The sequence below is a fragment of the Saccopteryx bilineata genome, chromosome 4 (assembly GCF_036850765.1).
Source record: "Saccopteryx bilineata isolate mSacBil1 chromosome 4, mSacBil1_pri_phased_curated, whole genome shotgun sequence".
Lineage (NCBI taxonomy): Eukaryota > Metazoa > Chordata > Mammalia > Chiroptera > Emballonuridae > Saccopteryx > Saccopteryx bilineata.
This window is the reverse complement of record NC_089493.1, coordinates 262,832,335-263,401,066: the sequence shown is the minus strand read 5'-3', so window position 1 is coordinate 263,401,066 and position 568,732 is coordinate 262,832,335. Positions and strand designations below refer to the sequence as shown.

Below are 568,732 nucleotides of genomic sequence, written 5' to 3'. Positions count from 1 at the left end.
CCTACTGGCAGGAGGAGTCCCAAACAGACAGTTGGAATCCTTATTGGGTTCCCTGCTGAAAACACCTCACCCTTGGGGGATGGAAAGCAAACATTTCTAGAGAGAAAAGTAATACGTAATGAGAATTGCCACCCTCCACCCTCCATCCAACTCTTGGTTTTTAGACCTTTATATTGGCTGAGGGAGAATGGGAACTGCATTTTAGTCACTGAGATGATGTATCACTTACTGCAAGAAAACATCTTAGCCTTATGAGTGCAGTCTCTTGGATACCGCTAGATCTGTTTTCAGGACGTTTCATTGTTCTATAAGGCCAGCTGCTTCTGGTGGATGGGAAATATGATAATGATCCATGAAGTGCCAACTGTTTTATTTCTTTTACTGGGAATTGAGTTTCTTGGTTGAAGATAATGCTGTCTGGACAACCTTGTGTTATGCAAAGTCAGTAATTACATAGATGGTGAAATAGTCAGAGGCATGGTCTGTTGGGAAAGAAAACTCAAATACAGAAGAAACATTTTTTCCAGAGCATATATATCACCACACCTTCTATGAGAGAAGGAACCTGATAGAGTTGAAACTGCCACTAGATTCCTGATAGGTTCCCAAGAACCTGGGTGTTCTATTACAGTCTCAGGACTGTACCAGTCTCCTATTGAATTCATTTACTATTTATAATACCTTTTTTCAGCTGATTTTCTTCATTTTTCCAGGTAGAGATCATGTTATCTTCAAATAATGACAGTTTTAACTTTTTTTGATATTTTTCTATCTCTAATTACTTGCTCTTGAATAATTAAGTTGTTAAATATCTAGAAGTAGTTAATTAATAGCAGATATATTTTGCTTTATTTATTTATTTATTTATTTATTTATTTATTTATTTATTTATTGCAAGAGAGAAAAAGGACAGACAGGGACAGACAGACAGGGAGAGAGAGAGATGAGAAGCATTAATTCTTCATTGCAGCAACTTAGTTGTTCATTGATTGCTTTCTCATGTGTGCCTTGACTGAGGGGCTCCAGCTGAGCTGGTGACCCCTTGCTCAAACCACCGACCTTGGGCTCAACCTTGAGCTTCAAGCCAGCAACCATGGGGTCATGTCTATGGTCCCACGCTCAAGCTGGTGAGCCTGTGCTCAAGCTGGATGAGTCCACGCTCAAGCCAGTGACCTTGGTGTATTGAACCTGGGTCCTCAGCATCCCAGGCAGATGCTCTATCCACTGCACCACCACCTGGTCAGTCGATATCTTTTCTTATTCTATAAGGAGAGAAATATTAAAGAAATTCTACAAGAAAGTTGTAGTTTCCCTGCCTGTGATTGTCTGCCTGGGTTCTGGTGGTACTTCTCATTTACTACTTAGAGTTCTAATTAGCATAGACTAGAGCAAGGCATGTAAAAGCTTTAAGGGGTCTTAACAAAGTATTACCTGAGTTCTTTGATGTACTGTGGGAAGAGCCGGGAGCTGGCAGGTTGTTTGCAGGTAGAATGTGTGAGGTGGGGCATACTTATTACAGGCTACAGAGTGAGGAGGAAGCACACACAGTCAGCAGGCAATGGAGAGGCATGGCTCCACAGTGACACATACACCTGTTAATATCTTAAATTAAAAATCTTAATATCTCTTACTTTAGTGGATGTATATCTTTAGTTCCCCATAAATCTTGATGTTGACTATTGGACTAACAAATATATTTTGTCATATTTTAGAAGCATCTACTTATTCCAGTTTTATTTATCAGTTCTACTTTTTGTTTGTTTTCCAACTTAATTTCCGATTGTACCTATTTATTTCTTCTGCTTCTTTTAGGTTTATTTTGTTATTCTTTTTCTAATTTTTTTGAGTTTGATGCTTACTTATTTTAATTTTTTTATTAAGTAAGGCCAAAAACATTTTATATGAGCATTGCTTTAGCCACAGCTAATAGATTCTGACGTGTTATGTGTTTATTATTATTTTCTAAATAATCTGCATTTTTATTTCTATTTTTTATTGCCCCAAAATTTCCTCTTAAAAGAGAACAATAGCCTGGCCAGTAGTGCAGTGGATAGAATGCCACCCAGGAGCAGCAAGGTGGCAGGCTCAATTGTGGTATTGCCAATCCTAGTCCCAAGGGTGTTGGCTCCAACCCAGAGGTTCAGGTTGGAGCCCCACTCAAGGTACATATGAGAAGCAATCAATGGCACAGCCAAGTGGAACAACAAACTGATGCTTCTCTGTCTGTCTGTCTGTCTGTCTCTCTCAGAGTGGCCCTTATTGAGTGAGCAACCCACTGTAGCAGTAAATTAAGACAGCAAATAATACCATGGCCTATGGCCTTTCAAGTTGTCTGATGTGAAGAGACAAGCAAAGAGACTTTAACTCTGCCCCGAAGGACTAACAAGGACTGCATTCACCCTCCCACATTAAGTGAAGAAAGTATATGAAACAATTGTTTCCAGATATTGAACAACAGGCCACAAGGATAGTGATCCCTGAGAAAAGGGAAAAGAATGAGGTCAGCCTTACCATTGCTTTAGCTTATTGCCTGGAGAGAGCTCCCAGTCTCCAGTACAAAGAAGGGAAACACACATATAGAGCCCACTGGGTTCCCTGAGTTAAAGAGACAGAGCTGAAAATTCAGGAAGGCCAATAGAGTTCAAGTTTACAGAGAAAAATATTAGAGGGAGAGTAGTACAGAGACAGGGAAAGAGCTCTTGAAATCTTCAGAGGGTTCCTCTCAAGTCTTCAACTGAGTACTCATCATCCGTGTGCATGAAGAAACCACTCAAGTCTAGATAATGAACAACTACAAAGGAACAGGTGAGTCAATTTCTGGAGATTCATGAGTCTGGAAATAGTTCACATTCGTAACAGCCAGAGTGGAGAAACCTCATAATATACAATGCATAGAGAATACTCTGAAAGGTGTTGCTTAAATAGTACATCCAGATAAGCCCTAGACTAGAGGCTGCTTTGGTCCCCAGTGATAAAACTTAAAAGTAAGCCTTGGAAAAAAATTACCAAACCATTTCTAAATAGTTTAGCTGCATCCCAACAATGTCAAAAATATTTAAAACAATGCAAAGAAGCCCAGCACCCAAATGTAAAATTCACAATATCTGGCATCCAATAAAAATATCAGAGATGCAAAGAAACACAATAACATGACCCATGGTGAGACAAGAAAATAAAATAGAAACAAATCCAGAGATGACACAGGTAATAAAAATAGTACACAAAGACATAAAATCAGCTATTAAAAATGTATTTCATATGTTAAAGATAATAGAAGAAAGCATGAGCATGATAAGGGGAGATTAAAAGGATATTAAAAGGTCCAAATCTAAGTTCTAGAAATGAGAAATGAGACAGAGGAAGATGGAAGCAGGGATGGAAGGGATGCAGCCCCCATCCCAGTGATGCCTGGAGCCCCCAGAAGCTGAAAGAGGCAGAAGCAAGAGACCTGGTCTTGCTTGATTTATGGTTAACTCAACCTTTGGGACATTGCCAACTCCAGGACCCTTATTGGAACTGACAAGAATAAGCAAGAAGAATAATCGTTTGCTCACCTCCTGTTTTAGAATAGGTCCCCCTTCCCTTTGATCTGTTTGCTCTGCCTTCCATTCCTTCTCTCTTCTGCCTGCACTGAGATGTAAGATGGGTTTTTGAGGACAGGAGTTCCCCCATCTTCTCAAGTCACTAGCACTTGAATAAACTTCTCACACACAAAAAAGAGAGAAATGAAAAAAATAAAATGTATGATGTGAAAAGTACATTGGATGGGATTCACAACAGATTAGACATTATAGAAGAAAAGATAATGAACTTGAAAATATACCAGTAGAAATTTCTGAAAATGAAATAAAGAGAGAGAAAGAAACCCTGAAAAACAGCACAATAATCCAAAACAAACAGAACACCAGTAAGCTGTGGAATAACTTTAAGTAACCTCTTACGAACTGGTGGCAGCAGATACCTCCAGAAGTGGGGTTAAATGTGGAGACTAAAAGCCAGCAGATTAATTGAAAATCAGTTTTAAAAGGCATTAGGCTCAACAACAGAATGACAAATCTCCCAATTAAAAGATGGGCAAAGGACTTGAAAACACATTTTTCCAAAGAAAATATACAAATGGCCAATAAACACATAGGATATACTCCACATCACTAGTCATTATGAAATGCAAATCAAAACCACTTCACAACCACTAGACTGGCTATAATTTTTCAAAAAAAGGAAAAACAGAACTGATAATTGTCAGTGAGGATATGGAGAAATCGAAACCTTTGTGCATTACTGATGGCAGTGTATGATGGTGTGGCTTCTGTGAAAAACAATTTGGCAGTTCCCACAGAAATAAATGTGCACATACTCTGGCTTCTCTGTAGATTGTATAAAAAGATAAATATAGAATTACCAAATGACTCAGTAGTTCTAGGTATATACCTCCCCCAAATTAAAAACAGATACTCAAAGAAATACTTGTACACAAATGTTTATAGAAGATATTTTCATTAATTCAAAGTTCAGATGCAAGTAACAGAAAACGCTTACAATTTTCTTTTTCTCTCATACAAAAATCCAGGTTACGCCTGACTAGGTGGTGGTACAGTGGATAGAACATTGGACTGGGACGCAGAAACCCTGAGGTCACCGGCTTGAGCGCAGGCTCATCGGTTTGAGCAAGGTTCACCAGCTTGAGCACAAAGTCCCCGGCTTCAGCAAGGGGTCACTCAGTTTGCTGTAGGCCCCCCCTCCTCCATCAAGGCTTATATGAGAAAGCAATCAATGAACAACTAAGGTGTCTGCAACAAAGAGTTGATGTTTCTTATCTCTCTCCCTTCCTATCTGTCTGTCCCTATCTGTCCCTCTGTCTGTCTGTCTGTCTCTCTCTCAGTCACACACACACACACACACACACACACACACACACACACACAAATCCAGGATACTAGAGTGGCTCTGTTCCATGAAACTGTCAGTAACCCAGGTTGGTGGCCATCATCCTCATGGTCCAAGATGGTAGCACCTGACTATCAGACATTAGGTGGAGGAAACAAGGGGCATTTGCCACTGAGTATTTTTTCCTTCCCTTCCTTCCTTCCTTCCTTCCTTCCTTCCTTCCTTCCTTCCTTCCTTCCTTCCTTCCTTCCTTCCTTCCTTCCTTCTTTCCTTTCTCTCTCTCTCTCTCTCTTTCTTTTTTTTCAAGAGAGACAGGAAGTGAAAGAGATGAGAAGCATCAACTCATACTTGTGGCACTTTAATTGTTCATTGATGCCAGCAATTTCTTTAGGAGGTTTCTCAGAAGCTGTCAAGTAACACTTCTGCTTACATCTTATTGATCAGAATTTGGTCATATGGCCATGCCTAGTTGCAAAGGAGGCTGGTAAATATAGAAATATAGACTTTACTTTGGATGTATACCCAGCTAAAAACCTTATTACTATGAAAAAACAAAAGACAGAAATGGGTGGAATAAAGTCTTGAACTTTTCTGAGTACTCTTTTTCAGAAGCTACTCTACTACCAAAGTAAAGGGATACAGCAAGGAAGAGGTAGACATGAGATCCATGAATAAGGATATCAAACACCACAAAGATAAAAGGAGTCTCTAGGGCATTGGTGAAAGGAGATTCCAAGATGACAGCTGGGTTGCAGGCCTAGCTGACAACCAGTTCAGACTGGAGAAAGTTCTAGGAGGTATATATATATATTTATTTAGTGAGAGAAGGGTGGGTTGGGGACACAGACAAGAACAGGCAGACAGAAAGGGAGAGAGATGAGAGCATCAACTCATTTGTGGCACCTTAGTTGTTCATTGATTGCTTTCTCATATGTTCCTTGACTGGGGGGCTCCAGCTGAACCAGTGACCTCTTGCTCAAGCCAGCGACCTTGGCTTCAAGCCAGCGACCTTTGAGCTCAAGCCAGCAACCATGGGGTCATGTCTATAATCCCATGCTCAAGCCAATGACCCTGCACTCAAGCTGATGAGCCCACGCTCAAGCCGGAGACTTGGGGTTTCAAATCTGGGTCCTCAGTGTCCCAGGCTTACACTCTATCCTCTGCACCACTTCCTGGTCAGGCTAGGAGTTATTTTTTTAAGAAGATGAAACAGAAGACCTAATAATTTACTTTCACTTTACAGGCACAGCAACAAACCTTTACTTCTGCAACCTTCTACTCCATATGTATGAGTATAATGAGAAGACATTTATACATCAGAGATTTTAATTAGGAATAAATACTAGAAGACTAAACAAACAAAAAGACAAGAAAATTATTAACTCCAGGGAAACCAAATGGAAAAAAACTACCATTATAACATATGGCTAAATTGTGAATAGCATTTATATAATTATAAAAATACAACCCTGAATATCTTCCTAACTAAAATGATAAACATATATTCAGAGGATGGTGACATGGGAAGTGTGTGTGTGTGTGTGTGTGTGTGAGAGTGAGAGAGAGAGAGAGAGAGAGAGAGAAATATCATTGTCTACAGTGATAGGTCAATAAACAATGGCTAAAACTGAAAAAAATATATATAACCATAACATTTGGAAATATAAAGATAAATACCAAAATAATCACTGTAAGAACTGAAAGTGCTTGCTTCTCAGGAGCTAGTTGGAAATGGAGAAGTACTGAAAGGGGTCTTCTATTATTTTTTCTAACAAGCCATCAGAAGTGTTTGACTCTTTAAATTATGTATATGTCAAATTTTCTTATTTATTTATTTATTAAAAAAAATTTTTTTTTTACAGAGACAGAGAGAGAGATAGACAGGAACAGACAGACAGGAACGGAGAGATGAGAAGCATCAATCATTAGTTTTCTGTTGCGACACCTTAATTGTTCATTGATTGTTTTCTCATATGTGCCTTGACCGTGGGACTACAGCAGACCAAGCGACCCCTTGCTCGAGCCAGCGACCTTGGGTCCAAGCTGGTGAGCTTTTGCTCAAACCAGATGAGCCAGCACTTAAGCTGGCGACCTCGGGGTCTCGAACCTGGGTCCTCGACATCCCAGTTCGACGCTCTATCCACTGCGCCACTGCGTGGTCAGGCCAGATTTTCTTTAAAATAAAATATAAACTTAAAAAATGTAGTCAGATTCTCTTTCTTGGGTTTTTGGATGAGAAATGTGAAATCAGATGGAAGAAGACATCCATGAGAGTGGTAGATAGTGGGTAAGCCACATTAACAATCTGGAATGGAAGAAAAATCACACATTTTATTTTATTTATTTTACTTTATTTTATTTTTAGTGAGAAGAGGGGAGGCAGAGGCAGATTCCCGCATGCACCCCAACCAGGATCCACCAAACAAGTGATGCTCTGCTTATCTGGGGCACTTGCTCAGTTGCAACCAGAGCCATTTTTTTAGCACCTGAGGCAGAGGTCATGGAATTGTCCTTAGCACCAGGGGCTAACTCGCTCTAATTGAGCCATGGCTGCAGGAGGGGAGAAGAGAGAGAGAGAGAGAAAGAAACAAGAGAAGGAGGGGTGGAGAAGCAGATTGACACTATTTCTGTGTTTTCTGACTGGAAATCGAACCCAGGACTTCCACATGCTGGGCCGACACTCTACTACTGAGCCAACAGGTCAGGGCCTCTTTTATTTCATTTTATTTTATTTTTAAAATTTTTTATAGGTGAAAGCAGGGGAGATTGTAAGGCAAACTCTCGCATGTGCCCCAACCAGGATCCACCTGGCAACCCCCTCTGGGGCTGGGGCTGGAGTACTGAGCTATTTTTAGCACCTGAGGCTGACATGCTGTACTCACCAAGCTATTCTCAGCACCTGGGGCCATGCTTAAACTGAGCCACTGGCTGCAGGAGGAGAAGAGGGAGAGAAGGAGGAGAGGGAGGGTGAGAGAAGCGAATGGTCGCTCCTTATGTGTGCCCTGACTGGGAATTGAACCCAGGACGTCCATATACCAGGTCGACACTCTATCCACTGAGCCACCATTCAGGGCCAATTCACACATTTTAATTCCTGGAGTTTTCTTCTTGGACCCAGAATTTCCTTGGGGTTCACTCTACACAAAGCTTGACCCCACTATAGCCTCAGATCTAGGGTATTTGGTCTCTCATTCTCTTATCTGTTTTACTTATTTGAGCTTGTTTGAGTGAGCTTTCTTTTTGCAGTGGAAAACAAAAATCCTGCTAAAATAGAGGTATGTACTGCTTCCACAACTTGTTAATTGAAAGTGTATAAAAGTGCAACAACTTTTCCTTTGTTCCACTCTTTCCCTTCATTTTGAAGGATATATTCTATTATATTTTTTTCCAATTACCTTCTAAGAACTTCACAGATTTGGCAGGTTTTATCTCACACCCACATTATATTCCTGTCTCAACTATATATCAAAGATAACTTGCTATGTCCTAATGTCCAAGGCAAATCAGCATGTTAGCTTCAATGTAGGTTAGGGTGACATCTATGGAGAAATAAATTAATGTGATCAACCATCTCTATTTGCCAGGAATCAGGGGTTTCCTGGGATAGTTGATCACCATAGATAAAGTGAATATGTACTGCTACACCTACCAGCTGTAGACAAATAGTTTCTGGTCCTGTGACTAAAGAGAAACACACACAAAAATAGTTTAATATATATCATGTACTCAGCTAATTCAGTTTGAGGTAACCCTTTATTATTTTCCAAGTCCTGCCAATCTTTGATACTGTCCAGGCTGGAGAACTGAATGATGTTGTAGCAACCTTTCTCTGAGGTTCCTATCCTCTTCTTCAAAGAGATCTGGGTCTATGACTCAAAGATGGTTATGGCAAGAGGGCCGGTGACTATGTAATATGCTGGTTTGAGTTACACATTTGTCTGTTAAACTAAGGAATTATTTTGCTGTACAAGCAAGTGGAACTCAGGTTTGCTCATCTGTCTGTTCCTGCCAACACTTCAAATAGAAGCTGAAACCTCAATTCAGTGAGTTAGGCCTTTTTATTAACGCCAAAATTATCACGCCTATTTGGCTTTTGCTTTTTTGTGGACACAGCTAGGGGTGATATTCAAAATATTTATCAGTTGGTTCCCAATGGTCACTAGTCAATTAGAATAAACACTGACTTTAGCACTAGTAAGATTCCAACAGCTGTGCTGGGTGTTAACCATTTAGTTGCCAGATGAGAAAAAAGTCTGGTGGCCTGGAGGCAGGTAGATGGGGTAAGGAGCATCAGAAATTTACCAACTGATAAGAAAGTATTTATGTATTTCAACAACCAGTATGGCCACACAGGCAGACTGTCATTCTGGCCACAGCAAAGAACAGAGATTAGACGGCCCATCTGCTTCCTCTTGGTTCTAACTCTTTAGTCTCCTCCTTTTCCAATGTTATCAGTAATTTCATTTTGATTAACCTCACTCTTTCCATGTTTCTGGCTGGGGTAACTCTTCTGATGACTCCTCCCCAACACACAACAAGGAGGTTTGGCTAATTAACCTTTCATCAGTAGTAAATTTTTCTGAAGAAGAGGTATGAATGGGGAGAGTCAGATGTCAGCAGGTCATTGGTAACATAGAGTCATTCCCTTCTTCAACTCTGGTATTTATTCACCTACAATGTGCCGAGAGCCACCAGGCTCTTCAGTGTCAGCTCAACAAAGAAGTACAATCAGCCAAGCTGTTCAGGAAGAGAGCAGGAGGAGCAGAAACAGAACAGAGAGAAGTCAAGGGAGGGAGGAGGGAGGATGGAAAGAAAGTAGTAGTCTACCCTACTTTCTTTATTTCATCCTCCTTGATTTTGAACCCATGGGAGTCAAATCCACATAGTCACTCATGCAACTACTGCCTAGAAAATTCCTATAATTCATTTTGCCTGTAATTCCTCTTTTCCCTGCTCAGATTGTGCATACTATCCTTGGATTCATGGTATTTTCAAACTGCTGTGACCAGATGTTCCTTGTTATGAGCTGGCTTATCACATTTGCTTGGCAATCAGGAATGCAGTAGAAAGGAGGGGCCCAGAGGACTGGGAAGCTCCATCCCCTCAAGATACTGCTATTCATTCCAATCGCCGGAATTTCCGTCTTTGATAATCAAGACCTTATTTTCTTTTAAAGATTTTATTTATTGATTTTAGAGAGAGGAGGGAGAGAAAAGTGGGGTGGGGGAGGGGAAACATCAACTCGTAGTTGCTTGCTTGCTTCTGGTACATGCCTTGATTGGGCAAACCCGGGATTTCAAACCAGTGACGTCAGCATTCTATTATAGGTCAACGCTTTATCCACTGTGCCACCACAGGTCAGGCTCAAGACTTTAATTTTAACCATAGAAGCCCAGCAGAGTTGTTGCAATGTCCTTTTTTATTATAAAATATTTTATAACATGTCTGAAAATATACAAATAATATATATTACATATATTAGCTATGATGCATAAAAATAAACACCAGTAAGTTAAGAAGTTAAGCCACTCAAGTTAAAAAGTAGAATACGATCAATATTCACTTTGGGGATCTTTTTTTCAGGGGTTTCCAACCACTGGCTGACAATGAAAGGTGTTTCTTGTTGCAGAGCCACAGAGTGACCTTGAATATTGTTATCTGATTCTGTCCAAATACCCTGGGACTACAGTTTGTTCCTTCTTGATGCAAATCACCCAATGCTGTGAAAAATGTCCTTTTAGCCATACAATCTTTATATTACTTATTCCCTTAGAATGTCTCTCAAGCAGAGATTCCCAAACTTTAATATAATTTTTTTTGGTGTCCCGTGTGAGGAACGAATTTTAATATAATTTAAGACTGTAGAAATTTAAAAGATTCTAAAGCTCCAGCCCTGCCCAAGAATGATTAAATCAGAACCTCTAGGGGTACAAACCAGGCATCTATTTTTTTTTTTATTCCAGCCTGACCAGGCAGTGGTGCAGTGGATACAGCATCAGTCTGGGATGTTGAGGACCCAGGTTTGAACTCCACCCACCCCCACAAAGTCGCTGGCTTGAGCATGGGCTCAACAGCTTGAGTGTGGGGTCACCAGCTTGGATGTGGGATCATAGACATGACTCATGGTCGCTGGCTTGAGCCCAAGGTTGCTGGCTTGATGTCAAGGTCGCTTGTTTGAGTAGGGAATCACTGGCTCGGCTAGAGCCTCCTGGTCAAGGCACATGTGAGAAAGCAATCAATGAACAACTAAAGTGCTGCAACTATGAGTTAATGCTTCTCATCTCTCTCCCTTCCTGTCTGTCTGTCCCTTTCTGTCCTCTCTCTCTCTCTCTCTCTCTTTCTCTCTTTCTCTCTCTCTCACTTAAAAAAAAAAGATTTCTATTTTAGCCCTGCAGGATAGCTCAGTTGGTTAGAGCATCATCCCAAAGTTGGATCCCCAGTCGGAGCACATACAGGAACAGATTGATGTTCCTGTCTTTCTCTCTCTCTCTCTCCCTTCCCAAGTAAAAGGATGAAAGACCTACAAAACCAAAATTTTGAAATCAAAATGTATTTATTTGAAAAGATCAACACAATTGACAAACCTTTAGCTAGACTGAGCAAGAAAATAAAAAGACTCAAATTGCTGAAATCAGAAATGAAAGATGGATATTACTATTGATCTTATTGAAATAAAAAAGTATTCTAAGGGAATATTATGAACAGTTATATGCCAATAAATTAAATAATATATGAAATAGGCAAATTCCTAGAAACACACAAACTGTGAAAAAAATTTTTTTAAGTGAGATGAGGGAAGATAGTGAGACAGACTCCCATATAATTCTGACTAGGATCCACCTGGCAACCCCTCTCTGGGGCTGATGCTCAAATCAACCGAGCTATCCTCAGCGCCCAGGGCTGACACTCAAACCAATTAACCCACTGGCTGTGAGAGGGGAAAAGAGAGAGATGGGGAGAGAAGCAGATGGTTGCTTCTCTTGTGTGCCCTAACTAATCAAACCATCTCAATAGATTCAAGAAAAAAAAAAGCATTTGATAAAATCCAACACCCCTTCATGATAAAAACACTAAACAGGCCTGACCTGTGGTGGAGCCGTGGATCAAGCACTGACCTGAAATGCAAAGGTTGGCGGTTCAAAACCCTGGGCTTGCCCGGTCAAGGCACATATGGGAGTTGATGCTTCCTGCTCCTCCCCCCTTCTCTCTCTCTCTCTCTCCTCTAAAATGAATAAATAAATAAAAATAATTTAAAAAAAAACAAAACACTAAACAAACTAGGATTCAAGGCAACATCTCCAGTCTTATAACAGAAATCTACTAAAAACATACAGCTAAGATCACACTTAATAATGAAACACGGAGTGCTTTCCCTCTAAGAAAAGGCACAAGACAAGGATGTCCTCTTTCACCACTTTCATTAAACACTGTGCTGGAGGTCTAGCCAGGGAAATTAGAAAATAAAATAGAATAAAAGGCATCTAGGTTGAAAAGGAAGAAGTAAAATTATCTCTATTAACAGATGACATGCTTTTGTATACAGACAATCTTTAGAAACCCACTTAAAATCTATTAGAACTAATAAATGAATTCATTCAGGTCGCAAGATGCAAGATCAATAGAAAAAAATCAATTATATTTCTATACACTAACAGTAAACAGTCTGAAAGTGAAATTAAGAAAACAACTTTCTTGACCAGGCAGTGACGCAGTGGGTAGAATGTTTGGGAAGCAGAGGACCCAGTTTGAAAACCCTGAGGTCACCGGCTTGAGCATGGGCTCATCTGGCTTGAGCGTGGGCTCACCAGCTTGAGTGCAAGGTCACTGGCTTGAGTGTGGGATTATAGACATGACCCCATGGTTGCTGGCTTAAGCAAGGGGTCACTGGCTTGCTGGAGCCCCTTGGTCAAGGCACACTTGAGAAAGCAATCAATGAACAACTAAGAAGACAAAGGAGACACAATGAAGAATTGATGCTTCTCATTTTTTTCCCTTCCTATATATCTGTCCCTATCTGTTCCTCTCTCTGTCTTTCTGTCTCTGTCACAAAAAAGAAAAAGAAAAAACTCACCTCAATTTACAATAACATCAAAAAAGAATAAAATAGGAATAAACTTAACAAAATAAATACAAAATGTATACTCTGAAAACTAAAAGCATTGTTTTTTGTTTTTTTACAGAGACAGAGAGAGTCAGAGAGAAGGATAGATAGGGACAGACAGACAGGTACGGAGAGATGAGAAGCATCAATTATTAGTTTTTCGTTGCGCATTGTGACACCTTGGTTGTTCATTGATTGCTTTCTCATATGTGCCTTGACCACGGGCCTTCAGCAGACTGAGTATCCCCTTGTTCGAGCCAGTGACCTTGGGTCCAATTGGTGAGCTTTTTTGCTCAAACCAGATGAGCCCGCGCTCAAGCTGGCGACCTCGGGGTCTCGAACCTGGGTCCTCGGCATCGCAGTCCAACGCCCTATCCACTGCACCACTGCCTGGTCAGGCTAAAAACATCGTTGAAAGAAATTAAAGAAGAATGAAATAAAAGGAAAGACATCCATCTATTCATGGATTGGAAGATTTAATATTGTTAAGATGGCAACACTTCTCAAGTTGATCTACAGATTCAGTGCAATCCCTACCAAAATCCCAAGTGGCTTCTTTGCAGATGTTGACAAACTGATCCTAAAATTCATATAGAAATTCAAGGGACTCAGAGCTAAAACAATCTTGGCAAAGAACAAAGTTGGAGGCCTCACACTTTCTAATTTTATAATTTATGACAAAGCTACAGTCAGTAATACAGTGTGGTACTCATGTAAGGATAGATATAGATCGGTGGAATAGAACTGAAAGTCCAGATTAAACCCTTATATTTATAGTAATTTGATTTTTATAACTTTTTTTTTTTAGATTTTATTTATTCATTTTAGAGAGAAGAGTGAGTGAGAGTGAGAAAGAGAGAAGGGGGAGGTGCAGGAAGCATCAACTCCTATATGTGCCTTGACCAGGCAAGCCCAGGGTTTTGAACCCATGACCTCAGCCTTCCAGGTCGACGCTTTATCCACTGCACCACCACAGGTCAGGCCAAAATTGTCAAAAAAAAAAAAATACATGGGGAAAAATAGTATTTTAAACAAACATTAATGGGACAACTGTATATCTACATGAAAAAGGGTTAAGTTAAACTCCTAAGTCATACCATATACAAAATTAATTTAAAATGGATGAAAGACCTGAATGTAAATCCTAAAACTATAAAACACTTAGAAGAATATATAGGCATAAATCTTTGTGACCTTGCATTTGGAAAAGTTTTCTTAGATATGATACCAAAAGCATTAAGCAACCAAAAAAAAAAAAAAGAAAAGAAAAGAAAAAAGAAATTAGATTTCATTAAAATAAAAAAAAACTTTTGTGTTTCTGATGCCATCATCATCTGAGGGCATCAAAAAACAAAAAGACGACACAGAATGGGAGAATATTTTTGCAACTCATATATCTGATAAAATACTCATATTTAGAATATATAAAGAACTATTACAACTCCATATTAGTAGTTAAAAATGAGCAAAAGTCCTGACTGGTGGTGGTGGTACAGTGGATAGAGTGTCAACCTGGGACACTGAGGTTCCAGGTTCGAAATCCTGAGGTCGCAGGCTTGAGTGCGGGCTCATAGGGCTTGAGCATGGGATCATAGACATGATCCTTTCATTGCTGGCTTGAGCAAGGGTTCACTGGATTGGCTGGAGCCCCCTTCCCCATGTCAAGGCACATATGAAAAGCAATCAAGGAACAACTAAAAGGACACAACTATGAGTTGATGCTTCCCATCTCTCTCTCTCTCTTCTTGTCTGACTCTCTCACTTAAAAAAAAAAAAGGTGCAGCCTGACCAGGCAGTGGTACAGTGGATAGAGCATCAGACTGGGATGCAGAGGACCCAAGTTCAAGACCCCGAGATCGCCAGCTTGAGCACGGGTTCACCTGGTTTGAGCAAAAGCTCACTAGCTTGGGCCCAAGGTCGCTGGCTCGAGCAAGGGGTTACTCGGTCTGCTGAAGGCCCGCGGTCAAGGCACATATGAGAAAGCAATCAATGAACAACTAAGGTGTCGAAATGAAAACCTGATGATTGATGCTTCTCATCTCTCTCCGTTCCTGTCTGTTTGTCCCTGTCTATCCCTCTCTCTGACTCTCTCTCTGTCCCTGTAAAAAATTAAAAAAAAATAAATAAATAAAATAAAAAGGGCAGACTTAGCAAAAAAAAAAAAAAGTTGCAAAGGATCTGAATAGACATTTCTCTAAAGAAGATGTAGAAATGGCCAAAAAGCATATGAAAAGATGTTCAACGTCATTAGTAATTAGGGAAATACAAATAAATGAGATACCTCTTCATATCCAGTATGATGTCCATAAAAAAAAGACAAATAATTAGAAAAACTGGTGAGGATGGAGAGAAATTGAAATCCTCACACACTGCTTGTGGGAATGTAAAATGGTGTGACTGCTTTGGAAAATAGTCTGGCAGTTACTCAAACAAGTTAGGACTCAGCAATTCTACTTCCAGGCACGTACCAACGAGAATTGAAACCATATGTATGCACAAAAACGTACATGAATGTTCACAGCAGCATTATGTATAACAGTCAAAAAGTGGAAACAGCCTGACCTGCAGTGGCGCAGTGGATAAAGTGTCAACCTGGGAATGCTGAGGTCACCAGTTTGAAACCCTAGAGCTTACCTGGTCAAGGCACAAATGAGAGTTGATGTTTCCTGTTCTTCCCCCCTTCTCTGTCTCTCTCTCTCTCTCTCTCTGTCTCTCTCTCTCTCTTCTCTCTAAAAGTGAATGAATAAAATCTAAGAAAAAAAAGTGGAAACAATCCAAATGTCTATCAACTGATGAATGGATAAACCAAATGTGATATATTCATACACTAGAATATTATTTGACGATAAAAAATAATGGGAGTACTGTTACATGCTCCACATCAATGATCCTTGAAAACATTCTGCTAGTGAAAGAAGCCAGAAACAAGAAAGATCACATCGTGTATGATTTTATTTATATGAGATGTCAGACTAGACAAATCTATAGAGACAGAGAGTAAATCAGTGGACATCTAGGACTGGAAGGGGATGGGAGCATTAAAGAATGACAGCTAAAGGGTGTGGGGTTTCTTTTGGGGATTTAAAAAATGTCCTAAAACTGTAATGATGGTTGCACAATTCTATGGATACACTGAAAACCACTGAAATGTATATTTTAAGTGGGTGAATTGCATAGTATGTTAATTATCTCAATAAAGCTGTTACAAGGAAGAAGAAGAAGAAGAGGAAGAGGAAGAGGAAGAGGCAGAAGGAGGAGAAGGAGGAGGAGGAGGAGAAGTAGGAGGGACCAAGGCTGGGTGTTTTTTTTTTTTTGTTTGTTTGTTTAGAAGTTGGGAACCGTGTAACTGGATGGCATCATGAAGATATACAACCTGTTCTAGACAGGAAGCCAAGGTGGGGAAGGCTAAGCTAAGGCAGGGGCAGTAGAGGTGCTAAACTTACTAGCAGGTGCTGACTTGATGCACATGAGGACTGAGGAAAAGGAAAGGCCCAATTAGAATCTCCCTCATTCTACATGTTCAGTTAGTTACCAAGTCCTGACTCCTAACATCTCCCTGCTGCCTACCTCTCCCCCCTAGTATAGACTGAATTTTGTGACCTCCTCCCAAAATTTATAAATTTAAATTCTAACCCTTATATGATGGAACTTGGAGATGAGGCCTTCGGAAAGTGGGCCCTTTTGGTAGAATCCTAATGAATGTAATAACGTCCTTATGAAAGAAACCCCAGAGAGCTCATTTGTATTTTCTGCCACAGGAGGACACAATGAGAAGATCCAGAAAGTGGGCTCTAACTAGACACATATCTTCCAGTACCTTGAACTTGTACTTTTCAGCCTCCAGAACTGAGAAAAATAAATTTCTGTTGCTCATATGTTCCTCTGCCTATGATAATCTGTTTTAGCTGTGCGAACAGATTAAAATTACCCTTCATTCAATCCATCTTCTAAACCACCACCATAGTTTCCATCCTAAAACTCCAATCTAATTATATCACTTTAGTTCTCAAAATCTTTCAAAGAATCTGAACCCAGTTTATCTCCCACAGTTCTCCCATTACCCCCCTTCCTCACTGTGCACAAATGCACACACATGACCTTCATTGCAGCCACAGAGAACCACATGTCTTCTTTGATCTTGCCACATGCCTTCTTTGCTCACCCTGTTCCTTCAAGTTAGAATGTCCTTCTGCCTCCACATCTACAACAAGGTTTAAAATTATTTCCATTCCTCAAGGCCTGATTATAATTCCACCACCTGCATGAAACCTCTTCTTTTCCTTTCGCTTTCCATTTTACTTCCCATTCTTAGAGCATACAGCCTGGCAGTCTGTGAGAGGAGATAAATGAGACAATTGAGTTCTATATTTCAAGGCGTGCACAATGTCCTAAGAGGACAAGGGAGGAGGGTAGAAATTGTTCAGTCAGTTGAAAGATTGAAAATTCCCCATTCAGCTTAACTTCCCAGTCCAAGGGTTTAGAACTTGATGAGGAGGCATTGACTTAATTCTGATGGGTACATTTCCACTACTAATTGGCTATTTTCTTAAGAGGGGGCATGCTTTTCATTTCTGTACCCACAGTACCTACTAGGGTTCCTGGCCAAAACTAGTAACAGTAAATCTTTACAGAAGACTAAATTAATGTTAAGGGTGTTTAACACACCTGGGAGGAGGGCAGGAAGTACTTCCTACAACAGGTAAACAAATGAATTGAGTCCCTGGAACGTGGGTAGAGATAAGCCAGGTAAGTTAGGGGAGCAAGGAGCTTCAAATAGAGGAATGTGAGCAATGGGTGGAGGTGTAAGAAACCTGGCTCCCACAGGAAGTTAGAAAGGGGTCAGCAGTCCTGAACCAGAGGATTTGGAAGAGAAGGCAGAGAGAGAAAGCTGAAAAGGGCCAGAACACAAGGGCTATAGATGCCATGTTGATGAATTTGAAATTGATGCAAAAAGAAGTGGGAAGCTGTTTGAGAAGATTGGATGGGTGTGAGTGATGTTAAAGAGACAGACTCTAAATCCATAGATTTCAACCGATTTGGAGGATTTTCTCCTTTTAAAATTTCAATTTAATTGATTTTGAAAAATGGGCAATATAATCACATCATTCAAAATCCAAAAGGTGCTGGCCCTGGCCGGTTGGCTCGGCGGTGGAGCGTTGGCCTGGCGTGCAGGAGTCCCGGGTTTGATTCCCGGCCAGGGCACACGGGAGGGGCGCCCATCTGCTTCTCTACCCCTCCCCCTCTCCTTCCTCTCTGTCTCTCTCTTCCCCTCCCGCAGCTGGGGCTCCATTGGAGCAGGGATGGCCCGGGCGCTGAGGATGGCTCTGTGGCCTCTGCCTCAGGCGCTGGGATGGCTCTGGATGCGGCGGGGCGGTGCCCCGGAGGGGCAGAGCGTCGCCCCCTGGTGGGCGTGCCGGGTGGATCCCGGTTGGGCGCATGCGGGAGTCTGTCTGACTGCCTCCCAATCCAAAAGGTCCTAAGAATACATGGTAAAAAATCCTTCTTCCTACCCTTAATTTCCAGACTGTGTGGTCCCCAGCTCCTCTGGAGGATACCAAGTGTACCAGTCTTCAGTACTCGTATAGTCACGTATACAACATGTAGCCTGCTGCTTTTGTAATTCAATTTTTTTTTCAGAGACAGAGAGAGAGAGTCAGAGAGAGGGATAGACAGGGACAGACAGACAGGAATGGAGAGATGAGAAGCATCAATCATTAGTTTTTCGTTGCACATTGCAACACCTTAATTTTTCATTGATTGCCTTCTCATACGTGCCTTGACCATGGGCCTTCAGCAGACCGAGTAACCCCTTGCTCAAGCCAGCGACCTTGAGTCCAAGCTGGTGAGCTTTTTTGCTCAAACCAGATGAGCCCGCACTCAAGCTGGCGACCTCGGGGTCTTGAACCTGGGTCCTCTGCATCCCAGTCCGACACTCTATCTGCTGCACCACTGCCCGGTCAGGCTGTAATTCAATTTTTGCAGTTAACAACATATCTTAGAGACCATTCCATAGCAATCCTAAAGAGTATTTTTATTTCTATTTTTTTTAATTAAGTGAAAGGTGAGTAGGCAGAGACAGACTTCTGCATGTGCCCTGACCGGGATCCACTTGACAAGCCCTATATCAGGTGATGCTCTGCCCATCTGGGCCACTGCTCCATTGCTTGGCAGTCGAGCTATTTTAGCGCCTGAGATGAGTCCATGGAGCCATCCTTAGCACCCAGGGCTAACTTTGCTTGAACCATTCCAGCCATGGCTGCAGGAGAAAAAGAGAGAGAGAGATGGGGGGGGGGGGGTGGAGAAGCAGATGGTCACTTCTCTTGTGTGCCCTGACTGGGAATCGAACCTGGGACTTCCACATGCCAGGCCAATGCTCTACCACTGAGCCAACCAGCCAGGACTACATGGCTGTCTAATGGTCCATTGTTTAGATATTCTATTCTTTGTTTACATTTTGCACTTATACAAATATATCTGTGGCACTAATTTTAGGGATCTCTTTTTAACACCAAAAAGTTTCACAGATCTCACCCTGGCCATATAGTTCAGTTGGGTGGAGCATCATCCCAAAATGCTGAGATTGCTGGTTTGATCTCTGGTCAGGGCACATACAGAAACAGAATGATGTTCCTGTCTCTCTCCCTTTCTCTTTTTATAAAATCAATAAATAAGCCTGACCAGACGGTGGTGCAGTGGATAGAGCATCAGACTGGGAAGCGGAGGACCCAGGTTCAAAACCCTGAGGTTGCCGGCTTGAGCATGGGCTCATCTGGTTTGAGCAAGGCTCACCAGCTTGAGCCCAAGGTCGCTGGCTTGAGCAAGGGGTCACTCGCTTTACTGTAGCCCCTCAGTCAAGGCACATATGAGAAAGCAATCAATGAACAACTAGGGTGCCACAACAAAGAATTGATGTTTCTCATCTCTCTCCCTTCCTGTCTGTCTGTCCCTATCTGTCCCTCTCTCTGTCTCTCTCTGTCTCTGACACACACAAAAAAGTCAGTAAATAAAATCTTTTTAAAAAAGTTTCACTGATTCCCATGAAAATAGTTGTACTGCCTATTGATGGAAAAAATAATGCATTCTAAAAGACTGCTCTGAATTGACTTTTAGATGGATTTGTACTTTCACATGTTATTTATATAAATTTGAAACTACTTATATGTATATTAGACATATCATGTATCCAGTCCATAGACAATACTCAGTGTACCAAAGACCATCATGCACTAGCTAGGTGTTTCTCTCTGGATATTTACCCCCTGCCTACATTGCAGGGTTTAATGTCTGAGTGGTTTTTGGGGGGAAAGCAGAAGTAATAATACAGAATGGTATCTAGAGAAGCAAGTTTGGGGAAGGGACAGGCATATAATTTGGTCATGTTGAGCTTACTGTGTCTTTAGAATATCTATGTTAGAGTTTAAGTTCTGCAGATTGTACTAACATCCCACTCTAAACCTTGAAATGTTCTAACCAAGCCTGAGGAATTTTCTAGGAGAATGTTGAGGGTATTTGGAGGAGAGGTCACACAGCTTGGACCCTACATGCAAGTATCTTGAGTTCATTCTCAGAAGCCAGAGAAGGTCTAATTGCTCTGTGAGCAGGGTGATTAAATTCTCTGGAATCCAAGTAATGGTTAATATTTTTTTTTGTATTTTTCTGAAGCTGGAAACGGGGAGATACAGTCAGACAGACTCCCGCATGCGCCCGACCGGGATCCACCCGGCACGCCCACCAGGGGCAACGCTCTGCCCACCAGGGGGCGATGCTCTGCCCCTCCGGGGGGTCGCTCTGCCGCGACCAGAGCCACTCTAGCGCCTGGGGCAGAGGCCAAGGAGCCATCCCCAGCGCCCGGGCCATCTTTGCTCCAATGGAGCCTTGGCTGCAGGAGGGGAAGAGAGAGACAGAGAGGAAGGAAGGGGGGAGGATGGAGAAGCAAATGGGAGCTTCTCCTATGTGCCCTGGCCGGGAATCGAACCGGGGTCCCCCGCACGCCAGGCCGACGCTCTACCTCTGAGCCAACCGGCCAGGGCTGGTTAAATATTTTTTGAGTGATCTCTTAATGCCAAGCCCTGTGTCAGAGCCCTGGTATTGGGGTGCCCACAAACTAGTAAGAGATATACAAGGAAACATGTAATTAAATATTACACAATGCATAATGGTTTTGGTGGTCCTAAGTTATGTCCGTAAATTTAGAGATGCTTCTCTCTCCACAAAGTAGAATCTAATTTTCCTCCCTTTAAATGTGTGCTAGACTTAGGGACTCACTTCCAACAGATAGAATGTGATAGAAATTAGTGTGTGACTTCTGAGGCTAGGTCATAAAATATATACATTGTGCCCATTTTTAGGTGTCCTTTAAGATTCGTTCAAGTTTCCTTTTCTTCAGAAAGCCTTCTAGACCTCTCATATTGAGCTAATTATCCATTCTTTATGTTCCCTTAGTGCTCTGTGTTCACCTGCCACCATTGTATTTGCTAGCTACTACTGCACAGCAAATTACCTCAAAACAAAATGGCTTAAAACAATGTTATTATTTATTACCTCACAGTGTCTATGGTCAGAAACTCAGGATATGGTGGGATTGGCTTGTCTTTGTTCTACATGTTTGGGGCCTCAGCTGGAAGACTAGAAGGCTGGAAGGCTGAAGTCACCTGCAGGCTTGACTGAGGCCAGAGAATCCATTTCCCAGATGGCTCACATTTATTGCCGATGAGTTGATGCTGCCTATCTGCGCAGGTCTCCATTTCTTCTTGTGTGAGCCTCTCCAGAGGCTACTTGGATAAACCCATGCTATGCTAGCTAGCTTTCCCCAGAATGAGTGATCTAAGAGAGAGGAAGGTAGAAGCACAATGTCCAGAAAGACTGGAAGGGTGTTCTAAGCATAGGAACATCCACAAGTAAAAGCAGGGAGGTTTAAAACAGCATGGAGTATGGGAGCGAACTGCATAGATAACTTACGTCTTTTGAGTAGGGTTTGAAATGAATAGGTTTGATACCTAGTTCTGCTTTAGAATAACTATATTTATTATAAGTTTCTTATGGGCAACTACTCTTAACAAGTAATGAGGTATCTGAACTTTTAACTCTGTTGACCTTTCACAAAAATAATTTTATGAAAAGGAGTTCAAGAGTCTGAGACCACGCAAAATTTGACATACTACATTTTTCTTCTTTCTTTCTTTCTTTCTTTCTTTCTTTCTTTCTTTCTTTCTTTCTTTCTTTCTTTTTTTACCTTGGAACACTCCATTTTCTTTTTCTTTTTCTTTCTTTTTTTTTTTTTTTAAAGATTTTATTTATTCATTTTAGAGAGAAGAGAGAGAGAGAGAGAGAAGGGGGAGAGGAGCAGGAAGCATCAACTCCCATATGTGCCTTGACCAGGCAAGCCCAGGGTTTTGAACCGGCGACCTCAGTGTTCCAGGTCAATGCTTTATCCACTGCACCACCACAGGTCAGGCCCACCATTTTCTAAAAAGAGATGTCCAAACCTAGATGAACATCAGAATCATTCGGGAACTAAAAAACAAATCAAGATTTCTGTAGCCCAACCCAGAGCTACTAAATCTTACCCAGGCAGGGCTCAAGTTTTACTCCAGCCCTCTCACTTTACAGATGAGAACAAGAGACACCCGGGACAGAGCTGAGACCAGATTCCGGGCTTTCTCATCTCTCTTAGTGGTCTTGCCGCCTTATTCCTCTGCTGTCTACCAGAGCATCTTTCTTTCTCAGCATTATGGCCAATCATAGCCATGTGTGGTTAAATATTGTGTGAGCTACAGAGGCTTGGCCTGTAATGTAGATCTTGATCTTCACATTCCACTTCTCTACAATCCATGACAAAAAGAGAATTTAAGGTACCACTGAAGTTTTATGTCTCATACTTTAAATTTTTTATCTTATCTTTAACTCCTATTCCTAACCACAACATTTTAAAAATTGAGATATAATACAAATTCCACAAAATCCACCACCTTAAAGTGTACAGTTCAATGGTTTCTAGTATATTTACAAGGTTATGCAACCATCATCACCAGAACACTTTCTTCACCAAAAAAAAAACTAAGTACCCCTTAGCAGTCATTTCTCATTTCTCCATCATCCCCATCCCCTAGGGCAGTGGTCGGCAAACTCATTAGTCAACAGAGCCAAATATCCACAGTACAACAATTGAAATTTCTTTTTCTTTTTAAAGGTTTTTTTGGGGTTTAAAAATTTTTTTTTTTAATTTTTTTAGAGAGAGGAGACAGAGAGAGAGAGAAGAAGGGAGGAGTAGAAAGCATCAACTCCCATATGTGCCTTGACCAGGCAAGCCCCGGGGATCTGAACTGTTGACCTCAGCGTCCCAGGTTGACGCTTTTACCCACTGCGCCACCACAGGTCAGGCCTGAAATTTCTTTTAAGAGCCAAATTTTTTAAACTTAAACTATATAGGTAGGTACATTGTTATTATAACCTGCACGCCCACACGTAGTATTTGGTGGAAGAGTCACACTAAAGGGGCCAAAGAGCCGCATGTGGCTCACGAGCCGCGGTTTGCCGACCACTGCCCTAGTCACCACTAATCTATTTGTCTACATTCTATCTCTATAGATTTGCAAATTCTGTATATTTCACATAAGTGGAATCATACAATATGTGATCTTATTGTCTTCTTTTATTTAGCATAATGTTTTCAAGTTTCATCCATGTTGTATGTATTAGTACTTTATTTTTATGTTTGAATAATATTTTATTGTATAAATATACTACATTTTGTTTATCCATTCATCTGCCAATGAATATTTCTTTTTGAGAGAGAAAAAGATGAGAAGTATAAACTTGTAGTTGTGGCACTTTAGTTGTCCATTGATTGCTTCTTATATGTGCATTGACCCAGGGGGCTCAAGCCTAGCCAGTAACCCAGTGCTCCAGCCAGCGACCTTCAGCTCAAGCCAGCAACCTTGGGCTTCAAGCCAGTGACCTTTAAGCTCAAGCCAGTGACCAAGGGGTAATGCAATGATTCCATACCCAAGCCAGCAACCCTGCAGTGAAGCTGATGAGCCCACAATCAGGCCGGTGACCTCAGGGTTTTGAACATGGGTCTTCAGTGTCCCAGGTTGATGCTCTGCCCACTGTGCCACCACTGATCAGGCTGCTAATAAATACTTCTATTGCTTCTTTTTGACCCTGGTCGGTTAGCTCAGTTTGTTAGAGCATTGTCCTGAAATGCCAAGATTGCAGGTTTGATCCCTGGTCAGGGCACATATGGGAAGCAACTAAAAACTGCACAGTAAGTTGAACAACTAATGAATGCTTCTGTCTCTTTAAAATCAATAAAAAAACGCTTCTTTTTTGGGGGACTATGATGAATAGTGCTGCACGTATATGTTTTTTTCACAAATGTATATTTACAATTCTCTCAGGCATATATATGCCTGGGAGTTGAATTGCTGGGTGATATGGTAACTCTGTTTAACTTTCTGAGGACCTGCCAAACTGTTTTTTCATAATCACATATATTTCTACACTGAAGAAATATAATTTTCAAAAATTGAAAGCCACTTATTCACAAGGGGGGAAAATCAGAAATCATATCATAGAAGTAATACAATTTAGATACTTTAAGTATAGAGGTGCACTAGCATTTACATCTTCTCCCTTCTGAAAGCACACCAAAATGATAGTAAAATATGTATTTTTTAAGATATAAACCCTTGTGGTTTGACCTGTGGTGGCGCAGCGGATAGAGCGCCAAGCTGGAATGCTGAGGTCGCCAGCTTGAAACCCTGGAATTTCCTGGTCAAGGCACATATGACAAACAACCAATAAACAGCTAGAGTGAAGCAACTACTTCTTGTCCCCCCTCTTCCTCTCTCTGTAAAATCAATAAATTAAGTATTTATTTATTTTATTTTTTTCATTTTTCTGAAGCTGGAAACAGGGAGAGACAGTCAGACAGACTCCCGCATGCGCCCGACCGGGATCCACCCAGCACGCCCACCAGGGGCGACGCTCTGCCCACCAGGGGGGATGCTCTGCCCATCCTGGGCGTCGCCATGTTGCGACCAGAGCCACTCTAGCGCCTGAGGCAGAGGCCACAGAGCCATCCCCAGCGCCCGGGCCATCTTTGCTCCAATGGAGCCTTGGCTGCGGGAGGGGAAGAGAGAGACAGAGAGGAAAGCTCGGCGGAGGGGTGGAGAAGCAAATGGGCGCTTCTCCTGTGTGCCCTGGCCGGGAATCGAACCCGGGTCCTCCGCAAGCTAGGCCGACGCTCTACCGCTGAGCCAACCGGCCAGGGCCCTAAATTAAGTATTTAAATACACACACACACACACACACACACACACACACTCTCTCTTTCTCTCTCATGGATACAGAAATCAGAAAATAATAACAAAATCTTTTGAAGTTGAAAAACAAATGAATAATGGTAACCGACTCACAACAGACCAAAAAAGCTAAGATCTAAGCAGGTAACAGGGGAGCCCAGTAGAAAGCTGATTGACATTACATAATCTCAGAAAGATTTAACATGGTCTGACCAGGAGGTGGCACAGTGGATAGAGCGTCGGACTGGGATGCAGAGGACCCAGGTTCGAGACCCTGAGGTCGCCAGCTTGAGCGCGGGCTCATCTGGTTTGAGCAAAAAGCCCACTAGCTTGAACCCAAGGTCGCTGGCTCGAGCAAGGGGTTACTTGGTCTGCTGAAGGCCCGTGGTCAAGGCACATATGAGAAAGCAATCAATGAACAACTAAGTTGTTGCAACGCGCAATGAAAAACTAATGATTGATGCTTCTCATCTCTCTCCGTTCCTGTCTGTCTGTCCCTGTCTATCCCTCTCTCTGTCTCTGTAAAAGAAAAAAAAAAGAAAGACTTAGATGTTAGAAATACCAGGTATCCCTGACAGTGGGAGTGCAGATAGAGGTGAACAAAGAGATCAGATAAAAGTTTATAAAAATTATACACCCATGTTCATAACAGCATTACTAAAAATAGCAAAAAGAAGCAGCTTAAATATTCATCAATGAATAATGGATAAACAAAATATGGTGCATAAATACAATTGAAATATTATTTAGCCTTATTTTGTGTGTGTGTGTGTGTGTGTGTGAGAGAGAGAGAGAGAGAGAGAGAGAGACAGACAGACAGAGAGAGGGAGACAGAGACAGAGAGAGAGACAGAGAGAGGGACAGATAGGGACATCCAGGAAGAGAAAGAGATGAGAAGCATCAATTCTTCATTGTGGCTCCTTTGTCTAAAGCCAGTGACCTTTGGGCTTAAGCCAGTGACCAAGGGGTCATGTCTATGATCCCACGCTCAAGCCAGCAGCCCCGTGCTCAAGCTGGTCAGCTCCATGCTCAAGCCAGCGACCTCAGGGTTCTGAACCTGAGCCCTCCACGTCCCAGTGAGACATCTATCCACTGCACCACCGCCTGACCAGGCTTATTTAGCCTTAAAAAGGATGGAAATTCTGAAAACTGTTACAACATAGACAGACCTTGAGGACATTATGTTAAGTGAAATAAGCCAGTCACAAAAAGACAAATACTGGCCATGGCCGGTTGGCTCAGCGGTAGAGCGTCGGCCTGGCATGCAGGAGTCCCGGGTTCGATTCCCGGCCAGGGCACACAGGAGAAGCGCCCATCTGCTTCTCCACCCTTCCCCCTCTCCTTCCTCTCTGTCTCTCTCTTCCCCTCCTGTAGCCAAGGCTCCATTGGAGCAAAGTTGGCCCGGGAGCTGAGGATGGCTCTATAGCCTCTGCCTCAGGTGCTAGAATGGCTCTGGTTGCAGCAGAGCGACGCCCCAGATGGGCAGAACATCACCCACTGGTGGGCATGCGGGTGGACCCCGGCCAGGCGCATGCGGAGTCTGTCTGACTGCCTCCCCCGTTTCCAACTTCAGAAAAATACAAAAAAAAAAGAAAAAGACAAATATTGTATGATTCTACTCATATGACGTACCTAGAATAGTCAAATAGAGATGAAAAGTAGAATGGTGGTTGCCAGGGGCTGGACATGGTAGGGGAATGGGGAATTGTTTATTTGGGATGGAGTTTCAGTTTTGCCACTTCTGGAGATTGGTTGCACAACAGTGTGAATGTGCTTGACAGGACTGAACTGTAAGCTTAAAGATAGTTACAATGATACATTTTATGTTAAGTGTATTTTACCACAAGCCAAATAAAGTTGATAAAGGAACAGATTCTCAGCTCTCCTTCTCCACTCTGGGCTGAAGATGTGATACTGACTTTCTGGGGAGGTTAAACAAGAGGAACTCTGGCCCAGAGCCTGTAGCACAGCTGCGAGAGCAAGGGCTTAACAGGCAAATGAGACCTCCAGGCAGCCTCTCTCCCTTCGCTCACTTTTAAGAGCTGGAAACTGGGATTATAATCTCTCTCCCCATCCCCCATTGATGATTGGTGGAGTCCTCTTTGGAGAAACTGGTTCAAGAGAAAGATCTGCTGATATTAATATATAATTAGAGAACTGAAGGTCACACCAGCCTTTGACATGAAGGACAGAAACCAAAACAACAAAGAAAAAAAAAAACACACACACACACCAAAAAACCTGACCTTGGAAGAAGTAGGAGCAAGAATAGAAGAAAATCTTAAAGAACAAATTAATATTATTAGCTGTTGAATAGATAAGATTAGCTATTTCATCCTTGAAGCAAGTACAAAAGACCATAAAAATGGAACATTCAGAGAACAACAACAAAAAAAGGTTCTTAAGAATTAAAAATATGGCATTGAAACAAAAAATTCAGTAGAGGGGTGGGAAAGTAACTGTGAAAAAAACCTTGATAGTAGAACAAATGACAAAGATGCAAAAAATAAGAGAAAAAAATAAGAAAACTCAAGGATCTATTTAGAGATTGATTCAACATCAAAGACCCCAAAACACAGTAGTTTCATAAAGAGAAAACTAGACATAAAGAAATATTTTTAAAAACCTCTAGAAAAAATTGAAGAAACTAAATTTTTAGGTAGAGAAACTCTATATATATTCAATACAATGGATTAAAATAAACCCATAAGAAAAATAATCTTGAAATTTCAAAAGCCAAAGCAAAGATGCTGACAGTTTATAGAGAGAAATAACAAAATCAGAATGACTTCAGACTTCTTAACAACAACATTGAGAACTAGAAGACAATAAAGCAATGCTTTCTAAATTCTGAGGAAAGATGATTGCAAACCTAGAATTCGGTGCCTAGTCAAACTATCAATCCATTTAGGGTAACAGACATTTTCAGGTGTGTGAAGTTTCAAAAAAATTATATCTGAGGCACATTTTCACAGGAAGCAATTGGAGGACAGGCTTCAATTAAATGAGGGAATAATCCAAGAAAAAGGAAGCACAGAACTCAGGAAAAGAAGGACAGATGTCTCCAAGAAAAGAATTAGGACAATTGACCAGAGATTGAATTACTGATAGGTACCTGGAAAACTAGACAAAATTTTGAGATAATTAACTCTGGAGGAAAAAAACTCCAAGAAAGAAAATATAGTCATAGCCCATCACATGGCTCAGCTATAAGTAATATTTATGTAATAATATTATAAATGCTGAATTCTGCTGTGTCCAAAAATTAAGATATAATTATGTTGAAAAGATGGGGAAGGGGAAAAGTTGTGTATGGGGGTGGAGGTGTAAGAATTAAATCCTGGCCCTGGCTGGTTGGCTCAGTGGTAGAGCTTGGCCTGGCATGTGGCAGTCCCAGGTTTGATTCCCAGTCAGGGCAAACAGGAGAAGCGACCACCTGCTTCTCTACCCCTCCCCCTTCTCTTTCTCTGTTTCTCTCTCTCTCCTCCTCCCACAGCCATGGCTGGAATGGTTCAAGCAAAAGTTGGCCCCGGATGCTGAAGATGGCTCCATGGCCTGGCCTCAGGAGTTAAAATAGCTCGGTTATCAAGCAACGAAGCAGTGGCTCCAGATGTGCAGAGCATCACTGCAGTAGAGGGCTTGCTGGGTGGGTCCCAGGAAAGGCGCATGCGGGAGTCTGTCTCTCTGCCTCCCGCCTCTCAATTAATAATAATAATAATAAAGAATTAAATCCTTACTTTTTTTTAATAAACCATATCTAAAACTGGAGAAATCAAGAATTAGCTGTACAAGTATATTATTTAGAAACTGGGAGGTATACACTAGAAGACTTGGAAACATTAAATTTAAGCAGCAGGTCAAGAGTGTAATGAGCTGGATGGAGGTGCTTTTCTTCATAATTAGCATTTTAGTGCCTGACTTTTAAAATAATGTACATATTTAACTTGATAAAAATTAAAACAAATTAATTAAATAAAAGGCTGGGGGGGATAAATAAAATTGAAAAAATATTTAGGTGGGGTGATGGAATATTCTGTTCCTTTGCATTTTAAATTAGGGACAGGGCATGGTGAACTATTTAATATGTACAATGAATAACGAAAGCTGTATTTAGTATTTATATGGGACCAGTTAGCAGAGATGGGAGAGACAGATGATGAGTATGTGATAAAGAAATAGAGGAAGGAAGGGGAGGGAGAGAGAGAAACAAACGCCAAGACAGAGAAAGACAGATGGAGACACAGAAAGACATACCCAGACCCACATACACGAAGTGAGAAATAAAGATTGACTTAACAGGAAGAAATCCACAGGTGCACTATGGGAATATATACACACCTCTGTGTACACACAACCAGAGAAAAACAGAGACCCAAGTACTCATAAATAACATTTCAAAGTTTTGTTAAAAAGCACAGAATGAGATTATTACCACTAAACATCCCTCCCACCACCACCATAAAACTAAACCTTCTCTGCTATCAAGACTCAGCTGAATTCTCCTCTCTTCTGGGGAGATTTTTGGGCCCAGTCAGTTTGGGACCATTGCTCCATCTCCTCAACTTTTAGGAAAAGAAGATCTTGTCTTTTCACTTATTTAAGAAAAAAAATTATAGATGGCATTGTGACATGCTTACATAGATATATTGAGCTGTTGTTTCTCTCTTGAACTTTTATCTAGTTTTTCAATATTCACGAATGACTTTCAACTAGGTTATGAGTGAATTGGGGACAGAGAAACCAAACTTTACTCATTGAAGAATATTCTACGGGACCAGCTTCCAGGGAGGTTCTGGATTTGAATGCCTTCTCTGCTGTTCACTTGCTGTGTGACTTTGGGCGAATTACTTGACTTCTCTGTGCATCAGTCTTTATCTGTAAAGATAGTATTGGGTTGAATTACAAATAAAATTGTCACTATTCTACCCTATTCGACCAACAAACTGGCAATTTTATATGGCTCAACCTAATAAAGCCACTGCCTCTTAGGTGGTATTAGGATTAAATACAGTGCCTTTTGCATTATAAGCAAGTATCATTCTGCTGCATGAAAAGTGGACCTAGTATTAAGCCATTCAGACCTTGTGGAACAAAAGCAACACACTTGGAACGCAGAACAACCAAACAGAAAGGGCCTGGCTCCAGATATCCTGGAGCCTCCAGATCTGCTATGGACTGCTTATGTCTAGATATTTATATGAGCAAGAAATAATCTTCCAGTTAGGTTAAACCACTGCTGTTTGGATCTGTATTGAAGCTGTAAAATGCTATTCTAATGAATAAAGAGTGTGTGTGAATGAGTGAGAAACCAGGTATTTCTATGAAGAGATTTCTGCCTCAGGAGACTGGATGTGATGCCATTGACTGAGATAGGTAGTCTAAGACCTGGTGGGAGGTTGGAAGGAAGATCATGAGTGATTGCAGCAGTGGACATGTCTTGAGGTGAGCCTGGGGTAAACTGCCCTGTGCTGCTGGAGCCCAGAGAGAGACTGATGCTAGAAATACTGGTTTGGAAATCATTTGTGTATAAATGATTATTGTAACCATGGAGAAGGTGTGATCACCCTGGGAGGACATGGGGATACAGAAAAAATTAACCAAGTGAAAACACTAATAATCATGATTATCATTATTACCAATGATGAAGCACTTCATCATATGTCAGGCAGGTTTGTGCTAAATAATGGTGTGTCATAGTTTTATCAGCAGTTTTTATCATAGTTTTTATGACCCCTTTGGCAGATATTATTAATCCAATTTGCTGAGAAAACTGAGACTTGGTAGATGGCAGAGCTGGAATTTGAACCCAGGTCTAGTTGACGTCAAAGTCCATGTTTATAACCATAACTCCAAAAAGCTGAAGATAGTTTTAAAAAACTTATGTATACAGGTATGCAGAAGAGTCAAAACTCACTCACTATAGACTTAAAATAAGTACATTTTACTGTGTGTAAATTGTACCTCAATAAAGCTAATTTGAAAAAACAGCAATGTGATTTTGGGGTTTCCATTGGGCATGCATCAGGGGTCCATAAGCAGTTGTTAACAGAAATAATATAAACTCAACATGTTAGCAAGTAATGAAGGTTGGAACTTAAGGAAGATCTTGTGTAATTTTTACTCCTACCTAGTCTGACTTAGAAATCTTAATTGGCACACTGAAAACAAACACAGAGAAAGTTGTGGATTGAATAAAGTTATTAGCTTTTACTATAGGAATTTAAAGTTACCACATTCTGAATGTTAAGATACTCTAACTTAGGGTTTCTCAGCCTCAAGATTCAAGGTTTCTCCACTTCAATACTACGGACACTTTGTTCCTGACCAGGCGGTGGCGCAGTGGATAGAGCATCAGACTGGGACGCAAAGGACCCAGGTTTGAAGCCCTGAGGTTGCCGGCTTGAGCGCGCGCTCATCTGGTTTGAGCAAAGCTCACCAGCTTGAACCCGGGGTCGCTGGCTTGAGCAAGAGGTTACTCGTTCTGCTGTAGCCCCCCACCCCCCACCCCCCGTCAAGAAGAGTTGATGCTTCTTATCTCTCTCCCTTCCTGTCTGTCCTCTCTCTGTCTCTGTCACACACACACACACATTAATAATAATAATACTATGGACACTTCAGAACAGGCGCTTCTTTGTTCTGGGGGGCCGTCCTATGTATTGTAGGATGTTTAGGAGTACGTCTGCCTCTACTTGCTAGCTGCCAAGAGCAACTGCATCCTCAGTTGTGACAACCAATAATACCACCAGATGTCCCCTGGGGGACAGAATCACCTGGTTGAGAACCACGCTCTACCAATTAGCACATCATCTGGGTGGTAGAGTCTCCTCTTAAACTTCAATACCACCATGTGGTCAGGGATTCATGTCTACTGACCAGGGTGCCGAGGATATCTAGGTCACTGTCTGGCCACCTGCACCTGGGTTCATCCCACTTACTCTTCTGGAAGGGACAGCTTCTGCTGGCCTCCTTGGCAGGGTGCCCCCCCCCCCACCACACCTCTTTCAGCCTGGTCCCTCATCTGCACTTCCAGGAGCAATGGCAGTCCTTCTTGCTGTCTTCTCGTATCCTCCCCACACCATGCACTGCAAAACTTGAGTGTTCTTCTTCTTCAAGGTGTAATGAGAGGTAGGTTGTTGGTGGACAGGCACAATGCCCCTTCTCCTGCCAAGACCCCCTCTCTCCCCTTCAGAATGGCAAAGGAAGGGAAATTCTCATCTACCACAAGGAATAGGGGGCTGGGAGCAGGTCTTTTTCAGAGTAATGATTAGGATGCCAAGGTTGGGTGAGAATCTTTCTACCTCTCTTCTTGGAAAGGAGGTAGATTACTCCTATCCCCACCCCAGGAGGAAATTCTATAAGTGAATTTTCCCTTCTCAGATCTGTTTTGTTGTCAGAAGCCCTTCCCACCCTTGGTAAGAGGGTTTGCCCCTGTAAGACGTTATTAGGAGCTGTCTTCTTTCCCTTACCTTAGAACAGGGGTTGGGAACCTATGGCTCACAAGCCAGATGTGGCTTTTTTGATGGATGCATCTGGCTCACAGACAAATCTTTAATAAAAAAAATAACATTAAAAATATAAAACATTCTCATGTATTACAATCTATTCATTTCCTACTGCTCATGTTCATGGTTGCGGGTGGCTGGAGCCAATCACAGCTGTCCTCCAGACAACACTAAATTTTTATTGGATAATGCATAACGTACACAGGTCATTGTATGGCTCTCATGGAATTACATTTTAAAATATGTGGCGTTCATGGCTCTCTCAGCCAAAAAGTTTCCTGACCCCTGCCTTAGAACCTCCTAGTTTGGCTCTGGCCGGTTGGCTCAGCGGTAGACCCGGCATGCGGGGGACCCGGGTTCGATTCCCGGCCAGGGCACAGAGGAGAAGCGCCCATTTGCTTCTCCACCCCCGCCCCCTCCTTCCTCTCTGTCTCTCTCTTCCCCTCCCACAGCCAAGGCTCCATTTGAGCAAGGATGGCCCGGGCACTGGGGATGGCTCCTTGGCCTCTGCCCCAGGCGCTAGAGTGGCTCTGGTCGCAGCAGAGCGACGCCCTGGAGGGGCAGAGCGTTGCCCCCTGGTGGGCAGAGCGTCGCCCCTGGTGGGCGTGCCGGGTGGATCCCGGTCGGGCGCATGCGGGAGTCTGTCTGACTGTCTCTCCCCGTTTCCAGCTTCAGAAAAATACAAAAAAAAAAAAAAAAAAAGAACCTCCTAGGTGGGAAAAGAACAAGGAGAGGAGGGAAACTTTTCCTCATAGATTTTTTTCACTCACCCAGCTCCAAATTCAAAATATGAGGTGGGATGGGAGAAGTATTCTTCATTTTTTTAGATTTCCATATCTCTAAGTAGACCAACCATGACAGTTTAATGATCCAAATGCAAAGATATATTTTGTTTCTAAACAAGCAAAGTGACTTCAGATCTGAATGGGCAGGAAAATAAATAATACATATATTTAAAAATTTCCTTCTAGTTTCTAATTTTTCCAAAAGGTTTCTATCATTACTCTGAAATTTCTGGAATGTGTACATCTCACGTCCCACCCATCCCTGGGTTTTAAGGCAGGAATGTCAAATACAATCAGCATAAGGTCACCACTTGGTCAGTGGAAAATTTTATTAAATAGTGGTAATACCACCTCTGGTACTTCCAGCCTGTGGTTTCTGGCTCTCAGCTATTTTCGGTGGCAAAAATTGCCCTGGGGTGGTGGCAAAAATTGCACTGGGGTGGTAGCAGAAGCCAATGGGTTACCTGACTGAGGTGACAGAGGAGCATTGGAAGCTGGACCCTCAGAATGGGTTGCCACTCTGAAGGTGCATGCATTAGAGCACCTGGGTCTGAATAGCAAGGGACAAGGCTCTGCTCCCGGTACTTGTCAACTGTAGAGGTACCTTGAGTAAGTAACCAAGGACATGTAGGGAGTGCAACATTCTAGGGCAGTGGTCCCCAACCCCTGGGCTGCGGACCGGTACCAGTCCGCAGAGAAAGAATAAATAACTTACATTATTTTTATTTTATTTATATTTAAGTCTGAACGATGTTTTATTTTTTTTAAATGACCAGATTCCCTTTGTTACATCCATCTAAGACTCACTCTTGATGCTTGTCTCGGTCACGTGATACATTTATCTGTCCCACCCTAAAGGCTGGTCCGTGAAAATATTTTCTGACATTAAACCGGTTTGTGGCCCAAAAAAGGTTGGGGACCACTGTTCTAGAGGACAATTGGCCTAATCCGTTTCACTAGTCAGAGTTATGGGAACAAGAGAAGCAAAGATAATGTATCAAATTAGAAGAGATGAAGAACCATAGCAACCAAATGCATTGTGTGGTTCTGGATAAACTCGGTCTGAAATTCATATAAACCAATTTCAAAAAGACCCTAACCTCCAATATGATGGCATTCATTTGGAAATGAGACTTTTGGGAGGTGATTAGGTTTAGATGAGGTCGTGAGGGTGGAGGTCCCTTGATGGAATTAGTGTTCTCTTAAGAAGAGGAAGAAAGACTAGTGATGCTCTTTCTCCCTCTTTATGTGAAGAGACAGTGAGAAGGTGGCCATCCACAAGCCAGGAACTGCATCAGCCAATCCTTGATCTGGGGCTTCCTAGACTCCAGAGCTGTGAGAAATAAATGTCTGTTGTTTAAGCCACCTAGTCTATGGTATTTTGTTATGTCAGCCTGAACTGAGACACCAGGACACTTTGGGGCACAATTAAGGAACTGTATACACTGCCTACATGTTAGATAAGATGAAAAGCTATTGGCATGGGGAAGTGGAGACCATTAACAGAGAAAAACAGCTTTCAAAATCGGATGTGCAGGATGATCTCATGTTGTTAGAAAACATATATTTGGGGAAACAGTCCTGTAATGTTATATAGTAAGCTGTTAAATGATAACCTCTGGTAGTAGAAATATGGTGTTTTATTTTATTTTTTCTTTTCAGTATTTGATAAGTTTCTACAATGTCTATATATATATATATATATATATATATATATATATATATATATATTTTTTTTTTTTTTTTTTTTTTTTTCATTTTTCTGAAGCTGGAAACAGGGAGAGACAGTCAGACAGACTCCCGCATGCGCCCGACCGGGATCCACCCGGCACGCCCACCATGGGCGACGCTCTGCCCACCAGGGGACGATGCTCTGCCCATCCTGGGCGTCCCCATGTTGCGACCAGAGCCACTCTAGCGCCTGAGGCAGAGGCCACAGAGCCATCCCCAGCGCCCAGGCCATCTTTGCTCCAATGGAGCCTTGGGTGCGGGAGGAGAAGAGAGAGACAGAGCGGAAAGCGCGGCAGAGAGGTGGAAAAGCAAATGGGCGCTTCTCCTGTGTGCCCTGGTCGGGAATCGAACCCGGGTCTTCCGCACGCTAGGCCGACGCTCTACTGCTGAGCCAACCGGCCAGGGCTTTTTTTTTTTTTTTTAAGCTGGAAACGGGTAGAGACAGTCAGACAGACTCCCGCGTGCGCCCGACCGGGATCCACCCGGCACGCCCACCAGGGGCAACGCTCTGCCCACCAGGGGGCGATGCTCTGCCCCTCTGGGGCGTCGCTCTGCCACGACCAGAGCCACTTTAGCGCCTGGGGCAGAGGCCAAGGAGCCATCCCCAGCGCCCGGGCCATCTTTGCTCTAATGGAGCCTTGGCTGTGGGAGGGGAAGAGAGAGACAGAGAGGAAGGAGGGGGCGGGGGTGGAGAAGCAAATGGGCGCTTCTCCTATGTGCCCTGGCCGGGAATCAAACCCGGGTCCCCCGCACACCAGGCCGATGCTCTACTGCTGAGCCAACCAGCCAGGGCCTTTAAAATTGTTTTTAATGTTTATTTTATTGATTAGAGAGAGGAAGGGAGAGAGTGAGAGAGAGACAGAAACAGGAACAGGACTACTGAGCTACTCCTCCTGTATATGCCCTGACCGGAAATCGAACTAGCAACCTCTACACTGTACGATGATATCCTAACCAACTTTTATTTTATAGACCCAAGTGCAAACCATTCATCAGCTTCAACAATGATCAACTCATTCATAGTTTCCCCCTTGCACTTTTTCCCTTTCTATTTTATTTTGAAGTGAATCCCAGACCTCATATAATTTATCCCATTAATATTTCAGTATTATCTCTTCAAATATTCTAAAAAACACATAACCAGAATACATTATTACACCTAAATATTTAACAATAATTTCTTAATTTCATCAAATAACCAGTCAGGGGTCATATTCCCTAGTGTCTCATAAAGTGAGTAAGAAGTGAGCTTTTAAAAAAGTGTTCACCTGACTAGGCAGTAGCACAGTAAATAGAGAATCGGCCTGAGACGCAGAGGACCCAGGTTTGCAACCCCAAGGTCATTGGCTTGATTGAGCAAGGGCTTGCCAGCTTGAACGTGGGGTCATTGGCTTGAGCATAGGATCATAGATATAACCCCATGGTGGCTGGCTTGAGCCCAAAGGTTGCTGGCTTGAAACCCAAGGTCCCTGGCTTGAGTGAGGGTCATTGGCTTAGCTGGAGCCCCCAGTCAAGGCACATAGGAGAAAGCAATCAATGAACAACTAAGGTGCCGCAACTAGGAGTTGATGCTTCTCATCTCTCCCCCTTCCTGTCAGTCCCTCTCTCACTACAAAGAGGAAAAAAAAGTTTGTTTGATTGAATTAGGATCCAAATAATTAGGAGGTCCAGGATTGCAATAGACAAAATGTTTTTTAGTCTAATATACAGGTCCATCTCTTTATTTTCCCTGGTTGAAGAATCCAAGTTGTTTGCCCTGAAGTGTTACCCACAGTGTCAATTTTGCTAATTGCATCTCCTGGTGTTCACTGCATTTTCTTCTTTTTATTTCCTGTAACTGGTAATGGCATCTATAGGCTTGATCATATTTCTAGGTTCAGTTTTTTGGGGACTAGAACACTTCATAGATGGTGGTGCATTCTTCTATCACGAGGCACATCATGTCTGGTTGTCTCTTTTTTTTTTTTTTTTTTTCATTTTTCTGAAGCTGGAAACAGGGAGAGACAGTCAGACAGACTCCCGCATGCGCCCGACCGGGATCCACCCGGCACGCCCACCATGGGGCGAGGCTCTGCCCACCAGGGGGCGATGCTCCGCCCATCCTGGGCGTCGCCATGTTGCGACTAGAGCCACTCTAGCGCCTGAGGCAGAGGCCACAGAGCCATCCCCAGCGCCCGCGCCATCTTTGCTCCAATGGAGCCTTGGCTGCGGGAGGGGAAGAGAGAGACAGAGAGGAAAGTGCGGCGGAGGGGTGGAGAAGCAAATGGGCGCTTCTCCTGTGTGCCCTGGCCGGGAATCGAACCCGGGTCCTCCGCACGCTAGGCCGACGCTCTACCGCTGAGCCAACCGGCCAGGGCTGGTTGTCTCTTTTAATGTGATAGATGATGACAGCTACTACTGAAACTCAATACCTAGAACCATTACTTCATGATTATATTTCAATTCTAAAATTCTGTCTTTATTTACTAGTCAAAATATTTATATAAAGAGAAATTTTCCTTCATCGGTGATTTGATAAAAGGTAAACAGATGCTTGATTCTTTCCCTTCACTTACCAGTTTTCAAAATAATGAATTGATTCTCTAGCATCCTCCAAAGGTGAGAAATATTTTTTGTCATTGTGAACTAATGAATTTACCTATTTGACTTTCAATCTACTGCAATTCTTACCCTTATTCTTCTTCTTTCTTTCTTTTTCCTTAGTGAGAGACAGAGACAGGCAGGAAGGGAGAGAGATGAGAAACATCAACTTGGTATTTGTACACTTTAGTTGTTCATCGATTGCTTTCTCATACATGCCTTGATGGGGGAGGGGTGGCTCTAGCTGAGCCAGTGACCCCTTCCTTGCTCAAGCTAGCAACCTTTGAGATCAAGCCAGCAACCATGGGGTCATGTCTATGATCCCACGCTCAAGCCAGATGAGCCTGTATTCAATCAGGGAACCTCGGGATTTGGAACCTGGGTCCTCAGCGCCCCGGGTGGATGCTCTATCTACTGCGCCAGCACCTGGTCAGGCTGTTCTTACCCTTCTTGATGCTCGAATTATCTCATCCTTTGGCCATTGAGCACTCTTCAGATTTGCTCCCAAGTTTTTTAACATGACCCTATATATAATCTTTGATAGAAATCTCTCTTCAGAGCTTAAATATGATCTCAATAGACACATTGTCCATGAAAAATAAGACAGGATATTATTTCTGAGGTACTTTCCTCTCCCCTCTAATTTGAATGTGTTACCTCCCCAATGAAGGTCTCTCCTATCCAGCTCCTGTGGCCCTTTTGACTTGAATGTACAGGGACCCTCTCACCTCTGGCTGTGCTGCTCCAAACTTTCCTGCTTTGCTGGTGTTTCTAAAAATGAAAAGTCAGAGTTGGAAGTGGCTTAGTGGCCCCAGGAGGGCATCCAGATGTTTTACCACATGTCAGGCAAGCAGAGCTGGGCCCAGGCTGGCTTCTTAGGGGTGCTCATCACTTCATCCCTCATGTGAGATTTACAGTTTCAGCACAGCCTACTTTTTTTTTTTAAGTGAGAGGAGAGGAGATAGACAGACTCCCGCATGCGTCCCGACCAGGATCCACCTGGCAACCCCCATCTGGGGCCTATGATCTGGGACCCATGCTTTGCCCAACTGAGCTATTTTTAATTCCTGAGGCAGAGGCTCCACCAGCCATCCTCAGCGCCAGGGGCCAACATGCTCGAATCAATTGATCCATGGCTGCAGGAGGGGAAGAGAGAGAGAGAGAGAGAGAGAGAGAGAGAGAGAGAGAAAGGGAGAAGGTAGAGGGGAGAAGAAGCAGATGGTCACTTCTGTGTGTCCTGACCGGGAATCGAACCTGGGACTTCTATGTGTGGAGTCGACACCTACCACTGGGCAAACAGGCCAGGGCTACAGCCTACGTTTTTAAATTCCAGCCTCGCACTCCAACTCTGCTGAGTTCCAGTCTTTCTCATCTCACCTCATCTCCATCTCTATCCCTACTCCTCTCTTTTCAGCCTCTAGGTGCCCATCTGGGATTTGAACCCACACAGCCACACATGCCGGTCCCACAGTATTTGACACTTGGTGCCTACCTCTGCTTCTTGTCACTGAGCATAACCCCTGTCCCCTGTCTTCATCCTCATTGAACACTTAACTACTTATTTATTTCTCTTTTTAAAAAATAATAAATATATAGTTTTCTGATTTCAGAATGAGACATACACATAAAAATTCAAGCAATCTAAATTTATTTTTTCAGCAAATTAAGACCCCTTCTCTCCTTGGATCTCAAAATAATCATCATTATTTGGCTTTATTTCCTTTCAGACCTACATAAAAATTTAAAAGTAATTTTTCTGAAAATGTGCTTTTTCTACATGTATGTACTTTTCTGTATATTGCTTTGTTTACTTATTATGAACTGCTTCTTGTGTTCAGAATGGCTATACCATCTGTATTCTATTTAACAGTTTCAGTTTTCCATTGCTATCATAAATTATTTAGTCAGTTGCCATACTGATGAACTTTGGGGGTTGTTTCCAATTTTTCATTGTCTAAAATAATGCTGTAATTAGCACCCTTGTACAGTTAGCTTAGCATACTTTTGTAACTATTTCCATAGGATAAATTTTGGGAAATGAAAATTTTGAGTCAAAACTATGCACATTTTAAGTTTCAGTAAATACTTTTAAACTGGCCTTCAGAACAGCTGTTTTAATTTACATTTACAGTTAGTGCCTCTTTACTGCACATACTTGCCAGAGGGATGTTATAAATTCTTTTTTCAGTTTTGTCTGATAGGTAAAGTATTTTTTTATTGCTTATTTGCATTGCTTACTTTTAAGGTTGGACACATTCATTGGTAATTTGTTTCTTTAGTGACTTCTCTGTTCATGTTCTCTATTCACATTTGTTTGGGTTTTCTTTTTCTTATCAACTTAGAAATCTCGCTTGTATATTGTATCAATCATTTTCACATGTGTTAGACATATTTTCCCAGTTTAATGCTTGTAAGGTGACTTGGCTATATAGGAGTTTGAAAGGTCAAACTTAAGTCTTTTGATTTGCTTCTGATTTTCATGTCATTTTAGAAAGGCCTCCTCCATCCCAAGTTATGAGAACGCTTACCAACCCCCCCTTTTTTTTCTCTTTTTTTTTCTTTTCTTTTTAATTTCCTGAAGCTGGAAACGGGGAGAGACAGACAGACTCCCGCATGCGCCCGACTGGGATCCACCCGGCACGCCCACCAGGGGCGACGCTCTGCCCCTCCGGGGCGTCGCTCTGCCGCCACCAGAGCCACTCTAGTGCCTGGGGCAGAGGCCAAGGAGCCATTCCCAGCGCCCAGGCCATCTTTGCTCCAATGGAGCCTTGGCTGCGGGAGGGGAAGAGAGAGACAGAGAGGAAGGAGGGGGGTGGGGGTGGAGAAGCAAATGGGCGCTTCTCCTATGTGCCCTGGCCGGGAATCGAACCCGGGACTCCTGCACGCCAGGCCGACGCTCTACCGCTGAGCCAACCGGCCAGGGCCCCACCTTCCCCTTTTAATATTTTGTTTTTACACTTAAATCTTTTGGCATAATAAATGAAATAGAAACCCAGCTTTCCACACTCTCCTTTAATTGGCTAATTGTTTAAGAAACAATTTGAGTTAACTTTTCCCTCACCATTAGAACACCACTTTTATCATTTATGTACTAAATTTTCATGTGCATTTGGGGAGATTTCTGTACTCTATTCTGATAGATTGTGTCAGTCCTGTGCCAGTTCCAGCACACTGTGCTTTTATTTAAACTTTTAATATTTGGTAGGCCAGTTCCCTCCCCCCCATTATTTACCTGGTTCAGTGTTCTGTTTCATCTCGTTATCATTCTGGACAAACTTTTGAATTATTTTGTCAACCTTCTCAAATTATTCCTTTGAAATTTGGATACTGCACTGAATTTATAGATTTAGGGAAAATTGTCACCTATTACTCTGCTTATTCAAGTCTTCCTGGTCTAACTCAAAGAACGTTAGTTTTACTGTTTGATCGAATACAATCCTATACATTTCTTGTTAAAGTTACTCCTAGAGCCTGACCAGGTGATAGCACAGTGGATAGAGCATTGACCTGGGAAGCTGAGGAACCAAGCTGAAAACCCTGAGGTTGCAGGCTTGAATGCAGGCTTACCAGCTTGAGCACAGGGTTGCCGGCTTGAGTGTGGGATCATAGACATGACCCCCATGGTCGCCAGCTTGAGCCCAAAGGTAGTTGACTTGAAGCCCAAGGTCAGTGGCTTGAGCATGGGGTCACTGGCTCAGCTAGAGGCATGTATGAGAAGCAATCAATGAACTAAAGTGATGCAACTACGAATTGATGCTTCTCATCATCCAGTCTGTTTGTCCCCCACTCCGCCTCCTCACTCTTGCTTAAAAAAAGTTACTCATAGATATTTTTACTTTTGTTGCTCTTATACACTGGATGTTGCCTTCCATCAACTTTCTAATTATTTAAATTAGAAAATTATTCTAATTATTTTCTAATTAGCTTAAACAGCTATTGAAAACCCTGTCATTTTCCACAACAGGAATGGACCTTCATGGCATAATGCTAAGCGAAATAAGTCAGAGAAAGACAAATACCATATTATCTCATTTATATGTGAAATCTAAAATAAAAACAAAAAACTGACCTCATAGATACAGAGAACAGATTGGTGTTGGGGGGGTTGCAAAATGGGCAAAGGTAGTCAAAAGGCATAAACTTCCACTTATAAGATAAGTCTTATACAGCATGGTGACTATAGTTAACATTGCTATATTGCATGTTTAATAGTTGCTAAGAAAGTAGATCTTAAAAGTTCTCATCATGCCTGACCTGTGGTGGTGCAGTGCTTAAAGCATCAACCTGGAATGCTGAGGTCACCGGTTCAAGACCCCAGGCTTGCTGCAGTCAAGGCACATGTGAGGAGCAACTATGAGTTGCTTCCTACTCCTCTTCCCAGACTTCCTATCTCCCCTCTCTAAAAATCAATAAATTAAATCTTTAAAAAGTCATCACAAGAAAAAAAATTTGTAACTATGTGTGGTGATGGCTATTAATTAAACTTACCGTGGTGATCATTTCACAATATATACATATATCAACCATTATGTTGTATACCTAAAATGAATACAGTGTTATGTGTCACATCTCAAAAAATAATAAAAATTTAAAAAGCTATTCCTTAATTATATTTTGTTCCTTTTTTTTTTTTTTTTTTGTATTTTTCTGAAGCTGGAAACAGGGAGAGACAGTCAGACAGACTCCCGCATGCGCCCGACCGGGATCCACCCGGCACGCCCACCAGGGGCGATGCTCTGCCCACCAGGGGGTGATGCTCTGCCCCTCCGGGGGGTCGCTCTGCCGCGACCAGAGCTACTCTAGCACCTGGGGCAGAGGCCAAGGAGCCATCCCCAGCGCCCGGGCCATCTTTGCTCCAATGGAGCCTTGGCTGTGGGAGGGGAAGAGAGAGACAGAGAGGAAGGAGGGAGGGGGGGTGGAGAAGCAAATGGGCGCTTCTATGTGCCCTGGCCGGGAATCGAACCCGGGTCCCCTGCACGCCAGGCTGACGCTCTACCGCTGAGTCAACCGGCCAGGGCCAATTATATTTTGTTCTTAACTCTTATTTCTATCCACACCCTCTCTTATAGACCTCAGTCTTGGCTTTGAGTATTGTTTCTGGTTGATGACTCCGAATTCACAGTCTTGTCATCTCTCCCAAACTATCATCATTTAATTTTTAACTTGGTGTTTCCTATATTTCAAATTCTCATACGACTGCCATATTTTTTCATATTCTATAGGCCAATTGTACCATTATTTATTTGCTTAATTTTTAAATTCATTGTGTCATTGCCTGGGCAGGCTAAAAACATTTCTTGTATCACTGACAATTTTTATAACTCCCTGTTCCTGCTGTTTACAAACCTTCCAGCCTGAATATTCACCATTGCTTCAAATTCACTGTTCTTCCCTCAAAATCCTCTTAATGCCACTTTCCTTGCTCTGTCAAGACAATCATTTCCCTAATCACATGCGCTCCAAACATGGGCTTTGAAGACCCCTCCCCACCACTATTCATTGTGTCTTGCCCTCCATTCTCCCAACATTTTTTTTTTAGAATTTAAAATTTTATTTATTCATTTTTTTAGAGAGGAGAGAGAGACAGAGAAGTGGGGAGGAGCTGGAAGCATCAACTCCCATATGTGCCTTGGTCAGGCAAGCCCAGGGTTTCGAACCGGCGACCTCAGAATTTCCAGGTCGACGCTTTATCCACTGCGCCATCACAGGTCAGGCTCTCCCAACATTTCTTTTATCCTCCTCCCTAATGATACATCACCTCCCAGGACTCTCTGGGTTCCTTCCCAGGATCATCATGTTGCTTTGAGGCCCGTATCTCTGAACCAGCTCCATCATAGCTGACTCAGTATTGCCCTCTGTATTATTTATACATCCTTCCTGCCCTCAACATCCATCTTCTACTGTTCTACAATCACACTGTGACTTTGGGACTGTCCCTGCTCCCCCTGCTCATCCAAACCTTACCTGTCCTTAGAGGCTCACTTTCCAGGACGCTTTCTCAGCCCTCTCCCTCTATTACTCCTGGAGCACTGTCTAGTGTCAGCTCAGGAAGTTCATCTCCTTGGGTAGATTATAGCTGCTTGCAGGCAGGCTTTAGTTTGAACATTCCTTCTGCACTGGCACATTGCCAATCACGCATCAGATGCTCCATAAATGTGTTGAGTCACTGCATGGTGGTATTACGAATACTTACCTCAGATTCCACCTGTCTGTTACTTGCCTTGGCCACTCAACCCTGCCTGCACAACCTTCAACTCCCACAAACCAAGGGCCAGAGGGAAGAGGAAACAGTAAGAAAGGCAGAGCACACTTAAATTTAAGAAGCCAGTTCTAGGATCATTAGTCTTTTAATATATTATTCTGAAAGAAACGAATTAAAAAAAATTTTCCTGACATCTCTTCTGATTTTTTTAAAATTCAAATAAATACCCTGCCCTCCCCTCACCCACTAAAATTTCCCTCCTTCCCCATCATCCCACCCATCCCTGGTGCCAGATCCTCACTCCAGAGCTAAATAGATGCCTGTTTCAGAGCAGGCCACGCTCACCACCAAATTCTGGAGACTTGTAAATTCTATAAATTAGTCTGCTGCCCTCCAAGCCAACCCCTAGCTTTGGGACAGGAATGGACTGTGGGGACTTTAGGCATTGGGGAGAGTGCAAACTTGGTTCCCTTTAATTGCTCACGACTCCCCACTCCCTGCTCAGGAGTAGGTCCGAAGGCCCAGAATTGCCCTCTAGACAAAAATAAATAACAAAATAAATATGCCCTCCCCAATTCCCAACTCTATAAGAGCTCCTTCAACACTCACTAGTCCCTCTCCTTCAATTGACCCATCCCCTTTCCTCCCTAACCCTTCCCTCCTCCCCCATGCTGACCTCTGGCTTGGCCTTTGCCCTCTCAGGAGGAGTCTACCAAGATCAAGGGTGAGAGCAGCGAGGGCCTTACTGCCAATCTCAAGCAAACCCTCCTCCCTCAAATTTCCAGGGTTGCTGCTGGTGCCCCAAGCCCGACTGGCCTGGAAGACTCCGTCTCAGGGGGTTAGGATGGAGGGCAGGGGTTTCCCCTGGCTCTCTCTCACCTGGTCCTTCAAGTGTCCCTTTTTCAAGGCAAGTCTCTCGGAAGCCCCGCCCTGCTCGCTTCCCAGTCCCGGTGCCCGGGTCTCCCAGCCCCTCTCAGATGGCAGTGTCCCAGAGGACCGTGTGCTGCCGGCGGCAGGGCGGAGTGCCGGACTTGCGGGGCTCTGGCCCCCGCCTCCAGCTGGGGAGGATGGGCATGCTCTCCTGCTTGCAGAGGCCCCGGTCCGGACGGTGGCGCGCCTTGATCTCCTTGCATACACAGCGCTTGCGCTCGATCACCTCCAGCAGCTTGCCGTCACGTTCTCGGGATGGCTGCGGCGGCAGGGGCAGAGGCAGCGGCAGTGCAGGGTGGGTCTGTACCCTTCCTCCCGTCGCCGGCCCCGACGGGGGAGGAAGGAAGAAAGGGGGTCAAGGACCTCAGAGTGACTGGGCTCTGTTCCCATTGTGGACACCAGTGTGTTTTTTCCCAGAAACAAGTGTCCTCTCTTGATACTGCCCTTTCCCCCTGCCTGGGGGGCATCAATGGGGACAGAAATCCAGCCCTTGCACTCTTTGCCCAGCTGTGTGTACCCTGGAGCCAGGGCACCTTTTAAAACTGTCTTCCTAGTAGGATTCGGCTTTCCCGTGGTCCTCCCAGAGGGCATACCTTTCACTAAATGCACAAAGGTGCACTGCCCACCAGTAGTGGCTCTGCCTGGATGCCCATCATAGGCAGCACCTCTCCAGGATCCTCCTGAAATCCCCATCCTCCCAGACCCTCTACAGGTGCCCTATTAGTCTGTGCCAGGCCCCAACCTGACCTCATGCCTTTCTTTCCATATTCTGGCCTTCTCTATCTCTAACAAAGAAAACCCAAAGCTGTCTTCTTCCTCACCTGGCTCGGGACATCCCGGGGCTGGCTGCAGGGCCGGGGTGTGTGGAGTGTGGCCTGCCGGACTCCAGAGGTGGAGGCAGAGCGCCCCAGGCGGTATCCTCCTGTGAAGTCTGAGGAGGAAGTGAGGGAAGTGACCTTCAAGTCTACCCACTCCCAAGTTCCCTGAGAACAGTCCCTTCCAGACTGTCCCCTGCCTCATCAGAGGAAGGGGATGGAGATATGGTATTAGCTGTAGGCCCCATGACACAGGCCCTGGGAGATTCCCCTCAGCCCACCCTATCTGTGTATAGGTGTGTGAGGGCCAAGTGTCACCTCCATTTCGGTGGCAGGCTGGAAAGGTCTGGCAGGGTGTGGGCAGCGCTGTGCGGCTCCCTCCTCGGTCCCCTCCATGGTGGATCCTGGCCAGCAGGCCCTCTGCCCCCTGGCTCCTCACTGGGATCCCTGATGCCATAGGACCCCTGTCCTCACGCTCCACCTTGGCTGGACCCTCGGCACTGCCATTCCAGGTCCGCGCATTGTCCTCGACCTCTGCTGGGATGAGAAGGAAAGCTCAGTGCCTGCATGTGAAAGGGGCTCTTGCTGTTCCGCTAGCTCCACACACTGCAGCATGGGTGGACCTTTGCAGGTCCCAGCTGGGCAGGGAGGAGCCCTAGTTCACATTCCCCCAGCACATTCACACACAGGAGGAACCCCAGTATTGCTACCTTCCATTGTACTCCCTGGAACTATCCCTGGGCTGAGATCATAGATATTTACTTCTTTCAAACCCCATTCCCTGAGAGAGGGGTCTCTCCTACCCCACCTTTAGCTTCTGAGCCCCTCCTGCCTCAGATAGGGCTAAAATGACCATCACCCTTGGAAGCAGACCAGGGGTCCTATCTCCAGGAGGGGAAGAATCTCAATTCTTGAGCCAGGAAGTGTGTGTGTGTGGGGGGGGGGGGGGACAAGCTGACTGTGAACTAAGCTCATCTCTGAGAGTAGGTCTGGCAGAGCATTGCGTTGCTAGGCAACATTAGGGGCCTCCTTCTCCTCTCCCTCCTGTCTGGATGAGTTGCCATGGTAACAGCTGGGAGGCAGCACTGTTTAGCTCCTAGTGTGCGCATACTCATACACACCCCTGCAGCCCAGCAAAGGGAGGGGCAGGGAGTAGCGCAGGATGGGGCAGGAGGAGGAGGCTGCTCTGGGGGTCAGATTCTACCCACCCCAGCACAGATCTTTCTGCCCCTTCAGCACACACACAGAGACCCCATCCCTTCAGTTCACTGCATACCCCATTCCTCTGGTCTCCCAGAACTCTTCCCAGTTCAGGACAATGGGCCATGGCTTCCAAATAACTCCTCTAAGGCCTCCCCTGAATCACCATGGACATGCCCACTCCTCCCCATATTCCCATCACTCACTGTCCAGTTCTTTCGCCTTCCTCCCTCCATACAGGACCTTCCGCTGCAGAGCCCAGCCTGCCCCAAATGTCGCGGCACCCATCTCTTCTTCCTCTTCTGGTGTCCCTGCGCTGGCGATGACATGGGCACAGGAGATACTGGCAAAGGCACCCCCATCGGGCCCTTGCTCTTGCAGCTGAATCTTGACCATGGGGGATGGGGCCCCCATTCCACAGCCCTTATTCAGCACCCCCCCAGCCTTGAGGCTTTCATAGGCAGGGGGTCTCTTAAGCCCAGCTGCGGAAGCTGGGTAGGTCCACAGGGGGGCCAAGGGGCCTGCTGTTGGGTCCGGAAGGCTGTGTGGGGAGGCCAGGCAGCCTCGGTGGTGGAGAACCCCAGCTGCTGCGCCCATGGCTCCACCGTGGGGGCTGGACTTCCCAGGTACAGGGGGTCTCGAGCTGGTGCACAGCATCCCGTGGAGGACTGAGATCTCCTTCTCTGTCTTTGGCTCCCCAGCACCCAATGGAGGCCCAGCTGGCAGGACGGAGTGGGTGGTCACCTTGACTGCTGAGTATACCATGGTGTAAGACATGGCCTTGTCCTTGGGGGGGCCAGGAAGCAAGGTGGTTGGGGCAGAAGGGGCTGCCGGCGCCCCTGCCGCCCTGGGGCAGATCATGCTATGGGAGTTGGGGAGCTCCCGCTCTCCCCGGGGCTGGCCAGAGCCCTGGGGTGGCAGCGGTGTCGAGTGGCTCCGGGCCCTGCCCGAGGGTCCCAGCAGCAGCAAGTTGGCAGCAGGAGGTGGAGGCGGTAGGGGAGGCGTCTCCCGCTCTCGGGCAGGCACTTGGGGAGCTGGGGTGGAGCCCGCCGGCTCCTTGGAGTGGCAGAGGACTGGCAGCCTCGAAACCCCATCGCCAGGGGTTCGGGAAGCAGACTTGGCTTGGGGGAAGGCCAGAAGTGGAGGACGATGCTGGAGGAGGTTGGGGAAGGGTGGGGGGATCTCACAAGGAGTGGTCTTGGTTGGTGTCCCATCCCTCCGGCTTGGGAGGGCTGAGGCTGGACGGCGGTGGGTGTGGGGCTGGAGGACATGAGGCTGGTGTGGCGAGGAAGTGGTGGTCAGTAGAGGGGCCCCGTTGGCCCGGCCTTCCCCTGCCTCCTCAAGCAGTGGATATTTCATCTCCTCATATATGGCCTCGCTCTCCTCTGAGTCTGAGTCTGCCCCAGGGGGTAGGGTCGGGCCCCCACCCCCAAGAGGGGGCCCAGTCAGGCCCCCTCCACTTCTACCTCCTCCCCTGAAGACATCCCCCACCATCTCAATGTATACAGGCTCTTCATCCTGGGAACCCACATCAGGGTCCCCAGTGATGCAGGACCCCCTACTGAGGCGCTGAAGGGGCAGATTCCCTCTAGGAGAGGGGGCCGGGGGACAGGACTCATCGAAGGAGACAGAGAGCTGGGTGTTGGGGCTTCGCCTGGGCTTCTGTGGAGGAACCTTCCGGCTAGACTCTCGGGCCTCTGGGGCTGGCTTCTGTGAGCCTGGGAAGAACGGAAAAGAGAAAAATAAACTGGGCTCTTGGTTGGGGAAGGGAATGGGGAGATTCCTTCTGACCTCTTGACCCATCTGCAAGAACCTCTGCCTCTTCATTTTGCCCACATCCCTCAACTTACGGCTCCAGTGGGTTCCTGTGCTACCAGTCAGCTCTCAGTCCTAATGAACTCCTTAGAATCTGCAGCTCCCACCTGAAATTCTCTCCCACCCTCATGTGCCTCCAAGGACATGACACCCCTTTCTCAAGATTAGACTTTTCAGGAGGCTTCCGCTGGCCTTGAATAATTCATCTTAAGCCCTTCCAGAGAGAAACTCTTCCTCATCCCCTCTGAGAATGAAATCTTCCACTTCTTTAGTTTTTTTCCTGAATGAACCCTCCCAGCAGGCCTCCTTGGCCTGGAATGGATCCGTTCAGCTCCCAGCTCCCCCTGGGGAGGGTTGGGGGTATCTCACCTGCCTTCTTGCTAGGGGGCATCTCTGCCATTGACCCTGCCATGCTGAGCTTGGTGCTGGGGTGTCTCCGAGGCTTGGCTGGGGGTCTTCGTGTGCTGCTGTCCTCGGTGAGACCCCCATTACCTCCTCCAGGCCCACCCCCCACACTGTCCATGCTTCCCACCGAGTGGCAGGAAAGGGAGCGTGGGGCCATGGCGCTGCGGCAGGGGTGGGGGGTGTGTTCCTGGGAGGCAGGCATTGTCATGAAGCCCATCCTGAGGGAGCGGCGGAGAGAGGCGATGTCCCGCACACGAACCCCGGGCCCTGGGCCAGCCCCGGGCCCTACTGGGCCTGAAGGAGCCACCTCCTTACTGGAGCTGGGGAGAGAAGACCAAGATGGAGTAGAGGCTTCAAGCTTGGGCCTCCCCCTTCTTCAACTCAAGAGGGGTTTGCAACCCTGTGGCCTCCCAGGAAGAAGGGCACTAAGATGGGGATGGGATGGGGGAGAAGCCTGAAGGTCCAGGGCTCAGAAGTAGAAGCTTTGGGCAGAATCCCTAGGCTTTAAAACTGGGATGAGAGAAAAGTGAGTATCTGTGCAGAGGAGCATCCTAGAGCTGGCCGATCCCAGCCTAGGTATATCAGCACACAGCACATGCGTGACCGACTTCATACACAGGCAGAGATGCCAACCCAGGCAGCAGAGCCCAGCCTGGCTCACACACCTGCCACCACAGCTCCACTCCTTTTCACTCATGCTGGCTCACACCTGGACTCTGGCTGCCCCCAGGTCAGCCTCAGTGGCCTACATTCCACACCACACCATACCCCCTCTCCCAGACCCGGGGCTGTACCATCACATCACCAGAGCAGCCACCCCAGGCTTATCCTTTTCTCTCTCTCTCTCTCTCTCTCTCTCCTCAGAGCTGTTCTCTGTCACTCTCCCAGGCTCACCCCCATTCCCTTTCACTGTCTCGGAGCTTCTGGGTGAGTGAAGGGTGGGGGGGCAGCTGGCAGGGAACAGGGGAGAACTGTGGGGTGGGCTTTCATTAAAGCCCTTTCTACTAACCCTGCATTAGGGAGAGATCACTGCGGTGATAGCTCTGATTAATCTAATTAACAACAAGAATTAAACTCCAGTTGAGAGGAGGGAGAAGGGAGCAGGGAGATGGCTCTGACTCAGACTGTGCAGTCAATGGGAGTAAAGAGGAGAAGGAAACGAGCTAGGAGAGGGCAGGCCCCAGCTCCTTAGAAGAGCAAGGAGAGAGGGTAAGCCCTCTTCTGCAGAGCCCAGCCCGCACGTCCCTCACCACATGCACACAACCCTATCACTTGGCCATTCACCTCCCCCAACAGAGGCTGGGAGGGGGCCCCTCAAATGACCCTGTCCCTCTATTGTGAAGACAGCTGGGCCTGGCCCTTCCAAGGTCAGCTGACAGGGAGTCAGGAACCAGCCCCCAATGAACAGAGGAGAAGACCACAGGCCTTACATGAGTTAGGAAGAACTGGCTTGGGCCTCTGGGAATAGCGAAGAGCCAACAGGGTGCTCCTAAGCTAGAAGCCCCACAAAAGGGCAGAATAGTGGCTGAAGCCAGGAGCAGGGTAGGGACAGGGTGTGTGTCGTTCCAGCAATTCTGTACAGACTCTGAGATCAGACTGATGACCAGGCTGTTGGTCCCAGGAAAAGCAGAAGGGATGTGACCCAGACAGGAGAAGGCAGAGGTGGGCAGGTGAGGGGGCATTCTGGGACACAGCCTTACCTCCTCTTGGCCTCCTCCTCCTTGTGCTGCCTCCACTCCAGCTTGGTTTTTCGGTAGAGGAGGTTCATGTCGTGAGGCAGGAGGTGGGGGCTGGGGGGACCTGCTCAGTGCCACCAGGCCCGGGGGGCGGCCCTCCCTGGGTCCCGGATCCACTTGGTGGAAGGATGGGAAGAAAAAGAGAATGGTGTGGGGTAGGTGAGGACCAGGAATGAGAGAGAGAGGGAGAGGGAGAGAGAGAAAAGAACAGAGACATGACTCGGGTTCTCAGAGAGAGAAAACAGATGGAGGCACAGAAAACCCAACATAGACAGACAGACATCGATGGACATTTGTACACAGAGTCACACATCCTGACAAAGGTTTTCAGAGCCACATATACATACTCTGGAGAGGTCAGATCAACAGAGATTCCCATCCTGTAAATACATCCTGCTCTACCACACAGGCTCTATAAACACACATTCAGACACACAAACCATGGGACCATAGACCCATATCTACAGAGGACCAGACACATACATCAGCATAGGTAAACACAACCTAGGAACAGGCAGACCCACACAGACATAAACATCCGACACACCCACAGCACACATAGACCTCCAGACAAACACAAATAGACTGTACAGAACTGGACATACCTATAGACAACGAGTTATGCCCAGGCCTACTTGTATACATTGCACCCCACTGAGGAAGGGGGTGAGAGTCAGACTCCCTACAGCATTTCGGACCCTGAGGCTTGGGGGTGTCATGAGGGCAGGACTGGAATGCTGGAAAACGGGCAGGGGCACTCTGAGTTGGGCACCTACAATACCAACCCCCAAATATCTCCAACCCCTGCCGTTCACCATTTCCAGCTCTTTGCTTGGGCCCGGTCCTCTGTCCACCCCTCTCTTGCGCCCTGGCTCCACAGCGATGGTCTCCGCTTCCCCCGCTGGATGGCCCAAATCGCTTTCTTCCTCCTCCAGGATCTGGGAGGCTCCAGGCTACCTCTTTCAGTCCCCACCCCTCAATCCCACCCAGTCTCTCCAATCTGGCCCCATAGCTACCTTTTGAGCTGCGGCCTCCATACCTGCCTGGTTTCCCTTCCCCCAAACACACTCTCCTGCGCGTCAGACTCACCTCTCCTTCCAGGCGCCCCTCCTTACTGCCGTCCTCTCCCTTGCCTGTAGGTTCCAAACCTGGCTGGCTTCATTCCCCCTCTCCATCCAAGGGCCCCAGGTTCCCGGGAACCCTTCCTCTTCCCCTTGTCCTGCTATCCTGGGTTTCTCCTTCTCTCGCCCCGCCAATCCAGCCTGCCCCTGATCAACCCCATCCCACCTCCTCGTACCAAGCCTCCCCAGTTTCTACATCACCGTACCTGGCCTGCCGGGCGCCGGCCCCCCCATGCCGGGCTCCGCCCGGAGCAGGAGGGAGGAGGAAAGACAGAGAGAGACCGGGGGGGAGCCGAGCTGGATCCTGCCGCAGAGACAGCCCCGCCTCCGGGTCCGCCCCCAGACCCGCCCCCGGCCCCAAACCCACCCTTCCACACCCTCCAAGGACGGAGCGGGAGCGGCCGGGCTGTGCTGCGCCGCGCCGCGTGGCTGGGGTTGCGGGGGAGGAGGTGCGGGGGCCGCGAAGTCTACAGGGGAACTCAGAGAAAGGTCGTGGCGTGCGGGAGACCCAGCGCTAGCCAGCCCCCGCTTTGGGGTGTCCGCTTCTCGCCGCCTCTCGCCCGGTGCCCTGCTGGGCTGTGCTGGGTTCGGTGTCCAAGGCCCCGGTGGAGCGAAGTGGGGCGCAGCGCGCCGCGGTGCCCCCCAGCGGCAGCCCCAGGCTTGCACCCGTGCGCGTGCCTTGTGCGCCATGCGCTCCCGGGCTGCGCACCCGGTGTCGGACCCAGTCAAGTCTGCGGCTGCGGGGCCCGGAGTGCAGTGAGGCGGCGAAGCCGGCAGGGGGTGCAGCTTTCTGGAGACCAGGGGCTCTGAGTTCCAAGCCGGGCCATCCTTTTCTCTGCCCAGCAGGGGGCGTGCGCCCTTGGCTGCACGCCATCTTCCCGCCGCCCCCCAGATGCGGAGAGGGCACGGTGCTGGCTCACTTGGGGCTGGTCGTCTATCCCTCCAGCCTCCCAGGCGCCTGGGCCTTGTTTCACCTTCTGGGCTCAAAGTCTTCCGCCTGTCCGCCGCGCGGCCTAAGTCATTCTCCCTCCCGGTAACCTTTGACTGCGCGGGCGGTGCCCGCTAGAACCTGGGCGCTCTGGGTAGGTCTCTGACTGCGGCCACCTTGGCCAAGGCCCAGGTTCTGTCTTCATGGCCGCTGAGGGGCCACCTTGTCCCCTTCCCCCATCACCTTTCTCATCAGCTTCATGAGAAATTCCTCTCTTGGAATTCCCTTTGTCGCAGGTTAGCTGCAAGAAAACCTGTTTTACCCTTAAATGGCTGAAAAATGGACCCCCAAAAGATATCCATGCCCCAGTCCCTGGAACCTGTGAATGTTATTTTTTATGACAGCTTTGCAGATATGCTGTGTGACTTTGGGCAAATAGTGCAACGTCTCTGGGAGATGCCTCATTTCATACCTACCTCAATAATGTTAGGGGGGTCAGTAAAGTAATGAATATTAATGTAAAGGGCTATTGCAAATGCCCCCAGGAGAGGTAATACATTAAAACAACTTTTTTCATTTTTACACCTTAGGGTGAATGGATTTTCATTGATTCAATGAACATTTCTGCAGAAACTATAAACTAGGTGTCTGAGATGATGCTGAAGGTCTGAGGCAGTGGGAAGAGGGGTGTTTAAAGATGGGTTTCCAATAGTCTGTAACTAATCAGCATTGAAGGAAGAAGGGTCTGGGGGTGGAGCAGCAGGAAAGTGTTCTAAAGATCAGCAGAGGGAGAGAAATGGGTGGGGGCTGCTTCCTGGACCTCAAGATTTGGGAGGCCTTATGGTAGCCATTGTTACCATTAAGGGAGAGAGGAGTGCAAATGCATTTTAACAAAGAGATAAATATATAAATATAGGTGCAAGGGGCTTTGATTCATTCCATTTTTGCCTAATCCTAAAATTTCCATGAGCTAAAGCTGAGGATGGAGGGATATCAGACAGCACAGAGTCAGTCTCATTGCCACCATACTAACTCTGAGGCTTTGGGCAAATAAATGAATGCCCCCGAGCCTCAGTTTTCTAGCAGAAATACTGGAGCTCAAAACCCACACCATCTCTGCCCAAGGCTGTTTGAGAATGTACCAGGTAATTATGTGAACAAATATGAGAAATATTTAATATACTCCAGAATAGTTCCATTTGATCAAAATTAATTAAATTCATTTCTTTCTGAACCTAAAAGTGAAGGCAGAGGCGGCTTTTGCTAAAATAATTCCTCTCAGAATGTTGGTTGAGTGCTAAAAAAGAGACCATGGCAGTTGGACGTTTTTTCACATTGTGTGTGAATTCTCCACAGTGAGCAAGGGATGGGAGGGGAGAGGTGGGAGAGGGGCCCCTGCTTGGGGTCAGCAGTTCATTCAGGTGCATCTGTGTAGGTGATTGTACCTGTATGATGTCATTTTTTTTATATGGGGGCCAGACAAGGACATGCTTGAGTGTATGGAATGTCTACTCTACCACTGATACCCTTTTTGAACCTCCTGAGTCTCCATTTCCACATCTAAGCAGAAGATAATATGATGCCTGGGATTTGATTCAAATAATCCACAATAGAACATGGGGTATAGATGAAACAAGATTGGCTGTGAGTGGGTAATTGTTGAAACTGCATGATGGGTACCTGGTAGTCCATTATACCATCCTCTCTACTTGGGGCATTTCTGAAAATTGTTATAGTAATCCACTTTTTAACATAGGGTCAGGGGAGAATAACAATACCTTCTTAATAAAGTGTCTGTGAAAATATGACGATCACAGCTCCAGCAGCACCATAACATTTACCGGTTGTTTATTGGGATGGCAGGTACCAGTAGAGGTCCTGGTCAATTCCTCCCACTCTTCTGTGTGTCCGCAGGCCAATGGCAGCAAGTCCCTACAAGTAAGGGAATCCCTGGCTGCCCTGCAGTCTCCTCCCCTTTTTCTCCTCCCTCCACAGCCCCTCCCTCCGAGGAAGAGCTGGGCTAGGGCCCAGCAGGTGTGGGGTTAAGGGAGCTTGGTCAGGGCCCCAGGAGCAGAAGCGGCAGCGGCAACTGCTGCTGCACCAGCAGTGGCGGTGGCAGGCCTGGCCTGGCGCCAGCTGGCTGGGAGCCCCAGGAGGGAGAGAGGGCGGAGGAAGGGGAGGAAGAGGGGAAGGAGGAGGAGAGGAGCAGTCAGCAGGCCCGAGGAGGCAGGACTTCCTGGTGTGGGGGTTGTCAACAGCCCAGAAAGAGAGAGACAGTAAGACAGAACCAAAAGGAGCAGAGCAGCGGAGAGACCCATTGGTGCCACGCGGGAGGAGACTTGGGAGACACACTAGCCCGGATCTCCGAAGTGGCTCCACCTGGAGGATCAGGGGGCTGAGCCGCCCCCTACCGCATCAGTTCCGAGACACTTGGAGCTTCAGAGGCCGCGCCTGGGCTCCACCAAGGAGGCGGGGGTTCCTTCTTTTGCGCAGCGCAAACTTTCCACGGAGATGCCTTGCGCGGTGAGGTGCGGCCCCCGAAGAGGACTATACAGACTCTGATCTCCACCTGTGCCCCCCGCGTTACTGGGGCCAAAAGGCCCCAGGAAAAGGAGAGCCCGACATCTTAGGTGGCCGGGACCCCTGGCCCAGCTAGTTGGCGGAGGCCAAGAGGTAAGGCGCTGGGCTGGGCGGGGCGCTGGGGCGGCGGGCAGCGCCTGTCCCAGAGATGGGGGAGCTGGGCTGCGGGAGACCTTGAGGACCAGTAGAGGCCTCCCGGCAGCCGGGCCAGGCCGAGGAGCTGTTTCACCCTGTTCACCCAGGCCCTGGAGCCCTTTGCTCTTGGGACGAGTTGGAATCCTATGAGTTTGAATTGAATCCCAGGCGAGAAATGCCCAACTTTGGATCTGGGCTGCCTCTTCCTGCTCTGTGCGCCCTCTTCTCTGGTCTCTGTCACTTTGTCTCTGCTGGTTTCCCCTTCCTCCCTCATTCCACTCCCCAGAGAGGAAGCCCCAGAGGTGGCCTGCCCACTGCTTTCTCACACACACTCTCTCTCACTCTCTTTTTCCAGTTTGCAAACTCAGCTCTGGAGTTCAGCAGCGACAGCAGCAGGAAAAACCTGCCCCTGCTCTCCCCTCTTGCCACCTCCCCTACCGATCTCCTTTCACCACCCAGGCACCCCCAGTTTCTGCAAGGCCCTCCCGCCATGTCGGACCCAGACGTCCCCAGGGGCCCAGATGTCCCCGCCATGTGGCTCCCCTGTTCCAGGGGTGCCTGAGCCCCTTTGAAGAGCAACTACCGCCCCGTCCCCTGCTTACTTTGGCCCCGTCCTGAGCTCCAGGGACCATGAGTGGGGGCAAGAAGAAGAGTAGTTTCCAAATCACCAGCGTCACCACGGACTACGAGGGCCCCGGGAGCCCTGGAGGTCCCGATTCCCCTGCCCTGGCGACTCCCACGGGGCCCCCACCCCGCCTGCCCAACGGGCAGCCCAACCAAGAGCCAGGGGGCAAGAGCACCCCCCGGAACGGCTCCCCACCGCCTGGGGCCCCTGCCTCCCGTTTCCGGGTGGTGAAGCTGCCACAGGGCCTGGGAGAGCCTTATCGCCGTGGCCGTTGGACGTGTGTGGATGTTTACGAGAGAGACCTGGAGCCCCCTAGCTTTGGCCGGCTCCTGGAGGGGATTCGAGGGCCTTCAGGGGGAACCGGGGGCAGATCTTTGGATTCCAGGCTGGAGCTCTCCAGCTTGGGCCTTGGCGTGCCTACCCCACAGCCAGGCCTGTCTCAGGGTCCCACCTCTTGGCTTCTCCCACCTCCCACCTCCCCTGGACCTCAGGCCCGCTCCTTCACTGGGGGGCTAGGCCAGCTGGCAGTGCCTGGCAAGGCCAAGGTGGAAACACCCCCTCTGTCAGCTTCCCTACCGCAGCAGCGCCCTCCAGAGCCTGGGGCCGGGGATAGCACGGGCACATCCCGGGCCGCCACGCCCCTGTCCTCCCTGAGGGTGGAAATGGAGGCAGGGGGCTCAGCAGCTGGGACTCCTCCACTGTCCCGAACTAAAGATGGAGCCCTGCGGCTGAGGATGGAGTTCGTTGCTCCAGAGGAGATGGCGCAGGTAAGAGCTGGGTTCTAGGGTGGGAGGACACATGAGGGGTGGTGCATGCCCATCTTGGCCTTGGCCTCTGCCTCTCTCCATAATGAGCTTTCCCAACTCCATCATCGCCTGTCAGGTCAGAGAGCCCCTCTTTTTTCTTCTTGCCATCTCACCTGGAGTTCCTTTCCTACTTCTCACACAGCCTTTGTTTTCTCTCTCAGGCTCCTCTTCCTCAAATTCTATACCTTTCTTTCTCTTTGGCCTTTCATTTGTTGCCTTTGGCCCAAGTCTCCATCTCCATATAGCCAGTCGCATCTCTATCATAGACATGTGCTCTCCTCACTGTGGCCCCTTCATCTTCTGTCTTGGTCTCACTCTTTGGGCTTTGAGGGTGGAGGCCCCAAGCAGGGCTCCGTGTTTGGGCTTCTGGGAGAGGAGATGCCAGGTTTGGGGGGAGGGGCAAAAAGTAGATATTCTGCTGTCTCTCTTGCAGCCCCATTCCCAAGATGGGGGTCTTCTTTCTTTTCACTAGCCAGCCACCCATCCAAGCCCCTCTCTAGCTTTGTTCCAAGTCAGATTTCTCTGAGAAATTGAGGAATTGGATGGTGGTTGGTATCCATTACAAGGCTGGGGGGCCTGCTGGCTTGTCTGTTTCAGTTCCCTATATCTGGGCTTTTCAGGATCAGTAACTGGGGTTGGCTACCATGGAGTGGGAGAGAGGTGGGAAGCAGCAAAGAGTTAAATCCTTTGCTCTTTTTGCTTCCTGTCTCCAAAAGAGGAACAAGTCTGGGCTGGGGGACAGGATGCCTGGGTCTTTAGGATGGGGGGTGTGCAGCCAGGGATGCAGGGGCTTAGAAGGTCTCTGTCCTGGAGGAGAAAATAACACCTTGGGCTGCAGGAGAAAAGGCAGGGAGTGTGAGGATGGGTACTTTTCCCCTTCCTGGCCTTGGGCACAAACCACAGTATAAAAATAACCTGAGACTGGATGTCTGGGCCCTGTCAGGACCGGTCAGGACCGGCTCCCCCCTACTCCCTCCTGGCCTCAAGCTCACATCTCTCGCCACCCCTCCCTACTTCTCTTGAGCTCTTTCATTCAGTTCCTACCCCAGGGGAGAAGATGTGTTTCCTTTACTGGCCCCTTCCCCTCCTCCAACACACTCTTCCAAAGCAAGCCCCTCTGCCCCTAGCCTCTGCTCTCTATATCCTTGGGCCTGCAGACCATGCCCCTCCGTTCTCAGTGCCCCAGTCCCCTTTCCTTCTATCAGGTATTGATCCCTTCCTGTGTGCATGCATTTGCACTGCTGCTTCCCTGCCCCAAAGTTAGTTTCCTTCTACACTCCCCTATGTCTCTTCTCTCTGTGTTACCTCTAACAGGAGCCAGGAGAAGGGCTGGAGCATCACCTGGGCCCCATTCCTCCCTTCTGTCCCTCTAACCACCCTGGACTCTCTGTTCTTGGCTTTTCCGAGAAGCTGGGGCCTCCTGGGGCCTCACAGAGGCGGCTTGTTCCTGTGGCCCCCGCCCTTTTGCAGCCTCCCCCAGTGCTGGTTGGGCTGTACACACCCAGGCTCCACCTCCCCCATCTCTGCAACCCGCTCCCTCCACCCCCAACCCCAGGGCTAGAGGGCAGGAGCAGAACTTCACTTGAGTCCCCAGAAGTTTAAGAGGAAAGGCTTGAATGGGTGTAGTGGTGGTGGGGGAATGGGTGAGAGGGTGGAGGATAAGTTTCTGAGGATTCATTCATTCTACAAATAACTATTGAACAAACTAAGCTGTGCCCTCTGGAACTTACCTTCTAACAGTGGAAAGGCAAAAACACTTGAGTTTCAGATAATGTTAGGTGTTACAAAAATAAAAAAGAACTGTTCAGTGGAATTTACTCCTTGAATGATGGGGAAATGCCTCTCTGAGGAAGTGAAATTTAAATCATTTTAAGAAGCCTCTTAAGGTGACAGAAGGCAGATACTCTGACTAGCCTGTGATTGGGGGTCCCAGATCAGCTGGTGGCAGGGTGCTGGCATGCAGATCACAGGCCCTGTGTGATACTACCTTGTTAGATAATTTTGGGAAGCAACTCACTCAGTCTTCAGGATGAGCGCTGTTTCCTTGCCTCAAGCACCTGCCCAATGCTTTCTCTCGACCAAGGAAGAAAGGTGTTGCAAGGGCAGGACTCCTGGGTCCTTAGAAGAGACCAGGGTGGGAGGTGGGGGGGGTGGGGAAAGGTGGAGAGAAAGGAAACCAACTAGGCAAGTTTTTTTTTTATTCATTTGAGAGAGGAGAGAGAGAGAGAGAGAGAGAGAGGAGAGAGACAGAGGGGAGGAGCTGGAAGCATCAACTTCCATATGTGCCTTGACCAGGCAAGCCCAGGGTTTCAAACCGGCAACCTCAGCATTTCCAGGTCGATGCTTTATCCACTGTGCCACCACAGGTCAGGCACCAACTAGGCAAGTTGTAAAGTAATTGGTTCCTTTTACTTGACGTGATAGTTCCTACCTCTCTGCTTCCAGGTGCCCCCACTTGACTCTCGCCCCAGCTCTCCGGCCCTCTACTTCTTTCCTGATGCCAGTCTGGTTCACAAGTCTCCAGACCCCTTTGGAGCAGCGGCAGCCCAGAGTCTCAGCCTGGCCCGGTCCATGCTGGCCATCAGTGGCCACCTGGACAGCGATGATGATAGGTAGGTGGGCTCTGCCTCTAAATCCAGCCCTTGGGATAGCCATATGAAACTGCCTGATAGGTATCCTTCATCCAAGTTGAACTTGGAGAGGACCTCTTAAACAGAGAAAGCTAGCTTGGGCATAACACACTGGACAAAGTTGATTTGGGACCCATTCCCCCTCTGGAGTTCATTGTCAAATTCCAGAGCACTTGTAGATTTAGATTTAGCAATCATTTGGACAAACCTAAGAACTTACTGGCAAATGTGAGATGAGAATAGGGAGTCAATCTCATCCCATTTCCCATATCCCTCTTCCTACAGAGGGGAACTGAAGTCCTGTCTTTAGCAGTAACATCCTTCTAGTTCATACGGGCTACTACTCCTAGGACCTCTACTCCCAAGAAAGTATGATCCCTAAGGTTCTGTTCTCTATGCTAGGAGTACCGCAGGGCTGAGTCCTCCCCTTGGCCAAGCCAAAGCCATAGAGAGGATGGCTGTCTGTACTCAGGGAAGGCACAGGGGCACAGATCTGCTGGGGTTTGCCCTTAGGGAGAGAATGCCCCATTCGATTTGGTGGCACAGTGGGCAGAACTTACTGTTTTGAGGCCCAGGTTTCAACATAGGAATGTCAGCAAACTGAAAAGGGAGGAACAAAATTGTGAGTCAGATAGCCAGGCTGCTCCCTTCTGGCCGTGGACTGATAGGAACCCAGGAGAAGGGCAGGGAGTTGTAACTTTTATTTTGGAGGGAGGAGTGGGACTTCCGGTTTAAGGCTTTTGGGGGAGGGACTTCCTGTTTTGGAGGGGAAAATAAGGGGCGGAGCTTAGTGATGAGTGAGTGGGTGCTGGGTGGGTGGGGGTCATTCTTACTCCTTCCCCTTGATGTAGGTCCAACCCCCCAGGATCAGGGACTGTGTATCACCAAAGAAAAGGCCCTGAGGCCTTGGGGAGAGCCAGAAACCAAAAAAAGAGGGGGAGCTGGGAGCTAATGGATGGGATGGAGAGTGAGGACCTGGTAGAGGTTGTGGAGAATGAGGAACAGAGCCCGTGTGGGCAGGGCCCCGTCTGGGCTCCCATCCGAGCTCTGGGCTCCCATCTGAGCTCTGGCTCTAAGGAATGTGTGAGGTGTAAGGTCGGCCAGGGCCTGGAGAGTCACCTGCCTCCATCGCTGCTATTCTCAGCTCTTCCCACCCTCTCCTCCTCCTACTTGGGAAGTAAGCTGGCATTGGGGCCCCCTGCCCCTCCTCCACCGGTTGATTTCAGAGCCCAGCCTCCTGCTTTCCCTTAGAGAGTTCTGCCTCCAGGAGCCTCCTCAGCTTTATTCTTTCTGACCCAGTCCAGCCCCTTGTGCCTCACCCTGCTGGGCTAGCGGGTTTGGGTTGAGCCACTGCTTTGGCCCCTTAAAATGGGCCATATAGCCCCTACCACAATTCTCTGGTGTGCCTGAAGCTGGCAGGAGACAGAATCCAAGTGGCATAGGAACTCCTCTTTGAGAGGGAAAATGGTTCGGGGTGTTAAATGCCTGGATCTCAGATAGGGAGTTGAGGATGCTGATGCCTGGTGAATTCAGACTGCTCATGTGCCCCTGGGTTACAAAAACCTTCAAGCCCTCAACAGGGCCTGGAAGTTGGGAGGTACTTAAATAGATGGATGGGTTGGATGGGTGAATGGATGGGTAAATGGGTGGGTGGATGACCAGCATTGGGGATCCAAGCATTATAAGGACTGAATTCTAGGAACTAAGGCAGAAAAAAGGTACATTTATATCCAGTGTCTTCTTTTGGTTAGTTGCTACATTTTATGTCACATAATCCTAAAAGCAACTGTATGAAACCCACATGAAGAAACTGACTCAGGAAGAGAGTTTTACCAATTTTCCCAAGGTCACCCAGCTAGTAAATAGCAGGACTGCAATCAGAGCCTGTATCTGACACCAAAGCCACATTCTTTCCATTTTCCTAATAGAGGCCTATGTACCAAGAGAAGAGAGGGAGGCAGCTATCTCTAGGATACCCTCTCTCCGGGACAGAGGCAGGGATAGCTTTCCCAAGCTGGGCAAGGAGCCGCCTCCTTCCCTTGTTTTCGGGCCTGGCCCCACCCCAAAGACACCACAAATCCGGGAGGGAGTGTAGGCAGGACAGCCGGATGCCACTTTGTTGGCCCCAGGCCCAGCCCCTGGGGGCTCCTAAGAACACAGTGAAGGAGCAGGGTTGGCCCTTGTCCCCAGTATCAGAACCTCCAACTCTCCCAGATGTCCTGCTTCTTCATCTGATCCTCATTTTGAGGCTGTTTTATGTGATCTTCAGAAAGGCAGATCAACTCTAGGGCTATCCTGTCCCCAGCACCCAGAAGTCCTGCAGACCCAGGAGTCCCCAGTTGTGCATGTTGTGCCCTACACAACTCCAGGGGGCACCACACACATTTGAAGTCACTATCGATACTGGGAGTCATGACAGTTTTCCAGAAGATGGCAGGCAGTAAGTGTCTTGAAGAAGGGGTTATTTTGTTCTAATTCACACAAAGTCACCTTTTGGACCTGTGGTGAGAGCTGATCTCACCCAGCCAACCCCAAACTTCCGGCTGCTGACCCTTCCCAGGAATTCCAGCACAGGGCCTCCCTCCCTTCACTCGGGGATCTCAAAGGGAGGGCTTGGGTTGCTAGCCAAAGTCTTGGTCCCTTGAAGTGTTAATGTTAGGATATAACAGTGGAAAATGCTGTCAAAAACTCTCCAGCGCTAGACAAACAGGAGATAGTCATCTATCAGCCAACAAATGTTTATTATTGTAGTATTCCTTTATTTCTGGCAAGAGCAAACAACTTACTTGGCATCTTTACCCAAGTGTCCGCCAAGCAAGGCCAGGGCTCCTATTCCCGTGAATCTACCCCTCTTTGGTCTCTATGTGTCTGTGTTTACGGGTGGGGGGGAGCTTCTGTGGTGGCCCAGTCTCCACCCAGGTGCTTCAGATTGAAATAGCTTGAAAGCTGCTTTGACTCTCCAGCTGGCCAGCCTGTTCTCTCCTCTTAAATTTATCCTCTCCCCTCCAATTCCATGAGTTCCAGGTGTCCTTTCCCCACCCCACCCCGTGCTGCTCTCTCAGGCCTGGTCACCCCTTTGGTTACCCACCTGTTAGCACCTTCTGCACCCAAAGTTTGGATTGGAAATGGAAAATTCCCAGCTCTCTCATGCTCCCTTCCCGGCTACAGGGCCTCATTCAAGGGTCACCTTGAATTGAGTGCTAATCCCCCCCTTCTCCAGGAAAGCAAGTAGGAACTGACAACTAGGAGAGAGGGCTTGACAACTGAGCACAGGGCGCAGGATGCAGCATGTTGGGGCTGCCTACTCTGAGAGGAGGGAAGCTGGGCAGAAGAACAGGGCTGGTGATCCTGAAGCACAGGGTCACGGCTGGAGGGCCGGACCTGAGGCTGAGGCAGAAACTGGACAGGAGTGGGTCATGAGCCATGGGATGACGCGGGAACCTGGGGCCTGAGTGGTGAGGAGAGGAAGCCTTGGAGAAAAGAGCAGGGTGCAAAGGCTAGTGTAGGCCCTTGGCCTCTAAGACACTGACTTGAGGGTGAGTTGATTCTGGGACCCAGAGCCTAGCTCTGGGGACCTTTGTGCTAGGCCTGGGTTGACCTCTGGTGGTCACTTAGCAAACTGCAGCCAGACTTGCTCTCCCCTCTCTCTGCTTCCAGAGGTCTTCAAAAAGCCTCTGCTCCTATTCTCAGTGTCCCACCTCCAGCTTCGTCTTCCTACCTCTCCTAAAGCCCTCGCTCCTTCAGGACCTTGGACCCAGGACCATAGGCTGTACTTGTCTTTCAGGGCTCTGGGCTCTGTTCTGTTCCCTTCCCATTCCTCCTGGCCCTCACTATGGAAAATGGGGGACCCTCTGGCTAGGCACCAGGGATGACCCATGACGTGAGCTTTGTATTGGAGGGGGGTTTGCTTATAGTCCAAGGAAGACCACAAGCACATCAGAAATCCCCCATTCCTCCATCCCAGCTGAGAGGAGCTAAGGCTTGAGGAAGGCCAGTGTTAACCAAAGTGGGCAGGACGGAGCCACCAGAGTGGGGAGAAGCGTCCCAGGGCCAGGCTCTCCCTCAACCTTCACAGTCCTCCTGGCCCCAGGCTCTGGCCCCACAGGCCCTTCCCTGACCAGGCCCACCAGCTGACTTCCCTCAGCCAGGCCCCCTCCCCTCCGCTCTGGGATTGGTGCCAGGGTGAGAAGGGGACACTGGCACTGATTGAGCCTGGGAATTCCCGCCCACCATGAAGCCAGTGGGAGGGGGTCCCCGTGTCCCTGAGGAGCCAATAGCAGCCAGGCTCTGTCCTGGGGGGGTGGTATATATCTTTCAGACCAGCACCCCCTAGGCACTGTCTTCTCTCTGCCTGCCTGGCAACAGCCAGACCCCGCTCTGCCCCGGGGGGCTCTGAGCCCCCCAGGCAGTCCTGATACAGCCCTCTCCCTCTGTGGGGGGCCTGGGGATACTTGCCCCTCGGGGATGGCTCAGCCAGGAGTCTCTGTCAAATCCTTGGTGTCATCATTTGAGACCCGAGTGGTAGGGATGGCTCCGGGGCCTCCCCGGAAAAGGGGCTGTGTCTCTTCTCCTTGCTCCCCTCGGGGATCATCCCCCATCCGAGGGGCATCTGGACCTCCACCCCATCGGGGCTTAGGGGGGGCTGGGCAGAGACCCTCACCCCGCCGGGGGATGGACAAAACCCTTCTCTCCCTGATCCTCTACTGTCACAGGTACAGGCTGGGGTGTGGGTGGGGAGGCTGCAGCAATGGGACTTGTGGAGACCAGAGCCTGCTCTGAGAAACACCTGGAAGGCATCTGGCTGTGGTGTCCAGAAACCTGGCTTGGCACCTGCTCCTTCTCCTCATCTCTCATCTTACTATGTCTCTCCAGTGGTTCCGGAAGCCTGGTTGGCATTGACAACAAGATTGAACAAGCCATGGTAAGAGAAGCCATCTCGGCCCTAGGAGGTCCCTGCTCATGTGCTGATGCCCGGGTCCTGCTTCCATTAGCTGGCCTGCTGCTCCACCCCAGCTGTCCTTGTTATTAGGGAACATTTAACTCCCAGCTCCTCTACCCGCTCTCAGTTGGGTTCCCTTGGGCCCTCTACACCCTCCAGTCTCCACTTAAATCCTTGACTTCCTTTGGTCTCTGGTCGTGCTCCTGGCCCACATCTCTGTCTTTGAGCCCTGACCTTGCCTCTGTCTGGCCTCTTCCCCCACCCTTTCTCCATTCCTCCCCTGCTTTGCTTCTTCCCCAGTGGTCCTCCATTATCTGGAAGCAGAGTGATCTCTCACACCCAGCTCTTCAAGGTACTGGGCTGGAGATGAGGTTGGGGTGGCTTGTTACCTCTGTTGCTTTGCCTGTCTCCCAGGACCTGGTGAAGTCCCACCTCATGTTTGCGGTCCGGGAGGAGGTGGAGGTGCTGAAGGAGCAGATCCGAGACCTGGCTGAGCGGAATGCCGCGCTGGAGCAGGAGAACGGACTGCTGCGTGCCCTGGCCAGCCCTGAGCAGCTGGCCCAGCTGCCCTCCTCGGGGGTCCCGCGGCTTGGGCCCTCCGCGCCCAACGGGCCCTCCGTCTGAGCCTCCCTTCCCTCACAATGTGCCTTTGGGGGCTACCACAGCTGCCAGGCCTTGTGCCAGCTGCCTGCCCCCTCTTCCTATGCAGCTTTAATTCCCCCTGATCCCTGGGGATGGGAGTTGAAGGCTCAGAATTGGCCTGTCCACCCACCCTTCCTTCATCTCCCCATAGGAGATGACTGGGTTGGGGCATCCCTAGTTCTTGTTAGAAGAGGGAAGGTGTCAGGATGGGGTGTTAGATGGAGCTCCCTCCTCCCTCCCTAGGTGTCAGTGTTTTGGGATTCCCCTCTCCAGTAGTAGATGGCTTGGGGGAGTTGGAGGCTTCCTGGCAGACACCCCATCCTCACCTTGTTCCCTGGAAGTGCCCCTTCTTCTCTGCCCAGGGAAGGGAGTATGGACAGTATCTGGAAGTTCTGGGATTCAGGTTGTTATTAAAATAATAATTATAATTAAAAATCTGAAGAAACTTGAATCTGGAAGTTGGCATCTTGTTGCTTGTGTCCAGACTGGGGGCCTGTACCAGCAATTTCTGTGGGAGAAGGGCTGAGGCTGTGGTCTCCCCTGGAGATCTCACCCAAACTGAAGAAGTTTAATGTGGCTCAGAGTGGTCAAAAGAGATACGGGAAAGAGAGCCAGTGGCCTGCCAGGTCCTGAGAAGGGGCAGGCAAGGCAAGGCAAGGGAGGGTGGAGGGGACCAATAGCCCACGTGCTGGTGGGGGGGGACGGACAGGGAAACAATGAGGCCTTTGGTGATTGTGCAGGATCCACCCCCAGCTTCCCAGTGTGTCCCCTCTGCGGGCTGGATCCGGGTGGCTGCTTGGGGGTGGGGCAGGGGGCCCTGAATGGGCCCCTTGTCTCAGTCCTGGGTGTGGGCCAGGCTTCCTGGGCACACGGTGCCCTCGCCAGGCCTGACCGGCCTCCGTGGCTTCCACCCCCTGCTGGCTGAGGACAGGGCCCTGTGGATGAGCAGGCCCCTCCCAGACAGCCTGAACTGGGCTCCCATCCCAGGCAGAAGAGGCAGATAGGGAGAAGGACCCCATCTAGTGGGGAAGCGGGGAAAGCAGCAGCCTTAGCCTCAGGAGGACCCTGTCCCAAGACTAGTGAGGACCTGTGAATACTGGAGGCTGACCTGGGTGGGCCTCCCTGCCCTATAGCTCCCTAGATTTATGACCTTGGGTAGGTTCTTTGGTTTTTCTGAATTCCAGGTTCCTTATGGGTAAAACGGCACTGACAATGATACCTACCTGAGGGCTGCTGTGAGATTATAGGACATCATATACCGGAAATGCCCAATGAGTACTGTGCTCTCTGTAAACATTAGTTTCCCTTCCCTGTTTCTGGGACAGGTCTGAGGGCACAGGGATTGGCTCAGGGGTTCTGGAAGGGCCTCGGGGGTTGGGGTCAAGGCCGGACAGGCTCTCACAATGGGTTAGAACTCTCCCTCACTCTGGGTTCTCACCCACTTTGACTCCTCTCCCTGTCTCAGGGAGGGGAGGAAAGGCCTCGGATGAGTTGTCAGGAGGGACTTCCCCCTGGATTCTCTATTTCTTTCTTCACTGCTGTGTTTGAAGTGTCCAAGAGACCCCTTTAGCTGGCAACCGCTAGCCTGCAGCTTGTACCCACCCCCTTCTACAAAGTGCCGGTTTTGTCTCCTACTTGGGACTCGTGGATTGAGAGAAATGGCTGCAGTCATGAGGTTCTTCCCATGGGTTTGGCAAAAGATTACTTGCTGGGTGAGTTTCAGAAGCTGCCCCTTCCTCATACCATGCTTGGGTGGGAAGTGGTGTTTAATAACTTCTAGGTCACAGAAACACCCCCTCTGCCTGGCCTCTCTCCCCTCCTGGCTTCCTATGGTCAAACAAGACAGGGAAGGAAGAAGTGAGGGGTAGAACAGGCAAGGGGGAGGCCGGACATACACTGTCCCATCCCATCTGTGCTTTCCCTTCTTCTGACTGTTGTATCTATCTGGCCCTCTCCCCTATCTTTCCTCTCCCTTCTTGGTTCTTAGGTTTTATTCTGGAAACACAAAGCTAAGTCAACCATCTTGGAACACCCTGACTCCAAAAAAAATGAATTGAAGGGGAAGAAGGCTATCAAAGCAGATGAGACTTTGAAGTTGGTTGAGTCCCTCAAAAAGGCTAAGGTCTGTGAGATGCAAGTGTCCCCCAAGGTGGCTGATCCTTGCATATTGGCCAAGACAACAGATGGAGCTGAGGTAGAGCTGGACCGAGGGGGCCGGTCCCTGCTGCAGCTGCCCGGAACAGCTGCCAGGTCTGTCTCCATGCTCATGGTCTCAGCTCTCAAGTCTGGCTGGCGAAAGTGCAGCTGGAAGGTCAGTACCATATCCCCCTTGTCCCCAGCAGCCCTCCCACTCTCCCCACCCCTTCATGACTCATCCCTCCCTCCATTCACTTGTTCAACATTTATTTCCTGTGCCTCCATTAAGTGCGAGGCACTGAGGTAGGCACTGAGGATACGTGGTCAACAAGATTTACCCAGACTAAAAGGACTTACAGACAAGATCACAGGCATTGTTAGTTCAGTATCGTAGGGTGTGACATGGGAGGCACAGCGATCTGTAGGAGCACAGGGGAGGGGCATCTCATCCAGGCATGGGAAGTCAAGGAAGGCCTTCCTAACAGAAGAGAGGTTGAAGCTAAGACATGAAAGATTTAGCTTGGCTTGAGGCAGGGTGGAGATGGTTAGGGAAAGATGGAGGGAGTGGAAGGAGCACTCATAAAGAAAGAATAACATGTTTGGAAGGCTGGCCCAAGGTATATGGGTCAGAGTAAAGCGATCTGGGACCTGAGGGCCAGCTAGTACCAGACAGGGGGTGGTCAGTTATGGTGTTTGAATTTGACCCTAAAAGCAATAGGACCCCTTGCAGACATTTGAGTGGAGTGACACAATCAGATTTTGATTAAGAAAGCTCACCTGCACTCCTACATTGCAGGTGGATGTATCAAATAGTACATCCATTCTGGAAAACAGTTTGGTAGTTTCTTATAAAACTAAACATGTAATTATCATATGACCCAGCAGTTGTACTCTTGGGCATTTATCCTAAAGAATAAATGAAATTTTATGTTCACACAAAAATCTGAAGGTGAACGTTCACAGGGGCTTTATTCATAATAGCCAAAACCAACCCAAATGTCCTTCAATGGATGAATGGTTAAGCTGTGATATATCTATACCATGGAATACTTTTCTGCCATAAAAAAGAACAAACCACTGATACATACAATTTAGATGAATCTCAAGGGAATTATGCTGATGAAAACAACCAATCCCAAAAGGTTATATACTCTATGATTCCAGTTATATAATGTACCATTCTTGAAATACCAAAATTATAGAAATGAAGAATTAATAAGTGGTTTAGTGGTTGCCAGGGGCTGCAGGGTGGGAGTGGGGGAAGTGAGTTTGTTTTAAAAGACAACATGAGGAATCCTGTGTGATGAGAATCTTCTGTATCATCTTGATTATGGTAGTTGAATACATGATATTGCACATATGATAAAATTCAATACACACACACAAGTATAAAGTAGAACTAAGGAAATTTAAATAAGATCAGTGAATTGTATTGATGTCAGTTTCCTGACTATGATATTGTGATAGAGTTTTGCAAGATTTTACTATTGGGGGGGACTACTGGGTAAAAGGTATACAGGAAGTCTATTATTTCTCACAACTTCATGTGAGTTACAATTATCTCAAATGCAGAAACTTAATTTAAAAAAGAAAAATGTCTAGATCACTACCAAATCAACTTATTTTGGCCTTGAATGAAGTCTTGTGGCATTAATTTAAAGGGCATGTGGCTGACCTCTGGAGGGAAGTGGGGTCAGAAAGGGACAAAAAGAGAGGCAGGAAGACCCATTGGAGATGTTGTAGTCCAGGCTAAGAGAGGATATTCTGGACTGAGGGAGAGGTATCAGGTAGAACAAGTTAAAGAATTGGAGTAATATTTAAGGAGTAGAATTGTTGCATCAAGTGGTTAATTGGAAGATGGTGAGAGGGGATAGGGAGAGATAGAGGCCAAAGCAGGCTAGAACCATGCCCTGAGGGCGAAGGAAGGAGCAAGGGCATACTAGGGGAGGAGGTGCTGAGTTTGGGCATTAAGACAAGATGAGATGTGGATGAGATATCTGCAGGGAGATATCTAGGAGGCAGGGATATACAGACCTGGAAGTCAGAGGGAGCTCCGGGCTGGAGACAGGTCCTTCTTCATTTTAGCACACTTTCCATGAAACATTAATAGGGATTCAAAGGTCTGTTAGAGTTGGTCCCAGTCTTCCAGAAGCTTGCATTCTAGTGTTGAAAATGGACAAGTCTGCAGAACAAATAGTGCTGAAATGTGGTATGATGGGACAAACACAAGGGTAGAGACGAGCACCTAATGCAGCTTGAGAAGACTTCCTGGAGGAGGCAGTGCCTGGGCTGAGGCCTGATGAAGGTGAAACTAAAAGCCTTTGCTATTTATCTGCAGGTCGTTCCACCACTGGTTTCTCCCTAGAACAACTGTTTACATGTGCGCATCTCTCTCTTTCAGTCGTCTGTGAGTTCTACCTCAGTTCCCTCTCAACTGAGGATCGGGTCCCCTTTGCAGTCACCGGAAGCCGAGATGCTGCGGGAAGTGTATCTGGTGGTGTGGGCCATTCGGAAACAACTGCGGCAGCTGGCCCGCAGGCAGGAGAGGCGCAGGAGGCGCCACATCTGGGCCCACACGTGCCCCCAGCCTGGCCCCGTTCAGAGCCTGAGTCAGGATGCCCGGAGTCCCCTCTAGGGGGGAACCCCACATGCTCACAAAGCCCCCACCTCACCGTTAGGTAAGGTGATAGGAGAGGTTAGGACAGCAGGCCAGGAGGTGTGGGTGAGGAAACATTTTCAACCTGTCACCTCACGTCAGGAGCCCTCAGTCAGGCGCCCTTGGCCAGGCTTTGAGTCCCACTTTCCCTTTTATTCTTTTTATTCAATTTGTAAAAAAAAAAAAAAAAAAATTATCAAAATGTTGGAAAATAAATATCAGATATTTCTGAGTAGGTAGAAAGTGTGTTTGTGGATGGCCAGAGGCAATAGGGTAACTCAGGTGGGACAGAGAGGGGCATCTGAGTTGCTGGACCAAGTATGTTCTGCAGGAACCTCTGGGCCTGCTGGGGAGGTGGTGTGGGATGGTGGACAACAGGTCCTGGCCATGGGCCCACACTCACTTAGGGGCTGAACTGTCTTTGGCAACTCCGCCTGGCCAGTAAAGATAGCAATCACACCTGTTTCTTGAGGACACTCTGCGTGCTAGGTCCTGAGCCCATGCTCCCTTGAAATCCTGCGAGACAGACGGTTGCTGAGGTTACGGTACTTGTCAAAGGCCCCACGGAGACCTCGTTGGAAACTGGCCGCCTGAAACAGTCAGCGACTGTCCTGCCTCTCTGGGGCTCTAGGGCTCAGCCACAGCCAGAGTCAGCGGGGCAGAAGACGCACATGGCAATAGCCGGATGCGAGTCTGTTGGGAAGGCACTCAGACCCAGCGAGCCACGCTGCCGAAGACTAGACTTTCCACGCGGTGACACAGTTTGGGGCGGGGCTGTGGCCGAGAGTTGTGGCTGGTGGGCCTTGTCCACTGCGGCCAGGAAGGAGAGAGTTGGCTTGGCACCACAGGCAAAGCAGCTCGGCGGGAGGTCTTGGCGATTTGGAGGAAGGTTGGCGCCATGGGGGGTGGGGGTGGGGGTGGGAGTGGCACGAGGGGAAACCGTGAAGCCTCAAGTCCTCTCCAGCTTAGCCTGCCCTCTTGCGGGGCCATGCAGAGGCGCAGGGGTGGCTCGCCAAGGAAAAGCAGAGATGTTTGACAAAACAGCAACATTCTGGGATTTCAGCCTTCACAGGGATTGGGGTGGCGTGGGGACGGAGGAAGCGATGGCAGCAGCGTCGAAGCCTAGGCAACAGCAGAGACCGAGGTGGGGTGAAGGGGAGAGAGTGCGGACTGCTGTGCGGCTGCGCTTGAGCAAAGCCTGGGGGTAGTGAGGAGTGACAGGGATGGTTTGCTGGAAGTGCCAATTAACTAGAAAAGTCAGTAAACATCTCCCCAGCTCCCTCCTACCCCCTCGTCCCTCTTACCCCTGCAGCTCTGGGAGAGTTGGGGTCCACTTGCTGTGAATCTGGGTGGCCTTTCCCCAGAGTCCGGAGCAGCACCGGGCCTCTCCGCTCTCCAGCTCTGCTACCCAGAGCCTATTAGCTGGCCACTGCATCTCAACACTTAGAGCCACAATTAATACTAATCACCACTTATTAAGCACCTACTATGACTATTTTTATGTTCTATTCTAAGTAATTCTCACAACAGCTTTATGATGAAGTATTATTGCTTCCATTTTTTAGAGGAATAGACTGAAGTAAAAGTCATGTTTTCATTCATCTGACTAATGAACCTAGCTCACATAGGATGTTACATACATGTTACATGAATACACACATACATGTAATATAGCAGATATTTAATGCATGAATAAAGTGGCTTTGTTGGGAATTGGTCCTGAGTTCAGCCTGAAGTGAAAGCCTGTTTTCAGGTGGGTCCTCAAAACATATAATGCAAATGGCTCCTTTTGGGGGCTTTCCATCACCAGTTGCTCATCACAACTCCATCAGGTGCCAAAAATTGTACTGGGGCTGAACAGGCCATGAAGGGTTGTGTGTCAGGAAACCCAGAGGTTTAATGGGTCCCATGGCTTTGGAGTATGGAGTAGTGCCTCACTATCTGGGATACACTGTCTAAGCCCCTCCAAGTCCTTAGAGACAGGCTCATCTTCCTATCGTCTTATCGGGGACATAAGATTTTGACAGATTAGGGAAGGGTCTGGCAAAGGATGGGCCCTCAAGAGTCACTGGTAAATATAAGCCCAGGAACCAGTCTGGGCTTGAGGCTGTGGGCTTATGGGAAGGAACACTTCTCTCATTTTCCTTTGGTTTCTTCAGCCTCTTGGGAGTGGGAGGGAGGAAGGAAGAAGGTGAGTTCGCCATCAGCCAGGGGAGCTGCTGGCACCTCCTACCCCTCACTCTCCCTAGATATGATGGAATCCTGTCTGGGCTTGGCCAGTGGGGGCAGGAGATTTGTGGGAGAGTAAGCAGCAGGATGGAAGGGGAAGATCCATAATCCAGCCTTGGAGAAGGCCTGTGATGGAACCTGGAAGGAAAGCATGTGGGTGGGATCTCCTGGGGTGGAGATTTGGGGGAATAATTCTTATCAACCCTAACCCTTTCCTGGTAGACAACAATGGGGGACAGGGTGACCCTTGGGAAAATCTCCCTCCTGATGACAGTCTTGAATAAAAATCCCACCTTAGACACTCTCCCTTCCTATCCCCGTGCAACCCCAGGCTCTTCCCCTCCATTGAAGCTGTTTGACTGCTCGAGGCAAAAGTGGTAGGGCTATGGGTGGGCTCCCTTGGAATCAGAGGTCCTTCTTTATTTTCAAAACTTATCCATCCTATTAAAGAGGGTGTTCCTGGGAATGTGGGAGCAGAATGAGAATGCTGGTACCAAATGCCCTGGCTCTCTTCCCAGTCCTGACCCTACTCCCTCTTCCTCCATCCCCATAGAATTTCCTGAAAATGTCAAATCTTTTCTTCTGCTTTTCCCCTGGGATCCCCCTAACATTTATCTGTCACAGCAAAAACGTGTCACTCCCTTATTTAAACCTTCCAATGGCTTTCCATTGTCTTTCAAAAAAAACTCCAGCGGTTCCCTTTGCCCTCTCTCAGTTTTTGTCTGTCTGAATTCTGTACAGATGCCGTTCGACCTAAACAACAGAAGAGACCCACTGTCACAGTCATCCTTTATCTCTCGCCATGCTTTATTTTTTTGTAGTACTTAACAGTATCTGAAATTATCATATTTATTTTCTTACCCATATTCTTGGGAAGTAGCAGTGAAATGCAGTACTTAAGAGGATAGGAAGTGGTTTAAGCTAACACTTCCTGGATGTGTAACCTTGGGTATATAGGTTAACCTCTCTGAGCCTTGGTTCCTCATCTATACAATGAGGACAGTAGCATCACTTTATCATATGCTTGTCATGAGGCTCAGGGATATGATTCCTGGCACAACACGGGCTCAATAAATTTTATTTGCTATTATGATAATGGTTAAGATTTACGGTTTATGGCTACTATCCCATGGCCTAAAACAGTGCTGAATGAACCAGAAAGCAAACCTTCCCCTAGTGTGTGGGAAACAAACTCCAACCAGCTGCCTTGTGGAGGGAACGCCATTTAGGAAGTGACAAAGAATGTTTGTGCAGTGGGTAGCAGGAAGAACACTTGACAGATAGTTCTGGTAGCAGTTTTAGTACCACTTTGCTGTGGCACTTAGGGAAGTCACTTCCCTTCACTGGGCCTCAGGCTCTTAAAATAAAATCATGGGTTGAACCGCTGGTTGCTCTGCTCCCTGCCAGCTTCCAGGGGTTCCCTTTTGGGTCCTGTGCTCCCTTGATCCACTACATACTCTTCAGGGTTAGGAACACATGGTGCTTCCAAGCTTCCTTCAGCCCTGCTTCCTAACAGTTCAAAGCTGCCACGGAGAAAGCTGACCTGGATAAAACATTCTTGGTTTAAGCCTTTGAACCCAGAGACAAAGTCTCAGCCCTGACACCAGATCTTCTTTCCACCCATGTTCCTCCCTCCCCTTGCGTCTCATCCACTTTAGGATTTGATCCTAGGGGGGGAGAGCCAGCCCTGCCTGAGCCCCACCGTGGGCTGGGCACAGACATGAAGGCCTTGGCTCAAAGCTATTCTCAGACATGCACTCAGGCTGTGTGTTCAGCTGGATGAACACAGATGCATGTGCCTGTATGTACTTGAGGGTTTCTGTAGCTATATTTTAACTTGTTCCTGTTTTCCTCTCAGAAATGAGATTACCCAGAAGAAAAAACTGTAGGATTACAAGGCAGGCATTTTTTACTCTACCTGAGGAAAGAAGTCACCAGTCAAATGAAATGTTAGTCTCCAGGACTGTTGCAAGCTGAACATCCTTTGTCTGCATGCCCCCCTCCAGATATATCCACAGTCCCCCAAGACTTAGAGGTATAGGGATTTGGAGGGAAACACCTGTGAGACTCAGAGGGCTGGAGCTTTTCCAAGGGGCCAAGAGGGCTGCAGGTCTGGGAGGAGGTGTTTCTGCTGGTGGGTCATGCTGAGTCCTTTGTCCCCTGCTTCATTGCTGCTGGATTTTCCAGCACTGTCACCCCTTACTGAAGCTACCTGTCTACTTCTTGGGTCAGTCTGGGGGACTGAGCAGACAGCTGGTAAGATCTCCAAGAGGGAAATGGATCAAGGGAAGTATTTCTCCTTCCTTTCTCAGTCCTTTTTGTCCCAAAGCTGAGCTCACCTGCTCCACACCTTCTGTCTAGCTCACCCAGGATGGTTGGCTCTGTCTTTCTGCTAATGCCAAGGACCGGCCTTCTCTCTGTTTGCCTTTTCCTCAGTGCCTCCTGGGGTGAGTGGCTGCAGAGGGACAGGTTTTGGAAGGTAGGTTTAGTCTTTTGTGTTGAAGGAGTCTGTGCACTATTCAGTGAGGTATATGGTGTTGACTGTGAGCTTGCCCAAGCTGGGGCAGATGAGGCTGTAAGAAGGGTGATCTCCAGGGTCCAAGAGGTCAGTATCAGCCTTCTCTTGTATTTTCTCTCCTTCTCTAAGTTTAAGACCCAGTTGTTTTCCTTTATTGTTTATATGCTCTCATGATTTCTATACTGTGTTGTGGGTCTTTACTAGAGACTCATAGCGTTTAAGAGTTTAATATAGCCTGACCTATAGTGGCGCAGTGGAAAAAGTGTCAACCTGGAATGCTGAGTTTGTGGGTTCGAAACCCTGGGCTTGCCTGGTCAAGGCATATATGAGAAGCAACTATACTGCTCACAAAAATTAGGGGATATTTAAAAAATGAATATGAAGTGATAAAATATCCCCTAATTTTTGTGAGCATTGTACAAGTTGATGCTTATCACTTTCCCCCACCCCCACGTTTCTCTGTCTCTCTCTCTCAAAACAATAAATAAAATCTTAAAAAAAGAAAAGAGTATAATATAGAGTTTAAGAAATTGCACTGTGGGACCAGACTGCTGGGTTTTGAATTGTGGCTCTACCACTTAACTAGCTATATGGCCTTAGCCAAATTGCTTAACCTCTCTGTGCCGCAGTGGCCTCACATATAAAATGGAAATGATTTAGGATTGTTGTGAAGATTTAATGAATTATGCCTGGAAAAAACTTAAAATAGTGCCTGCCACATATGAGCTCGCTGCATGTTTGTTTTTGTTATTTTTTCTTATCAATGTCTAAAAGCTATTATTTATTTTTTAATTTATGTATTGATTTGAGAGAGAGAGACATTGATCTGTTCCTGTATGTGCCTGCCACATATTACGAGCTGACAAGGCATCTAACCCCAAAACTCGGCATTTTGGGACAATGCTCTAACCAACTGAGCTATCTGGTCAGGGAAGATCCTATTTATATATCAGTGTCATTAGTTCTTTATTCTTTATCTATGATATAAACATTGATTATGTTTCTGTATGTGCCCTGACCAAGGATTGAACCAGCAACCTCTGTGCATCAGGATGATGCTCTAACCAACCGAGCTATCTGGCCAGGTTTTTTATCTATGATATAAATTGAAAATATTTTAACATGGTCCTCTATTTTCCTTTTTATTAAATTTTTATTTCGAGGTAACATGAATTCACATGCAGTCACCAGAAATAAGACAGAGCTCCTATATACCCTTTATCCAGTTTCCCTCAATGGTAACATCTTTCATATGTATAGTACAACATCACCACCAGGAAACTGACACTGATGCAGTCCACTGACGTTTTTCAGATTTCACTCATTTTACATTTACTTATTCATGTATGTATATGTGTACTTAATTCCATACAATTTTTTGAGGTGTTGATTCATGTGACCACCACTATAATCAAGATACAAAAAAGTTACATCATAGGTACATCTCATGCTACCTTTTTACAGCCTTAGCACCTCTTTCCCTCTTCCTCTGTAACCTCTAGCAAATACTAACTTGTTCTCCCTTTCTATAATTTTTATTTTTGTATTTTTTTGAAGTGAGAAGCGGGGAGGCAGAGAGACACACTCCCACATGCACCCAACCAGGATCCACCCGGCATGCCCACCAGGGGGCGATGCTCTGCCCATCTGTGCCGTTGCTCCATTGCAACCGGAGCCATTCTAGTGCCTGAGGTGGAGGCCACAGAGCCATCCTCAGCGCCCGGGCCAACTTTGCTCCAGTGGAGCCTTGGCTGCAGGAGGGGAAGAGAGAGACAGAGAGAAAGGAGAGGGGGAAGGGTGGAGAAGCAGATGGGTGCTTCTCCTGTGTGCCCTGGCCAGGAATTGAACCCAGGATATCCACACACTGGGCCAATGCTCTACTGCTGAGCCAACCAGCCAGGGCCTCCTTTTCTATAATTTTATCATTTCAAAAAGGTTATATAAATGGAATCATATAGTATACAGTTTTGGGGATTTTTAAAAAATGCAACATGAAATTCTTTTGAGATTTATACAAGTTGTTGCAAGTATCAATAATGTGTTCATTTTTACTGATGAATAGTACTCATGGTACGCATGTACCATCATAGTCTGTTTAACTAGTCACCCATTAAAGGACATTGGGTTTTCCCAGTTTGGGGCTCTTTGAAATAAAACTTCTATGAACATTAGTGTACAGTTTTTTGTATGAATGTAAATTTTCATTTCATGTACAAGACTGTAATTGCTGAGTCATATGGTAAGTGCATGTTTAGTTCGGTAAGGATCTGCCATGCTCTTCTGGAGCAGCTGTACTGTTTTCCATTCCCACCAGCAATGCATGCGTTATGCAGTTATTCCACATCCTCAGCAGCATTCACCATTATCACTACCTTTTTCTTCTAGCTATTCTGATAGGTGTGTAGTGATATCTCATTCTGGTTTTAATTTGCATTTCCGTAATGGCTAATGCAGTTGAACATCTTTTCACATATGTTTAAATAATTGCCATCTGTGTATCCTTTTTAGTGAGATGCCTGTTCATGTGTTTTGCCCATTTTTAATTGGATTGTTTATTCTTGTTTTTTAATTTTTTTAAAATTTTTTATTTATTCATTTTAGAGAGGGAGGGGAGAGAGAGAGAGAGAGAGAGAGGAGAGACAGAGAGAAGGGGGGAGGAGCTGGAAGCATCAACTCCCATATGTGCTTTGACCAGGCAAGCCCAGGGTTTCGAAATGGCGACCTCAGCATTTCCAGGTCGACACTTTATCCACTGCGCCACCACAGGTCAGGCCTTGTTTTTTAATTTTTAGCTTTGAGAGTTTTAAAAAATATATTCTAGATATATAAGTATGTTGTTGGGTATGTCTTTTGCAGATATATTTTTACAATCTGTAGCTGTCATTTCATCCTCTTAGCCGTGCTTTTCACAGAATCAACATTTTTATATTGATGAGGTCTGTGATCCATTTTGAGTTAATTTTTGTATAAGGTGTGAGGGTTAGGGCAAGGTTTTTTTTTGCTTATGGATGTCCAATTGCTCCGGTACTGTTTGTTGAAAAGACCATCCTTTCTCTATTGAGTTGTTTTCACACCTTTATTAAAAATCATTTGGGCATATTTGTGTGGGTCTATGGGCCTAATTCTGGGTTCTCTTTTCTGTTTTACTAATCTGTGTCTGTCCTTTGACAATGCCACACTGTCTTTTTTTTTTTTTTTTAAATTTTTTTTTCTTTTTATTTATTCATTTTAGAGAGGAGAGAGAGAGACAGGGGGGAGGAGCTGGAAGCATCAACTCCCATATGTGCCTTGACCAGGCAAGCCCAGGGTTTTGAACCGGCGACCTCAGCATTTCCAGGTCGATGCTTTATCCACTGCGCCACCACAGGTCAGGCCACACTGTCTTGATTATTATGGTAACCTAACATTGGGTAGAATTTTTCCTCCCACTTTATTCTTTATTTCAAAAATTGTTTTAACTGTTATTTTATGTTTTTCTTTAAAATATATAATACAGTATTATTACCTTTAGTCCATGCTGTATGTTACATCCCAGGACTTATTTGTTTTTCTCTTTCTGATCTATTTTACTTAGCATAATGCCCTTAAGATCTATCCAGGTTCTGACAAATGGAAAGTTTCCCTTCATTTTATGGCTGAGAAGTATTCCATTGTGTGTGTGTGTGTGTGTGTGTGTGTGTGTGTGTGTGTATGCCATATTTTCTTTTTTTTTATTATTAAGTGAGAGGCAGGGAGGCAGAGAGACGGACTCCTGCATGTGCCCCAATCAAGATCTACCCAGAAAGCCCCCTACGGGGCAATGCTCTGCCCATCTGGGGCTGCTGCTCTGTTACTCTGCAACCAAGCCATTTCAGCGCCTGAGACAAGGCCATGGAGCCATTCTCAGTGCCCGGGGCCAAATTGCTCGAATCATTCAAGCCATGACTGTGGGAGGAGAAAGAGAGAGAGCTAGAGAGAAAGAGAGAGAGAAAGAAGCAGGGAGGGGTAGAGAAGCAGATGGTCACTTCTTCTGTCTGCTCTTACCAGGAATCAAACCTGGGACTTCCGTACACTGGGCTGAAACTCTACCACTGAGCCAACTGGCCAGGGCCCACTACATTTTCTTTATCCACTTATCCATCAGTAGACACTTATGTTTTCTCCAGACTTTGGCTATTGTAAAAGTGCTGCAATGAACATAAGGGTACAGATAAGTTTTCAAGTTAGTGTTTTCCTTTTCATCAGATAAATATCCAGAAGTGGAATTGCTGGATCATATGCTAGTTCTATTTTTAATTTGTTGAGGAACATCCATACTGTTTTTCATAGTAGCTGCACTGGTTTACACTCCCACCAACAGTTTACTTGTGTTATTTTTCTCCATATCCTTGTCAACAGTTGGTATTTCTTGTCTTTTTGATGATAGCCATTCTAACATGTGTGAGATGATTATTATTATTTTGTCATGCAAATATCGTTTTGAATTTTTAAAATGGGGTTAGAGAGATATTTTTAGTATAACTTAGAGCATGTTGTCCTTTCTTTTAAGATCTTTTCAGGGTATCTGTAGCGGTCATGATGAAATCCACACTCCTTACCTCAGCTCCAGGCTGTGGTCTCTCTCTACCTGGCCTCATCTCCCTAGGTTTCCCTTTAGATCACTTCCACTGTGCTTGGCTAATTTCATTTATTTCCTCTTCCCCCTGGGCCTTTACAAATGCTGATTCTTCTGTTTTGAAAGTTGTTCCCCCACATTCTTCACCTGGCTTGTTCTCATTCCTCCTTCGGAGCTACCCTCTACCTCTGGGCGGTCTTCCCTGAATCCCCACCCCCTTGTTCCCTGGGCTTTGTTCGCCACTGTGTCCTGGGCTTTACTGAAGCACAGAGTGTGGCAGGCATAAGTGCTCACTGGGTGGAGTAGGAAAGGATGATTCAGTGGGTATGTACTACTTGGTCCTGGGCTCCCCACTCGATGAGTTCAGCAATGGCTTCAGGATTCAGATTCACTTCCTTAGGGTTCCGTCTCTGACTCCCCAATTGTGCTCCCCTCCCAGGCTGTGCTCCCCAAGAGAACCTTTAAGTCCCAGGAGCCAGTGAGGAAAGGCACAAAGCTGAGGGCTTCAAGGAAGAGGCAGAGGAGAATAAGTACTGTCCAGAGGGGCTACTGCCCCTGTTTCAGGCCCATAGCCCAGACACGGGGGTTGGGATGGTGACGAGGGAGACGCACAGGTCTGAAGTATGCAGGGGTGGGAAGTCACAGGCAGTGACCCTACTCATGTCTCCCAACCCACCTAGATTTATTTTCCTCAACACACTGTCCTTCACCTAAGAGCTCCATTGAGATTTGCTGCTCAAACTCTACCCTGTCTGTAGCTGCGGCCTGACCTGTATGTTCCTGCCCCTAACAGGTCCCACTCAGGACCTGTCCGGTCAATACTTCCAGGCAGCACTGATGAGGTGCTTCGGCATCTGGGTGGCACCACCTCTCTTTTTCTCATCACAACCCAGCAGTCCTGTCTCCATCTCGCTCCTCCTGCAACACTTGAGTGTCCTTTCTTTCTCCTAGTCTCTGGTCATCTGTTTAGCAAACTCCTCCTGGAACCAATCAGAGAGAAGTCAGGAGAACTTCCATTCACAGTGAGAGTGGAAGTGGAGGAACTAGGAGTCAGCACCTTGGGTTTGTTTCCCTGTTCCTTCTTCATGAGCTTTCTGGGCAGAGAATGTGGTACCCAGCAAAGTCGGTCCCCCTGACCCCAGGGCAGTGTGAGAGAGGATCTTCAAGGCCTTATCCTGTGCCTTCTCAGGCTTTAGGGAATGTCTAGTGACTTGTAGAGACAAGACAAGCCCTGGGAGGGGATAACCAGCAGTGCACAAGAGGCAGAGCCAGTCCAGACTTTGGGTTCTGAAAGACTTGAGTTTAAATTCTGCCCTTCCTGGTTGTGTGTTGTAAGCACATATGTTAACCTGTACAAATCTCACTTTCCTTATCTGGAAACTGTGGTAAATATTTATTTTACACAGTTGTATGAATGGGAAATACGTTTCACAGGGCCTGGTACCCAGTGAATTGGCAACAGGTGAATAGTTAATGTAGTTTTGTTTGTTTGTTTTCTTGATAGAGAGTCGGAGAGTCAGACAGGAAGGGAGAGAGATGAGAAGCATCAATTCTTTGTTGTAGCGCTTAGTTGTTCATTGATTGCTTTCTCATATGTGCCTTGACCTGGAGGGAGCTACAGCAGAGCTAGTGACCCCTTGCTCAAGCCAGCGACCTTGGGCTCAAATTAGTGACCATGGGGTCATGTCTATGATCCCACGCTCAAGCCAGCAAACCCTGTGCTCAAGCCTGCAAGCTAGGGTTTCAAACCTGGGTCCTCTGTGTCTCAGTCCGACGCTCTATCCACTGTGCCACCACCTGGTCAGGTGCTAATGTAGTATTAAATAAGTGGTTAAAGTTTGGTCCCAGACCAGCAGCATCAGCATCCTGGAGACTGGTAGCAATGCAAACTCTCAGACGCTGCCCCAGACCCACTGAATCAGACATTCTTGGGGTGATGCCCAGCCTTCTGTTTTACCAGGCCCACTGCAGTTTGAGAACCGCTGAAATTTTGAATGGAAATCACCTGGGAACTTGTTAAAAATGCAGATTCCTGGCCTCAAAACTCGACATTGAGATGGGACCTGGGAATCTATATTTTAACCTGAGGTGAGTGTGATGGTGTGTGTGTGTGTGTGTGTGTGTGTGTGTGTGTGTGTGTGTGTATGGGGTGGGGGGATTAACCCTGCTCTAGAAACTGCCCTGGGGGAAGATCGAGGAAGGCACTTATAGTTGTTGTTTTGGGGTCTGGGGCTGAGGGTAAGGAGGAGGGATATAAAGCTAGAGAGGAAGAACTTTTTTTTTTTTTTGTATTTTTCTGAAGCTGGAAACGGGGAGAGACAGTCAGACAGACTCCCGCATGCGCCCGACCGGGATCCACCCGGCACGCCCACTAGGGGCGACGCTCTGCCCACCAGGGGGCGATGCTCTGCCCCTCCGGGGCGTCGCTCTGCCGCCACCAGAGCCACTCTAGTGCCTGGGACAGAGGCCAAGGAGCCATCCCCAGCGCCCGGGCCATCCTTGCTCCAATGGAGCCTTGGCTGCGGGAGGGGAAGAGATAGACAGAGAGGAAGGAGGGTTTGGGGGTGGAGAAGCAAATGGGCGCTTCTCCTATGTGCCCTGGCTAGGAATCGAACCCGGGTCCGCCGCACGCCAGGCCGACACTCTACCGCTGAGCCAACCGGCCAGGGCGAGAGGAAGAACTTTACCCTAAGGCCACTGAGTAAGGGGAACAAAGGGTACACGATGAATGTAGTGCGGGACATGTACACCTACCCAACCCCATGAAGTCATCTACAAGCTGGGGCACAGTCCCTACAGTCAGAAGGGGCGGGGCCTCACGGAGGCGGAGTCGCTCCCGTCCTTTCGCCTTGGGGTCTAGTCTGACCTCCCCTCTTGGCGGGTGCAGGTGGACAGAGGCCAGAGGTCAAACCTGTGGGGGGCTAGTAGGAACGGCAGAAGGTTCATCAGAGAGGCCACAGAGCTAAGGGACCTGGACAACCTGTCATTTTGCGGCCCCGAGCTCCAGGTGGCGCTGAGGTGCAGCACGGTTGCCTTCTCTTTGCTCTTCTCTGGGCCGGGATTGGGAGCTTGCAGCGGCTTTAGGGAGCCGTGGAGGTGGAAGTGTGGTCCAAAGGAGGGAGGCATCCCAGTGTGCGCCTGCGACTGTGAGGTCTGTCCCCGCAGACCCAAAGGCATTAGCTAATGAAGGAGGCTCTGTTCATTACCCTTAAACACTCAGGGTTGGCTGACCGTGGTAACATGGGCCGTTGGTGACATTGGTTCCACAGGACCGTTAAATTTTAGTTAAAACAACTTTTCAACAACCTAGTGAAACCGGGTAGCTGGCTGGGAACAGCTGGCCTTTCTCTCTGCCTCTTCCCCTCTATAGCAGCTACTTTTCTTGTTGCCATGTCCACCATCATTGGGGCACTCACTTCATGACCATCTCTGCCTCCATCTCTCATAGTCTGAAGGACAGGCCATCCTGTAGGCCCTAAGACCATCACCCCCATTTTTCAAGTCAGTAAATTGTGGCTTAGAGGGGTTTCCTAACTCCCCCAAATTCTCACAGTGATATGAGAGTGGACACAGGTCTGCCAGACCCAGAGTCCTTGTCACTGACCACTGTTCCCCCCCCCCCCATTGAACCTGGGGTCCTTCTTCCCTCTCTCTCGGAGCCCATTCTCCATTCCTGAGAGCCACCCCATTATTCAGGCTATGCACTGCAGACTCCGCACTCAACATTTTCCATCAGATGGCCGTAAAGGGGTTGGGAGAAGGGGCACATTTTCCCGGTTTGCACGAAGTGGCCTTTTGGACTGTCTTGCTGTCCTTGCAGTTATCTCCCCACATTTCCTCCTCATTTCCCTGGCAGGTATGTCTGGCATCCGGATTGCCTTCCTAAAGGACCAACAAGGTCTTCGCAGAGCCTGGCCCAGGAGATCTAATCTCCTCTAGTGGAGTGATAATGCCTGTGACACTGCTTCTCAGTGGGCCCTGTACCTATTAACAAGCATGTATTTACATGCGTGTGTATGTGTGTGTGCGTGTGTGTGCACGTGTGTGTGTGTGTGTGTATGAAGGGTCACCTTGTCTGCCAGGTCATAACTACCCCTTCCCCACCCACCTGCAGGTGAGTGTCCTGTGAGCAAGATGAGACTTTTCCATGGGATTCCTGGGGTGCACAGGCCAGGTGGATGAACCTTATGAGCCAGACATATTGGTCCTTCCAGCTGATACTACAAGGCTGAGGAAAAGCAGCCTCAGTGTCCTGGAACCACACTGGGCACCCTGCATGCAGACTTGGAGATGGGGAGAGGGGCTATCTGGGAGAGGATACTTTCTCTCAAAAGCATCAGGCTCACTGCCTGGATGGTTTCCGCACCAAGTGGGGCAGACAGGAATCAGTGAGGAGGGTGGTGGAAGCTGGCCTGGGGTCTGGAGATAAGGAGGAGTTGGAGGACGTGACTCCTGAAAGGGGAGTAGGAGAGGGCCACCTAAGCTGCAGTGGGGAAGGGGAACAAGGTTGGCTGGGCTCCCTGACCTGAGGGTAGAGAAGGGAGAGGAGAGGTTGATCCCATTGGAGAACCCTGGTCTTATTAGTCCGAAGTCCTGCCACGGTGGAGCTCTCCTGGAATGGTGAGCTCTTCCTTGTTCCTCCATTTGAGCCTGTACCCTGTCTTACCTCAGTTCCTCACTCACTAGTTGACTCCCAAAGCATAGAATGCTCTCCTGGCAGGGGAATCTGACCTGCTCCACCCCTCCGGTTCTCACTGCACCCACGTTATGCTCCTAGAATTTTCAATTTTCTCTACTGCCAAGGAGCAGCTGATCTCCAGTATTTTTTTTTTTTTGGCAGAGACAGAGAGTCAGAGAGAGGGACAAATAGGGACAGACAGACAGGAAGGGAGAGAGATGAGAAGCATCAGTTCTTTGTTGTGGCTCCTTAGTTGTTCACTGATTGATTTCTCATATGTGCCTTGACTGGGGGGCTACAGCAGACCGAGTGACCCCTTGCTCAAGCCAGTGACCTTGGGCTCAAGCTGGTGAGCCTTGCTCAAGCCAGATGAGCCCACGCTCAAGCTGGCGACCTCGGGGTCTCAAATCTGGGTCCTCCACATCCCAGTATGATGCTCTATCCGTTGAGCCACCACCTGGTCAGGCTCCAGCATTCTTGATCCCAGACCCATCCCTCTTAAATTATATCAGGAAATCTGCTGCTTACTGCAGTACCTGCTGAACATGACTATTTTTTTTTGTGCATTTTTACAAAGCTGGAAACGGGGAGGCAGTCAGACAGACTCCTGCATGCGCCCGACCGGGATCCACCCAGCACGCCCACCGGGGGGGCGATGCTCTGCCCCTCTGGGGCGTCGCTCTGTTGCATCCAGAGTCATCCCAGCGCCTGAGGCAGAGGCCACAGAGCCATCCTCAGTGCCCGGGTCATCCCTGCTCCAATGGAGCCTGGGCTGCGGGAGGGGAAGAGAGAGACAGAGAGGAAGGAGAGGGGGAGGGGTGGAGAAGCAGATGGGCGCTTCTCCTGTGTGCCCTGGCCGGGAATCGAACCCGGGACTCCCGCACGCTAGGCCAACGCTCTACCACTGAGCCAACCGGCCAGGGCCTGAACATGACTATTGTGAGCATGCTCTCCTTACCCAGTCATCGTGAGTTGTTACTGCTGCTGGTTGGAAGTGAGGCTGATGAGACTTGGATGGGGAGGCCACCTTGTCCAGTTGGGAAGGGGACTATTGGAATGTTGGAGAGAAGTGGAAATCCAGGGCAGGAGGGAGGAAGGGACTGGCTTCAGGAGGTGCCAAGGGAAGGAGACTAGTGCTTTGGTGGTGGCAAAGGACGTGTGTGTGTGTGTGTGTGTGTGTGTGTGTGTGTGTGTGCTGTTAGAGGAGGAGATGCTAGGTTTCTATGCTGTTTGGAACAGAGATCTAGTGTAACTTCCCTGCCCCTACTTCCTGTACCCCCTCTCCATTTTACAGATGAGGAGACTGAGGCCCACAGGGAAGGATGATATTTTGGGGGAGAAGTCACTGACTTCTGGCCCCAGGCCTACTCTGTGTGGGATGTGAGTCCCTCATCCTCCTCTCTCCCCAGGACCAGACTTGGGATGTTAACTGTAGGTGTGTTCTCTCTGAACATAGACACTTCTGAGGTCACAACATTGGTGCAGAAAGAACTCCTTCTCCACCAAGTTCACTTCCTGCTGGGCTACCCAGGCCCCTTCTGCTGCCCCCTCTATTCCTCCACCCCAGATCCAACTCAGCCTCAACCCTTTGCTCAGCCCTTGTTGCCGGAATAACAAGCCGTTCCTAGGCCTGCAATGCCATTGGGAAATATACTTGACATTTGGGGTTTTCTCAGATTGAGGGACTGACATTGGTGGGAGGAGTAACTTGTAGGGAGGGGCTGGGCCTTGACTCCTAGGAATCTGTTAGCAGCTTAGGTTTCTGTCTTCTAAAACTCTGCATCTAAGGCATAAGTTTCTCCAGCATGCCTGCTAGTTACCATGGTAACCCAGTACTTGCTGAACATAACTGATGAACAGCTGTGTCACCATCCCCTGGATCTTAAGATGTTGGATACCATTGGATGGGCATGGCTGGACATTAAAGCCTCCACACAACAGGACCTCCTCCTAACCACCCCCCACCTTCCAGCACTGACACAGCTATCCTTCCCTTCCCCCACAGAGGGACTCCTACCCAACTCTCCCTCTATAATCCTGATACCAGGCCTCAATCCCTGGACTCTCCAACACTCCACCTGTCTCTCAGCTCCCACTTTTCTCTTCCTGCCTTTCCCCGTTTCCCTTGGCAACTCTCCAGAGCCTGCAGAAACACACTCAAGACTAGATGGTCCTTATGACCAAATCTTTCCCACCTTGGGGCCTCCAATCCCAGCTCCACCTTCTACTGTCCTTAGTCAAGGCATGGTTTAGTAGGGCATGTAACTGAAGTCCACCTTTGCAAAACAGAGTATAGTAGAACATGCTGCCTGAGACTAAAATTAAGAATAGAGAAGTCTTCCTCACTTATCAGTACCTTTCTAAAGGAGGGGTTTTTTGTTATTTTTTTTAAAGAGTAAAAGCAATTCTAGGCCTCTCAGTTGGGTACAACCCCCCCCAAAAAAAAAAACTAGGAAGAGTGGGGCAGCACTGAGACCCTTTATTCCTTAAAATTCATATAGTTTCTTTAAATTCATTGAATTAACTTTCCATTTCCTAGAGGCCCACAACATAGACTGTCAAACCAAATGGCTTGGTTTTTTGTTGTTGTTGTTGTTTTTTAATTTTTAAATTTTTATATTTTTTTGAAGCTGGAAATGGGGAGGCAGTCAGACAGACTCCCGCATGCACCCAACTGGGATCCACCCGGCATGCCCACCAGGGGGCGATGCTCTGCCCATCTTGGGCGTCACTCTGCCTCAATCAGAGCCATTCTAGTGCCTGGGGCAGAGGCCACAGAGCCATCCTCAGCGCCCGGGCAAACTTTGCTCCAGTGGAGCCTTGGCTGCAAGAGGGGAAGAGAGAGAGAGAGAGAGAGACAGAGAGAGAGAGAGAGAGAGAGGAAGGAGAGGGGGAGGGGTGGAGAAGCAGATGGGTGCTTCTCCTGTGTGCCCTGGCCGGGAATCGAACCTGGGACTCCTGCACACCAGGCCGACGCTCTACCACTGAGCCAACCAGCCAGGGCCGCCAAATGGCTTGTTTTTATCTCTATGTCTGGGCATAGGAAGAGGTGGTAGGAAGATTTTAAGGTGAAGAATTATGCTTATAAAATTTGTGGCTAAGGTTTTTGTAGGGCCTTTATAGCCATAAGCACAGTCAAGGCCTGGGAAGGGGCGGTTTTAAGTTTCAGCTCTTAACACTTCCTGTGTGCCAAAGCTACCTCAGCCTTCTTTAAAAACAAGCAGGCAAACAGAAAACAAAAACTTTTATTGTAGAAATGTTCATATATATAAAAGTAAAGAGCCTGACTGGGCGGTGGCGCAGTGGATAGAGTGTCGGACTGGGATGCGGAGGACCCAGGTTCGAGACCCCAAGGTCACCAGCTTGAGCGTGGGCTCACCTGGTGTGAGCAAGGCTCACCAGCATGAGCCCAAGGTCGCTGGCTTGAGCAAGGGGTCACCCAGTCTGCTGTAGCCCCCCACCCCCCGCCAAGGCACATATGAGCAAGAAATCAACGAACAACTAAGGTGCTGCAACAAAGAATTGATGCTTCTCATCTCTCTCCCTTCCTGTCTGTCCCTCTCTGACTCTCTCGGTTTCTGTCACAAAAAAAAAAAAAAAAAAAAAAAAAAAAAAAAAAAAAAAAAAAAAAAAAATCTATTTAGCCTCTTCCCTTTAATTACTTAAATAAAAGTAAAGAAAATATGATAAACCCTGTGTACTTATCACCTAACCTCTTATTTATTTAATTTAGAAAATTATATTTAACAGGGAGACACTGATCAACAAGAGTACATAGATTTCAAGTAAATGTCTCCACATCGTTTGAACAGACGATTATGTTGTATAGTCATCACCCAAAGTCAAGTCAAATCATCATCCCATCATCTTATATTTGTCCCTCTTTATACCCTTCCTCCAATTCCCCCGCTTCATTACCTAATTTTAACAATAATTCACATTTGGCTAATCTGGTTTTTTCTATACATCCAAATATTGCCCTTCTTTCCAACCCCAACATTATTTTAATTAAAATATTTATTCAGCCCTGGCCGATTGGCTCAGTGGTAGAGCGTCGGCCTGGTGTGCAGGAGTTCCGGGTTCGATTCCCAACCAGGGCACACAGGAGAAGCGCCCATCTGCTTCTCCACCCCTCCCCCTCTCTTCCTCTCTGTCTCTCTCTTCCCCTCCCGCCGCCAAGGCTCCATTGGAGCAAAGTTGGCCCGGGCGCTGGGGATGGCTCCATGGCCTCTGCCTCAGGTGCTAGAATGGCCCTGGTGGCAACAGAGCAATGCCCCAGATGGGCAGAGCATTGCCCCCCGGTAGGCATGCCGGGTGGATCCCAATCGGGCGCATGTGAGAGTCTGTCTGACTGCCTCCCCGTTTCCAACTTCAGAAAAATACAAAAACAAAACAAAATAAAACAAAAAAATATTTATTCAGATCATTGTAGATTCATACGGACTTACAAAACACAATGTATAAAGATCACTTACACACTTTCCTTAGTTTTTCTCAGTGGTAATTGCTAGACTGACTGTGTCCTCCCAAAATCCATATGTTGAAACCTAATCCTCAATGTGTTGGCATTTGGAGGTAAGGGCTTTTGGGAGGTGATTAGGTGATGAATGCTATTATAAAAAAGACTCCAGAGATCTCCCTTGCTTCCTTCCACCATGTGAGGACACAGTGAGAACACAGTCGTCCATGAACCAGGAAGTAGGTTCTCCCCACACTGAATCTGTTGATACCTTGATCTTGGATTTACCAGCCTCCAGAACTGTGAGGAATAAATTTCTGTTGTTTATAGCCACCCAGTCTATGGTATTCTGTTATAGCAGCATGAACAGACTAAAACAGTAACATTTTGAAAAACTATATTATACTGTCACAACCAGGATATTGACCGTCATACAATCCACTAAACGCATTCATATTTCCGAGTTTTGTACTCATTTTTGCATGTATATGTATTAAGTTCTGTACAATGTCATAACTTGTGTAGGGGCCTGTATCCATGACAATAAAGGAAGTGAGTAGTTCCAACACCGAAGGATCTTTGCTGTTGCCCTTTTATAACTACATCCATGATCCTCCTACCACTTCTTCCACTTAGTCCTTAACATTTGGCAACCACTAAATCTGTCTTCCATTCCTAAACTTTTGTCCCCTCTAAAATGTTATATAAATGAAACCACACAGCATGTAATTTTTTGGGACTGGCTCCCCCCCACCCTTTGTATAATAACCTGACAATTCATCCATGTTTTGTGTGTATCAGCAGTTTGTTCCTTTTTTTTTTTTAATTATTAAGAGGCAGAAAGGCAGAGAGACAGACTCCCACATGCGCCTCAACCAGGATCCACCTGGCAAGTTCCCTACCAGGTTATGCTCTGCCCATCTGGGGTCACTGAGGCGAGGCCATTGTGCCATCTTCAGAGCCCGGGGCCAACTTGCTCAAACCATTTGAGCCATGGCTGCAGGAAGAGAAGAGAGAGAGAGAGAAAGAGAGAGAGAGAGAAAGAGAGAGAGAGAGAGAGAGAGAGAGAGAGAGAAGAGGGAGGGGGAGGGGTGGAAATGCAGATGGTTGCTTCTCCTGTGTGCCCTGTCTGGGAATTGAACCCAGGACTTCACATGCCTGGCCAATGCTCTACCACTGAGCCAACCTGTCAGGGCCAATAGTTTGTTCCTTTTGATTGTTGAGTAGTATTCTATGATATAGAAGTACCATAGTTTACCTTCAATAGGTAAAAAGTTATTTCCAGTTTTTTGGCTATTTTGAATCAAGCTGCTATGAACATTTATGCTATGAAATACCTATCACAAGCCAGGGGTTGGGGGTGCTTATTGAGTCCATCATTGTTTGTAAGGGCTTTGCAGTAGATAGAATTAGGATATGCTTTTTCAAAAAAATTGATTTGACAGGTAGAGGAAGGAGAGTGGGAAGCATCAACTCATAGTTGAGTCACTTTAGTTGTTCATTGATTGCTTCCTTTTCTTTTTTTTTTTAAGTGAGAGAAGGGGAGATAGTAAGGCAGACTCCTGCATGCACCCTGATGGGGATCCACTCAGCAACCCCATCTGGGACTGATGCTTGAGTACCAAGCTATTTTTAGCACCTGAGGCTGTCATGCTTAGACCAACCAAGCTACCTTCAGTGCACGGGGCCATGCTTGAACCAATTGAGCCACTGGCTGTGGAAGGAGGAGAGGGAGAGAAGGGGAGGTGAGAAGCAGATGGTTGCTTCTCATGTGTGACCTGACCAAGATCAAACCCAGGACATCCATATGCCAGGGTAATGCTCTATCCACTGAGCTACTGGCCAGGGCCCATTGATTGCTTTTTGTACATGGCTTGATGTTGGGGCTCAAGCCAAGCAGTGACTCCTTGCTTAAGCCAGCAACCCAGGAATTATGTTGATCCCTCACTCAAGTCAGCAACCTGTGCTCAAGATGGCATCTTTGGAGTTTTGAACCAGAGACCTCAGAGTTCCCAGGTGAGCTCTATCCACTGCACCACCACCAGTCAGGCAGGTTATGCTTCCTTTTTTTTTATTAGAGAGAGAGAGAGAGAGAGAGAGAGAGAGAGAGACAGGAAGGGAGAGAGATGAGAAGCATCAACCCATAGTTGTATCACTTTAGTTGTTCTCATTGATTGCTTCTCATATGTGCCTTGGCCTGGGCTAAACCAATGATCTTGGGCTTCAAGCCAGCGACCTTTGGGCTCGAGCCAGTGACCATGGGATCATTTAGAACCTCAGCGTCCCAGATTGATGCTCTATCTACTGTGCCTCTTCCTGGTCAGGCAGGCAGGCTATGCTTTTTAATTTAAGCTAAAATATGCCATGAGTTCATACAGATAGTTCCTAATTAAATCAAGACTATGGGGAATTTGCATAAATCATTAATTTTAGGTCTGCATGTATTTTCTCTTGTTCTGACACAATGAAATAATTATTTTTCCACAATTTTTTTTTGTATTTTTCTGAAGCTAGAAATGGGGAGGGACAATCAGACAGACTCCCGCATGCGCCCAACCGGGATCCACCCGGCACGCCCACCAGGGGGCGACGCTCTGCCCACCAGGGGGCGATGCTTTGCCCCTCCGGGGCGTTGCTCTGTTGCGACCAGAGCCACTCTAGCGCCTGGGGCAGAGGCCAAGGAGCCATCCCCAGTGCCTGGGCCATCTTTGCTCCAATGGAGCCTTGGCTGCGGGAGGGGAAGAGAGAGACAGAGAGGAAGGAGAGGGGGAGGGGTGGAGAAGCAGATGGGCGCTTCTCCTGTGTGCCCTGGCTGGGAATCGAACCCGGGACTTCTGCATGCCAGGCCGACGCTCTACCACTGAGCCAACCGGCCAGAGCCTTTCCACAATTTTTTATTGTGATAAAATAAGCATAACATAAATTTTACCCCATTTAAAAATGTTTTTTATTTAGTGAGAGGAAGGGAGGCAGAGACAGACTCCTGCATCCGCCCCGACCAGGATCCACCCCATAAGCTCACTAGGGGGCGATGCTCTGCCCATCTGGGGCCCTTGCTCCATTGCAACTAGAGCCATTTTTTTAGTGTCTGAGGTGGAGGCCATGAAGCCATCCTCAGTGCCTGGGACCAACTTGTTCCAATTGAGCCATGGCTGCAGGAGGAGAGGAGAAGAGAGAGAGAGAGAGAGAGAGAGAGAGAGAGAGAGAGAGAAGTAAGGGGTGTGGAGAAGCAGATGGGTGCTTCCCCTGTGTGCCCTGACCAGGAATCAAACCAGGAACATCCACACGCCAGGCAGATGCTCTACCACTGAGCCAACTGGCCAGGGCATCTTAACCATTTTGTGTGTGGTGTGTGTGCGTGTGTGTGTGCCTGTGTCAGAGACAGAGAAAGTCAGAGAGAGGGACAGATAGGGACAGACAGGCAGAAAGGGAGAGATGAGAAACATCAATTCTTGTTGCAGTTCCTTAGTTGTTCATTGATTGATTTCTCATATGTGCTTTGACTGGGGGGCTATAGCAGACTGAGTGACCCCTTGCTTGAGCCAGTGACCTTGGGCTCAAGCTGGCGAGCCAGGCTCAAAGCAGATGAGCCCGCGCTCAAGCTGGCGACCTCAAGGTCTCGAACCTGGGTCCTCCGTGTCCCAGTTCAACGCTCTATCCACTGCGATTTTTTAAGTGTACATTTGTGTTATTACATATGTCCATAATGTTGTGCAACTATCACCACCATCCATCTCCATAGCTCTTTTCATCTTGTAAAATTAAAACTCTATACCAGCGATTTTCAACTGATGTGCTGCAAGGATTTTTAAAACATGAAATAACTGACTATTTCATCAGGTATTTCATCTGCTTTTCCCTTAGACTATCAAATAAAGAAAAATGACAGCCATCTGGTATTAATGACTCAAAAGTATACCTATTTATGTCAGATCAGCAAAAAATGTAATGTAATAAATATTTTGGCATGCTGCAGAAATTTTGTAATTAGTTTAAGTGTGTCATGAGATGAAAAGGGTTGAATATTGCTCTTCTATACCCATTAAATAGCTTCTTATTTCTCCCTCCTCCTCCCCAGCCCTAGGTAACTATTGTTCTACTGTCTGTCTGTATGATTTTAAGCAATCTAAATATCTTATATAACTGAGATCATCTAGTATTTGTCTTTTTTTGGCATTCAATATTATCTTATATTAGTTTCTTATATTAGTTTCAGGTGTACAGCGTGTTGGTCAGGCAATTATATAATTTACGAAGTGATTCCCAACATAGTTGTTTTACCTTACACATTTTCACCTATTCCTGACAAAATATAACTACTAAATACAATTTAAAATTTTATGACACATTTTTTTAAATGGCAGGTAATTTTATACTTAGGATAGATCTTTGGATGTACAGTTAAATCAGTGTGTTTTCCAGTCCTTCAGAAGAGTTCCTTTCTGTGCAGTTAGGCCACCAACTAGATATACATTTAGGTTCATTTGTTTCATGTTCATCTTTTAGGGAATGATTTTAAAACTTTTTTTATCATACAATCATGTAAAACATAGGTTTCTGAAGTCATATGCACAAAATAAAATCAAAGTCTTGTCTCTTTTCCCTTCATTCTAGTCTCTCTTTTAAAGGTAAGTAACTATTAAAAATTTTTAATGTTAGCCTGACTGGTGGTGGTGCAGTGGATTGAGTGTAGGCCTGGGAGACTGAAGGCCCCTGTTCTAGACCCCAAGGTTGCCTGACCAGACAATGGTGCAGTGGATAGAGTGTTGGACTGGGATGCGGAGTACCTGGGTTCGAAACCCTGAGGTCACCAGCTTGAACATGGGCTCACCAGCTTGAGCGTAGGGTTGCTGGCTTGAGCAAGGGGTCAGTCGTTCTGCTGTAACCCCCCCCAGTCAAATCAAATATGAGAAAGCCATCAATAAACAACTAAGGAGCCCCAACAAAGACTTGATGCTTCTTTTAAAAAAAATTTTATTTATGCCTGACCTGTGGTGGCACAGTGGATAAAGCGTCGACCTGGAAATGCTGAGGTCGCCGGTTCGAAACCCTGGGCTTGCCTGGTCAAGGCACATATGGGAGTTGATGCTTCCAGCTCCTCCCCACCTTCTCTCTCTGTCTCTGTCTCCTCTCTCTCTCCCTCTCTGTCTCTCTCTCTCCCTTTCTCTCTTCTCTCTAAAAATGAATAAATAAAATTAAAAAAAAAAAACAGAACAAACCAAAAAAAATATTTATTTATTTTTTACAGAGACAGAGAGTGAGTCAGAGAGAGGGATAGACAGGGACAGACAGACAGTAACAGAGAGAGATGAGAAGCATCAATCATTAGTTTTTCATTGCGCGGTGCAACACCTTAGTTGTTCATTGATTGCTTTCTCACATGTGCCTTGACCGCGGGCCTTCAGCAGGCTGAGCAACCCCTTGCTGGAGCCAGCGACCTTGGGTCCAAGCTGGTGAGCCTCGCTCAAACCAGATGAGCCCGCACTCAAGCTGGCGACCTCGGGGTCTCGAACCTGGGTCCTTCCGCATCCCAGTCCGACGCTCTATCCACTACGCCACCACCAGGTCAGGCAAGACTTGATGCTTCTTATCTCTCTTCCTTCCTGTCTGTCTGTCCCTGTCTGTCTCTGTCACACGCACACACAAAACCCTCAAGGTTGCCTGCTTGAGTGCTGGCTTGCCAAGCTTGAGTGTGGGGTTGCTGGCTTGAGCACAGGATCATCAACCTGATCTTAAAATTGCTGGCTTGAAGCTCAAGGGGTCACTGGCTCAGTTTGAGCACCCCAGTCAAGGTATGAGAAGCAACAACTAATGTGAAGCAACAACTAAAGTGAAGCAACTAACAAGTTGATGTTTCTCATATCTCTCCACCACCTAAAAAAAATTAAATAAAATGTTATACTTCCACTTTTTTAAAGAAAGAGGCAGGGAGAGAGACAGACAGGAACACTGAGCCCTTCCTGTATGTGTCCTGACTAGGGACTGGCGACCTCTGCTCTTTGGTACAATGCTCCAACAGAGCTATCAGGCCAGGGCTTGATTTTTTTAATTTATCAACTTATTTATCAATTTTTAGAGAGACAGAGAAAGGAAGGGAGAGAGAGGGGAGGGAGAAGAGAAGCATTCATTTGTTGTTCCACTTAGCTGTGCATTCATTGGTTGCTTCCTATGTGTGCCCTGGCAGGGGACTGAACCCACAACCTTGTCATTTCGGGAAGATGCTCTGACTGAGTTAACTGGCCAGGGCTTACCTTTCCACTTTTAAAAAGTGTAAGTATTTATTTATTTACAATTGTACCTCCTTACTCCCTTTTATAAATTAAGAGTAGAGGAAATGGACACATTTTCTTATTCCCGACTTGAAGAGGTAAGCTTCTAGTGTTTCATCAGAGATCCTAATTTTTTTTTTTTTTTGTAAAATGAGGGCAATGCTATCCATTCTGATCTTCCACAGCATTTTTTTTGGAAGGTTAAGGATGTGAAAACTCTCAAACTCAAAAGTGATACACAGCCTGACCAAGCAGTGGTGCAGTGGAGAGTGTCGGACTGGGACGTGGAGGAGCCAGGTTCAAAACACTGAGGTCGCTGGCTTGAGTGCGGGCTCATCTTGTTTGAGCAAGGCTCACCAGCTTGAGTCCAAGGCTGCTAGCTTGAGCGAGGGGTCACTTGGTCTGCTGTAGCCCCCCCCCCCCCTTCAAGGCACAAATGAGAAAGCAATCAATGAACAACTAAGGTGCTGCAACAAAGAATTGATGCTTCTCGTCTCTTCCCCTTCCTGTCTGTCCCTATCCTTCTTCTGTCTCTTTGTCACACACACAGTGATACACGAACATGCTTATTGATTTATTAATCCATTTTAGGAGAGCCTCAAGAGTCCTGAACCCAAGTTAGTACATTTTACACAAGAACAAAACAGGCTCACAGAATTGAAAGGACCTGCCCAAGGGATATAATATAGGGAATGAGAAAGAGTTCCAGTCTTCTCTGTCTTGCATGAGGGAGAGTTCCAGTCTTCTCTGTCTTGCAGTTGGCTAAATCCAAGCCTTTCTTCTTTTTTTTGTGTGTGTGTGACAGAGATAGAGGGACAGAGTGAGAGAGGGAGAGAGATGATAAGCAATTCTAACTGTGGCTCCTTAATCTCCTTAGTTGTTCATTGATTCTTTCTTATATGTGCCCTGATTGGGGGGGGGGGAGGAGGGCTGGGGGAGGGATACAGCAGAGCAAGTGACCCATTGCTCAAGCCAGCGACCTTGGGCTCAAGCCGGCGACTATGGGGTCATGTCTAAGATCCCACGCTCAAGCCAGTAACCCTGCGGTCAAGCTGGTGAGCCCCCGCTCAAGATGGATGAGCCAGCACTCAGGCCGGCGACCTGTGACCTCAGGGCTTCGAACCTGGGTCGTCCGAGTCCCAGTCCGATGCTCTTTCCACTGCGCGACCGCCTGGTCAGGCCAAGCCCTTCTTTTTTTTTTTTAAAAAAAAAAAACTGTACTCAACATACAAATATCTTTTTTTTTTTTTTTTTGTATTTTTCTGAAGCTGGAAACGGGGAGAGACAGTCAGACAGACTACCGCATGCGCCCGACTGGGATCCACCCGGCAAGCCCACCGAGGGCCACGCTCTGCCCTTCCGGGGCGTTGCTCTGCCGAGACCAGAGCCACTCTAGCGCCTGGGGCAGAGGCCAAGGAGCCATCCCCAGCGCCCGGGCCATCTTTGCTCCAATGGAGCCTTGGCTGCTGGAGGGGAAGAGAGAGACAGAGAGGAAGGAGGGGGGAGGGAGGGAGAAGCAAATGGGCGCTTCTCCTATGTGCCCCGGCCGGGAATCGAACCCGGGTCCCCCGCACGCCAGGCCGAGGCTCTACCGCTGAGCCAACCGGCCAGGGCCCAAATATCTATTTTTATAGAGATGGGTATTTTAGGAGACTCTCCAAAAGGAAAAAGTTATAAAAAAAACCAACCCTCAACACTGAGTGAGGCAGTTATCACTCAGGCAACCACAGTCGCCCTGGGTCCCAGGAGGGAGAAGGAGGCTGGGGTCAGCAAGCCCTGTCTCATTCAAACGGGGAAGCATGGTCCGAGCTCGAAGGCAACAGAAAACCTGGAGATGCTGTGAAGGCACGGAGTAGAAAAGTCCCAATGCGGGGAAGCTGGACTGTTAAGGCTGTCCTATTAGGCACTCGTACTGGGGGGACTGACACACTCCGGACTCCAGCAGTAGCTATGTGAAGATTTAGCCAGGGGAGGAAACTGTGTTGTACTTTTCGAAGGGAAACAGTACTGATGAGAATCAGCGGAAATTTTACCGGCTTCAGGGCTACCCTGCCTTAGGGGCGGAACCGAGAAACGGGGAGGGGCAACGGAAATGACGATTAGAACGTCAGTAGGCGGGGCGGGGCTTGTTTCACCGCCCCATTGAGTAGGGCCTAACCGTTTCCGGTAGTGGTGTCTATCTAGGGGGGGTCGGGTTCTTGAGTGAGGAGCTTAGTCCCTCTGATCCTTGGCCCTCAGCGACCCTCGCACCCTGCAGCCACTCCAAAATGATGGGCTGTGGGGACTCAGAGCTGAAGTCGGTGGAAGGAGAAGAGGCCGTAGCGGCCGCGGGACCACCCCCCATACCCCGCGCCCTGGAGCCCGGAGCCCCACTGCCCGAGCCCGGCCTGGACCTGAGCCTTAGCCTGAGCCTGAGCCCGCGGTCCGAGAGCCCAGACAGGCTGAACTGCAGCCCGGGGCGGGGGAAGGGGCGGGCAAACCGGCGAGGCGGGACCCGCAAGGGGCGGCAGGTGAGCTGGCTTAAGACCTGGCCGGCAGCCCGGCAACAACCCCGCGCCCACTATTTCACTGCCCTGCTCTCTGCTCCCAGGTCCGCTTCCGCCTAGCGCCGCTCTCCCCAGTCCAGTCCGAACCGCTGCTGGTCACCGCTGCACCGAGCGAGAAGCCCGCGGCGCCGCAGGAGCTGGGTGTTCCCGCACAGCACAGCAGCCTGGCTCTGAGCCTCGAGCTGCAAGCCGCGCGGGCCGCAGCCGCCGGCCAGTTCGATGCTGCAAAGGCCGTGGAGGAACAGCTGAGAAAGTCGTTCCAGACCCGTTGTGTCCTGGAGGAGAGCGTGGCCGAGGGTGAGGGTGGTGGGGTGGAGACCTGCGCCCGGGAGCAGAAGTGGGGGTGAGCGGCACGTCTCACCCCCGTTCCCCCTACGCCCTTAGGACTGAACGTTCCGCGCTCCAAGCGGCTTTTCCGTGGCCTGGTGAGCCTGCAGGTCCCGGAGGAACAGGTTCTGAACGCTGCGCTGAGGGAGAAGTTGGCGCTCCTACCACCGCAGGCTCGAGCCCCGCCCCCAAAGGTGAGGGACTTGGGCTTTAGTCCCCTCCAGGTGCTCTCTTCCCTCCCTGACTCTAACCTTGCTTTGGACTCCCAACAGGAGCCACCTGGGCCAGGGCCAGACATGACTATGCTCTGTGACCCAGAAACATTATTCTATGAATCTCCACACCTGACCCTGGACAGTCTGCCCTCTCTCCGCCTTCAACTCCGGCCGCGCCCTTCAGAGGACACTTTTCTCATGCATCGGACACTGAGGCGATGGGAAGTGTAGAGCTGCAGGCTCCCAGAATTGCTAGTTCATATTTTTGTGTTACATAAATCAGAATAAAGGAATTTTGCTCTGGCCGGCTGGCTCAGTGGATAGAGTGTTGGCCCAGCTGGGAAGTCCAGGGTTGGATCTCTGGTCAGGGCACACTTGAGAAAACACCAATCTGTTTCTGTCCCCCTCCCACTCTTCCCCTCTGGCAGCCAGTGGCTGGATTGGTTCCAGCATCTCCCCAGGTGCACATTTCAGCCAAGTGTGTGTGTGTCGCATATAGTAGTCTATCTCCCCTTCTCTCAATAATAAAGTGGTTTTGCTAACAAATGGGACTTTTCTGGGGATGTTTAAGATGAGGTCAAGTTTCTGCACCCCCCCCCCCCCCTTTTGTATTTTTCTGAAGCTGGAAACCGGAAGGCAGTCAGACTCCCGCATGCATCCCAGCGGGATCCACCTGGCATGCCCACCAGGGGGCAATGCTCTGTTGCAACCAGGGCCATTCTAGCGCCTGAGGCAGAGGTTATGGAGCCATCCTCAGCGCCCAGGGCCAACTTTGCTCCTATGGAGCCTCGGCTGCAGGAGGGGAAGAGAGAGACAGAGAGGAAGGAGAGGGGGAGGGGTGGAGAAGCAGATGGGCACTTCTCCTGTGTGCCCTGGCCGGGAATCGAAGCCGGGACTCCTCACGCCAGGCTGACGCTCTACCACTGAGCCAACCAGCCAGGGCCTCTGGTCCCTTTTTAAAAGAACTCAGTAATGACAAGTAGAAAACACTGGTTCAAGCCAGGACTTTAAATACCCTCCCCACATCTTCCTGACTTCATACCTACCTTTGTTTTCAATGGCTCCATGCTTGTTCCTTCACACCACTTATTTCTGATTAACTATGTGTCTTCACTCATGTTACCTGACTCCAGGAACCTGCAAAGCAGCTACTAGCATCTAAATTATCTTCTTACTTTTACCTCCAAGGGTCTTGCCTTGTCTTTACGCCTGGCCTAAGAGCACTCAATATTTGTTGGCTATCCAAAGCTCCAGGAATACTCAAGCTACATGTTAAACAGCCTATTAATCTCATTCCACCACACCAAAAAAAGGATAGATGGTGGTAAGTCCTGCAGTAGAAAGGTAGTCTGGCCCACAGTCCCTTTTTTTAGCTCTACTTCAACTCCACTGTTAATTTCGTTAGCCTGCCATAGCTTCTGCAAAAAACGGTCGATGGGTTTTCATTTTTAGGGTGAGAGGGGTGGGGAATAGATGGGCTTTTCAAGTTTCACATCAACATTTGCAATATAACCTTTTTCCTGAGTAGGGTTCTATATAGCAATCCACAATCTTCCCAACCACTGAACCTTGAGACTAGTTAGAGCAGAGAGAAAGCACAGGTACTGAGAGGAACTATCCCTTCCCACTAGCTAAAAAGTGCCAGACATAGGTATGGGGCCACTGCCCTAAACATCAAGTTTATTGTGCTGTTCTTGCATTCCAAACTCAACCCCCTCTCCCAATGGGGGACAGCAGAGGGAAGGATTTTCACAGTACCTGTGTGCCTCCTACCAAGCTCCCCCCCTCTTAAGCCTCAGTCCACCTGTCTGTGGTCCACTGAAACGTAGCTAAGGACAAGGGCTGAGGAAAAAGGGAATCTCTCCTTGGAAGAACAGGAGGAAGAGGCTAGAGAACTTGATACCCGCCCCCCCCCCACACACACACAACCTCCTGTGCTCTAGGAGAACAGAGGTCAGCAAACAGTCCATGCCATCCAGCCCAGTGGGCTGGGGGAAGAGGAAGATTTGGTGGTAACTCCAACACAGCTGGGCTTGCTGCTTAGATACCAGAGGTGTAGGGAGGATGCTGGGGCAGCAACATAAGATAAGCTCTCGGTGTAGATCCAAGAAAGGAAACGTTTCGGAGCCAGAAAGGCAAGACCGTGGGATATTTTCTTCTGCCCTACCCCCAGGTCCTTAGGAGCAGCGGGCAGCTTCTTGGACAACTTCTTCACACTTTCTGTTCAGGGGGCCACTTAGTGGCTGGGGGAACGGGCCTTGTGGAACAGATATACAGGACGCTGGAAGCCTGAGAAGAGAGCGTGCAATCAGGAGGGGTTGTCAGGACTTCAAGACTCCACAGGGTCTGCACCTTCTCCATAAGGACTGGTCTCCCTTCCTCCCCCAAGAAATAAGCCAAATTTACCTTTGGAGGTGTTGTGGGGTGTGGCCACAAGCTCATAGCTGGAGAAGCCCACCTCTGAGGATGTCAGGTAGGAACTGAACTGCTCTGGCTTTAACTGGATTCGATAGTAGTTCTTATAGATTGTTTCCTAGGAAAAAAGAGCAGGGAACACTTTCAGTTTGCTGCCTTATCCCTTCATGGAAAATGATGCCCACCCAGGCCATCTTTTCACCTCGTTCAGAAAGTCCTCCTCAGATTGAGGGGGAAGGGGCTGAGGGGGTGGATGAAAAAGGTGAAGGGATTAAGAAGTACAAATTGGTTGTTACAGAACAGTCACGGAGATGTGAAGTACAGCATAAGAAAAATAGTCAATTTTCTAATAACTACGTATGGTGTCAGATGGGTATGAGATTTATCAGGATGAACATTTAGTAAGCTATACAGTACAGGTCTCATCACTGGGCTGCATACCTGAAAACTAATGTAATACTGTATGTCAACTGTAATTGAAAAAGAAAAAATTATATAAATAAAAAAAAGTAAGCCAAAAAAAAAAAGTCCTCTTCTGCTTCCTTGAGGCCTATCTTGCCACCAAGCTGCGTCTGGTATTGCAGACGCGCGCAGCTCCTCAGACAGGTAGTGTTGGATGTTTTGGCGGACTGAGTGGATGAGCCGGGGATTGATAGCCAGGCCCACTATGCCTCAATTAAAGGAAGGATATCCCCAATTTCTACTGAAATCCCAACTCACTGTGAGAGTCTTTCTCTTGCCGTAAGTTGACCAAGGTTGGGGTTCCAGGACCAGGATGCCCCCAGGGCGTAGGTGCCGGTAGATCCTGCGAAACATGCGCTTCAGTCCCTCGTCTCCCCAGTTCAGATGCACCCACTTGGTGAGGCTGAGGCAAAGTACCACATCATACTCAGGTTTTTGGGCCTCCACCAGCTCATCTCGATCCAGCACATAGTTACCCTGAGAGCAAGAATTGGGGGCAGGTCAATAGAGGGATTAAAAGAACCACTACCCCCACATAACTCATTCATCCTGCAGCCGCACTTTAGCCCTTGGCCATAATCATCTGTGATACCTTCGGTCACATTTTCTAGCAAGCTATTTATTGGTGGTAAACCAAACAAAAAAGAGCCCAGGGAATGTTAAATTGAGCAAAGTATCCATGAGATCTCCAAAGTTTGGGTGAAACTGCAGAGAAAATGCTGGGTGGAGTTCCTCTAAGACCCTGTCCATTAAGCTCAGCAACCTAACGTTATCCAAAGGCACCTAACCTAGATTTGGAAGGGAGACCGGTGGTTCCTTCTCAGTAGATGGGGCTGGCAGTTTACAGGCTTATTCTTCCCTTTCCTCTAGAGAAATGAAGATAAGCTCACTACCACCCTCTGGAAAGTCCACTTTCCCAACACTACTGCAAATGGCTGAATTAGAGTATTTTATGAGGAGCTATGTGCAGCCAGGGGACATTTGTTGAAGACATGTTACCCTCCCTTCCTGCAGAGGACTCTGACTCTTCTCTCCATCCTACTAGCTAGGGTCAATGTGGAGACTGACCACTGACACTTTGACTTTGTATCTAATGAAAACCTAGTCCCTACCAAAGCACAGAAACTGTAAATATTGGTCACTACCCTAATCTCTTCCTACTCCAAGACATCTCATGTCTGATATCCATCACTTCATGCACCTTCAGTAGGCTGGAAAACAAGTTTCCATCTGAACCAAATTCCCTAGGGAGCATCAGCAGTAACCAGTCCCTAAGGGAAGGCAGACTGGTCTGGATTACAGTCCAGGCAGGGAGCAGAGCAAAAGGTCAGATCCCATTTGAGGGCCAGTAGTCATGAGAAAGGAGCCCAGGTAGAGCCCCTACCTTTTCAGGCTGTAGGAGGAACGAGACAACCAGCGGAATACAGTCGCAGATTCAGACTCTTCTCTTGAGGATTTGGTTCTCCCAGTGAGAACTACATACACAGAAATTCCTCTGGCTCATAACCTTCCCTGCCACATTCTAATTTAATCTCATCCTCATACCTGGCCCCTATCCCAAGACCCTCTTACCGTGACGAAGACAACATTGTTGGGGAAGACTGATGTGTCCGCTCCATCCAAGGGCACTTGGGGTGCAGCAATGGGACCCCGGCTGGCTGTCAGCGAGGCTGGGAAGCAGCTCCTCTTTCGGATGGTCGTGGTCCCTTCCTCACTCTCTGTCCCTGGGTTCTCCTCAGAAGTCTGGTGTTGCAGACGCAGCTCCTCAGACAGGTAGTGTCGAATGTTTTGGCGGGCCGAGTGGATGAGGTGGGGATCGATATCCAGGCCCACCACGCGGGATGGGCCCCACTTACAGGCAATACTCAGGGTCAGATGGCCCACATTGCAGCCCAGATCCAGGACGTCCCGACCCCGAAACCATTCAGGTTTCAACACCCGAAGGCGCCCATCCTCACAGGAAGGATTGCGGTACCCATAGTACTTGCAGTAATTCCCATACTGGAACTTGCAATGTTGCTTTTTGAAACCTACTGCAGGTAGTGGATGGAGGTGGTGGCGGCCTACCCCACTCCCTCGACTTCTTTCCTTGGGACCCTGGCCTCCACCCCTAGCCCCTGCCTCTGACTTGCTGAAAGTCCTGCGACGTTTTCGATGTCGTGAGGAGGAAGACGAGGGTGCAGAGGTAACTGAGGCAGCTGGAGGGGCTGAAAGGGAGCCTGAGGGACCCTGTAGGGCAGATGGAAGGGGAGACACGACCTCATCCCTGCAGTTGATAGCAGTGTTGAGTTCATAGGGTTGGGGGCCATCTCGGTTCTGGCCCTTATGCCGCTGCTGCTGTGTGGTGCCCTCCCCATGGAGTGAGGGAGTGAGGGGGGCTGTGGGCAGCACAGAGTGGCTATCATTCCCTCCAGTTGCCTGCTGCTGCTGGTGATGCTGTCCCCGGTGTCTATGCCGCTTCCGACCAGTCTTGAGTGGTGAAGCAAGAACTACTTGAGCCTCATCTGTGCAAGTATTGAGACTGAGCGGGTCAGTAATATCTTTGGGGATGAGAATCTCCACTGGATCTCGCCCCTTGGCCGGAAGTGGGGATGACTTAGGGGTCTCTGCATTGAGTGCGCGGCTCACTTCCTCATCCAGGAGACTATTCAGGTTCAGTGGATCAAAGATATTGCCCCCCAGGAGGAAGTTGGAGGGTAACACAGAGTCACAGTCCGAATTAACCCGCCTGCGCCTCTTGAAGGCCGGATGTTTGAAGCCTCCACCACCTCCCCCTACATTGCAGCTATTTCTCCTCTTACCCCCACCTCCCCCAGGGGGCCGGTGGGGCTGATAGCCATTACGAGGTCGAGGCGGGGCCGGGGGCCCCAGTTCTGTTCCACCCCCTACCCGTCGCTCCTCCCCCACGTCCGGGGGGGCGGCTCGCCCGTGGGGATCCGACAAGCGGGCCTCTCCGTGCGCTTGGGGGCCGCCCCCTCGCTGCTGCGACTGGCCGCCCCGAGGGGTGGATGTAGCCCCGGGGCTCTCCTTGCCCGCCCCAGAAGCCAGGACCCCAGCTGAGTGTGCGCGCGGGGCCGGCCCACGCTGTGTCCCGCCGCGGAGCTCCCCGGAGGCGGCCTCTCGGTGTGGTTGCACCGAGGGGCTGCCCCCTCCGCCGGACTCCTCTTTGAGCGGCGGCGGCGGGGCAGGCACCAGAAACGGCTCCTTCTCCGCCGCCATCTCTATCATTTCCTCCCCTTATTCCGTCCAGCCGAGGGCTACGAGGAGAGACTAGGGGGCTTGATCCCCCTCCTTAGACCCCGGTCCCTACCCCCCTTTCCCGAGTGCGCGCGCAGCTCTGCTCCTCTAGCCTAGTCTCGATCCCAAGCACCTCCCCCGAAGCGCGCCCAACTCGCCCGCGAGACCCGAACAACTCGGAGTCAACTGCGCGTGCGCCGACCCCTTTCTCCTCCACCACTACCGCTTTGCGCGAGCGCGCACTCCTGAAGCGCGTTCCTCTGGCCCTAGAATCACGCATGCGCAGTCCGCCACCACCCTGGTCGCGCGCGCATCCCAGAACGAACCAACTTAACGGCTCCGGGAGTTTAAATATAGCCCCCCTCAATCCTCCCCAAAAGCCCACCACCCCAAACTGACACCCTACTTCCCTTCGCAGTTATGTTCGTCCCTACTGATATCCTTTTGTCTCTGCCGCGCGAACCCACCCACCGTAGGCGGGGGACGGGGAGCTGGTGTGAAAAGGTCTCCTCGACACCCGACCCTTGTTCCTGAGGAATGAGTCTCAGCGGTCTCCGCCCGGCTCTAAACCCAACAACCTCCCTACCCCGCCTCCTTCCTCCCCCTAGCAGGCAGCGCCTGCGCACACCCTTTTGGGCTTGCGCGGGTAGATGCAGCACGTGCTGGAGGTGACGCCCCGCCCTCCGCCCTAGGGGCGGGGACTGTTACGTAGCTTCCCCAGGTTTGGTGTACGTAACGTGCGTCAGCACGACTTGGAGGGGCGTGACTAAAGGCCGAGGTAACGCTTATGAATTATTCATGAATGGTTGTTTACCGCCCTCCCCCAACACTTTGCCCGCCTACTTACAAGGGCCTCGGAGGGGCTGAGGAGGGGAAACAGAAGTAGAAGGGAAGGGAAGAGGTGGGATGTAGGGGCCGTCTTCTTACGAACTGTTCTCAGAATACGATAGGTCATTTTAACTTAACCCTCCTGGAAAATATTCTCTGCTGAATTAAGAAAAAAAAAACCAGCACTAAGACAGCCGTTGTTATCCAACCTCCTCTTCCCCGGAAAGGTTTGAGTCGTTTTTCTCACTCAGCCTTCCCTTAAACACGATCACCTGAGAACACTACGCCTTTCCCTCTGCCTCCACACCGAAAGCCCTGACACCAATGCTTCTACACATCACCTGACGCTTGCGCTTGAGCCCCTAGTCCGCAGACTATGACCCTATGCCCACCACAGCTACCAATAGTACAGTATTACATTCCCCACTACTACCACCAGAACCTCGCACGTTGCGGCTTCTCGCCGCCTTACAGAGAAATGAGTGTGTGTGTGTGTGTGTGTGTGTGTGTGTGTAGGGTGGTAAGAGGTTTAGGCCTCCTTGGTCTCCGCCTCCGCCAACGGGAAGGAAGCTGTTCGATACCCTTTCTACTGGGTGCTTGGTGGCCCGCAAGAGTGGTTGGGGTGCGGGTCCTGTGGCTGAGAAGAGGACGGGAGAGGCGAGAACGGGGTTAAGAAGAGTCTCAAAATACAGTGTGTCCGTAAAGTCATGGTGCACCTTTGACCGGTCACAGGAAAGCAACAAAAGACCATAGAAATGTGAAATCTGCACCAAATAAAAGGAAAACCCTCCCAGTTTCTGTGGGATGATGTGGCAGCATGTGCGCATGCGCAGACGATGACGTAACTGTATACCCCCGAGCAGCCCACAACCATGCCAGTGGACGGGAGGGAGGAAAGTTCAGTGTGTTCTGTGGCTCGCAAAATTCGAATCCGTGACCGAAGTGCAACGTGCATATCAGCGCATTTATAATGAAGCACCACCACATAGGAATGACATTACTCGGTGGGATAAGCAGTTGAAGGAAACCGGCAGTTTGGTGGAGAAAGCCCTTCTGGTAGGCCATCAGTCAGTGACGAGTGTGTAGAGGCTATACGGGATAGCTACCTAAGGAGCCCTAAAAAATCTGTGCGCACGTGTGCTCGACAATTACACCTAAGCAAGACTACAGTTCATAAGGTGTTAAAGAAACGTCTCTTTTACGGGGTACAAATTGAGGCTGTTGCACGCTATCAAATCGGCGGATAGACCACAAGATGCACGTTTGCTACAGATGGGCAACAAATGGAGCCCACATCAAACTGCACTGAATAGGTATGAAACTGGGAGAGTTCCTTTTATTTGTTGCAGATTTCACATTTCTATTCTTTTGTTGCTATCCTGTGTCTGGTCAAAAGTGCACCATGACTTTACGGACACACAGTATTAAAATAAGGGTGCGAAGGAGACTAAAAGGAATCAGGGAACGAAAAGGAAAAAAGTTTGGGCCAAGAAAAAGTTAGTAAAAGAAAGATGTGGTTCATTAAGGATCAGGCACTGCTGCCGCCACCTAAAAAAAAAAAATAGTGAGGACAATCAGGATTATGGGATTTGTAGTTTTACAGGGCGTTGGGTTAGAAGATGGCGGCATCACCCAGTTGCGCAAGCGCAAATGTGTCGTCCAGCTGCGCACGCGCCTCAGCTCAGAGTTCTGTGTGGGAGGGTACTGTGGAGCTTGTGCGTAGCCTCGCGCCTTCTCCCCGTGGCGGGAAAAGGAGGTCGAGCTCGGAGGGGCTTGCACAATTGCTGCAGTAGCTCACAATGTTCCTCGCTTTTAGGTCTTCCTCTTTCCAGAAGCAGCTATATCTCGGTTTCAGATAAAGGTGCCAGGAGCAGTCAATCCCGGAACCTTTCGTCTGAGTTTTCTCTTCAGGGCAACAACCAGCTCTTAACCCCTGCTTCTTTGAACCTCTAACCGCAGATTCACCCCCAACCAACAAACAAAAGTAACCCCATACTTTCATACGGGCGGGTTATGACGGTCTGAACGAGAATGAGGATCCTGGTGCCTCAGCGGGAGGGCAAGCTGAGGGGAAATTCTCTCATGGTGGGGTTCTTGGTGGGAAAGGGAAGGTAGAAAGACAATTTTACCCGTTGAGGGATGTTAAGGACTTTTAGCTTTGTAATACCTCCGATCTTAATTGTCCTTGAGAGAGATTTGGTGAGGGAAAAAAGAGGAAAAATAGCGGTCACCAAAAATCCTTCCCTCAAGTTTTAAAGGTGAAGTGAAGGCCTTGGACGGTTCCAAACCTTGGCACCCTGAGACGGAAAAGGGCGCCGCGAAGTTGATGGAGACGTGCGCCTTTAAATGATAACAAAAAAAGCGAGTTGGAGGTTGGTAACGGGCACATATGGAAGCATCTTGGGCAGTAGCTAGCAAGAACAAGATGAAAGTCCTGAAGGAGCATTTTGGTGATGAGTGGCTGTTTCTCTGTGCTTCCTTGCATTCTCTGAACCTAGAAGCTTTAGTTCACCATTAACTTCCGTATAAGATTCTGTAAAAGGTTTAGCTCCAGCATAGTAGTTATGCCGGGCGCGGTGGCGCGCGGCTGTAGTCCCAGCTACAGCGGAGGCTGAGGCAAGAGGACTGCTTGAGCCCAGGAGTTCTGGGCCGTAGTGCGTGCGCTGTGCCGATGGGACGTCCGCACTAAGTTAGGCATCAGTATGGTGACCTCCCGGGAGGGGGGGACCACCAGGTTGCCTCAGGAGGGGTGAACCGGCCCAGGTCGGGAACGGAGCAGGTCAAGTAGAGTAGTTATGACAGTAATGTCAGGTAGTCTAGTACATAGAGGCAGTAAGGTAGCTGGAATCTTTTCCCTTCTTTCTTGTTAAATGTTTTAAATCATGCTCGCTGAGTGCAGGAAGGAAAAAAAAAAAAAAAGAAAACAGCTCTTAACAATCAAGGCATGAAAATAAGCGGAGGTCTATATGCCATTAGATATTAAAACCAAAAGGAAATCTAACTCCAGCTTAAAGGAGATTTTAAAAGGTCTTTAAATGCAGGTTATAGAGGCTCACAGAGTCTGTGTTAGAGGGCAATGTTAAAGGGTTTACTTTTATTCTCTTAAACTAAGGATTCCAGGAACAATATAAAGAGGAAACAATTGGATATTTAGGAGGGGGAAATTTGTGAACACATTCTAAATGGGGTGGGGGAGGAGGAGAGTTAATGCTTTTTGAAAAATATTGACAAGACTGAATTAAGTTATTTAGTTAGACCAGTTCTCAAATATGTTATACTTTAAAAAATTATGGACTCCAAAAGTTGGTTTATATCTATTTATATATTTATTGGTATGAATATATTAGAAATTATCGAGTGCTAGTTTAATTTCTGACCGAAGACAAATTAAACAGAAAAATATAAACATTTATCAACATTAAAAATAACAAACCCATTACATGTTAACATAACATTTTTTATGAAAAATATATTTTCCTAAATGAATGAAATGTTAGTGTGAAAAATGGTGGTGTTTTACATTTTTCCAATATCTTTTATGTCTATTAATAGACGACAGCTGGATTTTCATCTGTTTCTGAATTCAATCTGTTATGATACAGGCAGACCTCGTTTTATTGCTCTTCCCTTTATTGAGCTTTACAGATGTTGCCTTTTTTTACCCCCCCACAAATTGAAGTCAAGACCCTCCGCCAGCAAAAAGAGTATGTCTTGCTTTATTAGGGTACGTACTTTATTTTGGTGGTTTGGAACCAAACCCACAATATCTCCAAGGTATGCTTGTATCTTATTTTGGTTGAAGTATATGAGAAAATCCAACCTAATACAGATAGGTAGTTGGAAAAAGGAGGGACCTCCCGGAGTCTTTGGGTCACACTTTAAGAACTGCTGAGCTAGCTAGGCGATTTTATCTAAAAGCCAATGTGATAATTTTTAGTGTTTAAGTGAAATAAAACTTTCTATTTCTTGAAGCACCTCATTCACCTTCCCTTGGTTTCCTTTATTCTTTTCCCCTCCTTATTCATCCTTCTTTTTTTATGTTGAATGAATAGCATTTGGCTTATAGAACTTTCTTTTACTTTCATCCTTGAAGCTTTATTGGATTCCCCCCCACCTTTTTCATTTAAGATAAATTAAAACCTCAATTGTTATTCCTGGGTCTGGAGTCCCCAATCATTTTGTAGCTGGTTAGATGAAAGTGGTATTTGGTATACATATTAGTTATTTAAAAAAATTTCTCTCTCTGAACCAGATTTTACTATTTGTTATTGTGGAAGAAAAGAATTAGTCTGGAACAGAGGAGAAGAAACTTGAGTGGTCAGTGACTTACTGGCTTTCCTTTATCTATTGATCAGGTTAGATATTTTCCTTGAAAGTAATGTTCTTCCTCACATCCCCACTCTAGAGTAAGGGGAACTGTTATACATTGCTACTAATAGATTTACTACAGTTTATTAACTCAATAATGAGTCACAATTTTATCCAGTTGGTTGGAGCTCCAGTAACACACTTTTGCCTAGAGAGGGCAGTATAGGCTTAGATAATGATTTGAACTTGGAAATTTTTGCATTTTTAGGTTAATCATAATACTCTATTTTATTTAAAGAATTAAAAATAATCACTTTTGTTGAAGTGATAATATGTATATGTTATAAAATACTAGAGATGCACATGGGGGTACAGTAAAAAGCTCCCTTCTACAGTTTCATTCTCCAGAGGCACTTTTGTCAGTTTTTTGTGTATTTTTCCAGAGACAGTTTGTGTATATGCAAGCATATTATAAAGACGTATATTTTTAAAAATCCAATGTTGTCATCTCAAATATACTAATTTTCATTTTTTATTTAGTATAGCCTTTCTTGTAATTTAGATTACCTTCATAGGGACTTTCTCATGATTATTTTTGGAATCCTGGAATCTGAGAGAAGATATGTTTGTCATTTGTGGTCAAATTAATATTTCTTATGCAGCCAATTGTATTCTATTTTTAGCTTCTATTTAGGATTAATATAAAGAAGGAGACCAATTTGCTATAGTGTTTCTCCCCCAATTTCCCATTTGCCTTTTTTCTTAGAGCAAATAAAATTTGGGGTTGGTGGTGATGAGTTAAGATAGAAAAAGTGAGAAAGTGCGCCCCTTACCATGAAGGAAAAGTAGTTATTGGAGAACAGCACATCAGAATTATTCACATTTATAGAATTAAGAAAAGAAACAGAAAAATACCAAAAGATAGTTTAAAAAGACTTTACACTTAACTGTGCTGTGGCCACACTAAGTCAAGCCCCAACAGCTTTTGAGTTTATATTAGGAACCTGGGAGAGGAACCCTACACCCTGAACAGCTGAGTATTTACTATAGCTTGGCCATTTGAAGATCTTAAAATTTCAGATCCTTTGAAGGGTCTGAACCAAAAGTTCCTTTTTATGCTGCTTTTGGGTCTCTTTATAAGTGGGAGATGGCAGATTTGGAAGATTGAGTTTCAAGTCTAGGGCCTTCAGAGTACTGAAAACCAACAACCAGAAACAAGTTCATTGAGAAGAATTGATGTGGTATTAGTAGAATTTGAAAGCCAGAGGGTTGGGTTCAACTTGGCTCTATTATATATGAACACTGAGGCTTTGGGCAAACCACTTAACCTCTCTGTGTATTTTTTCACCTGTAAAAAGGGAAAGTGGCATTTTATGACCTCTAAAGACCCTACCAGAGTTACAGTGTTTATTATAACTGTTATAAAAATAAGAGTAAATTAATTATATTCTTTAAACAGAAAGAAAACTGGGTAGAGGGTTATAAGTTTAGGCTGACAAAACAAAAAGCAATTCTAACAACTGGGTAGAAATAATATCAATAGTGGAAAATGTAAATTGGATAAGTATATAAATTATTGAAACATCACAAGTTGAGTCTCAGTACTCTGCTGGGCCACATATGGCTTATAGCTGTGTGGGTATACTAATGTCTTCAGCATTGAAAACACTAAGGATTATTGATAATTTTTATAATAGTAACTCTTATCATCCCCTGTCATGTATTTGGCACTACTGAGGAGGCAGAGGGTAATCAAGAAGGCAGAAAATACAGTTCAGGGGTTCTAGGAAAATAAATCCTGAACCCAAGAAGATAAAAAGAAGAAAGTTTAAAATCATGTTCAACCAGAATCATAACAGTTATTTATTTTATTTTTTTCTAACAGAGGCACAAAGAAAGTGTAACTTTTGAGCTCAATGATGACAACATTGCAGAGTAAAGAAGGTAAGTCAAGAATGAGGGAGGTTCGGCCCTGGCTGGATAGCTTGGTTGGTTAGGATTATCCTGAAATGCAGAGGTTGCTGGTTTGATCCGCGGTCAGGGTACATACAGGAACAGATCGATGTTCCTGTCTCTCTCATGGCCATGGCTGGGTAGCTCAGTTGGTTGGAGCATCATCCCAATGTGCCAGGGTTGTGGATTCAATCCCAGGTTGGGGCATATATGGGAATCAACCAATGAATGCATCACTAAGTGGGACAACGAATTGGTATTTCTCTCTCTCTTAAATCAACAAGTAAAAAAAAAAAGTGAGGGAGGTTATCATTATACATTTCTCCCATTTTTTTGTTCTGTCTCAGCTCTTGGTCATCTAGACCAAGGGGTTCAGGTTCCCACCAAAGAGAAGCTTAGTTCACATATATTTTGTGTCCACTCTGTTAAAGTTACTACGTTTCTAGACACTTGAGTGAAATACATGTCTTAGAAACAGTACTGCTTAAGGAATGTATGAACTTATAGGGAGAGAAAAGACATTTACATATCTGTAACATAAATTTGAATTGGGTGACTGCCACCAGGCAGATAGAAAATAGTATGGAAGCTCAGAAGAAAGAGATATTACTCATACTGGGAGGATGACTGTAATTTTCATTGTATCATTTGTAGATTATGACTAGTTTTTTTCATTTTTTCTTAATTTTCCATACAATTTTGTCCAAAGTTAAAATAAGCAAATTAAAAAAATTTTCACATTTGAATAATTCAGTTATCCATATGCTTATATTTATCATATTTATTACTTTGAATTACTCAGTGGTTTTAAAAAAAATTGATTATAAAGAGAGATACAGGAAAGGAGAGAGAGGGAGGAGAGAGATGAGAAGCATCAACTCCTATTTGCTTTTCTTCAGTTGTTAACTGATTGCTTTCTCATATGTGCCTTGACTGGGGGACTCAAGATGAGCCATTGACCCCTTACTCAAGCCAGTGACCTTCGACTTTAAGCCAGAAATCTTTGGACTCAAGCCAGTGACCTTGGGAACATGTTGATGACCTCGTTCGCAGGCTGGCAAGCCTGTGCTCTTCCTGAGGAGCCTGCATTCAAGCTGTGATCTTGGGGTTTCAAACTAGAGACCTCAGCATTCCAGGTTGATACTTTTTATCAACTATGCCACCACTGGTCAGGCACTCAGTGGTTCTTAAGCCTGCAATTTTATCAGAATCATCTAGATAGTCTTATAAAATAACAAATTCTTGGGCCTCACTTCAAAATATTTCATCAGAATCTCAGGGCAGAGGAGGTGAGGGTAGTTGAGGAGAGGCCTAGAAATCTGAATTTGTTAAAATATTTCTCCAGACAATTCTGGAATAGTTAGTCAATGAGCAGTGTTTAGCAGTCTCTGTGTTAGATTCTATGGTTTATAAATTCCATTTGATGACCAAATTTCTTTCAGAATATGGGAAAGGACCAAAAAAACCTTTTGCCCCACCTGCACAAAAATTGCATAGCCTGATGCCCTTAAGCCCTACCTCACCCAAAGAGGAGACCCTGGGGATCAGTTCCCAGGGGGCAGAGGCCAGGCCAGACCTGATAAAGACCGAGTTACAGAAGAAGGAGGAGAAAGCAACCACAGAGAATGGTCCAAGCAGTGGCCAGGAGAGAAAAATAAAGGCTCAAGCTAAGAAGCAAGCAGAAAAGAAAGAAAAGGTATCAGTCACATTGATGTGCTCTAGTGGGACAGTTTCTTTTAGTTACCCATCCTGGACAAACAGAATCTTTTCATGTTGGGGAAATTCTTGTAGTTTCAGTTTTTTATTCCTTTTTTGAGACTTCCATTTTTTTTTAATGGGAGGTAAAAAATGTTTTGACGAAAGCATTTAGCAGAAAATAATGGGCAGGTAGGTAGGGCCTGAGGTGGGATGGAATTGAGATTAGAGGTAGACAGAAATTAAATCAACTTTATTCAATTTTTGACTCCTTTATTCCCAGTAGATCTGGGATAGAGTTTATGGAGTTCTTATGTACGATCATTGACTTCATGTTCTTGACCTTGTTAATTTACTGCTTTATCTAAAGGAGGCTTTTCTGACTGGCCAAAGAGGAGAACTAGGAAAAGATGAGCAGTTTTCCTTCCCTATCCTTGTCTCTGCAGAAAAAATTAAGTCTTACTAATGAAGAATTTGAGGACACTGTCCAGACTGTGCTACAGAAGTCCCTTCAGCAGTGCTTGGGTATGGCTTATAGTGAGAGAAAAAGAATTTGAGTTAGGCAGAGAAACTGTTACCAGAGGTATAGAGTAAGCTGACAGCTTCACTCCTTCCCTCCATCTTCCTAATAAAGAATTAGATGAGACTTTGAGATATTTTAAAATATTTCATCCTTCTATTAATAGTATTATAACTATACCACCTTAAGGGGTACAGATTTTTATAAAAGTAGATTACATGGACTTCAGAATATAAATATAGTCTCATCTAGATTTTTAAAACGTAGTTTAAATTCATTTTTATATGTTCAGAATCTACTTAGAAGAGATACGTTATTTTTCCTAGGTTGAAAGAATTTAGTTTCCATCTACCCTTGTATATTCTGGGTTTCCCATGCTGTTTCAGCATATGCTCAGGGATTTGATTTTTAGGACAAAGAACTCCATAGCATAGGCTCTGAGACCTTCTCTCTAAGGTCATGAGGCTGAGGAGAATGGGCTGACATTTTCAGCTATTCTTAGGTATATTTCTATTCCTAGAGGAAAGTTTGAAGAACAAATGATATAAAACACAGTACATAAAATAAAATTAACACTACTTGACCATTCTGGAATGAGGTGGATCAATCTGGAAAGGTTTTCAGAAGGACATAGATTTGTACCTTTTCCTGAAAATTTAAAGACTTAAAATTTTATGATATGACAAAAGTCCAAAAGTAGGCTCTTCTAGGCAACAGGTGGAAGACATTTTAATGAAAGGTTAGTTTGGAAATAATGGAGTGGTTATTTTCTTTAATTCCTTCTCTGCTTATAGTGTTTTCTTTTGAGAGGATAGAATCTAGCCTTGATTTTGCAGAGACTTCCTGTGCCCAGCCCATAAGATGTACCCAGTTAGACAAGGAACCAAGAATTTCTTCTTCTACTACTGATAATAATAATGGTGATAGGTAAGTTTATCCCTGTAAAGTGAGTTGATCACAGGGTATACTTAATATTTATAAATGATCATTTATCTATCTATCTATCTCTCTATCTATCTATCTATCTATATCTATCTATCTGTTTAGTTATCTGTCTGGTCATTTTTTTTTTATATCTCTGTAGAGTTCTCTCAGCTCAAGAAAGACACCTGTCTGAATTGGGGAAAATAGGCTTGTAGATAGATAAAATGACCTTGGAGGCCTTAGAGAGCCTAGGATTTTCCTATTCTCTTAACTTTTATCTTCAGATTTATTTTACCTTTTCATTAAAAGAAAATCTTATTTTCAGAGAGAAGGTAATGGCACCTCATATTTTAGAGATTTCAGCTTCTCAGGAGGATGGAATATTCCCTGAGATAAAGTCATCTAAGCCAGGCAAGCGAGATCCTGCACCCCCTGAGAAGAAATTCAGTAAACTCTCCTTAAGCAAAAGAAATAAAGAAGCTCGTAAGTATAGTCACATATACTTTGATCTCTGACTCAAGTACTTAATCCATGAAATTAGGGAATGGGACAGTGGGCAGGCTATGATTCTCTTCTTCTTCTTATTCCTGCTCTACTATCTACAAAGAATCTCTTTCTCATCTTCCTACCCTACAATGTTTTATCTTGCCAGAAGATGAGAAAATGAAGAAAGCCCAAAGTGGACATGAGCATATACAAAAAGACCAACTGAATAAAATGGTTCAGGATCATTCTCAGATCAGGGACCAACAGAAAGGAGAGGAAAGTGGTTTTGGTAAGTTCAGCCGTTGTTTGGAAAAACTACTTGGGAATGAAAACTGGAGGTGGAGCAGAGAGGCAAGGGTTAGAATGTTGGAAGGAATTCTGCAAATATTATAATTAATTTCTTACAGCTGCTTGGTAGAGGATATGCTGCTGAGGAAGAGAGAAAGGTTTAATTCATTCAATTAATCCTTCATATAATCCATAGTTTTTGGGTACCTACTATACACCAGGCATTTTAGGAGGTGTGGGTAAGTGCAGAGGAAATGAATATAAGCCTGCCACAAAGGAAACAGACTTCTTTTTTTTTTATTCAATGAGAGGAGGAGAGGCAGAGAGGCAGAGAGACAGACCCCCACATGTGCCCCGACTGGGATCCACCTGGCAAGCCCACTAGGGGGAAATACTCTGCCAATCTGGGGTGTTACTCTGTTGCTCAGCAACCAAGCTCTTCTTAATGCATGAGGCAGAGACCATGAAGCCATCCTCAGTGCCCGGGGCCAGCTTGCTCCAATCGAGCCATGACTGCTGGAGGGGAAGAGAGAGAGGGAGGGAAAAAGAGAGAGAGAAATGAGAAGGGTAAGGGTGCAGAAACAGATGGGTGCTTCTCCTGTGTGCCCTAACCAGAAATCGAACCTGGGACATCCACACACTGCTGACACTTCTACCACTGATTAAACTGGCCAGGGTTTGAAACAGACTTCTAAGGAAGTCAGACAAAGCTACAAGTTGAGAGTAGACTTGGAAAATTTCTAAGAAAGGTATTGCTTAAGACAGATCTTGAAGTATAATTTAGTCAGATGAACCAAGGTGAAAATGGGGTGGATCAAAGTGATAATTATTGTGGGATAGGAGGTTGCAGGGGAATAAGTCTAGAGGCATGCAAGGACCCGATCATAAAGGGCCTTATCGTGTGAAGCAAAGGAATTTGGATTTTATTTTACGGGTAAAGAGAAACCATTGGCATTAAGTATGGAAAACTTGATAAAATTTGCATTTTAGAAAGTTCACTTTGGGACCCTGGTCAGTGGTTCAGTGGATAGAGTATCGCCCTGGCTTATGGACATCCCGGGTTGGATTTCCGGTCAGGGCACACAAGAGAAGCAACCATCTGCTTCTCCCCTCCTCCCTTTTCCCCTTTTTTCCCTCTTCCCCTCCCACAGCCAGTGGCTCAATTGATTTGAGTGCATTGGCCAGGTGCTGAGGATGGCTCTGTGGAGCCATCACCTCAGACACTAAAAATAGCTCTGTTGTGAGCATGAGCCCCAGATGGTTCGAGCATCAGCCCCAGACAGGTGTTTGCCAGGTGGATTCCAGTTGGAGCACATGCAGAAGTCTGTCTCTCTATTTCCCCTCCTTTCACTTGGAAAAAGAAGAAAAAAAATAGCTCAGTGCTACTTGATCATCATCCCAAGATGGGGTTGATGGATGGATCCTAGACGGGGTGCAGGCGGGAGTGTGCTTCACTATCTCCCCTCCTCTCACCTAAAATAAAAAACAGAAAGCCCATTTTGGCACTAGCATGGAAGATGAATTCCCAGGAACCAGACTAGACTCAGAAATAATGACACAGCAAGGAACATAGACAATAGCAGTGAAGAGAAAGAGATAAATTTGAGATCTTTAGAAGGCAGGATCAATATGATCTGGTTGCCAGTTGGATATGAGAGCTAAAGAGGAGTGAGCCTCAGCCTTGAGGATGATCCGGTTTCCTGGCATGTGCTACTGAGTGACTAAAAGAATTATGATCTAAAATGTAGAATATAGAAGAAAGAGCAAGTTTAAGATAATGAATTCAGCTTTGGACAAGTGAAGAGGTCTTTGATGAGGCTCGAGAGAGGTCTGAGTTAGAGATAGAAATTTGGGAGTCATCTACATCAGTAGGAATGGAGAAAGTTTTTTTCCAAGAAGAAGGTGGGGAGTGAAAAGAGAAGAACACTGAATAAAAAACCCTGGGAGGACATAATGTTTAGTATTGAGCAGAAGAAGAACTGCCCCGGGTAAAAACTAAGAACTAAGGGAAAAATAGAAAGATAGAAGAAAAACTAGGAGAGTTGTTATCACAAATGCTAGGGGAGAAGAGCATTTCAAGAAAGGGAGTATTTAGCCTTGTCAAATGCTACTACATAGACATCAAAGAGAATAAAGATTTGAAAATGCTTAACAGATATCACAATTAGGAAGTAATTAGGGTCTTGATTAGAGCAATCATATAGGTTCATAAGGTTGAATGGCAGGTTATAGTTGGTTGAAGAATACTTTTTCAATTAGCTTAGATGTGAAACTGGGAGGGATAAAATGCTTAAATAAAGGGAAGAGTGGGTATAGAGTTGAGGGAAAGTTTTTCTTTTTTTAACTTTCTTTTAAAAGAAATAGACTTGACCTGTGTATTCTCAGTATATTTACATATTTAGGGAAAATTGTTTAAATATAGAGAGAGATTGAAGGGAATGAGGAGAGAACCAGAGCATTTATTCTTTGTTGGAAAGGACAGCTAGCTTTTGAAATTACGATGGAAGGAAGATGAGGATGGATATAGACTTATTTATTCTATTTATTTATTTATTTATTTATTTATTTATTTATTTATTTATTTTAGTAAGAGAGAGAGGAGAGACAGAAAGAGACAGGCAGGCAGGCAAAGAGAAACGAGAAGCACCAACTTTGAAGCTTCATCACTTTAGGTATTCATTGATTGCTTCTCATATGTGCCCTGTCCACCTGACAACCCTTGTCTGGGGCTGATGCTGAAATCAACCAAGCCATCCTTAATGCCTGAGGCCGATGCTCAGACCAACCAAGCTATCCTCAGTACCTGGGGCCAACGCTCGAACCAATCAAACTACTAGCTGAAAGATGGAAAGAGAGAGAAAAGGGGGAGAGGGAGGGAAGAGAAGCAGGTAGTCCCTTGTTGTGTGTGCCCTGACCAGGAATGGAACCAGGGACATCCACATACTGGGCTGACGCTCTATCCACTGAACCAACTGGCCAGGGCAGCAACTGTCTTTTTAGAATAATAATACATCATTCCCAACCAGTACTTTGTTCTTTACAATTAAGTAACTGAGAAAGTGATCATAATATGCTTTTCTGAAGGATGATTTCTGTGGAATGGAAAGCATTTCTTATGTTCAGGCACTTAAGACAAAATTTGACAGTGGGAGAGTGAATTTACTAGGGAAATATATTGTGAATATATAGTGCACTTATGTGCTGGGTTATGTGATTTTTCTCTAGGAACACTCAATTTAATGAATATAGGCACAGAAAAGGTAGATTGGGTTTATTCAGGGTTGTATTTGATCAACTGGGTAGGCAGAAGGACAGGAAAAGGGAGTTGAAGATGTCTGTAAGAAAATCTAAGGAATCAAACCTGAGTAAGTGCAGAGTAAAGAAAAGAGGTTGCTACTGGATTGAGGAGAAGTTAGGGGCCAGTGGATCAGTGATCTAAATAAAGGGAATATTGCTGTAGGGGTCTTTGAGCAAGTGAAGTGGAAGGATGGGGAATTTTTATCAGAGAGAGATGTTTGGGTAAGTGGTTCAAGGGAGTATGTGGCCCCTGCAGATGACTGTGTGGGGCATGCAAGGGTAGGATGGGTTACTGAAGTGAAATGGGTTACTGAGGTGTCATAGAGGAAAAGGTCAAGGAACTCAGAGAATGGGGTGCTTTGTGAGTTACCCCTGTGGAAATAGTGGTCATCTGTAATGAGGGCAGGAGGTAGAGAGGAGAAGGCCGAACCAGATGTCAGCATCTTTTCAAGGGAGATGAGAGGGAGATGTAGTTTCATGGCATGAACCTCAAGGGAGGAAGGGTTTTTATAAGAAGGAAGATAGTAATGGTCTGGAAATGGCAATGGGGACTAAGGACTATGCTGACCCCATTTTCTGGCCTGAGAGACATGAGATGTATGAAAAGGAACTAACTCTATATAGAGGGTTGTGGGTGGGATGGGGTGGATAGAGGCACTGCTTCACCAGGTTTCAAAAAAGAGATAGAGGGTCCTGGCTGGGTAGCTCAATTGGTTAGAGCATTGTCCTGATATGCCAAGGTTGCAGGTTTGATCCCCAGTCAGGGCACATAACAAGAGTCAACCAATGAATGCATAAATAAGTGGGAAAACAAATTGATGTTTCTCTCTAAAAAAATCAATAAAACAACCAACCAACCAACCAACCAACCAAACGAACAAACAAACAAAAAGGATAGAGGCTCAGGGAAGAGGTTGAGACTATATGGACTTTTGTTGCTCTTGTCTGGAATTCCAGAGAACACAGTAGAAGGATTTGAGAGAGAAAGAGGAGATGTTTGGAGCATGGGATCAACTTAGAAAATGTAGATATAAAGAAAGATGAGGGATGAGGGTTTGGAAGATAATGGTTAAAAGGAATGCTTTGCCTTTTAGCAGGGCCTGAAGTAGTTAATTGAGAAACCTGTGCCTTTTGGAGGGGGGTGAACTCAGGGCTGTTGGTCTCAAAGGCTGCAACTTGGTGATTTGATGCCAGGTAAATCAATTGAGATTTAAGTAGGAACTTTGGATATTGTATATAAAAGATGTTGGGTAACCCTTCAAAAGAACTTTTCAGTACTGAAAAGTTCTCTGCCAGCAGAGAACAAGGCACTAGCCAGGAGGATGGAAACCAACGTTTTTAAGAACTGTCAATACAGGGAACACTCCTTTCTGCCCTGGGTGGAAGAGAGATGATAGCGTGATATAGTAAAAGATTGAAATGTGAGACCTGGGCTGTAAATTCAGCTCTGCCACAAATTTAGACAGATCTTCAGCTAGTCAGTTATCTTCTCTGAGCCTTTGTTTTTCCATTTATAAGTCAGGGATTGGACTAGGTGATCACTAAGGCTGATTCTGGTGGGGAGTATATTGATTTTACTTGGATTGAAGAAGGAACAGCATATATATATTTTCCCTCTTAAGTGAGAAGCAGGGAGGGAGACAGACTCCTGCAGACGCCTGACCAGGTTCCACCCGGAATGCCCACTAGGGGGCGATGTTGTGCCCAACTGGGCCATTGCTTGGTTGCAATCAGAGTCATAGTGCTTGAGGCAGAGGCCATGGAGCCATCCTCAGCGCCCAGGCCAACTTTGCTCCAATGGAGCCTTGGCTGTGAGAGGGGAAGAGAGAGACACAGAAAAAGGAGAGGGGGAAGGGTGGAGAAGCAGATGGGCGCTTCTCCTGTGTGCCCTGGCCGGGAATCGAACCTGGGTCTTCCATATGCCAGGCTGGTGTTCTACCGTTGAGCCAACCGGCCAGGGCCAAGAGCATATTTTTGAGTCTTTTCATTTTTTTTTCCTTTATCACAGGTCAGTGTCTAGTCTGGGTCCAGTGTTCCTCTCCAAACTGTGAGAAATGGAGGCGGCTACGTGGGAACATTGACCCCTCAGTCCTTCCAGATAATTGGTCCTGTGACCAGAATACAGGTAGAATGGAGTGGAACTGTTTTGTTTTATTTTTTTAAATTTTTATTGTTCTTCCCTTTCTCTCCCTACATATATTCTTTAGATTAATTATGTTGTAGGTGTAGTTTCAATTCTAGGGGTCCTTATAGTGTTTGAGAGAGAGAAAAGGATCTTCCTGTCATATCAAGATGAATGTGGCATAATGAGAAGACAGCCAGAACAGTTATGTTGTGGGGAGGGCATGGAATCTAAATATATATTTTGAGCAAATTCCATCTTTTTCATCATTGGTATGATTCTGTCAATCCTGATTAAATTATTGGGGCTGGACTGGTGGGTAGGAAGGGAAATGGGATATATGGGAAATAGCAGGTGAAAGCGATCCAGCGACTTAGAATTCTAGAATGTTTGAAACTATAATACTTAAAAGAAATTATGATGCTTTAGTTCAACCCAATTATTATATAGATGAGAAAACAGAATTTCAGGGAAATTACCGCCGTGGTGTTACATAGATGAAAGCAGGATCAGACAGTGTAGGTATTGGAGAAGTATGGAATCTCTTTCAAAGAGGCAGCACTCCTACTTCTCCTGGCTCTAGACTGCATTTCCTCCATGGGTCTTTAAAGGTTCTTCCTCCATGCTCATATTCCAGGTGCCCTTTTGATCCCACCTGCTGCCGATACCAGTTTCTTCTTGTCCTACCTCCTGCCCTCATCCATGCTCTTGTCTTCCCTTCATTTCTTCTCTTTCTTTGGCAGACTTGGAGTACAATCGCTGTGATATCCCTGAGGAGACCTGGGTAGGGCGTGAGAGTGATGTGGCCTATGCCTCTTACATCCCAGGATCCATCATCTGGGCCAAGCAATATGGTTACCCCTGGTAGGGCACCATGGCATACTCAGAACATCCTTTATGAACTTGGGAGTGGTAGATTCAAGTAGAGAGGGAAGGAAATGGAAAGCATTTACAATGGAAATGGTACCTGCCTTAGAAAGAGCATGGGGTGAGGGAAAAGATAGAGTACCAAGCTTGGAGGCTTTGAAAGAGTTTGTTTTCTAGAGTTTCACAGTGGAAGTAGTATCTGCCTGGAAAAAAGGGTCTGACAATTCTACCCTGAGTGGGTAGAAAGAGGAGGGTGGCTTTACGGCATTTTTAAAACATTGAGAGATATTATGGACAAAGAAAGAACAGGGATGGTAGCATGGGTAATTTCTTCTTTGGAGATGTCCCTAGTCAGAAGAATTTGTTCTCAGAGTTACCAGAAGGCCTAAGGATAAGATACTTTTACAAGGAAGATCCTGAGCTTCTTTGTACATTTATGGAAGTCAGTTCAGTTATTTGGCAGTGGCCACTAGGAGGAATTGACAGAAAGGTCTATCTTTGGGATGCTTTGTTTACAAAACATATTGTCCCTTTCTGCAGGTATATAGATGAGTTTGTGTTCTGTTCATCCAGCTCCTTCTCTTCTATCCCTTACACCCATCTATCTTCTCCAGGTGGCCAGGCATGGTAGAATCTGATCCTGACCTGGGGGAATATTTTCTTTTTGCTTCTCATCTTGATTCCATGCCAGTGAGTATCCTGATTTGGGTAGGTGGTCAGGCCAAAGTAATGATTACATTCATCCTAACAGATGTGCAGAGTTAGAAACATAGAGCCAGCAGACATGAACAGAAACAGACACTTAGCTAGAGTGACAAACAGAAATAAATGCATATAAAAAACAGACATGTGTCTGATTAAATATTTCTTACTAGGACATTTATGGTTTTAAAATTCTTTTTTTTTTTTGTATTTTTCTGAAGCTAGAAACTGGGAGAGACAGTCAGACTCCTGCATGCGCCGGACCGGGATCCACCCGGCACGCCCACCAGGGGGCAACACTCTGCCCACCAGGGGGCGATGCTCTGCCTCTCTGGGGCATCGCTCTGTTGCGACCAGAGCCACTCCAGCGCCTGGGGCAGAGGCCAAGGAGCCATCCCCAGCGTCCGGGCCATCTTTGCTCCAATGGAGCCTCAGCTGCGGGAGGGGAAGAGAGAGACAGAGAGGAAGGAGAGGGGGAGGGGTGGAGAAGCAGATGAGCGCCTCTCCTGTGTGCCCTGGCTGGGAATCGAACCCGGGACTTCTGCATGCCAGGCCGACGCTCTACCACTGAGCCAACCGGCCAGGGCCTATGGTTTTGGTAAATATGCTTTGGTTAGGATTCCTGAGGTCAGGATGAAAGAACAATGGAATTAGGTGAGTCAGGTTTAAGGGAGCAGACAGGCCCACACTTCTTTCTTTCTTTCTTTCCTTTTTTTTTTTTGTATTTTTCCGAAGCTGGAAATGGGGAGGCAGTCAGACAGACTCCCGCATGCGCCCGAGCGGGATTCACCCAGCATGCCCACCAGGGGGCGACACTCTGCCCATCTGGGGCGTTGCTGTGCTGCAACCAGAGCCATTCTAGCACCTGAGGCAGAGGCCATGGAGCCATCCTCAGCGCCAGGGCCAACTTTGCTCCAATGGAGCCTCAGCTGCGGGAGGGGAAGAAAGAGACAGAGAGGAAGGAGAGGGGGAGGGGTGGAGAAACAGATGGGCACTTCTCCTGTGTGCCCTGGCCGGGAATCAAACCCGGGACTCCTGCACGCCAGGCTGATGCTCTACCACTGAGCCAACCGGCCAGGGCCCCACACTTCTTTCTTGTGATTCTCAGTTCTTTCCCTGCCTTTTCTGGCTAGAGGGCCAAAGCAAAGAGAAAGAGAAGAGGCTATAACATAACCATCTTTTATTTCAGTCTAAGTACCATGTGACATTTTTTGGAGATACAGTCTCTCGTGCTTGGATCCCAGTCAACATGCTAAAGAACTTCCAGGAGCTGTCTCTGGAGTTAGCTGGAGTGGTGAGCAACCCTTGGGGGTCAGTCGTGATACAGGAAACTGGAAAACTAAATCTTCCCTGAGTCAAACATGATTTTCTCCCAGTGGAAGCTGTGTCAGGAGAAAGTCCCATATCTGACCAAGTGTGTGAGGGTGAGGTACTTCATGAGGGACTCTTCTTTCTACCAGGATTGTAACAGGATAATGATTTTTCTTAGTTTCCTTCCATGCCTTCCAATGAGAGGCCTTCCTGAAGACTCTGGTTTTCTATAGTTTAGCCAAAGCAGATGTGGCAGAAATGTGGGCACAGATTAACTCAGGATTTTTCAGTCTGGATATTATTGACACTTTAAGCCAGATAATTAATTGTTGTGGAGTGCTATTCTGTGTGTTGTAGGATTTTTTTTTTTTTTTGGCAAAAGAGTGAGACAGAGCCTGACCGGGTGGTGGTGCAGTAGATAGAGCATTGGACTGGGATGATGAGGATCCAGGTTCGAGACCCTTAGGTCACCAGCTTGAGCGCGGGCTCATCTGGTTTGAGCAAAAGCTCACCAGCTTGGACCCAAGGTCGCTGGCTCGAGCAAGGGGTTACTTGGTCTGCTGGAGGCCCGCAGTCAAGGCACATATGAGAAAGCAATCAATGAACAACTAAGGTGTCGCAATGCACAACGAAAAACTAATGATTGATGCTTCTCATTTCTCCGTTCCTGTCTGTCTGTTTGTCCCTGTCTATCCCTCTCTCTGACTCTCTCTCTGTCTCTGAAAAAAAAAAAAAGAGTGAGACAGAGACAGAGATGGAGAGAAAGGAAGAGAGATGAAAAATAACAATTTGTAGTTGCATCACTTTAGTTGTTCATTGATTGCTTCTCATATGTGCTTTTTTTAAAATAAATAAATTTTTATTAAATTTAATGGGGTGACATCAATAAATCAGGGTACATATATTCAAAGAAAACATGTCCAGGTTATCTTGTCATTCAATTCTGTTGCATACCCATCACCCAAAGTCAGATTGTCCTCCGTCACCTTCTATCTAGTTTTCTTTCATATGTGCTTTGACCCAGGGGACTCAAGTTGAGTCAGTGATGCCTTGCTCAAGCCAGTGACTTTGGGCTTTAAAGCTGGCGACCTTTTGGGCTCAAGCCAATGACCATGGGATCCTTTTGATGATCCCATGCTTTTTGATGACCCTGCAGTCAAGCTGGCAAACCTGTGCTCAAGCAGGATGAGCCCGCATGCAAGCTGGCAACCTTGAGGTTTTAAGTTGGGGACCTCAGTGTCTATCCACTGTGCCACCACTTGTCAGGCATTGTAGGATAATTAATAGTATCCCTGGGCCCTACTGGCATCTAGCAAGTAGCAACTCTTAACGCTTGGTTGTGACAACCAAAAAGTTGTCTCTAGACGTTGCTAAATGTTTTCTGGGGGGGTAAAACCTCCCCTGATTGAGAATCACTGAGTTAGATAAATATTTTCCTCCTATAATTGCTTTGGGTTTGACCAGCCTTACAAATGAGCAGAGGTACAGCAGCTCAGAGGCCTTAGAAAATCAGGTAGTGAGTATTAAATCAAGCAGCTGGATCTAAAGGAACTTGTGAGAAGCTTAAAATGTAATCACCTGAACTCCTATATCTTGTCTTCAAATTTCCATGGGATTTACTTTGGAGAGGACACCAAAATATTGGTTGAAAATATTGCTAGGAATTAGTGAGGTTTTTTTTGTTGGGGGCTAAGAGGCAATTGTGTTTCTGAGCTCAAAAGATTAATAAAAGTATTATGTCAATACCAAGAACCAAAAATAAGCATAAAGATAATGTCTGGTGAATAGCTGTATGTTGGGGTCACTTCTCTAATATATATCATGACTCTAATCTTCCTCCATTTTAGAAAAAGTGCAGGAACAAGGACTGCAGCCAGAAACTGGGGGCAGCCATGATAATGGCTCAAGAGGCAGAACAGATCAGTATTCAGGTGGGATAGTGTTCAGACTACATACCAGCTCCTCTTTGGGACTTGAGACCTAAAGTAAACCATCCATTCTCTATTGCAGAGAACCGGTTTGTCCTTCTCCATTACACAGTCTTAGTCTTAGAACTATATAGTCCTTTCTTCCCAGGCCAAATAACCTTGATTTCTTAACTCATCCATTCTTTTCTGTACCCTTGGACAAATGAGATCTTCTTTAAGCTCAAACAGAGACAGTTTATGGTAGGGGACCTCCACCCTCCCTATTTTAACTTCAAGTCTTAGATGTATGTACCCTACCTTCTCTTCTTTTTATTTATTTATCTTTAGATCTTATTTATTCATTTTAGAGAGAAGGGCGGGGTAAGGAGCAGGAAGCATCAACGGCCATATGTGCCTTGACCGGGCAAGCCTGGGGTTTTGAACCTGCAACTTCAGTGTTTCAGGTCAATACTTCACCCACTGTGCCACTTCAGATCAGGCTATCTTCTCTTCTATGAGGAGTCAGTTTTTATCCTCAAATTCTACGTTTGGGGATGGAATGGAGAATGACAAACTGAATTTTTATTTTCCAGTTGTTTACTGAATTATAAACTAAAAAAGAGATGATAATATTATATAATAGTATATGATTATATATTATTTTACTATAATACTATGATATATTATAATAGTTAATCTCCATAAAAATCTAAATAAATTTAATGTGAAATTTCAAGTGAAAGTGATATGGAATATGAATACAAATTTTATAACTAAAATCTTGAGGACTGAAGGCTGAAATAGCCCCTGGGAGAGTGGTAGATGATGCTTCTGTTTCTTGTTTTCCTCAGGAGCGAGTTAACTTGTTTGGTTTCTGGAGCCGATACAATGGATCTGACAATAGTAGGGAAGGAAAAGGTAAGATTTGGAGGAGGAGGAGGAGGAGTAAAGAGGGAGAGGAGGAAAAAAAAAGAGTAGAGTAGGGAATTTCTTCATGAGGGCAGCAATTGAAGCTTTATTTTATATCTGATGTCATCAACCTAGTTCTGGATTTTATATTAGAAGGCTTTCCATGAATACCATTGGCCCAGTGTCAGAGATGGATAGAAGGAAAGATAAATGGAGAGAGGAATCGAGAGAAAAGTTGGGGATGGATAGATAGATAGATGAGTGAAGAGAGGAATGGAGGGAAAAAGAGGGCAGGAAGGGAGGGTACACATTGAATAGTGATGGGACTTTGAAAAGAGTTGCCCCATGATCTAGGATCATGTTTTATAGAGAAAATACTGCTCAGACATGAAGGGTAGAGTTAGAAGAATGATTCTCTGGGATCAGCTCTATTAACTCATCACCTATTTTATTGAATAAATGGTTTAGCTTTTCCTTCCTATTCCTGTTCTAGACTTAATGATTTCTGGGGCTAAGAGCCCAGATTCCTTCTCGGGGAAAGAAGAGGAAAAGTCAGACTTGGAGGAGGTGGAGGAAGATAAAAAAGTAAGATTGTTCTTTGGGGCTCCTTTTAGGAGATTACTCTACGACATCTGGTTGGCATGGGTTTACATTTATTAAAGAACTGTCTTGTCTCTGCCTCAGGGTATCCCTGACTGGTCTTACCTGACTGGTCTCCTCTTTCCTAGGTAATTCTCTCTATATCACATCTTCAGGAACTTATTTCTTGATTTTCATTTCAATTTCTACTGTAGTTCTTTAGTTCTTACTGGAACAATTTCAGAGAATGCCAGGTTGCTTCTCTTTATTCTCCCTTTCTACTATGCAGACACTTAGGATATTCATTCACTTGTTTCCTTAGTCTCTTTTCAGGCACATGAAATATAGATTTGTTTTTCATATTGAAAGAGATTTTTAGAGTAGTGTTATGTTCATAGAAAAAGTGAGAAGCAGGTGCAGAGAATTCCCATACACCCCCTTCCCCAAACATTCATAGCCACCCCATTATTCCCCACCAGAGTGGTACAATTGTTATAATAAATGAACCTATGTTGACACATCATAATCACCTGAAGTCTGAAATTTATATTAAGGTTCGCTCTTGGTGTTTTACATTCTGTGGGTTTGGACAAATGTATCAATGACATATATCCATCATTACAGTATCATTCAGAGTATTTTCACTGCCCTAAAAATCCTGTGTGCTCCACCTATTCACCTCTCTCGCCCTGGTACCCCTCAACCTTTGACAACCACTGGCATTTTTATTGTCTCCATAGTTTTTCCTTCTCCAGAATGTCATATAGTTGGAATTATGCAGTATGTAGACTTTTCAGACTAGCTTCTTTAATTTAGAATTATACATTTAAGGTTCCTCCATGTCTTCATGGCTTGATTGTTTATTTCTCTTTCTTTTCTTTGTTTTCCTGTTCCATACTGTTCCATTTTATGGATGTACCACAGTTTATTTACCCATTGACCTACTGAAGGACATCTTGGTTACTTTCAAGTTTGGGCAATTATCAATAAAGTTGCTATAAACATCTATGTTTAGGTTTTTGTGGGAAATTAAGTTTTCAACTCCTTTGAGTAAATACCAAGGAGCTTGATTGCTGGATCATATGTAAGGGTATGTTTAGTTTTGTAAGAAACCACAAAACTCTTCCCGAGTGGCTATATCATTCTGCTTTCTCACCAGTAATGTATGAGAGTTCCTGTTGCCTCACATCTTTGCCAGCATTAGATGTTGTTAGTGTTTTTGATTTTGGGCATTCTAATAGATGTACTGTGTCATTGTTATTTTAATTTGCATTTCCCTGATGACATTTGATGTTTAACATCTTTTCATATGCTTATTTGCTATCTGTATATCTTCTTTGGTGAGTTTCCATTAATGTGTTTGGTCCATTTTTAATTGGGTTGTTTATTTTCTTATAGTTGAATTTTATGGGTTCTTTATATCAGTCCTTTATCAGATGTGCCTTTCGCAAATATTTTTTCTCAGTCTGTGGCCTGTCTTTTCATCATTTATATAGCATCCCACTCTATTAAAAACACAGTTATGTGACTTCATTTATCTTTTCACTTTTCTCTCTTCTCCTTAGGACCCAACTTTGTACAAGCCAACCAAAATTCAGACCAAAAAACCCAAGGCAAGAGGTGAGCAAGCCAGCTGAAAATGGGACATGCTACAGTTAAGGCAAGACAGAAGCAGAGAGGGTAAGGGGCTTGCAGGTAGCTGGAACTTCCTATCTCAGCTCCAGAACCTGAGGAAACAGGCAGGACTCATGCTAGTGTCATTAGAGGAGCTGTAGCCTCCTCACTTCTGTATATTGAGCTATAAAATCTTAATAATGAATGTTTTAAATTCTTAGACAAGAACGGTGACTTCCTGGAGAAGGCAAGTGGAGAACCCTAAAGAGAAAATGATGGCAGGGGTAGTGGGGTTGACTCTTTGGGGGAAAAAAGAAACATAGAGAAATTACTAGACTAAGATTATCAGAAGATGCAGGGAAGAGACTTAAATATAGGGAATCCATGGACCCTCGACAAGCTGTTATTTAGAAGGAAGTAAACTAATGTTCTTCATGTTTGGGGGGCTGGGATGGTGCAGGTTTAGCAGACGGACAAGATGGGACTCAGCAAAGGAAGTCGATGAAGAGATCTCTGGGAAATGAACCTGCAGCTACTCCTATACCCATAATAGGAAGGAAAGAAGTACATGAGAATTCAGATCCTGACCAGCCAGGTAAGGCTGTAGACTTGGGAGAAGTTGGGGAAATAGGGCTCATGTCTGCATTTCCCCTCCCTGGATCATTTTAAAAACAATTCTACAGCTTTTCATTATTTTAAAAAGAACAAAAATTAGGCCAAAAGGGCATTTCTCAGATTGTAGAATGCGGTATGCACTACAGAAACATAATGGTTTTTAAATTCATCCAGACACCTGAGAATGGTAAGAAGGCAGGAACTAACATTTGTTGAGTATTGCCGTATACTGACTGGTTGGATAGATACACTCGTGCTTTTTCTCTTTATTTTTTTCAGTATCTCTATGACGGGGTATTTACCATTTGAACACTAAGGAGACTGTGGCTCAAGGAGTTTAAAATTTGCTCAAGACTCATGTCTTGCAAATGGTCAAACTATGGCTTGAATCTAGATCTTTCTGAGTCCAAAGCCCTTTTCTTTTTCTTTTCTTTTCTCTCTCTCTCTCTTTTAAAGATTTTATTTATTGATTTTATGGGGGGTAAGGGTTGAGGGGTGGGGATGGGGACAAGAAGTAGTTGCTTCACTCTAGCTGTTCATTGGTTGCTTGTCGTATGTGCCTTGAACAGGCAAGCCCAAAGTTTCCAGCTGGTGACCTCAGTGTTCCAGGTTGGCACTCTATTCACTGCACCACCACAGGCCAGGCTCCAAAGCCCTTTTCTTTCTATTGAGAAAGGCAATCTTTTCCAAAGATATTTTGGAAATAGAAATTAGGAATTTGATTTATAAACGGTAAGGACAGATGACTAATTAAGGCTCTCAGGTTTTTTTTTCTTTTTTTTTTTGCATTTTTCCGAAGCTGGAAACGGGGAGGCAGTCAGACAGATTGCCTCATGTGCCTGACTGGGATCCACCCAGCATGCCCACCAGGGGGCAATGCTCTGCCCCTCTGGGGCGTTGCTCTGTTGCATCCAGAGCCATTCTAACACCTGAGGCAGAGGCCACAGAGCCATCCTCAGCGCCCGGGCCATCTTTGCTACAATGGAGCCTCAGCTGCGGGAGGGGAAGAGAGAGACAGAAAGGAAGGAGAGGGGGAGGGGTGGAGAAGCAGATGGGTGCTTCTCCTGTATGTCCTGGCTGGGACTTGAACCTGGGACTCCTGCACGCCAGGCCGACGCTCTACCACTGAGCCAACCGGCCATGGCAAGACTCTCAGTTTTGAAAGAAAACAAAAAGGCCCTGGCTGGTGGCTCAGTGGATAGAGTGTCAGCCTGGCATATGAACATCCCAGGTTCAATTTCTGGTGAGGGCACATAGGAGAAGTGGCCATCTGCTTTTCCTCCCTCCTTATCACCCTTCTCTCTCTTCCCCTCCTACAGCCAGTAGCTTGATTGGTTTGAGTGTGGCCTTGGGCACTGAGAATAGTGCTGGAGTATGGCAGCCTCAGGTGCTAAATATAGCTCAGTACTCAAGCATCAGCTCCAGATGGGGGTGGATCCCAGGCAGGGTGTGCTTGGGAGTCTGTCTCACTATCTCTCCACCTCTCACCTAAAAAAAACAACTCACAGTTTCGTCATTTTTACATTTAGGCCCTAAGAAAAAATTTAAAGCTCCCCAAAGCAAGGTGTCAGTAACCAGCTTGTCTGAAGAAAAAGAGGTTAAAATGGTGCCAAAGGGCTTGATCCTACTAGCTGATCATGGGACCTGTCCTGCCATGGGGAAAGAAGAGCCTGGACCTCAGGAGCTACAGGAAGTTGGTGGTGTACCCCCTGACGATAAAACCTCCAGTGACCTGGACCTTGAACAACTCATGGAAGATGTTGAAAAAAAGCCAGAGCAGAGGGTGGAGCCGTGGCATAGAGACGACACAGAGGAGTTCACCTTCTTTGAGGAGTAGTTCTGTGCTCTTTTGTTCCCTCCCCTCTTTCCTGGCAGCAGGATGGAGAACCTCTTAGAGGATCCCAGAGAATCATTGGGATTTCTCACTGACTATAAGATTAATTGGCTAAAGTCAGAGTTGTATGGTTTATGTGTTAATAAAATAGGTTACTGGCTCAATTGGTTTGGTTTGTCTCTAACCATATGCTTCCTTTTGGCTTCTCTTCCTCCTCCTTCATGTCACTGTGGCACATCATTATTTCTGGTGGGGGGCCTGCACAGTATAGGAATCTGGGGAGGCAATGACACCTGAACCCTGGGAGAAGGACATCAAGAAGGGCAAGTCTGGACTCAAATCCCGGCTCACCATTTACTAGCTGTGTGGCTTTGGGAAAAGCACTGTAATCATTCTGGTTCTTCGTTTCATGACTCAAACGAGTACATCCTATGCCATAGAGGGTTGTTGATAAGAGTGTTGCATAATACAATACACCTAGTTATTATCACAAGGAAAACAGAATGGTTAGATTGGGGGAGGGGAAGACTTGAGTGCGGGCTACCTACCAGTGTTTGGGGACTTGCTGTTTCCAGGCCTGAGGCAGTTACTAAGTAGAGGAGGAATCTTGGGAGTGAGCTATTGTTCATTTTTGGTGAGAAGGACAGAAGTTGAAGGTAACATCAGTTTTCTCCTTAGATACATTCAGGCAAATCCAATAGGTACTTTTATTTTTGTTGATAAGGGAGGGAGTTAAAGCAGGAACTGGAGAAGATGGCTATTTCAGATTCTTGGTGACCTTTAACCTCTGCTGGTTTCTGAAGCGCCTGTGTCTGGCCAGGGTTATTATGGGAATTGGTGATCCCTCTGTGCAGTTTACTCTAAGGAGGTCATCTTTCAGTCCCACTCCTTAGGACTTTAGGGGTAGAGTATAGGGTCTCTTCCTGGGGAGTCTTGTGGACAGGATGGCAAAGAGGTGCTGATGGTGAGGTGGAGCTGGGGAGGGCAAGTGAGGCATAGACGATGCCATCCACCTGGGTGAGAACGGGAGAAGGGGGTTAGAAGTGGAGGGGGAGCTGACCCCACCTGAGAGCAGTGATCCCACACCTGAGCGTCCCGCCGATACCACTGTCCCTCTATTCCTTCCAAGCTTCCCTTTAATTCTTTCAGGCTCTAGTCTGAGCTGCTTACCTTTGGGTCCAGCTTGGGGTCTCTACGTTGTCCTAGGAAAAAAATCAAGATGTGCCAGGGTCAGATGGCATGGCAGCCAGGGTAGAGAAATAGGCAGAGGGCTCAGTAGTGAGGTCATCTGCTAGGTGAGGACCCGGGTCACATGGGAGGGATGGGTGAGGCATGGGAAAGGGGAAAATGCCAAGGGGCACACTGGGAGGAAGTGTGTGGGAAAAGGAGAGGCCAAGGTGAAGAGTGGGGAGTGATGATAATGGTCGGACTGACCTTTATTCCCAATGTTCTTGGACTCTTCAGTGCCATGGAAGGATCCCCTGCACCGAAAGGAAAGGGTGGGAATGTGTTAGAGGCTGGGCAGAAAAGAGTTAAAGCCTGCATTGGGCTGGCTCTGTTGTGGGGGCGCTGTGACCTGCTTGGACATACTCAGAAGAGGGAGGCCGTGGTCTGAGGCTCTCAGAGGAGGCTGCCTGCAAGAGCATTGAGAGGCAATCTGTGCTATGCCCAGGAGAGGTCCCTGAGTGCCAACAGAAGGAGCATTGTTCTAGAGAAGCCACTTTGGTAGGAAGGGGGCACGGGAGGAGAAGTCGGACGGGTGAGTTGCTGTCCTCTCTGCTGGCACTGCCTCGGTTAGAACTGGAGAACGAAAATAAGTGAAGCTCATCTCACAGCCTCTGGCTCGGTGCTCAGGCCTGGTCCCCAGAAGGAGACACCATCCTGGAAGGGGACCCAAGGAAGGCAGCTGGCAAAAGTCAGGAGCAGAGAGAAAGGAGGGACGGGGACTTAGGGAAGGGTAAGTGTGGAAATGAGAAGAAGGATGGAGGAAAGAAAACTGATAGGAGTGTCCAGGAAAGGGAGGGGATCCCCAGCATAGAGGAGAGGAAGCTAGGCTGGGAGCTGAGGGAGGAAGGTGCTCTGGGGAAAAAGCACATGGCGGAGGAGATGGAGGTAACGATTCTTGTGTCCCCTTCAGACCCATCACCAGGGGAAAAGGCAGATTGAGCAATGTGCAAGAAAGAAAAAAGTGGAACAGGGAAATGTGTTTGGGAAGGATGATGTTCAAGGTGGAAAGAACACAACGAGCAGAAGGAAGAACAGAAATGGCTCTGAAAGGAACACCAGGGAAAGAGAAAAGGGAGACGCTCTGGGATAGAATTAGCGAAACTGCTGAGACCTCTAGCTCCACTCTTCTTGATTTTTTGTTTTGTTTTGGTTTTAGGAGTCAGACTCAGGAAGTTAAGAGTCTAGCCTGTTAGGGACGTAGGAGGACAGGGATGAGAAAGTCGAGGATGAGAGCAGCTGTGAAAGGCTCCCTCACACTGTTCCCATAAGGACATTTCCTGTTTCCCAGATCAGAGCCCCTCCCCCCCTTCCCACCTTGGAGGACAAGCGCTTACCTGGCTGGGGCTCTGGCTTTAGTCTGCAGACCTGTGGAGGGACCAACAGTGTGTCAGTGTGTCACCCATGAACAGCACCTGTCCTCCTGCCTTCTCTGCTCCATTCTACTCTGAGACCATCCTTAGACAAACCAGGGAGCAAAGCAGCTCTGCTGAAACCCATGTGGGAAGGGCCTAGGACTCAGAGCTGGCACCCAGCTGGCACCCTGAAGTCGCCCACGCCTGTCCTGCTATTGTCCTCGAAGCCAAATCTGGAGAGGAGCTCTTCTCTGCACCCTGTGCCTCCCTCACCCTGCCCTCTCTCCCTAACTTTCCCTCTGCTCCCTTCCCCTCTCCTTGAACTCCCTGCACCCCCCAAACCTGCTCCTTCCACTGCTGAGCCCTGGCCCACCCACACTCCCCCCTCCTTCCTCTTGTCACAGGAACCATTGCTCCCTCCTGCCCTGAAAACCAGCTTCTTGTGCTTTCCTTCTGAGTGGCGGCTCTTTCTCTCTCCCAGCGCATGAACCTCGTGGCTGGAATCCGTGTTTGCACTGCAGTCTGTTCCTCTCCTCCACTGAGGACTCTGCTCTCCCCTCTGCACCAGCCTCCCTCCACATCCTCAAGTCTCTCTCAGCATTTCCTCAGCATTTGGCCCCTGGTTCACAGACATTCTCGCCACCACCCCCACCCTCCTGGGAGGTCTCATCATCCACAGGGACAACCCTCTGAACACCCTGGACTCACCCGTCCCCCCAGCTCCAGCAACCTCCGTTCCACTCAGCAATACCTTGGACTTTATTTTTTAATCCCTGGGAATGATGACTCTGAAATACTAAATGCTAGTATAATTTTTGTGCTACAACTTTCTTTCCTTCCAGCTCTCTTTGGTCATTACCCCCCGGCACCTGTGCTTTGACCTCCCTGAACTCTTGTTCACTTTCTTTCAGGTTATCTAGGCATCGGCGAGTCCTCCATTCCATTGTGCCCTTTCACCAGCTCCTTGACCTCCTGAGCTGCCTGTCCTGCCACACCGAGCTGCCGAATCTCCAGTCCTGCATGTGTCTATGGCATGGAATGCTTGTTGTTTATTCAGTGTCCATTCACCTGTTCTTACTCAGTTACAGACCTCAATTTTGTTTGGAGTGGCAGTGTGCTCCCCTACAGATAGATGTGGAACATAGGACTAAATTCTAGCCAATAAGGTAAGGGGAAGTGTGGGTAGGACTTTCAGAAAGGCTCTTTAAAAGGAAGACAGACAATTGAGGCGTGGGTTTTTGTCCGTTCCTCCTTCTGTTTCCTACTTGGATTCAGAAATAATGGCCTCAGTTTTAGCAGGCACCTTGGATCAGGAGGCAACCTTTAGTATATAAGCCAGTCTTCAGGACAGTTAGCAGAAAGGTAGGAACCTGAGTGCCTAAGGACAGTGGCCTCTGCTGTCTGCCTCTAGGTCCTTTTATATGAGGGGAAAACAAAAAACTCTGTGTCATTTAAGTTATGGTTGCTTCTGTTCTCTGATGTTAGCCACTAAATTGAACTATTGACAGGTCCTAAAGATTACTAAATGGCATGGTTGAATACTGCTGGAAAAAATACCATTCATTATGTGCAATGATGCTTCCGCCGATTTATGGCTTATTATGGCTTATTGTGAATCCATGAATACAATCTTCCATTTCCTTGGAGGCTATATCATATTCTCTCTTCATCTCTGACCCTCATTCTCACTCTCAGGAGAAACCACTGTGAAACTTCTTTGTAAAATTTTAACCTCAATTTTTATGTAGTTGAATTTCTCTCTCTCTCTCTCTCTCTCTCTCTCTCTATATATATATATATATATATGTATATATATACATATATATATGTCTATATATATATTTTTTCTTTTTTGTGGCAGAGACAGAGAGAGTCAGAGAGAGGGACAGACAGACAGGAAGGGAGAGAGATGAGAAACATCAATCCTTCATTGCGGCTCCTTAGTTCATTGATTGCTTTCTCATATGTGCCTTGACCAGGGGGCTACAGCAGACTGAGTGACTCCTTGCTTGAGCCAGCGACCTTGGGCTCAAGCTGGTGAACCTAGCTCAAACCAGATGAACCTGCGCTCAAGCTGGCAACCTTGGGGTCTTAAACCTGGGTCCTCCACATCCCAGTCAGATGCTCTATCTACTGCGCCACCGCCTGGTTAGGCGAATTTATCAATATTTTTATTCACCCCTTTTGAGTTTTATGTCGTACTTAGGGAAGTCATCTCCACTCCATGGTTCTAGCACTATGTATTAAATTACTCATCTTTTTCCATTGATTAGAAATGTTACTTTTTAATCAACTAAATTCCAGCATTTATTTAGGCCTATTTTCATCCTGCCTATATCTGAGTTTTTTATTTTCTTCCATTACTTTATAATCTGTTTATGTATCATATACTAGGATTGCATCACTTTAGTAATTGTAGCTTAATAATTATAAGTGCTGCCCTGGCTGGTTGGTTCAGTGGTAGAGTGTCAGCCCAGCATGTGGAAGTCCTGGGTTTGACTCCTGGTCAGGGCACACACCAGAAGCGCCTATCTGCTTCTTCACCCTCACCCTCTCCTTCCTCTCTGTCTCTCTCTTCCCTTCCCACAGCCAAGGTTCCATTGGAGCAAAGTTGGCCTGGGTGCTGAGGATGGCTCTGTGGCCTCTGCCTCAGGCGCTAGAATGGCTCCAGTTGCAGCGGAGTAACAACCAGATGGGCAGAGCATCGGCCCCTGGTGGGCATGCTGGGTGGATGCTGGTTGGGTGCATGTGGGAGTCTGTCTGTCTGCCGCCCCCCACTTCTCACTTAGGAAAAATACAAAAAAAAATTATAAGTGCTAATGCTCATCTAGTGCTTACTCTGTGCCAGGATCTATTCTAAATGCATTGTGTTTAATTTTCATGACAACCTGTGGGCTAATTACTAATATTATCCCCACTTTATGATGAGTAAGTTGAAGTGCAGAGTAAGAGTACCATGGTGCCAGAGTTGACCCAGCCAGCACTGACTGGATTGCCTGCAGGCAGTCATAGTTTATGCTCTTCACCTCTGTACTTTAATATCAATTAGGACAAATCTTTCTGCAATTTTTTTCTTTTCTTTTTTTGACAGAGACAGAGAGTAAGAGAGAAGGACAGATAGGGACAGACAGATAGGGAGGGAGAGATGAGAAGCATCAATTCTTCATTGTGGCACCTTAGTTGTTCATTGATTGCTTTCTCATAGGTGCCTTGACTGGGGGGCTACAACAGAGTGAGTGACCCCTTGCTTAATTTAAGCCAGTGACCTTTGGGATCAAGCCAGTGACCCTGTGCTTAAGCTGGTGAGCCCACGCTCAAGCCGGATGAGCCCATGCTCAAGCTGGCGACCTCGGGGTTTTGAACCTGGGTCTTCCACATCCCAGTCCAATGCTCTATCCACTGCACCACTGCTTGGTCAGGTGCAAAGTTTCCTAAAAGTAACTTCAAATCAATTTTTGATGCTACTGGGGCATAAATAATTAATGCCTCTAGCCTTGTTCTCTCTTTGAGCTGTAAGTGCATGCATCCAAGTTTCTGATGGACATCTGGCTCAGATGCCACACAGGTGTCTCAAACATAACATATCTCAAACTGGAGGAATCATTTTCTCCCTCCAAACATGGCCTTTGACCTCCTATGTCCCCTAATTCATTTGGTGGTTTCATCACACCCTCGTTCACCCAAATTGTAAACATGGGACTTCTTCCTGCTCCCTCACCACTACATCAGTCCAATCACCAGGTCTTATTGTTCCCTCTTAACCGTTTACAGAATCTGGCTCTCTCTGCAGACCTATGTATCTGCAAGGTGAAGTGAGGTTGCCCCTTGGCTGCTTCATGTTGTCTCTGGAATCATAGGCTTATGGGTGTGATTTACAAAGCCCTCTTCTCCCAGCTCCTGCCTCCTCAGTATCATTGAGCTACTTACAGTTCCCAGAATGGTTTTCTTTGCTTGGAATAACAGTGATCTCTACACATCCTCACCGCTTCCTTGGCTAATTCTTTTTTATTCTTTGAGACGTTTTGGCAGGTGCTGCCTCCTCAGAAAAGTCCTCCCTGATTACTGTCCTTCCTCCCAACCTACCATAGCTCTTTCCAAATGACGGAATTAGCCCTTAAGGCACTTTCTGCCCACGCTGAGTTCCTTAAAAGCAGGGCTTTTGCTTTATTTACTTGTCTCTTCAATTTCAAGCCAGGCCCTAGAAAAGGGGCATCCCACTAATGTTTGCTGAGCTGAGCCAACTTCCTATTCCTTCCGCTCTCTCCTTTCTTTTTTCAGGGCAGATCCTCCCCATGTACCAAAAGGTAAGGACTACTGAAAAATTATTAAGTCAAGAAACAAGACCTGGAAAATGATCAGATTTGTAGAAAGGGGTTGGCCTGAAGCAATGGTTCTCAAACTTGATCACTCCCAGACACCACTTGAGGAGACTGTTAACAGTGCAGATTCCCAAGTCCAGACCTCAGTCCATCAAATTTTTTTTTTTTTTCCTTTTAAGTGAGAAGCGGAGAAGTAGAGAGGCAGACTCCTCCATGTGACCTGACCAGAATCCACCTGGCAAGCCTCCTATGGGTTGATGCTCTGCCCATGTGGGGCCGCTGCTCTGTTGCTCGGTAAATGAGCTATTTTAGTGCCTGAGGCCAGGCCATGGAGCCATCCTCAATGCCTAGGGCCAACTCACTCCAACAGAGCCATGGCTGTGGGAAGAGAAGAGAGAGCTAGAGAGAGAGAAGGGCAAGGGAGAAGGGTGGAGAAGCAGATGGTCGCCTCTCTTTGTGCCCTGACCAGGAATCTAACTGGGAACATCCACATGCTGGGCCGATGCTCTACCACTTAGCCAAAGGGCCCAGGACTGGATTTGCATTTTTAATGGGTATTTATGATCATTCTGCTGCAAGTGGGTTCAGAGAAATACCTGCATGGAAAGCTTCAGGAGACAGTGGAGTCTTTGACAACTTACCTTTACTTCCCTTCCACCTGAGGTAGACCATCAGTCCCAAAATTGCAATTATGAGCACAGCAACAGCCAGTGCCACACCAATTGTAGCTTCTAGAGTCAGTTGCTTTACGTTCTTTGTGACACTGACGCCATCTGTGGTGGTGGCGGTGGTGATGGTGCTGGTGGGGCGTGTGGTGGTTTTCTCGGTGGCTGAGAAGACAGGAGAGATAAGCAAATTCTCCCTTGGAAGACTGGAGCTACCTGGGTGAAACTGTCTATCCTGCTTCCTAGTTTGGGGAGTAATGGGGCTGGAAAGCAGCCCTCTGAAGCTCTCACACCGGGAGGGGAGTAACAAGGTGAGATGCTGAGGGCTGAGAATCCACACCACTCAGTTTAAATCCTGACTCCACTACTGGTCAGTGGTGTGACCTCAGAACCTCATTTCATCCCCTACAAATAGGGATAACTGGATCACAGGGTTAGAAAAATGTTGTTATTCTGGCAAAAGACACATAACATAAAATTTACAAGTTTCACCATATTTAAGTGTACAGCTCAGTGGCACTAGCACATTCACATTGTTGGGCATCTCTCACCACCATTCACCTCCAGAATTTTTTCATCTTCCCAAACTGAAAATCTGTCCCCATTACATAACTCCCCATCACCCTCACCCCAGCCCAAGAACCCACCATTCTACTTTCTGTCTCTATGAATTTGACTACTCTAGAGACTTTATACAAGTGGAATCAAACAGTATTTGTCCTTTTATAAGATTGTTTTAATAAGTGAGAAAACATCCGTAAAGCACCTAGTGTATATTGGAAATATGTTGCAATATGACGTGGGGTTTTTTCTGCCTCTCAGTTTTCTTTATTCTCCTTACTATCTATAGACAATTTTATATTAAGCACATATCTGAAGCAAAAATGTTAATATTTTGTATGGTGGGTATTGTATCCTTACTATCTATAGACAATTTATCATTCTCTATGTCTGGTTTTGTGGGGCAAAATAAAAGATGCTTTTTTTTCTTAAATTTCTTTTTATTTATGTATCATAGAAATGTACACTTGAAACCCATGTGATCCTGTCAACCAATGTCAGCCAAACAAATTTCTTTTTATTTTTGTTGTAATGTTGTTTTTAAATAAGACATTTTTATTTTTGAAATGTTTTAAAAATACAGAAAACTAAAAAATAGTAAACATACAATACCCACCATACAAAATATTAACATTTTTGCTTCAGATATGTGCTTAATATAAAAGAAATATGTGTATTATAGTTATTATGCTGAATTCTAAAAGAGCTGTGTATAACTTTATACTGTACTTGAACATTGCTGATCAAGTTAAAGTCCCTTTTATTCTCCCCAATATTATCCTCTCTCTTTCCTCCTCATATTCCCTCCCAGAGGCAATTGTTATGATAAATTTGATGTGTATCCTTACATTTTACCTCTTAATAAACTATATATTTAAACAGTACAGGGCATTTCTTTGGATTACTTAAAGAGTGTGGACTTTGGAGCCATACTCCCTTCTTTTGAATCTTTATTCTGCTGCTTAATAGTTTTGTGACCTTAGGAAAGTTTTAAAATCTTTCCATGCCTCTGTTCTCATCTATCAAACAGGGATAATGGAAGTGTGTACCTCATAAAGTTGTTGTAAAAAATAAATGAGTATTTACAAAAGGTGTTTAAAACCACCTGGAACTTTAAAAAAATGTGCTGGTAACTTTCAGCAGCTGTTACTATGATGGCGTCATGTTATACATATTTTGAAACTTGCTTTTTATTGAATTTATTGGGGTGGCATTGGTCCACACAGGTTTCAAATGTACAACTCAATAAAACATCTACACATTGCATCGTGCACCCATCACTCCATTCAAAGTCTGTTTCTGTCCCCATTTTCCCTTCCTTTGCCCACCTCCACCTCCCCCCACTCCCTTTCCCTCTGGCTATCAGCACTGTTGTCTGTGCCTACGTGTTGGTCTTTTGTGGTTCCACATAAATTTTTGGAATATTTGTTCTAGATCTGTGAGATATGCCATTGGTATTTTAATAAGAATTGCACTGAATGTGTAGACTGCTTTGGGTAGTATAGACATTTTCTTTTTCTTTTTGTGACAGAGACAGAGAGAGAGAGACAGGGAGAAGGATAGATAGGGACAGAAAGGACAGGAGAGATGAGAAGCATCAAGTCTTTGTTGTGGCTCTTTCTTGCGGCACCTTAGTTGTTCACTGATTGCTTTCTCACATGTGCTTTGACTGGGGGGTTATAGCAGAATGAGAAACTGTGACACAGTGGATAGAGTATCAGACTCGGACTCAGGGGACCCAGGTTCAAAACCCTGAGGTCGTCAGCTTGAGTGCAGGTAGCATAGATGTTTTAAGGATGTTTATTTTTCCTATTCATGAATGTGGTATATTCTTCCACTTATTTGCATCTTCCTCAATTTCTTTCTTCAGTATCTTATAATTTTCCAAGTACAGGTCTTTTACCTCCTTGGTTAAATTTACTCCTAGATACCTTATTTTTTGTTGTTGTTGCAATAGTAAATGGAATTGTTCTCTTAACTTCTCTTTCTGATAGTTCATTATTGGTGCATAAAAATGCCACCAATATCTGAATATTAATTTTGTATCCTGTTACTTTGCTAAATTCATTTACTAGACCCAGTAGTGTTTTTGTAGAGTCTTTAGGGTTTTCTGTGTACAATATTATGACATCTGCGAATAATGACAGTTTATTTCCTCCTTTCAGATTTGGATGCCTTTTATTTCGTCTTCTTGTCTGACTGCTGTGGGTAGGACTTTCAGTACTATGTTGAATAAGAGTGATGAAAGTGGACATCCCTGTTTTGTTCCTCATCTTAAGGGAAATGTTTTTAGTTTTTGCCCATTGAGTATGATGTTGGCTGTGGGTTTGTCATATATGGCCTTTATTATTATTATTATTATTATTATTTTTTTTTTTTCTGTATTTTTCTGAAGCCGGAAACGAGGAGAGACAGTCAGACAGACTCCCACATGTGCCCGACCGGGATCCACCCGGCATGCCCACCAGGGGGCGATGCTCTGCCCCTCTGGGGCGTCGCTCTGTTGTGACCAGAGCCACTCTAGCGCCTAGGGCAGAGGCCAAGGAGCCATCCCCAGCGCCTGGGCCATCTTTGCTCCAATGGAGCCTTGGCTGCGGGAGGGGAAGAGAGAGACAGAGAAGAAGGAGAGGGGGAGGGGTGGAGAAGCAGATGGGCGCTTCTCCTGTGTGCCCTGGCCGGGAATCGAGCCTGGGACTTCTGCACGCCAGGCCGACGCTCTGCCACTGAGCCAACCGGCCAGGGCGGCCTTTATTATTTTGAGGTATGATTCTTCTATACCCATTTTGCTGAGAGCTTTTTCACAATAAATGGGTGTTGGATTTTATCAAGTGCTTTTCTGTATCTATTGATATAATCATGTGATTTTTATCCTTCATTTTGTTTATGTGATGAATCATGCTTGTTGTTTTGTGAATACTGTACCAACTTTGTATCCCTGAAATAAATCCTACATGTTTGTGGTGTATGATCTTTTTAGTGTATTGCTGAATCTGGTTTGATAATATTTAGTTGAGTACTATGTTGAATAAGAGTGGAGAATGTGGGACACCTTGTCTTGTTCCTGATTTTAGAGGAAAAGCTTTCAATTTTCCACCATTAATACAGTGATGGCGAACCTTTTTATAAAAACCACCTACTTTTGCAGTGCTGGTCAACCTAGTCCCTCCCGCCCACTAGTGGGTGTTCTAGCTTTCATGGTGGGCGGGTAGTGGAGCAATCAAATGGTGCCATGATTGGCTCACCATGAAAGCTGGAACACCCACTAGTGGGCAGGAGGGACCAGGTTGACCAGCACTGCAAAAGTGGGCGGTTTTTATAAATAGATTTGCCATCACGGATTTAGTATGATATTTGTGGATAGTTTGTCATATATGACCTTTATTATGTTGAGGTACTTTCCTTCTATACCCATTTTATTGAGTGTTTTAAACATAAATGGATGTTGTATCTTATTGAATGCTTTTTCTGCATCTATTGAGAGAATGGTATTATTTTTTACTCTTTGTTTTGTTGTGGTATATTACATTGATCATTTTGCAAATGTTGAACCACCCCTGTGCTCCTGGAATGAATCCTACTTGATCATGATATATATATATTTTAATGTGTTATATTCAATTTGCTAGAATTTTGTTTAGGATTTTTGCATCTGTATTCATTAGAGATATTGGTTTTTAGTTTTTTTTTTTCTTTTTGTATTGTCCTTGCCAGGTTTTGGTATGAGGGTTTTGTTGGCCTCATAAATGTAGTAGGGAGTATTCTTTCTTTTATATTTTGGAAGACTTTGAGAAGGATAGGTACCAAATCTTCGTTGAATGTTTGGTAGAATTCACTAGTGTAGCCATCTGGTCCTGGACTTTTATTTTAGGGAAGGTTTTTGATATTTTTTTAAATTTCCTCCTTCCTAATTGGTCTATTTAGGTTTTCCACTTCTTTGTGACTCAGTCTAGGAAGATTGTATAGTTCTAGAAATTTATCCATTTCTTCTAGATTGTTGAATTTGGTGGCATATAATCTTTCATAGTATTCTACTATGATCTTTTGTATATCTAAGATATCTGTGGTAATTTCTCAACTTTCATTTCAGATTTTGTTTATGAGTCCTTCCTTTTTTCTCCTTAGTGAGTTTAGCCAGGGATTTGTTAATTTTATTGTTCTTTTCAAAGAACCAACTCCTTGTTGTATTAATTTTTCTGTATTTCTTTGTTCTCTATTTCATTTAGTTTTGCTCTAATTTTTATTATCAATATTTCTTTTCTTCTGCTGACTTTGGGTTGCCTTTGTTCTTTTTCTAGTTCTTTCAGATGTGATGTTAAATTGTTTACTTGAGAGCTCTCTTGTTTCTTGATATAAGCCTATAAGGATATAAACTTCCCTCTTATTATTGCTTTTGCTATATCCCAAAAGTTTTGATATGTTGTGTTGTCATTCTTGTCTGTCTGTATATATCTTTTGATCTCTGCTTTTATTTCTTCTTTGGTCCAGCCAATTTTAGAAGTATATTGTTTAATTTATACATTTTTTTTGGTGGATTTCCTACTTCTTTTTTGGAGTTGAATTCTAACTTCAAAGCCTTATGGTCAGAGAATATGCCTGGTATAATTTTAATATTCTTAAATTTGTTGATGTTAGTTTTGTGATCCCCACATATGAACTATCCTTGAGAGTGTTCCGTGCACACTGGAAAAGAATATATAATCTGATGTTCTGGGATGAAATGTTCTGTAAATGTCTATTATGTCCCTTTTGTTTAATATGTCATTTAAGGACAGTATTTTCTTATTGATTTTCTGTTTGAATAATCTATCTAAAGCAGTAAATGTTGTGTTGAGTCTCCAACTATGATTTCCTTTTTATCTGTTTTTATTTTTAGCTCTGTTAGTAGATGCCCTATATATTTTGGTGCTCCCTGATTTGGTGCATATATACTAAGTGTTATATCTTCTTGATATAGTGTTCCTTTTATCATTATGAAACATCCATCTTTGTCTCTTGTTGCCTTTGTTGTCTTGAAGTCAGTATTGTCAGATACAAGTATGGCTACATCTGCTTTTCTATATGTATTATTTGCTTGGAGAATCATTACCCAACTTTTCATTTTGAGTCTACTTTTGTCCCTGCAGCTTAGATGTGTCTCCTGAAGGAAACATATGTTTGAGTTTTGCCTTGTGATCCAATCTGCTATTCTGTGTTTCTTTGTTGGTGAGTTCAGACTATTTACATTTAGGCAAATTATTGACATATGAGGATTCCTATAGCCACTGTTAGTTTTGTTTTCTGGTAGTTCTGTGTCTCCCTTCATTCTTTTTCTTTTGTGTTTCTGTCAGTTGTTTTTGTTTGGTGGTATCCCATGTTTCTTCTATTTCTTCTTTTTTTATGCTATATATTTCAGTTTTGTTTTTTTCATGGGTGGTTACCATTAGGTTGTTGAGAAATACTGTTTCATATATATGGAGTCCTTTGTCTTATGAGTGATTATACCCTCTATCCTCCTTTGCTACTTTATCCTCTCCCTTTTTATGTTTTTTTTTTTTTTTTTTTTTTTTTTTTTTTGTCACAGATTATCCTTGTTTATATTGTAACCTTTTTGGTGCTTTTACTTGTAGTTTCATGTTGTTTTGTTCTTTTTTTTTTTTTTTTTTTTTTTTTTTTTTATTTTTCTGAAGCTGGAAACGGGGAGAGACAGTCAGACAGACTCCTGCATGCGCCCGACTGGGATCCACCCGGCACGCCCACCAAGGGCGACGCTCTGTTCACCAGGGGGTGATGCTCTGCCCCTCCGGGGCATTGCTCTGTGCGACCAGAGCCACTCTAGCGCCTGGGGCAGAGGCCAAGGAGCCATCCCCAGCGCCTGGGCCATCTTTGCTCCAATGGAGCCTTGGCTGCGGGAGGGGAAGAGAGAGACAGAGAGGAGGGAGGGGGTGGGGAGTGGAGAAGCAAATGGGTGCTTCTCCTATGTGCCCTGGTCGGGAATCGAACTCAGGTCCCCACACGCCAGGCCGACGCTCTATCGCTGAGCCAACCGGCCAGGGCTTGTTTTGTTCTTTGTATCCAGTAGAATAGGCCCCTTGAGTATTTTTTGTAGTGGGGGTTTTCTGGTGATAAATTCCCTCAGCTTTTGTATGTCTAGAAAAGTTTTAAGTTTTATTCCTCCTTCATATTTGAAGAATTTTGATGGATATATTATTCTTGGTTGGTAATTCCTCTCTTTCAGTACTTTGAATGTTTGGGTCCACTCTTTTCTGGCTTATAGAATGTCTACTGAGAAGTCTGATGATAACCTGATGGGCTTTCTTTTATATGTTAAGTTCTTCTTTTCTCTAGCTGCCTTGAGGATTCTTTCTTTGTCATAGATTTTTGACATTTTTATTACAATGTGCCTTGGAAAAGGTCTGTTTGGGTTGAGGTAACTAGGCATTCTGTTTGCTTCTTGGATTTAAGGATCTAACTCTCACCATAGGCTTGGAAACTTTTCATCAATTGTTTGTTTGAATAGGCTCTTTATTCCCTTCTCCTTTTTTTCTTTTTCTGAAATTCCCATTATTTTTATATTGCTCTTTCTGATGGAGTCTAGACAATTTTCATAGAGCTCTCTCATTTTTAAAAATTCTTGAGTCTCTTCTTCCCTCTGTATCATCTCTAGTTGCCTGTCTTTGATATCACTGATTCTCTCCTTGAGAACTCAATGAGGGGAAAATGGCCCCTACTCCAGAGCCAAAACACTCAGTCTCTGCCAGACTTTCCAACCCTAGCTTCCCCAGGAGTAGTGCACTGCAGGTTCAATTTGGGTGCAATCAGCTATCCCCTCTGCAGGAGCAAGCTCAGGAGGGAAGAGCTGCTGCAGCTCAGGAGGACAGATTAAAAGAGTCTCTTGTTGGGGGTGCTGCCAGCAAGACTGCAGGAAAAATCTAAGCACTTTTCCTGGTCCCAAACAATAACTTCTGAGGGAGACACACTCCAAATGTCCCAGCTTGAGCAGCCCTCCCTTTCCCTTGTGGAACTGAGCTCAGCAGGGCAGGGCTACTGGGACTTGGAGGGTGCAGATCCAAGCAGTTTCCTACTGGAGGTGGTGCCAGCTAGCTAAAAGAGGCAGGCACTTCTTCCCCTTCCTGGAATAGCATGAGCTGAGCTCACAGGGGATATAGAATTGGGTCTCTTGTGATGTAGCCACACAACCCAGCACCTGCCCGTCTCATCCCTGGACAAAACAGAAATGTTTTTAAGGTTAAATTAATATATATTGAATTTTAGTTTCTACAAACAGATTGTGCCTTTATAGATGTTTAATGCATCATTAAAAACTGACATAATATGTGCTCGCTTCGGCAGCACATATACTAAAATTGGAACGATACAGAGAAGATTAGCATGGCCCCTGCGCAAGGATGACACGCAAATTCGTGAAGCGTTCCATATTTAAAAAAAACCCAAAAAACCTGACATAATACAAGCTATAGGAAAAAAATCTAACACTACAATCTAACACTACAAATTTGGTCCAGGTTAGCATGGACCAAATTCTCTGTCACTCTTGTTAGAAGTTAATAATAAAAGTGTAAATACCATCTTTCAACTGAGACAACAATTTTAAATTCTGAGTCAAAGAAAGAAATATATATATATATGTATATATATATATATATATTATGTTATTTAGAAGATAAAAACCAAAGCAATACATATTAAAAAAAAACTCCTTAAATACAACTAATGCTTCACTCTAAACTAAATTTGTAGTGTTAAATGCTTTCATTATTTTAAATGGGGAGAAAATTTTTAAATGAATGAAATAGTCAATTTTCAAAGAAAAAAATAACCCCAAACAGAACACAGAGGCCAGCCCTAAGGAAAATTATAGTTTGAAAGTAATGAAAACCTATGTAGGAATAAATTAGTTAGGAAACAGAACAGCAGAAAGTATAATAAATATAGGAAATTGAGTATATGCTCAATTATAGGTTGAGAACTTTTTACAAAAAACTGTGAAATGGATGATTCTAAAACAAGAAGTTTAAAAAACTGGGTTTATTAAGTAGTTTAACTGATGGGTAAACAAAGAAGAACACTATTAAAGAACACCTTTCATAAAGATTCTAAGCTCAGGTGGTTTTGTGGGTAAATTTTTATAAAAATTTAAGGAACAGATAATTCCTAACCCAAAGGTCTAGAACATAGGGAAACATGGGAAACTATGCAATTCTAATTTATTACATAAATCATAACCCTGATGCTAATATACATTCATAATTTTTAAAAATGAAGATGAAAACAAAGAGCTGTTTTTTTGTTTTGTTTTGTTTTGTTTTTTAACTGGCCTGAGTAGGGAGAAATACCCACTATAGACACAATGGTAGTATAAGTTGACACAACCTTTGGGAATGTGTTTGAGAATATCAAGGTGCAAAATACCCATGCATACTCTTTGTCCTCGTTATTTAATTAATTAATTAATTAATTAATTTACTGTGACAGAGACAGAGAGAGAGACAGATAGAAACAGACAGACAGGAAGGGAGAGAGATAAGAAACATCAATTCTCCGTTGCAGCACTCTAGTTGTTCATCAATTGCTTTCTCTCATGTGCCTTGACTGGGGGGCTACAGCAGAGCAAGTAACCCCTTGCTCAAGCCAGCAACCATGGGGTAATGTCTATAATCCTGTGCTCAAACCAGCAACCCTGCACTCAAGCTGTTGAACCCACACTCAAGCCGGATGAGCTTATGCTCAAGCTGGCGACCTTGGGGCTTTGAACCTGGGTCCTCTGCGTCCCAGTCTGACACTCTATCCACTGCACCACCGCCTGGTCAGGCTGGCCTAGTTATTTTAGTGCTAGTAATTTTTCCTATGGGAATGCTGGTGCAGATATTAAAAGGCCTGTGTTTAAGGGTGTTCTTTGCAGCATTGTTGTGATGTGGCAACAACCCAAATGTCTTTAAATAGGAGACTAAGTAGATTATAATACATTGCTACAATAGGATAGATATATACAGCTATTTACATTCAATATTATTTTGTATTAGTCTCAGGTATACAAAATAGTGATTAGATAATCATATACTTTACAAAGTAGTACCCCAATATTTCAAGTACCCACTGGTCACCATACATAGTTATTACAATATTTTTGGCTATATTCCCTATGCCTTACTTTATATCCCCATGATTATTTTGTGACTACCAATTTGTACTTCTTAATCCCTTCCTGTTTTTCACCCAGCCCCCTATCCCCAAACCCTTTCCATCTGTCAAATATCAATCTAATCTCTATATTTATAAGTCTGTTTCTATTTTGTTTATTTATTTTGCTTTTTAGATTCCACACATAAATGAAAGCATTTGGTATATGGCTTTCTCTGTTTGACTTATTTTACTTAGCATGATATCGTCTAGGTCCATTCATGCTATTACAAATGGTCAGATTATATTCTTTTTCATGGCTGACTAATATTCTATTATATCTATATACCACCACTTTTTTATTCACTTGCCTATTGATGAGCACTTGGGTTGCATTCATATCTTAGCTATTGTAAATAATGTAGCAGTGAACATAGGGGTGCATTTATTTTTTTAAATCAGTGTTTTGGGTTTTTTGGGGTATATACCCAGAAGTGGATATATATCAGTTCCATTTTTAAATTTTTGAGAAACCTCCAAGATTTCTATAGTGGTTGCACCAATCTTCATTCCTACCAATAGTGCATTAGGGTTCCAGTTTTTCCACATTTTTGTCAACACTTGTTTGTTGATTTATGGACACTAGCCATTCTGACAGGTGTGAGGTAGTAGCTTATTGTGGTTTTAGTTTACATTTCTCTGGTGGTTAGTACCATTGAGCATCTTTTCATATGTCTATTGGCTATCTGTATGTCCTTTTGGAGAAGTGTCTATTTATAAAGGTCTCCTGTCCATTTATTAATTGGATTTTTCATTTTTTGGTGCTGAGTTGTGTGAGGTCTTTATAAATTATAAATATTAACCCCTTATCAAATGTGTTATTAGCAAATATTTTCTTCCCATCAGTAAGTTGTCTTTTTGTTTTGTCAGTGGTTTCCTTTGTTGTGCAAAATCTTTTTGGTTTGATGTAGTTCCATTTGTTTATTTTTTTTCTTTTGTTTCTCTTGCATGAAGAGTATATCAGAAAAAATATTTGTGAGAGAAATGTCGGAGATTTTACTGCCTATGTTTTCTTCTAAGAGTTTTACTGTTTTAAGTCTGGCATTTAAATCTTCAATCCATTTTGAGTTTATCTTGCATGTATCTGTCTAATTTTCCCAACACCATTCACTGAAAAACTGTCTTTACCCCATTGTATATTCTTGTCTACTTTGTCATATATTAATTGCTCATACAGGTGTGAGTTTATTTCTGGTGTCTCTGTTCTGTTCCATTGATTTATATGCCTTTTATGCCAGTACCATGCTTTTTAAATTTTTTCTTTTTTAATGTGTGTGTGTGAGAGAAAGACACATACAGAAAGACAGAAATAGAAAATGGAAGGGAGAGAGATGAGAAGCATCAACTTGTAGTTGTGACACTTTTTTAGTTGTTAATTGATTGCTTCTCACAAGTGCTTTGACCAGGGGGCTTCAGCTTAGCCAGTGACCCTTTGCTCAAACCAACAACCTTGGGCTCAAACCAGCAACCTTGGGCTTTAAGCCAGTGACTTTTGGGCTCAAGCCAGCAACCATGGAATCATGTTGATGATACCACACTCAAGCCAACCACCCTGCTCTCAAGCTGGTGAGCTTGCACTCAAGCTGATGACCTTGGGGATTTGAACCTGGGACCTTAGTATCCCAGGTCAATGCTCTATCCACTGTGCCACCACTGTTCAGGCAGTACCATATTATTTTGATTATTATAGTCTTGTAGTATAGTTTGATATTATGTAGCATGATACCACCAACTTTGTTCTTCTTTTTCAAGACTGCTGTGGCTGTTTGGGGGGTCTTTTGAGGTTCCATATAAATTTTTGGATTATTTGTTCTAGTTCTGTGAAATGCACTATTGATATTTTGATAGGAATTGTGTTGAATATATAGATTGCACTGGGTAGTATGGACATCTTAATGATGTTAATTCTTCCAATTCATGAGCATGGTATATGCTTCCATTTATTTGTATTTTCTTCAATTTCTTTCTTTAGTGTCTTATAATTTCTGAGTACAGGTCTTTTACCTCGTTGGTTAAATTTATCCCTAGGTATTTTATTTTATTTTTGATACCATAGCTATTAAAACAAAAGGCATGAATGTATATGTGCTGAAATGGAAAGATACTTGAGGTGCATACAGTACAAATAGGAGGTTGTAGAGCAAAATAGTATGCAGTTTAATTATATTTTTCTATATCTATACCTATATCTGTATGTATATCTACAGATATATCTGTAAGAGAGAACATTTCCACAGAAAGAGGAAAACCAACAACCTTTATTTGCTGGGCAGATAAAGTGGAGAGGGAGAAACATACTTTTAATTTGATTCTCTTTTGTGCTGTTTGATAATTTTAAAAATTATGTGCAAGTATTAATAGTACCCTTATTATTTAAAATTTTAATATTTATTTTTATCAGAGTTGTATAGGCACATAATTTAAGAGTGCAAAAATTGTATACAGCTTATAAAAACAGCAATTTCATAAGTAAATCAGAAAAAACTAAGAACTATATGATTCCATACATAGGTGGGACATAAAAATAAGACTCAGAGACATGGACAACAGTGTTGGGGTTACAGGGTGGGGGGGAGGAGAGGGAGGGGGTTGGGGGAGGGGAGGGGCACAAAGAAAACCAGTTAGAAGGTGACGGAAGACAATTTTATCAATGTCACCCCACTAAAATTAATAATAATAAAAAAAGAAATGATGACATCGGATCATGTACAACAACATGAATGGACCTTGAGAATATTATACTAAGTGAAATAAGTAAATAAGAAAAAGCTAAGAACTGTATGATTTCACACATAGGTGGGATACAAAGCTGAGACTCATGGACATAGATAAGAGTGCAGTGGTTACCAAGGGGAGGGAGATGTAGAGAAAGGGAAAGGGGACTTGGGGGAAGTGTGTAAAGAGGGACAAATACTAGGTAATGGAAAATGATTTGGCTTTAGGTTATAGATATACAACACAATTCACTATTTAAATGATGAAGTGATGTTTGCCTGAAATCTCTGTATACTTATTGATCAATGTCACCCAGTTAAAATTAATTTTCTAAATTACAAAAATAGAGAATTTAGAAAAAAAAAAAACAAAAACAAAAATGAAAAATCCCAGCAATTTCTTGCATAAGCCTCCTCACTCCCTTCCCACTCCCCAGAGGCAACTATTTTTAGCACCTATAGCTGAGCCTCATATTTCTAAATCACATGTGCATACTGCTGTTGTTTGAGGTTTCTTGTTTTAGGTAGTATATATTTACTTCCTACTTTTGAAATTGAAGAATTAGATCTCTTACACCCTCATTTTCTCCATTTTACTCAGCTTTCAGCATTTGACATTTCCCTTTCATGAAATGGGTTCTTCACTTGCCTTCTGGGACACCATTCTCTATTGCTTCTTCTCCTGACTCCTGAGTGGCTTCTTCTCAGTCTTCTTTGTTGATTCCTCTTTGTCTTCCCAACAGTCCTAGCACCTCCTCTCTATCTACACTCACTTTCCAGATAATCTCACCCAGCCTCACAGCATTATTACTAGCGATAATTACTCCCAAATGCACACACCCAGCCGACACTCCCCTGCACTTCAGACTCATCTATCTCACTGCCCATCATACTCCATTCGTTTTTCTGTTAAGATTTCAAATTTAAGATGTCCAAAACAGAGCTCTTGATTTCCTCCCAAACTGTTTCTCTCCCATTCCCCTTTTCAGCCACTCTATCCTTTATGATGCTCAGGCCAAAAGCCTTAGAGTCATCCTTGGTTCTTCTCTCTTTCTCACCCCCACATCCAATCATCTGCAAATTCTGTCCACTTTGTCTTCACAGTATAACCAGCATCTGGCCACTTCTCACCCGCCATTGCTGACACCCTAATCAAGCCACATTACTTTTCACTGGTCTTCCAACAGCTAGACAGACACTTTTCAGTATAAATCAGGTCACTGCACTCCTCTGCAGGACACCCTCTCTAGCCACCATCACACTGAGTGACAGTTCTTACCTTGGCTTTCAAAGCCTCACAGGTCCTGCCCCACTGTCTGTTCTAACCTCACCTCCTGCCTTCCTCAGCCTCTTCATCTGCTTCGGCCACTCTTATCTTACCTCATGGTGTGGGAGACTGCAAGCTGACAAAAGTCCTTGCAGTTTAACGCTTAAGCCAAAGGGCTAAGCTCTTCCTCACAATCTCTGATTGTTTGATTAAGTTGGTAAAGGCAATTTACATGCCCTTCCCCACACCTCCATGTTAGCTGTAATGCTGATGTTTTCTACTCCTCTCATTCCCCCTGTCCCTCAAAGAGACTGGAGGCAGTTGCTGTTTTCTTTTTATCTTTTGTTTTGTGAAGTTAAGATGTTAGGCATGGTGGGGGGGTCTTCTGCACTTGGGATACTTTTTGGTTTGCCTCAGAAATGTGAATTTGTATCTGAGCTCTCTTTGTTTTGCAAATGGCTTTGCTCTGCACTATAAATAAAGTGTTTTGAGGGTAGGGGCTCATTCTTGCAGACCATCAGTCTTGGCAATGAGTCCTCCTGGTTCCATCCTTTATCTCTCTGTGTTTATTTTCTAATCCTCCACATTCCCACTTGAGACCTGCATAATTATGAGTCATGCTGGCTTGCAACATTATGGCCTTTACCTTGCTGTTCCCTCTTGACTGGAACATTCTTCTCTAGACCTCTCCCTCACTTCCTGTGCCCAGGTTGGATTTTTCAGCTGCTTCACCACCTGCTTTGTGCCTTTGAAGAAAATGGTCTTGGTGGATTCCATCCATGGGCTCTCACTCCTTGGTTTTCATTCAGTGGCCAATGGGAGTCGTTAGCAGAGACAGAAGGAGAGAAGATTTATGTCAGGGTAAAGCCCTTTGCTCTCTCTCTGATGGGCACTGCATGAGTCTGTGTTCTCCAGAGAAACAGAATCAATAGGATATATAGGAATACAGGAAGAGTTTTGTTATGAGTTTTTGGCTCACACTATAAAAGAGTCTGAGAAGTCCCATGATCTGCTGTCTGCAAGAAGAAGGCCCAGGAAAGCCAGTTGCATACTTCTAGTCAATCTGAGGGTCCAAGAACCAGGAGCTCTGATGTCTGAGGTCAGAAGAAGATGAATGTGCCAGCTCAAGCAGAGAAGAGAGCAAATTTACCCTTCCTTATTGTCCAATTTGGGCACATACTGAATGGATAATGCTCACTGCTAATTTTTTCAAAAAACCTCTCACCTCCAGAAACAATGTCTTACCAGCTATCTGGGTAGCCCTTAGCCCAGTCAAGCTGACACATAAAACTAACACTCATGGGCATGCTGACTCTCCCCAGAGGCCACAGCTCCTCTCCGGGGCCCAGTACCCACTCCCTCCCCTGTTCCTTAGGCCTGTGGCTGGTTCCAGGTGTCTCACCATCCCTGATAGGTTTTCCTACCCTGTGCCCCACTCAGAATTCTCCTCATTACCCTGTTTGAGTGGCTGCTTCCTGCTGGGACTCTGACTAGGATCCCAGAGGTCCTCCTTGTTCCATCTGGGTACAGAAGCCCCCTAGCAACCTCTATCCCATCGATTCTGCTTCATTTTCCTCCTTTTCTCTTCACCACCACCTGATATAGAACTAATTTGTTTCCTTTTTGAGAGATTTTTTTTCCCTAACTCAAATATAAGTTCCATTGTTGAGAATATTTTTAAAAATTGCTGATTTCCCAGTGCCATAGTAGACAATCAATATGTGTTAAATGAATGAATGAAATAATTCAAGGCTGAGTATCTTGGAATTTCAAGGTACTCAGCCATTGTCGTCTAGCTTCTTGTGTTGCTCTTGAGATATCCAAAGCCAACTGATTCCTGGATCTCTGGATTGGTCCTGTTTCTTTCCTCCTTGGAAATTTGTTGTATCTTCTTTTTATCTCTGACATTAAAATTTTTCATGTTGCAGTGTCTTGCAGTAGGTTTTTTGTTTTGTTTTTTGTTGGTTTGTTTGTTTTTCTTACCCATTTTGCCAGGCTCTTTTGTTCTAGAAAATTTCTAGAATAATTGCTTTAATATTTTCTTCCCCATTCTGTTCTCTATTTCTGGAACTAGTATTATTCAGAGGTTGGACCTCTTAGATGAAGCTTCATTTTTTTCTTATCTTTTTTTATTGTTTCTATATTATATTAACTGAATCATATCTGTTATCACTTCCGAAAATAGTCACAGGGTCTGGGGATTAGGACATGGACATACCTTTTCATAGACCACCTATATTCAACCCGCTACAATTTCCAAATCTTTGACCTTTTGTTCTACCTTCTGAAAGATTTCCATAAACTTCATCTTTCAATCTTTTTTTTTTTATCAAATTTTCCATCTTTGCTATTTTATCTCTAATTTCCAAGGGCTCCTTTATTGTTTGGAAGGCTCCCTTGTAAAGCACCTTTTTTTGTCACATACATGCATGACTTTCTGAAAATGATTGTAACTTGGCAATGTTACTTTCCTTCCACTGTCTTGGCTTTTTTGAGGTTCTTTTTTATCCTCTCTCTATCTCCACCCTTATTGTTATGTTCTCTGAACTTCATGGGAGAAACTTTCCTTAAATATTTGGTTTAGTCATGTTTCAAAATGGCGCCTCTAGTCTGGGGCATCCCTGGCACAGCTGAGGCGAGGGTACAGTTCTCGGTGCTGGGGAACTTAGTGTGAGACGGAGACCCCACTCTCCTTGCCCTTTTGGCCCCCAGTGGGCAGAAAACCACGCTGATTGGAGCTGTGTGTGTCATGGAGGAAAGTGCTTGTCAGTTAGTGGCTGTAGAATGATCTGTTAGGTTTCTAGATCTTTTTTTTTGGCCCCATCAGAGAGATTTCCCAGAGAAGAATCTCCTGGTCTTCTGTCCCTGGTGGGATGGGGGGACATCAGCCTGGCTGCCTGAGTCCTAGGAGGCATCTAAGGGAGTCAGCTTTTTAGGGTCTCATCAATTCACCAAATCTCCAGTTTTTTTGTGTGTGTGTGTGTGTATTTTTCTGAAGCTGGAAACGGGGAGAGACAGTCAGACAGACTCCCGCATGCGCCCGACCGGGATCCACCCGGCACGCCCACCAGGGGCGATGCTCTGCCCACCAGGGGGCGATGCTGAGGAAGGAGGGGGTGGGGGTGGAGAAGCAAATGGGCGCTTCTCCTATGTGCCCTGGCCGGGAATCGAACCCGGGTCCCCCACATGCCAGGCCGATGCTCTACCGCTGAGCCAACCGGCCAGGGCCCAAATCTCCAGTTTTAAGAACTGAACCCTTGCCCCCAGTTATGCCCAGGGTACTTCACTCAGACTCCTGGTTCATTTTTTTTTTTAGTAAATGAATCTCATCTTCTGCTGGTGTGGGGGATGGGGTTATGGAGATTTTCCTGGTCTTAAATAGATTTCAACAAATCCTCTAGTTATCAGACCCCCTTTCACCCCCACTTTCAGGTACTTGGGGTTGCTGTTCCTGAACCTTTATGGGGTTTTGCAGTGCAAATTGTCTTGCTCTGGGTTGCCCCATTGCTGGCTTAGGGTTCAGCTTATCTGGTCTCCTAAGTCAGTTACATTAGTTTATTTGTTTCCAGTTTCCCAGATTTTGTTTTGGTCCACCGAGCTCACATAGTATTTTTCTTGTGGATTTTTTTCTTTAAAAAATTGCCTATGCTGTCTATGTTAGGAGTCAGAGGAGGTAAACAGGTACTTAAAGCCCTCCATCTTGGTCAGAATTTATGCATTATTTCACAGTGAAAATTATAAGAAATAAATATCAAAAATAATGTTGCACATTAATAATAAAAATAAAGAATATAGGGGGAAAAGCCTTGTGAGACATTTATATGAGCTTCAGAAGAACACTACTGAGGTTTACTGAGGGATAAAAAATAAGACCTGTTCCTGGGTGGGAATATTGTATATTACACTGATTTTAGTTTCTGCCAATTACTTTATAGGCTTAATACAATTCTGATTTTAAAAATCTTTGTGGGCCCTGGCTGGTTGGCTCAGAGGTAGAGCATCAGCCCACCATGTAGATGTCCAGGGTTTGATTCCCAGCCAAGGCACACAGAAGAAGCAAATATCTGCTTCTCTCTATCTCCCCCACCCGCAGCCATGGCTCAACTGGAGAGAGTTGGCCCTGGACACTGAGGATGGCTCCATGGCCTCCACTTGAAGCACTAAGAACAGTTCGATTGTTGAGCAACAGAGCAACACTGCAGATGGGCATAGCATTGCCCACCCTGTAGGGAGCTTGTCAGGTGGGTTCCCGTTGCACCACTAGTGGAAGTCTGTCTAGTCTCCTATTCTCTCATGTAAAAAGAAAAAAAAATCTTTTACAGAGACAGAGAGAGAGAGTCAGAGAGAGGGATAGACAGGGACAGACAGGCAGGAACAGAGAGATGAGAAGCATCAATCATTAGTTTTTCATTGCGTGTTGCAACACCTTAGTTGTTCATTGATTGCTTTCTCATATGTGCCTTGACCGTGGGCCTTCAGCAGACTGAATAACCCCTTGCTTGAGCCAGCGACCTTGGGCTCAAGCTGATGAGCTTTTTGCTCAAACCAGATGAGCCCGTGCTCAAGCTGGAGACCTCGGGGTCTCGAACCTGGGTCTTCCGCATCCCAGTCCGATGCTTTACCCACTGCGCCACCACCTGGTCAGGCGAAAAAAAATCTTTGTGAATATTTTTTCCAGAATTTGGCAAACTTACTCTAACATTTACATGAAAGAATATGCAGACAACAATAATAAAGTTATTGAAGAAGAAGTAATGTTGTTGAGATGAAAATAGTCTTATCAGTCATTGAAATATAAGGTTGCAATATATAAAATCTGTGGTATTAATATAAGAAAAGACAAGTGATAAATATCTGATAGTGGTTAATATCTAAATATCCAAATAACTCATACACTTCAATAGCAAAACACAAAAAATCAATTTAAAAATAAGCAAAGGTCCTGAATAGACATTTCTCCAGAGAAGATATACAAAAGGGCAAAAGGTAATAGAAAGATTCTTAGATCACTAGTCATTAGGAAAATGCAAATCAAAACCACGAGATAGGTTTCATTAATCATGATAGCATCTCCTCTCAACAAACAGAAATGCTTATTAATATGATAATAGTAAGAAATATTTGAATAAATGTTTACATATGCATATATATACATACATACATGTATATATCCTTATACCTAAATTGAAAATTAAAGACTAATTTAAGCCTGACCAGATGGTGGCACAGTGTATAGTGCATCGAACTGGGATGCAGAGGACTCAGACTCTAAACCCTGAGGTTGCTGGCTTGAGCACGGGCTCACCCAGTTTGAGCCTGGACTCTCTGGCTTAAGCATAGGATCATAGACATGACCCCATGGTCGCTGGCTTGAGCCCAAGGTCACTGGCTTGAGCAAGGGGTCACTCAGTTTGCTGTAGCCCCCCGGTCAAGGCACATATGAGAAATCAATCAATGAACAACTAAGGAGCTGCAATGAGGGATTGATGCTTCTCCTCTCTTTCCCTTCCTGTCTGTCTGTCCCTATCTGCCCCTCTCTGTGACTCTCTTTATCTCTCTCTTTCTCTCACACACACATACTGATTTAAAAGTTTAAAAATCAAACAAATCCACAATGAACTATCACCTCACACCTGTTAGAATGGCTATCATCAAAAAGATAAGAATTAACAAATGCTGGAGGGGATGTGGATAAAAGGGAACCTTGTACAATGTTGGTGGAGTAGAAATTGGTGCAGCCACTATGAAAAATAGAAGATCCTCAAATAATTAAAAATAGACCTACCATATAATTTAGCCATTGTACTTCTGGGAATATATTCAATGGAAATAAAACTAGTAGTTCAACAAGATAACTGCACCCCCACACTTATAGCAGCATCATTTACAATTGTCAAGACATGAAAACAAGCTTAGTATGCACTGGTGGAAGAATGGATAAAGAAGTTGTGATGGGTGATATATATATATTAGAATATTATTCAGCTATAAAAAGGAGGAAACCCTACCATTATTTGCCACATATGAATAGACTTGGAAGGCATTATGCTAAATAAAATAAGTTAGACAGAAGAAGACCAATACTGTATGATCTCACTTTTATGTAATATCTAAGTAACTCAAAAGCCCAAACTCGTAGAAAAAGAGATAACACTTCTGATTAACAGAGGCTGAAGGCGGGGGAAGGGGGAATTGGAGGTAGATGATCAAAAGGTACAAACTTCCAGTTACAAAATCAGTACCTAAGTACCAGGGCTACAATGACTATAGCTAACCGCTTTATGGCATACAGGAGAGTTGTTAAGAGAGTAAATCCTAAGAGTTCTAATCACAAGAAGAATCTTTTTAACCTTTTTTCTTATTTTTTATTGTATTTATATGAGAACATGGGTGTTAGCTGATCCTACTGAGGTAATTGTTTCATAGTATGTGTAAATGAAACTATCATGCTGTACATCTTAAAGTTACATACTGATGTATGTTAATTACTTCTCAGTAAAACTTGAAAAAAATAGGTTAGCATTCTAAGAGGGACTTGTAAAGAACATAAAAAATATTTGACCCTTTAAACAAACAAATGAACAAAAGGTGAAAGAGAATGGAGAGATGCATCCTCTACCACAAAAGAACTTAGAAGCCAGGCCTATGAATCAATGGAGAAGAGAAAAAATATTCAAGGACTCAGTGAATGAGATTGGGACAATTGATTAGTTTCTTTGTATAAAGATTAATTTACTTATTTGTCTCACATCACATACCAAAATAAATTCTCACAACATTAAAGAATTTTATTGTGAAAAGAAATCATACAAAAGTTAGAAGAAATTGAAATATTCTCAACCCCTGTGGGATATGAGATTTTAGGCTTAGAAATTAAAGAAAAATAATTAAGAAGATTAATACTATTAGATTTGGCTATAAAAGAAAACATTTGTACATAAAAAAATTAATAAGCCAATCACAAACTTATCAATTAAATTTTCTGCAAATATTCCTTTAGTGTAACGTCTTTGCATTGAAGTACTTGGATGAAAAGTACTCCTCTCAGTTATGTACTTTCTTGTACTTTTGTTTTTTTTAAAAAAAATCAGCAAGCCTGATCTGTGGTGGCGCAGTGGGATAAAGCATTGACCTGGAAATGCTGAGGTCGCCGGTTCGAAACCCTGGGCTTGCCTGGTCAAGGCACATATGGGAGTTGATGCTTCCAGCTCCTCCCCCCTTCTCTCTCTTTCTGTCTCTCCTTTCTCTCTCTCTCTCCTCTCTAAAAATGAATAAATAAATAAAAAGCATGGTATTTATAAAAAAAAAAATCTTCAGGCACTGACTGGGCAGTTCAGTGGCTTAAAAAAATCAGCATGAATATCCTATTAATTGCATTAATTGAAAAAATTAATTTATTGATGAAAAAACCTATACTAAATGTGACTCAAACAGACAAATGAGAAAAGGAAGAATTAGGAAAGAATAAAGAGTGATCTAAAAAGAGACAAAATTGCTTAAAAATGGCCATTTGACGGAAATGGCGCCGTGAGCAGCGCGTCCGACAGCTCTCCCCTAAATCACAACAAATTTATCAACTAGAAACAGAAAAATTTATCCTCGGAGCATTCCGGAGTTCCACACAAACTGATAGCGAAAGGATTGTTATCACTTGAATCTGAGAGACGAGGGTGTGGAGGAATCTACCACAGGGACGTTCTTTCAAACCGCAAGGAAGTGCGCCTGTGTGCTATCAATAAGACCACCCTCAGATGCCGATAAGAAAGAGGAAATCGAATATTATGGATACAAAAGAAAGAGAGGTAACACAAATAGATGTGGAAAAATCTATGGAGAAAAGACTTAACATATTGGAAGCCTTGGAGCTAAATGACAGAGAATTTAAAATAGAAATCTTAAAAATACTCAGAGAGATACAAGAAAACACAGAAAGGCAATATAGGGAGATCAGAAAACAACTCAATGAACACAAAGAATATATTACCAAGGAAATTGAAACTATAAAAACAAATCAAACAGAAATGAAAAACTCAATTCACGAGCTGAAAAACGAGGTAACAAGCTTAGCTAACAGAACAGCCCAGATTGAAGATAGGATTAGTGAAATAGAAGACAAACAACTTGAGGCACAACAGAGAGAAGAAGAAAGAGACTCAAAAATAATAAAAAATAAGAAAGCACTACAGGAATTGTCTGACTCCATCAGAAAGAATAACATAAGAATAATAGGTATATCAGAGGGAGAAGAGAAAGAAAATGGAATGGAGAATATACTCAAACAAATAATAGACGAGAACTTCCCAAGCCTGTGGAAAGAACTAAAGCCTCAAATTCAAGAAGCAAACAGAACACCAAGTTTTCTTAACCCCAACAAACCCACTCCAAGGCACATCATAATAAAGATGACACAAACCAATGACAAAGAAAAAATTCTCAAGGCAGCCAGGGAAAAGAAGAGTACAACATATAAAGGAAGGCCTATTAGATTATCATCAGATTTCTCAGCAGAAACTCTACAAGCTAGAAGAGAGTGGACCCCAATATTTAAAGCCCTGAAAGAGAGGAACTTTCAGCCAAGAATACTATACCCATCAAAGCTATCCTTCAAGTATGAAGGAGATATAAAAACATTCACAAATACAGAAAAGATGAGAGAATTTATCAACAGAAAGCCCCCACTCCAGGAAATACTAAAGGGGGTTTTCCAACCAGATTCAAAGAACAAAAGAAAACAACACCACAAGTAACAGCTCCACCAAGAACACAATAAAACCAAACTTAAACTGTGACAACAAAGGAAAAAAAGGGGGGAGAGGATGGAGATTAACAGTAGCAAAGGATGATGAAGTGCAGAAATACTTATAAGATAGGGTACTACAATGAATATGGTAGGTACCCTTTTCATTACTTAATGGTAACCACCCTTAAAAAAACCACCACAAAAACACTTGACTTAAAAAAGGTAGCAACAGAGGAAAGAAGTATGGAACACAAACAAACAAAAACAAATGATAGAAAAACAAAAGAGAAGAATCAAACTAGATACAAAACTAACAGAAAGCAATTTATAAAATGGCAGTAGGGAACCCACAAGTGTCAATAATTACACTAAATGTAAATGGATTAAACTTACCAATAAAAAGACACAGAGTAGCAGAATGGATTAAAAAAGAAAATCCAACTATATGCTGCCTACAAGAAACACATCTAAGCAACAAGGATAAAAACAAATTCAAAGTGAAAGGCTGGAAAACAATACTCCAAGCAAACAACACCCAAAAAAAAGCAGGCGTAGCAATACTCATATCTAATAATGCTGACTACAAGACAGAAAAAGTACTCAGAGACAAAAATGGTCATTTCATAATGATTAAGGGGAAGCTGAATCAAGAAGACATAACAATCCTTAATATATATGCACCAAACCAAGGAGCACCAAAATATATAAGACAGCTACTTATTGACCTTAAAACAAAAACTAACAAAAATACAATCATACTTGGAGACCTCAATACACCGCTGACGGCTCTAGATCGGTCATCCAAACAGAGAATCAATAAAGATATAGTGGCCTTAAACGAAATACTAGAACACCTGGATATGATAGACATCTACAGGACACTTCATCCCAAGGCGACAGAGTATACATTTTTCTCTAGTGTACATGGAACATTCTCAAGAATTGACCATATGTTGGGCCACAAAGACAATATCAGCAAATTTAGAAAAATTGAAATTGTACCAAGCATATTTTCTGATCATAAAGCCTTGAAACTAGAATTCAACTGCAAAAAAGAGGGGGAAAAACCCACAAAAATGTGGAAACTAAACAACATACTTCTAAAAAATGAATGGGTCAAAGAAGAAATAAGCGCAGAAATCAAAAGATATATACAGACAAATGAAAATGAAAATACGACATATCAGAATCTCTGGGATGCAGCAAAAGCAGTAATAAGAGGAAAGTTCATATCACTTCAGGCCTATATGAACAAACAAGAGAGAGCCGAAGTAAACCACTTAACTTCACACCTTAAGGAACTAGAAAAAGAAGAACAAAGACAACCCAAAACCAGCCGAAGAAAGGAGATAATAAAAATCAGAGCAGAAATAAATGAATTAGAGAACAGAAAAACTATAGAAAAAATCAATAAAACAAGGAGCTGGTTCTTTGAAAAGATCAACAAAATTGACAAACCCTTGGCAAGACTCACCAAGGAAAAAAGACACAGGACTCAAATAAATAAAATCCAAAATGAAAGAGGAGAGATCACCACAGACATCATAGAAATACAAAGAATTATTGTAGAATACTATGAAAAATTATATGCCACCAAATACAACAATCTAGAAGAAATGGATAAATTCCTAGAACAATACAACCTTCCTAGACTGAGTCATGAAGAAGCAGAAAGCCTAAACAGACCAATCAGCAGGGAGGAAATAGAAAAAACTATTAAAAATCTCCCCAAAAATAAAAGTCCAGGCCCAGACGGTTATACTAGCGAATTCTATCAAACATTCAAAGAAGACTTGGTTCCTATTCTACTCAAAGTCTTCCAAAAAATTGAAGAAGAAGCAATACTTCCAAACACATTTTATGAGGCCAACATAACCCTCATACCAAAACCTGGCAAGGATGGCACAAAGAAAGAAAACTACAGACCAATATCTCTAATGAATACAGATGCTAAAATACTAAACAAAATACTGGCAAACCGAATACAACAACATATTAAAAAAATAATACATCATGATCAAGTGGGATTCATCCCAGAATCTCAAGGATGGTTCAACATACGCAAAACGGTTAACGTAATACACCATATCAACAAAACAAAGAACAAAAACCACATGATCTTATCAATAGATGCAGAAAAGGCTTTTGATAAAATACAACACAATTTTATGTTTAAGACTCTCAACAAAATGGGTATAGAAGGAAAATATCTCAATATGATAAAGGCCATATATGATAAACCATCAGCCAACATCCTATTAAACGGCATAAAACTGAGGACTTTCTACCTTAAATCAGGAACAAGACAGGGTTGTCCACTCTCTCCACTCTTATTCAACGTGGTGCTAGAAGTTCTGGCCAGAGCAATCAGACAAGACAAAGAAATAAAAGGCATCCATATCGGAAAAGAAGAAGTAAAGCTATCACTTTTTGCTGATGATATGATCCTATACATCGAAAACCCTAAGGACTCCACAAAAAGATTATTAGAAACAATAAACCAATACAGTAAGGTCGCAGGATACAAAATTAACATACAAAAGTCCATAGCCTTTCTATATGCCAACAATGAAATATTAGAAAATGAACTCAAAAACATAATCCCCTTCACGATTGCAACAAAAAAAATAAAATACCTAGGAATAAACATAACAAAGAACGTAAAGGACCTATATAATGAAAATTACAAAGCATTGTTAAGGGAAATCGAAAAAGATACAATGAGATGGAAAAATATTCCTTGTTCTTGGATAGGAAGAATAAATATAATCAAAATGGCCATATTACCCAAAGCAATATACAAATTTAATGCAATTCCCATCAAAATCCCTATGAGATTTTTTAAAGAAATGGAACAAAAAATCATCAGATTTATATGGAACTATAAAAAACCCCGAATAGCCAAAACAATCCTAAGGAAAAAGAATGAAGCTGGGGGCATTACAATACCTGACTTTAAACTATATTATAGGGCCACGATAATCAAAACAGCATGGTATTGGCAGAAAAATAGACACTCAGACCAATGGAACAGAATAGAAAGCCCAGAAATAAAACCACATATATATGGTCAAATAATCTTTGATAAAGGGGCCAACAACACACAATGGAGAAAAGAAAGCCTCTTCAACAAATGGTGTTGGGAAAACTGGAAAGCCACATGCAAAAGAATGAAACTCGACTACAGCCTGTCCCCGTGTACTAAAATTAATTCAAAATGGATCAAAGACCTAAATATAAGACCTGAAACAATAAAGTACATAGAAGAAGACATAGGTACTAAAATCATGGACCTGGGTTTTAAAGAACATTTTATGAACTTGACTCCAATGGCAAGAGAAGTGAAGGCAAAGATAAATGAATGGGACTACATCAGAATTAAAAGTTTTTGCTCAGCAAGAGAAACTGATATCAAAATAAACAGACAGCCAACTATATGGGAACTGATATTTTCAAACGACAGCTCAGATAAGGGCCTAATATCCAAAATTTACAAAGAACTCATAAAACTCAACAACAAACAAACAAACAATCCAATAAAAAAATGGGAAGAGGACATGAACAGACACTTCTCCCAGGAAGAGATACAAATGGCCAACAGATATATGAAAAGATGCTCAGCTTCATTAGTTATTAGAGAAATGCAAATCAAAACTACAATGAGATACCACCTCACTCCTGTTAGATTAGCTATTATCAACAAGACGGGTAATAGCAAATGTTGGAGAGGCTGTGGAGAAAAAGGAACCCTCATTCACTGTTGGTGGGACTGTAAAGTAGTACAACCATTATGGAGGAAAGTATGGTGGTTCCTCAAAAAACTGCAAATAGAACTACCTTATGACCCAGCAATCCCTCTACTGGGTATATACCCCAAAACCTCAGAAACATCGATACGTGAAGACACATGTAGCCCCATGTTCATTGCAGCACTGTTCACAGTGGCCAAGACATGGAAACAACCAAAAAGCCCTTCAATAGAAGACTGGATAAAGAAGATGTGGCACATATACACTATGGAATACTACTCAGCCATAAGAAATGGTGACATCAGATCATTTACAGCAAAATGGTGGGATCTTGATAACATTATAAGGAGTGAAATAAGTAAATCAGAAAAAAACAAGAACTACATGATTCCATACATTGGTGGAACATAAAAATGAGACTAAGAGACATGGACAAGAGTGTGGTGGTTACCAAGGGTGGGGGGGGGGAGGGAGGACATGGGAGGGAGGGAGGGAGAGAGTTAGAGGGAGGGGGAGGGGCACAGAGAACTAGATAGAGGGTGACGGAGGACAATCTGACTTTGGGCGAGGGGTTTGCAACATAATTTGATGACAAAATAACCTAGACATGTTTTCTTTGAATATATGTACCCTGATTTATTAATGTCATCCCATTACCATTAATAAAAATTTATTTAAAAAAAAATGGCCATTTAAGGAGATATGGAGGAGGTGTAGGAAGTATAAATCCAAGGTTGTCTTGCTTAATTCGGTTGTAAGCCACTTTATAATTGATCTAAAGCCAGCTCTGTGGTCAAGACGGGGCAGCGGTTTAACCAGGCTGGGAGGAGTGATTCATCTCTGACATAGTTTAGAGTTGCCAGCGCAAGTAATTATAAAAAGTAATTCAACTTACAACACACTCCTTTATGCCTGGGCCTGGGAGAGAGCCCCTTCCCCACTGCCCTGGAGACAGATAAGCCTAAATTCAAGTTCCCATACCCAGTGAGTAATATAGGTAGGTCTATTAATACAACACACCCTGTAGTATGTTAAAATAGGTCAAGACAACAAGATGATCTAGTCAGTAGGTGAGACTGAAGGGCTAATGGTTAAGAGAGGAGTTTCTGGGGTTAAACTAGGTTCAAATTCCATCTGCACCATGATGGTGACTTCGTGCAGGTGAAAGCCTCCTTTTCCCAGTCTGGAACCGGAAGATGATAGTGGTTCCTACTGTTATTGTGGGTTCCTGGTGCAGGTTAACTAGGGCCATGCACACCAATGTGTTCAGCTGGGACGTGGTGTACAGTAAGCAGGAGCTAGCTGCCCTGTTGCTGCTGCGGAGGGGCCTCTAACGACCAGGACAGAGGGAGCAGGGGACAACAGCGGGGTTGGGTGGGGGAGGTGGGGGGGGTCGCTGTGAGAGGCAAATGGGTACAGAGGGTGGAGGTGGGGAAGGAGAGGGAGAGATGGGGCTGGAGAGGGAGCACTGAGGGCCATGTTCTGGGGAGCAGAGTGGGGAAGGGAAGCAGGAAGACTGGGAACACAGGTGACAGGTGTTACCAGGGGCTGGGCGATGGGGATTCCTCAGGCAGCTGTTGGTGCCTCCTGTGTCTGCAGGCTGAGCTCATGGCTGTGGGGAGACTCAGACATGGACTAGCTGGGGCCCCACACAGACACATGACAAAGGGAAGGCAGGCCACATCCTGAAAAAGTCAAGTCCACCTGGAGGACATGGGGCAGGGGCAGGGCTCAGGGCTGGAGCCCCAGCGTGGGGAAAGAAGGGAGGGTAACCAGGGAGTCTGGAAGGTGCTGAAGCCTCGGGATTGGGTTGGGGCTGGGGCTGGGGCTGGGGGGGGGGTGTCAGTGAGGGGGGTGGGCAAGGAAAGCAGCCCAAGTTTGGGGAAGATTACAATGAAAAAGGTAAAGTCAGAGGCCTGAGAGGAGTTTGAGAGAAAGGTCAGGAAGAGAGGCGCCTGGACCAGTCCTGAGGGACGAGGGCACCCGTGGCCGGGGCAGTGGGACTCACCTCTGGTGATGGTGAGACTGGTCCCCAGGATGGACTGCCACATCTGCTGGCCTTCTTTCTGTGTGGTCAACTGGACTCGGCAGAAGTACGTACTGTTGTCCTCCTTCCGCAGGTTAGAGATCAGGAGGGAGCCGTTCCTCGCACCCTTTGTCCAGTTCAGGACGAGGCGGTTCTTAAAATCCTTATGGGTGAAAGGTGGGGTTGTGTTGTGGATGAACTTCCCGTGAAAATTTTCCCATCTCCAGAATATACTCTCTTGGGGATCCTTGGCTGGCTTCCAGGAGTAGCAGAAGGAGAAGGGGATGAGGATGGAGCCACCCTCAGGGGCTGAGAGGTGCTCTGGTTGGATGACTTCATAAATATTGTTTGATTTGCATTTTGCTGAGCCACCTGGAGGAGGGAGGGAGAGGGAGAGACTTTGAAGTCACCTGGACAGACAAAGAGGATAACCCCAGGCCATCTGGCACCCTCAGTCAAGGGCAGAAGTGTGAGAGATGGTAGGACTTGCCCTCTGGCTGGAGTCTGCCTCCCCAGGCTTGGGGTGGGGAGGGATTTGCGGGTGTGGAGAGCCAGCACTGTAGGAGCAGTCCAGCCCATTGCTTGTTGCAGGCGGGAAGCCTGGCTGGCTACCCCAGCAGACCCCTTTTCCAGACGCCTGGCCACAGCCCCTCCCCGGGGCCCCCCTGTGGCCCTGGGCAGAGCCAGGTGGTCCAGCCACTCACCATCCTGCAGAGATGCTGGCAGCAGCAGCAGCAGGGGCAGCAGCAGGGGCAGACCCATCGCCTTGCTCTCCTGCCTCTAGGCCAGAGGGGCTCTGTGGAAGGGCAGCCTCCTGGTATTCTGATCACCAGGAGAGGCAGGATCAGGTTCCTTCAGGGGACTGAGGGAGGGCGGGGGCCTTCCCCAAACACGCCTGCCCCAGAGTGACCAGCACTTCCTTTTTCAATCTGGCTTCTTCTTTTCCTCTATTGCAAAAGGGCCTCCCCTGTGGTCAGTGCAGAGAAAGCCATGATAATACGTCCCCGTCCCATCCTCATGCTGATAAGTGTGGTCCTGACCTTGGCTGCCCGGGGCCCCTCTTCTCCCACCTCAACTCCTTGTCTCTGCGAGGGACTGCCTCATCTCCTTAGGAGTCTGTCCCCACCTCTGTCTCTCTCTCTCCTTTTCTCTGCTTCTCTGTTTCTCTCTCTCATCCCAGGCGAAGGGGCAGTAGGATCAGCTCAGGCTCTTTTAGGAGAGGAAAGGCAGTCATGAGTCTCTGCCCAGCTACAGCCCCTTAGAGAGAAGGAGGAGGGAGACCCTGCTGGAGATGACCCCAGCCCCAGCAACAGGTGCATCCATCTGGCTCTTGACCCCTCGCCTTCCCGTGTAGTACACAGGCCCCATTCTGTTCCCTCTGTGCACCTCACACCCTCCCTGAGGTTAGGAGATAAAGCTGGTGTGCCACTCCCACCTCCTGAGAGAGTGGGCCTTCTGGAGGCCCCGGCTCTATGCACAGAATTCAAGTCCGGATCTGCAAGGCCCTCTGTCTACACCACTTCTCATGTGAGCGACTAAGACTCAGAGAGGGTGTGCCCCAGGTCCATGACTCTCAAGTGATGGGTCCAGACTCGAACTGCAGTCTTGCTGAGTCCACAGAGCCTTCTGTTCTTTCTGGATGCTTCTACCTGGTTGCACCACAGAACCTCTAGACCTCAGCATTAGAGTGCAGAGCTCTGGGGGGTGAGCCCCCCGACACTGTTTTTATGATGCTCCTTAGGCGATTCCATCCACAGCTGTGAGAGCCCTGGCCAAGTAAGCCAGAGCCTTCCCTGGACAGAGGGGATTAGAGATCAGAGCAGTAATGAGTCACCCCTGAAAGAGCCCCTGGGACCATCTCGAATGGAGAGCACTGCCAGCTTGTGACTGGTGCTGGACAGAGTGAGGGATTGGGGACTGGGGTCTTTGATGACTCACAGGAGGTTCTGCCCATCCCCTCCCCAGAATGAGGTTGGCATCAACTCACTGAGTAGACCATGGGAGTGGGTGGGCATGATTTCATCAGAGGAAGTGGCCTTGGTCTTCTGGCGATGGAAGCAGCAGACCAACTTCCCTTTTCTTTTTATCAGTTTCTTCCCCAGTCCTAACAGTTTTCTTCCACGCTTCTCTCAGGGCCGTAACTCTGTGCCTGCTTTTCTTACCCCTCCTCCGGGCCTGAGAAGGGAGGTTTCAAGTTTTTATGGAATCCTCTTATCTGAGTCAGGTGCTAAACATCCATTGCCTCCTTTACAGCTTTACAACATTCTGTGGTGGGTGCATTACTATCTCTATTTGTAACAGCTGGAAATGTGGGCAGAAGGAGACAACAAGGGACCCACTGGCTTGTCAGCAGGACCTCCAGAGGGTAGCCTGCCTTGTCTATGAGGTGATGATACCCATTCTTGCTTTGGCCCACTAGCTATGGGATCTGGCTGGAAAATTTTCTTGCCAGGCTACCTGAGAAGGGATCTGGACCCCACCAGAGGGCTTCATTGCCCATTTCATTGGGCAGCACAGACCATTTATAAAGCAGGCTCTGGGTAATTTTCACAGAGTACCTGCTGTGCAGATGCCCTCAGGGCTTGCTGGTTCCATGTAAGGTCTCCCTAGAGGCAAGTTGCACATTTCATGTTATGTTCAGTCCCCTGGACCCAGAAGGAATTGTGAGACATGATTTCTACTTAGAGATGGCGTGTGGTCTCCTGATTTTGTTCATCCTTTCTTCCCAGGAATGAGAGGGCCTGTGAATCAGCCTCAAGCTGTGGCTCCGCTCACAGAGTTCATAGAGGGGGATTCCAGGAGGAGAAGGGCCTGATGTTTTGTGATGCAAGGGTGAGCAGAACCTATATGCAGAAGGTGGCTATGGGGAGAGGTGAGCAGTGTGGTAAGGAGCAGGGCAGAGTGAGCCACGTACCACATTTCAAGAACCACTACCATAAACATGGGGCTGCATGTGTCTTTATGTACCAGTGTTTTTGAGTTTCGGGGGTATATATCCAGTAGAGGAATTACTGGGTCATATGGTAGTTCTATTTTTAATTTTTTGAGAAACCACCATACCTTCTTCCATAATGGTTGTACTACTTTACATTCCCACCAACAGTGGATGAGGGTTCCTTTTTCTCCACAGCCTCTTCAACATTTGTTATTACCTGTCTTGTTGATAATAGCTAATCTAACAGGAGTGAGGTGGTATCTCATTGTAGTTTTGATTTGCATTTCTCTAATAGCTATTGAAGATGAGCATCTTTTCATATATCTGTTGATCATTTGTATTTCTTCCTGGGAGAAGTGTCTATTCATGTCCTCTTCCCATTTTTTTATTGGATTGTTTGCTTGTTTGTTGTTGAGTTTTATGAGCAGCCAAGATATGGAAACAACCAAAAAGCCCTTCAATAGATGATTAGATAAAGAAGATGTGGTACATATATACTATGGAATACTACTCAGCCATAAGAAATGATGACATTGGATCATTTACAACAACATGGATGAACCTTGATAACATTATACTGAGTGAAATAAGTAAATCAGAAAAAACTAAGAACTATGTGATTCCTTACATAGGTGGGACATAAAAATGAGACTCAGGGACATGGACAAGAGTGTGGTGGTTACAAGGGGGAGCAGGAAAGGGGAGAAAGTGAGGGGGTGGGGGAGGGGATGGGCACAAAGAAAACCAGATAGAAGGTGAGGAAGACAATTTGACTTTGGTCAATGAGAATGTAGCATAAACAAATGTCAAAATAACCTAGAGATGTTTTCTCTGAACCTATGTACCCTGATTGAGCAATGTCACCCCGTTAATATTAATAAAATATTAGAAAAAAAAGAACCACTACCTTAGACCTTCCCCAAGTTTTCCTGAGCTTCCGCTTCCCATTCTCATTGGGCAGGTCCATCACTGCCCCACCCTTAGCCCCTCCATGGCACCTCATTTTCCTGCTTTTTTTCTTCCCAAGATCAGTAATAAGGCAAAGACATCTGCTTTCATTACCTCTATTCATCGTGCTGGAGGTTCTAGCCCTTGCAATAGGAAAGAAAAGGAAGTATCGATAAAAATGTTCTAACTGTATTTTCTTAGATCCTGTATTTATCAGTTTGGTATCCATTCATTGCAGGGCCAATTGCACTAACTATATTTTCTTATTTTCTGTATGCTTGATGCTCTGTCATTTGCAGCCTCCCTGGCTGGGGGAGACTGCCCTCCAGGACTAACCATTTCTTAGTGATAGCTAGGGTTCTCCTGGAAACATGCTTTTCATAACCAAACTAGCCAATCTTGGGTTCATACTGTAAACCACCTTCCTTATCTAACTCTCACATACCAAGCCTCTATTTCATTTGCCTTAAATAAACTCTGAGCCAGGTACCAGGCAACTAGAAATAGCACCAACAGCCAAGAGTTCACTGGAATTAGTGAAACCAGCCAATCCTAAACTGTTTTTTCTATCTTGCCTACTTTTCCTGCAGAAAACAGCAAAGACTGGCCTATGCTTTCCCCTTGTTCTTGTGTCTGTCCGCTGACTGACACTGGAGCCCATGTATGGTATGGCTTGTCTCCTCACCTTGGGAAGTCTAAGTAATAAAAACTTTATTTCAATGGCATTAGCCTTTCTGAGATGTCATCCAGTCATCCTTATAAATTAAAATCCTGTGAGTGAGAGCAGCCCAAGATGGCCAACATGCAGGATCAGGTGTCGGATGAGGAGAAGATGATTCTGGATCGCCTGTAGCTCCAAGAAGGTTGCTGAGGGCCAGTCAAAAGCAGTTTCTCCTACTGGTCTTCACCAGTTTCTGGCCTGTGAGTTCTAGGGCCGGTACATCTAGCGGCCAGATACAGAGCATCAGCTCAAGACCTAACAACCATAGTTAGAGTGGTATCTTAAGGAAAGGCTCCTCACACCTGACCCAGCTAAGGCATAGAAAACATTGTCACAAACAGCAAAAAGAGCAGTAGCAGCAGACAAGTAGCCCACAGCAGATTACAAACAGCTGAAGCCATCCCAGGAAGATTTAGAAATTACACAACTGAAAGCTGGAGTCAGACAACACCAACCTTATACTCAACTACACAAACAACATATCTGAAGGAGCAGTCTATATCGAGACAAAATGGGAAGACAGGGAAGTGCAATTCAAATGAATCAACTAGAGGAATCCCCAGAAAAAGAATGGAATGAAATGGAAATAACTAAGATGCCGGATGCAGAGTTTAGAATAATGATTGTGAGGATGCTCAAGGATCTTAGAGTAACAATAGATGGACAACATGAGCACTTAAACAATGAGATATCTGACATCAAAAAGGATCAGACAGAAATGATAAACACAATATCAGAAATGAAGACTACACTACAAGGAATGAAAAGGAGGCAGGATGAAAAAGAGGATCGAATCAGCAATTTAGAGGACAAGATAAGCCAAAGCACGGAAGCAGAACAGCAAAAGAAAAAGAGGATTAAAATATCTGAGAAAACTCTAAGAGAGCTCTGTTACAATAGGAAGAGAAACAACATCTGCATCATAGGGGTTCCTGAAGGAGAAGAGAAAGAACAAGGGATAGAGAACCTGATTGAAGAAATCATAGCTGAAAATGTCCCAAAATTGATGCAGGAAAAAGTCACACAAGTTCAAGAAGCACAGAGAATCCCATTAAAAAGGAACCCAAATAAACTTAAATGAAGACACATCATAATTAAAAAACAAAGCTAAGAAATAAAGAAAGAATACTAAAAGCTGCAAGAGAAAAGCAATCAATCACCTACAAAGGAGACCCCAAAAGGATGACATCCAACTTCTCAACAAAAACACTTGAGGTGAGAAGGGAATGGCAAGAAATATTCAAATTAATGCAGAACAAGATCTTACAACCAAGACTTCTATATCCAGCAGGGCTATTGTTTAAAATAGAAGGAGAAATAAAAAGCTTCCCATACAAAAAAAAAAAAAAAAACCTCAAGGAATTTATTACAACCAAACCAATGGTGTAAGAAATGTTAAGGGTCCTGTTGTAAACAGAACAAGGGGGGGGGCGGGGAATCTAGTAAAGAAGAATATAGATTTAAGATTTTAGAACTGCATCCAAATGGAAAAAGAAGAAGTAAAACTATCACTATTTGCTGATGATAGGATACTGTACATAGAAAACCCTAAAGTCTCAGTAAAAAAACTACTGGACCTAATAAATGAATTTAGCAAGGTGGCAGGATATAAAATTAATATTCAAAAACCAGTGTCATTTTTATACACCAACAATGAACTGTCTGAAAGAGAAATTAAGAAAACAATCCCCTTCACTACTGCAACAACAACAAAGAAAGTACCTAGCTGTAAATTTAACCAAGGAGGTTAAAGACTTGTACTCAGAAAATTATAAAACATTGATAAGAGAAATCAAGGAACATAATTGAATCAAAAATAGGCAAAAGAAATGAATAGACACTTCAAAGAGGACATCAGATGGCCAATAGGCAAAAGAAAAAATGTTCAACATCACTAATCATTAGAGAAATACAAATTAAAACCACAATGAGATATCACCTCACACCAGCCAGAATGACACATTAACAAAACAAAACATAATAAGTGCTGGTGAGAATGTGGAGTAAAGGGAATCCTCCTGCACTGCTGGTGGGAATGCAGACTGGTGCAACCACTGTGGAAAATGGTATGGAGATTCCTCAAAAAATTAAAAATGGAACTGCCTTTTGACCCAGCCATCCCACTTTTAGGAATATATACTAAGAACACCAAATCACTGATTCAAAAGAAGAAATGCACCCCCATGTTTATGGCAGCATTGTTTACAATAATGAAGATCTGGATACAGCCCAAGTGTCCTTCAGTGGACGAGTGGATTAAAAAACTGTACTACATATACACATGGAATACTATGGGCCCATGAAAAAGAAGGAAATACTACATTTTGCAACAACATGGATGGACCTGGAAACTATTATGTTAAGTGACATAAGCCAGGCAAGAAATAAAAATATCATATGACTTCACTCATATGAGGAATCCAATGAACATTGTGAAATGAGGAACAGAATAGAAGCAGAGGAGGGATCAAATGAACCAGTGGGAAAGCGGACAGAGGGAAAGGGGATGAGAGGATGAGATCAGAGAAGGAAAAGAGCTTGGTGAAATTATATATACATAACAGCATTATAGAGAGCAGAAGAGCAAATCCTGGAGGAAAGCGGAGAGGGTGTTGGGGGAAGAGGCAAGAAGGATGTTGAGAGGAATTCGGGGGTGTGGGAGGATGTATTCGGTGGGACACTTGAATCTATGTAAACACAATAAATTTAAATCGATAAAAAAATAAGAAATAAAAAAAAATCCTGTGAGTATAATTAAGACAAAAGTCATTCAGATTGAAAAGGAAGAAGTAAAAACTATCTTCATTCACTGATAACCTGATTGCTTATGTAGAAGATCCAATGGAATTTATAAAAAAGCCACTACAACTATAAGTAAGTTAAGCAAGATCAATATACAAAAATCAACTGTATTTCTATATACTAATTGTAAGGCATTTTCCTGGCCGAGGAAGAAGGAAGGGTGTAGCCCCAAAGTGTGGAATAGCAAAGGCTTTATTTAGTACAGCGCTTCCTGGATGATGTTTTCTGGTCCGTAAGACAGGGGCCAGAGAAGTCTGGGGAGGGGGGTGGTCTGGGTAATTTATAGGGTCGTTAGGGCGGTGGAGTTGATATGACATGGCGAAATTTCATTGGCTGACAAACGGTCACTCTTTTCCAAAGGACTTCTGGGAAGTTTCTTTTGGCATGCATGGGTGTGGGTGGTTCCAGCCAAAGTTCCTGGGTTTGGTTCCTCACGTGACCTTCCCCCATTGCAAACTGACCTCACATTTCAACCTTTTATGTTAGATAGGGGCGCTGCTATTCATCTGGCTACTTCCTGCTGGTTAGGGATGCCGTGTGAAAGGGAGATCGAAAGGTGGTTGTTCTGAGGGGAGTCGCGTATATGGGTGTAGGAACATCTGTGACTCGAGAAACTTCGCGGAAGCGGTCCTGTAAGAATTTTAAAAAGAGGAGTAAATATGAATAATATGCTGATAATTAGAAGAGGACCTAGGGTAGGGGCAGCCCAGGTGAGGATGGGTGGCTGCCACCAGGAGTTAAGCGGGTTGTAGAAGGAGAGGTCCTTGTGCAGTTTCTCTTGCAAATGGTGGAGGACCCTGATGCTTTCTTCCATTGGGCCAGTTTCATTGAACAGCATTGCTCCCTGCTTTATCTCACTCTGGTGGCAGGTTCCTGGTGGGAGGGACAGGAGCAACAGGGGATCTGCAGGGCCCAACCTTTTAGTGAGCTGGAAACGGGTAGGGCCCAGTGGTTCCGACTGCTAGCAGTCCTGTATGGGGACAAGCTTGAGGCGAGAGACATGGTTAGAAATGTGGGTAGTATTGATTATGGGGGAGCCCTTAGTAGTGAGAAAGATGTTGTCAGCTAGAGAGTGACTCTGAGACTTTGTAGAACGTCCCAATCCAGGAGGGGTACAGGGCATGATGGCATAACTAAGAAGGAGTGCGAAAAGGGGATTCCGTCCAAACTGCATGTCAGGAGTGGTGTGCAAAGAGGAAAAGAAGGGGTCCCATCCAGTTCCATAACTGAGACCTGTGAGGGAACTAGAGGTCCAGAGTGTGATGGCAAAACAGAGAAGGTCGCCCCTGTGTCCACAGAAATGAGATGGACTTACCTGCTCCTGTAGCATTACTTGGGGCTCAGTGAGGGTTATGGGGGTCTCCGAGTCTGGGCCGTGTCAGTCATCCATGAGGTCTAGGAGTTCGAGCGGTTGGCCCACTTGGCTGGCTTGAGTGGCTTGTCCTCCATGTGGAGACACCGAGGGAGAGCCTGTTGCTAAAAGGAGCAATCGCTCCACTAGTGACCGGGCTGCTTACAGTTAGGGCAGGGCTTAGTGGGCGGCCTCGGGCAGGGCACTGCCGGGACCAGTGATGGGGTTCCTCTTTGTGACTCGCACTTGGGTCGGGCACCTCCTATGCCTTGCCCCAATTGCTCTGCCAGCCTCAGGGCTGCCACAAGAGCTTGGGTTTGGAGTGTTACTTTCTGCTGAATGCGGGCCTGGCGAACAGCCTCAGCCTTTTCCTACTTGCTGTGACCATTAAAAACTTTAAATGCTATGTTAATAGATCTCAGATAGGGGTTTGAGGGTTGAGAATAAGAGGAGGGGGGCTCCTGAGGAGCCCAGCACTCAGATCCAGCCAAAAATGCTGGAGCCAAAGGCAGGACAGGGCCAGGCCTTCCTGCAAGAAGATGGGGGGTGTTGGGCTGTGCAGTCAGGAGCCCTGCAAACCGGCGTGAGGGCCAATGGCTGGTGGAGGAGGGCCTGATGGGGGAGGGGCTTAAGGACACAGTGGAGGAGGGAGAGGCTTCTGGCTGGCAGGGGAGGAGAAAGAGGGACTGGTATTTGCAGATGCATGAGAAACAGGATCCAGCGAAGGGATGGGAGGAGCCCGATAGGACAGAGGGAGCCGTGCAAGAGGGGAAGAGAGTTGGGGGTCGGCTAAGGAGGAAAGATCAGGAGTGGAGGGTTTAATTGAGGTTTCTCTGGCCAAAATGGGCCTGCACTATGGAGCAGGCGGCACAGAGATTAGGATGAGAGCGCAACTACTAGAGGCCCTGAATGTAAGGGATCTCCAACCAGTTCCCAGTTCTTTGGCAATAGTTAAATTGGTGAGGATGTTAAAATTGAAAGTCCCTTCAGGAGGCCACCTGGTCTGGTTATCCAGTGGGTTCTGTGGCCTGGCCACAGCAGAGAAGAAGAACAGTTTCTTCTTCATTAGGGAGGGAGAGATTTCACATAAGGTAACTCCAGGTGTGTTTTTGAGTCAGGTTTAGATTCCTGTGCCTCCCATGGCTACCCTGAGTCTTGGAGTGATCAGAGATGAGAATTTGCGTCCTGCAACTCAAGCTCTGGTCACTGGATGGTTAGGTAGAGTGGGAGTGTCCGGGACATCTCCACGGGCACACATGCACTTGGAACGGATAAGAGGTCCCTGACGCAGCTGTGATTACGGACAGGGAGTCTCAGCAGAAAGAACTGAGGGGAGGCTGGAGGCAGGGGACTTACTGTACCATGTGCTGAAGTGGGTGAAAAGTTGGAGGTCCTGGTTCTTCCTCGGAAGGGAAGGGGAGAGGAGCAGCCCCAGCGGGCTTCAAACTCCTCCCAGGTTTCAGCACCAAATGTAAGATACTTTCCCCCTGAGGAAGAAGGAAGGGTGTAGCCACGGAGCGTGGAATACCAAAAACTTTATTTAGTACAGCGCTTCCTGGACGATGTTCTCTGGTCCGCGATATGGGGGCCAGAGAAGTCACATGGGGGGATCTGCGTGGGGGTAATTTATAGGGTCATTAAGGTGCTCAAGTTGGTATGACGTGGTAAAATTTCATTGGTTGACAGACAGTCGCTCTTTTCCAAAGGACTTCTGGGAAGTTTCCTTTGGCGCTCATGGGTGTGGGCGGTTCCAGCTAAAGTTTCTGGATCTGGTGCCTCACGTGACCTTCCCCCATTGCCTACTGACCTCACACTAACAACAAAGAATTGAAATTGAATTAAAACAATACCATTTATAATAGCATAAAAATATAAAATACTTAGGGATAAATATGACAGAAGATGTGCATGATCTGAACACTGAAAACATTGCTGAGGGAAATGAAAAAGATTAATAAACGGAAAATTCATTCATGAGAGGAGTCAATATTGTTAAGATTTCAATTCTTCTTAAATTCTTATGTAGATTTAACAGAATCTCAATAAAATTCCAGTAGGATTGTAAAAGAAATTGACAAGCCAATTTTAAAATTCATAAAGAAATTCAAGCCTGACCAGGTGGTGGTGCAGTGGATAGAGTGTTGGCCGGGAACGCTGAGGAGCAGGTTTGAATCCCTGAGGTTGCGGGCTTGAGCGCGGGCTAACCAGGTTGAGTGCAGGGTCGCCAGCTTGAGCGTGGGATCATAGATATGATCCCATGGGTGCTGGCTTGAGCCCACAGTTGCTGGTTTGGCTGGAGCCCCCTGGTCAAAGCACATATGAGTAAGCAATCAATGAACAATGAAGATGCCACGACTATGAGTTGATGCTTCTCATCTCTCTCCCTTCCTGTCTGTCTGTCCCTCACCTCTTTTTCTCACTCACTAAAAGAAAAAAAAAGTTCAAAGTACCTAGATCAGCCAAAAACACTCTGAAGAACAAAGTTGGAGGATTTACTCTACTAAACATTAAGAATAATTTTAAAGCTACTATGATGAAGATGTATTGGTGTCAAGATAGACAAATAGATCAGTGGAAAAGAATAGAGAGTGCAGAAATAGACCGACACATATGTGGTCATCTAATTTCTAGTAGAGATGAGAAGGCGATCCAGTGGAGAAAGGATAGTATAAATATTTTACACAAATGTACTGGAACATTCGGACATTAATATATTCAAAAAATGAACTTCAATCCATACTTTATGCTGTATACTCAAATAAACTCAAAATAAATCCAGTCTAAATGTAAGTCCTAAAATTATATAACTCAAGAAAAAAACAGAAGAAAATCTTTGTGATCTTGGGTTAGGCAAAGATATCTTAGGTTCAATACCAAAAGCATAACCCGTAAGAGAAAAAAAAAATTTTTTTTTGTATTTTTCTGAAGCTGGAAACGGGGAGAGACAGTCAGAAAGACTCCTGCATGCGCCCGACCAGGATCCACCTGGCAGGCCCACCAGGGGGCGACGCTCTGCCCACCAGGGGTGATGCTCTGCCCCTCCGGGGTGTCACTCTGTTGCGACCAGAGCCACTCTAGCGCCTGGGGCAGAGGCCAAGGAGCCATCCCCAGCGCCCGGGCCATCTTTGCTCCAATGGAGCCTCGGCTGCGGGAGGGGAAGAGAGAGACAGAGAGGAAGGAGAGGGCGAGGGGTGGAGAAGCAGATGGGCGCTTCTCCTGTGTGCTCTGGCCGGGAAACGAACCCGGGACTTCTGCACGCCAGGCTCTACCACTGAGCCAACCGGCCAGGGCCCGTAAGAGAAAATATTTAAAAAATTTTTTCACTTACAGCTTACATTCTATTACTTATATTCTATTACATTACTATTTTGTATTAATTTCAGGTATACAGCACATAAGAGAAAATATTAATAAATTAGAGTTCATCAAAATTAACAACTTCTATTCTTTAGGACCTGGCTGAGTGGTTCAGTGAATAGAGTGTTGTTGCTGTGTGCTGAGTTCGCTGATTCAATCCTTGGTCAGGACACATATGAGAAGCGACCAATGAGTGTACAACTAAATGGAACAACTAAGTGGAACAACAAATTGATGCTTCTCTGTCTCTCTCTCTCTCTCTCTCTCTCTCCTTTCTTCCTCTCATTCTTTCTCTCTCTCTCTCTCAAATCAATGGAAAATTTAAAAAAATTAACAACTTCTATTCTTCAGAAGATACTGTCAAGAAAATGAAAAGACAAATTATTGACTGCCAGGCAATATTTGCAAATCATATAACTGAAAAAAGAACTTGTATCTAGAGCACACGAAGAACTCTGAAAATCTGATAAAATAAAGTCCCAATTTAATAAATGAGCTAAAGATTTGAATATATACTTTGTCAAAGCAGATATATAGGTAACTAATAAGCACATGAGAAGAGGTGTAATATTATGCATTAGTCATTAGGGAAATGCAAGACAACCCTAATGAGATGTCATTACACATCTATTAAATGGCTAAAATGAAAAGACGGACCACACTGCCTGTCAGCAAGGATGTGGAGTGACTGGAACTCTCATTCACCACCGGGGGGGATGTGAAATGGCACAATCCCCTTGGCCATTCTGCAAAAGGTTAAACATACACTTAACATGCGACCTAGTGACACCACTTACAGGTATCACAGCGTTGACCAGCAGCCTCAGCACCACGGGAACTTGTGAGATATGCTCATGCTCAGGTCCCACCCCAACTGCTGAAGTTGAGAACCACTGCTCTAGGGCAAGAAAACTGACTTTGATTGAGGCCCTGCCTCGTGTGTTACCTTTACTGTTCACAGCAATCCTGTGAGATAAAGGAATTTTATTCTCACCTGACAGAAAAGAAACAGGCTCAGAGAGGTCACCTCACTTACTCCAATTTCCTCCACTGACCAGGTCTGGAGTTTGGACCACCAGCAGGTCTGTGTGCCTTGTGAGCTAGGTGCTTACCCAAATGATTGCTCCCTGAACCCCCACAATTTAAATTCCCTCCTGTCTTCTCTCCTCCCACAGCCCTTCTTAGAGAGGGTTGTTTACTGGTGTCAAGGTCTGGGGACAGAAAGGGAAGAGGGATGTGGTCGTGAGGTGAGGCAGGTCATGAGAGACGTGGGAAGGTGACAAGTCTTCGCTGAAGGACAGGAAGGAGGAGAAGCTAGGGGTAAGGTCTGGGTCCCCGTCCTTCCTCATAGACTATGTGCCTCTGAGGACATTATCACCCCCTTTACTTCCTCCTGTTTGGGTGCAGGCCTGCAGCAGGCCCTCCAGGAATTAGAGTCCAGCTGGGAAGGGAAGACTCACCACGTGAAATTAGAGGGGGGCCTGGAACAGGTAAGGATGACACCTCCCACTAACTGCATGCTGGGACCTTTGCAATTGTATTAAAAATGTTTTCTTATTTGCTGTGTTCTTGACACTTCTGACATCCAGGGACTCGCCGCTGACCAGGGAGAGATTGCCACCCCCACCCCAAGCTACCCAATTCTTAGAAATAACAATTGACTTGCCCAGGAGCACACTTTTCATGTGCAAACCAACTAGTCCAGAGCCCACCCCAGCACCCACATCTTTTATCTGGTTCTTGTGCTCCCGGGGGGGGGGGCAATATCCCTCTGCTTTAGTCACCCGTGGCCAGCCAGGCATCAGACAATTTGAGACAGCCCTAATCCCAAGAGCCACAGAAGTTATTCAAGCTAGCTGCTCCCAACCTGCCCCCTGCCTTGTCTTCCCTTTCCCACAGAAACTGCCCGCATTCCCCCGGCTCCCTCTGCCTCCTGCCTGCCCCTGCTGCTTCCCCTCCGTGGCCCTGCAGGGATTGCTGTACCTCTAGGGATTTGTGAATATAAACTTTTTCCTTCATGACTGTGTTTGCATGTCTTTTCATACTTGATTAAAACTAATCCAAGGTAGAGAAAGAAAAATATCATATGACCTCACTCATTTGAGGAATCCAAGGAACAATGTGAACCGAGGAACAGAATAGAGACAGAAAAGAGATCAAAGGGACCAAGGAAAAGAGGACAGAGGGAAAGGGGATGATAGGATGGGATGAACCTGAAGGGAAGGGGGGAGGGCGCTGTAGGGAGGGGGCAAGAGGAATACGGGGGAGGGGGATGCATTCGGGGTGACCCTAAAATCTATGTAAACACAATTAATTAAATAAAGAAAACTAATTCAGGGTATATTTTAAAATAGCACTTAACTCTCCCAGCAACCTTGGGAGGTAGGCACCATCTGTTATGGTTCTCATTTTACATAAGAGGAAACAGATCTTCAGTGAGATTTTGAGGCTCAGCTGAAGTCACATTGCCAGCAACTGTCACACAGTAGTAAATGCTGTGGTGTGGGGGCTGAGCCCAGGGTAGTGTTCCCCACCACTTCCCTATCAGTGACAAGAGTCACCAGTCCTCTAGGTCACAAAACAACCAAGTTCCTTTTTCTGTGTTGTCTTCCTGCTACACAAGGAGATGCTTGAGGACTGACTGGGGCACTGGCTCATGGAGCTCTGGGTGCCTGTCAGCTGGCACAGTGTGTGGGCACCAGTGCTGACCAGTGTGTATGGAGGAATGGACGGGACCTTAAAGGGTGGGTGTCAGGTGATGATGATCCACGTAGCTTTCCGGGCAGGGGGCAGTGTTTTCTGTTCCCTCATTCTGTCCTCACTCAGACCTTCTAAGGGAGGTACTGTTATTATCTCCACTTTATAGCTGAGAAAACAGGCTCAGGGTGGGGAAGTCATTTGCCCCAGCAGTCTGACTCCAGAGCTGCCATCTGTAGTTTCTGCCTCTGTCATATTCACAAGTTTCATTTGTCACGTGACTGAGACTTTCTCACGCGTTGGCCTCCTTCTCACGCCACCAGGCTGCATTTCAGCTCTTGTTCAATCTGACAAATGCAGATTTTGAGCTTCTAGGAGAGCAGAGGGCTGAGAACCAGGAAGCAAAAGTTGACTCCTGACCTTGCTGAGCTCCCAGATTGGAAGAAGAAGAGGATACTCACAGAAAAGGGAAAAGCAGATCATTGTCTCCCTGCCCCTCAGAGCAGTGCTGTGCTGGTCAATATTCACAGCTTTCCATTTGAGAAGCACTTACTTGTAGCATTTGCCAATTTCCGTGGTGTAAAAACTCCCACAATACTGATTTAACTACTGTATGGACTGAGTGTTTGGGTCTCCCCTCCCTCAAATTTACATGTTGAAGCCTTAACTTTCCATTGTGGTTATATTTGGAGATGGAGCCCCTAAAGAATAATTAAGGTTAAATGAATTATATGAGAGAGCCTGACCCAAATAGGGTATGTCCTTATATGAAGTGACACCAGAATGCTCCTGATCCAATAGGATTAGTGTCCTCATAAGAAGCTGTTTTTACTTTTTCTCCATTTGAGGAGAAACCACGTGAGCACATTGCATGCCATAGGAAGATGCCTCAGAATGAAGCCTGCCATGCTGACACTTTGATCTAGGTCTTCTCATTCTCTAGAACTGTGAGAAATCAATCTCTGTTGTTTAAGCCGCCCCATCCTCATCTATAGTATTTTGTCGTGGCAGCCTGAACAGATAAATATAACTACTGCTGTAAAGTCATTGAATATGGAATTGGGAAGAAATGTACGGTAGTCCTTATACAGTATTCTCACCATACAGATACAATAGCATGAATAACCTCAAATGCATAGATAATACAAAACTATGGTAAAATAAGTAGGAAGTGATGAGCTTCCTTCATATTTGATATAATTTATTGATTTATAATTTAATTTAATTTTTTTCTTGATTAAAATTCTTTATTGTGGTAAAAAATATATAACATAAAATCGATCATTTGAACTGTCATTAAGTACTTTCATATTGCTGTGTGCATATTATTTAATTTTTAATAATGACTGTGTTTAAAAACAGGTTCATGACATTCTCCCAAATTTAATAATCAGTTCCACACACCCCATCTGTGGAGTCCCCCAAGTGGTCCTCAGATAGCCTAGCAAATTTAGAAGAAAAAGCAATGAAATGATATGTGCATACTGCAGAATTCAAATTTAGGATAAATTATGATTGACACATAAATCTTCCTTTTTTTCTTTCTTTCCTTCTTTCTTATTTTTTTTAAACATGTTTTTAATAACTTTCATTCTGAAAGGCTGAGCATGTCTAACAAGGCCTGAATTGGCAAATATCTAGCCAAGGTTCTGAACAGAGTTTGCAGTTAACCTCAGCCCACAGGACTTCGTGTCACTGCATGTCACTGGCCCATGGTATTTATTTGCTTTTGGTTGAAAACAACAGAAAAATATTTTCTCAGAGTTCTGGAGGCCAGAAGTCTAAAATCAAGGTGTCAGCAGGCTCGTCCTCCCATTGTAGGCTCTAGGAAAGGATCTTTCTCGCCTCTTCCAGCTTCTGGGGGCCCCAGCATCCTCAGGCTCTGGCTGGTAGATGCATCACCCCATCTTCACTTCGCATGTCTGTCACCATTGGCTGTCACCATGTTCCCAGCTCACAAAAATGGATCAATGGCTCGGGAGCAGTTCACTGAGGGTAGAAAATTGTGATGGAAACAGTTAACACTGAACCACAGACACCACAAGCCGGTAACAGTGAGTGAGAGCCCGGAGAGAATGGAGAGAGAGTTTACATTTGCTGAGACAGTTTATATTTGTGATGACTCCATACCAGGGACCAAAGAGAAAAAAGCTTTTTGGAAGTCAAGGCTGGGATCTGAAAACTGAGAGTCAGCATACCTGACTCAGTATGCAATTTGTCCCTGGCTTTTATTAAACTGTGTGTGGCTGTCTGCAAATAATTAATTATTTAGTACAAGCAAAAAGCAGTGCTCTTCAGTGCAAATCGGTGAATTTTGTTTCTAAGGGCAGAAGAGATGATGTCAAAATCTCCAAGGCATCAACAGAGTTGTGCTCCCTGCAGAGAAACAGCATGTTCTCCTGTTAGGCCTCGAATGACATTGCCAAGACATGCATTGCCATGACATTTTCTGCACACACACCCCCCCCCCGTTGGACCCTGTGTGCCTGTCCCCCTGCTCTTACCCAAAGGCTGAGAGACTGAGGTCCAGTTGTGCTCAGACAGTGGGAGCAGCAGAGGGATTCTGAATAGAGGAAGGCCCTGAGGGAGTGTCTTCTGGCCCCCTGCCTGGGCAGGGTTCTGGTCGGTTCACTGTGGCCTGGTCACCTTCCTTGTGTATGGTGGGCTGTCCTTTCCAGCTGTGGGACCTGGGCCAGAGCACAGCAAGAGGCCCACACACCTTATGTTAAAATATGTAAACATTATCAGTCAAGCTCAGTATATACTGAAAAAGAGACACTCTGTCTCTCCACCCTGAAGGTTATATCTCATAATACACAATTGAGAAATATGTGTTTTTATACCAACGAGAGTTAGCAACACAGACGCCTGTGTTTAATTATTATTGCATGAGCCTGGATGTTCTTTCTGTTAAGGAGCTGGTGATATTTGTAAGACTCTTAAATAGGTATGGAATTCTTAAATTATTACATATTATGTAAAATTTATCTTTTTACCTTCTCTCAGTAAAATACTAAATATGCTGCTATAATCAAAAATTTCATATAATTTGTTTTCTGTTGACAATAATGCCAAATTAGATAACTTTCCCCCAATCACTGTAGTTCTGAGGCATTTTTTTTTTTGTTAAATTTTACCGGAAGAAATTTCTCCCTGTTAAAGCAGAAACTGGAATTGGGAATACAATTCCTAAAGCAATAGTTAGATTGGGAAATGCCATGTATCTTTCACAACACATTCACATGCTGTGGTGGGGTCACATATCAGAAGTTTCATTATTGCAGAAAATATATATTACAAAAATGTTCTTTCATAATCTAAATTGTTTTCACTTAAAAACAATTCCATTTTGAAAGCAACACTGGTAGCATGCTCCATGCACGATGTCACACCCATATGTAATACACATGCATGTATAATGTATATATACCCCCATGTATATATGTAGATACGTAATAAGAATTATTTAAAGTTCTGCAGTGCCATGTGCACTGTTATGCGAGCATGCTGGTCTGTATCTGGAGCCTTGAACTGGAACAGGAAGAGAAGAAAGTGGCTGCTGACACAACCAAGGGACAATTGTTTTAAAAACTTCACGGCATTCCAGTTATCTGAGGGAAAGATTTAACAAATTAATTAATTTGTCTTTCTGTAACTTTTGTACCTTCCCCTCATTTCCTCACACAGGCCCTTGCAAAGACAGTTTTCTATGTCAACAAGGGCACATTCCTTAGAGCGAATGGCATTTGGGTCCAGTCCCCTTCGGGCAGCACATGGGGGGGAGGGTTGCGGGGAGAAGTGGTTCTTTGGGGTCGGAAGGGTATTAGTCCTGAGGTCCCTCTTTGCACATTATGAATTCCACTGGGCCAGCACTGCGTGCTGGGTTCAGCTGACCTGGAAGTTCATGTGTGTTTTATAAATTCACTTGTGTGCTTATGTTCAAGACTTTTTATCAAAGGACACTTTGGTTGTTTCCATGTTTTGGCCACTGTGAACATAGGGGCACATATATCTTTGCAAATAAATGCTCTCACATTTTTCAGGTAGATACCCAGAAGAGAGATTGTTAGGTCATATGGTAATTCTATTCTTAAATTTTTTGAAAAGCCTCCATACTGATTTTCCACAGTGGCTGTACCAGTTTACATTCCCACCAACAGTGAATAAAGGTTCCTTTTTCTCCACACCTTCCACAACACTTGTTATTACCTGTCTTGTTGATAATGGCCATTCTAACAAGTGTGAGGTGCTATCTCAATGTGGTTTTCATTTGCATCTCCCTAATAACAGGTGAAGTTTTGCATCTTTTCATATATCTGTTGGGCATTTGTGAATCTTCTTGGGAGAAGTGTCCTCTGCTCATTTCCTTTTTTTTTTTTTTTTGTGGCAGAGACAGGGAGAGTCAGAGAGAGGGACAGACAGACAGGAAGGGAGAGAGATGAGAAACATCACTTCTTCATTGCAGTTCCTTAGTGGTTCATTAATTGATTTCTCATATGTGCCTTGACCGGGGGGCTACAGGAGACCGAGTGACCCCTTGCTCAAGCCAGTGGCCTTGGGCTCAAGCTGGTGAGCCTTGCTCAAACCAGATGAGCCCACGCTCAAGCTGGCGACCTTGGGGTTTCAAACCTGGGTCCTCCACATCCCAGTCCGACGCTCTATCCACTGCGCCACCGCCTGGTCAGGCTCCTCTGCCCATTTTTTAATGGTATTGTTTGTTCTGAGGTTGAATTGCCTGGGTTCTGTGTGTGTGTGTGTGTGTGTGTGTGTGTGTATGATATTAACCCTTTGTTAGAACTGTTGTTTGCAGGTATCTTCTTCCACTAGGTTGGTTGCCTTTTGTTTTCTTGGTGGTTTCTTTGGCTGTACAGAAGCTTTCTAGTTTGATACAGTCCCATTCATTTATTTTTGCCTTTACTTCCCTTGCTTTTAGTATCCTTTCGTAGATGATTGTATAAAGAAGATGCGTTACATATATACAAGGGGACACTACTCAGCCATAAGAAAATATGAAATACTACCATTTGGCGACAACACGAATGGATCCTAAGAATATCATGTAAGCAAAATAAGTCAGACAGAAAAAGTCAAGAACCAAATGATTTCATTCATGTGGGATATAAAACTGAAACATGCAAGAGAAACATAAACTCATGGACACAGACAACAGTATGGTGATGACCAGAGGGAAGGGGGGTAGGGTAGTAAAGAGTAAAGAGGGTCAAAGACACAGTGATGGAAGATTTTACTTTCGGTGAAGGATTGCACAGAGGGGTTACATCACTTCCTCCAGAGGTAATACACCTCACTTTCTCCCACATTGCATTGGCCAGAAGTCAGTTGTCTGACCCCACCCATCTGTAAGACAGGCTAGGAAATGTATTTACATGCAGACCCAGAATCAATACGGCTCACAAAAATTAGGGGATATTTCAAAATGAATATGAAACGATAAAAAAAAAAGAATTTCTTTTTTTAATTTCTTTTTAATTTTTTTAAATTTAAATTTTTTATTTTATTTTACTTATTCATTTTTAGAGAGGAGAGAGAGAGGGAGAGAGAGACAGAGAGGGAGACAAAGAGGAGAGAGAGACAGAGAGAGAAAGGGGAGGAGCTGGAAGCATCAACTCCCATATGTGCCTTGACCAGGCAAGCCCAGGGTTTCGAACCGGCGACCTCAGCATTTCCAGGTCGACGCTTTATCCACTGTGCCACCACAGGTCAGGCCGCATTTCTTTTTAATTAAACAAGAACATCAGAAAAGCAAATGACAAGTCAAAGAAAGTTGTTCAGTTATGCAAATAAGATGCAAAACCAACTTTTATTTCATTGGTGAAAATGCACTATACAAAAGGCTGAAAGTACTGGAGTATCTGCACATTCCCTGATCTCCTAATTTTTTTGAGCAGTGAAAACGAGGTAAGTAAAGCACTCACCTCACTCAGGCTGAAGGCATAAGGAGAAGGAAAAAAACTCAGTAGATTTTTATTTTATTATTTTTTTTTATTTTTATTTTATTTTTTGCATTTTTCTGAAGCTGGAAACAGGGAGAGACAGTCAGACAGACTCCCGCATGCGCCCGACCGGGATCCACCCGGCACGCCCACCAGGGGGCGACGCTCTGCCCACCAGGGGGCGATGCTCTGCCCATCCTGGGCGTTGCCATGTTGCGACCAGAGCCACTCTAGCACCTGGGGCAGTGGCCAAGGAGCCATCCCCAGCGCCCGGGCCATCTTTGCTCCAATGGAGCCTTGGCTGCGGGAGGGGAAGAGAGAGACAGAGAGGAAAGCGCGGCGGAGGGGTGGAGAAGCAAATGGGCGCTTCTCCTGTGTGCCCTGGCCAGGAATCAAACCCGGGTCCTCCGCACGCTAGGCCGACACTCTACCGCTGAGCCAACCGGCCAGGGCTTGAGTTAATTTTTGTACAGGGGGAGAGACTGTAGTCCAGTTTCATTCTTTTGCATGTGGCTTTCCAGTTTTCCCAGCACCATTTATTGAAGAGGCTTTCTTTTCTCCATTGTGTGTTGTTGGCCCCTTTATCAAAAATTATTTGACTATATATATGTGGTTTTATTTCTGGACTTTCTATTCTGTTCCATTGGTCTGAGTGTCTATTTTTCTGCCAATACCATGCTGTTTTGATTGTCGTGGCCCTATAATATAGTTTGAAGTCAGGTATTGTAATGCCCCCAGCTTCATTCTTTTTCTTTAGGATTGCTTTGGCTATTCGGGGTTTTTTATAGTTCCATATAAATCTGATAATTTTTTGCTCTATTTCTTTAAAAAACGTCATTGGAAGTTTGATGGGAATTGCATTAAATTTGTATATTGCTTTGGGTAATATAGCCATCTTGATTATATTTATTCTTCCTAGCCAAGAACAAGGTATATTCTTCCATCTCATTATATCTTTTTCAATTTCCCTTAAAAATGGTTTATAGTTTTCAATATATAAGTCCTTTACATTCTTTGTTATGTTTATTCCTAAGTATTTTATTTTTTTTGTTGCAATCGTGAAGGGGATTATTCTTTTGAGTTCGTTCTCAATTGTTTCATTGTTGGCATATAGAAAGGCTATTGACTTCTGTATGTTAATTTTGTATCCTGCGACCTTACTGTATTGGCTTATTGTTTCTAGTAGTCTTTTTGTGGATTCTTTGGGGTTTTCGATGTATAGGATCATATCATCTGCAAAAAGTGATACCTTTACTTCTTCTTTTCCGATATGGATGCCTTTTATTTCTTTGTCTTGTCTGATTGCTGTGGCGAGAACCTCTAGTACCACATTAAATAAGAGTGGAGAGAGTGGACAACCCTGTCTTGTTCCTGATTTAAGGGGGAAAGCCTTCAGTTTAGTGCCATTTAATATGATGTTAGCTGATGGTTTATCATATATGGCCTTTATCATGTTGAGATATTTTCCTTCTATACCCATTTTGTTGAGAGTCTTAAACATAAAATTGTGTTGTATTTTATCGAAAGCCTTTTCTGCGTCTATTGATAAGATCACGTGGTTTTTGTTCTTTGTTTTGTTGATATGGTGTATTACATTAACCGTTTTACGTATGTTGAACCATCCTTGAGATTCTGGGATGAATCCCACTTGATCATGATGTATTATTTTTTTAATATGTTGTTGTATTCGATTTGCCAGTATTTTGTTTAGTATTTTAGCATCTGTATTCATTAGAGATATTGGTCTGTAGTTTTCTTTTTTTGTGCCATCCTTGCCTGGTTTTGGTATGAGGGTTATGTTGGCCTCATAAAATGTGTTTGGAAGTATTGCTTCTTCTTCAATTTTTTGGAAGACTTTGAGTAGAATAGGAACCAAGTCTTCTTTGAATGTTTGATAAAATTCGCTGGTATAGCCGTCAGGGCCTGGACTTTTATTTTTGGGGAGGTTTTTAATGGTTTTTTCTATTTCTTCTCTACTGATAGGTCTGTTTAGGCTTTCTGCTTCTTCTTGACTCAGTCTAGGAAGGTTGTATTGTTCTAGGAATTTATCCATTTCTTCTAGGTTGTTGAATTTAGTGGCATAAAGTTTTTCATAGTATTCTACAATAATTCTTTGTATATCTACGGTGTCCGTGGTGATTTCTCCTCTTTCATTTTGGATTTTGTTTATATGAGTTCTTTCTCTTTTTTCCTTGGTAAGTCTTGCCAAGGGTTTGTCAATTTTGTTGATCTTTTCAAAGAACCAGCTCCTTGTTCTATTGATTTTTTCTATAGTTTTTCTGTTCTCTAATTCATTTATTTCTGCTCTGATTTTTATTATCTCCTTTCTTCGGCTGGTTTTGGGTTTTCTTTGTTCTTCTTTTTCTAGTTCCTTAAGGTGGGAAGTTAAGTGGTTCACTTGGGCTCTCGTTTGTTCATATATGCCTGAAGTGATATGAACTTCCCTCTTATCACTGCTTTTGCTGCATCCCATAGATTCTGATATGTCGTATTGTCATTTTCATTAGTCTGTATATATCTTTTGATCTCTGCACTTATTTCTTCTTTGACCCATTCATTTTTTAAAAGTATGTTGTTTAGTTTCCACATTTTTGTGGGATTTTTTTCCCTCTTTTTTGCAGTTGAATTCTAGTTTCAAGGCTTTATGATCAGAAAATATGCTTGGTACAACTTCAATTTTTCTGAATTTGCTGATGTTGTTTTTGTGACCCAACATATGGTCAATTCTTGAGAATGATCCATATACACTGGAGAAAAATGTATACTCAGTCACTTTGGGATGAAATGTCCTGTAGATGTCTATCATATCCAGGTACTCTAGTGTTTTGTTTAAGGCCACTATGTCTTTGTTGATTCTCTGTTTGGATGACCGATCTAGAGCCATCAGCGGTGTATTGAGGTCTCCAAGTATGATTGTATTTTTGTCAGTTTTTGTTTTAAGATCAATAAGTAGCTGTCTTATATATTTTGGTGCTCCTTGGTTTGGTGCATATATATTAAGAATTGTTATGTCTTCTTGATTCAGTGTCCCCTTAGCCATTATGAAATGGCCATTTTTATCTTTGAGTACTTTTCCTGTCTTGTAGTCAGCATTATCCGATATGAGTATTGCTACACCTGCTTTTTTTTGGATGTTATTTGCTTGGAGTATTGTTTTCCAGCCTTTCACTTTGAATTTGTTTTTATCCTTGTTACTTAGATGAGTTTCCTGTAGGCAGCATACAGTTGGATTTTCTTTTTTAATCCATTCTGCTACTCTGTGCCTTTTTATTGGTGAGTTTAATCCATTTACATTTAGTGTAATTATTGATACTTGTGAGTTCCCTGTTGCCATTTTATATCTTGCTTTCTGTTAGTTTTGTGTCTTGTTTGATCCTTCTCTTTCGTTTTTCTATCTTTTGTTTTTATTTGGTTGTATTCCATACATCTTTCCACTGTTGCTATCTTTTTTATCTCATGTGCTTCTGTGGTGGTTTTTTCAATGGTGGTTACCTTTGAGTAATGAAAAGGGTCCCTACCCTGTTCATTGTAGCAAACTATTTTGTGAGTACTTTTGCACTCCATCGTCCTTTGCTACTGTTAATCTCCATCTTCTCCCCCTCTTTCTTTTTGTTGTTGTCACAGTTTAAATTTGGTTTTATTGTGTTCTTCTTGGAGCTTTTACTTGTGGCTCTGTTTTTTTTTTGTTCTTTGTATCTGATTGGAGAACCCCCTTTAGTAATTCCTGGAGTGGGGGTTTTCTGATGATAAATTCCCTCATCTTTTCTGTATCTGTGAATGTTTTTATTTCTCCTTCATATTTGAAGGATAGCTTTGATGGGTATAGTATTCGTGGCTGAAAGTTCCTCTCTTTCAGGACTTTAAATATTGGGGTCCACTCTCTTCTAGCTTGTAGAGTTTCTGCTGAGAAATCTGATGATAATTTAATGGGCCTTCCTTTATATGTTGTATTCTTCTTTTCCCTGGCTGCCTTGAGAATTTTTTCTTTGCTGTTGGTTTGTGTCAATTTCATTATGATATGCCTTGGAGTAGGTTTGTTGGAGTTAAGAAAACTCGGTATTCTGTTTGCTTCTTGAATTTGAGGCTTTAGTTCTTTCCACAGGCTTGGGAAGTTCTCATCTATTATTTGTTTGAGTATGTTCTCCATTCCATTTTCTCTCTCTTCTCCCTCTGATATACCTATTATTCTTATGTTATTCTTTTTGATGGAGTCAGATAATTCTTGTAGGGCTATTTCATTTTTTTTAATTTTTGAGTTTCTTTCTTCTTCTCTCTGTTGTGCCTCAAGTTGCTTGTCTTCTATTTCACTAATTCTCTCTTCTATCTGACCTGTTCTTTTAGCTAAGCTTGTTACTTCGTTTTTCAGCTCGTGAATTGAGTTTTTCATCTCTGTTTGATTTGTTTTTATAGTTTCAATTTCTTTGGACATATATTCTTTGTGTTCATTGAGTTGTTTTCTGAGCTCCCTAAATTGCCTTTCTGTGTTTTCTTGTATATCTCGGAGGATTTTTAGGATTTCTATCTTGAATTCTCTGTCATTTAGCTCCAAGGTTTCCAATATATTAAATTTTTTCTCCATAGATTTTTCCTCATCTAGCTGTGTTACCTCTCTTTCTTTTGTATCCATGATATTCGATTTTCTCTTCCTTAATGGCATCTGAGGGTGGTTTTGTTGATAGTATTAATGAGATTTAATAAAGAATAAAAAGTTAAAAAAAATAAAAAAATCGAAAAGAGTTGTTTTTTTTAAAAAAAAATTAATAATGAAATAAAGAAAAATAAAATAAAATAAAAATTTTTCAGAAAAGGAAATTATTCCCCCCCTCCTTTTTTCCTCTCCTCTCCCCTTTTTCTTGAGAAAAATCTTGTGGTGAACTGTGAATTATAACAAACAATGCCTGTGATGGAGGGCCTGAATTGGGGAAAAGTAATAAAGGGGCAAAAAAAAAAAAAAGAAAAAAAAAGAGAAAAGAAAAAAAAGGGGGGGTATGGACCCACAAAAAGCAAATAAGGAAAAAATTTGGGTCAAGAATAAAATGATTTGCTGTTAGGTGTTGGTTGTCTAAGAGTTATGATGAGAGGAATAAGAGGAAAACAGAAAAATGGGGGGACAAATTAAAAAAATACTATTGTATTTAGTGGGACAAGAACTAGATAAAATGGAGAGCCAGGGATGGGAGCACTGCTAGTGAGTTAAAAAGGTGAAGTAAAAACCCCCCAAAATGCCACAAACATAAGTTTGAGTCCCAGATAAGAGAATTTGTTTGTTATTGAGGTTTGAATGAGAGGAGATGTAAAGGAGAAAGGAAGAAACTAATATAGAGGGAGAAAAGAAAGAGAGAGAGAGAAAAAAAGAGGGAACCACTAAAAGAAGAAAAAAGAAAGGAGAGAGAGAGAGTTAAGGGTTTTGGAGTGCAACCCTCATAGAGAGAAAGGAAGAGGAGAAAAAAGATAATGGGAGATGTAACACTTATGGGTAGTGTAGTTCAAGGAGAGGAGAGAGTAAGACCGGCAGAGAGTTAATCGGCCAAATTGGAGGAGGAAAAAAAGTATCAAGAATGAAGATAAGAGAAACAAACGAACAAATATAATAAAATGGGATAGGTTATAAAGTCTGCAGATTATTCTTGATTTTGAGAGGTTATCTTCTTGCTTTTTCGTTTCTCTCCCTCTTCCTGGTCGGTGACTCTGTACCCCAGGTTCTGCCCCTTTGGCACGCTCAGGTAGAGGTTTGCAGTTGATAAGTCTCTATGGCAATGTCATGTATTGTGCTTTAGTCTCGTTGGCAGTCGAGGCTCATTAGTATTTATAGGCTCCGACAGAGAGAGAGTCCGTGTTCCTGGAGCCTTTCTCCTAGTCTTTCCTTCCTCAATTAGTAGCCTGATATTCCAGCTATGGGGTTGCTGCTGCCTCTGCCTGGATAGTAAGAGGCTCAAAGAGCTGGCAACTCCCCACTCTATTCCCACTCAGCACAGGGCTCTGGGTAAGGCTCAGTCAGTCAGAGCTGCTAGCATAATCAAGCGGGCTTTCCGCCCACTCAAAGACCTCTGGCTCTGCCACTCTGTCCGGTAACACAGGCGGGCACCCACTTCCGGGGCGCTTGGAGGAAACTCTCATTCACTATCTGCGTGCGCAGACCAGGATATCCGGCCAGCAGTCTCACGCTCTGAGTGAAACCCCCAACCGCATGGAAAAGTTGCAGCGTTGGAATTCGCTCTTTTTCCGTCCCCGTGCGCGGCTTTTGCAAGGCGCTGGGGCAGCCCGAGATTCCGCTTTTGCCCACACAAAGGCCCCTGACTCTGCCCCTCGGCGCACTGCCGAGGCACTCGGAGGAATAGCTCACTTCCTATCTGCGCGCGCACACCAGGATATGAGGCCGGCCGCGTTTCCCTCTGAGTGAAACCCTCACCAGCACGGAAAATTTCCACCGTTGGAATTAGTTCTTGCTCTCTCCCGTGAGCGGCTTTCCCAGGGCGCTGGGGCTGCCCAGAGATTCTGATTTCGGCCCACAGAAAGGCCTCTGATCCTGCCTCTCTGTGGGGTAACACGGACACCCACTTCCGGGGCTTAGGAAGAAATCTCTCGCCCACTAACTGCGCACCAACCAGGAGAACGGGTAAAATGGCTGCCCCGCTTGTCTTTCTTTGTTTGGGTTTGGCGCGAGTGTTAGCTTGTATTGCCCGGCTTGCCACAGGATCAGTTTTTCCTCGGCTAGGATCTCCATGCCACAGCCTGGTTCGGCCGTTTGTGCCGCGGCCTGGATCTATTCACCCCCTTTGCCCGCCTCAGTTTCTATATTCACAGTTACCAGAGAAAGCCGCCCTGTTTAGGTTAGTGAGGAAGGCGGAGCATTTCTTACTCCCTATTTCCTTCAGGGTTTGGTTATATATTTAGCCAATTTTTCACTCGACCATACCTTCGGGTGTATTGCGAAGCATCTGGAGGCTCCAAGTATAGGTTTTTCTGTTTCTGTTTGAAGATCTTGTTGAGTTTTGGGGGAGATTTATCGGTATCGCTTCCTACTCCGCCATTACTCTGACGTCATCCCTTAAAGTATTATTGACGAGTTTGCCTTTTTTAAAGCCAGGAGGGTAAAATTATAATAAATTCTGTATTTGGTACAGATAAAATATTTAAACTAAAAATAATGTTGTGAGTTTTAATAAACCTCTTTTTCAATTTTTAACATTTTTTTTCAGCTCTTCAATGTTCTGTTAAAAATTAATCATTAATACATGAAAACTTGTACATAGGACTCACACTTTTGTGTGTCTGGTAGAAAAAGGATCTAGGTTTTGAGAAGCATATAACAGCTTCTGCTAAATCCCCACACTTTATAGTTCTTTATTGATACTTTATTTATTTCATTTTTCCATCTTTTTTCTTTAATAATAAATGTCTTTAAGACAGGTCATTTTTCTCTGTATATAGCTTCACTGTGTCCTGAGTTTTTGCTATGATGTATTTACCTTCTTGTTAAGTGGTTTATTATTTTCCTTTTAATTTCTTTTTAATTCAAGTGTTACTCAAAAGTGTGCCTCTGCATTTCCAAGTGCATGTAGTTTAGATTTTGTTTTGGGTTGCGTTGTTCAGATATAATTCACATGCCATACAATCCACTCATTTGAAGTGTACAATACCATGTTTTTTTACATATTATTAATTTTTAAAACTTGTGGTAAAATATACATAGAAAAATATTCTATTTTAACTACTTTTTAGTGTACAATTCAGTGTTGTTACTTTCTTTCACAATGTTATACAATCAGCACCACAATCTGTTTACAAAACTTTTTCATCACCCCAACCAAAATCATTTTTCTTTTGCCTGTAGATATATATTCAGCTGTCCCAGCACCATTTACTGAGGCGAGCTTGCGTAGTTTTTTAGTGGTTGCTGTACAGATTGTGATATATCTACTTAATTTTTCACAGTCTAGTTAGAATATTTTACCACTTCAAATGACTGATGAATATTTACAACCATATAGATTCCCCTAGCCTCTCCCTTTTATGTTGCAATTGTCATGTGTATTATTAAATCTACAATCACAGAAAATCCCACAAGATAATGCTATAATTTGTTCTTTCAACAGTCATATATATATTAAAGAATTTAAGAAGAAAAATGAAGAGATAAAGAATCTCTTAATTTAATCTGTATTATTACCATGCTACATTCTCCAAATTCCAAGTTCCCCTGTGGTGTCATTCTCTTCCCAGTGGAGAACTTTCTTTAGCATTTTTTTTTTTAGAGTAGGTATGCTGGCTATGAATCCATTTAGTTTTCCTTCATTTGAGAATATCCTTTTTAAAAAAATATGAGATGATGGTTGTTAACTAAAGTAATTGTGGTAACCACTTCATGATATATATAAGTCAAATCATCACACAACACATCTTAAACTTATGTAGTGCTGTATGTCAATTATAAAATTGAAAAATTATTTAAAAGTTAAATTATGATTGAAAGAGGACAAACTACAACTGATACCATAGAAGTATAAAAGTAATGAGATTACTTCTGGTCAAGATGGTGGGAAGGTGAATGCAGTACATGCCTACCCTACAACCACATCAGAATTACAACTAAACTACAGGACAGCCAGCATTCAGAACTGCCTGAAATCTGGCTAAATCAGGGGTAGTCAACCTTTTTATACCTACTGCCCACTTTTGTATCTCTGTTAGTAGTAAATTTTTCTTTTTTTTTTTTTTTATTTATTCATTTTAGAGAGGAGAGGGAGAGACAGAGAGAGAGAAGGTGGGGAGGAGCTAGAAGCATCAACTCCCATATGTGCCTTGACCAGGCAAGCCCAGGGTTTTGAACCGGCGACCTCAGCATTTCCAGGTCGACGCTTTATCCACTGCGCCACCACCGGTCAGGCCAGTAGTAAATTTTTCTAACCGCCCACCAGTTCCACAGTAATGGTAATTTATAAAATAGAGAAGTAACTTTACTTTATAAAATTTATAAAGCAGAGTTATAGCAAGTTAAAGCATGTAATAATAATTACGTACCAAGTACTTTATGTCGGATTTTCGCTAAGTTTGGCAGAATAAATCTTTATAAAACAATTTACTATAGTTAAATCTTTTTATTTATACTTTGGTTGCTCCACTACTGCCCACCATGAAAGCTGGAATGCCCACTAGTGGGCGGTGGGGACCAGGTTGACTACCACTGGGTTAAATGGTAGTCTTACAACTAGGGAATTAAAGAAGAGGCCACGTTGAGTCTGGTAGGACAGGCACATATGCAGAATGAGCTAATCCCACACCCATGTGAGTCAGATAAAAATCAGGTGGTAACCAGAGGGAGAGGGGGGTGGGGAAATAGGAAAGGGTAAAAGGAGTCAAATGTATGGCAATGGAAGAAGATTGACTTTGGCTGGTAAACACATACTGCACTATACAGATGTTGTATTATAGAATTGTACACTTGAAACATACAATTTTATTAATCAATGTCACTCCAATAAACTTAATAAAACAAATTTTATTTTATTTTTATTGATCTTTAATGTAAGCAGGTTATATAAATATGTATAATATCATTTACATTCAATATTTATGAAAATGCAAGTTGAGAACAAAAATATTTAATAATAAATCAAAATTTTCTTTTTTATAATTTATTTCTTCCTTAATACAAATCTGGAAACCTGACACCTTTTCTTCTGAACCTAATGTTAATTCTAACGTTCCACTTTGTATTCTGAACATGATTAGAATATTTACAGTTAGAATTCTGGTACTTCAATATTGTCACATTTAGTTTTAGTACTATTTTGCCCTATTATTTAATGATATCAATATATAGTGTTTCCTTTATTCCTTAAGATTAAGCAAACTCAACAGTGTTACTTCATTTTCATTTATTTATTTTAAATTTTATTTTGAAAATTAAATTTAATGGGGTGATATTGATCAATAAGATAGCATAGGTTTTAGGTAAACATCTCTATATCATTCGAACAGTTGACTGTGTTGTGTACCCATCACCCAAAGTCAAATCATTTTCCATCACCATATATTTGTCCTTCTTTGCTCCCTCCCTCCCCTCTCCCCCAGTAACCACTTCTCTTTTATCTATGTCCATGGGCCTCATTTTTATATCTCACTTATGTGTGAAATCATATAGTTTAAGCTTTTTCTGATTTATGTACTTCACTTAGTATAATGTTCTCAAGGTCCATCCATGTTGTTGTAAATGGCTATATGTCATCATTTCTTATGGCTAAAAAGTATGTCATTGTACATATGTACCACATCCTCTTTATCTAATCCTCTATTGAGGGACACTTGGTTGTTTCCATGTCTTGGCCACTGTGAATACATCTACATTTAAGTTTAAAGTACACTTTTTGGAATTCAGTTTTCAAATCTACAATTTTGAGAATGAAGTTCAGGCTATCTCTTTCATTTCTGGAAAACTCATTTCAGTGTAGTTAAGTGAGCCAGATTATAGCCCACAAAATGAGTATCTTAGGGCAATTTTTTTAGAAATGAGTGAATTGGCTTTTACATTTTTAAACTGCAGTGTATAGATACCTAACTCATGGGCACTATTAAAAAGAAAGACCCCATGTCTATTTTTTGTGAGTTGTCATGGAGATTTTTCCTTGGCATATAAAAACAAGTCATTTTCTTTCAACCATTCAAAAAGCCCTTCCGAACTCAAAAGCATCTAAACTGACTCATCCAAAGTCCAAGAAATGCCGCAGAGTGTGCTACTTGTACTTCAAGAGGGTCACTATCAGCATTTCAAGCCACAGAAGCATATTCTGTGCTAGTGTTATTTACTACATCCTTGACACTTTCCAAACCCATCCTTTTACTACTAACTAATTGCTGGTGAATAATGAAACAAACGAGCATAAATTTTATAAATGTTGCTTCACTAAGTTTCCTAGTATGTTTTTTTTTTTAATTTTTATTTTTTTTACTTATTCATTTTATTTTATTTTTTATTTTTTGTAATTTTTTTTTTTTTGTATCTTTCTGAAGCTGGAAATGGGGAGAGACAGTCAGACAGACTCCCGCATGCCCCCGACCGGGATCCACCCGGCACGCCCACCAGGGGCAACGCTCTGCCCACCAGGGGACGATGCTCCGCCCCCTCCCGGGCGTCACTCTGCCACGACCAGAGCCACTCCAGCGCCTGGGGCAGAGGCCAAGGAGCCATCCCCAGCGCCCGAGGCCATCTTTGCTCCAGTGGAGCCTTGGCTGCAGGAGGGGAAGAGAGAGACAGAGAGGAAGGAGGGGCGGGGGTGGAGAAGCAAATGGGTGCCTCTCCTATGTGCCCTGGCCGGGAATCGAACCCGGGTCCCCTGCACGCCAGGCCAATGCTCTACCGCTGAGCCAACCGACCAGGGCCTTACTTATTCATTTTAGAGAGGAGAGAGAGAGGGAGAGAGAGAGAGAGAGAGAGGAGAGGAGAGGAGAGGAGAGGAGAGGAGAGGAGAGGAGAGGAGAGGAGAGGAGAGGAGAGGAGAGAAGAGAGAGACAGGGGAGAGGAGCTGGAAGTATCAACTCCCATATGTGCCTTGACAAGGCAAGCCTAGGGTTTCGAACTGACGACCTCAGCATTTCCAGGTCGATGCTTTATCCACTGCGCCACCACAGGTCAGGCCCTAGTACGTTTGACATTAATACCAACTAGATCACAGATCATGGCCTGTAATCATTCTAAAGAATTTTAATTTTATTTATTTATTTTGTGACAGAGAGAGTCAGAGACAGGGACAGACAGGAAGGGGGAGAGATGAGAAGCATCAGTTCTTCGTTGTGGCACCTTAGTTGTTCGTTGATTGCTTTCTCATGTGTGCCTTGACGGGGTGGGGTGGGGTGGGGGGGCTACAGCAGACTGAGTGACTCTTTGCTCGAGCCAGTGACCTTGGGCTCAAGCTGGTGAGCCTTGCTCAAACCAGATGAGCCTGCCCTCAAGCTGGAGCCCTCGGGGTCTCGAACCTAGGTCCTCCCCATCCCAGTCCAATGCTCTATCCACTGCGCCACTGCTCGGTCAGGCGCCTGTAATCATTCTAATATTGATCAGTTAATGTTCAAACCATCAAGATTCTCTGACATCCTAAAATAAGTCATTTCCTGATATCATGTCAACAGATGATATGGTATTTTATCCAAATGGTCTTCTAGTTCATCAATCCTAATAAATTCCATAAAAATATATGCTACCTAGTAGTTACATATTTAATATATGTACTAACTCATCAGATACAAGAAAACACTAGAAATTATTTAACTTTCTTAAATAACTTGCATATTTTCAGTCATATTTGTAAAACACTAAATAAGAGGCTTTCTGGTTGTTTCTGTTTGATGTATATCATGTCTGTTGCATTCAGTAGATACTCTTTTATAAACTCACCATCTACAAGTAGTTTTGATGCCCAGGCAAAAATATCCCTTAACATATAATAAATTTAATTAAATATATATTTTTTTAAAAATGGGGAAAACATGTATTTCTGCTATCTTCCAGGCTCCAGTTTCTGATGAAAAGCCTGCAGTCATGTAAGGTATTGTTCCCCTGCCTTGTTATTCTCTGGCTGCTTTTAACGTTCATTATTTTTATCTTTAGTTTGATTATGATTGTCTAGACATGGTTTTCTTTGAGTTTATCCTGCCTTCAGGTTAAATGAGCTTTTAAAATCTTTAAATGTATATCTTCCACAGCATTTAAGAAGTTTTCAGCTATTGTTTGTTCAAATACTATTTATTTTTTGCATAAATCTCTGTATCTCCATGCCATTGACACATATGTTAGACCTTTTTATTTCTTCTTTTTCCAAGTGAGAGGAGGGGAGATGGAGAGATAGAAAGACAGACTCCCACATGCGCCCTGACTGGGATCCACCCAGCAACCCAATCTGGGGCTGATGCTTGCAAATGAGTTATTTTTAATGCCTGAGGAGGAGGCTTCATGGAGTCATCCTCAGCACCTGGGGCTGATAACCTCGAACCAATTGAGCCATGGCTGTGGGAGAAGGTGAGAGAGAAAGAAAAAAAGGGAACAGGAGAAGTGAAGAAGCAGATGGTCATTTCTTCTGTGTGCCCTGACTGGGAATTGAACCCAGGACATCCACACACCAGGGCCAATGCTCTACCACTGAGCCAAACAGCCAGGGCCATATGTTAGACCTTTATATGTTGTACCCTAGGTTTCTAAGGTTGTTCATTTTTAAAATCTAATTTTTCTGGCTGTTTAGGTTGAATAATTTCTTTTGATCTATTTTTAAGATTATTGGTTCTTTTTCTCTCATCTCCATTCTGCTAGTGACCTGTTCCAATTAACCTTTTTGTTTCAGTTTTCATATTTTTCAGCTTTAAAATTTTCCATTTGGCTCTGTTTTATGGTTTTTACTTTCTGCTGAGAATGTCTGTCTTTCCATTCATTTCAAAACTGCTCACCTTTATTTCACGGAGCATGGTGCTAATAACTGAGCTAAAGTCTTTGTCTAATAATTTAAACATTTGTGTCATCTTGGGGTTAGCATCTTTTTCCTGTGGGTTGTTGAGATTTTCCTGTTTCTTGTACGTCAAATAATTTTGGATTATATCCAGGATATTTTGCATATCATTCTGACATGCTTGGTCCTATTAAAATCCTTTAAAGAATGTTGATGTCTCTGTTTTGGTAAAACTGAGCTAAGTTCAAAACAAGATTCCCATCCAACATGACTTCTGTGAGCTGTGGTCCCAATGTCATTTCTATTTTCAAAAACTTGGTTGTGTGACCTGTGGTGGCGCAGTGGATAAAGCGTCGACCCGGAAATGCTGAGGTCGCCAGTTCGAAACCCTGGGCTTGCCTAGTCAAGGCACATATGGGAGGTGATGCTTCCAGTTCCTCCCCCCTGTCTCTCTCTCCTCTCTCCTCTCTAAAATGAATAAATAAAAAATAAAAATTAAAAAACAAACAAACAAACAAACAAACAAAAAACTTGGTTGTATGTTTGGATCTGTTCTGTGTATATATCCCACCCCCTTCCTCTCTTTCTCCTCTCACCTCTTGTCCCTAGGCCATTCTGAGACAGGGGTGAGGAGTCTACACCACAGTTTAGCTCTTCATGCCTTTAGTAGGTTTTATTGGATACACATGCAGTTCTATGTATGTATATCTTGGAGGTGGGCCTGGGACTTCATAGGCAGTTTATGGAATCCCTTTCTCAAGCTTCCTCCTCTTTTTTTAAAAAAATTATTTTATTTTAATTAATTTACTTTTTGGATTTTATTTATTAATTTTTAGAGACAGAGGAGAGAGAGAGAAAGAGAAGGGGGGAGGAGCAAGAAGCAACAACTCCCATATGTGCCTTGACCAGGCAAGCCCAGGGTTTTGAACCAGCAACCTTAGCATTCCAGGTCGATGCTTTATCCACTGCACCACCACAAGTCAGACCTTTTTTAAAAAAAATATTTTATTTTTATTTATTTTAATGAGGGGAGAGAGAGAGAGAGAGAGAGAGAGAGAGAAATAGGGGAGGAGCAGGAAGCATCAATTCTCCTAGGTGCCTTGACCAGGCAAGCCCAGGGTTTTGAACCAGCAACCTTAGCATTCCAGGTTGCCACTTAATCCACTGTGCCACCACAGATCAGGCAAGCTTCCTCTTCTTAAAGATAGAAAGCCAGGGTTTTAGTTATATTCAGTACTTCTGTCATACACTTCCTGTGACTGCATCTTCCTCTTGGGGAGAAACAGTGGCAGGAAAGGAAGAGCAAAATATAAGGGGATTTCCCCCACTCTTTTTAACTAGAAAGGTTCCCTCTGTCAGTTTTTATGGTCTACGGAAAGGGCTTTTTCTCTCTCTCCTAGTTTCTTTGTTACTGTGGTCATGTCTACTGATGCTGCTATGTTGCCAATACTGTGACAGTGGGTATCTTTGGGACAGGGATGTGCTTTTGGGCAGAGTGGATGGGATTAAAAATGAAACCAATGTTTTCCCCCTACTCTCTCTGCCCTAGTCCTCTGACCCTCAGGGTTTCTCTTGGAGCTTTTTCTTTCGGAGCCTGCTGTGCAGTTTTGGGGATTCAGGATGCTCTGAGTCTAAGCTGGGAGGTAGGAGAGGATAAAAACAAAACCAAACCATACGCTCACTGCCACATCTTTCCATGAGCTTTGATATCTCTTTCCAATTGGTTCGCTATCATTTACTTTTCAGAGTCCTCCAATAGTTTCCTTATGTATTCTGTCCAGGGCTTTTCTTGAAATCAGTGGGAGAGACAGGTGGAGTGTGTTTACTCCTTCCCAACCAGAACTGGAGTCCCTACACATTGACATTTTAAATTGCACAAATTAGGCACTGTTGTCATGGTTTTGTAGGCTCAATATTTGTTTTGATTGACATACGTGCTTACTTTCTTTTTTTCCCACCATTCCCCTTTGCACCTCGGAGCTTACCTCTTTCTGTTACTTTTATTTTGTCCCAAAACATCTTTTTTTGTGAGTGTTCTTGAAAATAATTTATCTGGGTGTATAATTTTAGGTTGACATTGTTATTCCTCCACAACTCAAAGATAACATTGCACTGTCTTTTGGGTTTCACTGAGAAGTTAGTTGTCTAGCCTGACCAGGTGGTGGTGCAGTGGATGGAGTGTCAGACTGGGACACAGAGGAACCAAGTTGGAAACCCCGAGGTCGCAGGCTTGAGCGTGGGCTCATAGACATGACCCCATGGTTGCTGGCTTGAAGCCCAAGGTCGCTGGCTTGAGCAAGGGGTCACTCTGCTCTGCTGTAGCCCCCCAGTGAAGGCACATATGAGAAAGCAATCAAAGAGCAATAAAGAAGCTGCAACGAAGAATTGATGCTTCTCATCTCTTCCTTTCTGCCTGTCTGTCCCTCTGTCTTTGTTGCAAAAAAAGAAGAAGAAGTTAGCTGTCTACTTGCGGTTATTCTGTAGAACTGGTTTTTCATTTTGCTTGCTATAACATCTTCTCAGTCTTTGACATTTTACAGTTCTACTAAAGGGTTTCTGGTGGTAGACTTCTTTTCATTTATTATGCTTGGAATTTATTGGGTTTCCTGAGTCAATACTGGAAAATTCTGAGCCATTGTCTTTTCAAATAGTGCTTTTTTCCCAGTTTCTTAGTCTGTCTTTCTGAAGTCGTATTAGTAGATGGCAGACCTTCTTACTCTGTCTTTTATGTTTGACATTTTTCCTTCTTATTCTCCACTTCTGTGTTTCCATGCTGCATTCTGACAATATCTTTGGACCAATCATTAGCCCAGCCACTAATTTTCATTTCAGCTGTATCTAATTTGCTGTTTAATTTATCCATTTTTTCATTTCAATTTTATATTTTACATTACTAGAGTTCCCATTTGCATTGCCCCCACCACCCCCGCCTGGTCATTTGTACATGCTTTTGTTTCATACTTCCAATATCTGCTTTTATTTCTTTAAAGACATTATTTTGTGATATGTGTTAGATAATTCTAATATCAGCAGTCATTGAGAGTCTAATTCTACAATTAATTGTTTCTGCTGTTCTCTTGCCCATGATTACTTGTTTTATTGTGCTTGATGATTTTTTATTGTTCTTTTAACTTTCTTGGAACTTAATCTGTCGGAATTCTTTGAGGCTCAGGTCTAAGTGTCTTTCTCCAGAGGAAATCTGTGTTTACATCTGCCAGGTGCAGGTGTCACATTAAATGACATTGTTGGCTTTGTATTTTTCAAGCTTGACAGGCATTGTGAATTCTGGCCTAAACCCTCGAGAGTGTGGATGAATGGTTAGGGTTGCTCTTGGGAGATATTTTTCATTCTTTCAATCTTACCACCAACCTCTTCCTTTTCTTCTAGCTCACTATGAGGATCTAGTGTTCCAGGGGTCCTGACTTTGTGCACAGGTCTTGTCCGATCTCCATCTTGCTCTGGCCCAGGTTTGTCTCTTGTCACTGGGAATTTTGAGGTCCATTAAAGCCCAGTGTTTATGTATGGGTCCCTGGGTATTGGGTGATGGGTGCAAGATAACTTCCAGGATACATTCATTTGTAACTTGCTTTTTACTCTTGTGATAGTGCAACCAGGGTCAACCTGGTCCCTCCCGCCCACTAGTGGGCATTGACCAGCACTGCAAAAGTGGGCAGTTTTTATAAAAAGGTTGACCATCAAGGGTAGTGTAATTGATAAGAAATATAGATTCTGGCTCTGGCTGGTTTGTTCAGTGGATAGAATATCAACCCGGTGTGCAGAGGTCCTGGGTTCAATTCCTGGTCAGGGCACTCATGAGAAGCAACCATCTGCTTCTCTTCCCCTCCCTCTTCCCCTTCTCTCTCTCTTCTCTTATGGCAGTGGCAGCCTTGCCTGGTTTGAGCATCAGCCCCAGGTGCTGAGTATAGCTCAGTTGGTCCCAGTGTTGGCTCCAGACGGGGGTTGTGGGTGGATCCTGGTCAAGGCGCATGCAGGAGTCTATCTCTTATCCTCACTTAAAAAAAAGAGAAACAAAGAAGGACCCAGCAATTCAACTTCTGGGTATTAATCCAAAGAAACCCAAAACACTAATTCAAAAAAACTTAAACATCCCTATGTTCGTTTCAACATTGTTTACAATGACCAAGATATGGGAACAATCTAAGTATCTATCAATAATGAATAAAGAAGAGGTGGAACATATACAGAATGTTCCATAAAAAAGACTGAAATATTGCCATCTGCAACAACATGGATAGACCTACAGGGTATTACGCTAAGTGAAAGGGGTCAGAGAGAGAGCAGGACAATGCCATGTGATTTCACTTATCTGTGGAATCTAAAAGCCAAACTAAGCGAACAAAAAACCCCAGAAACATTCCATTCATAAATTCAGAGAACATTTTGATGATTGCCAAGAGGGGGTTAGAAGGATGGCTGAAAAAGTGGAAGTGATTAAGATTTGAAAATTTCCAGTTATAAAAATAGTTACCAGGATGTAAGGTACAGCATGGGGAATTTAATCAATATTACTGCAATGACTATGTATAGTGTCAGATGGGTACAAGACTTTCTGGGGTGATCACTTTGTAAGTTATATAAATGTCTAATCAATATGTTGTAATTGAAAAATAAAAAAAATATTTTAAAAAAGAACATTAAAAAAATATATGTATATATTTGGTCATTCAGAAGGCCAAAATGAATTTGTTATATATACTTGGACTTCATCCACAGTTCTTGGCTCACATCTCCCCAAACCCCTGGAATTCTTTACCTTTATATAAATTTTGAGTTCAATATTATGAGTCCTCCAACTTTGTTCTTTTTCAAAATAGTTTTTTTTCTAGGTACTTCTGTTGTTCCCTGTAAGTTTTACAATGTGCTGGTCAATTTCTACAAGAAGCTTGCTAGAATTTTGATTAAAAAGGCTTTGATTCTATATATACATTTGGGGAGAGTTGACCTCTTAAACAATGAGCCTTCCAATCTGTAAACATGATATATCTATCTCTCTATTTATAACTTTTGATTCTCTCATCAATGTTCTGTATATCCTAAGACAGGCCCTGAGCTCTCAGGAGGCATCATATGCCCCCACCTCATCTGTGTCTCAGGCATCTCAACTTAAGCTGTCTCTTATTGGCTCCTTGATTGTCACTCATTTTCTGGAACAGCTGCTATCAATCTTCTGTCTCAGTGAATGGCATTTCTTCTACCTAGTCACTCAAAGTGAAAAACTGGGCATCACCCTTGAGACCATCTGATCCCCCACCCAGCAGCCAGGAACAACTCTGCCTTCAAAATGTATTTGGAATCCATCCACTTCTTTGCCGCTACATTCCACCATTTTGACTTGGGTATCCCTATCACCTACCTGGATGATTGCAGTGGCTTCCCAATTATTCCTACTTCTACTTTTCTGCCTAGCCTCCCACACAGGTGTTTTCTACCTAGATTGGTATTTTAAAAAATAATAATCTGATAATTTTACTGCTCTGCTTGAAATTCACCCAGGGTTTTATAATAATGCCCTTACAATAAAATCCTGGCCCCGTGCCTGACCAGGCGGTGGCGCAGTGGATAGAGCATTGGACTAGGATGCGGAGGACCCAGGTTCAAGACCCTGAGCTCGCCAGCTTGAGCGCAGGCTCATCTGGTTAGAGCAAAAGCTCACCAGCTTGGACCCAAGGTCAGTGGCTCAAGCAAGGGGTTACTCGGTCTGCTGAAGGCCCGCAGTCAAGGCACATATGAGAAAGCAATCAATGAACAACGCGCAACGAAAAACTAATGATTGATGCTTCTCATCTCTCCGTTCCTGTCTGTCTGTCCCTGTCTATCCCTCTCTCTGACTCTGTAAAAAAAAAAAAAAAAAAAAAAAAAAAAATCCTGATCCTTTCTATGGGCTTTGCCTGCTGTTCTCATTCACCTTAGTTTAAACCAGGGGTTGGGAACCTTTTTGGCTGAGAGAGCCATGAATGCCACATATTTTAAAATGTAATTCCAGGCCCGGGCCGGTTGGCTCAGTGGTAGAGCATTGGCCTGGCGTGTGGGGTACCCGAGTTCGATTCCCGGCCAGGGCAGACAGGAGAAGCGCCCATTTGCTTCTCCACCCCCCCCTTCCTCTCTGTCTCTCTCTTCCCCTCCCCCAGCCAAGGCTCCATTGGAGCAAAGATGGCCCGGGCGCTGGGGATGGCTCCTTGGCCTCTGCCCCAGGCACTAGAGTGGCTCTGGTCACCGCAGAGCGACGCCCCGGAGGGGCAGAGCACCGCCCCCTGGTGGGCGTGCCGGGTGGATCCCGGTCGGGTGCATGCGAGAGTCTGTCTGACTGTCTCTCCCCGTTTCCAGCTTCAGAAAAATACAAAAAAAAAAAAAAAAAAAAAAAACCCCAAAAAGAAAAAAAATGTAATTTCATGAGAGCCATACAATATGTTTAACACTAAATACAAGTAAATGTGTGCATTTTATGTAAGACCAACACTTTTAAAGTACAGTAAGTCTCTGAATTCTTTTTAATAACGTTGTTATGCTGTTGCTAACCAGTGATGAATAAAGTACTTCTTACCATTAATGTGACTTCTGGTGCTGCATGGTTTTGATGATGGCTTTGTGGTCTGGTTGATACATGGTGAGGTTAAGCTTCATGCAAACGTTGAGACTTCCATCCATTAAACATGACCATAGGTTGGTCTTAACGTTCTTTAGATGTGAGAAAGACTGCTCACATGCATACGTAGAGCCAAACATTGTCGGTATAGCAATACTCACATGCTGCAGTGTGTGGTATGTAATGGGAAGCACGTTCCAAGTTTTGACAATCAGCTGGTTCGTGGGTTGAAGTTTTTTCATTTCTCCCCACTTGTGTTTGCTCGCCAACTCTGCTTGCTGTCATGCAAGTCTTTCCAAATCTTCATTCAGTGACTTGAACTTATTCACTCACGTGTCTGAGGCCTTCAGTTCAGCAGCTTGTAGCTCAAAATCTCTGACCGGGACACTGGGGATGTAACTCAGGTCGGCGCTGTCTACTGCACACTCATGTGGATGGGTGATGAACTTAAAAAGACGAGTGCGCTCACGAAATTTTCCAAAGTGCCCTTTGAATGACTGCAGGAGATTAGATGTGAAGCCCACTAGCTGCTGGAGATCAAGATATTGAGCAGGGTCACTTGCTGTGCATGCATCTTTAAACTCTCCCAGTTTTTCAAAGTGTAGTAAATGACCTGTTTCAATGTCAGCGATGAAGAGTTCCAGCTTGTTTTCTAATGCAAACACTGCTTGTTGAGAGATAAGATTGTATTTCCAACGCCTTGCATTTTTACATTGAGCTGGTTCAGATGTTCAGTCATGTCCACGAGATAGTAGAACTTCAGGAACCACTCAGTATTAGTTAAGTCAGGATGCTCGACGTTTTTCATTTCAAGAAAAGTCCGGATTTTGCTCAGACAAGCCGCAAAACGGCTGAGCACCTTCCCTCTTGACAACCAATGCACATTGCTGTGCAGAAGCAGACCAGGATAATTATTCCCAACTTCATCCAGCAGTGTTTTAAACTGGCGATCATTTAAAGCTCGGGCAACAATAAAGTTGACTACCTGAATGACCAGCGACATCACCTCACCAAGCTGCTCGTCACACATCTGAGTACAAAGCGCCTCCTGATGTAGGATGCAGTGAAAACTTAGGATGGGTCTCTTTTCATGTTCATGAAGAAGCGCTAAGAATCCTGTTTTTCCGCACCATCAGTACACACCAAAATAAGTTTATCCATTGGTAGATTTTTTTCTTTGGCAAACTCAGTGAAAGACTTGAATAAATCCCCCCCTCTTGTTGTCTCTTTCATAGGCAAAATAGCAAGACTTTTCTCATGGTAGTGTGTCACTGAGAACATACCTTGCAATCATGCTGAACTGGGATAAATGGCTTACGTCTGTTGACTCATCCAAAGCAAGAGAAAAGAATGGTGCTGCATTTATGTCCTTCACTTGTGTTGCCTCAGTTTGATTTGCCATCGTGATGGTATGATCGTGAACAGTTTTTGCCAACAGAGGCATGTCTTTTATTCGTTTGATTATCTTGTCTTTATCCAAAAAGTCGTCAAAAAGTTCATTGGCAACATCAAGCATGAATGTTTTGGCATACTCCCCATCTGTGAATGGCTTTCCATTTCTCACAACTGCTAAAGCACAAATAAAGCTAGCCAAATTCCAATCATCTTGTTGGGTCCAAACACGGAGTTGCTGCTGACTAGCTTGCACTCTGCATAGTAGCTCTTGACATGCTTTCTTCCTGCTGTCTCCTGCTGGATATTTCAATGCAAATGTAGTATGGCATGTGTCGAAGTGCTGCTTTATATTTGACCATTTCATTGATGCAATTTTATCATTGCATATTAAACACACTGCAGAACCTTCTCTCTCCACAAAGGCGAATTCCTCTGTCCATTCCTGCTGAAAAGTACGATACTCCTCATCTTTTTTTCTTTTGGCCATCTTCTTTGTCAAAAGGGTTTTTGCAATTAGCTAGCTACTTGATTAAAAGGAGGGAAGTTTACTTCCTGACCTCACAACGACTTGTGTACGTTAGGCACTATCCAATAAAAATTTGGTGTTGTCCCGGAGGACAGCTATGATTGGCTCCAGCCACCCACAACCATGACCATGAGTGGTAGGAAATGAATGGATTGTAATACATGAGAATGTTTTATATTTTTAACGTTATTATTTTTTAATTAAAGATTTGTCTGTGAGCCAAATGCAGCCATCAAAAGAGCCACATCTGGCTCGTGAGCCATAGGTTCCCGACCCCTGTTTTAAACACACTGAGCCCTGGCAATGCTGAACTCTTTTCAACCTCAGGGCCTTTATTCATCTTTCCCTGCCTGGAATTGTCTCCCATAATCTTTGCCTACACAGCACGCACTTATTTCTGATTTAATTTTAAATATCTCCCTGGAGAGGTCCCGTTATTCCTTCACAGAGCAACCTGATCATTTATTTTATTTCCTTTTTTTAAAATATAACTCTGTCTTTCCCATCCTCTTTTTCTGAAATCAGTAAATTAAAAATATATAACTATTTCAAAATAAAAATTTAAAAAACCCAGACATTATTACTTCTATCCCGGATTGTCTATGAGAATTTCCCTGATGAAGTCAGATTAAATAAAGACATACATGAATAAATAAGAATTTGGAAAAGAAATAACAAAACTGCCATTACTTGATGATGGCTACAGAAAAAGAACATAAATAAGGGTTGAAGAACATTAGTGAATAGAAGATAAATTTATAAATTTCTATTTTAAATACATGTTAAAGACATAACACTTTTTAAATTAAATTTATTGAAGTGACATTGGTTAATAGGATCACACAGATTTCAAGTGTACATTTCTGTGATACATGATCTGTATATTGCATTGTGTACCCATCACCCAAAGTCAGACCATCTTTGTTCACCATATATTTGACCCCCTTTACCCCCCATCTCCCCTACCTCCTTCCCTCTGGCAACCACTATATTATGTCAATGAGTTTCATTTTTTCTTTTTCTTTTTTTTTTTTTTGTATTTTTCTGAAGTTGGAAATAGGGAGGCAGTCAGACAGACTCCTGCATGCGCCCGACCAGGATCCACCCGCATGCCCACCAGGGGGCAATGCTTTGCCCATTTGGGGCGTTGTTCTGTCACAACCAGAGCCATTCTAGCGCCTGAGGCAGAGGCCAAGGAGCCATCCTCAGCGCCCGGGCCAACTTTGCTCCAATGGAGCCTTGGCTGCAGGAGGGGAAGAGAGAGACAGAGAGGAAGGAGAGGGGGAGGGGTGGAGAAGCAGATGGGCGCTTCTCCTGTGTGCCCTGGCTGGGAATCGAACCCGGGACTCCTGCACGCCAGGCCGACGCTCTACCACTGAGCCAACTGGCCAGGGCTTCTTTTGCTTTTAACATTGGTAATGTTTGTTTTTAATTTTTTATTTTGGTGAGAGAGACAGGGACAGATAGACGGATGAGAGAGATGAGAAGTATCAACTCATAGTTGCAGGGCCTTAGTTGTTCACTGATTGCTTTCTCATATGTGCCTTGATCCGGGGGTTCCAGTGGAGCCAGTGACCCCTTGCTCAAGCCAGTGACTTGGGCTTCAAACCAGCCACCTTTGGGCTCAAGCCAGAAACCATAGGGTCATACCTATGATCCCACCCTGTAAAGCCAGGAGGCACGGCCAGGGCCAGCATCAGAGCAGCCCAGCCCATGCAGGTTCGCATTGGATTCGGACAGTCGGTAAAGAAACCATGGAGCCAAAAACTGGTGGGCCATAGTCTTTAATCTAGCTTGCACCTGGCAGGCAAGTAAAAACACACACTGGGCTCCAAAACCCAGTCACACTCAGTGCTCACAAAGCCACTGACTTATCCGAGTTTCCTAGAATCAAAGGTTTCTAGATCACCAGACTTATTCTCCTCAGTTCCCCATTTCCTTCCTTATCCCAGATACAAAGTCTACATAAACTGGCATCTCACTCAGCACTCCGCTATCTTGGCTGCTTCTCCTGGCCTCCTCCACGTGGCCTTTCTCTGTTCTCCTCTGCTCTCTCTTGCTAATCTCAGGAACCAAGAGACAAGTTCCCGTTCTACCCCTATTTTATAATGTAGCTTTACAACCTCTAATCCAATATACAAAATAGGGAAGTCTCTAATACAAAGTCACTTCTCTGAGGCATGATTGGATTGTACCACCCCTCATCAAAAAGGGTGGGAAAGGCTTAATCCCAAAACCAAGCCTCATGCTACAATTCTCAACACACATTAATATCACCTGGGCAACGGCCTCTTTAACAAAGTGAGCATAATACATTTATCTGCCCAACACACCCTCAAGCAGGTGAGCCAGCTCAAGCCCCATGAGCCTGTGCTCAAGCCAGCAACCTCGGAGTTTTGAACTTGGGTCCTCAGCGTCCCAGGCTGGTGTCCCAGGCCAACGCTCTACCCACTGAACCACTGCCTGGTCAGGCTGTTTGTCTTTTATTTATTTTTCTCCAAACAGCCTAACTTTCCAGGTGAGCTGACCCTTTCACAGATGCTGAAATTAAATGTTTGAGGGCCCAGCTATGGGAATTTCAGGTATCCCTGGCCACATCAGCACGTTTGACGCAGGAGAGCCTCCCCTGCCCATGGCTGGGCCAACAGATCTAGTATTCTGTGCATTTGTGTTGGGCAGATAAAATGTATTATGCTCACTTTGTTAAAGATAACACGAGGAGGCCATCGCCCAGGTGATATTAATGTGTGTTGGGGTGGGCTAAAGGCAGGCGGAATCCTTGTAGCCTGGGGCTTGGTTTTGGGATTGAGCCTTTCCTACCCTTTTTGCTGTAGGGCGGTACAATCCAATCATGCCTCAGAGAAGTGACTTTGTATTAGAGACTACCCTATTTTATATATTGGATTAAAGGTTGTGAAGCTACACTATAAAATGGGGGCAGAACGGGACTTGGCTCTCTTGGTTCCTGGGATGATTAGAGGAGAGAGTAGAGCCAGCAGCAGAAGGAGGCCACGTGTAGGCCAGGAGAAGCAGCCAAGATGGCGGAGTGCTGAGTGAGATGCCAGTTTGTGTAGAGTTTGTATCTGGGATAAGGAAAGGAGATGGGGAACAGAGGTGAATAATAAGTCTGGTGAGCTAGAAACCTTTGATTCTAGGAAACTCGGATAAGTCAGTAGCTTTGTGAGCACTGAATGTGACTGGGTTTTGGAGCCCAGTGTGTATTTTTACTTGCCCGCTGGGTGCAAAGCTAGAATTAAAGACTATGGCCCACCAGTTTTTGGCTCCGCTGTTTCTTTGCCAGACTGTCCGAATCCAATGCGAACCTGCATAGGCCAGAAGGCTGCTGTGATAGTGACCCTGGCCATGCCTCCTGGCTTTACAATTTGTTTTCCCCCTGTTGGATCCGCAGGCACAGCCTCTGCTTTCTCTCTGGGTTGTTACTACTCCATGGGGCCTGGGAGAGGTCCAGAGCGCAGGAGGCTCTCTTAGCGCAACTCTTCCTTTCAGCCCCCACCTCACCCTGGCCAGGGTCTTCTCCTTGTGTCATGCTGCCTGAACCTTCAGACATCCCTCCGTCTGATTTCTTCTCTCTAGGTCCCAGCCCCTTTCATTCACTGTTGCTGTCTCCAGGCCATCTCAGCTAGAGTTGGGTGGGCGCCCCGACGGGGCCCAGCGTTCTGCAGCTCATCTGGCAGGCATAAGAGGGATCCAGGACAAACAGGCAGCCCAATGTCACACACCTGGCAGGGGGTCGTGGCGCCCAGGTCCCAGTACTCCGTCTGAGCAGGGGGCTCTTCCCGGCAGGTCCCCAAAGGGGCCTGCGTGCTGGGAAAGGCGGCTGCCGGGCCGCCTCGACCGGCCACCTGGGGGTCCAGACATGGCAGTAGCAACTAAGAGTTCACAGCCAAGACCAGCGGAGAAGGCAGGGACCACACGGAGGGCGGGGAACAGGGCTTGGGGAGATCATTAAAGGGAGCTGAGACGAAGGGGACGGGAGTGAGCTCCCAGGGACAGGTGGCGGGACCTGGGCGGGAAGGAGGGCGGCGCAGGGCTGGGGGGAGGGGACAGGGGACAAGCCCGAAAGTGGCAGGCGCTGGACCGCGGAAGGAGTGCTGCGTAATTGCTGAGGGGGAGACGGTCGGCGGGGGTGTGGGGTGTGGGGGGCTCTGGGACCCGCTGCTGGATGGGGATGGGATTGTGTGTAGGGGGAGTGGCTGACAGCAGGTGGCGGCGGTCACAGGTCCGCCCAGCGTGCTCCTGGGCGAGGGCGGGGCTGCGAGACCCGTTGTGGAGCGGGTCGGGGTCGTGGATGGATCACAACTCAGTCCAACCTCCTCAACGCCTTCAAGGATCCTATTCTCTTGGCCCCGGCTGGCGTCTTCTGCAGAGGACCTCCCAGGACTCCTCGGAGCAGCCGCGACATTGGACTCCTTCGCAGCGGGTGGCAGAGGAGGACCGCCTTGTGGGTCCCGCACGCCCAGCGGCCGAGTCCCCACCAGCCCATTCAGCCTCTCTCCACCGCCCCAGCGAGCTGAGCCAGGCAGCCAACGTGTCCAGGTCCATGTGGGTGGCCCCACACCCCTTCTCCGCGTTAAGAGCAACTCTTCCTTCCAGCTCTGTGACCCTGGGCTCAGGCTCCACATCTGTTAAATGGATTTATTGAAAATACCTACCCCACAGGGTTGTAAATCCTGAATAAGCTACTCTGGGCAAAGCTGCTTGGTACTTGGCCTTGGTTTACAATCTTCACTCCCTTCAGGCCTTATCACCTTATTCTGCTCCAGATAAGCAAAGTGAGCCTCAGAGAGGTTAAGTTAGCCCTCTGGGTCCTACAGCCAGGGAGTATCCCCTGGGATTCAAACCCAAGTCCATTTAAAGGCCAAGCCTTATCTTGGATTATGACTGAGGGCACATCCGGGATGCCTGTCTGTGGAGGTGCTGGGGCTGATTCAGTTGTCCCCTTGAGCAAGTCCTCTCTCTCTCACGGGCCTCAATTTCCACACTTGCTGAACAAATGTGAGCATGATCTCCCAGCCTGGACCCCAGAAGGGGGTCAGGACCGCTGACTCCCAGGCTGTGTCTGACGACATCCCCACAATGCAGTGCCCCTCTCAGCTGGTCCCTTCAGCACTGCTGGGTCTGATACTGGGGATGGACAGTGCAGAGCAGGCCAGCTGTGATTTCCTGGGTTCCCAGGTTTTTGGTTCTGTGTACCACTGAACCAGGCTGGGCTATGGCCTTCTGAACTTGTTTGTGGAGGGCAAGCTCAAGCCAGGGGACCTCTCCCCCAACACCATTACAGGCAAGTGGCCTTGCTGGGAGCTGGGCCGAGGGCTGGGGGTCCCTCAGAGCTCTCCTTGTGCCATGAACATTCCCCTCCTAGAGAAGTAAGCTCCCTAAATTAGCCTCCCCTGAGACCCTGCAAGCTCCACTGTCCCCCAAACGCCTTTCCGTGGCCCTGACGTGACCCCAAGTCTACTGGGCCCTGAGCTACTCCCTCCCTCACTGACATCTCCTCCACCCTCCTCAGGGACTCCCACAGAATCCTCTCCTCTCACTAAACCCCCAGCTTTGCAGGGACTGCTGAGCTGGCTAGGCCAGTGCAAGGGCTTCTCAGAGGAGGATGCTGATCACTAGCTGATCACAGGCCCAGTAACGCCTTCACCATCCTCTCACCCTGTCTGGTCTATGCTCTCCCCGGCACAGTGTGGAGTTGGTGTCCGATTGGGCCTGAGATCTGGGAAAGCCACTTCCAAGCATGCCTGGAATAGTAAGCTGAGTTGTTAGACGATCCTGTTGTTGGACTCTAGGCAGGTCCTCCCTGAGCCAGGCGGAGGCAGAAAGGGGGTAGTTCCTAGCTTGGCAGCTGGTACTGCCTGATCCCACAGGCTGGACCAAAGAAGGAACCAAGTGGCAGCTACCCCCTTGAACTAGTATTCACCCTGGTTGGGGGTATAAGCCGAGCCCGGCTCCAGGACCTCCTCTGCTCACCCCTGAATATGCCACATTCCTGTGGAGCCTCTGAACTTACAGAGCTCTCACCATGTTGTCCATGTGGCAAACGTGTGATGAGGCCCAGGCTGCTGGACCTTTTTACAGAAAAGCTGCTCCCAAAATAGGAAGGCTAGTTGGCAAGGAAGTGTGTGTTCAGTCCCTGCGTCAAGTGGTCTGTCTGCCATGGCCAGTGGGGAGCAGTCCTGGTGCCCTAGTAACAGGAGAGGAGCAAGAGGACGCCACTGTGGGCAGATATAAGGTGGGTGCCCGCCTCTGAGTGTCAACTCTGGTGGGAGCATCAGGGCTCCACCCCCAGGCCATGTCAGGGAACCCTGTTGTAGAGACTCCAGGCCAGACCACAGTGTCTTTTCTCAAGTTGAAGCCCTAGAAACCCTTGTATTGTCCTAGGACATGGTGGGATTTGAATATGGAGTATCTTGACTGGGCCATCAGACTCCCAATCCTGTCATCTCACCTGGTATCCTTCAGCAAGGGCTGCAGGGCTAGGAGTCCCCTGCCTGACATGGCCATCCCAGCCCTAGGAACCTCGCCTGGGTGGCGGGACGGGGGAGAGATCTTGCGCTCTGAGGCTTTGCCACCTCTGATTCTAACCTGGCTCCTGCCTCCCAGAGGTTGAAACGGCCTCTAACCTCTTATGCTCCCAAAGAAAAAAAGGCCCAGCCAAGGCCCCAAAGAAATCATTTTTGTTGACTTAGTTATTAACATCACATGGGAGGGCTGGGGACTTGAAAACAGGAAACAACCTGGGGTGGGTTTTGTCACCTCTCATACACACACGTGCCCACACATAGTGACATAAGCACCCATGCTGACCACATCCGCAGCAAGCGGTCCCTGGCTAGGTATGTGTGGAGACACTTAGGAGAAGCCTAATAAGATGAGCAAATATCCACAGGGGGCTGGGAGGAGAGGAACACCAAGTGGACTTGAGGCCCCTCTCATTGAACTCCTAAATGCCCCTTCATGGATCTGGGCCCCAGAGGGTTAGGGGAAGGGATAATGTTGGAATAGATATCGGGAGGCCTCTCTCCTGCTTGAACATAAAGTACATTCTCAACGGAGATAAAACTGCTGTGAGCAGAGGGTGGCGGAGATGCCCAGGGGACCGGCTGGCGTGCTGTGTGGGTGGGGATCGGCGTCCACTTGGACAGTGGCTGGGGTGGGAGGACCATGTCCAGAGCTGCAGGGCAGAAGTAGTTGGTGGTGGTAGTTGCATAGGGGATGTGGAGAGAGGACAGGGAGGCTTGGCTGGCTGCCTACAGGGGTAATGGGAAAAAAGGCCCAAGTGAGGTTCTACATCACAGCCCCTAACCCCAGCCCACTGTTTCTCTGCTCCAAAGTGATCCCTGACCCTTACCCTTGCTTGTGTCTGTGTCAGAGGGCTTCTGAGGGGTGGCTGAGGCTTCGTGACAGACCTGGGAGAGAGTGAGGAGGGTCAGAAACAAAGCTGTGGTTAGCCCAGCGATGAGAGGATTTAGACTGGGCCCGGCCAGGGCTGGGTCTCACCAGTGCCTCTGCCGACGCAGCAGGTGGAGAAGGTAGATGCAGGCAAAGAAGAGGACCCCTGAGATCCCCAAGATCCCTGCCAGGTCAGCCCGCAGAATCGGGGCTGGAGTAGGGGCAGGGAGCCCTGTGCACAAAGAGAGACATACCAGATTGGCGGCCAGTGCCCCGAGGTCCTCCCTGCCTTCCCTGGGCCCTGCTCCTCATCAGCCCCACCTTGGTCTGTGCCGAGGTGGTGGTGCCTGCAGGTCTCCTGGGAGCCCTCAGGGAAGGAAGTAAACTTGCAGCAGAAGGTGGTGTTGAGACTGGGGCATCTCCCCTCAGACCCTTCCAGGGTGAGGGAGATGCTGGTCCTGGTTTCCCAGTGGACCTGGTGAACAGGGGGCCACTGCTGGGTGCCCAATACTGGGTGCAAAACAGCCAGTTTGGTCCCGCCAGCACCATCAGGCCCTCCACAGCTCACAGTCACCAGGCTGATAGAGCTAGATCCCAGGAATCCACAGCGAACAGTGAAGGACGGGGACTTGGTGGCCTCCATCTGAACTTGCACCCACACCTCAGGTGTCCCTGTGGCATACAGACATAGGAAGGGCTCACGGCTGGGTCTCCACCCCATCCCTATGGCCTCTGTTTCTCTCCGGCCCCCCACTCACCAGCAGTGATGCAGAGTGTCAGCAATGCCAAGAGTAGGACCAGAGCCCGGGGCCTGTCCATGGCTCCCCTCTGGCCCAGGCCCTGGGGGCTGTCATGGTGGGGGCAGGACCTGTGTTTCCGCTCTCATTGCAGGAAGTCTTCGTGTGTGAGCAGGCCCAGGAGCAGCTGGGCTCTGCTCTCGGCAAGCCAACTCCATTTCCTTCTCTCAGTCTACCTCAGCTGGTGAACACAGGGCAACAGACCCCCTCCGTTGGGACGCTTAAAGTGACAGTGACAAGGTTTTTCCTGTTCTAATGCTGTGCTTTAGTGTGAGCAGGGCAGGCGGCTCAGGCTCCTTCCCAGCCCTGCCTGTGGGTAACAACCTGAGCAGGCTAGGCCTATGAAAGCGCAAGGGGTTGGGAAGGGAAGAACACTGCAAGGGAATCTGAAAAGAACCTCCTTCCCTCAGGAGAGGGCCCCCTGGTCTCTCCTTAGGGAGAACGCTCTGACCTGGACCCTCCGTTCCTACGTTTCTACGGGATAGGGAAAGTGGAGGAATGTGGGGAGAGGAACACCTGTAAGCAGGAGAGCCAGCAGGGGGCTACCTAAGAGCCAAGCCCAGCCTGAGCCATCTTTTATCCACTGTGGACACCGGTAGTGGGTTTCCACACTGTCTATATGCTCACCTATCCCATGTTTAAATCTTCAGCCCAGACCACCCACCCTCCCAACATCACAAACATGCCCCAAACTGAACTCGGCCCCATTGCAGCCTTCCAAGCCCACAGTTGAAGGCCACTGGCTTCCAAATTGCTCAGGCCAAAAGCATGGTCGTCTGTGACTGCTCCTTCATCTCCAGCCCATCAGGAAATCCTGAGGGCTTCCCATCCACCACTGGCTTCTTATCACTCCTACTGCCACCTCCCTGATGCAGGCCATCTTTTCCCACAAAGTATTGCTCCAAATAACTTCTGTCTTTATGTTCACTTACGGAATGCTGCTGTATAAGCAATGAGAAGTGATCAGAATGCTCTGCATCCTGTCTTATCTGGTGCTAAGCACACTCTGGGTAAGAGTAGCTTGGTGAGCTCAGGGTTAGATGGAAGGGCTTGTTGAGGACTCTCTTGTCCAGTGTGTGGTAAAGAATGAGAAGTGGTCCTGCCTCAGGGCTGTGGTCACCTGAGGCCTGGTTTGCACCCCTGCCTGATTCAACATCTGTTTAATCCTGTGATGTAGGCCATGCACCAAATAAGTCTCTTGGGTAAACTGTGTCACCCATCCACACCTCAGAACCCAGCAAAGCAGGGCCCTCAGACACATCGCTTCTCTGCTCCCAACCCAGTTGGCATTCTCTCAAACCTCTGACCTCCTCTCAGGGCGGTGTCCCGATCTCCAAATCTGACTCTGACCTGCCTGCTCTCACTGCTTTGTCCACTACTGTTCCCTTGGCAGAGTGGAGACCTGTGCAGAGTTGACTCACTTTAAGGTGGCCCAGCTGTGTGGGTGCAGAGCACTGGGGCACCTGGTGTTGCCAGCCTCAGCCTCTCTTGCCTGGAAGACCCCTGTCTTCCACTGAGATCTTCCCCATCTTGCAAGGCCCAACTCAAATTCTCCCACCTCCAGGAAGCTGTCTCCGAGAGAACGTTTCCTTCTTGGACAACCATCTCACAGATGGCAGGCTCTGGTTGTGGCTCTTCTCTTCAACCTCCACACAGTCCAAGTACATACAGGAGCTCAATACATTTTTTTTCCATCTGTAAGTCACGTTGTCCTCTCATTAACTTCTCATTGCGTAAGATTCAAACAGTATAGACTAAAACACCAAAATTCTCCTTAACCAGCCAGTTCATTTCCATTCCCCTCAACGTTTTAATTTTCACTAAGTTAAAACTCAGTATTTTATAATTCTTGAATTTTGTGTACTGCTTAAGAAACTCAAATTCTAAAAATAATGTTATAGTTTTGTTTTTATTTTTGACACTGAGGCTTTAGCCCACAAAGAATTTTAACCTGGGGGTGGTGGTATTAAATAGTATAATATTTTAGGTGGAAAGCCAGATGTCCCCAATTTATTGAATAGTCTCTTTCCCTGTTTTGAAATGCCATCTTAATCATAAATTCTTACAAATGGATCTACTTCTGGATTCTCTTTACTAATAATTGATTTTTTGTTCTTATTCCTGTTTCATTACTACATGGCCCTAAGTAGAATGCTTTTATGTTTTGTTAGATATTAGGGCCCTTGTTCTCTCAGAACTTTCTTGGTGATCCCTGAACAGTATCCAGAGACACAAAAGGTCATTAAACCTAGCAACATAAATCCTGAATCATCAGGCCTGGGCTGTTGGCCTCGTCCCTCTTAAGTCTGGAGATGCAGCTTAGATGACAAAGGTCTGGTAATAGCCATTTCCTGCTCCTCTAACACTTCTTGGTGAAATCCCTGCAGCCACAGTCCAAATCCAGCTGCAGTGGAAACAGCCCTTGTGGTCAGCCTCTAGAATGAGGCTCAGGAGAGTCTGAACTGGCACCACAATTTCCTAGCTCTGCAAGCTTACACAAAGTTACTTAACCTCCCACAGAAGCAATATCCCCACAGAAATCAAACTCTGCTTCAGTGTAATTGAGAGGAGTATGTAATTATATAGGTGCCGCACATGCTTGGCTTGAGCACTGAATAAATATTGGTGATCACTTTTTTTCCCTTTAATTTAGAGGTGGGGAGGGAAAGAGAGAGAAACATTGATCTGTTCCTATATGTGCTCTGACCAGGGACTGAATCTGCAACCTTTGCATATTGGAAGAACACTAACCAACTGAGCTATCTTGGCAAGGTAAATTTCTTTTCCCTTCCCTCTCTTCCTTCCTTCATTTTAGGTGAAAGGAAGGAAGATAGAAAAACTCCTCCTGCATGTGCCCTGACCAGGATCCACCCAGCAACCCTATCTGGGGCCAATGCTTGAGTATCAAGCTATTTTTAGAACCTGAGGGTGATGCACTCCAATGGAGCTATCCTCAGCTCCTGGTGCCATGCTCGAACCAATACAGCCACTGGCTGCAGGAGGGAAGAGGAAGAGAAGGAGGAGAGGGAGGGGAAGAGAAGCAGATGGTCTCTTCCTATGTGCCCTGATGGGGGATTGAACCCAGGATGTCCACAGGCCAGCTACATGCCAGGTGACTGTCTATCCACTGAGCCAACCAGCCAGCGCCCTAAACCCCAGCTCTTACCTGCCCCTCCATCTGAGGAAATGTCACCCACTTCCTGTACAGAGTTCCTAGATTGGGCCACCTCCCCATCCTCTAATGTGAGAAGCTACTGCAACCATACAGAATGCTTTATTTTTTGGCCTTCTACTATATCATTCAGTTCTGTCACTGGTTCTAATCTGCTTTATCAAATTAAATATATTTCCTTCAAATTTCCCCAGGATTTTAGGCTCCTCTGCCCACTAATGGTCTTCTTTAGTTTACTGGGATTTATCTTTGGTGGGTTTGCCACTCTTCTATTTCTCTGCTCCTTCCTGACCATACTTTTTAGTGCCTATTTCTCTGGTTATTCCAACTCAACACACAGGGTTTCCAGTGAATCTGCGCTTAAGACTTGCGTTATGCATCCTTTCCAGGATCATTGTTCTGCCCTATCCCCAGGGAAGCAACTACAGAGCTAAAGGAAGACTTCAAAATGTCTATGTGTGAAAATAAACTTCCCTCCATCCCACCACCTTATCCTCTCATGTCATCCAAACCCAAATTCTTTCATCCTCTAACTCCCAGAGTTCAAAGGATGATGAGTTATGTATTAGCTAAAGAGTTTTCTTAGCAATCTGGAAAAAAAAATCCCTTCAGTTTATATTTGGAGAGAATACCAACAACTCACCTCTGGCAGAGCTCATGGCCGTAAGATTTGAAAAAGCCTTATTTAAGAGCAATTATTTAATAGTAAGCTAAAAGGCAATGCACAGCAGTGATACTCTCCAGAAAAGCATTGCTTGGTATCACTTATCAACCTGGGTAGGCTTCAGTCTGTACAGAGGCCTCCTGCCTGAGCTGGCTTCAACTCCAGTTCCAGCCTGGTCTGGGCCTAACCAATTGGAGCTACTGCTTATGAAGACTCACAGCTCTGCCTCTGTTGGCAAGGAGCTTACTGGCATGAAATTCTTCAAGCTGTGGTTGTCAAGGTGGGGTATGTGTGCCTCAGGTGGTATACAAAATATGTACCGATGTCATGCAGAAAAAAATTACCATTTCTAAATTTTTAAGATAAAGATACAGCCTGACCAGGTGGTGGCACAGTGGATGGAGCATCAACCTGGGATGCTGAAGACCCGGGTTCAAAACGCCAAGGTTGCTGGCTTGAGTGTGGGCTCACCTGGCTTGAGTGAGGGGTTGCCCGCATGAGTGTGGGATCACAGACATGACCCCAAGGTTGCTGGCTTGAGCCCAGAGGTCACTGGCTCAGCTTAAGCACCATCCCCCAGTCAAAGCACATATGAGAAGCAATCAATGAACTAAAGTGCTGCAAGTATGAGTTGATACTTCTCATCTCCCCCTTTCTATTTAAAAAAAAAGATAAAGATACAATGAAGCCTGACCACGTGGTGGCACAGTGGCTAGAGCATTGGACTGGGACACAGAGGACCCAGGTTCGAAACCCCGAGGTCGCTTGAGCTCAGGCTCAACTGGCTTGAGTGTGGGCTCACCAGCTTGAGTGTGGGATCATAGACATGGTCACTGGCTTGAGCCCCAAGGTTGCTGGCTTGAGCAAGGGGTCACTCTGCTCTGCTGTAGCCCCCCTCCCTGGTCAAGGCTTATATGAGAAAGCAATCAATGAACAACTATGGTGCCACAATGAAGAATTGCTGCTTTTCATCTCTTTCCCTTTCTGCTTGTCTGTCTCTCTCTCTGTCTCTGTCTCAAAAAATAAAAAGAAAATACAATAAAGTTGCCCTGGCTTGTTGGTTCAGTTGGTTAGAACATTGTAATGAAGCAGAGGTTGCTAGTTCAATCCCCAGTCAGGGCAAATACAGGAATAGGTCCATGTTCCTCTTTTTCACTCCTTTCCTCTCTCACTAAAATACCCTTACTGGGATCCAAATGTCGTGGTTCACATCTAATAAGATCAGCATCCTAAGGTAAGAAAGGGGAACCCACACTTATGACGAACTGCAATTTACATGCTACAGGATGTAGTGGTTCTGTAGCCCCAAACAATGCTCATTCCAAGAATGCTGTTTTTCGCTCTTCTTGAAATTATTTTCTGATCAAGTCTTCCAAATGAGGAATTTCAGTGGATTTTGGCTCATCTACTAAAATAGTAAATCCAGCCAAAGATGCACCTATTCCATTTGGATTTACATGTTTCTGAGAGGGACTCTTTTCGTTATGAAGATCATCTTAACTATCAAAATAAACCAGCTAGAATTCAGAAATAAGATAGCTATGACTTAATGTTTCTCAGTTTGCTCTCACTACAATATTTTTAGCACAAAAAGGTATTTTGTACTGTTAACCAATTAGAAACATTTACATCATCCATTTATATATTTAATGTGTACAGTATAAGTAAAACAAGTAGTGTTTATATAATATATAAAATATTTTAACTGATAAATATGCCCAAACATTTGGAGTCTTAAGTCTCTAAGGTTCTATTTCAGTAGTGCTACATAACAAACCATCCGAACCTAGTGGTGTAACCACCACCCTTTTATCATGCTCATGGGTTCTGCAGGTCAGGAATTTGGAAAAGGTACAAAAAGGTAGCTTGTCCCTGCTCCCTGGTGCCTCAGCTGGAAGGTAAAAGCTGGGTCCTGGAATCATATGACTCACATCTGAATCATGTCAGTCGTTGATGCTGAAAGTAGTCTGGAATCTCAGCTAGAGCTGTTTGTTGGCTTAGCACTTACACATAGCCTTTCTATGTGGCTGTTTGGGGCTTTCTCACAGAATAGTGACTAGATTCCAAGAACGGTTCTCTCAAGAAATTAGGACATAGAAGCTGCCAGTTTCTTTAAGGTCTGGGCTTGGAAACTAGCATAGCACCACTCCATCATATTCTATTAAGCAATCACAAAACCTATATTTAAGAGGAGAGAACATAGAACCCAACCTCTCAGTAAAGAATGGTAAAGAATTTGGGGAGCAGCTCAATCCATTACATTGGGCTGTCTGGCTGTGCACATATCTCCACATTTACAGGGATTCCAAGTTTCTTTTGATCTTGTGAAGTACCCTCAGCTTGGCAGGTCCTTAATAACTTCGGAATCTTTCTCCTTCTATCCTTAGTGATCTCCATATCTTTACCTCAGTGTTCCTATTCTGTTCGGAGATTCCATAGAAAAGGCTCCTTTCCCTGGAGCTATTCCACCTAAACACAGGTTAAATATCTCTGAAGGAGTCAGCTGCTGTCAGGGTATTACTAGTAGGCTGTCTTTCCAAAATAAGACTCATACACCCAACTTCTAGCTTTTATCTGGGAGGGAGAGTGAGGGAAAGAAATGGGGAAGGAGGAAGAAATGGGTTTGGCTGAGTGAACTGATTACAGAAAATCATGGTTCCTTCCATAGAGATCACTAACTGGACTGTTGTCTTCAACCTGGGAGACCACAGAGAGAACTTGAAATTAAAGCATTTGTCCAGGACAGGGAAGAACTGAAATATTATCTAAAAGGAGAGACTGAAGGGTTCCTTAAATCACATAAGAAAACAGAGTAGAAAGTGACGGCAGTGTCTTCATATATTTGATTGCTTGTCAGAAGGAAAAGAGACAACAGAGGGGCTGTGCTGCTCCAAAAAGCAGAACAACAAACAAGTCAGAGTTTCAAGGAGGCCAATTTCCCAAGGTTATTTTGTGGCAGTCTAGGTGAGAGATGGTTGCAGCAAAGAGAAGAAACAGATTAGAGAGATACTCTGGAGAGTGAACTGACAGGACTTGGTGAGAACTAGCTGGGGAAGACAAGGATGAAGGTGATATCAAAGACTTGGATTTTAGAGTTGGACATTTAGAATAACTTCTAAGTTATCTCCTAATTCTCAGTTATTCAGAGTCTATACAATTTCAAATTATTAGTTATTTTTGGGACGAGGGCATTGAACCCTTAGGTGAAGGCTGCCAAGATATACAGGCTGGCCTGGCCTCAGTATAGATGGGAAAGGCAGGTCCACCCTCCAGCTGATCAAAATTCTATCTTTCCTCTTCAGCCTAAACTCTTCTTATCAGATAAACTACGCAAAGGCAGTCAGTTTCTCCCTAACTTGTCTTCTCCACCCAGTCTCTCAGTTTATTAAGCAATAGATCCTTGAGAGACAGTCTACTAAGCACCTGGGGTGTGTGCAGTGCCACCCACACTTGCACACTGGGCCACGGGACTGGGCAGGGCCATTTAAGATACTAGCAAAGATCTGATCCCCAGCAGTTTAACAATCTCAAACCACACCTGGGAACCAGCTGATTCAAACATGTTTATTGAGCTGATCACTACAGCACAAGAGAGACTGGGAAAGATGTTCCAAAAATACAAGAAAACGGTTAGGATCTATCCATTCAACACAGTAAAGGCAGTGCCTCTCTCAAAAACTGAGGTGAAGCCCCCTCCCCACACCTGCTTTCCAACAGAGGGTCAGAGCCACGGTGCATTAGGAGGAATGGCATTTAAAGCTTCTCCATGACAACATCATCAGAGAAAGGTTAGGTTAGAAGGGCAAAGCCCGCCTCTCCTTCCCCTCAGAGACCAGGGGTGAGACCTGGAAGTAATGGTTCCTTTTGCTTCCTTTTCCTGTTGTCTTTTCCAAGTGGTTATATTGTTGAAGTGGGGGTGGAGATGTGGAGGGGTGCAGATTCACATCAGAAATCCTGTAATGAGAAAGATGAAAGGGAAACACAGAGACATAACAACAGATTGCAGGGTATAGAGATGACTGCAAGGTCCTAGAGATGACAATTCTAATTCCCCTCCTGTCCTCCTCCAAGCTCTACTCCTAAAGCTCTTGACACAGCTGAGGGCATACCATGGGCTGTGGCTTTTCTTTCCACTTACACTGACAGATACACGAGTTACCTGCCAGCATCTCTCAGAGACACCCAATTCCTCTTACCCTGCCTTCCATAGTCTGTTTTGGGGCCACTCACCTCAAAGTTCAGCTCTATAGTATCTAAGAGGTCCAGCCCAGGCTTACTGAGAGAAGAATGCTAGAGAGAATGGGGTCAAAAGTTAGCAAGGTCTTTCCCTGTTCTCACCACATTGCAAACAATAACAAAGTTCACTTTCCAATAACACGTAAGGGCTGCAGTAGGTCCCTGAAGCAGTCAGGAAGATTAGCAAAGGCAGGGCACACAGGAAGTTCAGCCTAGACTTTCTAAAGTCCTCAAAGTAGTGTCTTCTTTTAGACCTGCCAACTTAGCCCCTTAGATTTGTTCTATTTTGGAACCTGAGAATGGGATTTTTCCTGAGGGGACTTTAGGAAAGACAACAGAATTTTAATAGAGGCCTTGCTGTATAGTCTCTGGTTTGAAGATGTCACTGTCTGGTTTTTCCTTCTGAGCCTAAGACCTCCATTCCCCTGCTTTATTCCATCCTTTCTCTGTGCTTAAAGAACAGAAGAGGGAGCAGAAGAATAACAGCAATGGACACAATCCTTTTCAGTTTATAATCTATTTTGTATTTTGTGTATTTTAAAGATGAGGAGGGTGAGAGGGGTTATAGAGCTAACTTGATAAAGTTGTAAACGTGAGGGCTCTCAAGTCACCTTAAAATTCCTATTTTTCCTGTAAGACTGGCAACATTTCCTTCTGGGGAAGAAGTCAGGCTGGGGTAGAAAAGGGAGTGGGTGGAGGACCAGAAACTGGGGCAGCCCTCTAAGAAGAGGGAAGGCAGGGTGCCCATGTGCCCAAGTGTATGTATAAAGAGACTTACTGAGTCTCTTACTGAGGCTGGGCCAGATGACCTTCCATCTCTAGCTCAAGAACACCTTTCAATTCTTAGATTCAGAAGCAAAGTTCTTATTTGGAGATTGAGAGGGGGAGTGCTATTCCAATCCTTTTGAGTATTTTTAAATTTATTATCCCTATTTATTTAATAAAAGTAAAGTCCTAGCAAAGTGCAAAGCAACTTACAAACCTCCCTCCTTTACTCTGTGATTCTTTCAGAAAGGCCTAAGTACCTTTCAGGGACAAAGGCATCAAGACTGATACAGCAAAATCACTCTAGTTTATCTTTCTCATATCTGCCTGTAGTTCTAGAGGGGAGAAGAGAATGCTGGGTCAGCTCACCTTGTCTGAATCTTGCCATTCTTCACCTGACTCATTCTGAATTTCTAATTCTTCTTCATCCTCTTCCATAAGGCTGAGTCTGATGGCAATAGCAGAGAGCAGAGGTTTACAAACTGTTCTTTAAAACCCCCAAGAGTTTCTCAGAAGCACCCCAGGGAGCAGGGAGGAGCAGTAAGTAGAGTAGGGCTCTAGATTCCCACTCCAGCTTTCATCAGGAGCTCTACTCTTATCAGTTTTATATGCCTGAGTTCCACATTATATTGGAATGAACTGTTCTGTGGTTAAAACAATTCCAAAAAGTATCAGCACAGAAGCATTGGCTAATGGGAGAATCCCTTCACTGTGGGCAACAGATCGAATGTGAAGATAGATGATGAGAAAAGCTCACCGGGTCATCCGGTTGCCTAGACCAGGACCTGAAGGGTTGAATGGAGTCTGGAAATGCTGTTGATTCAAGAACCTTGACCTCTGGTTACCTGAGAGGAGGTGGCTGTAGGGAATGATGTAGGATTAAAATAAAAATAATGGTAAATAAAAATAAATGGTAAAAAGAAGAGTTAAGGTAGCAAACATTAAAGGGGAGCAAAGCTCAGAGTGTTGGGAAAAAGAGAAAATGTAAAGCTAAAAATATAGAAAAAAAATATAGAGAAGGACCCCAAAATGAGGGAGTGTTGCAGGGGAGAACAACAGAACAAAAACAGCAAGATGAAGATGGCAAGACACCAAACTGGGAAATCAGAGACCCAGATTCTCCCCCTCAGCCCTCACCCTTGAATAAGCTCTGATTCTGAGCCGCCTTCTTCTTCCATTTCTTCCAACCCCCCCAGTGGCTGCCTATTCTTCACAGTTGTGGAGGTGAGGGTGGGTGTGGGTAGGATGCTGTTCAGCTGTAGGCTTTCTTCTGGGGATGAAGAGGACATGTCCTCTCTGTTTTGCCTGGAGGAGCCTGCAAAGAAGTAGATGCACAGGCATTAACTGTAGACCAGGTACTGCCATGGACATCTTTACTTTTCAAGACCTGCCCAGCTCTTATTGATCAAAGTCACCCCATTAAATTAAAAGAAAAGACCTGCCCAGGATTTGGCTAGAAAAAGTTAAGAAGAGACTGGAAACGGTGTATGGCCTATGTTATGACTAAAAAATGATTTACTATATACTAAAAGAATAAAAGTCACAGAAGTATTTCTAGCTCTTTCCATTTCTATCACAACAAGAGGAGTTGCCATGTCTTCCCACCTGCAATGGATGGTCACGAGGAATTGCTCCAGCTTCCTGATCAAGAGGAACAAACAGATGTACAGCACTGAACCCAATAATCTGAAGGCTCACAACTCATTCTGCTGACTAACTGCAAAACGGTGGGTGTGGAATCAACGGCCAACGGTGAAAGTATGATGGTTGTCATAAAGCAGAGATATCACCAGTGAAAGCTTGTCACCTCCTATTAGCTGGCCACCATCAACAAGACTGCCTAGGGCACCCTAAGCAGCATCCGGGACATGATTAGCAAGAACAACTATTGCCTGGATCTGTGCATGACCACCATCCACAGGGCCAGCACCAGCCTGGGTGCCAGAAGCCCTGACAGTGAAGAGGAAGGAAGCTTGCTCCTCCAAGAGCTCCTGAACAACCCCTTGTCCCCCACCAAAGCAATAAAGGTATCAGCGGACTTTCCTCAAAAAAAAAAAAAAAAAGTATATCTAGGACTTGTCCAAGAAAAACCTACTACATAGCTTATAAAACAAGATGGTAAGAGATATAAATATATTTTTCACAAATAAACAGTAACATCTGAACATAAGGGTGAGAGTGGGTTGTACTCAAAATTCTTAAGTTAAAAGGTCTCAGTTAATCAATGAAGACATCTGAGGTCCTATTCATTCAAGACTTCTGTGGTGAGAAAAAGCTTAAAATGGCAATAGTTCTGGGACCTGAAGCTAGGATAGAAGTATGAGGGGTAGGAAGGGAAAGAAAAATGAAATACTACTGGATTTTCAATAAGCCAGAAAAAAGTGAGATGACTGTAATGTCAGCCCTAGTGCTGATATGAAGGGTAAGTGGAAAATCTAGGTAAGAATCTCTGTCTTGCACAGATCTGAGAAGGTACAGGAGGAAAGAGAATTCAAAATGTCTCAGAAAACCCATGTAATATTATTTGAAAACATGAGTCCAATTGATATTAATATTTGTCAACTGCAAATATTCACATCCCCATTACCCTTACTCCTCATGGCCATACTTATAAAACTGAACTCAATAACCTGGAAAATGGACTGCTATTGATTTAAGTGGAGGGCTACAAACAACAGGAAAGAGCCACATCCATGAGATTGTAACCCCAGAGAGGAAACCTTGGGCTCCCAGGTGGATCCTCCTAATCTCCCCAGCCTATTTATGGTGTAATGGTGCCCAAGCACTTAGCCCTTGGGCCTCTCCTCTGCTCCTTCACTGGTTTCCTTAGCCACTCATGTTCACACCTTTAAATACCAACTCCTAAATTTATCTCAGCTTTTTCCTCTCCCCTGAACTCCAGATTATATCCCCACCTGTCTATCCAACATCTCCACCTGCAATAACAAGGCTAATACCAAAGCCCTGATCTCATCACAGCCTTCTTTCCCCATCTCAGCTGCTATCAATGCCATCCTTCCAATTGGTAGGCCAAAATTCTTAGCCTTATCCTCAACTCCTCCATCACATAACTGGTTTCTCAGTAAGTTCTATTAGTGATATCTTAAAAATATGTTCAGAATCTGGCTATTTCTCATCACTTCTGCCACTCCCCTCAATCTATTCTGTCTCCTCTCTTGTCCGGACTCCTTCAACAGTCTCCTTTCTGGCTCCTTTGTTTCTATCCTTGCCCCTCTAGTCAATTCTCAACGTAACAACTAGAAGTATGCTTTAAAACATAAGACAGATCCTGTCATTCACTGGTTCAAATCCTACAATTTTTATCATTTCACTCCAAGTAAAGTCCAGTCTTTACTCCACCTCATATGTTTTGGGCTCCTATGATGTCTATGTTCTCATATCCTATGAACTCTCCATTCGGCTACACTGGTCTTCTCTGCTGTTTCTTGAATGTGCCAGGCACAATCCTCCATTGTGGCTTTTGGACTAGTTGCCCCTCTGATATACTATTCTGATATACACCAGGCACTCTCCCTCACTCCTTTAGGTTTTTGTCCAAGCTTTACTCTCTCTGTGAGGCTTCCCCCAAGTCAGTCTATATGACCACAATTCCCACTTCATCAGTATTTCTTCATCCTCCTACCCCCCCCTTTTTTTGTCATAGCACATACCACTACCTGACACTCTAAATAGATATTTCTCTTTCTTCACTGCTGTATTCCCAGAACATGATGCTTAATAAGTATCTGTTGAATGAACAATGGAACCAACCTTTGTAGTGTAATCCTACCTTTAAAACCCTCTGTTTTAGGTAAACCAATCAATACATCCACGTACTTTGCCTAAAGCATACCTTCCTACATTTTGCTTATGCTATTCTACACTTGATCTTAGCCAAAAGGCCGAGAAGCGATGCTTATGCTATTCTTTCTTTGTTCAGCTTATATAAAAATCTTACATATTTTTCAAGTGCCATCTTAAATTCTATATTCTTGGTAAAGCCTTCAGAGATTAATTAACTTTTTTTAAAAGAGAGGCCCTGTCTTATTGGCTCAGTGGACAGAGTGCTGGCCCAGCATGTGGACATCCAGGTTCATGCCCAGTCAGGGTACATATGAGAAGTGATCATCTGCTTTTTTCCCCCTCCCTCTCCTTCTCTCTCTCTTCCCTTCTTGTAGCCAGTGGCTTGACTGGTTTGAGCATAGGACCCAGGCACTGAGGATAGCTTGGTTGATTTGCACATTGGCCCCAGATAGGGGTTGCTGGGTGGATCTGAGAGAAGGAGCATGCAGGAATCTATCTCCCCTCTTCTCATTTAAAAGAGAGGGAGAGAGAGAGAGAAAGAAAGAAAGAAAGAAAGAAAGAGGAAGGGGGAGAGAAAGAGGGAGGAGACAGATAAGAAGCATCAACCTGTAGTTGCTTCACTCTAGTTGTTTATTGCTCCTCATATGTGCCTTGACCGGGGGTCAAGCACATGTGACCACTTGCTCAAGCCAATGACCATTTGCACAAGCCAGTGACCTTGGGATGATCTCAATGATGACATGCTCAAGTTGGTGACCCTGCACTCAAGTCATTAAGCCTGCACTTGAGCTGACAAGCCCTCTCTAGCTGGTGACCTCAGGGTTTCAAACTAGGTCCCTCAGCATCCCAGGTTGATCCTGAATCCACTGTGCCACCACCAGTCAGATGGAAATCAACTAAACTTAAAGTGATAACTTCATTCCGTGAATGCTTCAGCATTTATATGCCAATTCTCCAATGCTCAGGAAATCATCATTTACTGGTGATTGTTCATAATTTAGATTTTCTATAAATGTACTTTCTCTCTTTCCTATTAGATGGTAAGCTGCTTGAAATCCTTCATGGTCTCTAAAACTCCTAATACATTATCTTATACATGGTAGTAGGTCATCAACAAGTATTTATTAGCTAGCAGATTAGGGCCAAGTTTCCTAGTGGTAGAGGAATAATTTTAGGTGGAATATAGAAGACATTTAAAAGTCACACTCTAGCCCAGGGGTCTCAAACTCGTGGCCCGCGGGCCGCATGCGGCCCGCCAAACAATTTTGTGTGGCCCACAGACTAATCCACGAAGTTCAAAATATTTTGGATAAAATTAAGTAAGCCTAGGGGCCTACTTGTATTTTTCATTTCTCTAGCATCCTAGCTAGATATTAGCTTAGTTAACAGCAGTTGTGATGTGAACTACAGTTTCTGGTCGTTTTGTGACACTGAGTTAACTGCATGTACGATTGTGCTTGTTGTACTGATTTTTTTTTTGTTTTCAACTGCAGTGAGAAAAGTGTTGCGTAACAGTTGCCTTTTGTAGACCTAGTGCGGCCCGCCGAATGGCTGTGATCTTGCTCTGCGGCCCACATGCTGAGTTGAGTTTGAGACCCCTGCTCTAGCCTGACCTGTGGTGGTGCAGTGGATAAAGCATCGACCTGGAACGCTGAGGTCGCTGGTTCAAAACCCTGGGCTTGCCTGGTCAAGGCACATATGGGAGTTGATGCTTCCTGCTCCTCCCTTCTCTCTCTCTCTCTTTCTCTTTCCTCTCTAAAATGAATAAATAGAGTCTTTAAAAAAATAAAAAGTCACACTCTACCTCACACCATATACAAAAATTAACTCAAAATGGATCAGAGACCTAAATGTAAGAGCTAAAACTAGAGAACTCTTAGAAGAAAACAAAGGTATAAATCTTTGTGACCTTGGATTAAGCAATGATTTCTTAAGATCTGACACCAAAAGCATAAACAACAAAAGAAAAATGAGATAGGCCTTGACCAGTTGGCTTAGTGGTAGAGTGTCAGCCTGGGACATGGAAGTCCCAGGTTTGATTCCCAGTCAGGGCACAAAGGAGAAGCGACCATTTGCTTTTCCACCCCTTCCTTTCCTCTTTCTCTCTCTCTCTTGCCTCTCTGCAGCCATGGCTCGAAAGGTTTGAGCAAAGTTGACCCTGGGCACTGTAGATGGCTCCATGGCCTCACCTCAGGTGCTAAAATAGCTTGGTTGCTGAGCAACAGGGACAGTGGCCCCAGATGGGCCTGGACCCTGGTCGGGGTTTATGCAGGAGTTTGTCTCTGCCTCCCTGCCTCTCACTTAATGATAAAAAAGAAGAAAAATGAGATGAGTGGGATTTCATCAAAATTAAGAACTTCTGTATTTCGGCCCTGGCCGGTTGGCTCAGCGGTAGAGCGTCAGCCTGGCGTGCGGGGGACCCGGGTTCGATTCCCGGCCAGGGCACATAGGAGAAGCGCCCATTTGCTTCTCCATCCCCCCCCCTCCTTCCTCTCTGTCTCTCTCTTCCCCTCCTGCAGCCAAGGCTCCGTTGGAGCAAAGATGGCCCGGGCGCTGGGGATGGCTCCTTGGCCTCTGCCCCAGGCGCTAGAGTGGCTCTGGTCGCGGCAGAGCGACGCCCTGGAGGGGTAGAGCATCGCCCCCTGGTGGGCAGAGAGTTGCCCCTGGTGGGCGTGCTGGGTAGATCCCGGTTGGGCTCATGCGGGAGTCTGTCTCTCCCCGTTTCCAGCTTCAGAAAAATACAAAAAAAAAAAAAAAAAAAAAGAACTTCTGTATTTCAAAGAACACCATAAAGAAAATGAAAAGACAATCTACAGAATGGTAGAAAATTTTTGGCTTTCATATCTGATAAGGGGCTTGAATCTAAAATATGAAAGCTCTCTTACAACTCAACAAAATGACAAACCAATTTTAAAGGAGCAAAAGATTCAAATAAAGATTTCTCTAAAGAAGATATGCAAACCAACACACAATAAGCATATGAAAGATGCTCAACAACATTAGTTACTAGGAAAATGAAAATTTAAACCACAGTGAAATGCCAATTCATAGCCACTAGCAGATGAATACAATAAAAGACAATAACAAGCATTGGCAAGAACATGGAGAAACTAGGGTCCTCATACATTGCTGCTGGGATTATAAAATAATGTAGGCACTTTGGAAAACTGTTTGGTAGCCCCTCAAAAAGTTATACATAGAGTAACCATATGATTGTACAATTTCATATAGCCCAAGCAAACTGAAAACATATGTCCACGCAAAAACTTGTACATGAATGTCCACAGCAACAATATGAGTAATGGCAAAAAAGTAGAAACCACCTAAATGTCAATCAACTGATGAATGGATAAATACAATGTAGCCTATCCATACAATAGAATATTATTTGGCCATATAAAGATGTAAAGTACTGATATATACTAAAACATGGATAAACCCTGAAAACATACTAAGTGGGTCCTGGCCAGTTGGCTCAGTGGTAGAGCGTCACCCAGAGTGTGGATGTCCCGGGTTCAATTCCCAGTCAGGGCACATAGGAGAAGTGACCACCTACTTCTCCACCCTTCCCCCTCTCTCTTCTCTCTCTCTTTTCTCCTCCTGCAGCCATGGCTCAGTTGGAGCAAGTGCTGAGGATGGCTCCATGGCCTTGCCTCAGGCACTAAGATAGCTCAGTTGTTGAGTAAGCATCACCCTACCCTGTAGGGGGCTTGCTAGGTGGATCCTGGTCTGGGTGCATGAGGGAGTCTGTCTCTCTGCTTCCCCACTTCTAATTTAAGGGAAAAAAAACTAAGTGAAAGAAGTCAGATGTACAAGGCCACATATTATATGATTCCATTTGTATGAAATGTCTAAAATAGGCAAATCCAGAGATACAAAGTAGATCAGTGGTCATGTCTAGGAGTTGGGGGAATGGGGAGAATGAGGAATGACTAATAATATTTTTAAATGTTTATGAAAAAACATACTAACACATCAGACTTGTAATTTCTAGGACATTATCACTTAAGATGAGACTATGTAAAAGAAACAGTTAAAAAAAACCACCTTAGGTAAGTTATAAGACAGGTAGTGATCTGGAAGTAAAAATTCATGAAGATTGTGTAAAAATATTTAAAATGTGTAAAATAAAAGAATCTAAGATGTTAGGAAGGGGCACTCCAAATGTACAGATTTCTTTATTCAATCTCCAGTTTTATCATTACTTCTAATTGATTTTTAATAGAGATTTGTTCTTTTAGTTGGCTAAATAAACCTTGAATAAAACGAGTATATTTAATGATAGTTACTCAATGAAGTACTTTTTATTTAACCAAAGGCAAAAGTTTAAAGGTGGCAAAAGACCATATATGGCTTTATCTAGGCAGTGGCAATAAAAGTAGTGCTGGGGACCCTGATCTCCAAATGTACAGCATACATACACAGCACTTTACCTTCAATGCGCCTCTTCTTGGAGTGAGGGTAGCCCTGAGGGCTGGCCTCTGCTGGGTTCTCTACAGGGCTGAGGGAGTGGCAGTATGTGGTGACTGCACTCCAGGAATGACCAGGTTCCTGGGAGACATGCTGCAGACACTTTTCCAGGTAGGAGAGTCTAAGGAAGGGGTGGGATGAAGGGGCTGAAGTGATCACTGGGCCCTCACCATCCCTTTCTTCCTTATACATATATTTATCCACCCACTCATAACTTACAGTAGCTGCTTGTCCCGATGGAAAAGTCGGGGAGAAAACTCTGAAAGGAGCTCTAGGAATGCTAGATTTGTGGGCTGATCAGAGGAGCCAGCTGGAGGAAGCTCAGATAAGGAGAACTTGATGCCTTCCCTTGATTAAGCAGAATTATTTTAGTAAGACAGTCCCTTTGTACTTCCAACTCAGGGCTGTCCAAGTATACCCTCATCCTGTTCCCAGCTTGTCTTCCATAGCTACCCAACTCTCAAACTGATTTCTTCTTCACAACAGGCTTATCCTCCCTCCAGAATCTCATTCCCAGCTCTCCCTGTACACGGCCTTTGGCTTAGCCTTCTTAGGCTAAGCTCAAGAACACTGACTTCCAACCAATACTGCCTTACTTGTGTAGCATGACCATAAGGTCACGGTTCTGTAGCTGCTGGGGTCCAAAGCTCAAGGCAAATCTCCGGGCTAGGTCCCTCATCTCAATGAAGGCTGGAAGTTCATTCAGGCCCTGGGGCCCATGTTCCTGCAGCAGTTCTGTGTACAGCTATGCCCAGGAGACATGATACATTTGAGTGATGGAGGAACAAGGTGTAAATAGAGAAGTAGAACATTCTCTTCTCTGCCTAGAAATTCTAAAGGGCTTGGGATGCCATCCGCTACTCTTACTTTTTCTTTCTTCCCAGGACACTATCCCTACCCCTGACCCATGTAGTCAAGAAAGCCTTCACCTCTGCTCTGTAGCAGTAAAAAATAAAAATAAAAATAAATTTTAAAAAGTCTGTAGTAACCAAAGGAAGCTGAGAGAGAACAGATTTTTTTAAAAACTAGAAATTTCCAATCACTTAACTGTTGGTGCTCCTAGGTCCCAACTAATAGTTGAATTTCTATTGAGTTAGAGTGGAAACTGCCAGTTAAAAAATACTTTTTATGAATCTAATAGTTATGAAGGACACTGTTATGTAAAGTAACAGTGAAAATAAATCAGAAAGTTGCTTCTCTTAAGGATCTCACATCCTAAATGGCTAGGGGTGCACAAAGAGTATGTAAACCATAGAGAGGGCATGCCCTAGTTTTGAGGCACTTGAGGCAAAGGGAGTACCTGTTTGAGGCTCAGCAGTAGGATTTGGGAACAATGACTTCGGTCAATCTGCCTTGCTCTAGTTAATGTTTCCTTGATAATGTCACCATAGTCGTTGTAAAACTGATGAAGAAATAGAGAAGATAGTGTTTGAGTACAGAAAAACTTACAGTTTTGTTTCTTCCTTTACATTCCTAATTATGCCTCTTTCCAAAAGTGACTTAGGTAGGAAACATAAATCTAAGTATAAAACAACTCAGATTAGACCTTATCTCTAGGTGCAAAACCCAAAATAAATCAGATTTTAGGAATAAATAAGGGAAGAAATTCTGCCCTTAGCCCATTTCTTGCAGAACAGTAGTAAGCCTGCCAGTGCATACTCTCACCCAGCATTGAGGCCTTCACTATTTGTCTCACTCCACCAGGAGAAGCCCCATGAAGCAGGAATTTTTGTCTATTTTGTTCACTGCTTTGCCCTTACTGTTTGGAATGGTACTTGGCACAGAGTAGATGTTCACTAAACAGAAATCAATACAATGGTGGCTTGAGGAAACCAAGGTACACATCTAGGTATCCTGTGAAAACTGATTCCTCTTCCATTCTTTTTCTTCTCTTCTTAAATTACCTTACTCCACAGACTGGGTTCACAGAAAGAGATATTTCCCCTCCAATAAATTTCTTCCTCTTAACAACTTTTTCTCTGTAATTATTTACTACTAAGTCTCTTTTCTTTGTTCCTTCATTCTAAATTCCTATTGCCCTTTCCCTCCTACTTCTCCTTTAACCCTGATACCACAATCTCCCCCACCATGTCTGCAGTCATGCCTGTGGTCACTGTACCTTGTTATAGTGTTTGAAAACATCTGAGGCTGCGTCCATCTCCAGCACCCCATAAAGCAACAGCTTGCAGAACCCAGCCAGGAGGCGCCGCCGCTGGTGTAACTGCTCTATCTGTAAATGGTCCTCCTGGGAATGACCTGGCTCATATCAAATGTAGAATGGAATGGTCAGAATCACAAATTTAGACCTCTTTGTCCTATTTGCCTGAGGCAGGCCCAAGCCCCAGACCCTTCCTGAGCCCCAGGTATAGAGTCCCTGTACTCTTGCCTAGTTCTCCAGGCTGGATGAAGACATGGTCCATGAGGAAGCTGGCTAACTCAGACTGGAGAGTGGCTTCAGGAAAAAATACAAGGGGACTAAGGAAATCGCGTCCTCCTGTAACCATCTGAGGGCTGAAGATGAGAAGTAGATCACTTAATAAGACAAAAGCCTGTTGGGGGGGGGGGGAAGAAAGCTTAAATAGGTCAGAACACTGACCAAGATCAAAATTATACAATTAATTTCTTCTTAGAAAGGGATTCCTCAAACCATGGGAAGACCTGGTCTCCCTGGTCCCACTTGATAAAATGCTTACCTGTTCCTGGACCTTAGGATCCACATCTGAGAGGCAGCTCTGGCAGAGTTCGCAGAAGGCCACCATTCTGTCCTTCAAACTCAATAGCTGCTTCTATAGAGATAGTGATTTTAGGGGACGGAATGAAGACACAGTCTCCTTCATTCCCATTCCCCCTATTCAGACCCATATTCACCTGGGAGGCACCTGTTCCAGAAAGGTGGGTTAGTGTCCAGAGAATGGAAAAATAGGCAAGAGTCAAGGCTGGCAGGATCACCTGTGAAGACCAAATGTTAAAAATGAGGGATGGGTCAAGAAAATAAAGGAAAGATAGGGAGCAAAAAGAGAGAGGAAGGACAGAGAGAAAGAGAGAGAGAGAGAGAGAGAGAGAGAGCAGGCACACACAAAGCAGTAAAAAGAGACAAAGGCAGTGAAGAAGAGAGAGAAAATGAGATTAAAGGAGACCAATTCCTTTTCTGGTAGAAAAGAAATCATTGCAGACAATCTTCTGGGGATCTTATCCTGGGTAAGATGTAACCTCTCCCAAATTTATCAGAAGTCTCCTAGAATCCTTTAATATCATTCTTGCCTCCCAGAAAACCCAAGAGAATGGCTGTTTTCAAGCACTGAAAAGAATGGAAATGAACAGCACACATGTGATCTTTCTCCCTTGTGTCTACCCATATCCCCGGGACTGGAATTGCCTGGAAGAGTTGGCTACCTAGGATATAGGGCCCTTAAGAACTGCCCTCTGCCTCCACATCTTCAACTTGTCTACTTGCCTGATGAGGAACCTCTCCTGTGTCCACAGCCTTCCGGAGGAGTCGGTAGCATGGCTCATAGAGCTCCCATTGAGTTAGGTCATGAGCACTTGCAGGAGGAAGGAGAGGAAATGTTACCAGAATAGAATGAGAAGAATCAACTCTACAGACACCAGTAGAAATTGAAGAGGAAGCAGGAGGTGAGGTGCTCACTTGTAGAAGGCAGAGAGGCGCTTCAGAGTGGCTGCCAGATTATACACCTCATCTTCATCTAGAAAGGATGACTAGAAGAAAGAAGGTCCACAATGGGATTTTCCCAAGAACTCACAGATCCCTCTGTTCCATCTGTGGCCCTCTCCTACCCAAATTTGGTATGTCCTGTCATTCAGCCCTAGTTCCTACCTGCATCAGCTCTTCAAGTTCCTGTTGGAAGCGGTCAGTCAGCAGATCCACTAGCTGGCTGCGGGCAAAATCCACCCGGCTGAAGAATGTGAATTCAGGATTACAGAGCAGATAGAGGGCGTGAGCTCCAGCCTCAAGCACCGATGGCTCTGCATGCTTTACCACCACCTCCTGGAGTTGCTGTAAGAACAGCTCCAGGTGCTGAGAGAAAAAGGGCAGAAGCTAGTGCTATTAGGGAGATGGGGAGGACAACTCTTCTGAAGGGGAGTATAGCTGAGGGAGATAAAAAGTGTTTGAAAGCATTCCATTTCAAGGATAAAATACCTACGGAAGGGAAGACTAATGTTTCTGAAACCCAGGTTCTTGAGAATACTCAGATCCTGGCAGTAGAACCACTGACCCTAGCAAGGAAGCAACAGGTGGAAGAAATGTATCTTCCTCCTCACCTTTTCTAAGCGCCTGGTGCAATAGATGTTGAGATCAAAGTAGTTAAGAAGCTGGAGCAGGGGAGCAACCTTCTCTGCGTCAGCTGAGAACTGTGATTGAGAGGAAGACTACTTATTAGCTAATATATTGCTAATTCTTGCTCCTATCCCTCATCAGAGGCCATTTTCTTTTCAACCTAATTCCCAGATGATGAACAGTGGGGGCAGCTCTACCTTGGCCAGGAGTTGGGGTAGCAGGGGAATGAGGTGCTCAGTCAGCTTCACCTTGTCATCCACTTGGATCTTACGTTCTTTAGACGTTAAGCCCTGGAATTAGTCATTTGGGGTGTGGGAAAGGTGTGGAGAAACACTGGGTCCATGGGGCATGTACACGTATCCCTCCTCCCCACAATCCTATTTTCCCATGAAAGAAAAGAAAATTCAGCAGCTCCCTTCAGATTTTTTTTTCTGGAAATGGAATTCTTTGAGGGGCAGAGAAAGGGGAACCCTAAGCTAAGACTTGAGGATAAAGTGGATAATACCTATCCAGATATAATATTACCAATCAATCCAACCCATCCTTCAAGCCATACCTTCCTCCCAGTGACCCGTCCCACAGGTGGGTGACCCTCTGAAGCTTGTCGAACACTGGACACAAGGATTTCTATCAGTGTGTTCTCCTGCACATCGCCCAGGTCTGGGTGGCAGGAGGATAAAAACACAGAATCATAGTTTAGCCACCCTCCACCTCCAAGTCTTTCCCCACCCCAGTGTTCCCATTGCCCCTTATATCTCTGCCTTTTACATACAATACAGAAAAGAAATCTCTCCTGGTTTCCTACCAGGAGTTGAAAGGTCCCCCTGAAAAGAAATCTCTCCTGGTTTCCTACTAGGAGTTGCAAGGTACTCCTCCACTGCCCCTGGCTACCATATGACACGCACTCTGGTCCTTCTCCAGCAGCAAGCTCGTCAGACTCTCCCAGTCCTTCAGCCGAGACCCTGCACAGTCCCACAGGCTGTCTACTAAGTAGGCAGCATGGTCGTGAAGCTGTGGAAATATGTACACATTAAGTTACTGAAGCCACATTAAAAAACTCTAGGAAGTGGCTACTGATAAACCATGTCTCTCCTCCCTGTATTGCCAACTCCCATTCTCTACCTGCAAGTCTTATGCACAACAGTCTAACAGCTTCTTCTTATACATCACCTCACTCTCCACAAAGAAGGACAGCAGAAGGTGGAAGAAAGTCCTTTGGGAAGATGAACTTCGGCGTTGCTCTCTCCCACCAACTGCTCTTGTCTCACACTCAGGGTAAAAAAGCCTGGTAGAATGGACACAAGGAAAGGGCACAGCACAGGAGGAAATAAACACCATGGAGGGAAGAAACAATTCAAGGAGAGGTTTAAGGAAAAAAGAGGTGCAAAGCTAAGGAAAGCCCCAAGAAATTGAGAGGGAAAAGAAGACCCCGAGAGAGACTTTAATAGGTATGGGGCGTTCTTAGCAATAGCAGTAGCAGTTGAGGGAGTGAAAATGACAGAGGATAGTGTTAAAGGAAAAATGAGAGGAGCCCACTCACTTCCAGTACAGAAACTCCCCTGCGGCAGAGGCTAGGGCTCGGTTCGAGGCATACACAACAGGGTAGATGCTCTCACAGTCTGCATCTGTCAGCACCCCTTCCATGTTTCTGTCAAGAGAAAAGGAAAAAAGCAGGTGGATATGGATATAGTCTTACAGCATAACTAAGGCTAGAAACAAAAAGAGGCAAAAACAATGAGAATTAACTCACAGAAAACTTTCAAATGAAGAGTGGAAGACAGAGGAGTATGGAGTTAGAGAAAATAGGAAACACTCCCCCTGGAGATCTTGTAACTCAGAAATGACCCTTGTCTTTCAACCTGCACATAAGGAACAGTCCACCTATGCTAGGTGGAGGAACAGGACTCTGGAAGTGCCTGTCTTATATGCTGAAAAGGTAAAAGATTCACATGCTTGCTTCCCCACTTCCCAGGACTCACTTAAGGATAAGTGTTAGCAATCTGACGGCCTCCACTGCCACATCGTACTCTCGGTCCATGACCATGGAAACCATCCGGTCCTACAAGGAGAACACTGATCAAAACCTCACTGTATTCATCCCCCAAATCATGTTCTCTTAGAATTTGAGAGGTTCCTAAAGAGAGAGTATAGAAGCAGACTCTGGGATAGCTATAGATATACCAGAGCAATAGAAATGAAAAGATGAGGTGGGGAAATGGGAACCACAGGGAAGAGCGAAGCATAGTACTGTCCCAATTTTACCTTGAAGCGGCTGGTAAAGAGCTCTAGGCGTGCAGTCAAGTCCTGGTTGCTGTACAGCTCTTTGAGAGCCTTCAGACACTTTAAACGGACCTCTCGATGCTATTGAGGAAAAATGCAAGTATGGCTGACTACTCCTCTACTCATCCTCAATGGGCTTCCATACTACCCCCACTCGTAGATTATTTATTCTGGGCCTAGGTGTCCTCTATACTGAGGATTCTGAGATACCTCAAAGACAGTGAATAGCTATCTTCCAATGTAAAAATAAAAGGATCACACAGAATTTAGCAACCATGATGACAAGAATCTTCTGGTTATCACCCTAGCACCTGTATTACTAACCAACCCATCAATAATATTCTTGCATTTTCACATGGAAAGTCTTTCTCCATGCCACTGTGGTTTTGAGGTGTTTCATTTCCTGGATAGGTCTTTTTTCTCTTATATTTTGTCCTACTCTCCCAAATACTGGGAAAGTTTCAAGGTTTACCTTGATGGGTGGATCACTAATCACTAGAGAAACATGTAAGTGGCAGGACCAGAAAAAGCTAAAGTGTGCTAGGGCAGGGAAGAGGAGGGGAACAGGAGAAAGGAAACTGACTCAACTCTCACCTTATCATGCAGGGTCCAGCCAATATATTTTAAATAGCTATCAGTGAGGAAAGAAGTACTGTAGCTTTGCATCCAAGACCCGATCTCCTCAATGCAGATAGCACGAATCTCAGGAAGGACATCCCTAGACACAAAAAGATAAATTGTCTCTTATCATCTTCTCCCCAAACTCACTTTCCACCCTACCAGATAATCTCCCTGTCATGGAAAAATTAATGTTCTTGACTAAATACGATATACCATGCCTTTCATAACCTCTTCCCAATGTAGATACAACAGATAAAAAGTAAACATTTTCTAGCCCATAAAATAGTTGAACTTATCCTCCCTGTCCCCTTTAAAACCTGATTTTGGAAGTTAATTTAACTGCTGGCCAAACAGTGTCTGTGTGTTTTAATTCTACTTCAAGAAAAGATCAAATCAGCTAAAGGGTTCTGAGAAGGCAGAGGCTAAAATTTAGGTGAGAATGAAAAACAAATACAAATGCTCTTTTCAACTTCATTCTACATGTCTGTAAACGGTTTAAAACTGTTGTAGCATAGTGAAACAGCAGGCTGGACGTGGAAAACACTTGCCAAGCTGTACACCCTCAGAAAAGCTCTGCGTTTTCCCTCTCTGCTCTCACTTCTCAGGTCTCTAGCCCCAGGAAAATGGGAAAGGGAACACACTAGACAAAGTTGGAGCAGAATACTCAACAATGCCCTATCTTCTTATTTTCTCTCCCAGAAAAGCTTACAAAATCCTTTGTAGGTGGGGATAAGCTAAACTTTATTAATTTAAAACATTTGTTAGTTTTTGCTCTAGCTGCATTAGTTTTAAGACTAACCAAATTAACTCAGAGTTAAGGAGGGGGTCTTGTTTTACAGCCTCTATAACAATGGACCAGCTGCTTCAACAAGAAGAGCCCCTTAACTCACCTGTACCGATGTACAAAGACACCCCTGAAGAGGGCATTCATCATTCCTTCAATCTCCTCTTGATGCTCTTGGAGCTAGAGGACAAGAAGGAACAAGTCAATCTCTTGTACCCCAACAATGTAAGACCATAAAAGTATAAAAATGTATGGCTTCCACCTACTTCCTATTTATCACTGAACACAGTCTGAACCCTTGGTATCCTATGTTCCCTTTAAACCTTCTAATTCTGGAAGAAGTTGTATACTTTACTAATACCTCAAAGGCCTCTTTGTGTTTGGAAAAAATAATCCCCTCTGTATCTAGTCATTTTTTTACTATCTTCGGCTATTCAGAGGCCCTAGCTGGTATTTACATATGTTTTTAACGAACAATTGAAAAAAATAAAATTTTAGTAAATGATTTTGACGGAAGATGTGGAACTAATAGAAAAAGAGAAGAAAGAGATTAATCGGTGATTCTCAACTGGGCTCCCCTTTTCCCCCCAGGCGACATTTGGCAATGTCTGAAGACATTTTTGGTTGTCACAATGGGGGGTTCCTACTGCCATCTAGTGCTAGAGATCAGGGAAGCTGCTAAACATCCTGCAATACCAAGACAGCCCCCTAATGTCAATAGTCCCACTACTGTGAAACCCTAGATTGAATGAATAACAGAAACAACATTATAAGGAGAATTACATGAATTATAAGAAACCAAAATTGTAATGGAACATTCTGTTCCCTCCCCATTGATTTGAGAGACAGAGAGCAGGGAAGAGAGGGGGACAGAGAGAAGCATCAACTCATTCCACTTAGTTGTTCCATTTAGTTGTACACTCTCATTGGTAGCTTCTCATGTGTGCCCTGACCGGAGATCGAACCCATGACCTCAGAGCACAGAGATGATGCTCTATCCACTGAGTATCCTGCCAGGGCTGGGAACATTAAGACAATCTTACCTCTTCAATAAATCAATATGTATATTGGGGAAAAATAGGGGAAGGCAAAATCTTACGTGTAAGATTAAAAGAGACTTAAGAAACACAACCAAATGGCATGCATAGTCCTCAGTTAAATACTGATTGCCTGTAATCAGATATAGAAAACATTTGAGGAACAAATGGGGAAATTTTAATATAAATTGAAATTAGATGCCCTGGCCAGTTGGCTCAGTGGTAGAGCATCAGCCCAGCGTATGGATATCCTGGGTTTGATCCCTGGTCAAGGCACACAGGAGAACACAGGAGAAGCCACCATCTACTTCTCCACCCCACCCCACCCCACCCCGCTTCCACAGCCATGTCTTGACTGGTTCAACTGCTCCCTTGCTCAGCAACTGAGCTCTTCTTAGTGCCTGAAGAAGAGGCCATGGAGCCATCCCCAGTGCCCAGGGCCAACTCACTCCAATTGAGCCAGGGCTGCAGGAGGGGAAGAGAAAGAGAGAGAAGTGAGAGGAGGAGGGAAGGGGAAGCAGATAGGTGCTTCTCTTGTGTGTCCTGACCGGGTACTGAACCCAGGACATCCACATGCCGGGCTGATGCTCTACCACTGAGCCAAACAGCCAGGGCCTAAACATTTCCGATAATGAATGTAAACAAAAGAAACTGAGTAAAAGTGGAATTATAGAGAACTCTAAAATTTAAACAAAAAATAATCATTGAGCCCACATCCCAAAAACAAGATAGCACACAATGACCTCTGACAGCATCTACTGCCAGCCTCCATTATTCATGGTCTTGAAAGGTTGCATGGGGATGTGTGCTTTACCAGAGAGAAGTGCTTGGGAACTGATAAGGTGGGCTTCAGCAACAGTGAACGGAAGCTGGAAGAGAGGGAGGGAAGAGGCAAGGAACAAGTCTTACCTCTTTGCGTTTCTCCAACAGGTTTTCCAGCCGCTCAGGTGCTCTCTGCTCTGGCCCCTTGTTTCGTTCAGCCTCATACTGACGCTGATTGTTGTCTTTGTGCAAACTCAGTTGTAGGGCTACTCTAACCAGAGAGGTCATTAGCTTCATCGCTTTGATTGAGGAAAAACAAGATAAAGAAGTTATTACTTAAGTCCGAGGATAAAGGGTAGGTTCAAAAAGAAGGGAATAAATGGCAGTGAAAAATGAAATGAAAAATTAGAGCAGGGTGACCCTCAAATCCCAAGACTCACTGTTCTGGAGTGGGACGGTTTTTCTACCTAACCCTTTTGGGCTTTTAATTCTTTATTATATGTGGCTTAAGTGTCTGTTTGTTGCTGATAGCTTATTGGTTGCTTGTGTAACTGTACTAGCCAATGGGGTGAAGTTGCCACGGCATTCAAATAATCCCGCCTTCTGGCATGCCACCTCACAAATTGAGGTTAAAGATTGGAGCAATTATTATGCTGTTAAGAAATCTTAACACCAGAAGGGGTCTTTGCAATGGTACAAGACTAGAGGTTCTCCAATTGAAAAATGTCATAATAGCTAAGTCTTTGGCTCCTCTAAAGGTAAAATACATGTTATTCCAAGAATTGATTTGGCTCCATCTCAAACAGGGTTGCCGTTTCAATTGAGACGTAGACAATTTCCTGTAAAACTCGCCTTTGCTATGACCATCAATAAGTCTCAGGGCCAAATGCTTAAGCGTGTTGGCATTTTTTTTTACCTGAGCCTGCATTTGGACACGTTCAACTTTATGTTGCCTGTTCAAGAGTTCGTGAAAGAATGGATGTAAAATTAAAAATAATTGATGGTCCTCTGCAAGGCGAGCTTAAAAATGATGGAAAGATCTACACAAGAAATGTTGTGTACAAAGAGATCTTTGACATGTGAATTAACATTTTATTATTTAAATCACTTTTATTTATTGAGCTAGCGGTGGCTCTTAAGAAATGTACCGCCAGTGGTTTCCTTCATTGCACTCTACTTTAAGCAATTAAGCAAGTAGAAGGGGGAAACCCTGTGGGGCACTAAGCAAAGGGGCGTCCTTGCCGCCTACCCTGGGTAATTCAGTTTGAACTAGCAGACACCTTTGCACAAATCATTTTAATTACAATTTATAATATCTAGAACAGTGGTCATTTCATATGACTGCCGGGCTTTCTAGTTTCAGCATATTCCCTGTGGTGAGCTATGAGAAACATGGTAAAGCTGGAAATTGTTCCTGTGTTCCACCCCTTTTTACAATTCCACTAGTGAGAAACTAAATTGGGTTTGGTATAAAAGAAGGATGGTTTTGAAATAAAGAGCTAAGATACAAGTAGGAAAGAAGACCTAAGACTGGAGAACAGAGAAAAGTTCAAGTAGTCACCAGAAGTACATTTATGGAGTAAAAACGAGTGCTCACCAGCGAGGGTGCTAGTGTGACGAAATGCACGGACTTGGGAGTCTGACAGGCCAGTGAGCAGGGAAATGAGGTTGTCCATAGGAAAGCCATCATAAAGGAGGCTGTACTGGCACTGAGAGACCAGTGTCCTTATAAATTCACAGAAACTGCCCTGGAACTTCTTCCAGGATGGACCTGGAGCTGTCAGGGGATAGTCTCCTGAGTCCTACAGAAGGTTTATAAAAGAGAATGGGCAAGTTATCACCAGTCTTTGGAGCCATAGGGGCACTGGATGTCAAAATCCAATAATATAGTAAATATGTTATCTCTGTTATACCTCATTTTCTGCTATTCTCAACTCTAAAGGCATACTCAGATAGTATCTATGGGTCCTTTTTGCCCCCAAGAGACTGAAATTCTTCTAAAAGCTATCCTATTTCCCAGAATCAGAAAAAAAAAAAAGGGAATAAATCTTGTGTTTTGAAATAAGTGGCATAATAATCTTGGTCATCTCCTTCCACCTCATTAAACTGTTCTGTTAGGTGCTGGATGATCTCTGAGTTGGACATCTTCTTGAACATCTCGGGGGTCACAGTGCCTAAGGAATGGAGAAGACAGTATTTACAAGGAAAATAAAAAGATACCATGACTATATAGTCATCTGAAAATGAGCTAGGGAATATATTGGTAAGGGCCTAGATGGGGAAATCAGAAGAACCAAATCTGCTATCATCTGAACATACAGCTGCTATAAGGCAATGACTCTAGAAAACCCAAAGGAGGTCCTGGCCAGTCAGCTCAGTGGTAAAGCATTGGCCCACCGTGTGAATGTCCCAGGTTCGATTCCCAATCAGGGCACACAGGAGAAGCTACCATCCGCTTCTCCACCCTGCCCCCCATCCCTTCTCTCTCTCTCTCCTCTTCCTACAGTCAAGGCTCAGTTGGAGCAAGTGGGCCCCAGGCACTGAGGATGGCTCCACGGCTTGGCCTCAGGTGCAAAAAAACAGCTCGGTTGCCCAGCAACAGAGCAGCAGCCCTAGATGTGCAGAGCTTCACCCCATAGAAGGCTTGCCAGGTGGTTTCTGATTGAGATGCATGTGAGAGTTTGTCTCTTTGCCTCCCTGCTTTTCACTTAAGGGGGGAAAAAAAAAGAAAACCCAAAGGAATCAAGCAGTGTAAAATCGCAGTTACAAAAAAAAACCAGATAAAAAACAGAGAGAGCAATAAAACTATACTAGATTGATTCTTATAATACAACCTGCCTAAGACTACCTGCTCCAATAAATTAGGTCATGGCCTCTGGGGGCCCATAGCTTCAGTGAAGAAATATGCCATGAAGTGGCTGAGGACTAAGAAATAAGAAAATATTATTTCATCTAGAGAAAGCAAGACTAAAAGGTATCTGATGGTCAATTTTTAATATGTGAATATTATTAGTAGGATTACAATTGCCCCTTGCCATAGCACGGTTCACTTTTTGTAGTCTCACTGTACTGTGGATTTTAAAATTGTATATATTTAATTTTGTATTGCGGATTTTTTGCTATACAGTATTGTGGGATTTTGCAGTATATAGGTATTTTTATATATTTATTTTATTTTAATTATTTTTGTGATAAAATAAGCATTTTCTAGCCTAAAAAATGGAAAACAATTGAAAAATATAAAAAATATTAATTAAAACATATTAAAAGAATATAAACCAAAATATGCAGTGTACAGCAGATGAGTAGACAAAGACTCGCATGTATGGATACTGCACCACCCGATGAAGCGCCTGAAGTGGCGCCTTCAAGAGCTGTAATGCTCTTCTTGGCTGTGCAGTACATTCATCTCATAATCATCACCTTCATCGTCATCAGTACTACACAGCTAATTCATCATCATCTTCATCATTCAAGTTGTAGTATATTCACTGGTGAGTACGCATATAGAATTTTATATGTTGTTAAAATTACGTAGACTTAAGAGTGTAGAAAGTGTTTAAGAGCATAGGAAGTGTTTATAAGAGTGTGGGAAAGGTTAATAACAGTGTGGGAAATGTTTATAAGAGTGTGGGAAGGGTTTATAAAGCCTTAAAATATATAAATAATAAAACAAATATAAGGTCGCTACTTTATGGATTTTTGCCTATCACGGGGGGTTCTGGAACTGAACCCCTGCAATAGTCACAAGATCACTGTAATTGTTTTCCCACAAAGGGAAACCAATCTAGTTCCCTACTAGATCCCTATTTGCCAATTAACAATGTAGTTAAATAAGTAAAATTTCTCTATGTTTTACCTTGTTCCTTCACTTAGGAAATGACTAATCCTACTCATCTGAATGGAAGAAAGTTTCATAATATAGGAGTAGAAAGCTAGCTGGAAACCAGAAAGGGGTAGGAGTTTCCTCACCTTTACATCCACAAGATCGAATGAAAAAGTTAATGAGCTCCAGGAATGCTGCATCCTGGTTTTGCTTGTAGCTCTCCAGCCACTCATCCACCAAAGACTAGGAAAACAATGTGGATGATTTATATTTCTGGCAATATGACAGACTAGAAATTCTGTATGATCTTCCCAATTGAAACATCTAAACTTGTGATTAAATTTTTAGGAACATCTAGCCCTGGCCAGTTGGCTCAGTGGTAGAGCACTGGCCTGGTGTGTGGATGTCCCAGGTTTGATTCCTGGTCAGGGCACATAGCAGAAGTGCCCATCTGTTTCTCCATCCTTCCCCCTCTCCCCTTTCTTTTCCCTTCCTGTAGCCATGACTTGATTGGAGCAAGGTGGCCCCAGGTGCTGAGGATGGCTCCATGGCCTCCACCTCAGGTGCTAGAATGGCTCTAGTTGCAATGGGGCAACACCCCAGAGGGGCAGAGCATTGCCCCCTAGTGGGCATGCTGGTTGGATCCTAATTGGGCGCATGCAGGAGTCTGTCTCTCTGCCTCCCTGTTTCTCACGTCAGAAAAATACAAAAAAAAAAGTGATTCTGTAGTGTCCCCAGTAGACTACCAGAAGCAAATGCAGATTCCTCTCTTAAAAACCCAACTTCAACCGAGGCCCCAAAGAATTCCAACATAATAGAGCTCCACAGAAAATGAGTGGATCATAGTAAAACCTAGTAAAAAACAAGGCACTAAGAGTAAGGTTCAGCAGGAAAAACAGATGGCAGAATTACTGTAATAAACTTTGGACACTGACATTATCACAGATTATAAAATTATGCTTACTATGATTAAAGAAATGAAAGAGAAGCTTGAAAGTACAATCAAAGAACAATTTTGAAAAGGGTCAAACAGAATTTGTTGCAGTGAAAAAAAAAATTTAAAACTTTAATGAATCAATTAAAAGCAGACTGGATACAGCAGAACAGAAAATGAGTAAACTGAAAGATTAAGAGAAAGAAATTATCCAAAATGCGGCCCAGAGACTAACAGAAATAATGAAAGATAGTTACAGATATGGAGAATATAGTGAGAAGTACTAATGACTTATAATTGAATTCTAGAAGAAAATGAGGAAGAGGCAATATTTGAAAAGAATCTTCTGTAGTTGTTGAAAGACACCAATCTTCAGAGCCTGTACATTAATGGATCTTAGGTATGGCAAAATATCCTACATCATAACATAAAAGCAAAAGAAGTCCTGAAAACAATCACAAAGAGATCACTTACAAAGGATTTGTATTTAACTATTAAAAAAAAATTTATAAATTAGATCTGCACAAATACATTATCCCTTAGCCATACCTGGCTATTAAATCAAATAAAAATTAAAAATCCAATTACACCAGCCACATATCAAGTGCTCAATAGCCATACGTGGCTAATGGATGCTGTACTAGACAGTGCTGATACAGAACATTTCCATCCTTACAAATTGTTGTCTTAGAGACAGTGCTAACTTAGACTGATAGCTGACTTTTAGCAGCAATAAGGGACGTTAAAAGGCAGTGGAAGAGTATTTTTAATGTGCTGAGAGAAAAACTCATCTTAGAAAATTCTAAACACAACAAACAATCTTTCAAGAACAAGGGTAAAAAGCCTGACCAGGTGGCCCTGGCCGGTTGGCTCAGACACAGGAGAAGCACCCATCTGCTTCTCCACCCCTCCCCCTCTCCTTCCTCTCTGTCTCTCTCTTCCCCTCCCACAGCCGAGGCTCCATTGGAGCAAAGATGGCTCGGGCGCTGGGGATGGCTCTGTGGCCTCTGCCCCAGGCGCTAGAGTGGCTCTGGTCGCAACAGTGACGCCCCAGAGAGGCAGAACATTGCCCCCTGGTGGGCATGCCGGGTGGATCCCGGTCGGGTGCATGCAGGAGTCTGTCTGACTGCCTCCCCATTTCCAGCTTCGGAAAAATGAAAAAAAAAAAAAAAAAAAAAAAGCCTGACCAGGTGGTAGTGCAGTGAATAGAGTGTCGGACCGGGACACCGCGGACCCAGGTTTGAGACCCTGAGGTTGCCAGCTTGAGTGAGGGATCATCTGGTTTGAGCAAAGCTCACCAGCTTGAACTCTAGGTTGCTGGCTTGAGCAAGGTGTCACTTGGTCTGCTCTAGTCCCCCGGTCAAGGCATATATAAGAAAGCAATCAATGAACAACTAAGGTGCCACAACAAAGAACTCACGCTTCTTACTATCCCTTCCAGTTTGTCTGTATTTGTCCCTCTGTCTTTCTGTCACACAAAAAAGGGTAAAGACATTATATACAAGCAAAAAATGAGCTTGTCAATAAACTCTATCTAAAGGAAATTTTAGAGGACAAACACTGGACAGCAAGAGAATGCTTCTGTATGAAAGATTTGAGATTTGAGAAGAAATGATAAAAGAAAATGATAAAAATGTAGTTAAATATAAACAAACATTGTATAAAAGTAATGTTTAATTTTCTTGGAGAGGAGGAATAGATACAACTAAAACACTGTACACCAGCATGTAAACTGGAAAGGGCAATTGGAATTAAAATGTGCTTAGGTCCTCGTAGTAGAAATCCAAAAGCAAGCAAGGAAAGGGGAAAAACAGACAGGAAAGTCAAGATAAAGTGGAAGTACATAAAATGATAGAAATAAATTCAAGTGTATCGGTAGGGGCAGTAAATAAATTGAATTAAACTGTCTTTTTTTTTTTATAGGTGAGACTGGCAGAATGGATTGAATAACATAACTCCTATATACAGGAGACAGATCCCAAACATACATAGAAAGTAAAGGGATAGAAAAATATACTAGACAAATACTAATCAAAGAACAGATACGTTAATACAAACAAAATAATTTTTGCCCTAATGTATAAAGATTAAAAAAGTGTCAGTATATAACAATAAAAGCTTTGATTTATTAGAGAACAAAGCCTCAAAATATTTAAGGCAAAGATGGTATGAATACAAAAAGATTAATTGAAAAAGTCACTTATTTTGCCTGACTGGTGGTGGCACAGTGGATAGAGCATTGACCTGGGACGTGGAGGTACCACATTTGAAACCTAGAAGTCGCAGACTTGAGTGCAGGCTAATCTGGCTTGAGAACAGGCTCACCAGCTTGAGTGCAGGTTGCTGGCTTGAACGTGGGATCATCAACATGATCCCATGGTCACTGGATTGAGCCCAAGGTTGCTGGCTTGAGCAACGGGTCACTGGCTTGGCTGGAGCTCCCCAATCAAGGCATGTATGGGAAGCAACCAATGAACAACTAAAAGTGCCACAACTACAAGTTGATGCTTCTCATCTCTCTCCCTTCCTGTCTCTTTCTCTCTTGCAAAAAAAAAGAAAAAAAAAAGTCATTTTTTTAACACACCTCTCTCTATAACTGATATAGCAAAAGACTCCCCCCTCCCAATAAAAAAACCAACCCAAACTCCCTAAACCAGCAGAAATGTCAAAGCAGTATCACATTTAACACTTTGATCTCACCTAAGAGAACACTGGACCCAACAACTGGAGAACACATATCCTTCAATCACATGAAAAATTGTTTTGGAAAAGGACTAAATACTAAATCATAAAGCTAGTTTCCAAGTTTCAGAGACCACATTTTCTGACTACAATATAATAAATAGTGTTAGAAATTAATAACAAAAATATAAATGGAAAAATGTTTGAAAAATTTAAACTTCTAAAAACTGCAAAAATCTGTGTTAACATTAATATGGGTGAATCTCAAATAACTGAAATAATTAAGTCACAGAAAGCTATAAAGAATGGTTCATTTATTTAAATTAAGGAACACATTCATTGGTGATAAAACTATAATGAAAAGGAAATGATTAACAGAAAATTCACTCTACTGGTTATCTCTGGGTGCTGGAGGGATTGTAGGAGCAGGGTAGAAAAAAGATATATAAGGGCCTCTATAAGCATTATTAGCATTTCATTTCTTGAGCTGACTCTGGAGATCTGGTGATCACTTAAAATTTCTGTAAACTATATAAAAGCCTTACATACTTTTAGATGGTAACAGAATTACAATAAGCTTATATACATATCTAAAAAAAAAAAAGAAACGTGGGGAGGAAAGGAATTAGGTATAATCGTCAGATGGAACTAAAAAGTGACAAGGGTGAAGAAGCTTTCTCTCTAGATCAGTGGTCCCCAACCTTTTTTGGGCCATGGGCTGGTTTAATGTCAGAAAATATTTTCACGGACCAGCCTTTAGGGTGGGACAGATAAATGTATCATGTGACCGAGACAAGCGTCAAGAGTGAGTCTTAGACGGATGTAACAGAGGGAATCTGGTCGTTTTTAATCGTTCAGACTTAAATATAAATAAAATGGAAATAATGTAAGTTATTTATTCTTTCTCTGTAGACCGGTACCAAATGGCCCATGGACCGGTACCGGTCCGCGGCCCAGGGGTTGAGGACCACTGCTCTAATTATCCAATGCCTTTCCTTGCCTCCTTGCTCTGTGATACTGTTAGGAAAGGAACAAACTCATCCAAGGTTTCCCTTATATCATTGCAAGATTCACCCCATGGTCTTATCTGTTTTACCTGATATAGGTTATGTTCATTAAAATGTCCACATTAAGTCAAGTTAGACACTTGTCTTTATCTTTCTACCCTACAAAGGGTGAGATGGTATCAAGAAACAGAGGTGAGACACCATTTTACCTGCATATCACTTTTGGCAGCTTTCACAGCATCAAAGAGATCACTGGCTGGTGCCTCTGACCTTTTCTGGCTATGACCACGTACCATTTGAGACCCCTTCTTAGGATGTTTTGCCACCTAGTAAGTATAAAGAGATCAGGAATATTTGGAAAAAGTGAAAGTGATGTTAACACTTGGTTCACCACATAGGCAGACTTTGCTCCCAATTATACACAGCAGGGTTTGAGTTACTGATTTAGACCTGAAATAACTGATTTTTATATTGTGAATTTTATTTTCCTCATTTTGAAAAGTCCTTAGCTCCATTCCTGTTCCTTTAAGTCCTAATACCCTCCTCTTTCATTCTTTTCTCCTAAAAATTTGCCTTCTTCCTACTTTGTCTCAACACTCCTGGCCTTTCATTAAACTTATCTCCTGAGCCTCTTCTAGGTTTTCTTTTGCCACTTCCCAAAGTTTGAAAACAAAACAAAACTTGACTCACTGGGGTTGTTTTGAGTGGCCGTTTTGCTGCTCTCTTCTTCATATTGTGACTCAAGTTGTCTTCAAAGTCACTGCCTTCGCCAGCTGACAAAGAATCACTACCCCTACGAGGGAGTGTGGTTCTGCTTAGATACAACCACCCAGTTCCTTCATAGAAAAGGGCAAATAAATTATAATTTCTTTAAATTTCTAACTGTACCCCCTTCTCCATGAGAAAAATATATCCAGATTTTCTTTTAAAAGAGATGAACTTACTATTACCAGGAAGCAGGAACAAAGTCTTAAAGGAAAACTCACTTGAATAAAGAAATGGAGATAAAGAATGAGGAACTAAGGTAGGTGAAGGACAACCCTTTACTAATAGTCTCTCTGAATAAGAAAATCAAATTATATTTACTTAAAAAGGCAGAAGAATCACTGCTGTGTGGAGGAAAAATCAGTAGGGCTTGGGTAGTCATATACTACACATACATAAACACGAGATTAATATGGGCCTGGAGTTAAAGTCTCTTGACTTTAACTTTAAAGTCCTTTGAAACAAATTTACATGTCTAATTAACTAGAGTTGTTTATAACATAAGATATAATCTGGTCTTCAATAGTAGCAGACACACAGAAATGATTCAGAGGAGGACAACTGAAATAACCAGAGGATAAGCCAGATCTTGTATAAGGTTTTTTTCCTGGAAAGATTAAAAACAAGATATATTATAACCTTTACAGTAAAAGCTAAAGAATGATAAATTAAGGATAGATGAACCTGTATATAAAATCCCCAAATAAAGGTACTACAGAACTACAAAGTGTATACTATATGTCAGGCAACAAATAAGGAATTCTTCACCTCCCCTGCTCCTGTCTCCCTGACCCCTCATCAGAGATTGTACATGCTGACCATGCAAATGTGTGCAAGGAAAGTTTTGATAAGTTGGATGATGATTTAGAACATAATGTATTATTCTTGATACCTACAAGTAGGGCAGATAAAAACAGCCCTTAGAACTGGAGGGGTGGGAAGGTCACTGTTGTGCCCCTCCATACACACTGTACGTCTCCATACAGTCACACCCATTTTCCTATCAAGGCTGTAAACCAGGGGTCGGGAACCTTTTTGGCTGAGAGAGCCATAAACGCCACATATTTTAAAATGTAATTCCGTGAGAGCCATACAATGACCGGGTACGTTATGCATTATCCAATAAAAACTTGGTGTTGTCCCGGAGGACAGCTGTGATTGGTTCCAGCCACCCGCAACCATGAACATGAGCGGTAGGAAATGAATGGATTGTAATATGTGAGAATGTTTAAAATTTTTAACGTTATTTTCTTTTTATTAAAGATTTGTCTGCGAGTCAGATGCAGCCATCAAAAGAGCTACATCTGGCTTGCGAGCCATAGGTTTCCGACCCCTGCGGTAAACTGACACGGGGGAAAGCTGCCGACCATGCAGGAGAAAGCCCAACAAGGTATCGAGTTCTCTCAAACTGCACTCACCCCTCCTCTGAAGTCTGGTCCAAGTCCCTGTCGTCACAGGGCACACTGACATACAAACTGGAAGCCGTAGACAAGCTCTTCTGCCCACCTCCCATCGCCCCTTGCAGCGGGGAAGACCCACTGCTTGGGGAGGAGGAGCTACGGGGCTGGGAGGAGGGGGCGGCGGCAGATCGCAGGGTTGGCATGACCGTGCAGCTGCGGGAGGAAAGAGAGAAAGGGACTCTTACCCCACCGCTTCTTCTTCCCCAGCTCAGACCATCCCCTGTCTTTCCAAGGGAACTGGTCTGAAACTTGGACGGAAGGGCCCAAACAAACAAGACAAAGAGCCTCTACCCAAGGACACGCAGCCGCAGACAGCTGCCGACCATGGGTCTGGAGGTGCTCTCCACGGGCAGAGCAAGGAGCACAGCGGAGCGGCTTAAAGCAGATTCGGAAGCGGAAATCGTCTGGTGCAAGGGAACCGGCTACCGTTACTAACAAAAACCATTGAAAATCAAAAAGCACCCAGACTTTCATTTCTAGAAAGCTTATACAATCTGATTCCACATAGAATGGACTGGGACGTTTTTAATGATTTGGGTGTAGAGGCGCCATTAGAATAGGGCCGGAAATGCCAAAAGAGTAACGGAAAGCTCGCATTCTCTACTTTCCCAGGTGGTGGCACCTCTGACCCCTCCCGGGGGTCAGGTTCTTTTAGCTGAGGAGCCTTCCAAACACGAGTAACTACCAGTCGCTCAGGTACTGGTAATGGAGGAGGCCACTGAGGCATGTTAGAGCAAGGTCCCTCTCTCAGGACCGGGAGGGCAGGGTAGGGCGCGTTCTCGGGTCAAAAAGGAGCCTCACTTTCTGAGCCCGGAACAGCGGCTTCTGACTGGGCACGGTCGAGGAAAAATCACTACCTAGGGTCGGTCTGGTCTGGAAAGTCTCCCCACCTCTTTGCGACATAGACGCCCACCGCTTCCCTGGCGGTGGTGGAATAATCCAGAAAAACGCGGGAAGGCGCAAGGTGGGTTATGCGCAGGCACGAGCCCAACGGCTCTTTCCAGGGCTGGTAATTGTCGCGAGACTTGGACGTCTGCGAGCTCGTGCTCACCACGTTCTGGTCACGTCGCTGTAGCAGCCTCGTGCGGCCACCAGCTCTCCCGCGTGCCTCCCAGTCACGTGGGCTCAGGCGTGCAGGCCGCCAACTTCAGATGTATGCTCCACCCTCGCCTCGCCCCGCCCCTTTGCTTCCTATTCTCCCCTTCCCCCCACCCGTTGGCCGGGCTTTGCACTAGACCAGTAGTAGCCTCTTCAATCTGGTTTATGAACTGTCATAGGCTGGGTTCTACCCTGGCCCCGCCTTTGGGACCGGGCCGCCACGCCCCTGAGGAAAGCCACGCCCCTCCCCACCACCCTGGTAGTTCGACAGAATCCCGCCCCTCTGCCAAGCTTCCCCACTACATTGGCTTAATATCTCCCTTAACCCCACCCCTGAGGCCCGCTCCTTACTATCATTGGCAAGGCCCACCTTGTACCCCTCCCACTGTCCGACTCCCCGCTTCCATTGTCTCGGCAGATACTGCCTGGTCCAGCTCTGATGCTGGGTGTTCAGTTTTCCGAGGTTGCGTTCTTCTTTTGGCCGGCGGGACGGTCCTGCAGCAGAGAACCGGTTTCCCTAGTTCGGGCAGCTCTTATCTCCTTAGGATCCACTTTGCTATTCCAGGGTCGCAGCAGCTATGTCCGCGCTGCGAACTCTTCTGCTTCTGCTGCTACCTCTGTGTCCCGGTCCTGGTCCCGGACCCGGGAGCGAAGCAAAGGTCATCCGGAGTTGCACTGAGACCCGGCACATTCTGGGGGCCCGGGGATATAGCTTAAGCCTACTCCCTCCCGCCCTGATCTCAGGTGAGAGGAAAGAGGAAGACTTAGAGAATTGGGGGCAAGGGAAGAGGGCCGGGGCGGGTCCTTCCCATCACAATAACTTCTCTTTCAGAGTGACCATTATAATTTTTTCATCCCATACTAATGTCTGCCTTCTTGAACTTCCTTACTAGGAACACAAAAACCTCCTTTTTCACGTAACTCTTACTCCACCCCCACCCCAGGAATCCCTTTCCAGTAATTAGCACCTACCTCTCTGATTTTTTTTCCCTTTACAGTCCAATTTGTTTCCCTCGCTATTTCTAAGAGCACTTTTGTAGTAATACTTTCTTGTTTACCAAGTAACTGCATCCCTCCAAACCCCATTCTTCCCATAGAAACCGCCCTGTAAGTCCTTAGAGGCCTGGGGTGTGCGGTGTTGGGGGAGGTACCCTGAGGACCCTCTGATCACTAATTTGTCCCATCACTATTTGATCCCATGGCCAATGGCAATGGACTTTGGATGGGTGAGAGAACAATAAGATGGGGGTAGGGTCAGGTGGGAATGTGGGTACAGACAATAGAAAAGAAACCAGACAAGTGAAAGAGAAAGGATGGCCCCAGAGATAGGCAGGAAAAGGAAGGAATTTTACCACATCACTTCCCACCATTCCTTGTCACTTCCCACCATTCTTTGTGTCTTCTCTGTTTAGGTGAGCATCTCCGGATCTGTCCCCAAGAATACACCTGCTGTTCCAGTGAAATAGAGGAGAGGCTGACCTGGGACACTGAGGCTACCTTCCGAGGCCTGGTGGAGGAGAGTGGCTCCTTCCTGGTTCACACGCTGGCTGCCAGGCACAGAATATTTGATGGTGAGGACTTAGGGTTCCCAAATCTGGCCACTCATAACCTCTTTGTATTCATGACCCCGGCAAGCATTCTGTCCTCACTTCCTACCCCATTCCTAAGGAACCCCAGCCCTACCCCACCCAAGGCTCTCTCCAGGGTCCTTCCCCACCCCATTCCACTGTGACCAAGTCTGAGAGTTGCTCAGTTTCTAACTCGTCTTTCCTCTTCTCTCCGCATTCCTGTCTCTTCCTGCCTCTGCCCTTTCACTTTTCCATCCTTCTTTGACCTCACCCCACCTCACACTCCTTTCTTTGCATTTGCCACAGAGGTTTTTCAGGAGATGCTCTCGTCAGCTGAGCACTCCCTGGCCCTGCTCTTCCACCGCTCCTATGGCCGCCTGTATTCCCAGCACACCCCCTTATTCAGTGGCCTGTTCTCTCGGCTGCGCGACTACTATAAGAAGTCCGGTGAGGGGTTAGATGACGCCTTGGTGGATTTCTGGGCACAGGTCCTGGAGAAAATGTTCCCCCTGCTACACCCACAGTACATCTTCTCCCCTGAATACCTGTTCTGCCTCACACGCCTTGCCTCCTCTGCTGATGACTCTTTGAAGCCTTTTGGGGACTCACCCCGTCGCCTCCGCCTGCAGGTGAGGGGTCCCAAGGCCTGAATTTCAGCTACCTTTGACCTAACCTAGTGACCTCTGAACTGTTCTCACCTCCAACCAAATGACCCTCCCTTCATGCCCCAGTCACCCCTGACCTGGTGATCCCCATATCCTGCATGTCAACCATTTCTGACCTGATGACCCCTATGTTGAGCCTCACTTGCCCCTGCCTGACCCCATGCTCCTTGGTCTCTTTTAATTGGATGTCATCTACTTTCATTCCTTGCTGTTGTTTCACACACACTCCTGACCCACTCATCTACTCTTGGCCCCTGGCCACCTTTCTGCCCACTCTTCCCTCATCTTAATAACTTGACTTCCTTTGGTTCAAGTAAATGTGAATTAGGCACTTAACATTTGAGAAGGGTTTTTATTTTATAGTATCTCATTTAATTGCAATCATAATTCTGGGAGGTAGATGAGAGTATTCCTGTTTTATAGGTAAGAAAACTGAGGCTCCCAGAAGTGAAGGTCTCACAGGTAGTAAATGGTAGTGCTGTGTATCACACCCGAGTCTTCAGGCTGTAAGTTCAGTGTGTGTTCTGATGCACAGTCCCTCTATCTCTAAGCCCCGTAAAACACAATCCCTCCATGTCTTCCCAAACAGAGTTCCCCTTGATCCTTCTAGATTTAATTCCCTTGAGCCTCCTGTACCTGCCAGCCTCGACTATCTGACATCTCCTAACCACCCCAAGATAACTCTACAAATCTACCCACCACTGCTCATCCCTTGGTACTGTCTCTTGTCCTTAGTCTTGACTGTTACGACAGTCCTATGATTTTTCTCACTTTCTTTCTTCTCCCCCAGATAACCCGGGCTATGGTGGCTGCTCGGGCCTTCATTCAGGGCCTGGAGACTGGAAGAGATGTGGTCAGTGAAGCACTTAAGGTTAGAGGGAGCCTGAGTGTGGGCATGTTCAGGGAGGGAGAGGGAGAGTCATAGAGGCCCCATGAGGAAGAATCAGATGCTAGTTGTCAGGAGAGACCTGGAGTCTTTCCATGTCAGCCTTGAGGCCCTGGCATACCAGGTGAATCAGGAAGGAGGGAGCCAGAGTGAAGTCTCCCTTGTGTCATGATTCATGACCCCTTCTAACCTCTGACCCTATCCTGCCTGCTGATGATTCATACCTGCCAGCTTCTGGGGGTATGCTCATTTCTACAGCATTCTGAGGTGGGAGTACTGCTCCCCCTGGTTTCCTTCAGACTGCTCCATGACTCATCCCTTCCCGCTATTGAAGACCAGATTTCTGACCTGGCCTTTAAGGCCCTCTTTCTACTGCCCATTCTCTCTGATTTCCCAGCCTCACCTGCATCCTCAGTTTTTGTCTTTCCCTAACCATGACAGGCTCACTCAGGTCCTTAAACCTTTTCTCAGACCCCACTGTTCCATTTCTCCCAAGTAGTAGTATCTGTAACCTGGCCCCTAAGGACTTCCCTCCATAGTCTTTTGGAGTCTCACCTGCCTCTACATGGAGTCACCAACCCTAGCCATTTGCATCAGCTCTCCACACAGGGCATGGGAAGGTAGAGTGGGGTGTTTGATTTCTCTTTGTGCCCAGAACCAAGCTTAGCTGAAGGAAGCCTCAGTGTTTGTGGATGACACAACCCAGCTCTCTGCCCTCAGGTGCCCATGTCCGAAGGCTGCAGACGGGCTGTGATGCGTCTGACTGGCTGCCCCTTTTGTCGGGGGGTCCCCTTGCTGCCGCCTTGTCGGGGCTTCTGCCTCAATGTGGCCCATGGCTGTCTTAGCAGCCAGGGACTGGACCCTGACTGGGGGACCTATCTGGGTGAGAGCTGAGGAAAGCCTGAGAAGGCTGTCTGTGGAGGGATGAGTGGGATGGACTGGGAAGGAGTTTTAAGCCGTGTTGAGGGGGAGCACGGGGAGGGAGTTCTTCTCATTTGAGTCTCCCCCCTTCTAACACCTTACGGTCCAGGTCAGGATTTGTGGGAGCTTCCCTGTTTAGTGCATACCTCCATGGCTGTCCCCTCATTTCACCATTTGCCTTTCTTTCCCTCCTTCAAGATGGTCTCCTTTTCCTGGCTGATAAGATCCAGGGCCCCTTTTCCTTCGAGCTGGCAGCCCAGGCTATTGGAGTGAAGATCTCAGAAGGCTTGATGTACCTGCAGGAAAACAGTGTAGCAGTGTCTACCCAGGTACAGGAGCCTTCAGGAGCTTGGGAGTGTCAGCCTGGGTGCTGAGGGAGACAGTCTGGGGATGTCAGCTCTAGTGCAGGAGAGAGAGGGTGGAAGCAAGGGCCTGCGGCTGGGGGACAGTGTGGGTTGTCAGGGAGACACTCTAGGCTATCTGGGTAGATGGATGTCAGGGGAGATTGAGGTGTTGGAGTGGGGATACAATGTGAGTTTCACCATGTATGAGGTGTCCTCATGCTACAGGTGTTTCAGGAATGTGGGGTCCCCCCAAAAGCAACAGCCCGTGCCCGCCGAGCCCCGGCACCAGTAGAAGAGGTAGGCCGACTCTGGACCGCGGTAGCAGGGGCAGAGGAGGAGCGGCCCACAACAGCAGCAAGCAACAGCCTGCCCCGTATGGTGAGTGGGGAGCAGGCCCGATGGGGGTGCTGGGCGGGTGGGTTGGGGCACACTGTAGCTCTACTTGCTGTCTCTGCATGCCCAGGTGTGGGAACTCCGCGAGCGGCTGGGCCGTGTTCGGGGCTTCTGGGCTGGGCTGCCCCTGACTGTGTGTGGAGACCCCCGTATGGCAATGGACATCACGCAGGAGGCGGCACCCTGCTGGACTGGAACTGGACGGGGCCGGTGAGAGCTGGGCAGATGGGCAGCTTGGTGGGCAGGGCCGACCTACAGGGCTAGGCAGGAGCCTTCGGGGCTGCTCTGCTTGCAGGTACTTGCTGCCCGTGGTCAGGGACTCCCTGACCAAGCCACTCGACAATCCAGAGTTGGATGTGGAAGCCTCAAACCCTGACCTCCAGACCCGGACGCGGCGGCTGCAGCTCCGGTCAGCCACAATCAGGATGAGGGCAGCTGCCCTGGGACGTGACCTGGAACTGGAGGACTGGGGTGAGACCCAGGGTTATCCTTCGGGCCTCGCTCCTGTGGTTGCTTAGGATTGGACCCTGGCCCGGCCCACTGCTTTCTGAGTTCCTCCACTGCATCTCAATTATCATTCATTCATTCATTCACTCATTCATTTTACAATCATGCTTACCTCAAAAGTTAGGGATAGAAGACCAATATGAGAGAAGGTCTCTATCTGTGAGTTCATGTTCCAGGTTGGGAGACTCCAAAACATTCTTACAGAACAGTGCCCAAGGGACTGTGGGAGATTGGGGAAGTGGGCAACCCCAGGGAGGTGGAGGTTCCATTGGGCTGGCTTCCCAAAGGAGAGTTTGCCAGAGAAACGAGGAAAGGACATTAATTTTCTTTCACTTTCCTATTGTCTGTCTCTACATCTTTTGGTCTCTCCCCCTGCCTCCTTCTCTATGCTCCTGTATACTTGGTTTCTCGTCTTTTCCTATTTATCCTATCTCCCCATCTGTCTCTCTCTTTTCCATCTCATTGTCTCTTTTTCTGTCTCCCATTGCATTCACTTATTCCTATGTCTACCTGATTTCTCTCTCCTTGCCCGTCACTGTCTTTCTCCCTCCTCCCATCTATCTATCAACACCTCTCTCTCCTGCCACTCTTACTCTGTTTTTATCTTGAGTTTTCTCTCTCCCTCTTTGTGTCTCCCTCTCTCCCTCTGTTTTCCACTGCCCCTTTTACCCAGCTCTTTCTCTGGTGCTCTCTGTCCCTGCAGATGAGGATGCCAGTGGCTCTGGAGAAGGACAGCAGTATGCAGATGACTGGATGGCTGGGGCAGCAGCTGTGGGCCCCCCGGCCCGGCCTCCTCGCCCTCCTGGCCGCAAGGGAGGTTTCATCGTCCGCCAAAACCAAGGCAGGAGCAGGACCGGGGGGACAGCTGTTGGTTTTCATACTCAACCCATTCTCATTCTCTTCCTCTTAGCCCTAGCCCTGCTTGGACCTCGATAACTGAGGAGGGGTGCCCTGGCATCAGAAGGGTTCATGGCCCTTCCCCTCCGCCCCCCTCAAGTGGGTCGGGGGAGGAGTTGAAGGGGGCTGCAGAGAGAGTAGAGAAAGGACTTTTTGGGTGAATGGCTAGGGCCCCAAATCCAGGAGACTTCCACTGGGGTTAGGTGGGTGGGTATTCACAATATTTATTTTTTCATTTGATATGGGGCGGCTGGGGGTATTTATTTAGGAAGGATTTGCGGTCTCTCAAACCGAGCCTCTAATGTTGGGCTCTGATGGTTAGCCCTAAAGAAAAAGGGAAGATTTTTAGAGTGACAGTTGGGGGGTAGGGTTTGAAGGAAGTTGGAAATGGGGAATGGTGGGAGCACCTGGTCTCAGAAATTGTCAAGCTGGGTGCTGACAGGGTGCAGGGCAGGGAACTTGGGTGTGTGAATAGGAATGTTAGGATCTGTGGGCCTCAGTTCTATGAGTTTTTTCAGTATCAATTTCTTAAACTAAAATGCAAAAAAAAGGGGGGGGACTCAACTCATAACCTCTGCCATCTACATCCTTCACAAGCTTTGCATTTTACAAATAAACAACTAATTTATTGGACCCTGAGTGTGACTTTTTGTAACTTTAGCAGCCCTCCCTGAGCCCGGGCTCCTTGCAGAGGCCCCAGAGTTTCTGTGACAGCTCATTTTCTGCTTGCTTCTCCCCTCTTTTGGATCCTGTCCCCTGGTGCTGAGTTTGGGCAGTATCTCTGGATCAAACCTTCATCTGTAAAATGGGAAGAAATGTGAGGACCAAATTGGAACTGTGTGATGGAGCACCTGGTCACTGGCAAAGTTCTTTAAAGCATGAGGCATTAATATTATATAAATAATATATATATTATAATCTATATATATCATCTATTTCTACACCACTACCCCCTGCTTTCAGGCAGGGCTCCTTTACGTGTCAGCCTCTGGCTACGTTATCACAAGTTCTTAACAATATTTTCTTTCAACTCTTGTTTGTTACTTCCTCCTTCCTTTCTTTTTATTTTCAGTCTCCTGAATGAGTCTTTTGTTCTACAGAAAGCAGAGAAAGAAAAGGTATAAATGGTTCCTAAGTGTGAAAAGAGGGTAGAAATGGTGTCTTCCAAAGGCGGGCTGGGTGCCCTGACAGGGGAAAGATGCAGGGAGAGAGATCCAGAGACTCGATCAAAGCTGAAGCAGCTGCAGGGACTGGCCAGACAAAGGGAGGGAGAGGGGAGGAGCCTGGGCGCTGAGAAAGTTTATGGGGAAAGTTGAGCAGAGCGAGGAGCCAGGCGGTGGCTAGGGAAAGCCAGACCCCAATTTCCCTGCTGCTCCCCAGGTGGCTTGGTGAGTGGGCAAGTAACATTGAGGCTGCAGTCAGTGGAGGGACTCTAGAAATAGGAGGAGTCGGGGGGGGGGGGGCGTATCACCAAAGGTAGAGGGGACTGAGGGTTGGAATCTAGGGTAATGGGAGGAGACAGAGATGGATGGAAGGAATAGCAGCAGTCTGGACACAGGAGTCTGGTGGAGGGCTGGATCCTGGGGGCTGTGTTAGGGGAGGGATGCAGAGGCGCAGGTAGCAAACACGGGTTCTTTCTGTCGGGTTACTCCTGGCTCATCCTGGGAGGTGGCTGTCTGGGCTTGTTGGAGGGGCTGTGGCCCATGGTTGTGGGTTGTAATCTGAAGGGGTGGTTTGGACTCCCAGTTAAGAAACTGGGGCCTCGGAAAGAATTCCAAGCTCAGTGTTTGTGTCTATCACTATCTTTGTCTCGCCGAGTTTCTCTCTCTAGCCCCACCCTCTCAGTCTCCTCTGGGCGCACTGATGAGTTTGGAAAGTGGGAACCGGGGTGTGTGGGGGTGTGTCCGTGGAATCTGAGTTTTATAAGTAACCCCACATCTTCCCCAGCCCCTCCCACATGGGTCTGGGGTCGGCTTTGCGCTGACAGGGAAAAGAGATGCCTGAATTTAGACCAGATGACTGACTGATTCATTACAAAGCCACTCTTGTGGTCTCGCTTCTTTGGGTTCATCGGTATGCCCATGTTCCCTCCTTTTAGCTTTCCCTCTCAGCCTCCAAACGGGGCTCTTCTTCCCGATCTGTCACAGGCTCCTCAGGGAGGAGCCAGGAGCCTGGCGATGTCCACCTCACTGTCATTTGAGCAGATTGGTCTGACCTTTCTTGCAGGGTCTCTTTCTCCCTTCCCTTCCAAATCTCTGAGGCTCAGGGAGAAACTGTAGGTGGGGGTTGGGGGAGCTGGAGGCTGACAGCGGAGGAGTAGTTAGTTGCAGGGCCACTTAGATCTGGGTGTAGAAAGCCCAAACCCCCTCACCACTGCCACCACCCTCCGTGAATTAGTCTCAGCTGCAGCACCTGGAGAGAGGCTCTGCCCTCTCCTTAGACTCCCCTCCTTCCCCTCATTTCCCTTCTAGACGCTGACAGAGGCAAAAATCTGCTAACTCAGGGGGCAGACTCAACCAGGGCTGCAAACAGGCCTGGGGAATGCCCCCCGAACCCGAACCTGAGCCTTCTGCGGCTGCACGGCTGTCTCAAGCTGTCTCTGCCTCTGTGCCGGGCCCTTGTCCTGTCACCCTTCCCTGTGCCACATGTCTCCTACCAGGACCATGCGCCTCTGGGGGCCTTGGAGCCTGGGGGTGGCTTTGGGAGTCTTCATGACCATCGGATTTGCCCTCCAGCTCTGGGGGGGGCCTTTCCAGAGAAGGTGAGTTTCATCTTGTTCCAACACCCGATAGATGCCCCCACTTGCTCCTCCCAACCCCACCTAGGGCTGTGACTCCCGGGAATTCAGAGAAGGCTCCACACCCTCTGTCCTTGCTCCACAAGGCACCCGTCCACCTGCTGGTGAGGACAGGACACATTCCCTCTTGTCTTTCTCCAGGCTACCTGGGCTGAAACTCCGACAGCCCTGGGCCCCATCCCCAGGACCAGCTCTCTCATCCTGTCCTCCCCAGCAGCGACTGGTGTTCCTGAAGACGCATAAATCCGGGAGTAGCTCTGTGCTGAGCCTGCTTCATCGCTACGGGGACCGACATGGGCTGCGCTTCGCCCTCCCTGCCCGCTACCAGTTTGGCTACCCAAGGCTTTTTCAGGCCTCTCGGGTCAAAGGTTACCACCCTCAGGGTAGAGGCACCCAGCCCCCCTTCCACATCCTCTGTCATCACATGAGGTTCAACCTGAAAGAGGTGAGGGGTCTAGAATGGAGAGGGTGGGAGTGGAGAGAGATGGGATCGGGCCTGTGGCCAAGACCATCAGTGTAGGAGGCCCCAGGCATGGGGGCTTGCCAGGCATCATCTCACCCAAAAGTTGAGCATGGGGGCCACAAAGGTGAAATTTCCTGCTGTCCCTTCCTTAAGAGCTCCTTTTCCAATAGCTTCTGAGAGCTGAAGTCCTGCCCCCTCCCATCTGGTGCATACTCTAGTCTTCTTCCTTGACCAGTGTTACCAGCTGGTGTCAGTGTCCTGCCCACTCTGAATCCCCCACCCAGGTGCCCCTTGCTCTTCTTGGCCCCTTCCATTGACACTTACCAGGGCGCTACCCTCTGACCTGTCTTCCTCTCACTCCTCTCACCATTCCTGCCAGATTTTGAGGATCATGTATATATATGCCAAGGCCAAGCCCAGCCCCGCCACCCTCCAAGCCTTATTTCTAAAGGGGGAGATGGGTATACATGGACTCACATGCTCATCTGAACAGCCACAGAAACCTGAGAGCTCTTGGAGGAAGAAAGGCAATGTGTAAATGAAACCAAAGAGGGAAGGGAGTAACTTTAATTGAATACTTCCCTAGTTCTAGGTATTGATTTTACCATCATCTTACCAGGAAGGCATTATAAGTGCCTCCATTATACAGAAGAGGAGATAAGGACTCTGAGAGGTTAAGTAACTGGTCTCTGTTAACCTGACTTGGACATAGGCACATCTGCTCCAAAGTCAAAGTGCCTTCTGTGGCATGTGCATGTATGTGTGTTCATATTTGGCACGGTGGGAAGAATATTCATCAAAAAGAGGTGGGGTTTTCTGGAAAGGTAGGTTTTAAAGGAAAGGGTGGACATGACTTTGTAGTAAGAATATCAGGCATTCTTTTTTTTTAAGTGAGAGTAGGGGTGATACAGAGACAGACTCCTGCATGTCCCTTGACTGGGATCCACCCGGCAACTGAACTATTTTTAGTGCCTGAGGTGGAGGCTCAGAGGAGCCATACTCAGCGCCTGGGGCTGACATGCTTGGATCAATCAAGTCATGGCTGCAGGAGAGGGAGAGAGAGAGAGAGGGAAAGAGAGAAGGGGGAGGGGGGAGAAGGAGGTGGTTATCTCTCCTGTGTGCCCTGACCAGGAATTGAACCCAGGACTTCCACGTGCTGGGTCAACGCTCTACTTCTGAGCCAACTGGTCAGGGCCTAAACCAGACATTCTTGGAGCAAAATATCAGCAAAGAAGTGGTGGTGTGGATGTGTGTGTAACATGTATGTGTGTATGTAGGTGGTAAAACTTCAGTGTGGGCTGCAGACACACTCCTGTTGAAACTAGCGATGGAGAAAGCAGCTGAGGAACATGAGTGTGATCTAATGGGCAGTGAGGGCCCACTGCTGTGAGTGACGTAATAACGATCTTTGAGGCCGGTTTCTCCAGAGGTTAGGATTATGACCTTCATTGTCACTACCATTTATTGAATACCTGTCATGTTCATGTACTTCCACATTCTTCAAGGTAATTGTTAACTCAGATTTATAGATGGAGGAATGAAGGCTCTGAGAAGTTCAATAATCAGCCCAAAGTCACATAATTGGTAAATGGCTGAATTGGGATTTTATTCCAGGTCCACCTCATGCCACAGACTATTCTCTGCACTTTTCTCCTCTTTCTTCAAAGAGACACACAGTTCACAGGCTCTGCCCTACAGACAGGCCCGTATTACCAGGGCATATTGGAGGACATCAGGGAGTTAGGTTCAATGATAGAGTCACATTCAGAGGCAGAAACCCTTCAGGGAGCCCAGGAGCTGGCTTCTGATATGCATCTTCCTGGCTTGGTCTGATCCCATCTTCTTGCTGAGAAGTGGGATCAAATATCCCAGGGCTCGGGGAAGCTCTCTACCAGGTGACCGTGGCTCCCCAGTGTCCAGTCCGGAGATATCTTTTGCTCTTCCAGCTGCCAGGAGCCCCAGAAGTGCCCTGTCCTTCAGCCCCTCTGGGCTTATCTGTCCACCTGTACCTGAGACAGCATTATAGTTGCCCCCTCTCCCCTCTTTGCTGCCAGTGACCCCCACCCCACTGAGGAGGCCTGAGGCCAGTTCCTTTCTTGAGGCTGTGACCAAGAGTCCAGGGTAGGCACTTAACAGTTTTTTCTTTGGAAAAATGAACACAAAGTTTGATTCTTAGAGGTTTTACTGACCAAAGCCGGCAGAAAGGCCAAAGAAAATAAATGTTCTCCAGGAGCTTCCCACATTCCAGGTTCTTTCAGATCCTTCCCCATGTTACCGCCATAATCAGCTGGGGAGGAACAGACAAGTATCCCCATTTTGTAGGTAAGCAAACTGAATCTCAGAGACATTAGTAACTTGCCCAAGATCTGTCAGCTAGGGAAGAAAGCTGGGGGCTTCTTGCAGAGCTGTCAGGTGGAGGTCTGAGGAGTCTAGGGGATCTGTGGGTATTGGTCTTGCACTTAATTTCTTCCTGGCCCAGTTCTTTCTCCCTATGTCTGTTTTCTCTCCTCTGCAGGTACTTCAGGTCATGCCTTCTGACAGCTTCTTCTTTTCCATTGTCCGAGACCCAGCCGCTCTGGCCCGCTCTGCCTTCTCCTACTATAAATCCACCTCATCGGCCTTCCGCAAGGCACCTTCCTTGGCTGCCTTCCTAGCTAACCCTCGAGCCTTCTACCGACCTGGGGCCCGTGGGGACCACTATGCACGCAACTTGCTATGGTTTGACTTTGGCCTCCCCTTCCCCCCAGAGATGAGGACCAAGAGAGGATATCCTCATCCTCCCAGAGACCCCAATCTCCCAGAGCTGCATGTCCTGCCTCCTGGCACTGGCCCTCGAGCCCACACTCTGGATCCCAATACTCTCTTCCACCCTGATCCCACTGCTGCTGATGGTCATAGCCAGATGTCCAGCCCTGCCCCTTTAGATTTGGGGTCTTCGTCCTTCATCCAGTGGAGTCTGGCCTGGCTGGACTCTGTCTTTGACTTGGTCTTGGTGGCTGAATACTTTGACGAGTCATTGGTTCTGCTGGCAGATGCCCTGTGCTGGGGTCTAGATGATGTGGTGGGCTTCATGCACAATGCCCAGGCTGGAAGTGAGCAGAGCAGAAGTGCTGTCCGTGGTGGTGGACTGACTGCTGAGGACAGGCAGCTAACTGCACGGGCCCGAGTCTGGAACAATCTAGACTGGGCTCTTTATGTTCACTTCAACAGAAGTCTGTGGGCACGAATAAAGCAGTATGGCCAGAGTCGGTTGGAGAGCGCAGTGGCGGAGCTCCGGGCTCGCCGAGAGGCCCTGGCTAAACATTGTCTGGTGGGGGGTGAAGCTTTAGACCCCAAATACATCACTGACCGGCGGTTCCGCCCTTTCCAGTTTGGGTCAGGCAAAGTTTTGGGTTATGCACTTCGGAGTGGACTGAGCCTCCAAGACAAGGAGGAGTGTGAGCGTCTGGCTACCCCAGAGCTACAATACAAGGACAAGCTAGATGCCAAGCAGTTCCCTCCAACAGTCTCTGTGCCCCTTAAGACTTCAAGGCTTTTCTCCCCCTAGGCATTAGAACACTAAGTCTTAGGTTAAAGAGCAGCTAAGCTACAAGACACTTATGTGACAAGTGTGGAGCAGCCAGGTGACATTTCTGCTTCCCTCACAAAGTAAGTCTGCCCCCTAGAGGATGATGGAACTTTGCACGGATGAGGGCCCCAAAGTCCTCCAGGCTGTGCCAAGAATCCAATCCTTCAGCTCCTAGAAGGACAGCACCCCCTCCCCCATTTTCCCTTTCCAGCCCCTGGCAGGTCCATGTAGCATTCTCAAAGGCTCCCTGGAGGAGCAAACCATGGTGTAAGCCAGAGAAAGTTTGGGACACGGTGGATTGGAATAATGGACCCATTTCTTTATGAAATATTTGTTACTGAGCTATGTTCATTTCACTATGAAATGTTTGTTGAATGAATAAATAGTTTGAAACTCGAACCTGCTTTATGTAGGGCAGAAAGGGAAGGGGATGGAGCATCTTCCTGGGATAAGCGAAAAGAAAGGGTTCTTTTAATATTACTTCTCTAAAAAGTCTGTCTACAATCTCGCCTAAATCCTCCTTGCAGCAGCCTAACCGCAGTCCAACCCCGCCCCCTCTGCTCCAAGGTCCGGTCACCCTCGAATTCCGGGGCCTCAGAGGCCACGCCCCTTCCCTTCCGCTTCCGGCTTCTCTCCAGTCATTCGGCCCCGCACCGGTTCCGGCCCCGCGGGGTCCCGGTTCCGGGTTCGTTGCCCCGGTTCCCGGCCCTGGCGGGTCTCCTGGGCCGGTCCAGCCGCGCGCAGTCCGCGCCGGGTGTCGGGACTCCCCGCACCTACGCCAGCGGCTCGCCCCCGGCCCGCGCAGTTCTCGCAGCCCCATGGAGTCCCAGTGCGACTACTCGATGTACTTCCCGGCAGTGCCGCTGCCGCCGCGCGCAGAGCTGGCGGGGGACCCGGGCCGGTACCGGGCACTGCCCCGGCGCAACCACCTCTACCTAGGGGAGACTGTCCGCTTTCTGCTGGTTCTGCGCTGCCGGGGCGGCGCGGGGTCCGGCGCTGGGGGTGGCCCGGGCTTGGGCTCCCGAGGGGCCTGGGCAGAACTGGCAACCGCCCTGGCAGCTCTGGCCTCGGTCAGCGCCGGAGGCGGGGCGACCGGGGGTGGTGGCTCCAGCGACCAGGATCCCGAACCCCCAGGGGGCGGTGATCCTGGCGGTGGGGGGTTGTTTCGAGGATGCAGTCCCCTTCTCACCCACGGCCCGGGCCCTACCTCGGGAGGAGCGACCACGGTGAGGAGCTGGGGTGACATGGCACAGGACCATGGGGCGATTTGCTAGGATCCAAAGACCGAAGAGGAGAGGGACACTGGAGGGGAGGTGGAGGCAGATGACGATGAGAAGAGGGGAGGGCAAGAACCAGGCACCTCTTAAAGTGAACCTCTCAGGCAGCCTCTCTCCTGACCTCTTCACTCCCTTCACGCCCCCAGCTGCCTGTGGAGGAACCAATTGTGTCCACAGATGAGGTCATCTTCCCACTTACTGTTTCACTGGATAGACTGCCCCCAGGGACACCTAAGGCCAAGGTAAGATTGGCAAGGGGTGGTGCTGTTGTCCTAATTCAGATGCCCTCTCTAAGGCTGGCTGGCTCTCTCCTCTTACCTGAGGTCTTTATGCACTGTGCTCAGATTGTAGTGACTGTGTGGAAGCGGGAGGTTGAGGCACCAGAGGTCAGAGATCAAGGCTACCTGCGCTTGTTGCAGACCCGATTTCCTGGGGAGACCTTCCGGGGCGAGCAGAGTGCTTTCAAGGCCCAAGGTGGGGAGAATGCAAGGAAAAAATGCTGGAGTCTGGAATTTGGGGGACAGAAAGGAGGACTGATACTGGCAAGTGCCGTATCTGAGAAGAGAAATATTAGAACGATGGGTTGGAGGGGAGGCCTGTGCCCCCCCATCAGTTCCTGCCTCTGCCCTCTCCCACAGTGAGCACCCTGCTGACTCTGCTACCCCCTCCAGTTCTGAAATGCCGCCAGTTCACTGTGGCTGGAAAACACTTGACTGTTCTCAAGGGTGAGTAGACTGACAGCACAAGTCTTGGGTAGTAGCAGGGTCGTTGATTGACTGGGTGGCAGTTACCCTGTGCAGGTTGGGGGGGGGGGTAGGTCCATTTCCTGGGGATTAAGGTGGAGGGTCTGAGGGGTCCAGATACCCTGAGCTGAGCCTTTTACCTTCGACAGTGCTGAACAGCTCTTCCCAGGAGGAAATTTCCATCTGGGATATCCGCATTCTCCCAAACTTCAATGCCAGTTATCTACCTGTCATGCCTGATGGCTCTGTTCTGCTGGTGGACAATGTCTGGTGAGATCCTGGGAAGGGGTAGGGCTGTGAAGTGGTAGGGATGGGATCAGGGCTGAGAGCTCTGGCATGAAAAGATCCAGTGTGTCCTCTTTTTTTTCCGAACTAGTCACCAATCTGGGGAGGTTTCCATGGGCTCCTTCTGTCGGCTCCCTGGTACCTCTGGCTGCTTCCCCTGCCTGCTCAGTGCGCTGGAGGAACACAACTTCCTATTTCAACTAAGAGGTGGTGAACAGCCACTTTCAGGGGCCAAGGAGGTGAGTATAAGGGCCTGGTGATTTCAAGGGAAAAACATTAAAAAAAGCAGTGGGAAAGGCCAGGGCATGCCTAAAGATTAGAAGGGACCTCTGGTACACATGATGGTTCCCCTTGTCCCTCCCACAGGGCCTAGAAGTCCCCCTGGTTGCTGTGGTTCAGTGGTCTACCCCAAAGCTGCCCTTTACCCAGAGCATCTACACCCACTACCGGTGAGTGTGTGGGAACCCCTGGTGGGCACCACCGCATTCACCTTTGTTTCAAAACATATGCATCCTGCTCTCCTCTCTCACTGCTTGTAGCCTGCCCAGCATCCGCTTGGACCGTCCATGTTTTGTGATGACTGCTTCTTGTGAGTCCCCAGTTCGGACCTATGAACGTTTCACTGTCACCTACACGCTGCTCAACAATCTCCAAGACTTCCTTGCTGTGAGGCTTGTGTGGACTCCAGAACACGCGCAGGCTGGTAGGTGCTGTCAGGATGGGCCCTTGTGCCGAAAGAGGGGAGGGAAAAGGAAGAAGTCATGGAGGTGGGTGACTTGTGACAAGCTGCTTTGGCTCTGTACCTGGGTGGTCTCCGGGGTCACAGATGAAGTGTTTAGGGAGGTAGTGGGGCAAAATGACTTAAGGGCATTGACACTGGTGTTGGGCTCCATGGTGTTATTTCTACCTGTCATTTATAAGCGGTAGCTTACTTAACCTCTGAGCCTCAGATTGAAGAATCTAAATGGAGCAAGTATTGTTCATCCTCCCTCCCCCCCAAAGATGTTATGGAGATTTAAAGATTTAATGTATGTGGTTAGAACAGAACTCAGCACACAGTAACTATAAACTGTTATTTATAAAATTTGTCAAAAGGTAAACTCAGTCTACTCCGCAGGGTAACTTGGAGGATCAAGTGAGACTGTGCTCATGGAAGCCCCTTGATTAAGAACACGACAGACGTGTTTACTGGTTACTGTTTCTGCTCCCCAGGCAAGCAGCTGTGTGAGGAGGAGCGCCGAGCCATGCAGGCCGCCCTAGACTCCATTGTCTGCCACACGCCTCTCAATAACCTTGGCTTTTCCCGGAAGGGCAGTGCGCTCACCTTCAGTGTGGCCTTCCAGGCTCTAAGGACAGGGCTCTTTGAGGTGGGTTGGGGAGGTGCTGGAAAGGGGCTGGATGGTGTGGTGGGTGATACAGAATGTTGAGATGGGAGGCATCGGGGCTGCTAGCTTCTGTGGATAAAATACAATGTGTAGCACTAAAAGGCCAGGCCAAGGGAAGGTGGAATTTCAATCTAGTATTGGCCTGTCAAGGGGGAAGACAATTTGAAAGGAGGTCTGGGGCATGGAAGCCGAGTGGGAATGCTGATCTGTCTCTCCACCCCAGCTGAGCCAGCACATGAAACTGAAGCTCCAGTTCACTGCCAGTGTGTCCCACCCTCCTCCTGAGGCCCGGCCCCTCTCTCGAAAGAGCAGTCCTAGCAGCCCAGCTGTCCGGGACTTGGTGGAGAGGCACCAGGCTAGCCTGGGCCGCTCTCAGTCCTTCTCCCACCAGCAACCCTCCCGCAGCCACCTCATGAGGTACGGAGCCCTGGGAGGGGTGCCCCTGGACTCAGTCGAGGCCGGACTTGGAGAGGAAGCAGGAAGAGGTCCTGCGGTCTAACCAGGGCCTACATCCTCTGCCTTCCTCCAGGTCGGGCAGTGTGATGGAGCGCAGAGCCATCACACCCCCTGTGGCCTCCCCTGTTGGCCGTCCCCTCTACCTTCCCCCGGAAAAGGCTGTGCTCTCTCTGGACAAGATTGCCAAGCGCGAGTGCAAAGTCCTGGTGGTGGAACCTGTCAAGTAGTGCTGTACCAGCCTCTTATACTCCCATAAACCGAACGCCTCTGGAGGGGGTCCTTGTTCCAGGCTGTGCCTCCCTAGGGATTCCTCCTGTTGTGGGTGAGGAGGCCCAACAGGGTCGCCTGTCTGTGTCTGCTGATGAGGGAAGAAGCTGTGAAATGGGCGGGTATGGCTGCAGCACTAAGCCAACAGTATTTCCCTGACTTCCTGGGGGGGGGCTGGCCCCACCCCTTGGTCTGGGCAAGGGTTCCAAGAGCTCCCTTGTTCCCCGCCTTGTACCTTCTAAGTTTACAAAGTGTTTTCTCATTCCTATTGTCTTTCCTGCCTCTGACATTCCCTCCCACCCACCCACCCACCCTCCCAGGGCTGAGATTAGAGGGTGGTGATGGTAAGGGACCCGGACAATGACCCTCCTGTCTCTGAGGTGAGGGGAGATAGCTAGGTGGCCTGCCCCTCATGTTTACGTCTGCAGCCTGAAGCACTTTAAGTTGTGTGGGGTTTATTTTGTCTGTCCCTGTAACTTATTCTAGAACTACTGCTTCCAACTGAAATAAGACTATTAAATGCCTATTCAGGAGGGAGAAAAAGGACTGTTGTGTGTTGGTGGCCAGATCAGAGACCCAGGGGCTCAAAATGATTCCCTTTAGTATGCATATGAAACAGCTCTCATCAGTTTCCCTCCCCCGTTTTTTTTCTTATTCCCAGTTTGGTATGCCCAGAGGTGGCCTAGCTTCACCCTCTAGGCTGAGGTACAGGACTTTCTTCATGGACGGCGGGAGACATGGCTGTGGTACCCACACACCCCACCCCATACACACATCCCTGGGGCCTGGGAACATCACTCATGTTTATTAGGAGAGAGAGGGAGGCCCCCTTGTCCTCACTCTCCTTAACACAGCACAGTCACCAGGCCTCAGCCTTTCCAGGTAATGGGGAAGGCAGGAGAGGGGGAACAGAAGCCTTAGTTCTAACAGCAGGCCAAGAAAGAGGTGGAGGAGGTGTGTATCATCCTCATCTCAGAGGCTCATGGACCCAGTTCCACCACTTGGCAGGCTCAGACATCAATGGGCTCCCGGCCTCGGTTCTGCCTCTTCACCACAAACACCCTCTGTCCTGACACGGTCACCAGCAGTGTGTGTTCTCCAAAGACCACTGGAGGGGAGACACACCTTCCCAAGCCCCGGGAGAGGGAAGGGAGCACAGAGTTAGTAGGGTGCAAAGATTTCCATGGGGTCACACACAAACTGGCTGGGATCAGTAGCCAAAGAAATTCAATGGTTAGACGCTCAGAGATCTGAAGCTGGGAGATCCCTATTCAATCTCCTTCTCTTGCTTTCTCATACTCTGATGCAGGGGTGAATCTCAAAGGGGAGAAAGTGACCAGAACCAGGACCCCCAGGGGGAGATGGTGGGAGGTTGGTAGAAGACAAGTGTTGTTTTCCTAAGGAAAGCACCCTACCTCTGGGAGCACCCCACTTCCTATCACCACCACCAGGGGCTGGGGCTCACCCGACAGGCGCTTGAAGGGTATGTTCATGCCATGGTGTAGCCGGAAACCGCAGGCCGTGCTGACCAGCTCAGAGATGGCACTGGCTGCCTGCTCATCATTCTCTAGATCCCCCGATGACTGCATGCAGACAGAGGGAGGATGGCAGAAATTAGGGAACAGAATTGGGAAAGAATTCCAGGAAGTCACTTTGGCTCTAGCACCGGTACTCTCTGCCTCTACTCCCTAGCACTCACCAGAGGTCACCCCAGTTTTGGAAAAACAAACTTAAAACTTTCCTATGCTGTTGCACCTCTTGAGGCCACACTGTTTCTTATCCGATAAGATCAGGCTTTCCCTGATGAATGGTGGTTCCCTTCTGTTTCTTTATTGACCATTTTCTAATACCTTGAAACTCTATTTCTCTCCCTATTCCCACTTATTTGATAAAAACACATTCTTAATCATTAGTGCCCACCCACCACTGATTTGTTCAAGGTTTCATCTTTTCCTCAATCTTCCCACTTGTCCTGTCTGCAAAATCTGAAACAAACATCGATTTTGTCCTTGAACCCCCTCCTATTACCTAGCCCTTGGGTAATGATGCCACAGTGGCCTGGGCTTCCTCTTTTTTTGGTGACTGTCACAACTTCTCCCTACTTCCTAATATGGGCTTCCCACTAGGTTAATTAAGTTCAGTGCTCTTTGCTTTCTTGGACATTCTGTACCTCAGTTTCCTCATCTGTAAATTGGAGACAACAGTACTAATGAGCTCATGAGGGTTATGTGAGATAATATTGGTGAGATGCTTAGAATAGCTCCTAGCAATATATATTAACTGTTGTTAGTCTATGTCAAACTTGATGTCTAAAGTCAAGCCATCAAAATTCTCCTTACTTCTCCCATTCCGCAATCAACTTCCATTAGTAATTTCTTGTTAAAGGCACCATGATTTTAGGCTTGAGTTCAAAGTCTACTGAATGAAGAAGTGTCTCCTCTATTACCTGTCTCTAGTCATTGCAAAGATATATTGATTTTTCCTTTAAATTCTCTTCTCTCTTGGTTCCCTCTCATTGCCACTAGTCTAGACTCATACATAAGATTTCCTTCTACAGCAGCCTGCCTATTTTGGATCCCTCCCCTTCCAGCCTGTCTTCACACGTAATAGGACAGACTTGCTGCAACTGGGTTTTCTGTTCAAAAACCCCTCAAAGCTCCTATTACCTTCAAGATTAACCCAAATGTGCTAACCCAGTCTTGAAAGTCTTCCACAATCAGATCTTTCCTTACCACATCCTTTTTTCCCCAATCCTTTTCATTATTTTTCAACGTAAACCCACCACCAAGTCAGATAGCCTGTTGTCACATTCCCACAAATAAGTCCACATCTCAGCCCTTTTTTGTGTGTGTGACGGAGACAGAGGGGGACAGACAGGCAGGAAGGGAGAGAGATGAGAAGCATCAATTCTTCGTTGCCGCACCTTAGTTGTTCACTAATTGCTTTCTCATATGTGCCTTGACGGGGGGGGGGGGGGGGGGGGGGGCTACAGCAGAGTGAGTGACCCCTTGCTCAAGCCAGCGATCTTGGGCTCAAGCTGGTGAGCCTTGCTCAAACCAGATGAACCCGCGCTCAAACTGGTGACCTTGGAGTTTCGAACCTGGGTCCTCCGCATCCTAGTCCGAAGCTCCATCCACTGCACAACCGCCTGGTCAGGCTCAGCCCTTTCCTTTTTTGCGTATTCACAGCGGCCCATCCTTTAAGCCTATTTGAATTTTTATGTCCTCCAAGGATTCCTTGTTATAACCTTCAGGGTTGAATCCTTCATTTTCTGGACACCTTCAGTAGTCTTTATCACTGGCACTGCTTTTAACTTTTAACCTTAAGCTTGTCTCTAGCTAGATTGAAAACTTCTAGAGAGCTAACACTATATTGTACTATAGAACAAAATTCAAAGCCTCCTCAATAAATATCAAATAAAGACATTTGAGAATAACTTGGGTAATATCAGTTATCAACAAACCTGTAACTAGTTGTCTGACTTTGGTAAAAACCCTTTTACCTCAGGACAGTAACCGCACTAAGATTCCAGAGATGTATTTAATTATATTATATACCAGACATGATACCAATTAAGGCTGAGAATAGCGGGAAATTAGGCTAAACTGGGCAGTGTTAGAAGGGATCACTGGGCAATGGGTACTGGGGGCGGGAGAGGGGGAACCGGACACCCTCCCTTGCCCAGAACGCACCGCCAGCACTGCGCCTTCACTCAGCACCAGGTAGCCAAGCTGATCAGGAATTCGCTCCAGCCCCTGGGTCAGTGCGGAAGTCTAGCGGGTAAAGATGCAATCAGTCAGATGCACTGCTAGGAGGATGGCCCTCGATGCTCTTTCCTTGCAACCCAATCTCATGACCTGTCCCAGACTTCTTTCCCAAACCAGGGCCCTTCCGGACCTTCTTCCCTCTGCTTGGCCTCCAATGCTGATCTGGAGCCTCAATTTGTCTTCATCCTCTGTTCTCGGATTCCCCTGGCCTTCCGCATACCACCATTGCTACCCCTCGGAGGTCTTCTTAGCCCCACTGGCCCCTCTATCCCGCCCCCTCGCCAATTCTCTACGTCGTCGGCTCCTCCTCGGCAGACTACTCTCCAGCCCCCGTACATCTTCCCACACATCCCTCCTCAGCCCTCTTCGTTGCCATCCTACCCATCTCCAATCCCTCTCCGTCCAAGGACTAACAGGAGGTGAGGGCGGATTGCCGCCTGAAAAAGGGGAAACCAAAGAGTTTGGGGAACAGGGTCACGGAACCCCCAGCACTACTCCCGCGCATGCGTCCTCACTCACCATCGCAGCCTTAGGTACTGGGGAGGTGCACGCTACTAGATAGGTAGCTTCCGGCTTCAGACCCAGGTCACGTGCTTCCACTAGGCAGTCGTCTCCTCCTACCTTGCTCCTGCCGGACTTCAGCCCCGCCCCTAGAGTGCGGATTGGAGCTTCACTACGTCATCAGACTTAATCTGCCAGTGGAGAGAGCCGCTTCTCGGAGCCACACGTGGATTGGTCGCAGGTCTTTAACACCCATCCGAGTGCGAGAAGGAGGGAGGAGCGCTGGCGAAGGGGTGGACCTGGAGGGGCGGGGCTGGAGGGAGGAGTAAGGGAGATCGCCTGACAGGGGAAGGTAGGGAGCGGGACAGGGCTCTGCTGGAGCTACACTGCCTACAAATGTGACCACAGCAAAAGAATAAAGTGAAATGATATGCATGTGAAAAGCTATTAAAATGCTACTCTTGCGCTTAAACAACTCTGTTGAAGACAAAGGTTTGTTCCAAAAATGGTTATTCTTCCTGGGATTCTGTGAGAAGCGATGTGATGGTGAATTGAGTCCCCAGCTGGCAAGACGCTTCATGCTCAATACTCTGCCAGGAAAATTCACCGTATTTCCCCATGTATAAGACGCTCCCAGGTATAAGATGCACCTTAATTTTGAGGCCTGAATTTTGAAAAAAAAATGTATTGCATAAAGTTATTGAACTCAAGTTTTATTCATCATAAAATTCATACGCTCCTCATCACTGTCAAAACTCCCATCCATTAGTTTGTTCTCATTCGTGTCTGATGACGAATCACTGTCTTCATATATTGCCTCGTTCTTAGTTCCATGGCATTTGAAACGCCACACTTCTTAAATGCAAGCAACCCCCCCCAAAAAAAACCCCTACAACTACTGTATAAGACTCACTCAGTTTTTAGACCCCAAATTTTTCAAAAAGTGTGTGTCTTATACATGGGGAAATACGGTAGAAACAGTTGCCTTGGAATTATTTTTTTAAAAATGTATGGGTATCACAAAGGAATTTTGTTTTTTATTTTATTTTTATTTTTATTTATTTATTTATTTTGTTGTTGTTGTTGTATTTTTCTGAAGCTGGAAACCGGGAGAGACAGTCAGACTCCCGCATGCGCCCGACCGGGATCCACCCGGCATGCCCACCAGGGGCGACGCTCTGCCCACCAGGGGGCGATGCTCTGCCCCTCCGGGGTGTCGCTCTGCCACGACCAGAGCCACTCCAGCGCCTGGGGCAGAGGCTAAGGAGCCATCCCCAGCGCCCGGGCCATCTTTGTTCCAATGGAGCCTTGGCTGCGGGAGGGGAAGAGAGAGACAGAGAGGAAGGGGGGGGGGTGGAGAAACAAATGGGCACTTCTCCTATGTGCCCTGGCCGAGAATCGAACCCGGGTTCCCCGCACGCCAAGCCGATGCTCTACCGCTGAGCCAACCTGCCAGGGCCACAAAGGAATTTTGTTTTAATTTAAACAGTTTCTAGACCTGCTGCAAAACTAATGTGAATGAGGCAGTGTTGGTAGGTAAAATGAAGTCTGATTCTAGAAATAAAACTGTAAGTGCAATTGGAAGAGAATGTAGAGAAATTGGAATCCTCATACAGTGCTGGTGGGGATATTAAACAGTGCTGCTGCTCTGCTGTTGAAAACATTAGCAGTTCCTGGAAAAGTAAAATATAGAGTTACTGTATGACTTAGCAATTCCACTCCTAGATATATACTTTCGAGAATTGAAAACATATGTTCACACAAAAACTTATACTCAAATGTTTATAACAGCATTATTTCTAACACCCACCCCAATGAAAAGAACTCAAATATCTCTAAACTGAAGAATAAATAAAGATAATATATCCATACAATGAAATATTTTCTCTGTGTGTGTGTGTGTGTGTGTGATAGAGACAAATAGAGGGACACAGACAGACCTGAAGAGAGAGAGATGAGAAGCATCAATCCTCTGTTGCAGCTCCTTAGTTGTTCATTGATTGCTTTCTCATATGTGCCTTGATGGGGGCCAGGGGGACTACAGCAGAGCGAGTGGCCCCTTGCTCAAACCAGTGACCTTGGGCTCAAGCCAGCAACCATGGGGTCATGTCTATGATCCCATGCTCAAGCCAGCGACCCCGCACTCAAGCTGGTGATTCTGCGCTCAAGCCAACAACCTCACGGTTTTGAACCTGGGTCCTTTGTGTCCCAACCCAGTCCAACGCTCTGTCCACTGCATCACCGCCTAGTCAGGCTGGAATAGTTTCATTGTAACAAAAGGAATGAAGTACTGATACATGCTACAATACAGATAAACACTGAAAACATTACCTAAGTGAAAGAAATCAGACATTCATACAAGGCCACACATTGTGTGATTCTCTTTATGTGAAATGTCTAAACTAGACAGAAAGCAAATTAGTGGTTGGCAGGGACTGGGGAGAAGGGATAATAGGGAGTGACTGCTAATGGGCATGGTATTTCTCTTGGGGTGATGAAAATGCTCTGGAATTATATAGGGATGATTGCACGAACTTGTGAGTGTAATCATAACTGAATTGTACACTTTAAATGGTGAATTATATCTCAATAAAATAAAACTAAGTACTGTTACTTAATGAGAAACCTAATTAGAGAAGATGCCTTTAAAAAAATGAAGTATGTTTATAATATAAGATTTAAACTGGAAGAGGCTGTAGAGAGAGTTTAATATAAGATTTAAACTGGAAGAGGCTGTAGAGAGAGTTTTGTGAAGATGTTTAATTTGCAAAGCCTTCCCTGGCCTCAGTATTGAAGACAGTTTATGGTATCATTTTCTTTGCACTTACTGTTCAGAGCATTTTCATCCATGCACTCATCTAACCTTCACATTAACCACCAGATGAGGAAGTGGAAACTCAAGAAAGAAAGGTTGAGCCTTGCTCACAGGGAAACAGTTGGCAAGTGGCAGAGCCAGATTCCAGTCTAAGTCTGCTGACGCCAAGGCTGATGCTTTTTCCATTGCTCTATAGGCCAACTGTGTTTCTTATTATTTTTAAGCTACATTTAAACTATTGAACTTCCTGCACTCATTTCTCTTGACACAGAGGAACCCATAGCAGGACAATGCTCATTAACCATCATTAGAATTGTTTCATTTTCACAAACAGCTTGAATCCTACTCATCATATAGAGAACAAAGTTTCTTACTTTTTCATTCAACAAATGTTAATTGAGCACCTTCTATGTACCAGACACTCTTTTGGGTATTAGAGATACAATAGTGAATAAAAACAAGACATTTTGTTTTTGTTTTCAGGACCTGTGAGGGAGAGGGTGACCCAGACAATAAATAAATAGATAATAAAATAAATGTTAATTGGTAAGAAGTTCTATGAAGAAAAATAAAGCAGAGTTCCACTTGCATCAAGTTCAAAAATGTAAAAAAAACCCACAATGTATTATTTTGGGAGATACATATATATTTATATATCTAAACAATAAAGATATATATATGTCTCAAAATAATAAGTCCAAAGGAATAATAAAATTTGAAATAATGGTTACTGCTGGGATAGAGAGAGAAATGCTATTGAGAGAAGTACAAAAAGTTTAAAAGTAGTAATAATTGCTATAGACTGAATGTTTGTGTTCCCCTTCAAATTCATATGTTGAAACCCACTAATCCTGCCTGATCTATGGAGGCTCAGTGGATACTACATCGACCTGGAATGCTGAGGTCACGGGTTCAAAACCCTAGGCTTACCCAGTCAAGGCACATATGAGGGGAGGGAAAATCAATAGAAACCAAATCCCTAATGTGATGCTATTTGGAGATGGGGATTTGGGAAGTGCTTAAGTCATGAAGATGGAGCCCTTGTGAATAGGATTAATGTTTTTGTTAAAGAGACCCCAGAGTGTCTTTGCCCCTTCCATCATGTAAGGACACAGCAAAAAAAATGGCAGGCTCGGCCCTGGCTGGTTGACTCAGCGGTAGAGCGTCAGCCTGGCGTGCAGGAGTCCCGGGTTTGATTTCTGGCCGGGACACACAGGAGAGGCGCCCATTTGCTTCTCCACCCCTCCCCCCTCCTTCCTCTCTGTCTCTCTCTTCCCCTCCCGCAGCGAGGCTCCAATGGAGCAGGGATGGCCCAGGCGCTGGGGATGGTTCTGTGGCCTCTGCCTCAGGAGCTGTAATGGCTCTGGACGCAACAGAGCGAAGCCCCAGAGGGGCAGAGCATCGCCTCCTGGTGGGCATGCCGGGTGGATCCCGGTCCGGCGCATGCGGGAGTCTGTCTGACTGCCTCCCCGTTTCCAGCTTCAGAAAAATGAAAAAAAAAAAAAAAATGGCAGGCTATAAACCAGCAAGTGGGCTCTCACTAGACACCGAATCTATTGGTGCCCTGATCTTGGACTTCCCCTGCCTCCAGAAATGTGAGAAGAAATGTTTGTGGTTTATAAGCCTCCTTGTCTCTTAATATTCTGTTATAGCAGCTTGAATGGACTATGGCAATAATATTCTATGTCTTAAGTTCTAAGTCTATGAATATGTGTGTGTGTATATTGATTATTATCAATTATATTGATATATGTGTGATATATATTTATATGTGTGTGTATATATACATATATTTATATATCTAAACAATAATCATTATATATAGATATATATATACACACTGCTTTAAATACATGGAAGACTTAATAATTTTTAAAAATCTTTTGAAAAAAAGTAACTCTGTTACCCAGCAATTTCACTCAACAGATCTGTGTACATATGTTCATCCAAAAACATGTACTGGAATTTTCATAGAAGCTGTATCCTTGATAACTTAAAATGGTAAACTATTCAAATGCCCATCAGTGATTGAATGTATAAAATTGTGTCACATTCACATCATGGGTCATTATAAAGCAACAAGAATGAATGAACTAAAATGACACACAACCACATGAATGAATTGTACTAACTTGATGTTAAATGAAGGAAGTCAATCCCCAAAGAGTACATTCTGTGTGATTCCGTTTATGTAAAGTACAAAAATGGGCAAACCTAATTGATGCTGTTAGAAATCAGGGTGGTGGTTATCCATGGGGGTAGAGTTGAGACCGAACAAGAGGGATATTTCTGGGTGTTGCTAATGCTGTTCCTTGCTGGAATTTTTAAAAATTGATTTGAGAGAGAGAGAGAGAGAGAAGGGCAAGAGAGAGAAAGAAACATCAGTCTGTTCCTGTCTGTGCTCTGACTGGGATCGAACTGGCAACCTCTTTATATGGGGATGACGCTCTAACCAACCAAACTATCTGGCCAGGGCCTTGCTGGAGTTTGTGTGCATTCAGTTTGTGAAAATTTACTGAGTTGTGCACTAATAATATGAACTTTTCTGTAAGTATATTATAGTTGAATAAAAGGGTTAAAGAAAAGGTCTAGTGGGAAGATATGGAGGATTGGGAGGGGTGAATGTGCTATTTTATATTAAGTGGGCAAGAGCGGCCTCTCTGATGAGGTGACGACTAAGCAGGGTGCTGCAGGAGTGCACCGTGCCGTTATTTACCTACCTGGGGGAGAATATTCTGGTGTGTGCTCATGAGACCTGTCCTTGAAGATAGGACCTGCTATACCTTTGAAATTCCAGTATTTACTTCAATATCTAGCATGTTACTAAACTAAAAGTTGAATATATATTTTTTTCTGTATTGTCTCGGTTGCTCCCAGGACTTCCTTCTAGTTTCAGAGACTTTTTCTTTGACGACCTTGTGGTCAAACTCAGCTGTTTGCCCTTCCATGTTACTTTAATTTTAAAAAAGAGGGGACAAATTCTGAGGTGTGAAATAATGTTATATCTATCCTAGTGGCAGAGCTGGCCTCCTTCTTCCTGTCCAAGCCATTTCCAACTCTCTCTCAGGCTACTAGAGCATGCTGACTGGAAACCACACATGCCTTTGTTCACCCCCAACTCGACTCCTCCCAACACATGCACCTTGTCTCACCAGGATCTAAGAAGACCTACATATCTCTAGTGTAGCATTTACTACACTTTACTGCAATTCTTTGTTTGCCTGCTTAACTTACTTATACCTTGAGAGGCATGGAGGTTAGGGCTGTGATGTTTTCAACACTTTATCCCAAAACTCATGACTACTCCCCTGTAGTCTTTGAAAAGTAATGATTGAATGGATGTCTCAGGATTAAGAGAACCAAGAAAAGCACAGTTGGGATTGAGAAGTCTGTTGATGGCTGTTTGCTAAGGTAGTAACTGGTACCAGGGAAATAAGAGGAAAGGAGATTGTGTATGAGAGGCAAAGGGATCTAACTTCAAAGCAAAATAAATAAACAAACAAATTAATTAATTTAAAACCTAAAGTGACAGTAGCAACCACTGGAATGGCAAAACCAGCAAAAATCAAAGAGTCCTAGCCCAATGGGAGGAGAAAACCAGTTAGAAGCCATCTGAAGCCAAAGGGACAAAGCTTTCTGATAGAGTCCACCATAGAGAAGGTCGATGTGCATCTTTGTTCGTGCTTGCTGTTGATCTCCTACGATTTTATTGAGAAGTTTAAAGGGATCCATGTAATGAAGAAATCAGAGATTCTCTACATGTCTAATAACCTACTGAAAGACTGGGTTGAATTTGTGAGGCTCGCAGGACTGCCACGCCTGGAAGACCTGGTGTTTGTAGGCAACCCCTTGGAAGAGAAACGGTCTGCTGAGGAGAACTGGATTGAAGAGGCCACCAAGAGAGTGTCCAAACTGAAAAAGCTGGATGTTACCCTAGTAATTACAGAGGAAGAGGGAGAAGGAAACTAACACCACATTTTCCACTTTATGTTACGTTATTTAACCCTTTGAGTAGTGTAGCATCCACCGGGGTAAAAAACAGATGTCAGAGACTTTCAGGAATTTAGATGGAAAATTTATTGGTCAAGCTTTTAACCTGCGCAGGGGCAGACTCTCGGGTGTCTCAGGGACACTATACTCTTAAAAAGTCACAGATGAGAGCCGCGCCCAAACGCTTACAAAACTAGGTCTTATATAGGCTGAGCAAGCAAGCAGTTTCCAAAAGCAGACTTGGCTATTAGCTATTGGCGGGGGGGGGGGGGGGGGGGGGGGGGGGGGGGGGGGGGGGGAGTCACATGGCATAGTAACATAGGGCAGGTAGTGGAAAAGTTTTAAAACTGTTAAAACTGTTACAAATCTAGATAGACAGGATATGGAGGCTGGGTCAGCTCTAAGTTCTTTGTTCCTTATGCAACCTCTCATGCAACCTTCAGGGTAAGGCGGGTCCCTACAGTAGTACGAACGTTCATGTATGTCCTCGTGCCTCCTGACCATCCAGAGTACCATTATAACAAAAATTTAAATTTTAAAAATGTGTAAGGCAACATTTACAAAAAGCAAATGTATGTTCTTCTTGTTTCTATAAATTGGTTATCAAACAAACATAATTTTAAGTTAATAAAACTGTAAATGGAACTAATTTCAGTTTTTGAAAAAAAAACCCAGCCCTGGTGGATTGGATCAGCAGTAGAGAGTCAGTCCAGCGTGTGGAATTCCTGGGTTCGATTCCTGGCCAAGGCACACAGGAGAAGTGCCCATCTGCTTCTCCACCCTTCCCCCTCTCTTTTCTCTTTATCTCTCTCTTTCCCTCCCACAGCCAAGGCTCCATTAGAGCAAAGTTGGCCCCAGCACTGAGGATGGCTCCATGACCTCCACCTCAGACGCTAGAATGGCTACGGCCGCAATGGAGCAATGCCCCCTGGTGGGCATGCAGGTGGTTCCCGATTGGGTGCATGCAGGAGTCTGCCTTCCCCCACTTCTCACTTTGTAAAAATACCAAAAAACAAAACAAAACAAAAAACTCACCTCACTCCTGGGAGTCAGCAAGCATGAAAAAACCCTCTCCTCAAAGAGTTAAATGTCATAAGAGCAATAGATAAGTTTTGTATTATTGTCTATTTTAAAGATTCTATGTGGGGCAAAAGCTTTTAAAGATAATTCCTCCTTTTTCTTCTTAACCTATTCAGTGTTTCTCTCCCCAAAATGGAAACATTAACTTATATACTTCAGTTTTTTATTTTTTTTTTAGAACCTTATAAAATTTTAACTTACAGCAAATAAGAGGGCTTGAAGCACGGGTCTATTAGCAACATATCCCATGTTTCTGAGTTGCCTAGCAAGAATTTACTTCTCTCTCTCTCTCTCTTTTAGATTTTATTTATTTATTTTAGAGAGGAGAGAAAAGAGGCAGAAAAAGGAGGTAGGAGCAGGAAGCACCAACTTCTGTAAGTGCCTTGACAAGGCAAGCCTAGGATAAAGCCAGGTCATGGCTTTATCCACTGTGCCAACACAGGTTAGGCCACCCTTTCTCAACTACCTGCAAACCACCCATTCTCACTTCTGAAATCTAGAACCCTGTTCTCCTCCCCCGCACTGTCTCCTTTGTCCAAAATGTCTTATACATCCAATGTTACCTCACTGTCTTTGGAATTTTCATGCCTCTGTGGATTCCCAGTGTGTATGTTTAAAAACTGTGATTTTCTCCTGGGGTGGGGGGAAACTGGATTGAAAAGAAGAGTGCTAAAGGAAGCAGCAAAGACACAGAACCCACAAAAATTAGCCATAAGTTAACCCCTGTGTTTGTCAGGGTTCTATAGAGGATGAGGAAGAAATAGAAAGAGCTATTTTAAGGAATTAGCTCACACAACTGTGGGGGCTGGCAAGTCTGAAGTTTGTAGGGTAGGCCAGCAGGCTGGAAACTCAGGGAAAAGTTGACGTTGCTGTCTTGAGTCTGAATTCTGCAGGGTAGCAGGCTGGAACTCAAGCAGGGTTTTTTTTTTCTTTCTTTTTTAAAATTTATTTTAAATTTATTGTGTTGACATGGTTTCTATGTTAAGGAGAATTCCTTCTTCACTGGGAAACCTCTGTCTTTTCTCTTAAGGCCTTTAACCAACTAGATGGGCCTTGCCTGCATTATGGAAGCTAATTGGCTTTATTTAAAATTAAGTATTCATGTTATTTAAAAAAAGAAATTCACAGTTTACTAGAGGCAAAATTTTACCTCTGCTTTCTTAGGATTTTTAGCTGGGTCTGAGAATTAAAATGATATAGTCAGATTAACAGGAGACAAGGATACTGAAAAAAAAAATTTTTTAGGTGATGGGAGGGGAGATAGTGAAGCAAACCCCTGCATGCACCCTGATCAGGAAAGATGTGCTCCAAAGAAGCTATCCTCAGTGGCTGGGGACACACCTGAACCAATCGAGCCACTGGCTGCAGGAGGGGAAGAGGTAGAGAAGGAGGAGAGTGAGGGGGAGAGAAGCAGATGGCTGCTTCTCCTGTGTGCCCTGACTGGGAACTGAACCCAGGATGTCCATACATCTGCCTGAGGCTTTATCAGCCAGGGCTAGGATACAAATTTAATATAAATTTTATGTGACACAGGAGCTTTCATAAGGAAATGAAGACCCAAAGATGTGGCAAATACCAAATGCTTTTATACTAGGTTGAACAAAGAGAAGCTCTTGTGTAAATGTGACTAAAGTATGTGGGGAGGAAAAAAGAAGGTAAGAACCATTTTAATAAGGCTTGTTTTACAGAATTCTCTAGATTTCAACTTTCCATCCTTGATGTTAAGAATACTTCCCTTCTGATATGTGAGAGTTCTATTGCCTGCTTTCAGGAGGAAAAAGGGGAGAGCCAGAGTGCCCTTTGTGCACCTACTATTTTTTTTAAATACATATAGCTCAAAATAAGTTTTTTGTTTTTTTTTTGTCAAAGAGGCATATTTTGTGGTGACATTCTGATTTCACTGGGGAACAATTTTTTTTTTCATTTTCTGTTGCATGAGGTTTTAGAACTTCTATATATTTCTGCACCGCTGGTTCCAAATCTGAAATCCGTTTTTTGGTGCATGCTCTAGTTTTTGTGCAATTTTAATTTTGTTTTGTTACAGTTAATGGCATGCATTGGTTTATAAATTGGAGTTAAAGGGCAACAACTCTTGGATTGAACATAACCACAAGGCAATTAATGTTTTACAAACATCACTTTTACATAATTGTAGTTGTTTTTAAATGTAAAAAATTATTATCTGATAGAAACACCCTCTTATTTTGTTTTAAGATTGAATCATGGCTTCTTCGAGTAGGCATAAATGTAAGAATAGTCCTGACAACTTCTGTTATATATGTGGCTGTCATACACTTCAACGTCAAAGGCGCAATATTTCATCATTTGTGACATGTGCATATACTGCCTATTTTCAAGTTCCCCTTGGCTATCAAGACAAAAATTGGGCTCTTCATATTGTCTGTCATAATTGTGAGGAAATGCTTTGTGACTGGACAAAAGGAAAACGCAAAAGAATGCCTTTTGGTATCCCCATGGTTTGGCGTGAACCTAAGGACCACAGCAGTGACTGTTATTTCTGTCTGATCCAGACAAAGGGCATCGGCAAGAAAAAATGGCATATGATCTCATATCCTAATATTCCTTCAGCAATATGACCTATCCCACACTCTGAGACACTCCCGGTTCCAGTTTTTAATGGTTTTATTTCTTCTAAGAATGAAGAAAGTAAACATGGTGATCACGTGTATTTCGATAAGATGCATGAGGAAATGGTTGTAGAATCTGAAGGGTCTTCTTCTGACGCCAAGCAGTCATTAACCCCTCAGCAGTTTAGCCAACCCGAATTGAATGACTTAGGAAGAGATTTGGGCCTATCAAAGAAATCAGCTGAGTTATTAGCCTCCAGGTTTCAAGAAAAAAGTATATTTTACTGGTCAGCTAAAGTATCCCATTTTAGGAAGTGTGAACAAATTTTTTTTATTAAACTTTACTTCTGCTTTCTTTGAAGCTGGAAACGGGGAGAGACAGTCAGACAGACTCCTGCATGCGCCCGACCGGGATCCACCCAGCACGCCCACCAGGGGCGATGCTCTGCCCACCAGGGGGTGATGCTCTGCCCCTCCGGGGCATCGCTTTTGCCGCGACCAGAGCCACTCTAGCACCTGGGGCAGAGGCCAAGGAGCCATCCCCAGCGCCCGGGCCATCCTTGCTCCAATGGAGCCTCGGCTGCAGGAGGGGAAGAGAGAGACAGAGAGGACGGAGAAGGGGGTGGAGAAGCAAATGGGCGCCTCTCCTATGTGCCCTGGCCAGGAATCGAACCCGGGTCCCCCGCACGCCAGGCCGACACTCTACCGCTGAGCCAACTGGCCAGGGCCAGGAAGTGTGAACAAATTTTTATGGACTTTTTTTCTGAAGACAAACACTGTTTACTGTCATGATATCAGTAGTCTTTGCAGCTAGCTAGGTGTCACCACTTACAGTCCAACAGAATGGCGGCTATTTCTTGACAGCTCTAAACAGAGTTTGAAATGTGTTCTCCTATACAATGGTAATATTTATGCAGCGGTTCCAATTGGTTATTCAACTCATCTGCGAGAAGATTATAATGACATAAAAATTGTCCTCGACTTACTAAAGTATGAGGAGCATAACTGGACAATTTGTGTGGATCTTAAAATGGTAAATTTCCTGCTAGGACAACAGAGAGGTTTCGTGAAGTGTCTATCCTTGCTTTCTGTGTTTGTGGGACAGCTGAGCTCGGGAGAAACACTGGACACAGAAGGAGTGGCCAAAACGTGAAGCTCTGGAAGTAGGGATGCAAAATATTGTGAATGAACCTGTAGTTAATCGAGACAGGATCATTTTCCCCCACTTCACATCAAACTTGGCTTAATGAAGTAGTTTGTTCAGGCTTTGAATAGAGAAAGTGAATGCTTTCAACGTATTATTTCAGCTTTTCCTGCCTTGTCTTTTGAGAAGATAAAATCAGGTGTATTGAATGGACCTCAAATTCAAACCCTCATATGTGATGAAGAATTTGCCAGGAAGATGAATAAGGTGGAGAAAGCAACATGGCAGTCTTTTGTGGCAGTTACAAAGAACTTCCTTGGCAACAAAAAAGCAGAAAACTATGAACTTCTGGTTCAAAAGATGCTATTGGCTTTCTGTGACATTGGATGTAACATGAGCATTAAGATTCACTTCCTGCCTGACCAGGCGGTGGCGCAGTGGATAGAGCGTCGGACTGGGATGCAGAGGACCCGGGTTCGAGACCATGAGGTTGCCAGCTTGAGTGTGGGCTCAGCTGGTTTGAGGAAACACCAGCTTGAACCCAAGGTCGCTGCCTCCAGCAAGGGGTTACTCGGTCTGCTGAAGGCCCGCGGTCAAGGCACATATGAGAAAGCAATCAATGAACAACTAAGGTGTTGCAACGCACAATGAAAAACTAATGATTGATGCTTCTCATCTCTCTCCGTTCCTGTCTGTCTGTCCCTGTCTATCCCTCTCTCTGACTCACTCTCTGTCTCTGTAAAAAAAAAAAAAAAAGATTCACTTCCTGAACAGTCACCTTGATAAGTTTCCCAAAAATCTTGGAACTGTTAGTGATGGCAGACTACTGCTGGAGCATCAAACAAGATTGTCCTTAACAAGTACACGAACGCAAGAGCTACAAAAGTAAATTTTTGCCTGAACAGAATTTAAATAAGTTTTACGCAAATTTTATGATTAAAATAAGTGTTTTAATATGTTTTATTTTGAAATTATAGACAAATTCTGATGAAATCATATCTTTTAGTGTATTAGTGTATTTATTGCATTATATAAATTATTATATTTTCACAAAGATGATGCCCAAGAAGACATTCTACTTCATTATGTTAAACTAAATGTTGAAAATTTTACAATAAGATGAAAACCTAAAATCTTGAATTGCAAAAAAACTGTAGCTTACAGAGGAAAACTAACATCAGATTTGAGATCAGCACACTCAAATTAGGTAAAAACAAGTGTTTTTGTGGATGCAACAAAAATTTTGTTTCCCAGTGTTATTAAGAAGACTGTCTTTATTCCATTGTACACTCCTGCCTCCTTTGTCAAATATCAATTGACTGTAAAGGTGTAGGTTTATTTCTTGATTCTCTGTTCTGCTCCATTGATCTGTATAGCTGTTTTTATGCCAATACCAAGCCGTTTTGATTACATGACCTTGTAGTATAACTTGATATCAGGAAGTGTGATATCTCCCACTTTGTTCATTTTCAAGGTTGCTGAGGTTATTTGGGTTCTTTTTTGGTTCCATACATATAAATTTTGGGAGCATTTGTTCTAGATCGGTGAAGTATGCCACTGGTATTTTAATAGAAATTGCATTGAATCTATAGATTGCTTTGGGTAGTATGGACATTTTACTGATGTTAATTCTTTTTGTCCATGAACACACTATATGATTCCTCTTGTTTTCATTTTCCTTGATTTTTTTTTCAATGTCCTATAATTATCTGAGTACAAGTCTTTTACCTTCTTGGTTAAACTCATTTCTACGTACTTTATTTTTTATTGTTGTTGCAATAGTGAAGGGGATTGTTTCTTTAATTTCTCTTTCTGACAGTTTATTGCTGGTGTATAAAAATTCCACTGATTCCTGAATATTAATTTTATATCCTGTCACCTTGCCAAATTTATTTACTGGTCTAGTAGTTTTTTGACTGAGGCTTTAGGGTTTTCTATGTACAATATCATGTCATCAGCAAATAATGACAGTTTTACTTCTTCTTTTCCAATTTGGATGCCTTTTAATTCTTCTTCTTGTCTGATTGCTGTGACTAGGACTTCCAGAACTATGTTGAGGAAGAGTGGTGAAGGGGGGCACCCCTGCCTTGTTCCTGATCTTAAGGGGATTGCTTTTAACTTTTGCCCATTGAGTATGATATTGGCTGTGGGTTTGTCATATATGGCCTTTATTATGTTGAGGTATGTTCCCTGTGTTTCCACTTTCCTGAGAGTTTTTATCATAAATGGGTGCTGAATTTTATCAAATGCTTTTTCTGCATTTATTGATATGGTCATGTGATTTTTATCCTTCATTTTGTGTATATGATGAATAACATTTATTGATTTGCAAGTATTGTACCAGTCTTGCCTTTCTGGAATAAATATCACTTGATCATGATGTATGATCTTTTTAATGTATTGCAGTATCCAGTTTGCTAATATTTTGTTGAGAATTTTAGCATTTATGTTCATCAGGGATGCTGGCCTATAGTTTTATTTCTTTGTAGTGTCTTTTCCTGGTTTTGAAATGAGGAAAATGCTTGCCTCATAAAGTGAACTTGGAAGTCTTTCTTCCTCTTGAATTTTTTGGAATAGCTTGAGAAGGATAGGTGTTAGTTAAGCGAAATAAGTAAATCAGAAAAAAACAGGAACTGCATTATTCCATACGTAGGTGGGACATAATAGTGAAACTAAGAGACATTGATAAGAGTGTGGTGGTTACGGGGGGGAGGGGGGAATGGGAGAGGGATAGGGGGTGGGGAGGGGCACAAAGAAAACAAGATAGAAGGTGACAGAGGACAATCTGACTTTGGGTGGTGGGTATGCAATATAATTGAACGACAAGATAACCTGGACTTGTTATCTTTGAATATATGTATCCTGATTTATTGATGTCACCCCATTAAAAAAATAAAATTATAAAAAAAAATGTTTGGTAAAATTTGCCTATGAAGCCATTTGGCCCAGGACTTTTGTTTTCTGGGAGGTGTGTGTGTGTGTGTGTGTGTGTGTATAATTATTTCAATTTCATTTGTTGTAATTGGGCTGCTTAGGTTTTATGATTTTTCCACATTCAGTTTTGGAAGATTTTGTGTGTCTAGGAATTTATCCATTTCACCTAGGTTGTCCAATTTTTTGGCATATAGATCTTCATAATATTTTCTTACAACTCTTTGTATTTCTGTGTTGTCAGTTGTTACTTCTCCACTTTCAATTTTATTTATTTGGGCTCTCTCTCTTTTTCTTGATGAGCCTGTTTAAAGATTTGTCAATCTTGTTTACCTTTTCAAAGAACCAGCTCTTGGTTTTATTGATCTTTTCTATTGTAATTTATTTTTAGCCTCTATGTCTTTTATTTCTTCTCTGATCTTTATTATTTCCTTCCTTCTACTTCCTCTGGGCTTTATTTGTTCTTTTTTTAGTTCTTTTAGGTGCAGAGTTTGGTTTATTTAAGCGTTTTCTTGCTTCTTAAGGTATTCCTGTAATACTATGAACTTCCCTCTCAAGACTGCTTTTGCTGTGTCCCATAGATTTTGGGTTGTTGTATGTTCATTTTCATTTGTTTCAAGGAAATTTTTTATTTCTTCCTTGATCTCATTGTTAACCCATTCATTATTTAATAGCATGCTATTTAGCCTCCAAGTGTTTGAATGTTTTTCAGTTTTCTATTGTAGTTGATTTATAGTTTCATGTCATCATGGTCAGAGAAGATGCTTGATATGATTTCAATCTTCTTAAATTTACTGAGACTTTTTGTGTATCCTAACATGTGGTCTATCCTAGAAAATATACCATGAGCACTTTAAAAGAATGTATATTCTGCTTCTTTGGGGTGAAATGTTCTGAAGATATCAATTAGATCCAGTTGATCTAGTGTTTCATTTAAGGCCACTGTTTCTTTGTTAACTTTCTGTCTGGAGGATTTATCCATTGATGTTAGTGGAGTATTAAAACCCCCTACTATTATAGTATTGCTATTGATCTCACCCTTTATGTCCACCAAAATCTGCTTCATATATTTAGGTGATCCTATATTGGGCATCACTATTTACAATAGTTATATCTTCTTGTTAGATTGCTCCCTTAATCATTATGTAGTGACCTTCATCCCTTACTATAGCATTTGTTTTAAAGGCTATTTTGTCAGATATAAGTTTTGCTACTCTAGCTTTCCTTTTTCATTTCTATTTGCCTAAATTTTTTTTCCATCTCTTCACTTTCATTCTATATATATCTTTTGTTCTGAGGTTGGCCTCTTGTAGACAACATGTATATGGGTCTTGTTTTCTTATCCATGCAGCCATACTATGTTTTTTGATTGGAGCATTTAATTCATTTACATTTAAGGTTATTATTGAAATGTACTTATTTATTGTCATTTTATCCATTAAGCCTACAATCTTCTTTCAATTTTTTAGCCTTTGCTCTATTTTTTTTTAATGTTAGAGGTGGGGAGGCAGAGACAGACTTCTGCAAGCACCCTGACTAGGATCCACCCAGCAAGCCCACTAGGGGGTGATGCTCTGCCCATCTGGGGCTGCTGCTCCATTGCTCACAACTGAGCCATTTTAGTGCCTTAGGCAGAGGCCATGGAGCCATCCTCAGCACCTGAGGCCAAGTGTCCTAAACTTCTTGAGCCATAGCTGTGGGAGGGGAAGAGAGAGGAGGAGAAAGAGAGGGAGAGAGAGAGAGAGAAAGAGAGAGAGAGAAAGGAAAAAGGTGGAAAAGCAGATAGCAGATAGTTGCTTCTCTTGTGTGCTCTGACTGGGAATTGAACTGAGGACTTCCACACACCAGGCCAATGCTCTACTGCTGAGCCAACTGGCCTGGGTCTTCCTTTGCTCTTTTTATAGCAAGCCCTTTAACATTTTTTGCAGTACTGGTTTAGTTGTAATGCATTCCTTGAGTCATTTTTTTTTGTCTGGGAAGCTTTTTATTTCTCCTTCAACTTTAAGCCATAGCTTTGCTGGATACAGTAGTCTTGGTTGTAGTTCTTGTTTTGCATCACATTGAATATTTCTTGCCAATCCCTTCTGGCCTAAAGTGTTTGTGTTGAGAAGTCAGATGTCATTCTTATAGGGGCTCCTCTGTATATAATTAATTGCTTTTTTCTTGCAGCTTTTAGTATTCTTTCTTTGACTTTTAACTTTGGCATTTTAATTAAGATGTGTCTTGGTGTAGGCCTTCTTGGGTTCATCTTTAATGGAATCCTCTGTGCTTCTTGAACTTGTGTGACTTCTTCCTTCATCAATTTAGGGAAATTTTTGGTTATAAATTCTTCAAACAAGTTCTCTAACCCCTTTCGTTCTCTTCTTCTTCAGGAACCCCTATGATGCAATGTTGTTTCTCTTCATGTTGTCGCAGAGCTCTCTTAGTTTCCTCAGTCTTTTTGAGCCCCTTTTCCTTTCACTGCTCTGCTTCTGTACTTATGTTTATCTTGTCATCTAAATCCTGATTTAGTCCTCCACTTCATCCAGCCTGCTGTTGATTCCTTCTAGTGTATTCTTCATTTCTGATATTGTATTTGTCATTTCTGACTGGTTCTTTTTTATGATTTCCATGTTATTGTTGATGCTTTCTATCTCTTTGTTTAAGTTCTCATTGTTATTATCCATTGTTGCTCTAAGATCCTTGAGCATCCTAATAACCATCATTTTAAACTCTACACCTGGTAGTTTGGTTACTTCCATTTCATTTAGTTCTTTTTCTGGGAATTTCTCTTGTTGATTCATTTGGGTCATATTTATTTGCCCATTTTTTCTGTGTATTAGGTAGTGCTCTATGAATTTGAAATTTGTTGTATCTTTATGAGGAAGATGGGCTCAGTGGTACTGACTCCAGGCCACCTGAGTTCCTTGCTCTAGGAATGTTTCTTGAGGGTAATATTTACCCTCCTGTTGTATGTGAGCATTGAATGCAGTTGGCCCTTTCATGGGTAGTGTTATCCTTTCAGGCTGGGTGGCTCTAAGGGTCAATCTTGATTATGTGTATTAGACACTGTGCAGTGTCTGTCCTGTTGAGTGTATTTATTCTGTGCAGTGTCTGTCCTGTTGGGTGTATTTATTCTCCACAGTGTCTGGTGCCTGCTGGACTCCTCCTCTGAGCATGCTACTTGGGTAGCTAGCTGAGTCTAGCATTGGTGTGGTCTGCTACCCACTACTAGTTGTGTTGGCTCTAGCGCCTCTTGGGTTGACATCAGCAATTGTTTGTAACCTGCTGTGGGCTACCTGTCTGGAGCTACTGATTTGTTTGCTGTTTGTGCCTGCATTTCCTGTGCCTGGGTAGTGTGGGAGGGGCCAACCTGTGTATAAGGATAAGCTTCCTTCTGCTTAGAGATAACAGCAGCTCCATAAACGCCCCAATTTCCATAATATTTTCCTCCACTTTTCAGCTGATCCACGTCCTCTTGCAGTTTCCTGGTCTTCCCACAGAGTCTTCTGTAGAAAGACTGTAGTGTGCGCTCAGACGGGCCTCACCCTATCAACCTTTCTTTTTTTTTTATTTATTTTTTTATTCATTCATTTTTTTTTTAGAGAGGAGAGAGAGAGACAGAGAGAGAGAGAGAGAGAGAGGAGAGAGAGACAGGGGGGAGGAGCTGGAAGCATCAACTCCCATATGTGCCTTGACCAGGCAAGCCCAGGGTTTCGAACCGGCGACCTCAGCATTTCCAGGTCGACGCTTTATCCACTGTGCCACCACAGGTCAGGCCCTATCAACCTTTCTACAGGTTACAGGTGTGGTGGGTTAAGGCAGCTGTGGTTGGGAATACAACATTAGTGTGACCCCCTACATCAAGGTTCTCTTGGTCAGGAGATCAGTACAAGGAAAGTGGCCCCTGCTCCAGAGTCTAATCCCTCAGACATTGCTGGATACTCCAATTCTATTTCTCTCCAGCAAGGTGAGCAGCCAGTTCAGATTGGTTGGGGTGGAGAGTCCCCTTTGCAGAAGTTCTTCCAGCTGGGGAGCCCCTGTTTGGGGGAAGGAAGACAGAGAAGGTCCTCCCCTGGGGCTGACTGTGGTCTCCCAGAAAGTGGCTAAGCCCCTTGTAAGGCTAGTGGCCATGGCCATGCAAGTCCCCATGGATTCAGGCAGATGGTAAAGGAACTGTGGAGCCAGAGAATGGTGGGCCATTTTATTTATTAGAGTCTTGCAATGACGGATGAGCATGCAGGCAGGGAAAACTGCTTCTCTCTCTCTCAGGATTCACAAGACAAACAGGCTGGGGGGAAAATCCCGTCTCCTGCAAACTTCCACCCCCTACCACGATCTATTCAGCACAAACTACTCCTGTCAGTTCTCTCCAGATTCTCATGCAGCCCTCCTTTCTACCATCAGCCCATGAGGCTGGTAGTCACAGGCCCCCACCTCCAGGCCCTCCTGGAACAAGCTCTTCTCTCTTAACCCCCTCCATGTATGGTTCCCCAGTAGCTGTGGCAAAACAACAAGAAATTGCACAACCACCTATAAGCAATGCTCGAAGTGATCTTCTTTCTGCTATTTGAATAGGAATTCAGCTGGAAAGGGTACAAGAGCTATGTGAACATGAGGCCAAGCATGAGCCAGTGGGGAATGACATGGCCATGATGATCCTGTCTAGACACATTGCCCTGGAGTACAGCGATTCTGATGATAACTGAGTTTCATGGAAATGACTAGTCTGACTGAGGTAGTGTGCAGAGGACAGCATGTTGACAGGCTAGTGACCAACCAGGAGACTGTACTGGAAATGTATTGAAAATTTTAAGTGTTCTCAATGCCCAAATAGTGGTATTATAATCCTAGAACTTAACAGCTTTTACATTAATAATGTGATATTGCTTTTGTATATTCAAAAATTCTGGTTTTATCCCCCAGTATCTACTGTGTAATACTTAAGCAAATTATGCTGCACATGAAGAAATATGCTATAACTATTACATAATACTGAGACCAGCACTTTTCTTCCTTTCATTTGGTCACCAGAATGTTCAGTGCAGTTTGGGATTACTGGTATCTCATAATTCTGCAGACTTGCTGTGTGTTTGTGAAGCTCTTCTTAGGCCTTGGCAAGATTAATGACTGTGTATCCAAGTGATGCCTTCCAATCAGTAAGTAATATTGTTTCAACTTTTCTTTATGTGTTTTAGGAGAAGTTGGTTCTAAAAAGATTTAACAAGGAAAATCTAATTCTTCCACTTTCATTTTCATGGTAACCATCATGAATTTGAACGTTTTGTTGAATAATTTCTTTGCCTTTGTATGCTATTGTAAGAATAAAAACAGGACTGTATCTAATGGAATTGTGTTAAGAGTTTGCCTAAGGAAATCAGCCTTCCAAATCATGTCTGTGTGACCCTGAGTGGCCCCTTGGCTTGCCCTTGTAGGTGATCATTGTATAAAGACTGTACTCTTGGTTTTATTTTATTTTTTTTAGCAAGGGGAAGGGAGAGTGAGAGATGAGAAGCATCAACTTGTAGTTGCAGCACTTTAGTTGTTTCATTTCGCATACATGCCTTGGGGGGGGGCTCTAGCCAAGCCTGTGACCTCTTGCTCAAGCCAGCGACCTTGAGGTCATGTCTATGATCTCATGCTCAAGCCAGATAAGCCCACACTCAAACCAGCGACCCCAGGTTTTGAACCTGGGTCCTCAGCATCCCAGAATGACACTCTATCCACTGCACAATCAACTGGTCAGGTCTGTACACCGGGTTATAATCACATAGATTTTGAAACTCTGCAAAGCCTCTTGTCTGTATCCCCTTTCCAAAGCCATGCTTATATCAGGTTATTGAAGTTATTTTAGCTGTATTGGTTGTTTGGGCACATGCTTCTTGAGTTTCTGTTGCTTAAAGCTAGTTACCATTTGGCTATCGCTGTAATTTTATTTAATATAAATAATTATTATTAATGAGCCTTTAAATTTCTTTTTTTTTTCAATGTAGAGGCTTACTCTGTTGGCATTATCCTTCAAACTTTATTCATTTTCAGACTTATTTTTTTCTTTATAACAACATTTTGTCTTTATTGTTACTTTTAGATTAAGAATTACCTGCATAATTCTAGAACTCATATCTAGTGATACTTCTCTGTTTTTTATGTTTCTTCTGTTCTCAGGATGGAAAGAACACATAAAGCTACTGTCTGTGTCAGGATTTCTTCCATTTATATTTTATTACCATAAAATCAGTGGCAGTTTTTTCATAAATATTTATAAGCCTATTAGTTATGTCACTGGACAGGTTGCTATATTGTACATTAATTTTTAAAATTAATTAATTAATTTACTTATTTTTTTTTTTTGAGAGAGAGGACGTGATAGAGAGAGAGAGAGAGAGAGAGAGAGAGAGAGAGAGAAACATTGATTTGTTGTTCCACTTATTTATGGATTTATTGGTTGATTCTTGCATGTGCCCTGACCAGGGATGGAACCTACAACCTTGGTGTAGCAGTAAGACTCTCTAACCAACTAAGCTACCCAGCCAGGGAAGTCCATTGCATTTCTTAAGTTGGCTTCAGAATAGGCAAAATCTCCCCATAGAGCTGTTAAGTTGACGGCTGCCCTTATGCCAGCTACAATGAGACCTATGGCTCTCTTATTTTGAGGGTAAGTAGTATTATGAGCAGTGGCAGAAATCCCTTGGGGGCTAAGAAAACCTAAGGTGTGCTGGCCCTGAAATTGTGTGTTGTCAACATATGGATAGGCTATAGCAGGTAATGGTTGGTAAAATTTGGTATAAGGTCTGCCATCATAAGGTAGTATATTTTTGGGGTGTCCACAAAAAAAAGAGGTATCCAGGCAGGGTACATTCACCAGGAATACGTTGTTGAAAATTAGGTCTATAGGGTTGGACCTCAGTAGGTGTCTTCCCTGCAGTCAAAGGAAAAGGGTCCTCCTTTTCGAAGAGAGTTCTTTGATCCTGTAGGGCTTTATGTGCTGTGGGGACTTGGTAAATGAGTTTCTAGTTAATACATATTAATTTCTCTTTTCAATAACTGCAGGTGTTCTGGAGTCATTTTGAGAATTAGTTTCCCAGACACCTGATTGGGCCCCGTAGCCTAGTGGAGAGCAGTGTGTCAGTTGAGGGTGCAGAAAACATTGTTTTAAAAAGTCTTTGGATATTGTCCTAGTTAAAGCCCAAGCTCTACGTCAATCAGGCGTCCCTGATTCAACTTCCTCGTGCAGTGGGACACTCCTGCTTTTTTTTTTTAGCAGGCTGGCAGCCTCTTCGAGACTACTTTTGAGGCGGCTATGAGGATGCTACTAATCAGTGCTAGTACTAACTGCCACGGGAGGAAAGACACAACCAACACACAGAGTTAGTTGCAATAATCACACAGGCAATTTATTACCCACAAATCCTTTTGGCATGCCTGGGTACAGTTTAAGGGGGCACTGTGGGCATGCTCATCTCAGCTGTCTTTGGCCAGAGCTCAGAGAGGCATGGAAACAGTTCACATTCACGTTGGAGTCTGGGTGACTACTGCAGCAGGGGGCCCCTCAGCTTTAGAACTTTTTTAGCCAACGCCTTCTAATGATGTCAATCTGTAGGATTATTACCTCAAACCACCTTTTTGGAACTTCTTCACAGGGAGCCCTTTTTATGTTAATCTACTGAAATGTCACATCAAGCCACTTTTAAGATGTTCCTAGGGAAGCCTCCTGTCTACATCACCCACAGAGTTATGACATCAAGCCACTTCTTATCTATATGTAACTTCACACACACACTGATTGAGTCCTGCATGAAAGGCAGAGTTTGTTTATCATATCCTATGCACTATATTAATTCCTATCCAGATTGCATAACTTTATTTAACTTCCTTAATTGCTTTAATATTATATCCTAATTATTTTTATATATCTTCCATATTTGTCTATATTTCTATATATTTAATCACTATAACCTTATATTACTGCAACAGGAGTGCACAGCCTGGTCCTCCAAGCACTAGTGACAACACTTTTCTGTGCTTGGGTCCTGTAGAGAGGTGTGCTGGCTCGGGTCTTCCAGTATGGACCTTTGAGTTGGCTCTTTTTCTGGAGAAACTTTTGGTAGAGAGTCAGATAATGATTGAACTGTGTAACTGGAAAGGGGACCATTCTTCCTCACCTCGAGTGCATAACTGGTATGCTCCCTCACCTGCTGAATCACTGGGCCTGCCCTGTCATTCTGTGGCCCTACCCTGCTGAGTTCAGTCATGCAGGGGGATCAGAGTGCCTCAAAGAGTTAGGACTTTCAGAGTGTCTTTTGAGGAGGTTTTCGCCAAGGAATAAGATAAGCAGGTACTGGGTTGTGTGGCTATGTTGAAAGGGGACCACCTCCATATCCCCTGTTAGCTCAGCCCATGCTATCCCAGGAAGAGGAAGAAGTGCCTATTCCCCTTCTACAGCCTGCCAGCAATACCATCAGTGGGAGACTATTTAGATTGGCCATACTAAGTCCTGGTAACTCCCCCTGGCTGAGCTCAGTTCCACAGGGGGAAGGGTGTACTGCTTGAGCTTGGACATTTGGAGTGTGTCTCCACCAGCAGCTGTTGTCTGGGACTGGGATGTAGTGTTTGGCTCCCTCGTATGGGCTTGGCTAGAACCATCTCCCACAAAAGACTCTTAATCTATCTTCCTGAGACCTGGAAGCTCCACCCTGTTGAGCTTGCTCCTGTGTATGGGTTGGCTGGCTGTACTGATCCTATATCTGCAGTGTGTTCCTCCTGGGGGAGCTAGAGTTGGAGACCCTGGCAGAAACTGAGTGGTTTGCCTTTAGAGTAGGGGCCACATTTCCCTCATTAAGTACATGACCCACTAGCCCCATCCTCCACACCCAGGTCACACTGCCCTACTAAGCCCCTGATGTGTGGAAGGGTCCATGCACCTTGGGTAACCAGGGCCCACTCTACGGTCTTTTTCTGAAGACTCTGGAGGAAAACTAGGCAACCTCTGGTGGAGGGAGAGTAGTTGACAGGTGAGGATGGAACTCAGGGAGCCTAGGACCTTTTAAAGATCTGCCCAGCTTTAAACTGAAGTAATCAGATTCTTGTACAGAATCTGCACACTCAGGCCCAGTAGACACAGGCACAAACAGTGAATAGTGTGGTAACTCCAGATAGATATTCCAAGGCAGTTATAGACAATGTCTAACTTATACCTGAACCCCGCCCAAGAGGTACCAGAACCAACACAACCAGTAATGGGCTTCAGACCACACCAAGCTTGACACAGCTATCCAGACAAGTAGCACACCCAAAGGGGGATTCCAGACCCTGCTAGGAACAACTCAAGGTTTATTTTACAGTCAGTCAGCCTGAAGGGTTAACTCTACCCAGGAAAAAGTCAACAACATTCAAGACTCAACTATAACAGGAAGGCACATATAACTCTCTAAAACATTCCTGTGACACTGATCACTGGAATATTGTGCCACAAAGCTCAACAAAATTATCTATACCATAAAGCCATCATAACAAGTTTGAGAGTCATAGCACATCTACCTAATACACAAAGATGAAATGGAGACACAAAGAATATGCATCAAATGAAAAAATAAGAGAAATCCCCCAGAAAAAGAATTAAATAAAATGGAATAACCAACACACCAGATACAGAGTTTAAAACAATTGTTATAAAGATGCTCAAGGACCTTACATGAAAAAAGGATAACCTCAGTGAGAACTTAAACAAAGAGATAGTAAGCATTAAAAAGGACATAGAAACCATAAAAAAGAACCAGTCAGAAATGAAGAATATAATATCTGATATGAAGATTACACTAGAAAGAAACAACAGTGATTAGATGAAGTAGAGGATCAAATCAGTGATTTAGAGGACTAGATAACAGTAAGCACCCAAGCACAATATCAAAAAGAAAATAGAATTTAAAACATGAGGAAAGGCCAAGGGACCTCAGGGACAACATCAAGCATAACAACATGACATCATAGGGATACTGGAAGGAAAAGAGAATGAGCAAGGGACAGAGAACCTGTTTGAAGAAATAATGGCTAAAAATGTCTCTAACCTGCTGAAGGAAAAAGTCACACAAATTCAGAAAGCACAGAGAGTCCCAATTAAGATGAACCAAAAGACCAACACCAAGACATATCATAATTAAAATGATAAGAGTTTAAAGACAAAGAGAAAATCTTAAAGGCAACAAGAGAGACACAGTTAGTTACCTACAAGGGAGTTCCAGTAAGCCTTTCAGCTGATAACTCAACAGAAACACATCAGTCCATAAGTGATTGATCTGAAATATTCAAAGTGATGAAAAGCAAGGACCTTCTACCAAGACTATTTTATCCAGCAAGGCTATCATTTAAGATTAAAGACAAAATAAAGAGCTTTCCAGAAAAAAGCTAAAGGAGTTCATTAACACCAAACCAGTGTAAAGAAATGTTAAAGGGTCTGCTTTAAGAAGAAAAAGACAAATATATATATATAAAGAGGAACATAGGTATAAAGAATAAAAGGGCAGTAAATAAGTACCTAGCAATAATAATTTTAAAAGTAAATGGATTAAATGTTCCAATCCAAAGACATAAGGTAGCTGAGTGAACAAGAAAAAATGACTCATATATGTTTGTCTACAAGATAGCCACCTAAAACAAATGATACACACAACTGAAAGTGAAGGGATGAAAGAAAAATTCCATGCAAATGGGAACAAAGAGCTTGGGAAAGCAATACTTATATCAGACAAAATAAACTTCAAAACTAAGACCATAACAATCGGCAAAGAATGTTACTACATAATACTAAAGGGATTGATCCAACAAGAGGATATAACTTTTGTAAACATCTCTACACCCACATAGAAGCATCTAAATATTAAAACACACATTATAATATCACAATATATAAAACAAATATTACTGGAAATTATGGGAAAGATTGACAGCAATATAGTCATAGTAGGAGATTTTAATATTCCACTGACATCAATGGATAGATCTTCCAGACAGAAAATCAACAAAACAATAGCATCCTTAAATGACAGACTGGATTGAATGGATTTAATTGACATTTCCAAAGCAGTAGAATATATATTCTTCTCAAGTGCACATGGGACATTCTCAAAGACAGACCACATGTTAGGACACAAACTAAGTCCTAATAAATTCAAGAAGGTTGAAATCATATATCAAGCATCTTCTTTGATCACAATGCTATGAAATTAGAAATCAATTATAATAAAAGAACTGAAAAACACTCAAACACATAGAGGTTAAATAACATGCTATTAAACAATGAATGAGTTTGGCCCAAGGTGGGCCAAATGCAGCGCCATTTGGTTGCTCAGCTAACGCCCACCATGAAAGCTGGAACGCCCACTAGTGGGCAAGAGGGACCAGGTTGGCCAGCTCTGCAAAAGTGGGCTGTTTTTATAAAAAGGTTCACCATCACTGGACTAGAAGAAGAACAACAAACAAAGCCTGAAGTAAGTAGAAGGAAGAAAAGATTTAAGTAGAAGGAAGAAAAGTTTAAAGTAGAAATAAATGACCTAGAGACTAAAAAAGAAAAATACAAAAGATCAATGAAATCAAGAGCTGATTCTTGAAAAGATAAACAAGACTGATGAAACTTTAACCAGATTCTTCAGAAAAAAAGGGGAGGAGAGAGAATCCAAATTAATAAAATGAGAAATGAAAGAGGAGAAAAAACTGACACCACAGAAATACAAGAAATTATAAGAAAAATACTTTTTATATTAATTTTAAAAGAAAGATAGAGGAAGGAAGAGAGAGAGAGAGAGAAGCATTCATTTGTTGTTCCACTTAATTGTGCATTCATTGGTTGCTTTCCATGTGTGCCTTGACAAGAGATCAAACCCGCAACCCTGGTGTCTGGGGGAAATGCTCTAACTGACTGAGTAAACCAGCAGTGATATTATGAAAAGCTATACGGCAAGATATTGGACAACATGGGTGAAATGATAAGTTCCTAGAAACATATAATTTTCCAAACTGAATCTGGAAGAATCAGAACGCCTGAATAGACTGATTAAAATTAATGAAATTGAAATAGTAATAATAATTTTTAAAAAAACTCCTAACAAACAAAAATCATGGATGAGATGGCTTCACAAGTGAATTTTATCAAACATTCAAGGAAGAACTAATACCAATCTTCCTCAAACTATTCCAAAAAATTCAAGAGGAGGGGAGACTCCCAACCTTTTTTTCTTTTTCTATTTTTTTTTACAAGATTAGCATTATCCTAAGGGCAAAACCATATAAAAATACTACAAAGAAAGAAAATTATAGGCCAAAATCCCTAATAAATATGGATGCTAAAATCCTCAACAAAATATTAGCAAACCAGATCCAGCAATACATTAAAAACATCACACACCATCAACAAGTAGGATTTATTTCAGGGATGAGAGCTTGCTACGATATTCACAAATCAATAAACATGATACTTCACATAAACAATATGAAGGATAAAACCACATGATCATACCAATATATGAAGAAAAAGCATTTGATAAAATTTAGCACCTATTTCTGATAAAAACTCTCAGCAAAGTGGAAACACAGGAAATAACTTTAATGTAATAAAGGCCATATATGACAAACTCACAGCCACCATCATATGCAATGGGCAAAAACTAAAATGCATTCCCCTTAAGAACCACACAAGGATGTTTGTTTTCACCACTCTTATTCAATATAGTACTGAAAGTTCTAGACACAGCAATGAGACCAGAAGAAACGGAAGGCTTCCAAATAGGAAAGGAGGAAGTAAAACTGCCATGATACATAGATAACATGATGTTATACCTAGAAAGCCTAAAGACTCTACCAAAAAAAAACTACTAGATCTAATAAATGAATTTAGAAAAATAGCAGAATACAAGTTAATATTCAGAAATTGGTGGAAATCATTGCAATGACGTCAGCATAATGGCAGCATCAGAGATACCTTTGATCTCTCCCTTTGAAATTTCAACAAACTGAACAGCTATAATTCGGTGAAGGAACCCCAGTTAGGCTCACAGGCTTGCCTGAAAAAGTCTGCACATCCAATTGACTAAAAGCAGGAAGGGTAAAAACTGGCGACAGAGCATAATAAGCACTTGATGGGGCTCTGGAAAAAGGATAAACCCAGAGTGTCTGGGTCTTCTTCAGCAAGGAGGAACAAAGAGATTAGGGGACATCTGGAAAGATACTGAACCAAAGCAGCGGCAGAGCTTCTGGTCACTGCCAGTGTTCCTGCAGTCTACTGGCAGCCCGCACTTGAAAAAGAGACAGAGAAATACAAAGTGAAGCTCTCTACCCTCTCAGATTCCACCTCCCTCTTCTCAGGGGGTATGGAGAGTGGCAGAGACATACCCCACAGCTTGTTCCCTATGACCACTCTTTCCCCTCAAAAACAGAGGTGGTCTGTGTCTGGTCCTCTGGCCTGTTGAGATACAGGGAAAGCACCCAAAAGTCTGAGATTGCCATTACTAAAGCCATGAAGCCCTCATAGCAAGCCCACTCATCATCATGACTACAGCCCCATTTCCATCATGGTGAGAGCAGATGCTCAGCAGAGGTCAGTCTGGGGATTTTATAGAGCTAAAACTTGTAATCCAGTGCCACCTACTGGAAAAAATAGAAAAGTCTTTTGCAAGTATAACCAACACCTCATTTTTTTATTTGCTTGGGTGTGTGTTTGTGTGTGTGTGTGTGTGTGTGTGTGTGAGAGAGAGAGAGAGAGAGAGAGAGAGAGAGAGAGAGACAAAGGCAGAGAGAGAGACAAAGAGAGGAATAGATAGCAGAAAGACAAAAAAGGAGAGAGATGAGAAACATCAATTCTTTGTTGCAGCTCCTTAGTTGTTTTTGATCATTTTCTTATGTGTGCCTTGACTGGGGGGCTACAGCAGAGTAAGTGACCCCTTGCTCAAGTAAGCAACCTTGGGTTCAAGCCAGTGATCTTGAGCTTCAAGCCAGTGACCATGGGGTCATGTTTATGATCCCACACTCAAGCTAGTGACCTACACTCAAGCTGGTGACCTCACACCCAAGCTTGATGAGTCCATACTCAAGCCAGTGACCTCAGGGTTTCAAACCTGGGTCCTCTGCATCCCAGTCTGATGCTGCATCCACTGCACCACCACCCGGTCAGGCTGCTTGGTTGTTTTTTTTTGTTTTGTTTTTTGATTTTTTTGTTTCTTGTAGTTTTTCTCTTTTTAAATTTATTTTATATTTCTAATTTTTATATTTTGGGGCTTTTTTGTTTGATTTATTAACAATACCACTCTCAAATGCTATCAAGGCAGGAAAAAAAACTAGTACCATGACTAATGAAAAAAGAGACAATGTTCGGACAGAAAATGAAAAAATCTCCAGAAAGCAATCTCAATTACATGAAAATCTTGGAGTTAAATGATAGAGAATTCAAAATTGAAGTTCTAAAAATACTCAATAAGATGCAAGAAAACACTGATAGGCAATTTAAGGAAATCAGAAAATAAAATGAATGGTTTAAAAACTGAAATGAAGCCTGACCAGGCAGTAGTGCAGAGGATAGAGGATCAGACTGGGATGCAAAGGACCTAGGTTCAAAACCCTGAGGTCACTGGCTTGATTATGGGCTCATCTGGTTTGGTCAGAGGCTCACCAGCATGCGAGAGGTATTGCTGGTTTAGTTTGGGATCATAGACATGACTCCATGGTTGCTGGTTTCAGCACAAAGGTCACTGGCTTGAAGCCCAAGGTTACTAGCTTGAGCCCAAGGTCACTGGCTTGAGCAAGGTATCACTCACTCTGCTATAGCCCCCTAGTCAAGGCACATATGAGAAAGCAATCACTGAACAACTAAGGAGCTGCAATGAAGAATTGATGTTTCTCATTTCTCTCCTTCCTGTCTGTCTGTCCCTATCTGTTCCTCTCTCTGACTCTCTCTCTGTCTCTGTCAAAAATAAATGACAGAAATGAAGAACTCAATACATGAATTGAAAAATGAGCTAGCTAGTTTGGCTAATAAAACAGTCCAGATAGAGGAGGGAATCAGTGATATCAAAGACTGGCAAGTAGAAATAATATGAAGGGAAGAAGAGAAAGACTCAAGAATTAAAAGATATGATAGAGCAGTGGTCCCCAACCTTTTTTGGGCCACGGACTGGTTTAATGTCAGAAAATATTTTCACAGACCGACCTTTAGGGTGGGACGAATAAATGCACAAAATAAAATTATGTGACCGGCATAAAAACTGTGGTATTTTTACATATAATTGTCGAACTTACGAGACAAGCATCAAGAGTGAGTGTTAGATGGATGTAAGAGAGGGAATCTGGTCATTAAAAAAAAAATAAAACATTGTTCAGACTTAAATATAAATAAAACAGAAATAATGTAAGTTATTTATTCTTTCTCTACGGACCGGTACCAAGTGGCCCACGGACCAGAATCGGTCCACGGCCTGGGGGTTGGGGACCTCTGTGATAGAGCTCTATGACAACTGCCTGATATCACCAGAAAGAGCAATACAAGAATAATGAATATATCAGAAGAACAAGAGAGGGAGAAGGGAATGAAGAGCCTATTCAAACAAATAATTGATGAGAACGTTTCAAGCCTATGAAAAAGTTATATCCTTGAATCCAAGAAGCAAACAGGACACTGAATTACCTCAACCCAAACAGGTCTTCTCCAAGGCACATTGTAATAAAACTGTTAAAAATCAATGACAGAGAAAGAATCCTCAAGGTAGCTAGGGGAAAATAGAACATAATATATAAAAGAAGTCCCATCAGGTTATCATCAGACTTCTCATCAGAAATTCTACAAGCCAGAAGAGAGTGAACCCAAACATTCAAAGTACTGAGAGGAATTACCAGCCAAAAATACTATACCCATCAAAGTTATCTTTCAAATATGAAGGAGAAATAAAAACTTTTCGAGACATACAAAAGCTGAAGGAATTTATCACCAGAAACCCCCAATGCAGGAAATAGTCATGGAGGTTATTCTACCGGATACAAAGAACAACACAACACAAAACTACAAGTAAAAGCTCCAAAAAGGTTACAATATAAAGAAAGCTAATCTGTGACAACAAAAACATAAAAGGGAGAGAATAAAGGTCTGAAGTAGCAAAGGAAGATCTATGTCAGAAGCACTCATAGACAAAGGACTTTTGTATATATAAAAATTTTTTTCTTAATAACTTAATGGTAACCACCAACAAAAAAAAAATACTGAAACAGCTTAAAAAAGAGTAAATGGGGAAAGAAGCATGGAATATCACCAAACAAAAACAACTGACAGAAATACAAAACAGAAGAACCAAAGGAGACACAGAGCTACCAGAAAACAAAACATAAAATGGCTACAGGAAATCCTCAAGAGTCAATAATTAGTCTAAATGTAGATCAGCTGAACTTCCCAATAAAGAGGCACAGAGTAGCAAATTAAATAAAAAAGTAAAACCCAATTATATGCTGCATCCAGGAGACACATCTAAGCTACAAGAACAAAAGTAGACACAAAGTAAAAGACTGGAAAAGGATTCTCTAAGCAAATAATACCCAAAGAAAAGCAAGCATAGCCATACTTATATCTGACAATACTGACTGCAAGACAACAAGAGACAAAAATGAACATTTCATAATAACAAAAGGGATACTATATTAAGAAGCCATACCACTTCTTAATATACATGCACCGAATCAGGGAGCAACAAAATATATGTCACCTACTAACAGATTTAAAAACAGAAACAGACAGAAAACACAATCATAGTTGGAGAGCTCAACACAACACTGACACTTTAGATAGATCACCCACACAAAATCAATAAAGAAATATCAACCTTAATGACACACTATGCCTGACCAGGTGGTGGCATAGTGGATAGAGCATCAACCAGGGATGCTGAGGACTCAGGTTCAAAATCCCAAGGTCGCCAGCTTGAGCATGGGCTCATAGACATGACCCCATGTATGTTGGCTTGAGCCCAAAGGTTGCTGGCTTGAAGCCCAAGATCACTAGCTTGAGCAAGGGGTCACGGGCTCAGTTGGAGCATCCTGGTCATGGTACATATGCTAAAGCAATCAATAACAAACAACTAAAGTGCCACAATTATAAGTTGATGCTTCTCATCTCTCTCCCTACCTGTTTGTCTGTCTGTCTGTCTCTCTTTCTCTAAAAAACAAAATAATACACCACAAAATAACAAAAAGAAACAAACAAAAAAAAAGAAAGAAAATGATACATTAGACCAAATGGACATATAGACATTTACAGAACATTTTATCTCAGAACATTGGATTTTACATTTTTTTCTAGTGTGCATGGAGCATCCTCAATGATAGCCCATATGTTGGGCTACAAAACTAGCCTCAACAAATTCAAGAAGATTGAAATTATACCAAGCATATCTTCTGACCAAAAGCCCTTAAATTAGAATTTAACTGCGAAAAGGAAGTAAAGAAACCCACAAAAATGTGGTAATTAAACAACATAATATATCAGAACTTCTGGGATGCAGTGAAAGCAGTAATAAGAAGAAGTCTATATCATTACATGCTTATATAAAGAAAAAGAGAGATCCCAGGCAAACATTACCTCTGAAAGAACTAGAGAAAGAAGAACAAAGGCCACCCAAAGTTTAGCAGAAAAAAAGGAAATAATAAAAATTAGTGCAGAACTAAATGAAATGGAGAATAAAAAAACTATAGAAAAAATAATACAACAAAAAACTGGTTCTTTGAAACAATCAATAAATGACAAACCCCAGGCTATCTTCACCAAGGAAAAAATAAATGACTCATATAAACAAAATCCAAATTGAAAGAGGAATAATTACTACAGATACCATAGATATACAAAGGATCATACTAGAATACTATGAAAGATTATATGCCAACAAATTCAATAGTCTAGAAGAAATGCATAAGTTCCTAGAACTATACATCTCCTAACTTGATTCACAAAGTAGCAAAAAAGCTAAATAAATGAATAAACATGAGGAAATAGAAACAACTGTAAAAAACTTCCCCCCAAATAAAAGCCCAGGACCAGTGAATTCTATCAAACATTCAAAGAAAACTTGGTACCTATTCTTCTCAGTCTGCCAAAGAATTGAAGAAGAGGCATATGCCTTAACACATTTTATGAGGCCAACATAACCTTGATGCTAAACCCTGGCAAGGACAACACAAAAAAAGAAAAGTACAGACCAATATCTCTAATGAATACAGATGCAAAAATCTTAAAGAAAATACTAGCAAACCAAATACAACAATTCATTAAAAAGATAATAATACATCACAATAAAATGAGATTTATTCCAGGAACACAAGGATGGTTCAACATATGCAAATGAATCAATGTAATACACCACATCAACAATACAAAGGACAAAAATAATATCCTATCAATATATGCAGAAAAGGCATTCAATATGCTATAACATCCATTTATGTTTAAAACACTCAATAAAATGTGTATAGGCCTGACCAGGTTGTGGTGCAGTGGATAGAGCGTCGGACTGGGATGCAGAGGACCCATGTTCAGGACCCTGAGGTCGCCAGCTTGAGCGTGAACTCATCTGGTTTGAACAAAGCTCACCAGCTTGGACCCAAGGTCGCTGGCTCGAGCAAGGGGTTACTTGGTCTGCTGTAGCCCCCCGGTCAAGGCACATATGAGAAAGCAATCAATGAACAACTAAGGTGTCACAACGAAAAACTAATGATTGATGCTTCTCATCTCTCTCCGTTCCTGTCTGTCTGTCCCTGTCTATCCCTCTTTCTGACTCTCTCTCTGTCTCTGTAAAAAAAAAAAATGTGTATAGAAGGAAATTATATCAATATAATAAAGACCATATATGACAAATCATCAGCCAAAATCATACCAAATGGTGAAAAACTGAAAGCTTTTCTTCTAAAATCAGGAATAAAACAAGGATGCCCACTCTTTTCACTCTCATTCAATATAATACTGGAAGTCTTAACCAGAGCAATTAAGCAAGAGAAAGAAGTAAAAGGCATCCATATTGGGAAAGAAGTAAAGGTATCACATTTTGCAGATGATGTAATGCTGTATATAGAAAACCCCAAAGACTCCACTAAAAAACTATTAGGAACAATAAACAAATACAGTAAAGTCGCAGGATACAATTGATACGCTTTCTTATATCTAACAATGAAATTTCAGACAATGAATTGAATGAAACAATCCCTTTTTATAACTGCAACAATAACAAGAACAAAATTCTTAAGAATAAGCTTAACAAAGGATATGAAGGACCTATATACTGAAAATTGCAAAGCATGATTAAAAGAAATCGAAAAAGATACAGTGAAATGGTAAAATATTTCATGCTCATGGATCAGAAGAATCAACATTGTTAAAATGGCCATATTACCCTAAGCAATCTATAAATTTAATGCAATCCCAATGGCATTTTTTAAAGAAATGGAGCAAAAATAATCACCAGATTTGTATGGAACCATAAAAGACCCAAGTAACCAATGCAATTCTGAGAAAAAATAATGAAGCTGGAGGTACCATACTACCTGACTTCAAATTATACTGTAGAGCCACAAAAATGAAAACAGCATGGTATTGGAAGAAAAACAGACATACAGACCAATGGAACAGAATTGAGAGCTCAGAAATAAAACCACATGTATATGGACAAATAATCTTTGACAAAGGAGCCAAAAACACACAATGGAGAAAAGAAAGCCTCTTCAATAAATGGTGGTGGAAAAGTTGGAAAGCTACATGCAAGAGAATGAAAGTTGACTGCAGTTTGTCTCCCTGCACAAAAATTAACTCAGTATGAATCAAACACCTAAATACAAGATCTGCAACTATAAATTACATAGAAAAAACATAAGTACTAAATGTATTGACCTTGGCTATAGAGAACGTTTTATAAGTTTGACCCCAAAGGCAAGAGAAATAAAGGCAAAAATAAATTAATGGGACTATATAAAACTAAAAAGCTTCTGCACAGCCAAAGAAATCAATAACAAAACAAAAAAGCAACCATCCAAATGGAAGCTGATATTCACAAATAACAGCTCTGATGAGGGCTAAATATCCAAAATATGTAAAGAACTCACAAAGCTCAAAACCAAACAAATAAACAAGGCAATTAAAACATAGGTAGAGGACCTGAACAGACACTTCTCTCATGAAGGCATACAAACAATAAATAGATATATGAAAAGATGCTCATCTTCACTAGCTATTAGAGATATGCAAATCAAAATTATAATTAGATACCACCTCATACGTGTTAGGTTGGCTGTTATCAACAAGACAGGGTAACAAGTGTCGGTGAGGCTATGGAGAATAAGGAACCCTCATTCATTGCTGGTGGAAATGTAAACTGGTATGGCCATTATGAAAGACAGTATGTCTGTTCCTCAAGAAATTAAAAATAGAGCTACCATATGACCCAGCAATTCCCCTACTGGGTAGCTACCAAAAAAACTCAACATTGGCTTGCGAAAACACATGTACCCCCATGTTTCATCGCAGCATTATTCACAGTGGCCAAGACATGGAAACAACCAAAGTGTCCCTTGATAGAGGATTGAATAAAGAAGATGTGGTATATGTATATAATGGAATACTCTTCAGCCATAAGAAATGGTGACATATTGCCATTTACAACATGGATGGACCTTGAGATCATTATACTAAGTGAAATAAGTAAATCAGAAAAAGCTAAGAACTGTATGATTTCACACATAGGTGAGATGTAAAAATGAGACTTGACCATGGCTAGTTGACTCAGTGGATAAAGTGTCAGTCTGGAGTAAAAATGTCCCAGGTTTGATCCCTGGTCAGGGCACACATGAGAAACAACCATCTGCTTCTCTTCCCCTCCCTGTCTCCCTTCTTTCTCTCTTCCTTTTCCACAGCCAGGGGCTTGATCTGTCCAAGTGTCCACCATAGGCACTGAGAATAACTTAGTTGGTCCAAGTGTCAACTTCAGGTGCTAAAAATAACTCAGTTGATTTGAGCTGATTTGAGCATCGGCCCCAGATGGGGGTTGCCAGGTGGATCCCAGCCAGGGTGCATGGGGAGTGTCTATCTCCTTTTCATTCGCTTAAAACAAAAGCAAAATTTAAAAACTGAGTCTCATGGACATAGATAAAAGTGAAGTGGTTACCAGGAAGAAGGGGTTAGGGGGAAGGAAATAAAGAAGGACAAATATACAGTGATGGAAAATGATTTCACTTTTGGTGATAGGCACCCAAAGCAATTAACAGTTCAAATGCTACAGAAATGTTTATCTGAAACGTACATGCTCTTTTTTTTTTCTTTTTTGTGACAGAGACAGAGAGAGGAACAGATAGGGACAGACAGACAGGAAGGGAGAGAGATGAGAAGCATCAATTCTTTGTTGTGGCACCTTAGTTGTTTATTGATTGTTTTCTCATATGTGCCTTGACTGGGAGGCTACAGCAAAGTGAGTGACCCCTTGCTCAAGTCAGCAAACTTGGGCTTAAGCCAGTGACCTTGGGCTTCAAGCCAGTGACCTTTGGGTTCAAGCCAGCAACCATGGAGTCATGTCTATGATCCCATGCTCAAGCCAGTGACCCCTCTCTCAAGCTGGTGAGCCTGCGCTCAGGATGCCAACCTTGAGGTTTTGAACCTAGGTCCTCTGAGTCCCAGTCTGACACTCTGTCCACTGCACCACTGCATGGTCAGGCGAAACCTATGTACTGTTGTTGATCAATGTCACCTCATTAATTTAATTTCTAAATAAAAAAAGAAAAATTCATTAGTGGCATTTTTATACATCAATAATGAACTATCAGAAAGAGAAATTTAAGAAAACAATTCCATTTACTATTTTAAAAAAGAAAAGAAGTAAGCTACATAGAAATAAATTTAACCAAGGAGGTAAAAGAACTGTATTTGGAAATGATAAGACACTGAAGAAAGTAATTGAGGAAGCTACAAATAAGTGAAAGCACATACTGTGTTCATGGATAGAGAAAATTAATACCATTAAAATGTCTATACTATTCAAGCAACTTACAGATGCAATACAATTCTTATTAAAATACCAATGGCGTATCAAACAGATCTAGACCAAATATTCCAAAAATGTATATGGAACCACGGAAGTTCCCAAAGAGCCACGGCAATCTTGAGAAATAAAAATAAAGTTGGAGGTGTCACAGTATCTGATATCAAACTATACCGCAAGTCCATATTAATCAAAACAGCATGGTGTCGGCACAAGAACAGGCATATAGATCAATGAAACAGAATGGAGAGCACAGAAATAAACATGCACCTTTATAGGCAATTTTATCTGGTAAAGGAGGCAAGAACATACAATGAGGTAAAGAAAGTCTCTTCAATAAAGGTGTTGGGTAAATTGAACAGATACATGCAAACAAATAAAACTGGACCACCAATTTGTATCATACAGAAGAATAAACTCAAAATGCATTAAAGACTTAAATATAAGTTGCAAAACCATAAAATTCCTAGAAGAAAAGATAGGTAGTAAAATTTCAGATACTTCTCATAGCAATATTTTTGCTGATATATCTCCTCAGGCAAAGGAAACAAAGGAAAAAAATAAATAAATGGCACTACATTAAACTAAAAAGCTTCTGTATAATAAAAGAAACCATCAACAAAATGGAAAGGGAACCCACTGAATGAGAGAACATATTTGCCAATGATGCATCTGATAAAAGGTTAATTTCCAAAATATATATTGAATTTATACTGCTCAACACCAAGAAGACAACCTAGTTAAAAAAAATGTGCAAGGGACCTGAATAGACACTTCTTCAAGAGAACATACAGATGGCCAATAGAAATATTTTAAAATGCTCAATGTCACTAATCATCAGAGAGATGCAAATTAAAATCACAATGAGATATCACCTCACACCTGTCAGAATGGCTATCATCAATAAATCAACAAGCAAGTGTTGGTGAGGATGTGGAGAAAAGGAAGCCCCCCATGAACTGTTAGTAGGAATACATACTGGTGCAGCCACTGTGGATACAGTATGGAGTTTCCACAAAAAATTAAAAATGGAACTGCCTTTTGACCCAGCAATCTCACTTCTGGGAATATATGTGAAGAAACTTGAAACTCTGATTCAAAAGAATGTATGCATTCCTTTGTTCATTGCAGCATTTTTTACAATAGCCATGATCTAGAACAGCCCAAGTACCTATCAGTAGACGAGGGGATAAAAAACTGTGGTACATTTACACAATGGAATACTACTCAGCTATTAAAAAAATAATGAAATCTTACCTTTTGTGTCAGCATGGGTAGACCTGGAGATTATTATGTTAAATGAAATAAGCCAGGCAGAGAAAGGCAAATACCATAGATCTCACTTGTATGTGGAACCTAATGAGCAAAGTAACCTGACCAACAAAATAGAGGCATGGATACATGGAACAGACTGACAGCTGTCAGAGGGGAGGGGGATTGGGGGGTGCTGAATGAAAGAAGGTGAAGGGATTAAGGGCAAACTATAGATATATATTACACATAGACAGAGACAACAGTGTGGTGATAGCCAGAGGGAAAGGGTGGCGGAGGGTAGATGGAGGTGGACACAGGACAGCGGTTGGGGAATGGGGATGGAGAGAGACTGCTTGGGGCGATGGGCACATGATGCAGTTTTGTTGAATTGTACACTTGAAACTGATAGATACATGAATTTACCATAGCTGCTCTTCTGGTGTTCTACTTGTCTATTTGACCCCACCCTTGCTTACTTACTATCGCCCCTGAAGCAGAAAAGTTCTAGAAAGCCACCCCGAGGAGAAACGTTCCAAGAAGCTGATATCGTAAAACTGCAGAAGGGAGCATACCAAAACTGCTGACGCAACGCACACTTGCTCAAAACTCTCCCTTAACCCTATAAAAAATTGCCTCAGAATCTGTTTGGGTGCACTTCTCCTGAAGTAGTGCCCGGCAGGGTTCCTTTCTTCCTTTCAATAAAGCCTGTTACTCTGGTCGTTCGGACTCCCATGGATTCCAACAGAAACCTATATGGTTTTGTGAACCAATGCCATCCCCAGAAATTCAGTTTAAATATAAATATGCAAAAAACAATAATACTAAGGCTCAGCCATTACATTACTGTATTTATTTGTAGCAGGGTTTTTTTTTTTTTTTTTCTTGAAGAGAAGTTTGAGATCTTGGGTGTGTTCATAAAAGTAGGTCTTAGATTGTGGTTCCAGTGAGGACTCACAGGAAACAGGTTTAATTTGAGATTAGTGAACCTAACTGACTATCCCTGTGAGCTTTATTTCAGTTGGAGTGTTTGGTCAGACTTGATGTGGGCCCTTCCATCTGGGCTGTAGTTGAGACTTAGGATAATTGTCCCTCTAGATTTTTAATTAGACCATTACTCCTGGTTCAATTTGTTTGTGTTAGTAGTCTTTATTGTGGGCAGGTAGAATTTAGTTTCCATATTTCTGCAATGGTTTTTGTATTTGTCCTAGATTAATGATGTAAGACATCAGCTGGGGGATTTTGTCATCTAATAATAGGACAGACCTGAGAAAGGACCTGCCACAGGTGAGTTCAAAGGGGCTAATGTGTAATTTTCTTTAGGTACAGCATTCAGGGGTCCCCAAACTTTTTACACAGGGGGCCAGTTCACTGTCCCTCAGACCGTTGGAGGAGGACTGCCACATACAGTGTTCCTCTCACTGACCACCAATGAAAGAGGTGCCCCTTCCGGAAGTGTGGCTGGGGGCCAGATAAATGGCCTAAGGGGGCCGCATGCGGCCCGCGGGTCGTAGTTTGGGGACACCTGCGAGTGTGTTCATGAGATTTATGCAAAGCATAGACACCCAAGACTGCGGTTTCTTGGCATAGCTTGGCTACAGTTATTTTTCAGGACTGAACAGCTTTTTCTAGCTTATTCAAGGATTTAGGTCTCCCTGAAGAGTGTAAGTGATAGTTGATGCTGAAAGCTTGATCCAGCTGTGGTGTAATTTTGGCTACAAAAGAGTGTCCATCATCATTCTGTAAGCATCTTGGTAGTCCAAACCCAGGGAAGATTTTTAAAATTTAAAATTTATTTATTTATTTATTTTTTACAGGGACAGAGAGAGAGTCAGAGAGAGGGATAGATAGGGACAGACAGACAGGAATGGAGAGAGATGAGAAGCATCAATCATCAGTTTCTTGTTGCGACACCTTAGTTGTTCATTGATTGCTTTCTCATATGTGCCTTGACTGTTGGCCTTCAGCAGACTGAGTGACTCCTTGCTCAGGGACCTTAGGTCCGAGCTGGTGAGCTTTTTTTGCTCAACCCAGATGAACTTGTGCTCAAGCTGGTGACATCGGGGTCTTGAACCTGGGTCTTCCGCATCCCAGTCCAACGCTCTATCCACTGCGCCACTGCCTGGTCAGGCAAGATTTTCATTTTAGTAAGTACCTGGCTATTTTAGTAGCTTTTTCTGTTTTGATAAGAAAGGCTTTAATCCATTGGTGAAAGGGTTTACAAATACTAGCAAATACTTCATTCTAACTTTAGGGGGCAGCCTGAGTATCATCAATTGGCCAGTCCTTTCCAGAGTATGTCTTCTTGATGTAAACACAACATCAAGAGGAAAGGAAGAGGGAGGTGGCTGGTTATTTTTTAACTAACAGGTCACTTCCTTTACAGTTTTTTGGTCTCCCCGCTGTTTCTGTTTCATAAACAGCGGGGAGACCAGGATGGCAAGAGCATTTCTCCCCAAGTGGATGTCATCACGGAACATTTTGATTTATTTCCATTTTAAGATTTGAGGTAATAAAAGCTTATTATCACTTGATATTCAGCCTTCTGGGTTTCTAGAGAATCCATTCTTTAAGGCCCAAGAGACCTCTTCTGTGGTGTAAAAGGGGCCTTCTGGGGGTAGAGGGAGGTTGGGAAGCAAAGCTGCCATTAGAGTAATTGATGAAGACTATTCTACTATCTTAGCTGCCAGATCTGCTAATGTATTGCCTTTGATTGTGCCTGTGTTCGCCTTTTGGTGGCCCCAGCAGCCTATCATTGCTACCTTCTTGGGGAAGTGTTATAACTGCAAAGAGTTCTAAAATTTCTTTATGGTGTATTATGGGGTAATTTTTAGACATTAAAAGTCCTCTTTCTTTCCAAATAGAAACATGGGCATGTGATATTAGAAACCCATACTTGTTTTAAGTGAGAGGAGGGGAGGTAGTGAGACTCATGCATGCACCTAGATGGGGATCCACCCCGTCTGGGGCTGTTGCTTGAATCAATCTCAGCTCCCAGGGCCCATGTTTGAATTTATAAAGCCATTGGCTGCGGGAGGGAAAGAGAGAGAAGTGGAGAGGTTGGAGTGGAGAAGCAGATGGTCACTTCTCTTGTGTGCCCTAAGTGGGAATCAAACCTGGGACATCCATATGCTGGGTTGAGGCTCTATCCACTGAGCAAACCTGTATGGCTATAACCCATACTTTGAGTCAGTACAGATATTTACTTGGAGGTTTTTTCCTAAGGCATTAGTGAATATTATAAGTTCAGATTTTTTGGGTCAAAATGGTAGTGGACAGGAGTTTTGTCTTTATTGTTTATTGAAGACTGACCTTGCCTTTTTTACCGTATTTTGTATAAAACTATTGCCACCCATAAAACATCTGCTTCAGGGTTAGGTCAGGTTTCACCTTTTAAGTCAGGCATGTACTTGTTAAACAGTTTCTGTGCATTGGTGTGTGACTTGGGTTTCTTTGTTTATTGTTACAAGGACAGAAGGATTGAGAGTTGGCAAACCTTTATGGTTAATTCAGGAGAATCATGAAGGAGAGGCTAATATTTATGTAGCCTTTCCTCCGGTGAGCCATTAATGACCTTTTATTTCTAACACACCTTGTATCTGATGGGAGGTTTGAACTCTTTGTGTTTGCCCTGGGCAAAATTATTGTCCTCTCTTATTGTTGCAGGAGCAAAGGAGCGACTCCCAGAAGATGCTCAGTCAAGTGTAGAGGAAGGGAGGTTTATTAGCTGTCAGAGCAGTGTGACTCAAAAAGGGCAACAGAACATGAGAAGTTAGTTTTTCTGAGTCTTATATACCTTTACAGCTTTAGCTTTCATGTGACAAGTGCCTGATTTCTTTGGCTTCTTTGCCTGAAGACTTACGTGAGTCTCTTGTGTCTCTGGGAGGGGAAAGAGTCTGAGAGGAGGCTTTGTTCGTTTGTCCTTGACTATTCACATACCCCATTTTTCTTGCTTGTGTTGCAAGTTATTTCAGAGAGCTGATAAAGGACTGCACAGCTGTGGTTTGTTACTTTTCAAACTTAGCCCTTTCTCCCTTCTTCCCTCATTCCCTCCTTTGACACTCCAGAAGTTTCTTTCATACTGGATTCTCATTATTTTCATCTGGACTCTGAAGGAGAGCTTGGTAGTGGTGAGTAAAAATGAGCTATTTCTTCTTATATATAGCTCTTCTTCCAGCTGAAGGACCTACACCCTCTGACTGAATGACTTACAGCTGTACATGTATTAAACCTTAGTGTAACCTAACCAGGGTTTCCTTTGACCCTAGTTTGGGCTATTCTTGGACTATCTATTTTCCTTACCATGTTACTGTTACTTTTACTTCAAACACTATTGATAGTGGGTGGGGGGGGTGGTGTCTGTAGGGTTATAACAAATATAGGTCTGGTTATTTCCTGGGCACATAGTGAATATTGGGTCTGATTATATGTACAGGTCCTTTTTGTGTGTGTGTGACAGAGAGGAAGAGAGAGAGAGAGAGAGAGAGAGAGAGAGAGAGAGAGAGAGAGGAACAGATAGGGACAGACAGACAGGAAGGGAGAGAGATGAGAAGCATCAATTCTTCATTGCAGCTCCTTAGTTGTTCGTTGATTGCTTTCATATGTGCCTTGTTGGAAGTGGGGTGGGGCTACAGTAGAGCAAATGACCCCTTGCTTAAGCCAGCAAGGTTGGGCTCAAGCCAGCTACCATGGGGTCATGTCTATGATCTCATTCTCAAGCCAGAGATGCCATGCTCAAGCTAGTGAGCACGCACTCAAGCAGGATGAGGCTGCGCTCAAACCAGCGATCCTGGGGTTTGAACCTGGGTCCTCTGTGGCCCAGTAAGATGCTCTATCCACTGTGCCACTGCCTGGTCAGGCAGTATAGGTCTCTTTTTAAGTTATTTTATACTCATAGAAACTGTAGAATATCAGAGTGGTGGAAACTCTCTGGCCTTCTTTGGTGACATGGACATAATTTACAGTCCTCTGCCCTGATTTCCCCCCCCCCTCCTACAGTCTGATTATAAGGAGCCCCACAATGAGGTTCCTCAGACTTCAGCTGTGCATTGACCAGCCAGCTTCCAGTTTGTAGCTGGAGCAGGGCATGTTGTTCTTTTTAATGTCAGCTTACAAGGGTTGGCAGGGTTCATCTCTGCTGTCCACAAAGGTATCTCCATAGGGATTGCAGGCTTTAGCCAGCTGTGATGAATCCAGGCAGGTATGTCTTCTACCTTGGTAGTGATAGGGGTGGTCAGGATTACAGTGTAGGGTCCCTTCCACTTGGGCCAGAGGGGAGCTGATTCCAATCTTTGACCCACACTTGATCTCCAGGGGAAAATGAATGAACATGAGCAAACAGACTGATTGGAGCCCTTTCTAACATCCAGTTGGAAATGGTTGTGGCCACTTTGCCCAAAGCCTCTAACTGCCTATGTAGCTCTGTCTCTCCCAGCTCCTGGGGAGACGGGAGGTGTCCCTGGCAAGCTACATAATATTGAGGGAGGCCTTATATAATACCTCATAAGGTGAATATCTGGTGTTTTTGGATGGAGTGCACCGGATTTTAAACAATATTGAAGGTAGGTCTTGCACTCATTTGAGACCTGCTTCCTGACATAACTTGTTAAGTCCTAACTTTGAGGTTCTTTTTATGCGTTCCACCTTCCCCAAACTCTGAGGCCTGTATGCCTTGTAAAGTTTCTGAGTGATGCCTAAGGCCTGAGCTGTCTCTTGTACTACTTTAGCCACAAAGGGAGGGGCCTTTGTTAGAGCCTATCTGAAGTGGCATTCCAAAACTTGGAATGACTTTTTAAAGCAATGCTTTTGTTACTTCTCTGGCCTTTTCAGTCTGGGTAGGGTAGACTTCTTCCCATCCTGAGTAGGTGCATACTAGCACCGATAAGTACCAGCAGCCTTGCCTTTAGGGCATTTCTGTGAAATCCACTTGCACATCTTCAAAGGGTGTTGCCCATAAGACTAGATACCAGGGGTCACTGAGGGTCCTTGTCTTGCATTGTTCTGTTGGCAGGCTGGGCAGCTGACTTCCTTGGCCAGAGTTGCTAGGAGAGGGATGTAGAAATATCTCCTTAGCAGCTTTTCTGTCTATTTTTTGTCCTAAATGAGTGGCCATGTGCAGTGCCAGGACTACTGCTGGTCCAGTCCTAAAAGATGGGGAATTACAACTCTACCATATGGCAGTTGTATCCAGCCATCTTTTAGTTCTTTTGTCTCTTCCCTTTTTTATTTCCCTTCAGAGTATTTGGGCACAAGGTCCAGGGCCCATGGGATGAGAGGGGCCATGGTGGCCTTGTGATAGGGAAGAGTAGAGGCCCCCTTTGCCTCAGGATGTGTTCTGACATTTAGGGAGGCAGGCATGGTGAGCCAATTAGAGCCTTTTGCATTTATCAGAGTCACTACAGCATATGGCACCTGCACCTGTAAGTCTTGTCCTAAAGTTAATTTGTCTGCCTCTTGTACTAACTGCTGTTGTGAGTCAAGGGTACAGAGAGAGAAATCAGTAGATGAAATATTCATGAACTAGCAAAGGACCACTGCTCATTCAGGCAAATGGTGACGAGTTCACACTGTGTCCTATTTTTATTCACAAGATTTCAAAAAGTTCGTTTACTTAGAAATTGGCATAGCATCAAGCATAACCTTTACTTAAAGATACATGGAATACATCTGCATGATAGCTTAATAACAATACAATATCAAAAAGCATTAACTGTTATTGCTTCTATGGTTCCCACAACATTCCTCTCTTTATCTCAAGGGATAACCTTGAAGGAAGTAGTAAAAGCTTATGAGAATGTTTTACTGAGAAGAGAGTCTAGCAACCGCTTTTGGTCACATAGACTTGTTTCAGTGACTCACCTTCAAATCACAAAACAATTCTTTTGGCAAAACATCCTTTTCTTGTTGGCTGTGTTCCCATCCAAGGTCATGCAATGGATTATTCCACTACATTTCCCATTTTTTGTTTATGTTGAATGTTATGAAACATTACAGAAAACACAGCCTTCTGTCATTCATCCCTTATTTCTCTTGCTTTGATTCATTGACAGGCTATATATAAAAGTAAACATAGAATTAATACTATTATAAAAAGTCCCACAGTGGATCCCCCAAATCCTTTAATATATTCAATAGGATTTAATTGTGATAAATTATCCATTAATTCCTTCAATATAGGTTGACCTGTTAGAATTTTTATTTTTTTTGAAAAGCTTCATGAATATGTCTTTGTAATTTAATGATTTCTTTAGTTATATTATCATGATTTAACAAATGCTTTTTAACATTTTCCTAAGGGAAATAAGTATAATTTTAAGGAATAGGGGTAACACAAAAGGTAGTTACATTCTAATCACATCTTAGCTTAATTTGTCTTTGCAGGCTAACAATTTGATCTCTTAACATAATCATAATTTGTTCTAAATCATTAACTTTAGTATTAATGTTACTATCTATACGTTATTGAGAAGTCCACGGTTGTTCAGAATCTTCATGCCATTTTTGTACAAAGTCCACAGTCTGTATACTTTGATGTAATGCAACTCCAGATACAGCAGCTGTGGTGGTTACAGCTATTAGTCCTATAATGATGGCGATAATCAGTCCAACTAGTCTCTTGGTTCACTTCAAGGACTTAATAAGATGTTTTAATAGCATCATGGAAGGGGAACCCTGTCACATCCGATGCTTCTGTACTGGAATCCAGACTTCTGTTCGGGTTCTTAAAATGTAAAGACTTTGACTATTTTCATTAAAAAGAATAGAAGAGGGCCCTGGCCGGTTGGCTCAGTGGTAGAGCATTGGCCTGGTGTGCAGAAGTCCCGGGTTCGATTCCAGGCCAGGGCACACAGGAGAAGCGCCCATCTGCTTTTCCACCCCTACCCCTCTCCTTCATCTCTGTCTCTCTCTCCCCCTCCCGCAGCCGAGGCTCCACTGGAGCAAAGATGGCCCGGGCGCTGGGGATGGCTCCTCGGCCTCTGCCCCAGGCGCTAGAGTGGCTCTGGTCGCAACAGAGCGACCCCCCGGAGGGGCAGAGCATCGCCCCCTGGTGGGCAGAACGTCGCCCCCTGGTGGGCGTGCCGGGTGGATCCCGGTCAGGCGCATGCGGGAGTCTGTCTGACTGTCTCTCCCCGTTTCCGGCTTCAGAAAAAAAATACAGAAAAAGAATAGAAGAGTTAATACATGTATAAAAAGCACACTTATTGCAAGTTATTGAATAATTTTCAGCTATCTATTTGGTTTCACCTATAATAAACATATAAGGCAATCTAACACAAGCAGATATGAAATGTGTTTCATTCTTCTTAAAAATTAACATAATATGATTAAAAAATAATTTCTCCAGATTTTTCCTTTCTATGCTGACATATGTTTAAGTCCTTTGGCTACTTTCCACAAATGATATTGTATAGGACCAAATTTTATATGTGAGGAGCTCGAGGTGACATCCCTCCTCCATACCATATGATATTATGATTATTTTGACCACCAGCTGTAATTAAACCATTATTCTTATGCCACCTTAAATCAGCACCCTGCCCTTTAACTCGGGCAGAACTATGAGAGCTTTAATCTATGACATTTCATGTACAGATGCATTACTTTTAAATCCGTATCCTTGTAACAAACATCTTTTTCCTTCTCCTTTATTGTTATTTTTGACAATAGCCAAGCTTGAGCTTCTATTTATAAAACAATGTGGCTCATGTCTTATACATATAGGTAATCCCTCAACTCCTGTTGTATAATTTTCTAATTTTATGCCTTCTTCCGAAGGTGCTAAGAGACCTCTATCATTAAAAGGTCCTGGAAGCCAGTTAGAGTCATTAACAAAAATAGGAAAGGCATTATCTTCCTAATGAATAGCTCTACTTAATGGAGGATTAGGGACATATGCCTAATAACTAAAATTTTCAGCACACCTTACCAGAATTGTTACCAAAGCAATCATTGCTAAAAACAGGTTAGTAGCATTTTCTTCTTTTCTAGTAGCTTGTAGCATCTTTTTACCATTAAAGGTCAGCTTTTTAAGTTGACCCTAACTTGGTATTTTAGCCTTTTCAATACCAAGCAGCAGCACCTTTAAGGTTCTTCTTTCAAAATTTATTCCTTCCATCTCAGCAATAGGCAGATATTGAAAGAGTCTGTTGTTCTTATTCGTGTTGTTAGTTTAATTCTGTGAGCAGGAATCCAAAAGACTTCACCGGATTCTGCAATGACACAAGCAAACTCTCTTCCTCCCCAATGTTGCACTACATTAGGTACCTATTGATCCAACTCATTTTTATAATGCACAGGTTGATTAATCTTAGAACTGTTATTTTTTGTCCAATGTCTGTCTGCAGCAGTCAAATTATCTTCTCTTGTATTTAAAATTTTTAAAGTAAATAAAGTTTTGTATAACATAAGTCTAGGAGATAATCTTCCTTCTCTCTCATTTTTGTTTAAGTCACATATTTTTCAGAGTGCAATTACTGTGTTCAATAATCGCTTGTCCTTGTGGATTATAGGACCAAATTTATTTACCAAATAATACCAATTATTGAACTAGTAGTATGTTTAATATTCTAAAATGCTAAGAACTGTGAAAATTTAGCAGATGTAAAGGCAGGACTATTGTCAGTTTTAATTGCTTTAAGAATGCCTATAACATTAAAAGCTTCAATAAGATGTTGAATGACACAATCAGCCTTTTCTCTAGGCAGAGGTGTGACCTATTGAAAGGAAGATTAAATATCAATAAAACTGTACATAAGATAGTTTTCTAAAAGAAGAAATATGAGTAATATCTATTTGCTACAGGTTATTACTGTGTTGTCCTCTAAGATTCATTCCTCTCGTTAATGGAGGAGCATTTATAATACTATACTGAGGACAGTTTCTAACAATATTCCAAGCTTCTTGCCTGGTCATTTAAAATTTTTGCATTAAACTTTTTCTATTTGTATGAGTCTTTGTATGAAATTTAGTAGCTATTTCTATTGATTTAATGAGTAATTGATTAATTTTATTATTTGTAGTAGACATAGGTCCTGGTAAAGCTGTATGAGAACAAATATGAGTTATATAGACAGGTGAATTTTGTTTTTACAACAGAAGTTGTAACTCTTGAAACAATTTGTGCAGTCTAGAACTATCAATTGAAATATAAACAGTTTCTATACATTTAACTATATTTGGTCATAGTCTACATATTGTGAATCAGTAACAATGTTAATAGGATAGGGTGTTTGAATTTTGTCTTCAGCTATAATTAAACTATACTGATTTAAGGTTTCAGAAGCATCTTTAAGGATGACTGAAAGTTCAGCATTATTTTCACAAGCTATTAATATGTCATCTATATAATGGATTATTAAAGACTGAGGATATTTCTGACAAATTTATTCTAAAGGTTGATTTACATAATGTTGATACAGTGTTGGGCTATTCAACATTGCTTGTGGAAGTAATATAAACTTAGTAAGAATAGTTAGTTCTGCTTATTGTCATAGACATGACAACTAGCATTGTTAGAAACAGAGTTAAAGATGTTTTTGAAGTTTTAGTCTTAATTAAAACATTTTTTGCCTTCTGGGTAAGTTTATTTAATTGTCAAACCTCCTTTTTTTCTATTTCCGACTTATGCCAAGGCTTCAATCTTCTGGAAGGTATCTACTGGTCTCCCATATTTGTGGAGATAAGAGCAAATCCTCACTTCTATATATTGCCTACGTCGCTGTTGTAAATTAGCAAACTGTCGATCTAAAAAGTTCATCTTGTGTAATATTAATAAGAGGCTTAGCATTAGCATTCCGATTAGCTTGAATACAAGCCTGATTCTTCTACTAAGTCATAAATTGTAACTCTTTTGCTTTTGAAAGAACAGTCCAAGCTAACATTTCTAAATTTTTTGAGACAAAACATTCAGAGTCTATGAAGGAGAATAGTTCCTGCATATAAAGACAGTTAGTTCTATACTGGGAGCAAGTTGTTTTTAACTCTTTAAGAGCCTTGACAGAAATTTGGTCATAGTGAGTATAAAAAAACTCCTTGTCAGAAAGTTTAGACTGTAATTTTAAAAGTTGCTCTTTTAATTATTTATAAGATAAATGTTTTTCTTTATTAGAGGCCAAATGACCCTTGTTATTCTCCTATTGTAAAAAAGATCTTAGAGCTTTGTTAGGGACTTTCCCTAAGCCTTGTAGCTTAGTGACTACTGCCTAAGTGGGCTAAAAAGAAAAATAATGTTGCTTAGCAGTAAGAGATGCATCAGTGTCTATATCTAAAAGTCTTCTGTATTGTTAAGTCTATTATAGGACATCAGAGGAACTAAATTCCTGCTTTTCTCTGTGCCTCCTTTTTCAGGATGTGGCCTTACAAGCAGCCAACTGCCTGAAGCAGCTTGAGATAAATTTTTAAAATGACTTAATTTTACTTAATTCCTTAGCTTTACAGATTTGAGCATATTTTTACACACAAATAAGATGATTTTCAACACAGAAACACAAGTATAAAATATAACTTTAATTAATTCTAATACTTGAATTCTTATTTGATTTCAAACTTTGAATATACCTTACAATGTATTAACCAAATTAGCAAGTCTTAAGGATTCATATTCCATTCAATTTAAATTTAAATGAGCGCTCCTTATAATTTCTAATTTTAAAGCAAAAAATATATGGATAAAACTTTTTTTCAATATAGAAGCCAGCATTTTTCATTTTTGCATATAAACACTTAAATCAGGCCTTAAAAATCACATTTTAGACAACATCAAACAAAAACTAAACAAAAGTTAGAATCAAACAAACCAGACCAGACAAACCAAAGAGAAACCCGGGATTTCAGAGCAGTCAGACTAGAAAGATGCCTGCCTGATTTTAATCAGGGCATATTCTGATAGAGGGACTGACGATGGATGGGACTAAACAAAATTTCCCCAAGGAAATTCTCTTGGCAGCTGCTGGGATATTTTCTATAGTCAGATCCAACACATGTCCCCTGCCTCAGTTTCCAGGCAAAAAATAAGAAAGAAACAAAATGATAGCTCAGAAGACTGTAGCTAAAACACCAAAGAAAATCAGTATATATATATATATTATATATATATTATATATATATTTATTATTATTATTACAAAGACTAAAGAATTCTAAGGACTTCATGATCCTTCTATATGTCCTAATTCTAATTGAATTTGTACCAACTGATGTAAAGCTGCAAGCTTTTCTCCCTTGTCTTCAACTCCAGTGATTTGCATCTAGGCTTTAAGATAAGCAGATCTAATCTGAGCTATAACAGCATCAATATAACCAGTTTGTTGTCCCACAGCTGCATTAGCGCCAGCGCTGATAAGCATTTCAAAAGTAGCTCCCGGGGGATTATTTCTGGTGTTTATGCAAGATATTCGAAGAGCCTCCTCTCTCCACCAAGATATGAATTGTAAATATTGTCCCGATTCCAAAATCGTACTAGCAAATAAATCCCAATCCAAAGGAATCATTAAATGATCATTACAGTAGCAAGAGATAAGGCCTTGAACATATGGGAACTGAGGTCCATACATAGTAACAGATTGTTTGACTAGCTTTAAGAAAGTAAATTCAATTTGTTCAAATTGAACATTATGGCCTCTCCCAGGACTTTGAGCATTAGGAGGGAAGGGCTGTCGAATAATTGGAAAAATAGATGCAGAAAAATTACTAGAATTAGATTCTAAATCATCATGATACACAAGTGCCTGTTGCATTTCAGAGATTTCAGGGAATTGAAAAATCCTTCCCCTGCCAAAATCGATTAATTCTTGACCTTAAATTGGAGGAGTTGTAGGCTCACATGTATTTTGCTTTTGAACAGGATAAGCAGTATACTGATTTCCAATCTCCTGTTGTTCCAGTGTAAGTTGTAATTTATTTAATAAATGTTTTAGACAGGCAACATCATCTATTGGGGCTCCCTCACTTTTTGGCAAAGAGAAATAAAAGCCTGTGGATGGCTGAATTTCATTAAAATGATCAGTAACCTCAGAAGCAGAGACAGTATTGTTCAAATCATCATTCTGTTCATTCTGTGCTGAATCAAGTTCTTCAGGCTCATTATAAATAACCTCACTCAAGTCTTTAACAGAATCTCCATCTGATTGCAAAAAGCCAAGGGCTTAGCAATAAGATTATAAGCAGCCGACATTTCAGCATCAAGCAGATCTCCATGCTGATGAGTGTAGTGTAAATATTTTCCTACTTGTTGCTAAACATTCAAATTCAATTGATTACGATGTTCAGGAGTATACCAATAACAATGTTTCTGAATAGCATTTAGAAGACATAACAATTCCTTGTCTTTTATCTGAATTCCAGATCCCTTTAAAAGGGATTTTAAAACTTATACTTAGTCATCTAATAATGAATGGGAATTCCCCATGACTTTGCTAGTTATTCCCAAAAGTTTTGCGTACACACTGCGTCCAATTTACCCTTTCGGTTTTGCCCCTTCCTAATCTCTTCTTAAGGCCCCATGGTAGGCGCCAAATGTTGTTGTGAGTCGGGGGCACAGAGAGAGAGATCAGCAGACGAAATATTCGTGAACTAGCAAATGACCACTTGCTCGCTCAGGCAAATGGCGCTGAGTTCGTGCTGTGTCCTATTTTTATTCACAAGATTTCAAAAAGCTTGTTTACTTAGAAATTGGCATAGCATCAAGCATAACCGTTACTTAAAGATACATGGAATACATCTGCATGATAGCTTAATAACAATACAATATCAAAAGGCATTAACTGCTATTGCTTCTATGGTTCCCACAACATTTCTTTCTTTTATCTCAAGGGATAGCCTTGAAGAAAACAGAAAGCTCATGAGAATGTTTTACTAAGAAGAAAACCCAGCAACTGCCTTCAGTCAAATAGACCTGTTTCAGTGACCCACCTTCGAGTCACAAAACAATTCTCTTGGCAAAACATTCTTTTCTTGTTGGCTGTGTTCCCATCCAAGGTCATGCAATGGATTATTCCACTATAAGCTTGGAACTTAGAAAGATGAATTTTGAGAGAAAAAGAGTCTGGAAGACTTTGAAGTATCAGGCAGAACATGCACCTCTCTTGGAAAGTTACAAGAATGAACTTAGTAACTTCAAAGACCAAAATAAACTTATTGTTTTATGATTGTTAGTGTTTTATTTTTTTATGCACCTAAGTTCCTGGTTCATACTGGATATTTCAGAGAAGAGTCTATGCTGCCATGGGTCTGTTTATGGAGCAATACAAGGGATACAAGATTCTGATTGTGGCATCGGTCTTTCTCATTTGGGTGAGTACTGCCCTTGCTCTGCCCTATCTTGTTCTCTCCTTAAGCAACCTCAAGTTTGGATTGATTACTGTCTTACTCTGAGAGAGGGGACTGAGGGAGCTCTCAATCTCCTTTCATCTGTCCCTGTGTGATTCCAGAGGCAGCAATTGCGAGGGTGGAATGTCCTCCTTAAGAAGAGTTGAGTGTTGGGGTCTATTAGGGAATTAGACACATAAACCCAGAAGAGATTGTTTCAGGGAAATCCCAGTGGAGGAAAAAAAAAGCAATTCACATCATTCTTAGCTCTCTCACCCTTTCTGCCACAGTGTAAGAGAAAGAGAACAAGTCTGTGATGTCCAATTCTGCTTCTTAGCACAGAGAAAAAGAGGCAGAGTCAGGAAAACATTCTCTGTCTGAAAAGAGAGTGGGCAGTTGGCTGGAGTGACCTTAGTGATGTTTTGGGCAACTTCGCTGTGACAAGAAGCTAAGAATGCCTGTTTGTACCAGGGTTGTACTGGGTTTCTGGGACTTAATGTAGCTATAGATAACATTTGTTTGACTTGTTTCAACTCATGTTTCTGGGAGTTTTGTTTTGTTTTGTTTTGTTTTGTTGTTGTTGTTGTTTTTAGTGAGAGAGAGACAGGAAGTGAGAGAAATAAGAAGCATCAACTCCTAGTTGCGTCACTTTAGTTGTTCATTGATTGCTTCTTGTATGTGCTTTGACCTAGGGGGCTCCAGCTGAGCCAGTGACCTTTGGGCACAAGCCAGAGACCATGGGGTCATTTTGATGATCTCACGCTCAAGCTGGAGCCCCACGCTTAAGCTAGTGAGCCTTGTGCTCAATCTGGATGAACCTGCAGTTAAGCTGATGTCCTTGGGGTTTAGAACCTGGGACCTCAGTTCCCAGATTGACACTCTATCCACTGCAACGCCACCACTGGTCAGTCTCAATTTATATTTAAAACAATTAAATGAGTTGTTGGTATTTAAACAAGAGGAGCTCTCATTTGAAAATATGAATTTCTGGTTTCTCTTAAAAGTGGTCAATCTGGGCTGGCTGGTGGTGGTGTAGTAGATAGAGCATCCACCTGGGACACTGAGGTCACAGGTTCAAAACCCCGACGTTGCCAGCTTGAGTGCAGGCTCATCCAGCTTGAGTGTGGGGTCACCAGCTTTAGTGTGGGGTCCCCAGCTGGAGTGTGGGGTCCCCAGCTGGAGTGTGGGATCATTCACATGATCCCATGGTCACTGACTTCAGCCCAAAGGTCACTGGCTTAAGCAAGGTGTCACTGGCTCAGCTTAAGCTCTGACCTCTGCCCTGGTCAAGGTGCTAATGAGAAACAATTCATGATTGCTTCTTTTTTTTTTTTTTTTTTTTTTATAATTTTATTTTTTTAATGGGGTAACATCAATAAATCAGGATACATATATTCAAAGATAACAAGTCCAGGTTATCTTGTCGTTCAATTATGTTGCATACCCACCACCCAAAGTCAGATTGTCCTCTGTCACCTTCTATCTTGTTTTCTTTGTGCCCCTCCCCACCCCCTATCCCTCTCCCATTCCCCCCTCCCCCCCGTAACCACCACACTCTTGTCAATGTCTCTTAGTTTCAGTATTATGTCCCACCTACGTATGGAATAATACAGTTCCTGTTTTTTTCTGATTTACTTATTTCGCTTCGTATCATGTTATCAAGATCCCACCATTTTGCTGTAAATGTTCCGATGTCATCATTTCTTATGGCTGAGTAGTATTCCATAGTGTATATGTGCCACATCTTCTTTATCCAGTCATCTATTGATGGGCTTTTTGGTTGTTTCCATGTCCTGGCCACTGTGAACAATGCTGCAATAAACATGGGGCTGCATGTGTCTTTACGTATCAATGTTTCTGAGTTTTGGGGATATATACCCAGTAGAGGGATTGCTGGGTCATAAGGTAGTTCTATTTGCAGTTTTTTGAGGAACCACCATACTTTCTTCCATAATGGTTGTACTACTTTACATTCCCACCAACAGTGTATGAGGGTTCCTTTTTCTCCACAGCCTCTCCAACATTTGCTATTACCTGACTTGCTAATAACAGCTAATCGAACAGGTGTGAGGTGGTATCTCATTGCCGTTTTGATTTGCATTTCTCTAATAGCTAAAGAAGATAAGCATCTTTTCATATATCTGTTGGCCATTTGTATTTCTTCCTGGGAGAAGTGTCTATTCATATCCTCTTCCCATTTTTTTATTGGATTGTTTGTTTGTTTGTTGTTGAGTTTTATGAGTTCTTTGTATATTTTGGATATTAGGCCCTTATCTGAGCTGTTGTTTGAAAATATCATTTCCCATTTAGTTGGCTTTCTGTTTATTTTGTTATCAGTTTCTCTTGCTGAGCAAAAACTTCTTAGTCTGATGTAGTCCCATTCATTAATTTTTGCCTTCACTTCTCTTGCCATTGGAGTCAAATTCATAAAATGCTCTTTAAAACCCAGGTCCATGAGTTGAGTACCTATGTCTTCTTCTATGTACTTAATTGTTTCAGGTCTTATGTTTAGATCTTTGATCCATTTTGAGTTAATTTTTGTACAGGGAGAGAGACTGTAGTCCAGTTTCATTCTTTTGCATGTGGCTTTCCAGTTTTCCCAGCACCATTTATTGAAGAGGCTTTCTTTTCTCCATTGTGTGTTGTTGGCCCCTTTATCAAAAATTATTTGACTATATATATGTGGTTTTATTTCTGGACTTTCTATTCTGTTCCATTGGTCTGAGTGTCTATTTTTCTGCCAATACCATGCTGTTTTGATTGTCGTGGCCCTATAATAGAGTTTGAAGTCAGGTATTGTTATGCCCCCAGCTTCATTCTTTTTCTTTAGGATTGCTTTGGCTATTCGGGGTTTTTTATAGTTCCATATAAATCTGATGATTTTTTGCTCTATTTCTTTAAAAAACGTCATTGGAAGTTTGATGGGAATTGCATTGAATTTGTATATTGCTTTGGGTAATATAGCCATCTTGATTATATTTATTCTTCCTAGCCAAGAACAAGGTATATTCTTCCATCTCATTATATCTTTTTCGATTTCCCTTAACAATGGTTTATAGTTTTCATTATATAAGTCCTTTACATTCTTTGTTATGTTTATTCCTAAGTATTTTATTTTTTTTTGTTGCAATCGTGAAGGGGATTATTCTTTTGAGTTCCTTCTCAGTTGTTTCATTGTTGGCATACATGATTGCTTCTTAAAAGGGGTCATGCAAGAGGGGATTGCTTTGACATTCCAAAGATGTATTATTTTACTTAAGGTAAAGATTGACCTTTGTCAAGGAAGCTACAGATCTAGGATATGACTACCCACCACCACAACTTCCTTTAAGTTAAGAATTTTTAAGTTTATTACAGATGATCAGACCATCTTATTGTTACTGGTTGGGGTTCTTGGGTTCCACAAGATAGAAACCAAGAGGAAACTCCAGAGAAATTTCCAGACAGATGTTTGTTAGGCTTATGCTTGAGCACAAGGGAGGCAGCACAGGAAAAAGGAAGCCCCTGCGAACTGGGTGGAGGCTGGCTCTGCTTGGCTGCTTTTATCAGCTGGAGACAAAGTGGGCTTGCATGAAAAAAAAACAACACAGGCTTTTTGGAAAAGGCAGGCTTGTGGAATTTGTCAGGGTAGAAAAAGCAAGCAGTTAAAATAGAGACAAAATTCTGCAACTGTTTTAAACAGAGTATGGAGGGATAGTCACATTTATATTGATGTTTGTTCTGGCTTCATCATCTTAACTTAGCTTCCTGGTCACTGGGTATTTTTCATTCCTGGCCAAAGTCCTTATACTGTCTCACTGTGTGATTCCTTTCAGTCTCTGAGTTTGTAAGGCCCAAATTGAGTCCTTTCCTGAACTTGTCACATTTAGTGTGTGGCCCCTTTTTCATCCACATTAAAAGTCAGAAAGAAAAAAAAAAGTCAGGTCCAGGCCCTGGTCAATTGACTTAGTGAATAGAACATAGGCCCAGCGTGCGGATGGCCCAGATTCAATCCCCAGTCAGGGCACATATGAAAAGTGGCCATCTGCTGCTCTCCCCCTCCCTCTCTCCCTTCCCTTCTAGCACTAGTGGCTCAATTGGTTCAAGTGTCGGTCCTGGGTGCTGAGGATAGAGCTCGATTGGTCCAAGCCTTGGCACTGGGTAGGGGTTGCTGGTGGATCCTGGTCAGGGCATATGTGGGAGTCTCTCTATCCCTTCTCCTGTCACTTGAAAACCAGTCAGGTCCAAAAAAGTGTTGATTTCTTTTCCAGAGTAAGTTTTCACTGTGTGATAGTTAGATATACTGGTGCAGCAGACAAAACTTTCCACTTTTTAAAAAAGTTGAATTATAAAATACATAAATCATAAATGCTCAATTAAATAAAAAGTAGAGCTGTGTAATTATTGCAAGGCGAGATATAAAAATTACCGGTACCCTTAAGAGCTTTTTCTTTTGCCTCCTTCTCTGTCACTATCACCCTCTCTTCTTTCCAACTATAAATATTATAGTCTATTTTAACCTGATTTTGCATTTTATAGAAATGTAATCATACACTACGTACTCTTTTATGTGTGTCTTCTTTCATTCTATTTTTGTGAGATTCATCCATGTTGTAATGTAAAGCTGTTCTTTGTTGATTTTTATTTCATGCTCGTACTCCAGTGTATCAATATATTGACAATGCACTTACCATTCTATTATTGATGGCCATTTGGATTCTGTTCAGATTGGAGCTATTTTAATTATTATTTGCTATACATATGCATGCCTTTCTGTTGGGTATATACCAACGAGCTAAACCGCTTGGTCCTCAGGTATGCATATGTTCACCTCAATACATACAGCCAGTTGTGCAGTGATTTCCCCGATTTATGTTCTCACCATCACTACATGAGAGATTTGCTTGCTTCATATCCTCACTAACATTGGTATTGTCTTACAGTTGTCACCTTTCTTTGACTACAGAGAGGTATTTCATTGTGGTTTTAATTTACATACCTTTCCTAACTAATTCAGCTGAGCACAAATTCATACATTTATTGGTTATTTGAATTCCTTCTATGGTGAAATGCTGTTAAAGTATGCTCCATCCATTTTTTTTTTTTTTTTTTTTTTTTTTGTATTTTTCCGAAGCTAGAAACCAGGAGAGACAGTCAGACAGACTCCCACATGCGCCCGACCGGGATCCACCCGACACGCCCACCAGGGGGCGACGCTCTGCCCACCAGGGGGCGATGCTCTGCCCCTCTGGGGGGTCGCTCTGTCGCAACCAGAGTCACTCTAGCACCTGGGGCAGAGGCCAAGGAGCCATCCCCAGCGCCCGGGCCATCTTTGCTCCAGTGGAGCCTCGGCTGTGGGAGGGGAAGAGAGAGACAGAGAGGAAGGAGAGGGGGAGGGGTGGAGAAGCAGATGGGCGCTTCTCCTGTGTGCCCTGGCCAGGAATCGAACCCGGGACTCCTTAGAAATTCTTTATAGATTCTGGATACAAGCTCCTTCATTTGTTGTACATGGAGCAGATATCTTCTCCAGCTCTGTGTCATGCCTGCTTTTCATTCTAATAGTGTCTTTTGATTACAAGAAATATTTTTATTTTTAAATTTTATTTCATTGTGATAAGAACACTTAACATGAGATCTACCTGCTTAACAATTCTTACATATGCAATGCCGTATTTTAGGTTCAATGTCGTGCAGCAGACCTGTGGAGTTTATCTTGCTCAACTGAAATTTTGTGCATGCTAATTAGTAATTCCCCATTTCTTCTTCTCTCTAGCCTCTGGCAAACAGCATTCTACTCTTCAACTCCATAAATTTGACTATTTTAGATACTTCATAAAAAGGGAATCATGTAATATTTGTCTTTCTGTGACTGGCTTCTTTCAGCAGCATAGGGAGCTGAGGTGAACGGAGGGGTGGGGGGAGTTATGGTGATGACCAGCCTAGTGGTCCCTGTTCTCCCCCACACAGCTAGATTGGGCTAGTCTCGTCAGCACTGCAAAACTAGCAGGCCAGAAACCAGTCCCCTGAGGAGACTTATGGGAACGTTGGGGCACTGGAGCTGATAGAAACTGGGAACTGGAGGTTCTCTCCCTGGTTTTATTGCAGTACGGGGGTCCTGAATCTCCTCCCAGCTTTGGAAGGTCTGTTTTCATGTTCGCCTAGCCCTCGAGTGCAGAGCCTCTCAGTTAGTTTTGTACTTCTTACGAAGGAAATTGGTCTGTGCATTGTTGATGAATCCATGTGTTCATGGGGGGAAAGAAGGTCCAGGGCTTCCTACGTGCCACCTTAAAGATGTTATTCCTGAAGTTTTCTCTTTTCATTTCTATCTAGACAGATTGTATTTTTTTTTCTTTAAAAAAAGTTTTTTTTTACTTATTCATTTTAGAGAGGAGAGAGAAGAGAGAGAGAGAGAGAGAGAGAGAGAAAGAAGGGGAGTAGGAACAGGAAGCATCAACTCTCATATGTGCCTTGACCAGGCAAGCCAAGGGTTTTGAACTAGGGACCTCAGCATTACAGGCTGACACTTTATCTACCGTGCCTCCATGGGTCAAACTGTATTTTTCTTTTTATAGTTCCTCTTTGGTTAAAGTGAAATTAAGCAGATAATTTTTAAACTTTTAAAAAAATTATTCATTGATATTTTACAGAGAAGTATAGGAGAGAAAGAGAGAGAGAAGCATCACCTGTTATTCCACTTAGTTGTACAGTCATTGGTTGCTTCTTGCGTGTGCCCTGCCTGGGAATCGAACCCACAACCTTGGCAAATCAGGATGATGCTCCAACCAGCTGAGTTACCATTCCAAAGCCCAGAGAATTTTTATAAAATTTGTTTCTATTAGCAAATATTTTTCACATACCAAAGAATACATATAACTTGTAATGACATTTCAAGAATAGTAAGATAAGCTTTCATGTAACCTCTCACACCTAGTAATTCTTTTTTTTTCTTTTCTTTTCATTTTTCTGAAGCTGGAAACAGGGAGAGACAGTCAGACAGACTCCCACATGCACCCGACCGGGATCCACCCGGCACGCCCACCATGGGGCAACGCTCTGCCCACCAGGGGGCGATGCTCTGCCCATCCTGGGCGTCGCCATGTTGCGACCAGAGCCACTCTAGCGCCTGAGGCAGAGGCCACAGAGCCATCCCCAGCGCCCGGGCCATCTTTGCTCCAATGGAGCCTTGGCTGTGGGAGGGGAAGAGAGAGACAGAGAGGAAAGCGCGGCGGAGGGGTGGAGAAGCAAATGTGCGCTTCTCCTGTGTGCCCTGGCCAGGAATCGAACCCGGGTGCTCCGCACGCTAGGCCGACGCTCTACCGCTGAGCCAACCAGCCAGGGCCCCTAGTAATTCTTTTAATGTTAAACTGATATTTTTGGCCTTTCTCTCTCAAATCTGTTCAAATTTGCTGTAACATAACTCTAGGCCACTCCTACTGGTCAGTTCAGATTTTCAGGATCCTTTGTGTGGTGGCAAAGCTGCAAGTGACAGGAGGCAAAAAATAAAGTCTGTGGTTCTGGGAACATGGGACATGTTCACCAGCACATTTTTGCCCTTTGTTAGGGATGGACAAGAAGTCATTCTGATTTGTGATCTCCCAGTTTAGTGCTCCCCTGATATTCTCTCCACCCAGGACGAGGGACTCTGAACAGGCCCCATTAGGACCAAACGCTTTATCAGCTATACTTTCTCCCAAAACACCACTGGCCCGTGTGGGCCAAGCATTCCAAGGATCCACACAGTACTGAATCTGAGTCCAGACTTTATGATGTTCAACTTTTCTCCTCTTCAGCCCAGAGAGGAGCCAATCCTGTAAGTGTTCTGTCCTCAAACAATCAAAACAGAGACTACAGCCTCAAACGCACCTTCCATGTGTTGCCATGGATTTTGAGATGTGCCAGTGGGTTGCTTTTCTCTGAATTACACTTGCTTGAATAGAAAAGACTATTGCTGGGCATACATCAATATCTAATAGGCCAGGTGCATAGCTCCCTCTCAAACCCACCACCACTGTTCATCGCACAAAACAAGGCCTCCCTCTCTGCTGCTCTTCCTGTTTGGTTTCTTACACTTCTCTGGTCTGTATTTGTGACTTTGTGTTTCTCAGAGTATGGGATTAGAGATCACTGGGCCCCTGGAGGAGACTCTCTGCCATTAGCAAACTTCGTGTCTTCCTAGAAAAGAATCTGCCATATCTCAGTCTTTTTCCAACCTGCACCTCTGCCTGTGCTTTCTACAGCATCTCATTTTTCCAGTGGTTTCTGTGGTTGAGTCACTTCTTTTGTCCACTGAGCCCAATCAGTGAGGGAGCTTCCTAAGAGATGGTCTAACCTCCTTTTAGTATAACCCTCAGCAGAATTGAGTAAAGGGCTCTTCCACCTCTGACTCTGTTGGAAATCTAGGTTGGAAATGATGGGGCTAGAGAGGTGGAGAGAGGACATAGGAAGTAAAAAGAGGACTCAATCAGAATGCCAGGTTCTGAGAGGAAAGCAAGAGCTGTGTCAGTTGGAGGCAGGCGCACACATGTCTCTGTGTTTGTGGCAGGGGTGGGGGTGGTAGTGGAGGGAAAAGGTTGAGATAAGAGGACAGTTGAGATCCAGAGATAGAACTTCACCCTCACACGAGATGCTCCTCTAAAGTAAATCTGGTAATGACTCAGACACTAGGCTGATGAAGAACAGACTGGTGCCAGCAGGAGAGGATCCCCAGCAGAGAGAACTAGCTTTGATGAGTGAAATCCCCTTCCTGAAAGAAAGTGAGGAAAACACAAACCACTGATAGATTTTCCTTTCTCTACTCGCAGGTCCTCTACTGCAGGATGACCTGGCCTGATAGTACCACCCTTCGGCCCCCATCGTACCGGCCTGCTTCTAAATCTGCCCCCAAGTTCACAAAATCTCCTTCCCTCTTGGAGTCTCTCCCCAAGGAGCTTGCTAACTGGACCCATCTTCTGTACTGGCCTCCAACTCCAGGAAATAAGGGGGACCTATTGGCCTCCACCAGCCCCCAAAATTCCACCTACCACCTGAAGGGTCCTGCACAGGCCAGCTATGCCCTGGGAGGCTATCTTGAGGTCATCCTCGTTGCCAGAGACCATCGGGGCAGGCCCAAGACCCATGGTGGAGATCTGTTTCGGGCACAGCTGCTGGGTCCCGAATTGAAGGCTGGGGTGCCTGGGGATGTCCAGGATCTGGAGAATGGCACATACCTGCTGTCCTTCCCCCTTCTCTGGTCTGGGAAGGCCCGGGTGCAAGTGAGGCTAATCCACTCCAGTGAGGCAATTGGAGTTCTGCGAAGAATCTGGAGAGAAAAAAGGGCCACGGTTGATTTTAGAGGGTATTTCCGGGGACCCAAAGGAACTGAAGAGACTATGATTTGCAATGTTCACTCTGAGTCAACTGGAGCAAGAGGGCCTATCTGCCAGTACAGGGACATGGATTCCGGTGAGCTCTGGTTCTGTGCTCAACCCTCTACCCTGCCCTGCAACTCTTTAGTTGGGCACTCAAGTGGAAGTTACTTGAATGTGACTACTCTACATGATGAGGCCCTGCTGGCATGGTAAGAAAACACAGAATCTGGGAAGCCTGCCCCAACACTAAGCCACATCTTTTTTCCTAAATATTTTCTCTATGACCCAATGGCCCTCCCCAGTTTACTCCACTCATTTATTTATACTCTCACTCAACAGATGCTTGTTGAGCACCTATTATATATAACAGACATTTCTAAACAGACATGTACTACAAGAAACTGGTCAGGTTATTTATATAGGGAAGTTCACAATTGATTCTCCAGGAAAGATAAGAGATGAGATATTCAAGGCAGAGCAAATGACCACAGGGCAAAAGTGTACTGAGTGCCTCATTTATATATTTAAATTCCGGTCTGCATTTATATTTTCTTTTTTTTTATTTTATTTTATTTTTTTTTTGCATTTATATTTTCATTTGAAAGTTTCTTATTTTGTTAGATATTTAATTGTTTAAGAATATTTCTTCAATATTTTTATTAATTTGAAAAATATAAAATAATTTTTTGTCCTGAGTTTTTAGTGGTGTCAGTGTGAGTAAGGATTGGTATGAAAACTGGAGTCTGCCATATTCCCAGGAAAATGAAGTCTCCATTCTATTTCATTTGTTTCTGTGGATATCTTTGATCTATCTTCCTTTTATTTACTTCAGGGCTTATTTCTTTTTTCTAATTTCAGGATTCAGAACAATTTATCAATCTTTTTTATATTAATTAAAAATAGTTAAGGCTATAAATTTCCCTCAGAGTACAGATTTAGCTATATTTTTCAAATTTCTGTATGTGGAAACTTCATTTTCATTCAATTTTACATGTCTTATTATTTACACAGTGACTTCCTTTTTTGGTGGTGTTCACAGTGATTTCTTCTTTAACTCATGAATTATTTAGGAATTATTTTTAGTTTCTGGATATAGGGTTGGGAGATGGCTATCTTCCTATTTTTTTCCTAATTTATTTACAATATGATTAGAAATATGGTTTCTGATATTGATTCTTTGAAATTTGTTAAAAATTTATTTATAACTGAGCAGATGACTAAGTTTTTTATTGTATTTTCTATTTCCTTGAAAATAATTTATAGTCTCTTTTTCTTCAGAATGGAATTATATATCTATTTGATTTAGCTTGTTAACTTATTTATTCCAGACATGTATATCTTCATTAATATTTCAGTCTGCTTAATTTATTAGTACAGATATAAATGTATCAACTGTGTTTGTAGATTTGTAGATTTCACTATTTTTCTTTGTAATTCAGATAATTTTAAATTTACACATTTAAAGGCTATGTTGTTAATACCTTTCAACTTTGTGATTATCTTATGTTAATGATAAATTATTCATGTTACTTTTTTACTTTTTGCCTTACATTTTAATTTTAACACTATGAGTATTGCTATAACAACTTTTATTTGTTTAGTGTTTTCAAGGTATACATACTTTTCTTCTCTTCATATTTCAATTTTTGGTAATGAAATACTTTTAAACAAGTCTCTTGACATGACAAGTGACATTTATTTAGGCACAGTTAAATAAATCATAAAATAAACTAGATCTATAAAGATAACTAACTTTCTCTAAACATAATAGGTATTCAAAAACAATGGAAATGCATTGAGTAGTGAAGAAACAGAAAAAAGTATAATTTTCTTCAAACTGCACAGTAAATACCATATTTCTCCATATATCAGATGTTCCCATGTATAAGACGCACCTTAATTTTGAGGCCTGAAATTTGAAAAAAAATGTATTACATAAACTTATTGAACTCAGTTCCATTCATCATAAAATTTATACAACTCCTCATCACTATCTAAACTCCCATCCATTAGCTTGTTCTCATCTGTGTCTGATGACGAATCACTGTCTTCATATATTGCCCCGTCCTCAGTTCCATCTATGGCATTTGAAATACCACACTTCTTAAATGACTTGACAATGATCTCAATCTTGATATTATCCCAGAATCTTTTCACCCAGGTACAAACTTCTCCTATAGTTTGTTTCTTTATTCTTCCGGCTGGTGTCAAATTGTCATTCTTCTTGCCTCATGCTGAATCATCTTTGTGGACACAGAAATTCCAATTGCCCTTTGCTCTTCAATCCATATCTTCAATTCCCTCTCTAAATCAGGCCATTTTGCTGACTTGATTCTCATGGCCTTCTTCTGCCGTGGCATTTTCAGTAGAGTTTCTTCTTCCCATAGCCAGTCTCAGATTGATTTCTCAGTTGGAGGAGGACCAAGCTTATGTCTAGCAGCACGATTTCCATTAACTTTTCCAAACTGAATCACTTTTAACTTGAATTCGGCACTGTATGAAAATCTTTTCTGAGCCATTTCTGGGCAGAACACGGCAAAATGTAACCTACAGTAATATACTTGTAACAAAGTGCAAAACCATGAGCGCAAACAAGTGCAAAAAATTGCGAAATTCAAGTAAAAAAAACTACAATAATGAGCACAAAAACAAGCACAACAAAGCAGGAAATGCAAGTTAAAAAAGTTTACAACTACTGCATAAGACACTCAGTTTTTACATCCCAAATTTTTCAGAAGAGAGTGCACCTTATACATGGGGAAATATAGTACCTAAAGATCAATGTCAGGAGGATTAAAGAACTAAATGTGAAAATAAAAGCAACCTTAGCCTGACCGGGTGGTGGCGCAGTGGATAGGGTGTCGGACTAGTACACGGAGGACCCAGGTTCGAGACCTCGAGGTCGCTGGCTTGAATGCTGGCTCATTGGGTTTGAGCAGAGCTCACTAGCTTGAGCCCAAGGTCGCTGGCTCGAGCAAGGGATCAATTGGTCTGCTGTAGCCCCTCAGTTAAGGCACATATGAGAAATCAGTCAATGAGCAACTAAGGAACCGCAAAGAAGAATTGATGTTTCTCATCTCTCTCCCTTCTTGTCTGTCTGTCCCTCTCTCTGACTCTCTCTGTCTCTGCCTCAAAATAATTTTTTTTTTAAAAAAAAAGAAAATCAACCTTAAAACTTAGAAAAGAAAATATCTTTTTGATTTTGGGTCAGGAAAATATTATTTTAGACATACTAAAAGCACAAATCATAAGTGAAAAGAAAATAGTCATAAAGTAGGCAATATATAAATCAAAAACTTCACCATTACAGGAAGTCCCGTAAATATTGTTTAAGGCACCTTAACTTCCAAGACTAGAAGATGATATCTGTAAAACATAAATAATACAGAACTAGTACTTACCTCTAAAATGAATAAATAAAAATAATACTAATAAATACCTGTGGTAGCGCAGTGGATAGAGCGTCAACCTGGAATGCTGAGGTTGCCAGTTCAAAACCCTTGGGCTTGCCTGGTCAAGGCACATATGGGAGTTGATGCTTCCTGCTTTTCCCTGCTTCTCTCTCTTTTTGTCTCTCCCTCTGTTTCTCTCTCCTCACTCTCTAAAATTAATAAATAAAAAGTAATAATAGAATTAGTACTTACAATAAAAATAGTTGTTGCATGTATCAATCAATAATCCATTTCTTTTTATTGCCTGGTAGTCTATTGTATAAGTTTCTTTAAATATATTCTCCCACTGAAGGACATTTGAGTTTTTTCTGTTTTTTTACTACAATGAGTAAAGCTACCATGAATATTCATACTTTTTATTTTTGACTGAGAGAGAGTCAGAGAGAGAGAGACAGATAGAGACAGACAAGAAAGGAGACAGATGAGAAGCATCAATTCTTTGTTGCAGCACCTTAGTTGTTCATCAATTGCTTTCTCATATGTGACTTAACTGGGGGCTACAGCAGAGCGAGAGACCCCTTGCTCAAGCCAGCAACCTTGGGCTTCAAGCCAGCGACCCTTGGGCTCAAGCCAAGTACTGTGGGATTATGTCTATAATCTCATGTTCAAGCCAGTGACCCCGCATTCAAGCCTCGACCGCAGGGTTTTGAACCTGGGTTCTCTGTGTCCCAGTCCAATGCCTTATCCACTGTGCCACAACCTGGTCAGGCCATAGATAAGTTTTTATATGAACACAAGTTTTCATTTCTCTGGAATAAGTGCCTGTATGTGATTGCTGAGTTGTACAATTAATGGACATTTAGTTTTGGGGTTTTTTTTTGGGGGGGGGTAGACAGAGAAAGAGAGAGAGGGACAGACAGACAGGAAGGGAGAGAGATGAGAAACACCAACTGATAGTTGTGGCACCTTAGTTGTTCATTGATTGCTTTCTCATATGTGCCTTGATGGTGGGGGTGGGAACTCCAGCTAAGACAATGACCCCTTGCTCAAACCAGTGATCCTGTGCTCAAGCTGGTGAGCCCATGCTCAAGCTGGCAGCCTCAGGGTTTCAAACCTGGGTCCTTAGTATCCCAGGCCGATGCTCTACGCCAGGGGTCCCCAAACTATGGCCCGTGGGCCACATGCGGCCCCCTGAGGCCATTTATCTGGCCCTCACAGCACTTCCAAAAGGGGCATCTCTTTCATTGGTGGTCAGTGAGAGGAGCATAGTTCCCATTGAAATACTGGTCAGTTTGTTGATTTAAATTTACTTGTTCTTTATTTTAAATATTGTATTTGTTCCCGTTTTGTTTTTTACTTTAAAATAAGATATGTGCAGTGTGCATAGGGATTTGTTCATAGTTTTTTTTATAGTCCGGCCCTCCAACGGTCTGAGGGACAGTGAACTGGCCCCCTGTGTAAAAAGTTTGGGGACCCCTGCTCTACGTACTGCACAACCACCTGGTCAGGCTGGACATTTAATTTTATAAGAAACTGATAAACTCTTGTCAAGAATGGCCGTACCATTTACATTCCCACTAGCAACGTCTGAGAGAGGTTCAGTTTCTCTGCACCCTCACTAAGATTTATTCTTAACAGTATTTTTAATTTAAGCTATTAATCTATTTATTGCTAAAGAAAGATATAATTTAAACCTGGCAAAAAGTTAAGATCCTGTAGAGCTGGATGTTGGGTACACACTAAAGGAACTTAAAATGTACATAAGGTTAGGAAAAGAAGGCAGATAACAAAAGCAGATGAGTCTTCCAAGAAGTTGTCCTATGAAAGAAAGGAACGTGACAGAGTTGTATCTATAGAAAGAGGTTGTGGAAGAGGCGCTTCATTCAGTGGAGCAGATGTAATTATGTTTTGTTTTGTTTTTCAGTTGATTTTAGAATCAGACAGAGAGAAATATTGATTTATTGTTTTATTTATTTATCCATTTATCAGTTGATTCTTGTATGTTCCCTGACTGGGGATCAAACCTGCAACCTTGTTGTATCAGGATGACACTGTAACCAACTGAGCAAACTGGCCACGGCTGGGATTATGTTTATACCCTGGAAAAAAAGGACTTGAGAAAAGAAGTTAAAGATATGTTGTAAAAAAATTTTTTTAAAGGTGGCACTATCTAAAAGATGCAGAAGGAAGTAGCATTAGAGGACAATGTCACCTCTTCTGAGCAGAGCAAGCAGGAAGTAAGAATGGGTTCAGGGGTTGATATATTTTCTAATAACACAGTTAACGTTGAGTGTGACCAGGCCATGGCACAGTGGATAGAGCATCAGACTGGGATGCAGAGGACCCAGGTTCGAGACCCCGAGGTCGCCAGCTTGAGTGCAGGCTCATCTGGTTTGAGCAAAAGCTCACCAGCTTAGACCCATGGTCGCTGGCTCCAGGAAGGGGTTACTCAGTCTGCTGAAGGCCCATGGTCAAGGCACATATGAGAAAGCAATCAATGAACAACTAAGGTGTTGCAACGCGCAATGAAAAACTAATGATTGATGCTTCTCATCTCTCTCCATTTCTGTCTGTCTGTCCCTGTCTATCCCTCTCTCTGACTCACTCTCTGTCACTGTATAAAAAAAAAAGAAAGAAAGTTAACGTTGAGCCTGACCAATAAGTGGTAGAGTGGATAGAGCATTGGCCTATGACACAGAGGACCCAGGTCTGAAACCCCTAGGTTTCCGGCTTGAGCATGGGCTCACCAGCTTGAATGTAGAGTTGCTAACTTGAGCATGGGATCATAGACATGACCCCATGGTTGCTGGTTTCTGGCTTGAAGCCCAAGGTTGCTGGCTTGAGCAAGGTGTCACTGGCTCATCTGGAGGCCCCCACCCCATCAAGGCACATATAAGGAAGCAATCAATGAGCAACTAAGGTGCCACAATGAAGGACTGATGCTTCTCATCTCTCTCTCTTCCGGTCTTTCTCTCTTTCTCACTAACAAAAAAATAAATAAAAAGAAAAGAAAAGAAAGAAAGAAAGAAAAAAAGAAAAAGAATGTTGAAAAAGCTTCTGTAAGTTAAGAGGCACTGCCCTGCCCTTTTTCTTCCCTTACCCTTTTACCACCCCCACCCTTGGCCTGGGAAGTGAAAGAAGAAAGATGAAATAAGAAAGACATCTCTCCCAATATCAGTTTTGAAGAATTGTACAGTCATTTAGGTGGAAACACACAAAAAGATTGCTCAGCTCGGTTCCTGCCATCAGCATTGCAGAGGAGAGGCAGCCAAGATGGCAGAGTGCTGAAGGAGAAGCCAGTTTATGCAGTTAGTGCAAAGAGAAGGAGATGGGGAACAGAAGAAGGGGAGTCAGGATGTCCAAGCTTTTCAGAGATAAAAAGTCCAAGTGTGTCAGAGATAAAATTAGAAGTTCACTAATGTTCATTAGAAAAAATAATAAATAGGGAAGACAAGATGGCCACAGAGTAGGTGGACACTCCAACTCCCACTTCCCAGAACCAAGGTGGTTTACAACTTAATTCTGAGAACAATCATCTTGAAAGACCAACTTTGGACTATACTAAGAGGATTCTACAGCCAAGGACCACCAAAGAACCCACACTGAGACTAGTAGAAAAGGTGGAGATGCGGAAAGGACTGCCCTGGTCCCAGGAGCGAGGGGTGGGTGGGAGGGACTCTTGCAATGGGGAGGTTTGCACAGTGAGTTGTGGGTCCTAAGCCCCAAAACCAGAATCCCAGCCTAGAGCCCTGGAGCCTGGAAGGGGCTTACGGACCATATTTGGCTGAGAAAGGAACTTAGATACTGTTTGAAAGAAGGAGGCAGAATTCTCAGACCCAGGCTCCGTATTAAAAGGACTGCATGGAGAGCCTTGCTAACAGCCACTTTCCCAGAGCTTCAGGAGCAGAGAGCTCTGGGAGGACTGGAGTTGCCAGGGGAGAGAGTGGTCTCGGAGATACAGGGGGAGACACTTGTAGGGATGGACACCCAAACCCCTGGGATGAGTCACTCCCCAAATCTAAAGTGAACATTTTTTCCTGGGAATAGCATCACGAACAAAGGGAAGAAATTGCCCCACCCACTGGAGGCTCACCTGCCCCAGTTAGAACAAAGACATGCTTAGAGGCAGCCAACACATTAGGGACACAAATAGTGAGTGCAGAGGTCTAAGTTACACCCTGCCGCAGACCAGCGAGGCTCCTAATAATGGTGCAGAATTAAGGAAACAACTCATCAAGAAAAACTGGGACAGGAAGGACTCTTCAAATGCTGATGGCAATATCCGAGTGCCCCATAGCCCCACTTTGCTTTATTATATAGCCATATGCAAACCAAGGAAGTCCTTGATACAAAGTAACACATCCAAGGCTAAAACAGAAACTCTCCCAAGGCATAAACAGGACGCATTAGTGAAATCTGCCAACATCTGAAAACAAACAAAGAGTCAGAGGAAGGGCGTGTAAATTGCTTCCAGCAAGTCAAGGAAGCAAGTGAAGTGGGTGCCAATACTCAGCCTCACAGCCAATATGGAGGTGGAAGGGGAGAACTCAGCCCTTTGCCAAGCCTCAAATCTACAATGGCTTTCCGTCATTTATGGTCCACAACATATCCTCCTTTTCTTTTTTATTTTTAATTTGTGTGCTGAGATTTGCACTCATCTGATTTCCTAGTTTTCCAGATTCTAATTTGGAGGCAGACTAAAAAAAATACAGAACAAACACAAAATTAATATAACCAATGCTAAACAGATACCCAAACAAACATTCTAATATATTACAGTGATTAAAGCCTTTAAGCAAATTCTTAGCCAGTATAACAAGAATCTATAAACGAGTAATGTCCTTAACATGTTCACCAAGTCCAAGTTGGCACCAACACCATTCCAAATCCCTGCAAATGCAACCGAACCCCAGTTCAGTCCATTAGGAGCTGTCACAGGAGCAGGAGTCCAGGAAGAGTCCACATTCAGAAAAAGTCCGCATGGCACTGGAATTGTTGTCACATTTCTATACTTTGCAGCTCGTGTCCAAGTCCCAAAGACCACTGCTTCTAGCTGGTAATGATTCAGGTAGACTGGAAAAACCATCTGCAGCATGTGTGGAGATGGAGCTTCTGTTCTCCTCTGCCTAGAGAGATGAGTCAGGGTGCTTTTCCCTGGAGCTTTGCAACCGTGGCTTGGTGAAGAGAACCTTGGGATACACTAAGCTGGGTGGCAGAGGTAAATTTGTAATTTGGCAAAAAAGGAAAAAAGGAGCTCTAAATTAGGAGTAGGTCCTAGCCTAAAATATGAATGGGGCATTGAGGCAGGAGGAATAAAGGAAAACTATACATTAAACACAGCAGCAGAAAATAGCAGTATCAACATCCACAACAGAGATTTTTAAGGGAAGAATAAAAAACCTGAATATTCAGGCAAGACATAGTTAAGTGGCCCTTGTAAAAATAAGATTAGTTTACCTGCTACTTGGAAGAAAGACCCTAGGCTCATCCACAGTGACATAGATGGGGCCAATGGCCCTGGGCACCTTTAGCCTTCAGTGGCAAATCCCAGCATACTGGGCAAGGTTAGGTCACAGGTGGCTGGAGCAGGGCTGGAAGAGACTGAACCCTCCCTTAGAGGAGCGAGGGGGGCAGCTTACCTTCCAGTGTCCCTTTTTCCTCACAGCAAAGGCATGTAAGCCTGGCAGGCTTTGGCTCAATGACCTTCCTTTCCACTATTGAAGCAGAGCCCAAATGGAGTCCTATGAGGCCCCGTTGGGGCATTGGAGCCTTTGAGGATTATGCCAAGAGCTAGTATTTCACCTGATCTCTTTTGGGCTTTTTCTGCTCTTGGTCATTATAGACCTTAAAAGCCATGCTTAGAAGATCTCGCTGAGGGGTTTGAGGATTCCCATCCATCTATATAAATCTTTTCCGTATATCTGGAGCTATTTGGAAAAAGACAAAACAGTGTTTTTAGCTGGATCAAATAAAAGAGGGTAGAAGTTTGCAGGAGAAAGGGATTTGACGTCTCCTGTTCATCAGCATTCAAAAGAAAAATTTTAAAGTAAAAAGCATGATAAGGTAGACCCATAGGAGTTCCAGGATATGACTCCTCCTTTTATATATATATATTTTTAAATTGACTTTAAAATATTTGCTGGGTATACTTTAATAATACCTTGACTTTAAAGATTGTAAAAAATACTTGTAATTTGAAAGGTTTGACAAAATACAGTAAATGCTTTTGCTATGTATGCAGGAGCATTGTCAGTTTTAATTACATCAAAGAAGTCTAATAATAGAAAATGCAGAGACAATGAGCTATAACATGCTTAGCAGCCTCTCCTGTTCTAGGAGAGGCTGCTATAAATCCAGAATAAGTATCCACTATAACGTGGACAACGGACTGTTTGCCAATTGAAGGTATATGAGTAACATCCATTTGCCAAAGTTGTCCTGGTAGGAGTCCTCGAAGGTTAACTTCGAAATGAAGGGACAGATTGTAGTATAGGACGCCTTGGACAAGATTTGACAATTTGTCATGCTGCTTTCCCAGAACATTGAAATTGTTTACGCAGGGCTGCAGCATTCTAGTGGTGAATAGTATGAGACTGGATTGCTTGATTTGTCATGGTTGCTCCAATAATTTTCTTTTGGGTAGCTTGAGTAACAAGGGTATTCCCTTGTGCTAAAGCTTCAGGGAGTATAGAGTGAGATTGAATATGTTTTATAAAACATGGAGCTCTATATTGACGTATAAGTCTTTGAAGAAGGAGAAACTGTTGAAATAGTTCCTCATCAGCAGTTGTCCCTAAAACAGCAGTCTCTATAGTGGAAACAACTGTAAGTAAATATTTGCTGTCTGTATACAGATTAAAGGAGGAATATGGCAAATGTTGAAAATCCATGATAATGGCATGTAATTCTACTCTTTGAGCTGATTTTAAGGTGACTGTTTCAGTATAAAGTTATTCATTGATTGTTAAGCCTACTATTCCTGAGCTGGACTCATTAGTAAAGATTGTAGGTGTTTCAGGAATGGGCTCATTAATAATTGTTTTAGGAAATACAAATGTAACTATTTTATCAGCTGGGTAGTGAGAATCCATTTGGCCTGTAAAATCTGCAAAAGCAATTTGCCATTTAGTGGAAGATTCCCAGAGCCATTGTTGATCCTCTGAAAAAAGAAACAACAACAATCTGAGCTCAAAACCTATAAGCTGTAAGAGTCACCTACACCCCTTGATAATCAAGGAGGCGACAAGATCAAAATACAGAGAGAAAACTTTTAATCAAAATACAGAGAGATTTATTTTTTTAAATCCAATTGGCAAAATCAGAGAAGCCAAATCACCAATTTCCTTGGGGCCCCTTTTGGAAAATGTGGCCTGAGAAGCAGAAGTAGCAGCCAAATGAATCTATTCAATAGGACCTGAAGCTTGTCACAAAGTCCTGTTGGAGTGTAACTTGAGGGACAAATTAGTAAGGCAATTGATTTTTCAGGATTTATGCATTTTAGTTTTGCTTGTTGCAAGGCTTTTTCTATAAGCTTTAAAGCTTGCTTTCCTGCAGCTGTAAGTAGCCAAGGAGAAGCTGGTTCAGCTGAGCCTCTAAGACTATCAAAAAGTGGTTTTAGTTCGCTGGTAGTTAATTTCAAAGAAGGTCTAAGCCAATTAATGTCTCCTAACAGTTTCTGGAAATCATTTAAAGTTTGCAAATGATTTGTCTTGATTTTTATTTTCTGTGAACAAATTTGTTGTCTCTCAATTATTTGTCTTAAATAAGAAAAAGGTCAAGATTTCTGTATCTTTTTAGGAGCTATATAAAATCCTGATTCTTTTAAAGAATATTCTAGTTGTTGCAAAATGGTCAACACAGTGTCTTTATCTGGATTAGTGATAAGAATATTATCCATATAATGAATTATGTATGCCTTAGGGTGCTGCCTTCAGAAGGTAGGACTGTTTGCCATACCTTGAGGCAAAATTCTCCACTGATATTGCTCCATTGGAGCCTGGAAATTAAGTGAAGGAACACTGAATGCAAAACGCTTGCAATCATGCGGGCTTAAAGGAATAGTAAAAAAGCAATCTTTCAAGTCAATAATTATAAGGTGAAAATTTCATGGAATGGCAGTAAGAGAAGGAGGTCTCAGCTGGAGAGGACCCATAATTTCCAGTCTTATTTATTGCTCTCAAATCTTGTAATAGTCTCCAGTTTCCTGATTTCTTTTTAATGACAAATATAGGCATATTCAATGGACAATTAGATGGTTCAATGTGCCCAAGCTGTAACTGTTCTTGTACCAATTGAGCAGTTACCTTAAGTTTCTCCTGAGAAAGGGGCCATTGCTCTACCCATAGAAGATTATTTGATTTCCAAGTAATTGGGTTTTCACAATGCATTATTAGGTTAGCAGCCTATGAAGGCCCCTGTGCTAAATTTTGATATTCTAATCCATGCCTTCTGGTATTGGGTGCCACTTCTATGGTGGTGAGAATTTCCTAACCCCTTAGTGAGCAAAAATCCCTGATTAAGCAACTGAGTATTGATTAAACTATTAGGACTGACAAGCAACACCCCCATATTTTTCAAAATATCTCTACCCCACAAATTAACTGGCAATCCAGGGAGCACATAAGGCTGAAAAAATCCAGAATGACCTTATTATCTTCCCATTGTAAAAAACTAGTTTTTGTTAAAGGGATTTTAATTCTATAGCTGTTGCTTAAGTGGGCCAGGAAGAAGGCCAATGTAGCTTAGCAATAGCAGATACATCAGCTCCAGTATCTAAAAGTCTTTTAAATTTACACCCTTGTATTGTTAGTTCCATTTCAGGGTGTTCCTGGCCTATTTTTTTAAATCCAATTGGCAAAATCAGAGAAGCCAAATCACCAATTTCCTTGGGGCCCCTTTTGGAAAATGTGGCCTGAGAAGCAGAATTAGCATCCTTATTCTATTCTTCTAACTGCCTGAATTAGGTGTGAGACAAAATCTTGAAATGACTTCTTAGGGCCTTGCTTAATTTTGCTCAATTCCTTTGTTTTGCCTAATTGAGTATAACCTTACACATAAATAAGACAATTTACACATAAAAAACACAAGTATAATATATAACTTTGATTAATCTTAATATTTAAGTTGCTATATGGCTTCTAACTTTGAATATATTTTATAATGAATTAACCAAATTAGTAATTTTTAGGGATTTATATTTTATTCTATTTAAATTTAAATGAGTGCTTTTATCAGTTTTATAAACATTTAATTTTTCTAAATATTAGAGTCAGTATTTCCAATCTTTGTTTGCAAAAAAAACGTAATTCAGGCCTTAAAAACAGATACATTTTAGATAACATTAAATGAAGACTAAATAGAAACAAGAATTAGATGAATTAGACAAACTAGAAAGAAACCTGGGATTTTAGAGCACAATTAGATTAGAAAGATGCCTGCCTGATATTAGTTAAGGCATTTTCAGACAGAAGGACTGAAGGATGTGACTAAACAAAATCTTTTTGAGAAAATTTGCTTTTGGCAGCTGTTGGAATATTTTCTATAGTCAGATTTAACACAGGTCTCCTGCCTTAATTTTTAGGCAAAGAATAAGAAAGAAACAAAATGATAGAAGATTGTAGTTAAAACATTAAAGAAAATTAGACTACAATAGGAAAAGCTGTATTTTCCTAATATTTGAGTCGTCTATTCATTTTCAAATTTTATAGTCACTGTAACTGGTGGCTTAGGTTGACTATGCTGAGATTTTTTTTCTACCTTAACAGCCCCTTTATGAAAGTCTAACTTCCACAGCAAATAATCACCCCTGGAGAGACAAGCACAAGCAATCACCTTCCAGTCATTTGGGGGAAGAGTCTTTGCACTAATAGTATTTAATAAGCCAAGTAAAAAAGAGGCAGTAGGCCCATACTGAATACAAGCAAGTTTAAGCTTTTTCAGAGTTTTAAAAGGTATAGGTTTATGTTTTTTTGCATTAGTCTTCCTGTATTATCCTGTCTTTTTATAACAGAAAAATGGGTAAAGCCATTTATTGTTTCTTCTTTATTTTGAGCCTGGTCTATAGATTGTTGGAGAGGGGTTTCCCATATTTTGAGTTATAGACTCCACAATCAGCCCAATAAGGGAATGGAAGAGTAGAGGGTTGAATGTAGAAAGGAGTTGAGGGCAGTGGAGGCCTCGCGGTTAAGGCAGCCATAGTCACGGATTTTTCATTCCTCGAATTATTTTTAGTCCCCAAGTTATTTTTATATTCAAATTCTTCTGTTCCCAGCTTATTCTGATATTTTTTAGACAACAATTTGTTTTCATACAGTAACATTTTTATAAAAAGGTTTCTTGTTTTTTACTCTATTTTTCTCATAATCTTTTACTCATGACTATATTTTTCTTAAAAACTTTTTTTTACTCATTGTGTGTATTTCACTTTGGGGAGTTTTGACACCTTTCTTCAGTTTTAGTTTCCTCATACTTATACTTAAGTCCCTGTTTGGGCGCCACTTGCCTCAGACCAGTGCGGCTCCTAATAACGGTGTGGAATTAAGGAAACATACTCATCAAGAAAAAATGGGGCAGGGAGGACTTTTCAAATGCTGATGGCAATATCCGAGTGCCCCATAGCCCCACTTTGCTTTATTATATAGCCATATGCAAACCAAGGAAGTCCTTGATACAAAGTAACACATCCAAGGCTAAAACAGGAACTCTCCCAAGTCATAAACAGGTTGCATTAGTGAAATCCACCAACATCTGAAAACAAATAAAGAGTCAGAGGAAGGGCATGTAAATTGCTTCCAGCAAGTCAAGTAAGCAAGTGAAGTGGGTGCCAATACTCAGCCTCACAGCTGAGTATGGAGGTGGAGGGGGGAGATCTCAGCCTTTTTCCAAGCCTCAAATCTACAATGGCTTTCTGCCATTTATAGTCCACAACAACATCCTGTGTCCCCCCCCCTCCCCGCCAGCGGGGCTGAATGCTTGCAGGGGGCGGGCAGACTGGAGGCAGCAGGGGGTGGCTGTAAAACCCAGGACACAACTGTGAAGGCCAGGGCGGTTGGAGCAAGCTAGCGTGGGCCGGCCCACGAAGATGGGAATCGCTGCAGCCACTGTGAAGGTCTGGGCTCACACACAGTCCTGCCTGTGGCATAGGGTCCATCCTTGACAGGGGCAGAGGCCTGAGCAACAGCAGAGGGGATCCGTGTGGGCACACGTGATCCCGCCAGCAAGGGTAGAAGTCACAGCGGCCACTGCGGAGATCCGGGCCAGTGCCCAAACCTGCCGGTGGTGTGAGCATGCCCTCAGTGGCAGCAGAAGCCAGGAGACCTTGGGAGTGGTCTGAGTGAGTGCATGTGGGTCTGGTCGTGGAGGTGGGAGCCGTGGTCACTGCTGAGGGTTGTCTGAGCTGGTGCACCAACCCCCAGCGACGTGGACCCACCTATGGCAGCAGTGGAGGTTGGAGCAGCCCCAGAAGCAGTCTGAGCAGGCATGTTCAGGCCCACCCACAGGGGCGGAAGCCGTGGCAGACACTGTGGAGGCCCAAGCCCATGCGCAAACTTGCCCATAGCACAGACCAGCCCTCAGTGGCAGTGGAGGCTGGGGCAGTCTTGGAAGCAGTCCAAGCAGGCACATGAGTGTGCGCAGCCCTCCTGGGGCAGCGGTGGCTGCAGTGGCCACAGAGGTGGGCTGGCACCATCAGCACCTGAGCCCAAACACCCCAGACAGCAATAGCAGCGGCGGCCCAGTGGACAGACCACAGAATGGGTGAGTACACCCTACTGAGTGCTGAAAAAGAAGATAAAAACAAAATAAGATAAAATAAAATAAATAGAAAGTCTGGATAGAATGACACCTGAGGCTAAGGAGCAGGCCACATCCAATACCATACCTAATCACTGAATTACAGTACTGAGCCCAACAAGTAGCCAGCAATAAGAGGCAACAGAAAGCGGATCTCAGGGGAACTTGAACTTTTTTTTTTTGTATTTTTCTGAAGCTGGAAATGGGGAGAGACAGACAGACTCCTGCATGCGCCCGACCGGGATCCACCCAGCACGCCCACCAGGGGGCGATGCTCTGCCCCTCTGGGGCGTCGCTCTGTCACAACCAGAGCCACTCTAGTGCCTGGGGCAGAGGCCAAGGAGCCATCCCCAGCGCCCGGGCCATCTTTGCTCCAATGGAGCCTTGCTGCAGGAGGGGAAGAGAAAGACAGAGAGGAAGAAGAGGGGGAGGAGTGGAGAAGCAGATGGGCACTTCTCCTGTGTGCCCTGGCCGGGAATCAAACCCGGGACTTCTGCACACCAGGCCAATGCTCTACCACTGAGCCAACCGGCTAGGGCAGGAACTTGAACTTTTAAAGGAACTTCCCCCAGACCAAGAGCAGATATAAGCAAGCTTAGGAATACAGCTGATATTTACAATGGCACCTGGGCCCAGCAGAGGCAGCCCACAAAATCTGGATCGCCTGTAGCTACAAAAAGGTTGATAAGAGCCAGTCATAGGCAGTGACTCCCACTGATCTGCACCAGCCCCCAGACAGGGAGGTCAAGGGCAGCCACATTCAGTGGCCAGATATGGAAAGCACCAGTTCAGGACCTAACAAACCTTGTTAAAGTGGAAGCTTAAAGAAGGGCTCCTCACACCTGAAACAGCTAAGATATGGAAAACACCAACACAAACAGCAAAAAAGAACAGTGATAGCAGATAAGTAGCCCACGGTGGATTACAAACAACAGCTGATGCCAACCCAAAAAGACCTAAAAATAACACAGCTGAAAATTGGAGGCAGACAATACCAACCCTAGACTTAGCTAACTTCACAAACAACACACCCAAACAAGGAGCATATACGCAGACAAAATAGGAAGAGAGAGAAATGAAATCCAAATGAATCAACAAGAGAAATCCCCAGAAAAAGAACTGAATGAGATGGAAATAACCAAACTACCAGATGCAGAGTTTAAAATAATCATTATTAGAATGCTCAAAGACCTTAGAGCAACAATGGATGGACACAATGAGCACCTAAATAAAAAGATAACAAGCATCAAAAAGGACATTGGAATAATAAAGAAGAACCAGTCAGAAATAACAAAAACAATATCAGAAGTGAAGAAAACACTAAAAGGAATGAAAATTTGGCTGGATGAAGCAGAGGATCGAATCAGCAATTTAGAAGACAAGATAAATGAAAGCACAGAAGCAGAGCAGCAAAAAGAAAGAGGCTCAAAAAGTCAGCGGAATCTCTAAGAGAGCTCTATGACAACATAAAGAGAAACAACATCTGCATAATAAGGGTTCTTGAAGAAGAAGAGAAAGAACAAGAGATGGAGAACCTGTTTGAAGAAATCATAGCTGAAAAACTTCCCTAAATTGATGCAGTAAAAAGTCACACAAGTTCAAGAAGCACAGAGAATTCCATTAAAGAGAAACCCAAAGAAACCTACACCAAGACACATCATAATTAAAATACCAAAGCTCAGAGATAAACAAAAAATACTAAAAGCTGCAAGGGAAAAAAAGTCAATCACCTACAAAGGAGCCCCCATAAGGATGACATCTGACTTCTCAACAGAAACACTTGAGGCCAGAAGGGAATGGCAAAAAATATTCAAAGTAATGCAGAACAAGAGCCTACAACCAAGACTTCTTTATCCAGCAAGGCTATCATTTAAAAGTGAAAGAGAAATAAAAAGCTTCCCAGACAAAAAAACAAAAACAAAAACAAAACCTCAAGGAATTTATCAGTATTACAACCAAACCAATGCTGCAAGAAATGTTAAGGGGCCTGTTGTAACAGAACAAAGGGGGGGGTATATAGTAAAAGAGAAATGTAGATTTAAAGAATAAAATGTCAATAAACAACTACATATCAATAATAACCTTAAATGTAAATGGATTAAATGCTCCAATCAAAGACATAGGGTAGCTGCGTGGATAAGAAAACAGGACCCGTCCTGGCCGGTTGGCTCAGCGGTAGAGCATCGGCCTAGCGTGCGGAGGACCCGGGTTCGATTCCCGGCCAGGGCACACAGGAGAAGCGCCCATTTGCTTCTCCACCCCTCCGCCGTGCTTTCCTCTCTATCTCTCTCTTCCCGTTCCGCAACCAAGGCTCCATTGGAGCAAAGACGGCCCGGGCGCCGGGGATGGCTCTGTGGCCTCTGCCTCAGGCGCTAGAGTGGCTCTGGTCGCGACATGGCGATGCCCAGGATGGGCAGAGCATCGCCCCCTGGTGGGCAGAGCGTCGCCCCTGGTGGGCGTGCCAGGTGGATCCCGGTTGGGCGCATGCGGGAGTCTGTCTGACTGTCTCTCCCCATTTCCAGCTTTAGAAAAATGAAAAAAAAATTAAAAAAAAAAGAAAACAGGACCCATACATAAGCTGTCTACAAGAGACACACCTCAAAACAAAAGATACATATAGACTGAGAGTTAAAGGTTGGAGAAACGCCTGACCAGGTGGTGGCGCAGTGGATAGAGCATTGGACTGGGATGCGGAAGGACCCAGGTTTGAGACCCCGAGGTCACCAGCTTGAGCGTGGGCTCATCTGGCTTGAGCCAAAAGCTCACCAGCTTGGACCCAAGGTCGCTGGCTCAAGCAAGGGGTTACTTGGTCTGCTGAAGGCCCATGGTCAAGGCACATATGAGAAAGCAATCAATGAACAACTAAGGTGTCGCAATGAAAAACTGATGTTTGATGCTTTTCATCTCTCTCCGTCCCTGTCTATCCCTCTCTCTGACTCTCTCTCTCTGTCCCCGTAATAAAAAAATTTTACCTTTTGCAACAACGTGGATGGACCTGGAAACTATTATGTTAAGTGAAATAAGCCAGGCAGAGAAAGAAAAATATCGTATGACTTCACTCATTTGAGGAATCCAATGAACAATGTGAACTGAGGAATCAGAATTGAGACAGAGGAGGAATCAAAGGGACCAGAGGAAAAGAGGACAGAGGGAAAGGGGATGATAGGATGAGATAATCCTGAAGGGAAGGGAGAAGGGTGCTGTGGGGAGGGGGCAAGGGAGATGTTGAGGGGAATACGTGGAGGAAGGGGGATGCATTCTTGGCAACACTAGAATCTACGTAAAAATAAATTAAAATGAATCAATTAAAAAAAAGAAAAGTAATAAGTAATATTCAAATTTTAAAAAAAAAGGATTGCTCAACAGTATTTCCAGCCTCACTGGAACTGGAACCCACAATTTTAGAAACAGCAGCTCATACATTCAAATAGTTATTCTTATTTAATAGCTATGTATTTAATTATCACCTACTCAGCAGCTCATAATCTTACTGAGTTTTTATTTTGATAAAAAAATTAAATCTAGTTTATTGCAGTATAATTTACATATGATTAAATGGTCTTGTTTGAAATGTGCAGGTCAATGAGTTTTAATAAATGTGTATACCCATATAACTGTCACCACAATCAATAGAACATTTCCACCACTTCCAAAGATTCCCATGTGTCCTTTTACAGTCCATTTCCTTCATCTGCCTCCAGCCCCAGGTAAACACTGATTTGCTTTCTACAAGTATATATTAGTTTTGCCTTTTCTAGAATTGCATAAAAATAGAATTATACAATTCGTACTCTTGTATTTGGCTTCTTTCACTCAGTAAAATGTTTTTTGAGATTCACCCATGTCAGTAATTTTCTTTTTCTTTATTTTTTTTAATGAATGGTGTTCCACTGTATGGATATACCACAGTTTGTTTATCCATTTATCTCTTGAACATTTGGATTGTTTCCAGGTTTTAGCTATTATGAATCAAGCTGCTGTCAACATTGAAATATTAAACTTTTGTGAGCAGGTATTTTCAGTTCTCTTTAAAAAACATCTGTGGGCCCTGGCCGGTTGGCTCAGCGGTAGAGCGTCTGCCTGGCATGCGGGGCACCCGGGTTCTACCTCTGCCGGCCAGGGCACATAGGAGAAGTGCCCATTTGCTTCTCCACCCTCCCACCCCCCCTCCTTCCTCTCTGTCTCTCTCTTCCCCTCCCGCAGCCAAGGCTCCATTGGAGCAAAGATGGCCCGGGTGCTGGGGATGGCTCCTTGGCCTCTGCCCCAGGCGCTAGAGTGGCTCTGGTCGCCGCAGAGCGACGCCCCGGAGGGGCAGAGCATCGCCCCCTGGTGGGCAGAGTGTCACCCCTGGTGGGCGTGCCGGGTGGATCCGGTCGGGCGCATGCGGGAGTCTGTCTGACTGTCTCTCCCCATTTCCAGCTTCAGAAAAAAAAAAGAAAAAAAAAAAAAGAACATCTGTGTGCAATTTTTTTTATTACTAAACTTTATGGTTAAAACAGTTTTAGATTTACAAAGAAATTGAGCAGATGGTACAGAGAGGTCCCCTATCAGTTTTCTTCCATAACTTCTCCTAGTATTAACATTTTATATTAGTGTGGCATTTGTTACAATTCATAAACCAATCAATGTTGATATGTTATTATTAAGTAAAGTTCATAGTTTGTTTAGGTTATTGTAGTTTTAACCTAATGTCCTTCTTCTGTTCTAGGATCCCATTCAGAATACCATCTTAACATTTAGGTGTCAAGGCTCTTCTTTGTTGTGACAGTTTCTCATAGTTTCCTTACTTTTAATGACTTTGACAGTTTTGAGGAGTATTGGTTAATTATATTAGAGTATTCCTCTCTGTTGAAAATTGTCTGGTGGTTTTCTTATGATTAGAGGTGAGTTATGGGTTTGGGGAGGAAGGTCACAGAGATCAATTACATTTTCATCACATCCTATCAAGGGCACATACTATCAACATGATTTATAAATGTTGATGTTATCCTGGTCACCTGGCTGGGCAGTGTTGCCTGGTTTCTCTACTGTAAAACTACCTGCCCACCCCACCCCCCTTCCACACTGTGATCTTTGGGCATCTCTATGCACAGCCCACACTTAAGGAGTTACATCTTCATTGTTTTTGTAAACAAAAATTACTCTGCTCCACGTTTCTTCCAGAATTCAGTGCAAAGAAGGGTTTGTCTTTTTTGGGATGCTTGTATACTCTATTTATCAGAGAAGGAGAAGTACGTGACACAGCTTGGATATTCTTTTATTACCTAGACTGTTAGTAAACTGAGAGCTAATGGGTGGGTTGCTTGCAGAAGGTCCAGGTTTCTGATAAGATTTTCTCTTCTTTCCATCATTTTTCTGACCATTATAATTGCCTCTTTATAAATGTGCTAATTTTATTGTAACTACCTCAAGCTTTTTTTTGGACTTAGGCAGAGTAGAAATTACAAGTCAGCCATCATATCCCCATACCGAACCCAGCTTTTACCTGGTCATCCCCCCACCCCCTCAGTACTCAGTCTTGGTATTTCTCCAGGAAAGTGACAGACAAGGTGCTCCCTCAGGGCGTTTCTCCAATCCAGATCAGAATGGCAGCCCCAGGAAACAGCAGCCTAGGTGAGTGGGGCTGGCATTTGCTGGGGTCGGGGTGGGGGTGGAATAGATGTAGAGAGGTTTTATTCCTTGACTGGGAGTTTAGCCCCAGTCCTCTTGCCAGGGCAGTTTTGCATAATGGTTAGTAATATGTGCTCTAAAGTCAGACTTCTTGGGCTGACTCTAAATGCTACCTCTGCCAGTCACTATTCTTGAACATGAGCAAATTGCTTTACAATTCAGGGCCTCAGTGTCCCCACTTGTAAATGAGATAAGAATAATACCTCATGGAATTTGTATGAAATAATATGTATAAAGCATATAGAAGAGCCCCTGGCATATTGCAATATATAAAAGTTAGTACTGTTCTATTGTTCTCTTTTCTATAGCCCTGTCCCAACGCCCCCCATGCAGCCCTGGACTTCCCGCCACAAAGCCCTCTGGCTTCTACCACGGAGATGTGTGGCACTCGCTGTCCTGCTCCAGCCGCTCCTTTTCCACTGCTGATAGCATCCTGGGCTGCCTGGCTGGTCACGTCGTCCACATGATGGGGGACTCCACACTTCGGCAGTGGTGGGAGTATCTGCGTGACACTGTGCCCTGTGAGTGGCCATGAGGGGAGAGGGCAGACTCCTAAGAGAAAAAGAGCAGAATCAGGGCTTTGAGAGACAAGGCTCCTGTATTTCCGGTGAGAGGTTGGGACAGCATGCTGGGAATGTTTCAAGAACAAGTGAGCAAAGGAATCAGAGCTTGGAAGATGTAACATTACCACCCAGCTGCCTTTCCAGTTTAGTTTACCAGAAGTTATGTAATGAACTCAAATGACAGCAAAAATAACAACTTTCAAATAATACCATTTCTGATAATACCAAAAAATCCCCAGTTCAGTTTCTAAATAAAAATCCTCATTTTAATCTCTTAAGTAAAGTTAACATATGAAAGATATAAAGGTCCAACTTTTGTCCCCCATTCACCTCAATTTCTTTTTCCCCTGCCCTCTCCTCTCCTCTGCTTCCTTCTCCTCTCTCGGCTTCCCTCTCTTCTCCTCCTCTTTCTTCTTCTCCCCTTCCTTCTACCCTCCTTCCTTCCTCCCTTCTACCCTCCTTCCTTCCTCCCTTCTCTCCTTTCTTCTCCTCTCCTCTCTTTCCTTCCACCCCTTTTCTGCTCTCCTCCCCTATTCAATCTCTCTCTCTCCTCTGCCTCACTTCTGTATCCTGACCAACAGCTGATAAAACTGTGGTTCTCTTAGTACCTAAAACCTGAGTGACTTCTGCTGAATGTGTGTCGTTTCCTCAGCCCTCCAAAGTTAAATTAATTCAATCCCAAATCTTCCATGTGCACCACTTTTCTAAATATTAGTTGAGTTTATGAAAAACAGAAAATTATCACAGGATTTATGAATAACATCCCATTTAGAAAAGAAGAACAGCCCTGGCAGGTTGGCTCAGTGGTAGAGTGTTGGACTGCCTTGTGGATGTCCTGGGTTTGATTCCCTGTCAGGGCACGCAGGAGAAGTGCCCATCTACTTCTCCACCTTTCTCCCTTCTCTTTCTCTCTTTTCCTCCTGTAGCCATGACTTGAATGGTTTGAGCAAGTTGGCCCTAGGCACTGAGGATAGCTTCATGGCCTCTCTTCGAGTGCTAAAAATGACTCAGTTGCTGAGCAACCAAGTAGCTCCCCAGATGGGAAGAGCATCACCCACAGAGGGTTTGCCAGGTGGATCCCAGTTGGGGTACATGCTAGAGTCTGTCCTTCTTGCCTCCTTGCCTCCAACTTAATAAAAATAAAAATAAAGAAAGAAAAGAAAAAACAAATACTTAACATCAATAGCAATTATTTTAAATAAAACCATGTCCAAGCAGCCAGCACCTAATACAAGGATATTAAAAGTCTGGAAGATATCTGAGGAGTATGAGTAGAACAGAAAAGCTAGCCTGTATGTCTGTTGGGCTATGCCTACTATTTGGTGGTCATAATCTCTGTGCATTCAATTGTAAAGTTAGCAACAGGCCGGTTGTGGCTCCTGTTTACCATGTTTTTGAGCAAAGTCCACCTAACATGTTATCTCCGATCTCAGATAGGTAGTGCAGATACATTCCTGTCTCCCTGGAAGTTTAGAAATATTTAAAGGTTAGAAAGTTTCCATATGTCACCCTCAGTCACTAGACCTAATTTGAGGTTCTCGTTTATTTTAAACAATTTATTGAAGTATAATTGACAAACCATAAATAGAGTAAATTGAAAGTGTAAAATGAGAAAGTTATAATATATGATATATATGTACACCCAGAAAAAAAATCTCCACAAAAAATATAATTAGCATATCCACTACATAGACAACATTTCTGGTGGCCCTTACTAATCCCTCCCTCTTATCCTTCCTCCTCCCCAGTCAACCACACATCTGCTTTCTGTCTTTCTAGCTTAGTTTGCATTTGTTAGAACTCTGTATTAATATGCAGATCAATGGAACAGAACAGAGAACCCAGAAATAAACCCACATCTCTATGGCCAATTGTTATTTGACAAAGGAGATAAAAGCATACAATAGAGTAAAGACAGTCTCTTCCACAAATGGGGCTGGGAAAATGGGACAAGTACATGCAAAAAAATGAAACTAGACCACCAACTTACACCATTCACAGAAATAAACTCAAAATGGATAAAAGACTTGAATGTAAGTTGTGAAACCATGATCATAAATATTTAGTTTTGTTTCTTTTTTTATGTTCCCAGTTTCAGAAATTACACTTTTTAGATTTAATTTTTGAAAATAAATTGCAGGTACATAATCAAAAGTCAAAACTGTTAGCATCCATGGGAGTCCAAAAAGACCAGAGTAACAGGCTTTATTGAAAAGAAAAAATGGACCTTGCTGTGCTGACTGGTAAGGGGAGTCGCATTCCAGGCACAGCCTAGGACTAGGGTTCTTTTTTGAGGGGGAGTGGGAAGGGTCGTGGGGCTTTCAATCATCCAGGACTTCTCGGCTTGTGACATCAGACATTCCTTTGTGGTTGGTCATCTGCTGTGAGCCCTGAAACAGACTTACTGGCCAAGTTAAAGAAATGAAACCTAAGAAAAACTATATAAAAAATTATGCAAAGAGTTTTATTTTCATGCCTGTCCTCAAATTCCATTCCCCTTGTATTCATGGGGAAATAGTTTATTAATTTCTCATTTATCTGTCAAGTACTTCTTTTTACAAATATAGGAATTTTTTTAAAGTGAAAGGAGGGGAGATAGAAAAAATCTTGTATGCGTCTTGACTGGGATTCACCCAGCAACCCCTTGTCTGGGACTGATGCTCAACTGAGCTATTGTCAGCACCTGAGGCTGATGTTCGGACCAACCAAGCTTTCCTGAGCTATCCTCAGCCACTGGCCACAGAAGCGGAAGAGAGAGAGAAGGGGGAGAGGGAAAATGAGAGAAGCAGATGGTTACTTCTCATGGTGCCCTGACCCAGGAGTGAACCTGGGATATCTGTATGCCAGGCCTACGTTCTATCTACAGAGCCAAGTGGCCAGGGCAAATACAAGGATTTCAGTATATAGTATATATACATGAATATATATCAATGGGTGTGCATATTTTTATTTAAAATTTTATTAGAAAATATAATAAAAGATGGAGAAATGTGTAAAACATTTTACCAAATTGTTATAAAATGGTCCTCTATAACCTTCACCCAATATATGAAAGAGATCCTCACTTTAGAAGCCCTCTTGATAAAATATCTCCCTTGAGTATAACTATTTCTCTCTCTCCCATTATTCTAGAGGTACTCATTATTCTTTTATAATATTTATGCCTTTGATTTTCTTGATAGTTTTGCCAACTAATAAGGCATTCTTAAACAATATGTATAAATTTTGCCTGATTTTCAACTGCATGTAAAAGAGAACATACACTGTTAATTCTGTTGTGTCTGGCTTCTTTTGCTCAATATTTCGTATGTAAGATTCATCCATATACTTTCAGTTAATTATAGCTCATCCTTTTTCACTGCTCTATGGTAATTCATAGTATGATGATATCAAACTATACTTTTACATTCTACTGTTGATGAGAACATTATGAAAATTGCTGCTATAGATTTTCTTGTGCAAATAAATATATAGTCTTCATGAGCATGTGTTTCTACAGGATGTCACCTGGCAGTGGTTTTGCTGATCAGAGAGTAGGTGTATCTTTACACTTTATAGATTCCGCCATTTTTTAAGAAGTAATTTTACTGGTTTACTCTTTCATCATTGGTTTTTTTTGTTCCACATTCTTGCCAGTATTTGATATTATCATTTTTTAGTATTTGGAAAATATTGTGGGTGTATATTAGTGGTTCATGTGGTTTTCATTTGAATTTCTCTAATTAGTTATCAATGAACACCTATTTTATTTTTTTTAATTTTTGGATATTTGGATACCTGAGTGACTTGGCACCATTGACTGAGAAGTTCACTCTTTTCCCATAGCTCTGCAGTGCATCTTCGTCACAAATCAGGTGTCCATACGTCCTTCTGTTTAGGAGCTCTCTAGTCTGTTTAGTGAACCCTTTTATCTACACCAGCACCAATACCACCCATCTTCATCACTATAGCACGGTTATAATTTTGGCTTTCTGGTGGACAAGACTTACATTTTTTTTCTTTAAAAAGGTCATGGCAGATTTATGTGTGTGTATGTGCTTCCATGTGAGTATTTTTTTTTCTCCATTAATTTTATTATCTCCAATTTTATGGTAGTACCATACTACTATGTTTTTCACACTGTTTAAAATTTCCATTTCCATAATTCAAATGTCAAAAAATTACTACACATTCTTTTATACAGTCAAAAACAGGTTTACTGGAATGTTTTTAGTTATAGCTAAAGGCAGCAGCATTTACAACACTCAATTTTTGTTGTACCCATAAATATATGGAAAATGTTTGCAAAACAATTGTAATGTGAGAAGAATCTTGCGAATATTGATGGAATGGCTACATAGGCCTCCTGATGCCCACTTAATTCAAGAGTGCAAGTCCTTATGCCATTAAAGTAACAGTAAGAAATATCATCATCAGTGTTTACAGACAGAAGTAGTGAACTGGTAAGCATCAAGGTTTTTTTTTGTGGTTTTTTTTGTTTTTGGTTTGTTTGTTTTTTTAATTTTTTTAAATTTTATTTATTTATTCATTTTTAGAGAGGAGAGAGAGAGGGAGAGAGAGGAGAGAGAGACAGAGAGAGAGAAGGGGGAGGAGCTGGAAGCATCAACTCCCATATGTGCCTTGACCAGACAAGCCCAGGGTTTCGAACCGGCGACTTCAGCATTTCCAAGTCGACGCTTTATCCACTGCGCCACCACAGGTCAGGCAGCATCAAGTTTTTAATTAGATCCTTGGAACCATATGAATCTTTTAATCAACTTGTGAAATTGAAAAAACAAAAAAAACGCTTTGAGATTTTTATTGTGATTATATTGAATCTGTAGTTCAATTTGGTTTCAACTAAGATATTTAAACACACTATATCTTTCTATTAATACTATTTTAGCTTTTAATTTCTATATTTTTAAAAATTTAAATATTTTGAGATTTGATGAAACTCGCTTTGTGTCCCAATATTTACAATCAATTTTGTAAATGTTCGATGTATGTATTCTGCAAGTGATAGCTTTATTGTCTAAATAAGACTGGTTTTAAAATCATGTGGCCCTGACCGGTTGCTCAGTCAGTTAAGAGCATTAACCCCAAACAAGGTCGTGGGTTTGATCCCCCATCTGGGCACACACAGTAAGCAACCAATGGATGCATGACTAAGTGAAACAACAAATGAATGCTTCCCTTCCCACTCCCCTCTCTCTGCTTTCCTCTCTCTGTCTCTATCAATAAATAAAAACCCTGTTCAGACAAGCTCATTTGGGTGGAGCATCATCCTGGAGCACAGAGGTTACTGGTTTGATTCCCCAGTCAGGGCACATACATCAGCAGCTTGATGGTCCTGTCTCTCTCTCCGTGCTTATCTGAAAAAAAAAAATTATGCTGTTCAAATCTTTACATCATTACTAATCATTTGTCTACTTATTTTACTAATTATTGAGATACATAAAAAAGAAACCTTCCAGAATGACTGTGAATTTGTTTTTCCTGTGTGTATGTTTTGAAATTTGCTTTATTTATTTAAAACCATATTATTAGAGCTATTTAGAATAATAACAAACTCTTGACATATTGAACTTTTTTATCATTATAAAGAAACCTTTTTTATTTCTAGAAATGATAGATAATTCTGTCTTCTCTTATTATTTTATTTTTTCTATATCTTCAATCAAACGTGGTTAGATATGAATTTTTCACAAAATTCTACTTTGGCTTTGTTGAGATCACTGAAACAGTGGGTTAATACCCTTTATCTCCTCTTTAATTGTCTCTGGGAAATTCTCAGTCATTTTTTTTTTTTTCAAATATTACCTCTTCCTAGTTTCTCCTCTTTTCTATAGGACTCCAATTAAATTATGTTTATTTTTGTCATTCTGTTCTCTGTATCTTCTCTGTCTTCTGTGCTTTTTATATATTTTCTTCTTCACGTATTCTGGGTTTTCCTTTCTAATCTGCATGTCAACTGACTACTTTTCTCTTCAGTTGTGTCCAATCTGCTATTAAATCCAACTATTGGTTCTAAATATTAGTTACTATATTTTACTTCCATAATTTCTAGATGATTATTTTTCAAATCTCCAATATCTCATTTATAGTTTCTGGTTTATTGCTGAGCCTTTACAACTAGACTTTTATTTCCTTGAACATAGTAAGCATAGTTGCTTTACAATCCGTGTCTGATAATTACAGTATCTGGGGTCCCCATAGATTTTTCTTTCTGTTGTCTCCTGTCTCTGGCATGTTTTGCATTGCCTCATCATATGTCTTGTGATATTTGATGGTTTTCTGGATGTTTTATTTGACAAAATATAACACAAGACCTAAGGCACTGTTATCTTATTCTGAAGAAGAGTTTTCATTCTGGCAGATATCTAAGAATGCTTACAGCTCTGGAACAAAGTTTGAAGTGTTGTACTCTTTGGGGGTATAATACACACCAGCATCCAAAGTAAAATTCTTCAGTTTCTAGCCCAGTACATGGAATGTTACACTAGGTTCTCTCCCTTGGTGGATGCTAAGTTCCGTCCCCTATTGCTTTAGTATATGAAGCCACCAAAAATACATATTTGCCTGTCAGTGAACTTGCGTGGATTGGTAAGTGATCAAAGTCAGTCTCTGGAGTCTCAGAAAAACAGAAAGTATTTTGTTAAAGTTTTGTTTATTTCTTTTTTTGTGACAGAGGTAGAGAGAGAGACAGAGAGACGGACAGACAGGCAGGAAGGGAAAGAGATGAGAAATATGAATTCTGCATTACGGTTCCTTAGTCTCCTTAAGTTGTTCATTGATTGCTTTCTCATATGTGCCTTGACTGGAGGGCTATAGCAGAGTGAATGACCACTTGCTCAAGCAGCAACCTTGGAGTCATGTCTGTGATTCCATGCTCAAGCCAGCGACCCCATGCTCAAGCTGGTTATCCCCGGCTCAAGCTGGATGAGACCACGCTCAAGCTGACCACCTGGGGGTTTTAAACCTGGGTTCTCCACGTCCCAGTCCAACACACTATCCACTGCGCCATTGCCCGGTCAGGCCAAGTGTGAGCCTTTTTTTTTATTTATTTATTTATTTATTTATTTATTTATTTATTTATATTACTAAAGAAGTCCCTGGTCATGTAGAAACAACTTCTCTCACAGGGAGGTTTTGACAAAGATTAACTAACTCCAGAATGGTGATAATTTCCCCAAGTCTCCATCCATCAATTTCCTCTGCTTCCAGTGCCACCAATGGTGTCTCACATCCAAGTGATGGGAGCAGATGGAGGAAACCCTATCGTGAGAAAAAGTTAGTGGCTGTCACTAATTGTAGGAGGGTCTGATACTGTGTTTTCCCAGGACCACACATCAGAAGCCATGAATTTATCGTATTTAGTGCCAAATATCAAAGAGCACAAACGATGTGCAGACAGGGAAGTAGGCATTGTTCCCATTTCCCACTTAGGCCCTGTGTGCTGGAAACCAGTGAAGATAATGCAAGTATGAGCTTTCTTTCTTTCTTTCTTTCTTTCTTTCTTTCTTTCTTTCTTTCTTTCTTTCTTTCTTCATTTTAAGGAAGAGAGTGAGAGAGAGACAAAGAGAGAGAGAGAGAGAGGAGGGAGGAGCAAGAAGCATCAACTCCCATATGTGCCTTGACCAGACAAGTGCAGGGCCTCGAACTGGTGACCTCATCATTCCAGGTCAACACTCCATCCGCTGCGCCACCACAGGTCAGGCGCAAGTGTGAGCTTTTTAAAATGTAAATTAGATCATGTTACTTACCTTCAATGGATTCTAATTTCCTTGGGACAAAAATTAAAATCATTGACATGATTGAACCTTGCCTATATCTCTAACCTCACCTCATGCCATCCATTATGCTCTAGGAGCACCTATCTTCTTTCAGCTACTCAAAATTTTCAACCTCTCTTCCACATCAGGAAATCTTTCTCCCCCAAGAAACCGTAAGCTCCATGAGGGTAAGGACATCTGTTTCTTTTTCACCCTATATACAGAAGTGCCCAGTGCAGTGTCATTTTGTACTTATAAAATATTGCTAGACTCCTGGTTGGCTCAGTGGTAGAGCGTCAACTGGTGTGTGGATATCCCAAGTCCAATTCTCAGTCAAAGCACACAGGAGAAGCGACCATCTGCTTCTCCACTCCTCTGCTTTCTCTTTCTTTCTCTTTATCTCTCTCTTCCCCTCCCGCAGTCATGGCTTGGTTGGAGCAACTTGGCACTGGGTGCTGAGGATGGCTCCATGGCTTTGCCTCAGGTGCTAAAATAGCTTGGTTTTCAAGCAATGGAACAATGGACCCAGATGAGCAGAGCATTGCCGCATAGGGGGTTTACAGGGTTGATCCCAGTTGGGACGCATGTGGGAGTCTGTCTTCTGCCTCCCTGCTTCTCACTTAAGAAAAGTTTTAAAAATATATATATATTGCTAGATGAATGTAACCAAGAGCTATTAAGAGCCTGAACTAAAAGTTGGAAGAGTTAGATGTAGGAAACCTTAAAAATGAATAAGAGTTGATGAATTATTTGACTTCAGATTAAGACACAGAGAGGTAGGTATTGGATATGACTAAAGGTCTCCATTGGAAAGCCAAGAAAAAGACAATATAACATTGGAAAGTCACCAAAAACAATAGTTGACAGGTATAGGAGAGTAGGGAGAAGTTCAGGACGTTGAGAGAGAGATTTGTGCAGAGTGTAGATTTATTTGCCATGTGTTCAAGGCCATGGTGGACCATTGGAGAGAAAATATTGATTAGAAAATGGAAAGATTGAAAGTGTGGACTCAAGCTTAGCAAGCCATCATCAGCTCTTAGACAAAAAACTAAAAAGGTAAAAGTGAATGAATTTCTCAAAAGGTAGATAGTAAAGAAAAGTAGACAATAATGATAGAATTTCAGGGAATGCCTCATTTACACAGTGCAAAGAAAATATGAAGCGAACAACTGAACAAAGAATGACCAGAATAGTAGAAATAATAGGATGATGCAGTGCTACGAAAGGCAAGGGAAAGGTTTTGGAACAAGTCACCCAGCAGAGGAAAGGGAAATTTCTTAGAGGAATAAAAACAAGCTGAATAGGTATTTGAGTGGAAAATAGTGAGATTCTTGGCAACCTTAAAAACTGAGGAGCAAGGGTGCATTAAGGTTTACAAACAAAATGCTTAAGTCCTAGGAAATAGAGCCTAGCATTTCATTTGTACAAGAGTATAGTACACAGTCTATATAAACCCCTAACCCTCCTCTTTCTGCCTCCCACAGCCCTGAAGGCCTTGAACCTACATGCCACATACCAGACAGGGCCCCTGATGGCCGTGGAGACCACTCAGAACATAGTCCTGCACTGGCGGGCCCACAGCTGGCCCCTCCGCTCCCTCCGCACACCAGTGGCCTCCCTGCACTCCGTGGTCCGGGAGCTGGGAGGCCTGGCAGGTGGCCCCCACACCGTGGTGGTGCTGGGGATGGGTGCTCACTTCACCACCTTCCCTCCATCTGTTTTTGTGCGACGACTGGCAGGGATCCGGGCAGCTGTGGCTGCGCTGCTGGCCCGGGAGCCCCGCACTCTTGTGGTCATCAAACTGGCTAACACCGGCTACAAGTCCGTGTATGGCAGTGACTGGTTCACTCTGCAGATAAACCGACTCCTCCGAGCTGCCTTTGCTGACCTCCGTGTGGCCTTTGTGGATGCCTGGGAAATGACCTCCAGTCTGGCTGTGCCCGACAACATCCACCCAGGGCGCCTCATTGTCCGCAATGAGGTGGACCTCCTCCTCTCCTTCATCTGCCCCACCTGAGCGTTTCTATGGATTTTGGAGCCTTGTGGATAGAAGTCACAGAAATTGTGAAAAACCACAGCAATAATGGGACCCTGAACTAACAATGATACAGAGAAGAGGGGTAACCACAAGACTCATCACCTAGGGTTAATTACTGTTATTGTATTGGAGACTAATTTTGAATACATCTCTCTGTATGCAGAAATTTTAGATATATATATATGTAATTATAAATATATATGTAATTATAGATAAATGATATATTTTACATGCATTCTTTTAAATTTACATTTTAGGAAATTTTTATTGGTGTAATTGTAGATTATGCAGTTGTGAATAATAATACAGATTCGTTTTCTCCCAATGGTAACAATTTGCAAAACTATAGTACAATATTCTACTCAAGATATTAACATTGATAAAATCCACCAACCTTAACGACATTTTCCTAGTTTTATTGTACTCATTTGTATGTGTGTTTTTAGTTCTTTGCAAGTTTGTCATATGTATTAGTTTGTGTCTAATTCTCTAGCATCTGCATTGTAGCCTTGCAAAGGCAAGAAAACAAAGTCAAGGTTTTATTCAAGTGGCAGGTGTAATAGGCGAGCCCTGCCTGTATAAACTAGTCTCAATGGACTCTACCCTCAGGCTAAGGATAATACAGAAATAGAACCTCAGACCCTTTCACTGCTCAATCCACTTTTCTTCTAATTAACCAGAGCTATTCTCACCACAGTAAACAAGAGCTTCTTTGAAGGTAAATCCCATGAACAATTTCCAATTTTTACATTTTGATATTTTTTTCTGCATCATAGGCCACTCCTTTCTTGTTGAAACCATCTTCTCTTGGGTTTCATAACATAAGATCCTTCAATTCAGAGGTGAATAACTTGAAAAATGAGGTCCACCAGAATTCATTTTGCTGGTGAAGGTGGTAACAGAGGCACCTAGTTTTCAATAGTGGTGGTGGTTGCAAGATCAGGCTCCTAGCACAGAAATGGCATCTTTGGTGCAGTGTAAACCATAGCAGGAATTTCTCCTACTGCTCATTTGGGCAGCAGTGTTGTTGCTGGTATAAAGTACAGCTAGTGCTCGACTGGACTTATGACCACGATTGGTTCCAGCAGACCAGTCGTAACATGATTTGGTCGTAAGTTGAGTAGGCTATATGTACAGTGCTGTGAAATGATGTTATAAAAATCTTTAAGTCATATTTTATCATAATTTTCTTTTATTATTGTTATATATCATAATTTTCTTTGTTCATTTTATGCCGTTTGTATCATCTCTACAGCATTTTGCTTCTTATTGTTACATTCGTCAGGTTTAAGTAAAACACTGCATTACCAGTACAACTGGTTTAATATTTGCAAAACATACAAAATTACAAGATACAGGTATAAAAAATACCATAGGAAACATTTTCCCAATTGCAAAACATATCAAAATTAATATATAAACATGTATGAAACATTTTATTGGCCACTGGTGCTTGGCTGTGGATCATTGATGTCATCATCTGAGGCAGCAGTTGGGGTTACCGGAGTTGGTTTTTTTATAAACATGTGCGATCACATTCACTTTCTTTCCTCCTTCGTATTTGTTCATTGATTACTTTCTCATATGTGCCTGAACAGGGGGTTACAGCAGAGCGAGTGGCCCCTTGCTCAAGCCAGTGACCTTGGGCTCAAACCAGCGACCATGGGGACATGTCTATGATCCCATGCTCAAGCCAGCGCCCCTGCACTCAAGCTGGTGAACCCATGCTCAAGTTAGATGAGCCCGCGCTTATTTTCGTGTCAAGATCGATGGCCTTTCTTTCCTTCTTGGCAGACTGAGTTGTAGACAAAGACAATTTCCTCTTGGTAGACATCATGGGAGGGGTTTGATGAAAAATATCCAAGACACAAAACACAAATTGCTGTACCAAGTCTGGGATAACAGTTGAAATGGTGCACGCGGAGATGGTAGTGCTGCTGGAAGCTGGTCCTCACTGTCGTACACCCAACTGGGCAACGCAGAGCAGTGCTGCCAGACGTGGAGCAGTCCTGGCTAGTGATTGTGGTCGTAAAGTCGAATGGTCGTAAGTTGCATAGGTTGTAAGTCGATCAATATATGTATAGTTCCTAGAAGTTTCTTCAGTCTCCCATCAGTATGTGGGCTACCCAAGATCCTTTTATTAATACCCCTTACTCTTTAATCAGCCAGAATTAGCTTCCATTCCTTAAAAGTAAGAACTTGGATTAATTATAATATGTGATTATGTACCTGGCAATTACAGGTTCATATGTTAAATAATATAATAGAAGTGAGCTATGAGAATACGCAAGACAGCCATGTAACCCAGTCTTTTGAATCAAGGGAAGAATTCTAAAAAGGTGAGATACCTGAGTTGAGTTTGGAAAGAAGACTGTGGATTAGCTAGGCACAGAGTATCAGAAGAGTATTCCAGGCTGAGAAACAGGAATGCTCAAAACCACATAACACTTTTGGGTTGGGAATAGGGTGAGACAAAAGGTCAGATAGAAGAATTGAATAAGAAGGTCCCTGAAGACTTTATATACCATGATCAAAGTTGTTTCCTGGATGAGAAAGAAGGCTAGAGTCCAGACCTTTCAATATATACCTTGCAGTAAGGTAGATGCCTGAAATTACCTGGATATGCTTTTTATTGAGTACTTATCTTGTATTCAGTGCCAGCCTTGCCTGAACACTCAGGGAACCATTAGCCAAAAGTCACCATAACCCAGGGGTCGGGTACCTATGACTCACGAGCCAGATGTGGCTCTTTTGATGGCTGCATCTGGCTCGCAGACAAATCTTTAATAAAAATAATAATAACATTAAAAATATAAAACATTCTCACGTATTGCAATCCATTCATTTTCTACAGCTCATGTTCATGGTTGCAGGTGTCTGGAGCCAATCACAGATGTCCTCTGGGACAACACCAAATTTTAAATGGATAATGTGTAACGTACATGGGTCGTTGTATGGTTCTCATAAAATTACATTCTAAAATATGTGGCGTCATGGCTTTCTCGGTCAAAAAGGTTCCCAACTCTGCCATAGTATATCTGTACCTCATAGGATATGATTTTTACAGTCCTGAATAATCACAGATTACCAAAATTGCCAGACTATAAAATTTAATTTTGGGCAAATACCTAACCTCTTTGCCTCTCTAGCTTATGGTTCATGTTAACTTATAATATTTACCTCTTCTCCTCTTTCCACATTTATTGTGTGGATGAATAGTAACACAGAAGGAAGAAGATCATAATGAAAATCCTCAAACGTGTTTTTAAACAATAAAATCTTCAATATAGCCCTGGCTGGGTAGCTCTGTTGGGTAGAGCATCATCCGGATACACCAAGGTTGATGGTTTGATCCCCACTCAGGGTACATAGAAGAATTAACTGATGGAAACATAAATAATTGAAACAACAAATTACTGTTTCTCCCTTCTTCTCTCTCTAAAATGAATAAATTTAAAAAGAAAATATTCAATATATGCCGGGGTCCAGCCCCGGGGGAAAGGATCCAGGGGTCCCACAGGAAGAGACGGCGTTGGCACGAATTGAGTGAGAGAGCCGAATTCTTTTCTTTCTCTTTATTCTCCAGTTAGCATTTACTGCCAGGCATCTCTCTCAATTGCTGGTCTAGCTTTCCTTTTATGCACACACACTAAGTTACAATCACATGATATTCAGAATACATTGATTAATCATTGTTTTTGTTTCACTATGGTTACATTTTCTAGGTAACAGTTAATTCATTTCTATAAACTGTAAGTCATTCAAAGTACAATTATACAATAACTTGAACAGCAATAACAATATTGACACAAACTTCCAAAAGGTCAGTACTGATTAATAACTTTACCTTGTCTAGGATACTATTGTCTAGTCAAATTTTATTTATTACTATATTCATACACTAATTAAGTTCTAACTTTACTTTTCTCAGAGTGTTCCACCACCTGCAGGTCAGGTATGCAAGAAGAATGGAAAGTTTCTTTACTCTACCACATGAGAAGGCTAGGGAGGAAAAGTGATGAATTAAGTGAAGGCTGAAAGGTGCTCTGTGTATAGTTACTGTTTCCTACCTATTCATAAGTCACAATCTATTCTTTCTAACATGATTAATAAGAAGAAGTTCTCCTACCAACTTAACCCTTTATGAGGGATATCATAGCCAGCCCCTTATGTCTATGAGCCCAGTTCAAGGGGCTTACAGGCTTTTCTGTGGAACTCACACCCTCTGTCTCATTTCCAAAGAAATTACTATGAATCTACAGGGAAAGTACAGTACTATTATCCCTGTGCCATAAATGATAGCACACACCCAGAAAAGGGGGGATATAAGGCCAGATTAATTCAAAAAGGTCTAAAGGGGGAAGTATCGTTGTGCCTTTCCTTTGCGGTGACTTTGTCAACCCACAGCTGTTAGTCTTCACTGCGGTGACTTTACTAACCAGCAGCCATTGGTCTTCTTCTGCTGTGACTTTGTCAACCAGCAGTTGTGGATCTTCTCCTGCTGTGACCTTGTTAGCCAGCACTAGTGGATCGGCTCCCGACAAATATACACTTCAATAGTAGTTTACCCTGTAACACAAAGTTATTAATTATAATAAAATAAAAGGCTTTTTTAGTTTAATTGCTGCTGCATTAAAAATCTTACCTAGAAATTCAAAATGGAAGATAATGAAAAGTACCATCTAGTCACTTCTGACAGAAGGAAGTTTATAACCTGTGCATAAGTCTTTCAAAAATAATATTACCAGGAAATCTCTGATGACCTCCTTTTGGGTAAAAAGAATAATTTTAGGAAATTTATTTCCTAAATATTGTAGGAAATATTTAGGAAATATGCTACAAATCAGCATATTGTAGCATAATTCTTAAAGAAACTTTTACTTTAAATCCGTTTTATTGTGAGTCTAGAAAAGAAACAGGACCAGGAGATGAGCCTAGTGTTGACAAGAAGCTGGTGAGAGAAAAAGAAATATACTGTGGGACCACTTGTTTTTAAGAAATGAAACTCTGGATTTATACACCAGCTTTAAAAAACTATATCTCTAGAGACACTGTTCAGCAGGTATTTGGATCTTGTCTGAAGTTTTTAAGATGTTTCAAATAAAAGCAGACTTCTTTGTTTCAAGATAGGGATTTTTTTGGTACCCTATTTATGCATTTATTTAACAAAATATTTTTGAAGCATCCATTATATGCGAGGTGCTGTTCAGTATATAAAGTTGAATGTCAAAAGAACTTTTATTCAAGGCATAGGTCAGGGGTTGGGAACCTATGGCTTGTGAGCCAGATGTGACTTTTTTGATGGCTGCATCTGGCTCACAGACAAATCTTTAATTAAAAAAAATAATAACATTAAAAATATAAAACATTCTCACATATTACAATCCATTCATTTTCTACCGCTCATGTTCATGGTTGCAGATGGCTGGAGCCAATCACAGCTGTCCTCTGGAACAACACCAAATTTTAATTGAATAATGCGTAACGTACACGGGTCGTTGTATGGCTGTCACGGAATTACATTTTAAAATATGTGGCATTCATGGCTCTCTCAGCCAAAAAGTTTCCTGACCCCTGCCATAGCCTCTAGTGGAGCCTGTTGACCTGCAAAGAAACCAGGCTGCTGGACCCTCACTTGGCAATCCCCTGAGCCTGACTCCCTTCCCTTAGTCCTTGCAACTATGACCCTATTCAGCCAAACTCCAGTTTTCCTCAGGAAACTTGTTATCTCAAGTTCTCCCCAAAACAACTCTATTCCCTTCCTTGTGTCTTCTATAGTTTAGTTAACAGCAAGCTCTTCTCCAAAGATGTGTCTTACTTTACTAGGAAAGAAAATATTTATGTCCTTTTTTGAAATTAAATTTATTTATTAAGTGATAGGAGGCATAGACAGACTCCTGCATGTGCCCTAACGGGATCCAATGGGCAAGCCCCCTACAGGGTGATGCTCTATCTACCTGGGGCTTTGCTCCATTGCTGGGCAACCTAGTTATTCGTACCACCTGAGGAGGACACTACAGAGCCATCCAGCCATCCTCAGCACCCGGAGCCAACTCACTGGAATCAATTGAGCCATGGCTGTGGGAATGAAAGAGAGAGAGAGAGAGAGTGAAAGAGAGAAGCCAGAGGGGGAATGGTGGAAAAGCAGATGGTTGCTTCTTCTGTGTGCCCTGATTGGGAATCAAACCTGGGATATCCACATGCTGGGTGATGCTCTACCACTGAACCAAACAGCCAGGGCCATTTTATGTCCTTTAGCATAGATCTTGCTGCTAGAAAAGTGAAGGCTAAACTTATTCCTCACATGGAGCAACTTCTTTGCAATGAGTTTAATTACTGGTTTATCTATCTTTGCCAGTAATTATGTTATCATCTCTCAGCTCCAAACATATCTTTCCCTATACACAGTTAACAGTTCTTTATATTAAATTCTCTGTTAAAAGATGGTGTGATTTCTGTCTCCTTTTCAAACTCTGACTGATACACTACGTTCTCTGCTTTCTGAGTTTTCCTTTTCATAAATCAATCTTTCTTATCTTGTATAATTTTAAAATATATATATTGTATTTTGGAAATAGAATAGAAATAATATTTTTCTATGTAAACTCTGGGTTTCAAAGCTGCTCTCTTCCCCCAGCCGCTCACTCATGTCAACAGCCATGCCATTTGGAATCTTCCCATCCCCATCTTGAAGCCCTGTCTCCCGTAGCACTCGATTAATCCTACATAGAAGACAATGACAATTCAAACTCAGGAAAAAAGCGCTCAGTCTTCAAGCATCGGCTTAGGCATGGATTTCAAGTCTAGTTTCTCTCCAGAAAAGAGATATATAAATGGCCTTTCCCCCACAACATTGTTTTGTTCTACAGACATCAGTAGAAAAGAGTTTCTAGTAAGTGGGAAGAGGAAATTATTCTTTGTCTGAGGATCTAGACCACACTTTTATGCAATGATTAATCTCCTCTTGCCTACAGACTTATTTTCACATTTCTTCTCTGCTATTGTTCTCTGCCTCTAAGTTCATTCTTCTAAGAAGTGTGGTTCTCCCTTTCTTACTGCAGCTGCCTTTTCTTCACATTTGACCTATTTTTGGACCCCTAAGTGGCCACATTATCTATGTCTTGGCAGATGCTGTACTTTGGCAGTAGTTGAACCATGTGCAGCTGTTACCCTGTGAATTGCTATGAAGAGAAGAATCGGCACTGGCTGGTTGGCTCAGTGGTAGAGCGCCGGCCTGGCGTGCAGGAGTCCCGGGTTCGATTCCTGGCCAGGGCACACAGGAGAGGCGCCCATCTGCTTCTCCACCCCTCCCCCTCTCCTTCCTCTCTGTCTCTCTCTTCCCCTCCCACAGCCAAGGCTCCATTGGAGCAAAAGATGGCCCGGGCACTGGAGATGGCTCCTTGGCCTCTGCCCCAGGCGCTAGGGTGGCTCTGGTTGCGACAGAGTGATGCCCCAGATGGGCAGAGCATCGCCCCCTGGTGTGCGTTCCGGGTGCATCCCGGTTGGGCGCATGCGGGAGTCTGTCTGACTGCCTCCCCGTTTCCAGCTTCAGAAAAATACAAAAAAAAAAAAAAAAAAAAGAAGAAGAAGAGAAGAATCAAGACTTTGGGAACTTTACAGAGGAATGAGAAAGAACCAGAAGAGTTGAAGGGTATTCTGCAATGAGGTAAGCGGGCTTAGGTTTCAGAAAGAAAATGAGAGCAAGGGAAGTGGATAGATGGAAGGATTCAGGTTTAGGGAATAGGAAATTTTGTCTATCTATATATCAAGTAACCAGTATGGATGAAAGTCACAATCCAGGTGAATTACTGTTTTTAATGTTGTGTGGAATACAAAGAAGGGCACAACGTATTGTGCCTGATTTTGATAAAGTACCATATTTCCCCATGTATAAGACGCACCTTCATTCGAAAAATTTGGAGTCTAAAGACTGGGTGTGTCTTATAGAGTGGTTGTAGATTTTTTTACTTGCATTTCCTGCTTTTTCACACTTGTTTTTGTACTCATTGTTGAAGACAGTGATTTGTCATCAGACACAGGTGAGGACAAACTAATGGATTAAAGTTTTGACAGTGATGAAGAGTTGTATGAGTTTTATGATGAATAAAACTTGAGTTCAATAACTTTATGTAATACTTATTATTTTCAAATTTTGGGCCACAAAATTAAAGTGCATCTTATACAGGGGATTGTCTTATACATGGAGATATATGGTAATGTGTCCAGGGCTTAACAAATAGAGAACTGGAAATGTCCATGTGGGTATGAGACAATATCATCTGAGTGGTCAGGAAGACAGGAGACTCAGGATTAGATAGGGCTTCCAGGAGGAGAAAGTGGTCAAGAATTTAAGTACTGCTGAAAACTTGAGAAAGATAATGGGGTAAGAAACCTCAGAGATGACAATTAATAAAGGCAATCTTGGAGTAGAACTGGGAGTGGATTCATAGTTGGGAGGGGATAAAATGCATATTTTATTTCTAGAATATGTGTAGTAACTCTAGGATAAGATACAGGGTGTCCACCTTCCCAAAACCAGTAACCAGTGTCTAACTGGAAAGAGTCAGGGATGATGACTAAGGCATTTTATTTTATTTTATATTTTATTTATTTTATTTTATTATTTTCTTTTATTAGGTGAGAGTAGGGGAGATAATGAGGCAGACTCCTGCATGTGCCCCAACCGGGATTTACCCAGCAACCAGATGTCAGGGCACGAGACCAAGCAGACAGACTGTATTTCAGGAGCCTCTGCCCCCTTGGGCTGCCCACCATTGTGCAAGAACATAAACTTGACAACCTTGAGTCTCCACCCTGGCAAGGCTTCATCCACAGGTGGTGAATGAATGTGACTTGGAGTGCCCAGCCTGAAAGAAAGCTGTAGAGAGTGACAGCACACTGCTAAAAAGGGAGAGGAATTCCAAAGGAAAATCAATGAGACAAAATTCTACAAGGAGCCAGGGAGGCAGAGGACTGAGAATAGGTCTTCAGACTTGGTAACCAGGGGGTCACCGGCAATATTAGAGATTAAGGAACACAAAATCAGGTTATTGAGCCATAGAATGATAGAGAAAAGTGATGCATATTTCATATTTTAAACCAGGAGACTAAGGAGCCCCAACAAAGAATTGATGCGTCTCATCTCTCTACCTTCTTGTCTGTTGCTATCTGTCCCTCTCTTTGTCTCTGTCACACACACACACACACACACACACAAATTCTATTCACAATTCCAGTACTCTCTTAACAGAAAGAAGTTTCACCAAATGGATATTAATAAAACAAAACGACCTTAGAACTACAACGAATGAGGAAAGGTTGTCTAATTTGGCATTACTGTCAATAGAAAACAAGTTATATGAAATTTTTATTATAACAACACATTTAGTGATTTTCTGAGAAAAGGTAAAAAGATAAGTTTTATATAATAAATACGTAGTAATTTAAGAATTCCATATATCATTAAGAGTCCTTCAAATATCACGATGCCATTAACAGAACATTCCATCTCATGCAGTAATAGTTAAATACAGTTGTCTTTGTGTAGCTAACTTTGATTGGTGTAAAACCATGTGTTTCTCAATTTTGCATTATGAAGGTATATCTTTCAGGGCAGAAAGCCAGAGAATTTCTTATTTAGTATATAATGAGCTTGATGAACAATGTTTAAATATTTTTGACATAAGGTGTGTGGGCCTCTGGCTGTGTTCTGGCCCAGGTCACATAACTTGTAGGGACAAGCCCATTGTCCACAAGGAAGGTGGCCAACCTGCAGTGAATGGGCCACAATCCTGCTGGGCAACCCAGGCAGGGGGCCAGGAGATGCCCCCACCCCACCTCACTCTTCATCCTCCCTGTCTCTATTCAGGATCCCATTGCTGCTCCCATTGTCGGAGCACAACCAGTCCTCACTCTCTCGGCCCCTGAGAAGAGCAGGGCACAGGTGTGCATGGTGGTGTAAGGAAAAAGAGGTCATATCCAGCCATCTTGGCCAGCAATGTCATTCGTGGTACAACAGGAGAACCTGCCCTCTTTTGCTGCAGGAAGCACAACTCTGTTAATGTCTTGCTGATTTTGGTATGGTCTCCTTCGCCCTTAGAAACAAAATTCACCAGTTTGCACTGAGGGTCACTGCTTTTTGCTTGTACCAAATAATTACTGAAGGACGTCATAGGTTAATAAAGGCCAGTGACAGATTGTGTGCTGGGCACAAGGACTGCAAGTGTACTGACTCCCAGTTTCCAGATCCCAGCCCTGGACTTCCAAGAAGCCTTTCTCCTTTGGTCCCTTGTGTGAAATCATCACCCTTGCTCACTTGTCTCAGCAAATATATACTTTCCATTCTCTCTGGGATCTCACTCGCCATTACAGGCTTGTTGTACCTGCAGTTCAGTGCTGTTTCCATAACAATTTCTGTCTACCCTCAGTGAACCACTCCAGAGCCATTGATCCACTTTTGTGAACTGGGACCATCGTAATGCCTAATTGTAACACACATGGGAGGTGGTGATGCCAAGAAACCTGAGAATTCTGGGGCCACCAGGAGCTGGAAAAGGTGAGGAAGGACTCTACCCTAGAGCCTTCAGAAAAAGCATGACCCTGTTGACCCTTTGATTTTGGACTTCTAGCCTCCAGAACTGTAGAGAATACATTTTCATTGCTTTAAACCAGGGGTCAGGAATCTATGGCTCGCGAGCCAGATATGGCTCTTTTGATGGCTGTATCTGGCTCGCAGACAAATCTTTAATAAAAAAAAATAACATTAAAAATATAAAACAAAAAAAATATATAAAACATTCTCATGTATTACAATCCATTCATTTCCTACCGCTCATGTTCATGGTTGCGGGTGGCTGGAGCCAATCACAGCTGTCCTCCGGGACAACACCAAATTTTTATTGGATAATGTGTAATGTACACAGGTCGTTGTATGGCTCTCATGAAATTACATTTTAAAATATGTGGTGTTCATGGCTCTCTCAGCCAAAAAGGATGCCGAACCCTGCTTTAAGCCAAAGACAAATAAATAGCATGGGCCAGTGACATGCAGTGACATGAAATCCTGTGGGCTGAAGTTAACTGCTACCTGTGTTCAGAACCTTGGCTAGATAGTTGCCAATTCAGGCCTTGTTAGACATGCTCAGCCTTTCAGAATGAAAGTTCTTAAAAACTTTTACAGAGAGAGGAAAAAATATAAAAATTTATGTGTCAATCATAATTTATCTTAAATCTGACTTCTGTGAAATACATATAAACAAAATCATTTCATGGCCATTTTCCAAATTTGCCAGCCACCGATGATCACTGGGGGACCCCAGGATAGGGGTGTGCTGAAGCCAGTTTTAAATTTTGGAAGATGTTATAAGTCAGTTATTAAACATGGCCTTTATTAAAAATGAAATATGTATACAACAATGTGAATGTACTAATACCAGTGAGCTATACATTTAAAAATTGTTAAAATGGTAAATTTTATGTTATGTGTGTTTTGCCACAAAATTCTTTTTAATTAAGAAAAATTAAATAATATAAACTTACAATGAAATAAATTATATAAAAATTAAGAATCCTCATCACTTCCTAGTTATTTTATCATATTTTATTATCACCTATGCACTTGAAGTTATTTAAGCTGTTGTATCTGCACAGTAGGAATACTATATATTGGTGTGCTACGTATTTCTTCTGGACTCACATTCAGTAACTTTACACTGGCCGTTGTATCAGTCAGCCTGGGCTGCCATAACGAAATATCACAGATGGCGTACCTTACCCAGTGGTTTTCAACTGCCAGTCCACAGACTGGTGGAGGTCCATGAGAGAGTTAACCACCCTAATGTTGTGAAAACCACTGCCTTAAAGAACAGAAATTTCTTTCTCACAGTACTAGATGATGGGAAGTCCAAGATCACGGTGCTAGCAGGGTAGGGTTTCATTTTGATGCCTCTACCCTTGGCTTGTAGGGTTCCAGCATCCTGCCATATGTGCACATGTCCTTTCCTCAGTGCACACAGTGGAGAAAGAGAGAATAAGCTCTGTGGTGTCACTTCATATAAGGACATACCCTATTGGGTTAGGCCCCCACGTAATTCATTTAACCTTAATTATTTCTTTAGGGGCTCCATCTCCAAATATAATCACAATGGGAAGTTAAGGCTTCCACAAGTAAATTGGGAGGAGGGGAGACCCAAACACCTCAGTCCATACAGTAGTTAAATCAGTATTGTGGGAGTTTTTACAACATGGAAATTGGCAAATGCTACAAGTAAGTGCTTTTCAAATGGAAAGCCGTGAATATTGACCAGCACAGCACTGCTCTGAGGGGCAGGGAGACAATGGTCTGCTCGTCCCTTCTCTGTGAGTATCCTCTTCTTCCAATCTGGGAGCTCAGCAAGGTCAGGAGTCAACCTTTGCTTCCTGGTTCTCAGCCCTCTGCTCTCACCTCCTAGAAGCTCAAAATCTGCATTTGTCAGGTTGAACAAGAGCTGAAATGCAGCCTGGTAGCGTGAGAAGGAGGCCAACGCGTGAGAAAGTCTCAGTCACATGACAAATGAAACTTGTGAATATGACAGAGGCAGAAACTACAGATGGCAGCTCTGGAGTCAGACTGCTGGGGCAAATGACTTCCCCACCCTGAGCCTGTTTTCTCAGCTATAAAGTGGAGATAATAACAGTACCTCCCTTAGAAGGTCTGAGTGAGGACAGAATGAGGGAACAGAAAACACTGCCCCCTGCCCGGAAAGCTACGTGGACCATCGTCACCTGACACCCACCCTTTAAGGTCCCGTCCATTCCTCCATACACACTGGTCAGCACTGCTGCCCACACACTGTGCCAGCTGACAGGCACCCAGAGCTCCATGAGCCAGTGCCCCAGTCAGTCCTCAAGCATCTCCTTGTGTAGCAGGAAGACAACACAGAAAAAGGAACTTGGTTGTTTTGTGACCTAGAGGACCGGTGACTCTTGTCACTGATAGGGAAGTGGTGGGGAACACATACCCTGGGCTCAGCCCCCACACCACAGCATTTACTACTGTGTGACAGGTGCTGGCAATGTGACTTCAGCTGAGACTCAAAATCTCACTGAGGATCTGTTGCCTCTTGTGTAAAATGAGAACCATAACAGACGGTGCCTGCCTCCTGAGGTTGCTGGGAGAGTTAAGTGTTATTATAAATATACCCTGGATTAGTTTTAATCAAGTATGAAAAGACATGCAAACACAGAAAACACAGTCATGAAGGAAGAAGTTTATACTCACAAATCCCTAAAATCTGGATCCCTAAAATCAAGAGGCTTGGCAATCTCTGCAGGGCCACGGTCGGGGGGGGGGGGGGGGCACCAGGGGCAGGCAGGAGGCAGAGGGAGCCAGGGGGACCTGTAGCAGCAGCTTTTGTTTTAGTTTCTGTGAAGAAACTAGGCAAGGCCGAGTGGGAAGGTTTAGGATTGGCTAATTTGAATAATTTCCACAGGCTTTGTGGATTAAAGGCAGGGGAATAGTGCCCCCCCCCCCAGCACAAGAACCAGATAGAGGAGGTGGGTGTGAGTGTGGACTCTGATTGATTTGCATACGAAAGGCATGCTCCTGGACAAGTTGACTGCTAGCTGCCTCTAAGAATTGGGTAGTTGTAGAAAGGGCAGTCTTTTCCTGGCCATTGAGGCTGAAGATGTCAGAGCATTAATGTGGGTCAAATAAGTTTGCAAATATAATGTATATGTTTGCTGGTTTATAGTTTGCATTGGTTGTGGGGAACAGGCTGTAAGCAGGCAGGGTTGTTATAGCCTAAGGCTTAGTTTTAAGACTAAGCCTTTCCCACCATTTTAACACTAAGATCTTCTCAACACAGATTTTCCCCACACCCTTGACTGTTGCATGATGTGGGGTGATGCACTCTAATGAGGAATCGCATTATGCCTCAGATAAGTGAGTTGGTATCAGAGACTTCTTTGTTTGTATGATATATTGGATTAAAGGTTTTGATTTCTACACTATAAAATTGGGTAGACCAGGAGCTTGCTATCTCTCAGTTCCTGAGATTAGCATTTGAGAAGAGATCAGAGAAAGGCCACGTAGAAGAGAGGAGAAGCAGCCAAGATGACGGAGTGCTAAGAGAGAAGCCAGTTTGTGCAGAGTTTGTGCAGAGAGAGAAAAATGGGGAACAGAGGTGAATAAGGCTAGTGAGGTAGAAACCTTTGATTCTAGGAAACTCAAATAAGTCAGTGGCTTTGGGAGCCCTGAATGGAAAGGGAAGTGTTTTCCCATTGTGTATTTCTTGCCCTCCGGTTGCAAGCTAGGATTAAAGCTAATGGCCCAACAGTTCTTGGCTCCGTTGTTTCATTACCTTCTGTCCGAATCAAATGCGAACCTGCATTGACCAGGCGGCTGTGATGGTGGCTGTGGCTACTGGCCTTACAATTAAGATTACAGCAAATAAACTACTGTTAATACAATTACAAAGCTCCCAGCACACAGTAAGTGGGAAGTGTCATCCCTGACAGTTTCAGCTCTAACGTTAGGGGGCCTGGGCCTCCCTCTACTTGGTGAGTTTCCCCATCCCAGGTGAACTCTAATTCCCAGAAGGCTGTAAGGCCAGGAGCTGCCATCATGGCCATTCACATGCAGGTTTGCATTGGATTTGGACAGTCAGTAAAGAAACAACAGAGCCAAAATCTGATGGGCCATTATCTTTAATCCTAGCTTGCACCCAGCGGGCAAGTAAAAACACACACTGGGCTCCAAAACCCAATCACATTCAGTGCTCACAAAGCCACTGACTTATCCGAGTTTCCTAGAATCAAAGATTTCTAGCTCACCAGCCTTATTCTCCTCAGTTCTCCATCTCCTTCCTTATCCCAGATACAAACTGTACAAATTGGCATCTCACTGAGCACTCCGCCATCTTGGCTGCTTTTCCTGGCCACATGGCCTTTCTCTGCTGCTGGCTCTACTCTCTCTGCTCTCTCATGCTAACCTCAGGAATCAAGAGCCCAAACTCTGTTCTGCCCCCATTTTATATTGTAGCTTCACAACCTCTAATCCAATATACAAAATAGGGAAGTCTCTAGTAGAGTCACTTCTCTGAGGCATGATTGGATTGTACCACCCCACATCAAAAAGGGTGGGAAAGGCTTAATCCCAAAACCAAGCCCCAGGCTGCAACTGATCCACAGAGACACACATTAATATTACCTGGGCAACGGCCTCCACGTGGGCAGTGGCGCCATCTTTAACAAAGTGAGCATAATACATTTTATCTGCCCAACAGTAAGATAGACAGTTTTCAGGACAGGAAAAGTGAGGTGGGGTTACTCACCCACTGAAGGAGAGTCAGCAGTTTTAAAATCTACCAAAACAAACTCACCAAATGTTCACATGGCCTTGAAACACTGTATGTTAGTCCCAGTACCAGGGAAGCTGAGTCTTGAAACCCTACATATTAGAACCAATATCAGAAAAGAGGATTGTAAAGCCAGGAGGCAGGGCCATGGCCAGCATCAGAGCTGCCTGGCGCATGCAGGTTCGCATTGGATTCGGACAGTCGGCAAAGAAACAGCGGAGCCAAAAACTGGTGGGCCATAGTCTTTAATTCTAGCTTTGCACCCGGCGGGCAAGTAAAAATACACACTGGGCTCCAAAACCCAGTCACATTCAGTGCTCACAAAGCTACTGACTTATCCGAGTTTCCTAGAATCAAAGGTTTCTAGCTCACCAGACTTATTCTCCTCTGTTCCTCATCTCCTTCCTTATCCAGCGTCAAACTGCACAAACTGGCATCTCACTCAGCACTCCACCATCTTGGCTGCTTTTCCTGGCCTCCTCCACGTGGCCTCCTCCCGCTGCTGGCTCTACTCTCTCCGCTCTCTTATGCTAACCTCAGGAACCAAGAGCCAACTCTCGTTCCGCCCTCATTCTATATTGTAGCTTCACAACCTCTAATCCAATATACAAAGTAGGGAAGTCCCTAATACAAAGTCACTTCTCTGAGGCATGATTGGATTGGTGAGTTTCCCCATCCCAGGTGAACTCTAATTCCCACCCTCTACTTGGTGGGAAAGGCTTAATCCCAAAACCAAGCCCCAGGCTACAAGGATTTTCAACACACATTAATATCACCTGGGCGACGGCCTCCATCTTTAACAAAGTGAGCATAATACATTTTATCTGCCCAACAAGGATCCTTGAAATTTATAGCTATAAAGTATATAATCTCTGAGACCCTAACAAGTAGGAGCACTCAGACTAGCTGAGTTTTCTGGCTTGTGCCTTGTGCCAAGTGTATAGCTGTTGGTCAGATAAGTTTGTAAATATGATATATATGTTTGCTCACTTATATTATAGTTTTCATTGGGCGTGGTGGACAGACTGTAAGCAGGCAGGCTTGTTATAGCCTAAGGCTTAGTTTTAAGACTAAGCCTTTCCCACCCTTTTGAGGAATCCCATTATGCCTCAGATAAGTGACTTTGTATCAGAGACTTCTTTGCTTGTATATTGGTTTAAAGGTTTTGATTTCTACACTATAAAATGGGGCAGACCAGGATCTTGCTCTCTCTCAGTTCCTGAGACTAGCATTAGAGGGAGAGCAGAGAAAGGCCACGTGGAGGAGAGGAGAAGCTGCCAAGATGGTGGAGTGCTGAAGTAAAAGCCAGTTTGTGTAGTTTGTGCAGAGAAAAGGAGATGGGGAACGGAGGTGAATAAGGTTGGTGAGGTAGAAACGTTTGATTCTAGGAATACTGTTGGGCAGATAAAATGTATTATGCTCACTTTGTTAAAGATAACACGAGGAGGCCGTCACCCAGGTGATATTAATGTGTGTTGGGGTGGGCTAAAGGCAGGCGGAATCCTTGTAGCCTGGGGCTTGGTTTTGGGATTAAGCCTTTCCTACCCTTTTGATGTGGGGTGGTGCAATCTAATCATGCCTCAGAAGGTGACTTTGGGTTGGAGACTTCCCTACTTTGTATATTGGATTAGAGGTTGTGAAGCTACAGTATAAAGTGGGGGCAAAACAGGATTTTGCTCTCTTGGTTCCTGAGGTTAGCATGAGAGAGCAGAGAGAATAGAGCCAGCAGCGGGAGAAGGCCACGTGGAGAAGGCCAGGAAAAGCAGCCAAGATGGCGGAGTGCTGAGTGAGATGCCAGTTTGTACAGAGTTTGTATCTGGGATAAGGAAGGAGATGGGGAACTGAGGAGAATAAGGCTGGTGAGCTAGAAACCTTTGATTCTAGGAAACTTGGATAAATCAGTAGCTTTGTGAGCACTGAATGTGAGTGGCTTTTGGAGCCCAGTGTGTATTTTTACTTGCCCGCCGGGTGCAAGCTAGATTAAAGACTATAGCCCACCAGTTTTTGGCTCCATAGTTTCTTTACTGACCGTCCGAATCCAATGCGAACCTGCATGGGTCTGGCTGCTCTGATGCTGGCCCTGGCCGTGCCTGCTGGCTTTACAAATACCCAGATGAGTCAGTGGCTTTGGGAGCCCTAAATGGAAAGGGAAGTGTTTTCCCACTGTGTTTATTTCTTGCCTGCTGGGTGCAAGCTAGAATTAAAGCTAATGGCCCACCAGTTCTTGGCTTAGTTGTTTCATTACCGTCTATCTAAATCAAATGCGAACCTACATGAGCCAGGCAGCTGTGATGGTGGCCATGGCTACTAGCTTTACATCTCTCCAGGTGGCTTCAAAGTCTCTCCCTCTCCCTCCCTCCTCTAGGTAGTTCAGCAAATGCAAATCAAACAATCCTTATGAAGTCAACCAACCAGAGCACCTCTCAGCCCCTGAGGGTGGACCCCTCCACATCCCCTTCCCCTTCTCCTACTCCTGGAAGCTAGCCAAGGATCCCAGAGAGATTATATCCCGGGGATGGAAAGAATTTCATGTGGAGTCCATCTACAACACAACCCTGTGTAAGGCCAGTGTAAGGCCAGGAGCCATGGCTGTCACTATTAAAACAGCCGCCTGGCCCATGCAGGTTCCCATTGGATTCAGGCAGATGGTTAAGAAACGGAGGAGTTGGAGGAAGGTGGGCCATCCTATTTATTGGTGTCTCACTGTTGGTCAAATAAGTTTGTAAATATTTTATATATGTTTGCTCGCTTGTGACTTATATTGGGTGTGGGGGACAGGCTATAAGCAGGCCAGGTCGTTGTAGCCTACGGTTTGGTTTTAGGACTAAGCTTTTCCCCACACCCTTGACTGATTGTATGATCTGGGTGGTGCACTCTCATGAAGAATCCAATTATGTCTTGGATAAGTGACTTTGTATCGGAGACTTCCTTGTTTGTATATTGGATTAAGGGATTTTGGTTTTCTACACTATAAAGTGGGACAGACCAGGAGCTGGCTCACTCAGTTCCTACTATCACAATTGCAGGGGCTTCCCTGATCCCTTGCCCTTCATGGGAAAAGCTGGTTTTCTGCTTTTCCCTTGTCTTCTTTTGTGGTTTGCCTGTCTTGGTGAGACACCAATAAATAGGATGGCCCCCCATCCTCTGACTCTGCCATTTCTTTATCGTCTGCCCGAATCCAATGGGAACCTTCATGTGAATGGCCACGATGGCGGCTCCTGGCCTTACAACTGGCGTAGTCGGCAGGATTCATAGATTGGTATGGGGCCACCACCCTTGATGGGTGGGATAGAGTACTGGTTGCTGCTCTGGCTCCCCATGGCTGTCCTTTTAGGGGCCATGGGCTACATGTTTTTTACTCAAGAGAAAACCAAGAGTTCTGTGCGAGAAGCTGCCCGAGGTCAAAAGCTTCAGTATGAATTGCAAATAGAACGGCAGAAAAGGCTGGAATTGGAGCGAGCACTGGAGAAGGAATTCCGGGTTCGCAAGTTGCAGTTTACCCTGGAAGCTGAACGTTTTCACCAGCAGTTGTTGGAGAAACAAGTGTGGATTCAAGATCTCGAGTCTCAGCTTCTGGCCAAAAGCCAGCAGCCACAGGAGCCTAAACGGTCACCAAAGGAGCAGCAGCATCCATGCCGGTGGATTGGCTTTGAGTCAGCGGGAGCAGGCGCTTGCAACTCCTCTTCTGAGGATAAGAAGGCTCAGGCTGAAGCTGCCATATGTACACTGAGAGCCCAACCAGTTGTCGCCAAGAAGGTAAAAACCCAGCAGCAAAGAGTCCCTCAGGGGCAGCCACAGCCTCCTGCCCAGGTAATGGAACACTCTGTGGTCCGGCCCTATACCCAGGCAGAGCTGATGAAGTTGGGGGCACAATTTAGGCAGAAACCTACTGAATCCCTGGTAACCTGGTTACTACGATTATGGGATATAGGGGCGGATGGCATCATGCTCTCCGGAACAGAGATGGAGAAATTGGCCGCCATTATCACACACTCTTCCTTGAGGCAGCGTCTTCAGAACTGCCATGGCAACCCAGGAGACCATACCCTATTAGAATGGGTGATGGCCGCCATTCGTATGGTCTGGCAGAATGCTGGAGAATTGCCGGGGGCAATGAGTCGATGGCAGTGCTACAGTGAGTTAGTAAAGGTCCTTCGGGAACTAGGTATAAAGAATGCTGTTTTCAACCCTGGGTCTCATGGGCCAGACGAGGAAGTGTTTATGGCAAAAATGAGGGAATTTGTCCTTGCTAGCGCCCTGTCAGCCCTTTTTGGGTCACTTGTGGCTATCTTGGGCCCCTATGTGGGGCAGCCTATCAATGCAGTCACACAGATGGTAGCAGATTTAGGAGAGCTGGAGGCTGCTCGGGATCATAAAGCAGTGAGGGCTGCTGCCTATGTTTCCCCCCCCCCCAACTAGCAAGGGAAACGGGCCTGTAAAGGTTACCAGAATGTAGATGTGGGTAGACTTGATTGCGGCTGGAGCAGATAAGGGGAAATTGGATGGCCAGTCTAATAAAATTCTTTTGGAGCTTTGGCGGCCGCTTAAACCGGAACAGAAGTTCCAGCCACTGAGACGAAAGGCCCCAGCAGCTACCAATAAAACATTTGGTACACGTACAGCTTGGTTACAAGATTATATGATAGAGACGGCCAAGGGAGAGGAGAACTCCCAAGACCCATTGTACCAGTTTGAATAGGAAAAAGGCCGAGGGACCCATCTAACGGGGATGGGCGGGGACCGGAGGCCACATGTGGAACTGGCTATCCACTGGTCCCCTTCCAATGTACAACGGGTGTTGGCCTTGGTGGATACAGGTGCAGAATGTTCCCTTTTCTATGGAAACCCAGAGCGGTTTGCTGGGACCCCAGTGGCCATTGATGGTTATGGGGGACAAACTGTTCAAGTGAAGCCAATAACTATTCCATTGGGGATAGGGAGATTGCCTCCTAAGCCATATAAGGTGTATGTATCTCCTATTCCTGAATATATTTTGGGGGTAGATGTCTTGCAAGGACTGTGGTTGGAAACTACAGCTGGGGAGTTTCGGCTGCGGATCAGGGTCGTGAAGGCCGTATTGCGGGGACACGCATCACATTCCCCTTTGCAATTACCCGTCCCTCGGCGTGTGACTAACAACAAGCAGTACCGCCTGCCAGGTGGTTATGAAGAAGTCACAGGGACAATCCTCGAACTAGAAAAGGTGGGGATCATCCGGCCAGCATACAGTCCTTACAACTCCCCAGTATGGCCTGTGCACAAAGCAGATGGAACCTGGAGAATGACAGTAGATTACAGAGAACTTAATAAAGTTGTTCCCCCTTTGCACGCTGCTGTACCCTCGATAGCTAACATGATGGATTGGCTAAGCCATGAGTTGGGGACATACCACTTTGTGGCAGACTTGGCCAATGCTTTTTTCTCTATTGATATAGCTGCAGAGAGTCAAGACCAATTTGCCTTCAGTTGGGAAGGGAGACAATGGACCTTCACAGTGTTACCCCAGGGCTATTTGCATAGCCCCACCTTGTGCCATGGGCTGGTAGCTGCTGACCTGGCTAAATGGAAACAGCCAGAGGTAGTTCGCATGTACCATTATATTGATGATATTATGCTAACTAGTGATTCTCTTTCAGAATTGGAGCAAGCAGTCCCTACCCTGCTATCCCATTTGAAAGCATGTGGCTGGGCAGTTAACGAGAACAAATTACAAGGACCTGGGTTATCTGTTAAATTCTTGGGAGTTGTCTGGTCGGGTAAGACAAAAGTTATCCCTGATGCAGTTATAGATAAGATTCAAGCATACCCCATGCCCACTATGGTAAAACAGTTACAGGAATTCTTAGGTTTGTTGGGGTATTGGCGAGCATTTATACCGCATTTGGCTCAGTTACTACGCCCCCTGTACAACCTTATTCGAAAGGGGGTTCGTTGGGATTGGACTGAGCAGGCGCAAGGTTCATTTGCAGCTGCTAAGAGAGCTGTCAAGGTGGCACAGGCCTTGAATGTGTTTGATCCTGCCAGGCCCTGTGAGCTGGATGTTCATGTAACCTCAGAGGGGTTTGGATGGGGCTTGTGGCAGCGAACAGAGCGCCTACAGCAACCTATTGGGTTTTGGTCCCAATTGTGGAAAGGTGCTGAAGTTCGTTACTCATTAGTAGAGAAGCAGCTGGCAGCTGTGTATGCTGCCCTCCTGGCAACTGAGAGTATTACAACCACAACACCAGTTACAGTCAAGACAACATACCCTATTGCTGGATGGGTGAGAGATTGGGCAACTAAACCACACAGTGGTATGGCCCAAATGCCCACCCTGGCCAAGTGGGGTGCCTACCTGCAGCAACGCTGTGCTCTTAGCACCAGCCCATTGAGGGCAGAACTGCAGGAAGTCTTGGGTCCAGTCACCTATGCGACCTTAGAGTCAGGTGCAACTGGGGCTCAGGAGGCAGAACCTGAAGTCAGTCCCTACCAGGAGGGGCGGGTGCCCATCCCCGAGGATGCCTGGTATACTGATGGTTCCAGCAGGGGCCAACCTGCCAAATGGACAGCTATAGCCTTCCATCCGGCCACTGAGACTATTTGGATGGACACGGGTATAGGCCAAAGCAGCCAATGGGCAGAATTAAGAGCTGTTTGGTTAGTTGCCCATAATGAACCTTCACCTCTGGTAATCTGTACTGACAGCTGGGCCGTCTATCGTGGACTTGCCCTTTGGATTGCTACTTGGCACATTAACCAGTGGATGGTAATGCACCGTCCACTATGGGGTCAGGCTATGTGGCAGGACTTATGGGAAATAGGACACCAGAAGCAGGTGACAATATATCATGTCACAGGGCATGCCCCTCTAGCCCATCCTGGGAATGATGAGGCAGATACGTTGGCAAGGGTGCGATGGTTGGAGACAGCACCTGCAGGTGATGTGGCATAGTGGCTCCACCGGCGCCTGCTCCATGCAACACAGAAAACTATGTGGGCTACAGTTAAGGCTTGGAACTTGCCTGTGTCCTATGCAGAGGTACTTGCAGCCTGTGAGCAATGTGCAGTATGTTCCAAGGAACACCCTCGGAGACCACTGGTGTCGCCTGGACAGATTCAGAGGGGTCATGTTCCACTGACACGATGGCAGATAGACATTATTGGACCCTTACCAAAGTCAGAAGGGTACCAGTATGCAGTCATTTGTGTAGATACTGCCACTGGGCTGCTTGCTGCTTACCCTGCTCATAACCCTGACCAGAGGGCAGTCATACAGGCTCTGGACTGCCTGAGTGCTGCATATGGGCAACCGCTAGTCCTTGAAAGTGACAATGGTACCCACTTCACTGGTTCAATGGTGAGGCAATGGGCTCAAAAGATGGGGGTGGACTGGAAGTACCATGTTCCCTACCACCCCCAGGCTGCTGGTATCATTGAGTGGTATAATGGACTCTTAAAGCAGGGACTGCAACAGGAGGGGGGCACCGGCTCTCTTACTGGATGGACACGCTGCTTATGGACAGTACTCCGGATTTTGAATGAGCGACCTCGACGGGGGAGCCCAGCTCCAGTAGAGGCCCTCCTGCATTGGACAGCTGCCCCCATTCAGTTGCAGATACGCACCAAGGACATTTTACTCAAGCCAGGTTTCGGACAGCAGGGCAACGTGCTCTTACCTGCACCAACAGCCCTTCTTAAAGGACAACGGCTTCAATGGACTTGGCCCTGGACTGTACAGGCCCCCCATCTGAGATGGGTGTCCTTGTTGGCACCATGGGGAAAGGGGTTAGAGGTGGACCTCCAGTTAACTCCTTGGGCAACCAGCACTTGGCCACCTAAGGTAGAAGTGTATTATCCCTTGAGTGCTCAAGGGGACAGCATTTTGAAGGGCACCTTTGTAATTTCTTTATAGCCAATAATGAGTTCTCCTATTTTACTACACATAGAACCAGCAGATGCTGGTGTATTGGCCAATAAGGTTTGTTATGCCCGCTCAGGGCGGCCTCTGGTGCCAGCTACGGTGCTGTCTGCAGACAAAACTCTGGCCTGTATTCTGCCAGAGGGAAAGGATTTGCCTCTCTTGGTGCCACTGACAGCTCTCTCATTTCGCCCATAGTTTTTGATCTCTTAATCCTATTGCTGTAGTTGGTACTATTTCTGTTTATGCAATGTGTCCCACTCCTTGCACAGTGACCATCATGGAAGATGCCTGTGGTTTAGATTGTAAAGTGAGCAAAAGGGGTGGAATGTTGGTCAAATAAGTTTGTAAATATTTTATATATGTTTGCTCGCTTGTGACTTATATTGGGTGTGGGGGACAGGCTATAAGCAGGCCAGGTTGTTGTAGCCTACAACTAAAGCCTACTTAGTTGGTTTTGGGACTAAGCTTTTCCCCACACCCTTGACTGATTATATGATCTGGGTGGTGCACTCTCATGAGGAATCCAATTATGTCTTGGATAAGTGACTTTGTATCAGAGACTTCCTTGTTTGTATATTGGATTAAGGGATTTTGGTTTTCTACACTATAAAGTGGGACAGACCAAGAGTTGGCTCACTCAGTTCCTGCTATCACAATTGCAGGGGCTTCCCTAATCCCTTGCCCTTCATGGGAAAAGCTGGTTTTCTGCTTTTCCCTTGTCTTCTTTTGTGGTTTGCCTGTCTTGGTGAGACACCAATAAATGGGATGGCCCCCCATCCTCTGACAACGCCATTTCTTTATCATCTGCCCGAATCCAATGGGAACCTGCATGTGAATGGCCACGATGGCGGCTCCTGGCCTTACACTCATTAAGACAGGCTACTGGAGCTGGGCCCCCCTCCTGTCGCAGTCCCTGCTTTAAGAGTCCATTATACCGCTCAATGATACCAGCAGCCTAGGGGTGGTAGGGAACATGGTACTTCCAGTCCACCCCCATCTTTTGAGCCCATTGCCTCACCATTGAACCAGTGAAGTGTCTCAGTGGCTGGAACCTCTGTTCTGGTTTAAGCTGCCACCAAAGCTCCAAAAGAATTTTATTAGACTGGCCATCCAATTTCCCCTTATCTGCTCCAGCCGCAATCAAATCTACCCACATCTGCGTTCGGGTAACCTTTACAGGCCCGTTTCCCTTGCTAGTTGGGGGGGCAACATAGGCAGCAGCCCTCACTGCTTTATGATCCCGAGCGGCCTCCAGCTCTCCTAAATCTGCTACCATCTGTGTGACTGCATTGATGGGCTGCCCCACATAGGGGCCCAAGATAGCCACAAGTGACCCAAAAAAGGCTGACAGGGCTCTAGCCCCACCTCCACCACATTAGAGCCCTTGTGTTGTCCCCCTTCTCCACAATGATGCTGGTTCTCTGTCCTGGTTGTTAGAGGTCCCTCTGCAGCAGCAATAGGGAGGGTCTGTGCACTGTGTCTGGCTGAAACCCTGGTTTTCATCGCCCTTTAGCCTGTACCACAACCCCACAGTAACAGTAGATAGTGCCATCATCATCATGTTACAAATGGAGATACTGAGGCTTGCAGAGCCTAAACATCAGTCCAAAGTCCCACTGGTGGCACAGGCAGAATTTGAACCCAATTTCACCCTAGAGTCTCCTCTTTTAACCATTATCCTCTAGCCTTGCCTATTAACTTGATCATCTTGTTGAACTGACCTATTTTTAACTTAATATTCTCTGGTTTTCTAAGAGAAAATTCCTTGTGGATTTTTTTCTTAAAAATTCCAAATCGATTTTGGTAGGCAGTGGAGATAAACGTGTATATAACCAATCATCTTGGTCAGAATGTATCCATTATTTTATAGTGAATATTATTTAAAAATTCAAAAATTAATAATAAACATAAAGAATATAAAGGAAATTAAGAAATTAGAAAAGGAATAAGAAGGATCTAAAGAGAGCCTAAATTTCTCAGAACAGGCTATTTAAAGAGATATGAAGGAAGTACAGGAAATATAAATCAAAGTCTATCTTGAATAATTCAGGATATGAGCCACTTTCTATTAATAGTATTAATAGTGCATTGTATTAATAGTCCTTCCTGTATTACTCAGTGGGGCCTGAGATCTTAAACCTGGGTTTATCTGTCTCCAAGCCAGTGAGGGGAGGGACACTCCCCCTGGCACAGGCAATGAAGGGATGTGTTGTCAGTCAGTTTGATTTTTATAATCACTTGTGCTGCCAACTCTACACTATGTCAGTGATGAATCACTCCTCCCATCTGGGAAGGACACTCTCCGTGCCTCACTCTGCCCACCCTGAGTAAACCACTCGTCCAGCTTGGCCACTGGGATAGTACTAAAGCAAATAGAAAGTGGCTCATATCCTGAATTATTCAAGATAGACTTTGATTTATATTTCCTGTACTTCCTTCATATCTCTTTAAATAGCCTGTTCTGAGAAATTTAGGCTCTCTTTAGATCCTTCTTATTCCTTTTCTAATTTCTTAATTTCCTCTATATTCTTTATGTTTATTATTAATTTTTGAATTTTTAATTAATATTCACTATAAAATAATGGATACATTCTGACCAAGATGATTGGTTATATACACGTTTATCTCCATTGCCTACCAAAATCGATTTGGAATTTTTAAGAAAAAAATCCACAAGGAATTTTCTCTTAGAAAACCAGAGAAGCTAAACCCTAAGCCAGCAGTGGGGCAACCCAGAAGCACGGTGATTTGCACTGCAAAACCCCTTAAGGGTTCAGGGATAGCAACCCCACGTACCCCTGAAAGTGGAAGTAGAAGGGGGTCTAACAACTAGAGGATTCGTTGAAAATCTGTTTAAGAGCAAGGAATACCCTCCATACCCCTATCCCCCACCCCAGCAGAAGACTGGAGAGTTGCTTTCCAGAAAAAATAAAGAGGAACTCTGAGTGAAGTATCCTGGGCATAACTGGAGGCAAGGGTTCAGTCCTTAAAACTGGAGAGTTGGTGAGTTGATGAGACCCTATATACCCAACCCCCTTGATGCCTCCTAGGACCCAGACAGGCTGGTGTCCCCCCACCTACCAAGAACAGAGGATCAGCTGACTCTTCTCTGGGAAATCTATCTGATGATCCCCCCAAAAGATCTAGAAACCTAACAGATCATTCTACAGCCACTAACATACCAGCACTTTCCCATGCCACACATAGGACTGCTATTGAGCATGGTCCTCTGCAAGCCTGGAGCCAAGGGCACAAGGATATTGGGGTCTCTGTCTTGAACTAAATCCTCCAGCACTGAGGACTGTACCATTGCCTCAGCTAGAGACACCATCTTAAAGTATGACTAAACTAACATTTAAGGAATACTTCTCCCATGAAATGCAGAGAGCAAAAGAAACGGAGTGGGGATGGTTGCAAAAAAAGAACCTAAATAAAACCACAACAATGGAGGGAGAATAAAACTTTCAAACATCTATCATTCTCTGAAAGAGATCGCATACATGTAACAAGAAAAGGGTGCTTTAGGAAGGAGCCTTCCAAACAGTAAAGGAGCCCTTGGAAACTAGAGATCTAACAGCAAAGATAGAAAACTTGGAAAAAGAATTGAAAGATGAAGTTTGTCGAATCTCCCAGAAGGTAGAACAAAAGGTCATAGATTTGGAAACTGTAGTGGGTTGAATAATAGCCCTCAAAAAGATATGTCCATGTCCTAATGCCCAGAACCTGTGAATATTAGCTTAAAACAGATATGATATGACTCAATTAAGGACTTTAGAGGAAGCGGTTATCTGGGGTCATCTGGGCCTGCCCTAAGAGCAAACCCATGTCCTTATAGGAGAGAGGCACAGAGAGAAGAGAAGGCAGTGTGACACAGAGGCAGGGACAGGAATGATGCAGCCGCCAGGCGCTGGAGGAAACAGAGCCTCCCGAGGGAGTTCGGCCCTGCCGACTCCCTGATTCTTTACTTCTGGCCTCTAGAAGGAACTCTCAGAGAATAAACTTCTGTTGTTTGAAGTCACCCAGTTTGTGGTAATTTGTTACAGCAGCCACAGGAATATTACATAGAAGCTATAAGGAAAGATGGAGGATTGGCCTAAGAGATCCGACCTCTGAATAATGTTAGTTCCAGAAACAGAGAAGAGAATAGGCCATGAGGAAGAAAATACTGAAGCAATCACTCTAGAACTTTTCCAGAACAATAGAGCCCAATAAAATAAATAAAGATAAAAAGAACTACCTCGGGGCACTGCAATATGAAATTTCAAAATGTCAGGGATAAAAAGAAGATTCAACAAATTTCCAAGAAAGAAAAAAACATGAGAAATACAGAAATCTGGGAATCAGTTGGCTTCGGATGTCTTGATAGTAACAAAAGAAGCTGGAAGACAATGGCTGGATGGCTTGAAATTCCAAGGAGAATTTATTTCATTCATTCATTTAACAAATATTGATTGATCGCCTGCTATATTTCAGAAGCTAATCTGCACACTGGGGTGTTGTGAGTCGGGGGCACAGAGAAAAAGATCAGCAGACGAAATCATCATGAACTAGCAAAGGACCACCGCTCACTCAGGCAAATGGCACCCAGTTCGTGCTGCGTCCTATTTTTATTCACAAGATTTCAAAAAGCTTGTTTACTTAGAAATTGGCATAGCATCAAGCATAACCATTACTTAAAGATACATGGAATACATCTGCATGATAGCTTAATAACAATATAATATCAAAAGGCATTAATTGCTATTGCTTCTATGTTTCCCACAACATTTTTCTCTTCATCTCAAGGGACAACCTTGAAAGGAACAAATATATTATGAGAATGTTTTATTGAGAAAAAAGCCCAGCAACTGCCTTCAGTCACATAGACCTGTTTCAGTGACCCGCCTTCAAGTCACAAAACAATTCTCTTGGCAAAACATTCTTTTCTTGTTGGCTGTGTTCCCATCCAAGGTCATGCAATGGATTATTCCACTACATTTCCCCTTTTTTGTTTATGCTGAATGTTATGAAGCACCACAGAAAACACAGCCTTCTGTCGCTCATCCCTTATTTCTCTTGCTTTGATTTGTTGACAGACTACATATAAAAGAAAACATAGAATTAATACTATTATAAAAAGTCCCACAGTGGATTCCAAAAATTCTTTAAGATGTTCAATAGGATTTAATTGTAATAAATTATCTAGTAATCCCTTCAATACTGGTTGACCTGTTAGAATTTCTAATTTTCTTTGAAAAGTATCATTAATATGTCTTTTTAATTTAATGATTTCTTTAGTCATATTATCATGATCTAACAAATGCTTTTTAACATTTTCTAAGGGAAATAAGTATGATTTTAAGAAATAAGAGTAACACAAAAAGTAGTTACATTCTAATCACATCTCAGCTTAATTTGTCTTTGCAGGCTAACAATTTGATTTCTTAACACAATCATAGTCTGTTCTAAATCATTAACTTTAGTATTGATGTTACTAACTATATGTTATTGAGAAATCCACAGTTGTTCAGTACATGCCATTTTTGTACAAAGTCCACAGTCTGTATCTACATGCCATTTTTGTACAAAGTCGACAGTCTGTATACTTTGATGTAATGTAACTCCAGATACAGCAGCCGTGATGGTTACAGCTATGAGTCCTACAATGATGGCGATAATCAGTCCAACTAGTCTCTTGGTTCGCTCCAAGGACTTAATAAGATGTTGTAACAGCATCATGGAAGGGGAACCCTGCCACATCTGATGCATCTGTTCTGGAATCTAGACTCCTGTTCAGGTTCTTAAAATGTAAAGACTTTGACTATTTTTATTAAAAAGAATAGAAGAGTTAATACACATATAAAAAGCATACTTATTGCAAGTTATTGAAAAATTTTCAGCAGTCTATTTGGTTTTACCTATAACAAACATATAAGGCAGTCTAACACAAACAGATATGAAATGTGTTTCATTCTTCTTAAGATTAACATAATATGAGTAGAAGGATAATTTCTCCAAATTTTTCCTTTCTACACTGAGATATGTTTAAGTGCCATGGCTACTTTCCACAAATGATATTTTATAGGACCAAATTTTATATGAGGAGCTCGAGGTGACATCCCTCCTCTATGCTATATGATAATATGATTACTTGGACCACCAATTGTAATTAAACCATTGTTCTTATGCCACCTTAAATCAGCACCCTGCCCTTAACTCGGAAGAGCTATAAGGGCTTTAATCTATAATATATTATGTACAGATGTATTAATTTTAAATCTATATCCTTGTAACAAATGTGTTTTTTTTTATCTCCTTTACTATTATCTTTAACAAAAGAGAGCCAAGCTTGAGCTTCTATGTTTATACAATATGGCTCATGTCCTATACATATAAGTAATCCCTCAACTCCTGTTGTATAATTTTCTAATTTCATGCCTTCTTTCGAAGGTGCTAAGGGACCTCTATCATTAAAAGGTCTTGGAAGCCAATTACAGTCATTAACAAAAATAGAAAAGGCACTATTTTCCTAATGAATAGCTCTACTTAATGGAGGATTAAGGACATATGCCTAATAACTAAAATTTTCACTCTACTTACCAGAATTGTTACCAAAGCAATCATTGCTAAAAAAACAGGTTAGTAGCATTTTTCTTCTATTCTAGTAGCTTGTAGCATTTTTTCTTTACTATTAAAGGTCAGTTTTTAAGTTGACCCCAACTTGGTATTTTAGCCTTTTCAATACCAAGCAGCAGCACCTTTAAAGTTCTTCTTTTGAAATTCATTCCTTCCATCTCGGCAATGGGCAGATATGGAAAGAATCTATTGTTCTTATTCATGTTGTTAGTTTAATTCTGCAAACCGGACTCCAAAGGACTTCACTGGAGTCTGCAATAACACAAGTAAACCCTCTTCCCCAATGTTGTACTACACTAGGTACCTATTGATCCAACTCACATTTATAATGTATAGGTTGATTAATCTTAGAACTGTTATTTTTTGTCCAATGTCTGTCTGCAGCAGTCAAATTATCTTCTCCTGTATTTAAGAAATTTAATGTAAATAAAGCTTTGTGTAACATAATTCTAGGGGCTAATCTTCCTTTTCTCTCCTTTTAGTTTATGTAACATATTTTTCAGAGTGCAATTGCTGCATTCAATAATCGCTTGTCCTTGTGGATTATATTGAATTCTAGTAGTATGTTTAATATTCTAAAATGCTAAGAATTGTTAAAATTTAGCAGAAGTATAGGTCCAACTATTATCAGTTTTAATTGCTTTAGGAATGCCTATAACATTAAAAGCTTCAATAAGATGTTGAATGACACAATCAGCCTTTTCTCTAGGCAAAGGTATGGCCTATCAAAAGGAAGATTAAATATTAATAGAACAGAATACATAAGATAGTTTTCTAAAAGAAGAAATATGAATAATATCTATTTGCTATAGGTTATTACTGCATTGCCCTCTAGGATTCATTCCTCATGGTAATGGAGGAGCATTTATAATATATACTATACTGAGGAGAGTTTTCAACATTATTTCGAGCTTCTTGCCTGGTTATTCTAAATTTTTGCATTAAACCTTTTCTATTTGTATGAATCTCTGTATGAAATTTAGTAGCTATTTCTATTGATTTAATAAGTAATTGATTAACCTTATTATTTGTAGTAGACATAGGTCCTGGTAAAGCTGTATGAGAAGAAATGTGAGTTATATAGACAGGCGAATTTCATTTTTACAACAGAAGTTGTAACTCTTGAAACAATTTGTGCAATCTAGAACTATCATTTGAAATATAAACAGTTTCTATAAGTTTAACTCTATGTTCTACATATTGTGAATCAGTAACAATGTTAATAGGACAGGGTGTTTGAATTTTGTCTTCAGCTATAATTAAACTATACTGATTTAAGGTTTCAGAAGCATCTTTAAGGATGACTGAAAGTTCAGCATTATTTTCACAAGCTATTAATATGTCATCTATATAATGGATTATTAAAGACTGAGGATATTTCTGACAAATTTATTCTAAATGTTGATTTACATAATGTTGATACAGTGTTGGGCTATTCAACATTGCTTGTGGAAGTAATATAAACTTAGTAAGAATAGTTAGTTCTGCTTATTGTTATAGACACAACAGCTAGCATTACTAGACACAGAGTCAAAGATGTTTTTGAAGTTTTAGTCTTAATTAAAACATTTTTGCCTTCTGGGTAAGTTTATTTAATTGTCAAATCTCCCTTTCTTCTATTTCCGACTTATGCTGAGGCTTTAATCTTCTGGAAGGTATCTACTAGTTTCCCGTATTTATGGAGATAAGAGCAAATCCTCACCCCTATATATTGCCTACATCGCTGTTGTAAATTAGCGTCTAAAAAGTTCATCTTGTGTAATATTAACAAGAGGGTTAGCATTAGCATTTTGATTAGCTTGAATACAAGCCTGATTCTCCTACTAAGTCATAAATTGTAATTCTTTCACTTTTGAAAGAACAGTTCAAGCTAACATTTTTAAAATTTTGAAATAAAACATTCAGAGACCATGAATGAGGATAGCAGCTCCTGCGTATAAAGACAGTTAGTTTTATACTGGGAGCAAGTCATTTTTACCTCTTTAAGAGCTTTGACAGAAATTTGGTCATAGTGAGTATAAAAAACTCCTTGTCAGAAAGTTTAGACTGTAATTTAAAAAGTTGCTCTTTTAATTATTTATAAGATAAATGTTTTTCTTTACTAGAGGCCAAATGACCCCTGTTATTTTCCTATTTTAAAAAAGATCTTAGAGCCTGACCTGTGGTGGCGCAGTGGATAAAGCGTCAACCTGGAAATGCTGAGGTCGCCGATTCGAAACCCTGGGCTTGCCTTGTCAAGGCACATATGGGAGTTGATGCTTCCAGCTCCTCTCCCTGTCTCTCTCTCCTCTCTCTCTCTCTCTCTCTCTCTCCCTCTCTCTCCTCTCTAAAATGAATAAATAAAATTAAATTTAAAAAAAAGAACCCCCATGCATTAATAAAAAAGATCTTAGAAAAAATAAAAATAAAATAAATAAATAAAAAAGATCTTAGAGCTTTGTTAGGTACTTTCCCTAAGCCATGCAGCTTAGTGACTACTGCCTAAGTGGGCTAAAAAGAAAACTAATGTTACTTAGTAATAAGAGATGCATCAGCTTCTATATCTAAAAGTCTTTTGTATTGTTAGGTCTATTATAGGGCATCAGAGGAACAAAATTCCTGCTTTCCTCAGTACTTCCTTTTTTAGGATGTTGCCTTACAAGCAGCCAACTGTCTGAAGCAGCTTGAGATAAATTCTTAAAATGACTTAGTTCCTTAGTTTTACAAATTTGAGCATATTTTACACACAAACTAGACAATTTTCAATACAGAAACACAAGTATAATGTATAACTTTAACTAATCCTAATACTTGAATTCTTATTTGACTTCAAACTTTGAATATACTTTACAATGTATTAGCCAAATTAGCAAGTCTTAAGGATCCATATTCTATTCAATTTAAATTTAAATGAGCGCTCCTTATAATTTCTCATTTTAAAGCAAAAAATATATGGATGAAACTATTTTTTCAATATAAAAGCTGGCATTTTTCATCTTTACATGTAAACACTTAATTAAGGCCTTAAAAATCACATTTTAGACAACATCAATCAACAACTAAACAGAAATTAGAATCAGACAAATTAGATTAGACAAACCAAAGAGAAACCAGGGATTTCAGAGCACAGTCAGTCTAGAAAGATGCCTGCCTGATTTTGATCAGGGCATTTTTTGACAGAGGGACTGATGATGGATGAGGTTAAACAAAATTTCCCCAAGAAAATTCTCTTGGCAGCTGCTGGGATATTTTCTATAGTCAGACCCAACACATGTCCCCCACCTCAGTTTCCAGGCAAAGAATGAGAAAGAAACAAAATGATAGCTCAGAGGATTGTAGCTAAAACATCAAAGAAAATTAGTATATATATATATATATATATATTATTACAAAGACTAAAGAATTCTAAGGACTTCATGAATCTTCTACAGGTCTTAATTCTAATTGAGTTTGTATCAACTAATGTAAAGCTGCAAGCTTTTTTCCCTTGTCTCTAACTCTAATGATTTGCATCTAGGCTTTAAGACAAGCAGATTTAATTTGAGCTATAACAGCATCAGTATAACCAGTTTGTTGTCCCACAGCTGCATAAGTGCCAAGGCCAATGAACATTTCAAAAGTAGCTCCTGGGGGATTATTTCTGGTGTTTATGTGAGATATTTGAAGAGCCTCCTCTCTTTGAATATCTTCAAATCCACCAAGATTTGAATTGTAAATATTGTCCTTGTTCCAAAATCGTACTAGCAAGTAAATCCCAATCCAAAGGAATCATTAAATTATCATTATAATAGGAAGAGATAAGACTTTGAACATATGAGGACTGAGGTCCATACATAGCAACAGATTGTTTGACTAGCTTTAAGAAAGTAAATTCAATTTGGTCAAATTGGGTATTATGCCCTCCCCCAGGATCTGGAGCATTAAGAGGAAAAGGCTGTTGAATAATGGAAAAATAGATGCAGAAAAATTACTAGAATTAGATCCCAAATCATCATGACGCATCAGCACCTGTTGAATTTCAGAGATTTCAGGGAGTTGAAAAATCCTTCCCCTGCCAGTACCAATTATTTTTTTACCTTGAATTGGAGGAGACGTGAGCTCACATATATCTTGCTTTTGAACAGGATAAGCAGTATACTGATTTCCAATCTCCTGTTGTTTCAGTGTAAATTGTAATTTATTTAATAAATGTTTTAGACAGGCAACTTCATCCATAGGGGCTTCCTCATTTTTTAAAAAGAAGGATGAAAGCCTGTGGACAGCTGAATTTCATTAAGATTATCATTAACTTCAGAAGCAGAGACAGTATTGTCCAAATCATCATTCTGTTCATTCTGTGCTGAATCAAATCCTTTAGGCTCATTATAAATAACCTCACTCAAGTCTTTAACAGAATCTCCATCTGATTGCAAAGGGCCAAGGGCTATAGCAATAAGATTATAAGCAGCCCACATTTCAGCATCAAGTGGATTTTCGTGCTGATGAGCATGGCGTAAAGATTTTCCTACTTGTTGCCAAACACTCAAATTCAATTGATTACCAATAACAGTGTTTCTGAATAGCACTTAAAAGACGTAACAAAACTTTGTCTTTTATCTGAATCCCTGATCCTCTTGAGAGGGATTTTAAAACTTGTACATAGTCATCTAATAATAAATGGTAATTCCTCATGACTTTGCTAGTTTTCTTGAAAGTTTCACGTACATAGCACGTCCAATTTACCCTTTCAGGGTTCTGCCTGTTTCTAATCTCTTCTTAAGGCCCCACGTTGGGCGCTAAATGTTGTTGTGAGCCAGGGGCGCAGAGAGAGACATCAGCAGACAAAATTATCGTGGACTAGCAACGGACCACCACTCGCTTAGGCTAATGGTGTCAAGTTTGTGCTGTGTCCTATTTTTATTCACAAGATTTCAAAAAGCTTGTTTACTTAGAAATTGGCATAGCATCAAGCATAACCTTTACTTAAAGATACATGGAATACATCTGCATGATAGCTTAATAACAATATAATATCAGAAGGCATTAATTGCTATTGTTTCTATGTTTCCCACAACATTCTTCTCTTTATCTCAAGGGATAACCTTGAAAGGAACAGATATCTTATGAGAATGTTTTACTGAGAAAAAATCCCAGCAACTGCCTTCAGCCACATAGACCTGTTTCAGTGACCCGCCTTCGAGTCACAAAACAATTATCTTGGCAAAACATTCTTTTCTTGTTGGCTGTGTTCCCATCCAAGGCCATGCAATGTATTATTCCACTTCACTGGGGAATCAGCAGTTAAAACAAAACAAAAATTGTGAACAAAGATAGAATTTACTCCTGAGTGTGAGAAGAAGACCCCTCACCCTAACAACAACAAAAAGCAAAAATAAAAATAAAAACAAAATTAAAAAAAATTATTGTGTCAGGTGGTAGTGAAGAGATAAAAAGGAAAATGAAGCAGAATGAATTGGGTAGAAGCTACTGGGGAGCTTTTTTCCCAGATGGAACAGATAGGGCCTCTGGGACACTAGTCAGAGTCCCAGCAGGAAGCAGCCACTCAAACAGGGTAATGAGGAGAATTCTGAGTGGGGCACAGGGTAGGAAAGCCTATCAGGGATGGTGAGACACCTGGAACCAGCCACAGGCCTAAGGAACAGGGGAGGGAGTAGGTACTGGGCCCTGGAGAGGAGCTGTGGCCTCTGGGGAGAGCCAGCATGCCCATGAGTGTTAGTTTTATGTGTCAACTTGACTGGGCTAAGGGATACCCTGATAGCTGGTGAGACATTATCTCTGGAGGTTAAGGGTTTTTGGAAATAATTAGCAGTGGGCATCATCCATTCCCTTGTGGGCCTGAGTAGAACAAAAAGGTGCAGGAAGAGCATATTTACTCTCTGCTTGAGCTGGGACATCCATCTTCTCCTCCCTCAAACATCAGAGCTCCTAGTTCTCAGGCCTTCAGGTTTGAACTGGAACTATACCTCTGGCTTTCCTGGTCCTCCAGCTTGTAGACAGCAGATCATGATACTTCTCAGCCTCCATAATTATGTGAGCCAATTCCACATGATAAAACTCCTTCTGTATCTCTGTACATCTGGAGAACTCTGACTAATGCAATACCTATCAGGGAGATGGCAAAGAGCTGTGACCTGACCTACCCTCTGCTAGATGACCTACCCTTCATCTCCTGCCATTGGTCACTGAATGGGAACCAAGGGTGAGAGAGCCCATGGATGCAGTCCACCAGGAATAGACTCCAAAAGCTCACAGCATGGATAGAAGAGCTGGAAAGTGGGTCTAGAGAAGCCAAAAGAAAAATCCAGCCTAGGACAGATCTGTAGAAAATAAGGAGAGGTCTTAAGAAGAATGTTCCAGTCAAGAGGGAACAGTAGGACAAAAGTGGTGAGGGGAGACATGTATGGCTGAAGCAGATGAAGAGGCTGAAGGTGGCAAGAGGTTGAGTCAAAACAGGTAGATGTCTACATATAGCTATACAGAACATAACAGAATCAAACTGCATTTAATTCTACTCTAGAACTTGCCACTTAAGTTAATGCATTTCAGGTAGCTTTCCATTTCAGTACACAAAATCCATACCTTTTTTTTAATGCTGCATGGTATCCCGTTGTGGCCATGTGTCATAATTTATTTAATCAGCCTCCTATTTAAAGACATTTAGGTTGTTGCCACATCACAACAGTGCTGCAAAGAACACCCTTAAACACAGGTCTTTGAATAGTTTCACCAGCATTTCCACAGGATAAATTCCTAGCACTGAAATTCCTGGGTCAAAGGTCACACAGTGGTGTTTTACACTGTGATAGATACTCCCAATGCATTTCCAGATGTGCCAATTTATACTCCCATTGTGCCAACACTTGGATCAGTAAAACAAACAAATGAAAACCCAGCTTTGTGTTTTAATCTGCATTTTAAAAAATTATGAATGGATATTAGCATCAGGGTTATGTTGCCATTTTCTAAAATGCATTAAAATTGCATAGTTTTTTATATATCTCTATATTCTGGAACCTTCCATCTATGAATTATTATTTGTTCAACTTTTACAAGAATTTATCCATAAAGCCTTCTGGGCTTAAAATCTTAAATGATAGGTAGTTCTTGGCCCTGGCCAGTTGGCTCAGTGGTAGAGTATCGGCCTGGCGTGCAGCAGTCCCAGGTTTGATTCCTGGCCAGGGCACACAGGAGAAGTGCCAATCTGCTTCTCCACCCCTCCTCCTCTCCTTCCTCTCTGTCTTTCTCTTTCCCTCCCGCAGCCAAGGCTCCATTGGAGCAAAGTTGGCCCGGGCACTGAGGATGGCTCCATGGCCTCTGCTTCAGGTGCTAGAATGGCTCTGGTCACAACAGAGCAACACCCCAGATGGGCAGAACATCGCCCCCTGGTGGGCATGCCGGGTGGATCCCGGTCAGGCATATGTGGGAGTCTGTCTGACTGCCTCCCCGTTTCCAACTTCAGAAAAATACAAAGAAAGAAAAAAAAGAAAGAAAGGTAGTATTTTAATAATGTTAAATAGACAATAATTTTTTCTTGTCTACCATTTTAGTTTAGAATTTATTAAATTAATTATTTAAAATTATTTTAGAAAATCATCTATTTCACAGAGCTTTTTAGATATACCAACCTGTAATTGAGCATACGCTCACTCGTAAGTCCAGCAGACTCTTTTGTTGTTACTTTTGCAAGAGTCTTGTCTGTTTCCTTGTTTGTTTTTTCTCTAAATAATCATTTCTTGCTTTTGTTATTCTTAACTACTTTTTTGTTTCCTAATAAATTGTTTTTTCATGGGTTTTCTTTACTTTCAGACTATAGATTTCCTTAGGACTGGCTTTTCTCTATTTTGGTTATTTTTCTTTGGAAATTAAGTATTTCATTCACTTTTAAATTTTCTTCACATTTGAATACTAAAAGTGTTTAATACTATAAATTTAACTTTGTAGCTTTAGTTTAGTTTAATTTTGTTTTTAATATGCATTATTATAATTTTTATTTTATCTGGCATATTATCAGTATACTTTTTTCTTTTTTAAATTTATTGATTGATTTTAGAGAGACAGTGAGAGGAAAGGACAGAGAGAGAAGGAGGAGCGTTCATTTTTTGTTCCACAGAGAGAGAAAGAGCAGCATTCATTTGTTGTACATTCATTGTTTGTTTCCTGTGTGTACCCTGACTGGAGATCAAACCAGCAGCTTTGGCGTTTCAGGACAATGCTCTAACCAACTGAGTTAACCAGCCAGGTCTATATTTTTTCTTTTTAATTAAAAAAAATTTTAATTCTCAGTTGAGGAGATGGGGAACAGAGGTGAATAAGGCTGGTGAGCTAGAAACCTTTGATTCTAGGAAACTCGGATAAGTCAGTGCCTTTGTGAGCACTGAATGAGTGGGTTTTGGAGCCCAGTGTGTGTTTTTACTTGCCTGCTGGGTGCAAGCTAGGATTAAAGCTAATGGTCCATCAGTTCTTGGCTCCGTTGTTTTTTTTTTTTACTGACTATCTGAATTCAATGCGAACCTGCATGGGTTGGGTGGCTGTGAACTTCTAGTAGGCTAGAGCAGTGATTTTCAACCTTTTTTGAGCCACGGCACATTTTTTACATTTACAAAATCCTGGGGCACACCACTTACCAAAATGACACAAAATGACACTCTAACACAGTACATATTATACATATAGTTAATAATATAGTTTCTAAATGTATTTATACTCACTTAGTGTGAAACCTGGGCCTGTTTCGATGAACACAAAAGGGATATCCTGACAGGAATGGTAGAAAGACACACACGAAGCTCTTCCTCAACAGTTCTCAGTCTCTCTCTGTTTTTAGTTTTTATCACAGTCAAGCTTGAGAAGCTCAGCTCACATAGATATGTGGTTGACAACGGGAGCAATGTCAAAATAGCTTTGTTGGCCAGAATGGGGAACTTCTTGGCAACAGATAACCAAAAACTGTCCAAAGGAAGATCAGCAAACTTTAGCTTTAAACCACGATCTTGTTTCAGTTCACTGAGTTCCTCTTGCTCCTTTAAAGTCATGCCCTTTCCAGCAACGGATACTGAGCTGTATGGGTCCCTAACCCAGTCAAGGCATTCTGTGAAGGCTGAAGAGAAATAAAATGACAACGTCTTCTGAAGAGTTTTCAAATGTCTGCCAATCACCTCACACATTGCAGCAATGTTGCCATCATGCTGTTTTTTGGTGAGCGGGAACATCTCAAGGTTGCCACGCTGCACATGTTGTTGCCAGAGCTGCACCTTTAAACGGAATCCATTCATTTTATCAGTGCTTGTAAGCAGGTTTTCATTTCGGCCTTGCATCCGTGTGTTCAGTTCATTCAGATAATGAAATATATCATCCAGGTATGCCAGCTTTGACACCACTCATCACTTGCAAGCAACTTTGAGTAATCGGACCTCTTGTTTGTCAGAAATACTTTAAGTTCCTCTTACAACTCATACACACGGGCCAGCACTTTGCCACGCGACAGCCACTGGACCTCTGTGTGGAGCAATAAGATTTTATGTTCTGCTCCCATTTCTTTACACAAAGATGCAAATAAGCGACATCTCAAAGGTCGTGTCTTCACAAAGTTCACTATGCTCACAACATCATCCAACACAGGAGCTAGATCTGCTGGTAAGGTCTTTGCAACGAGGGCCTCACGGTGCAAAAAAACAGTGCATAACAATAACATCTGGGTTTCTTTCTTTGACCCTACTTACGAAGCCTTTGATGCACCCAATCATGGCTGCGGCTCCATCAGTGCAGACACCTGTGCAGTTTTCCCATGTAAGCCCGCTTTTATCAAGATATTCCGACGCAACCCAAAATATTTCCTCTCCTGTTGATTTTTCTGGCAGTGCCTTGCAAAATAGGAAGTTTTCTCTAATGGCTTCTCCATCCACAAAATGCACGTTGGCTAAGAGCTGACAATGTCCACTAATATCCGTCGACTCATCAAGTTGCAAGGCAAATTTCTTACTGATGCGCACCTTTTCGAAAACAACAGTTTCAGTGTCCGCAGACATGTCATCAATACGTCTGGCAATTGTGTTATCTGAGAGAGGCACTTTAGCTATCTCTTTGGCCGTGGTAGGGCCAAGCATCTCATTTACAATGGCTTTACAAGCTGGCAGTATTAATGTTTCTACCACAGTGTGGGACTTTTTTGATTTAGCTACGAGTAGCTAGATTTGAGGGCTCTCTCATTTACCTTTGTGGTTTTTCTCTAAAAAGTTGCCTGTTTCTCATTGTTAGTATGTAAGCATACAAAATAGTCCATCGGCTTGTTTTGAACAGAAGGGTGTTTCGTTTGGAGATGGCGTTTAAGCTTGCTTGGCACCATGGCGCTATTAAGCTTCTTACCACACACCAAGCACAGCGGAGTCGGTGCTGTCTCATCCCTGGTGAAAGTAAATCCAAATGAAAGATAGCTTTCACTGTATTGCCTCGAGCTCATCGTCTTGTCTTTTTTCTTTTGTTTTTTGTTTTTGTTTTTTTTTTCATTTTTCCAAAGCTGGAAACGGGGAGGCAGTCAGACAGACTCCCGCATGTGCCCGACCGGGACCCACCCGGCACGCCCACCAGGAGGCGATGCTCTGCCCACCAGGGGGTGATGCTCTGCCCCTCTGGGGCGTCACTCTGTTGCGACCAGAGCCACTCTAGCACCTGGGGCAGAGGCCAAGGAGCCATCCCCAGCGCCCGGGCCATCTTTGCTCCAGTGGAGCCTCGGCTGCGGGAGGGGAAGAGAGAGACAGAGAGGAAGGAGAGGGGGAGGGGTGGAGAAGCAAATGGGCACCTCTCCTGTGTGCCCTGGCTGGGAATCAAACCCGGGACTCCTGCACGCCAGGCCAACGCTCTACCTCTGAGCCAACTGGCCAGGGCGTCTTTTTTCTTTTGTTGACCACTCATACTAGGGCCTTCATCTGGGTCAGAATTTTGTCCAGGGCCCTGTTCGGCATTTGCATTTTCCCTTCTCAAAAACTTCTCCATCACTGTCACTTGCTCGTCTTGCTGAGATCCCAAACTGTCACAAGAGTGAAATATATCTGGCAGAGGTCTTTTAAATAAATTACATTTATTAAAAAAAAAGTTAAATAAAAAAGGATAACCCCCTCATATATACAGTCTTATGTAACATCCCTCATATATACAGTCCCATGTAACATCCCCTTATAAATACAGTCCCACGTAACATCCCCTCATATACAGTCCCACCTAACATCCCCTCATATACAGTCCCACATAACATCCCCTCATATACAGTCCCATGTAACCTCATATATACAGTCCCATGTATCCCCTCATATATACAGTCCTGCTAATAGATACTGGAGCTTTCATCAAGGTTGTGGGTTCAAATCAATTTGGCAAATACTCTCTCTATATAGTGACTGGACAAAATCAATTTTAGAAAATGTTGAGTACTTGTGTAACATCGTAAGTCCTCAGAGCATCTCTACTGTCAGATTGAGAAGTTTGCTTTCTAGGTAAGGATTCTGATAAATACTAGAGTTCTCCCTGAGGTTGTGGGTTCAAATCCCATGGTCAGCTAGGTGCAGGGGCCTTGGTTCTGTCTGTTTTGATGGTGTACATAGAGATTTGAGCTCTTTAAGAAGATGACCCTTCAGGAGGCCATATACAATATAGATAACATTGTGATGCATTGTATATCACCCTCTGTGGGGGGCCTCTTTTAAAAAGAAAAAGGTCAAATATCTATATACACCATCAGGATAGACATAACCAGCTGAGGCTGAGGCTTCATCTAGTGATGGCAACATTTACCTCCAGTCCTGACCAGGATTAGAAATCGGGACCATGGGGAGGAGTAGCAGCTTCAACTACTCACCTCGGCCACACAATGACAAGTGCGCGGCAGCCGGAGCGGGGACCTTCCTGGGTGTGGATGAGAGGCGGCCTACTATTGGTTCATTGCTAGTGATCGGGATGAATCCTAGAAGATGATTGGTCAGTGAGCGTTCCCTGTGCCTCCACTCTTTCTGTCACTGATAGCTAGAGGGATTGTGAGGAGAATGTTTATGTTCAGATGGAGGTGGCTGGCAGCGGCCAGATAAATAGCCTCCGTGGGCTAAACCCGGCATGCAGGCCGTAGTTTGGGGACCCATGTTTAATTTCCCCATGGCACACCTGACCATGTCTCATGGCACACTAGTGTGCCACGGCACACTGGATGAAAAACACTGGGCTAGAGCCTGGGGCAATTCAGGGTTAAGGAAGGGTGATAGGTGTGGCTTCCACCCCTGGGTCCCAGGAATCAGTCTGACTTGACTTTTTTCAAAGTCCTCAGAAGGGTGTGACCTTCAGAAGTCTGGTGGGTGTGGCCTCTGAGACCCAGAAATGTGGTCTGTCCACATTCTTGACAGTTTCTACTGAATCTCCTGTGAAACAAAAGCACCAGTCATTGTCTCCAGAGAGTGCAGGCGGTAAGCTTTGGCCTCAACATGGAAAACTGAGTTACTGATGTGCCCCCTGCTTCCTGGTTTACTTCTTAGAATGGCCCAGTCTCCACAGGGTGGGGCAAAAGGGATTCCAGAGTGTAGGGCATTTGTTCCCCACCCCTGCCCACCACCAGCTGATACCACACAGAGGGGATGGATGCTCCACCCAAGAAAGATAGCAACTGCAGTATTGGAGAATGACTTAGTACAAGGGTTCTGGTAGCCATCCCCCACAGTGTCTCTCCCTGGGCCACCAACTTCACAGTTTCCTCATGCAACTCCAGTACTCTCAGCCCTTCCTCTGCCAGAGCCAGTAAGTGGCTACAGACAAGATTTTCTGCATGGACCCTTTAAGACGGTGCCTCTGTCTTGGGAGCTCCTATCTCTTTTTCACAGACAGAAACCTCGCCTCTTTTCACTGCCAAATGCTGTGGGTACTTCTTCTATGCTCTGAGGCTCTAGGCAGGGGCACCTGGCCTGGGGCTTAGGACCCTCACCTCTAAAGGCAAACCTCCCTACACTGAGAGTCCCTACAAACCCACTGCCCCAGCTAGCTCCTGGGAGTGGGGTGGCCCTTTTTGTATCTCTGCCCTTCCTACCAGTCTCAATGTGGCTTCTTCTGTGACTCCTTGGTTACATACTCCTCTTCATTTAGTCTGAAGGTGGTTTGTAAAGCCAGTATCCACAGCCACCATCAAGCCACCTGGCCCTTGCAGGTTCTCATAAGATTCAGACAAACAGTAATGAAACAATGGAGCCAAGAACTGGTGGGCCATTAGCCTTAATCCTAGCTTGCACCCAGCAGGCAAGTAAAAACACACACTGGGCTCCAAAACCCACTCATTCAGTGCTCACAAAGCTACTGACTTATCAGAGTTTCCTAGAATCAAAGGTTTCTGGCTCTCAAATTCAAGAAGCAAACAGAACACCGAGTTTTCTTAACCCTAACAAACCCACTCCAAGGCACATCATAATAAAGATGACAACAAACCAATGACAAAGAAAAAATTCTCAAGGCAGCCAGGGAAAAGAAGAGTACAACATATAAAGGAAGGCCTATTAGATTATCATCAGATTTCTCAGCAGAAACTCTACAAGCTAGAAGAGAGTGGACCCCAATATTTAAAGCCCTGAAAGAGAGGAACTTTCAGCCAAGAATACTATACCCATCAAAGCTATCCTTCAAGTATGAAGGAGATATAAAAACATTCACAAATACAGAAAAGATGAGAGAATTTATCAGCAGAAAGCCCCCACTCCAGGAAATACTAAAGGAGGTTTTTCCAAACAGATTCAAAGAACAAAAGAAAACAACACCACAAGTAACAGCTCCACCAAGAACACAATAAAACCAAACTTAAACTGTGACAACAAAAGAAAAAAAGGGGGGAGAGGATGGAGATTAACAGTAGCAAAGGACGATGAAGTGCAGAAATACTCATAAGAGAGGGTACTACAATGAATATGGTAGGTACCCTTTTCATTACTTAATGGTAACCACCCTTGAAAAAACCACCACAAAAACACTTGACTTAAAAAAGGTAGCAACAGAGGAAAGAAGTATGGAACACAAACAAACAAAAACAAATGATAGAAAAACAAAAGAGAAGAATCAAACAAGATACAAAACTAACAGAAAGCAATTTATAAAATGGCAGTAGGGAACCCACAAGTGTCAATAACTACACTAAATGTAAATGGATTAAACTTACCAATAAAAAGACACAGAGTAGCAGAATGGATTAAAAAAGAAAATCCAACTATATGCTGCCTACAAGAAACACATCTAAGCAACAAGGATAAAAACAAATTCAAAGTGAAAGGCTGGAAAACAATACTCCAAGCAAACAACACCCAAAAAAAAGCAGGTGTAGCAATACTCATATCTAATAATGCTGACTACAAGACAGAAAAAGTACTCAGAGACAAAAATGGTCATTTCATAATGATTAAGGGGAAGTTGAATCAAGAAGACATAACAATCCTTAATATATATGCACCAAACCAAGGAGCACCAAAATATATAAGACAGCTACTTATTGACCTTAAAACAAAAACTAATAAAAATACAATCATACTTGGAGACCTCAATACACCACTGACGGCTCTAGATCGGTCATCCAAACAGAGAATCAATAAAGATATAGTGGCCTTAAACGAAATACTAGAACACCTGGATATGATAGACATCTACAGGACACTTCATCCCAAAGCGACAGAGTATACATTTTTCTCTAGTGTACATGGAACATTCTCAAGAATTGACCATATGTTGGGCCACAAAGACAATATCAGCAAATTTAGAAAAATTGAAATTGTACCAAGCATATTTTCTGATCATAAAGCCTTGAAACTAGAATTCAACTGCAAAAAAGAGGGGGAAAAACCCACAAAAATGTGGAAACTAAACAACATACTTCTAAAAAATGAATGGGTCAAAGAAGAAATAAGCGCAGAGATCAAAAGATATATACAGACAAATGAAAATGAAAATAAGACATATCAGAATCTCTGGGATGCAGCAAAAGCAGTAATAAGAGGAAAGTTCATATCACTTCAGGCATATATGAACAAACAAGAGAGAGCCGAAGTAAACCACTTAACTTCCCACCTAAGGAACTAGAAAAAGAAGAACAAAGACAACCCAAAACCAGCCGAAGAAAGGAGATAATAAAAATCAGAGCAGAAATAAATGAAATAGAGAACAGAAAAACTATAGAAAAAATCAATAAAACAAGGAGCTGGTTCTTTGAAAAGATCAACAAAATTGACAAACCCTTGGCAAGACTCACCAAGGAAAAAAGGCACAGGACTCAAATAAATAAAATCCAAAATGAAAGAGGAGAGATCACCACAGACATCATAGATATACAAAGAATTATTGTAGAATACTATGAAAAATTATATGCCACCAAATACAACAATCTAGAAGAAATGGATAAATTCCTAGAACAATACAACCTTCCTAGACTGAGTCATGAAGAAGCAGAAAGCCTAAACAGACCAATCAGCAGGGAGGAAATAGAAAAAACTATTAAAAACCTCCCCAAAAATAAGAGTCCAGGCCCAGACAGTTATACTAGTGAATTCTATCAAACATTCAAAGAAGACTTGGTTCCTATTCTACTCAAAGTCTTCCAAAAAATTGAAGAAGAAGCAATACTTCCAAACACATTTTATGAGGCCAACATAACCCTCATACCAAAACCTGGCAAGGATGGCACAAAGAAAGAAAACTACAGACCAATATCTCTAATGAATACAGATGCTAAAATACTAAACAAAATACTGGCAAACCGAATACAACAACATATTAAAAAAATAATACATCATGATCAAGTGGGATTCATCCCAGAATCTCAAGGATGGTTCAACATACGCAAAACGGTTAACGTAATACACCATATCAACAAAACAAAGAACAAAAACCACATGATCTTATCAATAGATGCAGAAAAGGCTTTTGATAAAATACAACACAATTTTATGTTTAAGACTCTCAACAAAATGGGTATAGAAGGAAAATATCTCAACATGATAAAGGCCATATATGATAAACCATCAGCCAACATCATATTAAACGGCATAAAACTAAGGACTTTCTACCTTAAATCAGGAACAAGACAGGGTTGTCCACTCTCTCCACTCTTATTTAATGTGGTGCTAGAAGTTCTGGCCAGAGCAATCAGACAAGACAAAGAAATAAAAGGCATCCATATTGGAAAAGAAGAAGTAAAGGTATCACTTTTTGCTGATGATATGATCCTATACATCGAAAACCCGAAGGACTCCACAAAAAGATTATTAGAAACAATAAACCAATACAGTAAGGTCGCAGGATACAAAATTAACATACAAAAGTCCATAGCCTTTCTATATGCCAACAATGAAATATTAGAAAACGAACTCAAAAAAATAATCCCCTTCACGATTGCAACAAAAAAAATAAAAAAATAAAATACCTAGGAATAAACATAACAAAGAATGTAAAGGACCTATATAATGAAAATTACAAAGCATTGTTAAGGAAAATCGACAAAGATACAATGAGATGGAAAAATATTCCTTGTTCTTGGATAGGAAGAATAAATATAATCAAAATGGCCATATTACCCAAAGCAATATACAAATTTAATGCAATTCCCATCAAAATCCCTATGAGATTTTTTAAAGAAATGGAACAAAAAATCATCAGATTTATATGGAACTATAAAAAACCCCGAATAGCCAAAACAATCCTAAGGAAAAAGAATGAAGCTGGGGGCATTACAATACCTGACTTTAAACTATATTATAGGGCCATGATAATCAAAACAGCATGGTATTGGCAGAAAAATAGACACTCAGACCAATGGAACAGAATAGAAAGCCCAGAAATAAAACACATATATATGGTCAAATAATCTTTGATAAAGGGGCCAACAACACACAATGGAGAAAAGAAAGCCTCTTCAACAAATGGTGTTGGGAAAACTGGAAAGCCACATGCAAAAGAATGAAACTCGACTACAGCCTGTCCCCGTGTACTAAAATTAATTCAAAATGGATCAAAGACCTAAATATAAGACCTGAAACAATAAAGTACATAGAAGAAGACATAGGTACTAAAATCATGGACATGGGTTTTAAAGAACATTTTATGAACTTGACTCCAATGGCAAGAGAAGTGAAGGCAAAGATAAATGAATGGGACTACATCAGAATAAAAAGTTTTTGCTCAGCAAGAGAAACTTATATCAAAATAAACAGACAGCCAACTAAATGGGAAATGATATTTTCAAACAACAGCTCAGATAAGGTCCTAATATCCAAAATTTACAAATAACTCATAAAACTCAACAACAAACAAACAAACAATCCAATAAAAAAATGGGAAGAGGACATGAACAGACACTTCTCCCAGGAAGAGATACAAATGGCCAACAGATATATGAAAAGATCCTCAGCTTCATTAGTTATTAGAGAAATGCAAATCAAAACTACAATGAGATACCACCTCACCCCTGTTAGATTAGCTATTATCAACAAGACGGGTAATAGCAAATGTTGGAGAGGCTGTGGAGAAAAAGGAACCCTCATTCACTGTTGGTGGGACTGTAAAGTAGTACAACCATTATGGAGGAAAGTATGGTGGTTCCTCAAAAAACTGCAAATAGAACTACCTTATGACCCAGCAATCCCTCTACTGGGTATATACCCCAAAACCTCAGAAACATTGATACGTGAAGACACATGTAGCCCCATGTTCATTGCAGCACTGTTCACAGTGGCCAAGACATGGAAACAACCAAAAAGCCCTTCAATAGAAGACTGGATAAAGAAGATGTGGCACATATACACTATGGAATACTACTCAGCCATAAGAAATGATGACATCAGATCATTTACAGCAAAATGGTGGGAACTTGATAACATTATACGGAGTGAAATAAGTAAATCAGAAAAAAACAAGAACTATATGATTCCATACATTGGTGGAACATAAAAACGAGACTAAGAGACATGGACAAGAGTGTGGTGGTTACCAGGGGTGGGGGGAGGGAGGACATGGGAGGGAGGGAGAGAGTTAGGGAGAGGGGGAGGGGCACAGAGAACTAGATAGAGGGTGGCGGAGGACAATCTGACTTTGGGCGAGGGGTATGCAACATAATTTAATGACAAAATAACCTAGACATGTTTTCTTTGAATATATGTACCCTGATTTATTAATGTCATCCCATTACCATTAATAAAAATTTATTAAAAAAAAAAAAAAAGGTTTCTGGCTCACCAGCCTTATTCACCTCTGTTCCCCATCTCCTTCTCTCTGCACAAACTGGCTTCCCTTTCAACACTCCACCATCTTGGCTGCTTCTCTTGGCCTCCTCCACATGGCCTCTCTCTGCTCTCCTCTCTACTCTCTCCTCTAATGCTGTTGGGCAGACAAAATGTATTATGCTCACTTTGTTAAAGATGACGCTGCCCACATGGAGGCCGTTGCCCAGGTGATATTAATGTGTGTCTCTGCTGGCTGTGGGCAGGCAGAATCCTTGTAGCCTGGGGCTTGGCTTTGGGATTAAGCCTTTCCCACCCTTTTTGATGTGGGGTGGTACAGTCCCATCATGTCTCTGATAAGTGACTTTGTATTAGAGATTTCCCTATTTTGTATATTGGATTAAAGGTTATGAATCTACAGTATAAAATGAGGGCAGAACGGGAGCTTGCTCTCTTGGTTCCTGAGATTAGCATTAGAGAGCAGAGAGCAGAGAAAGGCCACGTGGAAGAGGCCAGGATAAGCAGCCAAGATGGCGGAGTGTTGAGTGAGAAGTCAGTTTGTGCAGAGTTTGTGCAGGGAGAAGGAAGGAGATGGGGAACAGAGGTGAATAAGTCTGGTGAGCTAGAAACCTTTGATTCTAGGAAACTCAGATAAGTCAGTAGCTTTGTGAGCACTGAATGTGAGTGGGTTTTGGAGCCCAGTGTGTGTTTTTTTACTTGCCCACCGGGTGTAAGCTAGGATTAAAGAAGATGGCCCATCAGTTTTTGGCTCCGTTGTTTCTTTACCGACTGTTCGAATCCAATGCGAACCTGCATGGGCCAGGTTGCTGTGATGGGGGCCCTGGCCTTGGCTGCTGCCTTTACAAATGCTAATCTCTGGAACCAAAAGAGCAAGCTCCCCGTCTGCCCCACTTTATAGTGCAGAAATCAAAACCTTTAATCCAATATATAAAATAGGGAAGTCTCTAATACAAAGTCACTTATCTGAGGCACCACCCTACATCAAAAAGGGTGGGAAAGGCTTAGTCCTAAAACCAAACCTCAGGCTACAAGGATCCTGCCTGCCCACAGCCCATCCCCAACACACATTAATATCATCAGGGCGATGGGCTTCCACGTGGGCAGCACCATCTTTAACAAAGTGAGCATAATATATTTTATCTGCCCAACAAAAATGATTATTCTCTCTTTTTTTTTTTTTATTAAGTGAGAGGCAGGGAGGCAGAGAGAACAGACTCCACATGTGCCTGACTAGAATCTACTCAGCAAGCCCCCTACTGGGTGATGCTCTGCCCATCAGGGGATGCTGCTCCATTGCACAGCAAATGAGCCATTTCAGCGCTTGAAGTGAGGCCATGGAGCCATCCTCAGTGCCTGGGGCCAACTTGCTTGCACCATTTAAGCCATGGCTGCGGGACAAGAAGAGAGATAGAAGGGGGAGGGGTGGAGAAGCAAATGGTCATTTCTCCTGTATGCCCTGACTGGGATTCGAACCATGACTTCCACATGCTGGGCCAGTGCTCTATTGCTGAGCCAATTTACCAGGACAAGATGTTCTAAAATGTAGTTATAATCCAATTTGGTCTTGCGATGTGGCAGTTGGAACATCTGTCTACTGCATTGCCATCTTGGAATCCTTTCATTTGAATTTTCTGACTTTTCATTTGGTTGTGTAATCTTTAAAAAAAAAATCCAGTGGCTTCTCAATAAGATCATTATGCTCTGATGAGTAAGTTTGGAAGGCGTGAGGCCAGTTGCCACGACCACCATCACAGCCGCCTGGCCCATGCAGGTTCGCATTAGATTTGGACAGATGGTAATGAAACAATGAAGCCAAGAACTGGTGGGCCATTACCTTTAATCCTAGCTTGCACCCAGCGGGCAAGTAAAAACACACACTGGGCTCCAAAACCCACTTATTCAGTGCTCACAAAGCTACTGACTTATTCGAGTTTCCTAGAATCAAAGGTTTCTGGCTCACTAGACTTATTTACCTTTATTTCCCATCTTCTTCTCTCTGTACAAACTCTGCACAAACTGGCTTCTCACTCAGCACTCCACCATCTTGGCTGCTTCTCCTGTCCTCCTCTACATGACCTTTCTCTGCTCTTCTACAGCATGGGCTTCTCTTAGAACGTAATCACTCTTTCTCCTGGAACAACGTGATCTCTCTTTCTTTTAAAACCTTTTGGTGTGCCCTGGCTGGTTGGCTCAGCGGTAGAGCGTCGGCCTAGCGTGCGGAGGACCCGGGTTCGATTCCCGGCCAAGGCACACAGGAGAAGCGCACATTTGCTTCTCCACCCCTCTGCCGCGCTTTCCTCTCTGTCTCTCTCTTCCCCTCCCGCAGCCAAGGCTCCATTGGAGTAAAGATGGCCCGGGCACTGGGGTTGGCTCCTTGGCCTCTGCCCCAGGTGCTAGAGTGGCTCCGGTCGCAACATGGCGATGCCCAGGATGGGCAGAGCATCGCCCCCTGGTGGGTAGAGCGTTGCCCCATGGTGGGCGTGCCGGGTGGATCTCGGTCGGGCGCATGCGGGAGTCTGTCTGACTGTCTCTCCCTGTTTCCAGCTTCAGAAAAATGAAAAAAATAAAATAAAATAAAAATAAAACCTTTTGGTGTGAAAGGCTCCCCAACACATATTAATATAATCACGCCCATCCCAGCAATCACTTGGGCAACAGGCTTTCATGTGGGCAGCACCATCTTTTTAACAAAGTGAGCATAATATATTTTACCTGCCCAACAGAGAGAGAGAGAGAGAGAGAGAAACATTGATTTGTTGTTCCACTTATTTATGGATTCATTGGTTGATTCTTGCATGTGCCCTGACCAGGGATGGAACCTACAACCTTGGTGTAGCAGTAAGACTCTCTAACCAACTGAGCTACCCAGCCAGGGAAGTCCATTGCATTTCTTAAGTTGGCTTCAGAATAGGCAAAATCTCCCCAGAGAGCTGTTAAGCTGATGGCTTCCTTTATGCCAGCTACAATGAGACCTATGGCTCTCTTATTTTGAGGTTAAGTAGTATAATGAGCAGTGGCAGAAATCCCTTGGGGGCTAAGAAAACTTAAGGTGTGCTGGCCCTGAAATTGTGTGCTGTCAACATATGGATAGGCTAGAGCAGGTAATGGTTGGTGAAATTTGGTATAAGGTCTGCCATCATAAGGTAGGCTATTTTGGGGGTGTCCACAAAAAAAGAGGTATCCAGGCAGGGTACACTCACTAGGAATACTTTGTTGAAAATTAGGCCTATAGGGTTGGGCCTCAGTAGGTGTTTTCCCTGCAGTCAGGGGAAAGGGTCCTCCTTTTCGAAGGGAGTTCTTTGGCCCTGTGGGGCTTTATGTGCGTGGGGACTTGGTAAATGAGTTTCCAGTTAATACATATTAGTTTCCCCTTCCAATAACTGCAGGTGTCCTGGGGGTCATTTTGAGAATTAGTTTCCCAGATACCTGTTTGGGCCCTGTAGCCTAGTGGAGAGCAGTGTGTCAGTTGAGGGTGCAGAAAACATTGTTTTAAAAAGTCTTTGGATATATCAAGGATAAGACAAATTATTTAGTTCAAGCTTATTGATATATTCGTTAGACATAATACAATGGCAGCAGGGCTCTGTATGTTTCTTGCATTAGAGCAGGGGTCCACAAACTTTTTACACAGGGGGCCAGTTCACTGTCCCTCAGACCGTTGGAGGGCCGGACTATAAAAAAAACTATGAACAAATCCCTATGCACACTGCACATATCTTATTTTAAAGTAAAAAAACAAAACAGGAACAAATACAATATTTAAAATAAAAAACAAGTAAATTTAAATCAAGAAACTGACCAGTATTTCAATGGGAACTATGGGCCTGCTTTTGGCTAATGAGATGGTCAATCTGCTCTTTTCATTGACCACCAATGAAAGACGTGCCCCTTCTGGAAGTGCAGCGGAGGCCGGATAAATGGCCTCAGGGGGCCACATGTGGCCCACGGGCCGTAGTTTGGGGACCCCTGCATTAGAGCCTCAATATTGATGGGTTATTAGTCTGATTAATAACTGAGGTGAGGTTGGTGCAAGGGAAGCTTCTGGAAACTAAAGGGAAGTTTATTAAAAAAAAAAACTGGCTTTTAAAAAATTTTATGGGGACACTGATAACAGAATTAGATTTAAGTTGGGGATTATAGGTTGAAACTGGAAGGGTTCTTGTAATCAGCTGTCTATGGCAGATTCAGCAATCAGAAAGTGGATTTCTGGCGGCAATGATACTGGAAAAGTTTACCAGTGTATTAGTCTTTCATTCTTTCTGTAAGGGTCTTGAGTACAGTAGGGATATGGAAACAAGAAGGATAAACATTGTTGATTAAAATTTGAATAATTTGAGTGACGTGGAGGATTTAGGACTTTATTTGATAAGAATTAAATCCAACAGGGACAGAAATATTATTTTCCTGTGGGAGGCGTGTGGTGTGCAGGAGGCGCAGTACAGAGATGCAATCACTCACAAATAAATTTTAGGGAAAAATTTATTATGCTTAATAACACCAAAAAAATAATCAAGGCAAAACCAAAAGAGGTTTGAATTTATGTAACCTAAAGTAGAATAAAGGAAAAGCTTAATATAATCAATACAACAGTAAGCTACACAACACTACCAGACAAAGAAACATCAGCCTGGGTTCTAGAGTAATAGCTAGTTAAAGCAATAAACTAAGAAAAAGAGAATTATGAGTATGTACAAATCCCACCAAACAGTGGAGGAACACATCACCAAACCAATAAGCCTCAGCCTGAGCTCCAAGGTCAGCCATCAATTAGAAAGAGTTCTCTAGAGAAGGGGTCCCCAAACTACCGCATGCGGCCCCCTGAAGCCATTTATCCCGCCCCCACCGCACTTCTGGAAGGGGCACCTCTTTCATTGGTGGTCAGTGAGAGGAGCACAGGATGCAGATGCAAAGCCCAGGTCGCTCACGTACAGTACTACTTCCAGTGACGCGGGACGCATGCGTCAGGGCTCCGGAAGCGCGTCCATATCACTTGTTACGGCTAGCAGTGATAAATATAGAACCGGACATTGACCATCTCATTAGCCAAAAGCAGGCCCATAGTTCCCATTGAAATACTGATCAGTTTGTTGATTTAAATTTACTTGTTCTTCATTTTAAATATTGTATTTGTTCCCGTTTTGGTTTTTTACTTTAAAATAAGATATGTGCAGTGTGCAAAGGGATTTGTTCATAGTTTTTTTTATAGTCCAGCCCTCCAATGATCTGAGGGACAGTGAACTGGCCCCTGTATAAAAATTTTGGGCACCCCTGCTCTAGAGATTAAGGGGCAGGCTAAAACCCTACTTGTCTTATGGGTAACTTTTGGCTGGAGGTTATTACACAAGGGACCTTTGTGCATAGCCTCTAGAAACAAAGAAAAGTCACCACATTCAGGAATAATTAACTAGGCCAGCAGTCAAGTGTAAGAACATCCTCCCTGGCTTCAGGGGGAACTGCAGCAGGATGTCTTATCCCACCCTGAGTAAACAACTCAGTCATTCCTGTAACCATTTTTTTTGTGACCCTTATTCATGTTTAATTGAGTTCAAATTCATTTCGTATATTTTTTTATATACTGTTCCTCCACAAGGAGGATGGGCATAAGAATAGGCTAGCCTGACCAGGCAGTGATACAGTGGATTGAGTGTCAGACTAGGATGCAGAAGATGCAGATTCGAAACCTCAAGGTCGCCAGCTTGAGTGCAGGCTCATCCGGTTTGAGTGTGAGCTCAACAGCTTGAGTGCAGGTTCGCTGGCTTGAGCGTGGGATCATAGACATAACCTAATGGTCACTGGCTTAAGCCCAAAGTTGCTGACTTGAAGCCCAAGGTTGCTGGCTTGAGTAAGGGGTCACTCGCACTGCTATAGTTCCCCCCCCCCATTAAGGCACATATGAGAAAGCAATCAATGAACAACTGAGGTGCTGCAACAAAGAATTGATGCTTCTCATCTATCTCCCTTCCTGTCTGTCTGTCACCCTCTCTGTCTCTGTCACACACAAAAATTTGGCTAGTAGAAAGAGTGGCAAAAATATGAGAGGGGATTCCAAGATGACTGCAGAATAGACAAAAGCTACACTCACCTGCTCCTAGTGCATTATAGCTAAATAATAGAGCAATCAACCTGAATAGCCAACTGAAAGCTGTCTGAACTGAAATACTATCACTAAGAATTTACAGAAGAAGCCATATAGAGACTGGTAAGAAGGGCAGAGATGCAGAAAGGTCTGGCACCCATACCCATGTGTAGTGGCTGAGAAGCTGGTGGAATGCCTAGGCTGCAAAACTTCCTTCCCCAGGAGCAAGTTGTCTTAACCCCATGCAGGGATCCCTGACTTAGAGCAATAGAGGTGGGAAGAAGAGCCTGCATAGCATCTGGTAGTGAAAATCAGTGAGAATTCAATCTGACTAAGAGAGAAGGGAGTCTGCTAGAGATCCAGACACTACCTTCCCAGGGTAGAGCGTTCCTATTGTTACAGCACCAGCCAAGGGAGTTGTCCCGGTAGAGCCTGAGCTCTACCTTGATCAGGTGTCCCTGATCTGACTTCCCCATGCAGTGGGACATTCCTGCTTATCAGCAGGGCTGGCAGCCTCTTCAAGACTACTCTTGAGGCGGCTATGAGGATTTTATTTATCAGTGCCAACACCAACTGCCACCAGAGGAAAGACACGACTGACATACAAGTTAGTTGCAAGAATCACATAGGCAGTTTATTACTCACAAATTCTTTTGGAGTGCCTGGGTACAGCTTAATGGGGCCCCATAGGCATGCTCCTCTAGGCTGTCTTTGGTCAGAGAGTCAGAGAGGCGTGGAGACAGTCCACATTCACCTTGGAGTCTGGGCAACTACTGCAGCAGAAGACCCATTAACTTTAGTACCTTTTCTGGCCAACGCCTTCTAACAGGTGTCAATCTATAAGAATATCGTCTCAAACCACCTTTATGGGAGTTTCTCACAGGGAGCTCTTTTTATGTGAATCTACTGAAAGTCACATCAAGACACTTTTAAGAAGTTCCTAGGAGCCTCCTGTCTATGTCAACCCACAGAGTTATGACATCAAGCCATTTATCTATATGAATTAAACACACACACACACTGAGCCCTGCACAAAAGGCAAAGTCTGTTTATCATATCTGTACACACTATATTAATTCCTATCCAGATGGCATAACTTTATTTAATTTCCTTAATTGCTTTAATATTATATCCTAATTATTTTTATATATCTTCCATATTTTCTATATATTTAATCACTATAACCTTATATTACTGCAACAGGAGTGCACTGCTTGGTCCTCCAGGTAACACTCTGCTGTGCTTGGGTCCTGCAGAAGGGTGTGCTGGCTCAGATCTTCCAGTATAAACCTTTGGGTTGGCACTTTTTCTGGAGAAGATTTTGGTAGAGACTCAGATAATGATTGAACTGTGTAACAGGAAAAGGAACCATTCTTCCTCACCTTGAGTACATAACTGGTATGCTCCCTAACCTGCTGAATCACTGGGCCTGCCCTGTCATTCTGTGGCCCTACCCTACTGAGTTCAGTCATGCAGGGGGATCAGAGTGCCTCAAAGAGTTAGGACTTTCAGAATGACTTTTAGGAGGTTTTTGTCCAGGAATAAGATAAGCAGGTACTGGGTTGTGTGGCTATGTTGAAAGGGGACCACCTCTATATCCCCTGTTAGCTCAGCCTATGCTATCCCAGGAAGAGGAAGAAGTGCCTAATCCCCTTCTACAGCCTGCCAGCAATACCATCAGTGGGAGACTATTTAGATTGGCCATACTAAGTCCTGGTAACTCCTCCTGGGTGAGCTCAGTTCCACACAGGGAAGGGTGTACTGTTTGAGCTTGGGCGTTTGGAGTGTGTCTCCATCAACAGCTATTGTCTGGGACTAGGATGAAGTGTTTGACTCCCTCCTGTGGGCTTGGCTAGAACCACCTCCAACAAAAGACTTAATCTGTCTTCCTGAGACCTGGAAGCTCCACCCTGTTGAGCTTGCTCCTGTGGAGGGGTTGGCTGGCTGCACTGAACCTGAATCTGCAGTATGTTCCTCCTAGGGGAGCTAGAGTTGGAGACTCGGGCAGAAATTGAGTGGTTTGGCTCTAGAGTAGGGGCCACATTTCCCTCATTAAGTGCATGACCCACTAGCTCCATCCTCCCCACCCAGGTCACACTGCCCTACTAAGCCCCTGATGTGTGGAAGGGTCCATGCACCCTGGCTAGCCAGGGCCCACTCTACGGTATTTTTCTGAAGACTCTGGAGGAAAACTAGGCAACCTCTGGTGGAGGGAGAGTAACTGACAGGTGAGGATGGAACTCAGGGAGCCTAGGACCTTTTACAGAACTACCCAGCTTTAAGCTGAAGTATCAGATTCTTGTACACTGATTGGCCCCTCTCATGCACACCCAGGCCCAGTAGACACAGGCACAAGCAGTGAATAGTGTGGTAACTCCAGACAGATATCCCAAGGCAGTTATAGACAATGTCTAACTTGTACCTGAACTCCACAAAAGAGGTACCAGAACCAACACAACCAGTGATGGGCTTCAGACCACACCAAGCTTGACACAGCTATCCAGACAAGTAGCACACCGAAAGGGGGATTCCAGACCCTGCTAGGAACAACTCAAGGTGTATTTTACAGTCAGTCAGCCTGAAGGGTTAACTCTACCCACAAAAAGGTCAACAACATTCAAGAATCAACTACAATAGGAAGGCACATATAACTCCCCAAAACATTCCTGTAACACAGATCACAGGAAGATTGTGCCAGAAAGCTCAACAAAATATCTAAATCATAAAGCCATCGTAACAAGTTTGAGAGTCATAGCAGATCTACCTAATACACAAAGATGAAATGGAAACACAAAGAATATGCATCAAATGAAAAATAAGAGAAATCCCCTAGAAAAAGAATTATATAAAATGGAATAACCAACACACCAGATACAGAGTTTAAAACAATTGTTATAAAGATGTTCAAGGACCATACAAGAAAAAAGGATATTCTCAGTGAGAACTTAAACAAAGAGATAGTAAGCATTAAAAAGGACATAGAGGCAACTTCCCTAGCCTCCATCTTTCTTTCCTCGGGGCCAGGGAACATTGCCAGGTGGGATGCGCTGTACTCAATAAAGCCGTTTATTATTCCACACTTTGCAGCTCTGAGCCCTCTTCCTTCCTTCTCGGTGGGGAAAAATACCTTACATTTTGGTGCCGAAAACCTGGAAGGAGTTAGAAGTCTGCAAGGACCACTCCTTTCCCCTCCCCTCTGAAAAAGAACCAGGATCTCCGACCTTCCACCCACTTCAGCGCATGGTGCGGTAAGTCCCCTGCCTCCAGCCTTCCTCTCAGTTCTTTCCGAGACTCCCTGTCCGAAACCATAGTTACGTCAGGGAACTCTTTTCTGTCCAAGTGAGCATGTGCTTCGGAGACCTCCGGAGTGCATCCACTTTACCTTTTCCATCCGTGGCTGGACCTTGAGTTTTTAGGACGCTAATGCTCAGGTCTGACCACTCCGAGGACTGAGGGCGGCTATAAGGGCACAGGAATCTCCCTCCCTAAAGAGGAAGAAACTGTTCTTCTTCTCCACTGTGGCCAGGCCACAGAACCCACTGAATTAGCCTCCTGAAGGGACTTTCGGTGTTAACACTCTCACCAATATGACTATCACCAAAAAAGCTGGGAACTGATTGGAGATCTCTTACATTCATGGCTTCTAATTATTCACGCACCTGTCCTTAATCTCTGTGCCGCCTGTTCCACCGCACAGGCCTTTTTCTGGCCAGAGAAACCTTACCTAAAACCTCCACTACTAATCTTTCCTTTAAAAAAAAAAAAAAAAAAAAAAAAAAAGGACATAGAAACCATAAAAAAGAACCAGTCAGAAATGAAGAATATAATATCTGATATGAAGAATACACTAGAAAAAAATCAACAGTGATTAGATGAAGTAGAGGATCAAATCAGTGATTTAGAGGACTAGATAACAGTAAGCACCCAAGCACAATATCAAAAAGAAAATAGAATTTTTTTTTTTTTTTTTTTTTATAATTTTATTTTTTAATGGGGTGACATCAATAAATCAGGATACATATATTCAAAGATAACAAGTCCAGGTTATCTTCTCGTTCAATTATGTTGCATACCCACCACCCAAAGTCAGATTGTCCTCTGTCACCTTCTATCTTGTTTTCTTTGTGCCCCTCCCACCCCCTATCCCTCTCCCATTCCCCCCTCCCCCCCGTAACCACCACACTCTTATCAATGTCTCTTAGTTTCACTATTATGTCCCACCTACGTATGGAATAATACAGTTCCTGTTTTTTTCTGATTTACTTATTTCGCTTCGTATCATGTTATCAAGATCCCACCATTTTGCTGTAAATGTTCCGATGTCATCATTTCTTATGGCTGAGTAGTATTCCATAGTGTATATGTGCCACATCTTCTTTATCCAGTCATCTATTGATGGGCTTTTTGGTTGTTTCCATGTCCTGGCCACTGTGAACAATGCTGCAATAAACATGGGGCTGCATGTGTCTTTACGTATCAATGTTTCTGAGTTTTGGGGATATATACCCAGTAGAGGGATTGCTGGGTCATAAGGTAGTTCTATTTTCAGTTTTTTGAGGAACCACCATACTTTCTTCCATAATGGTTGTACTACTTTACATTCCCACCAACAGTGTATGAGGGTTCCTTTAAGAAAATAGAATTTAAAACATGAGGAAAGGCCAAGGGATCTCGGGGACAACATCAAGCATAACAACATGACATCATAGGGATACTGGAAGGAAAAGAGAATGAGCAAGGGATAGAGAACCTGTTTGAAGAAATAATGGCTAAAAATGTCTCTAATCTGCTGAAGGAAAAAGTCACAAAAATTCAGGAAGCAAAGAGAGTCCCAATTAAGATGAACCAAAAGACCAACACCAAGACATATCATAATTAAAATGATAGAGTTTAAAGACAAAGAGAAAATCTTAAAGGCAACAAGAGAGACATAGTTACCTACAAGGGAGTTCCAGTAAGGCTTTCAGCTGATAACTCAACAGATACACATCAGTCCATAAGTGATTGATCTGAAATATTCAAAGTGATGAAAAGCAAGAACCTTCTACCAAGACTATTTTCTCCAGCAAGGCTATCACTTAAGATTGAAGACAAAATAAAGAGCTTTCCAGAAAAAAGCTAAAGAAGTTCAAACTAGTTTAAAGAAATGTTAAAGGGTCTGCTTTAAGAAGAAAAAGAAATATATATAAAGAGGAACATAGATATAAAGAATAAAAGAGCAGTAAATAAATACCTAGCAATAATAACTTTAAAAGTAAATGGATTAAATGTTCCAATCCAAAGACATAAGGTAGCTGAGTGAACAAGAAAAAATGATGTTTATATATGTTGTTTACAAGATAGCCACCTAAAACAAATGATACACACAGACTGAAAGTCAAGAGATGAAAAATAAATTCCATGCAAATGGAAACAAAAAGCTTGAGAAAGCAATACTTATCAGACAAAATAAACTTCAAAACCAAGATCGTAACAATTGGCAAAGAATGTTACTACATAATACTAAAGGGTTTGATCCAACAAAAGAATATAACTTTTGTAAACATCTCTACACTCACATAGCAGCACCTAAATATATAAAACAAATATTACTGAAAATTAAGGGAAAGATTGACAGCAATTATAGTCATAGTGGGAGATTTTAATATTCCACTGACATCAGTGGATAGATATTCCGGACAGAAAATCAACAAAACAATAGCATCCTTAAATGACAGACTGGATTGAATGGATTTAATGGACATTTCCATTGCAGTAGAATATATATTCTTCTCAAGTGCATATGGAACATTCTCAAAGACAGACCACATGTTAGGACACAAAATAAATCCTAATAAATTCAAGAAGATTGAAATCATATATCAAGCATCTTCTTTTACCACAATGCTATGAGATTAGAAATCAATTATAATAAAAAAAACTGAAAAATATTCAAACACATAGAGGTTAAATAACATGCTATTAAACGATGAATGGGTTTGAATAAGATCAAGGAAGAACTCAAAAGTTACCTGGAATTAAATGAAAATGAACATGCTACAACCCAAAATCAATGGAACACAGTGAAAGCAATCCTGAGAAGGAAATTCATAGTATTACAGGCCTACCCCATGAAGCAAGAAAAATCTCAGATAAACATATAACCCTACACCTAAAAGGACTAGAGAAAGAACAACAAACAAAGCCCGAAGTAAGTAGAAGAAGAAAAGTTTAAAGTAGAAATAAATGACCTAGAGATTAAAAAAAGAAAAATACAAAAGATCAATGAAATCAAGAGCTGATTCTTGAAGAGACAAACAAGATAGATGAACCTTTAACCAAATTCTTCAGAAAAAAAATGGGGGAAGGGAGAGAGAACCCAAATAAAATGAGACATGAAAGAGGAGAAATAACTGACACCACAGAAATACAAGAAATTGTAAGAAAATGCTTTTATTAATTTTTAAAGAGAGATAGAGAGAGGAAGGAAGAGAGAGAGAGAAGCATTCATTTGTTGTTCCACTTAGTTGTGCATTCATTGGTTGCTTCCCATATGTGCCTTGATCAAACCCACAACCTTGGTGTCTGGGGGAAATGCTCTGAGTAAACCGGCAAGGAACATTATGAATAACTATACGGCAAGATATTAGACAACCTGGGTGATATGATAAGTTCCTAGAAACATACAATTTTTCCAAACTGAATCTGGAAGAATCAGAACACCTGATTAAAATTAATGAAATTGAAATAGTAATAATAATTTTAAAGAAAAACTCCCAACAAACAAAAATCCTGGATGAGATGGCTTCACAGGTGAATCTTATGAAACATTCAAGAAAGAACTAATACCAATCTTCCTCAAACTATTCCAAAAAATTCAAGAGGAGGGGAAACTCCCAAGCTATTTTTCTTTTTCTACAAGACTACCATTATCCTAAGTGCAGAACCAGATAAAGATACTACAAAGAAAGAAAATTATACGCCATTGTCCCTGATGAATATAGATGCTAAAATCCTCAACAAAATATTAGCAAACCAGATCCAGCAATACATTAAAAACATCACACACCATCAACAAGTGGGATTTATTTCAGGGATGAGAGCTTGGTACAATATTCACAAATCAATAAACACGATACTTCACATAAACAAAATGAAGGATAAAACCACATGATCATATCAATAGATGCAGAAAAAGTATTTGATATAATTCAGCACCTATTTCTGATAATAAAAAAAAACTCTCATCAAGTGGAAACACAAGGAATAACCTTAATGTAATAAAGGCCATATATGACAAACTCACAGCCACCATCATATGCAATGGGCAAAAACTAAAATGCATTCCCCTTAAGATCAAGAACCACACAAGGATGTTTGTTTTCACCACTCTTATTCAATATAGTACTGAAAGTTCTAGTCACAGCAATGAGACCAGAAGAAACAAAAGGCTTCCAAATAGGAAAGGAGGAAGTAAAACTGCCATGATACGTAGATAACATGATGTTATACCTAGAAAGCCTAAAGACTCTACCAAAAAAACTACTAGATCTAATAAATGAATTTGGAAAAATAGCAGAACACAAGTTAATATTCAGAAATTGGTGAAAATCATTGCAATGACATCAGCGTAATGGCAGCATCAGAGATACCCTTGATCTCTCCCTTTGAAAGTTCAACAAACTGAACAGCTATAATTCGGTGAAGGAACCCCAGTTAGTCTCACAGGCTTGCCTGAAAAAGTCTGCACATCCAATTGACTAAAAGCAGGAAGGGTAAAAACTGGGGACAGAACATAATAAGCACTTGATGGGACTCTGGAAAGGGGATAAACCCAGAGTGTCTGGGTCTTCTTCAGCAAGGAGGAACAAAGAGATTAGGGGACATCTGGAAAGATACTGGCCAAAGCAGTGGCAGAGCTTCTGGTCACTGCCAGTGTTCCTGCAGTCTGCTGGCAGCCCGCACTTGGGAAAGAGACAGGGAAATACAAAGTGAAGCCCTCTACCCTCTCAGATTCCACCTCCCTCTTCTCAGGGGGTATGGAGAGTGGCAGAGACATACCCCACAGCTTGTTCTCTAGGACCACTCTTTCCCCTCAAAAACAGAGGTGGTCTGTGTCTGGTCCTCTGGCCTGTTGAGATACAGGGAAAGCACCCAAAAGTCTGAGATTGCCATTACTAAAGCCATGAAGCCCTCATAGCAAGCCCACTCATCATCATGACTACAGCCCCATTTCCATCATGGTGAGAGCAGATGCTCAGCAGAGGTCAGTCTGGGGATTTTATAGAGCTAAAACTTGTAATCCAGTGCCACCTACTGGAAAAAATAGAAAAGTCTTTTGCAAGTACAACCAACACCTCATTTTTTTTTATTTGCTTGGGTTCGTGTGTGTGTGTGTGTGTGTGTGTGTGTGTGTGTGTGTGTGAGAGAGAGAGAGAGAGAGAGAGAGAGAGAGAGAGAGAGAGGCAGAGAGAGAGAGACAAAGAGAGGGACAGATCAGAACAGACAGACAGGAAGGGAGAGAGATGAGAAACATCAATTCTTTGTTGCAGCTCCTTAGTTGTTCATTGATTATTTTCTCATGTGTGCCTTGACTGGGGGGGCTACAGCAGAGTGAGTGACTTCTTGCGCAAGTGAGCAACCTTGGGGTTCAATCCAGCGATCTTGGGCTTCAAGCCAGTGACCATGGGGCCATGTCTATGATCCCACACTCAAGCCAGTGACCCGCATTCAAACTGGTGACCTCACACCCAAGCTGGATGAGTCTGTGCTCAAGCCAAAGACCTCAGAGTTTCAAACCTGGGTCCTCTGCATCCCAGTCTGATGCTGCATCCACTGCACCACCACCCAGTCAGGCTTCATGGGTTCTTTTTGTTTGTCTTGATTTTATTTTGTTTCTTGTACTTTTTCTCATTTTTAATTTCTTTTATATTTTATATCTCTAATTTTTATATTTGTTGGGGGTTTTTTGTTTGATTTATTAACAATACCACTCTCTTTATTAAATTTTTTTTTGTATTTTTCTGAAGTTGGAAACGGGGAGGCAGTCAGACAGACTCCCACATGCGCCCAACTGGATCCACCCAGCATGCCCACCAGGGGGCAATGCTCCGCCCATCTGGGGCACTGCTCTGTTGCCAGCAGAGCCATTCTAGAGCTTGAGACAGAGGTCATAGAGCCATCCTCAGTGCCCGGGGCCAACTTTGCTCCAATGGAGCCTTGGCTGTGGGAGGGGAAGAGAGAGACAGAAAGAAAGGAGAGGGGGAGGGGTGGAGAAGCAGATGGGCACCTCTCCTGTGTGCCCTGGCTGGGAATCGAACTCGGGACTCCTGCATGCCAGGCCGATGCTCTACCACTGAGCGAACCAGCCAGGGCCAACAATATCACTCTTAAATGCTATCAAGGCAGAAAAAAAATCTAGTACCATGACTAATAAAAAAAGAGACAATGTTCGGAAAAAAAATGAAAAATCTCTAGAAAGCAATCTCAATTACATGAAAACCTTGAAGTTACGTGATAGAGAATTCAAAATTGATATCCTAAAAATAATCAATAAGATGCAAGAAAACATGGATGGGCAATTTAAGAAAATCAGAAAATAAAATAAATGGTTTAAAAACAGAAATGAAGCCTAACCAGGCAGTAGCGCAGGGGTAGAGCATCAGACTGGGATGCAAAGGACTCAGGTTTGAAACCCGGAGGTCACTGGTTTGAGCATGGGCTCATCTGGTTTGATCACAGGCTCACCGGCTAGAGAGAGGGGTCACTGGCTTGAACATGGGATCATAGACATGACTACATGGTTGGTGGTTTGAGCCCAAAGGTGACTGGCTTAAAGCCCAAGGTTGCTGGCTTGAGCAAGGGGTTACTCACTCTTCTGTAGCCTCCTAGTCAAGGCACATATGAGAAAGCAATCACTGAACAACTAAGGAGCTGCAATGAAGAATTGATGCTTCTCATTTCTCTCCCTTCCTGTCTTTCTGTCCCTATCTGTCTCTCTCTCTGACTCTCTCTCTCTGTCTCTGTCCAAAAAAAATGATGGAAATGAAGAACTCAATACATGATTGAAAAATGATGGCCTGACTTGTGGTGGCACAGTGGATAAAGCATCAACCTGGAAATGCTGAGGTTGCCGGTTCGAAACCCTGGGCTTGCCTGGTCAAGGCACATATGGGAGTTGATGCTTCCAGCTCCTCCCCCCCCTTCTCTCTCTCTGTCTCTCCCTCTCCTCTATAAAAAAAAATGAATAAATAAAAAAATAAAAATAAATAAATAAAAAATTTTAAAAGAAAAATGAGCTAGCTAGTTTGGCTAATAGAACAGTCCAGATAGAGGAGAGAATCATTGACATCAAAGACTGGCAACTAGAAATAATATGGAGGGAAGAAGAGAGAGACTCAAGAATTAAAAATTATGACAATTGTCTGATATCACCAGAAAGAGTAAATAAGAATAATGAATATATCAGAAGAAGAACAGAGGGAGAAGAGAATGAAGAGCCTATTTAAGCAAATAATTGATGAGAATGTCCCAAGCCTATGACAAGGTTATATCCTTGAATCCAAGAAGCAAACAGATCACTGAGTTACCTCAACCCAAACAGGTCATCTCCAAGGCACATTGTAATAAAACTGTTAAAAATCAATGACAAAGAAAGAATCCTCAAAGTAGCTAGGGGAAAATAGAACATAATATATAAAAGAAGTCCCATCAGGTTATCATCAGACTTCTCAGCAGAAATTCTACAGGTCAGAGAGAGTGAACCCAAACATTCAAAGTACTGAAAGGAATTGCCAGCCAAGAATACTATACCCATCAAAGTTGTCTTTCAAATATGAAGAAGAAATAAAAACTTTTCCAGACATACAAAAGCTGAAGGAATTTATCAGCAGAAACCCCTATGCAGGAAATACTCAAGGAGGTTATTCTACCAGATACAAAGAACAAAACGACACCAAACTACAAGTATAAGCTCCAAAAAGTTTACAATATAAAGAAAGATAATCTGTAACAACAAAAACATAAAAGGGAGAGAATAAAGGTCTGAAGTAGCAAAGGAGGATGAAGGTCAGAAGCACTCATAAGACAAAGGACTTTTTTTTTTTTTCCTGTATTTTCCAAAGCCGGAAACGGGGAGAGAAGGTCAGACAGACTCCCGCATGCGCCCCACCGGGATCCACCGGGCATGCCCACCATGGGGCGACGCTCTACCCACCAGGGGGCGACGCTCTGCCCCTCCGGGGCGTCGCTCTTTCGCAACCAGAGACACTCCAGCGCCTGGGGCAGAGGCCAAGGAGCCATCCCCAGCACCCGGGCCATCTTTGCTCCAGTGGAGCCTCGGCTGCAGGAGGGGAAGAGAGAGACAGAGAGGAAGGAGAGGGGGAGGGGTGGAGAAGCAGATGGGCACTTCTCCTGTGTGCCCTGGCCGGGAATCGAACCCGGGACTTCTGCACACCAGGCCGACGCTCTACCACTGAGCCAACCGGCCAGGGCAAAGGACTTTTGTATATATGAAAATTTTTTTCTTAATAACTTAATGGTAACCACTGACAAAAAAAAATACTGAAACACATAGCTTTAAAAAGAGTAAACAGGGAAAGAAGCATGGAATACCACCAGACAAAAACAACTGACAGAAATACAAAAGAACCAAAGGAGACACAGAGCTACCAGAAAACAAAACATAAAATGGCTACAGGAAATCCTCAAGAGTCAATAATTAGTCTAAATGTAAATCAGCTGAACTCCCCAATAAAGAGGCACAGAGTAGCAAATTAAATCAAAAAACAAAAGCTAACCATATGCTGCCTCACATCTAAGCTACCAGGACAAAAGCAGATGCAAAGTAAAAGATTGAAAAATGATTCTCTAAGCAAATAATACCCAAAGAAAAGCAGGCATTGTCATACTTATATCTGACAATACTGACTGCAAGACAACAAAGGTAACAAGAGACAAAAATGAACATTTCATAATGACAAAAGGGACACTATATTAAGAAGACATACCACTTCTTAATATATTATATATGCACTGAATCAGGGAACACCAAAATATATGTCACCTACTAACAGATTGAAAAATAGAAATAGACACAATCATAGTTGGAGAGCTCAACACAACACTGACACATTAGATAGATCACCCAAACAAAATCAATAAAGAAATACTGACCTTAATGACACACTATGCCTGACCCAGTGGTGGCATAGTGGATAGAGCATCAACCAGGGATGCTGAGGACTCAGGTTCAAAATCCCAAGGTCGCCAGTTTGAGCATGGGCTCATAGACATGACCCCATGGATGTTGGCTTGAGCCCAAAGGTTGCTGGCTTGAAGCCAAGATCACTAGCTTGAGCAAGGGGTCACTGGCTCAGTTGGAGCATTCTGGTCATGGTACATATGATAAAGCAATCAATAATAAACAACTAAAGTACCACAACTACAAATTGATGCTTCTCATTTCTCTCCCTTTCTGTCTGTCTCTCTGTTTCTCTCTCTCTCTCTTTCTCTATAAAACAAAATAATACAACACAAAATAACAAAAAGAAACAAAGAAAATGACACACTAGACCAAATGGACATATAGACATTTACAGAACATTTTATCTCAGAACATTGGATTATACATTCTCTTCTTGTGTGCATGGAGCATCCTCAATGATAGATCATATGTTGGGCTACAAAACTAACCTCAACAAATTCAAGAAGATTAAAATTATACCAAACATATTCTCTGACCATAAGGCCTTAAATTAGAATTTAACTGCAAAAAGGAAGTAAAGAAACCCACAAAAATGTGGTAATTAAACAACACAATATATCAAAACTTCAGGGTTGCAGTGAAAGGAGTAATAAGAGGAAGTTTATATCATTACAGGCTTATATAAAGAACAAGAGAGGGCCCTGGCTGGTTGGCTCAACGGTAGAGCTTCGGCCTGGCGTGTGGGAGCCCCAGATTCGATTCCGGCCAGGGCACATAGGAGAAGCGCCCATTTGCTTCTCCACCCCTCCGCCACGCATTCCTCTCTGTCTCTCTCTTCCCCTCCCGCAGCCAAGGCTCCATTGGAGCAAAGATGGCCCGGGCGCTGGGGATGGCTCCTTGGCCTCTGCCCCAGGCGCTAGAGTGGCTCTGGTCACGACAGAGCGATGCCCTGGAGGGGCAGAGCATCGCCCCCTGGTGGGCAGAGCGTCGCCCCTGGTGGGCGTGCAGGGTGGATCCCGGTCGGGCGCATGCGGGAGTCTGTCTGACTGTCTCTCCCCGTTTCCAGCTTCAGAAAAATACAAAAAACAAACAAACAAACAAACAAAAAGAACAAGAGAGATCCCAGGCAAACATTACACCTGAAAGAACTGGAGAAAAAAGAAAAAAGGCAACCCAAAGTTAGCAGAAGGAAATAATAAAAATTAGAGCAGAACTAAATGAAATAGAGAATAAAAGAAACTATAGAAAAAAATAATACAACAAAGAGCTGGTTCATTGAAAAGATCAATAAATGACAAACCCCTGGCTAGACTCACTAAGGAAAAAAGAGAAATAATTCATATAAACAAAATCCAAAATAAAAGAGGAATAATTACTACAGACACCATAGAGATACAAAGGATCATACTAGAAAACTATGAAAGATTATATGCCAACAAATTCAACAATCTAGAAGAAATGGATAAATTCCTAGAACTATACATCCTCCTAACCGGATTCACAAAGTAGCAGAAAAGCTAAATAAATGAATAAACATGAGGAAATAAAAACAACTATCAAAAACTTCCTGCAAAATAAAAGCCTAGGACCAGATGGTTATCCTAGTCAATTCTACCAAACATTCAAAGAAGATTTGGTATGTATTCTTCTCAGTCTTCCAAAAAATTGAAGAAGAGGTTTATACCTTAACACATTTTATGAGGCCAACACAAAAAAGAAAACTGCAGACTAATATCTCTAATGAATACAGATGCAAAAATCTTAAACAAAATACTAGTAAACCAAATACAACAATTCATTAAAAAGATAGTACGTCATGATAAAATGAGATTTATTCCAGGAGCACAAGGATGGTTCAACATATGCAAATGGATCAATGTAATACACCACATCAACAATACAAAGGACAAAAATAATATCCTATCAATATATGCAAAAAGGCATTCAATATGCTACAACATTCATTTATGTTTAAAACACTTAATAAAATGTGTATAAAAGAAAATTATCTCAACATAATAAAGGCCGTATATGACAAATCATCAGCCAGAATCATACTACACGTAAATGGTGAAAAACTGAAAGCTTTTCCTCTAAAATCAGAAACAAGACAAGGATGCCCACTCTTTTCGCTCTCATTCAAGTCTTAACCAGAGCAATTAAGCAGGAGAAAGAAGCAAAAGGCATCCATATTGGGAAAGGAGTAAAGGTATCACATTTTGCAGATGACGTAATGCTGTATATAGAAAACCTAAAGACTCCACTAAAAATCTATTAGGAACAATAAACAAATACAGTAAAGTCACAGGATACAATTGATATACAAAATTCTACAGCTTTCTTATACCCAATGAAATTTCAGACAATGAATTGGAAAAAAACAATCCCTTTTACAATTGCAACAACAAGAACAAAATTCTTAAGAATAAGCTTAACAGCCCTGGCCGGTTGGCTCAGCGGTAGAGCGTCGGCCTGGCGTGCGGGGGACCCGGGTTCAATTCCTGGCCAGGGCACATAGGAGAAGCGCCCATTTGCTTCTCCACCCCCCCCCCCCCCCCCCCCTTCCTCTCTGTCTCTCTCTTCCCCTCCTGCAGCCAAGGCTCCATTGGAGCAAAGATGGCCCGGGCGCTGGGGATGGCTCCTTGGCCTCTGCCCCAGGCGCTAGAGTGGCTCTGGTCGGGGCAGAGCATAGACCCCTGGTGGGCAGAGCGTCGCCCCTGGTGGGCGTGCCGGGTGGATCCCGGTCAGGCGCATGCGGGAGTCTGTCTGACTGTCTCTCCCCGTTTCCAGCTTCAGAAAAAATACAAAAGAAAAAAGAAAAAAAAAAAAAGAATAAGCTTAACAAAGAATGTGAAGAACCTATATACTGAAAATTGCAAAGCATTATTAAAAGAAATCAAAGAAGATACAGTGGAATGGTAAAATATTCCATGCTCATGGATCAGAAGAATCAACATTGTTAAAATGGCCATATTACTCAAAGCAATCTACAAATTTAATGCAATCCCAATGGCATTTTTTAAAGAAATGGAGCAAAAAAATCACCAGATTTGTATGGAACCATAAAAGACCCAAGTAAACAAAGCAATTCTGAGAAAAAAATAATGAAGCTGGAAGTATCATATTACCTGACTTCAAACTATACTGTAGAGTCACAAAAATGAAAACAGCATGGTATTGGAAGAAAAACAGACATACAGACCAAATGAACAGAATCGAGAGCCCAGAAATAAAACCACATGTATATGGACAAATAATCTTTGACAAAGAAGCCAAAAACACACAATGGAGAAAAGAAAGCCTCTTCAATAAATGGTACTGGAAAAATTGGAAAGCTACATGCAAGAGAATGAAACTTGACTGCAGTTTGTCTCCCTGCACAGAAATTAATTCAGTATGAATCAAACACCTAAATATAAGATCAGAAACTATAAATGACATAGAAGAAAACAGAGGTACTAAACTTATTGACCTTGGCTGTAGAGAACATTTTATGAGTTTGACCCCAAAGGCAAGGGAAATAAAGGCAACAATAAATTAATTGGACTATATATAACTAAAAAGCTTCTGCACAGCAAAAAAAAATCAATAACAAAGCAAAAAAGCAACCATCCAAATGGAAGCTGATATTCACAAACAACAGCTATCAATAGAGCTATCATATGACCCAGCAATCCTTCTGCTGGGTAGCCACCCAAAAAACTCAACAACATTAGCATGCAAAGACACATGCACCCCCATATTCATCGCAGCATTATTCACAGTGGCCAAGACATGGAAACAACCAAAGTGTCCCTTGATAGAGGATTGGATAAAGAAGATGTGGTATATGTATATAATAGAATACTCTTCAGCCATAAGAAATGATGATATATTGCCATTTACAACAGGGATGGACCTTGAGATCATTCTACTAAGTGAAATAAGTAAATCAGAAAAAGCTAAGAACTATATGATTTCACACATAGGTGAGATATAAAAATGAGATTTGGCCATGGCCAGTTGGCTCAGTGGATAAAGTGTCAGCCTAGAGTAAAAATGTCCCAGGTTTGATCCCTGGGCAGGGCACACATGAAAAACAACCATCTGCTTCACTTCCTCTCCCTGTATCCCTTCTTTCTCTCTTCTCTTTTCACAGCCAGGGGCTTGATTGGTCCAAGTGTCCACCCTAGGCACTGAGAATAAATTAGTTGGTCCAAGCGTCAACTTCAGGTGCTAAAAATAGCTCAGTTGATTTGAGCATCAGCCCCAGATGGGGGTTGCCAGGTGGATTCCAGTCAGGGTGCATGGGGACTGTCTATCTCCTTTTCTTTCACTTAAAACAAAGGCAAAATTTTAAAAACTGAGTCTCATGGACATAGATAAAAGTGAAGTGGTTACCAGGAAGAAGGGGTTAGGGGGAAGGGAGTAAAGAAGGACAAATATACAGTGATGGAAAATGATTTGACTTTTGGTAATAGGCACACAAAGCAATCAACAGTTCAAATGTGCTATAGAAATGTTTACCTGAAACCTACATACTGGTGTGTGTGTGTGTGTGTGTGTGTGTGTGTGTGTGTGTGTGTGTGTGTGACAGAGACAGAGAGAGGAACAGATAGGGACAGAGAGACAGGAAGGGAGAGAGATGAGAGCATTAATTTTTTGTTGTGGCACCTTAGTTGTTCATTGCTTTCTCGTATCTGCCTTGACTGGGGGGTGGGGGGCTACAGCAGAGCAAATGAAATGACCCCTTGCTCAAGTCAGTGAACTTGGGCGTAAGCCAGTGACCTTGGGTTTCAAGCCAGTGACCTTTGGGTTCAAGCCAGCAACCATGGGGTCATGTCTGCAATCCCACGCTCAAGCCAGCGACCCCTCTCTCAAGCTGGTGAGCCTGTGCTCAAGGCACCGACCTTGGGGTTTCGAACCTGGGTCCTCTGAGTCCCAGTCTGGCACTCTATCCACTGCACCACTGCATGGTCAGGCGAAATCTATGTACTGTTGTTGATTAATGTCACCTCATTAAATTTAATTTCTAAATAAAAAAAGAAAAATTTATTAGTAGCATTTTTATACACCAATAATGAACTATCAGAAAGAGAAATTTAAGAAAACAATTCCATTTACTATTGAAAAAAAAAAGAAGTAAGCTACACAAGAATAAATTTAACCAAGGAGGTAAAAGAATTGTACTTGGAAATGATAAGACACTGAAGAAAGAAATTGAGGAAGCTACAAATAAGTGGAAGCACATACTGTACTTATGGATAGAGAAAATTAATATTATTAAAATGTCTATATTATCCAAGCAACCTACAGATGCAATACAATTCTTATTAAAATACCAATGGTGACTCAAATGATCTACACCAAATATTCCAAAAATATATATGGAACCACAGAAGTTCCCAAAGAGCCACAGCAATCTTGAGAAAGAAAACTAAAGTTGGAGGTGTCATAGTATCTGATATCAAACTATACTGCAAGTCCATATTAATCAAAACAGCATGGTTTTGGCACAAGAACAGGCATATAGATCAATAGAACAGAATGGAGAGCACAGAAATAAACCCGCACCTTTATAGTCAATTTTATCTGGTAAAGGAGGCAAGAACATACAATGAGGTAAAGAAAGTCTCTTCAATAAAGGTGTTGTGTAAATTGAACAGATACATGCAAAAAAATAAAACTAGACCACCAATTTATACCATACACAAGAATAAACTCAAAATGCTTTAAAGACTTAAATATAAGTTGCAAAACCATAAAATTCCTAGAAGAAAAGATAGGTAGTAAAATTTCAGATACTTCTCATAGCAATATTTTTGCTGATATATCTCCTCAGGCAAGGGAAACAAAGGAAAAAAAATAAACAAATGGCACTACATTAAACTAAAAAGCTTCTGTATAGTAAAAGAAACCATCAACAAAATGGAAAGGGAACCCACTGAATGAGAGAACATATTTGCCAATGATGCATCTGATTAAGGTTAATTTCCAAAATATATAATGAACTTATACTGCTCAACACCAAGAAGACAACCCAGTTAAAAAATGCGCAAGGGGCCTGAATAGACACTTCTTCAAGAGAACATACAGATGGCCAATAAAAATATTCAAAAATGCTCAATGTCACTAATCATCAGAGAGATGCAAATTAAAATCACAATGAGATATCACCTCACACCTGTCAGAATGGCTATCATCAATAAATCAACAAGCAAGTGTTGGTGAGGATGTGGAGAAAAAGGAGCCCCCATGAACTGTTAGTGGGAATACATACTGATGCAGCCACTGTGGATACAGTATCCAGTTTCTACAAAAAATTAAAAATGGAACTGCCTTTTGACCCAACAATCATTTCTAGGAATATATGTGAAGAAACTTGAAACTCTGATTCAAAAGAATGTATGCATTCTTTTGTTCATTGCAGCATTTTTTACAATAGCCATGATCTAGAACAGCCCAAGTGCCCATCAGTAGACGAGGGGATAAAAAGCTGTGGTACATTTACACAATGGAATACTACTCAACTATTAAAAAAAAATAATGAAATCTTACCTTTTGTGTCAGCATGGGTAGACCTGGAGATTATTATGTTAAGTGAAATAAGCCAGGCAGAGAAAGGCAAATACCATAGATCTCACTTGTATGTGGAACCTAATGAACAAAGTAACCTGACCAACAAAATAGAGGCATGGATACATGGAACAGACTGACAGCTGTCAGAGGGGAGGGGGATTGGGGGGTGCTGAATGAAAGAAGGTGAAGGGATTAAGGGGAAACAATAGATATATGTTACACATAGACAGAGACAACAGTGTGGTGATAGCCAGAGGGAAAGGGTGGTGGAGGGTAGATCAGGGGTCCCCAAACTTTTTACACAGGGGGCCAGTTCACTGTCCCTCAGACCATTGGAGGGCTGGACTATAAAAAAAACTATGAACAAATCCCTATGCACACTGCACATATCTTATTTTAAAGTAAAAAAAAAAACAAAACGGGAACAAATACAATATTTAAAAAAAAAGAACAAGTAAATTTAAATCAACAAACTGACCAGTATTTAAATGGGAACTATACTCCTCTCACTGACCACCAATGAAAGAGGTGCCCCTTCCAGAAGTGCGGCAGGGGCCGGATAAATGGCCTCAGGGGGCCGCATGTGGTGGGGACCCCTGGGGTAGATGGAGGAGGGCAAAGGGCAGCGGTTAGGGAATGGGGATGGAGAGAGACTGCTTGGGGCGATGAGCACATGATGCAGTTTTGTTGAATTGTACACTTGAAACCTGCAGGGTTTTGTGAACCAATGTCATCCCCATAAATTCAGTTAAAAAAAAAAAAAATATATATATATATATATATATATATATATATATATATATATGCAAAAGACAATTACACTAAGGCCCAGCCATTATATTACTGTACTTATTTGTAGCAGGTTTTGTTTTGTTTTTTCTTGAAGAGGAGTTTGAGATCTTGGGTGTGTTCATAAAAGTAGGTCTTTGATTGTGGTTCCTGTGGGGACTCACAGGAAACAGGTTTAATTTGAGATTAGTGAACCTAACTGACTATCCCTGTGAGCTTTATTTCAGTTGGAGTGTTTGGTCAGACTTGATGTGGGCCCTTCCATCTGGGCTGTAGTTGAGACTTAGGATAATTGTCCCTCTAGATTTTTAATTAGACCATTACTCCTGGTTCAATTTGTTTGTGTTAGTAGTCTTTATTGTGGGCAGGTAGAATTTAGTTTCCATATTTCTGCAATGGTTTTTGTATTTGTCCTGGATTAATGATGTAAGACATCAGCTGGGAGATTTCGTCATTTATTAATAGGACAGACCTGAGAAAGGACCTGCCACAGGTGAGTTCAAAGGGGCTAATGTGTAATTTTCTTTAGGTACAGCTCTCATGTTCATGAGATTTACGCAAAACAGACACCCAAGACTGCAGTTTCTTGGCATAGCTTGGCTACAGTTATTTTTCAGGACTGAGTAGCTTTTTCTAGCTTATTCGAGGATTTAGGCATCCCTGAAGAGTGTAAGTGATAGTTGATGCTGAAAGCTTGAGACAGCTGTGGTGTAATTTTGGCTACAAAAGAGTGTCCACCATCATTCTATAAGCATCTTGGTAGTCCAAACCCAGGGAAGATTTTCATTTTAGTAAGTACCTGGCTATTTTAGTAGCTTCTTCTGTTCTGATAAGAAAGGCTTCAATCCATTGGTGAAAGGGTTTACAAATACTAGCAAATACTTCATTCTAACTTTAGGGGGCAGCCTGAGTATCATCAATTTGCCAGTCCTTTCCAGAGTATGTCTTCTTGATGTAAACACAACATCAAGAGGAAAGGAAGAGGGAGGTGGCTGGTTATTTTTTAACTAACAGGTCACTTCCTTTACAGTTTTTTTGGTCTCCCCGCTGTTTCTGTTTCATAAACAGCGGGGAGACCAGGATGGCAAGAGCATTGCTCCCCAAGTGGGTGTCATCACGGAACATTTTGATTTATTTCCATTTTAAGATTTGAGGTAATAAAAGCTTATTATCACTTGATATTCAGCCTTCTGGGTTTCTAGAGAATCCATTCTTTAAGGCCCAAGAGACCTCTTCTGTGGTGTAAAAGGGGCCTTCTGGGGGCAGAGGGAGGTTGGGGAGCAAAGCTGCCATTAGAGTAATTGATGAAGACTATTCTACTATCTTAGCTGCCAGATCTGCTAATGTATTGCCTTTGATTGTGTCAGTGTTTGCCTTTTGGTGGCCCCAGCAGCCCATCATTGCTATCTTCTTGGGGAAGTGTTATAACTGCAAGGAGTTCTAAAATTTCTTTATGGTGTTTTATGGGGTAATTTTTAGACATTAAAAGTCCTCTTTCTTTCCAAATAGAAACATGGGCATGTGATATTAGAAACCCATACTTGTTTTAAGTGAGAGGAGGGGAGGTAGTGAGACTCACGCATGCACCTCGATGGGGATCCACCTGGCAACCCCCGTCTGGGGCTGTTGCTTGAATCAATCTCAGCTTCCAGGGCCCATGTTTGAATTAATCACGCCACTGGCTGCGGGAGGGAAAGAGAGAGAAGTGGAGAGGTTGGAGTGGAGAAGCAGATGGGCACTTCTCTTGTGTGCCCTAACTGGGAATCAAACCCGGGACATTCTTATGCTGGGCTGAGGCTCTATCCACTGAGCAAACCTGTATGGCTGTAACCCATACTTTGAGTCAGTACAGATATTTACTTGGACGTTTTTTCCTAAGGCATTAGTGAATATTATAAGTTCAGATTTTTTGGGTCAAAGTGGTAGCGGATAGGAGTTTTGTTTTTATTGTTTATTGAAGACTGACCCTGCCTTTTTTACCCTATTTTGTATAAAACTGTTGCCACCCATAAAACATTCTGCTTCAGGGTTAGGTCAAGTTTCACCTTTTAAGTCAGGCTTGCATGAATGTACTTGTTTAATAGTTTCTGTGCATTGATGTGTGACCTGAGTTTTTTTGTTTATTGTTAGAAGGACAGAAGGATTGAGAGTTGGCAAAGCTTTAGTGTTCATTCAGGAGAATCGTGGAGGAGAAGCTAATATTTATGTAGCCTTTCCTCCGGTGAGCCATTAATGACCTTTTATTTCTAACACTCCTTGTATCTGATGGGAGGTTTGAACTCTTTGTGTTTGCCCTGGGCAAAATTATTGTCCTCTCCTATTGTTGCAGGAGCAAAGGAGTGAATCCCGGAGGATGCTCAGACAAGTGCTGGAGGAAGTGAGGGTTTATTAGCTGTCAGAGCAGTGTGACCCAAAAAGGGCAACAAAACATGAGAAGTTAGTTTTTCTGAGTCTTATACACCTTTACAGCTTTAGCTTTCATGTGACAAGTGCCTGATTTTTTTTTTTTTTACTTCTTTGTCTGTAGACCAACATGACTCTCGTGTCTCTGGGAGGGGAGGGGTTCTGAGAGGAGGTTTTGTCTGTTTGTCCTTGACTATTCACATACCCTGTTTATCTTGCTTGTGTTGCAAGTTATTTCAGGTAGCTGATAAAGGGCTGTGCAGCTGTGGTTTGTTACTTTTCAAACTTACTCAGTCAGCCCTTCCTCCCTCCCTCCCTTCCTCCCTCACTATTTGAGTAGTGGATGCTATGGCTTCTAAACAATGTGGCTAGCTGGCTGCTATAAGATGTAGTTGTTTTGAAAACTAAGCTACTGGTTTTGGAGTCAGACTCAATTTCTGGGTGAGGACTCCAAGTGTTGTTTCTCATCTCTCTGCTATATACAGGGTAAACGGCTTTTCTAAAGTTGGCAGCTCTAAAATGAGTATACTGCTTAGTTTCACTTTTAACTTTTTTTTTATAAATAAATTTTTATTAATTTTAATGAGATGACATCAATAAATCAGGATACATATATTCAAAGAAAACATGTCCAGGTTATCTTGTCATTCAATTATGTTGCATACCCATCACCCAAAGTCAGATTGTCCTCTGTCACCTTCTATCTAGTTTTCTTTGTGCCCCTCCTCCTCCCCCTCTCCCTCTCCCTCCTTCCCTCCCCCCCCCCAATAACCACCACACTCTTGTCCATGTCTTTTAGTCTTGTTTTTATGTCCCACCAATGTATGGAATCATGCAGTTCTTGATTTTTTCTGATTTACTTGTTTCACTCTCACTTTTAACTTTTTTATTTAGATATTAATTTTAACAAGGTGACATTGATCAATAAGAGTAGATAGGTTTCAGATAAACATTTCTATAGCATTTGAACTGTTGATTATGTTGTATATCCATCACCCAAAGTCAAATCATTTTCTGTCACCATATATTTGTTCTTCTTTATTCCCTTCTCTCCCACCCCTTCTCCCACACCTGTTTTCCCCACTCCTGGTAACCACTTTACTTTTATCTCAGTCTCAGTTTTATATCCCACCTATGTGTAAAATCATGCAGTTCTTAGCTTTTTCTGAATTACTTATTTCACTCAGTGTAATGTTCTCTAGGTCCATCTATGTTGTAGTAAATGGCAATATGTCATCATTTCTTTTTTTTATTGTCTATGTAATTGGACTTTTGTTATTATTTTTTTAGTATTACCTCATCATACTTTATCTTTTTTGTAATTTATTTATTTATTTATTTTAGAGAGGAGAGGGAGAGACAGAGAGAGAGAAGGGGGAGAGGAGCTGGAAGCATCAACTCCCATATGTGCCTTGACCAGGCAAGCCCAGGGTTTCGAACCGGCGACCTCAGCATTTCCAGGTCGACGCTTTATCCACTGTGCCACCACAGGTCAGGCTGTCATCATTTCTTATAGCTGAGTAGTATTCAATTTTATATATGTACCACATCTTTTTTATCCAATCCTCTATCAAGGGACATTTTAGTTGTTTCCATGTCTTGGCCACTGTGAATAATTTTATGAACATGGGGGTGCATGTATCTTTACATACCAGAGTTTCTGAGTTTCTGGGTTAGATACCCAGTTGAAGGATTGCTGAGTCATATGGTAGTTCTATTCTTAATTTTTTGAGGAACCACTATACTTTCTTCCAAAATAGTTGTACTAATTTGCATTCCCACCAGCAGTGAATGAGAGTTTGTTTCTCTCCACAGCCTCTTCAACACTTGTTATTACCTGTCTTGTTGATGATAGCCACACTTTTAACTTCTCAAAGGCATGGTAGCATTTAAGGGCACAGCCTATAGGCTCTTTGTTGTCTTTCTTTAAAGCCTTATATAGCGGTTTAGCAATTAGCCCAAGACCTGGTATCTACAGGTGGCAGAAGCCAGGTATTCCTAAAAATTCTCAAAGCTGTTGTGTAATTGTGAGACTCAGAACCAATATGGCCTGGGGGTTTTATTTGGGAGGGATGGCAGGGTCCAGGATCCTGGGCTAAGTAGGTATCCCAAATGTTGGACTGTGAGGAATTATTTGGGTTTGTTAGGAGAAAACTTGATATCCTCTATTTGCAAAGATGTTTAATACTACCAGGATGAAATTTTTATCTGAGTTTTCTTTGTTATAACTAGAAATTAATAAGTCATCAGCATCTCATAGGAGGGTCCCATTAGTCAATTGGAGTTTTTAATTTCTTGGTTAAAGCATTTTCAAACAAATGGGGACTGTCCTTAATGTCCCGAGGGAGTACAGTCCGTGTATATTGGCAAGTGTCTCTAATTTGGAGGTTAGTCTATTCAAATGTGAGCAAGTACTGGGAGTCAGGATGAAGGGGGATGCAGAAAAAGGCACCCTTTAAATCTAATACAGTAAACTATTTGGCTTCTCCTAGGATTTAAGATAGTGTAGGGATTTGGAACTATAGAATGAAATTGCAGGCTTATTTATTACCCTTAGGTCTTGTACAAACTGATATTCTTCATTTGGCTTTTGAACTGGAAGAATAGGTGTATTGCATAAGGGTTGGCAGGGCCTGAGAAGCCCAGGCCTTAAATATTTTTCAGTAAGAGGCTTGATCCCTTTTAAGGCCTTAGGTTTTAGAGGGTACTGTCTTTTGTTAGGGTAGGGTACCCTGGTTTTAGGGATATCTTGACCAAGGGACGTTCGTTGCACTGCCTGGTATTCCCGTTTCTCATACTTTGGAGTTGACTTGGATGAGGACAGATTCTGGAATATTATTAATTTCTGGTTTAAGGTCAGAAGTTAGATTGCCCATTAGGCATAACTATGAGGGTTCATAATCTTCCATGGCTAATGCTTTTAGGATTATGGTAGTTCCTAGACAAGACAATATGTCCTTTTCTAGTAAGGGAATGGGCCGCCCCAGAACTACAAGAGAGTTTCATCCTTCTTCTTTTCTTTTCTTTTTTCTTTTTTTTATTTTTTGAGCAACCTTTTTAATTTGTCATAATTAACAGTCTTAATAGTATATTTTTTTCAATGCTTCTATGAGATAAGTAACCATATGAGTCCAGTGGTCCCTTCCCTCTTGTCCTTCATCTGGCCCAGTTCGACACACCTGGTGGGATTGCATCTCCCCCTGGTTGACATACGTGATGCTGAGCATGATGACAAACTAATTAATGACTAAAAGTGAGATTTTCAAGGCAGCAACCAAGGGGTTGAGTGAAATGGTAGTGTCGAGGATGCCCATTTACCACAGTGATCAAGCGGGTTTTAGAATAAAGATGCCCTGGTGAGTGAGTTAGAGCAGAGTAAGCAGCCTCCCCACCATGTCTAATAAAAATGTAATGGGCTTACCTTCCACATCAAGGCTTACTTGAGGCTGCTCTGGTGAGGTGGTCAGACAATTGACAGAAGTGGTAGGAAGCCTCGGGCACCATCAATTCTCCGGTGTTTTGACCATCACTAGTTTGGAGGCATTACTTTCCCTTCGGAGCCTAGCACATTCACTTTTCCAATTGCCTTCCCTCTTGTAGAGGGTATATGGTCCTAGAGGGAGTTGAGATAGTCAGTCGTGGGTATTTCTCTTTTATGTGTCCTTCTTGTCTGCAGGAATAGCATTGCTCCTTGGATGTCCATTGTAGCCCAGGGGCCAGGTGACCCTGAGGTGGCATAGGACTTAAAGCTGCAGCTAACAAGTGAGCCTTTTGTTTCCATCAGGTGACTTTTTGCTCTTCCTCTGCCCTGTCTCAGTTCTTAAAAACACTGAAAGCTATCTCAGTCAGTTGCTCAGTGAGGGTCTGGGCTTCCAAGGTTGGTTTTATAACTTTTTCCTGCTGTCTGGGGCTGCCTGCTGAATGAAAAGCATTCCCAGAAGTGTTTGGTCCTTAACAGACTCAAAGTCCATGTTTGGGTACTTTCATAAAGGTTTTGTTATTTGCCCCTGGAAAAGGGCGGGATTTCATCCTTCTTCTTCTCTTTTTTTTTCTTTTTTATTTTTTGAGCAACCTTTTTTTTTTTTTAATTTTTTTTTTAATTTTATTTATTCATTTTTAGAGAGGAGAGAGAGAGAGAGAGAAGGGGGGAGGAGCTGGAAGCATCAACTCCCATATGTGCCTTGACCAGGCAAGCCCAGGGTTTCGAACCAGCGACCTCAGCATTTCCAGGTCGATGCTTTATCCACTGCGCCACCACAGGTCAGGCTTGAGCAACCTTTTTAATTTGTCATAATTAACAGTCTTAATAGTATATTTTTTTCAATGCTTCTATGAGATAAGTAACCATATGAGTCCAGTGGTCCCTTCCCTCTTGTCCTTCATCTATCCCAGTTCGACACACCTGGTGGGATTGCATCTCTCCTGATTGACATACGTGATGCTGAGCTTGATGACAAACTAATTTATCAGTACAAGCCCTAGCAGTTCCTGTTCTGCGCTGCTTTTCATCTACAGTGAAGCAGTGGGAGAGAACAATCTGTAAACTACTCCAAGTTAGGTCATCAGTCAGTGTTAAGTGACTAAACCCCTCCGTGAATTTGCTAGGATCTTTGGGAAACTGACCATATTTTTCTTTGCAAAGGGCCAGGTCAGACATAGAAAAGGGAATGGGTACCCAAATAATTCCTTTCAGACTCCGTGTTTGCTACTTTCCTCAGAGTTCGAGTATACTGAGTCCGGCTCCTTGTAGTGGCAGGACTCATAGCAGGGCTGGTGCCGGCAGTTCTGTAGTGGAAGGATTCTACAGCAGTGGCTGCACTTTGGGTTCAGCTGGGGTGTAAACTGAGCAGCCATCTGCTTTGCCCTCAGGATGAATTCTGTTTGATTCCCTAGCAGGTGTCCCCAAACTTTTTACACAGGGGGCAAGTTCACTGTCCCTCAGACCATTGAGGGGCCGCCACATATAGTGCTCCTCTCACTGACCACCAGTGAAAGAGGTGCCCCTTTCCGGAAGTGCAGCGGGAGCTGTATAAATGGTTTCAGGTGGCCACAAGCGGCCCACGGGCCGTAGTTTGGGGATGCCTGCTAGGGACAGAGGCCAGCATCTTGCTGAAGCTGCAAAGAAGGTGTCCTTTAATTCATCTGCCATGTGGCAACACATCCTACAATACTTCCTTAAATCTCTATCTTGATAAAGAACCATAAACAACTGAATATAAAGTATTTTACTCCATTTGTCTTCATTTTTGCAAAAAAAAACAAAAACAAACACAAACACCTAATTGGTGAATAGTGTTATAATTCAGAGATTCATTTACAGGCCAGACTTCCCTGTCTGCAGTTTGTATTGAGGCTAGGTGGTGACATTACAAAAAAAAAAAATTTAATGAGGTATTTTTTCCTTTGATCATTGCTCTTAAAGAAGTACCAGTTGTTAAGGAGACACCCTAGGAGAGGATCTTGGGGTGTCAATTCAGTTATTCCTTAGAGTTCTATACATTTTCATCTACTTTAAAGGTATGATCTGAAAATTGAAACAGACTCATAGACTCAGAGAACAGACTGATGGTTGCCAAAAGCGGAGTTTGGAGACTAGATGAAAAAGGTGAAGGGATTAAAAAGGACAAATTGGCAGTTACAAAATAGTCCTGGGGATGTAAAGGACAGCATAGGGAATATTGTCAATAAGACTGTAATAACTAGGTATGGTGCCAGGTGAGTACTGGAAATTTCAGGGGAAACACTATAAAATAAATGATTGTCTAACCACTATGTTGTATACCTGAAACTGACCAAAAAAAACTTGCCAACTAAGAACATATGCATAAACTGGGGCCATATTGTCTCAAAATTAGGCAAAACCAAAGTGCTACAATGTGATAGAGCTAGGTGGTGGGCATTTTGTTGTTATTTCTATTTTTCTGTAATTTGAAATTTTCATAAATAGAAAGATACTTACACCTTTACTTTTGTAGATATTACTGCTTCTCTGTTCAAAATAAATGTCTTTGAATTTTAATAATGAATGAGTTTAAGAAAAAACACTAAGTAAAAAAGAGTGTAGACAAGATATGGATATGGCTAAATCATTGAGTTCCTAGTGTGTGGCTGGAGGTTGGGAAATACTGATGTGTTTTGCGCTGTCCCTTTTTACTCCAGCTGACTCAAAGTTGCAGAACCAAATTTGAACTTGGTTCAACAATAACAATGTTGGTCACTGTTTTGGGCATATTTGTATTCTTCTTCAGATTTGAATTTCCAGCTCTCTATTCTACCTTATATTATTTCATCATATGTATTCCAGGGAAGTAGGGCACCAAAACACACTGAATCGTGCCCTGACTCTAGCAGACCTCAGTCCTCGCAGTCATACCAATCTGACACTCTCGGGAAGATGCCTTAGCCTTCCTCACACCAAGTCCTCCCGTTACAAAGTTACAATATACCAATAAAAGAATCACAGTGAACACCAAATACATTTTATAAAAATTTACAAGTAAATGACAAAATATAAATTCTCTCACTGATGGCCTTTGGGTATGGTGAATTATTATCTAAAACAATTGTGAAAGAGGTTATTAGTGCAAAGACCCAAGGAGGTCCTTTGTATCCCAGAATAGAATCTGCCTACTTATGGGAAGCTGCAATGGTTTCAAAGTCCATAACGTGAGACTCTAAATTCTGGGGAAAACTTGGAACTTAGAAAGGTAGATTTTGAGAGACAAAGAGTCTGGAAGACTTTGAAGTATCAGGCAGAACATGCACTTCTCTTAGAAAGTTTCAAGAATGAACTTAGTAACTTCAAAGACCAAAATAAACTTTTGTTTATTGTTTTATGCTTTTTTAGTGTTTCTTTGTTTTATGCACCTAAGTTCCTGGTTCATACTGGATATTTCAGAGAAGAGTCTATGCTGCCATGGGTCAGTTCATGGAGCAATGCAAGGGGTACAAGATTCTGATTGTGGCATCAATCTTTCTCATATGGGTGAGTACTGCCCTTGCTCGGCCCTATTTTGTTCTCTCCTTAAGCAACCTCACGTTTGGATTGATTACTGTCTTAATCTGGGAGAGAAGACTGAGGGAGCTCTCAATCTCCTTTTATCTGTCCCTGTGTGACTCCAGAGGCGGCAATTGCCAGGGTGGAATGTCCTCCTTAAGAAGAGTTGGGTGTTGGGGTCTATTAGGGAATTAGAAACACAAACCCAGAAGAGACTGTTTCAGGGAAATCCCAGTGGAGGATAAAAAAGCAATTCACATCATCTTAGCTCTCTCACCCTTTCTGCCACAGTGTAAGAGAAAGAGAACAAGTCTGTGATGTCCAATTTTGCTTCTTAGCACAGAGAAAAAGAGGCAGAGTCAGGAAAACATTCTCTGTCTGAAAAGAGAGTGGGCAATTGGCTGGAGTGACCTTTGTGGTGTTTTGGGCAACTTCGCTGTGACAAGAAGCTAAGAATGCCTGTTTGTACCAGGGTTGTAGTGGGTTTCTGGGACTTAATGTAGCTATAGATAACATTTGTTTGACTTGTTTCAACTCATGTTTCTGGGAGTTTTTTGTTGTTGTTGTTTTTAGTGAGAGAGAGACAGGAAGTGAGAGAAATAAGAAGCATCAACTCCTAGTTGCATCACTTTAGTTGTTTATTGATTGCTTCTTATATGTGCCTTGACCTAGGGGGCTCCAGATGAGCCAGTGACCTTTGGGCACAAGCCAGAGACCATGGGGTCATTTTGATGATCTCACGCTCAAGCTGGAGCCCCACGCTTAAGCTAGTGAGCCTTGTGCTCAAGCTGGATGAAACTGTAGCCAAACTGTAGACCTTGGGGTTTAGAACCTGGGACCTCAGTTCCCAGATAAACACTCTATCCACTGTAATGCCACCACTGGTCCCAGTCTCAATGTATATTTAAAGCAATTAAATGGGTTGTTGATATTTAAACAAGAGGAGCTCTCATTTGAAAATACGAATTTCTGGTTTCTCTTAAAAGTGGTCAATCTGGGCTGGCTGGTGGTGTTGCAGTAGATAGAACATCCACCTGGGACACTGAGATCACAGGTTCAAAACACCGAGGTTGCCAGTTTGAGTGCAGGCTCATCCGGTTTGAGTGTGCAGTCCCCAGCTTGAGTGTGGGGTCACCAGCTTTAGTGTGGGATCATTCACATGATCCCATGGTCACTGACTTCAGCCCAAAGGTCACTGGCTTAAGCAAGGTGTCATTGGCTCAGCTTAAGCTCTGACCTCTGCCCTGGTCAAGGTGCTAATGAGAAACAATTCATGATTGCTTCTTAAAAGGGGTCCTGAAGGCCCTGGCCGGTTGGCTCAGCGGTAGAGCGTCAGCCTGGCGTGCGGGGGACCCGGGTTCGATTCCCAGCCAGGGCACATAGGAGAAGCGCCCATTTGCTTCTCTACCCCCACCCCTCCTTCCTCTCTGTCTCTCTCTTCCCCTCCCGCAGCCAAGGCTCCATTGGAGCAAAGATGGCCCGGGCGCTGGGGATGGCTCCTTGGCCTCTGCCCCAGGGGCTAGAGTGGCTCTGGTCGCGGCAGAGCGACGCCCCGGAGGGGCAGAGCATCGCCCCTGGTGGGCGTGCCGGGTGGATCCCGGTCGGGCGCATGTGGGAGTCTGTCTGACTGTCTCTCCCCGTTTCCAGCTTCAGAAAAATACAAAAAAAAAAAAAAAAAGAGTAAACAGGGGTCCTGAAAGAGAGGATTGCTTTGACATTCCAAAGTTGTATTATTTTACTTAAGGTAAAGATTGACCTTTGTCAAGGAAGCTACAGATCTAGGATATGACTACCCACCACCACAACTTCCTTTAAGTTAAGAATTTTTAAGTTTATTACAGATGATCAGACCATCTTATTGTTACTGGTTGGGGTTCTTGGGTTCCACAAGATAGAAACCAAGAGGAAACTCCAGAGAAATTTCCAGACAGATTTTTGTTAGGCTTATGCTTGAGCACAAGGGAGGCGGCACAGGAGAAAGGAAGCCCCTGCGAACTGGGTGGAGGCTGGCTCTGCTTGGCTGCTTTTATCAGCTGGAGACAAAGTGGGCTTGCATGAAAAAAAACCCAAAACACAGGCTTTTTGGAAAAGGCAGGCTTGTGGAATTTGTCAGGGTAGAAAAAGCAAGCAGTTAAAGTAGAGACAAAATTCTGCAACTGTTTTAAACAGAGTATGGAGGGATAGTCACATTTTTATTGATGTTTGTTCTGGCTCCATCATCTTAACTTAGCTTCCTGGTCACTGGGTATTTTTTCATTCCTGGCCAAAGTCCTTATACTGTCTCACTGTGTGATTCCTTTCAGTCTCTGAGTTTGTAAGGCCCACCATTGAGTCCTTCCCTAAAGATATCACATTTAGTGTGTGGCCCCTTTTTCATCCACATTAAAAGTCAGGTCCAGGCCCTGGTCGATTGACTTAGTGGATAGAACATAGGCCCAGCGTGCGGATGGCCCAGATTCAATCCCCAGTCAGGGCACACGTGAAAAGCGGCCATCTGCTGCTCTCCCTCTACCTCTTCCCCTTCCCTTCTAGCACCAGTGGCTCAATTGGTTCAAGTGTCGGTCCTGGGTGCTGAGGATAGAGCTCGGTTGGTCCAAGCATTGGCACCGGGTGGGGGTTGCTGGTGGATCCTGGTCAGGGCATATGTGGGAGTCTCTCTATCCCTTCTCCTCTCACTTGAAAACCAGTCAGGTCCAAAAAAGTGTTGATTTTTTTCCAGAGTAAGTTTTCACTGTGTGATAGTTAGATATCTTGGTGCAGCAGTCAAAACTTTCCACTTTTTAAAAAAGTTGAATTATAAAATACATAAAAAATACATAAATCATAAATTTTCAATTAAATAAAAAGCAGAACTGTGTAATTATTGCAAGGCAAGATATAAAAATTACCGGAACCCCTAAAAGCTTTCTCTTTTGCCTCCTTCTCTGTCACTATGACCCTCTCTTCTTTCCAACTATAAATATTATAGACTATTTTAGCCTGATTTTGCATTTTATAGAAATGTAATCATACACTATGTACTCTTTTATGTGTGTCTTCTTTCATTCTATTTTTGTGAGATTCATCCATGTTGTAATGTAAAGCTGTTCTTTGTTGATTTTTATTTCATGCTCATACTCCAGTGTATCAATATATTGACAATGCACTTACCATTCTATTATTGATGGCCATTTGGATTCTGTTCAAATTGTAGCTATTTTAATTATTACTTGCTGCACATATGCATGCCTTTCTGTTGGGTATATACCAACGAGCTAAACCGCTTGGTCCTCAGGTATGCATATGTTCACCTCAATACATACAGCCAGTTGTGCAGTGATTTCCCCGATTTATGTTCTCACCAGAACTACATGAGAGATTTGCTTGCTTCATATCCTCACTAACATTGGTATTTTCTTACAGTTGTCGCCTTTCTTTGACTACAGAGAAGAATTTCACTGTGGTTTTAATTTACATACCTTTCCTAAATAATTCAGCTGAGCACAAATCCATACATTTATTGGTTATTTGAATTCCTTCTATGGTGAAATGCTGTTAAAGTATGTTCCATCCATTTTTAATTGAGGTATTTGGCTTTTCTCACTAATTTGTAGAAATTCTTTATAGATTCTGGATACAAGCTCCTTCATTTGTTGTACATGGAGCAGATATCTTCTCCAGCTCTGTGTCATGCCTGCTTTTCATTCTAATAGTGTCTTTGATTACAAGAAGTATTTTTATTTTTAAATTTTATTTCATTGTGATAAGAACACTTAACATGAGATCTATCTGCTTAACAATTCTTACATATGCAATGCCGTATTTTAGGTTCAATGTCGTGCAGCAGACCTGTGGAGTTTATCTTGCTCAACTGAAATTTTGTGCATGCTAATTAGTAATTGCCCATTTCTTCTCTCTAGCCTCTGGCGAACAGCATTCCACTCTTCAACTTTATAAATTTGATGATTTTAAGTACTTTATAAAAAGGAAATCATGTAATATTTGTCTTTCTGTGACGAGCTTCTTTCAGCAGCATAGGGAGCTGAGGTGAACGGAGGGGTGGGGGGAGTTATGGTGATGACCAGCCTAGTGGTCCCTGTTCTCCCCCACACAGCTAGATTGGGCTAGTCTCGTCAGCACTGCAAAACTAGCAGGCCAGAAACCAGTCCCCTGAGGAGACTTATGGGAACGTTGGGGCACTGGAGCTGATAGAAACTGGGAACTGGAGGTTCTCTCCCTGGTTTTATTGCAGTACGGGTGTCCTGAATCTCCTCCCAGCTTTGGAAGGTCTGTTTTCATGTTCGCCTAGCCCTCGAGTGCAGAGCCTCTCAGTTAGTTTTGTACTTCTTACGAAGGAAATTGGTCTGTGCGTTGTTGATGAATCCATGTGTTCATGGGGGGAAAGAGGGTCCAGGGCTTCCTACGTGCCACCTTAAAGATGTTATTCCTGAAGTTTTCTCTTTTCATTTCTATCTAGATAGAATGTATTTTTCTTTCTTTAAAAAAATTTTTTTAACTTATTCATTTTAGGGGGGGTGGGGGAGTAGGAACAGGAAGCATCAACTCCCATATGTGCCTTGACCAGGCAAGCCAAGGGTTTCGAACTAGGGACGTCAGCATTCCAGGTTGACACTTTATCCACTGTGCCTCCATGGGTCAAACTGTATTTTTATTTTTATACTTCCTCTTTGGTTAAAGTGAAATTTTTTTTCTTTTTTTTTATTTTATTAATTTTTAGAGAGAGTGTGAGAGAGAGAGAGAGAAGGGGGAGGGAGGAGCAGGAAGCATCAACTCCCATATGTGCCTTGGCCAGGAAAGCCCAGGGTTTTGAACCGGCGATCTCAGCGTTCCAGGTCGATGCTTTATCCACTGCGCCACCACAGGTCAGGCTAAAGTGAAATTAAGCAGATGATTTTTAAACTTTAAAAAAATTATTCATTGATATTTTAGAGAAAGGTGTAGGAGAGAAAGAGAGAGAGAAGCATCACCTGTTATTCCACTTAGTTGTACAGTCATTGGTTGCTTCTTGTGTGTGCCCTGACTGGGAATCGAACCCACAACCTTGGCAAATTGAGATGATGCTCCAACCAGCTGAGTTACCATGCCAAAGCCCAGATAATTTTTATAAAATTTGTTTTTATTAGCAAATATTTTTTACATACCAGAGAATATATATAACATGTAATGACATTTCAGGAACAATAAGACAAGCATTCATGTAACCTCTCACACCTAGTAATTCTTTTAATTTTAAACTGATATTTTTGGTCTTTCTCTCTCAAATCTGTTCAAATTTGCTGTAACATAACTCTAGGCCACTCCTACTGGTCAGTTCAGAATTTCAGGATCCTTTGTGTGGTGGCAAAGCTGCAAGTGACAGGAGACAAAAAATAAAGTCTTTGGTTCTGGGAACATGGGACATGTTCACCAGCACGTTTTTGCCCTTTGTTAGGGATGGACAAGAAGTCATTCTGATTTGTGATCTCCCAGTTTAGTGCTCCCCTGATATTCTCTCCACCCAGGAGGAAGGACTCTGAACAGGCCCCATTAGAACCAAACGCTTTATCAGCTATACTTTCTCCGAAGATGCCACTGGCCCGTGTGGGCCAAGCATTCCAAGGATCCACACAGTACTGAATCTGAGTCCAGACTTTATGATGTTCAACTTTTCTCCTCTTCAGCCCAGAGAGGAGCCAATCCTGTAAGTGTTCTGTCCTCAAACAATCAAAATAGAGACCATAGCCTCAAACGCACCTTCCATGTGTTGCCATGGATTTTGAGATGTGCCAGTGGGTTGCTTTTCTCTGAATTACACTTGCTTGAGTAGAAGAGACTATTGTTGGGCATACATCAATATCTAATAGGCCAGGTGCATAGCTCCCTCTCAAACCCACCACCACTGTTCATCGCACAAAACAAGGCCTCCCTCTCTGCTGCTCTTCCTGTTTGGTTTCTTACACTTCTCTGGTCTGTATTTGTGACTTTGTGTTTCTCAGAGTATGGGATTAGAGATCACTGGGCCCCTGGAGGAGACTCTCTGCCATTAGCAAACTTCGTGTCTTCCTAGAAAAGAATCTGCCATATCTCAGTCTTTTCCAACCTGCACCTCTGCCTGTGCTTTCTACAGCATCTCATTTTTCCAGTGATTTCTGTGGTTGAGTCACTTCTTTTGTCCACTGAGCCCAATCAGTGAGGGAGCTTCTTAAGAGATGGTCTAACCTCCTTTTAGTATAACCCTCAGCAGAATTGAGTAAAGGGCTCTTCCACCTCTGACTCTGTTGGAAATCTAGGTTGGAGATGATGGGGCTGGAGAGGTGGAGAGAGGACATAGGAAGTAAAAAGAGGACTCAATCAGAATGCCGGGTTCTGAGAGGAAAGCAAGAGCTGTGGCAGTTGGAGGCAGGCCCGCACATATCTCTGTGTTTGTGGCAGGGGTGGGGGTGGTAGTGGAGGGAAAAGGTTGAGATAAGAGGAGAGTTGAGATCCAGAGATAGAACTTCACCCTCACACGAGATGCTCCTCTAAAGTAAATCTGGTAATGACTCAGACACTAGGCTGATGAAGAACTGGTGCAACCAGGAGAGGACCCCCAGCAGAGAGAACTAGCTTTTTTTTTTTTTTTTTTTTGTATTTTTTCTGAAGCTGGAAACGGGGAGAGACAGTCAGACAGACTCCCGCATGCACCCGACCGGGATCCACCCGGCCTGCCCACCAGGGGTGACGCTCTGCCCACCAGGGGGCGATGCTCTGCCCATCCTGGGTGTCGCTCTGCCGCGACCAGAGCCACTCTAGTGCCTGGGGCAGAGGCCAAGGAGCCATCCCCAGCGCCCGGGCCATCTTTGCTCCAATGGAGCCTTGGCTGCGGGAGGGGAAGAGAGAGACAGAGAGGAAGGAGGGGGGGTGGAGAAGCAAATGGGCGCTTCTCCTATGTGCCCTGGCTGGGAATCAAACCCGGGTCCCCCGCATGCCAGGCCAACACTCTACAGTTGAGCCAACCGGCCAGGGCCGAGAGAACTAGCTTTGATGAGTGAAATCCCCTTCCTAAAAGAAAGTGAGGAAAACACAAACCATTGATAGATTTTCCTTTCTCTACTCGCAGGTCCTCTACTGCAGGATGACCTGGCCTGACAGCACCACCCTTCGGCCCCCATCATACCGACCTGCTTGTAAATCTGCCCCCAAGTTCACAGAATCTCCTTCCCTCTTGGAGTCTCTCCCCAAGGAGCTTGCTAAATGGACCCATCTTCTGTACTGGCCTCCAACTCCAGGAAATAAGGGAGACCTATTGGCCTCCACCAGCCCCCAAAATTCCACCTACCACCTGAAGGGTCCTGCACAGGCCAGCTATGCCCTGGGAGGCTATCTTGAGGTCACCCTCGTTGCCACAGACCATCGGGGCAGGCCCAAGACCCATGGTGGAGATCTGTTTCGGGCACAGCTGCTGGGTCCTGAATTGAAGGCTGGGGTGCCTGGGGATGTCCAGGATCTGGAGAATGGCACATACCTGCTGTCCTTCCCCCTTCTCTGGTCTGGGAAGGCCCGGGTGCAAGTGAGGCTAATCCACTCCAGCGAGGCAATTGGAGTTCTGCGAAGAATCTGGAGGGAGAAAAGGGCCACGGTTGATTTTAGAGGGTATTTCCGGGGACCCACAGGAACTATAGAGACTATGATTTGCAATGTTCACCCCGAGTCAACTGGAGCAAGAGGGCCTATCTGCCAGTACAGGGACGTGGATTCCGGTGAGCTCTGGTTCTGTGCTCAACCCTCTACCCTGCCCTGCAACTCTTTAGTTGGGCACTCAAAAGGAAGTTACTTGAATGTAACTACTCTACATGATGAGGCCCTGCTGGCATGGTAAGAAAACACAGAATCTGGGAAGCCTGCCCCAACACTAAGCCACATCTTTTTTCCTAAATATTTATATTTTCTCTATGACCCAATGGCCCTCCCCAGTTTACTCCATTCATTTATTTATACTCTCACTCAACAGATGCTTGTTGAGCACCTATTATATATAACAGACATTTCTAAACAGACATGTACTACAAGAAACTGGTCAGGTTATTTATATAGGGAAGTTCACAATTGATTCTCCAGGAAAGATAAGAGATGAGATATTCAAGGCAGAGCAAATGACCACAGGGCAAAAGTGTATTGAGTGCCTCATTTATACATTTAAATTCCATTCTGCATTTATATTTTCATTTGAAACTTCCTTATTTTGTTAGATATTTAATTGTTTAAAAATATTTCTTCAATGTTTTTATTAATTTGAAAAATATTAAAAAAAAAATTTATCCTGAGTTTTTAGTGGTGTCAGTATGAGTAAGAATTGATATGAAAACTGGAGTCTGCCATATTCCCAGGAAAATGAAGTCTCCATTCTATTTCATTTGTTTCTGTGGATATCTTTGATCTATCTTCCTTTTATTTACTTCAGGGCTTATTTCTTTTTTATAATTTCAGGATTCAGAACAATTAACCAATTCATCAATCTTCTTTATATCCATATTAATTAAAAATAGTTAAAGTTATAAATTTCCCTCAGAGTACAGATTCAGCTATATTTTCCAAATTTTTGTATGTGAAAACTTCATTTTTATTCAATTTTACATGTTTTATAATTTTCACAGTGATTTCCTTTTTTTTGGTGGTATTCACAGTGATTTCCTCTTTAACTCATGAATTATTTAGGAATTGTTTTTAGTTTCTGAATATATGATAGGGAGATGGCTATCTTCATATTTTTTTCCTAATATTTGCAATATGACTAGAAATATGGTTTCTGATATTGAGTCTTTGAAATTTGTTAAAAATTTATTTGTAATTGAGTAGTTGACTAAGTTTTTGTTTGTATTTTCTATTTCCTTGAAAATAATTTTTAGTCTTTTTTTCTTCAGAATAGAATTATAAATCTATTTGATTTAGCTTGTTAACTTTTTTATTCCAAACATATATACCTTCATTAATATTTCAGTCTGCTTAATTTATTAGTCCAGATATAAATATATCAACTGTGTTTGTAGATTTATAGATTTGACTATTTCTCTTTGTAATTTAGACAGTTTTTAATTTACAAATTTAAAGACTATGTTGTTAATACCTTTCATCTTTGTGATTATCTTATGTTAATGATAAATTATTCATGTTTCTTTCTTACTTTCTGCTTTACATTCTAATTTCGACACTATGAGTATTGCTCTAACAACTTTTATATGTTTAGTGTTTTCAAGGTATACATACTTTTCTTCTCTTTATATTTCAATTTTCGGTAATGAAATACTTTTAAACAAGTCTCTTGACATAACATGTGGCATTTATTTAGGCACAGTTAAATAAACCATAAAATAAACTAGATCTATAAAGATAACTAACTTTATGTAAACATAATAGGTATTCAAAAACAATGGAAATGCATTGAGTAGTGAAGAAACAGAAAAAAAGTATTTTCTCCAAAGCACACAGTAAATACCGTATTTCTCCATATATCAGATGCTCCCATGTATAAAATGCACCTTCATTTGGGGGCCCAAATTTTGAAAAAAAAATCTATTAGATAAAGTTATTGAACTCAAGTTTCATTCATCATAAAATTCATACAACTCCTCATCACTGTCAAATTCCCATACATTAGCTTGTCCTCATCTGTGTCTGATGACGAATCACTGTCTTCATATATTGCCTCATCCTCAGTTTCATCTATGGCATTTGAAATGCCACACTTCTTAAATGACTTGACAATAATCTCAATCTTGATATTATCCCAGGGTCTTTTCACCCAGGTACAAACTTCTCCTATAGGTAGTTTCTTCACTCTTCCTGCCGGTGTCAAATTGTCATCAGCTGTTCTTCTTGCCTCATGCTGAACCATCTTTGTGGACACAGGAATTCCAATTGCTCTTTGCTCTTCAATCCATATCTTCAATTCCCTCTCTAAATCAGGCCATTTTGCTGACTTGCTTCTCATGGCCTTCTTCTCCCGTGGCATTTTCAGTAAAGTTTCTTCTTCCCGTAGCCAGTCTCAGATTGATTTCTCAGTTGGAGGAGGACCAAGCTTACGTTTAGCAGCACGATTTCCATTCACATTCACTTTTCCAAACAGGATCACTTTTAACTTGAATTCGGCACTGTATGAAAATCTTTTCTGAGTCAATTCTGGGCAGAACATGGCAAAATGTAACCTGACTTAATATCTGGTAACAAAGTGTGAAACAATGAGCGCAAACAACAAGTGCAAAAAAGTGTGAAATATATATAAATACAATTAAGAAAATCTACAACAATGAGCACAAAAACAAGCGCAACAAAGCAGGAAATGCAAGTTTAAAAAATCAACACCCACTGTATAAGACACTCAGTTTTTAGATCTCAAATGTTTCAGAAAAGGGTACGTCTCGTACATGGGGAAATATGATACATAAAGATCAGTATTAGGAGGATTAAAGAACTAAATGTGAAAAAAAAAGGCAACCTTAAAACTTAGAAAAGAAAATGTCTTTTTGATTTGGGGTCAGGAAAATATTATTTTAGACATACTAAAAAATGACTTTGATTTTTGTCAGGAAAATATTATTTTAGACATACTAAAAGGCACAAATCATAAGTGAAAAGAAAATAGTCATAAAGGTGGCAATATATAAATATAAATCAAAAACTTCACCATTACAGGAAGTCCCATAAATGTTGTTTAAGTCAACTTAACTTCCAAGACTGGAAGATTATATCTGTAAAACATAATTAATACACAACTAGTACTTACCTCTAAAATGAATAAATAAAAATAATACTAATAAAAAACAGCCTGACCCGTGGTGGTGCAGTGGATAAAGCATCAACCTGGAACACTGAGGTTGCCAGTTCAAAACCCCTGCCCGGTCAAGGCACATAGGGGAATTGATGCTTCCTGCTCCTCCCTGCTTCTCTCTCTTTTTCTCTCTCTCCCTCTGTCTCTCTCCTCCCTCTCTAAAATGAATAAATAAAAAATAATAATAGAATTAGTACTTAGAATATTCTATCAATAATCTATTCCTTTTTATTGCTGCCTGGTAGTCTATTGTATAAGTTTCTTTAAATATCTTCTCCCATTGAAGGACATTTGGTTTTTTTCTGTTTCTTTTTACTACAACGAGTAAAGCTTGCATGTATATTCATACTTTTTATTTTTAACAGAGACAGAGAGAGCGTCAGAGAGAGGGACAGGCAGACAGGAAGGGAGAGAGATGAGAGGTATCAATTCTTTGTTGCAGCTCCTTAGTTGTTCATTGATTGCTTTCTCATATGTAACTTGACCAGAGGACTACAGCAGAGCAAGAGACCGCTTGCTCAAGCCAGAGACCTTGGGCTTCAATCCAGCAACCCTTGGGCTCAAGCCAGCTACTGTGGGGTTATGTCTATAATTTCATGCTCAAGCCAGTGACCCGGTACTCAAGCCTGAAACCTCAGGTTTTCAAACCTGGGTCCTCCAAATCCCAGTCCTACGCTCTATCCACTGCACCACAGCCTGGTCAGGCTATAGATAAGATTTTATATGGACACAAGTTTCCATTTCTCTGGAATAAGTGCTTGTATGTGATTGCTGGGTTGTGCAATTAATGGACATTTAGGGATTTTTTTTGTTTTAAGGGGGGTTAGATAGAGAAAGAAAGAGACGGACAGACAGACGTGAAGGGAGAGAAATGAGAAACATCCACTGATAGTTGTGGCACCTTAGTTGTTCATTGATTGCTTTCTCATATGTGCCTTGACGGCGGTGGGCGGAGGGACTCCAGCTAAGACTATGACCCCTTGCTCAAGCCAGTGATCCTGTGCTCAAACTGGTGAGCCCACACTCAAGCTGGCAGCCTCAGGGTTTCAAACCTGGGTCCTTAGCATCCCAGGCCGATGCTCTATCCACTACACCATCACCTGGTCAGGCTGGACATTTAATTTTATAAGAAACTGATAAACTCTTGTCCAGAATGGCCGTACCATTTACATTCCCACTAGCAACGTCTGAGAGGTTCAGTTTCTCTGCACCCTCCCCAACATTTAGTCTTAACACTATTTTTAATTTAAGCTATTGATCTATTTATTGCTAAAGAAAGATATAATTTAAACCAGGCAAAAAGTTAAGATCCTGTAGAGCTGGATGTTGGGTACACACTAAAGGAACTTAAAATGTACATAAGGTTAGGAAAAGAAGGCAGATAACAAAAGCAGATGAGTCTTCCAAGAAGTTGTCCTATGAAAGAAAGGAACTTGACAGAGTTGTATCTATAGAAAGAGGTCCTGAAAGAGGCACTTCATTCAGTGGAGCAGATGTGATTATGTTTTGATTTTTTTGTTTTGCTTTGTTTTGTTTTTCAATTAATTTTAGAGACAGATAGAGAGAAATATGTATTTGTTGTCCCACTTATTTATGCATTCATCAGTTGATTCTTGTGTGTGTCCTGACTGGGGATCAAACCTGCAACCTTGATGTATCGGGATGACACTGTAACCAGCTGAGCTAACCAGCCACGGCTGGGATTATGTTTATACTCTGGAAAAAAAACTTGAGGAAAGAAGTTAAAGATATGTTGTACAAAAATTTTTTAAAGATGGCACAATCTAAAAGATGCAGAAGCAAGTAGCATTAGAGGACAGTGTCACCTCTTCTGAGCAGAGCAAGCAGGAAGGTTGAGTTCAGGGGTTGATATATTTTCTAATAAGAAAGTTAATGTTGAACCTGACCAATCAGTTGCACAGTGGATAGAGTATCGGCCTGTGATGCAGAGGACCCAGGTTTTAAACCCCTAAGTTGCCATCTTGAGCGTGAGCTCACCAGATTGAATGTGGAGTTGCTGGCTTGAGCATGGGATCATAGACATGACCTTATGGTGGCTGGGTTGCTGGCTTGAAGCCCAAGGTCGCTGGCCTGAGCAAGGGATCACTAGCTCATCTGGAGCTCCCCACCCCATCAAGGCACATATGAGAAAGCAATCAATGAGCAACTAAGTTGCTGCAATGAAGAACTGATGCTTCTCACCTCTTTCCCTTCCTGTCTTTCTCTCTCTTTATCGCTAACAAAAAAAAGAAAGAAAGTGAATGTTGAAAAAGCTTCTGTAAATTAAGAGGCGCTGCCCTGCCCTTTTCCCTCCCTTACCCTCCCACCGCTCCCACCCCTGGCCTGGGAAGTGAAAGAAGATGAAGTAAGAAAGACATCTCTCCCAATCTCAGTTTTGAAAAATGGTACAGTCATCTAGGTGGAAACACACAAAAAGATTGCTCAACAGTATTTCCAGCCTCACTGGTACTGGAGCCCATCAATTTTAGAGACAGCAGCTCATACATTCAAATAGTTATTCTTATTTAATAGCTATGTATAAATATTTAATTATCACCTACTCAGCAGCTCATAATCTTATTATCTGAGTTTTTGTTTTGATAAAAAAATTTAAATCTAGTTTATTGCAGTATAATTTACATATGATTAAATGGTCTTGTTTGAAATGTACAAGTTAATGAGTTTTAATAAATGTGTATGCCCATGTAACTGTCACCACAGTCAAGAAATACAGTAGAACATTTCCACCACTTCCAAAGATTCCCATGGGTCCTTTTACAGTCCATTTCCTTCATCTGTCTCCAGCCCCAAGCAAACACTGATTTGCTTTCTACAAGTATATATTAGTTTTGCCTTTTCTAGAATTGCATAAAAATAGAATTATACAATTCATACTCTTGTATCTGGCTTCTTTCACTCAGTAAAATGTTTTATTATTATTATTATTATTTATTTATTTCAGAGACAGAGGGAGAGTCAGAGAGAGGGATAGATAGGGACAGACAGACAGGAACGGAAAGAGCTGAGAAGCATCAATCATCAGTTTTTCGTTGCAACACCTTAGTTGTTCATTGATTGCTTTCTCATATGTGCCTTGATCGCGGGCCTTCAGCAGACTGAACAACCCCCTGCTCGCGACCTTAGGTCCAAGTTGATGAGCTTTTTGCTCACACCAGGTGAGCCCGCGCTCAAGCTGGCAACCTCGGGGTCTCGAGCCTGGGTCCTTCCGCATCCAAGTCCGACACTTTATCCACTGCGCCACCGCCTGGTCAGGCAGTAAAATGTTTTTTGAGATCCATCCATGTTGTAAATCAGTAAATTTCTTTTTTCTTTCTTTATTTTTTTTAATGAATGGTGTTCCACTGTATGGATATACCACAGTTTGTTTATCCATTTATCTCTTGAACATTTGGATTGTTTCCAGGTTTTAGCTATTATGAAACAAGCTGCTGTCAACATTGAAACGTTAGACTTTTGTGAGCAAGTGTTTTCAGTTCTCTTTAAAGAACATCTGTGCGCAATTTTTTTATTACTAAACTTTATGGTTAAAACAGTTTGAGATTTACAAAGAAATTGAGCAGATGGTACAGAGAGGTCCCCTATCTGTTTCTCTCATAATTTCTTTTAGTATTAACATTTTATATTAGCCTGGTATTTGTTACAATTCATGAACCAATCAATATTGATACATTATGTAAAGTTCAAAGTTTGTTTAGGTTATTGTAGTTTTAACCTAATGTCCTTCTTCTGTTCTAGGATCCCATTCAGAATACCACATTAACATTTAGGTGTCAAGGCTCTTCTTTGTTGTGACAGTTTTTCATAGTTTCCTTACTTTTAATGATTTTGACAGTTTTGAGGAGTATTGGTTAATTATATTATAGTATTCCTCTCTATTGAAATTTGTCTGGTGGTTTTCTTATGATTAGAGGTGAGTTATGGGTTTGGGGAGGAAGGTCACAGAGATCGATTGTATTTTCATCACATCCTATCAAGGGCACATACTATCAACATGATTTATAAATGTTGATGTTAACCTGGTCACCTGGCTGGGCAGTGTTGCCTGGTTTCTCTACTGTAAAACTACCTGCCCACCCCACCCCCCTTCCACATTGTGATCTTTGGGCATCTCTATGCACAGCCCACACTTAAGGAGTTACATCTTCATTGTTTTTGTAAACAAAAATTATGCTGCTCCACGTTTCTTCCAGAACTCAGTGAGAAGAAGGGTTTGTCTTTCTTGGGATGCTTGTATACTCTATTTATCAGAGAAGGAGAAGTACGTGACCCAGCTTGGATATTCTTTTATTACCTGGACTGTTAGTAAACTGAGAGCTAATGGGTGGGTTGCTTGCAGAAGGTCCAGTTTCCTGATAAGATCTTCTCTTCTTTCCATCATTTTTCTGACTCTTCATTATAATTGCCTCTTTATAAATGTGCTAATTGTATTGTAACTACCTCAAACTTTTTTTGGACTTAGGCAGAATAGAAATTACAACTCAGCCATCATATCCCCATACAGAACCCAGCTTTTACCTGGTCATCCCCCCACCCCCTCAGTACTCAGTCTTGGTATTTCTCCAGGAAAGTGACAGACAAGGTGCTCCCTCAGGGCGTTTCTCCAATCCAGATCAGAATGGCAGCCCCAGGAAACAGCAGCCTAGGTGAGTGGGGCTGGCATTTGTTGGGGTCGGGGTGGGGGTGGAATAGATGTAGAGAGGTTTTATTCCTTGACTGGGAGTTTAGCCCCAGTCCTCTTGCCAGGGCAGTTTTGCATAATGGTTAGTAATATGTGCTCTAAAGACAGACTTCTTGGGTTAAAATGCTACCTCTGCCAGTCACTATTCTTGATCATGAGCAAATTGCTTAACAATTCAGGTCCTCGGTGTCCCCACTTGTAAATGAGATAAGAATAATACCTCATGGAATTTGTATGAAATAATATGTATAAAGCATATAGAAGAGCCCCTGGCATATTGCAATATAGAAATGTTAGTACTGTTCTATTGTTCTCTTTTCTATAGCCCTGTCCCAACGCCCCCCATGCAGCCCTGGGCTTCCCGCCACGAAGCCCTCTGGCTTCTACCACGGAGATGTGTGGCACTCGCTGTCCTGCTCCAGCCGCTCCTTTTCCACTGTGGATAGCATCCTGGGCTGCCTGGCTGGTCACATCGTCCACATGATGGGGGACTCCACACTTCGGCAGTGGTGGGAGTATCTGCGTGACACTGTGCCCTGTGAGTGGCCATGAGGGGAGAGGGCAGGACTCCTAAGAGAAAAAGAGCAGAATCAGGGTTTGAGAGACAAGGCTCCTGTATTTCCGGTGAGAGTTTGGGACAGCATGCTGGGAATGTTCCAAGAACAAGTGAGCAAAGGAATCAGAGCTTGGAAGATGTAATTATTACCACCCAGCTGCCTTTCCAGTTTAGTTTACCAGAAGTTATGTGATGAACTCAAATGACAGCATAAATAACAACTTTCAAATAATACCATTTCTGATAATACCAAAAAGTCCCCCATTTAGTTTCTAAATAAAAATCCCCATTTTAATCTCTTAAGTAAAGTTAACATATGAAAGATATAAAGGTCCAACTTTTGTCCCCCATTCACTTTGATTTCTTCCGCCCACCCCTCTTCTCCTCTCCTCCCCTCTTTAGTATCTCTTTCTCTCTCTCTCTCTCTCTTTCTCTCTCTCTCTCTCTCCTTTGCCTCATTTCTGTATTCTGACCAGCAGCTGGTAAAACTGTGGTTCTCTTAGTACGTAAAACCCGAGTGACTTCTGCTGAATGTGTGTTGTTTCCTCAGCCCTCCAAAGTTAAATTAATTCAATCCCAAATCTTCCATGTGCACCATTTTCCTAAATATTAGTTGAGTTTATGAAAAACAGAAAATTATCACAGGATTTATGAATAACATCCCATTTAGAAAAGAAAAACAGCCCTGGCAGGTTGGCTCAGTGGTAGAGTGTTGGACTGGCTTGTGGATGTCCTGGGTTTGATTCCCTGTCAGGGCACGCAGAAGTGCCCATCTGCTTCTCCACCCTTCTCCATTCTCTCTGTCTCTCTTCTCCTCCTGTAGCCATGGCTCAAATGGTTTGAGCAAGTTGGCCCTAGGCACTGAGGATAGCTTCATGGCCTCTCCTCGAGTGCTAAAAATGGCTCAGTTGCCAAGCAACCAAGCAGCACCCCAGATGAGCAGAGCATCACGCATAGAGGGCTTGCCAGGTGGCTTCTAGTTGGTTACATGCTAGAGTCTGTCCTTCTTGCCTCCTTATCTCCCACTTGATAAAAAATATATATAAATAAAGAAAGAAAAGAAAAACAAATACTTAGCATCAATAGCAATTATTTTAAATAAAACCATGTCCAAGCAGCCAGCACCTAATACAAGGATATTATAAGTCTGGAAGATATCTGAGGAGTATGAGTAGAACAGAAAAGCTAGCCTGTATGTCTGTTGGGCTATGCCTACTATTTGGTGGTCATAATCTCTGTGAACTCAATTGTAAAGTTAGCAACAGGCCGGTTGTGGCTCCTGTTTACCATGTTTTTGAGCAAAGTCCACCTAACATGTTATCTCCGATCTCAGATAGGTAGTGCAGATACATTCCTGTCTCCCTGGAAGTTTAGAAATATTTAAAGGTTAGAAAGTTTCCATATGTCACCCTCAGTCACTAGACCTAATTTGAGGTTCTCCTTTATTTTAAACAATTTATTGAAGTATAATTGACAAACCATAAATAGAGTAAATTGAAAGTGTAAAATTAGCAAGTTATAATATATATGTATACTCAGAAAAAAATCTCCACAAAAAATATAATTAGCAATCCACTATAAGACAACATTTCTGGTGGCCCTTACTAATCCCTCTCTCTTATTCTTCTTCCTCCCCAGTCAACCACATATCTGCTTTCTGTCTTTCTAGCTTAGTTTGCATTTGTTAGAATTCTATATTAATATATAGATCAATGAAACAGAACAGAGAACCCAGAAATAAATCCACACCTTTATGGACAATTAATATTTGACAAAAGAGGTAAGAGCATACAATAGAGTAGACATTCTCTTTCACAGATGGTGCTGGGAAAATTGGACAAGTACATGCAAAAAAAATAAAACTAGACCACCAACTTACACCATTCACAAAAATAAACTCAAAATGGATAAAAGACTTGAATGTAATTCGTGAAACCATGATCATCTTGGAAGAAAATATAGGCAGTAAGCACTCCAACATCTCTTGCAGCAATATATTTATATTTACTGATTTATCTCCACAGGCAAGTGAAATAGAGGACAGGATGAGCAAATGGGACTATATCAAATTAAAGACAATATGAACAAAATAAAAGACAACCCACACAATGGGAGGACATATTCACCAATACTTCTGATAAGGAGTTAATAACCAAAATCTATAAAGAACTTGTAAAACTCAACACCGGGAAAGTAAACAATCCAATCTATACAGATGGCCAATAGGCAGATGAAAACACGTTCAACATCACTAATGATTAGAGAAATGCAAATTAAAACCACAATGAGATATCACCTCACACCAGTCAGAATGGCGCTCATCAACAAAACAACACAGAATAAGTGCTGGCGAGGATGTGGAGAAAAGGGAACTCTCCTGCATTGCTGGTGGGAATGCAGACTGGTGCAGCCACTGTGGAAAACACTATGAAATTTCCTTAAAAAATTAAAAATGAAAATGCCGTTTGACCCAGCTATCCCACTTATAGGAATATATCCTAAGAACAACAAATCACTGATTCAAAAGAAGAAATGCACCCCTTGTTTATTGCAGCATTGTTTACAATAGCCAAGATCTGGAAACAGCCCAAGTGTCCATCAGTAGACAAGTGGATTAAAAAGCTGTGGTACATATACCCAATGGAATACTACCTGACCATGAAAAATAAGGAAATCTTACCCTTTGTGACAACATAGATGGACCTGGAGTCTGTTATGCTAAGCAAAATAAGTCAGGCAGAGAGAGAGAAATATCATATGACCTCACTCATATGAGTATTCTAATGAACAATGTGAACTGAGGAACAGAAGAGAGGCAGAGAAGGGGTCAAAGAGTCCAGAAAGAAAGCGGTCAGAGGGAAAGGGGATGAGAGGAGGGGATCAAAGAAAGGAAAAAGATTAGTGAAAGTATATATACATAACACAGAGAGATAGAAGGCAAGATAGTAAATTATGGAGGGAGGGGGGAAGAAGGTGGGGAGAGGGGCAAAGGGGATATCAAGGAGAACACGGAGGGCAGGGAGGGAGATATATTCAGTGGAACACTTGTAACTAGGTAAACACAACAAATGAAAATCAATTGAAAAAACTATATTAATAGAGCCATATGATATGTACCTTCTTGCATGTGTGGCTCCTTTCATTCAATGTAATTCATTTGAAATTCATCCACATTTCTGGGTGTGGCAACAGTTCGTTCCCTGTTTATTGCTGTGTAATATTCCATTGTATGAATATACCATTATTTGTTTATCTATTCATCTGTTGATGGACATTTGGGTTGTTTCCAATTTTTAGCTATTACAAGTAAAAGTTGCTATGAATATTTGTGCACAAGTCTTTGTATAGGGATATGATTTCTTTTCTCTTGAGGAAATAATACCTTAATGTGGAATGGCTATAGAAGGTGTATACATATTATTAACATTTTAAGAAACTGCCAAACTGTTCTCCAAACTAGCAATACTATTTACATTTCCATCACCACTGGATAGAACTTCCAGTTGCTATATTATCACCCTCACTTAGAAAAGTCAATTTTTAAATTTTAGCTATAATAGGCATACAGTGTTCATAATGGCCCACTCAAGCATTTTTAAGAATGCTGCTTTAAAAATCCTTATCAGATAATTTCAACATCTGAATAATCTTGGTGTTGGCACCTGATGACTATCTTTTCTCATTCAAGTTGTGATTGTCATAGTTCTTGGTATGATAAATGATTTTCTATTGTTGCCTGGACAGTTTGGCTATTACGTTGTGAGACTGTGGGTCTTATTTTACCTTTGTTCTTTTTAACAAACATTCACACTGTTCAGGTGTAGCATGCAGGTCCAGGTGGGGTAAATGCTCAGATCCCCTTTGGACTCTGCTAAATGCCAACTCAGTGAAAATGGAGCACCAGCTCCATAGCCTTATTGCCACTGAGGAAGGTAAAATTTCAGCTCCACACCAGGAGCAGGCGAACACAGTACCAACTAGCAATTCTTCACTCCACCTTTTTCTGCCATGTTGCTGCCAGATGGGAGTGGAAGCTCAGATCCTGGAGTCAATTTTTCCTGTTCAAATTAATGTGTGATTTCCCTCCCCCCCGCCGCCCTCCTGATTGAACCCTGACTGATACACCAGTAATTCCCAATGAATTCATTTTGACATTTCTCTCTTTTTTTTTTTTTTTTGTCATAATAAAAATAGCCCTAGAATTTCAGTGGCTTGACACAATAAAAGTTTATTTTGAACTCACCCAAAGTCCAATGTTTGGGAGCAGGCTTCAACACTGCTGTCCTCAAAACTGTGACTCTGGAACCAAGTTCCTTTCATCCTATGTCTCCATTGTCCCCTAGGGCCTCCCAGAAGTCACTAATGGCTCCTCTGTACCCAACCCCGTGGTGGGGAGAGAGAGAAAAAAAGACAGAATGAGGGGGTGGGTGAGGAGGGATACAGGATAGGAAGAGGTAGAGGAAGAAGGAGAAAGAGAGAGAGAGAGAACAGAGAATTGTAGAGGGTGTTTTACATCCTGGAAGTGGTGTACATGTTTATTGCCTTAGCTAGCCTCCCCTTCCTATCTTTCCAATATATTTATATTACTTTAGACATATCAGTGAACTATATTTATGTTTTAATAATTCTGTAAATATTTTTCTCTTCATAGTCAAAACTAATACATTACAATTTAGTTTCTTGTGCTGTAATTTGTTTTTCCTGTCTCTCTTCTTTCCTCCCTCCCTCCCTTCTTTACTTGTTTTTCACTATTAAATATTTATTGAACACCTATGATATCCAGACACTGTTCTGGGTTCTAGGAACATAGCAGTGAACAACAACAAAAATATCAAAATTCTTATTTTGTTGTGCATGACTTGTGAAAAGACTCAGACACAAGTAATATAATATATATATACACAATTCCAGATACTGAAATATTCTGTGAGAAAATGGAAATATTCTGTGAGAAATGTGAAAGTGGAAGATGGTAAAGAGGAGGAAGAGAGATTAAATGGTCAGGGAAGGTGCTTCTGAGGCAGTTTCATTTGAACTGAGTCCAAAATAATAAGAAGGAGCTGTGTATGTGATGATCTTGATAATAATCTCTGGCTCATTCAACCCTCTGCCTCTTTTGCAACTATACCTGTGCCCCTGAACACACCTGGGGGAAAAAAAGTTTCATCATGCTGTTCTTACTTGAAATGCATGACCACAAATGTCTAGGAGGCACTAAAGCTGCACAATAATCAGGGTAGTTCTCAAAATGCTTTTCTCAGACTGGCTATATCAGCATCACCTGGAAGCTTGTTAGAAATACAACCCGTTGAATCAGAAATTCTGGGAGGAACTCAGTCTTTGCTTCAACAAGCCTGCAGATGATTCTGATGAGCACTGGCATTTGGGAGCCACTGCCTTAGTACCACTGAACCACTCTCCTCACTGACGATCTCACAGATTCTCCTTTCCTGAAACCTTCTTCATCCTCACAATCAGCTACCGACCTTACATATTTTCTTGAACAAACCAAAGCAATCAGAAGTGAAATTCAAGACTTCTACCACCACATTTCCTCTCCTACCAGCATCTGTAGTAGTATTCTCTATTTTCTTAATTGCTTTTGAAAATGAATTCTCCATGTTCCTATGACTGGTCTTTCCACTTTAGCTCTAGATTTCATCCCCTTGCCTATTCAAGGACATCTCTCTACCAATTTCCCCCCTCCCTCCTAAATCATCTTCCCTCTCAACAGCATTATTTCCATTACATTTCCATCAGCATATACACATTAATTTTTACTTTCATATTCTTAAGTATTAGAGTCAGTTACAGATAACATGACATTCTACTGCCAAATATTTCAGTATAGATCTTTTTGTGTGTATGTGTGCGTGTGACAGAGACAGAGAGAGGGACAGATACGTACAGACAGATAGGAAGAAAGAGAGATGAGAAGCATCAATTCTTCATTGCAGTTCCTTAGTTTTCATTGATTGATTTCTCATATATGCCTTGACTGGGGGGCTACAGCAGATCAAGTGACCCCTTGCTCAAGCCAGAGACCTTGGGCTTCAAGCCAGCAACCTTTGGCTCAAGCCAGTGATCATGGGGTTATGTCTATGATCCCATGCTCAAGCCAGCGCCCCCACGCTCAAGCTGGGTGAGCCCACACTCAAGCCAGAGACCTCAGAGCTTCCAACCTGGGTCTTCTGCGTCCCAGTTCGATGCTCTATCCACTGTGCCACCACCTGGTCAGGCCAGTATAAATCTTTTAAAAACAGAGTACATATTTTAAAACATAATTAAGTAAGATTGTCACAACAAAAAAGGAATAAAAATTTATTAAATCTAATATTCAATTCATAATCAAATTTCCTTCACTGTTCTTCAAAAATCTATACAATTGTTCTTTCAAAGCCAAGATCCATTTCAGGACCTGGTTGTTTTGTCTCTTGACTTCTTTAAATCCAAGCTGGTCATTTCTTTCCTTCACTTTCTTTATGGAAAAGTCAGGGCCTGTTGTCCCATCAAACGTTCCACCTTCTGGATATTTCTGATTGTTTCCTTATGGTGACATTCAGTTTGTTCTCTATTTCTTGCATTTCCTATAAACAAAAATTGAGAGTTCAAGGCTGGATATATTGAACTTGAGCATTTGCATAAATGATGTTGCAAATTCTGTTTGTAGCATATCAGGGATGCATAGTATGTGATTGTTTATCATCAGTGATGATAAGAATGATCACTGGGCCTGACCAGGCGGTGGCGCAGTAGATAGAGCATCGGACTGGGATGCGGAAGGATCCAGATTCGAGACCCCAAGGTCGCCAGCTTGAGCGCGGGCTCATCTGGTTTGAGCAAAAAAAAAAAAAAAAAACTCACCAGCTTAGACCCAAGGTCGCTGGCTCCAGCAAGGGGTTACTCGGTCTGCTGAAGGCCCACGGTCAAGGCACATATGAGAAAGCAATCAATGAACAACTAAGAAGTCGCAACGCACAACAAGAAACTAATGATTGATGCTTCTCATCTCTCTCCGTTCCTGTCTGTCTGTCCCTGTCTATCTCTGCCTCTGTAAAAAAAAAAAAAAAAAAAAAGAATGATCACTGGGCCCTCTACGGTACAGTTAGGTTTTTTTCCTTGGAACCAGAAAGGAATCTCGTGGTGCTATCAGATAAACATTCATTGTATGAATTCCAGAAATCCCCAGTAACCATTCTCATAACGATTTTAACACAAATAATAATTATGCCTTTATCAACCACTTTATAAATGTTACAAAAGGATAGTTTACTAACTTTATTGCCCTTTCTACACATATTGGCTGGCCTTCTTTTATTTAAACAAAATGCTTTCTCTCATTAACTGGAGCGAATAGGTTAGTTTGAAAGATAACTTCTCCTGGAAAGGCAAGAAAACATTTAATTATCTTTACCAATTTACAAAGAGAAGGGCTGGTTTAAAATGGTCACAAATGACTATTTTTTGAGTATCATTATAGATACATACATTTTTATAGATTTGGTGTGATTGACCAATATTTTATTTTAAAATCATTGTTTTCTCTAATTACTTTCTTTCATGATTTTCTCTAATACTCAAATTTTCACAATCTCTGCCAAGATGACTCCTGGATCTTTTCTGATTTACCCCCAACATTAGAATACTACCTTGATTTCTAGTATGTGGTATTCCAAGTTTATTATGTATTATTCTGCCCAGACCTGGAATTTGATTCTTTAAGAATTCATAGTAAATTAGAAATGAATATCTGGCCATTGTGAGAGCTCATTATTATTGGGGTAGCATTGTTTCTAGACCATTTAACATACAGAAGAAGAAGTAGATATATGATTGATAGATGATAGATAGCTAGACTAAGAAATCATGAATTTATATTGATATTTCACATTCATTTTGGAATTAGTGTTTTTTTAATTTAATTTATATTTGTATTTCATTTTTCTTACACTGAAAATCTAACAATAAAAGCACAATTACTTACTTGCTGTATCCTAGCATATTAAAAAAAAAAGTAATTTAAAAGTAACAATACCACTACTAAAAATAACAATAAAACCACTGAATGAAATTAAAAATCCTCTTATAGATGACCAGGGTTGTGTTGAAGACTCAGAAGCCAACTTGAAGAGGCTGGCTTCTGGACAAAAAGAAAAGAAAAGAAAAAAACATTTGATTATCACAAATATAAAAACTGCAGTGGAATGAAACACAACAGATATGTTTAAATCAACAAATTTATAATGATAACATTTGGAAGAATTTTAAGCAACCAACTTGTTATTTTAAAAACTGATAAGTAAAGGGAAAGAATAAGTCTTTATCCTGTCCTTCTTATATGACCAAATGTTTAGCAAGGGAAAATTTCTCTCTATAAAAATATTCCACCTAATAAATAAATAAAGAATGATAACAAGAATATCTTCATTTTGTAACCCATAGTGAATTAATGAAGTTAGTCAATAATCATCAGTTAGTGCTCATACCACAAAAAGTAAAGATAGCCAGACAATCTGTGGTTCTCGGTTGAATTGCACAATCATTACTTATGAGGCATTGCCTGCCCTCACACTGAAGCACTGCCTCCAAAAATGAAATCTGAATTTAATCAAGCCTCTAGCTCTTACTATTAATTTATAGACAATACAAAGGATAGAGGAAATTGTTCGTCACTATTTAACATATATTAAAAGCCAGGCTATGGGAAAGTTCACAGAACAGACAACCTGGTTTCTTCAACAAATTATTGTAATTGGAAAAAGAAAAGACAAAAGAGAGGAGCAGGTGGAGGAGAGGGGCTGATAGATTAAGAGAGACTTCAGAGACAGCCACCAATCACAATGTGTGAACCTTATATGATTTGAACAAATTGTGATATTCCTTTGTAACTCTTTTTGTCCTTAGAAAGCAGCCCTGTACAAAGAACTAGGTTGTAAAGTCAAGAAATAATTTCCTTCTCTGCGTGATTGTCACCAATTAAATAAATATTTAGTTTTGTTTCTTTCATTTTGTTCCCAATTTCAGAAATTGCACTTTTTAGATTTAATTTTTTTAAGTAAATTGCAGGTACATGTATCAAGTCAAAACTACAAAAAATTATGCAAAGAATTTTGTTTCTATACCTATCCTCAAATTCAATTCTCCTTCTATTATTCATAGGGAACTAGTTTGTTAATTTCTCATTTATCTGTCAAGTACTTCTTTTTACAAATATAAGAATTTTTTTAAAGTGAGAGGAGGGGAGATAGACAAAATCATGTATGCATCTCGACTAGGATTCACCCAGCAACCCCTTGTCTGGAGCTGATGCTCAACTGAGCTATTGTCAGCACATGAGGCTGACGGTAGGACCAACCAAGCTATCCTGAGCTATCCTCAGCCACTGGCTGCGGGAGTGGAAGAGAAAGAGAAGGGGGAGAGGGGGAAGGAGAGAAGCAGATGGTCACTTCTCATTTGTGCCCTGACCCAGGAGTTAACCTGGGATATCTGCATGCCAGTCCAACATTCTATCTACAGAGCCAAGTGGCCAGGGCAAATACAAGGATTTCAGTATATAGTATATATACATGAATATATATCAATGGGTGTGCATATTTTTATTTAAAATTTTATTAGAAAATATAATAAAAGATGGAGAAATGTGTAAAACAATTTACCATATTGATATTAAGTGATCCTCTATATAACCTCCACCCAATATATGAAAAAGAACAAGACCCTCACTTTAGAAGCCCTCCTGATAAAATGTCTCCCTTGAGTATAACTTTCTCTCTCTCTCCCATTATTCTAGAGGTACTCATTATTCTTTTATAATACTTATGCCTTTGATTTTCTTGATAGTTTTGCCAACTAATAAGGCATTCTTAAACAATATGTATGAATTTTGCCTGATTTTCAACTGCATGTAAAAGAGAACATACACTGTTAATTCTGTTGTGTCTGGCTTCTTTTGCTCAATATTTTGTATGTAAGATTCATCCATATACTTTCAGTTAATTATAGCTCATCCTTTTTCACTGCTATATGGTAATTCATAGTATGATGATATCAAACTATACTTTTACATTCTACTGTTGATGGGACCATTATGAAAAATGCTGCTATAGATTTTCTTGTGCAAGAAACTATACAGTCCTCATGAGCATGTGTTTCTACAGGATGTCACCTGGCGGTGGTTTTGCTGATCAGAGAGTAGGTGTATCTTTATACTTTATATAAATAGATTCTGCCAATTTTTAAGAAGTAGTTTTACTGGTTTACTCTTTCATCATTGGTTTTTGTTGTTCCACATTCTTGCCAGTATTTGATATTATCATTTTTTAGTATATGGAAAATATTGTGGGTGTGTAGTAGTGGTTCATGTGGTTTTCATTTAATTTTTCTAATTAGTTATCAATGAACACCTATTTTTTTTTTTTTTGGATATTTGGATACCTGAGTGACTTGGCACCATTGGCTGAGAAGTTCACTCTTTTCCCATAGCTCTGCAGTGCATCTTCGTCACAAATCAGGTGTCCATACGTCCTTCTGTTTGGGAGCTCTCTAGTCTGTTTAGTGAACCCTTCTGTCTATACCAGCACCAATACCACCCTGTCTTCATCACTATAGCATGGTTATAAATTTGGCTTTCTGGTGGACAAGACTTACATTTTCGTTCTTTAGAAAGGTCTTGGCAGATTTGTGTGTGTGTGTGCTTCCATATGAATCTTTTGTTTCCTCCATTAATCTTATTATCTTTTTTTTTTTTAATTTTTTTTTTTTTGCATTTTTCTGAAGCTGGAAACAGGGAGAGACAGTCAGACAGACTCCCGCATGCGCCCGACCGGGATCCACCCGGCACACCCACCATGGGGCGATGCTCTGCCCACCAGGGGGCGACGCTCTGCCCATCCTGGGTGTCGCCATGTTGCGACCAGAGCCACTCTAGCGCCTGAGGCAGAGGCCACAGAGCCATCCCCAGCGCCCGGGCCATCTTTGCTCCAATGGAGCCTTGGCTGCGGGAGGGGAAGAGAGAGACAGAGAGGAATGCGCGGCGGAGGGGTGGAGAAGCAAATGGGCGCTTCTCCTGTGTGCCCTGGCTGGGAATCGAACCCGGGTCCTCCGCACGCTAGGCCGACACTCTACCGCTGAGCCAACCGGCCAGGGCTTATCTCCAATTTTATAGTAGTACCATACTACTATGCTTTTCACACTGTTTAACATTCCCATTTCCATAATTCGAATGTCAAGAAATTATTACACATTCCCTTATACAGTCAAAAACAGGTTTACAGGAATGTTCTTAGTTATAGCTGAAGGCAGCAGCATTTACAACACTTAATTTTTCTTACACCCATCAACATATACATTGTTTGCAAAACAATTGTAATGTGAGAAGAATCTTGTGAATATTGACGGAATGGCTATATAGGCCTCCTGACACCCACCTTAATTCAAGAGTGCAAGTCTTTATGCCATTAAAATAACAGTAGGAAATGTCATCATCAGTGTTTAACTACAAATATAAGTAGTGAACTGGCAAGTATCTAGTTTCAAATTATATTTTTGGAACCGTATGAATCTTTTTAATCAACTTGTGAAATTGAAAAAACAAAGAAACGTTTTGGGATTTTACTTGTGATTATATTGAATCTGTAGTTCAATTTGGTTTCAACTGAGATATTTAAACACACTATATCTTTCTATTAATACTATTTTAGCTTTTAATTTCTATATTTTTAAAATTTTAAATATTTTGAGATTTGATGAAACTTATTTTGTGTCCCATTATACAATCAATTTTGTAAATGTTCGATGTATGTATTCTGCAATTGATAGCTTTATTGTCTAAATAAGACCGGTTTTAAAATCATGTTGTGACCCTGACTGGTTGCTCAGTCAGTTAAGAGTATTAACCCCAAACAAGGTCGTGGATTTGATCCCCCATCTGGGCACACACAGTAAGCAACCAATGGATGCATGACTAAGTGAAACAACAAATGAATGCTTCCCTTCCCACTCCCCTCTCTCTGCTTTCCTCTCTCTGTCTCTATCAATAAATAAAAAACCCTGTTCAGACAAGCTCAGTTGGGTGGAGTGTCATCCTGGAGCACAGAGGTTACTGGTTTGATTCCCCAGTCAGGGCACATACAGGCAGCAACTTGATGGTCCTGTCTCTCTCTCCCTGCTTATCTAGAAAAAAAAATCATGCTGTTCAAATCTTTACATCATTACTAATCATTTATCTACTTATTTTACTAATTATTGAGAGATACATATAAAAAATCTTCCAGAATGATGGTGAATTTGTTTTTCCTTGTGTATGTTTTGAAAGTTGCTTTATTTATTTAATACCATATTATTAGAGCTATTTAGAATAACAAACTCCTGACAGATTGAACTTTTTATCATTATAAAGAAACCTTTCTTATTTCTAGAAATAATGCTGCCTTAAGGTCTATATCAACTTTCTTTGGTTACTATTTACATGGTTTATTTATTTCTACTAGTTTTATTTGAATCGGGATTCAAACCAGGTACACATGTTACATTTGGTTAAGTTACTTACATTTCTCTTAATAGTATAGTGCTGTTTAAATTATCTATTACATATTAGGGATATTGTAACAGTTTATACTTTTCAGTAAATTGGTTCATTTCATCTAGTGTTAAATTTATATGTGCAAAATTGTTCATAGTATTTCCTTATTATACTTTTGGTGTTTATAATGATAGATAATTCTGTCTTCTCTTATTATTTTATTTTTTCTATATCTTCAATCAAATGTGGTTAGATATGAATTTTTCTAATTTGGCTTTGTTGAGATCACTGAAACAGTGGATTAATACCCTTTATCTCCTCTTTAATTGTCTCTGGGAAATTCTCAGTCATTCTCTTCAAATATTACCTCTTCCTAGCTTCTCCTCTTTTCTCTAGGACTCCAATTAAATTGTTTTATTTTTGACATTCTGTTCTCTGTATCACTGTCTTCTGTGCTTTTTATATTTTTTCTTCTTCACATATTCTTGGCAACCTTAAAAACTGGGGAGCAAGGGTGCATTAAGGTTTAGAAACAGAATGCTTAAGTCCTAGGAAACAGAGCCTAGCGTTTCATTTGTACAAGAGGATGATACGCAGTCTATATGAACCCCTAACTCTCCTCTTTCTGTCTGGCACAGCCCTGAAGGCCTTGAACCTATATGCCACATACGAGGCAGGGCCCCTGATGGCCGTGGAGACCACTCAGAACATAGTCCTGCACTGGCGGGCCCACAGCTGGCCCCTCCGCTCCTACCCCACACCAGTGGCCTCCCTGCACTCCGTAGTCCGGCAGCTGAGGGGCCTGGCAGGGGGCCCCCACACCGTGGTGGTGCTGGGGATGGGTGCTCACTTCACCACCTTCCCTCCATCTGTTTTTGTGCGACGACTGGCAGGGATCCAGGCAGCTGTGGCTGCGCTGCTGGCCCGGGAGCCCCGCACTCTTGTGGTCATCAAACTGGCTAACACCGGCTACAAGTCCGTGTATGGCAGTGACTGGTTCACTCTGCAGATAAACCGACTCCTCCGAGCTGCCTTTGCTGACCTCCGTGTGGCCTTTGTGGATGCCTGGGAAATGACCTCCAGTCTGGCTGTGCCCGACAACATCCACCCAGGGCGCCTCATTGTCCGCAATGAGGTGGACCTCCTCCTCTCCTTCATCTGCCCCACCTGAGCGGTTCTATGGATTTTGGAGCCTTGTGGATAGAAGTCATAGAAATTGTGAAGAACACAGCAATGATGGGACCCTGAACTAACAATGATACAGAGAAGAGGGGTTACCACAAGACTCATCACCTAGGGTTAATTACTGTTAATGCATTGGAGACTAATTTTGAATACATCTCTCTGTTTGGAGAAAACATATATATATATATATATATATATATATATATATATATGCAATTATATATATGTAATTATAAATAAATGATATGTTTTACATGCATTCTTTTAAATTTACATTTTAGGAAATTTTTATTGGTGTAATTGTAGATTTTGCAGTTGTAAATAACAATACAGATTCGTTTCCTCCCATTGGTAACAATTTGCAAATCTATAGTACAATATTCTACTCAAGATATTAACATTGATAAAATCACCAACCTTAACGACATTTCCCTAATTTTCTTGTACTCATTTGTATGTGTGTTTTTAGTTTTATGCAAATTTATCATATGTATTAGTTTGTGTCTAATTCTCTAGCATCTGTATTGTAGCCTTGCAAAGGCAAGAAGACAAGGTCATGGTTTTATTCAAGTGGCAGGTGTAATAGGCGAGCCCTGCCTGTATAAACTAGTCTCAATGGACTCTACTCTCAGGCTAAGGATAATACAGAAATAAAACCTCAGACCCTTTCACTGCTCAATCCACTTTTCTTCTAATTAACCAGAGCTATTCTCACCACAGTAAACAAGAGCTTCTTTGAAGGTAAATCCCATGAACAATTTTCAATTTTTACATTTTGATATTTTTTCTGCATCATAGGCCACTCCTTCCTTGTTGAAACCATCTTTTCTTTTGGGTTTCATAATATAAGATCCTTCAATTCAGAGGTGAATAACTTGAAAAATGAGGTCCACCAGAATCCATTTTGCTGGTGAAGGTGGTAACAAGATCAGGCTCCTCACACAGAAATGGCATCCTTGGTACAGTGTAAACCATAGCAGGAATTTCTCCTACTGCTCATTTGGGCAGCAGTGTTGTTGATGGTATAAAGTATAGTTTCTAGAAGCTTCGTCAGTCTCCCATCAGTATGTGGGCTACCCAAGATACTTTTATTAATACCCCTTACTCTTTAATCAGCCAGAATTAGCTTCCATTCCTTGAAAGTAAGAACTTGGATTAATCATAGTATGTGATTATGTACCTGGCAATTACAGGTTCATCTGTTAAGTAATATAATAGAAGTGAGCTATGAGAATACGCAAGACAGCCATGTAACCCAGTCTTTGGAACCTAGAGAAGAATTCCAAAAAGGTGAGATACCTGAGTTGAGTTTGGAAAGAAGACTGTGGATTAGCTAGGCACAGAGTATCAGAAGAGTATTCCAGGCTGAGAAACAGGGATGCTCAAAACCACATAACACTTTTGGGTTGGGAATAGGGTGAGACAAAAGCTCAGATAGCAGAATTGAATAAGAAGGTCCCTGAAGACTTTATATACCATGATCAAAGTTGTTTCCTGGATGAGAAAGAAGGCTAGAGTCCAGACCTTTCAATATATACCTTGCAGTAAGGTAGATGCCTGAAATTACCTGGATATGCTTTTTATTGAGTACTTATCTTGTATTCAGTGCCAGCCTTGCCTGAACACTCAGGGAACCATTAGCCAAAAGTCACCATAGCCTGTTGACCTGCAAATAAACCAGGCTGCTGGACCCTCACTTTGCAATTCCTTGAGCCTGACTCCCTTCCCTTAGTTCTTGCAACTATGACCCTATTCAGGCAAACTCCAATTTTCCTCAGGAAACTTGTTGTCTCAAATTCTCCCCAAAACAACTCTATTCCCTTCCTTGTGTCTTCTACAGTTTAGTTAACAGTAAGTTCTTCTCCAAAGTTGTGTCTTACTTTACTGGGAAAGGAAATATTTTATGTCCTTTCTTAAAAATAAATTTATTTATTAAGTGACAGAAGGCAGAGACAGACTCCAGCATGTGCCCTAACGGGATATACTGGGCAAGCCCCCTACAGGGTGATGCTCTACCTACCTGGGGCTTTGCTCCATTGCTGGGCAACTTAGTTATTCTTAGCACCTGAGGGAGACACCACAGAGCCATCCAGCCATCCTCAGCACCCGGGGCCAACTCACTGGAATCAATTGAGCCATGGCTGTGGGAATGAAAGAGAGAGAGAGAGAGAGTGAAAGAGAGAAGCCAGAGCGGGAATGGTGGAAAAGCAGATGGTTGCTTCTTCTGTGTGCCCTGATTGGGAATCAAACCTGGGATAGTCACATGCTGGGTGATGCTCTACCACTGAACCAAGCGGCCAGGGCCATTTTATGTCCTTTAGCATAGATCTTGCTGCTAGAAAAGTGAAGGCTAAACTTATTGCTCACATGGAGCAATTTCTCAGCAATGAGTTTAATTACCTGTTTATCTTTGCCAGTAATTATGTTATCATCTCTCAGCTCCAAACATATCTTTCCCTATACACAGTTAACAGTTCTTTATATTAAATTCTCTGTTAAAAGATGGTGTGATTTCTGTCTCCTCTTCAAACTCTGACTGATACACTACGTTCTCTGCTTTCTGAGTTTTCCTTTTCATAAATCAATCTTTCTTATCTTGTATAATTTTAAAAAATGTATATTGTATTTTGGAAATAGAATAGAAATAATATTTTCCTATGTAAACTCTGGGTTTCAAAGCTGCTCTCTTCCCCCAGCCGCTCACTCATGTCAACAGCCATGCCATTTGGAATCTTCCCATCCCCATCTTGAAGCCCTGTCTCCCTTAGCGCTCAATCCTACATAGAAGACAATGACAATTCCAACTCAGGAAAAAAGCACAGTCTTCAAGCATCTGCTTAGGCATGGACTTCAAGTCTAGTTTCTCTCCAGAAAAGATATATAAATGGCCTTTTCCCCACAACATTGTTTTGTTCTACAGACATCAGTAGAAAAGAGTTTCTAGTAAGTGGGAAGAGGAAATTATTCTTTGTCTGAGGATCTGGACCACACTTTTCTACAATGATTAATCTCCTCTTGCCTACAGACTTATTCTCACATTTCTTCTCTGCTATGTGTTCTCTGCCTCTAAGTTCATTCTGCTAAGAAGTGTGGTTCTCCCTTTCTTACTGCAGCTGCCTTTTCTTCACATTTGACCTAATTTTGGGCCCCTGAGTGGCCGCATTATCTATGTCTTTACAGATGCTGTACTTTGGCACTAGTTGAAGCATGTGCAGCTGTTACCCTGTGAATTGCTATGAAGAGAAGAATCAAGACTTTGGGAACTTTACAGAAGAATGAGAAAGAACCAGAAGAGTTGAAAGGTATCCTGCAATGAGGTAAGAGAGCTTTGGCTTCAGAAAGAAAATGAGAGCAAGGGAAGTGGATAGATGGAAGGATTCAGGTTTAGGGAACAGGAAATTTTGTCTATCTATATATCAAGCAACCAGTATGGATGAAAGTCACAATCCAGGTGAATTACTGTTTTTAATGTTGTGTGGAATACAAAGAAGGGCACAACGTATCGTGCCTGATTTTGATAAAGTACCATATTTCCCCATGTATAAGATGCACCTTCATTCGAAAAATTTGGAGTCTAAAGACTGGGTGTGTCTTATAGAGTGGTTGTAGATTTCTTTACTTGCATTTCCCATGTTTTCACGCTTGTTTTTGTACTCATTGTTGAAGACAGTGATTCGTCATCAGACACAGGTGAGGACAAGTAATGAATTGTAGTTTTGACAGTGATGAAGAGTTGTATGAATTTTATGATGAATAAAACTTGAGCCTGACCAGGCGGTGGCGCAGTGGATAGAGCATCGGACTGGGATGCAGAGGACCCAGGTTCGAGACCCCGAGGTCGTGAGCTTGAGCGCAGGCTCATCTGGTTTGAGCAAAAGCTCACCAGCTTGAACCCAACCAAGGTCACTGGCTCCAGCAAGGGGTTACTTGGTCTGCTGAAGGCCCACGGTCAAGGCATATATGAGAAAGCAATCAATGAACAACTAAGGTGTTGCAACGTGCAATGGAAAACTAATGATTGATGCTTCTCATCTCTCTCTATTCCTGTCTGTCTGTCCCTGTCTATCCCTCTCTCTGACTCACTCCCTGTCTCTGTAAAAAAACAAAAACAAACTTGAGTTCAATAACTTTATGTAATACTTTTTATTGTCAAATTTTGGGCCCTAAAATTAAGGTGCATCTTATACATGATACATGGGGAAATATGGTAATGTGTCCAGGGCTTAACAAATAGAGCACTGGGTAATGTCCATGTGGGTATGAGACAACATCTTCTGAGTGATCAGGAAGATGGGAGACTCAAGATTAGATAGGGCTTCAAGGAGGAGAAAGTGGTCAAAAGTTAAATACCGCTGAGAACTTGAGAAAGATAGTGGGGTAAGAAACCTCAGAGATGACAATTAATAAAGGTAATCTTGGAGGAGAAGTGGGAGTGGATTCATGATTGTGAGGGGATAAAATAGATATTTTATTTCTAGAATATGTGTAGTAACTCTAGGATAAGATACAGGGTGTTTACTTCCCCAAACCAGTAACCTATGTCCAACTGGAAAGAGTCAGGGATGATGGCTAAGGTATTTTATTTTATTTTATTATTTTTATTTTATTTTATTTTATTTTATTTTATTAGGTGAGAGGAGGGGAGATAGTGAGGCAGACTCCTGTATGTGCCCCAACCAGGATTTACCCAGCAACCAGATGTTCAAGTACCAAGCTATTTTTAGTGCCTGACACTGATGCAGTCCAGCGGAACTATCCTCAACTCCTGGGTTCATACTTGAATCAATTGAGCCTCTCTGGCTGCAGGATGGAAGAGGAAGAGAAAGGGGAGAGGGAGGCAGGGAGAAACAGATAGTCACTTCTCCTGTGTGCCCTGACCAGGAATCGAACCCAGACGTCCATATGCCCAGCCAATGCTCTATCCACTGAGCCACTGGCTAAGGTATTTTAGATTATGGTGCTATACCAATAAGCCCAACACTGACCTGTGGCTCTGTATCCCCATTCATGGTTTCCTTGCATGTTCATTTTCATTCATGACCTGGACCAAAGGAGATAGAAAGATAACACTGAACAGTGACAGGGGCCCCAGCCACTGGGGTTTCCACTTCCTTTTTTTACTTTCATAGTCCACTGCTTGATGCAAGGCAATCATCTGGTCCTGAATACATTGTTGGCTGGGCAGCCATGTATACTGATTGCCACCCAAGTTCCAAAAGTAACTTCAGGTCTATGTACAGTAATAACTTGTTCATCCATTGGCTGAACAGACTTCCCTGAGATGGCTTTGCTGGCATCCCTTTGGGGTTTGAGTTATGAAGTCAAGTTGACTTTTCCCTGGGCATCATTTATAACTAGATAAATTTCTCTTCTTAGTCTGCTCTAGCAGAATGTGTCTGCTTAGGTCCCAAGGCTGTGTTGGAGAGTATATGGAGCCTGTAACTCAATTTCAGCAGTAAAAGGGATCAACTGAGTGGTAAGATGTCTGTATTTCTATGGGAAGATGGTCTGAATTCTTGGGTCTTCCATTAGCTTCAAGAAGTGAGCGCTGAGGAGGACATAAGCTCCCTCCTAAAAAGAGGAGGACGAATAAGAGCTTAGGCAACAGCTCTGTGAAGTCGGAGAAGAGATTGCTGGCTCTGTCTTGAGTTTAAATTCTCTTATTATTATTTGCCTTTGGTTTAAGATGTTGAGTGAACATGATGTGGTAATCATGCTGGAAGATGCCTGACAGTGTAGGATACCTAGATTTATTAGAGCAGAGCTGGTGGCTTTTAGACTTTAAGGAAGACTGTCCGACATTATAGATACAAGGAAACAGAAATGGGATTTCTAGGTGCTTGATGGAGGTGAGAGAAATGAATAGGTAGGTGGAATTGAAACTAAGATCCTTGTATTTCAAAAATAAATAAATAAAATGAGAGTGTATTTGGAGATTGCTAACAGCAATTGGGGTCAGAATCTCTTTCATACACTCATTCCTGCCTCCCATCCTCATTTGAGTAGAAGCTAAAAATTTACCCAGCTGTGCTGTGCTGTTACTACTCCTATATTCCTGCTGTTGTTATTGCTTCACATTTTTATGGGGCCTCATAATTTTAATTACATTTGCATATCATATCCTTACTCAATCCCTGCTTGGACACTGTTAGAGACCATAATATGGAAAGTTACAATGAAATTGGTGACACCACTCATTTGCTGTCCTACCCCATAGCCCAATGCTCTTTGTTGCTCTGGATTAGAGAATAGGCAGAAGTTAATGTAGAAAGTCAAGAGCAGTTTCACTTTATCCTCAGCTTGATGGTCTCTCCTCCTCACGGCCAGGTTGTCACTGAGTCAAGCTGCATTAGTTTTTTGCTACTCCTAAGACTCATGCTCAACAGTGATAGGCCTACTTTTCAAGTTCCAGGCCAGGTTTTCAGGGAATACATACACCCTTCTCTGATTTTAGATATCCTGGAAGAGCCCCTAAGTCCATTTCAGTAGTCCTTTGGGCCCTCCCTGGGCTTTGTTCTTGGGCCACCTGGTCCTTCTTCAGCCCTATTCTACTTAAACATGTCACCAACCTCCAAAACAATACCCATAAGTGTGCCTGTCTTTCCCCTACTTAATTTTGCCCTTCTCTGGGCTCCTGCCTCAAAGGAGGGAGAAGATAATTCTTCCATGTAAGTACACATTTTATTTTGTGAGATACTGAGTGTGATAAGTCCAGTCCCTTCTTTTCAGTGTTTTCTGGGTGAGCTGTCCACTGAGAAATATGTTCTTTATTGCACTCTGCTATCTTTTACTTGGTTAATTTAACCTGTTTACATTTATTGCAATGACAGTCTATAAATTAGGACTTGTTTCTTCCAATTTATTTCAAATTGTTCAGTTATTGTACCTGTTTCTCTTTCTTTACTTTCCAATGAATGTATTAATATTTTTCTGATGATTTGAACATTTTACATTCTATTTTTAGTCTTATATTGGTTGCTTATATTTATTTTTACTTACTCCTGTTTTCTTGTCTATCCATATCTGTATATTTGCCCCTGAACAATAGAAATATTCTCACATCCTTTAATCTTACCACATGCATCACCTCTGCTATGTTGATATTGTCCAGAAATTAGTTATGAGTTAATAAATATACTTATCTTTCTTTTCTCTGATCTTTGTTTTCCTCCTGTTTATTAAAATATAATGTATATATATCACACTCACAGATATTAAGTGTATAATTAATTTTCACAAGTGTATATATCCATATGATCATCACACAATTCAAGATAAAGGACGTTACAGAACTCCATAAGTTTTCTTCATGCCCCCTTCCAGTCACCAGAGCCAACTGTTACTCTGATTTCTATCATCACAGATTAGTTTGTCACTTCCAGAATTATGTAATATATACCTTTTGTGTTTGTTGTGGTTGCATTTATCAGTTTCTTGAGATGGAAACTGAGTTCATTAATTTGATCTTCTTTTCTGGCAAAGACATTTAATGCTATAGATTTTCCTCTGAGTATCCTACAAAATTTTATCAGCCTGTTTTTATTTTTCTTCCATTCAAAATACTTTCTAATTTCCTTTCAGATTTCTCCTTTGACCCTTTAAGCTATTAAAAAGTATGTTATTAAGTTTTTAAATATTTGAGGATTTTCTAGAATTGTTATTGACTTCTGATGTATTTTAGTAGTGATCAGAAAATACAAGTTTATATTATTTGAGACATTTGAAGAAAGAGAAGGAAAAAAATTTATGATCATCTCAATAGAACTAGAAAAAAGCATTTGATGAAATTAAACATCTGTTCATGATTAAAAGTCTTAGCAAACTAAGAAAGAAGGGAACTTAATGTGATAGAGGAAATCTACTTAACCATATTTAATGGTGGATGACTGAATCCTTTTTCCAAAATCAGAAATATGGCAAGTTTATCTGTTTTCAGTACTCCTCTTCAACTTTACACTAAAAGTCTTAATGTAACAAGACAAGAAAAAAATAGGTATACAGATTGTAAATGAAGTTGTAAATCTGTTTCTAGTCACAGAAGACAATATGTTCTATGTGGAAAACCCCAAGAAATCTAAAAAAACTCTGAGAATTAAAAAAATATGTTTAGCAAGGTCATAGGATACAATATCAATATATGCAAATAAATTTTATTGCCATATATGAGCAACAAACAATTAGAAAAAAAATTTAAAGCATTGCCCTGGTTGGATAGTTCAGTTGGTTAAAGCAGTGCCCCAACATGCCACGGTTGTGAGTTCAATCCCCAGTCAGAGCACACACAAGAATCAACCAATAAATACATAAATAAGTGGAACAACAAATCAGTGTTTCTCTCTCTTTGTCTTCCTTCCTTTCTTTATAAAATCAATAAATAAAAATTTTCTTAAATTAAATCACCATTTCTAATAACACCAAACCCTATGAAATACTTAGGTGAAAATGTAATAAAATATGTGTAAAATCTGTACACTGAAAACTACAAAACACTTATGAAAGAAATTATAGCATATCTAAATAAATTAAAAGATAATACAATGTAAATGAAATGGAGACTTAATGTTGTGAATATGTCACCTATAAGGGGAAAATGTCATCTAAGAAGAACTTTCTAAATCAAAAAAAATTTAGCACTGCTGAAGGATACAAGATCAACATATAAAAATCAACTGTATTTCTATATTCTAATAATGAACCAAAGGAAATGAAAGTAATATTAAGAGAATGAAAAGACAAGCCATAGACTGAAGTAAAATAGTTTTAAATCATATTCTGATAAAGAAACTGCATCCAAAAATACATAGAGAACATTCAAATGTGATAAGAAAACAACCCAATAAAAAGATAAAAAAGATTTGTGCAAACACTTATTTCATGGACAAAACCTTTCTCTGATCTTTTTGAGGATAGTAATGCTAATTTTTTAAAAGATTTAAAAGATTCCAGCAAATATTTTAAGGTCAATTTAAAAAAATTTAAAAGGGGGAAGTCATATCCTGGAACTCCTTCGGGTCTACCATATCATGCTTTTTACTTAAAAAATTTTTTAATCTTTTGAATGCTGATGAACAGGAGACGCCAAATCTTTTTCTCCTGCAAACTACTATCTTCTTTATTTGATCCAGCTAATAACACTGTTTTGTCTTTTTCCAAATAGCTCCAGATATATGGAAAAGATTTATATAGGCGGATGGGGATCCTCAAACCCCTCAGCGAGATCTTCTGAGAATGGCTTTTAAGATACCTAGAGGCAGAAAAAGCCCAATAGAGATCAGGGGAACTACCAGCTTTTAGGATACACCCTTAAAGGCTCCAATGCCCCAAAGGGGTCTCATAGGATGCCATCTGGGTCCTGCTTCAATAGTGGAAAGGAAGGTCATTGAGCTAAAGCCTGCCAGACTTACACGCCTCTGCTGTGAGGAAACAGGGACACTGGAAGGTAGGCTTCCCCCTCACTCCTCTAAGGGAGGATTCAGTCTCTTCCAGCCCTGCTCCAGCCACCTATGACCTAACCTTGCCCAGAATGCTGGGGTTTGCCACTGAAGGCTGAAGGTGCCCAGGGCCATCGGCCACATCTACAACACTGTGGACAAGCCTAGGGTATTTCTTCCAAGAAGCAGGTAAACTGATCTCATTTGCACAAGGGCTTCTTAACTATGTCTTGCCTGAATAGTCAGGTTTTTTCATTCTTTCCTCAAAGATCTCTGTGGTGGGTGTTGATAGTCCTATTTTCTGCTGCTTTGTTTAATATATAGTGTTTCCTTTATTCCTCCTACCTCAATGCCCCACTCATACTTCAGGCTGGGACCTACTCCTAATTTAGAGCTCTCTTTCCCCCTTTTGCCAACTTCTATTATGAATCTACCTTTGCCACCCAGCTTAGTGTATCCCAAGGTTCTCTTAGTGTATCGCAAAGCTCAAGGGAAAAGCAACCTGGTCTCATCTCTCCAGGCAGAGGAGAACAGAAGCTCCATCTCCACACATGCTGCAGATGGGTTTTCCAGTCTACCTGAATCATTACCAGCTAGAAGCAGTGGTCATTGGGACTTGGACGTGAGCTACAAAGTATAGAATTGTGACAACAATTCCAGTGTCATGCGGACTTTTCCTTGATGTGGACTTTTCCTGGACTCCTGCTCCTTGTGACAGCTCCTAACAGACTGAATTGGGGTTGGGTTGCATTTTTCAGGGATTTGGCATGGTGTTGGGGCCAACTTGGACTTGGTGAACATGTTAAGGACACTACTCTTTTATGGATTCTTGCTGTATTGGACAAGAGTTTGCTTAAAGGCTTTAATCACTGTAAAAAAAAATAGAAGACTGGATAAAGAAGATGTGGCACATATACACCATGGTATACTATTCAGCTAGAAGAAATGATGACATCGGATCACTTACAGCAGAATGGTGGAATCTTGATAACAGTATGCGGAGTGAAATAAGTGAACCAGAAAAAAACAAGAACTGCAGGATTCCAGACATTGGTGGGACATAAAAACGAGACTAAGAGACATGGACAGGAGTGTGGTGGTTACGGGGGGTGGGGGGAGGGAAGGAGGGAGAGGGGGAGGGGGAGGAGGAGGGGTACAAAGAAAACTGGATAGAGGGTGATGGAGGACGATCTCTCTTTGGGTGATGGGTATGCAACAGAACTAAATGACAAGATAACCTGGAAATGTTTTCTTTGAATATATGTACCCTGATTTATTGATGTCACCCCATTATAATAAAAATTTATTTATAAAAAAAAAAGAAATGGTGGGATGTTGATAACATTATACGGAGTGAAATAAGTAAATCAGAAAAAAAACAAGAACTGCAGGATTCCATACATTGGTGAGACATTAAAACGAGACTAAGAGACATGGACAAGAGTGTGGTGGTTATGGGGGGCAGGGAGAGGGAAGGAGGAAGAGGGGGAGGGGGAGGGGCACAAAGAAAACTAGATAGAAGGTGATGGAAGACAATCTGACTTTGGGTGATGGGTATGCAACAGAATTGAATGACAAGATAACCTGGACATGTTTTCTTTGAATATATGTACCCTGATTTATTGATGTCACCCCATTAAAATTAATAAAAATTTATTTATTAAATAAAAAATTTTTTTTAAAGATTTTATTTTATTCATTTTAGAGAGGAGAGAGAAATAAGGAAGAGAGAAGGAGGATAGGAGCAGGAAGCATCAACTCCCATATGTGCCTTGACCAGGCAAGCCCAGGGTTTTGAACTGGCGACCTCAGCATTCCAGGTTGATGCTTCATTCACTGTACCACCACAGGCCAGGCCAATGACAGATTTTTAAAGATTTTGTCTTTTGTCATAGTCTCTGCTCATTTGCTTTGATTCTGTTTTTCAAATTAGGATTTCTTCAGATGTGTGACAATACATGGTTGTCTATTCATTTCTAAGAGTGAGGTTTTAGAAAGCTCTTTGGAAGCACTAAGCATATAAGTGGGACTTGTCAACAATGGGCTTCACTGTAGGGTGATTGCGCTAGCGGGTTTATTGCAAAACCCATATGTTGTTAGTACTTTTACAAAAGTCTTTCCTCTTGGATAGATCAGGTTCCTATGAAAAGAATTTTTTAAAATTCTTCTCTGGGAGTGGTAGTCTATGCTTAGCTTTCAGTCTTCTAGGAATTGAGTCTGGGAAGAAGGCTGGGGGTGAGGTTCAGGAAGGGAGGGGAAGATCTAAGCATTCAGGATGTAAACATTCTGCCCCCTGGGAAGGACTCCTCAGACATTGCTCTCCATGATCCTTGGCTTCATCCTCTGGGAAGGTCCTCCTTATTCAATATCCACCTTGGTTACATCTGAAGTGGACACTGAAGAAGTGATTTCAAATGTAGCAAAAAACCATCAGTTATCTATTAAACACCTTTACCTATAAACAGGAGTTCTAAACCAGGCCAAATGGAGAGCTAGTTTACTAGCACATTACCTCAAAGATTCCTGAATTTGGGGGAAGATAGATCCTTATACAAGCACTGGGGATTTGAATTATAATTGGTCTCAACAATCAAGATTATATCATCTCCTAGCTCTGGTGGCCAATTGACACCTGCTAATGAAATATAAGGTGGAGGAGGTCCAAGATGACAGCAGTGCAGGAAGACACTGAACTTGCCCTCTCCTGTGAACAAAATTTAAGCAGAAGTTCTTCTGGGTAGAACTTCTGGAGAAATACATTTTTTTCCAAACTAAAACGGGAAAATTCACCAAGCACAATGAGCCATTCCCCATTTTCTTGCTGGTACACAGACATGAGCACTGGAGGTACATACCTCTTGCACTATGGGGCAACAAATAACGAGACAAAGATAGATAGTCTAGATTCTGGATGACATTGTTGAACCACTAATCAGCCCTTGATCTTGTTTTGTGAGAAAAAATAAGACCATCATTCTTAAGCCACTATGTGTTGGCTTTTCTGAAATTTGCAGCTAAACCATCTCTAACTCATATAACTAAATTAGTTGAGTATTTTTTGACATTTATTTTCTTTTTAAAGTTCCCCTTCTGTAAATTGCCAGTTTATATACTTTGCCTATTTTTGTATTGAACTATTTAGTTTTTTTATGTTTTGTTTTTATTTTTGTTTTTTAGAGAGAAAGACAGAAACAGGCAAGGACAGACATATAAGAAGGTAAAGAGAGATGAGAAGCATCAACTCATAGTTGCAGCAACTTAGTTGTTCATTGACTGCTTTCTCATATGTGCCTTGACCAGGGGGCCTCAGCCGAGCCAGTGACACCTTGCTCAAGCCAGCAACCTTGAACTCAAGCCAGCAACCTTGGACTCAAGCCAGCAACCTTGGGCTCAAGCCAGCAACCTTGGACTCAAGCCAGCAACCTTGGGCTCAAGCCAGCAACCTTGGGCTTCAAGCCAGCAACCTTGGGCTTCAAGCCAGCGACCTGTGGGCTCAAGTCAGTAACCATGGGGTCATATCTAAGACCCCACTCTCAAGCCGGCAACCCTGCACTTAAGCTGGTGACCCCGCACTCAAGCTGGATGAGCCCACACTCAAGCCACATGAGCCCGCACTCAAGCCGGCAGGGTTTGGAACCTAGGTCCTCAGAGTTACAGGCCGATGCTCTATCCACAGTGCTACCACCTGGACAGGGTGTCTTTTTCATGTTGATTTGTGGTCATTCCTCCTGTTTTCTGGGTTTAATCTTTTGTCTATTATATATGTTGCAAATACAATCTTTTGTCAATCTAAGATGTTTATTTCTTCATATTTGAACAATTCTGAAATTGAGATGTGTCTTATAAACTATGGTATCTCATATTGCAGTCGACTGGGGAAGAGTTGGCTTTGCCAGAAAGCCAATGAGATTTAAGTTCAGAGTCCTTCACTTACACAGATCTCTTCCAAGGCCCTGGGAAGGGTGCTAACATTGTAAAATTTACAACAGTAAAACATTTTAGCCTCAATCTGTCAAAGTCATGTATCTTTCCATTACAACTTCTTCTAGGTCAAGTGAAGTTGCAGTGGTCACAGGCATTTTTTTTTAGATCCCATTAAGGGAAATTTGAATTGAGGAACTTGTAGCTTTTATTTAATGTGATTTGCAGTCATTCCTGTGTATAGTTACATTATAGCTAAATGTCTAGGTATAGGAACAGCTTCCAGGAATACTCCTGTTCCTTGCTGTGCCAACCCAGCATTATGACACAAAGAAAGAGCCAGGGGACCTATCATGATATGAATGTTTTCTGTGAGACCCAGCACCAGAAGTATGTGGATAGTGAAGGAGAAACAAGGTTCAAAATGACCCTTCCCTTCTTATTGAAAGGTAGTTGATACACTGACTCCATACCCCAGATGAAAATAAAATAGGGGCAGTACTCTTGTCCCTCTCATTAGGTTAGTGAAATCTAATCTCATATCTTTTGTCAAACTGCTTCTCATATCTTATTAGCCAGAACTGGGAAACACAAGAAGATTGAGAAAGTATAGAATGTGAATGTCATGATTGGCTCAGACCAATAATAATGCACTACACGATAATAATGAATCACATTTGCCTTTATTCTGACTCAAATAAAAATGGGATATTGGGTAAGCAACCCACAATGTCAGTCAGAAACCCCCTCCCCAAGTCTAGACTTTTGGAAACCTGCCTTAGAAGAGCCTGGTGAAAATGTAATAAAATATGTGTGAAATCTGTACACTGAAAACTACAAAACACTTATAAGGCCCTGGCTGGTTGGCTCAGTGGTAGAGCGTCAGCCTGGCATGCGGAAGTCCCGGGTTTGATTCCCGGCCAGGGCACACAGGAGAGGCGCCCATCTGCTTCTCCACCCCTCCCCCTCTCCTTCCTCTCTGTCTCTCTCTTCCCCTCCCGCAGCGAGGCTCCATTGGAGCAAAGATGGCCCGGGCGCTAGGGATGGCTCCTTGGCCTCTGCCCCAGGCGCTGGAGTGGCTCTGGTCGCCACAGAGCGACGCCCCAGAGGGGCAGAGCATCGCACCCTGGTGGGCATGCCGGGTGGATCCCTGTCGGGTGCATGCGGGAGTCTGTCTGACTGTCTCTCCCTGTTTCCAGCTTCAGAAAAATACAAAAAAAAAAACAAAACAAACAAAACAAAAAAAAAACCACTTATAAAAGAAAGAGGCATACATATGCAGAATCACTGCACAAGAGACAAACATGCAGAATCGGTGTCTCTCATATGCAGGTCCTGAGAGTTCAGAGATGGAGGAAAAGAGAAAAGAAACAAGGAGGGCCTCCTGGGTCAATAGGACTCTCATATTATCACTACACCAGAGTCACACACACCAAATTTAGAAAATGATAGCAAATTCCCATCCATCTGAGTAGTTAACCAGAAAACAAAGTTCCCAGAACCCAGTACCTAATGTAATCAAATCTCTGGTTTTGCCAAAGACCAAAGCTGAGCCTCGGAGGTATCTAAAGGTAAGTCAGCAGGCAAAGAAGAGAAAAGTTTCTTTGTTTCAGCTTCACCAAACTGCTAGTTGTTCTGCATTGGTTGTCTAGTCTATGAACTTATAAAACTGTGAACTTCAATGTTATGGGAAATTTCTCCCACTGAGAATGATTGCACCCTATGTGTACAGTAGCAGTAGAGGAAATCTGTTTCTGCGTGCTGCTTCCTCTTTCAGAGAATGAGGTTTGGGATATTTTCTTCCTTTTGAAAAATCTGGAAATGTGGCAAAACAAAACCCTCATTGTCAGATCTTATTTGCACAGTTCATCTTTGCCCTAGCATGTATGTTTAAAGCATCTTAATTTCCTATTCCCTATTAAGTTCCATGGTCCTGATATCCAATTGCTGCATAAATTGTGGTTTCTGCAAATGGCACAATGGAACAAAATTTATCAGTATATCTTTGTCTTCTGTGCTCTGTCCAAAGACTGTGGCCACTGGTTCTTGCCCAAAAATTGTTCTGTCTCTTGAAACATGCCTCCAAAGAGAAGTTTCTCTCCTGGCCTCATGTTGGTTTCAACTTCTGCAGATTCCTAATCTAAAGCTGTTGTCTCTGAGGCTTTTGCCTTACTTTAGAAATATCCTCCCATTCTTCCCTACTACCCCAAATCTGTGCCCAGTAAGGAAAAGAGGAAAGACTGTAAGTCCAGATTCCCTTACAGGCAAGAGTGGTCAATGAAACATAAATAAAAGTTGTTCTGTGGGACTTCTAAAGCGATTTTGGTACTATGCCTTTCCTCCTTCCTGCTGACCCTGAAATGAATGTTATGGCAGGAACTCCAGCAGCCTTCTTGGGACCATGAGAGAAATGTCAAGGAATCATGGAGACCTGGCTCTTACATCCTTAAGACACCAATTGTCCACTTCCAGACACTTATTGTGAGAAAAAGACACTTTCTTTGTTTATGCCACTAAAGGTAGTATCTGTTACTACCAGTCGAAAGCAACTTTTTTTTTTTTTTTTTTTGTATTTTTCTGAAGCTGGAAACCGGGAGGCAGTCAGACAGACTCCCACATGCGCCCGACCGGGATCCACCCGGCACGCCCACCAGGGGGCGATGCTCTGCCCATCGGGGCGTCACTCTGTCGTGACCAGAGCCACTCTAGCGCCTGGGGCAGAGGCCAAGGAGCCATCCCCAGCGCCCAGGCCATCTTTTGCTCCAATGGAGCCTTGGCTGCAGAAGGGGGAGAGAGAGACAGAGAGGAAGGAGAGGGGGAGGGGTGGAGAAGAAGATGGGAGCTTCTCCTGTGTGCCCTGGCCGGGAATCGAACCCGGGACTTCCGCACGCCAGGTCGACGCTCTACCACTGAGCCAACCAGCCAGGGCCGAAAGCAACTCTTAACACACTTTTTTTTTCTGCTGCTTTTGCGTCTTCCAGTATTCAAATAACTTACATTACATTGATGTTGGCAAATATATTTCTGTGCCATATCTTTCTCTGTAAAAGAGATTTTTTTCTGGTGTCATATTTCTCTTGATTATTCCCTAGTCATTTCAGGAGGTATCAACTATACTTTTAATATTTTAACATGATTTCTAATTAGTCCATATTTGGACTAATTTGGACCCTGGCCAGGTAGCTCAGCTGATTAAAGTATTGTTCTGATATGCCAAGATTGCAAGTTCAATCCCCATTCAGGGCTCATACAAGAATCAGCCAGTGAATGCACAAATAAGTGGACCAACAAATCAATGTTTCTCTCTCTCTCTCTCCCCCTCCCTTCCTCTCTCTAAAATCAATAATTTTTTAAAAAATAATAAATTAATCAATCTATTTTCCTCTCCTTCATTATGGATTTTTTTTTATTTATTTTTTTACAGAGACAGAGAGAGTCAGCGAGAGAGAGAGAGATAGGGACAGACAGACGAGAACAGAGAGAGATGAGAAGCTTCAATCATCAGTTTTTCGTTGTGACACCTTAGTTGTTCATTGATTGCTTTCTCATATGTGCCTTGACCATGGGTCTTCAGTAGACCGAGTAACCCCTTGCTCGAGCCAGCAACCTTGGGTCCAAGCTGGTGAGCTTTTTGCTCAAACCAGATGAGCCCGCGCTCAAGCTGGCAACCTCAGGGTCTCAAACCTGGGTCTTCCGCATCCCAGTCCAACGCTCTATCCACTGTGGCACCGCCTGGTCAGGCCATTATGGATTTCTTATGTCATCTTTTTCTCTGCATTCTTTTTCAATAAACACTAATCTACCCCTAGAGAGATGAGCCCCCTCAAGCTGACTGGGGGGAGGCGATATACTTTGAAATGCAACACAAACAAACCCATATGCTCTCTTGCCTTGGTAATCTGGCCCCAGTTTTAGGAGCAGATTTTAGAGTGAAGAGACTCATGACTTTTTAAAACACAAAGTGTGATAAGTTTAACTTTATGCACTGAGTTGTTTGAAGACATGGAGAAAGGGTACCTCATCTGGTCTATGATGGTTTTGTATTTTTCTGAAGCTGGAAATGGGGAGGCAGTCAGACAGACTTCCGCATGCGCGGGAGTGACAGTTTAGCTGAAACTTGAAGGGGAAATTGATGCTTCTCATCTCTCTCCCTTCCTGCCTGTCTGTCTCTTTCTCTGTTTCAGTCACCAAAAAAAAAAAAAAAAAAAAAAAAAAAAAAAAAAAAGGACTTCAAGAGATGAGAGAGTTGGCCACAGATATACATGGAGAAGAGGGTTCCAGACAGAGAGAGTGCAGTGGTGTACTTGGTGTGACTGAGGAACAGCAAGGAAGCCAGATGGCTAAACGGAGTAAAGAATGGGGAGGTGGTAGGTGAAAACACCAGCGAGGTCAAGGGAAGGATGTGGCATAACCAGGAAGGGCTCTGTAAATACATTGACTTTGCTGTAAGATAAAAGGGATCATTGCAGGATTTTGATCAGGAGATGGACTTGATAAAGAGTCTTTTGGCCCACTGTGTTGAGAATGAACTGTAGAAGGTTGAGAGAGCAGCTGGGAGAATGCTTTGACTTGAGATTGCAGTGGTAGAGGTGTCTAAAGTGAGTCATTTCTTGATATATTCTGAAAGCAGGACCCATAGGATCTTCTGAGACACACAACATGGAATGTGCCAAAAAGTGAGAATGTGCAGGTGGCTGTAAGGGTTTGGCACCTGCTCACCTGGAGGAGAGTTGCCATCAGTTGAAGTGGGGAAAGCTCTGGGGCTGGTGGGTAACTTTCCTGAGTAAGAGCTATTTTTAAGTATGGATGGAAGCACTCTGGCTGGTTAGCTCAATCGGTTCAGAATGTCGTTCCAAAATGAAAAGGTTGAAGGTTCAATCCCTGGTCAGAGGACATACGAGAAGCAATCAAAGAATGCACAACTGAGTAGAACAACAAATGAATGCTTCCCTTCCCCCTCCCCTCTCTCTCCCTTTCTCTCTCTGTCTCTCTAAAAAAATCAATAAATTTAAGTCCTGACTAGATAGTTAGATTGGTTGGATAGAGCATTGCCCTGAAGTGCGGAATTTGCCACTTCCATTCCCCAGACAGAGCACTTATAGGAGCAGCTCAATGTTCCTGTCTCTCTCTCTCTCCCTGCCTCTCTCAAAAAACAAAACACAAAAAACAAATAAAAAAAGATTGATGAAAGCTCATGACGGAAGATTTGAAAAACCAGAGACTCTGCTAGCTGATCTAGCACCTTTCTATGGAACAGAGAAAGGTAGTGGTGGGATTCAGCTGGTTTGCACCAGTTTGGCAGAACCAATACCTAAATTTTTGTTGAGTTCAGTGAGCCAGTTGTTAAGATGGCACTTGAAATCAGGGTTCTCTCTAAAGTGGGCACCTGGGCAGCTGTCCAATGTGGAAATCACAAAGTTACATTCCTTATCCTTTTTTTTCCTTCTTTTCCAAGTGAGAGGAGGGGACATAGAGAGACTCTTACATGTACCCCAACCGGGATCTACCCGGCAAACCCTGTCTGGGGCCATGCTAGCAACCAAGCTATTTTTAGCAACTGAGGCAGAGCTCCACGGAGCCATCCTCAGCGCCTGGGGCTGCTGTGCTTGAACCAATTGAACCATGGCCACAGGAAGGGCAGAAAGAGAGAGAGAAAAGGGGGAGTGGAAGGGGCGGAGAAGCAGATGGTTTCTCTCCTGTGTGCCTGACTGGGGATCAAACCTGGGACATCCACACGCTGGGCCAGTGCTCTACCACTGAGCAAACCAGCCAAGGCTGCTTACTCTTTTTTAATGTTCATCTAAGCATAAGCGTATTCTAAGCATCCGTAGTAATGTTTATACTGTCCATAGATGAAAAAAATTGCAAGTGAGGATGCCAATCAAGAAGTAATATGGAACCAGAGGAAAAGAGGACAGAGGGAAAGGGGATGATAGGATGGGATAAACCTGAAGTGAAGAGGGGAGGGAGCTATGGGGAAAGGGGCAAGGAAGATGTTGAGGAGAATATGGGGGAGGGGGGATGCATCAGGGCAACACTAGAATCTATGTAAACACAATAAATTAAAATCAATAATAATTTAAAAAATTTAAAAAATAAGTAATATGGAAAAATGTTACTTAACAGTTTTATTGTTTTTTGTCAGGTATTAATAATTTTCATTAATATTTTAAAACTTTTATAATCTAAGCCTGACCAGGTGGTGGCGCAGTAGATACAGCATCGGACTGAGATGCAGAGGACCCAGGTTTGAGACCCCTAGGTCGCCAGCTTGAGCGTGGGCTCATCTGGTTTGAGCAAAAAGCTCACCAGCTTGGACCCAAGGTCGCTGGCTGGAGCAAGGGGTTACTCCATCTGCTGAAGGCCCGCGGTCAAGGCACAAAATAAAAAACAAAAAACCTCTTATAACCTAGTTTTGCGTACCTCTTTTGTTGTTCTTATTTAAGTATTAAATGCATGAAATAATAAACTACCTTTCAGTATATCATTTTTTAATACTTAAAACGGTCATTAGGGCTGAGAACTGGTCATTAAATTATTTAAATCCACTACTAGAGAAAGGTGCCTCTCTGTGCCCACATAGCCATGGAGAACACAGTGGGGCAAGCAGGCAGGAACTTAGCACAAAGAAAGGAAGGGCCTTTTCCTGTGGGTGTGTCTAGCTCTCTGTCAGGGCACGAGACCAAGCAGACAGACTGTATTTCAGGAGCCTCTGCCCCCTTGGGCTTCCCACCATTGTGCAAGAACATAAACTTGACAACCTTGAGTCTCCACCCTGGCAAGGCTTCATCCACAGGTGGTGAATGAATGTGACTTGGAGTGCCCAGCCTGAAAGAAAGCTGTAGAGAGTGACAGCACACTGCTAAAAAGGGAGAGGAATTCCAAAGGAAAATCAATGAGACAAAATTCTACAAGGAGCCAAGGAGGCGGAGGACTGAGAATAGGTCTTCAGACTTGGTAACCAGGGGGTCACCGGAAATATTAGAGATTAAGGAACACAAAATCAGGTTATTGAGCCATAGAATGATAGAGAAAAGTGATGCATATTTCATATTTTAAACCAGGAGACTAAGGAGCCCCAACAAAGAATTGATGCATCTCATCTCTCTACCTTCTTGTCTGTTGCTATCTGTCCCTCTCTTTGTCTCTGTCACACACACACACACACACACACACACACACACAAATTCTATTCACAATTCCAGTACTCTCTTAACAGAAAGAAGTTTCACCAAATGGATATTAATAAAACAAAACGACCTTAAAACTACAACGAATGAGGAAAGTTTGTCTAATTTGGCATTACTGTCAATAGAAAACAAGTTATATGAAATTTTTTATTATAACAACATATTTAGTGATTTTCTGAGAAAAGGTAAAAAGATAAATTTTATATAATAAATACATAGTAATTTAAGAATTCCATATATCATTAAGAGTCCTCCAAATATCACAATGCCATTAACAGAACATTCCATCTCATGCAGTAATAGTTAAATACAGTTGTCTTTGTGTAGCTAACTTTGATTGGTATAAAAACCATGTGTTTCTCAATTTTGCATTATGAAGGTATATCCCTCAGGGAAGAGAGCCAGAGAATTTTTTATTTAGTATATAATGAGCTTGATGAACAATGTTTAAATATTTTTGACATAAGGTGTGTGGGCCTCTGGCTGTGTTCTGGCCCAGTTCACATAACTTGTAGGGACAAGCCCATTGTCCACAAGGAAGGTGGCCAGCCTGCAGTGAATGGGCCACAATCCTGCTGGGCAACCCAGGCAGGGGGCCAGGAGATGCCCCCCACCCCACCTCACTCTCCGTCTTCCCTGTCTCTATTCAGGATCCCATTGCTGCTCCCATTGTCGGAGCACAACCAGACCTCACTCTCTCAGCCCCTGAGAAGAGCAGGGCACAGGTGTGCAGGGTGGTGTAAGGAGAAAGAGGTCATATCCAGCCATCTTGGCCAGCAATGTCATTCGTGGTACAACAGGAGAACCTGCCCTCTTTTGCTGCAGGAAGCACAACTGTTAATGTCTTGCTGATTTTGGTATCGTCTCCTTTGCCCTTAGAAACAAAATTCACCAGTTTGCACTGAGGGACACTGCTTTTTGCTTGTACCAAATAATTACCCAAAGACATCACAGGTTAATAAAGGCCGGTGACAGATTGTGTGCTGAGGACAAGGACTGCAAGTGTACTGACTCCCAGTTTCCAGATCCCAGCCCTGGACTTCCAAGAAGCCTTCCTCCTTTGGTCCCTTGTGTGGAGTCATCACCCTTGCTCACTTGTCTCAGCAAATATAAACTTTCCATTCCCTCCGGGATCTCACTCGCCATTACAGCCTTGTGGAATCTGCAGTTCAGTGCTGTTTCCATCACAATTTTTGTCTACCCTCAGTGAATCACTCCAGAGCCATTGATCCACTTTTGTGAACTGGGACCATGGTAATGCCTAATTGTAACACACATGGAGGGTGGAGATGCCAAGAAACCTGAGAATGCTGAGGCCACCAGGAGCTAAGGACTCTACCCTAGAGTCTTCAGAGAAAGCACAACCCTGTTGACCCTGATTTTGGACTTCTGGCCACCAGAACTGTGAGAGAATACATTTTCGTTGCTTTAAACCAAAGACAAATAAATACCATGGGCCAGTGACGTGCAGTGACATGAAGTCCTGTAGGTTGAGATGAACTGTAAACTCTGTTCAGAACCTTGGCTAGATATTTGCCAATTCAGGCCTTGTTAGAAATGCTTAGCCTTTCAGAATGAGAGTTATTTAAAACTTTTACAAAGAGAGAGAGAGAGGAAAAAATATATAAGAATTTATGTGTTAATCATAATTTATCTTAAATCTGAATTCTTTGAAATGTACATAAACAAAATCATTTCATGGCCATTTTCTAAATTTGTCAGGCACCAATGATCACTGGGGGACCCCAGGATAGGGGTGTTAAATTTTGGAAGATGCTATAAGCCAGTTGTTAAACATGGCCATTATTAAAAATGAAATATGTATACAACAATGTGAATGTACTAATACCAGTGAAGTATACATTTAAAAATTATTAAAATAGTAAATTTTATGTTATGTGTATTTCATCACAAAAAAATTTTTAATCGAGGAAAATTAAATAATATAAACTTACAATGAAATAAATTATATAAAAATTAAGGATCCTCATCACTTCCTAGTTATTTTATCATATTTTATTATCACCTATGCACTTGAAGTTATTTAAGCTGTTGTATCTGCACAGTAGGAATACTATATATTGGTGTGCTACGTATTTCTTCTGGACTCACATTCAGTAACTTTACACTGGCCGTTGTATCAGTCAGCCTGGGCTGCCATAACAAAATATCACAGATGGCGTACCTTACCCAGTGGTTTTCAACTGCCAGTCCACAGACTGGTGGAGGTCCATGAGAGAGTTAACCACCCTAATGTTGTGAAAACCACTGCCTTAAAGAACAGAATTTTCTTTCTCACAGTACTAGATGATGGGAAGTCCAAGATCACGGTGCTAGCAGGGTAGGGTTTCATTTTGATGCCTCTACCCTTGGCTTGTAGGGTTCCAGCATCCTGCCATATGTGCACATGTCCTTTCCTCAGTGCACACAGTGGAGAAAGAGAGAATAAGCTCCCTGGTGTCACTTCACATAAGGACATACCCTATTGGGTTAGGCCCCCACGTAATTCATTTAACCTTAATTATTTCTTTAGGGGCTCCATCTCCAAATATAATCACAATGGGAAGTTAAGGCTTCCACAAGTAAATTGGGAGGAGGGGAGACCCAAACACCTCAGTCCATACAGTAGTTAAATCAGTATTGTGGGAGTTTTTACAACATGGAAATTGGCAAATGCTACAAGTAAGTGCTTTTCAAATGGAAAGCCGTGAATATTGACCAGCACAGCACTGCTCTGAGGGGCAGGGAGACAATGATCTGCTCTTCCCTTCTCTGTGAGTATTCTTCTCTTCTTCCAATCTGGGAGCTCAGCAAGGTCAGGAGTCAACCTTTGCTTCCTGGTTCTCAGCCCTCTGTTCTCACTTCCTAGAAGCTCAAAATCTGCATTTGTCAGATTGAACAAGAGCTGAAATGCAGCCTGGTGGCGTGAGAAGGAGGCCAACGCGTGAGAAAGTCTCAGTCACGTGACAAATGAAACTTGTGAATATGACAGAGGTAGAAACTACAGATGGCAGCTCTGGAGTCAGACCGCTGGGGCAAATGACTTCCCCACCCTGAGCCTGTTTTCTCAGCTATAAAGTGGAGATAATAACAGTACCTCCCTTAGAAGGTCTGAGTGAGGACAGAATGAGGGAACAGAAAACACTGCCCCCTGCCCGGAAAGCTACATGGATCTTTGTCACCTGACACCCACCCTTTAAGGTCCCGTCCATTCCTCCATACACACTGGTCAGCACTGCTGCCCACACACTGTGCCAGCTGACAGGCACCCAGAGCTCCATGAGCCAGTGCCCCAGTCAGTCCTCAAGCATCTCCTTGTGTAGCAGGAAGACAACACAGAAAAAGGAACTTGGTTGTTTTGTGACCTAGAGGACCGGTGACTCTTGTCACTGATAGGGAAGTGGTGGGGAACAGTACCCTGGGCTCAGCCCCCACACCACAGCATTTACTACTGTGTGACAGGTGCTGGCAATGTGACTTCAGCTGAGCCTCAAAATCTCACTGAGGATCTGTTGCCTCTTGTGTAAAATGAGAACCATAACAGACCATGCCTGCCTCCTGAGGTTGTTGGGAGAGTTAAGTGCTATTATAAATATACCCTGGATTAGTTTTAATCAAGTATGAAAAGACATGCAAACACAGAAAACACAGTCATGAAGGAAGAAGTTTATACTCACAAATCCCTAAAATGTGGATCCCTATAATCAAGAGGCATGAAAATCCCTGCAGGGCCATGGCTGGGAGCACCAGGGGCGGGCAGGAGGCAGAGGAAACCAGGGGGATATGCGGGCAGCAGCCTTTGTTTTAGTTTCTATGAAGAAACTAGGCAAGGCCGAGTGGGAAGGTTTAGGATTGGCTAATGGGCTCTGTGGATTAAAGGCAGGGGAATAGTGCCCCCTGGAGCACAAGAACCAGATAGAGGAGGTGGGTGTGAGTGTGGACTCTGGTTGGTTTGCATATGAAAGGCATGCTCTTGGGCAAGTTGACTGCTAGCTGCCTCTAAGAATTGGGTAGCTGTAGAAAGGGCAGTCTTTTCCTGGCCATTGAAGCCGAAGATGTCAGAGCATTAAGATTACAGCAAATAAACTACGGTTAATACACTTGCAAAGCTCCCAGCACACAGTAAGTGGGAAGTGTCATCCCTGCCTGTTTCACTCTAACGTGGTGGTATGTTGGTCTCCCTCTACTTGGTGAGTTTCCTCCTTCCGGCTGAACTCGAATTCCCGGAAGGCACACTACAGTGTCTCTAAGGCCCCCTTTTCTCTGACATTCCAGTGAGCTAACTGCAGCCTCACTGTTAGGTGAGATAGACAGTTATCAGGACAAGAAAAGTGAGGTGGGGTTACTCACCCACTGAAGGCGAGAGTCAGCAGTTTTAAAATCTACCAAAACAAACTCACCATATGTTCACATGGCCTTGAAACACTGTTAGTCCCAGTACCAGGGAAGCTGAGCCTTGAAACCTTATATATTAGTCCCAATATCAGAAAAGGGGAGCCTTGGAATTTACAGCTAAAAACTATATAACCTCTGAGACCCTAACAAGTAGGGGCACTCAGACTAGCTGAGTTTTCCTGCTTGTGCCTTGTGCCAAGTGTATAGCTTTGCTTAATGAACTGCTTGCTTTGCTTGAACTGCTGCAGTCTGTTGCCTGAATCCATTCTCACAAGTGTGACAAGAACCAAGGCGGGAGAGGCCCCAGGGACTCAGGTCTTCTCCGGTGAGAATAGCTGTGGTTGGAATTACCTAAGAGGAGTTATAAACATACAGCCTCCTGGGGCTCACCCCAGAACTCTGCACTCTGATGCTGAGGCCCAGAGAGTCCGTGGTGCAACGAGGTGAAAGCATCCAAAGGGAGCAGCAGGCTCTGTGGACTCAGCCAGACTGCAGTTCGAGTCCTAGGCCTGCCACTTGAGCATCATGGACTTGGGGCACTTTCTGTAGAGTGATGAGGACAGAGGGCCCTGGAGATCCAGCATTCTGTGGGTTGAGGTGTGGCCTCCAGAAGACTCCTTTCTGAGGAGGTGGGAGTGTGAGCTCACCCTCACCTCTTCTCCTCAGGGCAGGTGTGAGATTGCCCAGAAGTAACAGAACAGGGCGTGGTGGGCCTTGGTTCTGCCTGGGGACTACGGGGAGGATGAGGGTCCAAGAGCAAGCTGGGCATCTCTGCTTCTGGGTTAGGGGCCGAGGGCGTTTCACCATCAATGCCTCTACTTCACTCTCTAAGGGGCTGTAGCTGGGCAGAGATTCATGGCTGCCTTTCCTCTCCTGAAAGAGCCTGAGCTGGTCCTGCTGCCCCTTCGCCTAGGATGAGAGAAATAGCAGGGGGGGGGGGGGGGGGGGGGGTGAGAGGTGCAGAGAAAAGGTGAGACAGTGAGAGAGACAGAGGTGGGAACAGACTCCTAAGGAGATGAGGCAATCTCTCGCAAAGATAAGGAGTTGAGGTGGGAGAGGAGGGGCCCCGGGCAGCCAAGGTCAGGACCACACTTATCAGCATGAGGATGGGATGGGGGACGTATATCATGGCTCTCTCTGCACTGACCACGGGGGAGGCCCTTTTGCAATAGAGGAAAAGAAGAAGCCAGATTGAAAAAGGAAGTGCTGATCACTCTGGGGCAGGCGTGTTTGGGGAAGGCCCCCGCCCTCCCTCAGTCCCCTGAAGGAACCTGATCCTGCCTCTCTCGATGGTCAGTGGTCAGATTAACCCGAGGCTGCCCTTCCACAGAGCCCCTCTGGCCTAGAGGCAGGAGAGCAAGGCGATGGGTCTGCCCCTGCTGCTGCCCCTGCTGCTGCTGCTGCCAACATCTCTGCAGGATGGTGAGTGGCTGGACCACCTGGCTCTGCTCAGGGCTACAGGGGTGCCCCCAGGGAGGCGCTGTGGCCAGGCGTCTGGAGAAGGGGTCTGCTGGGGTAGCCAGCCAGGCTTCCCACCTGCAACAAGCAATGGGCTGGGCTGCTCCTACAGTGCTGGGTCTCCGCACCCCTCATCCCCCTCCCTACCCCAAGCCTGGGGAGGCAGACTCCAGCCAGAGGGCCAGTCCTACCATCTCTCACACTTCTGCCCATGACTGAGGGTACCAGAAGGCCTGGGGTTATCCTGTTTGTCTCTCCAGGTGGCTTTAAAGTCTCTCCCTCTCCCTCCGTCCTCCAGGTGGCTCAGCAAAATGCAAATCAAACAATATTTATGAAGTCATCCAACCAGAGCACCTCTCAGCCCCTGAGGGTGGCTCCATCCACATCCCCTTCTCCTTCTGTTACTCCGGAAATCCAGCCAAGGATCCCAGAGAGAGTATATCCTGGAGGTGGGGACATTTCCACGGGGAGTTCATCTACAACACAACCCCGCCTTTCACCCATGAGGATTTTAAGAACCGCCTTGTCCTGAACTGGACAAAGGGCGCGAGGAACGGCTCCCTCCTGATCTCTAACCTGCGGAAGGAGGACAGCAGTACGTACTTCTGCCGAGTCCAGTTGACCACACAGAAAGAAGGCCGGCAGCTGTGGCAGTCCATCCTGGGGACCAGTCTCACCATCACCAGAGGTGAGTCCCGCTGCCCCGGCCACTGGTGCCCTCGTCCCTCAGGACTGGTCCAGGCGCCTCTCTTCCTGACCTTTCTCTCAAACTCCTCTCCGTGACTCAGACTCCTTCTCAGGCCTCTGACTTTACCTTTAGCATTGTAATCTCCCCCAAACTCGGGCTGCTTTCCTTGCCCACCCCCCTCACCTTCTCACTGACCCCCCAGATCCAGCCCCAACCCAATCCCGAGGCTTCAGCACCTTCCAGACTCCCTGGTTACCCTCCCTTTTTTCCCCAAGCTGGGGCTCCAGCCCTGTGCCCTGCCCCTGCCCCATGTCCTCCAGGTGGACTTGACTTTTTCAGGATGTGGCCTGTCTTCCCTTTGTCGTGTGTCTGTGTGGGGCCCCAGCTAGTCCATGTCTGAGTCTCCCCACAGCCATGAGCTCAGCCTGCAGACACAGGAGGCACCAACAGCTGCCTGAGGAATCCCCATCGCCCGGCCCCTAGTAACACCCCATCACCTATGTTCCCAGTCGTCCTGCTTCCCTTCCCCACTCTGCTCCCCAGAACATGGCCCTTAGTGCTCCCTCTCAACCCCATCTCTTTCCTCTCCTTCCCCACCTCCCTCTTTCTATCACCGTGGTCTTTACCCTCCTTACCTCTCTCATGGCTCTAGCCCCACCTCCACCATATTAGAGCCCTTGTGTTGTCCCCCTTCTCCACCATGATCCTTGTCCTCTGTCCTGGCTGTTAGAGGTCCCTCTGCAGCAGCAATAGGGAGGGTCTGTGCACTGTATCTGGCTGAAACCCTGGTTTTCATCGCCCTTTTACCTTTAACCCCACAGTAACGGTAGATAGTGCTATCATCGTTATGTTACAAATGGGGAAACTGAGGCTTGCAGAGCCTAAACATCAGTCCAAAGTCCCACTGGTGGCACAGGCAGAATTTGAACCCAATTTCACCCTAGAGTTTCCTCTCTTAACCATTATCCTCTAGCCTTGCCTATTAACTTGAACAGCTTGTAGAACTAACTTATTTTTAACTTAATATGAGTGTATTGTATTAATAGTCCTTCCTGTATTACTCAGTGGGGCCTGAGATCTTTTTTTTAAAAAAAATAAATTTTTATTAATGGTAATGGGATGACATTAATAAATCAGGGTACATATATTCAAAGAAAACATGTCTAGGTTATTTTGTCATTAAATTATGTTGCATACCCCTCGCCCAAAGTCAGATTGTCCTCTGCCACCCTCTATCTAGTTCTCTGTGCCCCTCCCCCTCCCCCTAACTCTCTCCCTCCCTCCCTCCCATGTCCTCCCTCCCCCCACCCCTGGTAACCACCACACTCTTGTCCATGTCTCTTAGTCTCGTTTTTATGTTCCACCAATGTATGGAATCATGTAGTTCTTGTTTTTTTCTGATTTACTTATTTCACTCCGTATAATGTTATCAAGATCCCACCATTTTGCTGTAAATGATCTGATGTCATCATTTCTTATGGCTGAGTAGTATTCCATAGTGTATATGTGCCACATCTTCTTTATCCAGTCTTCTATTGAAGGGCTTTTTGGTTGTTTCCATGTCTTGGCCACTGTGAACAGTGCTGCAATGAACATGGGGCTACATGTGTCTTTATGTATCAATGTTTCTGAGGTTTTGGGGTATATACCCAGTAGAGGGATTGCTGGGTCATAAGGTAGTTCTATTTGCAGTTTTTGAGGAACCACCATACTTTCCTCCATAATGGTTGTACTACTTTACAGTCCCACCAACAGTGGATGAGAGTTCCCTTTTCTCCGCAGCCTCTCCAACATTTGCTATTACCCATCTTGTTGATAATAGCTAATCTAACAGGGGTGAGGTGGTATCTCATTGTAGTTTTGATTTGCATTTCTCTAATAACTAATGAAGCTGAGCATCTTTTCATATATCTGTTGGGCCTGAGATCTTAAACCTGGGTTTATCTGTCTCCAAGCCAGTGAGGGGAGGGACACTCTCCCAGGCACAGGCAATGAAGGGATGTGTTGTCAGTCAGTTTGATTTTTATAATCACTTGTGCTGCCAACTCTAAACTATGTCAGTGATGAATCACTCCTTCCATCTGGGAAGGACACTCTCCGTGCCTCACTCTGTCCACCCTGAGTAAACCACTCGTCCAGCTTGGCCACTGGGCTAGCACTAAAGCAAATAGAAAGTGGCTCATATCCTGAATTATTCAAGATAGACTTGGATTTATATTTCCTGCACTTCCTCCATATCTTTTTAAATAGCCTGTTCTGAGAAATTTAGGCTCTCTTTAGATCCTTCTTATTCCTTTTCTAATTTCTTAATTTTCTCTATATTCTTTATATTTATTAATAATTTTTGAATTTTTAAATAATATTCACTATAAAAGTAATGGATAAATTCTGACCAAGATGGTGGGTTATATACACGTTTATATCTACTGCCTACCAAAATTGATTTGGAATTTTTAAGACAAAAATCCACAATGACAAAAAAAATATAAGAGCTCAGCAGACAAAAACAAAATTTGAGAAACTAGAAACAGATGGACCAATGTAACTGGCTTAGAAGACCAGAGAAGCTAAACCCTAAGCCAGCAGTGGGGCAACCCAGAAGCACGGTGATTTGCACTGCAAATCCCCTTAAGGGTTCAGGGATAGCAACCCCAAGTATCCCTGAAAGTGGAAGTGGAAGGGGGTCTGACAACTAGAGGATTCGTTGAAAATCTGTTTAAGAGCAAGGAATACCCTCCATACCCCTACCCCCACCCCAGCAGAAGACTGGAGAGTTGCTTTCCAGAAAAAATAAAGAGGGACTCTGAGTGAAGTATTCTGGACATAACTGGGGGCAAGGGTTCAGTCCTTAAAACTGGAGAGTTGGTGAGTTGATGAGACCCTACATAGCCAACCCCCTTGATGCCTCCTAGGACCCAGACAGGCTGGTGTCCCCCCACCTACCAAGGACAGAGGATCAGTCGACTCTTCTCTGGTAAACCTATCTGATGATCCCCCCAAAAGATCTAGAAACCTAACAGATCATTCTACAGCCACTAACATACCAGCACTTTCCCATGCCACACATAGGACTGCTATTGAGCATGGTCCTCTGCAAGCCTGGAGCCAAGGGCACAAGGATATTGGGGTCTCTCTCTTGAACTAAATCCTCCAGCACTGAGGACTGTACCATTGCCTCAGCTAGAGACACCATCTTAAAGTATGACTAAACTAACATTTAAGGAATACTTCTCCCATGAAATGCAGAGAGCAAAAGAAACGGGGTGGGGATGGTTGCAAAAAAAGAACCTAAATAAAACCACAACAATGGAGGGAGAATAAAACTTTCAAACATCTATCATTCTCTGAAAGAGATCGCATGCATGTAACAAGAAAAGGGTGCTTTAGGAAGGAGCCTTCCAAACAGTAAAAGAGCCCTTGGAAACTAGAGATCTAACAGCAAAGATAGAAAACTTGGAAAAAGAATTGAAAGATTAAGTTTGTCGAATCTCCCAGAAGGTAGAACAAAAGGTCATAGATTTGGAAACTGTAGTTTCCAAATATTCAAGTGGGTTGAATAATAGCCCTCAAAAAGATATGTCCATGTCCTAATGCCCAGAACCTGTGAATATTAGCTTAAAACAGATATGATATGACTCAATTAAGGACTTTAGAGGAAGCGGTTATCTGGGGTCATCTGGGCCTGCCCTAAGAGCAAACCCATGTCCTGTAGGAGAGAGGCACAGAGAGAAGAGCAGGCAGTGTGACACAGAGGCAGGGACAGGAGTGATGCAGCCGCCAGGCGCTGGAGGAAACAGAGCCTCCCGAGGGAGCTCGGCCCTACCGCCTCCCTGATTCTTTACTTTTGGCCTCTAGAAGGAACTCTCAGAGAATAAACTTCTGTTGTTTGAAGTCACCCAGTTTGTGGTAATTTGTTACAGCAGCCACAGGAATATTACATAGAAGCTATAAGGAAAGATGGAGGATTGGCCTAAGAGATCCGACCTCTGAATAATGTTAGTTCCAGAAACAGAGAAGAGAATAGGCCGTGAGGAAGAAAATACTGAAGCAATCACTCTAGAACTTTTCCAGAACAAAAGAGCCCAATAAAATGAATAAAGATAAAAAGAACTACCTCGGAGCGCTGCAATGTAAAATTTCAAAATGTCAGGGATAAAAAGAAGATTCAACAGATTTCCAAGAAAGAAACAGGACAAATACAGAAATCTGGGAATCAGCTGGCTTCAGATGTCTCAATAGTAACACAAGAAGCTGAAGGATAATGGCTGAATGGCTTGAAATTCCAAGGAGAAATTGTTTCACTCATTCATTTAACAAATATTGATTGATTGCCTGCTATGTTTCAGGTGCTAATCTGGGCACTGAGGAATCGGCAGTTAAAACAAAACAAAAAATGCCTACAAAGATAGAATTTACTCCTGAGTGTGAGAAGAAGACCTCTCACCCCAACAACAAAAAGAAAATATGAAAATAAAAACAAAATAAAATAAAAAGTAATTGTGTCAGGTGTAGTGAAGAGAAAAGGAGGAAAATGAAGCAGAATCAATGGGATAGAAGCTACTGGGGAGCTTTTTTCCCAGATGGAACAGAGAGGGCCTCTGGGACACTAGTCAGAGTCCCAGCAGGAAGCAGCCACTCAAACAGGGTAATGAGGAGAATTCTGAGTGGGGCACAGGGTAGGAAAACCAATCAGGGATGGTGAGACACCTGGAACCAGCCACAGGCCTAAGGAACAGGGGAGGGAGTGGGTACTGGGCCCTGGAGAGGAGCTGTGGCCTCTGGGGAGAGCCAGCATGCCCATGAGTGTTAGTTTTATGTGTCAACTTGACTGGGCTAAGGGACACCCTGATAGCTGGTGAGACATTATCTCTGGAGGTTAAGGGTTTTTGGAAATAATTAGCAGTGGGCATCATCCATTCCCGTGTGGGCCTGAGTAGAACAAAAAGGTGCAGGTTTTATTTGCTCTCTGCTTGAGCTGGGACATCCATCTTCTCCTCCCTCAAACATCAGAGCTCCTAGTACTCAGGACTTCAGGTTTGAACTGGAACTATACCTCTGGCTTTCCTGGTCCTCCAGCTTGTAGACAGCAGATCATGATACTTCTCAGCCTCCATAATTATGTGAGCCAATTCCACATGATAAAACTCCTTCTGTATCTCTATACATCTGGAGAACTCTGACTAATGCAATACCTATCAGGGAGATGGCAAAGAGCTATGACCTGACCTACCCTCTGCTTTCCCTTCATCTCCTGCCATTGGTCACTGAATGGGAACCAAGGGTGAGAGAGCCCATGGATGGGGTCCACCAGGAATAGCCTCCAAAAGCTCAAGCATGGATAGAAGAGCTGGAAAGTGGGTCTAGAGAAGCCAAAAGAAAAATCCAGCCTAGGACAGATCCGTGGGAAATAAGGAGAGGTCTTAAGAAGAATGTTCCAGTCAAGAGGGAACAGTGGGACAAAGGTGGTGAGGGGAGACGTGTATGGCTGAAGCAGATAAAGAGGCTGAGGGTGACAAGAGGTTGAGTCAAAACAGGCAGATGTCTACATATAGCTATACAGAACACAACAGAATCAAACTGCATTTAATTCTACTCTAGAACTTGCCGCTTAAATTAATGCATTTCAGGTAGCTTTCCATTTCAGTACACATAATCCATACCTTTTTTTTAATGCTGCATGGTATCCCATTGTGGCCATGTGTCATAATTTATTTAATCAGCCTCCTATTTAAAGACATTTAGGTTATTGCCACATCACAACAGTGCTGCAAAGAACACCCTTAAACACAGGTCTTTGAATAGTTGCGCCAGCATTTCCACAGGACAAATTCCTAGCACTGAAATCCCTGGGTCAAAGGTCACACAGCAGTATTTTACACTGTGATAGATACTCCCAATGCATTTCCAGATGTGCCAATTTATACTCCCATTGTGCCAACACTTGGATCAGTAAAATAAACAAATGAAAACCCAGCTTTGTGTTTTAATCTTCATTTTAAAAAATTATGAATGGACATTAGCATCAGGGTTATGTTACCATTTTATAAAATGCATTAAAATTGCATAGTTTTTTATATATCTTTATATTCTGGAACCTTCCATCTATGAATTATTTGTTCCTTCAACTTTTACAAGAATTTATCCATAAAACCTTCTGGGCTTAAAATCTTAATGAAAGATAGTTCTTTAATAGTGTTTAATAGACAATAATTTCTTCTTGTCTACCATTATAGTTTAAAATGTATTAAATTCATTATTTAAAATTATTTCAGAAAATCATCTATTTCACAGAGCTTTTTAGATATATCAACCTGTAATTGAGCATACACTCACTCGTAATTCCAGCAGAACAACAAATTGATGTTTCTCTCTCTCCCCTTCCTCTCTCTCTCTAAAACTTAATTAAAAATTAAGTTTAAAAAATGCCAATATAGCCTAACCAGGCGGTGGCGCAGTGGATAGAGTGTCGGACTGGGATGCGGAGGACCAAGTTTCGAGACCCTGAGGTTGCCAGCTTGAGCGCGGGCTCATCTGGTTTGAGCAAAAGCTCACCAGCTTGGACCTAAGTTTGCTGGCTAGAGCAAGGGGTTACTCCGTCTGCTGTAGCCCCACAGTCAAGGCACATATAAGAAAGCAATCAATGAACAACTAAAATGCCACTACAAAAAATTGATGATTGATGCTTCTCATCTCTCTGCGTTCCTGTCTGTCCCTATCTATCCCTCTCTCTGACTCTCTGTCTCTGTAAAATAAATAAATAAATAAATAAATAAATAAATAAATTCCAATATACACTAGGTACTTTACAGATGTTGTTATATCTGGACAGTGAGGAAACAGACCTTTTGCCACACAATCAAGTAGTCAGATTAAAGAGTCTTTATTCTAAGGCCGGCAACCACAAGCGGATTCGCATCCTAAAGAACTCGGGGCCCGGAACAAACTCAGGGGTTTGCTTTCAAAGGCAAAAGGAAGCAAGGGGAGGGGGTGTGCACCTAGCCAAAGCAGTTTTACAGAAGCCAAACAGACTTTCAGTTATCATTAGAACAATCCAGGGAGAAAGTGCTCAGCGAAGCATTTTACAAAAATCAAAAGAATGTTCTCGGTTTATCTTGGCCTTTTACAGAGGCTGTTAAGGCAGCATCCTGAGGGCTTTCCAGAGTCTAGACATTAGTGAACATTTATGGCCTTTACAGAACTTTTTCATTTACTCATTTGTAATCTTGCAAAACTCATTCTATGGTTGGAAATATGGTGTTTCTACATTTCAATGTTTTCTCACTTATTAAAACAATCTTGTGCCTGACTAGGTGGTGGCACAGTGGATAGAGCGTCGGACTGGGATGCCGAGGACCCAGGTTCGAGACTCCGAGGTGGCCAGCTTGAGCACAGGCTCATCTGGTTTGGGCAAAAGCTCACCAGCTTGGACCCAAGGTCACTGGCTCGAGCGAGGGGTTACTCAATCTGCTGAAGGCCCGTGGTCAAGGCACATATGAGAAAGCAATCAATGAACAACTAGGTGTTGCAATGTGCAACGAAAAACTAATGATTGATGCTTCTCATCTCTCCGTTCCTGTCTGTCTGTCCCTGTCTGTCCTTCTCTCTGACTCTCTCTCTCTGTCTCTCTGTAAAAAAAAAATCCTGTAAAAGGGCAAATACTGGAAGATTCCACTTATATGAAATACCTACAGTAGTCAAGTTCATAGAGACAGAAAGTAGAATGGTGGATTCCTGGGGCTGGGGTGAGGGTGATGGGGAGTTATATAATGGGGACAAATTTTCCGCTTGGGAAGATGAAAAAGTTTCGGAGGTGGATGGTGATGAGAGCTGCCCAACAATATGAATGTGCTAGTGCCACTGAGCTGTACACTTAAATATGGTGAAACTGGTAAATTTTCGTTATGTGTCTGTTGCCAGAATAACATTTTTCTGATCCTGTGATCCAGTTATCCCTATTTGTAGGGGATGAAATGAGGTTCTGAGGTCACACCACTGACCAGTAGTGGAGTCAGGATTTCAACTGAGTGGTGTGGATTCTCAGCCCTCAGCATCTCACCTTGTTACTCCCCTCCCAGTGTGAGAGCTTCAGAGGGCTGCTTTCCAGCCCCATTACTCCCCAAACTAGGAAGCAGGATTGACAGTTTCACCCAGGTAGCTCCAGTCTTCCAAGGAATTTGCTTATCTCACCTGTCTTCTTAGACACAGAGAAAACCACCATGCGCGCCACCAGCACCATCACCATCACCACCACCACAGACAGCGTCAGTGTCTCAGGGGACAAAAGGAGCCTGGGGTCTTGTTCCTTTAGTACGGAAGCTGCGGTCAGCGTGGCGATGACCAGCACTGTGTTCAAAATAGCAATTTTGGGACTGATTTTCTACCTCAGATGGAAGAGAAGTAAAGGTAAGTGGTCCAGGACCCTGCCATCTCCCCAGGCTTCCCAACTGGGTGTTTTTCAGAACCACCTGCACCAGGATGACCCCAGATCCCTGATGGGGGTAGGTCTGGACATGGGAATCTGCACTGTTAACAGTCTCCTCAAGTGGTGTCTGGGAGTGATCAAGTTTGAGGACCACAGCTTTAAACCAACCCCTCTCCACAAGTCTGATCTTTTCCAGTTTTTGTTCTTGACTTAATCATTTCTTATCAGTCCTCACCTTTTTGTTCATGGAGAGGGGAGGGTCTGCCCTGAAAAATTAAGGAGAGAGCAGATGGAACAGGAAGTTAACTCAGCTCAGCAAGCCTTGGTGGGATCCCTGTTTTTCAGGGCCTGGCTTGTAATTAAAGATACAAAAGTAAATAAAGTAGAGACCCTGTTTTCAAGGAATTCAGTGGGGGAGGGGAAGGCTGGGGCATTTGCCTGAAGGGCTTATTGCCTCATTTGCAAAGAGCTATGGTAGTCAGGATGAAGGAGGGGATAATTGAAGAGGACTTCCCAGAGGAAGTGAAACCTGTGAAAAGTCTCAAAGAGTAAAAAGGAATTAGCCAAGCAAGTGGCAAGGATGGTGTAGAGGTCGCTGTTCTCCAAGAGAAGGAAACCATTCTGGTACTGTAACTAATACTATGGAGGAGGCTGGAGATGGGAAAAGAGGGCCTTGTAAATCACACCCAAAAGCCTCGAATCCCAGAGGCAAGCAACATGAAGCAGCCCAGTGGCAACCTCACCTCGTCCTAAAGATATACATCAGTCTGCAGTGGAGGGACCAGACATGGGCCAGGCTAGGGTCAGTTTAATGCAGTGGCAGTTTGAGTAGAAGGAGAGAGCCGGATCTGAAAGGGTTAAGAGGGAACAAGTAAGACTTGATGACTTGATTGATGTAGGGGTCAGGGAGCCAAAAGTCCCATGTTCACAACTTGGGTGAACAGGCTATGATGAAACCACCAAGCAAATTAGGGGACATAGGAGGTCAAAGGCCATGTGTAGGGCAGAAAATTATTCTTCTAGTTTGGGATATGTTATGTTTAAGACACCTGTGTGACATCCGAGCTGAAATGTCAATCAGAAATTTGGATGTATGCACTTAGAGCTCAAAGAGAAGACCTGGCTAGAGGCATTCATTATTTGTACCCCAACATCCTCCAAAATTGATTTGAAATTACTTTTAAGAAAATATACAATGAGAGATTTTTGCCCTCTTTGATTTTTTCAAATGTCTATTTATTGATTTTAGCAAGAGAGGAAGAGAGAGAGAGAGACAGGAACATCAATCTGTTCCTGTATGTGCCCTGACCAGGGATTGAACTAGAGGCCTCTGAACTTCAGGACAATGCTCCAACCAACTGAACTATCTGGCCAGGGAGGTTCTCTCTGATCTTAAAGTACAAAGGTGAAGAGCATAGAATCTGACTGCCTGCAGTCAATTTTGGCCGGGTCAACTCTGGCACAATGCAACTGTTACTCTGCCTCAACTTCCTTATCAGTAAAATGAGCATAATATTAGTAATTATCCCAGGGGTCATCATAACAATTAAACATAGCATTAGCAGTTATAATTATCAAGCTACAATAAAATGATGCAATCCTAGCATATAATAAACAAATAAAAGTAATGGAAGAAAAGAAAAAATTCAAATATAAGTAGTAAGAAAACAAACCCAAATATCAATATATGCAGGAATTATGCAAATATATGTAGGTTAAAAGGTAGCATGTCTAATCAATGGGGAAAGATGGACAATTCAACACATAGTGCAGGAAAAATTGCATAGCCATCTGAGAAAAAATAACATTTTTTGCCTACCTCATATTGTAATTTGCACCAAAATAAATTTCATGAAGATCAAAGATTCAAAGAGGAAAAAATAACCCTAGTACTAGAAGAAAGCATGTGAAACTATTTTATAATCATGAGGTAAAGGTGGTCCCTTAAGTAAGACACAAACCCCAAAAGCCATTAATAAAAATATTGATGTTTACCTACATACAACTTTGTGTTTAAATTCAGCAGTGCATGCCTGATCTATGGTGGCACAGTGGATTAAGCATAAACCTGGAATCCTGATGTTGCTGGTTCGAAACCCTGGGCTTGCCCAGTCAAGACATATACGACAAGAAATCAATAAACAACTTAAGTGAAGCAACTAAGAGTTGATACTTCTCGCTCCACTCCCCTCTTTAAATTCAATAAATAAAATCTTAAAAAGAAAAAACTCTGCAGTGCAAAAAACGTATCAGTTATCTCCTGAGAGTGAGGATGAGGGTTAAAGATGAAGAGAAAATGCGATCTATAGTCACTAAGAAAATGGAAGATAGAATTTAAGGATTCAACTCATATAAGAAGACATTCATCGATAGAAGCATCATTGCGCATGATGGTGTTTTTCCCAGCAGTATTCAACCATGCCTTTTAGTAATCTTTAGGACCTGTCAACAGTTCTATTTAGCAGTTAGCATCAGAGACCAAAAGCAACCATAATTTAAATGACACAGAGTTTTTTGTTTTCCCCTCATATAAAAGGACCTAGAGGCAGACAGCAGAGGCCACTGTCCTTAGGCACTCAGGTTCCTACCTTTCTGCTAACTGTCCTAAAGACTGGCTTATATACTAAAGGTTGCCTCCTGGTCCAAGGTGCCTGCTAAGACTGAGGCCATTATTTCTGAATCCAAGTAGGAAAACAGAAGGAGGAACGGACAAAAACCCACGCCTCAATTGTCTGTCTTCCTTTTAAAGAGCCTTTCTGAAAGTCCTACCCACACTTCCCCTTATCTTTTTGGCTAGAATTTAGTCCTATGTCCCACATCTATCTGTAGAGGAGCACACTGCCCTCCAAACAAAATTGAGGTTCTGTAACTGAGTAAGAACAGGTGAATGGACATTGAATAAACAACAAGCATTCCATGCCATAGACACATGCAGGACTGGAGATTCGGCAGCTCGGTGTGGCAGGACAGGCAGCTCAGGAGGTCAAGGAGCTGGTGAAAGGGCACAATGGAATGGAGGACTCGCCGATGCCTAGATAACCTGAAAGAAAGTGAACAAGAGTTCAGGGAGGTCAAAGCACAGGTGTCGGGGGGGTAATGACCAAAGAGAGCTGGAAGGAAAGAAAGTTGTAGCACAAAAATTATACTAGCATTTAGTATTTCAGAGTCCTCATTCCCAGGGATTAAAAAATAAAGTCTAAGGTATTGCTGAGTGGAACGGAGGTTGCTGGAGCTGGGGGGACGGGTGAGTCCAGGGTGTTCAGAGGGTTGTCCCTGTGGATGATGAGACCTCCCAGGAGGGTGGGGGTAGTGGCGAGAATGTCTGTGAACCAGGGGCCAAATGCTGGGGAAATGCTGAGAGAGACTTGAGGATGTGGAGGGAGGCTGGTGCAGGGGGGAGAGCAGAGTCCTCAGTGGAGGAGAGGAACAGACTGCAGTGCAAACACGGATTCCAGCCACGAGGTTCATGCGCTGGGAGAGAGAAAGAGCCGCCACTCAGAAGGAAAGCACAAGAAGCTGGTTTTCAGGGCAGGAGGAAGCAACGGTTCCTGTGACAAGAGGAAGGAGGGGAGAGTGAGGGTGGGCCAGGGCTCAGCAGTGGAAGGAGCAGGTTTGGGGGTTGCAGGGAGTTCAAGGAGAGGGGGAGGGAGCAGAGGGAAAGTTAGGGAGAGAGGGCAGGGTAAGGGAGGCACAGGGTGCAGAGAAGAGCTCCTCTCCAGATTTGGTGTCGAAAACAATAGCAGGACAGGCATGGGCGGCTTCAGGGTGCCAGCTGGGTGCCAGCTGGGTGCCAGCTCTGAGTCCTAGGCCCTTCCCACATGGGTTTCAGCAGAGCTGCTTTGCTCCCTGGTTTGTCCAAGGATGGTCTCAGAGTAGAACGGAACAGAGAAGGCAGGAGGACAGGTGCTGTTCATGGGTGACACACTGACACACTGTTGGTCCCTCCACAGGTCTGCAGACTAAATAAAGCCAGAGCCCCAGCCAGGTGAGCGCTTGTCTTCAAAAGGGAACTGGTGGAGGCAGCTGGTTTGGGAAACAAGAAGCGTCCTTATCAGAACAGCACTAGGGAGCCTTTCGCAGCTGCACTCATCCTCCACTTCCCCATGCACATTTTCTAGTGTTCCACACAGTGAATCTAGTTACCCCTTCTGATTCTTTCCCAGAATGTCTCCCTTTTCTCTTTCTCTGGTATGCTCTTTCTCTTCCTTTCATCCCCAGTTCTAAGCTTTTCTTTCTGTTCATCCTGTTTTCTTTCCACCTCAAACATCTTCCTTGCAGAACACATCTATCTCTTCCACATTTTTTCCTCTTTCTAACCCATCATCCAATCTACCCTTTCCCGTTGTGATACATCTGAAGGGACCACAGGAATCATCTGTGTTTTCTCAAAGCAGCTTCCCCACAGGGCTCCCAGCCTAGCGTCCTCTCCTCTGTGCCAGGACTCTCCTTCTTTCCTGAGCACTGGTGGCTCAGCACCACTTTCCTTTCCTCTACCCTTTTGCAGATTTCCACACTTTTTCTTCCTGCAGCCTCCTCCCTCCTTTCTCTCTGCCCCTGACTTTTGCCAGCTGCCTTCCTTGGGTCCCCTTCCAGGATGGTGTCTCCTTCTGGGGACCAGGCCTGAGCACCGAGCCAGAGGCTGTGAGATGAGCTTCACTTATTTTCGTTCTCCAGTTCTAACCGAGGCAGTGCCAGCAGAGAGGACAGCAACTCACCCGTCTGACTTCTCCTCCCGTGCCCCCTTCCTACCAAAGTGGCTTCTCTAGAACAATGCTCCTTCTGTTGGCACTCAGGGACCTCTCCTGGGCATAGCACAGATTGCCTCTCAATGCTCTTGCAGGCAGCCTCCTCTGAGAGCCTCAGACCACGGCCTCCCTCTTCTGAGTATGTCCAAGCAGGTCACAGCGCCCCCACAACAGAGCCAGCCCAATGCAGGCTTTATCTCTTTTCTGCCCAGCCTCTAACACATTTCCCACCCTTTTCTTTCAGAACAGGGGATCCTTCCATGACACTAAGGAGAAGTACAAGAAGTCCTCACTCCCCACTCTCCACCTTGACCCCTCCTTTTCCTACACACTTCCTCCCAGTGTGCCCCTTGGCATTTTCCCCTTTCCCATGCCTCACCCATCCCTCCCATGTGACCCGGGTCCTCACCTAGCAGATGACCTCACTGCTGAGCCCTCTGCCTAATTCTCTACCCTGGCTGCCATGCCATCTGACCCTGGCACGTCTTGATTTTTTTCCTAGGACAACATAGAGACCCCAAACTGGACCTAAAGGTAAGCAGCTCAGACTAGAGCCTGAAAGAATTAAAGGGAAGCTTGGAAGGAATAGAGGGACAGTGGTATCGGCGGGACGCTCAGGTGTGGGATCACTGCTCTCAGATGGGGTCAGCTCCCCCTCCACTTCTAACCCCCTTCTCCCGTTCTCACCCAGGTGGATGGCATCCTCTATGCCTCGCTTGCCCTCCCCAACTCCACCTCACCACCATCAGCACCTCCTTGCCATCCTGTCCACGAGACCCCCCAGGAAGAGACCCTATACTCTACCCCTAAAGTCCTAAGGAGTGGGACTGAAAGATGACCTCCTTAGAGTAAGCTGCACAAAGGGATCACCAATTCCCATAATAACTCCGGCCAGACACAGATGCTTCAGAAACCAGCAGGGGTTAAAGGTTACCAAGAATCTGAGAGAAACAGCCATCTGCTCTAGTTCCCTCTTCAACTTCATATCCTTACAAAAATAAAAATACCTTGTACACGCGCGCGCGCACACACACACACACACACACACAAACACACAAATGTATCCAAGGAAAACTGATGTCACCTTCACCTTCTGTCCATCTTGCCAAAAATGAACTATAATAGATAGCTCACTCCCAAGGTCCTCCTCTATACTTCTGTTTAGTGATTGCAAGTCCCCCAAAACTGGTAGGCAGCTTGAAAACCAAGGTCTGTCTTCCAGTCTAACCATCATACTTCCCTTACAACAGGCATCATGTCAGCATTTACATGCTTCACCTCAGACATCAACAACCCTTATGGCATAGAATGTATTCATTTGAGACATGAAACAAAGAGCCAGAATGATTAGTGCTTTTCCCAAAGCTACTCAGCTAGTAAATGGTAAGCCAAGATTTGAACGCAGTCCTGCCCTTCTCAATGTGCTTCTCCCAGGACACAGGCGTCATTGCCTTCCCAGATTCCTGTACTGTGCAGCCCCCACCCCACCAGAAACAAAGATGTTAGTGACATGGGGGAGGAGGGAGAGAAACCAGAGGAAAGTTATCTAGCTGGTTAGAGATGACCAAATCAAGTAAACCAGTAATGTTTAATTAACATATAAACTGGTTTAATTTAGCCAATTAACCTAGTAGCCAATGATCAACCCCAATACTTACCAGCTGTCTGGACCTTCTGGGAGGGCTCTCCCTCCTGTTCCCAGGGAAAGGAGATGAGAGAACAGACGAGCACAGAGCGACTCCTCAAAGAAGGCCCTCGCGAACTCTGCATCATCTCTATGCTGTGGCTCCTTCCTCTGCTCCAGCTCTTCCCCAACATCTTCTGTGAGTTGTTTCAGGTTCAGGTCACTGGATGCTTCATCGTCAGGGCTTACACTGCCAGCATCCTGAGGCAGTGGTTCCTCGGGTCCAGGTCCTTCTGTCCCCACCATGGGATAGACCCCACAGTGAGCTAGCCCTTTGGCACTATTTTAGCCTCTTTTCCTCAGATTTAGTTGCAGATGACAGGGTTGCCTACATAGAAAAATGTACCATCTATGTTATCACAAATGGAAGGGTTTCCTTTTTTAAGGCTGAGTAATATTCCTGTGTGTTTGTATGTATGTACATATATATACATATGTCTCACATTTTCTTTAGCCATTAGCCATTCATCTGTCAGTGGATACAACCTACAGTAGGTTGTTTCCTTATTGGTCTACTGTGAATAATCCTGCAATGAACATTAGAGTACAAATATCATTTTGAGATTCTGACTTTATTTCCTTTGGATATATACCCAGAAGTGAGATTATTGGATCATATGATAGTTCTATTTTTTATTTTTTGAGGAACCTCCATACTGTTTTTCCATAATGGCTGTAACAATTCACTTTCCCACTAACAATGCACAAGGATCTATTTTTCTCCACACCTTTGCCAGCACCTGTTATCTTGTCTTTTTGATAATAGCCACCCGAGCAGGTGTGAAGTGACATCTCATTGTGGGTTTGATTTACATTTCCCTATTATTAGTGATGTTGAGCATCTTTTCATGTACCTGTCAGCTATTTGTATGCCTTCTTTGGGAAAATGTCTATCATGTTATTTGCCAATTATTAAATTTGGTTATTTGGGGGTTTTGCTATTGAGCTGTATGAGTCCCGTATATATTTTGAATATTAAATGCTTATCAGATGCACTGTTTGCAAGTATTTTCTGCTGTTTCATACATTACCTCTGCATTGATTGTTCCCTTTGCTGTGCAGAAACTTTTAGATTTGATGTAATCCCACTTATTTATGTTTGCTTTTATTGCCTTTGCTTTTGGTGTCATATCCAAAAAATCATGACCAAGATCAATGTCAGGACCTTTGTCCCCCATGTTTTCTTCTAGAAGCTTTACAATTCACGTCTTACATTTAAGTCTTTAATCCATTTTAAATTAGTTTCTGTGTATGGTATAAGGGTCCAACTTCATTCTTTTGCATGTGGATATTTGGTTTTCCCAACATTATGTGGTTTTCCATAAAATTGATTACTACACACGTGAAAACAAATTCTAGTTACCCACAGGAAATGAATAAATCTCAGGATCATAATATCAAGTGAAAAAAAAATGCAAAAAAGAAAAAAGCAAATTGTAGAAGAAAGTCTACAATATGATTTCTTCATATAAGGTTCATAAACACAAAAACAATCCTTGTGTAGAAATGCAAATGTGGTTAAGACTACAAAGAGGTCTGGCTGTCTCTCCCTGTTTCCAGCTTCAGGGAAATGCAAAAAAAAAAGAAAAAAAATTAAAAAAAAAAAAGACTACAAAGAATTTCAAGGAAATGATTAACACCCCATTAAGACAGTGCTGGCCTCTGAAGGGCCAGGAACGGAACAGAATTAGAGAAAAACATAAAGAGACTTCAAAGTAATGACAACACATCTTTCTTAAACTGAATGGTGAGTACACAGGTGTTTGTTGCATTGTTCTTTGTACCTTTTATTTTTGAAATGTTCTCACAAACAATTAATATTTGACAAAAATATTTTTAGACTGTTTAAGGTATATGAGGAGAGAAAGGAGCTCTCAAAGGAGACTGAGAAGCAGGCATTAAGTGGAGAACAGAGCAGTGTGTAGTCAAGGAATCCAACAGGAGGTGGTGTGGAATGCAAGGTTCAAGAAGGAATGTCAAGTCTTGCTGGGTGGTCAAGTAAAATGAGCACTCAGAGTCCTTTGGATTTGTCAATAATGATATTCATAAAGAGTTGCCCAGAGCCATTTTAGTGGATTGGTCAGAGCGGGAGCCAGTATGAGCAAGAAAGTGAATGAAACTTATGAAAAGGAATCAGCAAGGATATAAAGGAAATGTCTGGTAGGAGTGGGTGAGGGACTGCTCCTTCTCTGGAGGTAACTTTAGGTGCAGTTGCTGATGAGTTTTCGGGTATGGTGTCTTGAAGCAGAGATAGCTGGAACAATGGTTTTTGCTTTCTCTGTGATTAATGCTGCCCCCTTCTGGGAGTGAGGAGGAAATGGTGTGGTGTGATTAGCAGCTGCTTGGGAGAAGGGCAGAGACTTAAAAGGATTTACCAAACATTAGAGATGGTGAACTTTTAGCATCACCGATTTATACACACACCCATCATAGTACATGGAAACAATTCTTTGCAACTTCTTCTATCAAGTGGAGACCACTTCTTTATCCCTAAATCAGAACTGGCCTTATGAGTTGCTTTAACCAACAGAAGGTGATATAAGTGATATTCTGTCATTTCTGAATGTAGCTTCTGCCCTAGCACTGGGAACCCCTCTGCCACCATGTGAACAAGCCCAAGCTAGCTACTGTTGATTGAGAAACGATGCAGAGGCCCCCGTGATCTGACCAATTCCAGCTGCGGCACCCTGGGTGATAAGGCCATCATAGATTATTCAGCTCCAGTCAAGGCAGTCCCGATGAGTCACAAAATTGTAAGAAATAACATTTTGTGGTTTTAAGCCACTACTTTTTGGGGTGGTTTGTTGTATAATAAAAGTTAATTCACTCATTCTTTAGTTAATTTTTGAAGCATATTCATAACTGTTTCCAGTCATTATGCTTTCATCTGAGTTTTCATGTGTTCCTCTGATCCTTTTAGAATGTAAACTCAAGAAAAAATTTCTCTCCAAACAAGCTATGTTTCCTATTATTAAGAAGAAAAACTACAAAACCCCGTGTGTGTGTGTGTGTGTGTGTTGCTAGGGGGTTTAGAGCCAAAATGTAGTGTTCAGTTTCAGGAAGTATCCAGATAAAAGTCTCAAGTTCATTAAGTTATCTCACCTTCTACCTGGTTTCTAACTTCTTTTTAATCTTTGTTTTAATTATGCTATGTTATATACATATATCTATTGTAGCCACTTGGAATTCTTTTATTTACTTATGTTTCTAGTTTTATTTAGAAAATTAAATTTATGGGGTGACATTGATCAATAAGAGCAGTGGTCCCCAACCTTTTTTGGGCCATGCACCAGTTTAATGTCAGAAAATATTTTCATGGACCGGCCTTTAGGGTGGGACAGATAAATGTACCACGTGACAGAGACAAGCATCAAGAGTGAGTCTTAGATGGATGTAACAGAGGGAATCTGGTCATTTTTTAAAAATAAAACATTGTTCAGACTTAAATATAAATAAAACAAAAATAATGTAAGTTATTTATTCTTTCTCTGCGGACTGGTACCAAATGGCCCACGGACCAGTACTGGTCCACGGCTGGGGGTTGGGGACCACTGAATAGTACATAAGTTTCAGGTCATTTCTATAGCATTTGAACTGTGGATTATGTTGTATACCTATTACCCAACAGAATTCTTTTTGAAAGTAGACATAGTTAAACTTATTAATAGTCTTCTACCTAAACTCAAGCTTTCAGCCCCTCACCACGTCTTCTTTCTTATCACAGACATTTATCTCTCTAGGAATGTGACTAACAAAGTTCTTCAGGGCTACAGCCAGAAAGCAGCCAAGAGAAAGAGCAGCTTCAGTGAGTACATCTGGAATAGTTTGGAGTAGAGGTTAGCTGACCTAGAGGGTATGTCCATAACTGGGATTAGCCTCTCCCTAGTATTTAGAGATGGGCAATGGAAGCTGGAAGCCTTTATTCACATGCTTGCTCTGACATTTACCAAATCACTTCACTTAATTTACCCACCTATTTTTAAGAGAATGATTATAGTACATGTATGTGACACAGAGTAAACGCTCAAAAAAATGTTAGTTTTTTACTAGTTAGCTTGTCATATTTTTCTCCTTCCCTATAACCCTAGTCCATCGACCCCCATACCACCCCAGGCTACCACTGAGATAAGGGCACTTTCTGTCTTGCTGCAGCTGTTCCTTCTGCACTATTGATAGCATCCTAGGCTGCCTGGCTGGCCATGTCATTCACATGATGAGGGACTCCATGCTACAGCAGTGATGGGAGTATCTGTCTGACACTGAGCCCTGTAAGCGGCCATGACAGGAAACAGCAGGACACTTGAAGCCTCATGAAGAAAAAGGTGAACAGGAAGGGCTTTGAGAGATACCTTTGCATAAGTGGACAGGATGCTGGAACTTTTAAGAGGATGGGCAGGGTAGACACCTAAATCCTGGACAAGGAATCAAAGCTGGGCAACAGGCAACAGACACCCAGGTAGATCAGAAAAAAAGCATGTATTTATTTCATAGCATTTATAGATAAAATACTGAGCTGTGGAGCATTCTGAGAAGTATCTTGCATAGTTTCTGCTCTCAAGTGGAACAATGGGGAGAGGACATTTCCAGGAAAAAGACCAATCCCAGGCATTACCTAATGCTAAGTGAATAATATAGATTGCATTATAAGAGTTTAAAATAGGGTCAGAAAAATCAGGGGAGTTTTTCTGTATATGAGCAGAGCTGAGCTTGGATGGTGAAGAGAGGGAAGACAGCAGGAAAAGAACAGGATCTAAGGCCTGCAGGATAAAAGGAGGATGGATGTGATCTTGTTTAGAAGGAAGTAGCCAGTTCAGCCAAACTGGAGCAGACTGACTTGAAAAGGATCAGGAGAGAAAGTTTGGGTTATTCTGCAGGTAATGTGTAGCCATTAAATATTTATGAGTAGAGAAATCTAACCATATACGTCAAGTTTTCCTGAGATTTTCCACAAAAAGGAAGCTTCTAAGTACACTCTGAGTTCAGCCTCCTAATATCTTAAGCACTGCTTTTCCTCTGTTATCTCCCTCTCCCTCCACGCCATCCTCACTGCCTCTAATGAATCATTTGCACCAGTATCTATTTGCTTGTATCTATTCTGGACTCCCCTAGCTGCAAGCAACTGGAAACAGTCAAAGCAGCTTAGGCAGGAAAGTTGAGTAGCCAGCCCAGGTGGCTGGTGAGTTAGGTGGTGGATCCGACTTTCAGCGCTCAAGCTTGTCATCAGGTCTGTTTCTCTTAACTTCATTCTCAGTCTCCATTTGGTGGCCCCAGCCATTAGCTCTAGGAAAAACCCTAAGATTTCCAAGGCTGGATTTCCATGTTGGAGACAGTATGGCCAAAGAGATGTGTTGCCCTGAATGACCAACCCTGAGTAATAAGCAGAATACCTATGTTCAAGAAAGTTACTCAGGACTGGAATTTATATTTGTACAAGGTAGAAGTGCATAGCTCTAAGGAACCCGACTTCTCATCTCTTGTCCACGGCCCTGAAGCCAGTGAACCTACCCACATGCCACATATCAGACGGCCCCTGATGGCTATGGAGACCATTTGGGGAATAGTGCTGTATTGGCAGGCCCAGAGCTGGTCCCTGCACATACTTCACACACCATTGGTCTCCCTGCACTCCATGGCCCAAGACCCGGGAGGCCTGGCCAGGGACCCCCACACCATCGTAATGCTGGGGTCCATCCACTTTACCACCTTCCCTGCATCCATCTTTATCTGATGACTGGCAGGGATCTGGGCAGTTGGGTTGCACTCTTGTGGTTATCAAATTGGTCAACACCACCACAAGTCTGTGGATGGTAGATAAAGTTTCACTCTGCAGGTGAACCAGCTCCTCCAAGCTGCCTTTGCTGACCTATGTGTGGCCTTTGGGGACACTTGTGAAATGACCTCCAGCCTGGCCCTGCCCAACAGCATCCACCCAGGAGGTTTATCATCCACAATAAGATGGACTTCCTCCCCTCCTTCATTTGCCCCACCTAAACACTTCTGCCAGTTCTGGGGCTGCATGGATGGAGGACATGGGGACTGGGACAGTTGTCAAGAGGACCACAGCCATAATTTGACTTCTGGGATATGGGCCAGATGCCATCAACTTCTCTCACCTCAGAGACTGTAATGGCTTCCTAACCACAGACAATTCAATTCTTGCTCCACTCCAACCCCTTCTCCATTCTGAACAAGAGTGGTTATTTTAAAACAAACAAGACTAGGTCATTTTCCTGCTGAAAAGCCAAAGGCTTCAATCTTAGGAAAAATCCAAACCCTTTACCATGCATGGTCCATGAGGCCCTGCATAATAGCCCCACCTAACTTTGCAGCTTCATTTATTGCCACTCTTCCAACCCCATGGATTCTTGCTGCTCAAGTAGGTCGAGTCTTTATATCTGCTGTCCCAGTGCCTGGAGTACCCCTCTCCCAGATCCTCATATGGCCAGCTTTCTCCTCATTCAGTTCTCTAATCAAACATCATTTCAGAGGCTTTCCCTGACCACCCTCCCAATCCAGCCTGCTTTTTTCTCATATCACTAACCAGACTGTAACTATTTGGTTTACTATTATACATAGTTGTTATTTACTTGTCTGTCTCAATAGAATGTTAATACCCATGAGGGACCAGGAGTTTGTCTAATTTGTTCACTGTTGTATCCCTGTGACCTAGACCAGTGCTTAAGATGTTGCAGCAGTTAAGTATTCACTGACTAAGTTAATGAATGAATTAAAGTCAGATGACTATGGCGTTACTTCTATACAATCTGCATTGCAATTGGCCAAAAGTGTCCCCGTTTGCTTATATTCCTGATTATAGTTGCATGACTGTTACTATTAATGCTTCACATTTACATTAGGGCAGTATGACTTTCAATGTAGAACAACTCTCTCATGAACATTTCCCCATTTTATTAATGAAGCTCCCAGAGGTGGCACACAGCTGACCCAGTCCTTAATCCTAATTTGGTTGCAAAAACAGTGGTACTGCCCTACCAGGCGGTGGCGCGGTGGCGCAGTGGAAAAAGTGTTGGACTGGGATGCGGAGGACCCAGGTTCGAGACCCCAAGGTCGCCAGCTTGAGCGCGGCTCATTTGGTTTGAGCAAAATCCCACCAGCTTGAACTCAAGGTTGCTGGCTCGAGCAAGGGGTTACTCGGTCTGCTGAAGGCCCGCGGTCAAGGCACATATGAGAAAGCAATCAATGAACAACTAAGGTGTTGCAACACGCAGTGAAAAACTAATGATTGATGCTTCTCATTTCTCTCCGTTCCTGTCTGTCTGTCCCTCTCTGACTCACTGTCTGTCTCTGTAAAAAAAAAAAAAAAAATAGTGGTACTGGTGACAGCAGTGGCAGAAGCACTCTGTCCTCCCTGGAAAACCAACCTCCTGGAAGGACTCTCCATGACCACAGAGTGCTCTGATTCTGGCTGACTGGGTCCTCAAGTCAATTCCTTGGCTGAAGGGTTGGGGGGACCGGCTTCCCTGACAGGAGTCCAGTCTCTCCCGGGGCTTAACGGTGCATTGTAGGACCCTTGTTTCAAACCACGGGACCCTGCCCGCCGTTCCCTGAGCCCTTTGTCTCTGGATTCCAGGCTTCCCTGACCACCCTGAAAGGGGCTCCGTGACCAGGCACGACCACGTCGGCAAGGCCTAGGACCCTCTTCCGGCTCCGCTCCTGGGCCACTGGGTCTTCACTCAGAGCCTGCCACGAGTCCTCGTCCCCGTCGCGTTCAAAAACATCACCCACCACCACTACGGTGCCTAGGGCCGTGCCCGCCACCACCACGCTCACGTCTCGCTGGCCCCCATGGCCCGGCGTGGCCCACACCTCGAGTCCCGGCCCCAACCGCAGGGGCCGCTCCTCACCCAGTCCGTGGGGGAGGTAGCGGCCCCCAGCGAGGCAGAAGTCATGCGAGACCAACAGAGCCGCATCTGGAAACAGTCCCAGGTTCCCGATATGATCCGAGTGTCCGTGAGTCCCCACCACCAGAGTCACGTCTGTGGGGGCGACACCCTGCCCCGCCAAGGCTCCCAAGAGCGCCTCCCGAGCCCAGGGGCCGCCGGTGTCCACAAGGATGGGGCCACGGGCTGCCTCCTCCAGAGCGGTCTTTGCCTCGCCGCCCTCGGGCGGGTGCTCTCGATGACTGGAGGCCTGGCCCCAGGCCCGGGGCAGGACAAGGGTCACAGAGCCGTCGGCCCGCACGGCGCCATTAACTCCCTCGGGTTCCGCGTAGCCCTGCAGTAAAACCACCACCGAGTAGGGGTCGCCAGGTACCCGCAGAGGGGGCTCCCCGAGCAGCGGCTCGGTCCGCACTAGACGGCTCATGGCCGGAGAGGGATGGGCTGGGGAGAGAAAAGGGGCCTGTGAGCCACTGTCCAGTCATTCGGGTTCCTACACGCGCCCGGCCTCTACAAATGGAACCTCCAAGTCTGAGTTCTCTGCCACCCCTTCGCACTCCTAAGGTGGTATCACTCTCAACACCCTTCGAAGATGGTCTCGTCCAACCTTTTCTTGCACTTGCTGTGTAGGCCCTTCAGCGTCTTCGACCCCCGCCTCGCTGCTCTCACGTAGTAGATTCACTCATCACTCCGCTAGGGATGCCCTTTCCCTTTTCCGTCACTATAACCGAAGTCACTCTCTACCCTGCACTCGGTATTACGCCTCGTACCTCATTTGGAGGAAAGACCGGAAGTCGGGAAAGCGCAAGGAATTTTGTCCTCTACGAGGTCCCGTAAACTGCAGTATGGCGGCCAAGGTAGAACTGCACATTGAATTTTAATCCGGGCGCATTCTCCGGCATGCGTGGACAGGAGCCGCGCACAGCCAAGCCTAAATGCTCAGCCCGGTTATCCCTGCCAGCCTCTTTGGGCTGCAACATTACAGAGCACCATCAGTTTCTAACAGGACTGCAGCCAACAGCCCAATTCTCTGGGCGGGGCGCTGCTACATCAACCAGCTCTGATGCGGGCACGGCAGTTGTTTGAAACTTGGACGCAGCTGTTTTTTGTTGTTCTTTTTCAGATTTACTAGCGATATCAAAAAATTGGCACCTCTTATTTTATGTGGTTGGTCCTCGGTGAAATTAGTGTGAAGTAAACCAAGAATGTACCCCACCTAATTTATCCCCATCCCCATCCAGTGTCCCCTCCTCAGTCACAGTTCGTTGGTAAGTAGCCTCCTGGACACAAGTGGTTTATGTAATCCGCAGAGAATGCCCTTCTGGCTTCTTCCTTGTGAGAGTCCCCAAGGCCCACAACTCCTATGTCATTGCTGACCTCTGGATGGGGTTGGGAGTGGTAGAGGTGTTTAAAGGGGGAAGCCTTCACTACCGTCTCCACACACACCTACATTAAAGAGCAAGATGGCAGCACAAGGCTCATCTGTTGGGGTAAGGTTTTCACCTACTGCTCACATTCTCCTCAGTCATGCTATGCTGTACCATCAGGATCCTGCCTGAGACCAGGTGGGAGAGAACAACTACAAGCTCTGGGGTGAGTCACTCACACACAGACACACACACCCTTAAAGCTGTGGGGCAGTGAGAGCTCAGACTTCAGCACATTCTCCGTGACCCTTACCCTTCCTGGGGGCTCAAAAACAAGGGTCAAAGATCCTCTGGGTCATGCTTGGGGTGGCCTGGTGTGTTAGTTATTTCTTCTTCCTTTTTCTTCTCTTCTTGATCTTGTTCCTCATCCCCTTCTGTCTTCTCTTGCCCATCTGTGATCTCCTTTCCAGTCCAAATTTCCTGTAGACATGCTAGGTTGGGTGATAGAAAACAATTTAGATTGTTTGGGGAGGGGGGGGTAGTGGATGTTGTGGCCTGGCAGGAAAGGCACCAGCCCACACTCACCAGTTTCAGCAGCTGGGAGCACATGTCCTTCACAGAGAAAATGCTGTAGGGGCTGCTCCTGATGGTGGAAGTACCAGTCTCCCACAACGTCTTCAAACTCCTCCAGCATTGTCTCACACTGGTCAAGTGGAAGGGGTCAGAGGGTATCTGCTCTGCTGGGTTTTGGAAACCCTCTAATATGCTCTACTGCCTGTCTCCCCACCCCAACTTGGAGAGGCAGGTAGCCAGGAAGTTAAACTTGGCTTAGTAGATGTATGATCCTCATTCATTGAACAGACATTTACTAGTACTTACTCTACTAAGTAGGTTATTAAAGTAAGTCTCAGCTCCTTGCCTGTAAGATGGGAAATGGTAATCAGGTTGTTATGAGGCTAAAATGAGGCAGCAGCTTAAATGTATGTGCCCCCCCCCAAATTTTCACATAGTATGTACTCAGTAAGTGGTAGTGCATATTATTAGCCTCCATTATTATTCTTGATATACTCCTGGGTGCAGTTCAATCAATGACAGTTCTCTGCCCCCTTCACCCTGCTGAGGTAAACCTCCTTAGGCTCTAGCTCCCTTTTCAGGTTCCCTTCTCACTTCCCTGGGCTGTATCCTATCCTACCTGCTTCTTGAGGAACGTGACTTCCACGCTGGGCTCGTCCCACAGCTCCAGAGGGATCCCCAGATCCACCTTAACCCCCTTCTGCACCAGGCCTTTCAGCGTTGACATGGTCTGACTCTGCCCCTGAGAGATGGGAATTTGGGATCAGCCCAACCCACTACTCTACTTCTTCCTTCCCCTTTCCACCATACCAGCTTTGCCAACTACTGGAGACCGAGGGGTGAGTTCCATGAGAGTGAAATGAGGGAGTCTAAAGATGAGGAGGGGGTGCTCAAGAACTGGGGAAGATGAGCCCCAAAGAATAAAGCTCTGAGAAGTGCCCTGGAAAAAAGTCTGACCTTGGCATATCTCAGTGAGCCTTTGCGCTCAGCATGAACACTGTAATCCAGGATCTGCTCACATAAATTCTCCAAGGCCTCTTCTAGCCTTGTCTCTCTGTGGAGAGAGGGGAAACAAAGACTCCCTGAATATGGTATAAGCTCCCAGGACTCCTCTGGATGTTGGAAGGTGGAGGAGCACCAAGAAGGACTCACGAAACGCTGTAAGGTATGTGTTTCTTCCTCTTGCCTGTGTCCAGCACCTGCCCCAACTCCAGCACTTCTTGAGATCGACCAGTGCGACTCAGCTTTTCCTGTAGCTCCAGGCTTAGCAGCTTACACACTAGATGTCCAAGGGGACGTGAGAGATAAACAAACATGCCAGCAACTCATTCTGCAGGTGAGCAAAGGTAGCAGAGCATGATGGTTACAGGTGCAGACTCGGGAGCCAGCCTGGCTGGTTTGCAATCCTAACTCAGCCACTTAGTAGCTGTGTAACAATCCTTCTGTGGCTTGGTTTCTTCACCTCTAAAATGGAAATAAGACCTCATAGGGGTGTGGTGAGGATTAAACAAATCAATCCTTATAAAGCCCTTAGAATAATGCCTATACTAGTGAGCACTGTATAAGTCTTTGCTGTTCTGCAGTTATTTATTGAACTCCTTTTGGACATATCCTATGTCCAAGAATCCAGTAAAAAAATCCAGAGATTAAAGTCAGGAAAGCAACAAAGTAGGAAACCAGAGCACTGGTTTCTGTCTATAGGACATTGCCAATGTAGTTGGGGACACATATAAAAGATGGCAATATGGTGTAATGGATCCTCCACTAGGGGTTACAACCAAGAGCCTTAATCTCATTAGAAAATGCAAAATTCATTCAATGGCTATGTATTGACTTCTTGCTAGCCTGGTTTCCTTAAGGGTGAGCATTGCATCTGTTCCACCACTGTTTTTCCAGCACTTAGCATGTGATCTGGCACATTATGGGTCCCAAGAAACGGAGTGGCCTATACAGAAATGCCAAATGAACTAACACAGGGGCAAGTAACAGAAGTGCCTACAATGTGCCAGGCACTATGCTAAGACCTGGAAGACAGAGGTACTCTTTTTACCTCCAAGGGCTTACAATACAGTGGGAGGTGACAGATAAGAAAGAAGAGTTTCAAAGGAGGTAACGTTTAAATTGGATCTCAAAGAACCACATACAGAAGGGAGAGGGTTACTCCAGGCAAAGGTGCAAGAGGATAAGGCAGGCTCGCTGACCCCTGAGAAGTTCAATGTGGCTTAAGCATGGGCACTTTGGAAATGGGAGTTGGTTTATGGAATTGGGGGGGGGGGAGATAAAACAAAGAGACATATGCTCTGCCCTAAAAAAAAAATAATAATAATAATAATAATATTCAGGCCCTGGCCGGTTGGCTCAGCGGTAGAGCGTCGGCCTGGCGTGCGGGGGACCCAGGTTCGATTCCCGGCTAGGGCACATAGGAGAAGCGCCCATCTGCTTCTCCACCCCCCCCCCCTTCCTCTCTGTCTCTCTCTTCTCCTCCCGCAGCCAAGGCTCCATTGGAGCAAAGATGGCCCGGGCGCTGGGGATGGCTCCTTGGCCTCTGCCCCAGGCGCTCGAGTGGCTCTGATTGCGGCAGAGCGACGCCCCAAAGGGGCAGAGCGTCGCCCCTGGTGGGCGTGCCGGATGGATCCCCGTCGGGCGCATGCGGGAGTCTGACTGTCTCTCCCTGTTTCCAGCTTCAGAAAAATACAAAAAAAAAAAAAGGATTCAGATCACTGCAGGAGGCCTGCACAGGTATTAAAGCAAGGACTGTTAAGATTGGGTCTATGTCTAGAAAAACTGACAGATATGAGGAGAAGAGTGGGATCACAAGTGAGAGGATAGGAAAGATTATAACAAAGTCTTGAGAAATAGTGATATTGAAATGCAGGTTACCAGTAAAAGAATCCAGAGATTAAAGTCAGGAAAGCAACAAAGTAGGAAACCAGAGCCCTTGATGACCCGGCTCTGAATGCCCTCTCCCAGCTATGCCCTGCATATTATAATGCAGCCACAGAAGATGCAGCTCGTTGTAAAATCCATACAGTACACACCCTTTGGAAAGCCTCACACATATGGGGAACCTCTCCCAGTTGTGTGTCCTCCTCTTTCATTTATGAGCTTCAAGGGCTGCTTTACTCATCCCCAAACCCCATGAGTAGAGCGTGGGACCTGTAATTTGGGAGTGTCTCTCCCGAGGTGGGGCAGAGGGTGTCCACAAGGTATGAGCCTTAAACCCCGCTCCTGCAGTATTTCCAGATTTGGGTCTAGTGGCATGGAGAAAACACGCACACTGAAGATGCTAGGCAGAGTGGGTGGTCTTGCACAGTTAATCCTCGAACTACAATTCCCACAAACCACTGGGGCCCAAACCAGCCAGAAAAAGGCTCTCTCTGGAGGTCTCAGGAGTGTTTCTCTCCCTTGATCCCTTTCGATTTCCGCCAAACTCCACCAGAACCTCCCTCTAGTCTTCAGAGGTTGAGTGACCCACCCATCACAATCTATTTGGTTCGGCCCAGACAAAAAGGTGGGACCGAAGGATGCGAATAAGAGCTCCCTTCAGGTACCTTCGCATTTGCTGGGCAAGCGTTCTGTGTCATCGTCGTCCTCCTTCGGCGTCCCAGCCCAAGCTGGGACATGCACAGTCAAAACGAAAAGCAACATTCCCAACCGCACAGGTCCCATGACGAAGTGCTGTCCACAACCAGCCACCCTTTGCCTTCAAACCAGCTTCGAGAAGGCAACGGGCCCTTTTAATTCGGAGACGATTAGCAGAGATGTTCATCTAACCTAGCACGGAGGCGCACGCGCAGTGCGGGGCAGAAAGTGGGTAGGGTCATCCATGCCTTCCCCGCCTTAGTTTTGTGGCGCCTCCTGAAGGTCCTGGCTGTCGCGTAGTGAAGGAATAAATCGAAGTAATTGTGACATAACTGTTTGCTCTTTATACGTAGACGTCGAAACAGCGTTTTTATATCGTTTCAGGCCTTGAGTGTAAAGGACTTATTCCGACCCGGAGAAGGGGTAGTGACTTGCTCCCTGTCTCTGCCAGGACCTGCTCCTGGGAGGGGGCGGTGCCAACATGGCGCCGAGCGCCGGTTGAGCGGCGCTTTGGCGGCGGTGAGAGTTGTTTTCCAGCGCGCGACGCTCGGCTGGCGGGGGAGGGTCGAGTGGTACCCGAGACTAGACCCCTTGACGGGCCTGTGTGGGGACCGGGAGGAAAACGGTTGGTTCTGTGTCCGTACGTGGGGACTCTGTGTTTGCATTGGCGGGATGTTGGGGGATGAGGTGGGCTCTCTGCTCCTTGCGTTCTGGACCCATATTGCCTGGGGACCTTCGAGCCGTTTCCCTGCTAGGGTAACTACACACATGTAGCTCAAGTTAATCCTCCGCTGTGAAGCATTTCTGCTGACTCCACTGACCCGAGGGGCACCTGAGGCTATCGAATGTTTTGAGCCTTTTCTGGCAGAGGGCATACCGCAGGGTATTGAAGGATTAGTAGGAGTTCTCCAGGACACTGGGACACGTCCGCTTCTTGTATACCCGGCTCCACGCACAGAGTATGTGTTGAATAAATGTGTTCCCTGCAAATAAGACTTACAAAAGTGGTGGAGCAGAGTTGGGATGGTTTGAGAAGAACCAAATTCTCTTTCGCCTCCATCTTCTCATCCCTCCAACACATCCCCACCTACACCCAGTCAGTCTTAAACATTTTTGACATTAGTCTTCCTAATACCAGTGTCAAGCGAGCCACTTTCCTTTTGACCGCAGAGTAGATTCCAAGTTTGGGCCTGTACTTGTTCATCTTGATATTAGTGGTACCGAATATGTATTGAGCACCTACATCTCTAAGCCTCACAATTCATTTATTCAACAAATATGTGGTGAGTACACTGTCTTAGGCAACAGACTGCGATCTTGCAGTACATCAGTGAATATAATAGACAAAGATCTCTGTCCACTGGGTGCAAGTGGAAGGAGGTGTGGTGATAAACAATTAGAAATGATACAATATATATTACTAGGTGGTAAAGGCTTTGGTGGGGGGAAGAATGGGAATGCAATGTGGTATTAAATAGTGATGGAAATTGGCAGCCAAGCTGACATCTGGAGAGCATTCTAAGCAGAAGGAACAGCAAAGGCCATAAAACAAGAGCATGCCTGTCAACTTTAAACAGCAAGCAGGATAATGGAGGCTGGATCAAGGTGGAAGAAGGAAGGTCAGAGATAAAATGTAGAGAGGGCCTTGTAGACCATAATAAGAATTTTTTTTTATTTATTCATTTCAGAGGAGAGAGAGAGAGATTGAGAGAGAGAGAAGGTGTGGAGGAGCAGGAAGCTTCAACTCCCATATGTGCCTTGACCAGGCAAGCCCAGGGTTTTGAACCGGCAACTTCAGCATTCCAGGTCAATGCTTTATCCACTGCGCCACCACAGGTCAGGCCATAATAAGAATTTTTAATTGTACTCAATGGCAAATGGGGAGCCATTACAGTGTTTGTGCAAAGAAAGACCCAGTATGAGTTATTTGACAAAGGCCTTCTGGCTGCTGTGTTGGAAGTAAATAACAAGGGTGAAAACAGAAAGAGCTTGTCAGGAAGCTACGGAGGTTGTCCAGGTGGTATATGATGAGGACCTGCAGTGGGAATAGAGGAATCAGGTTGGATCACCTAGTAGATTTAAATGTAAGGGCTCAAAAAGAATGAGCTCCTGGGCCCTGGCGGTTCAATACCTGGTCAGGGCACAGGGAAGAAGTGACCATCTGCTTCTCCATCTCTCCCCTTTCACCCTTTCTCTCTCCCTCTCTCTTTCTATTTTCCTCCCACAGCCATGGCTCGGTTCGAGTGCATCAGCCCCAGGCACTGAGGATGCTCCTAGCTTGGTTGCAAGCATGGCCCCAGATGGGGGTTGCCAGGTGGATCCTGGTAGGGGCACATGTGAGAGTCTATTTCCCCTCCTCTCACTTGGAAAAGAAAGAGAGAGAATGAGTCCCTGGATGGATGGTGTCACTGAGAAGGGAAGGAAAGCAGAGACTGGAGCAGGTGGAGAAGGGGAGAACAGGAGTTCAGTTTCAGTGGAATGTGATTTTAGGTAGTGCTATACACAAGTCTGGAGCTAGGAAGAATGTTCTGAACTGGAGGTATAACTTTGGCCATCATCAGCTCATAAGTAATACTGAAAACAGATTGGTGTCACCAAGTAAGTAAGTAAAGCTAGAGAAGACGACTAAAGCTCAAGCCCAGGACATTCCAACATTAAGCAGGTGAAAAAGGAAGAAGAACCAATAAAGGAAACCAAGAGGTAATAGTGAGGAGGAAAAGCAGAAGGGGGTGCCACAATGAAAGTTAGTTTTCAGAAGGGAGTAGTCAGTTATGCTAAGTGCTGCTTTATGGTTAAAGAAGATGAGGACAGAGAGTGGGCCTTGGATTTGGCAATGTGAAGTCATCCTTGACCTTAATGAGCAGTTTCAGGGGCCCAGTGGGGTCAAAAGCCTGATTGGTATAGGTTCAAGAGAGAAGGAAAGGAGAAGAATTAGAAACAGTTAAGACAACTTTTTCAGTGAGTTTCATTGCAGAGAGGAGCCCAAAACATGGGATATAGCATATAGAGAAAGTGATTTTTAAAAAAATATATAATTTGGTAAAATACACATAAAACTCACCATCTTAACCATTTTTAAGGGTAGTCGAGCTATGTTAAATACATTCACATTGTTGTGTAACCATCATCTCCATCCATCTTCAGAACTTTCCGTGTAGTAACTCTGAAATTTGGTGCCAATTAAACAATCACTCCCCATCCCCCCTCTTCCAGCTCCTGGCAACCACCATTCTACTTTCTGACTCTTGAGTTTAACTACTCAACAACCCTCGCATAAGTGAAACTATACCGTATTTGTCCTTTTGTGACTGGCTTCACGCAGCATAAATGTCCTCAAGGTACATCCATGTTGTAGCATGTGACAGGATTTCCTTTTTTAAGGCTGAATAATACTGTTATATATCACTTGTTTTTTAAGATGGAAGAAATAACTGCATTTTGTAGGCCAATGGAAATGATCTGGTAGGTTGAGAAATTGATGCAGAGAGATGAGAGAAACACTGGAACAATGCTGGAGGTAGTTAGTGACACACATGATCGTTTCTCTATAGTAACAGGTAGGAATAGTAACAGTATGTGGACACCAGTGCTACTTGGTGGATAGACATGGTGGGAGTCTGGAGGTCCCTTCCGATGGCCAAAAGTGAGGAAGGAGAAAAGATGTCATGTAGGACAAAGGGAGACTGAGTTCATTGAGGTATATAAAGTATGCTTGTCTTACAGTATTAAGGGTCCATTTGAAGTTTATGGCCATGAATTTAAAGAGAGAATTAGTAATGGATGGTTGTGTGCTTTTCTTACTACACTGAATTATATATAGGTTCAGGGTGGGAGATTGTATTGAATCAATACTGTATTTGTGTCAAGCATGAATAATGATGCAAGAAGGGGCAAAATAGATTAAGGTATGTGCAAAACAACCCTAGGTAAAAAATATTTTCCATACTTTACAGAGAAGAAACCCAAACCAGGAACAATTTAAGTAATCTGCCCAAGTAACATAGTGAGGTAGTGCTAGGGCTGGGATTTAAATTGAAGGCCAAGATCATTCCAGTCTATCTCAACTTGTACAGTGCCTAGCATAGAATCAGAGCTCAATGAATTACGGTGAATTGGATCAGATTGCTGCCTCCTTCTGTTATAGCCAGTACTGACTCGTGGGGGTGTGCCGAAGGTACCCCCCAGTTCCTTCCTTACATCCTTCTTGTCCTCTATTTGTTGTGACCTCTTCTGACCAGACATCCCCTCTTTGGATCGTGTGTTAATTTTTATCTCTTCGGCCTACCCCATCCCTCTGCTAGGGTCTCCATCTGTCTCCTCTGGGGCATCATCCTTCGGGAGAGGAAGGGGGGTCTCCAGAATGGCCGAGGAGAAGAAATTGAAGCTCAGCAATACTGTGCTGCCCTCAGAGTCGATGAAGGTGGTGGCTGAGTCGATGGGCATAGCCCAGATTCAGGAGGAAACCTGCCAGCTGCTGACAGATGAGGTCAGCTACCGCATCAAGGAGATTGCACAGGTAACCTGGCCCCTGTATCCAGCCCTGCACTGTACTGAGTGTACTGCCCAGGTTCCCCTCTTGCGCAGGGTCTCAGGCTGACCTTTCTTCTCCCACCCCCAGGATGCCTTAAAGTTCATGCACATGGGGAAGCGGCAAAAGCTCACCACCAGTGACATTGATTATGCGCTGAAGCTAAAGAATGTTGAGGTGATTAGGACACACAAGGCCGAGATGGGGACTGGGGGTGTAGTTCTCCCAGAAACTGCATTTGCCTTCAGCCTTGCCTCCACAGGCTCTCTTCCCATCCCAATGTCTGTCTGTCTGTCTCCCTCTCTCTCCTGATACAGCCACTCTATGGCTTCCACGCTCAAGAGTTCATCCCTTTCCGGTTTGCCTCTGGTGGGGGCCGGGAGCTTTACTTCTACGAGGAGAAAGAGGTCGACCTGAGTGACATCATCAATACCCCTCTGCCCCGGGTGCCCCTGGATGTCTGCCTCAAAGGTGAGGGGAAAGGAGAGCAGGGTGGCAGGAGAGGAGGGAAAGGAAGAGCAATGCTTATGGGTTTGAGGAAGCTCACAAGGACAAAACCCTCAGTGTGGGATCCCTGGTGAGTTGCAGGAAGTGGGAATAAGAATGAAAATACACATTCCTTAGTGTGGAGGGACTCCCTGGTATCCATGTCTAGCAGTTCAACTTGACACCTTCCTTCCTCACAGCTCATTGGTTAAGCATTGAAGGCTGCCAGCCAGCTATCCCAGAGAATCCACCCCCAGGTAACCTTCCTGCCCAGAGCCCACCTCTCTCTCTCACTCTCCCTTCTTCCTTTACATCTACTGGTCTCATCACCTTTTTTTTTTTTTTTTTTTTTTTTTGCATTTTTCTGAAGCTGGAAACTGGAGGCAGTCAGACAGACTCCCGCATGCGCCCGACCGGGATCCACCCGGCATGCCCACCAGAGGGCGATGCTCTGCCCATCTGGGGCGTTGCTCTGTTGCATCCAGAGCCATTCTAGCACCTGAGGCAGAGGCCACAGAGCCATCCTCAGCGCCCGGGCCATCTTTGCTCCAATGGAGCCTCAGCTGCGGGAGGGGAAGAGAGAGACAGAGAGGAGGGGGAGGGGTGGAGAAGCAGATGGGCGCTTCTCCTGTGTGCCCTGGCCAGGAATCGAACCCAGGACTCCTGCACACCAGGCTGACGCTCTACCACAGAGCCAACCGGCCAGGGCTCTCATCACTTTTGTGACTGCTTTTCCACCAGCTCCTAAAGAGCAGCAGAAGGCTGAGGCCACAGAACCCCTGAAGTCAGCAAAGCCAGGTCAGGAGGAAGATGGACCCTTGAAAGGCAAAAGTCAAGGGGCCACTCCAGCTGACGGCAAAGGTCAGTACTACCAGGACAGGCCTCTTCTGGCCTGTTGCCCCAAAGCCAATGGTCATTTGTGAAGTGGGTGAGGTCAGGGTAAGGGGTGAGTCACAGGGTGTTTGATCCCTTTTGAGAGCCCCAAAAGGGATCAAACAGCCTAAGGGAAGCTGGGTCTTCCTGGTTAGAAGAGTGGAGGGTCAAGGTTTGTCTGGTACCAAGGCCTCTTTTGAAGCTTTCTTTTTCAAACCCATCTTCCCAATTCGCACAGGGAAAGAGAAAAAGGCACCACCCCTGCTGGAGGGGGGCCCTCTGCGATTAAAGCCTCGAAGTATCCATGAGTTGTCTGTGGAGCAGCAGCTGTACTACAAGGAGATCACTGAAGCCTGTGTGGGGTCCTGTGAAGCCAAGAGAGCGGTGAGGCCCCACCCTCCTGCCTTTACCCCAAGACTCCTTCTCTTGGAGGAGAACTGCCCCACAGTTCATCCCATGGTATCTGCTCCCCCTCACTCATTCCCCTCCTCTCACAGGAAGCCCTTCAGAGCATCGCAACAGACCCAGGGCTTTATCAGATGCTGCCGCGATTCAGCACCTTCATCTCGGAGGGGGTGAGAGGATTCAGGAAGGCCAGCCCTAGGACCAAGTTCCAGGGGCTGAGGAGGTGGCAAGGGATGCTCATCTAAAGGGTCTCCCTGCGCATCACTTCTCCCGCCTATAGGTCCGTGTGAACGTGGTGCAGAACAACCTGGCCCTGCTCATCTATCTGATGCGCATGGTGAAAGCCCTGATGGATAACCCTACGCTGTATCTAGAAAAATACGTAAGTGGTTCTACCCACCCACCTCCATCCAGGGTTTGGAGACCTCACTGTCACCAACAGGAAGTCATTTATCAAAGTTAGCTCATTTGCCACTTCTCTTTTAGGTGCATGAATTGATTCCAGCTGTGATGACCTGCATTGTGAGCAGACAGCTGTGCCTGCGGCCAGATGTGGACAATCACTGGGCACTCCGGGACTTTGCTGCCCGCCTGGTGGCCCAGATCTGCAAGCATTTCAGCACAACCACTAACAACATCCAGTCCCGGATCACCAAGACCTTTACCAGGGTGAGCCAGGAGAACAAGGAGCATACGCCCTTTCACATCTCTACCTCAGGGTTGTCAGCCAGACCGTGAGAGTTTCACCCAAACCAGTGGTGGGTCAGTTGTAGCTGGAGGAAGTGACACTAAAAACAAAAGGCTGAGTGGAGGAGGAAAAGGACGTGACACTAAAAACAAGGGGCAGAGGGCAGGGGGACTGAGACTGGGACTTGAGCCATATGGATGTGTATTGTCTTGATGATCTACCAGGAAAGTGTGTGTAGGAGAGACGTGGGTCCTTACCAATTAGCCTTTCAGGTCCATTTATCTGAATTTATTTCTCCATTCCCTTTCAGAGCTGGGTGGACGAGAAGACTCCATGGACCACACGTTACGGCTCCATCGCAGGCCTAGCCGAGCTCGGACATGATGTTAGGCATAGGGGGAAGCACTGGGGGAGGGAGGTATTATGAGGTCATAATGGGCAACAGCCCATCACCTGGGAGACTCGGTGGTGACCCCAGGACCCTGGCTTCTACCCTTCCTTTCCAACAGGTGATTAAGACTCTGATTTTGCCACGGCTGCAGCAGGAGGGGGAACGGATCCGCAGTGTCCTGGATGGCCCTGTGCTGAGCAACATTGACCGAATTGGAGCTGACCACGTGCAGAGCCTCCTCCTGGTGACCAGAGTCCCCTAACCTCCCCCTGTTCTTCCCAGTAATCCCCCCTCCCTCAAACATACATTCAGGTAAAATATTTAGCAAGCATGTAGTATCTTTTATTTACTTATCCCATCTTTGCCTCATACATTCCAAGCACACCAGAGTCCACTGCCTTCAAAGCTTTTGCATCACTATGACCTGTTCTGTGGAAGGCAAATGCCCTATGGATCAAAACTACCCCTCAGATGTTACCAGAGTATTCAGCATGTTCTCTGTTCACACCAGTGGTGCCTGTTCTCGAATGAAGAAAAATCACAGTATTCCTTAAACACACTATCCCAGCACTTGGTCCTCCAATGAGAACCTACTGAAGTGATGGGTAATATCCTTTTTCATGCCTTCACCACACTTCTGAGTCCCAGCCCTCTTTCTACCTGGCTCTTTTGCCTTCTTTCTGCAGAAGCACTGTGCCCCTGTTCTGGCAAAGCTGCGCCCACCACCTGACAATCAAGATGCCTATCGGGCAGAATTTGGGTCCCTTGGACCGCTCCTCTGCTCCCATGTAGTCAAGGCCCGGGCCCAAGCTGCTCTGCAGGCTCAGCAGGTCAACAGGACCACTCTGACCATCACTCAGGTCAGTGAGAGTTCGGGGAGGAGGAAGGGCGACCAAATGGAGAGGAAGAAGGTGAAATAAAGAAAAATGGGAGCTGGGGGAGTAGGACCGAGCCCTGTGATTCCGAGATAGGGAATCACAGACACATCCACGCTCAGGCACGGCTTTGTGAAATGCAGGACCCTCCGAGTCTTTAAGTCTTGGAGGAAGCTAGGTCCCCAACCCCAGTGAAACCCACTGAGAAGCAAATGCCCCTCTTTTTCTTAGATGTTGACATTTTCTTGCCTTTTTACAGCCCCGGCCCACACTGACCCTCTCCCAGGCCCCTCAGCCTGGCCCTCGGACTCCTGGCTTGCTGAAGGTCCCTGGCTCCATCGCACTGCCTGTCCAGACACTGGTGTCTGCACGGGCTACTGCCCCACCTCAGCCTTCCCCTCCTCCAACAAAATTTATTGTCATGTCATCATCCTCCAGTGCCTCATCCACCCAACAGGTATGTGGAGCCCTGGGGAATCAGGGATGGCAGGGAGCATGTCACCATTGCTGCCCTGTGGAACCGAGACTAGAAACCAGTCACCTCTGGGCCTCAAAACAGGAGTTAGAAGGAGCACTTAACAGGGGCTCACAAATGAGAGGATGAATTATTTGGTTGGAAGAAGTGAAGTACTCCCTAGGCCTGGGAAGTAGAGAGGACACAACATAACAGACACTGCCGTTCCGCTCTTCCCCCAGGTCCTGTCCCTCAGCACTTCAGCCCCTGGCTCAGGCTCCACCACTACCTCTCCTGTCACTACCACAGTCCCCAGTGTGCAGCCCATTGTCAAGCTGGTTTCCACCGCCACAGCTGCGCCCCCCAGCACTGCCCCCTCTGGTCCCGGCAGTGTCCAGAAGTATATAGTGGTTTCTCTTCCCCCAACAGGCGAAGGCAAAGCAGGCCCCACATCCCATCCTTCCCCAGTCCCTCCTCCATCCTCAGCCCCCTCCCCACTTGGGGGCAGTGCCCTCTGTGGGGGGAAACAGGAAGCTGGAGATAGCCCCCCTCCAGCCCCAGGGACTCCAAAGGCTAATGGCTCCCAGCCCACTGGATCTGGCTCTCCTCAGCCTACACCTTGATGCCGTCACACATCTGCCAGCCTCTTTTCTCCCCCAGATTCACACACACACACACACACACACACACACGCACGCGCTGGGTGGAAGGAAGTAGTCATCTGCTTCTCTCACCTTAACTTTCTTTTTAGATACTAGATATTGTACAGCCAACTCTTCATAATAAAAGTTTGATTTGTAAGTTCTGATTCACCTCAATCCTTCCTGTGTCCAATACCATGGGAGGGTCTAACCTGTTGAGCCCTCTTGGTCTCTAGGACTTAGGACTCTTCCATCCAAATCTATGGCTACAGGCCAGAAGACTGGAAAAAACAGTCAAGTCCTTCTCTTGAGCCACAGGCCACCACCTTTGCTGCTGTGTCCTTGTGTGGGGAGCCTCAGATCCGAATGACATATGCATCACTGTGGCTTAGGTGTCGCACCCACTTGTGGGGGTTGATGTTGCCGCAGGGTCTGAACGCCAGTCTGAGGAAGCGAACCTGGAGGCCGGAGCACGTGTGCCGGGGAAGTTCAAAGGAGAGGCTTGCAGGGCCCAGCCCCAGAGGAGGAGCTGAAGTAGAGGGCCCTTGACCAGGAGGTCCAGGCAGACCTGGGACTTCCATCTGTGAGTGAGAGGCAGAAGGAGGAGTGCTGAAGGCACAAAGAAGAAGGTGGGCAGGGAAGCCAATGGGCCAGGAAGGTGACCATACTGGCAGGAACAATGCAGCAACATTAGGAGGGATGAGTCAAGGGGCTAAAAATGGAGGTAGGAGAAGAGGGCCTTAGAGAATCAGCAGCTAATACCTGGAAAAGGCCTGAGAGCTGAGAGCCTCCTTGCACCCGAGGCAGGTCCCAGCGAAGGGCTCCATCTGCCAGCTCTGCCCTCTGCTCTGGACTGCTCAGCTCCTGAGACAGGCTGGAGTTTGGAAGGGTGCTAGGTTCAACCCCAGACTGCTTCAGAGGCAAGCCGGTTCCACCCCGCAGTGCACATTCTCCTCCCCAGCGCCATCCTGTTGCCCAAGGAAGCTGGTAAAACCACGCAAGACCCCACGATTCGCACACACTAACCTGACCACCCCTCGAGGCAGGGGAAGGTGCAGCCTGATGTTGAGAGCCTGGCTGCCAACAGAAAAGGAACGGAGTCAGCCCCAGAAAGACTTGGCTCTACCCTTCATTAATGTCACAGCTGGAGTTCAGCACAAGTGCCACCCCACCCCCTTCCCAAACTTTTGAGCCTCTAACTAAACTGATTTCAAAACTGGTGGCTGCATCTGAAAGCCAAACCAACAGGTATCTGGACCCTGCCTCCTACTGTCCGGCTACTCCCACTCATACCTCTTTGGGGGCAAGTCACATCGTAACTTCAGATACACGTGGAGCCTGGGTGAGAGGGTACAAGACCGTTACTCTGGCATACCCACCAAAAGCCTCCATGCATATGCTAAAGGAAGGGGAGAAGGGCTGAAATCGGCCTACCTCCACTAGGCACAAGTGTTCATGAGGGTGAGTCCACTTGAGAGGAGGGCTTTTTCTAATTTCTACCCTAGACCACTAACCACCATCTCTCTACAGTAAGTCTCTGGAGTATATACATTGGCTTGGGTTCCAGAGAAATTCTGGAACAGGGTGAAATGGCCTCACCTGCCTGAGTCTCGGTCCCACTGCACAGAAGGAAAGAGCCGGAAGGGGAGTGGGGAGGGGAGGTCATCTGAGAGTTGGTACCGCATCACAGTCAGCTGAGACAAGGGAAGAATGGAGGTCAGTTTGGTCCCCTCACACCTGAATTGCCTCCCTTCCCTTGGGTAGGTGAATATACTAGGCCAGCCCATCCTGACCTCGCCCTGAGGTGGCTGCAAGCGGAGGATTCGATGAGACTCAAACTCATCCAGGTGCACCAAGTTGTGAAATGAGACCTCATCCACCCGAATTCCCGGTCCATAACCTACAAAGAGAGAAAGCCTCCTGTGCTAACCCATATGCTGGGAGAGAAAAGCAGGGGTGGGGTGGGGATTTGTTTCTAACTTTTCTCCATGAAACTTCTGGTACTGACCTATACATAGAAAAGAAAAGCCCACTTTCTCCTTACCTCTCAGTTCTGATTTCCCCACACAAAATTCTTCAGTCAAGCCGATGCGCATCTCTGTCAGAAAAAGGACATTAGAAAAAACCACCAAATTATTATCATACATACCACCAAGAAGCCTGTCCTAAACCCAAACCTGGGCCCAGCTTGTATACTTCTCACCAGAGCCACTGGGAAGGAAGCTCTTGAGTCGGATCTCTCCCTGCACATCTACCTTGAGCAGCGAGCCCTGAAAGTGGCAGGGAGGTTAATGCCCAGAGGTGACCTCCCCAACATGTTTCCCAGATACCCGCTATCCTCAGCTCCAGCACTGGGGGCCCAGACTTACATTAGATGCTATCAGTACGGACAGCCTCTCAACCACATCCAAAAATACTTCATTCTTTTGGCTCTGAGGAAGAGAGGGGATTTGGGTGGTTGGAGGCTGAATAGCCAGTATTCTAAAGTATAACAGTAACCTGACCAGTGGTGGTGCAGTAGATAGAGCATTGACCTGGGATGTTGAGGTTGCTGGTTCAAAACCCCAGGCTTGCCCAGTTAAGACATAAGAGAAGCAGGCCCTGGCCAAGTAGCTCAGTTGGTTAAGAGCATCATCCAGAAACAACAAAGCTGCAGGTTCTATCCTTGGTCAGGGCACACACAAGAAGCAAGCAAAGAATGCACAATTGAGTGTAACAACAAATAAATGCTTCTCTTCCTCCTCCCCTCTCTCCCTTTCTTCCTCTGTCTCTCTAAAAATCAATAAAAATTAAGCCCTGGCCAGATAGCTCAGTTAGTTGGCGTGTCATCCTGGAGCACAGAGGTTGCAGATCAGGGCACATACAGAAGCAGCATGATGATCCTATCTCTCTTTCCCTGCCTCTCTAGCTCAAAATAAATAAATAAATAAATAAATAATAACACAAGAAGCAACTACTACAAATTGATGCTTCCCACTCCTTCCTGCCTTTTCTCTCTCTTACCCCCCTCTAAACCCAATAAGTAAAATCTTTTAAAAAGTAAATAAATAGAGCAGTGGAGGGTAGGGCCCTGGGATGGGAACACAAGGGAAGGGAAGGGACTGGATTATCCAAGTCTAGGAGAGGTGGGAAGATGCAGAGATCTTGGATGCTGGGGTTCTATTTTTTTTAAAAAATCAGAGGTCTGAACCTGTTTAGACCTCCCTCACCTGGTCAGAGCGGCTGGACAGGACTGGGCGGCTGGCTGCACTGCTGGGGGCCACTTTACTCTGTTGTGTCTCAGCCCCAAACTAGAAAACATCCAAAGTAATCAATCTTCCAGGTTTAACGCTCCCCACCAACCCTTCTCCCTCCTGGTCCCCTTTCCCTCCACTGACCAAGCCAACGCTGCTGAGGTCAAAGAGGCTGAAGGGCTTGCTGACCACGGCCTCAGTCTGGATAAAGTTCCTCAGCATCTCTATGGATGTGGTCTGGACATAGCCATAATCCTAGGGGCAGAGAAAGAGCAGTCTTTGAGTAGTCAGTGGAAGCAATAGGTGAAAAGGACTAGGCTTAGTCTCCCAATCAAGGAATAGAACTTCAGTGAACAAGAATAATGAAGGAAATCCTTGGACCTTACCAACACTTCATCCAGGAGTTCATAGACAAGACCCACATTGCGGGAGATGGTCCCCTCCCCCAGGGAGCCACAGTAATCGCCCAGAAGAGTGGCTAACCTGAAGGAAAAGAATGGAGTGTGCGTCCCTTCCTCCTCTCAGACCCCCACACCCAGCTGTCCACCCTGCCCTCCTCACCGAGAGAGCAGCTCGAGGATGCTGAAGGGAGAAATGTTTTCTGAAGTCGTGGCCACCAAATAGAGACCACTGTGTCTGATGTGAATAAAATGACGGTCATCGTGGTGCTGGGGCAAACGCGGGGGGAGGGGAAGACAAAGCATCAGGCAGAGTTGTGCTTAAGGGCCCATGAGACTCGGGGCTGGTGTCCGGGTCCCCCTACTTCCTAGGAGTGCAACTTAGGATGAACTAGAAACCTCCCTAAAGCCCAGCTTCCCCAAGTGTAAGCGAAGTTAATGATAGTCTTCACCCCAGGGGTGCTGAGATTTAAGAGGTGTGAGGAGCTGTGCCTGCTGAATTGTTAGCACGCAAACTTTCCTCAATGTTATTTAGACGACTGTACCCAACCCTAGGGGAACCTCTCAAGAACGCCGCCCTTGGAAGGAAGAGGCGCCCCCTCCTACTAGAGATTGCCTTGAATACCACCCCCACCCGTGTGTGGTTACCATAACAACCGGGGACTCGTCTCCGGGCAGTCCGGTCAGCTTCCGGTAGAAGAGCTCCGCCACATCCCTGCCTCCACTGTCCCCGCGGACTGACGGGTTGAAAGGCAGCTAAGGAGCGGGAGACACAAACTGGCTCTAGGACACTCCTCCTACCCAGACCCTCCCCTCAGGGCCCGTGGGTCAAGGATACAGTCCTTGTAGATGAGTGGATCCCCCTTGGAGGACAGAATGAAGAACTGGGAAATCATGGCCGTTCAGCAGAGTAAACAAGGAGGCGAAAGTTGGGCCTGCCCCGCACACTGGCCCCGGAACAAAAGGACGCATGTGGGCTGGCCCTTTAAGAGCGATTCTCCTCCGACGCGGGAAACCCGGCGCCTGCCTCGTCTCGCCTAGCCTGACCCACTGGATACCCGCGCCGCTGCCCCGTCACTCAGTCCAGGCTCCCACGGTAATTGGCCAAGACGGAAGCCCGCGGCAAGTGGGAGGGACACAGGGTCTCCTCTTGGATTGGTCCGCATGTAGCGGCGCCGGTCACGTGTTGGGCGACGTTTCGCGCCAATTTCGGTTGGTCAGTCGCAGTCCGCCGCGCGTACGTTCGCTGCCTGAGACCCTTGAGCCCGCCAGCTGCTGGTGCACGGCCCTCAGCAGCGATGGCACTTAAGGACTACACGCTCGAGAAAGGTGAGCATCTACAAGCTTGGGCGGTCTGTCTTTAGCAGGAAACCTCCTGACCAACACCTGTTGGTGTGAGCTGAGGTCCTGGGGGGGGGGGGGGCTGGACTCGGTACGCGAGGTCAGAGCCCGGGTTCGGAGGCGGGGGAATCTGAGGCAGACGGTGCCTGGGAGGCGCGCGCAGACCCGAGATCGGAGAAAAACCGGTGATCGTGTCCGGGAAATGGAGTGGGGGTCGTATTGGAGTGGGGAAGGCTTCGTCACGGGGAGAGACTGGAACCTCAAGGGACCCTATCTAGAGTGTAGATTAGAATCAGAACACCGACGGTCCCGCTTTCTTCCGCGCTTTTCAGTAGTGCCCGCGCCCTCGAGACGGTAAACCCCAGGGGCGGGTTAGCCACAACCGCTGTGCGTGGGGATTGGCCATTTTAGGACAACCTACAAGCGGAAGTGAAGAAGAGCGGAAGTTGCGCGAAACCGCTGGGGGAGGGTCGTGTGTAAACAGTGTCCTTCCGCGCGGTAGCCTTGGAGAGAGCTACTGAGGGTGGGGCGTGCCTGGATTTAGGGCTTTTAACGCGAGGCCAGGAGGAGGAAGTGGGGCGGGGAGGGGGAAGACGGAAGGGCCCGGTCCAGCCGGCCAATCGCCGAGCGGGCTCCCGCCCTAGGCGGAGGAATCCCCGGGCTGTGAGGAGGCTGCATCTGGGCCCATGTGCTTCTTTGTTTACTAAGAGCGGAAGCAGTGGCGGGAGAGGGGGTGGGGTGAAGGATGGGCCTGGTGGCCGAGATTTAAGGGACCGAAAGAAAAGGGGGAATCATTCGAGTGTAAGAAAAGCTAAGAACCTTGAGACTTGAGTGTGCTGCCGGTAGTGGCGGGCCTTTGGGAAAGGGCACTGAGATTTCTAACGAAGGCAGAGACTGGAATTCCCCAGGGAGAGGGTGTTGAGTAATACTCTAAACTGCAGGTGCCCCTGATTTTCTAGATAAAAACAGACTCGTGAAAAGGAGTTCTTCTGCCCAGTTTGGGGAGGGTTATGTAGAGTGATTTAAATGTTTACATAACTAATTAGTTCTTATGGAAAGTTTGTTTCTTAAACTGTTGTTTGAGGGGTTTACAGTAAGATATGTGAAAGAAAGGAAGGTTGATTCTCATGATTTTACATTTACATTACAGAAAAGGTGAAGAAATTTCTGCAAGAGTTTTACCAGGATGATGAGTTTGGCAAGAAGCAGTTCAAATATGGAAACCAGTTGGTAAGTCTAAGATTAGAGGGAGTTGGGTGGTCACTTACAGAGCTGTGAGAGGTGGCCTAGTTTATTTCAGCAAGTATATTTGTATGTGACACGTGTAGTTTGGTACCTGATATTTGGTGACTGTAATACATTATGATAAAATGATTTGGGGAGCTGAGAGAGGCTGTCTTTTGTGGGTAATAAGTGAGTATTGTTCTATCTCACACTGCTCTTCCTCCCCTGTGAAGGCCTGGAATCCGCCCTGAGCACACAGTGAGATGGGTTGGTGCATGTGAACAGTGTCGAGCAGAGCAGACTTGGCTCTGAAGTGTTCCTGACTCTTCCCACCCCAGGTTCAGTTGGCTCATCGGGAACAAGTGGCATTGTACATAGACCTAGATGATGTGGCCGAGGAGGACCCTGAGTTGGTGGATTCAATTTGTGAAAACACCAAGCGCTATGCAAGGCTTTTTGCTGATTCTGTTCAAGAGCTGCTGCCCCAGTACAAGGAGCGGGAGGTGAGTGTTTGCAGGAAAATACAGGACAAGGAACGTATAGTTATGTCAGGAAACTTCTCAGATGTTAATGTTTTCTAAGCTGGCGGTAAAGAGAAGAATGATTTCTGCCTAGTGTTTTGTCCGTTTGTTTTAGATTTTATTTATTCACTTTAGAGAGGGGGAGAGAGAAGGGGTCAGGAACAGGACACATCAACTTCCATATGTGCCTTGACCGGGCAAGCCCAGGGTTTAGAGCCAGCAACCTCAGTGTTCCAGGTCAACACTTATTTTTTAAATTTATTTTTTTACAGAGACAGTGAGTCAGAGAGGGATAAACAGGAATGGAGAGAGATGAGAAACATCAATTATTAGTTTTTCATTGCGCGTTGCAACACCTTAGTTGTTCATTGACTGCTTTCTCATATGTGCCTTGACTGCGGGCCTTCAGCAGACCAAGTAACGCCTTGCTGGAGCCAGCGACTTTGGGTTCCAGCTGGTGGGCTTTTGCTCAAACCAGATGAGCCCGGGCTCAAGCTGGCGACCTCGGGGTCATGGACCCGGGTTCTCTGCATCCCAGTCCGACTCTCCATCCACTGCGCCACCACAGGTCACTGCCTGATGTTCTTTATTCCCTATCTTCTTGCTTCTAGGTGGTCAATAAAGATGTTCTGGATGTTTACATTGAGCACCGGCTGATGATGGAGCAGCGGAGCAGAGACCCTGTGGCAGCTCGAAGCCCCCAGAACCAGTACCCTCCTGAACTAATGCGTAGATTGTGAGTGGTCTCAGTGGAGGGAGAGTGGGGAAATTTGTTCTCCAGGACCTTACTAATGACTTTTTTTTCCCTTAGTGAACTGTACTTTCAAGGCCCAAGCAGTAATAAGCCACGTGTGATCCGGGAAGTACGGGCTGACTCTGTAGGGAAATTGGTAACTGTGCGCGGAATCGTCACTCGTGTCTCTGAAGTCAAACCAAGAATGGTGGTAGCTACTTACACTTGTGACCAGTGTGGGGCAGAGACCTACCAGCCGGTATGTATGAAATAAGGAACAGGAACATACTTAACATTGTTAGTGGTGTTTGTAAGAATTTTCTCTGTTGATATTTGTCTGGCAATGTTGTCCTAGAGTAGTTCAAGATATCCTTGATGGTTTCATGAAATGAAATGTGATTCAAGTGACTGACTTTAAGTAGCTCCTTCTGATTTTCTCTGGTGCCTTCTTACATCATAGATCCAGTCTCCTACTTTCATGCCTCTGATCATGTGCCCAAGCCAAGAGTGCCAAACCAACCGCTCAGGAGGGCGGCTCTATCTGCAGACGCGTGGGTCCAAATTCATCAAATTCCAGGAGATGAAGATGCAAGAACATGTGAGTTTGGAGTATATTGCCCAGGGAAGGTGGAACATGGGAGTCAATTTGAATAGTGTAGTCCAGGGGTCCCCAAACTGCGGCCCCCTGAGGCTATTTGTCCAGCCCCTGCCGCATTTCTGGAATGGGCACCTCTTTCATTGGTGGTCAGTGAGAGGAGCACTGTATGTGGTGGCGCCACTCATGTACAGTATGTGGGACGCACGCGTCACAGCTCCAGAAGTGCATCGTATCACTTGTTACGGCTAGCAGTGACAAATATGGAACCAGACATTGACCATCTCATTAGCCAAAAGCAGGCCCATAGTTCCCATTGAAATACTGGTCAGTTTGTTGATTTAAATTTACTTGTTCTTTATTTTAAATATTGTATTTGTCCCGTTTTGTTTTTTTACTTTAAAAATAAGATATGTGCAGCGTGCATAAGGATTTGTTCATAGTTTTTTTTTATAGTCTGGTGCTCCAACTGTCTGAGGGACAGTGAACTGGCCCCCTGTGTAAAAAGTTTGGGGACCCCTGGTGTAGTCACTCATGGAGTGGAAGACAGAAAAAAAAAGAAGGAAGAGCTGAGGCAGAGAAGTCACCTAGAACAGGAGGGATGTTTAACTAGAACTTTTTGATCAAGCTGGGAAGGGAAGTGGTAAAGGAGATCTTCACCATTTTCCTCCTTTTGGCTCATGTGAAGGTGGGCAGGCCAAGAGGTATTAGAGTGGCATTGCCTAGGAAGGCGCTTAGGTCCTTGGGGGACTTATGTTCCTTTTTCCTTGCCTGTTCACCCTTATCCTCCATAGAGTGACCAAGTGCCCGTTGGAAATATCCCTCGGAGTATCACAGTGTTGATAGAAGGAGAGAACACACGGATTGCCCAGCCCGGGGACCACGTCAGTGTCACTGGTATCTTCTTGCCAATCTTGCGCACTGGGTTCCGGCAGGTGGTACAGGTAAGGAGAGAAGTTTGAAATGAGAAGTGTTCTGTATTCTCTCTTGCCTACTCATTCTCGCCATACCCACATGGAAAACTATTAGCTGACCCTGGATGGGTCAGTAGAGTAGATCACCTTACTGCCCCCGTAAAACAAAATAGAATGAAGGGTTTTGTTGGGAATTTTTGAAGGAATCCTGTGGGTGGGTAAGTTAAAGGGACTTTCACATCTTGGTCTTTTCCTGTTCAAGGGCTTACTTTCGGAAACTTACTTGGAAGCCCATCGGATTGTGAAGATGAACAAGAGTGAAGATGATGAGTCTGGGTCTGGAGAACTGAGCAGGGAGGAGCTGAGGCAAATTGCAGGTGAGGGTCTGAGGGGAACACTGGAAATGTTTCTTCCTAGCACTTTTTTCCCCCTAATTTTTTGCTTTTCCTCAGAGGAGGATTTCTATGAAAAACTGGCAGCTTCCATTGCCCCAGAGATATATGGACATGAGGATGTAAAGAAGGCGCTGCTGCTCCTGCTGGTGGGAGGTGTGGACCAGTCTCCTCGGGGCATGAAAATCAGGGGTAAGAGGAAATGAAGGAGAGGCTTGGGTAACAAGGCATTTAGAAGAAGGGATGAGAAGAACTAGTGTCCCTTTAGATCACAAAATTAACAAGTTGGCATCTTGGTTTCATGGGCACAGAGAAGAATTGGGAGAAAGTCCTTGGTGTGGGGACAGTGGCAGACTTTAAAAGTATTTTTCTGTTGTTAGACATCTTGGATTAAAAGAATAGTCACAGGGGCTTCTTTCCCTTCTTCCAGGCAACATCAACATCTGCCTGATGGGGGATCCTGGTGTGGCTAAGTCTCAGCTCCTGTCTTACATTGATCGCTTGGCCCCTCGCAGTGAGTAATCAGACCCTGGCAAAGGTAACTGTAGAAAACGGGTAGGACCACCATGTTTAGTCTCTTCCTTTAGGGGGTTTGGAAAGTGGGAGAGGGTTGGGGAAGGAAGATACTGCCAAAGAGCCCATAGATCTTTAACCCAGGAAGGCCTGGATGGGTCAGTAGAGTAGATCACCTTACTGCCCCCGTTATTTGTCTCCTTTGCCCTTTTCTTGCTCTTTTTCTTGTTCCTTTCCTAAACATGTCTTCTTATTTTCTCTCTCCCTGACCTTGCCATTCAGGCCAGTACACGACAGGTCGAGGCTCCTCTGGCGTGGGGCTTACAGCAGCTGTGCTGAGAGACTCAGTGACTGGAGAACTGACTTTAGAGGGTGGGGCCCTTGTACTGGCTGACCAGGGTGTGTGCTGCATTGATGAGTTTGACAAGATGGCTGAGGCCGACCGCACAGCCATCCATGAGGTCATGGAGCAACAGACCATCTCAATTGCCAAGGCAGGCATACTAACCACACTCAATGCCCGCTGCTCTATCCTGGCTGCTGCCAATCCTGCATATGGGCGCTACAACCCTCGCCGCAGCCTGGAACAGAACATACAGCTTCCTGCTGCACTCCTTTCCAGATTTGACCTCCTCTGGTTGATCCAGGACCGCCCTGACCGAGACAATGACCTACGGTGAATGAAGCTCAACACTCAAGGAGACATCTCTTAATGATTTGGTGGGGGGGGAGGGAGTGAGGAAGGAGAAACTGGAAAGCTCTCTGCTCATGAAAACTGCTGCACAGTTGTTAGGGAAATGGTGGGTCTGGGCTGAAACGCTATTAAGGGTTTTCCGGGAATGTTTGTCCTTGCCAAGCTATGAAGAGATGGTGGAGCTGAGGGAGGAAGACAGTTGGGGCACAGGGTGTGTAGCACCAAAAAGAGTTCCTTCTTGCCTCTACTATTCCCAGGTTGGCTCAGCATATCACCTATGTACACCAGCACAGTCGGCAGCCTCCTGCTCAGTTTGAACCTTTGGACATGAAGCTTATGAGGTAGGAGAGTTGAATAAGGAGTTGAATAGGCAACTGTGTGGCAGTGTCTTGGGTCTTGCGTGTCTCCTGAAAAGTTTTGTCTTAAGAGTATGTGTTTTACTACCACCCTCAGTCTGCCTTGTTCAATGTCCTGAATCTGAGAACATTGAGTCTAGGTCCCCAGCCTGGCCACACAAGAACACATATCAGAATCAATCTTACATACCTCTGACCTGGCTTGGATGAGGCAGGTTTAAATTTTAGGCAAAGCTGGGTCCTGCCCCATGGATTCTTGATGCCACTGTTTTCTCCACAGGTCTGTGCAAAGACCCCCAGTAAACCCTTTTCTTTCCTGTTTTCTATTCTCTTCAAGTAAACAATTGTCTTAAACAATACAGGGTGGGGAAAAATTAGGTGTACAGTTTGTATGGAAAATACTGTAATAAATAAAACAATAAACTTAGGTTTTGCGCACAACTTGAAGCTTACTTTTGCCCCATCTTGTGCATTTGTTCCCTTTACCTATATCATGCTCAGAGGAGGGGACTTGACCATTTCTCGTGACATTAAAAGTTGGAAATAATTTGGGATGCACAGAGAAATGCATCAGATGTTTAAGCCGCACAGATAATTCTTTTTTTCCACTTCAAAGTTATCCCCTAGTCCCAAGAGTTGTTTTTTGTTTTTTTAATTTACTCATTAGGAGAGGGAGACAGAGAGAGGAGAGACAGAGAGAGAGAAGGGGGGAGGAGCTGGAAGCATCAACTCGCATATGTGCCTTGACCAGGCAAGTCCAGGGTTTCGAACCGGCGACCTCAGCATTTCCAGGTCGACGCTTTATCCACTGCGCCACCACAGGTCAGGCCTAAGAGTTTTCTTAAATCAGAAATTTAAGCAGAAAAAAAAAATACTCTTCATCCCTCTTTTTTCCTTTCCCACAAACCTTTCTTGCAGACGATACATAGCTATGTGCAGGGAGAAGCAGCCCACAGTGCCAGAGTCTCTGGCCGACTATATCACAGCAGCATATGTGGAGATGAGGAGAGAAGCTTGGGCTAGTAAGGATGCCACCTATACTTCCGCCAGGACACTGCTGGCTATTCTGCGACTGTCCACTGCTCTGGTGAGTGCCCAGTTCCTGTTCTGTTGTTGGGAGGGTTGTCTATTTTGACACTTAACTGGCAACCTGTTGTAACATCCTTTTTTGCTGCCTCCTCCCTTCTACTCAAGCCCTGCCGGAGCTAAAGTGCTGACAGTGCAGATAGTGGTCCTCTCCGTGCTACCGCACTGTGGGTACTTGCTGCTCCAGCAGGGCACGCACAGCGTCCATGGAGGGAAAGGCCTTCTCCCTGTTTCTCAAACCTCACTGCAGTGATGGGTGGGGTGAATTCCACTGTGTCCTAGCTCCTGTGCTAGAAACCTTCATTTCTGTCCTCACATCTTGGACCTTAGTCCTGGGGGCTCCAAAGTGCTGTTCGTGCAGGTAGTGTGATTACCTGACCTACTGCTGAGCTAGCACTTCCCGAGCCCCAGGGATACAACCTCTCCGCCAGTTGCCTTCTAGGCTGAGCTCCCCAAGCTGTCATGGTGGGGAGCCCAGTGAAAATCTGAAGGGTCTAGTCTCCCTCACAGGACAGCTGAACACCGGGACTGGCCAGTGTTGAGAGGCGGAGACTTGGGCAATTGCTGGACGCTGCCCTGGGCATTGCACTTGTCTCGGTCTGACAGTGCCGGCCCCTCACTGCGGATGTTTGTGGGGGTGGGCAGGGGGCCTCCACTCATTTTGTGAGTAGGCAACACAGAAGGAGGTTCCCTGACTGTTCTACTCCCCTCCTCCTGTTCCCTTCTGTCCCTACCTTCCCCTTAGGCACGCCTGCGAATGGTGGACACAGTGGAAAAGGAAGATGTGAATGAAGCCATAAGGCTAATGGAGATGTCTAAGGACTCACTTCTGAGTGACAAGGGACAAACAGCTAGGTGAGTGGTTTAATGGAAAAGGAAATCAGGTGTTAACCTTGACTTTCTTGAGCAGACCACTTATCCTTGTGGCTTCTGCAGTGATGGCCTCAAAATTCTGACACTATTCTCTGATGTGTTGATTGCTCATTTGTACCCTGATCTTACCCATGCTTTTTTCCTTCAGGACCCAGAGACCAGCAGATGTGGTATTTGCTACTGTCCGAGAGTTGGTCACAGAAGGCAGAAGTGTCCGGTTTTCTGAGGCAGAGCAGCGCTGCATATCTCGTGGTTTCACACCTGCCCAATTCCAGGCAGCTCTAGATGAGTATGAGGAATTAAATGTCTGGCAAGTCAATACTGCCCGGACTCGGATTACTTTTGTCTGATTCCAGTCTACCTGAGACACAAGTCTACTCTGCATACAGTGCTTTAAGCCCTACCCTCTCTCTTCCTTTAAAGGCCTAACAATGCCCATGAGAAAGGAGGATCCCTTCTGTTTTCTGAGTTGCACTTGTTTTATTCATTTTTCTTTTTGCTAATAAAGTGTTTGTAGATTACCACCTTCTTTTAAAATGAGGTGTATTATGTGTTCTAGATTCAGATCTTGTTTACTTTATACATATCTGCCATCCACTCAGTTAAATGCATGGAGTCAAGTACCTGCCAAGCACTAATACAGACAAGGGATGCAGCAAGGAGTAGGAATCCCACTTTATAGACTGATTTACCCAGATCTCCCCTCATTGGACCTCATGTATATTGGACCTACTTCTGTGTGCCACTCAGGTTCTCAGGATACAGTGGCAGTATGAAACATGGGCCTTTCCACACCAACTCTTCTTCTGAAATGCCTCCAGCAGACATCTCATTACCCTTCCCTAGTAGTCCTCAGCTACTTGAAAGTCTATAAAGTGTAATGGAAATGAGGGACCTGGAGGAAAGGCATGTGGGAATGTTATAATTGCATAGAATGGTCCCCATGTTTATACCACATGGCCTTACTTCTAAAGTATGAATGCTAGTACTTCCTCATAGAGCTGAGGTGCCTGAGTCAGACACATACATACATAGTTTAGGAAGCATTCAGTATTCACAATAATCGGGGAGCATCTCTTGGTAACAGTCAGTGCCCACAGGATCAAAGCTTTCAGTTGTCCCTGACAGTCTTATAGGGAGATGTGGAAGTCCATCTGACCTGACACCCAGAAATGGAATCACTTCAAGTGGTAGTGAGAACATAACCACTGCAAAGTATGCAAAAGAGGTTAATAAGGGACCTCAGCATCTCTGAGCAAGGCTGGAACCAAGGGCCTCCTTTAAGATCCATCCAAGTTGAGAAACCTGTTACCTAACAGAGGACAGAGCCACTGGAAGGGGTGCTGAGGGGCTGCTCCCCTTTTATTAATGACAGGTTTCTCTAAAGGGAGAGTAGCGCCCCTCCCCTCTGGGATAGTTGTCTGACCCCTGTGCATCATCTCTTCAAGTACTCAGAAGAAGAGACCCCGCATCCTCCTGCCGATGCCTTGTCGATCATAGAGGACGTTGAACTTGTTCACGAACTGGTTCATGGTGTTGCATGTTTTGGTGATGGTGCCAAGGTAGGCCATGAGCCCCACATCATTGCATTGCTGGGAGAGAACAGAAAGAACCAGTTCCCCATGGGATCTGGGTCCCTCACAGCATGCCCAGGGAACCGCTGAGTCCCACTGTGCTGCATGCAGAAATGACAGTTAAGGCCCACCTCCCCATCCTGAGTTTTATACTCACATCATAAAAGTCTGTCTTAAACTTGTCTGTGCTGAGTACTGGGAGGCAGTGACACAGAGCATAGGCTTCCCGCAGGATCTCATGGTTAAAGGGGACCTCTCCTAAAGACAAAAAGGCTGCATTAATGTCGATGCTGTCACTTCCCCAGAAGAAGAAAGGTGCCAGGGATACCTCTGTCCTACCTGCTTCAGAGGCCTTGACGTACTCCAAGATGAGCTTGACGCGGCTGTGCAGCATCTTGATGGCGCTATGCTGTGCTATCAGATGTTCAGCCACTAAAGGGGGATGGGGACAGGCCACCACAGTTGAGGAGGCTGTAACCACACCTCCCCTGCCGTGCAAGGAACTCCTACAGCCTCACTTACCAGTGGAGTTCTCTCCACTGCCTGTTGCTGTCATTCGGGCCACATGGTCTACACCAATGCGTTCAGCTTCCTCTGTGGCCAGAGTATAGGTCAGTTCAGCAAACAGCATTGTAGCCTGTGGAGCACATAGGGAGAGTCAAAAGCAGGAAGCACCAGGGGCAGGATCTGAGGGTTGAAAGGTAGGGCATTACCTCTCCATTGATTATATCGATGACAGACTCAAAAACGCTGACGGGAAGCTGTAAAGAAACGGAGAACTGCTCAAACACTCATAAGCCTGTGTGCTAAAAATTGGGCTTAGCCCTTTCTCTTTAAACCCAAGGACGGAGGGATTATCTCCATTTTACAAATGAGGCAAATGCAGGTTAGAGATTAAATGACAAACCCAAAGTCACACAGCTGGTAAGTGGCAGAATGGAGATTCAACTCATCAGAGATGTCATAGTAAAAGGGAATAAGGATAAAAGATCTGCATAGTGACAGAAAAGCATGACAAAGTGAGTGTGTGTGGTCAGTGTACTCACATCCGTGTGCTTGGTCATAGGGTTCAACTTAAGAAAGAGGGGGCTCTCAATTATCTCGCACACCTGGAAAAGGAAGATGATAGACACAAATATCAATGTTCATTTTTCTTCTTCCCCTCTTCCTCTATTCTGTCCCAACATGCACATGTGTGAGCAGGTATACCTGCTTATGGACATGGATGTCAGAGGGGTCAGGTGGCCCTCCTGTGGTATACCAACCCAGAAACTCCAGCTCCTTGAATACTTGTTTAACTGGAGAGAAAGGGGCCAGAACACAAATTATTTCTTTAACCATCCTTCCTTAATTTGAAGCTCCTGATGTATTTTTCATCAGCTTTTCCCCTCCCCCCTCAAATCCTGGCTCAGCTTAGAATAATTAACACTTCTATCCCTTATCCTTTACTATCTTTGAGCAGAATACCTGAACGCGTTCTTTTCTGAGATCTCTTCATCTACTCTCCACTTTTCCACCACATTCATCCCATATCCTGTTTATTTCTTCCTGATCCCTTCCATCTTTCCCACTCTTTTTTTCTGATCCCACTTCTATTCCCCTCTCACACTGCTCCTCCTTGGTGTAATAATATTCCTTGTCAATGATAATCTTCTCTTCAACGGTGTGTGACAGCAGCTCAAAGGAGTTCATCACCTCGATATTTCGGCCCTCCTGCTTCCCGATCAGAGCCCCAATCACTGGGGAAGAGAAAGGCACGTTAACAGTTGAGGATAAGAAATCCCAAAACTTCCCTAATCACTATAGCCAGAGGGTTATGCACCAAGTAGTGAAGAAAGGTGATTTGGGCAAGGGGCAACTGGCTTCAGAAAACGAAGTTAAAAAGACCACTATCTGGGGGAGATGACCAGAGGAGGTTGCAGAATGAGGCAGAACACTCACCCTGCATTGGCCGCCCCTCCTGGGAGCGCATTCGAATCCAATGGTCTGAGATGTTGAGAATGACAAGGGGATGAAGAGCGACTGAAACACTCCCAGTCACTCCGGAAGCCATCACGCTGGGGACTACTAAGGGTGGAGGAAAGGAGAGACGGTGAGAGCCGGGGCCCAGGTTCTTCCCTGGAGATGGCAGTCTGGGCCATACATCCTTCCCCCAAGTTACCCCAGGGGGCGATGTTCCGTCCGCCCTCCTGACTTCTTCCAGGACCCAGAAGGCGGCCTTGACGACCCCGAAGGCGGTCTACAGAGGCCGCTACCGCGGAGCCCATTACCTGCTGCATCCACCTCCATCCCGCTGCTCCCACCCGTGCCGTTCGCCGCAGCTGCCGCCGCCGCCATTTTCCCCGCGCCCGCCAGCCTGGGCCCCGCCCCCTCCCGGCTTCCGTCCGGCGAGGCGCATGCGCAGTGTCCCTGGGACGAGTGCCTACTCTGGCGCCAGGTGGCAATGGCTATTCCTATCAATCCTGGGCTGGCCTTTGGGCGGGAAAGCTCAAGACCCCCAGCGCCCTGAAGCTGGTGGATTTTCCTACATCCACATCCCGCCTCTCCTCTGCGGCTGGCCTCCAACGATTTCTTTGACTCAATGGTGGGATTCAACTGGTTTGCACCGGTTTGACAGAACCCTTACCTAATTTTTGTTAAGTTCAGGAACTGATTGATAAAATGGCACGTGTAATCAGGGTTCCCTCTAAGGTGGGTGCATGGGCAGCCGTCCAGTGTGAAAATGACAGATTTATAGTCCTTACTCTTTTAAGGTTCATCTGCGCAACAGTGTATTCTGAGCGCTGACAGTAATGCTCAGTCCACTCATAGGTGAAAAAAATTGCATGTAAAAATGCCAATCAAGAAGCAATATGGAAATATCGTAAATAAGTTTTACTGTTTTTTGTCAGGTATTAATATTTTTAATTAGTATTTTAAAACTCTTACAATCTAGTTTTGTGTACCTCTTTTATTCTTATTTAAGTATTAAATGCACAAAATAATAAACTATCTTTTGGTATATTGTTTTATATACTTAAAACGGTCATTAGGACAGAGAACTGGATGTTAAATTATTTGAATCCCACCACTGATTTGACCCCACCCCACCCTCATCTTTTTTTTTCATTAGTAAAATTGTAATAAGACTGCCGAGTTCTAAGTCTATTGCAGAATGAATGAAATCTCATGTTACTACCTTCAAAATAAAATCCAAGGCGGCCTGCGATCACATGGGGACAAAATTTTTGTTGCAACAAAAAACACTTGTTCTTAGCTAATTCAATTGTGCTGAGCTCAAATCTGACATACGTTTTTCTCTGTAAGCTACAGGTTTTTTGCAATTCAAGATTTTAGGTTTATATCTTATTGTAAATTTTTCAACATAATTTAGTTTAACATAATGAAGTAGAATGTCTTCTTGGGCATCATCCTTGTGACAATATAATAATTTATATAATACAGTAAATACACTAATACACTAAAAGTTATGATTGCATCAGAATTTGTCTACAATTTTGAAACAGAACATATTAAAACACTTATTTTGGCCCTGGCTGGTTGGCTCAGTGGTAGAGTGTCAGCCTGGTGTGCAGGAGTCCCGGGTTCGATTCCTGGCCAGGGCACACAGGAGAAGCGCCCATTTTGCTTCTCCACCCCCCCCCCCTCCTTCCTCTCTGTCTCTCCCCCTCCAGCAGTGGAGGCTCCATTGGAGAAAAGTTGGCCTGGGCGCTGAGGATGGCTCCATGGCCTCTGCCTCAGGCACTAGAATGGCTCTGGTCGCAACAGAGCAACGCCCCAGATGGGCAGAGCATCGCCCGCTGGTGGGCATGCCGGGTGGATCCCGGTCGGGCACATGCGGGAGTCTGTCTGACTGCCTCCCTGTTTCCAATTTCAGAAAAATACAAAAAAAAATAAATAAAACACTTATTTTAATCATAAAATTTTTGCAAAACTTATTTAAATTCTATTTGGGCAAAAATTTGTTTTTGTAGCTCTTGCATTTGTGTACTTATTGAGGACAATCTCGTTTGATGCTCCAGCAGTAGTCTGCTCATCAGGAAACTTATCAAGGTGATTGACTGTTCAGGAAGTGAATCTCAACGCTCATGTTACATCCAATGTCGCAGAAAGCCAACAGCATCCTTTGAACCAGAAGTTCATTGTTTTCTGCTTCTTTGTTGCCAAGGAAGTTCTTTGTAACTGCCACAAAAGACTGCCATGCTGCTTTCTCCTCCTTATTCATCTTCCTGGCAAATTCTTCGTCACAGATGAGGGTTCGAATTTGAGGTCCATCGAATACACCTGCTTTTATCTTCTCGAAAGACAAGGCAGGAAAAGCAGAAATAATATGTTGAAAGCATTCACTTTCTCTATTCAAAGCCTGAACAAATTGCTTCATTAAGCCAAGTTTGATGTGAAGTAGGGGGAAAATGATCCTGTCTCGATTAACTACAGGTTCATTCACAATATTTTGCATCCCTACTTCCAGAGCTTCACGTTTCACCCACTCCTTCTGTCTCTAGTGTTTCTCCCGAGCTCGGTTGTCCCACAAACACAGAAAGCAAGGATACTTCGTGAAACCTCTCTGTTGTCCTAGCAGGAAATTTACCATTTTAAAATCCACACAAATGGCCTGACCGGGCGGTGGCGCAGTGGATAGAGCATCGGTCTGGGACGCGGAGGTCCCAGATTCGAGACCCCAAGGTCGCCAGCTTGAGCACGGGCTCATCTGGCTTGAGCAAAAGCTTACCAGCTTGGACCCAAGGTCAATGGCTCAAGCAGGGGGTTACTCGGTCTGCTGAAGGCCCGTGGTCAAGGCACATATGAGAAAGCAATCAATGAACAACTAAGGTGTTGCAATGAAAAACTGATGATTGATGCCTCTCATCTCTCTCCGTTCCTGTCTGTCTGTCCCTATCTGTCCCTCTCTCTGACTCTCTCTCTGTCCCTGAAGAAAAAAAAAAATCCATACAAATGATCCAGTTATGCTCCTCATACTTCAGAAAGTCAAGGACAATTTTATGTCATTATAATCTTCTCGCAGGTGAGTTGAATAACCAGTTGGAACCACTGCATAAACATTACCGTTGTGTAGGAGAACACATTTCAGACTCCGTTTAGAGCTGTCAAGAAATAGTCGCCATTCTGTTGGACTGTAAGTGGGAACATCTAGCTGGCTGAGAAGACTACTGATATCATGACAGTAAACAAAGTGTTTGTCTTCGGAAAAAAAGTCCACAAAAATTTGTTCACGCTTCCTGAAATGGGATACTTTAGCTGAGCGGTGAAGTACATTCTTTTTTTGAAGCCTGGAGGCTAATAACTCAGCTGCTTTCTTTGATAAGCCCAAATCTCTTACTAAGTCATTCAATTCGGGTTGGCTAAACTGCTGAGGGATTAATGACTGCTTGGCATCAGAAGAAGACCCTTTAGATTCTACAACCATTTCCTCATGTATCTTATCAAAATACACTTGATCACCATGTTCACTTTCTTCGTCCTTAGAAGAAATAAAACCATTGAAAACTGGAACCGGGAGTATTTCAGAGTGTGGGATAGGTTGTATTGCTGAAGGAATATTAGGATATGTGATCATATGCTGTTTTTTTCTTGCCGATGCCCTTTGTATGGATCAAACAGAAATAACAGTCACTGCTGTGGTTCTTAGGTTCACGCCAAACCATGGGAATACCAAAAGGCATTCCTTTCTGTTTTCCTTTGTCCAGTCGTGAAGCATTTCCTCACAATTATGACACACAATATGAGGAGCCCAATTCTTGTCTTGATCGCCAAGGGGAACTTGAAAATAGGCAATATATGCACATGTCACAAATGATGAAATATTGCGCCTTTGACGTTGAAGTGTGTAACAGCCATAAATATAACAGAAGGTGTCAGGACTATTCTTACATTTACGCCTACTCGAAGAAGCCATGATTCAATCTTAAAACAAAATAAGAGGGTGTTTCTATCAGATAATATTTTTTACATTTAAAAACAACTACAATTATGTAAAAGTGATGTTTGTAAAACATTAATTGCCTTGTGGTTATGTTCAATCCAAGAGTCGTTGCCCTTTAACTCCAATTTAAAAACCAATGCATGCCATTAACTGTAACAAAAAGAAATTAAAATTGCATAAAAACTAGAGCATATACCAAAAA

General features: G+C 43.7%; 22 protein-coding genes, 1 non-coding gene and 2 pseudogenes across 62 annotated transcripts; 15 read left to right on the top strand and 10 right to left on the bottom strand.

Annotated features, from left to right (window-relative positions):
- Positions 1-44,251: 44,251 nt before the first annotated feature.
- NYAP1 (neuronal tyrosine phosphorylated phosphoinositide-3-kinase adaptor 1) lies at positions 44,252-52,432 on the bottom strand. 3 transcript variants are annotated; one of them, XM_066274403.1, is made up of 7 exons: positions 52,322-52,432; positions 50,959-51,110; positions 49,223-49,578; positions 47,245-48,756; positions 46,157-46,375; positions 45,845-45,954; positions 44,252-45,324 (listed from the first exon to the last, which is right to left on the bottom strand). In XM_066274403.1, exons 2-7 carry the CDS (start codon positions 51,024-51,026, stop codon positions 45,067-45,069), a joined length of 2,523 nt encoding a protein of 840 aa, XP_066130500.1. In that variant the 5' UTR covers positions 51,027-51,110; positions 52,322-52,432; the 3' UTR covers positions 44,252-45,066. The 3 variants fall into 3 exon arrangements, with proteins under 3 accessions (XP_066130500.1, XP_066130501.1, XP_066130502.1); XM_066274404.1 differs by lacking the exon at positions 52,322-52,432 and adding an exon at positions 52,084-52,283; XM_066274405.1 differs by having other exon boundaries at positions 44,254-45,324; positions 46,157-46,372.
- Positions 52,433-55,188: 2,756 nt separating this feature from the next.
- Positions 55,189-65,851, top strand: TSC22D4 (TSC22 domain family member 4). The gene is made up of 5 exons (XM_066274401.1): positions 55,189-55,716; positions 56,114-57,150; positions 59,635-59,801; positions 64,692-64,740; positions 65,173-65,851. The coding sequence occupies exons 2-5, from the start codon at positions 56,389-56,391 to the stop codon at positions 65,380-65,382; spliced, it is 1,188 nt and encodes a 395-aa protein (XP_066130498.1). The 5' UTR covers positions 55,189-55,716; positions 56,114-56,388; the 3' UTR covers positions 65,383-65,851.
- A 64-nt stretch (positions 65,852-65,915) lies between these two features.
- Positions 65,916-70,369, top strand: SPACDR (sperm acrosome developmental regulator). The gene is made up of 3 exons (XM_066274402.1): positions 65,916-67,112; positions 67,388-67,711; positions 69,938-70,369. Exons 1-3 carry the CDS (start codon positions 67,059-67,061, stop codon positions 70,169-70,171), a joined length of 612 nt encoding a protein of 203 aa, XP_066130499.1. The 5' UTR covers positions 65,916-67,058; the 3' UTR covers positions 70,172-70,369.
- Positions 70,370-97,081: 26,712 nt separating this feature from the next.
- PPP1R35 (protein phosphatase 1 regulatory subunit 35) lies at positions 97,082-98,332 on the top strand. The gene is made up of 4 exons (XM_066278032.1): positions 97,082-97,449; positions 97,530-97,782; positions 97,870-98,006; positions 98,085-98,332. The coding sequence occupies exons 1-4, from the start codon at positions 97,207-97,209 to the stop codon at positions 98,256-98,258; spliced, it is 807 nt and encodes a 268-aa protein (XP_066134129.1). The 5' UTR covers positions 97,082-97,206; the 3' UTR covers positions 98,259-98,332.
- A 1,343-nt stretch (positions 98,333-99,675) lies between these two features.
- MEPCE (methylphosphate capping enzyme) lies at positions 99,676-104,818 on the bottom strand. Its single transcript, XM_066274400.1, has 4 exons — positions 102,477-104,818; positions 101,163-101,381; positions 100,434-100,560; positions 99,676-100,316 (listed from the first exon to the last, which is right to left on the bottom strand). The coding sequence occupies exons 1-4, from the start codon at positions 104,130-104,132 to the stop codon at positions 100,264-100,266; spliced, it is 2,055 nt and encodes a 684-aa protein (XP_066130497.1). The 5' UTR covers positions 104,133-104,818; the 3' UTR covers positions 99,676-100,263.
- A 1,003-nt stretch (positions 104,819-105,821) lies between these two features.
- On the top strand, positions 105,822-131,064 carry ZCWPW1 (zinc finger CW-type and PWWP domain containing 1). Of its 17 annotated transcripts, XM_066274383.1 has the most exons (18): positions 106,672-106,953; positions 107,220-107,341; positions 111,163-111,221; positions 112,673-112,926; positions 113,372-113,450; positions 114,240-114,372; positions 114,695-114,852; positions 115,022-115,144; positions 120,449-120,565; positions 121,306-121,426; positions 122,044-122,119; positions 123,321-123,425; positions 125,290-125,373; positions 126,201-126,267; positions 126,752-126,843; positions 128,403-128,457; positions 128,912-129,046; positions 130,596-131,064. In XM_066274383.1, the coding sequence occupies exons 3-18, from the start codon at positions 111,194-111,196 to the stop codon at positions 130,901-130,903; spliced, it is 1,935 nt and encodes a 644-aa protein (XP_066130480.1). In that variant the 5' UTR covers positions 106,672-106,953; positions 107,220-107,341; positions 111,163-111,193; the 3' UTR covers positions 130,904-131,064. The 17 variants fall into 17 exon arrangements, with proteins under 17 accessions (XP_066130485.1, XP_066130483.1, XP_066130479.1 ...); XM_066274388.1 differs by lacking the exons at positions 106,672-106,953; positions 107,220-107,341 and adding an exon at positions 105,822-106,282 and having other exon boundaries at positions 114,282-114,372; XM_066274386.1 differs by lacking the exons at positions 106,672-106,953; positions 107,220-107,341 and adding an exon at positions 105,822-106,282 and having other exon boundaries at positions 115,025-115,144.
- A 529-nt stretch (positions 131,065-131,593) lies between these two features.
- Positions 131,594-167,582, bottom strand: PILRA (paired immunoglobin like type 2 receptor alpha). The gene is made up of 7 exons (XM_066278031.1): positions 167,402-167,582; positions 166,680-167,069; positions 138,440-138,628; positions 133,462-133,492; positions 132,335-132,381; positions 132,071-132,102; positions 131,594-131,913 (listed from the first exon to the last, which is right to left on the bottom strand). Exons 1-7 carry the CDS (start codon positions 167,457-167,459, stop codon positions 131,770-131,772), a joined length of 891 nt encoding a protein of 296 aa, XP_066134128.1. The 5' UTR covers positions 167,460-167,582; the 3' UTR covers positions 131,594-131,769.
- On the top strand, positions 146,338-146,444 carry LOC136336904 (U6 spliceosomal RNA). Its single transcript, XR_010731639.1, has one exon. It is a non-coding gene; the product is annotated as a U6 spliceosomal RNA (small nuclear RNA).
- A 28,703-nt stretch (positions 167,583-196,285) lies between the features above and the next one.
- On the top strand, positions 196,286-484,317 carry LOC136334318 (NXPE family member 3-like). Of its 5 annotated transcripts, none has more exons than XM_066274367.1 (7): positions 445,364-445,455; positions 448,049-448,124; positions 453,552-453,689; positions 460,780-461,534; positions 469,069-469,148; positions 469,509-469,721; positions 482,898-484,317. In XM_066274367.1, exons 3-7 carry the CDS (start codon positions 453,621-453,623, stop codon positions 483,428-483,430), a joined length of 1,650 nt encoding a protein of 549 aa, XP_066130464.1. In that variant the 5' UTR covers positions 445,364-445,455; positions 448,049-448,124; positions 453,552-453,620; the 3' UTR covers positions 483,431-484,317. The 5 variants fall into 5 exon arrangements, with proteins under 5 accessions (XP_066130468.1, XP_066130464.1, XP_066130465.1 ...); XM_066274368.1 differs by having other exon boundaries at positions 448,049-448,195; XM_066274370.1 differs by lacking the exon at positions 448,049-448,124 and adding an exon at positions 450,827-450,964 and having other exon boundaries at positions 445,371-445,455.
- PVRIG (PVR related immunoglobulin domain containing) lies at positions 213,481-217,777 on the bottom strand. Of its 2 annotated transcripts, XM_066274351.1 has the most exons (5): positions 217,592-217,777; positions 217,155-217,505; positions 216,942-217,065; positions 216,793-216,850; positions 213,481-216,691 (listed from the first exon to the last, which is right to left on the bottom strand). In XM_066274351.1, the coding sequence occupies exons 1-5, from the start codon at positions 217,650-217,652 to the stop codon at positions 216,374-216,376; spliced, it is 912 nt and encodes a 303-aa protein (XP_066130448.1). In that variant the 5' UTR covers positions 217,653-217,777; the 3' UTR covers positions 213,481-216,373. The 2 variants fall into 2 exon arrangements, with proteins under 2 accessions (XP_066130448.1, XP_066130449.1); XM_066274352.1 differs by lacking the exon at positions 216,942-217,065 and having other exon boundaries at positions 217,088-217,505.
- Positions 225,165-255,349, bottom strand: STAG3 (STAG3 cohesin complex component). Its single transcript, XM_066278030.1, has 33 exons — positions 255,155-255,349; positions 253,662-253,764; positions 253,181-253,297; positions 248,495-248,591; positions 246,620-246,696; positions 246,120-246,324; positions 244,670-244,821; positions 242,830-242,903; positions 241,913-242,036; positions 241,301-241,399; positions 241,018-241,097; positions 240,579-240,686; positions 240,209-240,323; positions 239,944-240,049; positions 239,595-239,698; positions 239,236-239,328; positions 239,023-239,112; positions 238,577-238,777; positions 238,388-238,458; positions 238,196-238,283; positions 237,610-237,690; positions 237,435-237,527; positions 237,122-237,290; positions 236,861-236,997; positions 236,042-236,143; positions 235,338-235,486; positions 234,961-235,089; positions 234,705-234,862; positions 227,605-227,782; positions 227,225-227,326; positions 226,837-226,915; positions 225,697-225,756; positions 225,165-225,420 (listed from the first exon to the last, which is right to left on the bottom strand). Exons 1-33 carry the CDS (start codon positions 255,337-255,339, stop codon positions 225,412-225,414), a joined length of 3,735 nt encoding a protein of 1,244 aa, XP_066134127.1. The 5' UTR covers positions 255,340-255,349; the 3' UTR covers positions 225,165-225,411.
- Positions 228,061-228,462, top strand: LOC136336393 (large ribosomal subunit protein eL28 pseudogene; annotated as a pseudogene).
- Positions 256,810-262,685, top strand: GPC2 (glypican 2). Its single transcript, XM_066274350.1, has 10 exons — positions 256,810-257,038; positions 257,707-257,865; positions 258,169-258,491; positions 259,318-259,398; positions 260,134-260,296; positions 260,533-260,663; positions 260,904-261,056; positions 261,142-261,281; positions 261,367-261,542; positions 262,282-262,685. Exons 1-10 carry the CDS (start codon positions 256,873-256,875, stop codon positions 262,512-262,514), a joined length of 1,725 nt encoding a protein of 574 aa, XP_066130447.1. The 5' UTR covers positions 256,810-256,872; the 3' UTR covers positions 262,515-262,685.
- On the top strand, positions 263,774-269,758 carry GAL3ST4 (galactose-3-O-sulfotransferase 4). The gene is given in 5 exon segments (XM_066274349.1): positions 263,774-263,863; positions 264,947-265,092; positions 265,095-265,236; positions 265,414-265,717; positions 268,251-269,758. Coding segments are annotated over 4 exon segments (1,554 nt in total). The 5' UTR covers positions 263,774-263,863; positions 264,947-265,016; the 3' UTR covers positions 269,283-269,758.
- TRAPPC14 (trafficking protein particle complex subunit 14) lies at positions 269,920-274,373 on the top strand. Its single transcript, XM_066274345.1, has 11 exons — positions 269,920-270,529; positions 270,727-270,822; positions 270,925-271,054; positions 271,219-271,305; positions 271,473-271,593; positions 271,700-271,847; positions 271,975-272,057; positions 272,148-272,311; positions 272,821-272,975; positions 273,217-273,410; positions 273,523-274,373. Exons 1-11 carry the CDS (start codon positions 270,122-270,124, stop codon positions 273,674-273,676), a joined length of 1,740 nt encoding a protein of 579 aa, XP_066130442.1. The 5' UTR covers positions 269,920-270,121; the 3' UTR covers positions 273,677-274,373.
- Positions 274,502-278,145, bottom strand: LAMTOR4 (late endosomal/lysosomal adaptor, MAPK and MTOR activator 4). Of its 2 annotated transcripts, none has more exons than XM_066274348.1 (4): positions 278,003-278,145; positions 277,409-277,489; positions 275,182-275,299; positions 274,502-274,841 (listed from the first exon to the last, which is right to left on the bottom strand). In XM_066274348.1, exons 1-4 carry the CDS (start codon positions 278,003-278,005, stop codon positions 274,795-274,797), a joined length of 249 nt encoding a protein of 82 aa, XP_066130445.1. In that variant the 5' UTR covers positions 278,006-278,145; the 3' UTR covers positions 274,502-274,794. The 2 variants fall into 2 exon arrangements, with proteins under 2 accessions (XP_066130445.1, XP_066130444.1); XM_066274347.1 differs by having other exon boundaries at positions 274,502-274,824.
- Positions 284,050-284,768, top strand: LOC136335697 (dynein axonemal light chain 1 pseudogene; annotated as a pseudogene).
- On the top strand, positions 297,652-373,353 carry LOC136334317 (NXPE family member 3-like). Of its 6 annotated transcripts, none has more exons than XM_066274364.1 (6): positions 297,652-297,670; positions 329,972-330,084; positions 338,880-339,634; positions 360,141-360,220; positions 360,586-360,798; positions 370,079-373,353. In XM_066274364.1, exons 2-6 carry the CDS (start codon positions 330,016-330,018, stop codon positions 370,609-370,611), a joined length of 1,650 nt encoding a protein of 549 aa, XP_066130461.1. In that variant the 5' UTR covers positions 297,652-297,670; positions 329,972-330,015; the 3' UTR covers positions 370,612-373,353. The 6 variants fall into 6 exon arrangements, with proteins under 6 accessions (XP_066130461.1, XP_066130457.1, XP_066130463.1 ...); XM_066274360.1 differs by lacking the exon at positions 297,652-297,670 and adding an exon at positions 318,182-318,305; XM_066274366.1 differs by lacking the exon at positions 297,652-297,670 and adding an exon at positions 318,226-318,305 and having other exon boundaries at positions 329,998-330,084.
- A 25,418-nt stretch (positions 484,318-509,735) lies between the features above and the next one.
- On the top strand, positions 509,736-524,502 carry LOC136334325 (paired immunoglobulin-like type 2 receptor alpha). Of its 2 annotated transcripts, XR_010731145.1 has the most exons (6): positions 509,736-509,803; positions 510,138-510,527; positions 518,727-518,930; positions 522,900-522,934; positions 524,197-524,228; positions 524,386-524,502. XR_010731145.1 is itself a non-coding variant. In XM_066274381.1 (5 exons), the coding sequence occupies exons 1-4, from the start codon at positions 509,746-509,748 to the stop codon at positions 522,914-522,916; spliced, it is 669 nt and encodes a 222-aa protein (XP_066130478.1). In that variant the 5' UTR covers positions 509,736-509,745; the 3' UTR covers positions 522,917-522,934; positions 523,939-524,109. The 2 variants fall into 2 exon arrangements, 1 of the variants encoding a protein (XP_066130478.1); XM_066274381.1 differs by lacking the exons at positions 524,197-524,228; positions 524,386-524,502 and adding an exon at positions 523,939-524,109.
- Positions 524,503-532,267: 7,765 nt separating this feature from the next.
- On the bottom strand, positions 532,268-533,703 carry MBLAC1 (metallo-beta-lactamase domain containing 1). The gene has a single exon (XM_066274375.1). The coding sequence runs from the start codon at positions 533,701-533,703 to the stop codon at positions 532,915-532,917; it is 789 nt and encodes a 262-aa protein (XP_066130472.1). The 3' UTR covers positions 532,268-532,914.
- On the bottom strand, positions 533,604-539,024 carry CNPY4 (canopy FGF signaling regulator 4). Of its 5 annotated transcripts, none has more exons than XM_066274380.1 (7): positions 538,768-539,024; positions 536,369-536,495; positions 536,174-536,270; positions 535,836-535,958; positions 535,229-535,346; positions 534,957-535,134; positions 533,604-533,720 (listed from the first exon to the last, which is right to left on the bottom strand). In XM_066274380.1, exons 1-6 carry the CDS (start codon positions 538,883-538,885, stop codon positions 534,983-534,985), a joined length of 735 nt encoding a protein of 244 aa, XP_066130477.1. In that variant the 5' UTR covers positions 538,886-539,024; the 3' UTR covers positions 533,604-533,720; positions 534,957-534,982. The 5 variants fall into 5 exon arrangements, 4 of the variants coding, with proteins under 4 accessions (XP_066130477.1, XP_066130474.1, XP_066130475.1 ...); XR_010731144.1 differs by having other exon boundaries at positions 533,616-533,720; positions 534,047-535,134; positions 536,369-536,546; positions 538,768-538,903; XM_066274377.1 differs by lacking the exon at positions 533,604-533,720 and adding an exon at positions 534,047-534,722.
- A 242-nt stretch (positions 539,025-539,266) lies between these two features.
- TAF6 (TATA-box binding protein associated factor 6) lies at positions 539,267-548,303 on the top strand. 4 transcript variants are annotated; one of them, XM_066274354.1, is made up of 16 exons: positions 539,291-539,423; positions 540,487-540,634; positions 543,100-543,314; positions 543,417-543,503; positions 543,644-543,797; positions 544,013-544,069; positions 544,554-544,673; positions 544,924-545,069; positions 545,183-545,260; positions 545,371-545,472; positions 545,577-545,759; positions 546,089-546,163; positions 546,288-546,413; positions 546,856-547,029; positions 547,304-547,501; positions 547,741-548,303. In XM_066274354.1, the coding sequence occupies exons 3-16, from the start codon at positions 543,159-543,161 to the stop codon at positions 548,119-548,121; spliced, it is 2,037 nt and encodes a 678-aa protein (XP_066130451.1). In that variant the 5' UTR covers positions 539,291-539,423; positions 540,487-540,634; positions 543,100-543,158; the 3' UTR covers positions 548,122-548,303. The 4 variants fall into 4 exon arrangements, with proteins under 4 accessions (XP_066130453.1, XP_066130451.1, XP_066130450.1 ...); XM_066274356.1 differs by lacking the exon at positions 540,487-540,634 and having other exon boundaries at positions 539,267-539,317; XM_066274353.1 differs by lacking the exon at positions 540,487-540,634.
- A 155-nt stretch (positions 548,304-548,458) lies between these two features.
- Positions 548,459-552,880, bottom strand: AP4M1 (adaptor related protein complex 4 subunit mu 1). 2 transcript variants are annotated; one of them, XM_066274372.1, is made up of 15 exons: positions 552,609-552,880; positions 552,419-552,507; positions 551,934-552,040; positions 551,759-551,855; positions 551,517-551,627; positions 551,349-551,429; positions 550,509-550,571; positions 550,343-550,409; positions 550,184-550,237; positions 549,933-550,039; positions 549,739-549,833; positions 549,433-549,477; positions 549,166-549,216; positions 548,902-549,013; positions 548,459-548,720 (listed from the first exon to the last, which is right to left on the bottom strand). In XM_066274372.1, the coding sequence occupies exons 1-15, from the start codon at positions 552,664-552,666 to the stop codon at positions 548,496-548,498; spliced, it is 1,362 nt and encodes a 453-aa protein (XP_066130469.1). In that variant the 5' UTR covers positions 552,667-552,880; the 3' UTR covers positions 548,459-548,495. The 2 variants fall into 2 exon arrangements, with proteins under 2 accessions (XP_066130469.1, XP_066130470.1); XM_066274373.1 differs by lacking the exons at positions 551,759-551,855; positions 551,934-552,040.
- Positions 552,881-552,964: 84 nt separating this feature from the next.
- MCM7 (minichromosome maintenance complex component 7) lies at positions 552,965-561,533 on the top strand. 2 transcript variants are annotated; one of them, XM_066274359.1, is made up of 15 exons: positions 552,965-553,099; positions 554,262-554,341; positions 554,674-554,838; positions 555,468-555,592; positions 555,668-555,848; positions 556,050-556,187; positions 556,979-557,128; positions 557,361-557,475; positions 557,551-557,682; positions 557,921-558,004; positions 558,286-558,679; positions 558,955-559,038; positions 559,972-560,140; positions 560,885-560,994; positions 561,161-561,533. In XM_066274359.1, exons 1-15 carry the CDS (start codon positions 553,069-553,071, stop codon positions 561,360-561,362), a joined length of 2,160 nt encoding a protein of 719 aa, XP_066130456.1. In that variant the 5' UTR covers positions 552,965-553,068; the 3' UTR covers positions 561,363-561,533. The 2 variants fall into 2 exon arrangements, with proteins under 2 accessions (XP_066130456.1, XP_066130455.1); XM_066274358.1 differs by lacking the exon at positions 552,965-553,099 and adding an exon at positions 553,776-553,912.
- Positions 561,534-562,348: 815 nt separating this feature from the next.
- On the bottom strand, positions 562,349-564,956 carry COPS6 (COP9 signalosome subunit 6). The gene is made up of 10 exons (XM_066274374.1): positions 564,857-564,956; positions 564,528-564,653; positions 564,194-564,325; positions 563,796-563,884; positions 563,633-563,695; positions 563,300-563,347; positions 563,109-563,223; positions 562,926-563,018; positions 562,744-562,844; positions 562,349-562,604 (listed from the first exon to the last, which is right to left on the bottom strand). Exons 1-10 carry the CDS (start codon positions 564,921-564,923, stop codon positions 562,464-562,466), a joined length of 975 nt encoding a protein of 324 aa, XP_066130471.1. The 5' UTR covers positions 564,924-564,956; the 3' UTR covers positions 562,349-562,463.
- Positions 564,957-568,732: the final 3,776 nt, after the last annotated feature.

What these genes read in the sequence shown, in the direction of transcription:
- TRAPPC14 (XM_066274345.1), top strand. Translation starts at nt 270,122, where the DNA reads ATGGAGTCCCAGTGCGACTACTCGATGTACTTCCCGGCAGTGCCGCTG. An exon ending in CTGCTGGTGGACAATGTCTG is followed by an intron (nt 271,594 to 271,699) that starts GTGAGATCCTGG and finishes TTTCCGAACTAG; the next exon opens with TCACCAATCTGGGGAGGTTT. An exon ending in TCCCGCAGCCACCTCATGAG is followed by an intron (nt 273,411 to 273,522) that starts GTACGGAGCCCT and finishes GCCTTCCTCCAG; the next exon opens with GTCGGGCAGTGTGATGGAGC.
- LAMTOR4 (XM_066274347.1), bottom strand. An exon ending in GTGAAGGCGCAGTGCTGGCG is followed by an intron (nt 275,300 to 277,408) that starts GTGCGTTCTGGG and finishes GTCTGCATGCAG; the next exon opens with TCATCGGGGGATCTAGAGAA. An exon ending in ACCCTTCAAGCGCCTGTCGG is followed by an intron (nt 274,825 to 275,181) that starts GTGAGCCCCAGC and finishes TCTCCCCTCCAG; the next exon opens with TGGTCTTTGGAGAACACACA.
- LOC136334318 (XM_066274371.1), top strand. Translation starts at nt 453,621, where the DNA reads ATGGGTCAGTTCATGGAGCAATGCAAGGGGTACAAGATTCTGATTGTG. An exon ending in CATCAATCTTTCTCATATGG is followed by an intron (nt 453,690 to 460,779) that starts GTGAGTACTGCC and finishes CTCTACTCGCAG; the next exon opens with GTCCTCTACTGCAGGATGAC. An exon ending in CCCAGGAAACAGCAGCCTAG is followed by an intron (nt 469,149 to 469,508) that starts GTGAGTGGGGCT and finishes TCTTTTCTATAG; the next exon opens with CCCTGTCCCAACGCCCCCCA.
- PVRIG (XM_066274351.1), bottom strand. Translation starts at nt 217,652, where the DNA reads ATGGACAGGCCCCGGGCTCTGGTCCTACTCTTGGCATTGCTGACACTC. An exon ending in GACACTCTGCATCACTGCTG is followed by an intron (nt 217,506 to 217,591) that starts GTGAGTGGGGGG and finishes TGTATGCCACAG; the next exon opens with GGACACCTGAGGTGTGGGTG. An exon ending in CTGCGTCGGCAGAGGCACTG is followed by an intron (nt 216,851 to 216,941) that starts GTGAGACCCAGC and finishes ACTCTCTCCCAG; the next exon opens with GTCTGTCACGAAGCCTCAGC.
- CNPY4 (XM_066274380.1), bottom strand. Translation starts at nt 538,885, where the DNA reads ATGGGACCTGTGCGGTTGGGAATGTTGCTTTTCGTTTTGACTGTGCAT. An exon ending in CACATACCTTACAGCGTTTC is followed by an intron (nt 536,271 to 536,368) that starts GTGAGTCCTTCT and finishes CTCTCTCCACAG; the next exon opens with AGAGACAAGGCTAGAAGAGG. An exon ending in GCTCACTGAGATATGCCAAG is followed by an intron (nt 535,959 to 536,173) that starts GTCAGACTTTTT and finishes CCCATCTCTCAG; the next exon opens with GGGCAGAGTCAGACCATGTC.
- LOC136334325 (XM_066274381.1), top strand. Translation starts at nt 509,746, where the DNA reads ATGGGTCTGCCCCTGCTGCTGCCCCTGCTGCTGCTGCTGCCAACATCT. An exon ending in GCCAACATCTCTGCAGGATG is followed by an intron (nt 509,804 to 510,137) that starts GTGAGTGGCTGG and finishes TCCGTCCTCCAG; the next exon opens with GTGGCTCAGCAAAATGCAAA. An exon ending in CAGTCTCACCATCACCAGAG is followed by an intron (nt 510,528 to 518,726) that starts GTGAGTCCCGCT and finishes CTGTCTTCTTAG; the next exon opens with ACACAGAGAAAACCACCATG.
- STAG3 (XM_066278030.1), bottom strand. Translation starts at nt 255,339, where the DNA reads ATGCCAACCCTGCGATCTGCCGCCGCCCCCTCCTCCCAGCCCCGTAGC. An exon ending in TCACACTAGCACCCTCGCTG is followed by an intron (nt 244,822 to 246,119) that starts GTGAGCACTCGT and finishes CCTCAATCAAAG; the next exon opens with CGATGAAGCTAATGACCTCT. An exon ending in GCTGCTGGAGAAGGACCAGA is followed by an intron (nt 239,699 to 239,943) that starts GTGCGTGTCATA and finishes CCTGCCACCCAG; the next exon opens with ACCTGGGCGATGTGCAGGAG.
- COPS6 (XM_066274374.1), bottom strand. Translation starts at nt 564,923, where the DNA reads ATGGCGGCGGCGGCAGCTGCGGCGAACGGCACGGGTGGGAGCAGCGGG. An exon ending in GATGGAGGTGGATGCAGCAG is followed by an intron (nt 564,654 to 564,856) that starts GTAATGGGCTCC and finishes CTCCACCCTTAG; the next exon opens with TAGTCCCCAGCGTGATGGCT. An exon ending in CAGTGGAGAGAACTCCACTG is followed by an intron (nt 563,019 to 563,108) that starts GTAAGTGAGGCT and finishes ATCCCCCTTTAG; the next exon opens with TGGCTGAACATCTGATAGCA.
- NYAP1 (XM_066274403.1), bottom strand. Translation starts at nt 51,026, where the DNA reads ATGAACCTCCTCTACCGAAAAACCAAGCTGGAGTGGAGGCAGCACAAG. An exon ending in GAGGAGGAGGCCAAGAGGAG is followed by an intron (nt 49,579 to 50,958) that starts GTAAGGCTGTGT and finishes TTCTCTCCCCAG; the next exon opens with CTCCAGTAAGGAGGTGGCTC. An exon ending in GAAGGCGAAAGAACTGGACA is followed by an intron (nt 46,376 to 47,244) that starts GTGAGTGATGGG and finishes TTCTCATCCCAG; the next exon opens with CAGAGGTCGAGGACAATGCG.
- MCM7 (XM_066274359.1), top strand. Translation starts at nt 553,069, where the DNA reads ATGGCACTTAAGGACTACACGCTCGAGAAAG. An exon ending in TCGGGGCATGAAAATCAGGG is followed by an intron (nt 557,683 to 557,920) that starts GTAAGAGGAAAT and finishes CCCTTCTTCCAG; the next exon opens with GCAACATCAACATCTGCCTG. An exon ending in TTGGACATGAAGCTTATGAG is followed by an intron (nt 559,039 to 559,971) that starts GTAGGAGAGTTG and finishes CCTTTCTTGCAG; the next exon opens with ACGATACATAGCTATGTGCA.
- MEPCE (XM_066274400.1), bottom strand. Translation starts at nt 104,132, where the DNA reads ATGATAGAGATGGCGGCGGAGAAGGAGCCGTTTCTGGTGCCTGCCCCG. An exon ending in GCAAGAGAAAGACTCTCACA is followed by an intron (nt 100,561 to 101,162) that starts GTGAGTTGGGAT and finishes CTTTTTTCCTAG; the next exon opens with GAAACAATCTATAAGAACTA. An exon ending in ACCCCACAACACCTCCAAAG is followed by an intron (nt 100,317 to 100,433) that starts GTAAATTTGGCT and finishes CTCTCTTCTCAG; the next exon opens with GCTTCCAGCGTCCTGTATAT.
- TSC22D4 (XM_066274401.1), top strand. Translation starts at nt 56,389, where the DNA reads ATGAGTGGGGGCAAGAAGAAGAGTAGTTTCCAAATCACCAGCGTCACC. An exon ending in CTGGACAGCGATGATGATAG is followed by an intron (nt 59,802 to 64,691) that starts GTAGGTGGGCTC and finishes ATGTCTCTCCAG; the next exon opens with TGGTTCCGGAAGCCTGGTTG. An exon ending in ACAAGATTGAACAAGCCATG is followed by an intron (nt 64,741 to 65,172) that starts GTAAGAGAAGCC and finishes CCTGTCTCCCAG; the next exon opens with GACCTGGTGAAGTCCCACCT.
- TAF6 (XM_066274356.1), top strand. Translation starts at nt 543,159, where the DNA reads ATGGCCGAGGAGAAGAAATTGAAGCTCAGCAATACTGTGCTGCCCTCA. An exon ending in GCACCTTCATCTCGGAGGGG is followed by an intron (nt 545,261 to 545,370) that starts GTGAGAGGATTC and finishes TCCCGCCTATAG; the next exon opens with GTCCGTGTGAACGTGGTGCA. An exon ending in TCACCAAGACCTTTACCAGG is followed by an intron (nt 545,760 to 546,088) that starts GTGAGCCAGGAG and finishes ATTCCCTTTCAG; the next exon opens with AGCTGGGTGGACGAGAAGAC.
- AP4M1 (XM_066274372.1), bottom strand. Translation starts at nt 552,666, where the DNA reads ATGATTTCCCAGTTCTTCATTCTGTCCTCCAAGGGGGATCCACTCATC. An exon ending in ATCCTCGAGCTGCTCTCTCG is followed by an intron (nt 551,856 to 551,933) that starts GTGAGGAGGGCA and finishes CTTTTCCTTCAG; the next exon opens with GTTAGCCACTCTTCTGGGCG. An exon ending in CTGCCTCGAGGGGTGGTCAG is followed by an intron (nt 549,014 to 549,165) that starts GTTAGTGTGTGC and finishes TCCAAACTCCAG; the next exon opens with CCTGTCTCAGGAGCTGAGCA.
- SPACDR (XM_066274402.1), top strand. Translation starts at nt 67,059, where the DNA reads ATGGCTGCAGTCATGAGGTTCTTCCCATGGGTTTGGCAAAAGATTACT. An exon ending in GGCAAAAGATTACTTGCTGG is followed by an intron (nt 67,113 to 67,387) that starts GTGAGTTTCAGA and finishes CTTGGTTCTTAG; the next exon opens with GTTTTATTCTGGAAACACAA. An exon ending in GGCGAAAGTGCAGCTGGAAG is followed by an intron (nt 67,712 to 69,937) that starts GTCAGTACCATA and finishes TCTCTCTTTCAG; the next exon opens with TCGTCTGTGAGTTCTACCTC.
- ZCWPW1 (XM_066274382.1), top strand. Translation starts at nt 111,194, where the DNA reads ATGATGACAACATTGCAGAGTAAAGAAG. An exon ending in CTCTGGAGTTAGCTGGAGTG is followed by an intron (nt 123,426 to 125,289) that starts GTGAGCAACCCT and finishes CCTCCATTTTAG; the next exon opens with AAAAAGTGCAGGAACAAGGA. An exon ending in AGGTGGAGGAAGATAAAAAA is followed by an intron (nt 126,844 to 128,402) that starts GTAAGATTGTTC and finishes TCTTCTCCTTAG; the next exon opens with GACCCAACTTTGTACAAGCC.
- PPP1R35 (XM_066278032.1), top strand. Translation starts at nt 97,207, where the DNA reads ATGATGGGCTGTGGGGACTCAGAGCTGAAGTCGGTGGAAGGAGAAGAG. An exon ending in GGACCCGCAAGGGGCGGCAG is followed by an intron (nt 97,450 to 97,529) that starts GTGAGCTGGCTT and finishes CTCTGCTCCCAG; the next exon opens with GTCCGCTTCCGCCTAGCGCC. An exon ending in GGAGGAGAGCGTGGCCGAGG is followed by an intron (nt 97,783 to 97,869) that starts GTGAGGGTGGTG and finishes CTACGCCCTTAG; the next exon opens with GACTGAACGTTCCGCGCTCC.
- LOC136334317 (XM_066274364.1), top strand. Translation starts at nt 330,016, where the DNA reads ATGGGTCTGTTTATGGAGCAATACAAGGGATACAAGATTCTGATTGTG. An exon ending in CATCGGTCTTTCTCATTTGG is followed by an intron (nt 330,085 to 338,879) that starts GTGAGTACTGCC and finishes CTCTACTCGCAG; the next exon opens with GTCCTCTACTGCAGGATGAC. An exon ending in GATGAGGCCCTGCTGGCATG is followed by an intron (nt 339,635 to 360,140) that starts GTAAGAAAACAC and finishes GTATTTCTCCAG; the next exon opens with GAAAGTGACAGACAAGGTGC.
- MBLAC1 (XM_066274375.1), bottom strand. Translation starts at nt 533,703, where the DNA reads ATGAGCCGTCTAGTGCGGACCGAGCCGCTGCTCGGGGAGCCCCCTCTG.
- PILRA (XM_066278031.1), bottom strand. Translation starts at nt 167,459, where the DNA reads ATGGGTCTGCCCCTGCTGCTGCCCCTGCTGCTGCTGCTGCCAGCATCT. An exon ending in AAAGCCAGAGCCCCAGCCAG is followed by an intron (nt 132,382 to 133,461) that starts GTAAGCGCTTGT and finishes CTTTCGGTGCAG; the next exon opens with GGGATCCTTCCATGGCACTG. An exon ending in CAAGAACATTGGGAATAAAG is followed by an intron (nt 132,103 to 132,334) that starts GTCAGTCCGACC and finishes TTTTTTTCCTAG; the next exon opens with GACAACGTAGAGACCCCAAG.
- GPC2 (XM_066274350.1), top strand. Translation starts at nt 256,873, where the DNA reads ATGTCCGCGCTGCGAACTCTTCTGCTTCTGCTGCTACCTCTGTGTCCC. An exon ending in CCCGTCGCCTCCGCCTGCAG is followed by an intron (nt 258,492 to 259,317) that starts GTGAGGGGTCCC and finishes CTTCTCCCCCAG; the next exon opens with ATAACCCGGGCTATGGTGGC. An exon ending in TGACTGGGGGACCTATCTGG is followed by an intron (nt 260,297 to 260,532) that starts GTGAGAGCTGAG and finishes CCCTCCTTCAAG; the next exon opens with ATGGTCTCCTTTTCCTGGCT.